General features: G+C 38.9%; 4 protein-coding genes, 1 non-coding gene and 2 pseudogenes across 14 annotated transcripts; 5 read left to right on the top strand and 2 right to left on the bottom strand.

Annotated features, from left to right (window-relative positions):
* Positions 1-17,463: 17,463 nt before the first annotated feature.
* On the top strand, positions 17,464-30,126 carry CNGA1 (cyclic nucleotide gated channel subunit alpha 1). The gene is given in 8 exon segments (XM_030880728.2): positions 17,464-17,576; positions 18,606-18,722; positions 19,692-19,754; positions 24,691-24,732; positions 24,820-24,934; positions 26,194-26,297; positions 27,071-27,177; positions 28,712-30,126. Coding segments are annotated over 8 exon segments (2,070 nt in total). The 5' UTR covers positions 17,464-17,469.
* A 17,476-nt stretch (positions 30,127-47,602) lies between these two features.
* Positions 47,603-100,472, top strand: NFXL1 (nuclear transcription factor, X-box binding like 1). 7 transcript variants are annotated; one of them, XM_060299305.1, is made up of 23 exons: positions 47,603-47,760; positions 48,029-48,274; positions 50,911-51,087; positions 54,925-55,034; positions 57,058-57,191; positions 59,192-59,370; positions 59,600-59,761; positions 59,864-59,964; positions 60,533-60,647; positions 62,296-62,420; positions 63,052-63,174; positions 66,542-66,632; positions 74,317-74,437; positions 74,668-74,827; positions 75,564-75,655; positions 81,384-81,405; positions 81,826-81,966; positions 84,676-84,842; positions 88,433-88,502; positions 92,592-92,696; positions 95,686-95,772; positions 96,585-96,638; positions 98,890-100,472. In XM_060299305.1, the coding sequence occupies exons 2-23, from the start codon at positions 48,031-48,033 to the stop codon at positions 99,061-99,063; spliced, it is 2,754 nt and encodes a 917-aa protein (XP_060155288.1). In that variant the 5' UTR covers positions 47,603-47,760; positions 48,029-48,030; the 3' UTR covers positions 99,064-100,472. The 7 variants fall into 7 exon arrangements, 6 of the variants coding, with proteins under 6 accessions (XP_060155288.1, XP_060155291.1, XP_030736322.2 ...); XM_060299306.1 differs by having other exon boundaries at positions 47,629-47,694; XM_030880462.2 differs by having other exon boundaries at positions 47,615-48,214; positions 50,914-51,087.
* Positions 100,473-106,337: 5,865 nt separating this feature from the next.
* On the top strand, positions 106,338-361,111 carry CORIN (corin, serine peptidase). 4 transcript variants are annotated; one of them, XM_030880459.2, is made up of 23 exons: positions 106,338-106,436; positions 106,664-106,827; positions 142,442-142,586; positions 155,575-155,775; positions 185,592-185,799; positions 207,685-207,866; positions 260,710-260,823; positions 270,696-270,803; positions 273,304-273,414; positions 275,829-275,945; positions 280,500-280,607; positions 289,060-289,291; positions 292,452-292,597; positions 293,376-293,483; positions 301,748-301,861; positions 303,986-304,096; positions 305,191-305,320; positions 321,081-321,197; positions 323,779-323,828; positions 323,981-324,155; positions 340,965-341,236; positions 343,346-343,479; positions 359,081-361,111. In XM_030880459.2, the coding sequence occupies exons 2-23, from the start codon at positions 106,756-106,758 to the stop codon at positions 359,261-359,263; spliced, it is 3,138 nt and encodes a 1,045-aa protein (XP_030736319.2). In that variant the 5' UTR covers positions 106,338-106,436; positions 106,664-106,755; the 3' UTR covers positions 359,264-361,111. The 4 variants fall into 4 exon arrangements, with proteins under 4 accessions (XP_030736319.2, XP_060155285.1, XP_060155284.1 ...); XM_060299302.1 differs by lacking the exons at positions 106,338-106,436; positions 260,710-260,823 and having other exon boundaries at positions 106,602-106,827; XM_060299301.1 differs by lacking the exons at positions 106,338-106,436; positions 273,304-273,414 and having other exon boundaries at positions 106,602-106,827.
* LOC115865755 (U4 spliceosomal RNA) lies at positions 171,621-171,730 on the top strand (annotated as a pseudogene).
* On the top strand, positions 191,393-191,498 carry LOC115865757 (U6 spliceosomal RNA). The gene has a single exon (XR_004044415.1). It is a non-coding gene; the product is annotated as a U6 spliceosomal RNA (small nuclear RNA).
* LOC115865608 (large ribosomal subunit protein eL31-like) lies at positions 295,888-296,265 on the bottom strand (annotated as a pseudogene).
* ATP10D (ATPase phospholipid transporting 10D (putative)) lies at positions 357,879-448,731 on the bottom strand. Its single transcript, XM_060299300.2, is given in 24 exon segments — positions 357,879-363,350; positions 363,352-363,490; positions 366,606-366,793; positions 370,648-370,752; positions 371,954-372,034; positions 376,732-376,932; positions 379,645-379,770; positions 380,764-380,840; positions 383,478-383,784; positions 388,732-388,916; positions 390,495-390,621; positions 392,870-392,976; positions 393,602-394,211; positions 396,301-396,489; positions 403,602-403,834; positions 415,113-415,365; positions 415,486-415,613; positions 416,021-416,152; positions 416,443-416,549; positions 422,969-423,054; positions 424,201-424,405; positions 434,708-434,902; positions 437,126-437,451; positions 448,666-448,731. Coding segments are annotated over 23 exon segments (4,266 nt in total). The 5' UTR covers positions 437,416-437,451; positions 448,666-448,731; the 3' UTR covers positions 357,879-363,155.
* Positions 448,732-474,723: the final 25,992 nt, after the last annotated feature.

Here is a 474,723-nt window from a genome sequence, read left to right as displayed (position 1 = left end):
TGTAATCCTGTTGGCAGGATTACAGGATTTTAAATATTTGTGATTTTATTCTATATCAGAGGGTTAGACATTATTAAATCAAGCTTTTAGAATGTTCCTACTGATAAAGACATATCTTATAATTGGCTTTTCACTTTTTGACCTTTTCTGTTTATATATCCCTGAATCAATTTGTTCTACTATATTCATTCTTCCACTTAGCATTCTTTCTATAAACGTTATTCACTCATGTCTTTGTTAGATGAAGCAGGCAGACAAAAGAGAATGGGGGGTGGTGGTAAAGCATCAGGGTGTTAACTGTCAATAAAAAACCTAATAGTTGTTGACTGCACTTTATAGCCCATAGAGAATGCACCCTCTTTACTCTACTCTTGGAGAATTTATAAATATTGATCACAAAAATAATCTCAATAAGGCAAAAAAGTATACAGGCTACGTTCTCTGGTCACAGTCAAATAAAGTTAGAAATTAATAAGCAAAGTTTAAATTAAGGACCTGACCCCTTAGAAATAAAAAAAAAAAATGGTGGGGGGAGAAATATCAAATAACTCTTTAGCTGAAAATAATAGCAAAGCAGCTATTGCAAATCCTTCTCTTTTTCATGGAGGTAATTTTTTAAGCTATGAAGTTTAATAGTGCTGAAAACTTAAAAGTTTGGATGAAATAGATTATTTTCTGCATAAACAGATGTCTAAGTTTAAATTAAAAATTAAATCGATTAAAAATTATGGACATTTTAAAAGGGGGTCCAAAAACTACCTCCAAAAAGCCACTGTAGGGCTTCCCTGGTGGCGCAGTGGTTGAGAGTCCGCCTGCCGATGCAGGGGACACGGGTTCGTGCCCTGGTCCGGGAAGATCCCACATGCCGCGGACCAGCTGGGCCCGTGAGCCATGGCCGCTGAGCCTGCACGTCCGGAGCCTGTGCTCCGCAACGGGAGAGGCCACAATAGTGAGAGGCCCGCGTACCGCAAAAAAAAAAAAAAAAAAAAAAAAGCCACTGTACCTTAAATATATTTTACTCGTTAATTTATTCAACAAAGATTTTATTTAGTACCTACTCTGTGCCGGTGATTGTCTTGGACAGAAACTTTGTTTCCTACTGTGTCCCCATCAATAGGTCAAAGGGATAAATCCACATAATGCCAGAGGCTTTCACCTAAGGTAAGAGTATGTGGGAATTAGGCTGTCATATTTTAAGTTTTGGCTATGGCGCTAATAGACAGCTGGTACATTCCTACATTCCCTTAAAGGAAAAACAGCGTGTACCTTCCCAGCAGCAGACAACCACCGTGCCAAGATCTTGAACTATGGTAATATAGAGATACTCTATAGTGTGGAACAAGTGCTTATAATTACACCTAATAGTTCTCAAATGTTACAAATGTTCTGAAGTACGAATCAACTTAACTTTAACGATTCATTTAGCTTTAGCTGATGAAAGGTAACTGGTGAAGTTTAACATATATTCTTGATAAAATAGCAAATTAGTAATAAAAGAAAACTTCCTTAACACAATAAAGAAAATTTATCTGAAATCAGTGGGCAAAATAGGAGAAATTCTAGAGACTGAAACAAGCGAAGGATATAATATCTATTATTTAACAGCGTTCTGTAACTTCTACTCAACACAATGAAATAAGAAAAAGAAACAAGATATACAATTTGAAGAGATAAAATTATCATTACCTGTGGCTATATTATTGTTTACCTAGAAAACGCAAATGGATCAATTTAAAACTATTAAAACTAAAGTTCAATAAGGTGATAGGCTACAAAATAAATATATAAATTAATAGCTCTCCTATAAATTAATAGCAACTAGTTAGACAATATAATAAAAAAGATCTTATTTATAAATACAAAATTTAAATACATCGAATACATTTAACTAGAAATGTACATAGCTTATTTAATGAAAATTATAAAGACTCACAAAGTCTACTTACAAAGTAGACTTTAAAAGCCATCAGCAAATGAGGAGACGTCACTTGTCAGATGATTAAATATTTTAATATACTAAGTATGTTGATTCTCCCCAAATTAATCCATAAATCTAATGAAATCTCCTTTTAAAGCACATTGTTTTCTTGGGAACTTGATAAAATTATTCGAAAGGCAACTGGGACTAATAAATGTACACATTGTACTGTTGTAGCAATAGTAACTTAAATGTGATCATTAAAATCATGATGGAGTGTAGATGTTTATTTTTTGAGAGTAGTGTTTGTGCAATAAAATAAATAAATAAAGCAAAACATTTTTGGATGTTTCTTAGGAGCCAGGCATTATGTAAGGGGCTGGAAACATAAAAATCAGAGCTCATTGGTTCCTGCTCTCAAGTCTGGTGGGAAAGACACTGATAACTGGATCATGATAAAATAGTGGGTCGGTGCACTCATGATAAGTGCTCCATATTGTGTGAGTGCTGAGGGGAATCCACAAGCAGCCAGGCATCCTAATCCCAGCCATTAGAAATATTTGCTTTTTTCTTCATCCATTACCTTCCTCACATGCTGTTTCTTCTGCTAAGAGTGCTCATTTCCTCTACTACCTTAGCAAAGGTAGTACTCATCCTTCAAAACCCAGTTACATATTCCCTGCTTTGGAAAGCTTTTCATGAATCTCCCAACTCCACAGAGTTGGGCTTTGTACACATAAAATTATCATATTGAATTTTTATTACTTACAGTGTTCTCTTGTTAACTTCTTTAGGGCTGGAATCCTGTCTTAGCATTCCATCCTTCCTCTTTTCTTTCTTGCCTTCACACTGCAGCAAGCTACATGACACATAGCACATGCTCAACAAGTATTGAGAAGCAAAAATATTATTTTTTTTTAATGGAGAATACAATTTATTCTACTTTTTACTTCAAAGTCACAGAAATGACATTCATATAATTATAACAGCTACTCTACATTTTCAAGTTCTCATTCCAAACATATAGTTTAGGACAGGTCACTTTATTGCTGACAGCATTCATGGAAGGGCCAGTTTCCTCATCAAAAGACAAAATAGGGCTTCCCTGGTGGCGCAGTTGTTGAGAATCCGCCTGCCGATGCAGGGGACACGGGTTCGTGGCCCGGTCCGGGAAGATCCCACATGCCGCGGAGCGGCTGGGCCCGTGAGCCATGGCCGCTGAGCCTGCGTGTTCGGAGCCTGTGCTCCGCAAAGGGAGAGGCCACAACAGTGAGAGGCCCACGTATTGCAAAAAAAAAAAAGACAAAATAAAGTTGATTGGGAGCCAGGCAGTGCTGTAGTCACACATCATCAGAATTATGGAAGTAAAGGAGCAGTCCTTTTTTTTTCCTTTTTAGAGTAGCAAAGGAATAATATAAGATAGTCTGACTTGTGAGCAGCCCCAAATGAGGGTGCATAAAAATATTTATTAAGTAAGAATTGGATTCTGTTATCTTCAAATTGTTTCAAGTAAAAATATCAGCACTTTTAACATGTTCTTTTGGGCATAAGATATAGATTTGTAAGAAAAGCAGGGAAAAAATTATCCTAACTTTCAAATACTCATTGTGACTGACAAAATTTCTGTGTTATTAGAGTCCAGGGGACTTCCAGTGCTGGGTTCTAAGTATTTATTTGTCTTTTTATATGTTTACTCACCTTTACTGTTTCCATCAAAAGTTTGTATTTGCTTTGTCCCAGGGGATATAAAGAGAAAAAGAAAGTTCTCTGCCCTTAGGAAGCTTAGAGAAAAATTGGGAAAGTGGGACATTCATATGCAAACATAGATGTATGTACAAGGAAGTAAATGCTTATGGCTAATGGAATGATTTCAAATATGGTCAGTACATATGATGGATGGTAAAATCACAATAGATTTTGTGGAAGATGGGACCCCAAGTTAGACTTTCCCCAAAGACTTCTTATCAGCATGCATTTCCTGAGAAATTCCATTATGGAACAAATATTTGAGTGAGGTACCCTAACATAAAAGGCAAGGAAACCTTCAGGTAATCAGAATTTATTAATTTTTATGGTCAATTTTTCGAATTCAGAATACTTCTGATTCCATGGGGAAAGTGGGAAGGATAATGCATTAAGGCTTCCACCCATTGTGGAAAGTCTTCATTCTTACTCTTGATTAGTATAACATATTGATTCTAGAGAAAACTTTCTTCGATGATGTAGGGTCTTGCAATACCCCAGGGTTATAATATATATGATTTTATTGTTATAATCAATACTTTAAATTTATTTGAAAAATTTTCCTAGTTCTGGTCACTAGGAATGGAGTAGCAATTTTTGCTCTCATGATGCTTACTTTTTCTGGCATTTATATCACTCTGTTCTATTACCGTGTTTTCTTGTGAAATGTTTTGGCTAAAGAAAGGAGTCTGGAACATATATTTGGTTATTCGATGGTTTTGTTAATAGCCTTTTGATGAACTGAGATTTTGCTTAATGATGGCTGCTTTGTAAATTTTCTGTAGATTGTAAAGGTGATGATAATGGCTATGATAATAATGACCTCCTTAGTGAAATTGTTCTTTCTGAGAAAGTGGTGTGTTTTCTTTGTAAGTTGATAACAATTGGCTTAACAGCCCGGACCCATCCTTGTGTTTGCTATGGGCACACATAGCAACAGTATTGTGTCAGTTCTATTTTAGTCTTCATGAGAATTACAGTTTGCTTATGATCGTCTAACGATAATAATTAAATGATAATAATTAAATAGTTGCTTTGACAGATTTGACTTCTCAAAGTGATAGTTCAAGGAGGGAGGGGTTAAAGAAAGCTGATTTTAAGCATGTTAGCTCTCTTTGTCTCCATAAGAAAGTTGACGGTTGTCTCTCTCTCTCTCTGAGCTTGGAGGTTATATAACAACATCATCAACTTGCATCTGTATAAATCTTCACAGCCTTCAATATTGCTTTGTGTATAGTTTTCATTAGCTCCCCATAGAGAATCATTATAGTAGGCAGGGCAGGTATTAGCATCTCCACCTTACGGAAGAGGAAACTGAAGCTCAGAAAGATCTCTGTCAGGGTCACGCTGGCATTTTGCTGAAGAGCTGGGGCCAGAACCTAAGTATCTGCCGAACAGGAGATGGTTGTTTTCAGGCACTGGCCGCCTCTCTGTTGCAGAGCCAGCAAAGCCTGTTCTGGATGGTTACACAGCTCTGGGAACATTGTTAAATAGTAAGAAATAACCTTAGCTCTGCAGTTGGATACTGAGATTGGGCAAGGACTGGAAAACTTTATTTTAAAGCAAAAATGCAGACATTAATTATTTTTGCTACTAAACAAAATCCCATTTAAAATACTACCTTTTCTTTCTCATTAAAAAATAAATTAGGAGGGGGCTTCCCTGGTGGCGCAGTGGTTGAGAGTCCGCCTGCCGATGCAGGGGACACGGGTTCGTGGCCCGGTCCGGGAAGATCCCACATGCCGTGGAGCGGCTGGGCCCGTGAGCCATGGCCGCTGAGCCTGCGCGTCCGGAGCCTGTGCTCCGCAAAGGGAGAGGCCACAACAGTGAGAGGCCCGCGTACCGCAAAAAAAAATAAATAAATAGGAGAAAATACAGAAGAATAAAAAGAAGAATGCAAAAATGATGATTCCCATCACTAAAAACTTAACGTTTAACATTAAAGTGTGTATCCTTTCCATGCACATATGCACAATTTTTAATAAAACAATATAATGCTATAAATAGTGCTTAACCATCTGCTTTTTCTGCTTAACAGTATATTACAAAGATTTCTAGAAGTTGTTAAATATTGTTCTTTTGAAGAAAAATAACAAAAATTTTCCTTTTATTATAAAATTAATTTGTGTTCATTGTATAAAATTCAAACAATACAGAGATCCAGCCTCCAGAGGTAACTATTATTTACAGTTTACTGCATATTGTTCTGCACTTTTTTGTGAGGCCTGAATTTTACTGGTTGCGTCGGCAGATTAGAGTACCTTCTTTAAAAAAGCTTTGCACTAATGGAGAAGAGAGCATCATTTATCTTTAAAAAGTACATATTTACCTATTAGTGTCAATATAACAAATAATGTATAAATACCAAGTATATCATTTATCCAAGCTTTTGGGACATTCACAAAGAATTCTACTCCAGAAAGCACCAATACACAGGAATCCTCATACATGTCGAATCATCTTTGTCTATCTTCAAATAATTAAGTGGTGTGGGTGCTCTGAGCTGTGTAATACACAACTGTCTTTGTTTAAAGATGATGCTTTAAAGTCTGTGAACTCTGCCAGCCTTGCTAACTGAATTCCTCAGTTCAGTTATCAGTTTTATCCAGAAGTAGTTCACTGCTTGGGTGACATAATAAAGTCCATTATGAATCACAACATAGTTGTGATGATAATTAAATGAGAATATAGAAGTTAGATTGCTTTGTACGCCATACACTGGTAAACAGATATTTGTTGCTAAATGATTTAAGGGATTTACATGTTAGTAAAGTACATGAATGGCATTAGTAGATCGCAGAATCTTATGCTTAATTCAGAAAGGTAAAATTAAATTGCAATTAATAGAAGGCCAGGGGTACATATTCCCTTAGGGGTAATAATAATGCCTGACACATAGCAGGCATTAAATATGTGTTGAATGGATGAAAAAACTGAACTGAAGAAAAAATGGACCAAGAATATGCACTTCTTTTTTTTAAATTAATTAATTAATTAATTAATTTTTGGCTGTGTTGGGTCTTCATTGCTGCACATGGGCTTTCTCTAGTCGCGGTGAGCGGGGGCTACTCTTCATTGCGGTGCGCAGGCTTCTCATTGTCGTGGCTTCTCTTGTTGCCGAGCATGGGCTATAGGTGCGCAGGCTTCAGTAGCTGTGGCACGTAGGCTCAGTAGTTGTGGCTCGCGGGCTCTAGAGCTCAAGCTCAGTAGTTGTGGCGCACGGGCTTAGTTGCTCCGCGGCATGTGGGATCTTCCCCGGCCAGGAATTGAACCCGTGTCCCCTGCAATGGCAGGTGGATTCTTAACCACTGCGCCAACAGGGAAGCCTGAGAATATAAACCTCTAATTCACAAAGAAGAAATCCAAATAACTAATAAACACATGAGAGTTTGTCCAACTTCATTAGTAAATGCAAATCAAAAGCCATAGTGCAAAGAAATTTGTCTCATCAAACTGGGGAAAAAAACCCTAAAATCTGACAATATTAAGGGTCGGTCAAGGTGTGGGGGAAATAATATACCTGTATAGAGCTCACAGAATGTAAAATGATACACAACCTTGGGCAGCAATTTGGCTGGCTCTGAAACTGAAACTAGAATTAGCAGTTCCACTTCTGGTTGTAGACATAAGGACCACTCTTGTACAAGTGTCTAAGGAGACATGCAAAGGATTTTTATTGCAGCACTGCTCATGATAGCAAAAAAACCTGGAAAGAACCAATCTTTCATTAATAGAAAGAGGAAGGACGAATAGAAAAAAGGAACAAAATATGATACGTATATGTTACAATGTTAACAAACAATATTATAAAATGAAATGGCTCTATGTATATTAGCATAGATCATTTTCAAAACATAATTTTGAGTGGAAAAGCAAGTTGCAGAATTATACACAGGGGAAGATACTGCTTTACACACTTAAACAGCATGTCCCAAGCTATGCATTGGTCATGGATGCTTATGTAAGTATGTAAAAGGGTGGAATGGGCTGGAAGGATACACATCAAATTTACAGTAGTGGTTGCTTCTGGGTAGAGGGTAGAAGGAAGACAAGGCTGGAACTGGGAAGTGGCAGCTTGATAAAAGGGCTTTAACTTTAGGTATAAAGTTTTATTGTTTAAGGTGGGGAAGCAAATTTGACAAAAGACAAAAGTTAACATAAATTCCTGGTGGTAGAAGTATGGATAATATAATTTTTGAACTGTTTTGCATTTTGAAATGGGGGTCACTATGCATATCCACTAAGTCATTAATTTACATCATACAATATTCAGAAAATACAGTATACCCCTTTCTACGCTTATTGCCCAGTCTCATCCATGTTTTGCCTTCTTCAGAGGCAGGAAATCACTGTTACCACTTTCTTGTTGCATCTTTTTCTCTCTCTGCACACACAAACACACATGAATATATATATATATTATATATATATATTTTTTCCTATGTATGGTAATATACTGTATCTTTAAGAACTTTTAATACCTGTTCATCTAGAAATATTTTGTTATTTTTAATGACTATATAGTATTTCATCCTGTCTTTTTGGAAGGAATAAATGTGGAGGAAGAAAGTGAGAGGGAGGGAGGAAGGGAGATCGGGCCTCTGTTGCAGAAGAAAGGGTAATAATTCAGTAGACAATGGGGAAATCTTGAAGGTTCTAGAACAAGAATATGATAGTATATGCTCCTTAAGAAGATTAACTTGGGAGTACTTTGCAGGATTAATTGGAGGGTGGGTGAGGCTGGGGATGAATAAATCAGGTAACAGACTTAGTCAAAGATAAGAGGTAACAAGCACCTAACAAACCTTAGTGATAATTAAATGAAAAAGTGGGAGTGTAGGTGGAGCAATTGCAAAATAGGGTATGTTAAGACTCGACAGAGTGACTGGGTGGGAAGGAAAGAGTTAAAGATAATGAGCTCCAAGTTTTCAGTGAATTAAGTACATGAAAGAACAATGATTCTACAACCAGAAGTGGCCAAGTCAGGAAGAAGAGCTGGTTTGACAGGGAAAGAAGTGAAAGTCCATTTTCGGACACACTGGACACAGGGCTCTGAAGTGGCTGCTTCAGAAAGTAACTGAAAGGAGCTTGGCTAATAGGAGGTATTCAAAATGTTTGCCGTGAATTAATGAATGAAATACAGTATAGGAGCCAAGGAAGGTGGTCAGGGCTGCTTATGTGAAATTGGGAGATACCTGCATCGAAGTGAAGGTAGAACTTTATGGAAGAAAATGGGTGAAAGTACGATCCTGTTTGTTTCTCAGCAGTGCAGGATGTTGAACGTGGGACTGTGCGTATTACTAATTTCTGTGTAATATGTGGTCCTACTACTATAAATGGAGGGACACAGCGGAAAATATTGCTGGGGCACTCTGGCGCTTTGGCAGTCTGGAACTTATTACTGATTGGTGAAAAAGTGAGATCCGTATCCATGCCACCTTTCTAGTGGCTGCAGGGTCATCAGATTCAAGTGTCCTTACAGTCCTGACTCGCTGCACCAGGGTTTTATGGGTTGGGAGAAAGTGATAAACAGAGGAAGTGGGGAAGGAGATTTTAAAAAAGAGGTTGGAGTAGAAGCAAATCAGAGATGATTTGGATTCATTTCCTCATCATTTCCACCCCTGCTCCCTTTGACCTGCACTAATTCATTTACTTATTCATTCTTTCCACAAACATAATTGGGTACTTGCTAGGTTCAATGCACTGTTCTTAAAGCTAAGGATATATATGAATGAAACACAAAACAAAAAGTAGCCCTTCTCTTAAAGTGGTCAGTCTAGTGAAATTACAGGAAAATCCTTTCCAGTATTTTTCCTAAGGCTAATAGTGGATTCAGAATTTCTACACAGTAAGGGCTTAGGGCAGCCATCTGGTGGGCACTAGGAACTTATTTTAAACCTATATTTATTTACCAAATCAACTGGTTTTTTTTGTTTTTTTTTAAGTGTATTATTTGGGGGTGGCTTGGGCTCCTCAAGGATATCACTGTAAGTTAAAACCCCCAAGGCCACCCTTTTGTTTAAGTCAATGTTTTAAGACATGCTCTTTGAGTTTATATCACTGCATTGTAAATAATTAACTGAATCCAGAAAGCACACTTCTGTGGAGATTGAAGCCCGCACTGGTAGGAATGAAGCAGGGACAAACAAGTGTCACTTGGGGCCATTGGTGACTGAGTTCCTATATAACGCCTTTTCTGAGCAGTGCAGGAAAGAGCTTGAGCTTTGCAACCTGTTTGTGCATACCAGCGTGGTCACATGACCCTGGGCAAATCCTTTGCCCTCTCTGAGCTTCATATCTTCCCCTGTGAAATGGAGAAGATAAAGCCATGCTGCAGATTCTTATGTGATTAAATATGCTAACCTGATGTAATGCCTGACCTGGAGCAGGCTCTCCATAGACATTTCTTACCTTTGTCTCTTTCTTTCTGTGGTCTCCAAGTGAGTAACAGAGGCTGAAAGAGGTGAACTGATGCAGAGAATGGGCAGCACATAGAAGTTCTTTCTCACTTGCCTGTTCTCATCCTGCCTAAATCTGTCATACCCAGGTGGGAAGGACTCACGTACACTTCCCAGAGGCGTTCTCCCCGAAGCAATCAGAAATATTTCACTTCAAGTCTGAAGAACTGTTTAGAATTTGGACAGATTCGGATGATGCACGGACTGGGCACACCTGATCCACTTAGAAAGAAGCTGACATTTTCCGACCTCTCAACTGCCTTTTCTAAATCCTTCACTACACCCTTTTCTTTTTCCACTGTCTCCCCACTGGAGCTGGTCTTGGGCATCTGCTGACCTGCCAATTGCTGCTCCACATTCATCAAATAAAATGGCACCTACCGTTCAGACGTCCCTTTCCTACTGAGTCTCACTGTCGTTCGGGGCAGCCTCCGCAGCTATGAAATGTGATGCATCCGAGACATCTGAGTCCCTAGCTTCACAAGTTCTGTCCTTCCCTTTGCTTCAGCCTCTCCACCGTGGTCACCTGAGTCCTTGACTCCAAGGTGCTTCACCTCCACAACTGTAACCTCTAGTACAGCATCTTATTTCCTGAACACAGCTTCCTCTGTTTCCAGCTCTTACTCTCTTTCTCACTAAACCTGTTCTTCAACCTTACTGAGATATTTGTCCCCTTGATCTTCAACTTCCTAATAAATCCTTCCTTCCTATCATCCTGTCCCTCCTTCAGCTTAAGGTCTGTGTTTTTTTTATTTAGATGAGTCTCTCCTTACCTCCTCTGCCCCTTCGTCCCTCCACCCCAACTGCTGACCCCAATCTCAGATCATTCCAGGTATCTGCCTTTTGGGCTTTTTCCTACCTGAACTACTAGGCATGGTGAGAGATCACAGCACCGTGTGCACTGTTGCATCAGTTGGGACCCAGGGATACCTGTAATCCTTCCACAGATTCCTACCCCAGCTCTTTTCTGTTGCCTCACGCAATTGGAAAACTGGACCTGGCCCCACTTGGAATCCTCCAGGGACTCCTCATCCTTGTTAAGGTAACAGAGCATCCAATGCAGGTAGTGAATCAACCCCTGCCTTCCTCTCCACCTCTTTTCTTGTCATTTACTCACAGAGCCGTATTCTCCATGACTTGATCTGCTGTGGTTTCCTGAAGGCACCCTACTGTCTCACATGTTTGTTTTCCTGTACTTGCTACTGCTTCTGCCTAGAATGTCGCTCCACGTTGTGGTATGCTGGACAGGTACCTGCCCTTTGTCCGAGATCTCTCTAGCCTGGCCTTTTCAGGAAGCTCTCTCTCAAACTCACTGCAGAGGATTTAGTACGAGTCCCACAGCACCCCTGGCCTGCCATCTCTGTGTGCTGGAGAGCAGCTGTTTGACCCTCCAGATCCCTTTTCACCCTGTATTGGCTTAAAACGACAGAGCTTTATTGTCTCCGTTCTAGAAGCCAGAAGTACCACATCAGGAAACTGGTGAGGCCATGCTCCCTCCGAAGGCACGAGGGAAGAGTCTGTTCCACGTCTCTCTTCTAGCTTCTGGTAGCCGCAGGTATTCCTTGGTTTGTGGATGCAACACTCGAGTCCTCCATCTCCACATAGTGTTTTCTTTGTGTATCCCCACAGTCTTCCCTCTGTGTCCAAATTTCCCTTTTCTCAGCTATCAAATTTTTCTCATAACGCTATTCAAATAATAATTTTAATATTTCACTAATTTTGAAACAAAGAAAAAATAATCTTCGAAATTGAAGAGGTGACTGACAATTATCAACACTTATTTTAGTTTCTTTTATGGGTCCCAAACCTTTTATTCAGTGTGGTACTCTTGTCTTGTTCCCCAATACTAGTTGTGAGCTCTTTAGGGCCATAATCATATTTGGGCTTCTTTCTGACAGCACCTGGCAGAGAACTTTGTACATAGTATTTATTTCTTGAATTGGACACAGACATTCATTTCTTGGAATGTAGATGTTTCATTTAAATTTCAATTTTCTAATTATTCATTGCTAACATACTGAAATAAAATGAACTTTTTTACATTGACTTTTTGTCATGTGACCTTGCTAAGTTCACTTATTTGTTCTAATATTTTTCTATAGATTTTTTAGTGTTGTTTACATATACTATCCTTTCATCTGAAAATATAGTTTCACTTTTTTCCAATATAGACCCTCATTCTTTCTTTCTTCCTTTCCTTCTTCCCTTCTTCCATTTTTCCTTCCTTCCTTCCTTCCCTCCTTCCCTCCTTGTCCTTCCCCTCCCCTCCCCCCCTCCTCCTGCCTTGAAGCCTTTCTTGACCATTATTTTATCTTTCCCACTACTGTATTCAGAAATACAGATATGACTGGGGTCGTGCACCAAGGGCCAATAGCATAGAGTAATGTTTTTTTAAGTGTGATACAGGAACTGAAATAGAATTACTTAACGGTGTTTGATAAAACTGTAGATTCCTGGGGCCCATGTCATTCGTCATTCATACTCTGAGAGCAGGGCCCTGGAATCTGCATTTTAAACAAGCTTCACAGGTATCATTCATACTAAATTTAGAAAACCTCTGCCTCATAATTAATTATGTTTGTATGTGTGGGTTTGTGTGTGTGTGGGTGCACAGCATATCTTTCTGCTATTTGATACGAGAAACATAAAAACTAAGGCTCAGGGCTTCCCTGGTGGTGCAGTGGTTGAGAGTCCGCCTGCCGGTGCAGGGGATACGGGTTCGTGCCCTGATCTGGGAAGATCCCACATGCTGCGGAGCGGCTGGGCCCGTGAGTCATGGTCACTGAGCCTGCGTGTCCGGAGCCTGTGCTCCGCAACAGGAGAGGCCACGGCATTGGGAGGCCCGTGTACCGCAAAAAAAAAAAAAAAGAAAAAGAAAAACTAAGGCTCAGCAAGGTTAAAACGCTCACTTGAATTCATTCAACAAATAAGTGGCAGAGGCAGGTTTTGAACCCAAGTCAGAGCCTGACTGCTTCCTGGGCATTCATAGTTTATGTTCCAAGTTAATTTTGCCTGAATTGTTCATAAGATTTTCCCAATCATTTGCTTTGCTTTAGCTTTGTGAAGTTTTTTTTACAGCCTCACATAAGGGAGAAAGTTTTATGATTCATTTAAAAATGAAATCTGAAACTTACTTTCTAAAAGCAGTTGTTTCCTTTTGATTTGCAAATTTTTATTCAAAGATTTATGTTTGAAAACCAGCAAAGCAATGAATTCTCTAAAAGAAGAATTTTTTGGTTCTTTTCAGATGTCTTGTTAACAATACTGTGAGACCAAAAGAGTTGAAAAGTATATGACAAGAATCAACAATTACTATTAAAAATCCTTTCTCAAACTACAAATTTTACCTTTAATACATGAAAAAAATTTTAATGTAAAAATTAAAAATAAAATATTAGAAGCTAGGATTCAATACATATGAAAAGAACTTACCATAATCAAGAAGAGTTTATTCCATAACTATTAAAATAATTTATTAAAGTAGCTCGTCATGTTAATAGGGTAAATTAAAAGGAAAAAAAGGATTATTTCTATAAAAGGAAGAGAGCCTTAATAAAAATCAACATTTATTCCAATTTCTAATTTTTAAAAATTGGTAAAATGTGAATAAATGGAGATTTCTCTAACATGAATCAAACATCTCTCATGATCTAACAGTCAGCAATATGCTTAAGAGTGAAACTCTAAAACATTCTCATAAAGCCAAGAACCATACTAGGTATCTCTTAAGACAGTTGTCCAGTTGTTAAGACTCTGTGCTTCCACTGCAGGGGGCATGGTTTTGATCCCTGGTTAGGGAACTAGGATCCTGCATGCTGCGTGGGCAAAAAAAAAAAAAAAAAAAAAAAAAGAAAAGGATTGTTACTTGTTCTGTTCTGGAATTTTTAGTCAAGGTAACTAGGCATCAAAGCTAAATACCTCATGAAAAAGAGGAAAGAATAATTTGTGTAAGTACTATGATTGCATTGCTGAAAACAGAAATTATTTAAGAGAAAAACTATTAGAAATAATTTTTGTAAAGCTCAGTTAAGTTGGCTGGTTTCAAGATAAATAAATAAAGTATTTTTATGATATAGCAAAAGCAATGAGTTAAAATATATCAAGGGAAAACTATCTTAACTATCTTAATAGAAACAAAAATACAAAACATCTAGAAATTAATAAAAATGTAGGATTGATATGTAGAAACGTTTTCAAAAACATAGAGGAAAATAATTTCCCAACTTATTTTATAATTTTTTTTTTTTTGGTATGCGGGCCTCTCACTGTTGCGGCCTCTCCCGTTGCGGAGCACAGGCTCCGGATGCGCAGGCTCAGCGGCCATGGCTCACGGGCCCAGCCGCTCCGTGGCATGTGGGATCTTCCCGGACCGGGGCACGAACCCATGTCCCCTGCATCGACAGGCGGACTCTCAACCACTGCGCCACCAGGGAAGCCCTATTTTATAATTTTAATGCAAACTCCATCAAAATCTTTACGGTTGACAAGGCAAATTTAGAATGATGACATTTCAAACCAGTAGGGAAAAGATGGACTATTGGTTATTGATTTAGTGCTATTTATACTATTGACTAGTCATTTAGAAAATATAAAGTTGAATCCCTACCTCACACCTTACACCAAAATAAATTTGATAGATTAAAATCTAAATGTGAAAAAGGAAACCATAAAAGCAGTGGAGAAAATGTGTTGATAAATAATTATATGGTCTGGTGTGGAATTTTGAGTATCTTTATTTTTCTATTTATATTTTCTGTTTTCTTTCTTCCTAGAGTGAATATGTATTAAAAAGTGATTGTGTGATATAAAAAACGTTTTTTCCTATGTAGAGCACTTAGGGCAACAAGAAATTATGGGACAAGGGAAGTGATTCTTTTTTTCTTCAGGTCTAAGCAAAGCCCAGGTTTGGTTCATTCTGACATATTGGATAATATTAGTTGTCCTTGTTTAATCTTTTTTACTCACATAGTTTTTTCTATGTTGTGATGGATGAAATAATCATATATTCTCCTTTTCCGAATCATAAGGCATGGGTCTCCCAGAAGGAGTGGTGATTGATGACAATAGGAAGCCAGCATGCTATCAATATAACCAGAATATCCATGCTGTTGCTGAAAAGGAGTCAATGAAACAATTCTCTTCTTAAAGTGGTTGTTTCTTTAAAAGTTACTTTAATTACATTTTAAAATATGTGCACACTTTTATTAACAGACATTACAAAAATTCTCTGTTTACTATTTATTGACTACTGTCTGCTAGTTGTTTTCATTAGTTGTATGAATACTAGGGTGAAATAAAGAGCATTATTTATGGCTATCCTCACTGGAAGATGTAATGTTTTAAAAAATGAAGTGTGCTTTTTACATTTTTCCACATCAAATGATTTTTTTCTTTTTTTGGTTTTTGCTTTTCTATTTTATTCATAACAAAGGCAAGTTTCCCTCCAAAACCCAGAGATCGGTGGTAGAAAAATAACAAAGGAAAAATCCCCAATCCGTATAATAAAGACCTGGGAGTGCAGGTTAGGGGGTGTGTGTTGTGGAGGAGGGGAGGGATGGATGGATAACCAGCCACAGAGGATTAGGTGGAGGTTTGGTACCTGCTGAAGTTGTCCAGCACCCGTCATCCTCTCAGCATGTTGGCCTTCTGTGGGTCTTCATCAGCAGGACCATAGCAAGTGACATTCAGTACAAGAGCTGGTGTTCTTGGAGCCCGTGAACAGATACTGGGTTTTTGTTTTGTCGACTGGAAAAAATGCACAACTTAAAAGTTAAGAATTATATTTTATTCGGGGACATTACTGAGGACTATAGTCCGGGAAGGCAACCTCTCAGATAACTCAGGGACTGATCCAAAGAGGTAAGGGAGGAACAAGAATATATAGTTTTTGCTGGGAAAAAAGAAAACTCATGTAGTCGAATATCAAAAGATTACTGCTAATCACAAAAAGACAGACTTCTCAAGTTAATGATTTTAGTGCTTTTCTATGTATGGGAAGAGTCAAGAGTCTGGGCTCATTGAAATTATTCCTTTGATATGCATCTTAACTATCAAGGGCCAGTATCCTGTCTTCTCCAACCTGAATTCCCCCAAGGGCGCACCTACCCTGGCGTCTGCAGTGGCTGATGGCTGGATAGCGGACAACATTCATCTGTTTTTTACTGGAATGGCAGACAACATTCTTTGTTTACTGAAACAGCAGCATTTTAAAAAATCCACAGTGTCCTTTTGTTTTTCTGCTGACACCTAGCACTTTATTAGTGGGGAGCCTTGGTCTGGGAGAGGGGAAGCTGGGATGGATACCTAGCACCTATCTAGGCCCATTTTCCTGGACATCAGGTGTTATCTCCATGCAAGTTTGGAGGAAACACCCTTAGAGATGAAATCCCCAGAGGACAGCGCTGTGACTGCCAAACAGCAGGTGTTGGAGGAGCATCCTGGGCACAGCTGGGTCCTTGGGATGACAGGGCTCCAACGTTGGGCTCCATGTCCATGGTTAGAAAGCAGTGGCTGTACCTGTGCACAGGCACATTGTTGGGGCCCACCAGGAACTTCTCCAAGTTCCAGGCCACGTCACTGCAGCACACTGAAGACCAGGTGAAGTACTTGGGGCCAGTCATGAGTGCAGGGACGTTGTCATTGGACGCCGGCAGAGCCTCAGGAAAGAAGGCAAGCGCGAGTGTGCCCACGTGCCATTCATGTTGCCTGAAGCTGGGCTGGAACCTGCTGCCAGGACAGATTTGGAGTTCAGGATCACTTTGTTCTTGGCGTTTTCCTGATGCCTGAAGTGGTTGCCCGGGAAGCTTAGCACTATGTGTATCAGAATAATTTAGGGGGACTTGTTGAAATGTGGATCAGTTGTATCTTTATTCACTCCGAAATCTGAATACCACTTGAGACCCTTTTTTTTTTTTCTGAATGCTTGTAGAAATTCACAGTTGATTACACCCATTTTGGTATTTTATTATACTGCTTTTCATTGTTACTTAATTGTTGGATGTGCCTGTGAGGTCCCTATAGGTTTGTTCCACACCTACATTGCCTAAATATTTCAAAGCTGGAGTAAATCCAAATTAAAAAAAAAAAAAAAAGAGTTCTACACCTCTGAATTTTAAAAACTACACAAAACCCTTGAATTTAAAACAATACACAAAAACCTGACTAGTGATCATTAAGTGCTTGGATCATGACTATATTCTATTAAAATATAATTCCTACATATAACTGGAAATAAGATTGTTATTTCAGCCTTAGAAGAATGATAGATTGAAACTTTTGATTACATATGTAAATGTGTAAAAAGTCTTCCTACTAACAAGACTTTTTTTCTCCCCAGCTATTAAGCTAACCATGAAGAAAATTCTCATCAATACACGGCGCTCTTTTGTAAACATTCCCAATGTGATTGTACCAGATATTGAAAAGGAAATAAGAAGGATGGAAAATGGAGCATGCAGGTAAGTGCATCTTTTTTCTATGTTTTTTTTTTTTTTTTTTTCTGGCTGTGTTGGGTCTTCGTTGCTGCATGCAGGCTTTCTCTAGTTGCAGCGAGCAGGGGCTACTCTTCGTTGTGGTGCACGGGCTTTTTCATTGTGGTGGCTTCTCTTTGTGTGGAGCACAGGCTCTAGTTGCATGGGCTTCAGTAGTTGTGGCACACAGGCTCAGTAGTTGTGGCGCACGGGCTTAGTTGCTCTGCGGCATGTGGGATCTTCCTGGACCAGGGCTCGAACCCGTGTCCCCTTCATTGGCAGGCGGATTCTTAACCACTGCACCACCAGGGAAGTCCCTATGTATTTTTAATACTAGCCAAAGTTCTTCAATTTAACTAAGCTTAATTTCAGTTTAACTTTTAATTTGAAACCTTGAACTTTGTACTTTATTTAATTCAGTGAATTTATTTGTTCTTTAGGACAGCCTTACTTATCTAACAAATGATGATTCTTTAGATGCACCTTTGCCAAATATTTCCTTAGTCACTGGCAAGACCTTTCCTCATGGGACATTTCACATCTAAAGAGATAACATTACCATAGAGAAATGTGAAAAAAATACAAAGTGTGAAATGCTAACGTGTTTTAAAAGTATAATTTAAAGTGGCCACCCTATAAATGAATAGAATTTGTATAAATGTGGTCGAATTTACTTTTAGTGGAAGGAAATGTTATTACAGGTTCAGAAAACTGTATAACATGACCTGAAGTATAGATATCATACTTTCGATTTGATATTAACTAATCAATGCATCAAACAATACAAATATGGAAGGCCTAGAAAGTAGTTTCTTAATTACATGTATTTTACTGGATTGTGCATATACTCTATCTAATTCTGTGTATTCTGAACAGTTCTCATCTCACTCTTATTAAAAACTGTTGTCTGTGTTCGTTTGAGAGAGAAAGAGAAGAGATGAGAAATGAGACATGTTGTTCCCCCACAATGGTTTAAAGCACTGATCTAATTAATCTCTGCCTCCTATTGAACCATAGCTCCTTTTCTGATGATGATGACAGTGCCTCTATATTTGAAGAATCAGAGAGTGAAAACACTCATGCAACGGATTCCTTTAGAAGTAGTAGACATGGAAGGGGACAGCCATCACAGAGGTGAGCAGTATCATCTATCCCTCCCCATCAGTTTTTAAACTATTATTTAGATGAAAGAAAGGTGTTCTACTCTTCCACTCAGTGGGCTTGGCCAACACTCCTGCTACCCAGCTACTCTGCAGGATCTCGGGAGTAAATTGCTACTTCTGTTCCTTACCCTCTTCTTCTCTTGGGAAACTGCCACTGCCTGATGATAATTCGTGCATGGGGCTCCGAGCAAGCTCTTGCTGATCATTTTCCCTGAGACCCATGTCTGTCCCTTAGGAAACCTCATGCCTGAGTCCTCTCTGATTTCCTCCTTCTTTCTGATCCTTCTTCCAAGCAATTATATGTGAGAGGGTTTAGCTGTCATTCTCTAAAATGCTCTCTCCCATTCAATCCTCCTTTCAGGGAAGCAGAGCACTAGGGTGAGTAACGAGACGAGAAAAGCTAAAAAATCCTTAGGGAAAAAAGCACTTGTGGAAACTTCAAACGTGTGACCCTGAGAGTGTGGAAGGAGTGCGGTATTGGTGTGGACCAGGGGTTCCCATCCTGTCAAACATATTTACTTCTACTTTGCTTTTTTCCCTCTTTTTTTTCCCCCTCCTGTTTCTTTTCTCACTGACCACCTTCAGCTTTCATACTGTTTTCATTTGTCTTGTCTTCCCTTCCTATCTTCCCGGACAATCTACGTCTTAATCGTTTTCTGGGAGTTAGTAGCATCCAAACTGGCTTACTCAGGGTGTGGAGGATGGTAATGTGATGCATTGTGAGCATTGATTAATAAACATTTATTAATTACTTTGGTTCATGGTCCTGATATTCAGAAACTCATGCTTCGTGGAGACTCTATATTTTCAAAAATTATCTAGGCATTAGTTAGTAATGGGTAGAACCTGAAAAGAATTTGTACTTTAAGACTTTTTATTTACTATGGACATTACACACATGGTGTCTATTATGATTTCACTGTGCTTTTTCATTTCCCAGGGAGCAGTACTTGCCGGGAGCCATTGCACTTTTCAATGTTAACAACAGCAGCAATAAAGAGCAGTAAGTACATTGACAATAGTAAACCAAACCTTTGTTTTTAAAGAAAGACAGTAAAAAGGTAGAAATACATGTGAATGTGTTATACTGCAGATATTGATTAGGCAAACTCTAGCTAATCCAATGGCAAAGTTTTTCCATTATTTTGTCGTTTGGTTATTTCCTCCTGAAAAATGTAGCTACTCATGTTACAAGTAATGTGTATGTACGTATGTATGTATTTGAATACGTGTAGAAAAACCATGTCTATAGCATATATGAAATTGCCCCACCATGTGGTTAGGGTTAGAGTGGCTGACAAAATAAATAAAACATCATTAATCCTTCCCATTCTGAGCCAGTGTGTCTTAGGTCAAGTTTCCCAGGAGACAGTCTCTGAGAAGGAGCTTTGTATACAGAGCTTTATTGGGAGCGCTCTCAGAAGTGATACCTAGAAGGGAGTTAGGGGAGTAGGTTTGGGTAGAGGGAGAAGTTGAACTTCAGAGAATAGAGTTGATGTGCGATGTGATGCTATGGGGAGCTCTGGAGAAGGGATGGCCCTTCAGAGTTCTTCCATAGTTAGGCAATAGGACTGGGCTTTGTACCCATGCACGGTCATTGTATGAGGACTGCCTCTAGGAAGGGGTGCATAATTTTGAGCACGGTGGCTTCCTTCAGCCAAGGCCAGCCAAGGGAGAGGGAAACTATGAGCTGGCAGCAACCCAAACTGGATAGTGGCACTGGTCAAAGCCCTGAGGCAAAAAAGCAAATTAGTATCCATAATATATATTGATTCAAGTCAAGATTATTTGATGCCCTTTCCATGGTGTAATTAACTTGCCATCAAGTGACTGATTGCTTTCCTCAAGTAGTGGTGCTCTTTTAGAGTCATAGCATTAGTCTTTGTACCTGGAAGACTGGACATTCAGCAATAGCAGCAGTTAAATCGCCTGGGTGAACGGGACCTCATGTGTTGGGCCCATGTATAGTCTCCATCTCTGCCACCATGGTTGCTCCATTCACATCCACATCGTGCCAGCACTGGGGATGCCAGTGACAGAGGTTGTCTTTGTCAGCAGGCTGATTTATTCTGTCTGCTTGGTGGTTCTTTTCTTTTCCATGGCACCTGCTGTCTGATGGGCATTAATATGGGATACAAAGGTTTTAAAACCTTGTGCTCATGCCCATAAGGTCCATTCAGCCTGCCTATTCTCCAGAATTATTTTTCCCGATCTTGCAATATTTTTTCATCAGGTCTCTGACCAACCACCCAATGCATTGTGACTGCCCATGAATCCTTGTATATTCTTTTTTTTTAAAAAAAATAATAAATTTATTTATTTATTTTTGGCTGCCGTTGGGTCTTCGTTGCTGCTTGCGGGCTTTCTCTAGTTGCAGAGAGCGGGGGCTACTCTTTGTTGCAGTGCACGGTCTTCTCATTGCGGTGGCTTCTCTTGTGGCAGAGCACGGGCTCTAGGCACGCGGGCTTCAGTAGCTGCGGCTTGCAGGCTCTAGAGCGCAGGCTCAGTAGCTGTGGCTCATGGGCTTAGTTGCTCCGCGGTGTGTGGGATCTTCCCAGACCAGGGCTCGAACGTGTGTCCCCTGAATGGGCAGGTGGATTCTTCACCACTGTGCTGCCAGGGAAGTCCACCTTGTATATTCTTAATTTGGGTCACTGCCTTTTCCCCACAAAGTAGATGATTGTGCACTGCTTAAAGCTGTGCTATTGGTAAGATTAACTTCACTATCTTTTAAGGCCACCTCTAGGTAAGGCTGTATTGTAGGCAACAGCTCATTTTGGCTTGCATCCAGATGCTAAGCTGACCCACCCACAGATCATGCTCCATCAGTTGTTCCTATAAGCCCAATGTATGGCCATGGGTCGGGGGGGGGGAGGAATAGCCTTGATGCAGCAGCGGTAGACGACATGGGGCGAGGGTGCCGAGCCACCTGCTCAGTCCCAAGTACATCATTTTATCATGTGATAGGTTGCCATACAACCTTATGACTTGTTAGTTCTGGCAGGATCCAGCTCATGGTCAGCAGTCATCTTCTGTCCCATGGTTAGATAATCCTCTTTCAGGACCCAATTAACATGATGTCATTGATACAGATATAGTGGACCAATGTGATACTCTGAGGAATGTCCAGATGGTCCAGGTCCCTCTAGATTATGTCATGACAGTGGGAGGGAGAGTTAACATAGCCCTGGAAAATAGTGTAAATACATACTGTTTTCCATCCCATGTGAATATGAACTGTTTCTGACCCTCTTCCCTGATAGTGGTTCAAAGTAACACATTCACCATGATTGACCCGGAACCTTAGGAATATGGTACTGATTGGGTGAGTGTATTGTTTTTCACATCTGCCACAGTGACTACAATTGGAACTACTATTTGGTTGATTTTGCAGTAGTCTGCTGCCATCCACCAGGATCCATTTGGTTTTTCTTTTTTTTTTTTTGCGGTACGCGGGCCTCTCACTGTTGTGGCCTCTCCCGTTGTGGAGCACAGGCTCCGGACGCGCAGGCTCAGCGGCCATGGCTCACGGGCCCAGCCGCTCCGTGGCTTGTGGGATCTTCCCGGACCGGGGCACGAACCCGTGTCCCCTGCATCGGTAGGCGGACTCTCAACCACTGCGCCACCAGGGAAGCCCTCCATTTGGTTTTATAGGGGCCAGACATTGAATTAAACGGGGTGTGATGAAGAAGCACCACCCCTGCATGCATTGGGTCTTTAAGGATTGCATTTCCTTTCCTGTCCAGGTTGCAATATTGCTTTTTGCCAGCAGGTAGGAGGCAGCTTCAGGGCTTCCACTTGGTCCTCCCCACTGTGTTAGCTCTTATTCCACAAGCCAAGGAACTAGTGGAGATGAGGAGATGATTGTCATTCTGCCAATGACCAAATAAATGCATTCCATGTTTACATGGAGGAACTGGACAAATGACCACAAGGGGGCATCCTTAGACCCAGTGGAGGCCCCACAAATTACTACCAAACCACCATATGTCCCTCACTTTAATGGGGGTGGGGCATGATGATGCTTTAGTCCCTGGGTCTCAATATCAACTTGGGTCCTGTGCGAAAATGGCCTTTAATGTATGTAGGTATTCTTTTTTACCCCCAGTGTACAGTTACTTAAGTAAATGATCATTGGTTTTCTTTGGAGGAAAGACTGGGAAAATCATTACTGAATATACTTGTCATGGTGTTGCAGAGTCCTTCTTCATGGAGACTGGGCTTCTCCTCTGACTGGTGGTTTCATTTCTGAGAGCTAGCTCAGGTTTAGAAACTATTCAAGTGGTTGTGACTTTTTATTGGGGTACGTTGCCCTTAACCTCCTGAGCGTCCATTCCCAATTTGTTTTTTATTATAAATGTAAAACAGTACCCTAACAAGTCAACAAGATGCCCATCTATCTAGGAATACAGTATTTTGTTAACCTCTTCCATAGCGCTCTGTGGGTTAAGACCCTGGCTACTATGCTCACCTTACTGATAATTAAAATTATCAGACCTGTTTCTCTTCTGATGGGTAAGCACTGCCACTGGTCTCTGTGATTTCTAGATCCTGCCATCCCTATTGCTCTCAGGGAAGTCTAGTTCTGTACCCAGTTCAGCATCTTTCACTATCAGCCCTGGTCTACAGAGGACAGCACCAATGAGCTTCTCAGTAATGCTGGTGCCCCTCTCACCAGCACATTCCCTGTCATTTTTATATCCTCTGAGCCCTCTTAGGGAACATAATCAGTTGGTGGGCTATTTTTCTTACTTAGTATGTCCATTTTAGCCTACCACTTCTCTGAATCTTTCTGATACCTTCCTCCACCATGTGCCATGGCATTTTATAAATTATATTTCACTTAGTTTGAGCTGTCACCTTTTCTGAGCTTCTAAGAGCCATCCAAGAAGTGTGCCAGCACCATCTCCCAGGGCCTATGTTAGGGTGTTAAATCTTGTATCATAGGAATGTAACTCCCATAGCAAAAAACTCCACCGTATCTAACTTTATGTTCTGTTTCTATTTGTACATGACAACCTTAGGTGCCAAGCCCCATCTCCTTGTCAATTTTATCTCCTATTTCTCCTTAGTAGCAGCTTTCCACTTATGCTGGGCCATTCCTACCCAGACTAAGTTCATTTGTATATTTGCACCTGAAAATCTCCCTCCCTTTAACATCCTTTCTCTTCTTCTTAACCTCTCCAACTCTTACCCATACTCTGAGGCCTAGGTTTAGAGCTACTTCCCTTTAACAGCCTCTCTGACTATCCCAGTGGTAACGAGATGCCTGATCACTCATGTCTGAATAATACATTTTCCCAAGATATCTGAGCCAACAATGACAGCCTACTATGACCTTAGCTCTGTCTGACTCCAGAATCCATTCTTCTGCTGATAGAGAAAGCCAACTGCAGAAAGAGCCTGCTAATCCCATATTCTCCACTCAAGAAGAAATTGTAACTCAAGAAGTAACTCTGTTACCACAGAGCTTTTTGTCTGCTCATAAAACATTGCTTCAGTCAGGATTACCCCTCTAAAGAAAACTGATGGCATTTTCTTGAAATTCTCAAAACTCTTATTCAAGTATAAATACAAGTGACATCAAGAAGCTTAAATTTTAAGTACCCATTTTTTGGATATACATTGAGACTTTGAAAGTACACTTTTGGGGGCTCTTGTTTCTTAAATTTCCCTCCCTGGGTTTATGCCTTTATCCACCTCCATTTTCTCCAATTTTCCACATGCACTAATTCCCAGGAATTTTATTTGTTTATTGTTGGGGTGCATGTCTATTTCTTGTTGAACCCACCATTAGGAGATCATATTTCTGGTCTCTGAGCACAGGGGCAGGTCTTTGAACACAAAGCCCAGAATTCTTGCCCAGTGGAGAGGAAGGTAAACAAGAATGGAGGTGAGAATGTAATTTGATTATGTGATATATTGGTTTTTTTCTATAGAGAACCAAAAGAAAAAAAGAAAAAGAAAAAAGAAAAGAAGAGGTAAGTAAGACTTTGGCATGAATAACCCCACATTTTTCTATCCATAACATTTTTGTATTTTACCAACTACATCTCTCACTTCTTCAGCAAGCCAGATGATAAAAATAAAAATAAAAAGGACCCAGAAAAGGAAAAGAAGAAAGAAAAGGACAAAGACAAGAAAAAGAAAGAGGAGAAAGGCAAAGACAAGAAAGAAGAGTAAGTATTTTTACTGGCATTGAAATTAGGAATAAATTTGTGATGGGTTTAGGATGCAGGGATTATTTCCCACAAGTTTATAGTAAAGAGGCCCGGTGTAAAGACTAAATAAATTGTCATCAAATGTGAATTTAATTTTTTTCAAATTTCCTTAACATTAGCAATGGTAGCCTTACTTTTCTCATCAAGAATTTTCGGCGTCATGGTTAATTTCCTTCCTTAAGCACTGGTGAAGATAAACTTACCACTGGGACAGATTTAGGATCCAAAGAAAATTGCGTTTCTAGGATCTTACCATCAATATTTTTGGCCGAAATAAAAATTTAATAATTTCATTAACATTTTTGAGTCATAAATACTGTATGGCAAATAATCCAAAGTAAAGTAGTCTCATTGCAAAAGCCATGCCTAATTTTGAGGGCAGTATGAATGCTGTCAAAACATTAGCTATTTGAAAGAAACTTTTTAAAACATTTGAGAGTTAGAGTTTCACAAGATTAAGGCTGAGTGATATTTTCAGAGCTATCTTTTTGCTTTTTATTAAAGAAAATATTGTCTTCTAAACTTACTCAAAGAAAACTCTTTACTTATTTGTGCCTGTTAGAAATGTGTTGACGTTGTATAAAAGAAAAAATCCTTAAAAATATAAATTTGATACCAGAAAGTTTTAAAAAATGTCCATTTGATCATATAGTTCCTTCCTTCTTTCTTTTGCCCTCTATTGCCTCTCAATTCCTCATACACACTTAAGAACAAGCACTTTTTATTAGATTGTGTTATATTCCTCTCTCCATACAGATGAGAAAGAAGCCATGAGTTCCCCCTCACAGTGTGGTCCCCAGTTGTTTTGTTACCTGGTAGGGGGAGTGGGAAAATCATCATTGTCTCACCAACCATTGCCTACCCAAGGGGTCTGTGGGATATCCAGAGTTCGGCATGATCTATGCCATTGTTCTCTCTCAGTAGCCGGAGTGATAGAAGTGTCTGCAGCATCACAGTAAAACAAGGGCTTCAATAAAAGTCTAAAGTATGGTTTAATGTAAGACTAGTAATTTAACTATCTATCTACCCCTCCCTAACCAGTTTCTTATGACTAATGCACTTATGCCAAGCTAGTCTTCCCACTGTGGAGTGAGCTTCTTCAGCTTATTTCTAATTCATCAGTTGTGGGTGACGGGCATCACCATATTTGATATTTGAAATAAAAAGATTCTTGTTTCTTGGTAACCTTCCCCTTTATTTCCAATTGCTGCTAGGGAGAAGAAGAAGGAAGTCATGGTTATTGATCCCTCAGGAAGCACATATTACAACTGGCTGTTTTGCATCACCTTACCTGTCATGTACAACTGGACCATGATTATTGCAAGGTGTCTATATATTTTTGTGGATCTCAAACCACTTCTAGTTTCCAAGTTAACTGACTTAACAGTTTGGCCTAGAGCTCTTTAGGACGTACCTCCTTTCTCCACCACAGGTTGTGAAGAGAGGTTACATCATTCTCAATGTGTTTTCCTAAGAGCAAGAGTAGCTGCTTTGGTTCCCAATATCCTTGGAAATCCAGTACTGGGATGGGGTGGGGTGGGGATACTTTTAAACTTTTGATTGCTCAATCATTTAATTAGAACTTTGGGAGAAACTTTATTTTCTTTGGCCTGCAAGAAAACAATTTTGCCAGGACGGGAAAAAGATCAAGGATCTAGGTTTTATAGAGCAAGATGTGTTTCCCAAGGGATATCTATGGTTCCTTGTCTTTTAGACAGTAAACATCTCAGCCATCCAGGACAAAGCATGATTTCCCAAGGCATTTTGGGTACAAATAGTCAACATGAACCTGGCTATCAATGTGTATCATCCAAAAATACTTTGACGTTAGCTTGAAGTCATTTATTCTCATTTGATGTTTTCACAAAGCTGACTAGCATAATGGAAAGAATGTTGAAATTCAGAAGTGTGAGAAAACTAAATCCAACCCTCAGATGTGGGAATAGATTTGGGAAAGCCATGGTTGATTAAATGGACTCCAAGGACCCCTCCTCGCCTTAGTGTGTTATACTTCTCATCGTGATAAAAATTATACAAAGAGGACTTTTACTTAAATTGGTCCCATTTCATTTTATTGATACAAGGTTTTCTTTTACAGAGCATGTTTTGATGAACTTCAGTCTGATTACCTAGAATATTGGATCATTCTTGATTACTTATCAGATATAGTCTATCTTCTCGATATGTTTGTACGAACAAGGACAGGTAAATATGTTCAGTTTTGGATATTTTGCAATTTCATGCTTTTATCTCTATGTATAACTTGAAATTTCTTTTTTTGTGTGTGGTACGCGGGCCTCTCACTGTTGTGGCCTCTCCCGTTGCGGAGCACAGGCTCCAGACGCACAGGCTCAGAGGCCATGGCTCACGGGCCTAGCTGCTCCGCAGCATGTGGGATCTTCCCGGACCGCGGCACGAACCCGTGTCCCCTGCATCGGCAGGTGGACTCTCAACCACTGTGCCACCAGGGAAGCCCAACTTGAAAATTCTTAATTCAAGTATTCTTCAAAAACAAAAAAAAGACTCACAAAAATTTTTTTTAGAGGAAAAAGCACTCTTGAAAGCAAGAGTACCATATACCCTCCCACAGGCTTAGGCCACTCCAGCTGATTCAGAAGGATGTTACTAGGCAATCTTCTGGATGTGGATTGATGGCTTTCCTCCATTTTTCTGTTCACTGGGTTTATACCAGGAGAGAGGAATAGAGAGAACAGAAATATTCTGCCAGTTCTATGGGGAAAGGGTAATTGCTACCTAACAGAGATACCTTGAAGAGGCATGGGGGAAAATGTCATTGTACTCAGCAGAGCTGTACTAGAAATTTTATAAAAAACAGGATGTACATCCTTAATTCAACTTTGTGGTCCATGGTGAGGCATTATTGACCAATAATCTGGGCAGGATCTGATAGCTTCCGACTTTAAGTATTCTTGTTAAGTAGGTATAAGCTCATTTTCTATACTACCACATGCAAAGGTAACCTGTGTACGCAGAGTATTGCTTTTAAGAATCATTATGTAAAATAAAGACATTCTCTAATATCAGTGCACTGGAGCAGTGCTTCAGTTCAGTTCTATGCACAGCTCTGGTAACCAGGATAGGAAGAGAAACAAATTTTTCCCTAGTGAAATATATCACAGTACTGAAATTCTGGGTTTAACGCACAAGGTGCATGGTAGCAGCTTAGTAGAAAGGAAAATCCCAGATGTCTAAGGAAGCCTGGGAGGGGCAAGAAAGAGAAGTGAAAGCCTGAAAGTGAAGCCTCAAAGGACATATGCTTCACATTGAAGGGGCAAGGCAAGAATATGCACAATAGTCAAGCAGCAAGGAGGTACCCAAGCTTCAAGGGTGGGGCTGGGATTCTGACAAAAGAGTGGCATAAGGAATTAAGCACAGTGCTAGAAAAAGAAAACTTTCCAGGAACACTGTTCATAAAAGGCATAGCTTTACCTGGACAAGATGCTGAATCTAGAGAGGTCTGTATATATACCTTGTATATATACATTGCATATAAGCTCTCACTTCTGTGCTTACGAAGTTTTACTTTTTATTTCTGCAAAAGAACATTTTCCACAGCCATATGTTGATCAGTACTCATATCTTATTACATTGCTAAAAGCATATTTATTGGAATGAACTCTTGTTTGGAACTCAGTGACGTTTGTTGAGAGTCACTTTAGAAAAATTTACAGTGGCATAAAAAGGAAAAAACATTACTTTTTTTTTTTTTCTATTTTAGGTTACCTAGAACAAGGACTACTGGTGAAGGAAGAGCTTAAACTCATAGAGAAATATAAATCAAACTTTCAGTTTAAACTTGATGTTGTATCAGTGATACCAACGGATCTGCTGTATTTTAATCTGGGCTGGAACTATCCAGAAATTAGACTAAACAGACTGTTAAGGATCTCTCGAATGTTTGAGTTCTTCCAGAGAACAGAAACAAGGACAAACTACCCAAACATCTTCAGGATTTCTAACCTTGTTATGTATATTGTCATTATCATCCATTGGAATGCGTGCGTGTACTTCTCTATTTCCAAAGCTGTTGGATTTGGAAATGATACATGGGTCTATCCTGATGTTAACGATCCTGAATTTGGCCGTTTGGCTAGAAAATATGTATACAGCCTTTACTGGTCTACACTGACTTTGACCACCATTGGTGAAACACCACCTCCTGTGAGGGATTCTGAGTATATCTTTGTGGTGGCTGATTTCCTAATTGGAGTGTTAATTTTTGCCACCATTGTTGGTAACATAGGTTCTATGATTTCCAACATGAATGCAGCCAGAGCGGAATTTCAAGCAAGGATTGATGCGATCAAGCAATACATGCATTTTCGAAATGTAAGCAAAGATATGGAAAAGAGAGTTATTAAATGGTTTGACTATCTGTGGACCAACAAGAAAACAGTGGATGAGAAAGAAGTCTTGAAGTATCTACCTGATAAACTAAGAGCGGAGATTGCCATCAACGTTCACTTAGACACGTTAAAAAAGGTGCGCATTTTTGCCGACTGTGAAGCTGGTCTGTTGGTGGAGTTGGTCTTGAAGTTACAGCCCCAAGTCTACAGTCCTGGAGATTACATTTGCAAGAAAGGGGATATTGGACGAGAGATGTACATCATCAAGGAAGGCAAACTCGCCGTGGTGGCAGATGATGGAATCACTCAGTTTGTAGTATTGAGCGATGGCAGCTACTTTGGTGAGATCAGCATCCTTAACATTAAAGGCAGCAAAGCTGGCAATCGAAGAACGGCCAACATTAAAAGTATTGGCTACTCAGATCTGTTCTGTCTCTCAAAAGATGACCTCATGGAAGCTCTAACCGAGTACCCAGATGCCAAGTGTATGCTAGAAGAGAAAGGGAAGCAAATCTTGATGAAAGATGGGCTACTGGACATAAACATTGCAAATGCTGGAAGTGATCCTAAAGATCTCGAAGAGAAGGTCACTCGAATGGAGGGGTCAGTAGACCTCCTGCAAACCAAGTTTGCCCGGATCCTGGCTGAGTATGAGTCAATGCAGCAGAAACTGAAGCAAAGACTAACCAAGGTTGAGCAATTTCTGAAACCACTTATTGACACAGAATTTTCAGCTATTGAAGGATCTGGAGCTGAAAGGGGGCCCACAGACTCTACACAGGACTGAAAAGCTGGTTATTCATAAGGACATGCCTCAGGATCCTTCTGGTGATGTGAAGGATCCTTCTGGCACCTGTAAGTTGAAAGAAGAGAATGATTCAGCTGGGAATTTTTCCGTAAGGAAAATATGCTTCGCTGCAGGGCACAAGGCCGTACACTCACTTGTGAGGTACTGTGGCTAAAGCATCATCACACTTAGAATTTGTCACAATGGATAACGTGCAAAGATATAAACGAATTAACTTCTCAGTATTTATATCTTCTGATTTTTTCACATATGCTTCTTTTATGTAACACTCTTTATAAAAGTGAACAAGTATCCCTCACTTTCAGGCAATTTATATTGTTAAGGAGCAACTGGGAATTACCGTGTACATCATGTTCACAATACCATTGAAAAAGAATTAGAATGCAATAAAGTAAAATAAAACCTAAAGCTGTAGTGGATATTATTTATTTGATAATTTAGTAGAGAGTTTAGGATATTTTAGAGCTTCTGGGACATTTTAGGGACCTTAATCATTTTACTCTAGGACTTGGGAAGAATGGTTGAGAAAAACTTCTTACTGATAAAAGCATGACAAATTATATATATATATATATACATATATATATATATGAAATTGAAAATCATAAGTTGTTATAGGAATCTTTTATAATAAATTATTAAGGCCTGACAGCAGTGGCTACTATCTTCTTTCTCTGACTGACCAGCAATAAGAAAAAGAGATAAAGGTAATACTCTTGCTGGGTGATGAAGAAAGGAAATTGTTGTTAGAAAAGGAGGCCTGAAAGTTCTATGGTCCAGCATGGGCATCATGGGAGCTTCTTAGAAATTCAGAATATCAGGCCCTACCCCAGACCTGCTGTATCAGAATCTGAATTTTAGCAAACCCCTAGGTAATTCATACATTAAAGCTTGAGAAGCACTTAGCTAGAGAACCAGGAAGGAGTTAATGGGAGGATGGTTCTAGAAAAGAAAAGGGAACTATATGACAAGTGTGTGCTCATGGAAGACATTGCTAACCAATTATACAACTCTACTGCTAAACCCAGATGTGGCTCAATAAATTCTTAACACAGATCACTGGAATTGATATCAGATTTCTATACGTGCCTGTAATAATATGACTTAACGTGGCTTCTTGTTAATTTGACATTTCAGATATCTATGTGGACCTCAATCGGTGCATGCCAATGGTAGAATTTATCCTACTCTACCAATAGAATATTTATTTATTTACTTATTTATTTTTATTTTTTGCGGTACGTGGGCCTCTCGCCACCGCGGCCTCTCCCGTTGCGGAGCACAGGCTCCGAACGCGCAGGCTCTGGACGCGCAGGCTCAGCGGCCATGGCTCACGGGCCCAGCTGCTCCGCGGCATGTGGGATCCTCCCGGACCGGGGCACGAACCCGTGTTCCCTGCATCGGCAGGCAGACTCTCAACCACCGCGCCACCAGGGAAGCCGTAGAATATTTATTGAATTATACATTGTCTTTGCAGCCTTACGTTTCCCTTCTACATTTTATCTGTCTCTTTTATATCGGCAGGCAAGTACTTCACTACAGAGGAAGTGGCTAGTCCTGGAGTGGGTGGATCGTAAGTAATATATAATATGGTTTCTGCCTGAAACAAGTGCTCCTTTTCCTCTCTTTTCTTTCTTATTCTTATTCCTTCTCCTCCATCTGCATTTTATTCTTGTCTTTGTGTTCTTTCTTGCCTGTTATAAAAACCTCTAGACACTGTAAAAAGCCTGGTTGGCTCTTCATAGCAGGCGGATTCAGTAAGATAGGAGTGAGTGAGGGTTACACACCTGGCTCACGGCTGGCTCCCGAAGTAGAAGCGGCCCCAGTCACAGCATCCAGGTGGGGGGGGATTTTGAATCTGACCTGGGCTAGAGACATATCCAAGAGTTCTGATTTGATGACCTCTGATCCAGAGCTCTGTGAACTTACATCAGATAGGTAGCAGATCCTTGGTTCAAAGGTTTGGGCTAAGGAGGGTTTAGCCAATTCCTTTTTCATGACTGTTCCAGGTAGAGGCTCTGACCGGTGGTGGTGAAGGCTCCAGTTTTAGACACCTGAAGTGCAAAGCAGAGGTTCACAACTGGGCTTTGGCTTCATGAGGAGATTAAAAAAAAAAAAAAAAAAAAGACAGGGAACATGCGGCTTTGGTGAGACTGATGGTAAGTGTGCTGACCTGGGTACACGTGGATGTCAAAGCAGGAGCTCACCTTTTAGCAATCCAGAGACCATCTGTTTTCCAGGCTGATCCCACACTCCAGTTGGCTGTCTGGAGCTAGCATCTTAACATGTTAAGACTAAGACAAGCTTGACATAAGGACAAGTGAGGGCTGGCTGAAGTTTGAAGATCTTTAGTAACTGTATCTGAGAGGAAATTAGAGAGAGAATTCTGGGACTTGTAGATGGCCCATCAGAGGCAGAGCAGAAACCCCATGACCTAGTCTTGCCAGTATGTCTGATAAGTACTGTATCTCCCTCCCCAACTCTGTTATCAAAATAAGGTAATATTCTCATAGGAAGAGATCACTTCAAAGTTTTGTACATATTTAAAAAAGAAACCAAAATTTCTAACTTGACATATGATGTAAATAAGCTTCTTACCATTAGGAGGCAATGTTGGCCAATAATTATTAACCTTCAGAGCCTGAAGCAGTATATTTTTTTTCCCCCTAGAAATTATAGGTGGTAAAATCAGAGCTCTTTGGTAATAGTAGGCAATTCTTTTGTAACGTGGATATTTCCACAAGATTTTAATATAGGATATATACTAGTCTAAAATGAAAACGTGATCAAATAAAGTATAAAATGCAAATTTAATGGGTAAAATAACAAGATAAATGGAAGCTTTTCAGTATTATTTTCAGGAAGTTCATCTAGGCACTAATAATAATTCCATTACAAGAAGCTTTTACTAATGTATAAGATATATATTAGAGGTAAGCAAAAAGGGGAAAAAAGGAACAAGCAGCATTTATATTGAACTCCAGTTTATATTTTTATTTTTTAAAAAGTCCATTGCTTTAAAATGTTTGAAAACTACAGATCTGCTTTAAAAGTGTTGGAAGTATGCCTGGCTTGGACGCTGTCAGTTTAGGAGATATTCTTCCTTATGAGTACTGCAATTGTATTATTGGATATCCTAGTTTATAGACTGTTCAGAATATAAAGTACCAAACAAGAGGCTTATGGACTGAGAAGAAATTGTTTGCTATTTGCTGGACTAGTTTATCTCTAGATGAAGGGAGAAAGTGGGAAATTCAAGGAAAGGGAATCAGAGAACGTAGAAAATGTACAAAGACTCTATAGGGATCAACTGGTTCACCCCTCCTCATTTCACAAATACAGAAATGATGATCAGGGAACACTAAAATTGATGAGGATGTAGTAATAGGAATTTTGAGTGAGAGTGGGAATTTTTACCATATGTTGGAAAGGAATATGCTAATATCTGCTAGAGCCCAAAGTTGGATTAACCTAAAACCCAGCAATTTCATTCTTCGGTATGTATAGTCACTACAAAAATTGGCCACATTCTTCAACAGTGAGACATGTTGAAGAATGTTTATAATAGTAAAAAATTGTAAACAACTTAAATGTTCATCAAATGGAGACTAGACATATAAATTGGAAGAATTCTAGAAAATGTTCGAATAGTAACAAAATAACACTTACGTAGTTTAGTCTGTGCCAGGCTCTGTCCCCAGTACTTTACAGATGTCAATTCGTTTAATCCTCATGACAACATATAAGGTAGGTCCATTATGTTTCCTGTTTAACAGATGAGGAAGTGGAGGCACAAAGAGTTTAATTAGCCTGAGGCACACAGGAAGGAAGAGGCACAACTACTATTTGAATCCAGGTAGTGAGGCTCCAGGGTGCCTGCTCTTAACACTTTCATTTGTGCAGACTCTTGTATGTACACATAATATCATCTATACAAAACTTACAAACACACAGCACAATACTAAGTAGTGCTTATGGACCTGCACCTATGACGTAACAGTTTAATAACAAGCATGGGAAGGAGAGTAGAAATCAGAAAAGTGGTTACTTCTGTGTTGGATGGATTGAATGGGATGGGAGGGAGAGTGAGAAATTCATAGGACTTCATCTGTCTGTGCTGTTTGATATCTTTCAAAATAATCTGAAGGAGATAAGTCCAAATGTTGAGATTTGACAAATCTATGTACAAATATGTATATATATTCTCTCTTTAATTTGGGGTATATTTGAACTATTTCACATGAAGAAAAAAAGAGGAGTTAAGTATAAATTCACACAGCTAGTTTAGTGGCAAAGCCTGGACTTTTGACCCTTGGTTCGGTGTTTACTTCACTATGAGGTTGTACTTGATTGCTTTCTACACAGACCAAGCTGAGTGCTTTATGGAGCTCTACTTGGCGATAACATGCTTGTTATCTGTATGTTCCCACTTTCGGTCAGAGTGCATATTAAGTAACTTTGAGACAATACTTTCTAGAATTACATTTCATGTCTGGCTCTTGGTTTCCTGATGAGTTAGAGGTGAAAGAATGCATTTTTCACAAATGCATTCCTTTGAGATTCTGAAAAGAGCAATTTACCACAAAATCATTCACCAGCCTGACGATGTTGGCCCTTAAAAAGAATTGATGTTGGATTTCTTATCAGATTTCCAATTTCTCCTCTTTTCGCTTAGGTGCCTTTTTGTTTCATCTGGGCTGAGCTTCAGCCATTTGGACTTGGTCCAAGAAGCTACTTGAGTTAGTTCTTCAGAGAGCAGGGAGCCTGCTTCCTGGGTTTGTCACAAAGATCCATGATGCTGAGAAGCACAGGTATCCTGGTGGCACCAAAGTCCCTGGTGTTCTCTGATATCCCCCAGTGGCCTCATTGCTCACTCTTGGCAGAAAGAGTGACAGAATAACCACCCAAGGCACTCGAAGGATCAACATTTGTCTACCATTATCAGGGGGGCTCCAGGATAGGAATGTAATGTTTTTCCACTCATTTTTGAGTGTAAGAGGTCACTCTCCCTAGTTCCTTAGTTTGCTAAAAATACTGACAATTAATAGATATGCATTACGGGTATTTCCATTACTCCATTCAGATATAATTTCAAAATGCCCAAAGAGCACAAAATATATAAAATTACCAAAGAAGCATACTACAGTAAGGTAACATGAAATTTACCTTGATTATATTCCTTTTATTTTCATGTCTAAAACAACTGGGCATTTGAAATTCATTGGTTAAAAAGTGACAAGACTCTTCAGTGGTAGAAAAATGAGAGTTGTTTTCTAATGAACTGAAATAATGGATGTCTTTTTTTTTTTTAAGAAATTCTTTGTTTAGATTTTAGTGCTAAATCTTTTAATATAAACCTCTTGATTTAACACCACTGACCTAGTCTCGTTTCTATTTTTTACCTTGAGATAGGTAGCCTGCTCTGTTGGCCTGAACACCAAACCAGAAAGCCAGTGCTTTTTTGCAGCTCAGAGAGTGTGGCCAAAAATAAATCACACACACACACACAGAAATACATAATATAGATTAACCATATTTCAAACACTTATTTGCAATCAAATATAGTATGCCATGGATACCGGCAATGCGGATTGAGAATTTGCTCCCTGAACCCAATTAAAATCACTCTTTTTAAATTATTTGAGCCTCTCAAACAGGAAGCCATAACTGAATAATCTACTTGAGCTGTAAATAGATTTGTGAACAAAAGGAAATCAGTAAATATCACTTATTTAAACTTTAAAAAAGTTATAACAATGATTAGCATTATTATCTTTCGAGTTGTATGTGAGACTTGGAACAGATATCATACAATAAATGGTGAGGATAAATAGATTCTCTGGGTATTAACTCTGATGGGACTGGTCACATTTAATATGTTTAATCAAACAAAATCTTAAAACCAGTGGATGAGCTTTAGTAGGGTTAAGTTCTACAGGAGTACATTTGGAGTAAAATAATTAAAATTATAATCTAAAAATGACTGGCTCTAAGCAATCAAATGCAATAAAGTCTTACATAAGGACTTTTGCAGCTAGTAATGTTCCCAGTGGGGAATTATAAAAAGATCCAAAAAGCCTGGATTTAATTAGGAAGTTTTAAGAAGAAACATATTCTTGCCTTTGTAGAAAATCATGGGGCATCTGAACTTAGAAAATGGTATGCACTTCTGTTTAGTGAACTGAATATATTTTATCAGAGGTGGATGGGGTCTAGAGAATGACCAAAGGGGAGTTAAGAGTTGCCACATGTGAATGAATGGTCCAGAGGTGGGGGGAGCAGATTATGGGACTCCAATCCAGAAAGACAAAGGCTGAGAGAAATATGCTTAAACAAACAAAGAAATCTAGATGATTATTAAGAGAATGGAAAGACTTCCCATTAACTAATTCACCATGTTGTCTGATACCACCCCCCACTTCCCCTTTGGTAACCATAAGCTTGTTTCTGTCTGTGAGTCTTTCTGTTTGGCAAATAAGTTCACTTGTATCGTATTTTAGATTCCACATATAAGTGATATGGTATTTTTCTTTGTCTTCCTGATTTACTTCACTTAGTATGATAATCTTAGGCCCAGCCATGTTGCTACAAATGGCATTATTTCATTCTTTTCTTATGACTGAGTAATATTCCATTGTATACCATAGCGTCTTTATCCATTCATCTGTTGATAGGTTGCTTCTTAGCTAATGTAAATAGTGCTGCTAAGAACATTGTTGCTTCTTAGCTAATGTAAATAGTGCTGCTAAGAACATTGGGGTGCATGTATCTTTTCAAATTAAGAGTTTTCTCTGGATATATGCCCAGGAGTGGGATTGCTAGTTCCCATGGTAACTCTATTTTTAGTTAGGTTTTTTTTTGTTTGTTTTTTTTGCGGTACGCGGGCCTGTCACTGTTGCGGCCTCTCCGGTTGCGGAGCACAGGCCCTGGACGCGCAGGCTCAGCGGCCATGGCTCACGGGCCCAGCTGCTCCGCGGCACGTGGGATCTTCCCGGACCGGGGCATGAACCCGTGTCCCCTGCATCGGCAGGAGGACTCTCAACCACTGCGCCACCAGGGAAGCCCTCAGTCACTTTTCTGACTGAACTTCCATCTCTTTTTGTTCCCCTCCTCACTGAATCTTTAAACGCTGAGGTGTCCCACGAAATTCACACCCTAAGTGAGCTCATATATCCTCTCGCACTTTATAACATCTGTATGCTGAAGACTCCCAAATCTCCAGCCTCTCCTCTAAACTCCAGACTTGCATATCCAACTAGAGACTTGATATCTCTTTGGCGAATGTGATATAATAAGAAATATATATTTTGGTATTTGTCCCTGGCTGCTGGGCTGAACTCTTAAAACCCCTGTAGTTTCCTAAGTGATTTGAACTTTAGGAGCATCTTTTGTTATACTTGGTTTCTGTCACAGACTCCTGAAACAGCTCTGGAGTGAAAAACTTGAAAGGAGTATCTTTTGTTATTCAACCATGCCTGGGTTCATGTTAATGAGGTGACTTTTGGAAAGTTCCTAAGGGTGAGGGGCTGGTTACCAGGGGAATCAACTGTGAGATTAGAGAGTTGGAACTTTCAGCCCTACCTCCTGACTTTCTGGGAAGGGAGAAATGGGCTGAACGTTGAATTAATCACTAATTCCAATGATTTAATCAACGGGTCTATGTAATGAAGCCTCAACCAAAAAACTCTAACCCAAGGGGTTCAGAGAGCTTCCAGGTTAGTGAACACATTGAGGTTCTGGGAGAGTGGTGCTCCCAGAGAAGGCATGGAAGCTCTGTGCCTCTTCCCACATACCTTGTCCTATATATCTCTTCCACTAGGCTGTTCCTGAATTGTATCATTTATAATAAATCAGTAATAGTAAAGTGTGTCCCTGGATTCTGTAAGCCATTCTGGCAAATTATTGAACATGAAGAGGGGGTAATGGGGACCTGTGGTTTATAGCTGGTTGGTCAGAAGTACAAGTGGCAACAGTAGGACTTGTGACTGCCATGTGAAGTGAGGAGGGCAGTCTTGTGGGACTGAGCACTTAACCTGTGGGGTCTGCACTCTCCAGGCAGCTAGTGTCAGAACTGGGTTAAGTGTAGGACACTCAGTTGATATCCACACTGAATTGAATAATTATTTTGTGTGGGAAACCCCACACATCTGGTGTCAGAAGTGTTGTTGTACATAGAGAGAAACAGGACAGTTGACTTCTAGTGAAGACTTGATGTGCGCTAAGCAGAATTCATGACTTGTTTCTCAAATCTGTTCCTTCTCTAATATTCCCTATTTCAGAAAAGGGCACTGCCATTGACTCCGTTCCTCAGGTGAAAAACTTCGAGTCTTTTCTTGACTCTGAATTTCACACCTGCTATCTAATTTGCCAGTGAATGTTGTCAGCTCAACCTTCAAAATATATCCTGCATCTGGCTATAAGTCACCACATCCAATGCTCATTCAAACCACCATCTTTCATCTGGACTGCGACACACCATGTTAACTGATCTCTAACGCCACTGTTGCTCCCCTTACCCCAGTAGTCCATTTCCACAGAGCTACCACTCTGATTTTTTTTTTTTTTGTGGTACGCGGGCCTCTCACTGTTGCGGCCTCTCCCGTTGCGGAGCACAGGCTCCGGACGCGCAGGGTCAGTGGCCATGGCTCACGGGCCCAGCTGCTCCGCGGCATGTGGGACCTTCCCGGACCGGGGCACGAACCCGTGTCTCCTGCATCGGCAGGCGGACTCTCAACCACTGCGCCACCAGGGAAGCCCAACCACTCTGATCTTTTAAAAGCAATGTCAGATCATGTCACTTCCTTGCCTCAGCTTGCTTACAATTGAATCCCAAATCCTCACCATAGCCCTATATTAAATGACCCCTGATTACCTCTCTGATTTGATTTCCTACGGCTCCTCTGCCTGCTCAATCTCATTCAGTTGGCCTCCTTGCTTGTCCTTAAACATGCCAAGTATGCTCCCTTTTCTGGGTCCTTGTAGTTTCCTTTTCTTCTTCCTGGGAAGCTCACCAGTATCCAATGGATGTTGGACCTTTATTCAGGTCTCTGCTCAAATGTCACCTTGTTTACCCAATCTAGCTTGAAACCCTCTTCACCTTATCTCCCTGCACAGATCACTATTTGATATTATATCTTAATTTGTTTACTTGTTTGTTATCTGTCTCCTCCACTCAAATGTAAGTTCCATGTGGACAGGTAATTTATTTCATTTATTGCTCTATTTCCAGTATGTAGAAAATGTCTGGGGCATAAAAGGGACTTTATACATGTCTGTTGAGTGAAGTAGTAAGTGCATTTTCCAACCAATCCTGAGGAAATAAAACTCAGAGTTCAAATTAAGGTAATTGAAAGATGATGATTAATGTGATAATTTGCACATCTGAGTTTGTAAACTGAGAGTCATATCAACTATGATTTAATTCTATGCAACCATTCTCTCACAAGGCCCTTCCCAGCTCAAATTTTCCTATTATTTCTACATTAGTTTTCCTGAAAAATCTTCCTTTTATACTGTCATCTTCCTTCTCTTGAACCTTATAGTGGCTACTTAGTGTCAACATTGAAACCAAAATTTTTTACTTCTGTTTTCAAGGTGCTCTCCAGCCCTATTTGTCACCTTTGCCTGGGGATTCAATAGAATTTTCTCCTTTCTGGTTCAAACATGTGCCATGTTTATTTTCACTTCTAAACCTTGACTCATGCTGCCCCTACCACGTGGAGTGCTTCTTTCCATCCCATCCAATCTTACCCTGCCCTTAATAGTTTTCTCAGTTCTCAGCATCTCAGTGAGCCTTTTCATTCCTATCCTGGTTCTTTATTTATAGTGAACGCTTCCATCTCTGAGTACAAATATGCAATGCCTGACAGTATTGGATAACTGCCAGACTCAATTATTGATTGACGGATAGATTATTTAGCTGAATATTTGAAAATAGTTTACATTAAATATGAATAAATGTTTGGTTGGTTTTTGTCTCTGACGGTTTTCCTAGGAAAAGTAAGTGAGAGCCCAGTTTAAAAAATTATTATTTTATTTTCATGAAATTGACATTATACAATACTATTTTTATCACTCAATTCTGAGTATTAATAAGTAAAGCAAAAAAGAATCAGCCCTCTAAAGTTACTTGCATTAACCTGGCTAGAAAAATCAACCCGCTTATTTAATTTTTCTAATTCTCTTCTGCCCCACATGTGGCAGAACATCTTTCTTATTTTAGCTGGTATATTTTGCACTTTATGTTGTATCCCTTATTTCCTTCTTAACATTTTTTTCTTTTTCTTTTTTTTTGCTGTCAGTTTGATTGGGTCATATCCAGTATGTCAAGTAAAACTGATATAAAATGTATACAGTGCTTGTATCAGTCTGGGTCCAATCAAGAATAGGAACCACACAGTGGGTTAAGTTTAATATAAAGAATTATCGAGTCCTGATAAAAGAATGACTAGAAGGAAACTGTGTACGGTATTCTAGGGCTCAGGGAGAATACCCAAAGAAGGACAAACTTAGAAGGGTCCCCCTCCCCAAGGCTGGTTCAGATATTATTGGAGAAGGTGTAATTCAGCTCACTGGATAGCAGAGAAGCTTGCTGGTTTGTCCTGGCCACAGCTGTTCTGCAGTCTCCTCTGGAGTACAGGTGATCAGGAACCAGTGGAGGTGAGCTTGCAGAGGGAATGGGAGCCAAGGCACAGGTGTGCTGTGTCTGGGTCTGCACTGGGAGGGTGGCAGTTATTGGGAGGGGGTGTCAGCTGCAAAGTGAGCAGTGACTCAGGGTACCAGTGTGAGCAGAAGAGCCTGGGGTCAGTTTCCATGTTGAGAGGGCTGCTCGGAAGTTTATCTCCAGGCCAGGCAAAGGCTGCAAGGTTGCTGACTCCACTGTATAGCAGCAGGAAATAACAGGAGATTGTCTTCCCTCCTCCAATGCCTCTCCAGTGCTCTCTGCTGAGAAAACTTAACATTGTGCTGTCTGTGGAGATGTTTAAAGGAGTTCTGTCCTCTGTCCCAGAGCATATATTGAAGGGTGAATTGGAGTTGAGGGGCAATATATTGATAACCGGCACCATGTTTACCTAAGTATAGATGTATCTGTCAAAGGTAAATGTTTTTAGGGAGGCATGTATGGATACACTGGCAAAAAGAATCCATATCAGGAAGACATGTCAGACTCTACATCCATCCACATTTCTATAAATGAGCCAATTTTGTTCCTTTTTATGGCTGAGTAATATTCCATTGTATATATGTACCACATCTTCTTTATCCATTCATCTATCATTGGACATTTAGGTTGTTTCCGTAAATAGTGCTACAATAAATATTGGGGTACTTGTGTCCTTTTGAATTATGGTTTTCTCAGGGTATATGCCCAGTAGTGGGATTGCTGGGTCGTATGGTAGTTCTATTTTTAGCTTTTTAAGGAACCTCCATACTGTTCTCCATAGTGGCTGTATCAATTTACATTCCCACCAACAGTGCAAGAGGGTTCCCTTTTCTCCATACCCTCTCCAGCATTTATTGTTTGTAGATTTTTTGATGATGGCCATTCTGACCAGTGTGAGGTGTAAGGCAGGAATAGAGACGTAGATGTAGAGAATGGTCATGTGGACACGGCTGGGGGGAAGGGGAGGGTGGGACAAACTGGGAGATCAGGTTTGACATAAATACACTACCATGTGTAAAATAGATAGCTAGTGGGAACCTGCTGTATAACACAGGGAGCTCAGCTTGATGCTCAGTGATGACCTAGATGGGCAGGCGGAAGGGGAGAAGGGAGGTCCAAGAGGGAGGGGATATAGGTATACATATAGCTTATTCACTTCATTGTACAACAGAAACTAACACAATATTGTAAAGCAATTTTACTCCAATAAAAAAAAAGGAAGACATGTCAGTAATGGACGAATAAATACAATTAAACCACAGTTATTTAAATCACTGGACAATAAAGGTATTCAGATGTCTTATTTTTTCTATGTTTTATTTCATAATTCTTTTTTTTAACATCTTTATTGGGGTATAATTGCTTTACAATGGTGTGTTAGTTTCTGCTTTATAACAAAGTGAATCAGTTATACATATACATATGTTCCCATATCTCTTCCCTCTTGCGTCTCCCTCCCTCCCACCCTCCCTATCCCACCCCTCCAGGCGGTCACAAAGCACCGAGCCGATATCCCTGTGCCATGCAGCTGCTTCCCACTAGCTGTCTACCTTACGTTTGTTAGTGTGTATATGTCCATGACTCTCTCTCGCCCTGTCACAGCTCACCCTTCCCCCTCCCCATATCCTCAAGTCCGTTCTCCAGTAGGTCTGTGTCTTTATTCCTGTCTTACCCCTAGGTTCTTCATGACATTTTTTTTCTTTTTAAATTCCATATATATGTGTTAGCAGACGGTATTTGTCTTTTTCTTTCTGACTTACTTCACTCTGTATAACAGACTCTAGGTCTATCCACCTCATTACAAATAGCTCAATTTCGTTTCTTTTTATGGCTGAGTAATATTCCATTGTATATATGTGCCACATCTTCTTTATCCATTCTTCTGCTGATGGACACTTAGGTGGCTTCCATCTCCAGGCTATTGTATATAGAGCTGCAATGAACATTTTGGTACATGACTCTTTTTTAATTTTGGTTTTCTCAGGGTATATGCCCAGTAGTGGGATTGCTGGGTCATATGGTAGTTCTATTTGTAGTTTTTTAAGGAACCTCCATACTGTTCTCCATAGTGGCTGAACCAATTCACATTCCCACCAGCAGTGTAAGAGTGTTCCCTTTTCTCCACACCCTCTCCAGCATTTATTGTTTGTAGATTTTTTGATGATGGCCATTCTGACTGGTGTGAGATGATATCTCATTGTAGTTTTGATTTGCATTTATCTAATGATTAATGATGTTGAGCATTCTTTCATGTGTTTGTTGGCAGTCTGTATATCTTCTTTGGAGAAATGTCTGTTTAGGTCTTCTGCCCATTTTTGGATTGGGTTGTTTGTTTTTTTGTTATTGAGCTGCATGAGCTGCTTGTAAACTCTGGAGATTAATCCTTTGTCAGTTGCTTCATTTGCAAATATTTTCTCTCATTCTGAGGGTTGTCTTTTGGTCTTGTTCATGGTTTCCTTTGCTGTGCAAAAGCTTTGAAGTTTCATTAGGTCACTTTTGTTTATTTTTGTTTTTATTTCCATTACTCTAGAAGGTGGGTCAGAAAGGATCTTGCTGTGATTTATGTTATAGAGTGTTCTGCCTATGTTTTCCTCTGAGAGTTTGATAGTTTCTGGCCTTACATTTAGGTCTTTAATCCATTTTGAGCTTATTTTTGTGTATGGTGTTAGGGAGTGATCTAATCTCATACTTTCACATGTATCTGTCCAGTTTTCCCAGCACCACTTATTGAAGAGGCTGTCCTTTCTCCACTGTACATTCCTGCCACCTTTATCAAAGATAAGGTGTCCATATGTGCGTGGGTTTATCTCTGGGCTTTCTATCCTGTTCCATTGATCTATCTTTCTGTTTTTGTGCCAGTACCATACTGTCTTGATTACTGTAGCTTTGTAGTATAGTCTGAAGTCAGGGAGCCTGATTCCTCCAGCTCCTTTTTTCGTTCTCAAGATTGCTTTGGCTATTCGGGGTCTTTTGTGTTTCCATACAAATTGCAAAATTTTTTGTTCTAGTTCTGTGAAAAATGCCAGTGGTAGTTTGATAGGGATTGCATTGAATCTATAGATTGCTTTGGGTAGTAGAGTCATTTTCACAATGTTGATTCTTCCAATCCAAGAACATGGTATATCTCTCCATCTATTTGTATCATCTTTAATTTCATAATTCTTTTAAAAAATTGATGTGGGGCTTCCCTGGTGGCACAGTGGTTGACAGTCTGCCTGCCAATGCAGGGGACACGGGTTTGTGCCCCGGTCCAGGAAGATCCCACATGCCACAGAGCAGCTGGGCCCGTGAGCCATGGCCACTTGAGCCTGTGCGTCCGGAGCCTGTGCTCCGCAACGGGAGAGGCCACGACAGTGAGAGGCCCACGTACCGCAAAAAAAAAAAAAAAAAAAAAAAAAAAATTGATGTGTATCATTCATACAGTAAATTGCACAAATCATAAATGTATAATTTTTTGAGTTTTTACATGTGTACACATAAGTGAAACTACTACCTAGATCAAGATAGAATTTTTCCACCACTCAGGAGGATACCTTATTGCTCTTCCCAGTTAAAATCCTCCCACCCCTACAAGAAATAGGCACTAATCTGGCTTCTGTTACTTGTTCAGGAACTTCATGAAATTGGATTCACAAGTAGGTATAATAAGTCCCCTACATATGAACAACTTCCATCCTGAAAGCACGTTCAAAGTCCAATTTATTCGTAAGCCCAGCAAAGTTAACCTAGGTACCCAACTAACACAGTCCGCTATACAGTACTGTACTGCAATAGGTTTATAATACTTTTCACACAAATAATACATTAAAAAAATACAAAAAATAAAACATTTTAAATCTTACAGTACAGTACCTTGAAAAGTACAGTAGTGCAGTACAACAGCTGGCATACAGGGGGTGACATCGAGTGAACAGGTAAGAAGAGTTACTGACTGGAGGAGGGAGAGGAGGTGGGAGATGGTAGGGCTGAAGGATCATCAGCAATAAGAGACGGAGGGCGAGCTGCAATTTCACTCACGCCTGACGTTGATGGCACAGGTGATGGTCCCTTGCTGGATTCATTCTATCTACCCTCTTGAAAAAATGATCCAGTGATGTCTGGGTAGTAGCTCTTTTTTTCTCTTCATAGATGACACGGGATTGCATTCTGAAGGGTTGCTGCAACCTTCGTGTACCGTTCTATGTTCTTCTCCTGTGCCTCAAAAACTAAGTGCCTCCTCAAATAAAGAAAATCCCCTTGCCATTTCCTGCGTTGTGAATCTCTTTGGTTCTTCAGTTACTTCTTCTTCTTCTTGTCTCTCTTCGTCCTTTCTCTGGGCCTCCAATTCCTGGCGCTTCTTAGCAGTACAAGCTACATCATCACTGCTTTTACTCTTGCTTCTGGACATTCTGGGCTTGAAATAAAGATACTGTACCACTGTACTCTATACAGTACTGTATAGTAAAGTACACAAAAGCACAACCACTTGTAAACAATGCACACATGTGACAGTGTACACCAGACACGTGAACTAACTTATGTGATCGGACATGCGAACAGACGTTTGCATCTTTGAAAGCTCGCAACTTGAAGGTTCGTAAGTAGGGGACCTACTGTACTCTGTTGCATCTGGCCTCTTTTGTTCAACATGATATCTTTTGAGATTCACCCATCTTGCTACACGTATATATATTTTTTTGGCATAGCATTCCATTATATGCATATACCACAATTAATTTTTAAATTCTCCTGTTGATAGACATGAGGGTTATTCCTAGTTTTTGGCTATTATGACTAAAGCTGCTATAAACATGAGTTTTTGTGGAGCTATGCACTCATGTCTTTCAGTATATATTCAGAAGTGTAACTGCTTGGTCCCATGCTTTAGTAGTAAGTCCTGTTTAGCTTTAATAGATACTGCTGAACATTTTTCGAAAGTGTTTGAACCAATTTCCACTCCCAACAGTAAGTATGAGAGTTCCAGTTGCCAACAGTTAGCCAGTCTTTTGTTTTTAGCTATTCTTGAGGGTAGTATTTTTAAGAATTAAGATTAATTAGAACTATACAATTATATTTCTCAATGTTTATAATCTTAACGATATATTTATCAGCTTCATATATTTTTCATGTTCCCTTTTGATAAACAGAAAGAACTCTTGTTTTCCTCAAATGTTATCTGAAGTTTCAAAGTAAAAATTACAGCAATGGTAGCTTTTGAAATGTATTCTCAATTTACATATGCTTCCACATTATGATATATATCAGCTCTCCACTACTAAACTTTACTATAATACTATAATAAATGTTTGCTCATTCAGAGAGCACATAACATTCTTTTTGATGCCACAGTAATTATTATGATTATCAATTATCATTGTATAATATGGCAGGGGAAAAACTGATTATGTGAGTCTTTTTGCCTGATTAGGTCCTCTAAAAGTAACTGGAATTTCTAGGTAAACATTAAATACCTTCTCACAGTAATAATACAGTATGGCGTTTTTAAGAGCATAGTCCAAGATTCACACAGCTCAGTTGCAATCCTGGCTCTGCTAGGATGCTGAATAAGAAAGTTTTCTGTGTCTCTGTTTCCTAATTTAAAAAATGGAATCGGTAATAATACCTGGCTATAACAAGGGCAACTTACTTAACCTGTCTGTGCTTCAGTGTTCTCAGCTGTAAAATGGGGATTATTGTGAGTACCACATTGTTAATATACATATATATGTAAAACGCTTTGAATAATGCCTGGAACTTAATAAATGCTATATAAATATTAGGTACTTATTATTATTATTATTATTTTTGCGGTACGCGGGCCTCTCGCTGTTGTGGCCTCTCCCGTTGCGGAGCACAGGCTCCAGACGCGCAGGCTCAGCGGCCATGGCTCACGGGCCCAGCCGCTCCGTGGCATGTGGGATCTTCCCGGACCGGGGCACGAACCCATGTCCCCAGCATCGGCAGGCAGACTCTCAACCACTGCGCCACCAGGGAAGCCCGGTACTTATTATTAATGTAGAGGAATTAATTAGGTTGAAGGCTTGTAAAGGACCGTGTAGTCCCAAACAGCAATCAGTGTATTTCTCAATCCCAGATACAGCCCCGAATTTTTGAAATTTCTCCCACTCCCTCCTCTTTCTTTATTTCTTATTGAAAACAGCGAAGTCAGAAGAATCAGGACCAGACCTGGCTCCTTCCTACTCTCCTTAATAAAGGCTACTTTAGAGAGCTGTCGTGACGGTAAAAATCGGCCTGCTTCAGGAAAAGTATATTGTTAACTATAAAGGACTATGATAATAATGCCGTTAGATTTATCCTCTACATTGCTTTTACAATTCAGAAGTGCACTTTCTCCACTCCAGCCACTTTTCCGCAACACGCCCTCAGCTTTCCCTCCCTCTTCCCCAACACCGAAGCGTCTTCTTTATAAGTGCCTCCTCCCTTCTGTGAGAAGTTTCCTACCACCAGAAAGCCCGAAGGCGAGGCTAAAGATGGCGGGCAGTCAATTACGACCCCTGAGATAGCCTCCCGATACCGAGCTGGGTTTAGGGTAGTCGCACGGAAAAAGCGGCATCCTCTGGGTTTTGAACACCTCCGCCCCACCTTGCGCCCTCTCTGTGTGCCCACCCTGTCCGAGCTCCAAAGCACGCCGGGAATTGTAGTTTCCGAAGGCCCGCTTCAGTTAGCGCATGCGTTCCGAGGCCTTTCCCCCCCGCCCCCCTCCCCCCACACACACAGACACGGTTCCGGATGAGGAAGCGGCTAGTGATGCCACGCGTTCTGCGAGCGGTGGGCGGGGGCTTCTGGGAACTGTAGTCGTTGAAAGCGGGCGCCGTCAGTAAGGGGACGTAGCTTTCTTTCCTCTGGGTTCGCTACTGCAGTTGGTTCCCGGCGGCAGCCGCTGGGTCAGTCTGCAGTTCTCCCGTAACGGCGCTCCAACTGAGTCCGAGGAGGCGCTTTCCTCCTCCCAGGTTCTCCTTCTTCGGCGCTGGATGCCCCTTGACTCGCGGTCCATTTCTCTGCCTAGTCCTCTTCCTCTTCGATACATCTCCAAAGCCCGGGCTCAGCGGGGACTCGCCCTCTGGGAGAGACAGGGCCGCGACCTTTTCAAACCCGGTCCCCACCCCGCGGAGGCCGTCCTCATTCCGCCTCTCACACCGGCTTCCCCCGCTGTCCTTTTTCCCCGCCTTGGTACCACCGCGCTCACGCTCCTTCCACTCTTTTTTTTTTCCTCTACAGGGATGGAAGCTTCCTGGCGCCAGGTGGCCAGTGGCCGAGGCCGAGCCCGAGGACGGGCCACTGCGGTCCCCTCCCCAGGAAATGGAGTCCATCTTCGCGGCGCCGGAGGAGGGCGAGAGAAGGGGTCGGTGGGCGCTGCTGGCCTTGGCCCCATTCCCGGTGGAGCTGCAACCCCTGCGGCTGCAGGTAGCTCAGCCCGGCGCAGCCCCGCGGGATCTGAAGCGCCGCAGACTTCCGTGGCCAGTGGTGAGAATGGCTCCCGTCCTCGGGCTCACCTGGATGCCTACCTACTAAGGCACTTGCTAGTCAGAACTGCCTTCGCATCCATTTCTTTCCTTCTCCTTCGGGAGTTTATTATTGGTCTCACTTCTCAAACCTTTCAGGCAGCTACTCATTCTAGGCCGATTCCCATCACACCTCTTTCATCATCACTGTAATTGATATTAATCAGTGTTACTTCTCCGTCCAATGTTCTTCCCTTCACTCTTTTTTGCCTACTGAATCCCCCCAGTTGCAGACAGTGGCCTGGGGGGCTGATTTAGCCTATAGTTTGGTTTGGTTAACACAATGCATTAAATCTGAATTGGTTGCCAGCAGTTTTTTGGTTTTTCTTTTTAAAATCTCATAAAAATCTGGTTAACAACTTTTCTTGTAAGATAAGGTATTGTGGCATTGGTACTTTTGTGCGTGGCAACAGTCGGCTGGGCTGAGGCGCAGAAATCTTATTTAGATTGGGTTTAGGCTTTCCACTTGACATTGTGTTTCCTACTTCTGGGGCCAGTTGTCATTTTCCATTTTTATTTGATTGCCTTAGTTTAGTAACTTTAATTATCTATGTTCTGTAAACACTTGAGCTTGTGGTACTTTTTTCAACTGCGGTTCCTAGTTACAAATTTCATGTCCTTTCTGGGATGTATCTGGTGTGGCCTTCTCCAGCTTTCAATAATCCTTCATCCAAGGCAGTGTTTTAGTGGAGCCTGGGAGCACACACGCAATTCTAAGTTGTCCATACTAATGAAAGAATTCAGGGGGCTAAGAGAATAATCCCTAAAATCATTTTATTGTTGTATTTAGAATGTATTTTTCAAAATATATTTTTTGCGGGGAGGAGCAAATTGAGCTCCTGAATGTCTCCTAAGCTAATTTTAAAGATAAGTGGTATTCTCTTGGTTACTGAGTTTATGATAGTGGTGGTGGTGAGGTGTGCGAGAGGGAGAACTGTGAACAGTTTTGGTAAGCTTTCTTGGATTTTGTGGATAGTAGAAAACCAAGCATCCTTTAACTGGATAATTGAGATTTGACCGTAAGAAATAATATATGGTAAGGTTGCTTTGTCAGCTTTCTTTGAGATGATCTTATGTAGGTCCATTGATCAGGTTATGAATGTTTTTATTATATCTGTCTAATTCAGCCTTTTAAAAAATGTCTTTTAAGTGCTCATTTCTCATAATGACATTTATCATCTTATTGTACATAACGTTTTGAGTCATATATCTTATAGCAATTACGTTTCTCCTAGTACTCAAAGATTCCGATGTGGGCACTGTACATTTTCCTCCAGTTTTACTTGAAACACTGAGTAGTCCCCAGCCAAGCTGGCTGCAGTAAGAGAAGGAAAACATTTCATGAGGAAAATAAAAGATAAAACATCATTAAGTACAAATACACCACCTAAAATAAGAAAGTTTGTATTTTTAGTGGCTCATCAGTTTCAAGCGTAAAGTGGCACTAATTATGGGCACTAATGAATTAAGATCAGTTTAGTATGTTGTGACTCCTTTCTTGAACTATGGTTGCTGTCCAGAAGAGTTTATTAACACTTAATGCTTGCAGAGAATTTTCATGGTCCTTGCTCTTGAGGAGTTTGAAGTCTCATTGGGAAAGTGCTGTGAAGTAATTTAATTCTTTTTGTGTTATTAAGCAAGTAACAAGAAGTACAGACAGGGCTTCCCTGGTGGCGCGGTGGTTGGGCGTTCTTCTGCCGATGCAGGGGATACGGGTTCGTGCCCCGGTCCGGGAAGATCCCACATGCCGCGGAGCGGCTAGGCCCGTGAGCCATGGCCGCTGAGCCTGCGCGTCCGGAGCCTGTGCTCTGCAACGGGAGAGGCCACAACAGTGAGAGGCCCGCATACCGCAAAAAAAAAAAAACAAAAAAAAAACAGGTACAGACAGTGCTAAACAGAATAGCAGAAGAACTAATCCAAAACTTACTTAACATTTCTTTTTGGAATGAAGTTGTTGTAAGAGACATATTTTCCATGTTAGCAATATTTTGTATGGGATTAATGTTAAATAAGTATGATTTGTGACCACATCTTAATAAAGACACAAAGTCCTTGAGCTTTCTAAGAAGCAGATTGTAAACATAGTGGGTAGACAGTGAATACTGTTTGTGCAAGGTCTTTGGTGGGCCAAGACAGGCTGGGTTATAGTGTGCAAGAGGATGGTTTGAGAAAGCGCCTGACTCTGCTGATTCTGATGTGCTCCCAGTGGGTATGCTTCCCTTGTTTTAAAAATCACTGTGTACCATTCAGTTTTTAAACATCTCACTTCAATTTTGTTAATATCCTGTTTTGAGGTTGATCACCAGTTTTTTGATACTTTATCATAGCTTTATAATTTTAAAAATTGATTTGTTAGTCATTCGAGAACAATTAGTTGGCATTTAGCGGAATATTTAACAAAAGTGTAAGTTTGTATTGTGGTATTCTCTTTACTCGTGTTACAAGAAATTTGAAAATACTTTTTTCATGGATGATAGTGAAATAGAATGCGCCAAAGATGACTTTTAAATCTGTATTTTAATAATGTATTGGTATATCATGCCTTGCTTTTTGAGAGATTGTTTTGCAGAAATGAAACTCATTTTTTTTTCTTTTAAGCAGAGCTGATGTCTCAAAAGAAATTTGAGGAAATCAAGAAGGCTAATCAAGCTGCAGCCAAAAAACTTGTTGAAGAACACCTTAACTCTTCATCTGAGGAAGAAGGAGATGAGGATTTTGAAGGAAAAAGAGGAAAAATAGTTGCTAATACGTTTATAACTTACACTACTCAGACAGGTACTGTATGAGCTTTTCAATTTTGACATTTTTACATCAATGAAAATACATTCCTGACTTTTTCTGACACCTTTACTCTATGTGGAATAGGTTTTGCATCTTAAGAATGAGCATTTTTGTGTTGTAGAGTTGAATTTTTGTACCTTTTACTATTTGAGTTATACGTTGTATAACGCTAATCTTTCTATAAAGCAAATAGGATGGCAATGTCTCTTACAGCCTTAGAAGTTCTCTTTTGTGTTTAATTGGCATTTCATTAGAATGCTGGGAGGGGGATGCCAAAGGTCCCTGTGCAATGAGTGGGGTCAGGTTGTTCCTAATGATGATTTGATTGCACTTGAGGACTTTGAATACTCCTTTAAATCTATTCTTCATTATTCTCTTTGTCATCATGTTAAATGTATCTTGAAGTCAATTTCATTTCTTGACTTAATTCCTTTATTTTATATCTTACAACTTCTGATTTTTATATGTAAAAAAAATCTAAGTCTCCTCAGGTCTGAAGTGTTTAATCACATTATATGTTGTATATATCCGGGTTACTCTCAAAGCCACATTTGTTTGTGAGAGAGACGGCCAAAGTGATGTCACTGTGAAGATTTGGGACTAAGTGTAGAAGTAGATTATTTTAAATGTAAGTCTCTTACACATTCCACATTTTATGCTTACAGTCATTATTGGAAACATTCTTGCATGCATTATCCGTATTAGTTGCCTGAGTATATTGACGGCATCATGAACATAGGTACACATCATCAAAAAGCTTTCCAAGGAATTTACCATATCTGCCAAGGAATTAAGATTAGGAAGCTTGACTAAGAAGTCTGGTTGAGCCACGTAAAAATTGATAAAGAGGAACCTTAAGGTTAGGAGGTTTCTTGCTTTTAGAGAACTTCATAGAAAGTAACCTCAAGTATCCTGCTTCAAGAAGACCTCACTGAAACCACTCTAGATACAGATTTTATTTTTAAATAGGAAATTCAGTGATATAACTCAGTATTTCTGTCTAGTGTTTAGAAAACTTTTATCATTTGTAAGTTTTATTAATTTTTTAAAAAATTTATTTATTTATTATTGGCTGTGTTGGGTCTCTGTTGCTGCGTGCGGGCTTTCTCTGGTTGCAGTGAGCAGGGGCTACTCTTTGTTGCGGTGCACGGGCTTCTCATTGTGGTGGCTTCTCTTGTTGCAGAGCACGGGCTCTAGGCATAAGGGCTTCAGTAATTGTGGCACGCGGACTTCAGTAGTTGTGGCTCGCGGGCTCTAGAGCGCAGGCTCAGTAGTTGTGGCACATGGGCTTAGTTGCTCTGCGGCATGTGGGATCTTCATGGACCAGGGCTCGAACCCTTGTCCCCTGCATTGGCAAGCAGATTCTTAACCAGTGCACCACCAGGGAAGTCCCACTTTTATTAATTTTTAACATGGCTTTCATCTTAAAGTGTTAAGGCAATTTTTCTTATACGGTATTATGTCAAATCCATAAATATTTTGATTTTCGTTCCTTTGTGTTCTGTACTTTGCCTCTACCAAAGTAAGGAAATCTGATCACTTAACTTTAGAATGATAAATGCCAGGGTCATGAGATGGTTCCCATCTCATATTAGTGAATTGAATACCAAAACTTTACCAGAGAAGTTCGTTCTTTCTGTCTGAGCACAGCCTTTATACTTTTGTGATATCTCAGATTTCAAACTTGAATGGTCAGCTTCCTGATGGGTATCGCTGTCTTGCTGGCCTATGGAAACACAAACATATGTTGAAAGATAACTTATTTCTTCTCTTGTTCCCTTTATCTCTATTAATACTATAATTTTCCCAGTCACCTACCTAAGCCAGAAATCTGGGAGCAGGGTTGGCATATACACGCATGAGTGTGTTTTATTCGCTACTACTCCTTCCCTCTGCCCGTCAGACAGCTCGTCTAACACAGCACTCTTTCCTTCTGAACATCGACTTTTCAAAGCAACACAATCTAATTGTCACCGAGTCCTGCTGAGTTTTACTTCCTCAATTTCTTAAATTCATCCCACCACTCCCCACATGCTATCATCACCTTAATTCAGGCCCCTACAGCTGTTTAATATGTGGATTAAATCCACATATTAACTCTGTGAGGTAGATATTACTATTACTATTGTTACTATTTTAAAGATGAGAAAACTGGGACAGACGCATTAACTTGCTCGAGGTCATTTTTTGCTTTATCTGCTGTTAACTGCCTCTTAACTTCAGGTACTTCATGTTTCCAGTCTTGGCCTCCTTCACACTCATTTTTCTTCAGTTGCCAGAGTGATCTTTTTATGCATGACTTCAAATGCCATGCTATCTGTCGTGACATCTTGGGCAGTATACTTTATTGCTGCAGCCAAATTTTAACACATTTTTCAAAGAAATCTTACATAAATTTTATGAGTATAAGATTAGACTTTATTTTATTAAAGCGTGTTCATCTTGTTTTCATATTCTATTTTACATGTTAGCTGTTAAATTAGATGAAATTTTAAAATGTTATACATTTGTTAGAGCCAGCTGTGTCAGAAAGCAGAATAAGTACACAGAATATGATTATTAAGTCTGCCTTTAAGAATCTCTTCAAACTTCGATATTGGTTTAAAATAAAGCAATTGTCTTTAATAAGTTTATAATATTTTATAGTTGGGGAGTAATTTTATGTATATTTTGTATAATATCATAAATTATACTTGCATTTATATTATGGTAGAGCAAGTTTTTGTGAGTGTTGTGTTTACTTGGATGATCTTAGAAAGTAAAGAATTATCTAAGTGTCCTATTTATTTAATTTTTCTTTTTGGTAACTTAAATTTTGGTTTGTACCATTTTATTGCCATGGGAAGTTCTGTACTTATGATAGTTTATATTATTAGTGTACTTGGAGACTCGGTTAACCTCTATTGAACAATCTTTATTGTACTAAAGGCCTGTAGGTTTATTTCTCTTACACTAAAGTGACTCAGATTATTGTCCTTTTGTTGTTGTGTGTGCTTTTGGGTAGCTTTTCTGCCTTTCATCGTGCTGTTATTTCTTGGACCTTCCTGTGTTCAACCCTTGCTGTGGCATAGCATAGTCGTCAAGAGGGCTCACTTTGGAGTCATACTGAAGTTACTTAAGTGTTCTGTGCCTCAGTTTTCTCATCTGTAAAATGAAAGTAAAAATAGCTTATTTAATCTTACTGAAATAAGAATAGTACAGTGCCTAGCAAGTAAATGCTTAATAGTTGCTTAAAGGAAATACAGTCTAGTAATTTTTATCTAAGAAGTCATGCTTCCTTTTTTAGCAGAAATAGCATGATTTAATGAAACAAGGTTATTATACTGTATTGATCTCAGGATCTTTTCATTCAACAGATTTTTACTAAGAATTTGCTATGCGTCAGACACACACACACACACACATAGACTTTTACACACTTACACATTCATACGCATATGCTTATATTTAGGTTCAATGGCTTTGCTGAGCTTTGACTTTGCAGTTCCTTTCACTTTGCTTTTTGATATGCTTTCCCTTGTTACTTGACATCTTGCTGCTGTTGCCTGTGACTCTGCCCCCACCAGATTTGTTAAGGACTGTAACAGCAAGTATACTCTGAGAGAAGGTCAAGGTAACTGTTTTTGAATCAAGTACATAAGATGTAATGCATGGACTTTGTGACCTCTTGGCAGTTCACTGGTTGCTTTTTTCTTAAACTTCTCATTTTTTCAGCTATATTTTGAGCAATTGGTATTACTAGACAGTTCTCACATAATGTGGTGCTGTTAGTGAGTTTGTGTTATTTTCAGATGTTGCTTAACCTGAAGTTTTCAATTTTTAAATTTCAAGATGGAGATGTTCGTGAGTTAGAGCGAACAAAACAGTATGTAAATGAAGCTTTTCAAGCAGGGGCTATGACATGCTTAATTTGTATTGCTTCAGTGAAGAGAAACCAAGCAGTAAGTTTTTCTCCTTATCTAAATTATTGTTATCTCCCCCAAATATCTTATTTTGCATTTATAATTTGTAACCATTTATTATTCTTTTTGCTTATTTTTGTTTAAGAATACTTCATTTGAGAATTCTCTTTATGAATTGATACTCAATTTTTGGGAATCTTTAATTAAAAGAAAAATAGCTCTAAATGAGCAATCAATATTTTTAGCACTATTAAAATAAATGAAGCAAATATTTTCAGTGTCAATGCATATGTCAATTTGATAAAGCATTTTTAGTATCAGTACTTTAGAGATTCCCATAAATACTGAAATATTAAGTAAACTATATTTCATTACTTTCAGCAGGTTTAAAATAACATAGATATGCTCCCTGCCTTCAAGGAAGTAAAACCTAGCAATGACAATTAGAGTTTATTAGTGAGCTTCTCTTGTGTGGAAAGTGGCTAGGGTTAATGGGGAGAGATGGATTCAGAGAAAACTCATGTACGTAGAGACGCTATGGCCTAACGGTGAAGTTATGTATATATACATTTAAAGGGCATTAATAAAGCAATTAAGGGGATGTGATGACTGAATATGATAGACTCACCATTTAGACCTCAGCTTAATCCACTGCTATTATAGCAGCATTGCCTAGAGAAAGAAAGACAGGTCAGATGTGAAATGGATTGGTCGTGTAGAGTGAATCAGAAATTTAAAATATATCGGGTAGGATAGTGTAGCAGACGCAGGTGCCTTTGGTGCCCTGAGTCACATCTGGTTGTCTTACTCTGATTTCAGCTGCAGTGGAGGAATAGGCTCTCTGCATGCGGATGCAGTTTCACTGTAAACACTTGCTATGTGTGTGAATTTTTTTTTTTCCAACCTCAGTGCTTTCTTCTTGAGAACTGACTCAGCCAGGAAATGGGTGTAGTGCAGAGCAGAGTTAATGTCCGTTGGGGCAGCATTCCACCATAGGGAGCTGGGGGATGACTGCCCTAGCCTCCTGTTTGTTAGTGGTTGGGGCTGGGGGTGTCCTAGGCATGTTTTACGTGGTTTTTCAGAGCATCCCTAGCAGGACTGAACTTTGGCCCTTAGTGATAGTCAGCTCAGCAATATACAGTTTATTGGTATTTCCTCTTCCCTATCTTGGCCTTTTACTTATGCATCCCAGTTCTTTTCTTAGGCACTGCTTTGGGGGGAACTCAATCTAAGAAGTTGGCTTTTTTTCAGTGCTCCTGCCGGCTTATGCAATATATTCCATGTCTGATTTTATTGAACAACTGCAAAATGTTATGATGAAAAGTGAACTGATTTTTGTCAGTTATAGCAAAGTATTGGCTGGTTAAAAAAATTAATTTCTGTTATTCCTTAAGCTGTTAAATTTCGTATATGTGTGTTTGTTGTGTGTGTGTGTGTGTGTATATATACACACACTGAAGTTTTTTGCTCACCTAATTTTTAGAATTTAGCATTAAGTGCTAGACTAATAGGTTTTATATAACTGTAGGGCAACATAGAGATTGTATGTACATATTTGTGTTTAAGGATTTTTTTGTGGTGTTATTTATAATTGGAAAAATCTTAAATTTCCAACAACCTGAACTTGGTTAAATTATGGTAGACAAATCAACATGATATCTACTGTACAGCTATAAATATCATATTGTATGAACCTACTTGATAAGGGTAAATGCTTATACTGTGTTAAAAGAAAAGGCTATAAAGTTATATATCAGTACAGTATGACCTCATTTTTTAGAAATATGAAATATATACAAAAAAATTGGAGACTGCAGAACGTTAGCAGTAGTTGTTTCTAGCTGAATGAATCAGCATGATTAATACTATTTTTCTTTAAAGTGTTCTACATGTACATTAGTTTTTATAAAGAACATTTCTTCTGTTATGCCGGAAGGAAAGTTTTTTCCTTAATCCTTATGTAGCTCTTAAATAGTTTAGTGTGGTGCTTATTTTAAAGTATTGTGGAATTATCAAAGAAAAATCATTGCATACTTGTTAATTTCTGATACCTTTGTCTTAGGTTTGGAGTTGTTCAGGATGTTTCTGTATATTTCACATGCCCTGTATCCAGAAGTGGGCTAAAGACAGCCAGTTTCTGGTATCTTCTCCTTTGACGGATGATGATTTTGGAAAGAGAGATTATCCCTGGCCTTGGTAACTTTTTCTAATTTAGTTGGAATGTTTAGTTGTAAAATAAATGAAAATTGTAGCTCCTCAGTTGCTTTATTGGCAGTTTCAGTATCCGTGCTTGGCCTTCAATTAGTCATTTGGTTTGTGAAGATATGAGACCTGCTAATGGCTCCCCCCGCCACCCCAGTTTATATAACTACTAGTTCCTTTTGCTAACTAATAAATAATTCAGACTCTGTTTTTCCCCTGCAAAACGACTCCTTAGTAATCCTTTTTAAAGAACTTTCATTTCTTTAGAAATAGAATCCATCAAAATTCTGGTACTTCTCTCTGGAGCTCCTTTTAGTATGTATTGGTATCACATTGTACAAGACTGTCCTCTAACATTTTGATCAATGACTTCTGATTTTATCCTCAAAATCTCTCAAAACTGCAGGTGTAAATCAATAGCCTCACATTCCTTCAGGACCACTATAATTTGCCTTCTCTGTTTCTTCATACAGAAAACAACACACTTAAGTAAATTGGTATCACTTTAAAGTCACGGTCTGTAGCCTTAGCTGGGTTGTAAGTCACTTTCCTTCCTTCCAGCTTGAATTAATGATCCAAACTTTTACCATAATTTAGAAGATTTGCTAGGTAAAAAGAGTTAAATATTTTAAAATGCAGAAACGTCTTTTTATAAAGAAAACATCAAAAATTTCTCTATTCTTCTCTTTCATGTGACTCTCTTCTCAAGTTTCAATTTTCCAAAGACAGAAAGCCAGACTAGTGACGGAATTTTCTTTTACTATAAGTTACTACTAAAACATAACATTTTTCTCTAATAATCTATATTAAACTTTTACATATACAAAATTACTTTTCCACTCCCACCTCCCATTTTCTTTAGCCCCTTCAATTTCTTTTCCTCTCTCAGTATGAATAATGTCTAAAATTTGTCTGAGCATTTACTCTGTATATTAACAAACATGGAAGGATCTTAATTAGCTCCCCACAGGAAACTTGGAATATGCTTCATATTATATTATTAAGAAACAAGAAGAGAATTTTAATTAATTCCAATTAATTTCATCTATTTAAAAAGATAACCATGGATAGGCAGAGTTTCCCAAACTGTGTTTTCATTTTTTCTCTCTTCCTTTCTTTTTAATTTTAATGAAAACAAATAAATAAACAAAAAACTACAGGTGTATATTATCCAATCTTATTAAATTTTCTATATTTATTATGTTAGTTTGGCTTCTAGGACTAAAACTGCTTTATTTTAATCTTGATAGGTAAAAATCTGCTTTAGCAGAGAATGTGCAACAGTATTTCAACTTTTCTTTGACCTAGGTGCATTTGAAATATATATATATTTGTATTAGATGTTGAGAAATACGAAATTCTTTGTTTATTTTCACACATTTTTCCCCGTAATTCTAGATTTTAAGTCATGTTTCTTGCTGCTGTATTACCTACCTATAACCGATGTCTCTCTTCTTCTTGCTATTACTAATACATTTTGCTTATTTGTAGACCACCCAACCAAACTTTTAAAACATTGAACTTTATAAAATTGGAATGAATATCTCAAGAATAAAGTTCAGGTTGTTAGTAGAAAGCTAATGTTGCTTTCTTTTGTAGCTGTATTTTAGATATGTGTTGTTTAATATGGTAGCAACTATCCACACGTGGTTATTTAAATTCTTAAAAATTATGAAATAGAAAATTGTTTCTTCCTCAGTTGTACGCAATAGCCACATTTCAAGTGCTCACTAGCCATGTGTGGCTAATGGCCACTGTGTTAGACGTGACAGGTATAGAACACTTCCATCATCTCAGGAAATTATTGGACAGAGCTCTTCTAGATGGTTGAAATTGATTTTAGTAAAATCTTGTTTCTTACTAATATAAAGATGGAGCAGAGGTTACATTAACATAAAACTGATTGTGTATACTCTGTTATTAAGTATATTTATATTTCTGCCTCATGTCACTTTTATAATTGAAATTAACTTCAGCAATTTCATTCTTCATAGTCCAAAATGTAGGTTTGAATACAAACGATCTGACACACCTAGTAGGTACTACTGCTATTGTGGCAAAGTGGAAGATCCACCTTTAGATCCGTGGCTTGTGCCTCATTCATGCGGCCAAGTATGTGAGAGAGATTTTAAACCTCCTTGTGGCCATAAGTGTTTACTCCTCTGCCATCCAGGTGAGTTATATATTATATTTCTAATTGTGGGTGGTTATTTCTTCTCATGTTGAAGTAAAAAAAATTGTGAGAGTTGAACTCAGAACTTAAGTTTACATAAGAAAATATTGGAAGGGATTGCCTTTTAAAGTATCAGTATGGAAAGCTTTAGAAATTACTGATAGGTGTAGGAACTGAAAATTTTTACTTTTGACTTCTGATTTTTTTTCCCCCTTTCATTGGATTCTAGGTCCATGCCCTCCTTGTCCTAAGATGGTCACAACTACTTGTTATTGTAAGAAAGCAAAACCTATCCCTCGTCGGTGCAGTGCTAAGGAATGGTCCTGTCACCTGCCATGTGGACGGAAATTGCTTTGTGGACAACATAAATGTGAAAATCCTTGTCATGCAGGTAAAAGGTCATACCTTTTAGGTGTTCCGGCCTTAAGCAGAAGTCAAAGCAGTCTGTGTTGCTTTTATAATATTCCATGCTAATTTATCATTTTGATTTTAGGAAGTTGCCCACCCTGTCCAAGAGTTAGTAGGCAAAAGTGTGTCTGTGGCAAACAAGCAGCTGAAAGAAGTTGTGCAAGTCCACTGTGGCACTGTGATCAAGTAAGTGTATATGCATTTTGAGGAGTGGGTGTTAAAGTATACAGAAGCATAAACAATTAGAAATGCTAATGAGGTTTAGTTGGATAAAAGGAGAGGAAGAATAGCAACTCAGATGCATTATATTCATGTTTTAGGCAACTTTTTCAATTTAATATCATTTTAATTTTTTTTCAAATTAACAGCTATTTGTTGAATTTTGGATTTAGTACGTATGTACTTTCCTCTTTTCCCTCTTCTTGAGTTAATCCAATTGGAAGTAGTATTGATTCTGTAGATTGTCTTAGAATTGGCATGGTTTTAGTACCATTTGGAAATCTTTGGTGGATGACCATGTGAAACTGCATGTTCTTTTTCCTTTATTACATTTTAAAAATATACTCCCTGGCGCATAAGAAATGTGTATGTATATGCTTATGCATATATACATGTGATACCTATGTAAGATATAAAGCATAATAATTTGAGGAATCTAAAGAAGTTGCTTATTTGTGACTGAGAAACGATTATGTCATGTACAAAGTCTTTTGTTAACTTTTAAGTCGTTAGTGCTTATTGCATTTTATTTTAGGTATGTGGGAAAACACTGCCATGTGGTAATCATACGTGTGAGCAAGTTTGCCATGTAGGTGCTTGTGGAGAATGTCCTCGATCTGGGAAAAGGTTCTGTCCCTGTCAGAAGTCAAGTAAGACTTTTTAAAAAACCTTTAATGGGATTATAATTATTTATCATGCTAATTAGAGTACTTTCCTAATTAAATTAGATTTCTCTGGGAGCTCATAATGTAGTTTCAATAATAATACAAATTTGATATTAGATTTCTGTACATTTGGATGAGAGGACAATATAGCATAGTGGATTAAGAACTCAGATTTTGGGCCCAAACTTCCTGAGCCTCTGAAATGGGGGGCTTGTCAATCTCAGACCAACCGCTTTTCAGTCCATCAAAGCACATTGAAGGTGTACCTTTGGTTTCCATCTGTACCCCCTCCCAACTCCCCAGTTCTTTCAACCAGTGAGGAAAAGTCATTTGGGGAAGTAAATGTCAATAAGCTGCTCTGCATGCTGATAAAGAAAGAAACAAACAAACAGACAAGAAAACCCAGAAAAAAACTGTGAAGTAGAGTGAAAATAATAGGCTGTTTTTCGAGATTCATTATTTTCGATTATCCAGGGGTCACCATTCTGAATAGTGTGCGGACACATGTAAATCTGTTTAAATAAGATTATGATGAATGTAAGTGTTCCAAGATATGTTCCTTTTAGTTCCTCTCCCCTTCTCCCTTTCTTTTTTTCCATCCATGAATAAATCTCTGCTAAAATTTGAAAAAAAAATTTCAAATTTTTTTGAAATTTGTATGTGGGTTCAAATCTCACCTTCATGAACTGCAGTTTTCTCAAGTTAAATGGGGACAGTAATAGTACCTTCTTTATAAGATAATTGTGAGAATTAAATGATAAAATGCACGTAAAGTATTTAGTATAGTGGCCAGCACATAAAGGAAACCTAATAATTATAAGCTATTGTTATTGTTGGGTATTAGATTATAGGTGAATTTAGTTTGGGCTACTTTGAGATAAAGGCATAGAAGGGTTACAGTTCGAGTTCACTTTCTTGACTCAGCACCAGTACCAGCACACATATTTATAAGATTATTGCAAACACTTGTTATAATATGTTTATGTTAAAGGTCAGTTTCATAGTTTTTAAGTCTAGATCTATTTTTTTCCTCCATCCTATGAGGTTGTTTAGAGCAAATTTTTTTTATTGTTCTATATATTGTAGAATTCTTCATAGTAGTTTACAAGGGCTTACTCATTTCTTTAGAAAAGTATTTCTGAAGTAGTTAGCTCATAAAAATATGCTTCTTGGGGCTTCCCTGGTGGCACGGTGGTTGAGAGTCTGCCTGCTGATGCAGGGGACACGGGTTCGTGCCCCGGGCCGGGAGGATCCCGCATGCTGCCGAGAGGCTGGGCCCGTGAGCCATGGCCGCTGAGCCTGTGCGTCCGGAGCCTGTGCTCCGCAATGGGAGAGGCCACAGCAGTGAGAGGCCCGCGTACCTCAAAGAAAGGAAAAAAAAAAAAAAAATATATATATATGCTTCTTGAGAATGGTAACTTGTCATGTATCGAATTCTTTTTAAAAGGCATAAGCTTTACAAATATAGGGGTTATTTTCTTTAAAGTTAACTTTCCAATAAATATGTAGATGCAAAAGTTCATAGTCTGAAAGACCTGTCATTTTCTAGGAATCCAGAAGTACATGGCACGTTATTAGTACTTTATAATAATGTATGTTATTTTTAATATTGATTTTTTTTGTCTGCTTCTAGAGTTTTCTTTGCCTTGTACAGAAGATGTACCAACTTGTGGAGACAGTTGTGACAAAGTACTTGAATGTGGAATCCACAGATGTTCACAGCGTTGTCACCGAGGTCCTTGTGAAACATGTAGACAAGTTAGTCATGTCCTATAATGATTACTTTTAACAGCTATCTGTCATAATATGTCAAATGGGATTGTTTTGTAATTGTTTTCATAAACATCTGTGTCATGATCTAATATTTATGATGAAGCAGGAGAGTATGCCAGCAATTAAATCTGAAATTACCTTTTTTTTGTTTTGCTTGGTAAAAGTTTGAATGTTATCATTTTTATAGACTAGTGTGGGGTTGTTTATCCTCAGAAGATATTCAAAGCAATGATGAATTAGGCCTAGGGATGATAGGGGAAAAAATGCCTAGATGTCATTCTGGTTTTCACATACTACTAGATAATCCAGTTTTCTTGTTTTCCTGAAGCTAGATGTGTAGATGTTATTGTGTAACTAGATATAAGGGATTTTAACGTGTGATGTTGTTTTACTATTTAATATCAAATTTTTACTAAATTTAATAATGGAAATTCTGTGAAGTCTTTTTGGAACAAACAAATGTCTTAGGAAATTCTCCTTTAGTTTTTTAAAAGTCTTTCATACAAAACAGTCTTAAAATTTTCTCTTTCATTTTTTAGTAATTATAGAGATTACAGTGTGAAAAAAATCATGTCAACGAAAGTCAATTTTAATAGCATTTATTTGATTCTTCCAGGAAGTGGAGAAGCATTGTCGTTGTGGAAAGCATACTAAACGAATGCCGTGTCATAAACCGTATCTTTGTGAAACTAAGTGTGTTAAGTTGCGGGACTGTCAGAAGCATCAGTGTAGGAGAAAGGTAATAAGCTTGGAAAACTGATTTTAAAATTCTCTTGGATTTTTCATCTTTGGGCCCATGATAAGTGCCATCTTGACTTGTTCCTCAAATACTTAGGCATATTCTTTGCTTTCCATATGAAATATTAATAAATATTCTACATTATTGTTTGTATTAGTGGGAAATCTTACAAGGTTTTTAAATAACAAGGGTCTCTTTTTGTCCTATGCATAATTCCTTCTACTTGGTTCTTTGGCTGTTTCTGTTCCCTGACTTTATTATTATTTTTTTTTTAAATAAATTTATTTATTTATTTATTGGCTGCATTGGGTCTTCGTTGCTGCGCATGGGCTCTCTCTAGTTGCGGCGACCGGGGACTACTCTTTGTCTCAGTGTGTGGGCTTCTCATTGCAGCAGAGCACAGGCTCTAGGCACACGGGCTGCTGTAGTTGTGGCACGCGGGCTCAGTAGTTGTGGCTCACGGGCTGTAGAGCACAGGCTCAGTAGTGTGGCACATGGGCTTAGTTGCTCCGCAGCATGTGGGATCTTCCCAGACCAGGGCTTGAACCCGTGTCGCCTGCTTTGGCAGGTGGATTCTTAACCACTGCACCACCAGGGAAGTCCCTGTTCCCTGACTTTAAAACATCATAGCAGTGTTAGTGGTAGTTTGTTTGCCATGTTAGAGGCTTAACTTCTGCTGTTCAGATCTTATTTATAGAATCTTGGTTCAGTATAAGGTCAACTGGAAAATTTTATTGAGTCTGTAGATTTGAAGTTTTTTTGAGTCCCTTTTATTATGAATTATCCCTCTATCTCTGGTAAGATACTTTGTTCTTAAATCTATTAAATATAGTGATTTCAACTTTGTTTTGCTTAGTGTTCATACAGTATATATTTTCCATTCTTTTACTTTGAACTTATTCAAATCTTTATATTTGAAGTGGATTTCTTATAGACAACAATTAGATAATTGTTTTATTTAGATAATTATTTTATTTTAAATCTTTATCGTTTAATTTGGGTGTAGATCATTTACACTTATTGTGATCTTTAATAAAATGGTTGGATTTAAGTCTGTAATTTTCTATTTTTTCATCTGTTCTTTGTTTCTTTTCCCTCTTGTGTCTTCTGTTTGAGTGTTGTCTTTCAATAATTCCATTTTACCTCCTTTATTCGATTCTTACACATTTTATACCCATGTATTTTATAAACCTCAAATATGTTGTTTTTATTTTTGCTTTAACAGGTATCTTTTAAAGAGTGTGAAAAAGTAAATAGTCTTTTATATTTATCATCAAACTCATGATTTTTGGTGCTTTTCATCCTTTTATATAGATTCAGGTTTCTATCTGATTTCATTTTCTTTTGTCTGAAGGACTTCCTTTAACATTTCTTGTAGTGCTCATCATGAATTCTTGCAACTTTTGTGAACTGTCTTTAGCCTTTGTTTGTGAAAAATATTTTTACTGTAGAATTTTAGTTTGACAATTTTTTTCCCATTCTTTAAACACGTTGCTCCACTATCTCTGTTATCTTGGTTCCTCTGTATGTAATGTATCTTTTTTCTTTGGCTATTTTTAAAGATTTTTCTCTTTATCATTAGTTTTCAGTAATTTATTTGTGATGTTCCTTTGTATAGCTTTCTTCATGTTTCTTTAGTACAACTTTTGTTGAGCTTCTTGTATGTCTTTATAGTTTTCATCATATTTGTGAAATTTTCAATCTTTATTTCTTCAAATATTTCCCCCACCCATTGCCTACTGAGACTCCAGTGACAGGTATGTCATGCTGCTTGAAGTCCCATAGGTCACTGATGCTACATTTATTATTTAGTCCTTTTAATTTTCATACTTAATGTTATCTTATATTGTTTGTCTTCAAGTTCTCTAATTTTCTTCTGCATTGTCTAATCCCATTGTTTATCCCATCCTGTGTTTCTTCGTCTCAGACAGTATTTTTTCATCTCTGAGACTTAGAGTTGTGACTTTTTCTATATCTTCCATGTCTGTCCTTTTCATGCTCATGTTCTCTTCTGTCTTCTTGAATATAAGTGAATAGGTTATACTTCAAATGCCTATTTTAATGTCCTTGTCTACCAATTCTGTCATCTATCATTTCTGGGTCTATTTTTGTTGATTGAGTTTTCTTTTCCTTTTGGGTTATTCTTTACTGCTAGGTGACTTTTGATTGGTTTCCAGACATTATAAACTTTATGCTTTGTGCTACCACTTCTCCACAAATTCTAACCACACTTGCCTCTCAACTATGAATTTTGTCTCCTTAACTTGGTAAGACCACTGGACTCTGCTTGTGATCTTTTTCCTTGTGTCCAGGTCTAAGCTTGTGCTATCATAGGACTCACCTTGTTTGTGTCTTTTCTCATAGGGGTTTCTGTCCTGTGCTGCCTAGTTGTCTAATGTCTAAAAACTGCTGTTTCAAATATTTTGTCTGATTTTCTAGTTGTTTAACGCAGGAGAGTAAATCTGGTCATTATTACTCATCATGGTGAGAAACAAACATCTAAAGGCTTATTCAAGTTGTGGACCACATAACCTCCTTTTTTCCCACTGCCACTGGGAAAGTGATAGGCACATAGTATTACTTGGTAAATATTTGCTTAATTGAATGAACTAATTTAACTTTTAATTGCTTTTCAATAACGTGTACTTTGTTTTGAGCTACTTTTATATACTGAAACTTGTTCTGAAGTAGGTTACAAACCCAAGTTTCTTTAAGAAAATTGTAGTCTGTATTTCCTTTCCAAAGTTTGTCAAGGAGTTAGAATGGCAAGATGGAACTTCAAGTAGTTACCTTGTGTTCATGAATGAAAATTGGGACAGGTCATAGACAGCTATATTTCTCACAGATTGGAAATCAGGGAGTAACAAAACAGCGCTAGAAGCAATTAGCCTATCTCTCCTTCTTTCCTTTAGTTAGTCTCTGACTCTTTGGTTTGAAAATAACTGCCAAACTAATCTATATATTGAATGGGTTTTATTGTAATTAAATTTTAAAAATAACCAGATTATTTGCCTGAATTGATACAGGGTTTGACCAGATCCATTCCTGTGGTTAATGTTGTCAATTTCTGTGTAGATAAGTAGAAGAGAAACTATCTTATGGAACTATTTTAAGTTATAGAATAATTAACTAAAGGGCAAGAAAATTTAGCTTGACTTCACTAAATTAGGTCATTGTCTACTTAAACTTATAAGTTCTTAGTACAACGTATTCTACACAAGAATGTTGATATTCTTGAATACTTTTATTCTTATAGTGAAAAGAACTATCTTTTGATTTCCCTAAGTTCTGTGAATAACTAGTAATGACATTCATATTACGTACGGTTTTCAAATTACCTGTTCTTTATGTATTGCTTTCCCTTCAGTGTTGCCCTGGAAACTGTCCACCTTGTGATCAAAACTGTGGACGGACTTTAGGATGTAGAAACCATAAGTGTCCATCTGTCTGCCATAGAGGTAAAATTTAACAACAGCTGTAATTTTATGTTTATATTTACATAGTGCTTTCTCGTTGATAGAGAGCTTTCACATTTATTATCTTACTCTTAGCAATCTTGAGAAGTTAGAGCAGTTGCCACTATCTTTATTTTATGGATGAGGAAATTTAAGCTGAAGAGGATTCAGTGATTTACTTAGGGAAATATCTAGTAAGGCATTATAGCCAAGATTTGAACCCACACCTTTTGAATATGAACTTCTGTTCTTTCAATAATACCATGTTGTTTCCTTACTTCTACCCAACCTTCCCCACATAGATTTTAAGTTAATTAATAGGTTTTTCAGTAGTATTTTGAATTTTAGACATTGATATGAAATTAAGTCTAGTAAAGGATTGTATATATTCTGTCCAGTGGTTCTCAAAATTTTTGGTCTCAAGGACCTTTTACACTCTTTTTGGACCCAAAGACCTTTAGTTAATGTGGATTTTATCTGCTGATATTTACTGTATTTGAAATTAAATTAAAATATAATAATATTTATTATTTTATTGAAAAATAGTACCATAGTACCCATTACATCTTAATACAGTAACTTTTTTGTGAAAAATAGCTACTTTCTAAAAAAAAGTTTAGTGAGAAGAATGATACTGTTTTACATTTTTGCAAATGTCTTTAATGTCTAGCTTAATAGAAGATAGCTGGATTGACATATCTGCTTCTGCATTCAATCTGTTGTGATAATCCCTTGTCATATAGCTTCTGGAAAATTCTCATCTATGTATATAAATTCTTTCAGACCACCTGAAAGGGTCTCAGGGGTGCCTAAGTTATTAGAGATTGAAAACTGAGTTAACTTTACTCATTTGGAGTATGTTGGTATGAAATGGAATCTACTGAAACATAGTATAAGGTAGTGGAAAGAGCATGGGTTTAAATTAAGAGGTCCTGAGTCAAAAGTGAACATAGTGTTGGGTTGGCCAAAAAGTTTGTTTGGGTGTTTCCATATCTGTGGAAAAACCTGAACGAATTTGGCCAACCCAATAACAGCTTTGTGACCTGGGAAAAACTACTGTACTGTTTTTTGTTGTCTTCCTTTGGGATTAGGTGGATACTAGATATCTCCCTTAATGTCTTAATCCTTTCAGGAATCTTGGAAGGTATTAGTGTTGTTTTGTAAAAGGAGGAAGCAGGCAAAGAGACTGTTGGCCCAAGGTCATAGAACTAGTTGCAGGGTCAGGATGTGAACCCAAAGTTTAGTAATATTTCCGTTATACCATATTGCCTCCCCATTAGGAAAAATGGCAGATGTATTAACCCCATAGGCATTTCCCTGTGGATGTTCTCTGATTTGTCAGTGTCTTTATTTTTATTTATATATATTTTTTAACATCTTTATTGGAGTATAATTGCTTTACAATGGTGTGTTAGTTTCTGCTGTATAACAAAGTGAATCAGCCATACATATACATATATTCCCATTTCTCCTCCCTCCTTCATCTCCCTCCCACCCTCCCTATCCCACCCCTCTAGGTGGACACAAAGCACTAAGCTGATCTCCCTGTGCCATGCAGCTGCTTCCCACTAGCTATCTATTTTACATTTGGTAGTGTATATATGTCCATGCCACTCTCTCACTTTGTCTGAGCTTCCCCTTCCCCTTCCCCGTGTCCTCAAGTTCATTCTCTATGTCTGCATCTTTATTCCTGTCCTGCCCTTAAGTTCTTCAGAAGCATTTTTTTTTAGATTCCATATGTATGTGTTAGCATACAGTATTTGTTTTTCTCTTTTTTACTTCACTCTGTATGACAGTCTCTAGGTCCATCCACCTCACTGCAAATAGCTCAACTTAGTTTCTTTTTATAGCTGAGTAATATTCCATTGTATATATGTGCCACATCTTCTTTATCCATTCATCTGTCGATGGACACTTAGGTTGCTTCCATGTCCTGGCTCTTGTAAATAGTGCTGCAATGAACATTGTGGTACATGACTCTTTGAATTATGGTTTTCTCAGGGTATATGCCCAGTAGTGGGATTGCTGGGTCGTATGGTAGTTCTATTTGTAGTTGTTTAAGGAACCTCCATACTGTGCTCCATAGTGGCTGTATCAGTTTACATTCCCACCCACAGTTCCCACCCGAGAAGATTCCCTTTTCTCCACACCCTCTCCAGCATTTATTGTTTGTAGATTTTTTGATGATGACCGTTCTGACTGGTGTGAGGTGATACCTCATTTTGGTTTTAATTTGCATTTCTCTAATAATTAGTGATGTTGAGCATCCTTTCATGTGTTTGTTGTCAATCTGTATATTTTCTTTGGAGAAATGTCTATTTAGGCCATATGTGCCAGAGCCACAGCCAGCATCGTTCTCAATGGTGAAAAGCTGAAACCGTTTCCACTAAGATCAGGAAGAAGACAAGGTTGCCCACTCTCACCACTATTATTCAACATAGTTTTGGAAGTTTTAGCCACAGCAGTCAGAGAAGAAAAAGAAATAAAATGAATCCAAATCGGAAAAGAAGAAGTAAAACTGACTGTTTGCAGATGACATGATACTATACATAGAGAATCCTAAAGATGCTACCAGAAAACTACCAGAGCTAATCAATGAATTTGGTAAAGTAGCAGGATACAAAATTAATGCACAGAAATCTCTTGCATTCCTATACACTAATGATGAAAAATCTGAAAGAGAAATTAAGGAAACACTCCCATTTACCACTGCAATAAAAAGAAGAAAATACCTAGGAATAAACCTACCTAGGGAGACAAAAGACCTGTATGCAGAAAACTATAAGACACTGATGAAAGAAATTAATGATACAAACGGAGAGATATACCATGTTCTTGGATTGGAAGAATCAACATTGTGAAAATGACTCTACTACCCAAAGCAATCTACAGATTCAGTGCAATCCCTATCAAACTTTCAATGGCATTTTTCACAGAAGTAGAACAAAAAATTTCACAATTTGTATGGAAACACAAAAGACCCCAAATAGCCAAAGCAATCTTGAGAAAGAAAAACGGAGCTGGAGGAATCAGGCTCCCTGACTACCGACTATATTACAGAGCTACAGTAATCAAGACAGTATGGTACTGGAACAAAAAGAGAAATATAGATAATTGGAACAGGATAGAAAGCCCAGGGGTAAACCCACGCACATATGGTCACCTTATTTGTGATCCAGGAAGCAAGAATATACAGTGGAGAAAAGACAGCCTCTTCAATAAGTGGTGCTGGGAAAACTGGACAGCTACATGTAAAAGAATGAAATTAGAACACCCCCTAACACCATACACAAAAATTAACTCAAAATGGATTAAAGCCTTAAATGTAAGGCCAGACACTATAGAACTCTTAGAGGAAAACATAGGCAGAACACTATGACATAAATCACAGCAAGATTCTTTTTGACCCACCTCCTAGAGAAATAGAAATAAACCAAAAGTAAACAGGACCTAATGACACTTTAAAGCTTTTGCACAGCAAAGGAAACCATAAACAAGACAAAAAGACAAACCTCAGAATGGGAGAAAATACTTGCAAATGAAGCAACTGACAAAGGATTAATCTCCAAAATATACAAGCAGCTCATGCAGCTCAATATCAAAGAAACAAACAACCCAATCCAAAAATGTCAGTGTCTTTATTTATTTATTTTTGCGGTACGCGGGCCTCTCACTGCCGTGGCCTCTCCCATTGCGGAGCACAGGCTCTGGACGCGCAGGCTCAGCGGCCATGGCTCACGGGCCCAGCCACTCTGCGGCATGTGGGATCATCCCACACCGGGGCACGAACCCATGTCCCCTGCATCGGCAGGTGGACTCTCAACTACTGCGCCACCAGGGAAGCCCAAGTGTCTTTAAATTGTAAAGTTTAGAACTGGTTTTTTGGTTCTCATGTAAAAGGATTTTATTTCCTTTTGTAGTCATAGTATATCACTGACCCATTAAATTTGAATTTCATTAACATTCTAAAGTTAGTCATTCGTTCAATTTGTATTTTTGAGTGTCTACTAAGCACCAGGCACTGGAATTACGAGTGAACAATTTTGACAACGTACCTGCTTTTATGGAGCTTATTTTTTAATTCTCCCTCAATTAGAATACAAGTAAATAATCACATTAATATAGAATATCAGATAGTGACAAGTATAGAAAGAAAATTAGAGTACAATTAAAATTGTGATAGTTGGGATGGTATATACTGTTTTATATAGTGTGGTCAGAGTAGGACTCTGAGAGAATGACATGTGTGGGGAATCCTGAGAGAAGTAGGGATCAAGCCCTGGGGAAATGGGGATGGGGTAGTTTGATTACAGAGGCCTTGAGACAGGAACATTTGAAGGAGGACTGAAGTGGTTGCTCAGGGGGACACATGTCAGGAGATGAGGTCAGAGAGATGGTGCAATAAATGATTGCTGGGGAAAGGAGAATATGTATAGGGCCTTGGAGACCACTGTTAAAACATAGCCTTCACTTTAAGTTGAAAACCTGACTAGTTGTATGACCATTAAAGAAATTGGATCAGTAGTTTAGAATTTTCTCACCAAGAAAACACCAGGCCTAGCTGATTTTTACATATGATTTTTAACAAATGAACATTTAAAGTATGTATAAGTTTAATCTCTTTGTGAACTATTTGATAGTGTATGTAAAAAAGTAATGTGTTCCAGCTCATTATATCATCTTTCAAGGAAAGTAAGGGAAAATTACAGGCCAATCTTAACTGATGAACATGTTTGTAAAATATTAAAGTTTTTGCCACTCAAATCCAGCTATCTGGTACTACAGTATTAGCTATCCAAAACCTTAATGTATCATAACCAAGTTGGGTTTATTGCAGTAATGTATGGTTGGTTTAAGATTAGTAAATCTAATAACATGTTTCCATCACATTAACAGATTAAAGGAGAAATGAGATCATTTTAGTAAATGTCTGAAAAACAGTTGATAAAATTCAGCATCCATATATGATGAAAACTTAACTAGAAATGGAAGAGAGCATCCTTAACCTGATATAGAGTATCTGCAAAAAGGGCAGAGCACACATCATCCTTAGTGGAGAAATGTTGAAAGCATATCTCCCTCTTGTATTATTTTGAAGCAAATCCCATAAATACTTCAGTATGCATCTCTGAAAGATGGATTCTTAAACTGAAAATAGTTAATGTTTCTTAATATCAGCAAATATCTGGTGTTCACATATCTTTTTGTCTCATAAATGCCTTCATTTTTTACTTCAGTTTGTATGACTGAGAAACCTTAATAAGATTGACATTGTAGTTGGTTGATGTCTCTAAAGTCTATGAATCTGTAATTTCCCTCTTCTTCTATAATTTTCCATCTTTTTATATATTTTCCTTTGTCACTTGTTTAAGAAATTAGGTTGCTTTATTTAGTTTCACAGTCTGGATTTTGCAGATTGCATCTCCGTAGTATTATTTGACATTTTCCTCTATTTTCTATAAACTGTTAGTGGGACTAGAGGTTTGATCAGATCCAGGTTCAATTATTATTAATTATTTTTTGGCAGAATGTTTATTTTTTAAAAAAGAAACTTAGTAGCCCCTAAAAAAAATTTACCTTAATGGAAAGTGTATGAAGATACCGTTGTGCAACTCTTACCATTTGTTTAATACTCAGTTACATAAGATACATAGAATCATTATTTTATGTCATTTTCCATTATTCTAGATATCTTCATAATCAAGTTGTACTGTAACTCATAGGGGGAGGGTGCTATGTGCATGTTTGCGCTGTGAATATATGAAAGCTTGGCTTATAGTTCTTTAAAGCTTAAGGCCTTCTATGGTTATGGTTCTAGAATTACTGGACTTTTGACCGATTAGTCACTGTATTTATACTCTGTATGCTTTTTCATTTAAAAAATATTATCACTGAAGTTACATGAATTTATGTCATGTTGTACAGGTGTCTGTAATGAGTTCATTAGGAAAACTGTTCAGGGAAATTATCCCTTATTGTTCTCAAGATTTAATTTTAAAAAAGGAAAAGTGATGCTGTAGTTTAGGGCAGCAAAAAGGTTATGTTTGATAAGTTTCTCTTTGATTGCTGAAGGTGAATGAAAATTATCATTGTTAAGTATGGAAATTAATATAATGTACTGAGTAAGAACTGACATAAATGTCACTATTAAATTTTTAAAAAGTGTGACATCAAATTTTCTTTTGGTAAGACCAAAATAAAGTTTGATCATGTGAGTCAGGATAACTTGGCTTGCATTACCATCAAGATAATACTTTACTGGATTATACTTATCAAAACACTGAAGTATAAATTTGGTAATTTGTATAACACACATGTTTTTTCCCTGTGGTGCTTTTTACTTTATTTCTTTTTCTGCGATCATTATTTGAATCAAAATTCTTAACCTCTTCTGTTTTAGGGAACTGTTTTGAACTAATATAGGCTTTTAACCAGACTATTTTTCATCATTAATCTGTTTTTTATCAGGTTAATTGCTATTCAGTATTTTGCTTGGACCTGACACCTAGGCAGCAATTTCTTGAGATACTTACTTCCTAGTTGAAGACTCTTCATTCCTTTCTTTTTTTTTTTTTTTTTTTGCGGTACGTGGGCCTCTCACTGTTGTGGTCGCTCCCGTTGCGGAGCACAGGCTCCGGACACGCAGGCTCAGAGGCCATGGCTCACGGGCCCAGCCGCTCCGCGGCATGTGGGATCTTCCCGGACCGGGGCACGAACCCGTGTCCCCTGCATCGGCAGGCGGACTCTCAACCACTGTGCCACCAGGGAAGCCCTTCCTCTCTTATTATTTCATTTCTAATGGGGTAGCCTATTCGGAAAACTAGAGTGGGAAGAAAGCCCTTAGGATGATGTCAGAGCCTTGGAGAGAACTTTATAGCCTGTTTAAAAAGATTTCTTTTCAATTGGTCTTTGTGTATTTCTACCCATAACAAAAGAAGGTAAAAAGCTGAAACCCTAAAAATGTTTCCTTTTGAAATGTTTAGAAGAGAAGTATTTGGAATTATAGCCTAAAATGAGATTTTAGAGTCTTTCGCAAAGCATGAGTAATGGAAAATTGACTGTACTTGTTAATAACCTTATGAGAGAAGTCACTCTTATTGGAGAATTTATCTAAAAATAATGCACTTGAGTAGATGTATGTATGAAACTAAGCCAAAAAATTATTGCTAAATTAGATTTTCCAAAGACTGAGCTCCATTTTGCTGGTGTAGTTTTGAATGAGTAATGTGTTAAATTTGTTATTTAGGACAGAACTTTTAGCAAATTTTAAAGAAAATTCTAAAACTTTTTATTGAAGTACCGGTGTAGATGTAGAAAAGTATACAAATTGCAGGTGTACAGCTTGATGATTTTTAATAAACTGAACATAACTATATAACCAGAACTCAGATTATTAAACAGATCATTACCAGCATTTCTCAAACTTTTTGTGTCCTTTGTAATCATCATCCTGATTTTGAACAGCATAAATTAGTTTTTCCTGTTTATTTTTTATAAATGGAATCATATACTGTATATTGATGGTGTCTGATTTCTTTTGCTCAGTGTTATGTGTGTGAGGTTCATTCATTTATTCTCATCCTAGAGTATCCCATTGTGTGAATATACTAAACTTATTGATTCTACTATTGATGGGAATTTGGGTAGTTAAGGAAATTTCTCTTTAAGTTTCAGACCTTTTTTTCAGGTAACTGTTATCCCTGCCCAGAAACTGTAGATGTGAAGTGCAATTGTGGTAATACAAAGGTGACAGTACCCTGTGGCCGAGAACGTACCACAAGACCCCCCAAGTGCAAAGAGCAGTGCAGGTTAGTACAAAGCTCTGTACAGACTTACATCTGGTGTCTTACAGATTTAAATTCATACCGATTTTTCATTTTGTTAGTATTTTCAATTTTGCTTTAATGTTCTAAAATATTAATATTCACAGTATGCTCATTCTGTATGGAATTAGAAGGTATATAAATAGATAATTGCACTTTAGATATAATCGTTCAATGATCAAAAGTAATTTTAAAAATTGTACTTTATGATTTAGTCGACCACCAACTTGCCATCATACAAGTCAAGAAAAACATCGCTGTCACTTTGGCTCTTGTCCTCCATGTCATCAACCTTGCCGAAAGGTTTTGGAGAAATGTGGTCACTTGTGTCCTGCTCCATGTCATGATCAAGCATTAATAAAGCAAACTGGCAGGGTAAGGGAACAGTACTATTAAGACATAATGCATTGCTGTGGGTCATATTTTCTTAATTTTACTTAGTCATTTCAACAAGCAATGATGAAGTACTTATTGGGTATTAAACACTGTGATATGAGCTGGGGTATAAGGTAAATGATACTTGGTTTTTGTCTTAAGAAATTCACAATATAGAAAAGGAGAAATCAATAAAATGTTTGCAAGTACAGTGTGATAGTCATGTTATAATTATCATACAGATGAGTTTGTCAGTCTTCCTTCATATACTATAGTTTAGGGTTATAAATATCTCCTGGTTTCCTCAAAGATTCATTCACATATTCAGTGAATATTTATTGAATTCTTACTATGTGTTAAGCATTCTTCTAGGTGCTGGGGAGACAACAGTGAACAAAATAATGGAGATTAAATTCTGTTGGTGGAATTTGGATTTTACAATTCTGTGTTTTATTCTTTTGGCTTATGAGAAGTGAAGGAGTCTATACTGCCTTTGTTCTGTCGTTTAAAACCTGGAATCTGGCTCAATTTTTAATATAAACGTGTTAGAGGAGAACAATCTGATAGAATTTAAGGATGGAATAAAATATTTCAATAAGCACAATTTGTTGAGTACTTGAAAAAATTTCAGCTGGCTTGAGCAGAGGATTCGTGGAACTGTTTTTTCTTAGATCCTTAAATCGGCCATATGATTTAACCCCTCTGACTTAAAAATTGTTATTTATTTTACTTGTAGCACCAGCCTTCAGGCCCTTGGGAACAGCCATCTGAACCAGCGTTTATTCAGACTGCATTGCCTTGTCCTCCATGTCAAGTGCCTATTCCTATGTAAGTATTAGAATTTTAGCTTTTAAAAAAAATCTTTTGACATAGTTCAAAGTGTATCTCCTTTTTCTTTCTTCAATTCATCATTATTTCAGGCCTCGCCTATAAAGTAGTCTCTCTTTCTGTTTCATTCTTTTCCAAATATATTTTGCATACTGCTTAAAACGCTCCTCTATGTCCTTTTGAGTCATTTTCCCCAACTAGAGTTTGATGGGTCAGTATAGCTATTCCTACTCTTTTCATTATTGTTTGCATGGATAAATGGACAAATTCTTAGAAACACACAAACTACTGAAACTGAATCAAGAAGAAGTAGAAAATCTGAATATACCTAGTAAAAAGACTGAATTAGTAACCGAAAACTTACCACAAAAATAACCTCAGGACCAGTGACTTCACTAGTGAATTCTACCAAACATTTAAAGAATTAACACCAATGCTTCACTAAGCAGGCACATTTCCTGACTTATTCAGTGAGGCTACTATTTCCCTGATAATAAACCAGAAAAAGACATCACAGGAAAACTGCAGACCAGTATCCCTTTTGAATATAGATGCAAAAATTCTTAACCAGATACTAGCAAACTGAATCCAGCAACATGTAAAAAGATTTATACATCATGACCAAGTTGAGTATATCCCAGAAATATGAAGTTGAATCAACATCAATCATTCATTCATCAATCATTGATTCAAATTAATCACTGTTAATACTTTATCAATAGAATAAAGGACAGTTGATAGATGCAGAAAAACATTTGACAAAATCTGACATGCTTTCTTGAACACTCAACAATCTTGGGATAAAAGAGAACTTCCTCAGCCTGATGAAGAGCATCTATGAAAACCCACAGTTAACATCATCACACTTAATGGTGCAAGATTTAAAGCTTTCCCCCTTAAGATCAAGAACAAGACTAGGATGTCTATTCTGCCACTTCTATTCAATACTATATTAGAGGTGCTAGCTAGAGCAATTAGACTAGAAAATGAAGAAGTAAAACTATTTGTATTTTCAGATGACATGATCATGTATATAGAAAATCCTAAGGAATCTTCACAAAAGTTATTAGAGATATTAAATAAGTTCAGTAAGTTTATAGGAAACATGATGAATATACAAAAGTCAATTTTATTTCTATACACTAACAGTGAACAATCTGAAAATTGAACAAAGGAAACAGTTCCATTTGCAATAACATTAAGAAGAACAAACGTTTTGTTTATTTAACAAATTTAATAAAAGAAATCCAAGACTTGTACACTGAGAACTATAAAACATTGTTGTAAGAAATTAAAGAATACCAAAGACTGTAATACTGGCATTCAGATAGACATAAAGATCAAGGGAATAGAACTGACAGTCCAGAAATAAATCCATACACTTATGGTCAATTAATTTTTGACAAGACTGTCAGAATAATTAAATGGGGGAAAGAATGCTTTTCTCAACAAATGGTATTGGGACAACTGGATATTCACATGGAAAAAAATGAACTCAGACCCCTACCTCACAACATATATAAGTAGTAACTCAAAATTGATCAGAGGCCTAAAAGTAAGAACTAAAACTATTAAACTCTTAGGAGAAAACATAGGTGTAAATCTTTGTGTCCTTGGATTAGGCATTGGTTATTAGATATGACACCTAAAGCAGAAGCAGCAAGAGAAAACATAAATAAATTGGACTTTATGAAAATTAAGTCAGAGGACATTATCAAGAAATTGTGCTTTAAGGACACTATCAAAAAGTTGAAAAGATAACCCACAGAATGGTAGAAAATGTTTGTAAATCATATATTTTGTATATTATCCATAATATATAAAGAATTCTTAGACTGAGAGACCAAAAGACAGTCCAATTTAAAAATGGTCAAAGGCTTAGAATAGATATTTCTCCAGAGAAGTTCTACAAATGGCTAGTAAACATGTGAAAAGATGCTCAATATCATTAATTAGAAAAATGTAAATCAAAGCCACCAGGGGATACCATTTTACATCCACTAGGAAGGCTAAAATAAAAAAGACATATGATGTGTTGGTGAAGATATGGAGAAGTTGGAACCATTATACATTGCTGTTGGGAATGTAAAGTGGTGTAGCTACTTTGGAAAACGGTTTGGTAGTTTCTCAGGAGACTAAACATAGAGTTACTGTATGACCCAGCAGTTTTACTCTTAGGACTATGCCCAAGAGAACTGAAAATATAGATTCATAAAAACTTGTACATGAATGTCCATAGCAACATTATTATTAATAGCCCAAAAAGTGAAAACAATTTTTTTATCAACTGATGAATGGATAAACAAAATGTGGTATAGCCATACAATGGAATATTATTCAGCTATAAAAATCCATGAATTACCGATACATTTACATATTACGTGGATGAACCTTGAAAACATTATTCTAAATGAAAGAAGCCAGACACAAAAGGCCACATGCTGTTTGATTCCATTTATATGAACTGTCCAGAGTAGGCAAATCCACAGAGACAGAAGGTAGAGTAGTGGTTGCAGGGGCTGGGGATAGGAGACTATGGGGAGTGACTTCTAATAGTTTCAGGGTTTCTCTTTGGGTTATAAAAATATTCTAGAATTAAGTAGTGGCGGTGGTTACACAACCTCATGAATATACTAAACTCCTCTGAATTGTACTCTTTAGAAGTATACATTTTATGGTATGTGAATTTCATCTCAGTTTTAAAAAGGAGAAAAACATATATGAAGATCCTTCTAATTCTGATACGATTTTTCAGCGACATGTCTAACAAAATTATTATTGTAAAGGATATATTAAAAAATATTACTTGTCACATGAACTATCCAGTTAATATAATTTCTTATTAGAGTACAGTGTTCCTGTTTTCTTGCCCTCTTGTTTTAAAAATAACATTACATTTAATAATAATTTGGCCATGTGATAAAAGAATTCTGAACATGTGCATATAACACATATAATATGTGCTGTATCATTTAGGGTGCCTTTTGTTTCAAGTAACAAAAACCCTAAATAAAAAGCAACATTGTAACATTTATGCCTTGCACAGTTAGACTGGAGGTAGAACTGCTGCTTCATGATTGGTTAATCTGGTTGATTCAGTGATTTATCGTCAAGAGCCTGGATTCTGTCTTTACATTTTATCCTCAGTGTGTCCTTTTTGCTCTCAGGCTACTTGCCCTTCTGATAAACTTCCCATCCAGTTAGTGAAGTTTCCAAAGGGAGAAATGGACACAGTTTAAGCCTTCAACCATCACTTTCTTCTTTATTTAAAGACTGAGGAAACCTTTCCCAGAAGCCCCGTAGTAAAACTCTTTTCACATTTCAATGGCCAGAATAGGATCACAAGACAATTGCTAAACCAGTCCCTTTAAAGGGAAATGAAATATTTGTTTTGTTTCTTTAAATAGACTGTTTTTTTTAGGTGATTTTTTAGGTTTGCAGGAATATTTCACAGAAAATACAAAGAGTTCCCGTATGGTCCTGCCACACACACGCAGTTTCCCTTAATATCTTATATTAGTGTGGAATTGTACTCTTTAAAAGTATAAACTTTATGGTATGTGAATTTTATCTCAGTTTAAAAACCAAAAACATATGTATAAAGATCCTTCTAACTCTGATATAATGATTTTTCAGTGGCATGTATAACAAAATTATTATTATGAAGTATATGTTGAAAAATATTATTTGTCACATGAACTGTCCAGGTAATACAATTTCTGTCTTAGAGTAGATTTTTTTTTACAGTTGAGGAACTGATATTGATACATTATTATTAACTAAAGTCTATAGTTTACCTTGGTAAAGGTTTACTTCTTCGGTTGTACGGTCCATGAGTTTTGCTAAACGCATAATCTCATGTATCCACCATTACAGTACCATACAGAATAGTTTCACTGCCCTAAGAACCTCCTGTTCATCCCTCACCTCCCCAGCCCTCAAGCCTCTAGAAACTGTTGGTCTTTTTACTCTCTCTATAGTTCTGTCTTTTTCAAAATGTCCTATAGTTGGAATCCCACAGTATATAGCCTTTGTAGCATATTGCACTTGATAATATGCATTTAGGTTTCCTCCATGTCTTTTTACAGCTTGATAGCTCATTTCTTTTTATTGCTGAGTAATATTCTATTGTATGTATATACCACAGTTTGTTTATTCATTCACCTATTGAAGGGCAGTTTGGTTGTTTCCAAGTTTTAGCAGTTATGAAGAAAGCTGCTGTGAACGTTCATGTTCACAGAACATATGTCCATGTTATTGTGTGGACATATATTTTCAACTCATTTGGGTAAATATTTAGGAGTGCTATTGCTGGATCATATGGTAAGCCTATGTTTACCTATATAAGACACTGCCAGACTAACACGGTGGCTGTACCATTTTGCATTATCACCAGCAATGAATGAGAGTTCCTGTTTCTCTACATCTTTGCCAGCAAATGCTGTTGTCAGTGTTTTGGATTTTAGCCGTTCTAATAGGTGTGCAGTGGTATCTCGTTTTAATTGGCAGTTCTTTAATGGCATATGATGTTGAGCATCTTTTCATATGCTTATTTGCCATTTGTATATCCTCTTTGGTGAGGTGTCTGTTCTCTGCTCAAATCTTGACCATTATTTAATTGGCTGCTTAATTTCTTATTGTTGAGTTTTTAAGAGTTCTTTTATAGTTTAGATACAAGTTCTTTACCAGATATGTGTTTTCCATATATTTTCTCCCAGTCTGTGGCTTGTGTTAATGAAAACCTGTTTTTATTTAAGTGTTTTTGGCAGAGCAGATGTTTTTGGTTTAATGAAATCCAACTTAACCATTTTTCTTTCATGGATTGTGTTGTATTTAAAAAGTCATCGCCAAACTCGAGGTCACCTAGATTTTCTCCTATGTTTTATAGTCTTGCATTTCACATTTAGGTCTGTGACCCATTTTGAATTAACTGCTGTGAAATGTATAAAGTCTGTTTGTATTTTTTTTCCATGTGGATGTTCCTTTGTTCCAGCACCAACCGTTTGTTGAAAAGACTACCCTTTCTCCATTTGATCGCCTTTCTCCTTTGTCAGAGATCAGTTGGCTATGTTTGTGTGGGTCTATTTCTGGGCTCTCTGTTTTGTTCCATTGATCTATTTGTCTATTCTTTCACCAGTACTGTACTGTCTTGATCACTGTAGCTTTATAGTAAGGCCTGAAGTTGGGTAGTGTCAATCCTCTGCCTTTGTTCTTCAGTACTGTGTTGGCTATCCTGGGTTTTTTATCTTTCCATATAGACCTTAGAATCAGTTTGTTGATATCTACAAAATAACTTGCTGGGATTTTGATTGGAATTGTGTTCAATCTAGATGAAGTTGGGAAGACGTGACATTTTAACAGCATTGCACCTTTCTATAGATGAACATGAAATATCTCTCCATGTATTTAGATCTTTGATTTCTTTCATCAGTGTTTTGTAGTTTTCTTCATATAAATCTTGAATTTATTTTGTTAGATTTATATCTAAGTATTTCATTTTTGTGTGTGCTAGTATAAATGGTGGTGTGTTTTTAATTTCAAATTCCAGTCATTCATTGCTGGTATGTAGGAAAACAATTGGCTTTTGTATATTAACTTTGTATCCTGCAACCTACGTGCTTATTTTTTATTCTTAAAAAAAAGACTAGTAGAGTTAGCCTCTTTGCTTTAAAAATATTCTTTTTGAAGACTGTATAATGTTTCATTTCATTTTATTTTTGTCTTGCAGGGAATGTCTTGGAAAGCATGAGGTGAGTTACAGGCACAAACTTTAAGTAAAGCTTGTAATCTATGTACCTCTTCTATATGATGGTTGTTAGAAATAACAAAGTCAATGTATTGTCTTTTTAGTGCTCTAAAGAGTACAAGAGTTTATCTACTAATTTTAAAAATACACAGTACTTTTATTTGAGAATTAGCCTATGTATATGCATTCACTGCAGAATCATTACATTGAATTTCCCTTTTAGGAATAGAATGTTTTGCTCCTTGGCATTCATTCTTTGGATTTTTTTGGATAGGTTACTTTGATTTTGATAACAACAATTATTAATGAAAATGTATTAGATGAAACTTGTTCTCAAATGATAACAGAGTCATTTTTGAAACATGCTTCCAATAGGTTGTGTGTGTGTGTGTTGCTGATTTTCGTTTTTTTCTTAAATTTTAAGGTGAGCCCACTACCATGCCACACCGTAGGACCCTACTCTTGTAGGAGAGTTTGTGGACGAACCTTAGATTGTCAGAATCATACATGTATGAAAGAGTGCCACAAAGTAACTGAAATTGATTCCTGTACTGACAAAAACAAGGTAATGTCCTTGAGTTGAATGTATACATGCTTACAGTATGCTTGAAACATTTTTTTCAATAATTTTACCATAAATATTTTCCATTTTGCTATAACTTCTCTTTCCTTTTTCTTGCCCTCTTCCCTTCTCCTTCCTTGCCTTTCCTCAGACAACCAACTTTAACAACTTGATGTATATCTCTCTGTATCTTTGTGCTAGTTCATAAGAATATGCCTTTTAATTTGGCACTGTTTACGTGCTATACCTGGGTTAATACATAAGGTTTGATTTTATGATAAAAGTACAAAAATTGTGTCTCTTTTTAGACAGTAAGTAGCAGTATCACCTCTACTGCTATCCATTTATATCTCTAAGTTTAGTCTGGAGCATTTGCAGTCAGCTGTTTTTTAAACCTAATACATGGGGTAGATGTTCACAGTTTTAATAAATTCTCAATCTTTTGTTGGAAGTAAATACCATCACAGATACAGGATATGTATAAGTTATGTGAAATTTACTAAAAGCATTTTACAAGCATATGAGAAATCAACCATTCAAAGATGTCTAAAAATTGCCATTTCACAAGGAAAAACAAATGTAGCTAATCAAATTTTAATTAATACTAAATTTTATTTTTAAAATAATGTTTTTTCCTAGGTTTCCATTCTATAGGGAATCATAATAATATTAGCAAGTGTGCTTAATGAAGAATAGCCAAAGATTTTAAGCTTAATTTTATTATTAAGTAACATTACATTTACAGGTGTTTAAATTATTACTATGAATTGTGTTATTGAAAATTTCACTTGCATTATTAGATGTTTTGGTCTTTGATTTGGTAATTGTAATGCATGACAACATAAATGTCTATAGTATCATTCTTCCTCATGTGCAGATATATATGTAAATCGTATTGCTTATAATTTCCTCACTGAGTCATGCCTTGATCCTCAATAAAAAATTCTCATGATAAAATGAAAAAGATATTGGAATTATAAAATCAAACTAACATAATGATTCAAAACCACTTTAACTAGTTAGAGAATAGCTACTATATGGCTTTCCTCCATTAGACTTCCAGAATATCAGGTGAATCAGAAAAAACTCATTTTAAGAAGTGATATGACATGTTTGGGGAATTACCTTGGATTATCCCAACATGGCTTCGTAGGCAGTCAGTGCCTGTGGTGAAATATGGGTTATAAGTTATGTGCAATTCTTCTCAATTTAGCTACAAATCCACCCTATCTCCCACTCAGGGAAGGCTACTGCAGTATAAGTGAGTGGAAATTATATTATTTGGGGGGATAACTTTGCAATCATTCTAATTTATGTATTAAAGGTTAAATAATTCAGAAACTTTAAAAATTAATTCCTTACTGTAACATCTCAATTGAGACCCACTGGAGAAAGGCTCTTAATAGGTCTCTCTTGACCCAAATGCCCTTGGAATTTTTAATGCAGTTTCTACCTTGAGGTATAGCACAGAGCCTATAACACAGCAGGTATTCAGTAAGTGTTTATTGAATTAACTGAAATCAAAGCTCTTTTGCTTCTTACCTCTGCTCTAGTCTCTTTCCTTCCCTTGCCTTACCCTCAGATCTCAGTTCAGTCAATGCCATTCTTATGTGGGATGGCTCTGATTGATACCATTAGCAGCAAATATAACCCTAATTCATTGGCTGTAGTGAGTGGGAATGTGGTTAACTGGGGAAAGGTGTGAAGGTGATGGCAATCACAATGGTGTGTATTTCGCAAGCAAACATGGGCTGAAATACTTTTTGACTGATTGAAAGAAGAATGAGGATATTTTCTCTTTGAGGAAAGTCTGTCATCAAAAACAAATAAAAAAGAAAACATATGTATACGTACATAATCACACATACATATACACATGCATTTCTTCTATATTATGTATGCTACAGACCCTTGCCACACAGAGTGTTGTCTGCAGACCAGTGGCATTGGCATCACCTGGAATCTCGTTAAAAATGCAAAATCTCAGGCCCCGCCTCAGCATTTTAACAAGATTCCCAAGTGACTTTTTAAAAATTGGTTATGAAAGAGAGATAATTAATTTTCTTTTTTATATTAATTAATTAATTTTGTTTTGGCTGCACTGGATCTTTGTTGCTGTGCGCAGGCTTTCTCTAGTTGTGGCGAGCGGGGTCTACTCTTCGCTGTGGTGTGCAGGCTTCTCACTGTGGTGGCTTCTCTTGTTGTGGAGCACGGGTTTAGTTGCTCCGCGGCATGTGGGATCTTCCCGGACCAGGGCTTGAACCAGTGTCCCCTGCATCGGCAGGCGGATTCTTAACCAGTGCGCCACCAGGGAAGCCTGTGTGTTGCTTTTTTAGTTAGGTGATGATCATGTTTCTTGGGTGGAAAATGTTTTTACTCTGTTTTTTTTTCTGCCACTGGCTAAGAAGTAATTTACATTTTAATAGGGATGCTTCATGTAATCACAAGTCCATTTTAAAGGTGAGGCAGTTTGATCAAATGAGGTTTGTAGACATCAAAATCTTTGTGAATAATGGTCCTATTGATGATCTTGCTATTATTCATTTTGAATATTTTTAAAAGAGTGAAAGCATGGCACCATTTTATTAACTGTATTTCTAAGAGCTACAGAAGTACTTTCTTTTAACGGGATATGTAAATTTTATAACTTTAACATATATAGAAATGTTAGACTTCTGTATTTAGATGACTTATTTCCTTGGTACTTATCAGGCTGGCCCAGAATGCCTTCAGTGTGAAGAAGGGTGCTCTAAATCACGGCCGCCAGGTTGTCCTCATCCGTGTGTTTTGCCATGTCACCCTGGAGAGTGTCCTCCCTGTGTTCAGATGCTTAGAGTAAAATGTCACTGCAAGATCACAAGTCTTTATGTGGAATGTAGGTAAGTGGACTGAAGAAATATTCTTGTTTTACTAAAATCATTTTAACTGGTATATTTTCATAATTCAGAACCCTTTATAGAATACTTCAAGGAATATTTTTCAGTATGGTCCTTAGGGGCTGGAGACCTAGATTTTCCAGTAGAGATCTGGAAGGAAGAAATGTAGACTATTTCATCTTCTAGATACTTTACCTTGATTTCAACCAGGACAGTTCTGCTTTTTTCCACTTGGGGATTCTGTATAAGATTTTGTTAGAAAAAAAATTTGCTTTAAAAAAAAACAGGAGAAGCACTCCTATAGCAGATTTTTCAGATAACAGCGTCAGCCAGAGTTTTGTTGGATCAAAAGTTGACTTGCACATAGTTACTTAGGCACAGTTTTTAAATCATAGATTTAAAAGGTAGCTTTTGTTTATTACAAATGTTGCTGTTGTAGCATTTATCATACTAGGATATGACCTCTATATTTTCCTTACTTAAAAATGAAATTTTTTGCTTGTGGATTATGCAGAGGGAGAAAAAAATTACATTTTTTTCTGTTTATCATGATCAAATATGTAATTAACCTAACTTGTTCAGCTCCATTTCACTCAAGTCTATAAAGTGGGTTTTTTGTAAGTATATTTTACTCAGAATTAAATTTTTTTTATATATAAATTTTTAAAATTTATTTATTTTTGGCTGCGTTGGGTCTTCGTTGCTACGCATGGGCTTTCTCTAGTTGCAGCGAGTGGGGGCTGCTCTTCATTGCCGTGCATGGGCTTCTCACTGCAGTGGCTGCTCTTGTTGTGGAGCACAGTCTCTAGGAGCATGGGCTTCAGTAGTTGTGGCTTGTGGGCTCTAGAGCGCAGGCTCAGTAGTTGTGGTGCACAGGCTTAGTTGCTCCACAGCATGTGGGATCTTCCCGGACCAGGGCTCGAACCCGCGTCCCCTGCACTGGCAGGCAGATTCTTAACAACTGTGCCACCAGGGAAGCCCTCAGATTAAATTTGAGAATATGAATTTATGTCTGATTTTTTGAGCATAAATACTTACAGAAAAATGCCTGTTAATATTATCTTAAATTTGTTTTTGTCTCTTATACTCTGGACTCATGCTTTAAATTGGAAAGTCAAATTTTATTCTTTTTAAATATTAAAATTATTTTGTTGAAATTTTAAAAAATTATAATTTTTAGTTTTATAAGTTTTGTAGGGAGAGTTAAGAGGACAATTTTGCTTTATTAATGGGTGATGACTGATGAGAAGAGGTAGTTTTCTTTTCTTTTGTTTGTTTTGTTTTCTTTTGTTTGGCCGTGCCCCTCGGCATGAGGGATCTTTGTTCCCTGACCAAGAATTGAACCCGTGTCCCCTGCAGTGGAAGCGTGGGAGTCTTAACCATTGGTACACGAGGGAAGTCCCAAGACGTTGTTTTCTTTGGTCTTTCAGGGTCCTAAATTTCCCTCTCTTGCTTCTTTTTCCCTTTGTCGTGTCATCTCCAAAGGGCACCTTCCCTTTTTACTGTCTTGTTCTGCAGAGTGTTGCCTTTCCAATATTGGCTCCTTGATTCTTGTGCAGTTTTTAAAGTCTCTTCTCTTTAGTTGGTGCTCTGATCCACCAAGACTTTTTCAGTATTTTTACATTTATGGTGGACTTTGTCTTTCTTGTGTGATGTTAGCTCAGTGCGCCTCTTCTCTTTTCTGCTCAGTTTTTCCAGAACTCTACCAAGCTCTCTGAAAAAACTTCCTATATGGGAGCTTGAGAAATAGCTCTGCTAGGAATTGGTGTTTATTTTTCTACTTACAGGTAATTTGAAGTTTGTAGAAATTTCTGTCTTCTGGCTTTGCTGAGGTCATAGGATTTGAGTGATTTTGTTTGTTATTAATGAACTGAATGATTTTGGGGGGAAATGTGTGGATATATTTGGATTGAGGTGGTTTCTATTACCATAGCTATCCAGAGTTGCTTCTTCCATTTCTTGAATGCATGTTTAAAGTATATGTTTTTATATAGAATTCTTCAGTCTCAGTATTTGTCCCAATAATTTCATTTACTTTCAGTTCAGTGAATAATTTCATAAGTCATCTTTTCCTTTTGATCCTTTTCTGCTTCATGTAATTTCTTCTATAGAAATTAGATATAAAAGATGCAGGCCTTGAAAAGCTTATTCCTAATGATAGAGTAACAGGAACAAAGTGATATTAGCTCTTAAGAGGTAAGCACCTTACCTGTAAGAATGAAAATATACAACTTTAATAGAGCCAGAGTAAAAACTTTGTTATTATTACGTGCAACTTTGCCGGGAAAATTGCATGTGGTATCTTAGAGTACATTTATAGCCAATTTGATACAAATATTTAAGATAATAGTTTTGACATTAGTGAGGCTAAACTTATGGTATATTTTGGCAATTATGTCTAGTGAAGGGAACAGGAAAAGAAAATAAAGGAGAGGAGAAGGAAGGTAATGGGGAAGAGTAAAGAGAGACACAGGTGATGGGGATTTTTAGATTGTCACTGTTGACTGACTCATGCAGTGTCTACTGTTGAGCTGTCTGTTAGGAAGTATTATTCATTGGTGTTTATGACTTTTTTCTGAATTACACACTGAAAACATATAAAAGCACAGATTGATCTAAAATGATCTGAATCAATTTCTAACATTAATAGATAGCTTAATCCAAAATCAACTGAAAAAAAGTTTTTCTAATAAGCTTACTGCACTTCCCACTGAATAGCCTAAACTCCTCAATTTGAAGTAACATTTTTTTCCCTGTTCTTTAGAAGTAAATCTGAGTGAGCATTTTCTCTCGGTCAATTTTTTAATAAATTTATTTATTTATTTGTTTATTTATTTATTTATGGCTGAGTTGGGTCTTTGTTACTGCATGCGGGCTTTGTCTAGTTGTGGTGAGCGGGGGCTACTCTTCGTTGCGGTGTGCAGGCTTCTCATTGCGGTGGCTTCTCTTGATGCGGAGCACAGGCTCTAGGTGTGGGGCCTTCAGTAGTTGTGGCACGTGGGCTTAGTAGTTGTAACTCGCAAGCTCTAGAGCGCAGGCTCAGTAGTTGTGGCGCACAGGCTTAGTTGCTCTGCGGCATGTGGGATCTTCCCAGACTAGGGCTCGAACCCGTGTCCCCTGCATTGGCAGGCAGATTCTTAACCACTGTGCCACCAGGGAAGCCCTCGGTCAATTTTTAAGTAACATATTGAACCATTAGTTTTAAATCTTTTATGTAGAAGCTTTACAAAGAATTATAATTATGAATAATGATTGATCTACAGGGAGAGATAACTAGCAGGAACTGTTAAAGAAAGGCCAGGCGTAGATGATATTTTGTGTGTGTTTTGTACTTCCTTTTTGCAGCAGTTGCCATTTTTGGCATTTGATTTGTTGGTGGAAGATACAGGGCTAGAAGTTTTGAATTATCAAAGCAGTTAAGTAATTTGAGGATGTTACAGATGAGATACAATTAAAATATTTCTTTAAAAAATGAAGTAAATAAGTAAGATAATTTTATGGATATGTTTGAAATTGAGTTATTTTTTAGAAAAACCATACTATAAAATGGACTTTTGTTTGAATGTCATCAAAACTTCCTCTCATCTTTTTAGAAAAATAACCACAGCTGATGTAAATGAAAAGAACCTCCTTAGTTGTTGCAAAAATCAGTGTCCTAAAGAGGTAAGATTTAATAGAATCTTTTACGTTGTATTTCTTAGGCATTGTTTCTCTTTTATTGTTTGGTCATCCTATTCCAGGTCTTTTCTGGACCCCTAGAAATGCGGGTACAGAAAGGGAAATGTGATTGGTGTTTGTAGAAACGTATGGTTAGGGTAGAAGCACATCTCTTTATGAAATTTGGGGATATTAGGACCAGGAATGACTCTGAAAATTTTTTTAAGCAGTTTTAAAGATAGCTTATGTACTTTACACAATAAATATTGACCTAATGTTTACCCACCTTAAAATATAAGTAGATCAAGAACCGTGTGGCTCATGGGCAGTTGGACAGTAAATCCACAGTAGAAAAAACAGATCGTGTGTGTGTGTGTGTGCGTGCGTGTGTGCATGTGTAAACGTTAAAGCTCATTATTATCTTGAATTAATATAAAGCATTCATATATAAAGTATTGCTTTTAGAGATTCTGGTGCTTGTATATGTGTTGTATTTAAACTAATTTATTGAAAGTGGTTCAGAAAAATTGTTCAGAGTAAAAAGGTAAAAACTCACTGGTTGGTGATTAGCCCAGCAATGATTTGAGAAACGAAAGTAGTCTATCTCTCCTTGGCCAACTTAACAGTTAGGCTGTATCTTTTTTGCTGTTGTCGGGGGTAGGGAAGTGACGGCTATTTTGTTTGGGGGGACATTTATAAAGGAATTCTTTTGACTTACAGATGTACTAATAGCACCCCTTTTATTTTAATCCTTTGTCTTTGTATACTTATCTAAGTATTTCTCATCCTATTTAGAATCGGAAGAGATGACAATGAAGTCTTAAATACAGTATTGTCTCTTTGATTAAATAAAAAGAGAAATCAATTCATGATATGCCTTTTTGTTTACAGTATTTCCTTTTAACTAAAACTTTGGACACTTTTTATGGATTACTGTTTAACAACTTGGAAATTGAACCTGCGATTTTTAAAAGTTATGTAAGATTACAAAAAGGGAGACATTTCAAGCAATAAATGATTATTTTAATAATCCTGTCTTTGTTATATGAGTGAAACTAGAGGCATGGGATATTTCAAGTTTAATTTTCTGAATTCTTCAAATTCTAAGTTTTCCCTTGTTAAAATAAATTTTCTTCTGTCCAGATTAAAATTCCAGGTAATAAGTAGTTGAGAATGTTTTATTTTTAACCTGACGCAGTAACTTGGTATGAGGTTGCAGTTAGAAATAAAATTGAATTCAGGGATTGCTAATTTGCAATTTAGCATTGCCTTGGCTGTAATTCAGTTGTGATCCTGTTACGCCATTTGGTGGGACTGGAGATGAGTGGGCAGTATTTATTTAAAAAATTTTTTCTCATGCTCATCATTTTTGGGATCTAGGCCATTCTGGAGCCCCTGGTATTGCTAGTGTCTCCTTGGACTTTCTTGAAAAATGTATTCTTAGGTTGGGAACAATCCAAATGGCTGTTATGGTTTAGAACAGTCTAGGGGTGGACAGGTGAGTATTACTGTGGTTAATAGAACTCATTCTAGTTTATGTTCTCTTGACATTGATAAGACTACAGCAGTGTTTTTCAAACTCTAGTGTGCATCAGAATCACTTCAAGGGCTTGTTAAAACAGCTTACTGGGCCCCACCCCAGAGTTTCTGATTTTGTGGGCCTGGAGTGGAGGCCCAGGAATTTGCATTTCTAATATGCTGTTATATAAGGGTGATACTATTGGTCTGGCACCACACTTTGAGAACCAGTAGGCTATGGTATCAACTCATACGCTGGATCAACCAAGAACTATGTCTTTTTGAATCTGCCATAGATATCTTAGACTCAGAGTTATGGTATGGGATTATGACAAATTCTGATCCATTGATAAATTCCTGTTTGCTTTCTCCTCCCCTTTCCATACTGTAGATTTCTTGTGGGCAGGAACTGTGTCATGTTTGTCTTTATATCCAGTCTCTGGTCCCCTGGTTGTACATATTAGGTAGTTGGTAAATGTATATTGAGTGCGAGTGTAAGTGTGAACTGTGGGAATGGCATAGGCATGTCCTTCCAGCTCCACTACTTCTTTGATATACACTCTATGTGTCTATTGGACTGTTCAATTAGGTTTGAATTAAACTAAAAGGAAATGTAAAGATATTAAGAACTGCACCTTTATTTAAATTGTGCCCCACATATACAATTCTACTTTTAAAAATTATTTCTGAATTTGGTTTTATCACTCCTATGCAAGCTTTTCTGTTGTTTACTTGGGCAAATTGTTTAATGTCTCTGTATCTCAGATTGCTCATGTGTAAAATGGGGGCAGTAGTAATACTCACTTTAGAGTGCTGAATATTAAGTGAGTTAATAACATGTAAAGGTCTTAGTGTATGGTAAGTGCTATAGATGTGCTGGCTCTGGTAATTATGGTATGGATATTTATCCACAAATAATATTGATTTTCAAGCTTTCCTTAATTATTTTTAAAGAGAGCTTTTTAAATTTTTAAATTATTGGGATTAAAATGAAACATTTTGAGCTAGACCGTGTTGCTTATTGGTAAGCCATTTGGTATGACTTAACCAAAGTGCTAGCAGAATGATATTAAGGGCTGAGTAGAGTAGAAGAAAACCATCTCACTGTGAGTGGAAGGGGTAGGATATCTCATCTTTAAATGAATATCAAGGTTGAATGTTTTAGAAAAACCTCTGTTTTTTGCTGTGAAATCTATAATGAAGATACAGTCACTATATATTGTACATTCTAATCAACTTTCTTTGGGACTACTTTTCTGCTCTTTCAGAGTATAACCTGGCTTTTGAGATAATACATACTTGCACATCTAACAGGGAAATGGTCATGTGATTTGATTTTTTAAAATAATGAAATTATTACATACTCAACAGTACATAACACATATATGTACAGTTTAACAAATGGTTAAAAAGTGAACACCATGTAACTCCACCTAGGTCAAAAAATTTAGCATTGCTGCATCTCAGAAGTCTACCAAAGTTCCTTTCTTAGTGTAGTTCCCACCCTCTATTCTATGTTACCACCATTTGCCTTTTATAATAATTATTTCCTTGCTTTAATTTATAATTTTTACTGTAAATTAAAGTTTTTACTACAGATATATCTGGAAGCAATATTGATTGCATAATTTTATATTTAAAGTTCAAAAGTATGAACTTTTGTGACTTGCTTTGTTTGCTCTACATTGTGCTTGTCATTTTTATTACATGTGGCTGTAGTCCATTTACTCCATTGTGAATATACTGTAGTTTATTTATTTTACTGTAGGTAGATAGGTAGAGTTGTTATACTGCTATGAATGTTCTTGTTTGTACATTCTGGTATTATGTGTATAGATTTCTCTTTGTAGTGCAGTTGGTTGGTCATAGGGAATGTGTAATTTCAACTTAAAGTCATACTGATTTCCAAAATAATTATATGTAACCAGTAAATTTTCCAATTTACCGTCAGGATTTTATAGCTCCTTTTGTTTCATATCCTTACCAGTACTTGGTATTGTCAAAATTTAAAAATGTTTGCCAGTCTTATGGCATCTCATGACTTTAGTTTACATTTCCATGATTACTCATGAGTTTGAATACCTTTTCAGGACTAATGGCATTACTTTGCCTTTACAAGGGAAGGTGGATGTGTCACAGTGCTCCACGTATAGAACCAGGGACCCAAGTTAGCAGGGCAGCTCTGCTCTCTGAGTCATGGGCCCCACTGTTGCTCTAGATATCCTCATTTCCAGCACATTGGGAGGGAAAAACATGGATGTGTGCTCTTGAGAAGCTTTAAGGCACAAAAGCACTTATGCTTACATTCCGTTGGCCAGAACTTGGTCACATGGCTCTAACTAGCCTCAAGAGTGATGTAAGATGTGCTGTTAGAGTGGAACCAGGGAGAATATTGAGCATTTCTGGGAATTAAGGTAATTTATATCCAAAAGAAAAAAGTTGAAAAATCAGCCAATTATCCAGGATTTATTGACCCTATTGGAATGGACTTTTTCTTAAAATAGTTGCTGGGGAAAGGGGAGGTAGAGTATGACTAAAATATAAATATATAATTGTTTTATTTTGGTTTTATTTTAGCTTCCTTGTGGTCATAGATGCAAAGAAATGTGCCATCCTGGTGAATGTCCCTTTAATTGCAACCAAAAGGTGAAACTTAGATGTCCTTGTAAAAGAATTAAAAAGGTATATATTTTAAGTTATTGAAAATTCTTTTCTGTGTACATTTTTGTTGGTTTTGTTGTTTTGTGGGGGGTTTTTTGGCAGGGATGGGGAGTCTGTATTTTGGTAGTTCTTTGACTTTATTTTTTTGACTGAATTTTAAGGTCTTATTTCTTAGAATCTTTTTATTATTGGCATATCTATTTCTGCAAGTGCTTATTTTAAAAATCAGCTTTATTTGGCAATTTAGTTTTCTGCAATTTAATAGTAAAAGAGGATTATTTTATATTGGAACTGAGTTCAGTGCCCTTTTTTGGATAGAATCAGTGTGTTCTAGATTTGAGGTCTTTGCACAAGATGCACAATGTAATAAAAAAGTAAGTTTCATGATTTAAGAAATGGTCTGGAATTAACCTTTGTTGCTCTTATTTATGACATTTTTTTACCGTCAGTATTATGTTGTGAACATGTTGCCTTAAAAAGACCTCACATACACGTAGCCTTATAAAATTATACAATAACGTTCAAATTTGGAGAGAGTTAATTTTAAGATAAAATACTGGTAATGAAGGAGTAAAAGGGCAAAAGCTAATGATTGGAAAGCTCAGTGGAAGCAAACTACATACCATTTAGCAAAACTTAGGATTGAAGAATCTCGCTGAACTCTTAAAGGTCAGTTCTTTTCCTTGACTTCCCTGTTGACACTGTTGACTCCTTTGAAGATTCTTCTTTCTTGACTTCTGATTTTCCCTTTCTCAGTTATCGTTGTAATGCCTTTTTTGCCTTCATATTCTTATGGTTGTTCCCTAAAGCTACTCTCCTTTCTCTTTCAATTCACTCATTTATTCATCCATTCAGCAAATATTTATTGAAAATGTGTAGCTTTTATTGAGGACCTTTACTTTTCATTTACTTATATAGCTCCTACTATGTAATTTCCTGGATTCAGGTAACTTCTGAATTTAAATTTATAGGCCTGAGCTTTTCTGGAGTTGGAACCCTAAGTGTTAGATATTTAAATGGACCACCTTTATATGAAAATCAGTACTCAGTCAAATCACTTTTAGTCTGAAATGTCTCTCAAGTTTTCTCTGAAATCTCATCTTACTGTCTGAGTGCAGTTTGCCACCCATTAGAACTCTGGCAGCAGATTATGCTTGGACTTTGAAAACAGCTTCATAACAGATTTCCTTACACCTTCCTAATTGTAATACTTCCAATGTAAGTTCGTCATGGTTCTTCATCACTTGGGAAAAAATATGCACTTTATAAGGAAGGTGTACGTATAGAGAGACTTGGCATAAAGGGGGATCTATGATATTACCTTTGCCTGCTTGTCCAATCTCATCCCCTGGCAGTCATCTCTGTGAATCCATTACTTAAGTGCCCTAACACATCTGCTATTTCCCCTTTCATCTGTGGCCATATATTTGTTTTTTTCCTTTACTGCTCTGCTTACTAGAATCCTGTTAATACTCAGGGCAAGCATTTCCTTGTTTAGGACGGCTTCCTTCCTCTGCCTCCTTTGGGAAGACTTAGGTGCTCCTTCCTCTTGGCTTTCTTTGTACTTTGTGCTAGGTTCATGACTAAGAGCTTTGTGATTCCAGGGACATGTGTAACCTTGTTTCCTCATCTGTAAAATAGTTTATACATAGGCTTATTGAAAGGAATGAAAGAGATAATGCTTATATAGCATTTAGCACAATGACTGCTATATTTAATAAATAGTAGCAGCTATAATTATTATTAATTTAGCATTTACCATATTAATTTTTTCCTTGTTGTATCCCCTGTCCCTAATACAGTGCTTTTCATGTAACAGGTACTCTATAAGTACCTTTTGAATGAGAAAAGATATGATGATCCTTCTTCCAGGCTGATAGACTTCATGTCCACAAACATGCAGTATTTATTTTTGTCTCTAATGTTTGTCCATGTTATTTTTCCTTTGTCTGGACTGTCCTTGGATGACAAGACTGTGTTTATCACCAACCTCAGCCAAAATTCTGTGCTATAAAGTGCTTCATTAAAGTATATGTACTTTGCTCAGGATTTGATGATCTCATTTCCTAACTCTGGTAGATATGAACTAAAAAACTAGTGTCTGAGGGTGTGTTGGGAAAGGAGCAACTGGTACAAATAGGTACACTTAAAGCAAAAGTGACATCTGGCAGCAAAAAATATGGAATGAATAAAAGGCAGATATAAGATCTCCAAAAGCAAAGTCTAAGACTATTTAAAATAAGGACCACTTATTTTATTACAGAATAGTACACAAATTGATCATAGTATTGATGTCACCTCATCAATAAAAGAGTAGATTAGTTTTTTATTATTCCATTAAGGAGGCAGTGAAGTACAGATATAAGTTTTAGAATGATTTTCATCTAAACATTTTTTAAAAAGATAAAATGGTTGAGAGAAAAATTTTTAGCTCTCCAGAAAACTCGAGAACTGCACTGAGTTGGTAGCCACCAGCCACATATGGCTATTTAAATTAGAATTTTAATGAATCAGCATTAAATAATATATGACATTCAGTTCCTCAATTTCAGTAGCCATGCTTTGAGTGCTCAGGCACCATGTGTGGTATGTGCTACCCTTCTGAGTAGTGCACGTTTAGAACATTTCCATCATTTCAGAAAGCTGTGTTGGATGGCACTACTCTAGTACCTCCCTGGAAGCTTTAGAAGAATAACAAGAAAAGATAAAGAAAAATGAAGACTAAAAATGAAATTGAAGCTAAGTTGGTAGTAGTGTTTAGTAAATGATTATTAAATGGATGGTTTTAATTTTATGGTATTCACTTTTTTTGCAGTTAAGAGATAGAGAATAATCACTGTTTGAACTAAGACATTTAATGCATGCAACCATGTCATTATTAAATATTAACACGACTTAAATAGTATGCATAATCTTAAGCTGCTAGAGAAATTTTGCTTTTTTATGGCATACAGTTACAACTTTGAGGGAAAATCTTTTAAAATCAAATTTTTAAAAACTTTATTTGTAGGAATTGCAGTGCAACAAAGTACGTGAAAATCAGATTTCCATAGAATGTGACATAACATGCAAGGAAATGAAGCGGAAAGCATCTGAGGTAATGTCAGGTTAAATGTCATTTTTAATGTGTTAGCAGCCTTTCCCTACTTATTTTGTGCATTAATTTATGTGCTTATTATGAACAACTCGAAATCTCATCCTTTTTTGTTTTTGTGATAAAAGCCTAGTTTGTTGGCCTATTTTGAACCCTCAGGTGTGCTTTTTATGGTCTGGTGTGTACTAGATTTTTCCATCCTCTGTACCAGTTAGTGTATGTGCTCTGGAACATAGTTATTCATCCTAATGTTAGTGTAAGCCTCCTGAAAATTATGTTAAAATAATACAAAAATAAGGTTTTGGGATTCTTTGCTGTTTGGGTTACTTCTAGCATCACTGTTTCTGTCCATCAACGCAATCAAGGAGTAGGCTCTTGGTTTTGTTTGAAACTAAGGATTCCCTTCCAGAGAGGGCATTTTAGGAAAATGGTCAGTTTCAACTCTAGGCAAAGAGTGGTATTCAATAATTTATTACAGAGTCTTAGTATGGTAACTTAAGAGAAAAAGTCCGGTTTTAAAGTATTTCAGTTTACAGTGTTGTAACTCTTTGAACTGTGATCTAATATCTCTTATAGTTGTTAAGCTGAAATGTTTATATAAGGTATAACAACCTACCTCCCCTTACCCCCTGTCTGTTAGATAGTACCTTGGTAACACTTCTCGGTATATAACATTTACGTTTCTTTAAATAATTTTCAATTTAAAGCTCCCAGAAGTTGTTATGGGTTAGTGGAGCCTGGGAGGAAAGATGTTAAAATTCTATGTAAAAGTTGATGATTACAATGTTAATTTACTTTTAAATGTCTATAAACAGATAAAAGAAGCAGAAGCCAAAGCTGCTCTTGAAGAGGAAAAACGAAGACAACAGGTAACTAAACAAAAAATACCCAAACTTCTGTCTCTTTGCATCATCGTTAGTTTTTATGCAAATACAAGGTATGTGGAAACATACAAATTAGGATCTGGTGAGCTCAGTTCTGGACTGAAAATACAGTTCCTGTAAAACAAAAATTAGCCATTCACTTACTTCAGTCCAGGTATACTGAACCTCTGAAGAAGCACGGGACCTTGTATGTTCACAGATATTTTGTGTATTCCCAATTTACTTGCTTGCCAGTTTCGTCCATTCTCAAGAGATAACTCCTCTTTTGGTTGAGGGGTGAGGGTCAGGGCATGGCAGCATCCATTTTAAGTCATCCTCTGCAGTGCATGTCTTCGCTCATCTAAAATTATTTTAGTTCTGTTTTACTGAGTTGTAGGTTATCTGTGACAAATAAGTGCTGTTTACTAACAACACATTTGTTTTAATAATACATCCCCTTATTTACCGATTAGATTCTTGAATGCAGGATTTTTATCTGTTCTTTGTTATTACCTAGATAACAAGTACATTCCTGATATCCCCTGTTTGCTCAAATACTGTATTTATTGATCATACACTCCAAAGAGTGTCTTAACTTTGTAATAGTGACATGTAATTTTTTGTCAGTTTGCATTTTGAGATGCTTTATACTTATCAAGCAGTGTATATTGTATACAAACTGTTGCCTTTATGAATGAAGAAATTGAAATTTGCATGACTTGAGAGAGGGCATTAAAAACAACTCATGTAGCAAGCGTGGGATAAAATGACCTCCGGTGTTTTATGGTTCTATAAAGTTGGTTTGCCTAAAACCAAAAAATAAGTTATCAGAGCTAATACAGTAAAACATGGATCGACTAAAATCCTGGGAGATTAAATTATTAAGAATAGTTTAGGGTGTCCCTTCCTCCCCTTTTCATAAACAGTTGTGGATAGAAATCTTAAACATATTCTCTATTTACTCACCTTTTAAACAGAGTGTATAGAAAATAATTTAAACCGTGCTTGATGACTGTGAGTCATCATTAAAGCATTAGTTATTTTACTGTGTCAGTAGTTCTCAAGTTTGACTGCTTTTAATATATTTTGACCTTGTGCTGTATATCAACAACTACTTGAGAATATTCTGACATTTTGGTTCTTTGAAGAATGCCACTTTGTATTAAGTATATGTTAAGTCTTCTTCCAGTGTGGTTTATGAGCAAAGTCATGGATATGTTAACTGAAATTTCTATTTCCTTTTAAATACACATTTACAGAATCTTGCATGACTATTACATATATATTTTAGTTAATAAGTATCCGGTTTTAGTTAATAACAGTGCACTATAGTGTATTATGTTATATTATCATGCATTAAAGTTTAATAAGTAAGTTCTTAACAGTAGACTGAAAATCTATATTTTATAATGAGTGTCATCTAGTTATCCTTTTTTTTTTTTTTTGGGGCGGTACACGGGTCTCTCACTGTTGTGGCCTCTCCCGCTGCGGAGCACAGGCTCCGGACGTGCAGGCTCAGCGGCCATGGCTCACAGGCCCAGCTGCTTCGCGGCATGTGGGATCTTCCCCGACCGGGGCACGAACCCGCGTCCCCTGCATCGGCAGGCGGACTCTCAACCACTGTGCCACCAGGGAAGGCCTAGTTATTCTTTTTTAGAACGAGTTTTTTATATAATTCTGCTTTCTAAAAGAGTCATTTTGATTTAAAGCATGAAGCATTTTTCCCCTGAAGAATTTGTACTCTGTGTTTTGAAATGTATTTGACAGAGAGGAATCAATTTCCGGCAGCTTTTTTCTCTTCACTCACTTGAATTTCTTCCATACAAGCCAGTAATGTTTATTATACCAGCATTGTATAAAACTAGAATTATAGGTATCTTTATTCTAATGGGTCATCCGTTAGCACTTACTAGAAGCTCTATATTATAGAGCCCCATTAATTATAGGTTAATGGTGTTGATGTATAAAACTAATGTCTATATTTTAAATCAGATGTTTCTGTATTTAGTATCAAAGGCAGGCCTTCAATCTGAAATAATCTCTTTCACTACTCCCTAGTTCCCTTTCTGCTTACCTAAGTTCTGAATTTGTTGAATACAATCAGTAGTGGAGAGATGTTCTTTTAAAAAATCAAATCAATATGTTTATTATATACCATTACTATTAAAACATTTCCCAAATTTATTTTTATCTAAGTGGAAAATTTTAAATCAATGTGTGTATTGAATTTAATAAAAATGATACTGTTTTGATTTAGGCCGAACTGGAGGCTTTTGAAAACAGACTGAAGGGTCGTCGGAAGAAGAACAGGAAGAGAGATGAAGTGGCAGTTGAGCTAACGCTGTGGCAAAAATATAAATATTATCTCTTTCCAGTGTGTGCAGTTGTGGTTTTAGTGTTTGCATGGTACATAGCCCATGGTGTGGATTAAAAAATGTTTGATCTCTTAATATACCTCAGAATAGATTTCGATAAGTTGTTAAATTTGGAATATTAGAAAGTGAATGTTGTAGAACATAATATATATTCACATTCATCTCTCTATTCTCTTCCAGCGGTTGTTAGAAGGACAGAATGTTAATCTTTATCTTAATTAGCATACTAGAAGTGGCAATAGTAAAAGCATGACTGAAATTGTAAAATATTTCATAAGGCATAGCCAGTGGCAGGGTGACATGTTAGTTGTTCATTGTGCTTCCTTCTATTAACATAACTGTTTCATTTACTATTTAGAGCCATCTCTTTTTTTTTTGGCAAAATTAAGATGAAACTGAGCCGTATGTGTGGTAAGAGGAATATTTCACAATGTTTTGGTTACTTATTAAAAGGTACTTTTCCTGATCATGTAACTTTGTACTTTTGAAAATATATATATCCTCTAAAAGACCTCATAAATTATAACATGAAGCTATATAATTAGACTTCATAAATTGGTTTATTAGTGAGGAATTTTTATCAGTTATTGAAGTAAAATTTTATGTAGTGTGTCACTCAGAGGAAAATATAATTGTTTTCAAAAAATGCCAGGCTAGATTCCTCACATGTGGCTATGTCTTATATAAGAAACTTTTAACTGAAGTTGACATGTTTTGTAAAACTTGTATGTGTTTTTTCAAAGTAATAATAAAAAGTAATAATAAAAGAAAAACTAATATTTATGAGCAATATATGCTGAGCACAGGCTTACGAGCTTTATGTACTTTATTCTCATTTCTTCGTATCACAATCGTATAAGTAGATTTTTTTCAGCTGGAAATAATAAGTTCTTATGAAAACAAGCTGATAGAGAAATATCAGTAAGCCAAATCTGTCTGAATTGTAAGTCATTTTAAATGGTTTTGCTATTTAATTTTTGTATAATTAATGTTTTCATTAAAATTTTTCATACTAAATTTTTAATCTAGAATATTTACTATTTAAAATATTCAGGAACCTATAATTTTATCAAGGTATAAAACTCTAATGCTTGATGTAAAACATAGTAATTGATAGGTACTAAAAAGTGGTAGAAGTGGTAAAAGTACAAAAAAGGATTTTAAAAGTTTGCTTTCTTTAACTCAATTTCTTTAATGTTATGTTCCTTAATCAAGTATTAGCTGGTATCTAAAGTGGAAGGGCAGTCATTCCTTTCTTTATGGTATTTTTGTTTTAATTTTAGATTTCTTTTTTACCTTTCCCAATGTTAGAGTTACTGGGTTGCTGTTTCAGAAGCTCTTAACTAGAGCTGTTACACTCAAGTCATTACCTTACTGTACTCTAAAATGAATGTTAGATGTCCATGTGGTAAGCTCTTTTCATGTATTTCAAAATCTTGGCCTAATAAACAAACCTGGAGCCTGGTTCATGCCTCTTTGTTGGGCTTGTGTTCTTGCTAAGTTTTCTTTCTGATTTGTGCGGAAGAATCTAGTGAGCGGAAGAGGGAGATTGAGTGAATGATAAATGAAGCAGTTTGCTGTTTTTTATTTGCTTGGCTAGTAGCTCAGAGCTTAATTAACCCAAAGTTGCCCAACTATTCATTCATTTATTCAATCAACATATGCCTTTACTGCGTGCCAGGAACCTTCTAGGTACTGAAGATAATGGTGATCCTCTCAGGGACCTGTTAAGGAGTGGAAGAGAGCGGGCAGGAAATAGATACACAATAAAATGAACGTGATTTCATGTATGATAAGTGATGTTAAAAAATGAGAGAAATGTTACAGAAAGTGATGAAAGAGGGGGCTGAAAAGGCACTGGCTAGTTTAGATTGGGAAAGTCCCTCTGAGATGGGGACATTTGAAGATCTGAGGGAAAAGTCTGTGAGGGAGAGAAATCAGTGAGTACAAAGTCACTAAGTTGGGAGATGCTTGGCAGAGCTGAGGAGCAGACAGAAGGGCTGGTGTGGCTGGAGCTGAGTGAGTGACGGGGAGAGAGTGCCCAGGGCCAGTTCACAGTGTGCTTGATAGACCATGCTGTGGAATGGGGGTTTATTTCTGGTTGCAGTGGGCAGCACTGGAAGGTTTTAAGTGGGGAATAGTTGTTGGTCATTGTTCTTTTAAGATAACAGTCTTCTGGCTGCTGTGTGGAGAGAAGACTCTAAGGAATCAAAGGTGAAAGCAGGGAGGGAGATGAGCGGGAGGCAGCCCAGGGTGGAGGTGCTGGTGGTGCTTCAACTCAGTGATTCAGGCCTGCAGTTCCCTCGGTTCCCCACTGCCCTGAAGGAGTGGCCTGAGGATGCTGTGGAAACTGTTGCACAATGAGTGGAGTGGGGAGGAAATAAATAATTTCTTTAAGGTCAAAATGAAATGAAATTTTGTTTAAATACTTAACGTTAATTTGTTCTGAGGGAAATAAAGCGGTACATGTTGACCTTTTTGCTTCAGTCTAAGCCAATTAGAGAAGGAATGGAAGAGTTCCAAATAGCCACTCACAATGACATAGACAAAAATGTGAATGGCCTTATTTTCCTATTTACTATGTATCATAAAAGTTTATTAGCTTACTGTTTGAAATTTGTGGAATATTTATATTGAAATCTTTTAGTATTTTTCAGTTTAAACACTTTTAGGGATTGACCAACACCTAAGTGCTTGTATTTCAGTTAATTTCATTATTCAAGTCTAAATTAAAATCAAATAATTTCAAATAAATTGGTGTAATCTTTGCTGAAATTACCAAAGGAACTTTACTGAAGCAAAACATTAAAAATGTTTGCTTTTTGCAAAGAAGTCTGATGCTTGAGCTTCATGGCTATGAATGTTAAAATTTTTAAAAAGAGATAAGTATTTGTGTTAGTGTTTATAGATGACCTATAAAAAATTTGGGCTCTTTGTGTTATTTCAGATGACCCAGGGGACTCCTCCGGCGGCTAGGTTTGTCCATCCCTGGGTACTGGGAAGTGAGACAGAAGTCTGAGCTCTGGAGCTAGAGCTGATGTAAGGTAGCTGTATCTCTTTGGTCTGTGGAAGGTGCCTCTTTATTCAGTGACAGTGATTAGACCACTGTCTAAGCCTTAGACCTTAGGGTCTACCTCTGAGGTTAGCAAGCTTCATAGAAGGAGGGAAAAGCAGAGTACTGGTTACTACATCCTAGAAGAGATGACAATTTGGCAGGAGCGAGTGGAGCTGGGAACCCCTCTGCTTTCCAGAAACTCTTACGGGTGTCCTTTCTGGGAAACTCTTTTCATGTGTTTCAGAATCTTGGTCTGTTGAGCAAGTTTAGGTCTGTTGTTTGCTGATCTGCTGTTCTTGCTAAGTTTTATTTGCAGTTAATGCAAGGGCATGTATTTCAGTGGTGCTGTGAAGAATTACCCATATACAGCCTAAAATTCCACAATCCAGATTCATTCGAGTTAAAACTCCTCTAGGGAGACATTCCCTAATTACCACCCTCATCTGATGTTCTCTATCTTCATACAATATTTTTTCCTCATAGCGCTACATAGGACCTAACACTGTATATTTGTTTATTGTCTGTCTCCTTCACTAGAAGGAAAGCTCCGTGAGGGCAGGGGTGCAGTTTTGTTTACTGCTGTAACTCCAGAGTGGGGAACCATGCTGAGCCACATAGCAGATGCTGGTATTAGTTTCCATGGGCTGCCATGACAAATTATCACAAAGAAAGTGGCTTGAAGCAACAGAAATTTATTCTGTCACAGTTCAGGAGGCCAGGTGTCCAAAATCATAATGTCAGCAGGGTTGGTTCCTTCTGGAGACTCAGAGAAGGAAACCGTTCCATGCCTCTCTCTTAGCTTCTGGTTTTGGGCGTCAATCCTTGGCGTTTCTTGGTTCATAGATACGTCACTCCAGTGTTGCCTCCATTTCCACTTGGCCGCCTTCTCCGTGTCTGCGTGTGTCCTTTTCTGTCTCTGAGGAGAACACACTCTGTAGTTAAGGCCTACCCTACTCCAGTATAATCTCATTTTACCTAATTGCACCTGCAAAGACCCTCTTTCCAAATAAGGAAAGTTACATATTTAGTTTCGGTTGGACATTAATTTTGGGGAGGGACACAATTCAACCCACTGCAGTGCTCAATAACTATTTGATGGATGAATGAGTGAATTCACAGTGTCATTCTAGGCCGTAAACTTTTGGGGCATTTTCCATTACTGTCTTAATAATTGTACAGGAGGTAGGGGTTAAGAGGTCAGTCTAGTTCCAGATTGCTTGGGCTCCAATTCTGGTTCTGCCCTTTTCTAGTTGTGAGATTTAACTTTTGTAAGACGTACTTTCCTCCTCATCTGTAAAATAGAAACAAGGAGAAATAATAGTGTTCAGTAAGTGTTAGCTATTATTATGTGTCTACAACTATTTTAAAGCACTTTTTGTATTTACTAAACCCCCATGACAACCTATGCAGCGGGGCTGTTATTATTCTCATTTTACAACAAAGGAAACTAGGTTTGTTTCAAGAATTAAAAACTGAAAAAGTATACACGTCACTTTGTGACGTGCCTGGCACATAGTGCTTAGAAATTCTTAGCTATAATAATACAGATAAATGTGACTTAACATCATAACTTTTCTTACAAATTGATTCACAGGTCAGAAAAACAAATTGTAAACTGAGGCATCTTGGTTTTTGCTCACGTGGTCATTGTCATTGAGGGGGTAATATCCCTAGGAACACTAGGCTGGATGTGGGCAGTCAAATGACAGCCCTGGAGGTGGGGGGGAGCTAGCACTAGGTGTGTGAGGGTGCTAGAAATAAAATTCCTTTGAAACTTTTTATGGGCCGGTTCTTATTACTTCTCCCAGTGACTAGTATATTAGAGTAAGAGATTGATGACCCAGAAATATTATATACAGCAAACAGAATGTCTGCACGGCCTACTTTTATCATATACAGAATGTTTCAGTGTGCTGGAATTTATTACTTCAGATATGGGCATGTTGTTTTCCCTTCTTAGTTTAAGTAAACTCTCCTTCCCTGCAATAGGTAATTGTCCAATTCGCCTGTTTCTTGCTCTATTCTTTAATATATATATATGTATATATATAATTTTAAAGGCTTTGTGTCTTTAGATCTCAGCTAAAAACATCACATTCTGACTCCCTGAAATATAGTCCTATATTACTTGTAAGTATTTTTCCATAGTTTACATATTTGCGTTTGTTTAATGTATTTATTTATCTTTAAATTATTTATTTAGTCTGCACCGGGTCTTTGTTGCAGCATGGGGACTTCTTAGTTACGGCATGCATGTGGGATCTAGTTCCCTGACTAGGGTTTGAACCCGGGTCTGCTGCATTGGGAGTGAGGAGTCTTACCCACTGGACCACCAGGGAAGTCCCAGTTTAATGTGTTCATTATGCCAGGAAGTTCTGTGAGGGCAGAAACTCAATTTTGTTCATCTGGCAGCTAATAAATCCTAGGTGAGTGTTAAGCCGTGGGATAGCATATCTATTTTAGCCACTGCTTTCCTCTTCTTATCCTGGGATGCTGGCTGCTTCTCTAAGATATCTCTTTCTTTTTCTCAAATTGCCATTATTTGTAGTCCTAAGCACTAAAATTGGTCTGTACATGAAATGTGACTAAAAGTTAATCTGTAAAATCACCCTTTCCAGAAGTATACTCACTACCTTTAAGTGAATTTTCCCATAAATCTCATTAAGGTTTATGTTCTTTCTTTTAAACCATCTAATTAGTTAGATATATGTTTGAAATACTGGACAATAAAAATTTCAAAAGGCCATCAATGTTTCTTTTTGTAAAATGAAATGTAAGAAACTAGATGATGGTTGTCACTTTAAGTTGAAAAGCAAATGTGGCAAATTTTTTAAAAAGGAATAATTCAAATAGGTCATTGAAGATTACTGTGAGCCCTCTGCATATTCAAATTAGTTCACATATGTTATGAGATTTCTAACATTTGTTATGATTCCTTACATTATAGAAGTCTGTTACAAAGAATATAAAAATACCTGTTTGCCCTCATGCAAAGACTACCTCAAATATTTACTCTGATGCCATTGGTGCCTAGAACTGGTTGGGTTTTCTTGCTAAAAGGAAGTTTAAAGAATGCTGTTTCACCAGTGCAATCAGCTTTAGCTCTCTGAAGAACAGTACTGTATAGTAGTGAAAGAGAAGACTTATTTACCCTAGCTATCTCAAATTCACTGACTTAGCTACTTAAATTTCACAGTTCCTTTAACACCTCCACTAGAGGGCAGAAAGTGGAAGAGAAAGGAGGTGAATAGCAATTCATACTTGGCGTCAGAATGCCTGTAGAAACCTTGAGGATTGAATCCAACCCTTGTTTTACAGACTGAGTTAACTGGCCCAGAAAGACTAGGGGATTTGCTCAAGGTGGAGTTGGCAGACAAATCGCCTAGGCTTTTGATTTTCAGACTGGTGTCCCTGTGGTGATGACAATGACGTGTGATGAAGCAGTATCTTAGAAGAACACAGTCCTGAAATTACATCTCTGCGGAATCCCAGCTCAGCACTTGCTAGCTGTGTAAACTTAAAACTTAGGCTGGTTACTTCAACTCCCTATTTCAACTATTGTACTATGCACTTGCAATATTTTCTTTCTCACTTCATTTCAGAAACAAAATACCGATTTCCCCTCCCCCCAATTTTACAAGTTATACACCCCTCCCCCAGCTATAATATCCAAGGAACAAGTGCCTGATACATATTTTGTTGACTATGCATAGCCTCTGCCAGAATAATGGAGATGGATTTATTCAATAACCTCGAGTGATTTTTAAAAATTTTCCTTAGATCTTGACTAAAGTTGGATTAAAAAATATATATTTCTAAGAGAAACTCAAGCGTAGTCATTTTCTGCCAAACATACGACAACTTGGGCTTCAAATGGTAGTCTCTACCATTGTAAATACCTGCAGTGCCTCCTTGACGCTGCCCGAGGAAGAGGGGCTGCTGGTGAGTGACAGAAAGGCACAGAGTTGTTGGCCCCTAGGATTCAGCCTGTGATTGCTCTCCGCGGGAAATCGCTGCTAGGTTTATGGAAGCAGGCTCAGGTTCCCTCCCGGGTCCCTGCAGCCTCAGCAAAGTCTCAGGGACTCTTGCAAAGCAGTTCCTTCCCTAAACAGAGAAGCTAGTTTCCATTTGCCTAAAGCAAATAATGCTCGCCCTAGAAACGTAAATCTTTGTTGTGATAAAAATCTTGCCCTTTAATTGCCAGTGCCTGCAGTTACTCTGATTTTTACTTGGCTACGCTCTGGCCAAAAGAGAATGGTCTAGGATGTGATGAGATTTGGGAGAGCCGACAAGTTACTCCTTTGCTCCCAATTACTCGGTCTCCCACAGCCCAAACGCTCAGGTCTTGTCCTCTTCGTGCTGCCGTCACGGGGCGTAAGTTTGGGGGTGGGCATGGGTGGGGGGACCCGCAGTCCGCTTGGCTTCCCCTCTGCCCCTGAAGAATAACTTATTTGAATGCAAAGAGGTGGGGTTGTAGAGGATCTGTCATTAGGGGTTCTGATGGGTGGGACCCAGAGACGGGAGTGAAGGGAGGTGGGATCTGTCGAGCAGACAAAATGTGGAGCCCCTGTCCCTTGACGTTCAACTTGTCTCTTCCTGAGCGAGAGGCAAGGCATCCGTAGTGCCTCTTCCAGGGGCACGCAGAGGAGAGAAAAGTGACCAGGATAAGAGCGGACGGAGGAAAAAGCGAGACATGTTTTCCACGAAACAGTCCCCCGCCCGCGCTCCGGAAGAGCGCTACCGCCCGGCCGGGGCTCCGGAGCAGGTAAGATACACGAACCGCGCTTTGCCGCCGAACAGGTCGCATGACCTCTCGGTCCGGATGAATTTAGGGTCAATCCCTCCCGTCCCGCCCCCTCCTCCCCTCGGGTGCCACCTTCTTGCCCTGCCGTCGGTGAGCTTCGGCTGTCCCAGCGCCACGCTAAGCGCCCTGTAACCAGTCCTCGGGCGCACGGCCCTGCATCCCGGTCGCCCAGCGTCCGGGACCCTCCCAGTGTCATGGGTAGTGTTTCCTTTAACGCTCGGGTCGGGTCGGTCCGGAGACCACGCTCTCCTTGCCAGGGGCGCCCTCCACGCATCAAGTGGACTCGGCGGCGCCAGTGCGCCTGAGGAGGCTGCTGAAGGAGCCGTCGGAACCAGCCCCTCGGGGGTCCGCGGCTTCTTTTCTGCGCCGACGCCCGGCACCTGGAAGGACCGCGCAGCCTCGCTTGCCCCAGACGTAAGCCTCCCTTCCCGGTCGCGCGCGCCTGGGTCTTCATCCCTCTTAGAGCCCGGACTCGCGTCCGGTTCCCCTGTAACCAGCGGTGTCGGTTATCCTTGGACCATCTGAGCGCTGCCCCTTGCAGGGTGCTGGGAACTCCTGCGTACCCTGCGCGCAAACTTCGTCTGCGGCGAGTACCCGCCCGGGCACACCGGCCGCCGGCCGCCATGGGGGGGGGCGGGGCTGGGGTAGGGGCTGCGGGTTCGAGCTACTCCGGGTTTGGCGGGCTCCGATCCTGTTCTGGGAAGGGACAACGTTGCCCCTGGTTCGAGAGAGGAAAGGTAGGGAAGAGCACCACGGCAGGTCCTCACTGGCCTGAGCCCCCAGGAACCGGGTCTCTTTTGAGCACTGCCTTCCTTCTTCGGTGTCAGGAGGGTCCCGGAATCCATTCGCTGCGGCGTGGTCCCAGCTGCGCGGAGCCGAGGATCAGGGACCGCTCTCGGGGCAGGGACGCAGGGCTGCGCTTGTGGGAGGAAGGTGGTGTTGGGTCGGATCCTGCCGGGATTCTTCCCCAGCTCTCGTGGCGAGCTCGCCACTCCGGGTGCCACCCGCTCGGGGCCGGTGGATGGCGGTGTAGGCACTTTCTGCACTGCTTGTCATTCCCGGGACCGAGCCCTGTGCGCTCAGAGCCGCGAGCTCATCAGGGAAGCGGCCCGGCTGGGCGTTCCCAGGGAAGCTGTCCCGGCAATTCGTAAAGTAGAGCTTTCCTTCCGCGGGAGACTTCTGAGAACAATGCACTACAAAGACGAGCTCACTCTTCAATAAGACCGCGAGGACTTCTCTGTTGTCCATCTGTAGTTTGTAGTCTCCCCTCGCCCCCCACCCCATTGGTAAAGTATTCAATAATTTACTGATGGAATCAAAACTCTGCAAAGGTATGCCGACTGCTACCAGAAAGGGAGCGAAGTCAGGACTTACTGGTGATCATTTTCCAAAGACACACATTTTGGCTGAAGGTGTTGAAATTAAAGATGTCACAACACATTAATTTTGGAAATAACCATTATAAAATCAGTTTTTGTCACAGCACAACATTCACCAGCTTGTTTGTATTATTTGGTGTCAGTAGTTTTGTTGTGCGGAAATTAGGCTAGAAATCAGTCCCTCGAACCAGGTTCCTGCGGCTTGAGAGGTGAGACTAGCTGTCTGCAGAGACATGTGTGATTGCTGGGCTGAGCAGTCAGGCTTTCCATAGACTTCTTCCCAGGACACCGAGAGCCACACTGGGATGAACTGTTTTCAGAGTTAGTTGGGTATGGGATCACATAAATCTCAAAACCTGGAAATGCTGTAAAGCTTTATTTTGGGGAAAGGACTCTTCCCAGACCGTTCCTTGCAGGATAGGCGTATAGTACGGTGATGAAAGACTCAGCTAAACCTTCCAGGAGGTTAAAGAGACAAATAAGAATTGCTTTATTAATCTCATCAAGTATAGTTCTGGACATAGTGAAACTTTTTTAAAAAGATGCAAAATTAGTCCCATTAGAAACCTTCTTCACAACGCTGCAGAAATCTTACTAATAAGAGAACAGCAGGCATCAGTGCCTCCACCACCAACCAGGTGTGATTGTGGTCTGAATTTGTCTACGGCTGGGGGGGAATGGGAGCTCCTTGAGGACCAGAAAAGCTGGGTTATAGAATTTTTGCTGAATGTGTCCAAGGAAGAAGGGTTTATTTAACATGCCACTTTGGCCTTAATAAGTTAGTCAACAAGCATGCATTCACGCATCCTGTTCTTGCCTGATTAAGTGGAGAATGGGGCTGGTAGTCTAGAGGATATTGATTTGTACGGAATACTTGATCCACACTAAGAACTCAAGTAACTCTCAGACTTAACCTCTTCTGCAGAATCTACTCAGACACACATATGTGTACACACACACATGCAGACACACACAGTTTTGTGTTTCAGACTGTTCAGAGAGGGTAGATTGAATGGAAGACATCACAAGAGTGAAGGGTGCTATACATGGAGTGCCTTGGTGGCTAGGTATGTATTTTGGTGTCAAAGCCAAATTCAAATCTCTGGCTCCAGCCGTTAAAAGCTGCAAGGCCCTCTGGGCAAGTCAAAAAATCTTGCTGAACCTTGATTTCCTCTTCCAGCCAACGAGGTAATACCGCTGAATATCTATAAGGGCCTGGTGAGCATTAAGGAAATAAATATGTCCTAGAAAAACTCTACATAACAGCTATACATTCTGTGAAGGCTCCCTTACCTGTTTTTATTTGTGGAGCTGGTCCCGTCTCACATTCTCTCAGGGTTGTCTCCACAGCCAGCCTTCTGTGATTCTACACCTGTTCTCTCCAATAGAGTAGCTACTGGCCACCTGTGGTTATTTAATTAATGCGGTTACTTAAATTAATCAAAATTAAATGAACACTTCAGTTTTTCAGTCTCACTAGCCACATTTCAAGTGCTCAATAATCACATGTGACCAGTGGTTACTGTATTAGACAGTGTGGACAGAACATCTCCTTCACCGAGGAATGTTCTCTTAGCTCTAGAGCTTTCTTTTGCTTGAGTAATAATTTTTTTGTGTGTGTGTGTGTCTTTATTTTTTATTATTTTTTACATCTTTATTGGAGTATAATTGCTTTACAATGGTGTGTTAGTTTCTGCTTTATAACAAAGTGAATCAGTTATACATATACATATGTCCCCATATCTCTTCCCTCTTGTGTCTCCCTCCCTCCCACCCTCCCTATCCCACCCCTCTAGGTGGTCACAAAGCACCGAGCTGATCTCCCTGTGCTATGCAGCTGCTTCCCACTAGCTATCTATTTTACCTTTGGTAGTGTATATATGTCCATGCCACTCTATCACTTTGTCACAGCTTACCCTTCCCCCTCCCCATATCCTCAAGTCCATTCTCTAGTAGGTCTGTGCCTTTATTCCTGTCTTACCCCTAGGTTCTTCAGACATTTTTTTTTCTGAAATTCCATATATATGTGTTAGCATACGGTATTTGTCTTTCTCTTTCTGACTTACTTCACTCTGTATGACAGACTCTAGGTCTATCCACCTCGTTACAAATAGCTCAATTTACTTGAGTGATAATTTAATGAGACTCTTGGATGATAAAAGTTTTCCTGTCCAGCACTCCCTTTGCTTCTTTTTCTCTTAAGAGTGGTTTTGCATAGCTGAATCACTGCCAGGGCATTTGCTGAATGGTAAATGACTATTTACGATTTACATAATTTATATAATCACATAATAAATTTTATATTTAACATTTATTATAAATCAGCCAACAAGTGTGTATTAGTCACAACATCCTTAGAGATTCTACCCTTAGCCTTGATGATTTTTGCTAATGAATTGTTCTTTTCCCTTCACAGTGAGCTTTATGGCTGATGGGTTTCCTGGTTTTAGAGCAGAAACTCTGATATAATAGAGTGAGGCTCTTCTCTCCTCTACGTACCTTTACGTGTTGTACCATTTTCCCCCAAGAATGACAGTACAGATCTACTTTGACTTACAATGGGGTTATGTCCCAATAACCCTTCATAAGTTGAAAATATCATCATAAGTTGAAATGCATTTAATATCCTTTACCTACCAAAACATCACAGCTTAGCCTAACCTGCTTTAAATATGCTCAGGAAACTTACATTAGCCTACAGTTAGGCAAAACCATCTAACACAAAGCCTGCTTTATAATAAAGTGTTGAATATCTCAGGTAATATACTGAATCAGTAAATTTCAGTAATTTACTGAAAGTGAAAAACGGAATGGTCGTCTGGGTACAGGACTGTTGTAAGTGTATCAGTTGTTCGCCATCACGATCGAGTGCCTGACTGGGAGCTGCGGCTCGCTACCCCTCCCAGCATCACAAGAGAGTAGCTTACCACGTACCACTAGCCCAGGGAAACACCAAAATCCAAAATTTGAGCACGGTTTCTACTGAATGCATATCGCTTTCACACCATCATAAAGCAGAGAAACCGTAAGTCGAGGGCTGTCTGTACTAGAATCTTAGGTTCAGTGTTTGGATCAGAATCCTCTGAGAATGGTTAATTTATTCAAATTGAAAACGAATACTCCACCTCATGCCATAGGACCCCTTACTGAACTTGTCACCATTCGACAGACTATGTATTTTACTTCTTTATTTTGATTATTTTCTGTCTCCTCCTACTCTGAGATATAAGCTTCATGGGGGCAGAGATTTTTGCTTTTGTTCATTGCTAGAAGAGTGCCTGGGACAGAACTCGTGAAAATTAACTATTTGTGAATGAATGACTATACAGAAATGTATTTGAAAGTAGCTAAAATAGAGAGATGCTGTATTAGTTTCCTAGGGCTGCTGTAACAAGTTACCACAAACCTGGTGACTTAAAAATGCTGAAAATTTATTCGCTAACGGTTCTGGAGGCTACAAGTCCAAAATCAAGATGTCTGCAGGGCTATGGCCCTTGAAGGCTCTAGGAAAGGATCCTTCCTCCCCTCTTCCTAGCTTCTGGTGATTGCTGGCACTCTTTGGCATATGGCTTGTAGCTGCATCCCTCTAATCTCTGTCTCTGTAGTCACATGGCCTTCGTCCCTGTGTCTCTGTGTTCTCCCCTTTTATTCTAAGGGCACCAGTCTTGTTGGATTAAGGCTCACCCTAATCCAGTATGATGTCACCATAACTAATTCCAAAGGCAAAGACCCTATTTCCAGGTAAGGTCCCATTCTGTGGTTCTGGTGGACATAAATTTTTGAGGGACACTGTTCAAGCCAGTACAGATGCATAGATAGATAGTCCTTTCCCTGCCTTGAGTTTATTCTGTTTCTGGGACTTTGCTAAATCTGCTTTAGAGCATAGTCTGTAATATTTATTATTCTTAGAGGCAGACAATCACGGTGCAGGTTGGGAGATTATATGTGCTTTCCATGTGGGTGTGTAGTACATGGGTTGGCTCACTTTTGGATTACTGAGTCAGCTGCCCTTTCCTGAGCCCGTCACTGTCCCCAGCCCTGTCTCCGGTCTCTCCTTCTTTCTCTTTGCTCAGAAAGAGCCGCTGTTGTCCTGGAGCACCAGTGTGTCTGTCTGCCGCATCCCTGGGGCTTCTGCAGCGGTGTTTGCTTGGCTCTGAGCTCTGCTGAAGGATACCCGTACATTATGTTTTCCTCTCAGCCTGCTGGCAGTTGCCCCCATCAGCTCACCTTACAACAGCTGTTTGAATATTGTCCTGCTGTACCTTTCTCTGTGTCCAAACCATCAGAGCTGGTGGTGACAGGTGTAGTGTCAATGCTTGATAGAGCTAGCTGGGGATCCAGGGTGGTCCTGTAGGTGATCCATCTGGCCATTCAGTATCAGTGCTGGAACCTGCAAGCATCTCAAGAGGACATCTGTGGAGAAGGGCCAGTCAGTCAACAGGCCGGCTTAGGAGTAGGTCAGAAAATACAGCGGAGGGTTGTGAAAATCATTTTGGCGCCACGAGTTTGAGCTTAGCCCAGGTCCCCTTTGAGCTTCTGGGCTGAACATTTAAAGAGTACCTTTTTTTTTTTTTTTTTTTTTTTTTTTGCGGTACGCGGGCCTCTCACCGCCGTGGCCTCTCCCATTGCGGAGCACAGGCTCCGGACGCGCAGGCTCAGTGGCATGTGGGATCTTCCCGGACCCGGGCATGAACCGCATCCCCTGCATCGGCAGGCGGACTCTCAACCACTGCGCCACCAGAAAAGCCCTAAAGAGTACCTTTTGTTTCCAGTATTTGGGAGAGCTGTAAAGAAAAGTCCTTGTGCAGTTAGGAAAGTAAACGATGTCAGTCTCTCCAAAGCCAAGAAGGTCATTCTGCTAAAGTGTCACAGCAGCATCTTAAAGGTTGATAGCACCAGGAAATTTTAATCTTGGGCTCCATGAACCCCATGAGTACTGAACAATCTCTATGAACAGTTCAATGTGAACTTTTCTGGCTAGCGCAACATAACACCCCAAGAGGTTAAGAGCTACATGCTAGAACAAAATAACATCAACTTACAAGAATTCAACTACGTAGCCTGGACAAAAAGAGGAGTAGATTTATCCATTTATTCAACACACATTTATGTGCCAGGCACAGTACTGGGCACTTGGGATTCACAAACGAACAAAATAGAGATTCACGCGCATGTGAAGCTTAGCTTCTAATTAAGCAGTAAACACTAAATCAGGAGCGTGGGGAAGAGAGAACTCTTTAAGTAGCATGAGTCACTTTGCCTGTTGTTCTGCTCAGTGCCCTGGAGTGAGAGCAAGGGATAAAAGAAGGGGATCTGCTGTTAATTTCAGAACTCTGGTGCCTTTTATATGTTTCCAGCTTGCAGTCTTACGTGTGGTCCTGTGTTTAAAGATCTGTGCCTTTTTGTCCTCTAACCTCAAGCCAATTAATTAATCTGGTACTCAACTGTGGAGCCTGTTCCATCTCTGGAAAAACTGACTGTGTGGGGTTGATTGACAGAAGTTATATTGGTCTCCAATGTGGCATTTTCCTAAGGATTTTCAAGGATTATTTTGACTGTACATGACTTTCAGCTCTGAGTGCCTATTTCAGAGTCTCAGCCTGCAAGCAAGGTGCCTCTTCTCTGCAGCGTGGTTTGGAAGTCGAAGCTGTGTGATTTTACTTAATACTTGTCTGTGATCCTTTAAAGCAATTTTGTCCAAGTTGAAAACAATCAGAAAAGGGAGCTCCAGTCTTTACCTGATACTAAGTTGCTGGGAGACTTTACAGAAAGAAGTCAGTTAACTGTTTGATCCTGGTTTCCTCACGCGTAAAATGAGGTTGTTAGACTAGACACTCTCCAAGGGCCTTTCTAGATCTAAAGGCTGAGATTTTCATGTTGCAGAGAAAATGAGCAGCACATCGTACCCTTTTCCTTTCTACTTCCCTCCTCCCTTTCCGACAGTCGAGAAGTGCTGCTGGGTAAGGGGCATCCTAGCTGACCTTGACATCTGCTTCCCTCTTTGTGGGGCTTTGCCAGTTCTTCTCACAGCAACCTCTGCCAAAGTCCGACATGGCCTGTTCCACTCCAAGGAAGACTGAGCAGAGGAAATCTGCTCACCAGAGGCCAGGTTTGTCTGGGGATATCTTCTCTGGCTCTAAGTCAGATCTGAGCCTTTCACCTAGGCATGCAGCTTGTGGGTGGTGGAAAGGGTGGGGAGAGACAGTCATTCGTGTTGGGGGCCTTCCAACAGATGGTCCACATCAAGCTGGGGGCCAGGCACGCCTCTATGTTGGCTGTGGGTTTGTCATAAATAGCTTTTGCTATCTTGAGGTATGTTCCCTTTATGCCCACTTTCGTAAGAGTTTTTATCGTGAACGGCTGTTGAATTTTGTCACATGCTTTTTCTGTGTCTATTGAGATGATCCTGTGGTTTTTGTCTTTTCTTTTGTTGATGAGGTGTATTGCATTGATTCGTGTATGTTGAACCATCCTTGTGACCCTGCGATGAATTCAACTTGATTGTGGTGTATGGTCTTTTTTATGTGTTGTTGGATTCACTTTGCTAATATTTTGTTGAGAATTTTTGCATCTATATTCATCCAAGATATTGGCCTGTAATTTTCTCTTTTGGTGGTGTCTTTGTCTGGTTTTAGTATCAGGTATGCCTCTAGCTGAGGAGTTCGACACAGGATAAAGTCCTCTTCCTTAAATAGCTGGGTAGGACACACACCCCTCTGCGTTCACAGCTAATAAATAAACAATCACAAAAATGTGTTCAGATCGGCAAAGGAACAAAATTTTCAGGTGAAGAGGGAGAATTCTGGGATCTCTGAAATTTAGGAAGATTAGATATAAAATAATTCAGGAAGTAGAGTGAGCTTGATTAAATCATTAAACCCAAGCCAAGATAAGCTCAAGGTAGCCCTGGGCACTGTGGCACACAAACGTGGCTTGGATTCTTATCCATCACTTACTAGATGGGTGCCACTCCAGCAGGTAAATGTCCCTTAGGCTCAGTTTCTTTCTCTGAAGAATGGGAACAATATTCCTCTCACAGGATTGTGATTGAGGATTCAGCAAAATTATGCTTTAAGAAAGTGCTTTGTAAGAACACAAGCTGCTAGGTTATTATTATTTTTTTTGGTTACTGTTATCTAGTGGAGAATTTAGTTGTGTATGTGCCTATATAGCATCCCTCTTGATTTGAAATCTCCATTCTGTGCAGTCAGTTGCTCTCCCTAGAGAAGGTTGAAAGAAGACATATTGCTTTCAATGTCTAGGCTCCCTTATAACTATGAGTAACACATAAATAAAACTATGGAAATTTAATATCACCCTGCTTCCTTTGTGGTCTATAGCAGCGCTGTCCAATAGACATGTAATGTCGGCCACGTGGGTAATTTTAAATTATCTACGTTTGAAAAAGCAAAAAGAACCGATTCATTTAATTTTAATAATAGGTCTTATTTAACTCACTATATCCAAGATTTTGCAATTCTAACATGGAATCAATATAAAAATTATGAATGAAATACATTACCTATTCTTTTCATACTAAGTCTTCAAATTTCAGTACTCTTACAGCACATCTCAATTCAGATGAATCACATTTCAGGTGCTCCATAAGCACATGTGGCCAGTGTCTCTACCGTATTAGATAGTACAGGGCCATAGGGAGTGTGGTAAGTTGGATAATGGACCCGCAAATATATCCATATCCTAATCCTCAGGACCTGTGAATGGCACCTTATAAGGCAAAAGGGGTTTTGCAGCTGTGATTAGATTGTGTGCTAAGATTTTGAGATGGGGAGATCATCCTGGATTATCTGGGAGGAACTGTTGGGACCACAGTGTCCTTATTAGAGGGAGGCAGGAGGGTCAGTCAGAGGAGAAGGCAATGAGAGGATGGATGTAGACACTAGAGAGATGTGCTTTGAAGATGCAGGAAGGGCCAGCAGCCAAGGAATACAGACAGGCAGCCACTAACAGCTGAAAAAGGCAAGGAAACAGATCCTCTCCTCAAAGAGGTCAGAAGGAGGCAACCCTGATGACACCTTGACTTTAGGTGGAACTGATTTCAGACGTCTGACCTCCAGAAATGTAAGAGAAATAAATTTGTGTTGTTGGAGGCCACGGGTCGCATTTGTTACAGCAGCCATAGGAAGCTAATTCATTAGGAATACTCTAATGTTAGTTCCCAGGCTCTTTGGAGGAGACGTTCCCCTGGCTACATCATCTTAGACAATTTCAGTTGGCTTCCCTGCAGCCTGCCCGGTGTACCCATTTCTAGGGTTGCTGTGTGGGACTGCCATCCTCCCCGAGCACTGGGGGCTGTTTCTTACTCTGACTCAGTTGCAATCTTTGATAGCAAAACTCAGCTGGGAGAGAAAGGGTAAGGTACACAGGAGAAAAACAAAGGTTTACCAAGAATTTTTGGCTCTCTTTACTATCTGCTCAATGTTGTCAATCTAAAAATGTGCTGAAAATAATGTCTATTAATTTAAAACGATGTACTGCCGTGTGGGTTTGATAGGGATCAAGTTTTGTTCTTGTACCTTTATCTAGGGATGTTTGTGACCATGTGATTAGGCCAGTAATCCTCCAGGTTTAGCATGCCTGAGAATCACCTGCAGGGCCTGATGCAACACAGATGGCCAGGTCCCACTGCCAGAGTTTCTAACTTAGTAGATAGGGCCCCAAATTTGCATTTCTAAGGAGTTTCAGGTGATGCCAATGCAGCAGGCAGGCAGGTGGGCACGTGAGCAGATAGGTATTGGGAGAGACCCTGCGAATACGTGGCGTGAAGGCGGGACTTCCGGGCCTCGCCTCCACGGGGAGGGTGTAGCCCCATTGCTAAGAAGACGCCCGGCCGGCTTTCCCCACCCCACCAGAGCACACACGGAATCTTCTTCCAAGGTAAGCTCCGCAGTCGTTGCTAAGAAAATGCAGAGTCGCCCCAGTCCCCTTGCTTAGCTCTGTTTTGTGTCTCCCACCCTGCGGTCTAAAGTAGATGGCACTCCCGAGATACCAAAGTCTCGGCTAAAAATATCTCCTTTGCCACAGGCCAGTTGACTTCTCAGATTTCCCAGCTGAAGAGAATCCCCCTCGCCCCCGGACCTGGGGTTGCCCTGTGGAAAGTCTATAAGCAGAAAATACCAGGTTAAAAAAAGCTCTGGGGAGGCCCCTGAAAGCTCTCACACCCAGCTGCCTACTTGGGGTGGCCAATTGTGGCCACGGGGGCAGAGGTGGGAGAATCACGCCGGGAGCGGCGGTGTTTGTCCGGTTTCATTCTGTAGAAGAGTTCTGCCAAACTTTAGAGACCAGCTCCCTCGCTCCCCCTGGTCTTTATGGTTTTTTAATGTAAATTCTAGACTTGGTAACTCTAGTCCTAAACCTGGCCTATCCTGATTTTTATTCTGCCTTTTTCTGAATAACATTACAGCTGAGCTCCCCAACCTTCCCGAAATTAAAGCAGAGATGAGCCTTTCTGAAGGTGTCCTTGGTGACATCTTGGAAGGAGCGGACTGGTATATGCGCCCATTTCCGAGGTCTGGGTTCCTGGGGACAACTCCAGCTTGCCTAATAACTCCCTGCCCATGGCACAAACTGTTTTTTGTTTGATTTGTTTCCTTTTTCTTTTTAAATTGAAACAATTGATTTACAATGTTGTGTTAGTTTCAGGTGTACAGCAAAGTGATTCAGTTTACATACATACATATATATTTTTTCAGATTCTTTTCCCTTATAGGTTATTACAAAATATTGAGTATAGTTCCCTGTGCTATACAGTAGGTCCTTGTTGGTTATCTGTTTTATATATAGTAGTGTGTATATGTTAATCACAAACTCCTAATTATCCCTCCCCACTCCTTTAGTAACCATGTTTGTTTTCTATGTTTGTGAGTCTATTTCTATTTTGTAAATAAGTTCATTTGTATCATTTTTTAGATTCCAAATACGATATCATATGATATTTGTTTTCCTCTGTCTGGCTTACTTCACTTAGTATGATGATATCAAGGTCTATCCATGTTGTTGCAAATGGCATTATTTCATTCTTTTTATGGCTGAGTAATATTCCATTGTATATATGTACCATATATTCTTTATCCATTCATCTTTCAGTGGGCATTTAGGCTGCTTCCGTGTCTTGGCTATTGTGAATAGTGCTGCAATGACATTGAACACCAACAGTTTTGTTTGTAGTGTTTTAACTTTACCTCTGTCAGCTGAATGTCAATGAGAGGAACAAAAATGCTCTCTGGATAAGAAATATATGCTCCTAATTAGCAGTATTCTCCAATCATTCTGTGTCAGAAATTCCTACAAGCTGACGACTCTCTCCCCTACTTCCTTAAAGAAAGCTTTCCCGACAGGTGAGACATATCTTCTCTCCAGAAAAATTATTTATTCTTCCTATGGGAAGTAAACAAAACCCATAGGATAACTATTTTAATTTTTTTAAATAATTAAAACAAACGTTTAATTTATTATTTTTTTAATTTGTAAAAGTGTTTCTTTTTTTCTTTTAAAATGTTTGTTTCTCCACTCACATTTCTCCAATAACCAGGGAAAATATAACAAATTAACTTGGCCTTTTCCCCTTAATAGGCCTTGTTTCCCCAAGACAAAGGGAAAATGCAACAAATTATCCAACTTGGCCTTTTCTGCATGCTCTGTTGTGAGGCGGGGAAATAGGTCAACTCTGATGGGAAGTAATGAGTGCAGAGCTTCTGCGATGGTCTGGCTGCCTTAGTATAAAACATTAAACACACACGACACACATTCTCACAGGCTACTGACTTTAAAGTAGTTGAGGGCTTCCCTGGTGGCGCAGTGGTTGAGTCTGCCTGCCGATGCAGGGGACACGGGTTCGTGCCCCGGTCCGGGAAGATCCCACATGCCGCGGAGCGGCTGGGCCCGTGAGCCATGGCCACTGGGCCTGCGCATCCGGAGCCTGTGCTCCGCAACGGGAGAGGCCACACCAGTGAGAGGCCGGCGTACCGCAAAAAAAAAAAAAGAAAAAAAAAAAAGAAAAAAAAGTAGCTGAGAAGGCTGAAAGAGCTAGATCTTGTCATTTTATTCCTCTTTTATACGTGTTAAAAGTGAGAAAAGAGTGAAAAAAGAATAATATTGATTGCTTTCTATAGACCTCAAACCTTTGCGTGGATTCTCCTTTTCCTCCCCCTTTGCTGAGCAACTGAGCCCGGAGTCTGGTCGGGGAGCAGAGCAAGGTACCTCCGAGGTGCCCTGAGGGGTAGTGCAGTGGCTTAGAACCCAAATGTTGAGGACAGCATCGCCGTGGAGATGTGGCCTGTGGGACGTATAGGAGCCCAGGTCGGATGAGGAAGGTGGGAGGGAGTTCGGCTTAAGGCGGAGGGTCAGAGCTAAGCTGGATGAGGAAGGCGTGGACACGGGGCAGCCAGCGGGGAATGTTGGAGCTCTGGGCAGGGTGAGCGTGGCACCTCCGCAGGTGATGTGGTCGGGATAGTGGGAGAGTCCTTACAGACTGGGAGACTGATCAAATAAGCTGAGAACAAGCCAGGTTTTCTGTTGTTGGAAAAAGGAGTTAAAATATAGAAAGGCAGAAAACTAGATTTATAATCCTAATGGGATTGGAATTAGAGATGCGGGTATAAATGTATATGTTTCAACATAAAGGTAGATGTAGAAATAAATATAGATGTGAGTGTCTATATGTATGTGTGTGCACACGTGAGGGCACACACTGTATAAATACATTTCCCCTTCAGCTCTGTCTTCTGAGAGAGGCTAGGATGAGCCGCAAGCTAAGAGCCATGAGCACGCCCTGTGAGTTCCAAGGGGCCTCCAGATCTTGGTTTCAGACACCATTTTCTGCAAAAAGAAACCAGGCTCCTTGGAGAAATGGCTAATTCCAAGGGCAAGACAAGGAAAGTACAACATGGGTCCAAAACATCTTGTTCCAGAAAGCAAGAAGGTGCTCAAAGAAGGATGTGGGCAAGTTCAAAGGACACAGAAGCCAGCTTGAATTGGCTCCCACTGGCCAAATGGAGGGCAATTTGAGCATCAAAAATGGGCCTGTGAGCCATGGCCGCTGAGCCTGCACGTCCGGAGCCTGTGCTCCACAACGGGAGAGGCCACAACAGTGAGAGGCCCGCATACCGCAAAAAAAATAATAATAATATTAATGATAGTACACGTAATAAAGTATTGAATAAAATAGGAGACCAAGAGCCCAGGCATATGTCAATAAAAGATAAACTGAAAGTTTGAAGGGCTGGGATATTTATATTATTTCAATATTCCACTACAAAATACTTACTGATTACATGGGAAGTGTGGCAGACACCATGTTTATCATGTGGTTGATGGGATTATCATCAGTAAAGGGACAAATTGATAGGGTGCAATGAGAAGAGTGTAGTATCACTTTTGTGATATTTCTGCTAAAGATGTAATTTAATCCTAAACTACTCCTAAGGAACATTCTACACAATAACTGGCCTGTAATATACAAAAGTGTCAAAGTCATGGAAGTGGAAGAAGACTGAAGGAGACTAAAGAGACATGAAAATTAGGTGTAATACGTGATTCTGAGTTAGACCTTTTTGGTTTAAGGGGTATTATTGAGACTTGGCAAGACTGGAATGGGTCCTGAGAATCAGATGGTAGCAATGTATCAACGGAATTTCCTCTGGTTATGTAGGAGAATGTCCTTGCTTGTAGGAGTAACATATCCTAGAGGGATAGGGCAACCAGTTAGCAACTTAGTGTCAAATGGTTCAGAAAAACTCTTTGTATTTACTGTGCTTCCAACTTTTCTGTAACTATGTGGTTGCTTCACATTTTTAGAAAAGGGAAAAACAGTAAATGCTGATAATTTCAGGAGATTTTTTTTTTAATGTTTTTGTATCTACACTAACAAAGTTTATTTGTAATAGCTGATCTTTTGTAATAGCTGACCTTTTTTTTTGAAAGCAGTAAACAATTAGTATACTGTTAATACACAATTTATTCTTATACTTCCAAAAGGAGAATTCTCTAACTTCTACAACTGAAAACAGGATTATTTATAATCATGTAATTCACAGCTGTGATTCTTCATTGCATTTTCGTGGGAAAGGATAAAAGGTAATACATCAAGATTAGGCACTTTATTAAACATTTAACGACATCTTTTCATTAGTTTAGCCTTTTTAATTCAAACCAGAGGTTTGCCTTTTCATAGGCAAATCAGATATATCCATAATATTGTACATATTTTAAAACATTTATCATTTATATGTTTGCTTTCGTTTCAAAGTGCAGACAACTTTAGCACTGGAAAGAAAGTCAAGAGAATTGACAGATGCTATTCTTTGTGAAATACTGCATTGTGATTTTTAAAATGCTTTATTAGTTGGGAATACTAACTGTGGAAAGATGTCAAAACAAAATTAAAAAAATATGATGGATGGACCAATGAGATCTGTACTCTCAAAGCCTTTTTTTTCATCATCTTGCAATTTTAGGAAATGTTAAGTAATTCTTAATCTTTGGGACTCTCGTCATGACTATGAAACTTCTAGCACAGTTTATAATGTATGTATTAACATATTAAAAACATTGGGAACCATCAGTGGAAAGAAGCTGGGAAGGTAAATTATTACGGCTGAAATCATAATTCTAGTAATTCAGTTTTGAGTGCCTATATGTAAACATTCATTAACATCTCTTGTCATTGAAATATTTTCAATATTAGACTGCTCCCTCTTGTAGTTAAGTTGAGGATGTTGAGTTTTTTGGGGTTTTTTTTCCTGAGGTATAATTGATGTACAATATTATATAGGTTACAAGTGTACCATATAGTGATTCACGATTTTAAAGTTTATACTCCACTTATAGTTATTACAATATTTGCTATGTTCCCTGTGTTGTACAGTATATCCTTGTAGCTTGTTTTATACATAATAGTTTGTACCTCTTAATTCCCGACTCCTATACTGCCCCTTCTCTCTTCCCTCTCCCCACTGGTAATCACTAATTTGTGCTCCATATCTGTAAGTTTGCTTCTTTTTTGTTATATTCACTCGTTTGTTGTACCTTTTAGATTCCACATATAAGTGATAACGTAGGACGTTTGTCTTTCTCTCCGACTCATTTCACTTAGCATAATACCCTCCAGTTCCATCCATGTTGTTGCAAATGGCATTATTTCATTCTGTTTTATGGCTGAGTAGTATTTCATTGTATATATGTACCACAGTTCCAGTTCTAGTTTTTGGAGAAACCTTCATACTGTTCTCCACAGTGGCTGCACCAGTTTACATTCCCATCAATAGTGTAGGAGGGTCCTCTTTTCTCCACATCCTTGACAACATTTGTTACTTTTGATGATAGCCATCCTGACAGGCGTGAGATGATATCTCATTGTGGTTTTGATTTGCATTTCCCCGATGATCAACGATGTGGAGCAACTTTTCATGTGCCTCTTGGCCATCTGCATGTCCTCTTTGGAAATTTGTCTATTCAGGTCTTCTCATTTTTTAATCGGGTTGTTTGGTTTTTTGATGTTGAGCTATATGAGCTGTTTATATATTTTGGATAGTAACCCCTTATCGGTCATGTCATTTGCAAAGAACATGTTAAGTTTTAACAAAAAAAGGCAGAAGTGGGTTTTGGATGTTCATTTTTTGCATTACCCCCAATTCTTTACCTGGTGCTTACTCTATATAGCACTCATCGCAATTGGAACTGAGTGAACATTTGTATAGCTATTTAGTAGGTTTCTTCTCTGGTACATCGTGTGTTCCATGAGGATGGGAACTATTTACTTGCCCATTTCTCTACCTTCACCTCTTAGCACAACTTGGCAGAACACTTTCTCATGTGTTGTTAATTTTTTTTTATTGTGAGCTCATTTGGGGGGTGGGGAAAGGTTATATGGATATGCAGAGTGGTTTCGGTTTGCTTCTGATGGGCACCTAGTGGAATCACCAGTCTGGGATTTATTTTTATATTAGTTTCACAGCTTGAGAATTCTACACCTTGACTATAGTATAAATTTGGTGCCCAGGCCTGCTCATGAGACAGGCTTGGAATTTTTTATTTTTCATAAGAGCTTTTAATTTTTTTCACTTTTACAGATGCATTTCTTAGTCCTTTTCTTGGGCTATTTAAGAGGAACATTTTCTAATCCCCCTGTCACTGAGAATGTGATCCTCTGAGCACCCTGGCTTGATTCAAGGCTCTCAGCTCCAACTCTCAGCGTAGAGCTTTTCTCAGGTTCCTTCCTTGGCATTGAAACCCAAGACCCACGCTAATTGGGCCTATTTTGGGGTCCAGTAACCCGTTCCTCCCCTCACCCCCAATTGCCAGGACTCTCAGTGTCAATTTTCACACTTCCTGCTCTGGATTTCAGCTTCCCTGCCTTTTCCTGCCCTTAAAGATTTCTCTCTCTCTTGTGAATGCAGCTATATAGTTAAGTTGACCTAAACAATAGTTGAAGAAACCACATGTGGTTAGATTTGGAAAAGAGAACATGTCAGGAGGGGAGGGAAGTGACACTTGCTGGGATCCCACACTCCTGGCTCCACTTTTGTACTTTGTAGATACCCAGAAAGCATCCTAAGCGAGAGAGACTACCTTCCTGGCCTTGGGGTGGTAATGGCAGTTGCAGTCTCCTGGACTGTGTATAAAATTATTGGGAGGTATTCTATATTTAATAGGACTCTATTGGTTATAAGTTATAGAAAACTTAGAACTGGCTAAACCAAAGGGGCGGGGTTATCTTAGGTTTTCTTCCTGTCTCACAGATGCTAAGGGCAGGAAAGCAGGCCAGAATGATGAATTAGAGGCTGGTGGGATCTGATGAAAGAGAACATGCTCAACTGTGGGTATTCAGTGTCCACAGATAACATACAATGTGCTTCTGGATCAGGACCTTGTGAAACCCTTCACTGGGTAAGGTTGATGGAATCATTTCTCCTCTCCTACCATCTTTCACATTTTTTGAGGACTCTGATTCCCTCCTCGTCCCTCCCTCGCTAGGAATGGTTGTTTCCTCATACTAGAGTCTATATTACTAATTATAAAGATATTTTCTTTTCTAGGCTGTTTCTGTCTCTGTTTGTTCCCTCCTCCTCTAGGGACACCTTGCTGAGTTTGAAAGGCTTCAACCCATTTCTGAGTTTGGTTATTTTCCATTTGGATTCCATGCAGGTCCAGTACTCCTTGCTGAGCTTTGCTTTTAGTCCCTCTTTGCATTCTGGCCATCAATTTTTTTCTAACTGACTCATATAATCTTCCTCTGCAAGGGCTCCCATAGCTCCCATAGCCAGAAATATGGATCCTGGGTCTACAAAAACCTTCTATGTTCAAATAACCTGTCTACCCTTATCCTCCTGAGTTGATTAATTTCTATCTAAAAGGTGTTCTTCTATCAGGTCTTCATCTAACCTAGACTTGGATTCAATCTGTTACTGCCCAGCTCCCTTTTAACATAGTTCATCTTTTCCCGATCTTACCCTGTCCAGTATATCTAGATTTTCAGTAGCTGCTTAACATAGCTGTCCAGTCTTGAAGGCATGGTTCCCTAACTATTCTTGTAATGAACTGTCTATCTATCTGCAGCTTTAAGAAGCTTTCAATAATTTCACTGGTTCTTCCCCCTTGGGCACAGTCAATTCATTCTTGGAGAGCTTGCCCTTCCTCCTCTGTTTGGTTTCTTTGGGTTCCCCCCATACATTATCATCTAGTAACTGCCAAGAACATCTCCCCTTTCTAATGGTCTAAAAGTATTAGACCTGGGTATGACTCTTCGCCTTTCTATATCTGTCTAGACCTTCAGAGTCACATTTTCTCCTTACTATCTGCTCAGCCTATCAGCTCAAAGCTCAGCCTTTCTCTTAAGGAACTCTGTCTCTTTCTTCAGATTCATCAATTTGTTGGTCTGAAGATAAGACTGATGTGTTTTTCAAACCATTCCACATCGCCTTTGACTTCCTGAGTTAAACCACTTCTGTAAAGACAGAACACTCAATTGCACAGGCCTTTTGAATTGCTTTTTTAGCTTTGCATTTGCAGAAGTTTTGTTGAGTTGTGTTCTTATTTCACCCCAAGAAGATGGAGTGCACAAAGGTAAAGGCTTGCATTCTTTTTTGTTTGTTTTGTAGCAAAACCAACCACCTTTCTCTGACCGAATCCATGAATTAGGTCTCTAAAATCTAGAACCAGCATCAGAGGTTATTTAATTAACAAATTTAGAGGGAATTGGGACCATGTGATGGAGGACCACCAACACCTGTGAACAAGCCCCATGCATCTGAGGTGTTGGTACCTCCACTTGCTGATTTCTTTCCGTCGGCCTGAGTGCAACTTATAACAACATAATAGGGCATGGAATTTGGGGCAGCCTTTCTTCAATACCTTTTCTAAGACGGCACAAATAATCAAAACTAGTTCACATCTACTCCTGGAGAGCTCATGGATCTCAGCTCTTTTGTAGTTACCAGGCAGCCCATTTTGTTCTGCTCACCTCCAGGAACTACAAAAGTTTGGTACCTCAGCCTTACCTGAATCACTGGGCGAAGCAACACATGTGTAGTTTGGGGCAGAGGCCACAGAGATTGCCCAAAGTCAAAAATCTACATGGGCCACGCTTGGTACAGGTCCACAAAAGCTTAAAGCCCATGTCCTGCCTGCCCAGGAAATAATCACTCCATGTATATATTTTTCTCCCCAAATACCACTCCTTACTCTTCCTCAAGATTCCTGGTTCAATGTAGTAGGTGTTAGGTTTTGAAAGACCTAATAAATTATGCCTCTTTGATGTTGATTGATTGATATTGATGTTAAAACTCTGGGTTCTTTTACGTGCCAGGTAGAGTGACAGTCACAATTAAAAGACATAGTTTTTTAAAAAATTTATTTTATTGAAGTATAGTTGATTTACAGTGTTGTGTTAATTTCTGCTGTTCAGCAGAGTGATTCAGTTATACACATATATACATTCTTTCTTTCCCATTATGGTTTATCTCAGGATATTGAATATAGTTCCCTGTGCTACAGAGTAAGACCTTGTTGTTTATCTATTCTATATGTAATAGTTTGCCAAACTCCCACCCATCCATCCCCCACCCCCTCTCCCTTGGCAACCACAAGTCTTTTCTTTATGTGTGTGGGTCTGTTTCTGTTTCATTGATAAGTTCATTTGTGCCATATTTTAGGTTCCACATATAAGTGATATCATATCGTATTTGTCTTTCTCTTTTTGACTCACTTCACTTAGTATGATGATCTCTAGATCCATCCATGTTGCTACAAATGGCAGTATTTCATTCTTTTTTTACGGCTGAGTAGTATTCCATCATCTATATGTACCACATCTTCTTTATCTATTCATCTGACATTTAGGTTGTTTCCATGTCTTGGCTATTGTGAATAGTGCTGCTATGAACATAGGGGTGCATGTATCTTTTTGAATTATAGTTTTTAAAAGACATAATGTTTGATCTCAAAAAATGTACCATCTTTTTGTGAAGAAAAGGCATACACTCTCAGTCTTCACAAAGACCTAATGTAAGTTCATACCTATAGAACATAGGAATAGTTTGCTGACTTAGGAATGTGTCTTGCATCCAGAGCTTAGAGATGACGGTGCAGTCTGTGTTCAATAGATGCTTGCTGAACGCCCGGGTGCTTCTCAGCAAGAAAAGGTCCTACCCTCAGGGACATGTGGAAATAACAGAGGACCTATTGTTGGTCAGAGTGCCTGGGCATGGGGACAGTTACTGCTGGCCTTAGGTGTAGCAAAGGTCCTGCAGTATGTGAGAGGGTCTTATCAGTGAAAAACTGTCCTGCTCCAAACGTCAGTGACGTTGCTTCCCCTTGGCCTCCCTCCGCCTTCAACCAACATACACATACTTTGAGACCCATGGGAATGAATGCACAAGAAATAACTATTGTTTTATCTTGGTGCAAAAGTCAAAATTTGTGTTTCATTTGGAATGTAACAACGTGGATTGAGCATGCCCTGGTTCCCTCTGCCCCGTGGTTGACTTGTAGTCCTTTCTGCATACCTGTGTTACTGTCCTGTCACAGGGTCTTGAAGTTACCCATGAGATTGTATATGGTGGAAGTAAGCTGTTAACTCCCCGTGGGCAAGGACTGTCTTTCTCATCTTTCTATCCCTGTAGCCCAGCTGTGCACAGAATAGGTGCTCAGTAAGCATGAGTGGAATAAACCAAATTACTGAGATTCCTAACATGCAACATAGACATGTTTTTTAATGGAAACCTCAACACAGACTGTCCCTGTATTTTCCAACTAGAATATTCATTAAATACAGCAAAATGTGTGATGAATGTTAAGTTTGGAATCTATCCTTTTGCTCCAGGTATTTGGAAAGAAATTGCTGCTCCGTCTAACACATAAAATCCTTACTTGTACCTTTTTTTTTTTTTTTTTACTGCAGGATTCCTTTCAGCAGGTAGGTTCAGTAGGTTAACTGTTTTCAACATCTGTTTATGTTTTACTTTGCATTGAAATGCCTGAAGTGAATTGTTGTAGAGCATAAAATCCATTTTGTCTTGTATGCATTCCCTGATTGTTTTCAGCTGTAGAAAGTCAGTATTTCAGTTCTCTACTCTGCCAATCTGTTTCAATTTTTAAAAGTCACAACATTTCCATCATTACTGGATCAGTGAGTCAATTAGGTCTCTGATGTGCACAAATCCAACAGCTTCCTTAGTGCTACATGAAAAATAGGTTTAGCTTCCTTTGGAAATCTGTGAGCCTCCTCTGGATTATGCTACAGCTTCCTTAGAAACGAGGCGACTTATCATCAGGATGTGAAATTCAAAACATTTTAATGAGTAAATGTTAAATATTTAATTTCCTGGGGGATGGAGAACCCAACCCTTCTTTTTTCCCCCTGTAGTCTCCATTGTTTCCCAAAAGACATACTGAAAAGAAGGACCTTTAAGACTCTCCAATATATGCAGAAAGAGTTCTGTTATTGTATCTGCTTAGAAGGAATCTTTTATTGCTTCAAGATTTGTGTCTGCTGTAAAATGATAACATTGACATATTTGAGATTGGGGGCAAAGTCATCTCAGAAAAGGACATAGGGTCTTATTTATCTACCTTGTCTAGGTGGGGAGTTGCCTGCTGTTTCTTTCCAAGATCATCTTCAGTAACTGTCACAGGAATGTGACCCTCCCACCTGGCTCTGAAGAAAATGGGGTTTACCTTAAAAGGTTCTCCTGTTGCCTTTAAAGATGTCGCCTCATTTGAACAAAGATTATAACTTTCCTCCAGGGAGACTGAATTGAGCAAATTCCACTCTGTGTGCTCAAGAGAGATAGCAACTCTTACAACTTTCTGAAGTTGAAAGAAGCATTGTTATGATCATATTTTTCTTCTGCTTGGCCAATTTCATTTTATCGTTGGAATATTTGTGGTTGGAGCAAGGCGTTTATTTTTTATCCCTTATTTGCAGATATGAAGATACAGTCAGGACCGGGTGATAACTTTATAAGGTCCCCTGGATTTTCAGTAGTGCAGACAATATTGTAGAAACTGCTTCTGAAACATTCCAGTCTTTTCTCTCATGTTTCAGACTGCGACTAAACAATACTACCCTCAAAACCAACGCCGAATTGATATGCTGCCTGGATGTTGGACTATTATTACCAGGTCTTCTTGACAGGAAAAATATTTTGTTGGTATTTAGTCTCCGTATTGAACAACAATTCTGGGATATGTGAATAGGAATCTTGAGGGAGGACCGTCTGATGCTGTTGTTATTACGTTAATTTTCAAAGGAGAAAATGTGGGCAGGATTGGCTTGCAGAGACGTGTTCTGCTGTGAATTGAGTAATTTCATTTTGAAAGAGTGCATGAGTTATTTGGACTTTGTATGCTTCAATTAAATGCCGGAAAATGGGATGAAAAGACGTACTGAAAACCAGATGCTTGTTCTTCATGCCTCTTGGGACATTAAAAACAAACATCACAACAAAAGACATTTGGGATTGGCATAATTTACTGATGGATGATTTTGGAGGCAGTTTGCTTCTTGGTAGAGTGGGAGCTAGTATGAGCGAGAACTGACAGATGCCTGGTTTGAGAAGTAGCTAAATCACTGATCTCTTACTCAATAAATCTACTCTCAATCCATGTAAGGGATGGTTTCACAGTTTATTGAGAACAGAGAGGAAAGCATCTAACAATGGCAGGTTTTCCCCTTCTTAAATAAGGGGGTAACATTTGATCGATTTTCCTCAGTGGACAGAGAGAGGAGGTGGGTTGGAGAAGCTCCATCTCTAATACTGAAACAGCAATTCAGATCACATTTTGGACTGACGGTTGTGTGTTGTGTGCAGGACAGTGTTCCAAGCTGATTACCTATCAGCCAGTAGAGTCTTAGTGTCTGCCTTTCTTCTGGAATGTACGGATATTAATACATGACAGTGTAACATTTCCGCAGAGCTTAGGGGGAGCTTCGGTGTCCTGTTCAGGCCACACCAGTTGGAGTGACCTTGTCCTCAAGGCAGGCTGTTGCATTGTGGAAACGGCAAAGTGCGAGGGCATTTGCAGTTCACTGCCTTCCTGCCTAAAGAGCTAGGGTGCTCAGTGAGCCTCAAGCCAATACATAATGTTGATTTTGGATGGATCTTTCTTAATTGTTTTTAACACTGTAAGCAAATCTTTTGTGGTAGACAGATGGTCACTGAATTTTGCCATCATTTTGCATACAATCCCATCCATTAAAATATGCACTCTCGGGCTTCCCTGGTGGCGCAGTGGTTGAGTCCGCCTGCCGATGCAGGGGACACGGGTTCGTGTCCCAGTCCGGGAAGATCCCACATGCCGTGGAGCAGCTGGGCCCGTGAGCCATGGCCGCTGAGCCTGCGCGTCCGGAGCCTGTGCTCCGCAACGGGAGAGGCCACAACAGTGAGAGGCCCGCGTACCGCAAAAAAAAAAAAAAAAAAAAGCACTCTCATTAAGAATATTTTGGTATTTTGACTTGATCATATCATAGACTTCAAAGCAATGAATAGAATTTTACTAACACATGGATTTGGACAACCTTTGGGTAGTAGTAATATTTGTGCACCTGAGGGTCACAGACGTAAGTGTTACCTAACCATCCTGTATTACCCAAGTCTACATAATTTCGTAATTGTATTTAAGAATATAATCATTTTGGTATTTCAGAAAATCGATAGTATAGCGTCACATTATAAAGGTAGGATTACCCTTCACATTTCGAAATACTCTGTTGATCAGAACCAGTTTATATACTACTTAAAGTCTGCCTGATCTTTGGTTGTAATTTAAACCTATCCTATTTGAAATAAAAATATCAATATATCTCTTATGACTGATGCTGTACCTTAAAAGTAGTAAGCTGATGTTAATCTCTTTGTCGATGGTATCATTAGGTGAATATTGTAACTTACAGAGCTCCTGTAGGCCAAAATGGCATATGTGTACCAAAACTTTGGGATGGTCAAGGAATAGGAGTTTTTTTTGTTGTTGTTAACTAGATTTTTGATATTATTAAATAAAAACTTGGACCTCCTTTCTATTTCAATCTTTACTATTGAAAATGACTTTTCTTACACTGTCTTACAGTGTACTAAGCAAATCTTTGAAAACTGATGATTAGGGCCAATACTTGCATGTCATTCTCAGGGCAAAGTATTCTAAGCTATAGAAGTTGTCGAAGAGTCCACATTTTCTGGAATTCCATTTCATTCTCTGGCAATATTTTATAAATTCTTGATAATTTGCTTATTTTCTTATCATTTTCCACGTCCCCGAAAGATAGAGTAGAAAACTTCTGTAATTAAAGATTCCAGGTAATTAAGGTTTTATTAGATAATTAGGTGAAGGTTTTTAAGATAATGTTGAAAAGTGAGCTCTAGAAAGAAATTAAGAAAAACCACAGAGAGGCCATTTCTAAGACGTAGTTCCCATTGTCGAGCTACAGTGAGTTGTCATCCTCCATTAGGCCATGTCTGACTTGGAAGGAGGATCAAAAGCCCCACAATGACTATGCTATGAGATCTGGTCCTTCATAGGTTTGGGGTCATCCGGGGTCAGCCCTGCATGGCTCAGTGGGGGAAAGCTTAGTCTATCTTTGTAGACAGAGATGGAGAAGAGATGGTGTGTTTCAGGAAGCTCTGAAAGCTATGGTCTAGAATTCAAGCCAAATTAAAAACCATGGGCTCTCTAGTCACCTGCTGAGTTTCAGAAAAGGGAATCGCTTTAGATTCTGCCTTTTTTCTTCATTAACTTGAATTATTTTAATTAAATTACTCACAAAGAGCCTCAAATTCCTCTTCTGTAAATGGGTATGGTAATAGCAACCACTTAGTAGAGCTGTTGTGAGCATTTCCATATATAATGCATTTAGAGGAGTGCCTGGCTCATGGGAAGTGCTCAACGGGTGTTTGGCCATATTGTTATTGTTACTATTATTATTATGACTGTAATAATTATTCAGAAGCATTCAATTCCTTGTATTTCTAAGACTCTTCTGACGATGGGAGGGCAGATTAGAAGAGTGTATTTATTATTTTAATATATTTCTAGAGTGCCTACTACAAGCCAGGCCCTTTTAAAATACTGGGGTTACAATGAGAAGCAAAACCCAACATGGTCCCTGAGCTCATGGAGCCTACAGCCTAGCAGGAATAACCAACATAATCTAATGATCATACAAACACATGTAAATCATAACTGGGATAAAGGGCCGAGAGACTGAACTAGTCATGGGTCATGAGTTGATGTTTAAGGCTGAATCCTGAGTGACTCCGGCAGGTGGGGGCTGGGTGGAGGCCATTCCAGGCAGAGAGTGATTATGGGGTACTGGGAAGAGCCAGGTGGCCGGTGTGGAGAGAGGAGGGTGGGCATGAGTGGTGTGCAATGAGCCTGGTATAGATGGGGCACACCTAGAGGGTCTCCAGATCCTGCTACTCAAAGTATGGTCCTCACACCATCAGCGTCAGCATCAGCTGGGAGCTGGTAAGGAATGCAGAATCTCAAGCCCCATCCCACACCTATTGGATCAGATTCTCCCCACATGATTCACATGCACATTGAAATTTGAGAAGCATTGTCCTCAACACCATGTTAGGGAAGTTGGTCTTTGTCTCTCAAGTCTCTGGAAGGTTTTAAGCGGGGAGGTGACACATCCCAATGAGCATCTTGAAAAGATCATTTGCGCTACAGTGTGGAGTTTGAAAGGGGACAAGTGAGGATATGGGGAAACCAGTTAGGAGATTGTTGAAGTAGGTGGAGAATGTGGGGTCTCTAAGGGGACTGGGAAGCGATTGCCCATGTTTCCACCAACTTTACTTTGTATTGTTTACTTCCTATTAATCCCTGTTTGAAAACATTTTGGCTGTCACACTAGTGATTTGTACTTGCAAATTTCTAATTTGTAATTTATGAAGCTGTAAATTTTTATTCTGAACTTATCCTGATTGACGACATATAAAAGGCACCGAGCTTCTTATTAACAGGAGATCATCCACTGTAGCTGCAGTGAGTAAACAAACTTGATGGTTACATTACTGAGCATGAAAAGCCTAGATGTATGTATGGTGTTTAAAGAGAACTTTTAATAGTTTTTTCCCTCCCTTCCATCAAAAGTAAGTATATCAAAAACCTATAACTTTTCTTGGGAAATTTTACTGACCTTTCGTTGTGAGTCATTTATTTAATTGAGACAATATACATCTATTCTGATCCTACTATATACCAGGAACTAAAATAAAAAGGGATAAAAATAATGGTCTGGGCTATTTGTTGAATGAATTAAACATGGATCTTTACCTCCTGAGATTATAGTTTAGTAATTTTAGTGTGTACATAATGACCATGATCCAAAGTAGAGAGTGGTAAATGCCATAGTCCAGTTAAAATGCTTCAGCTGCAAGTGATAGAATATTCAGATTGAAAGTGATATAACAAGAAATAATTTATTCTTTTCCCCTATAAATGTAGCCTGAAAGTAAGCAGTTTAGGACTGATGGGGCAACTTCACAAATCCATCAGGGATCCTGGTTCGTTCTTTCTTGCTACCCAGCCATCCTCTGCCTACAGCTTTCATCTCTGGGTCCAAGATAGTTGCTTGATCATCAGCTATTATATCTATATTCCAGCCAGCAGGGAGGAGGGACAATACTCCAGTCTTGGAGAATATTTCCTGGAAGTCGTATTTGCCATTTCCAAGTTCATCCCATGGTCAAGAACGTGGTCACATGGCCTCACACATCTCCAAAAGAGACTGGGAAATGCTGTCTTAATTCTAAGTGCTGTCTTTATTCTAAAATTTAGGGTTCTGTTTCGAAGATCAAAGGAAAGAATAGGAGCTGGGAGTCTGCCTCAGAGAGATTACTTCTGTCTGGGTAGTCAAGGAAGGCTTCCTGCATGAGAAGAAATATGAGTTACTTCTTTAAGGATTTGGATTTAAGCAGATGGATGTGGAAGAAATAGATAGTCTAGAACCATGATTTCCAAACTCTGTGCTGAAGTACCCCAAGACACTGCAGTGACTCACAGAGGCTGCTGGTTATTTTCAATTTTTGAGGGAAATCTAGTGATACTTGACATCTGTTGGTTACCGAATGAAATACTAGCTTGAGGTAGTTCACAGTTTCAACATTAGATTGCGCTATATTCCTTTTGATGTCATCCTATCTTCATAAAGCTGCGTTCTTGGTGGTTGCTGTGTAGAAAGTCGTACCAGGCAAAAATCCACGTGGAACAGGCAATGAGTGGTGGTGGTTTCTAGTTTGATTCTGAGGTTTGAGGTGTTGTGCAGTGCCCAACAGATGCACATACCCCATTAGTGTAAGTAATTGTGGTTATTTAAGAATGACATGAAAATATTGGATTGGCCAAAAAGTTTGTTCTGGTTTTTCCTTAAGATGTTATGGAAAAACCAGAATGAACTTTTTGACCAACCCAATATTTAAAAATTTTAACTTATGTGTAGTATGTTTTCAAATGGCTACTAAGCTTTAGGATATAAGTACTTATAAAATTGTTGGACCAGGCTAATAAATAAATGGAACTGTTAGGCATTTCTTTTGGCCTAGGACCACTGAAAAAATTACCTAGACACTGATGGTGCTGTGAACCCAGAATGTCTGGGGATCTCTCATTTATGGGGTTAATATAGTTTCATGTTCTTAACATAGGTAGTGTTGAAAAAATTTTTCTGTAATAAAATTCATGGCAATTTTCTTTCTGAAACACAATATTTTCTAACTGACTTCAAAGTTCATAATAGGAAATTTGAGCATGGAGTTGCACTAATAGTTCCAGTAAAAACTGATGTTATTAATTTTTAGTATATTTTCCCTGAAAGGAAATATTTTTACTATTTTACCAAATACATTTTCTCCTCCAAGTATTTTTAGCAAATTCAAGAATAGACTCTGTAAGGCATGTGTCATTAAAAAAAAAAAAGGAGTTATTTACATAGTTATGTACAGAGAAATTTTTGTTTAGGTGATTGAATTCATTTATTTATTCACAGATATTAATCCATTCCTGATGGTGTTCTAGGTGCTGGGCATACACTGATGAGAAAAGGGTAATATTTGCACACATACAGAGAGATACAACTGAATTAGTATTACTTATGCTATGATTATGTTTTTACAGAAGCAGGAATAAATTTGTACTTTCTAGCTTTATAATCTTATGAGTGTTTGTTGGTTCTTATAGTTTATAATGCATGTTGCAGTCCTATTTCAGTTTGAATATCCCTAAAACTCATGCTTTCCTTTCTTCTTCTAATGTAATATATTAAAAGTCTGGATAATTTTTTTGATTTTGAAGATTAATTTTATCTTTGACCCTTTTTGGAGTAACCATGTATTGGGTTAACAGCAATAATTAGGCAGTTTTATCTGTCAGTTTGCCACCTGTACAATTATATCAGGCTTCATTAAGGGCCCTAGTAAGAGATAACGTGATATATTCTTAGGAGAATTTATAATTTGATTTGGTTATCATATTACATTTGTAGAATTTAAAATATCCATGCATGCAGGTATAGAGTGATACTCTCTATCAGGTGTTGGCAAACTTCTTCTGGAAAGGGCCAGATAGTAAATATTTTAGGCCTTGTGGGCCACATGGCTCTGTTGAAATTACTCAGTGCTGTTGCTGTAGCAGGAGAGCAGCTATAACAATATCTGCATGAATGAACAGAGCTGTCTGCCGATAAAACTTTAGGGATAAAACAGGCAGTGGCTGGGTTTGGCCCATGGGCTGTAGTTTGCTGACCCCCGCTCTCTATATTTAAAATGCACAATTTATCATGCAGGCAGGTCCACCTGATTGATTGGAAAATAGTTCTTACATAACCCAGCAATCAGAGTGAGAGCAACGTGTATAGTTCCCAGTCACTTACCCCACTCGGAATGAGGGGGGCTGTGGAGGGCAGCAAGGCTGTTGTCCCTAAGAAGGTACTTAGTTCCTTCTGGGCTGAACGTCTGCTTTGTCCTAACCTGGTTGGTAGCAGCTCTTTTCATCTCTAATATCCCCAGTCAGATATTTCTGGTTCATTGGCTCTTTGGTGAGTCCTGGCCCCAGCCTTGGGAGGGAATATTCCATCTGAGGGATCCATGGGCAGGTATCTCCTTGTTCACAAGCAGTTTCTGCCATTTGCAGCCGTGGAAGTATTCCCAAGAATGTACCAAGTGTTAATGAAGTAAAAAACTGCAGGAAGGTAGGACAGGATAAAGACAAATGTACCTGAAATATTAGCTATGGTCTTCTTGACCTTTGGAATCCTCATAAAATGGACTTGAAACCCACTATACCCCTGTGGGTGTCCAAAGCCCTCCCCAGGTCTCTGCCAATCCACTGGGTACATGGTTCTCATAATCAGCTCTGGTTCCAGGCTCTGAATCTCCTGAATGAGTTCAGTTTGGGGATCATTTTTCATGTTTCCTTTTTCTGTAATTCCATGATACACAGCCTCTTTCTCACTCTGGCTATAGTGTGGAGAACAAATCAGGGAGTGCAGGAATAGATGGAGGTGAACCAGACAGGGGGAGGCATTTGCAGGATTCCAGGTGAGACGTGATGGCCGTTGTTAGTCGGATGTAGAGTCTATGAGGCTGGAGAGTTTTGCTTTGCAGAGGGTTGTATCCAGGTGTCCAAACAGTGCCTGACACACAGTGGGTGCTCAATTATCTCTTCCTGAGATAGGGAACCATGGGAGATTACTAGATGTGGGGATGGAGATTGTTTATTTGGCCAGACATGTGGGGTTTGAGGTACTTTTGCAGCATCCACTGGGGAGATGTCAAATGGCCAGTTGGATACAAAGGTCTGGAGTACAGAGGAAAACTCTGTGCTTGCTATTTAGAGATGTAAGTCAATTGATGCTATTTGTGTGGGTGGCATTGCCTGGAGAAAGCGGATGGGAGAAAAAAGTTTATAGAAAGAGAAGGAGTGACCAGTGAGGGAGCAGAAAGAGAAGTCAAAGGAAGAAAGTGCTTGAAGAAGATGGGAGTGGCTAACTGAGAATTTAATCTGTCAAATGATACTGAGATGTCATTACAAGGATGATTGAAAAATATCATTTCAGTAGAGCAACAGGGAGGTCAATGGTGACCGTAGCAAAGGCTCTTTTGGTGCAGTGACAGAAGTGGATGCCAAACTGTAGTGGTCACAAGAGTAGGCGGTAAGTGAGGAAACTTGGACAATAAGTATTCAGAACTGTGAGATCATTTTGGATGAGAAAGAAGGAGAGAGATAGGACTGTGCCTGAAGTGGAATATAGGCTTGAGAAGGGATTTAAAAAATAACCAGGAGAGACCTTAACATAGTAAAAAGCTGACGGCAGTGATATAGGAGATAGAGGGAGGGGAAGAGAGGGGAGAGGGGGAAAGAGAGGTAAATCGAGATCGGATATATGATTCAATGGAGAATTAAGATGGCAAATTCCTGAGAAGAGAGGAGGAGATGAAGTCTGTAGCAAATGTGGAAGGATTAGTCTTGAATAGGAAGAGTCTTAAATAGCATCTCTACAGGAGAGAAGGGTCTATAAATGAGCAGGTGTGTGTGCTGAAATTTAGGTAGGTGAGGCAATTCCCATTTGATGGTTTTTATTCTCTCTGTAGGGTGGGAATAGGGGTGGATCCTCTTCTGAAAGTGAGGGCAGAAGAGTGGGAAAAGATAGTTTGAGGAGAATAGAAAAGACTTTAAATTAGCAATCAAGTAGTCCTGTTGCGTGACTTTTTACAGCCACATTCAACTGTCCAAGTGTAGATACAGAGAGAGAAGATTGTTGGATTCATCTCATGTTGGCTTTTACAAGATAGGTGAGAAGAAAATCCAGAGGGGTAAGGGGGTTCAGGGCATCAGCAAGAGTCTCACTGAAATAATGGTCCAAAGATTTTTAAAAAGATATATAGAGAAATGAAGAAAGGAGAGAGTTGATCAAGTGGGAGAAGATAGAGGGATCAATGGACAGTAGGTCCTGAAAGACTCAGAGAATGGCTGTCATGATGAATGGATAAAGAAGATGTGATACACACACACACACACACACAAAAACACAAAATGGAATATTACTCGGCCATAAAAAAGAATGAAATAATGCCATTTGCAGCAACATGGATGGACCTAGAGGTTATCATGCTAAGTGAAGTCAGACAAAGACAAATAGCATATGATATTGCTCATATGTGGAATCTAAAAAAATGATACAGATGAACTTATTTACGAAACAGAAATAGACTCACAGACATAGAAAACAAACGTATGATTACTAAAAGGGAAGGGGGAGAGAGATAAATTAGGAGTTTGGGATTACACACTACTATATATAAAATAGATAACCAACAAGGAGCTACCGTATAGCACTGGGAACTCTACTCAATATTCTATAATAGCCTATAATGGAAAAGAATCTGAAAAAGAATATATATGTGTATATATATGTGTGTGTGTGTGTGTATAACTGAGTCACTGTGCTGTACATCTGAACCTAATACAACATTGTAAACCAACTGTATATTTAAAAATGAGAGAGAGAATGGCTGTTGTGAAAAAAAGTTGAATCACTAAGCCAGGAGGCAAGCACAATAAAGAATGTACAAGAGACAGATGAGAAGGTCTCCCAATGGAACGAATGACTCAAGGAGATGTCCCAGTCAGGTAGATTGTATCCATATATGTTACATAAGCCAACACGACACCTTTAAAAATCAATGTAGTTCTTAAGACACAAGAAATGAGCTTTCACCAACAGGATTAATAAAACATGAGAACTACATATTTGAAATATGTGCAGGTCAACAAGATGCATTGCTCCCTGCCTGCACCATGGAATGCTTGTGCCTGTGCTTAGCTTACGGTTTCTAGTATGTGGAGGGTAGATTCTGGAAAAGGGTACCTTCTGGAGAGAGGGTTGTTGAGTCCACTGAAATGAAGCTTAGGAATTGTCCTAGCAGTTTATCTCATCTGGCATTATTCACCCAACAGTAAAGTCTGAGAGTTGCATTATATTCAGAGGAACCTCAAAGGGCCTCTGAATAATGCAGGATTTATAGCAATAGTCTTAAGTGGCCATGAGTGCAAGAGAAAAGTTACGCACTTGAGGAAAGTGCTGAGATTTCTTCTAAGTATTTCTTAGTTCTGAATTTCTTGTAAGTATTTCTTCCTCTTCTCCCCTTCATAAAAGGAATCAATTTCCTAGTTATTGGAGAAAGCATTTGCACTAATCATGAATATGGTTCCTGGAGGTCAAATACTTGTTGGTATACTTATATAAGATATTAAAATGAGCCTCTAGCACGTTCCCTACTGATTCTTCTCTTATGAATGCTAAATGAGATGTATTTGGACACAGGATTCCACATAGCACTGAGGCCGTTGTGCATCTGCCACCCAAGAAGATTATCACTATAGTGCTCCTGTGACCACCCACCTTAACCAAGAAAGCTTTTCCATTGTTGTGGAAGCCAAAGAAAGTTCATAACTCTTTACCTCTCTGCATGTATTTTACCACTCTTTTAAGCTGTAACAGGGCTTTTCAGGGATACTTTTCTCAGAATCATGGCTAGTTCAAGTGCTGGTTCCCTACAATGTCTTAACTGATCCTCCAGCAAGAAATCGTATTCCTATCTTTTGAATTCCTATAAATCTCATGGTGCTCATCATTTGCTACCTCGAAATGTAGTTATTTACATACATATCTTATCTCTCCTACAAGACTGTGAGCTTTGGAGGGACAGTTGGTCTTAAATCGTTATTATATCCATCACTATGCTTATTATAATTAGTAGGTGTTCAATAACTACTTGTTGAGTAAATGAAGTAAATAAGTCAGTTCTGCTACTGTTTCTGTTGAGCTGTAGTTCCACACTGGCTTTTTTAATTTATTTTTTATAATTTTTTTTAGGGCTGTGTTTGATCTTGAAAGACCTCTTGGTTCCTGAACTACATCTGGGGCTCTGTTGGACTCCACACAGGTTCTGTGTGGTTTATCCTGGGTCGCCATTAGACCTGTGGTTTGGTCTGTGGCCCTTACTTCCTTATCTACGTGTGGCCTTAAATTTATTTATTTTATTTACTTTTGGCTGCATTGGGTCCTCGTTGCTGCACGCAGGCTTTCTCGAGTTGTGGCGAGCAGTGCCTACTCTTCCCTGCGGCACACGGGCTTCAGTAGTTGTGGCACTCGGGCTCCGTAGTTGTGGCTCACTGGCTTAGTTGCTCCACGGCACGTGGGATCTTCCCAGGCCAGGGCTCGAACCTCTGTCTCCTGCATTGGCAGGAGGATTCCTAACCACTGCTCCACCAGGGAAGCCCCACACTGGCTTTTTACAGGTAAATGTTATATCCAAGCCTCAAAGGGTACCACCCACCCAATGCTGGTGTTATAATCAATGTGCTATAGCAGATCTTATATTATATTGTGTCAGTGTGTTAGATCACATTGGGTGAAATCTGAAACTGACCCTCATATACGGAAGGCAAGGAGAGACTGAAGAAAGAGGCAGATGACTCCAGATTGGTAGATGGCAGTTTTAATAAGCAAGGGAACTTACATGCAAGGTTTGTCTTGGACAGCTGCAAGGTGATTAGAGCTCCATGCCTGCCAGAATCTTAAGAGTTTATATAGAAGACATAACGGGATGCAGTCATGTATACCATCCAGATGGTCTCAACAGCGCATTGCTCTCTCAAGGCTGTGTCCTTGAAAATGGCTTTGGCTGTGGGAACAGTGGGTGTAACATACATTCTAAGGACAGAAGAGGGGGTGAGGAGCCTCTGATTGCCTGACTCCAGCTCATGGTTCAACTGGTAGGTCACGTCCTTTCCATGACCTCCTCCTGCCACTTAATTGTAAATTAACTCTGAATCAACTCACGTTGGCTGGTCAATTAAACCAGGTTCAAAGGGAATGGGTCAGTAAAGACATTAATCTAGGAAATCAAGCCATTCTTAAGCTAACAGCATACGTTCTTTCAAATAATGTCTCCCATGGAGAATTCTTAAAATTACAGAGGGTGTCATCACATCAGTGTATGTAGTGAATACTGCTTGCAATATGTGTTAGTGAACCAGAACTCATTTTGATGTAGGAGGAATAAAGCAGAAATGGAGAATCACATATGCTTTGCAATTCAGAAGAACTCATCAAAGTTGCCTTTTTATCCGTGGGAAATTATCAGGTACTAGTTATATACCAGAAAGGATCAAATGCAGGATCATTGATTAGGACAACTTCTTGATTTTGATAAAGCTCTTTCTCAAAGGTCATTCAATTTAAAAAATTAGATTTTTCTTACAGAGGAAGAACCAACAAAACTTGGTAATGAATAGCATGGGGGGATGATGGAAAAGTCCAGAGTCTCGAGATTATAGGAATAGTGGAGTTTGTTTTAGCACAAATATGGAAGTCAGGAGAACTAGTTTGAAGGTAATGGATAAAGAAGGAGATTAGTTTGGTTTTGGACATGTTGAGAAGAGATGATGCTATGTACTAGGCATCAGAAATATATGATCTAACTTGAAAGTAAGTTCAGGACTCGAGATTCAAGAGCTGGGTACACCAAGGTTGTAGTTCAAGCTCTGAAACTGTCAGAGAGGGAAAGGCAAGGAGAGTCAGAAGTCCAAGAGAGAACCATGAGAAACATCTTCATTAATGGGATCAGAAGAGTTGCTCATAGTGACTCAAATCACTTTTAATTCCATCTCTGTTGAAAAAATTACTCCCCTAAGGCAGTTGCAATAAATGAATTTCCAGACATTGTTTCTGGCAAGAGATTGAGCTAAGCAAAATTTAAAGAATTTGAAGACAAGAACTTTATCTCGTTGAACCATCTCCGTTGCATCTCATCATTCTCTCACAAATGGATGGGCTGCAGGGGCAGTGTGGACAGTGGAGGGCATCCTGTCAGTGGCCAACAGAACAGGCTCCTTTTCACTGTTCAACTTGCCACTAAATACATGGTCAGTAATATTCAATCTTGCTGAATTATTAATGGTTAAAAACTTATTTGGGGCTTCCCTGGTGGCGCAGTGGTTGAGAGTCCGCCTGCTGATGCAGGGGACATGGGTTCGTGCCCTGGTCCGGGAAGATCCCACATGCCGCGGAGCGGCTGGGCCCGTGAGCCATGGGTGCTGAGCCTGCGCGTCCGGAGCCTGTGCTCTGCAACAGGAGAGGCCACGGCAGTGAGAGGCCCGCGTACCGCAAAAAACAAAACAAACAAACAAAAAACTTATTTGATCTAGATTCATGCAGATTTGGGTTAGGACTAATGAGCAAAACAAGAATGAAGTCTGGATAATGCCCTGTCCACAACTACTCACCAGTATTTTATCACTGTATTAGGCACTCTTTGCTTAGAGTTCTAGGTCAAGGTGAGTTCTTGCCATGGTAAGAACAGCCCTTTGGAATAATACCAAATTAGCAGATACATTAAAAAAAAAATCAAGATGGAATATCGTTATAAGTTCATATACTCCTGAAAAACATTTCAGAAATAGATGATTTGCTCTTCCCTGAATGTGATTTGTAGTTACTTGTTCATTTATTAGTGTGATTTGGTGACTAACCTCATTTCATGCCCTAAAATGCACGGAGGAAAATCTCTTAGGAATGCTGCTTCTCTAAATGGATAGCTGTACTCTAAAATGTCATACCATGTACTGAGTTGCTTTGTAATATTAAAACCATGTTTCATTTTCCTCTCCTACTTTAGGTCTTGGGAGCAGATGATGATACCATGGGTGATGGTTGCTCTCAGAAGCTGGCGACTGTCAATATTCTTCGTTTCCTATTGCTGGTCCTGATTCCATGTATCTGTGCTCTCATTGTCCTGCTGGTGATCCTGCTGTCCTTTGTTGGTAAGTGATGCCATTATTAAAGATAAATGAAGTTAAAATTAAAATTAGCATGATTTATAAGAGCTGTTTTTTTTTTTTTTTTTTTGCGGTACGCGGGCCTCTCACTGCTGTGGCCTCTCCCATTGCGGAGCACAGGCTCCGGACGCGCAGGCTCAGCGGCCATGGCTCACGGGCCCAACCGCTCCGTGGCATGTGGGATCTTCCCGGACCGGAGCACGAACCCGTGTCCCCTGCATCGGCAGGCGGACTCTCAACCACTGCGCCACCAGGGAAGCCCAAGAGCTGTTTCTACTGCTCTGGGTGGTGGTTTACCATTGGAGGATCTTTCCCAGCGGGGAGAAATCTGATTGTGTTTGCATTTTCAAAAGACAAAAGACCTGGATACACTATAGGGGACTGGAGGCATAAAGAAATGAAGGCAGGGAGACAATTTGGTGACTGGCGATTATCTAAGAAAAAGATGATAAGGGCTTAGATTAAAGCATTTGGTGCACTAAAATCAACGGAAATCAAGACAGATTGGATTTTGGCATGAGGGAGAAAGAGAAGTCAAGGTTGACTCTCCGATTTCTAGCTTGGGCAACCAGGTTGATTTTGGTGCCACCTGTTAACGTAGGAAGTAAAGGCGGAGGAGAGGGATGCAGGTAGATGGAGGGCAGGCTGGAAGTTCAGTTAGGACATGTTAAGTTGGAGAGACTTGTGGAACAACTAAATACAGTGGAATCATAGTTTAAGGGCATTTATGGTGAGCAAATTCAGCAGTGCAAGCTGGGCCAAGAAATGGAGGACTGTAAGAGTCCAACACCTTACCTTCCTAAGGGAATTTCAAGGGAAATGGTGAGTCTGTGTGATTTCTGGCTTCTGTGCTGACTTTAGAATTTAACTCTCACCCCGCTGGAACTATCCAGAAGGGAAGCTGAGAAGGGAGCCTGAGTGCAGTTATGAATATGGGAGTCTCAGTGGAAGCAGCGCGAGTAGATGAACTGTTAGGAGAAAGGGCACTGATTAAAAGCTGGGGGCATATGGGTTTCCCTGGTGGCGCAGTGGTTGAGAGTCCGCCTGCCGATGCGGGGGACACGGGTTTGTGCCCCGGTCCGGAAAGATCCCACATGCCGCGGAGCGGCTGGGCCCGTGAGCCATGGCCGGTGAGCCTGCGTGTCCGGAGCCTGTGCTCCGCAACGGGAGAGCCCACAACAGTGAGAGGCCTGCGTACCGGCAAAAAAAAAAAAAAAAAAAAAAAAATCTTTGGGCATAGCCCTGGAGGATGCCGGTGTTTAGGGGAGACAAGGAAAGAGGAAGCATCAAGAGATACCGGAAGTGTTGTTGGAGAAGAAGGAAAGGAACCGGGAAATGCTGGGTTCCACAGAAGCCAAAGGCAGAGAGATGGTCAGAGGTCACAGGGTGACAAGTAGGAAGAGGACAGAAAATGCCTCGGCCCAGGAAGTCTGCAGGTTTTCTATTGGGGTTTTAATCGCCCTGCTCCACGTGGTGCCAGCTCTGGCCTGCTCTCGGGCTAAAGGCAGGACAAAACCCTGAAACTCGCCTCTGCCCCTCTCTTCTTCCAGGACTCGCCTCCCCTCCAGACTTGGCCTGCTTTTGTTTCCTTTCCAGTACCGTTGGGTCGTTGCTTTTTTGTGTTTTGTCCAGAGTTTATAGTTGTTATGTCTGGGAGGGTCTGTCTGGTAGACGCTCCCTCAGTCATAACCCTGTCTTTTTTTTTTTTTTTTTTTTTTGCGGTACGCGGGCCTCTCACTGTTGGGGCCTCTCCCGTTGCGGAGCACAGGCTCCGGATGCACAGGCTCAGCGGCCATGGCTCACGGGCCCAGCCGCTCCGCGGCATGTGGGATCTTCCTGGACCGGGGCACTAACCCGCGTCCCCTGCATCGGCAGGCGGAATCGCAACCACTGCGCCACCAGGGAAGCCCCCCTGTCATTTTTAACATTCTCATTCTCAGAACACTGTGTGGAATGGCTCACACACTGTGAAGAATATTTCCTTTTAATCTCAGGGTGGAATGCTAATATAAGTTTAAAACCCATTTTTAAGTGCTTCAGAGCTTAGAGGCCTCTGAGAAGAGGCAGGGTGCTATTAAAACAGTGCTTTAATGGGGTTTATTTATATATTCATTTAAACATTTTTATCACTTTATTGAAATTTAATTTACACACCATACAATTCACCCATTTAAAATGTGTAATTCAGTAATTTTTAACATATTCACAGGTAAGTTCAACCATCACCACAGTCAATTTTGGAACATTTTCATTACCTCAAGAAGAAACTCTATTCCCTTTTAGCTGTCACCCTCCCATCTTTCTGTCTCCCCTGTGCTCCAGCCCTAAGCCACCACTAATGTACTTTGTGTCTCTATAGATTCCCCTATTCTGGACATTTCATATGACCATATGTGGGTTTTGTGACTGGCTTCTTTCACTCCACATAATATTTTCAAGGTCCATCCATGTTTTACTATCTATCAGTACTTCATTCCTTATGGTGAAATAATACTCCATTGTACGGATTTACCACGTTAAAAAAATCCATTTATCAATTGATGGACATTTTAGTTGTTTCCATCTTTCGGCTATTACGAATAATGTTGCTCTGAACCTTCATGTTCAAGTTTTTGTGCGGACATATGTTTTCATTTATCTTGGGCTTATACCTAGGGGTAGATTTTTCTTGTATCACTTATATGAGATTAGGAAGTGAACCAATTTGTAACCATTTCTTAGTGCTATTTTGGCTTATATGTAGGTAACCTTTAGAAAGTGGGTGTTTTCCAGACAGTCTTCAAAAGCATTCTTTGCATAGGTTCTGCACCAGATGATTTGATATAGATATATTAAGTAATATCTGCCCAAATAAACATTTCCTGTTTTATAACTGAGATGTTTGTTGTTTTAATGAGCGATAAAATCATTTTATACCTTTGTTTAAAAAACCTCGTTAGATTCTGCTTGCTTTTAAGAATGTTCTGTTTGGTTTGTGCTTAAAATCCGTGCTCTTTCAAAGTTTTGTAGTTATTTCTGGGTCTGTAAGGGTTGCTAAGGGATGTTGGAATGCCACATAACAGGAGCTCTAGCTTCAAAAGGCAAAGAGATAATGGAAGTTTATTGATTACGAAGAGATAATAAAACCTTATGCTAATAAACACAGATGCACTACGCGTTTCTAATTTTGTCTCTTTGGGCTTCTGGCATGCGTAAAGTCAAGATGGCAGAGATTTCTGAAGATAAGAGAGTTGGACTTTCTGAATAATTATTTCAGCAGCAGGCTGTAGAAAGGAGCAATAGCAAATCGTTTCTCTCCTCAACCCCTTAAACTGAAGCTGGAGCTACAAAGGTTTCGTTTAGTTTAATTTAGTTTAGTTTGGACTCTAAAATGAAGATTCAGGTATTTGAAGGAAATTGAAGAGAAAAATGAAGAGTAAGAAAGGTACAGTATTATACCTGGGTTTTAATTTTTCAGTTATAGTCTAATACTGAAGGGCCATGTGACCTAGAAGAAAGAATTTAAAGCTCAACGCTAGGAGGTCTGGGTTTAGCATCTTACTCTTCCATTTACTAGATGGGTGACTTTTGGTCACATGCTTTACCTTCTCTGTAAGATGGGGAATATAATTCTTATTCATTTCAGAGAATTGTTATGGAAGTAAAATGAAATATCTGTGAAAGTGTTTTTATTTATTTATTTTAGTTTTAAAAATTTTTTTATTTTCTATTGGAGTATAGTTGATTAATAACATGTTAGTTTCAGGTGTATAGCAAAGTAATTCAGTTATACATATACATTCTATTCTTTTTCAAATTCCTTTTCCATTTAAGTTAATACGAGTATTGAGCAGAATTCCCTGTGCTATACATAGGTCCTTGTTGGTTATCTTTTTTTTTTTGGCTATGCCGCGTGGCACGTGGGATCTTAGTTTCCCGACCACGGATCGAACCCGCACTCCCTGCAGTGGAAACGTGAAGTCTTATCCACTGGACCACAGGGAAGTCCTGTTGGTTATCCATTTTAAATATAGCAGCGTGTACATGTCAATCCCAAATTCCCAATCTATCCCTTCACCCCCGGTAACCGTAAGTTTGTCCTCTAAGTCTGTGAGTCTGTTTCTGCTTTGTAAATAAGTTCTTTTGTATCATTTTTTTAGATTCTGCATATAATGGTATCATATTGTGAAAGTGTTTTTATAGGTGACAACATTCATTATGAGAGTAAAAAATTGGTTTTTGCTTATGAATATTATTACTAATATTAGATAACTTATTAATAAATAGTTCTCTTACACTCAAAAATTAACCAAAAATGTCCTTATCTCATTTTAACTCTATCTGTAAGAACTAAAATCTGTGAACTATGACCCATCATCATAGTAGTCCCATAATTTATAACCCCATAACCCTACAACCAAGCCATTGCCATAGTATAGTTTAATTGCTAATAAAGTAGCTAGGAAGAAGTAAAGTTGACCGACTGTTGGATTTGCAGTGTGATGCCAAGTTTCACTTGACTGTTAGGCTCAGGCCTGAGAGCCACTTTCAGAGACTCATTCCTCTCTTATAAGAGCTAAACTAGCAGTTTAATTCTTCCATCACATGTTGTGCTTCCATCACAGGACTGCAAGAGTCAGCTAGTACCATGGAATACTTGATCAGACCTTGGACTGATATCTGCCTTAAATTGTTTATAAATAATATAGAAACATTATATATGCAACACTTAAAGTAAAATTATGTTGACATGTTGAGCAACATCGAACAGACATAAAATAGTAGATATAATTTGATACTGTTTATTCCTTTATTGAATGCCTGTGAAATTTGAGGCAGTATCCTATGGGACTTGGGCACAGCCCTGAATCAGCCTATCCTCATGGGCTTCCTAGTTCAGTGAAGGAGGGACACCTAAAAATGACCACACAGTTGATTAGTTACCACAGAGGTAACTCCTATGCAGGAAGAGAGTTTCTTTGAGACAAGGTCTGACAGGGTCTGAACGTGGTCTGGGAAGCCTTCCCTGAGGGGGTGGTGCTTTAACCATGACCTTCACCATGAGAATTTTGGAGTGGGGGAGTGGCGTGATTGAGCTGGTTGGGGATGTTAAAAGGTTTTTTTGACACCTGTCTAGAGAAAGGGTTGACGTGGGTAGAGAATGTGGCAGGGGAAAAAATAGAAAGTTATTTCAAGTATCTTATAAATGTGCTTTGGAGTATGGTCTGCACTGATTTTTTTTTTTTTTTTTTTTTAAGCAGAGGTCTTCTTAGAAGCCCATATGATTTAAATTTATTTATTTATTTATTTTTGGCTGTGTTGGGTCTTCGTTTCTGTGCGAGGGCTTTCTCTAGCTGCGGTGAGCGGGGGCCACTCTTCATTGTGGTGCGCGGGCCTCTCACTCTCGCGGCCTCTCTTGTTGCGGAGCACAGGCTCCAGACGTCTGCACTGATTTTTGCAAACTATTATTCATCTCAATTTCATTTCATCAAAGGTATGGTCCCCCCCACATCTCATTAGAATGTTCTTAACTTTTTTTTCCCCAGCTGTTGAAGACTTGGTTTCAAAGTCTCGTCCACTCATCCACATCTAAAATAAATTTTGTTTTAGCCTTAAGCTTAAGAATGGCCTAAGGTTACTATTCCTAGTTTTCTTAATTCTATGTAAAGTCTATGTGGGACCTATTAATTTTTTCTTTTTGTCACGCATTGAAGAAGAAAGAAATTATAGTGGTGGGGAGTATAGGAAATATGGTAAAATAGTTTGTTTTTCTTGAACTCAAGAGAAATATTCCTCTATAAAAGTGACTTTCCTCTTCAAAAATGCTAGATGAGCTGGAGATCATTGAACTTAAATATAGTTTTTCTCTTACCGAATTTCTTAGCAGCTTGTGGCTTTTACAAGAATTTGGAATGATAAGAATCTTAACTTCCTAACTTATAGTGTTGTGTTTTGAATATCATTTTAAAATGGAAAACCTCCCAGATCCTGATTTCTTTTCACCAAAACCTTAAGATTTTCCATGCTCTTTTATGACCTGACTCCACGTTCCTTATTTAATTCTCCAAATTCCTTTAATAATGCTGGTCTTCTGAGCAGATGCAAAAACATAGAGTTTTTTTTCGTTAATTCCTTAGGCCTGAGGCCTTCCTTAGGCCTTCTACAACTTTTATTTTTCATTCTCTATTATCTATTGTATCAGTCAGGGCAGGCTATGCTATGCTGTGTAACACAAATAATTCTAATATATTAGTGGCTTCACAACAACGAAGGTCAGTTTCTCATTTGCAACATGTGCTCTGCAAGATATTTTTTCGTTAATTCCTCAGGCCTGAGGTTATGCATTATGTCTAAAGTTTTGGAAAGAGCAGTCTAAAGCCTTGCACTCAAAGTGTAGTCCATGGATACAGCATCAGCATCACTTGGGAGTTTGTGTGAAACGCAGAATCTGGAATCTTGGGCCCCATTCCAGACCTGCCAATTTGCCTTCTAATGAGATCCGCAGGTGATTTCTATGCTTCATCCAGTCCTTAACCCACTGCAATCTGACCTTTTCCTCTTCGTCTTCTTTTCCTACTACTAAGTCTGTTCTGAGGCCCCCAATGTCCTTCTTTTGAATGTGCAGAATTTGGAACTGATGTGTGTTTGAACAAGAGTTTGAAACGGAGAGCCTGTGCTTTCTCTCTGTGTTTGTTTACATCTGGTCACAATGAGCATGCTCATTTCTGGTGCCAACAATGCTTTCTTCCACTCAGATGTGACGCCCAGATATCATCTTGCTCAGTCTTGACTACTCCCTTCTTCTTGAAATGCTCTTCTGCTTTGCCTGGATATTATCATTTCTAATTTTCCTTCTATTTCTGGCGGCTCTTTCTCTGTCTCCATAAGCTCATCTTCTCTACCTATCCAGTAAATTTGGGGGTGTCTGTCCTAAGCTCTCTTCTCACTTTGCACCCATACGTCTCTAGACAATATCATCTTCTCCCATGACTTCCTTCATCATTCATGCATTCAACAAGTATTTATTGAGACCTTCACTGGTGCCAAGCATTCTGCTGGGTGCTTGAGATTCAGGCATGCATAATGTACCTTCCGACCTTCGAGGAGGCAGACAAGAAAACAGACAGTTTCACTTGAGTGTGTATGTGGTATATGCAGAGTGTGCTCTGGGAACACAAAGAAGATGCACATTTGTGGGGAAGTCTGGCAAGGCCTTCTGGAGGAAATGTTTAGATTGCCCCGGATTTAGACTTTTTTCCCCTTGAATGTTTCATAGCATTTTTTACTCAGTGTATTTATAATAATTACAGTAACAAAAGGAAGCTTCTACAACTTTTATTTTTCATTCTCTATTATCTATTGTATCAGTCAGGGCAGGCTATGCTATGCTGTGTAACACAAATAATTCTAATATATTAGTGGCTTAACAACAACGAAGGTCAGTTTCTCATTTGCAACATGTGCTCTGCAGGATGGCAGGGAGGGCTGTGCTTATTCAGGTCATTAAAGGACTAAATTGATGGACCAGCCATCATCTTGAACCTTTGTGGTTATTGTGCCAGAAAGAAAGAAAGAGAGCCCTGGAGTAACTTCTATACTTTTTTTATACTTTTAAAAAAAGTATATAAATGCAGCATCACTAATTATAATCACAATGCCGTACATTAGATCCCCAGAACTTACTCATCTTATAATTGGAAGTTCGTACCCTTTGACCAACATCAAAGATATCAAGCGACAGAATGAGGCAGAAGAATGTAACCCCAGCATGTGCCCTAGTAGAATGGGAGAGAATTGAAAATATTTGATGAATAACACTAACGCAACCACCTCATCTTGGTAAATATCTTCATTTACCCAGTAATTCAAACCGGAAACCTTGAAGGGACCTCTGACTCTTTCCATTATGTTCTTACAATTTTGCCTCTGAAAGCTCTCTCCCAAATGTTCCCTTTGTTCTCACTGCTTTTGCCTTGACTCAGTCCTTCTTTTCTCACTTGGACTCTTGCAATAGCCTTCTAACTGTCTGCTAGACTTAGCCCCTTTCAAGCATCACCCTGTTGCCAGAGTGATCATTATAACATTCTACCCCATTTAAGACTCTGCAAAATTTCTCTATCACAACAAGATCAATTCCAAACCTATGACAGGAATACCCTTCCCAGGCTGGTTTCTACTTCCTTTCAAACCTTTTCTCTTGCCAGTCCCCTGTGTGCCAGCCATGTTTAACTACCTGCTAGTCAGCTTTTGCATATTTTCCCCTTTGCTCTATCTAGAAAGTTCTCTGTTCCCTATTACTACCACTCCCTCTTCCCCACAAATTTTCTAGGCTCAAACCTAGAAAATCCCTAATCATCTTTTAAGATTTACATGGAGGATCTTCTTCCCTAAGAAACCTTTCCTGACTTTCTCAAATGGAATGACAACTTCTTCTCTAATTATTGTCACCGGATTGTCCTATGCCTGTCATTCTCAAAGCATTTGTATCATGGTCTGTAGTTTTAGGCTACATGCCTGTCTCCGCCAACTAATCTATAAACATCTCGATGATAAGAAACTCTTACTAAATTTTGTAATTTACTTTCAGCAGAGAGTAAATACATAGTTCCTGGCACATAGAAAATGCAAAGTAAATGTTACCACATGGCTAGAGATATAAAGATAAGGAATTAATTTCAAACTCATATCATAGGAAAATAAATTTTTTTAACATGCAGATGACGGTTGATTTTTTTTAACTTGTATACCTTGTCCAAAATGAGAAGGGTGTGTGGGTGTGTGTGTATGGGTGTGTGTCATGTCCCAACTCAATTCTTGGGTAAAGTTAAATAACTTCTGTAAGCTTTGGTTTCCTTCCCTCTGAGACTTCATAAAGAAGAGTTAATTATAGCATCTGTTTCATGGGATTGTTGGAAGGCTAACTCAATAAATGCCCATAGTAAGGATACTTAGTAAGGTGCCTGTGTTAGTTTCCTATTGCTGCTATAACAACTTGGTAGCTTAAAATAACACAAATATAGTACCTTAGAGTTATGGAGGTCAGAAGTCCAAAATTGGTCTCACTGGGCTAAAATTAAGGTGTCGGTAGTACTGTATTCCTTCTGGAGGCTCTAGGGGCCAGTCTGTTTTCTGCCTTTTCCAGCTTCTAGAGGCTTCCTGCGTTCCTTGGCTTGTGGCCCCTTGCCATCTTCAAAATGAGCAATGGCCCATTGAGTCTTTCTCACACTGCATAGCTCTGACACACACTCTCTTACCTCCCTCTTCTGCTTATAAGGATTCCATGACTACCGTGGGCTCACCTGAATAATCCAGGATAATTTCCCCATCTCAGATTCCCTAACTTACATCTGCAACATCCCTTTTGCCATGTAAGGTATGTAAAGTAACCTATTCACAGGTTCTGGGACTCGGGATGTGGACATCTCTGGGGGGAGCATTATTTTGCTGCCACAGTGCTCAATCCACTCATTGTAAATGATCAGTAATACTTGACTATTATTGTTGGAAATGCAGACTGTTTCTTAAACATTGTTAAATAGAGCTGTGTTATAGCTGAAACACTTTTGAGCCATACAGCCTTGAGGTAATGTGGCCTTCTATTAATAACTTAGCATGAAAGAGTCACAGTTATTTTACTCCAAAAGTGGGTTAAATGATTCACTTTTGAAAATTACCTTAGCCATTTTATTATGCTGGGATGCACTTAGAGGAAAAGGAAATTGGCATTTATTTAAAAGTACCTTAGGACTTCCCTGGTGGCGCAGTGGTTAAGAATCTGCCTGCCGATGCAGAGGATACGGGTTCGAGCCCTGGTCCGGGAAGATCCCGCATGCTGCGGAACAAATAAGCCTGTGTACCACAACTACTGAGCCTGCGCTCTAGAGCCTGTGCTCCGCAACAAGAGAAGCCCCCGTAGTGAGAAGCCCGCGCGTTGAAACAAAGAGTAGCTTCCCGCTTACCGCAACTAGAGAAAGCCCATGCGCAGCAACGAAGACCCAGTGCAGCCGAAAATAAAAATAAAATATAAAAGTACCTTAGTAGCCCTAAGGAAGACAATTTTACTTTCATTACTATTACTGCGTAGTGATGACTAACAGTTATTGAGAACTTACTGTATGCCAGGAACTGTTCCAAGTGTTTATGTATGTATTGACTAATTTGATCCTAATGGCCGGCCCAATAAGGGGAGGTACTTTGATTTTCCTTATTTTATGGCAGTTGAGAGTTTGCCCAAAGTTTCAGGGCTAGTAAGTAGTGATGGGATTTAAACCCAGGTGGTCAGGCTGTAGAGGCTGTACTTTTAACCACAGCACTGTCAAAATAGGAATGTGGAAAAGGATGGGGCAACACTGAAAGAATGAACACTCTACTTTGGGCTGATATCTCTCAGCATTTTTGTAGCTCATCGTGATGTAGCTTAACAGTATTTAGTCTTACTGAATTCTGTCTTTTGTGCTTTTAAAGAATGCGTAATAGAGGACCAACTGTGAGCTGAGAGTTGGTTAGTTTCCAGAGATACTTGAAAACAAATGGTCTAGTCAGTTTAGGCTTTTAAAGACAGGTCCTTTAGGCTTGTCGTCTTTGTCATTCTCTCAAAAATATAGTTTAGGGACATTAGCTGCAGCAACTACCGTATATCATGTGTCATCTTTCTATTCTGCCAACTTGCTTTGATATGGAGAGTTTAAGAGCAAGGAAACTGCTTTTTTTTTTTAAGGACGTTGTTTTTCAAGGCAGTGTTTCCTGAAAAAGTTGGTGTTTAAAGAATATTTTAGAGTAAACAAATATTATTAGCACTTTCACCCCTATGGTTAGGTGAAAAAGTTAAAGGAAAGATTATTAATAAGGCTAGTCATTACAAACAAAATGTTAAGAACAACTGCTGAAATATTTCATACGATAAGGAACTCCCTTTAAGTGAATTACACAGGGATATAACTGAGGAGTTGGCATTTGCTCAAAGTGTGTTGATAGAGCTGGATGCTGACTTATAGGGTCAGTGTGATAAGTCAATTGATTTTATGGGTCTTATACATTCATTATAGCCATGTTAGTGGAAATAACACGTTATGTGCAAAATCTCTATGCCAAAATTAGCAAAGAAGAGAGCAACTAATAAGTGAAAAATAAAATTATATCTAATTAGTAAATTTTTCTGTATGAATAAAAGACACATTATATAGAGAACAAATCTATCGCATACATTTATCTTGATCTAGGATCAATTCTAAATCATTTTGAAAATCATAAACAATTAAATGAAATCTTTCATTTCACCTACTGCATTTAATATTTATTCATAATCGCACAGTTTGGGGAGTGTGTTACCTGCACCACGTGGTCATGATTTAACTTTTACACTCCACCTTTTTACTTAGAATCCTGTTGACCTTAGTTAGCTAGAAAACAGCTGCTTTTCTATTTTGATCTGTAGTTAATGTTTTCCAAGTGTCAAGCACATGGAGAGAAATTTTTTCTGTAGACTGATATTAAACATTTTATTTATATTTCTTTTTTTTTTTTTAATGGTCCATGGGCTGTTTGGAAAAGTGAGAGCCAAGTAGAGCATTCACTGTAAATGCTTTTAGGAAAAAAAAGTCTCCCTTGGGTATTTCTATAATGGGTCAATATCACATTCATTTATTTTAGTGGCATACTCAACCAGAGTGCTATATTCTGGAAACACTCTGTTGTCTATTTTGACTGAGTTAAAAATACATAATCTCTTTCAAAGTTTTCAGATTTTCTGCCTAAAGCTAAAGCTAGGGGATTCCCAATAGTCTTAGGTTGGACTCTTTATTTTGTCCATGAATAAATACCTTGAGAAAGTGACCAGTTGATAGTCTTAGTTTAATGCCTATTTCTTATAATCAAATTTATAGCTTCTGGTCGAAGATGAAGATAATATAGTTTCTTCTTTTAGTTTTGCTGGAATTGGAGTTTTACTTTTTGGGGGGGGGTTTCTACGAGTGTTGGGAAATATTTGAGCCCTATTATTTTTATTATCTGTTGTGTGTCGTTCACTGAAATTTAGTGCCAAGTGTGGAGAAATAGAAGGGCCGCAGGTAAGCTGGCACTGTTGTCCTTTGTGGAAGGTAGAAAGATAGGGAGAGCTTGTGTCCTGGGTACTGAGGAGCCTAAAATGATGTGTGAAATTGAGACACTGAGAAAGCAGGAAGGAAACACTGTAAGATTTGCCGCATTTTATTTGTGGTGAGTCCCAGGTGAGGTAGAATTGCCCTAAATTCTTTGGGCACGAGGAAACCTGGATGGGAGACTCAATTTCTAAACCTTTAGCTCCTGAGAAGCAATAGCTACCTCACAGGGTTATGTGATCTACGACAGAAGAGAAACTACTGGTTGTCTCGAGAAGTGGGTGGTCTTGCTGGCCATCATTTTCTCTTCGCGTTTGCCTGGGAAAGCAGCTCTAGAGTTTCCCTAATACGTTTTTTAAAATAAATATTTCTAGACAATTCTCTAGCAGTCCAGTGGTTAGGACTCTGCACCCTCACTACAGGGGTTACGGGTTTGATCCCTGGTTGGGGAAACTAAGATCCTGCAAGCCATGCAGTGCAGCCAAAAATAATAAATAAAAATAAAATAAGGGGCTTCACTGGTGGTGCAGTGGTTGAGAATCCGCCTGCCAATGCAGGGGGCACGGGTTCGAGCCCTGGTCCGGGAAGATCCCACATGCCACGGAGCAACTGGGCCCGTGAGCCACAACTACTGAGCCTGTGCTCTAGAGCCCGCGAGCCACAACTACAGAGCCTGCACGTCTGGAGCCTGTGCTCCGCAACAAGAGAGGCCCGCACACCGCGATGAAGAGTGGACCCCGCTTGCCTCAGAGAAAGCCCTCACACAGAAACGAAGACCCAACTCAGCCAAAAATAAATAAATAAATTTATTAATTAAAAAAAAAAGTAAAATTAAAATAAAATAAAGTAAAATAAATACTTCTAGTAATGTTTTAAAATATCTTTGTTTGGTCTTTCAGGAACATTAAAAAAAGCCTATTTTAAATCAAACGGGAGTGAACCTTTGGTCACTGATGGTGAAGTCCATGTGTATGATGTTATTCTTCCAAGTACAACTCATAACGAGAGCACCGGGACATCTACTGCCAATCCCACCCAACACATTCCAGCCTGGACTATGGAGGCTTCTCTCCCAGGGGACCAAAATCACAGGAGCACAAGTAAGTCTGAAGGTACTAAATAGCTGGGCCCTTTAATGTCTGTGGAACCCACAGGTAGATTTTTAAGTGTGCTGATGCTCTTAATCACAGTCACTTACTGGTCACACAGGAAAAGCTCTGCTCCCTTATCTAGCAAGCATGTGCCCTGTTACTAAACATGAAATGCCCTCAGCTCAGCCATCCAGATAGGGACTGGAGTAAGAAATAAAAAGGTACCAATGCTATTCAGTGTTTCTGAGACATAAAAATTTATGCTGCTTGCCCCAGTATGACAGTGTTGATTTTACGGTGGTTCTGTTTTTTAAGTTTTAAGTTACTTATTTTGAGATGGTTAAATTAATAAGTAAACTAAGTTACTTATTTTGTTATTGGTGCCTTGTGACAGGTATCCTAATTCTGTGGTTCTTCGAGGTAATTTCGCTGTAAGCATCTTTGCCTTAGACATCTTTGCTGTAAGCATTTCTGCCTCATAATTAATTGGTTGTAAGGCAATTTTACCATGAAAGATATAAAATGAAAGAGGGACATTTAAAAAGACATAATGAAATGTGAGAAATGAATAACAATTAAAAAGACATTGCTAAATACAAAATTTTTGAATATGTTTAAAATGTGTGTAGATTCATGGTGACACTGCACAAATAATTGAGTTTATTTTGTGAGTTGTACCTTGTCTTCCAAGTCTTCTGTTTATAGTATTTTTATACACTTTTTTTTTGCTTGTTGATTTGTCTCCTCGTTCAGCATTGCACTCTATCTTTTTTGCTAAAATTTGTTCCTTTGTTAAGAGAGGTATCAGTTTCCAAATACTAGGATGCATATTTGTAACTGAGTTCTGTATTGCGCTGTGAAAGCCTTCTCCACTGGTGTTTGTTCCTCGCATACTGTCACATGTCCGTTGATAGACTTTCCAAAGTTCTATGGGAAATGTAGGTTCAGCTCTGCACCTCTGGGGCCCTCAGCCTCTTTCTCCTCCAGTGCAGTGTTTCAAGATAAGAAAGCAAATCGTCTTCTGTCAGCTCAATAAAGCCATCAATAACGTCTCTAACCGGAAGAAATGATAACACATTTCAACCCGTTGAAACCAAACTGTCAACCAGGTGGTTTACTTTCATTGCAAAATTGCCTTACAGTCAATTAGTTATGTGGTGAAAATGTTTGCAGTGAGATGCTTACAGCGAGAAGTGAGAAGACCAGGCACGCAGTTCAATAATCGAATGCCAAGGGATTTGACAGGAGCTATCCCTTCATTTGCTTTCGAGGTGTCTGTGTGTTCTTTCTCATTTCCTGGTTTTATTGGCTATGCAATTTATTTTACTTGTTGGTGACTGACAATCACACCTTGAGATAAATGGCATGGCCAAAACTTCTTTTTGAGGACACATGGAGATATTTGTCAGTTATTCCAGAAAAAGTGCTTGCAGAGAGAGAGAGAGAAGACAGAAAGGATGGAGATGGGTCCAGTTAGATGGCAACAGATGATATGCTCCGGAATGTGGCTCTATTCCTCAATACCCCTCCAATTTTTTTAGTAAAGTTACTAACCTTCCAGAATGCTAGTGGGAGTGGATTAGTGTGGAAAGTTACCTAGTCAGTGCTGATAAATCATAATCAGAGCACAGTCACTGTTAAGAGCTTTCTCTGCAGTTGTCTTGAGTCTTACTTTCTACTTCCTAAAACAAGGTTATGTGATTGAAAATTACCCAAAACCCATTCATCCCTGATCACTTTCTTGTTTGTTGCTCCCTCCTTCCTGAAAACCTCCAAAGGGAAATCACATCTTAGGTCTAGGACAGAATATTTATTTTCATTCTGAGCCAGGAAGGGAAGGATTAAGCTGACTCTTAAGCTATCATAGTATGTTTGCTAGTATCTGAAGAAACGCAGGATTATTCTCTCTCTCTAGCCCCAAAGAGTCAGAATGTTTGGCTTCCGTTGTTTCATGGAGTACTGATAGATATTAACTGTTTCTTATGCTTAAGAGTTCACCAGCGATTTATACGGATTCATATTCATTACCTGACGGTAATACTACAAACCCAAATTATGCTAAGTAAAATTTGTTTTCCTCAAGAGTTTAATTTTGAAATTTTTAATATTTCAGTCATGTCTTAAGCACTTCATTATTCTTTTTTTTTTTTACATCTTTATTGGAGTATAATTGCTTTACAATGGTGTGTTAGTTTCTGCTTTATAACAAGCACTTCATTATTCTTAGGGCAGTGTTTTTCAACAAAAGGGCAGAAGTAATTTAAGCAAAAACTCAGTCCAATTAATGTGGTTGCAATTATAGCAATTGTTATTTTCTTTTACAAGGTGGATTTGTCTCTATTTTGAAAGTTCTGTCATTTGTTAAGATTCAAATAGAGGTGACGAACACATACCCTGAAGAGTAAAGAAACATATGGTCCTTGCTGCTCAGTTTGGAAGTTTGATGGGAGTCTGTTTGACTCATTTTCTCTTCCTATGGGTGGAACATTGCTTGAGAATATGAACGTAATTTGACATGTAAAGGAAACCCAGGTGAAATTAGAATGATTAAATGTAGAAAGGTCAAAACCTTTGAAAATGTGTCATTCTGTCTTGTTAATGTACTTGACAGTTAGCCTTGGGCTTTACTGTCTCACCACATAGACCCTCAATAGACTGTCTATAATAACTAAAATTATTTATTGTTAGGGATTTGATAGTTTTCCATACACTTCAGTAATACTGCTAGTCTGTGAGTATAGAGCTTTTGATAGTTTTCAGGGCAAGTTTGAATATTTTCTTTGTGGTCCTTATTATTATTTTTTTAATTTTATTGAAGTATAGTTGATTTACAGTGCAGTGTTAATTTCTTCCGTACAGCAAAGTGATTCAGTTATACATATATATATATATTCTTTTTCATATTCTTTTCCATTATGGTTTATCACAGGATATTGAATATAGTTCCCTGTGCTACACAGTAAGACCTTGTTGTTTATCTCTCTGTGGCCCTTATAATTAGCTGACAAGGTATGCAGGACAGACCATTTTTCAAGGTATGAAATTGAGGCTTAGGGAAATTAAGTTGATGTATCCGGTGTCACTTATTTACTAATTGGTAGCCATGGAATTGGGATTCAGGTCTTGGGACTCCTAGACCAGCGTTCTTTCAAGTATTTCATGCTTCCTTATTTAATTTCATTGCTTTCTTTTCAGTAGCAGGAGCATTTCTGAGCAAATTTTAAGCTCCAGGAGAGTAATGTATTTTGTTTACTGCTTTATAGCCAGTGCTCAACAAAATATTTGTTGAATGAATAAATAAATGAACTACAGTCATTTCAAAAATTTAATATCTGACCTCTTTTTTATTGGTGATGCCAAATCACACTTCTCACTTGATATTTATTTAACCAATTTTACTTAAAGTATAATTTAATGCTTATTTCTCTACTAACACCTAGCAGAGAATTTACTTTTATTCCTTTTTTAAAAAAATATTATTCTCTAATTAAAGTGTCATTCTAAATTTCTGGCATATGTAAAAGCTTTTTGAGTCCACTCTAGTCCAAAACTACAGTGGCGAGACATTCTGTCCTTCTCAATATCCTGGGTAGAAAACGAAGGGGAGAACTCCTGGCAAAAAGTACCAGGAAATAGCCTTTCCTTAAGACGCTTCCTTTTGGAGGTCCTTAATATCATGCCAAAGCACAGAATACTGCAGTTTGTAAAGTTTTAGCCAGATGCCTCCTAGGTTACACTGTGTGGCAGAGCTTTGTAAATGTGAAATAGGCTTTATGTGACATCTGTTACATCTGGAGTTTCATTAGTTACATTTTGAAAACCAGTTGTAATATGGAAAGGAAAAAGGCCCATAGCTAGCTTTCATGCTGTATCTCAGCAAGGGATTTTCCTAGGTTGCATTCTGTGTTTAGATTTTTATTTTCATCTTTTCTTCTTATATATTTTATAAATATTTAAGCATAAATTGAATTTTAAGGAGAGGGAAAAACTCTTTGACCAACCAAGAGCTTTTGGGTTAAAAATAATATGGCACAAAATAAAATAGCCTAGAAACTCTAATCAGGAATTAAAGTGACATGATGAGAGTGGGCTAATGTGCTGAAAGCATAAAGTGTTTTGTTCTCTCATTGTGCTCTTTGATGACCAGCTCCTAAACCTTCTATATCAGATGAAAACACATCATACCTCTCATTCACTTACAGAAAGCTTTTTGAGGTATAATCCACATACCATTAAATTTGACCTCTAATACATATAATTCAGTATTTTTAAAATGTATTCAGAGTTGTGCAACTATCACCACTATCTAATTTTAGAACATTTTCATCACTGCAAAAAGAAATGCTGTATCCATTATTCCTCATTTCCCCTCTCCCTCAGCCTGTGTCCAAAACTAATCTACTTTCAGTCTCTATAGATTTGCCTGTTCTGAACATTTCATATAAAGGGCATCATACAATAAATGTGTGGCTTTTGTGACTGGCTTTTCATATTTTTCTTGGATATAGGCACAGCCCTGGCCTTCTAGTATCCCAGGGAATATGTCAGAGCTTTTCAAAGGCCTCTTCAGACATCTCATTCCCTAGTTCTTCCTTTTAAGTGTTTTGGTCAGCCTCTTATTTACAACAGGTATCCTTGCCTCAGGTAACTGTGATGTTAAACAATTGCCACAGATTGTTTTCCACACGTACCCTGGGGATGGAACTTTTTGCAAAGAGAAAGCTCTGAGATCAAGTAAAGACAAGTACTGAGAATGGATCCTTTCCGGGGAGCTTCTAGACAAGTTGAATGGTGATAATTCTCTGGGGGTGGCTTTTTGGGGAGCTTCAGACCCATTCTTCCCCCTAGGTTGCTGGTTTTTATAGATACCATGGTTGCAAGCTCATTGGTTTTCAAGGCTCCTGTAGAACTGAGGAGAGGGTGATGGGAATATGGCAAGTTAAAATGTTACAAAGTGGGACTTCCCTGCTGGCGCAGTGGTTAAGAATCTGCCTGCCAATGCAGGGAACACGGGTTCTATCCCTGGTCCAGGAAGATCCCACATGCTGTGGAGCAGCTAAGCCCCGTGCGCCACAACTACTGAGCCTTCGCTCTAGAGCCCGCGAGCCACAGCTGCTGAGCCCGTGTGCCACAGCTACTGAAGCCTGCGTGCCTAGAGCCTGTGCTCCGCAACAAGAGAAGCCACAGCAATGAGAAGCCCGCGCACTGCAACGAAGAGTAGCCCCCGCTCACCACAACTAGAGAAAGCCCGCGCGCAGCAACGAAGACCCAACGCAGCCAATAAAAAACAAAAATGAAAACAAAAAACACTACAAAGCTCATAGTTCTCACTGTGATTCAGCCATTTTTCTTGAACAAATGTTCCTCTGCTGCAAGCCTTTGGTTAAATTCCAAAGTTCTGAAAAATCTGATTTTGATATTTTTTTCCCAGTGTTTTTACTATTTCTTTGGAGGAACAGAGTTTTGGAGGGTCTTACTGTGCCATTCTGGAAGTATTTCCTACCCCTCGATCAGTTTTACCTTCCTTATCTACTCTACTGCTTCTTTTTCATTTCCTCCAACATTGGGAATTGGTTTTTCTTCTTTCTGTAATGAATAAATATGATCATATTATATATATTATTTTAAAACGGAAGACTTTATCTCCTTTTTTTTTGCATAAATCACTTCAATTCTTCTTCCTTTTGCATCATATTACCTTATTTCTGCCCACAGTTAGCCCATCTTAACAACCTGGTGTGTATGATTTTACAGTTTTCTCCATGCTCATAAATTATATATAAACATGTACACAAACTTGTATACAGAATGACATACACATAGAGGTGTTTTTGTTTTTCAAAAAATGAGATCACATTTATTACGTACAGTTTTCTACATAATGTTTTTCTCACTCAAGGACACTTCATGTAAATATCTCTAAGACAATGATTTAGCTCTAATTCATTATTACAGTGATTAAATAGCCTTCCATACTCTCATTATACCATAATTTATTTCAACCACTCTTCTAACAATTCTTCACCTTGTATGTATTTTTTTTCCTCAATGAATTATACAGTCCCTGAAGATAAAATGACTTGGATTGACAGTGAAACTGTCTAAATAGCAGTGATTTATTAGCACTGATAACTCGGAACCAAAATGCCCTGAACACATACTCCGAATTTGCTGCATGTAGAAAGCTTGTATACCAATCAGAAACCTTAAGATTATTCTTTCTTCCTAGTTTTCTGCTTTTAACACAGTATTTCTATTAGCTTGTAAGTGAGTTCTGTGAGAATACGAAGCTAAGAGGATCAGAGCAAGTCCTGAAGTTTTACTTGGGTTACTATTTATCAGGAAACTATCCAAGGATGGAATATGGGGAGAGGGGCTCTAATTAGACATCTGAAATCAGATAAAGTCCCTTCTCCTTTTTCCCTGACATTTTCTAATCCTGTCCAGAGTGGAATCCTGGATGTCTTAATTATATTCTTCTTAAGTCAGTTATGCTGTTCTCAGATTCATGTACCCACCTCTCTACATTACTGACTGCAGATTATTGTGCGGTTTGGAGGGGGAATCTGTGCTTATATGTGTGAATGACATCATTCCTCTGTTGTTTTTTGGACAGTATTTCTTCATCTGGGGGCTGAGGGACCTCAGATTTTTTCTGGGACACCCAAGAATTCTTTATAAGAACTTCTTAAATGTATGCTTTCATTTCAATGGTAATAAAAACTAATGCACACCTACTCTTGATAACCTGGATAACCATCTTATAACAAGTACTGAGATAAAATTTTGGTGACTGTATTTGTGTTTCTATTTTCGATAAAGTTGCTGCTAAGCTGTATTTCTTAGACATTTGCTAGCCATCGAGAAAGGAACAGAGGCAGATTTGGTAGTCTTCTCAATTGCAGAACTAAAGTATGTACTGGCATGTTGTACAAAGGACGCCTTTGTGGCAGTTAAAATAGAGAAAAACAGACTTACTCAGCGGGGATACATGGTAGCATAAGCTTCCTAAATACAGGAGAACTTGTGCTTCAGGAGTTAGCACCATATTCATGGTGTCTTAGCAGAACACTGTTAATATTAATTCATTAATGTAATTAATTTAAATCTTATTAGTTTTGTAGTTTCATTTATGTTTAATTTATACATATTGATTTCATTGTGTGTTAGACCTATAGGTATAAAGGGGTTTGTGTTTAATTTTATGTATACCTGCATAATTTCTTCCTGTGAAAAAGCCTGTACGATTGATTCTTCAACTTGTGAAATACTGCTTTAGGGTACCTGAGTTCTAGCTGTTTTTGTCACATCCTCAGGAAAAACAGTGATGCTCTATAGCAGAGCTTCTTAGCTTTTTTGTGCCAAGTACTGCTTTGACAAACTGGTAAAGCTTATAGGTGCCTTCTCAGAATAACGTTTTGGTGCTTAAAACACATTGCACAGAATCAAAAAGAAAGGCAATTTTATTAAAATCTAGTTATCAAAATATTGGAAATATAAATTCATGATATAGTAATACATGTATTTATTTATTAACATATTAAATAATGATATCAGCCTAGGTCAATACTTGTAATTTTATAATATGGATGAGCATACATAATATTTTGAAATGTCTGTAATAACTCTGTTGATATGAAAATAGCTATGATTTCTAAATAGTTTTTCTGATTGTTGCCTACATTGATAAGCATTTAAGTATGCTAAATTTCAACTGGAGGTTAATGGAAATAGAGATGCTATTTTTCTCCCATCCAATCTAATTTCTTCATAGACAGCAATTTTCTTTTTTTTTTTTTTTTTTTTTTTGCTGTACGCGGGCCTCTCACTGTTGTGGTGTCTCCCATTGCGGAGCACAGGCTCCGGACGCACAGGCTCAGCGGCCATGGCTCACGGGCCCAGCCGCTCCGCGGCATGTAGGATCTTCCCGGACCGGGGCACAAACCCGCGTCCCCTGCATCGGCAGGCGGACTCTCAACCGCTGCGCCACCAGGGAAACCCAGCAATTTTCTTTTAATTGAAGTATAGTTGATTTACAATATTGTGTTAGTTTCAGGTATACAGCAAAGTGATTTGGTTATATATACATATATATATATGCATATATATATTATTTTTAATTCTTTTCCACTATAATTTATTATAAGATATTGAATATAGTTCCTTGTGCTATACAGTAAATTCTTGTTGTTTATCTATTTTATGTATGGTAGTGTGCATCTGTTAATCCTATACTCCCAATTTATCCCCCCCCACCTCTTCTCCTTTGGTAACCATAAGCTTCTTTTCTATGTCTGTGAGTCTGTTTTGTAATTAAGTTCATTTGTACTATTTTTTAGATTCCAGATATAAGTGATATCATATACGGTTGTCTTTCTCTGACTTACTTCACTTAGTATGATAATCTCTAGGTCCATCCATGTTGCTGCAAATGACATTATTTCATTCTTTTTCATGTCTGAGTAATATTCCATTGTATGTATATGTATATACATATATACTTATAGATATGTATATATACACATATATATATACACCACATCTTCTTTATTCACTCATCTGTAAATGGACACAGGTTGCTTCCATATCTTGGCTATTGTAGATAATGCTGCTATGAATATTGGGGTGCATATATCTTTTTGAATTAGAGTGTTCATCTTTTCTGGATATATGCCCAGGAGTGGGATTGACAGCAAAAATTTTATGTATAAGCCCATTGAGGTCTTTGGATTATAATTAAGGACACATGCTTTAGAGGAAATGGGTGGGTTTTTTTTTTTCTTTTGTTTTCTTTTTGGTAACTGGGAGAGTCTGAGGACTGCCTAAACTACTTCATTAGGAATTTGCTACTCCAAAATTTACTGTAGTCATGACCCTGGACACCATCCCTTATGTGCTCTGCTGGCCACCAGTGTTAGACTCCAAGGTTCAAGTATAGTTGGTTGCCCTCTCTATATGCTAAATCATATTCTTTCGGCTTAAAGAACAGTTATGAGATTCAGACGTGAGCTCTGGCTAATATCAATATCTAAGCAAGAACAAGTGAAGCATTTAAATAATTGTTGCCTTCTTATCTGGTTGGCATGGTAGCATTCTAATAAGGATCTGCATAATTCTTGGGAGAGGGAGAAAGGAAATTTGAATGTAGGTATGGAGTCTCTCTTTTTTTCTCCCCACTCTCCTTTTCTTCTTCCTCATTGCATCTGTAGATGACTCTGTCCCTGGGATGTATTGGGTTCCTCCCAGAGAGAGTGAACTCAATCATTTGCAGAGCTAGGCTTTTGAAAGGGATAATGGAGCAGTACCTGGTTTGCTCTCCTTTAGCTTCAGTCCCATTCCTCCCATTGCAAAGATTTTTGGGCAAGACTTCCAGACCCCTTCTCCAAAATGAATCCCGCAGTACCCCCCAGGTGACATCTTCCCCCAAAGGTAATGTGCCTATAATACATTATTATAGCAAACAAGAGTCAGAGTTAAATTGTCACATCAAAAAGGTTTTTGGCTCAAAACTTTCTTCTCCAGATTCATTATCACAGGTTCCTCTTGAGGAAGAACAGCCCCATACACTTGATCCATGTACAGAAAAAAAAGAAAAAAAAAAACGGTAGCAGATAATAGCATTGCAGAAACAGTCCTGATCAAATTCAAGGACAAAAATGATCTTTTTTAAAACAAATTATTTTTATTTTTTGCTGCGTTGGGTCTTTGTTGCTCTGCGCAGGCTTTTCTCTAGTTGTGGCAAGCAGGGGCCACTCTTCGTCACAGTGCGCAGGCTCCTCATTTGGTGGCCTCTCTTGTTGCGGAGCATGGGCTCTAGACGTGTGGGCTTCAGTAGTTGTGGCTCATGGGCCCTAGAGCGCAGGCTCAGTAGTTATGACGCATGGGCTTTGCTGCTCCGCGGCATGTGGGATCTTCCTGGACCAGGGCTCGAACCCTGTCCCCTGCGTTGGCAGGTGGATTCTTAACCACTGCCCCACCAGGGAAGCTCCTAAAATGATCTTTTAAAAGCCAGATTCTCACATAAAAGTTTTTTTAAAATGTGTAATTTACTCTACTCTGTGGTTCTGAAAGAAAACCGGCACTGTATATATTCTTTTGCCTGAATCTTTCAATTTGCTATCGCAGGCTTTTGTTCTTTGTACAATTTTGTGCTGAGAGCAAGAAACCCATCAGCGGGAATCTGTTGCTGTTACTTGTGTCTTTGAAGAATATGCCTTTTCACTTACTTGTAGTTGGAATGAGTATGGTAATGACTTTTCCAAGCCAAAAGTTTTGCAACAGTTCACATTTGATGCAAACTATTCCTTGTCTCTTAGTGTTAACTTGTTTTATTCTTCTTTTTTGCTGCTCTGCATCATTAACCTAATACCTACCTGTGGTGTTTGAATTGATTAGATTCACAGTACTTGTTTATGATTATATTAATTGGTGTAAACTCACTCTGACATATATGTACTCTTCCAAGCTTTGTGAGACATCTCAGTTTCTGAGAGGCTAGGTTAATATTCTAAGAAGCACCATTCGCTCCTAAGCAGCTACTTATTGGGTGCCAAGCTCTGGGGTTTGGCTCTGTAGACTATAATGGTGGGTCAGTTAGAAGTCCTGTCCTCAAGTAGTCAGTTGTCTAGTAACTGCCTTGAGACCTGAATGTGTTATTTATGACTTGAGAAATTCTGTAAGAGAGGTGCAGAGCCCGAAGGAAACATGATTCATTTCAATTCTTAATTCTTTAAAAGACAAGATTGCTAATTCATACTATTTCTAGTCTATAATAAATATATCATTTTTCTAAACATCTAAACATTTTTCTAAACATTTTCTAAACATCAGTTTTCTAAAACTAAACAGTTTTATTTACAGTTATAAAAGTTTTATTTTAAAGGTCTGTCTTAGAGTTTCCATTTTTAATCAGATTATAGTTTAATTCTTAGATTTAAAAACTTATTCATAATATAATTATCTTAGATAAGCTGAGCAGAGCCTTTTGTTTTCAATTTTATGGGAAGGCCCACCATGCTTTTATAGGTACTAATGAGAATTTTATCACCTCAGGAAGTGGGAGTTCTGGAATTCTACAATTCCCTCCTTGAAATTACTTTCCAATTCTTCCATTGTTTATTAAGTAATCAAAGGCAGAGAGTTTGTTTCTGCTGTGGTTCTGTGTTTACAGATGTGCACTGGACAAAGGCCTTTAGGATATACGTTTCAGGAGACTGATTTATGATGATCTGATGGCTATTAAGCCACAGTAACTATGTTACCATATTATGTGTCCTTGAAAGTCAACAAAAAATAGAAAAAATAATATGGGAGGGTTGCCTTGGGAGAGAAATGAAGGCCTTAAATCAAGAATCTTTGCTTATTCTAGAGTTTGGGGGTTGGCCAAGTGGTCATTTTCCAGCCAATCACGAGAGGCAGTAAGGCAGGTAATATGTGGGGACACATCTAGCACCATCAGTGTTCAAGTAGGGCCCTGTCACCCCTTCCTTCTTTGCTATTTCTCCCTTTTGGAATGGGAATGTCTCTCCTATGCCTGTCCCCCGTTTTGTTTTAGAATCACATAATTTGTCTTGTTTCACAGGTTCACAGCTGAAGGGGAATTTTGCCTCAGGATGAACCATACCTTGAGTGTCAGCCATATACGGTTTAGATGACATTTAGATGAGACTTTGGACTTTAGACTTTGATGCTGAAATGATTTAAGACTTTCTGAGCTGTTGGGATGGAGTGAATATATTTTACATGTGAGAAGGACAATGAATTTTGGGGGCCAGGGTTAGAATATTATCAACTGAATGTTTGTATCCCTCCAATATTCATATGTTGAAGCCCTGGCCCTTAATATACTGTCGTCCATTTTTATATCTTCTCTGGAAAAATGTTTATTCAAATCCTCTGCCTATTTTAAAATTGGATTATTTAGGGTTTTTTGCTGCTGAGTTGTGTGAGTTCCTTATATATTTTGACTATTAACCCCTTATCAGATACATGATTTGCAGATATGTTCTCCTATTCCATAAGTTGTCTTTTCAAGCTTTTTAGTTTGATATAGTTCCACTTGTTTGTTTAGCTGTTGTTCCCTGTACTTTTGGCATTTTATTCAAAAAATCTTTGCTAAGACCAGTGTCAAGGAGCTTTTTTCCTATGTTTTCTTCTAGGGGTTTTATGGTTTCAGGTCTTCCATTTAAATCTTTAATCAATTTCAAGCTTCCATTAAGTAGACTTATTATTATATTGGGGTTGTTATTTTGAAGCTATTGTTTGCACATTATAGGGGAAAGCAAATAAGTATTTATATTCATGTTTTCAGGAACCAACATTTTCAACATAAGAGAAAAAAGGTACAAATATAAAAACAAATAAATTAAAACCCTATAATCTTAATTTTGAATTGGTAATATCGGTATAAACTCAGTATTTTTTCCTCCTCTAAAAATACATACCAGTTTGCCTCTGTTCACCAAAAAAGCCTGGAAGAAGTGACAACCCATGAGCAGGGAACACATTTGATGCCCAGTTCTTGAAGAATTCTATTAAACTTATTAACTTAAATAGTTTATATCTTGATGTCTGTCATTCTGAGGTCATAATGAAATATGGTTGCCCTTTTCATATGCAGACTCAGTTATTCCTTCATTTCAGGAAAACAAATTTATAGCATCTTTCAAGATTTTTCTCTTCCACTTTTGGGTTCTTGGATTCAGAGGAACATTTTTTTGTTAACTTGCTGTCTTCCTTATACATATATCTTCTTAATTGTGCTCATAATGATTATCCTAAGTTTCTTTAATTTTTATTATTTCTAAATATTTTTACTGTTAATATTTTTAGTGTTATAGCCTCATTTTCTTTTATTCCAATGTTTTTTTCTTTTGTCTTTGAGTTCTTGTTTGGTTAAACTCATTTTCTTGTTGCTTTCTTATAATATATAAAATTTTTAAAGGTTTGTGTTTTTTGTTTCTGGGTTATAATTTCTTTCCTATGGGTTGTTTTTTTTTAAAAAAAATCTTTATTGGAGTATCATTGCTGTACAATGGTGTGTTAGTTTCTGCTTTATAACAAAGTGAATCAGCTATACATATATCCCCATATCTCCTCCCTCTTGCGTCTCCCTCCCACCCTCCCTATCCCACCCCTCTAGGTGGTCACAAAGCACCGAGCTGATCTCCCTGTGCTATGCGGCTGCTTCCCACTAGCTATCTGTTTTACATTTGGTAGTATTTATAAGCCCATGACACTCTTTCCTATGGGTTTTTAATCAGTCTTTTGTTCTTCTTCCCCCTCTTCCTCTTAATCCATCGTATGTTGGAAAAATGTACAACCATTAAAAATGATGTTGTGGCAGAATACATACTGATATGTAGAAATATTCAAGACCTATTAGTGAGTGAATAAGCAGGCTACTAAATAATATGTACATTGAATATGTACAATGCATTGTAATGTTAAATATATTCATGTTATGTTAAGTATATATGATATATAGTATGAAAGAAAAAAAGCCTAGTGAAATAAGTCAAATTTATTGTGTGCCAAGTATTGTACTATATACCTTACATGAACACCTCATTAAGTAGATACTGTTAATACCCCCATGGTACAGTAAAGAAATTAATGTTGAGAGAGTTTAAGTATCATCTGTAAAGGCAGTGAGTAAGGAAGCTGGAAGTTGTGTTTAGGTCGTTTGACTTCAGTAATGATATATATCCAAATGTTTACAGTGGTGATTTCTGAGTCATAGTACTATAGGTAACTTTTTGTATTCTTCTTTGCACTACTCTGTATTTCCCACATCTTTCACCTTTCACAAGCACCTATGGCCTTGTAATAATATAAATAGCTATTAAAGATTCTAAACAGTACTATGTACAGACTGAATAATGATATCACCATTATAATTGTTTTAACATAAATTTCCACTTCTGCTTACTTCATTTCACAACTAAATTACATAGGCAGTTTTGCATATCTTATAATAATATAAAATCTTAATTACGATTTACATAGGATATGTAGGCAACAAATATATAGTTTAAAATTCTGAAATCAGAATAATTCAATAATACAATTTAACTTAAATTATATCATTTTCTCTCTTATTTCCTTTGTGCATCCAAGATGTAGGGCTTCTTTCTTTCTTTTTTCAAATTTCAAAATTTGGAGGATACTCTTATTTTTCTCTATGTTTTTGAGGAAGTGAGGCAGTAAGCCCTAGGTTTCTGGTTTCTATAAGAATAAATAGATACTGTAGCCAGTGGTTCTCAACATCCAAAATTTTGAGGCAATTTAATGAAGTGTTTAAACAAAGAAGGCTGTTACACTCTTTTCAAATATTACGAAAGATTTCAAGTATACATAATATAATAATCACCATAATTTCTTGCATCCTGCTTCTTCCTTCTGGGTTAAATTCTCTCCTTAATTAAATATACTCCTTGGAAGTTCTTTCAGTGGAGGCTATTCCAGTTTTTATTTGTCTAAAATTATCCTTATTTCACCCTCAATACTATTGTTTAACTAGGTACAGAATTCTAGACTGACAATCTTTTTTCACTCATCCACTTAAAGAATTTATTTCACATTTTTCTGTACTCATGATGCTATCAGAAATTTTAATGCAAATTTAATTTTTGTTTCCTTGTAGACAACTTGGATTTTGTCTTTGGATGCTTTAAAAATTATTATTTTTTGCCTTTCTGGTTTCACTGTAAGGGATATATTGTAGATTTCTTTTTTTTTAATTGAAGTATAGTTAATTTATAACATGTTAGTTTCAGGTGTACAGCAGAGTGATTCAGTTCTCTCTCTCTCTCTCTCTCTCTATATATATATATATATATATACACACACACATATGATATTTACTCTTTTTCACATTCTTTTCCATTATAGGTTATTATAAGTTATTAAGTATAGTTCCCTGTGCTATACAGTAGTCCTTGTTGTTTAACTGTTTTATATATAGTAGTGTGTATATGTTAATCTCAAACTCTTAATTTATCTCTTTCCCTCCCACCCCTGCTATCCCCTTTGGTAGCCATAAGTTTTCTATGTCTGTGAGTCTATTTCTGTTTTGTAAATAAGTTCATTTATATCAATTTTTAAAGATTCTACATAGAAGTGATATATGATGTTTGGATTTCTGTGTCTGACTTACTTCACTTAATATGATAATCTCTAGGTCCATCTATGTTGCTGCAAATGGCATTATTTCATCCTTTTCAGTGGCTGAATAATAGTCCATTGTATATATGTATACCACATCTTCTTGTACCGTTCATCTTTTGATAAACACTTAGGTTGTGTCCATGTCTTGGCTATTGTAAATGGTGCTGCTATGAACATTGGGGTGCATGTACCTTTTTGAATTAGAGTTTTCTCTGGATATATGCCCAGGAGTGGGATTGCTGGATCATACGGCAACTCTATTTTTAGTTTTTAAAGGAACATCCATACTGTTCTCCATAGTGGCTATACCAATTTACATTCTCACCAACAGTATAGAAGGGTTCCCCTTTCTCCACACTCTCTCCAGCATTTATTATTGTAGATATCTTTTTATATATCTTGTCTAGAAGGTGTGCTTCTTGAATCTGAGGATTCAGATCTTTCTTCAGTTTGGGAGAGTTCTCAGCTATTAATCCTATGAATATATCCTCACTCCTGATTTTCTATTCTCTCTTTCTGGATCTCTAATTACTCTTATGTTGGACATTCTCATCCATCCTCTATAAATCTCTGTGCTGAATTCTGGTGTATTTTCTCAGATTTATTCTTTAATTCTCTAGTTCTCTCTTCAGCAGTATCTAATATTCTATTTTAATCTATTCACTGAGTTTTAAATTATAATGTTCAGCTTTGTGCAGTGGCAGTATCATAGCCAATGAGGTTTATCCAAGGCATGATTATTGCTAATTAAATTATGTTCATACATATTTTTCATTTCTAGAGGTTCTATTTGGTTTCTTTTTGAATCTTCTAGTTCTTTATTTATAGTGTGTCATTTTTTTCAAATGGTTTTAATTACTACCTTTTTGTCTTTAGTTATTTTATTCATACTTGTTTCTATAGCCTCTGTCAGATTGTTCAATTGTTTGAAGTTCTCAGACTTCAATTATTGCTGCTGGTTGTGACTAATGATTATTATTATTCCTTCCCCTAGTGAATTGTTTTCTGTTTATTTTATGACTTTAGATTATAAACTTTTTTGGATTCAGGGCATGTCACTTAGAACAATTTTGTGTTTGGTTTGACCAGTCACCCCAAGATATCACTGTCCCAGGGCCAATTTTTATGTTAACTTTTGGCTTGGGGGATTCTTGGATCACATTTGTAGTTGTAAATTCAAACCCATGGGAGCACCAGAGCTGTAGTAAGAAGCGTCCAAAGAAAGATTTTTGTCAAATCAGAGTCTAGGCAGAGTCAGACAAGCTCCCTCATCATATGGCTGAGCTAGTTGAGTTCCTGCTTTTTTTTTTGTGTGTGTGTGTGTGTGTGTGGGGCCTCGGTTCCTATTTGTACTTCCTATGGATTCAAAGCCTCATCTCTTTGTTGAGACTGATGACTTCCTCCAAGACAGGGCCATTACAATATCTGCTCATGAAATGTTCACCCATGTGCTCTTCATTCCTGTGACGTCATCTCACATACTCACTGCTCTTGTTTTCAGTTCACTGTTGCATTTCTGCAATCTTGAGATTTCCCTTTCTTTATGGAGAGTTCAGCTGTTTACATAAAAACATTTGTTTTATTTTACCAAAAATTTGTGGAGGTTTATAATGGGTGGGCTTTCAGATTACTTACTTAACAATATTTCAGAATCTTTTCTTTAAAAAAAATCATTTTACACAGAAATTTTTAATCACACACAAAAGTAGAGAGACTAGTACAGTGAATGCACATGTGCCCTCTTTCACCTTATCAACATATGATCAATTTTCTCAGGATCTTTTATAAGGTGTTTTTTTTCTAGTGCCATTTGTAGTAGAGTTTAAACTTGCTCCGATAATCGAGAGTTAGGCTGCTCTCTGTATTGTTTGCACAAAGGAATTTTGATACTAACTAGTTTGTAATTAAAATACTGTACTTCATGGTTTTAGGAAAATCACCTAGAGAAAGCAAAGTCTTTATAGACCAATATGTTAAACCCTATATTAAATATTTAATTCATTATTATTAAAATTCATAATAAAAAACTTCTCAATTATAGGAAAAAATTATAGTGTCTCCAGAAACAGAATTGATTCAACATATTGCCCCCTTGTGTCAGGTATTTCTTGCCTTCCATTTCACCTTTCAGATCTCCACCTCTCTAGGTTCACATTATATCTGCCCCATCTGAATCTGGGGCAGCCTTACTCTTTTTGATTCTGCTTCTTTGCTATTCCAACTCTGTACATTCATTTCCATGTTTAAACTTCCCATGTTTCTCTTTTTTGGCTTAATTATCCCAGAGCCCTCTATTGCAGTTATTTTCATTTCCATCCTAACATGAAAAAGGCAGGGAGTGGAGATGTTTCACAATTTATATTTTTCAAGGCCAGGTTTCACACACAGTCCTATTTTTTATCATCTGACCAATGTATTGATATTATCTACTATAGTTGGTAACACTTCGGAAGAAACTAGTCCAAAATTTCTTGTTAATATCTTCTTGATAAAGAAGAAAATCTTTAATGCCCAACAAATGTCTTCAGCTTTAATCTGACCAAATTCCCCTAATCGATCCATAGTGAAGATATAATATAGTCATTAATGTTTTTTTTGAGACACTCTTTATGTATCAAGGACTCAAAATGACCGACTTGTGATGGATTAGCCTTGCTCTGTACACTGTAATTTAGGAGCAGGTATAAGGCAGCAAATATTTCAGCACAGTAGTTGGAACACTGGCACTAGACCATGATTTCCGTCCTTGCTAACCTTGGGAGAGAAGCGGCTACTTAGAAGGACAGAGCATGGGCCCCTCACCAGTCGCGAGTGTGGGCAGTTTCCCTGGAGAAATGTGTGACTCTGCAAGTTGGAGGTGAAATGCAGTGTGCAGACACATCTGGTTTCCCAGGAAGAGGCACTCCTTTTATGCAGTGCTTGAATGTGTGGACAAAGCCAGGGTTGCTTGTGTGTTTGCTTATCTCTGCCTCTGACATGTTCAAGTCATATACAAAAACAGAAGTCCTCAGAATCAGAGGCCCCAACACTCGTAAACTGATCACCTTTAATTCTTACCAAAAGGTATAGAGAGATCCTGGGCCTGCTGCTCAAATGTCCCTATGTGGAGAGCTGTAGAGGTTCCTGGAGGGAGGACTCTTCTCTGATGATCAGCTGGCTTCCTAAGCATGCCGACCTGTGCCATTGCACAGAGCCCTGAGCATAGACGGACTCCATACTCTGTTTAATGTTATGCTGTCACCTTGTTGAAATTATTAGCAATAATAGAAATATAAATGTTATGAATGAGATAAATAAATAAAATAATATAAAAATAATGTTTGACCAAGGGACCCCTCATTTTCATTTTATCCGGAGTATGCTTAAATTATGCAGCCTGTTGTACTCCTGGGTTTTTACTGTGATGGGGCCAACTTCATTCTCCTATCTGCCCTTGAACTAAGCACAGTGCCAGGCAATGCCATGAGCTGATTGTCATTGGCCAGTCAGGACCCATACCTGGAGCTGGGGGTAGGGAAAGGCCTCCCAAACTTCATGGCTGCTATTTAGTTAAGGATGGGGAGGTAATGCTGAGGATATAACTAATAAGAACCATTCCACTCCTCCCTCCCTCTTTTTTGTTGAGTGGTTGCTCATGTTTTGCTTTCTAATATTACATTGCCTTGTCATAAGATAAAAGGTATATTTATTAAAAAGAAATAGTATGTCATATGCATTCCAAAAAATAGTACTAGAAATTTATTGTAAACATTTCCTTTTGAGGGAATTCCCTGGCGGTCCAGTGGTTAGGACTCTGCACTTCCACTGCGGGGGGCACGGGTTCTATCCCTGGTTGGGGAACTAAGATCCCACATGCCATGGGTGTGGCCAAAAAAAAATTTCCTTTTGAGTATGTAGAACACACCGTCCTTTACGATCTTATACCCTGTAAAATCTTCCTTTGTAAATTCAGAGAATAAAAAGGTAAATGTCAGCTCAACTTGAGGCTGACTTGTTACAGATTTTAAATTTAGTGCATTCTGGGTTAAAAAGGGTTATCTGAGTGAGCATTTTATAAATCTATTAAGAATCACAATACCTAGCTGGTAGAATACAGACCTTAGTATGCAGGTTTGCCCTGTCATTTATTCTTCTGTTACTTAAGTTTTGACTGTTACTAAACCTGAAGTGTGATTCCCAATAAAACTACATAGGGCTGGGAAATCCACTGAAATCTCATTATGTTTTTGAACAGCGAAGTTTAAAACTACCCACAAGTGAGGTAATGATTTTTACAATAAACTCTGACATCAATGAACATGATGTACCACTAAGTGATTTCTTATACTCTCATCATTATAGAATTTATTTGCACCATTCTTGGTATTAAAAAACAAATAATTTTCATATGTATTAAAGTACAATTTGGCTAAATAAATAAAATAAAATAAATTGTATTAAAGTACAATTTGGCTAAATAAATAAAATGTGGTCTAATTTCAAGTTCTGATTTTTTAATTTCACAGCACCAAGCCCAGTGCCTTTATTTAATAGAGACTTAAATATTTTCTCAATGAATAACTAATGTTTTTAAACAATGAGTGTTTTAAAAAATAATACTCAGCATTATTTTATTTTACAAGTAAGCCAAACCAATTGATGAAACCTTGAATTTTGATCCTATATATATAGGAAGAGCACAGAATGAAAGCTTAATGTCTCTGTCTCAGTATTCCTACTTACATAACATAGATACAAATCTCTCTCCCGTCTAGTTCACAGTTTCGGTGAATCACAAATGAGATAATAATAATAGCAAACACTTTTATAGTTTATCATATGTGCTAATGATAGGCATTTGTAAATACCATTTAATCCTGACACTAACCCCATAACACAGATATTTTTATCTTCATTTTACAGATGAGGAAACTGATAAACAGAGAATTTCAGTAACTTGTCAAAGGCCACATAAATAGAGACAAATAAAGGAGAATTTGAATCAGACTGTGGAACCATCATACTGAGTATGGGAAAGGTGTTTTACAAACTTGAAAGCACCATATAAATTTGAATTATTTTTATTATTCAATCATTCATAATCCTAAGATAGATAATTATATGGGGACACAATCTAGTTCTTTTAAAATTAATGAAAAATGACTGGTAGATGGAGATGTGACAGCTGAAATGTTACATCTTACTTAGTTCTATGGGATGTGAATAATCAATTTACAATAAAGTATAGGCCTCTCACTGTGTCAAAGCATTGAATTTGTTGAATGAATGAGTTCCATCAAGTTATGAGCATTTAGCTACCATTTAAACATCTTAGAATCAGGTGGTATGGATGTGTGTATGAATGACAGGAGAGAATGAGATATATATTTATATATATATATCGACTGTGAAAGCTTGAAGATTGGCAAAAGACTTCACCAAGAGGCTTGAGGTTGCATTAAAAATGTTAGGTCTGGAATAAATGTAACTGTGTAGAGAATATTAAACCCTAAACCTCATGTTTCTCCCGGCAAGAGTAGCTAGTTCTTACTTAAGTCTGATAATTTACACAGCATTATCCTTGGTACTCAACTTTTTTGTGTGAGTGTAAGTTAGCAAGACATTGGCTTACCTATGCCTTGATTATGTCTATAAAGACTTTTTACAAATGTCACAGATGACTCATTAAGAAAGTGTGCCTTTTGTCTCTTTGATTTTCTCTTATGAGAAACAAAATAGTTAATATGTTCAGATTCACAGATGTTTAGAGTTAGTTAAAAAGCCAGGATCTTCATAGAGAGGTCCTGTCTGTAACTTTCTGTTCCTTCTTATCCTACTGTAACCCCCTTGCGGATCTTCCAATGTACACGATATCCTTTTAAATTGGTTTGTCCCAGAAATCCTTCTCGCAAAATGTTACTTTTCATGTGAGTTATCTAGACTACAGAATGACCTTCATTATTTCACTCTGCTGATGTAGTCCTGACCTGGGTGGACTTCATAATACAGCCAGGAATAGACACTAAGCATTCCCAATCCAATTCGTCCCTCAGTGAGGACAGGTAACCTGTTTTTAATAGCAGATTCAGTGTTTTCTTTGAGAAGGTTTAGTGCTTACTAATCATGGAGAAGCAGCTCTATTGCTTGAATTCAAAGAGATTCATCTAAATATTTTACAATGAATGAAGTAAGTTTACGATGTTTAAAATTAATGGTATCTTGACAGAATGATACAGTAGACAGGAACAGATTATGGGATCAGCATGACTTGATTTTAATTTCAACTCTACAACTTAACATCTATGTAACCTTGAATACTTTCTCACCCTCATTGAATCTGTCTCAATATCCGTAAAATGTGAATAAAAACAGCTTTTTCATAGGCTTGTGGGAGGGTTAGATAAAATGCTGTATATAAAATACTTAGCAAACATTCAGCCTAGAAAGTACTCAAGGATTTTTTTCATCTATTTCCTTAGCTTTAAATTGTTTTATTTTACTATAAAACAATAAGTGGAAATGAAATTTAAGATGTGTTTTTTATTAAGAGGGAACTTGAATAGATACTAATGGTTTATTTAGGCTTTTACTGCAAAGTAAGCTCATCTCATCCTATCCTCTCTCTGAATCGTATTATTTTTTCTTGCTGGAGACACCAATGCTGTTGAAATATCAGTTGAACATCAGCAGTATGAGGACTTTGATAAGCTTTTTATCTCAGTTGACAAATTTGATCCTCACAACCTCTCATTCACATCATTATTGCTACTTTACAGATTAGGAGGTTTTAAGACGTGAAGTAATTTCCCCAAGGTCACACAGCCTGGTGGGTGGGACCGAGGCTCAAGGTAGATTTTGGCTTCTGTGTCTCAGTCTTGGAGTAGCTGGCTTTTACTTAACTCTCATAGCTTACAGTGTTTGAGCCTAGTCTTGGCAGCCATAGCGATCATTTTTACCCACACTTTCCTCAGAGCTCTTTGCAGCTCTGGCATAAAGGTGCTCAGCTATTCATCTTTCTCCAGCCTTTACAGCTTGTAAGCACAACTTCCTTTTTTTTCTCTACTATGGTGAGGTCTCATGCTAGAAGAATTGAGTATGCCTAAGGATAATGGGACATTTGCCTTTTACGGGATCGAAGGGTAATTCCTGCTCTTTCACTTTCAACTACTGCACTATAGTCCAGAGTGGAGTCCAAGATAGGAATCAGTCTGGTGGAGGGAACAGTATGGGATGGTTCCCTGTGCCGTGGTAAGTTCTAGGGAACAGATTGTTAAAAATATTTGTAGCAATATTAGCCATCAACATTAGTGCCCTAGGGTCTCATATATACTGGCCTTTTTCATGTCTAATTCCATCTTGTTCAATAAGAAATCTTGTAGTGAAGACATTGTTCCATTTAATCTCATTCATTCAGTGAATAACTATTGGGTGTATACTCTTTGGTATCCAGTGGTTTCTAGTCACAAGACAAGGTGTCTACTTGGATGTGGAAGGATACTGAGAATAAACACATAAATAAACAAGATCTTAACAGGCAGTCCTATTGTTATAATGAAAACAAATTAGGATCATGTTATAGTGAGGCCCAGGAGTACTTTGAATGGGATGCTTATGGGAACTTTTGCTGTCCCCCGAGAAGGCGGGTTCTCTGAAGCAGGCCTTTGCTGTGGCTTCTCACCCCCGCAACTGAGCTGCTATGATTAATCTAGTGGAGGGAAGGCACTTGCTTCCCTTTGATGTTCTTATTTGATGGCTGTGAATCTGTAGTAAATATGAAATGATGACAACTTAAATATTATAATAGGAACAATGAAGACAGGATGCAACAAGCAAAATGCTTGAGCATGAATATGAATTATTGGAAATCAAAAGACTGGCATCTGAATTTTATAATACATATTGGTGCTGCTTGAATATTTAATTCTGGTACATTTATTTTTTTTTCATTTTTTTTATTTTTTTGCGGTACGCGGGCCTCTCACTGCTGTGGCCTCTCCCACTGCGGAGCACAGGCTCCGGACGCACAGGCTCAGTGGCCATGGCTCACGGGCCCAGCCGCTTGGCGGCATGTGGGATCTTCCCAGACCGGGGCACGAACCCGTGTCCCCTGCATCGGCAGGTGGACCCTCAACCACTGCGCCACCAGGGAAGCCCTGGTACATTTCTTAAGGAAGGAGTTCACTTTCAAAACTAATAGTCCTTTGTCCTGTCCTAGTAAGAATAGATTTATTGTGATATTAGTCTCTCCTTAAAGAGGCACATCTGCTTCTTTGTTTCTTGCTGAGCATTAGGACTATGACTATGTATATCAATGCCAGACAATATTTATTTGTGTTTGTTTTTTGTCTCGCCTGACTAGACTATAAGCTCCATAAGGGCAGGGACTTTGTTTTGTATCATGTCATTTGCTCTGCACCTAGAGCAGTGCCTGACACAGAGTAGGAGCTCAATAAATATTTGTTGAATGAGTAGTAAAAAAGACCCCACCTGCCTCCATGGATCTCATGGGGCCCCACTGAGGGTGGTAGAAATTCAGGGGAGGGGCTTCCCTGGTGGCACAGTAGTTAAGAATCAGCCTGCCAATGCAGGAGACACGGGTTCGAGCCCTGGTCCAGGAAGATCTCACATGCCGTGGAGCAACTAAGCCTGTGCACCACAACTACTGAGCCTGCACTCTAGAGCCCGCGAACCACAACTACTGAGCCCGTGTGCCACAACTACTGAAGCCCACGTGCCTAGAGCCTGTGCTCCTCAACAAGAGAAGCCACTGCAACGAGAAGCCCGTGCACCGCAACGAAGAGTAGCCCCCACTCACTGCAACTAGAGAAAGCCCATGCACAGCAGTGAAGACCCAACGCAGCCAAAATAAATAAATAAATAAGTAAAAATAAAATGAGCAGTACTGTGTCACAATAACTTTAACAAAAAAAAAAGAAAAATTCAGGGGAGACGATGTCTTCAACTATAATGTTTGGATTATGGACACAGCTGTTGATGGAAAGAGACTTGGATTTGGGTTAGGATGACTTGAGTTGAATTTCAGCTTTGACATTATTAGCTGTGTGAATCTTTAACTTTTTTAATTTAAAAATTTTTTTTATTGAAGTATAGTTCATTTACAATGTTGTGTTAGTTTCAGATGTACAACAAAGTGATTCAGTTATGTATGTGTGTGTGTGTTTTATATATATATATTTTCAGATTCTTTTCCATTACAGATTATTACAAGATATTGAATATAGTTCCCTGTGCCATACAGTAGGTCCTTATTGTTTATCTATTTTATGTATAATAGTGTATATATGTTAATCCCAAATTCCTAATTTGTCCCTCCCCACCTTTTCCCCTTTGGTAACCATAAGTCTTTTATTTCTGTGTCTGTGAGTCTATTTCTGTTTTGTAAATAAGTTCATTTGTATCAATTATTTTTTAGATTCCACATGTAAGTGATATCATATATTTATTTTCCTCTGTCTGGCTTACTTCACTTATCATGATAATCTCTAGGTCCATCCATGTTGCTGCAAATGGCATTATTTCATTCTTTTTTTATGGCTGAGTAATTTTCCATTGTATCTATACTACATCCTCTTTATCCATGCCTCTGTTGTTGGATATTTAGGTTTAGCTGTGTGCATCTTGTGGGAAATTACTTAACCTTGTTTCCTCAGCTGTGAAACAGAGTAACTTGTGAGGAGGGCAAATGAGCCAATGTATGTGGAAGGGCCAAGAACAATGCCAGGAGTGTTACAGTTTTACAGTAAATATTGAGGACAAAAATATTCAGATAAAAGTGGGAGATATGACCATAAAAGGCTGGGATTTAAACTGTAGAGGTGGGAATAAACGATATCGTCTGGGAAAACAACAACAAAATTTGACAGACCGGATGGCAGAAATGAAAAGGAAAACGTGTGAAGAGGCCAACCCTGCCATGACTTTCTTACCAAACCACGGAAAAGGGCTGTGTACAGAGAACCCTCCTTTACAACCCCATCGAATTCTCAGGATGTGGAAGTAAGACAAATGTAGACGCCTCCACGAGGAAATCCTGTGAAGCAAATTCATGAGTTAAAATAAGTCAGTTTAGCTAAGTTAGGGCAAACCAACCATGCTCTGTTAAAATATTGCCTCCTGTTACAGTGGAATCTTTACCAGTAGTCCTTCAATTAAGTGTGAAATCATAAATAGGAAGTCAGAAAGGTTACCAAGTTTTCCTGTTAGGTTATTAGACAAAAGATAGCAAAGTACTTTAGAAAGTTGATATTTCATGATTTTTAATTTAAGAAGATTTTTCCTGTCTAATAACACTATTATCTGTTATAATCATTATGGTTTAGATACTATTTTGCTTTTATTTAAAAATGATTTTTATTTGATTTTAATGGATTTTTAAAAGAACCCATTGTTGAAATAAATTCTGTGTAAGTCAGAAGTTTCTTAAGTTAATTTTACATTAAAAAAAAGCATATAAGAAACTAATTTCTAACTCCACATTACCTAATTCCAGAAGTAGACAACACAGAATTTATCATAATTTCCAAATGAACATAAGGAAAGCTCTTAAAACAGACCCATCTTTCCTTCCTAATTACTGCATCTAGAAGTATTAGCAATGTGATATGAGTAGAGAAAGCCCCAGTTTGATCTAGAAACTACTGAGTCAGATTAAGAAAACAAAACAAAAAATCAAAAACTCATCTTCTCAAATGCAAGCAGCATTTTATTTTTTCATATTTAATTTTTTTCTGAAATTGGGACCTATCTTGTAATCAGTGCATACTCTGAAAATTTGTTATTAAATCGTGCCTTATTAGTAGTGCTGTTTCAGAATTTAAGAGCTAATTAGAATAAATATTTCTGCTTCACCAGAAATCCATTGAATCAGGAAGCAATTTTGCTCTTCAGGTCTGTTTCTAACTTCTCCTCCCCAAGTTCCCCAATTTAAAGTAACTATTATTTAAAAGACACATTATGATGTCTATAGGAATGCTATGGTTAATTACATCTACTGTATTTTTTATACATTCTTATGTAGCAACCCTGACTTCTAATTTCTATTAGACTCAGTAGTAAATTCTCAGGGAAGAAAAACAAACATTCCACCCTTTTCTTTACCCTATGAAAACCAAATTAGAGGGAGCAGCAACAAATGAGTCCATTTCCAAAAGTGCCCTTCCCTTTCCCCTCAGAGAAATGACTCTGCCTGGTGCCCAGCATGTAGCTGACTTATGAAAACTCATTTGCCCCTCGTGAGAATGTGTACAAATACAAAACTAGAGTTACATGTTTCAAAGACAATGGAACATTCTGGGAAAAAAGAATATTTGACACACAGGTTGAGACAGTAGGAATGATAGGAAATTTACACAGTTACTTGAATATAAAAGGCCTGAAATCAAGAGTCTTAAAGAGTAATTCCCTTTTATATTTGTTGGCTGTTAGCAAATTCTCAGCTAAGTTTGTTGAACCTTTCTGCCCAGATTCAAGTGTTTTGGTCATTCTGTGTTACATGCAATTATGATTCTGTCTTTGTAGTAATTTTTCTCTACCACTCGTTAAGTACCCTGTTTTGTTTTTTTTTTTTACATCTTTATTGGAGTATAATTGCTTTACAATGTTGTTAGTTTCTGCTGTATAACAAAGTGAATCAGCTATATGTATACATATGTCCCTATATCCCCTCCCTCTTGTGTCTCCCTCCCACCCTCCCTATCCCACCCCTCTAGGTGGACACAAAGCACCAACCTGATCTCCCTGTGCTATGCGGCTGCTTCCCACTAGCTGTCTATTTTACATTTGGTAGTGTATATATGTCAATGCTTCTCTCTCAGTTTTTAACCCTTCTGCCAGTCCAGACCTTAGATATCATTCAACCAGCAAATCAAGTTCTTCCTCTTCATTAAATCTTCCCTGATCGTTCACTCTACATTGAATTCTTGCTCTTGAATTCCTTTGGCATTTGCTCTGCTACTGACAGCTGCGGTATAGTGGGAAGAATGTTGTTCTAAGAGGTGGAGGACACATGTATCAGTCCTGCTTCTATTACTGACTGGGTGTCCGTCTGCAAATCACTTTTTAAAAAAATTAATTAATTTATCTTTGGCTGCACAGGCTTTCTCTAGTGGCTGCGAGCGGGGGCTACTCTTCACTGTGGTGCGCGGGCTTATTGTGGTGGCTTCTCTTGTTGCAGAGCACGGGCTCTAGGCACACAGGCTTCAGTAGTTGCAGTGCGTGGGCTCAATAGTTGTGGCTCTCGGGCTCTAGAGCACAGGCTCAGTAGTTGTGGTGCACGGGCTTAGTTGATCTGCGGCATGTGGTATCCTCCTGGACCAGGGATTGAACCCGTGTCCCCTGCATTGGCAGGTGGATTCTTAACCACTGTGCCACCAGGGTAGTCCCTGCAAATCACTTTTTGTCTGTCTCCCTGGCTACCTATTTGTCTACCCATCCCGTCCATCCATCCATCACCTTTCTATCTACCTACATACATATGAGAGCCTTAGTTTCTTCATTTATAATGAGAGATTATAATCCTAATAAGAGTGGTTTGGAAAACTTTAGAAAACCATTTTATAAATATAAGACATTTTTATTTTTGTCCATACCAATTATTTTGAGACATATTTTAAGGTTTCAGACTATTATTTTGTCATTTTCTCTTTTCCCAAGGGAATTTGCTATTAGGAAATCTCTTCTGTGCAACTCACACTGCCATGAACATAGTATAGCCAACCAAAATATGATTTTCCTCATTATCATGTATTTTTCAAATGCTCTCTCGGTGTTGTGTTTTCTTTGCCTCGGTGGGGTAAATGAGCCTTTTGGTCATCTCACCAAATATGGTTTATAATCAAGTGTATAAACCCCAAAGCTGATGACCCCTAAAGAAAATAATGCAATGTAAAATGAATGATAATGTGATCAGAATACATGGTATATTATCTATGAATTTAAATGCAGACTATGTGATATATCACTATGTGCTTTTTAGCCTCTTCCTTTCATGGGCCATTAGGAATTAACTTCTTAAAGAACTGTTTTTCACATCGTAACCCCCTTTGCATTAGCTTAGGGTGGCTCCAAATGGAAATTTCTCAGAAAGCATAGCTTTGAAGATCTGGAATTTCCACATAATAGCTGTGCACTCCTGGGCAGATGTCTTAGGGTTTCTGATATTGAATTTCCTCATGTGTAATATAGATATGATATCACTTTACTGGGTTGTGAAAATGAGATAATTCTGAACTAGGAGATCTGAGTACCTGTTGTGGTGCCTGGCACAAGCTTGATTTGTAATAAATATTTTCTTGATACTGAATGATTTCATATTTTTGTTGGAGATAAATTTACTCTTAGCTCCTCTAAGCAAGCTTTTCTGCTTATAGCACAATACATATAATTGTGTCATTTTGAAGTCTACTCTCTATACCTTCTTCCAGCCTCTAATGCTCCCCAAACTGAAATGCATTTTAACTTCCCTCCTAAAAGATTTGAGTGTCATACTTGTGAAACTTGCCCCGAACTCCCCACCTTGGCCCTCATGCAAAGCTGAATTCATGTTTATGTCTATCTGTGTTCTATATACAGATTTTAATCTGGATTTTTCTTCTTTTCTGATTCTTTTATTTCCCATTTTGTATTATGAGTTTGATGAGGTCCAAAAAAATGTCATGCCCTTAAGCTTTTGGCCAACCATGCAAATTTATGGCATGAAGGAGAAGGAAAGGCCATGGAGGTGGTAATGCTCGGGAGAGCCAGCTTGGAAGAAAATGAGGTCAGAGTCTCTGAGCTGACCCTAAACATGGGCAGGGTTGGAAATCCTTGAATAATCGTGTATTTTTAAAGACAGGATCATGGTATACATATTGTTTTGTGATTTGCAATTTTTATTTATTATAAGTCTCATTCTATGTGATTAATAGTCTTCTAAGGCATCTTTCATGTAGCTGAGCATTCTGTTGTTTGTTCCATAATATTTTAAACCAGTTCCCTTTGTTGAATGTTTAGGTGATTGCTATCTTTTAAAAAGTATAAACCGTGCAGAGATGAAGATCCCTGTAGATAAATCCATGTGCACAACCATGATTAATTCCTTATAAATTTTTAGAAATATTACAGTGTCAAAGGCTATGCATGTTTAAAATATTTGTTTGATACATATTGCCTTTCCCAGCTGTGATCCAGAATAGTGATTGCCCATTGGCTAGGTGTGAGAGTGTATTTTTCCACACATTTTCCCAGCACACAGATGCTATCCCTTTGTGAGTATTGGCAGCTTGATTTCATGACCACACACACACACACACACACTTTTTTCTTGCTTTCTGTTTAAAAAATTTATTTTTATACAATTTTTAAAGGTTACACTCCATTTATAGTTACTATAAAATATTGGTTATATTTCCTGTATTATACAATACAGACGTGGTGTATATATATATATACACCACATCTTTATTCATTCATCTGTTGATGGACACTTAGGTTGCTTCCATATCTTGGCAATTATAAATAATGCTGCTATGTATGTATGTGCCTTACTGTATATCTATAATCATTCTGACTTACAGAATATATTTTATTGTATGAACACATTAGTCTATCATATCAAATGAGTTTATAAATATATAATTCTGATGTGTCTTTTCCTAAACATAATTGTCTTGCCTTCTCAGGTGCCTGCATGAACATCACTCACAGCCAGTGTCAGATGCTGCCCTACCACACCACGCTGACACCTCTCCTCTCTATTGTCAAAAACATGGAAATGGAGAAGTTCCTCAAGTTCTTCATGTACCTCCATCGCCTTGGTTGCTATCAACACATCATGCTTTTTGGCTGCAGCCTTGCCTTCCCCGAGTGCGTCGGTGATGGTGATGACAGGTATTTTGGAATGAAAAGCATTCAGTGATAAGAGTCAGTGGTAGCAGAAGTGTCTGAGAAGAACAAAATCATCCCGAGCTACCCACTTTTATTTTGGTTGTTGTTAAAGGAAAAAAAAAATCCCACACCAGTTGTAATCCTTTTGAAGTAGACATTTTTGGGAAATCTGGGATAATTTGATTTATGGGAAGAAATCATTCAGGCTATTAGATGGAGGTTATCAGCTGGGGTAGTCAGTAGCTGTTTCGCTGAGGGTCTGGTAGAAGACAGCACACTCCAAGGGCGATGGAAAAGATTTCTTTGGAGAGACGATTTATGGCGGTGTGGGCAGGGTTAAGAGAACAAGTAAGGATGAGAGGCATCAGGGTCTCATGATAATGCGATGCAGTTCCACTACTCAAGACTTGAAAGAGGCAAAGAGCAGGCAGACCTGGAAAAAGCTGTAGTTGTGGGCAGGGGGTCTCCCGACAAGCCAAGTTCTGTGACTCGAGGCAGAGGGGCACAGCCACTGCCAGCCCTTCAGTCCTGCAGGGAGAGAGAAGAAGGAATAGATGCCCTGACCTCACTCTCCTCTTGCCCTCTCCTCTGCCAGGGCCTCCTACTGACTGAACTCACCCACAACAGTTGGGCAAGGGTGAGCAATTGATATGAGTGCAATAGATGAGATCCAAAATCTCATCCCAATATCATCAGTTCAGAAGTCCCAAATCTCATCTAAATCAGGTACGGGTGAGATGCTGGGTGATTCTTACGGTCCACACTGGAGCCCAGAGCAGGGTGAGGAGGGTGAAGGGTAGATGCAGAGCGACAAACAGAGACTGTCCAGCACAATATCGAATAGGATTAGAAAGAATTTTCTTTTTTGGGAGGGTGGGGGAGAACATGTGAGTCAGTGTACTTGTGTATGTGTCTTGTAAGCTCATTTCTTTTTTTTTTAAATTGAGGTATAATTGACATATAACATTATATTAGTCTCAGGTGTACAACCTAAAGATACAATGTATGTGTATATTGTGAAGTGATCACTACAATAGGTCTAGTTAACATCCATCACCACACAGTTACAAATTTTTTTTCTTGTGATGAGAACTTTTGAGATCTCTCGTAACTTTCAAATATACAACATGTTTTTTATTTTTTTACTGCGGTACGTGGGCCTCTCACTGCTGTGGCCTCTCCCGTTGTGGAGCACAGGCTCCGGACGCTCAGGATCAGTGGCCATGGCTCACGGGCCTAGCCACTCCGCGGCATGCGGGATCTTCCCGGACTGGGGCACGAACCCATGTCCCCTGCATCGGCAGGTGGACTCTCAACCACTGCACCACCAGGGAAGCCCAACAATATGGTATTATTAACCATAGTCACCATGCTGTACATTACATCTCCATGACTTATTTATTTTATAACTAGAAGTTTGTACCTTTGAACACATTCCCACGTTTTTGAAGTAATACAATTTCAATATTATATTATATTGAAATAATGTAATTTCGATATTATATTATATTGAAGTAATAATTTTCAGTGAGAGTAAATCAATAAAAGTATGTTATGGAATATCTGAATTAGTAAGTATACAGTTTTTTAAAATTTCAAAGCACTGTTAAGTACATAATCATATATAACATCAATTATTTTCTGAATTAAAATGTTAGAAAGTTTTCAGTGTAGTAATGAGAAAATGAATTGCATTTTTAAGTACAGATAGGTTCCATGTTATTTGTACTAATTTAATGTACAAAGAAAGTTTTGAATAGACAAAGGTTTTTATTATTATTTTTAACATCTTTATTGGAGTATAATTGCTTTACAATGGTGTGTTCGTTTCTGCTTTATAACACAGTGAATCAGTTATACATATACATATGTTCCCATACCTCTTCCCTCTTGCGTCTCCCTCCCTCCCACCCTCCCTATCCCACCCCTCCAGGCGGTCACAAAGCACCGAGCTGATCTCCCTGTGCTATGTGGCTGCTTCCCACTAGCTATCTATTTTACGTTTGGTAGTGTATATATGTCCATGCCTCTCTCACTTTGTCCCAGCTTACCCTTCGCCCTCCCCATATCCTCACGTCCATTCTCTAGTAGGTCTGCATCTTTATTCCCGTCTTGCCTCTAGGTTCTTCATGACCATTTTTTTTTTTTTTTAGATTCCATATATATGTGTTAGCATACAGTATTTGTTTTTCTCTTTCTGACTTACTTCACTATCATCTCACACTGGTCAGAATGGCCATCATCAAAAAATCTACAAACAATAAATGCTGAAGAGGGTGTGGAGAAAAGGGAACCCTCTTGCACTGTTGGTGGGAATGTAAATTGATACAACCACTATGGAGAACAGTATGGAGGTTCCTTAAAAAACTAAAAATAGAACTGCCATACGACCCAGCAATCCCACTACTGGGCATATGCCCTGAGAAAACCATAATTCAAAAAGAGTCATGTACCAAAATGTTCATTGCAGCTCTATTTACAATAGCCAGGACATGGAAGCAACCTAAGTGTCCATCAACAGATGACTGGATAAAGAAGATGTGGCACATATATACAATGGACTATTACTCAGCCATAAAAAGAAATGAAATTGAGTTATTTGTAGTGTGGTGGATGGACCTAGAGAAGGTTTTTATTATTTTAACTGGAAAAAACCTACATTGCCGTAAAATAAAAACTGAGTAGAAAAGAAACAATAGATTCTGATTTGTAGAAGTAAGTATAGAAGCACTATTAACAGACACCACATTCAGGAAAATGTTTCCCCTGAAAGAATCATTTGCAGAGGGTACTTTCATGGTAAAGAGAGAAACTCTGTTAGATCTTTCCGAAGAGTCAAACTATGGCATGGTAGTAGAGAGGCCCTTTATATTCCTAGAACAGTGGCATTATAGCGTGATGATTGTCTTAATTTTCTAGGGCGGCCATAACTAATTACTACAAGCTGGGTGGCTTAAACAGAAATTTATTATCTCACAGTTCTAGAAGCTAGAAGTCCGAAGTCTGGTGGGGACTGTGCCAGGGGTCCCGGGGAGAGGCTCACTTCCTTTCTTTGCCAGTTTCCTTCCAGTGGTTTCAGTCACTCTTGACTTGTGGCCACATCACTCCAGTCTCTGCCTCTATCTTCACATGGCCTTCTCGTCTGTGTGCGTCTGCTCTTGTGAGGACACTTGTCAGTGGATTTAGGGCCCATCCAGATAACCCAAGATGATCTCATCATCGCAAGGTCTTTAACTTAATTACAGCCACAAAGACCATTTTTCCAAATAAGGTCACATTCACAGGTTCCCGAGGTTAGGACATGGACGTGCCTTTTGGGGGTCGCCATTCAATACACAGGCTCTGGAGCTGCGTGTCTCAGCCCACTCATCTGTAAAATGGAGATAATCATTGTGCTTTACAAAGTTCACATGAGGATTAAATGAAGTGCAGGGGTTTTTATGAAGAGCTCAGTAAATGTCAGCAATAGCTATCAGTGAATTGGAAAGGAGGGGCAGTACTAATGACATTGAGAGCACAGAGTATTTCTAACATATGCTAAATATTGAAGGATTCTGGAAAAAATGTAGGATACTACATGGATTAAAAGAAAATTAGGTAGAATACTTAAGGCTGCTGGAGTTGGATTCCATTTCTCCCTAATTTCAAACAATTTCACTTATATCTCTTTGCTTTAATTTCTCTATGGACTCAGGAGTGTGTATATATACTTATATAAATTTATATACTTATATAAAAGAGTTTCTCTCTTTAACATGAAAGTTCTTTCTTTACCATGAAATTTATATATACTGATATAAATTTCATATAAGACAATGAAAGAGAGTGCATTCAGCCTCCAGGGGACTCTTAACTCATTTTGATCATCCTTTTTCTGATAATTCAATCTCTACTCTCAGCTAAATCAGTTGTAAAATTCTAGTTAAGTTGCCCAGAGTCTTCAGGGTACTTTTAGGTAAAATTGTTTTTCTCCTGACCTGGTTCATCCTGAGAAATGCTCTCATAGGAGAGTTTTCCATTTTCTGTTACAGTGGGTAATAATTTATAGTCAATTTTCAGGTATCATTCAGGGACTTGTCCTACATTTTATTACATTCATTATTATATTTAATTTTATGATTGTACTTTCAGACCAGTGCTTCCTGCTTTCATTTAGCATGTGCATGAGATCTGCAAGCTAAATTTAATAAGTAAAATAAGTTCAGAAAGGTAAAATGTATTGTAGAAAGTAATTCTTATATTTTTATATATCAAACATTTTTTTCTTATATTTCACTATTTTGGATCATTTGTTCTACTCATTTTCTCTACTACTCTACTATTCAAATAATAGAGAATTGCTTATATTCCATCCTAGGGAAAATAGGTACTTAATAACATTTAGACTTTAATCTAAAAAGGTAGAGTGGGGCTTCCCTGGTGGCGCAGTGGTCTGCCGATGCAGGGGACGTGGGTTCGTGCCCCGGTCCGGGAGGATCCCATATGCCGCGGAGCGGCTGGGCCCGTGAGCAGTGGCCGCTGAGCCTGCGCTTCCGGAGCCTGTGCTCCGCAACGGGAGAGGCCGCAACAGTGAGAGGCCCGCGTACCGCCAAAAAAAAAAAAAAAAAAAGGTAGAGTGGGATGTATAAGTAGTATGGTTTTTAACCTGTCCCTTTGAGACCTCAACTGTACTCAACTATATTATATAACAATGAACTTTAACAGTTTCATTAAACAGTTTCATTAAGTGTTTCATTTATTAAAAAATAAGTGTGTGTATCATGGACTATAATACAGGATAATTAAAGGATATCTTATAATACAGGATAATCCATAACTATATTGATTGAATGAAATATAACTCAAAATATAGAGATTTGACTGATAAACAATTCAGGTAGCCCTAAAAATATGTGGGCTAGAATGAATAGCTTAAAAATATCAGCATGTAGGTAGAGAAAGATGAACAATTCCTAGGCCAGGAGAATAACAGATGTTTCTGGATGACTTTTTTTTTTTTTTTTTTTTTTTGCGGTACGCGGGCCTCTCACTGTTGTGGCCTCTCCTGTTGCGGAGCACAGGCTCTGGACGCGCAGGCTCAGCGGCCATGGCTCACAGGCCCAGCCGCTCTGCGGCATGTGGGATCTTCCCGGACCGGGACACGAACCCGTGTTCCCTGTATTGGCAGGCGGACTCTCAACCGCTGCGCCACCAGGGAAGCCCCTGGATGACTTTTGGATACACTTAAAATATCTGTGTTTGGAAGAGGAAGCAAACATTGCAGCCACATGCTTTTGATATGTAGCTATCACCCTTTCCCTCTGGGTTGAAATAATAGGTCTATGAATTTATCAAAGCTGAAGCGGGGTTAACTGGCCTGAGAGGTCCCGCCTTGGCTTTGCTTCTGGAAGACACCCAGGAGATATTGCTGATCATCATCACCCTATTCACATCCTCTAATACTTTGCAGAGAAACTTTGCTCATGAAATAAATCGTTAACATTTAAAAATGGATGTGTTTTCTATTGGTTTTTTTCCTCTGGAGTGTTGATTTGACCCTAGGTGCTTAGCAGATATTCTTAACATCTGTAGACATGAAATAAAAAATTCTTATCTAGTGCTTGCTTTGGGAGCATGTATACTAAATTGGAACAATACAGTGAAGATTAGTGTGGTCCCAATGCAAGGATGACATGCAGATTTGTGAAGTGTTCCATATTTTTTGATTTTTGACTAAGATAACTCATATTAAAGCATTTAGCACAATACCTGGATCATCACGTCCTGATCAAAGTTTAGCTAATACATCTATTTTGGGGTCAGTATTTCTCATGCAGGACCTAATTGAACTTGTCCAAAAAAAAGATGAGATATGTCACGTTCTGCTATCCACTTTTTAGTCAAGAAAATAGATAAATTATCTGAAAAAAATTCTTTATCTAGCTAAATTAGAGATTAAAGATTATATCTCAAACCTGGGATTTACCGGACAGTTTTCTGTCATGTACTCAATCCCTATAGGATTGTGGAAGAGGTTGAGTGAGGTTCTTCAAATGAACTTCTTCAAAAGCGCTATGCTTTTCCCCAAATAATTATGTTCACTGGAGCCTAGAGAAATTAATCTGGTAAATGCAGAGAATGCACTTGAAAGTTTGGGGGGGCAGATGAAACCTGATTCAAACCACAGCTCTGCCAATTGCCAATTATAAGACCTTGGGCACTTCAGTTGGCCTTCCTGACCTTCAGTTTCCTCATCTGTTTAATTAAAGTGATAATACCCTCTTCATAGGGTTGGTTTGTGTGTATTAAACAGAATGATTTATACAGTGCTCATATATGCTCTGCACTCTCTAGCACACAGTAACTTCTCCATAAGTAGTATTGTTATAAACAATAAGTAAATTATTATTAAATATAAATAGTACTATTATTGATATGGTAGTCAGAGATGGTGTGTGAGTTTCTGGGAGGGTATAAACTTCATCACCTCTTTCAGAGATGCAAGATTTGCATATTTTTCTCATTCTTTTCATCTTCTAATCCATTTTCCACTTAGCTGTCAACATTATGATATAAAAACACAATTAGCACTGCCGTACGTTATTACATGAAAGTTGTTAAAGAGAGTAGATCCTAAGAATTCTCATCACAAGGAAAAATATTTTTTTCTATTTCTTTAATTTTGTATCTGTATGAGATGATGGATATTTTCTAAACCTATTGTGGTCATCATTAGCTGTACATCCTAAACTTACACAGTGCTGTATGTCAGTTATGTCTAAATAAAACTGAAAGGGAAAAAAAATAAAAGCACAAATTAGATGATGTCACTCCCCTGCCTCTACCCATTCAAGGGCTTTCTCTTAGACTTAGATTATAAGCTGAACTTTTTGCCATGGCTTTTGAAACCTTCCTTGCTTCTCTGGTGTCATCAACCCTGCCACAGCTGCACTGACCTTTCTCAAAAATGTCCACCTTTCCCCAGCTTCCTTTTCACATGCTGTTCCCTTTGCCAGGATGGATCTATCCCCTTGATCTATGCCCTCTGTTCAAAAGACATCTCTGTGGAGATATATTCTCTGATCACCCTCGGTAGTTCTGTTATCTTACACTGCAGCAAGGCTGTGTCCCTTTTTGCTTGTCTGTATGTTGTCTGTCTTACTTTATAAGCACCACAATGGCAGAGAACTTACTGACTTTGCACACTGTTGTATACCCAGTGTTCAGAGCAGTGCCCAACACATAGTAGGTGCTCAATAAATATTTGTTGGAATAAATGAATCAATAAATAAACTCTTCCATTAGGGAGCTCCCCTAAATGTCTAGGTAAATGGGAGTTCAAACTCCATTGATAATGGTTGTGCATTGCTTTGTATAATTGATACGTTCCTGAAAACTCATGCATAAATCAAATTCTATATGTGTGTTAAATAATTACAACTTTAAATTGAGTTGGATGGTATTCCCAGAGATGATTTAACTTCCTTCTGAGTGAGCATCCGTTGGCAGAACAACCAGCTAAAGTACATTAACTTGTTCTTGTTCATTTCTGTCAAAATCCTGGATCTAATAGAGGAGGAAACACTAGATTGTTCTTGAGGATTGTCTTGGTGGTTCAGTGCTTTTGTTTTAATACTGACTCATATGCATCAGTTAAAAAGACTTTAGGTCAACTGTAGTTGAAAATCTTAGATGTAAGGTTCATGTACAGAGCAGAAACAAAACAGTGATAAACATGTTTAAAGAAAAATGACCAGGATAGTGGTTCAGAATCTGTTCATGTGAAGAATAGTTGGGGGACCTGGAGATGTGAGGCCCTGAGGGTGCACAGTGGCCACCCTCCAATCTCCTGGGCCACGACTGGAAGAGGGAGCACACTTTTTCTCTATGCTTCCACAGGGCAAAAATGGAACCAGGGACTGAAAGTCATAAAGAAGTAAATTCTAACTTAACTAAAGTGAGAACTTTATGGATACTAAAGTTGTATATATATGGAAATGTTGTCTCAGGAAATGGTGAGTTGTTATCACTAGAGATATTTAAACTGACTGGTGAGAGCTTAGTGGAGAAAATGGGACAAGGAGTCCAGCATCTTATGGTCAATTAGTTTCCCATAGATTAAGGGGCAGGTTCACTCATGGCCCATGGCCCTGATTAAAGGAGCTCTAAAAACTTACGAAAAGAGAAGAAAATTAAATCTACCATAACTTTTCTGAGGGACACTTTTATATTTGCTTTGGTAATAATAGAGAATCCAGTTGGGGGCCTTGGGGAGGGTTGCGTTGACACTCCCGTGGATCCAGTAGCAGCAAGGAGTCACCTAACTGCCTTCAGAAATGATGGGCCCAGTTATCTGCAGGACGTCTGTTTTGCCCAGTGGGGCTTGCAAATTGGGACCCTGCCAGACAAAGCCCTCTTTTTCTCTGTTGCAACTATCAGGTTCTCAGCTAAATAAATGTTAAACAAATATTTACAGTGTGTCACCTTGGGGAAATGTCAGATTATCTGCTGGGAACACCTGTGTGCCTTTGGTGGCTTGGCTTTTGCTCAGAGTTGAAAGGTTCACGGTAGAAAATAGAATTTTTGACTCTAGGTATTAAGATCAGCTTGCTTTTCAGCCTGAAATCTGTGTTCTCCTAAAATCAAGATTGGAATTCTGCTATGTTGCTATCTTCTATTCACCTTGTGTTCACCTTTTAAGCTTTTGGTTTTGCTAAAATCCTGTTAGGTAAATAAAAGTTCTAGGCATACTTTTGTGTCAGCCACTCGAGAGGAAGAAAAAGAATGTTGACAGAAACAAGAGGTATTTAAAATTCCTTTTTCTGGAAGGCACAGTTTGTTCATTTCTTATCAAGGTCCTAGGCTTCCTTTTTAGAAGCAGCAGAGTTCCCTAGAAAAATGACCCCATAATCTAGTTACCATTATTTAAAGTTAGAGTAAAATTTGCCTGTCATTTCAAATATACAGTTGATACGGTTTTCCTGTTCTAACTCCATCCTATTACTAAAGACGGCCAGATTACTGAGATGGCCTCTAGGTGAACAATCAAGATGGCATCAAAGTTGATACAGGAATGATTTTTTCAAAAATATTTGCTATACCAGAATTACAAAACCTCTTCCCCACCATCCAGTTTATTTTCAATATTTCTACTACTGCACACCATTATATTACTATACCACTTTTGAGTTGAATTTTACTGATAATCTTTTAGTAAAAAGTATCAAATTTTTCTGCTTATAAAATTTACTGTATTCTTTTATTTTAACATCTTTATTGGAGTATAATTGCTTTACAATGATGTGTTAGTTTCTGCTTTATAACAGAGTGAATCAGCTATGCATATACATATATCCCCATATCTCCTTGCATCTCCCTCCCACCCTCCCTATCCCACCCCTCTAGGTGGTCACAAAGCACCAAGCTGATCTCCCTGTGCTATGCGGCTGCTTCCCACTAGCTATCTATTTTACATTTGGTAGTGTATGTATGTCCATGCTACTCTCTCACTACATCCCAACTTCCCCTTCCCGTTGCCGGTGTCCTCAAGTCCATTCTCTATGTCTGCGTCTTTATTCTTGTCCTGGCCCAGGGTTCTTCAGAACCTTTTTCTTTTTTTTTTTTAGATTCCATATATATGTGTTAGCGTATGGTATTTTTGTCTTTCTGATTTACTTCACTCTGTATGACAGACTCTAGGTCCATCCACCTCACTACAAATAACTCAGTTTCGTTTCTTTTTATGGCTAAGTAATATTCCATTATATATATGTGTCACATCTTCTTTATCCAGTCATCTGTCGATGGACACTTAGGTTGCTTCCATGTCCTGGCTATTGTAAACAGAGCTGCAATGAACATTGTGGTACATGACTCTTTGAATTATGGTTTTCTCAGGGTATATGCCCAGTAGTGGGATTGCTGGGTCATATGGTAGCTCTACTTTTAGTTTTTTAAGCAATCTCCATACTGTTCTCCATAGTGGCTGTATCAATTTACATTCCCACCAACATTGCAAGAGGGTTCCCTTTTCTCCACACCCTCTCCAACATTTATTGTTTGTAGATTTTTTGATGATGGCCATTCTGACTGGTGTGAGGTGATACCTCATTGTAGTTTTGATTTGCATTGCTCTGATGATCAGTGATGTTGATCATCCTTTCATGGGTTTGTTGTCAATCTGTATATCTTCTTTGGAGAAATGTCTATTTAGGTCTTCTGCCCCTTTTTGGATTGGGTTGTTTGTTGTTTTGATATTGAGCTGCATGAGCTGCTTGTAAATTTTGGAGATTAATCCTTTGTCAGTTGCTTCATTTGCAAATATTTTGTCCCATTCTATGGGTTGTCTTTTCGTCTTTTTATGGTTTCCTTTGCTGTGCAAAAGCTTTTAAGTTTCATTAGGTCCTACTTGTTTATTTTTGTTTTTATTTCCATTTCGCTAGGAGGTCAGTCAAAAAGGATCTTGCTCTGATTTATGTCATGGAGTATTCTGCCTATGTTTTCCTCTAAAAGTTTTATAGTGTCTGGCCTTACATTGAGGTCTTTAATCCATTTTGAGTTTATATTTGTGTATGGTGTTAGGAAGTGTTCTAATTTCATTCTTTTACATGTAGCTGTCCAGTTTTCCCTGCACCACTTATTGAAGAGGCTGTTTTTTCTCCATTGTATATTATTGCCTCCTTTATCAAAAATACGGTGACCATAGGCGCGTGGGTTTATCCCTGGGCTTTCTATCGTGTTCCATTGGTCTATATTTGTTTTTTTATGCCAGTACCATACTGTCTTGACTACTGTAGCTTTATAGTATAGTCTGAATTCAGGGAGCCTGATTCCTCCAGCTCCATTTTTCTTTCTCAAGATTGCTTTGATGATGGCCATTCTGACTGGTGTGAGATGATATCTCATTGTAGTTTTGCTTTGTATTTCTCTAATGATTAATGATGTTGAGCATTCTTTCATGTGTTTGTTGGCAATCTGTATATCTTCTTTGGAGAAATGTCCATTTAGATTTCTGCCCATTTTTGGATTGGGTTGTTTGTTTTTTTGATATTGAGCTGCATGAGCTGCTTGTAAATTTTGGAGATGAATCCTTTGTCAGTTGCTTCATTTGCAAATATTTTCTCCCATTCTGAGGGTTGTCTTTTGGTCTTGTTTATGGTTTCCTTTGCTGTGCAAAACCTTTTAAGTTTCATTAGGTCCCATTTGTTTATTTTTGTTTTTATTTCCATTTCTCTAGGAGGTGGGTCAAAAAGGATCTTGCTGTCATCAAAAAATCTAGAAACAATAAATGCTGAAGAGGGTGTGGAGAAAAGGGAACCCTCTTGCACTGTTGGTGGGAATGTAAATTGATACAGCCACTATGGAGAACAATATGGAGGTTCCTTAAAAAACTAAAAATAGAACTACCATATGACCCAGCAATCCCACTACTGGGCATATACCCTGAGAAAACCATAATTCAAAAAGAATCATGTACCAAAATGTTCATTGCAGCTCTATTTACAATAGCCGGGACATGGAAGCCACCTAAGTGTCCATCAGCAGAAGAATGGATAAAGAAGATGTGGCACATATATACAATGGAATATTATTCAGCCATAAAAGAAATGAAATTGAATTATTTGTAGTGAGGTGGATGGACCTAGAGTCTGTCATACAGAGTGAAGTAAGTCAGAAAAAGAAAAACAAATACCGTACGCTAACACATATATATGGAATCTAAGCAAAAAAAAAAAGGTCATGAAGAACCTGGGGCAAGACGGGAATAAAGACACAGACCTACTAGAGAATATACTTGAGGTTATGCGGAGGGGGAAAGGTAAGCTGGGAGAAAGTGAGAGAGTGGCATGGACATATATACACTACCAAACGTAAAATAGATAGCTAGTGGGAAGCAGCTACATAGCACAGGGAGATCAACTCAGTGGTTTGTGACCGCCTAGAGGGGTGGGATAGAGAGGGTGGGAGGGAGGGAGACGCAAGAGGGAAGAGATATGGGAGCATATGTATATGTATAACTGATTCACTTTGTTATAAAGCAGAAACTAACACAGCATTGTAAAGCAATTATACTCCAATAAAGATGTTAAAAAAAAAAGAATTGCTTTGGCTATTTGGGGTCTTTTGTGTTTCCATACAAATTGTGAATTTTTTTTGTTCTAATTCTGTGAAAAATGCCATTGGTAGTTTGATAGGGATTGCATTGAATCTGTAGATTGCTTTGGGTAGTAGTCATTTTCACAATGTTGATTCTTTTAATCCGAAAACATGGTATATCCCTCCATCTGTTTGTATCATCTTTAATTTCTTTCATCAGTGTCTTACAGTTTTCTGCATACAGGTCTTTTGTCTCCTTAGGTAGGTTTATTCCTAGGTATTTTATTCTTTTTGTTGCAGTGGTAAATGGGAGTGTTTCCTTAATTTCTCTTTCAGATTTTTCATCATTAGTGTATAGGAATGCAAGAGATTTCTGTGCATTAATTTTGTATCCTGCTACTTTACCAAATTCATTGATTAGCTCTTGTAGTTTTCTGGTAGCATCTTTAGGATTCTCTATGTATAGTATCATGTCATCTGCAAACAGTGACAGCTTTACTACTTCTTTTCTGATTTGGTTTCCTTTTATTTCTTTCTCTTCTCTGATTGCTGTGGGTAGAACTTCCAAAACTATGTTGAATAATAGTGGTGAGAGTGGGCAACCTTGTCTTGTTCCTTATCTTAGTGGAAATGGTTTCAGTTTTTCACCGTTGAGATCAGGTTGGCTGTGGGTTTGTCATATATGGCCTTTATTTTGTTGAGGTAGGTTCCCTCTATGCCTACTTTCTGGAGGGTTTTTATCATAAATGGGTGTTGAATTTTGTCAAAAGCTTTTTCTGCGTCTGTTGAGATGATCATATGGTTTTTCACCTTTAATTTGTTAATATGGTGTATCACATTGATTGATTTGTGTATACTGAAGAATCCTTGCATTCCTGGGATAAACCCCACTTGATCATGGTGTATGATCCTTTCAATGTGCTATTGGATTCTGTTTGCTAGTATTTTGTTGAGGATTTTTGCATCTGTGTTCATCATTGATATTGGCCTGTAGTTTTCAGAAAGCTTACTGTATTTTTAAAGACATTATTTTATAAGATAGCATGTGCCGCTCTCCTATGGAAATGCAACCCTGAAATAATCTTGAAAGCCAACTGAAAAATATGACTTGATTTAAAACAATTTTTTGAAGAATTTGTAAATTACATAAAGCCAGCATAAGGTTATTTTATTATTTTTTTCTAAATGAAGAATTATTACATACTGCTAATTTATTTATTGAAGATTTTGTCTGTGTCCCAAGAACTCTAATTGTGTCACATTTGAGAATAATGGAAACATTACAGAATTAATATTTTTTCATATCTATATTTTTAAAGAATTTATATAGATCAGTAGTCAAAGCAAAAAGAGTCTTTGTTGCTAATAGCAACCATATATTCGGAAAGTCATCTGTCACTTACTTCCCTGATTTTATCTGCTAACCTGTAAACAGCAGTCTTTTGGGCTACACCTGTGCTGACTACCTGGCTGTTTAGGTGGTCAGTTGTATCACAGTTCTCTTTTCAGTCTCAGGCAACATGGGTGATCTATTTATTTTTATTTTTTTTAATTTTTTTTAACATGGGTGATCTAGTCTGCTTTTTGGCATTATACAGACATAAAATGAAAAGTAAGATTTCATTTATGTGCCAGAATGGCTCCAAGTGTGGGTAATACACAGTCAGATAACTCACATTCCTTTTATTTTACAAAGACGTAAAGCTGGAGAGTCAGGCCACAGGAGCTCAAATTTCCTGAAAACGCCTTGTCAAATCACTGACAGTGTCTCAAGCACACATATTTCATCAAGCTCAGTGGAGTTTGTTTACTTTTCTCCTCAATAATTCATGGGTATTAGGTGGATGTGACTAGAATTTATATTTAATGCCAGTAATTCAGTGCCTTCAGAGATCCATATTTAAGGCATCATTTCATGATGTGCAAAAAATCAAAACAGCTGCAAAAAATAATTGAACAATTGAAAATTTTCCTGTGATTTTTAATCCTCTATTCCATGAGCCCTGGTAAGTATGCCAAGTATTAATGAGAATCAGGATCACGTTGGATAGAAGGGAATGGAATTTTATATTCTCTTTCAGGGGCGGTTGTGTAGTTTTACATTATTCACACTCATCTTAATTCAAGCTGTGTTTATTTGTTGTTATTTCCTCAAGTTTCCCTATTTTAAGGGTGACATCTTACTGTTGGCATATAAGCGAGACACTTTATCTGTAGGGTTTTCATCCATAGCGGTTTTGCCGAGATTTTTGCCTTTATATGGGAATTATTTCAAGATTCAACCGTGTAGAATTTGCTGACCTGATAGGGAGGAGATCATGTGAACAGGGATGGAGCGAGCTCTTGTACAAACCATTAAGTTGGGAGTTAGGTAGTGAGAGTTCTGCTCCCAACTTTGCTTCTGACAGCTTTGTTCCAAGCAGGCCACCAAATTATCCTCTGCATGGGATTCTTTTATTTCTCAAACAAATATTTATGCAGTGCCTACTGTATACACTAAGGATAGGACAGCAAACAAAATAGACAAGAATCCTTTACTTCATGAACTATATATTATATTGGAGGGAGATAGGCAATAAAGAAACAGATTAAACATTTTTTTAATAATAATAATAGTATATCAGATAGTGATAAGTGCAATGGAAAAATTCCAAAAAGAATTGAAGAGCTTTGGGAGAGTATGGGTATGGTGGCAAGGGATGCAATTTTCAGCAAAATGTTGTTCAGGAAAATCTCACTGAGAAGGTTACATTTGATCCATGAACATATGGGAATCCAGGAGGTGAGAGAGACCCGGACATACCGAGTGGCTTGTGATCTCTGCAGGAAGTGAGAAAGGGGGCATGATGGAATCAGTCCTGCAAGCAGATACTGTTGGCAAGGATGTGAGTGTTGGGGGGTAGACATATGGTGGCGTGGAGGGTCTTGCTAGGCATGTGTACAGCTTGGGAGCTCCCTTTCCGCTTCTGACATCAGTTTATTCGGCAAAGGTGTTAGGAAAGTGATCACTGTATTCCTTTAGCAAACATTTATTGGCACCTACGATGTACCAGGTGCATTGTCTGATGCTAGGGTTGCTTTGGTGAATAACACACAGTTCTGCCTTCAAGGGACTCAGCATAATAGGGGACACGACATGAAAACAATTACACTGCTGTCCAATGTGATCAGTTTAAAAGGTATGGGGGGAAACGCAGAGAAGGAGGGACTCTTTCCATTTGGCAACATTAAGAAGGCTGTTCCCAGCGAAGAAGTAACAGCTGAATTTGATTTTGGAGGATATATAGAAATTTGCCATGTGGGCAAGGTGGAGAAAGCAGACAGCCTAAATCTGTCGTATATTAGGGGAACTACAACTAGTTTAATTTTATGAGAACATAAAATGGGGAGAGAATAAATGGATTTGAGGGACTTTGGGGGAGTAAAATTAACAGTACTTAGTAATTAATTGCATATGAATGGTGAGGTTGGGGGTGAAACAAAGGTTTTTAGGCTTGCGGACTTGGGTAGATGGTATTACTACCAAGAAGGAGGGCTGGTGGTAGTGGGAGATAGGGAGTTAATATTGACATAATGTCTTCATCTGGTCCAAGAAGTGTATGACCGTAATTTTCCTTCCAGTGGAGGTAAAAACAGCTTTCCTTCTAGAGGAGATGACATGATTTATACTTTCATCCAGCGGTATGCTGGTAAACTGGCTCCCTGAAAAACAAAACAAAACTATGATTTGTAGCATTTGCTGATTTCTGCGGTGTAAACACTCCTACCAGATTTCAAGCTAATAATAGTTGAACAGTCTCCTCCCACAGCCCTGCGTTTTGTCCCCTGACAAGTATTTGTTGAGCTCTCGTTGGTGTGAGGCATGCAGTCATGTGCTGGCTCTTTCTTCTTTACTTCTCCTTATCCACTTCCCACCCTCCTCCAGCCCACTCTTCCCCACAGGTTGGTTTCAACAGTGGCTACTTTCTAGCTTCCTGTGGGGCTCAGCCAATGGGAACCACCAACAGGACATCAGAGTGTGGGAAGGGAGGCAGGTTGGGTCATGATCCCCTCGTTTCTTCTTTACCAGGTTACACAGTTTGGAGTTGCCTGAATCCCACTGTGGGAGGCTCTGGCTCCTATCAGGCAGCCTTCTGCATACAGCTCTTTCTGAGTCCCAAGAACTGCTCCTTCCCTTGTCCCTTGAATCTGAGATGCTAACGGCAACCTGTCCCCGCATGCTGCACTACCCCTGGTTGGTTTTTCTAAACCTTGCCAGTACCTTCATAAGTGACCTTTTCATTAAATACTCTGCAGTAATCCTACTTCAGTGAGTCATTTCTTTCCTGCTGGAACCATGGCTATTACAAATGAAGATGATGAAAAACTCTGGTTTTTAAAGAGTTTCAGACCAGTGTGACCAAAAAGTAACTTGACTTCTCCCATGATTTCTCTTCTGGTGTGAAACAATGACACATGTAAGTGTTCACTAGCACAGTTTTCTATCCCCGTGTCTAATGAAGCTGGGAACCAAGGTCATCTCTTCCCTACTCCTCTCGTACCCCAACTAAGCCATACCTCTTGTGAGGTCTCTTGAGGCCACCAGAGAGTGCAGACATAGGAAGCTGATGCCGTTGGCCCATCACAGAGAAAACAAGTCATCTGTTGTTTTTTGTGTTTTCCAGCAGTGGTGACCAATTTGTGCTCCTGTAGGATTTGTGGATTTATGCTCCTGTGTTATCTGTGACTCCTGTTTGTGAGAAGAGGTCAGCTAGGGGAGACAGTCTGGAGCACTGGGCTGGCATCATAGCATCTGGCTATGAGATCTTTTTAAGTTTCAATTTCCTTGCATGTAAAAGGAGGAAACAGTAGTACATTATCTTGCAAGACCCTTCCATTGTTAACATTCTCTTCATGACTGAGGTCTGCAGCTCTGGGTGTTCCCGGTGACTATGACTTTGTGAGCACTGTTCACTGAACAGCTTGGCCTAACAAAGACAAATTTACGACTTTCTTTAAAACAAAAGATTATGTAGGTCTCATCAATAAATAATACATCTAACTCAGTAACATGCCTCTTACCAAGTGATATATCAAAGAAAAGTGTATTAGTTACCTATTGCTACGTAACAAATTTCCACAGATGTGGCAGCTTAAAACAGCACCCAACTATTATCTCAGTTTCTGTGGACCTGGAACCTGGGAGTGTCTTATCTGGGTCCTCTGTTTCAGGGTCTGTCATATGGGTGCATTCGTGGTGTTGGCCAGGTCTCGAGTCTTATCTGAAGGCTTGCCTAGGAAAGGATCCACTTCCAGCCTCATGTGATTGTTGGAAGAATTTCAGTTCCTTAAGGGTGGAGGGCCTCAGTTCCTAGCTGGCTGTTGGCCAGAGGCCAGGCTCAAGTCCTTGCCATGTAGACCTACCCAACATGGCAACTTGCTTCATGAGAACTGGTAAGGGAGAGCATCTGCTAGTGAGAGAGGAGTCACAGTCTTATGTACCCTAGTGATGGAAGTGACATCCCATTACCTTCTGTTGGTTGTAAGCAAGTCACTAGGCCAACTCACACTCAAGGGGAGGAGGTTACACAGGGCATGAATAGCAGGAGGTGGGGTCATTGGGGGCCATCTTAAAGCCTGCCTGTCACAAAAATTCTTCCCCCCACCCCGCCCCATGGAAGAAGAGTTTTAAATCCTGAGCTTCTCTGATATACTTAAAGGTTAGTTTGTCAGAAATAAAAAGTGACAACTAAATGAAGTGTGGGATCCTAAATGGAGATCTTGATGATGTTTGAATAGGATCCTTACTTTAGTACCAGTGTTAATTTCCTGGTTCTGATAATTACACTGTAGTTATGTAAGATGTTTGCTTTGGGGAGCCTGGATAAAGGCTATATGGAAACTTTCTGTATTGTTTTTATAACTTTTCTGTAAGTCTCTAAAAGTAGTTTAAAGTAAAAAGTTAGATAAAATTAGCTACGGGGATATATTGCACAACATGGGAAATATAGCAAATATTTTATAATAACTATAAATGGAGTATAACCTTTAAAATTGTGAATCACTATATTGTACACCTGTAACTTACATAAAATTATACATCAACTGTACTTCAATAAAAAAAGTAAAAAGTTAGAAAAAAGTGATTTATAAAACATAAAAATCCATTAGCTATTATATAAGCCTACTGTGTGGCTGTAACTTATTCAATAATTTTAACTTTATGTCTTTATCAGAACCGTTTTGCTGATAAAAATCTATAAATTTGTGGGGGAGGGGAACGGAGAGATGTTGGTCAAAGGGTACAATAAGGAAGAAAATCTAATTTTTTGTAAATAAATATAGAAATTTTAGTAGATAAATTTGCTTAAAATTGTATACGTAAAAATGTAAAATAGATAGCTAGTGGGAAGCAGCTGCATAGCACATGGAGATCAGCTTGGTGCTCTGTGACCACCTAGAAGGGTGGGATAGGGAGGGTGGGAGGGAGATGCAAGAGGGAGGAGATATAGGGATGTATGTATACCTATAGCTGATTCACTTTGTTATACAGCAGAAACTAACACACCATTGTAAAGCAATTATACTCCAATAAAGATGTGAAAAAAAATAATTTTAAAATAAACATCTTTGTCTACAAAAAAAAATTATATAGGTAAAATTTACAATTTTTTTGTAGATAAATAATTTGAGTAGCCTTCCTAGTGAAAATCCCCTAGAAACCTCACTATTACTGTATAATAGAATTCTTTATATTTGTTCCTATGTATTTGTTTCAACACATAATTACAGAGGTGAGGAAAGAATTTTCAGCTTAAGCTTGAGTTGAAATGTTGTAGGGACTTTTGCACAACCCCAAATGCACTTCACACATCACTTAAAGTAACCATCTTTCCTAAAATAGTACCCCGGTAGCCCAGTCTGGCCCCTCCACTGTGCTGAGCACTGTTTTCAAGATGTCAGTCTGCTTGTTGCTTGGATATCAGCACTTATATTTCAAAATAGTGTGGTCTGTCTCACGGCACCATTCCACGTGATGAAAAGCAAAATGCTTCAATCCCTCGTAGGCACTTGAATTTCATGCAAAGCAAGAACAAATGGCTCTTCATTCTGCTCAGTGTGTGAAAGGGCTGCTGGTTATTAATACTCTGTCACTGTTTCACATGTCCTCGTCCAGCAGTTTAAAGCCTATGGGTCTTGGTTGGTTACACGTCTTTAAGAGAGCTATTTGGAAACACTCTAGACATTTTTCTTAGGCCCTATTTTTAGAATGGAAAGCCTAATGGTATTTTAATGTCTCTCTATATTCCCAGAACAAGTCTCGAGAAAAAAAATGTTACCTTTTGAAATTGAGCAAAGCTGGTGGGATTATCACCCCTCCTCTGAGAAGCATTGTGTTAAGGAATGAATTTTGATGTACAGATCCAGCAAGCAATCTTCTAATGATGCCAGAAACCTCTGGGAGGGTTAAGTGTCCATCTATTATTATGTACTGCTCTGTGTTATCTTCCTCTCTTTTCTTTGAAAGTCTCATTGTGATCAGCTCACTTGGGGAACGTAGTTTTGATTGTAGGAAGGGAAGCAAAGGAGCAAGTAATGCTCTTGTGGAGGTGACTGACCAGGTGGGGTGCTGGAGTGGCGTTGGACAGGATGGTGTCAGTACACAGGTCAGGGACTAGGTGGCAAGGAAGAATGCTGAAGCCAAGCCTAGCTTATCTTGTAGCTTTGTTGTGGGCTGTCTCACACCTGGAAAAGAAAGAGAAATGCCTTCACCCTTTCCTAGTGTTCCTTAGCCCCTTAGGCAAATACTGACTCATTGAAGGATAACTAGGAGTTTGGAGAGTGAAGGGAGAACCCAACCACTGTGTCTGTGGTTGGTCCACGGGAAAGTACATATCAAGTTTCGAGCTAACCTTGAGCTATGCTTTTGGAGCATACATAGTCCTTGAATCAGTCTGCCTGGGTTCAAATGCTGGCTGTGATACTCACTACCTCAGTGATCTTGGACAAGTCTCTTATATTTCCTGTGCTTCAGTTTCCTTTTGCGTGTATTAGGGATGATAGTAATGGTATCTATGGTACAGTACAGTACTATAGTGCTGTAGTGAGAAAGAAATGAGTTAATGCATGTTAGTAGCACTTAGAGCCTAGCGAAGTATAAGTATCTGCATAGGAATTCTGTGTTCTCCACATTCCTCAACCATGATCCCCAGTTTCATTTGAGAAAATATAGTCTCTAACGTCTTTGGAATAAGATCTAGGAAAGGAAATCTTTTAAAAAAATGTTATTTAAGTGATACTTTCCATCCTATGAATATCTAATATATTTCCTGAATGGCAGTCAGGTGTCTTCTTTACACTGAAACACTTGCCTGGACTAATTCATATTTTATGTTCTAAAGCGAATTCTTTCAAATGCAAAACATCTTTCTACATCTTCACTAACAAATTTAGCTACATATTAATGTAGTCATGTGAATATCAGGATTCTAAAAGATACCCAGTTTTAAGGCGAGTTTCTGAGAAGGTCAAAAGTGTTTGTATCTGAAAGGGGTACTGTTGAGTACCCCTTTCTCACATTTTCATATAACAAGATCTCACTCTCAAGATTCTTTCACAGACTCAATCACTTCTATTTTAACTCAGTGACTGGCGCATCCCATTATGTTTCTGTGATCTATAGAAATTTGAATGGGGAATTATAATTACGCTTTAAAGTTCTTAAAGCCTAATTATTAGATCCTTATATGAGAATAGATGATATGCAACAGTAGCTAAAGCGTGGATTGAAAGTTAAAACATCTGGATTCTCTTCCCGCTTCTTCCATTAGGAAGCTATGTGTGTCTCAGAATCTCCCTGAAGTTATCTTAAATGGAGGATTTGAATGAGGTGTTGTTTAAGGTTTCTTACAGATCTGATACTGTGTGATTCTGCAATAACTTATTGACCCTACATTTGTGAAGTGTGTGCTTTGCTTTGACTGACATGTATATTTTCTTTCCCAGTTTTCTTAAAATCATTTGAGATGCCTTTGCTAGATGACCAGCCAGGGTGAGAGATGCAGTCTATAGCTGCAAAGTAGAAAAAGCCGCCTGGGTCTGCAAGAGAACAAGTCCGTGGCCTTGACATTGCAGCATCCCTGTCCCCAGACACAGAGCTGCAGATCCAGGAGTGTTTGATTGAATGTCAGATGAATAAAGACAAACTCCAGGGCATCATTACTTTACTGCTAATGGACAGTTGTTTGTGTTTTTCTATTTTGCAGAAGATAACATAGAAATGAAAAGATAAATAACTGTACAGGTTTTCAGAGTTGCCATTTGTTTGTATAATATTTTCCTTTCCAGGGAGGCAGTGGAGGCTAAGGAACAGCTTTCTCTCTGGCTGCCTCTCAGAGGTACTTTGAATTTCTCAAAGGGATGATAAAGAAATGAGATTAACCTATTTTGTGACCTACTTCTGCCTTTCCATTTTGGGGGCATTCATTTGCATGTTAATTTACTCCTTTTGATAGTAAGTAGAGCTCTGTCTTGGTTGACAGATTTACTTTAGCATAAGAAATCTCAAAAAAAAAAGTCATTTGGGATAAATGCTTCCACAAGAGACAGTTAGATGATGTGTTATGGAACTAGCTTATTCCCTCTAGAATCATGACAGTAGGGTGGCTGAAATCCTTGTTATAGTGTTGAAGGTAGAAGTTCAAGTTGTTGACTGTAGTAAATATAAATTAAGATAATATTGCAGCACTGGTGGACAACTTTTCTTTAGCTTAATTATTATTTTGAGAAATAGTCTGTAAAAACATTAATTTTCACCTTTCTCTTTTCTTCTAGTCATGGACTCCTGCCCTGTAGGTCCTTCTGTGAGTCTGCAAAAGAGGGCTGTGAATCAGTCCTGGGGATGGTGAATGCCTCCTGGCCCGAATTCCTCAAATGCTCCCAGTTTAGAAACCAAAGTGAAAACAACAATGTCAGCAGGATTTGCTTCTCACCACAGCAGGAAAAAGAAAAGCAATGTAGGTGTCTGCATTTTGTTGCATTTTTAAAAGTTTTTTATTGAAGTATACCATCCATGAAAGGAATTATACAAATAATGTGTACAGTACAACAAATTTTAACAAAGTGACCAGACCCATGTAACCAGGACCCAGATCAAGAAATAGAATATTAACAGCATCCCAGAAACACAAGCCCCCTCCCAGTGACCTGATCCTCCCAAAAGAGACCTCTATGCAGACTTCTATCAGCTTAGGTAATTCTGCCAACTTCTGAACTTGATATCAATCGAATCGTACAGTATGCATGCCTTTTGTGTTGAACTTCATTTGCTCAACATTATGTTTGAGAGGTTCACTGTATTTTCATCTTCTTGTGGTTCATTCATTCTCATTTTTATGGTATTCTAATATATTTTCCATCACAGTATATTTTTCTGTTCTACTGTTGATAGACATTTGAGTTGTTTCCAGGTACTGTGAATGGTGATGCCGTGACTATTCTTGTACATGTCTTTGATGGAACATGGTTATGTATTTGTTCAGCAAAAAAGTTTTTTAAAGTGGTTGTTTCAATTTATACTTCTCCCAGCTGCGGGTGAAAGTTGCAGTTGCTTCAGATCCTCCCCAACACTTGGTATTGCCAGTCTTTTTCATTTTAGCAATTCTGATGATAGTATTGTGGTATCTCTTTGCATTTTAAGTTGAATTTTCCTAATGAATTGGATTGAATTTTCAAAATGTTTTGGTTACTTAAATATCCTTTTCTGTGAAGTGCAAGAAACTTAAGTGCAAGTGTCAAAATATTTTGCCCATTTTTTTTTTTTTTTGCGGTACGCGGGCCTCTCACTGTTGTGGCCTCTCCCGTTGCGGAGCACAGGCTCCGGACGCGCAGGCTCAGCAGCCATGGCTCACGGGCCCAGCCGCTCCACGGCATGTGGGATCTTCCCGGACCGGGGCATGAACCCGCGTCCCCTGCATCGGCAGGCGGACTCTCAACCACTGCTCCACCAGGGAAGCCCTTGCCCGTTTTTGATTGGGTAGTTTGTCTTTTTATTCTCGACTTGTGGTTCTTTAGGCATTCTGGATATAAGTCATCTGTTGGATATATGTACTGTCTGTGTGGCTTGCCTTTCCTTTCTTTTATTATGTCTGTTATGGAATAGAAGGTTTTAATTTTAATGGGTCTACATTATCAAGATTTTCTGATCCTCAGTTTTCTAGACTCTCCTGGTACAGTATGTAAGAACCTCTTTCTAAATTATGAGGAAGGCCCTTTGGCTTTCACACATGAGTTACAGTTGCCTGGAGCTTTGAGTTATCTTTTTCTAGGAAATTGAGCTTAGCTGAAAGCCATCCAAGTCACTGTCCTTATAGTTACTTCTCAAACACTTGGTAAATTACCCCATTCAGTGCATTCCTTTCCATAGGTGGACTATTCCAATTCACCTCTGTTAAGGGTTTTAGCAGTTGGACCACCCCCTTATACCAGGGCTTGTCTATCTCTACCTTCCATCAACGATGGCAACTTCGCTGCCATCCCAGCAGTGAGTAATCCAGATCAATAACCCCATCGTATCCCCTGCTTTCTTGGACCACTTCTGCAACTGTCACAAGCTGGGTCTTCCAGAAGCAGCCACTGAGATGGGGTTTGTTGTACAGGGTATTTATTAAGTATCAGCACTTGTAAAGGAGGGAGAGAAAGCAGGATTGGGTAGAGGTAGAAGTTGAAATGTGATCCAGGCACACTGAAGCTTGGCTAAATCCACGGGGAGCTCTGGGGCACATGTGGCCTGAAGGAGTTGTTCCACGTTGGGTCCAGACAGCCGGGTCTTTATATCCCCACAATCAGCCACTGGTTGTGGTCCTTCCTGGGAAGGGTGTGCCCTTGGGTGAGGCAGCTCTCTGCAGTTGAGGCTAAACTTGAAGGATCTAAAGGCTGTTGGCTGACAGCAGGGGGCAACAGGGCAGACACGTAGAGTGGGAACAGACCACTTTGATCCAGTCAGAGACTGAGCTGGTTTTGCTTGTTGTTTATAAGGAGTGTTGGTAAGGCTCCATCTCTCTCTGGTTTGTTTCCATTCTGAGGGTGCACTTCTCCAGTGAGCCTTACTGCGAAACCAAGGTGTTTACTGCATTCTGCTCCTCCTTGGCGGTCCCTAGTGGTAATGTTTTCCTTCTCAGAATAAGATTGCTGGATTTCCACTCGGCTTTGCAGAGGTTTTCTACCCTTTAGTTTCTTGCTCTTTACCGTAAATGCCTTGAGGGGAAATCCTTCCGTGTGACAGGCCCACTTCTCTGTGTCTCCGTCCCCACTACGTCCTTGGCCCATTGATACCCTGCTCCTCTGGCAGCACCAAAACTCTGACTTTTGTCTCTCCACCCCCCTGGGATTGCCGAAAGCTCTACTGGCTTCTCTCCCTCTTTGAAGTGGCCCTGTGTCCAGGTTCTCAGTTTCTAGCACCATGCCAAGAATTGGCAAGATCCAAGGGGAAAAAGCATCCATAGAATGTAGACTGTTTGTTCTACACTTGTCTTCTCTCTGGGATCTCAGCCACTTACCTCCTGATGGTCGCATCAGCTATCAGAGGCCTTTGAACAGATGTTTCTTGTGCTTTATCTGGCTTTTCTACTTTTACTTGATGGAGGTTGGCACTGACTTATCACAGGTTACTACCTCTTAGCCAAAAGTAGAAGTTTGTTTAATTTCTTGTTCACACACTGTTTAGTGGAGGTCTGCTGCTAAATTACGATTCCCTCCAAAAGATTGTATATAGCACTAAGCCACCAGAAGGATGAGTGAGTGTATCTGAAAGAGAAGCCCCTTGATTCTTTTCTTTTTCAGCTACATTTGCCCCTGTTTTGATAAGAACACTTTATTAGTGCTCATTTGGAAAATGTTGCCTGCTGATACAGGATTTAAGAATCCACTGAGAAAATTTGAAAATAAAAAACATCATCAGTATTCCTTAACACGATGGTCCAAAAGTATCAGTTCTTAAAGATCAAAGTAACATCAGTATTCTTTAATAGCTCCAGATGAAATGCCACCTCACATAGGTTCCCCAAATATCAGAAGATAGTACAAATCTTCTGATCTTGGAAAAGATTGATGACTTTGGAAAAGATCTTGGAAGATTGATGAAACATTTATATTAAAAAACTTACGTTTTAAGAGAACAGACATTTCCTAAGTACACTCATCTGAGATTCTCTATTTGTCAGTCTTTTTTTATAATTCTTGATTGTACTATATTTTCCCATGTAGAATTAATTCTCTGAAAATGGGTCTGATAATTGGTGTTTGATGCAATATTTTCCTAGAATTTGAAATAATTTTTCTGTCTCATGCTTGATGGATAAGCAGGATGCTGACCATCATAGATGTATTCATAGGTCATGTGCTAGGGAGAAAGCTACTGTTAGCTGTGATCTTTGTGTAAGCATAAGAATATAATTTCTAGGGACTTCCCTGGTAGTCCAGTGGTTAAGACTCTGCGCTTCCACTGCAGGGGGCACGGGTTCGATCCCTGGTCGGGGAACTAAGATCCTACATGCCACACAGCACAGCCAAAAAATATATATATATATATATATATATATATATATATATATATATATATATTATAATATCATCTTAATCATATAAGAGTTTATGCTGTAGGGCCAGTTATGAATATAACTAATGAAGTCCTTTTCTCATTTTTTCATTTATTCAGTAAATATTCATTGAGTACCTACTCAGTTCTGAGCATTATTCCAGGTAATCTGAAAAAATTAATTACAATGACCATAATATTGGTTTACATCCATCTAGTGTGGATGGATGACTGTTATTATGTCTGTTATGGAATGACTTTGCAGCCTTTGACTTTGCAGAGATGACTTTGCAGCCTCCACCTGGGAACATTTGGCAATGTCTATGAACATTTTGGTTGTCACAACTCTGGGGACAGAAAGAGTTGCTACTGGCATTTAGCAGGTAGAGACCCACTGTGCTGTTAAACATCCTGCAATGCACAGGGCAGCTTCCCACAGCAAAAATCTATGTGGTCCCAAATGTCAGTAGTGCTGCTTTTGAGAAACCCTGGTTTGGGCTTGATGCTTTGCAAGGTACTTTCTAGTAGTAGTAGTAATAATAATAATAGTAATACCTATCATGCTTCCTACCTTTAAGGAGTGTTAAACCTAATCTGGTATACCTATATGTGAGAAACAACGTAAAAAGAACATTAGTGACTCCATCCAAACACGCTGTCAGACAGAAACTATAGAGGAACACAGGTTAAATGTCAATGGAGCAGAAGTAGAGTCAATCACATAAAGGAGTTCTGGATGTGTGAAAGAGGAAGGGTCCCACTTGGCACAGAGGAAGCAGAGAGGTGTTCTGGGGTAGGCATTCAGCACTGTGAACCTGTGTTGGGTGACAGGTGCCAACTTAGCCCGTGAAACAAATGATGATTAAAAGTTGACTCCCATCTTAGTCTTCTCCTTCCAGCTTGTCAAATCATTTGCCCCAAGAAAACAGTAACCCCCTTTTACATTATGGACCCCATTCTCCTTTCCAAAGTGCTTTCACAGCTGTTAGCTCACTTTGCTTCCAGAGTAAATCTCTGAGGTATGATCATCTTCATTTTATAAATTAGGAAACTGAGGTTCAGGAAGATAATTCCAAAGTTGTTTTAAATCAGTCCCCCTGGCTCTGTCTTCATCCTGGGACCATCCTGGGATTCAATTCTTAATCCTTGAATGCTACCCTCTGTTACAGCCCCCTTCTCACAAGAGTTCTCAAAATGTCTTTTCAGACTGAGTCAAGCCAAAACTCACAACTTTGTAACAGCTGCTTTTCCCAGCTCACAGCTCTGTAAATTCAATTCATCTTCTCATAGCATCTTTTAAATCAGTCATAACTCCAAAGATATTTTGTTTTCATACAGAAGGATACCCAGTCGTCTTATCCTTTCTATCTTATATTGATGCCAGCTCCTGTAAAGTAAATAATGTGCTAACATGATAGTGCTGTGGGAACTATTCTTCAGAGGTTTTTAAAATAAACATTTGTACAGGTTTCCATAGTTGAGTTGTGAGAACTCAGAGAGCTAAAAGTCAAGGTCCATCAGTCATTCTGAGCTTTCTGACTAATCCTTTACCTTGTCTGAAATCGTATATGGAAAGTCGTTAAGAAATAGTTTTTCTGTGGGTCTAAAGAGATCTCTGCTGCCGTGAAAGAAACTTCAGCTATTCATTCTTTCATTTTCCTCTTCCTTTTCCTAGTATCTTATTTGCTTTCCTAGCTTTGGTTGCTGAGAGCAACCACTTCAGTGTATTAGCAGCAAAATTGTAGTCTCAAGATCTTAGTGAAATATATACTCTGAATTTCTCCTATTGAATTGTGAATTCACTCGGGAAAATTATTCAGTACTCTTTCTTTGAGGTACTTAGTATCAGTATTTTGCCAGAGATAGATGATTATAGATAGCATGGTGGAGTTACTAAAATCTAGCCATGCACTTTTCATTCCAATGAACAGTCAAATATAATGAGGTTTTCCTAGAACTTCAAATTTCCCAACATGTATAATTTTAAATTATTTAAAATTTAAATTATAAAAACATTTTCTTTCTTCCATATGTAGATGCTTCTTTAAGGGCACCAAACTTAGATCCGAAGACTTGTTTTTCAAGCCCTGGCTATTTTATTTAATAACTGTGTGGTCTTCAGCAAGTTTCTTAAACCCTTTTTGCTTCTCTTTCCTCACTTTTACAATAGGAATAATAATACCTGGGGGAAGGGGTAGAACAGTTTTATGGGGTAAATGAGGTAATGTATTTGAAAGAATTTTGGAAGCCATAATGCATTATGCAAATGTAAGTGCTTCCATCCGACAAACATTTAGACGCATGTTCTATGGACCACATAGTTCACCAGGAACTGGAAAGGGAAGACTGCATGCATATGTTTAAAGTGCTCATAGGTCAGTGGAGAGATAGACAGATAAGCACAGAGGCAGAGCCTGAGACAAGGATTTGAGCACAAATCTTATATTTGGGAAAGGCATGGAAGAGTGGAGGAGTGGGATGGTGGTTCAGGGAAAGGATGGTGGCCACTAAAGGTAAAGTAAATCCAGCTACCATTGTGGGTAACTGGAGCTTAATTTCACAGGCAAATATGGGAACTAGTGCATAACATATGACTCAGAACTACCCCACTGGAGGGGTGAGGTAGCTGGGGGATGCCCTTCCTTCCTTTAGCCTTTGAAACTGATAGATCTACTATAGCCCATAAATACTATGTTCTATAGGAGCAGAGACATGGGATTGTGCAGAAGGAAATACAAAACTTGGCTGTGCCCTGCAGTGGAAGGCTTTCATCCTTGATGATTTCTCCTTCATCGATAGCACTCTCTTTTCTTTTGGTTTCTAAAACACTGCTCTGTTTTGGTCAGGTTTCTACCACTCTGGCCACACTCTCGTCTATCCTTTTCTTCTCCTGACCCCTTAAATATTGGTATTCCACGGGATTCTAGTCTCAACCCTCTTTCCTCAACATACTATACATTTTCTCTGGGAAACCTCATACTTGATTGTGGCCATGTAAGTACTGATGACTCTTTGTTTTGTTATTTTTTTAGTACTGATGACTCTTAAATCTGTATTTCATCCCCAATTTTATTCCACTTCCCCGAGCTTCTGACTCATATCCAAAGTCCTTGCTCCAAACTCTCAAGCAAAGCTACTATTTTCCAGGTCGCCAGGGATCGTCATGAATGTTGCTGAATTCCATGGGAAGTTCTCAGTTTTCCCCTGACTGTACATCCTGCAGCATTTGCCACATTTAATCACTCCCTCCTCCCAAGATAAACTCTCTAGGCTTCCAGGTAGGTCTTCCTTCTACTTTGGCCACTTACTTTCAGCCTCGTTTGATGTTTCCTCCTCGTATCTCTCTAAAAGGTGGTGTGTCCCAGGGCTCAGTCCTTGGATCTCTCCTCTTTTTGGTGACCTAATTTAGGCTCATGACTTGAGATACCACCAGGCACTGACATCTACCAATGTGCGTCTCAAGCCTGCACAGCCTCTGAACTCTGGACTTGCATACACACGTATGCTTGTGGTACACACACGCACACACACCACCTTCTAGTTATTTCCACTTGAGTGTCTACAAGGTGTGTCAAGCATAACAGTTACTACCCTGGTATTGCCCCACACCTGCTGCTCTCCCAGCCCTCCCCATCTTAGTAAATAACAACTTCATTCTTCCGGTTGCTCCAGCCAAAGACCTTGGGTTGTGCTTTACTCTTCTTTTTCTCCTCCATACCATAACTGATCTGTCAGAAATCTTAACCATCTCTCCTGTCAAAACATACACATAATCCAGCCGGTGCTCACCACCTCCACAGCCACTACGTGGCTCAAGTCACCTCAACTCCTGCCTGGATTATCCTTCCAGCTCCTTATTAGCAACCTTGCTGCATCCCTATGCCCTGGCAGGCTATTCTCCATAGAGAAGCAAAAGGATCTTTTAAATGTTCACATCTCTCCTCTCCAAGTTTTCCCATCTCCCTCAGTATAAAAACCATCATCCTTACAACCTTCAGGGCCCTCAGTCAGTATCATTGCATCACACAACTCCAGGGGAGCATCAGTCACACAGAATTCAAGGTGAACAACCTCCTGGAGTTGTACAACTGCCCTACATTATCTGGCCCCCATCACCTCTCTGACTTCTCTCTGATAACTTGCCTTTTAGCTCTTAAGGCTCCCACTACTCTGCCTGCTTTGCTCTTCCCCCGGAGATCCCCTCTCAGTTCTTTTAAGCACCTGTCTGTTGGGCTGTAACATAGGGCATGTTAGGGACAGTGGCCAAAGATGAGGGAAGGAAGAGAAACTATGTGAGTCATGGTTATCATTATTGTTGTGGTTATTTGGGCGGTGATAGAGCTGAAGACTTGGAAGAATTCTTAATAAACTGCATGACAACTTGTCTGGTACTTGAATTTCATTTGGCTGTGAATTGACACTTGAAGGTTTTAAAAATCATTTAATGTCCCTAATAACTTCTTTCCATCTGTGAACCATGAGAAATGCTCATCTTCTGGATTTCCAGTGTTTTTCCGTGAGAGCCACAGCCTTGTTTTCACTTCGCTCTGCCACATGCCTAGCATAAAGTAGCAGTGCCAAACAAAACAGATTTCTTGTGGAGCCTAAATACTACCTGTTCTCTTTGGGCTCAGTAGTTTCTTGTTTATAGATCATTTGAGATTAGGTTTCTATTTTCTGCCAGATACTGCTTTGGTTGCGGTGGCACAGTGGTTCCTAAAACTGAAATATAGGGCTTCCCTGGTGGCGCAGTGGTTGAGAGTCTGCCTGCTGATGCAGGGGACACGGGTTCATGCCCCAGTCCGGGAAGATCCCACATGCCGCGGAGCGGCTGGGCCCGTGAGCCATGGCCGCTGAGCCTGCGCGTCCAGAGCCTGTGCTCCGCAACGGGAGAGGCCACAACAGTGAGAGGCCCCTGTACCGCAAAAAAAAAAAAAAAAAACCTGAAATATAGAGGTGTCCTTTCCTCACCTGCATTCATTCATTCTTACTCTCTTTTCAAGTTAGCTGCATGGCTTAGAGGTTGAGAACTCAGAAACCCAACATCACAGGTTGATCCCTGTGCATCTTACAGAATATTATTTCTTTCAGCGGCTGGAGACCAAGGACATTCACATTTTGTTCAGCATTGTGCCTTGCAATCAGAAATTTACATTGGTGGTCTTACTGATTACAATAAAATGCAGGAATTTTTAGCAACAAAGCAAAAGTCTGATTTTTTCAATTTATGTAACTATAAACTCATAGCTCTAGGCCTATTTTGGTCAAAAAGCAGTCTGACCACTCCAACAAGAATGCCAGTAATTCACATCCTGAACAATTCAAAACATCATCTATTTTAATTCTATATTCAACTTTATATCCCCATGGTGGTCAAGTTAATCATAGCAGATACATCTTTGTAGAACCAGGTAGTTGGGTTTTTTTTGTTGTTGTTGTTTTTTATTAATTTATTTTTGCTGTGTTGGGTCTTCATTTCTGTGCGAGGGCTTTCTCTAGTTGTGGCAAGCGGGGGCCACTCTTCATCGCGGTGCGCGGGCCTCTCACTATCGCGGCCTCTGTTGTTGCGGAGCACAGGCTCCAGGCACTCAGGCTCAGTAGTTGTGGCTTATGAGCCTAGTTGCTCCACGGCATGTGGGATCCTCCCAGACCAGGGCCTGAACCCGTGTCCCCTGCATTAGCAGGCAGATTCTCAACCACTGCGCCACCAGGGAAGCCCCATGTTTTGTTTTGTTTTTTTTTTAAGAAAACTGCCTTTATTCTATTAGTAGTTGGAAAAATTAACTGGTACAAAAAAAAGAGTTTAGTCACCTGGAGAGGAGAGGGAAACCGAGGGCGACCCAGGTCTGGTGAGTCCTCTGGGAGGGAACCTGGATACAGTAAGAAAGAGCACTGTGAACTAGAGCCAGACCCTGCCGTCCAGGTGAGACAGGTTATGCCACCTTCTGAAGTGTCTAAGTGCCTCAGGCATAAAACCAAACTCCTATTTACTTAGCCCAGCTCTGGGCAAGGGGGTACTGGAATAAGTGGGGCCGAAAAGGGGTGACGTGACCATTTTTTATCAGAGAAACTGACAAAACGGGAATTTAAAAAATGAATTTTCCATCTGACTGTATTTTCAAATATGCTTTCGTTTTAAAAAAACAAAAAACAATACACTTTCTGTGGGGATGACAAATATCAGTATTCGGAAATCCAATTGTACAAAACATACCACATCTAGTCTGGTGTAGATATATTTATTTTTGGTAACATACATTAAGCGGCACTAAATACACTGGTTGGGTTTTTTTTTCACATAATAAAAATATTACCTTAGTTCTGCTTCATATTTGTCTCCAAAAAATTCCCAAGATTGGATACTACCTACGTCCTTTTGGTGGGCATAACTCCTTAAGCTTAATCAGTTTTTCTTGAAATTGAGCTACAGTGATGTGGCAATTTCCTGGTAATTCAGATATCCTAGCGTTTGAACTCTACACTCTCTGCCACCCACTGAAACTAATGCGTGATTCAGAATTATCACATCAAAGTCTGAATCTCTTCTGAAATTGCGACTTCATTATGCCAAATAGCATCACGATCTTCATAACTTAAATTCCATTGAGCTCAGCAATTGGGAAGTAATTGCGATCTCCATTTTCATCTGCTCAATCCATATGTTTATTTTGTGTCTGAACCCCTGTGCACATTTAAACAAAATAAGCAAGATTCTTATTGAGGAAGCAGTGTAACGTAGTATTTAGAGGTATGGTCTTCTAAATATTTTTGCTTGTGTAACCCTAAAAGGACTTTGAAAAGTTATATACCCCTCGCACAATGTTATCAATAAGTTAATATCTTTTAAAATTTAAATAATGAATGTAAATAGTTGACAAAGAACACGATCTAAAGAATATTATAATAATCGACATTTTATTTTATTTTTTAACATCTTTGTTGGCATATAGTTGCTTTACAATGTTGTGTTAGTTTCTGCTGTTTTATAACAGAGTGAATCAGCTATATGTATACATATATCCCCATATACCCTCCCTCTTGCATCTCCCTCCCACCCTCTCTTTCCCACCCCTCTAGGTGGTCACAAAGCACTGAGCTGATCTGCCCATGTGATGCAGCTGCTTCCCACTAGCTATCTATTTCACATTTGGTAGTGTATATATGTCAGTGCCACTCTCTCACTTCGTCCCAGCTCACCCTTCCCCCTCCCCGTGTCCTCAGGTCCATTCTCTACATCTACGTCTTTATTCCTGTCCTGCCCCTAGGTTCATCAGACCATTATTTTTTTAGATGCCATATATATGTGTTAGAATACGGTATTTGTTTTTCTCTTTCTGACTTCACTCTGTATGACAGACTCTAGATCCATCCTCCTCACTACAAATAACTCAATTTCCTTCCTTTTTATGGATAATAATCCATTGTATATATGTGCCATATCTTCTTTATCCATTAATCTGGCGATGGACACTTAGGTTGCTTCCATGTCCTGGCTATTTTAAATAGTGCTGCAATGAACATTGGGATACATGAATCTTTTTGAATTATGGTTTTCTCAGGATATATGCCCAATAGTGGGATTGTTGGGTCATATGGTAGTTCTACTTTTAGTTTTTTAAGGAATCTCCATACTGTTCTCCATAGTGGCTGTATCAATTGACATTCCCACCAACAGTGCAAGAGGATTCCCTTTTCTCCACACCCTCTCTAGCGTTTATTGTTTGTAGATTTTTTGATGATGACCATTCTGACTGGTGTGAGGTGATACCTCATTGTAGTTTTGATTTGCATTTCTCTAACGATTAGTGATGTTGAGTACCCCTTCATGTGTTTGTTGGCAATCTGTATATCTTCTTTGGAGAAATGTCTATTTAGGTCTTCTGCCCATTTTTGGATTGGGTTGTTTTTTTTGATATTGAGCTGCATGAGCTACTTGTATATTTTGGAGATTAATCCTTTGTCAGTTGTTTCATTTGCAAATATTTTGTCCCATTCTGAGGGTTGTCCTTTCGTCTTGTTTATGGTTTCCTTTGCTGTGCAAAAGGCTTTAAGTTTCATTAGGTCCCATTTGTTTATTTTTGGTTTTATTTCCATTTCTCTAGGAGGTGGGTCAAAAAGGATCGTGCTGTGATTTATGTTATAGAGTGTTCTGCCTATGTTTTCCTCTAAGAGTTTTATAGTGTCTGGCTTTACATTTAGGTCTTTAATACATTTTGAGTTTATTTTTGTGTATGGTGTTAGGAAGTGTTCTAATTTCATTCTTTCACATGTACCTGTCCAGTTTTCCCAGCACCACTTATTGAAGAGGCTGTCTTTTCTCCATTGTAAATTATTGCCTCCTTTATCAAAAATAAGGTGACCATATGTGCATGGGTTTATCCCTGGGCTTTCTGTCCTGTTCGATTGATCTCTATTTTGTTTTTGTGCCAGTACCATACTGTCTTGATTACTGTAGCTTTGTAGTATAGTCTGAATTCAGGGAGCTTGATTCCTCCAGCTCTGTTTTTCGTTCTCAAGATTGCTTTGGCTATTCGGGGTCTTTTGTGTTTCCATACAAATTGTGAAATTTTTTGTTCTAGTTGTGTGAAAAATGCCATTGGTAGTTTGATAGATATTTCATTGAAGCTATAGATTGCCTTGGGTAGTAGAGTCATTTTCACAATGTTGATTCTTCCAATCCAAGAACATGGTATATCTCTCCATCTGTTTGTATCATCTTTAATTTCTTTCATCAGTGTCTTATAGTTTTCTGCATACAGGTCTTTTGTCTCCTTAGGTAGGTTTATTCCTAGATATTTTATTCTTTTTGTTGCAGTGGTAAATGGGAGTGTGTCCTTAATTTCTCTTTCAGATTTTTCATCATTAGTGTATAGGAATGCCAGAGATTTCTGTGCATTAATTTTGTGTCCTGCTACTTTACCCGATTCATTGATTAGCTCTGGTAGTTTTTTGGTAGCATCTTTAGGATTCTCTATGTATAGTATCATGTAATCTGCAAAGAGTGACAGCTTTACTTCTTCTCTTACAACTTCAGTTCCTTTTGTTTCTTTCTCTTCTCTGATTGCTGTGGGTAGAACTTCCAAAACTATGTTGAGTAATAGTTGTAAGAGTGGGCAACCTTATCTTGTTCCTGATCTTAGTGGAAATGGTTTCAGTTTTTCACCGTTGAGATCAGGTTGGCTGTGGGTTTGTCATATATGGCCTTTATTATGTTGAGGTAAGTTCCCTCTATGCCTACTTCCTGGAGAGTTTTTATCATAAATGGGTGTTGAATTTTGTCGAAAGCTTTTTCTGCATTTATTGAGATGATCATATGGTTTTTCTCCTTCAGTTTGTTAATATGGTTTATCACATTGATTGATTTGCATGTATTGAAGAATCCTTGCATTCCTGGGATAAACCCCACTTGATCATGGTATATGATCCTTTTAATGTGCTGTTGAATTCTGTTTGCTGGAATTTTGTTGAGGATTTTTGCATCTACGTTTATCAGTGATATTGGCTTGTAGTTTTCTTTCTTTGTGACATCTTTGTTTGGTTTTGGTATCAGGGTGATGGTGGCCTCGTAGAATGAGTTTGGGAGTGTTCCTCCCTCTGCTTTATTTTGGAAGAGTTTGAGAAGGATAGGTGTTCGCTGTTCTCTATATGTTTGATAGAATTCACCTGTGAAGCGATCTGGTACTGGGCTTTTGTTTGTTGGAAGACTTTTAATCACAGTTTCAATTTCATTACTTGTGATTGTTCTGTTTATATTTTCTATTTCTTCCTGATTCAGTCTTGGAAGTTTGTGCATTTCTAAGAATTTGTCCATTTCTTCCAGGTTGTCCATTTACTTGGCATATAGTTGCTCGCACTAATCCCTCATGATTCTTTGTATTTCTCCAGTGTCAGTTTTTACTTCTTTTTCATTTTTAATGCTGGTGATTTGAGTCTTCTCCCTGTTTTTCTTGATGAGTCTGGCTAGTGATTTATCATTTTGTTTATCTTCTCAAAGAACCAACTTTTAGTTTTATTGATCTTTGCTGTCATTTCCTTCATTAATTTTTCATTTAGTTCTGATATTTATGATTTCTTTCCTTCTGCTAATTTTGGTTTATTTTTGTACTTTCTCTAATTGCTTTAGGTGTAAGGTTAGGTTATTTGAGATGTTTCTTGTTTCTTGAGGGAGGATTGTATTGCCATGAACTTCCCTGTTAAAACTGCTTTTGCTGCATCCCGTAGGTTTTGGGTCTTCATGTTTTCATTTTCATTTGTTTCTGGATTTTTTTTGATTTCCTCTTTGATTTTTTCAGTGATCTCTTGGTTATTTAGTAGCGTATTGTTTAGCCTCCATGTGTTTGTATTTTTTACAGTTTTTTTTCCTGTAATTGATACCTAGTCTTATAGCGTTGTGGTCAGAAAAGATACTAGATACGATTTCAGTTTTCTTAAATTTACCAAGGCTTGATTTGTGACCCAAGATACGATCTATCCTGGAGAATATTCCATGAGCACTTGAGAAGAAAGTGTATTCTGTTGTTTTTGGATGGAATGTCCTATAAATATCAATTAATTCCATCTGTTTAATGTGTCATTTAAAGCTTGTGTTTCCTTGTTTATTTTCGTTTTGGATGATCTGTCCATTGGTGAAAGTGGGGTGTTAAAGTTCCCTACTATTATTGTGTTACTGTCGATTTCCCCTTTTATGGCTGTTAGCATTTGCCTTATGTATTGAGGTGCTCCTATGTTGGGTGCATAAATATTTACAACTGTTATATCTTCTTGGATTGATACCTTGATCATATGTAGTGTCCTTCTTTGTCTCTTGTAATAGTCTTTATTTTAAAGTCTATTTTGTCTGATATGAGAATTGCTGCTCCAGCTTTCTTTTGATTTCCATTTGTGTGGAATATCTTTTTCCATCCCCTCACTTTCAGTCTGTATGTGTCCCTAGGCATGAAGTGGGTCTCTGGTAGACAGCATATATACGGGTCTTGTTTTTGTATCCATTCAGCCAGTCTATGTCTTTTGGTTGGAGCATTTAATCAATTTACATTTAAGGTAATTATCGATATGTATGTTCCTATTCCCATTTTCTAAATTGTTTGGGGTGTGTTATTGTAGATCTTTTCCTTCTCTTGTGTTTCCTAGAGAAGTTCCTTTTGCATTTGTTGTATAGCTGGTTTGGTGGTGCTGAATTCTCTTAGCTTTTGCTTGTCTGTAAAAGTTTTAATTTCTCTGTCAAATCTGAATGAGATCCTTGCTGTGTGAGTAATCTTGGTTGTAGGTTTTTTCCTTTCATCACTTTAAATATGTCCTGCCACTCCCTTCTGGCTTGCAGAGTTTCTGCTGAAAGATCAGCTGTTAACCTTATGGGGATTCCCCTGTATGTTATTTGTTGCTTTTCCCTTGCTGCTTTTGTGTTTAATTTTTGATAGTTTGATTAATATGTGTCTTGGCATGTTTCTCCTTGGATTTATCCTGTATGGGACTCTCTGTGCTTCCTGGACTTGATTGACTATTTCCTTTCCCATATTAAGGAAGTTTTCAATTATAATCTCTTCAGATATTTTCTCAGACCCTTTCTTTTTCTCTTCTTCTTCTGGCATCCCTATAATTCGAATGTTGGTACATTTAATGTTCTTCCAGAGGTCTCTGAGACTGTCCTCATTTCTTTTCATTCTTTTCATTCTTTTTCTGTATGCTGCTCTGCGGTAGTTATTTCCACTATTTTATCTTCCAGGTCACTTATCTGTTCTTCTGCCTCAGTTATTCTGCTATTGATTCCTTTTAGAGAATTTTTAATTTCATTTATTGTGTTGTTCATATTGTTTATTTGCTCTTTAGTTCTTCTAGGTCCTTGTTAATTGTTTCTTGTGTTTTCTCCATTCTATTTCCAAGATTTTGGATCATCTTTACTATCATTACTCTGAATTCTTTTTCGGGTAGACTGCCTATTTCCTCTTCATTTGTTAGGTCTGGTGGGTTTTTACCTTGCTCCTTCTTCTGCTGTGTATTTTTCTGTCTTCTCATTTTGCTTAACTTACTGTGTTTGGGGTCTCCTTTTCACATGCTGCAGTTTCGTAGTTCCTGTTGTTTTTGGTGTCTGCCCCCAGTGGGTAAGGTTGGTTCAGTGGGTTGTGTAGGCTTCCTAGTGGAAGGGACTGGTGCCTATGTTCTGATGGATGAGGCTGGATCTTGTTTTTTGGTGGGCAGGACTGTGTCCGGCAGTGTGTTTTGGGGTGTCTGTGACCTTATTATGATTTTAGGCAGCCTCTCTGCTAATGGTGGGGTTGTGATCCTGTCTTCCTTGTTGTTTGGCATAGGATGTCCAGCACTGTAGCTTGCTGGTCGTTTAGTTGATCTGGGTCTTAGTGTTGAGGTGGACATCTCTGGGACAGCTTTCGCCATTTGATATTACATGGAGCTGGGAGGTCTCTGGTTGTCCACTATCCTGAACTTGGTTCTCCCACCTAAGAGGCTCAGGCCTGACACCCAGCTGGAGCACCAAGACCCTGTCAAGACACAGCTCAGAAAAAAAGGGAGAAAAGAAAGAAAGAAAGAAAAAGTAAAATAAAAAAGTTATTAAAATAAAATTATTAAAAATAAAAAATTAGTAAAAAATTTAAAAAAGAAAGAAAGTAGAGAGCAACCAAACCAATAAACAAATCCACCAATGATAACAAGTGCTAAAAACTATACTAAAAAAAAAACGAACAAAAAAACTGGATAGACAGAACCCTAGGACAAATGGTAAAAGCAAAGCTCTACAGGCAAAATCACAGAAAGAAGCATACACATACACACTCACAAAAAGAGAAAAAGGAAAAGTATATATATATATGTGTATATATATGTATATATATATATATGTATATATATATGCGTATATATATGTATATATATATGCGTATATATATGTATATATATATATGAAAAGGAAGAGAGCAACCAAATCAATAAACAAATCTACCAATTATAATAAGCTGTAAATACTAAACTAAGATAAACATAAAACCAGAGAGAAATTAGATACAGAAAGCAAACCCCAAGTCTACAGCTGCCCCCAAAGTCCACCACCTCAATTTTGAGATGATTCATTGTCTATTCAGGTATTCCACAGATGCCGGGTACATCAAGTTGATTGTGGAGATTTAACCTGCTGCTCCTGAGGCTGCTGGGAGAAATATCCCTTTCTCTTTGTTCACACAGATCCTGGGGTTCAGCTTTGGATTTGGTCCTGCCTCTGTGTGTAGGTCACCTGAGGGCATCTGTTCCCCACCCAGACAGGAGGGGTTTAAAGGAGCAGCTGATTGGGGGGGCTCTGGCACACTCAGGCCGTGGGGAGGGAGGGTACGGAATGCGGGGCGAGCCTGCGGTGGCAGAGGCCGGCGTGACGTTGCAACAGCCTGAGGCGTGCCATGTGTTCTCCCAGGGACGTTGTCCCTGGATCACAGGACCCTGGCAGTGGCGGGCTGCACAGGCTCCTGGGAGGGGAGATGTGGACAGTGACCTGTGCTTGCACACAGGCTTCTTCGTGGCTGCAGTAGCAGCCATAGCATTTCATGCCCATCTCTGGTGTCCACGCTGATAGCCGTGGCTCGTGCCCGTCTCTGGAGCTCGTCTAGGCAGTGCTCTGAATCCCCTCTTCTCCTTCACCCCGAAACAATGGTCTCTTGCCTCTTAGGCAGCTTCAGACTTTTTCCTGGACTCCCTCCCGGCTAGCGGTGGTGCACGAGCCCCCTTCAAGCTGTGTTCATGCATCCAACCCCAGTCCTCTCTCTGGGATCTGATTCTGAATCCCGAGCCTCAGCCCCAGCCCCCACCTGCCCTGGTGGGTGAGCAGACAAGCCTCTCAGGCTGGTGAATCCCGGTCGGCACCTATCTTCCATGCGGGAATCTCTCTGCTTTGCCCTCCGCGCCCCTGTTGCTGCGCTGTCCTCCGTGGCTCCAAAGCTTCCCCCCTCCGCCACCCGCAGTCTCCGCCCGCGAAGGGGCTTCCTAGTGTGTGGAAACTTCTCCTTCACAGCTCCCTCCTAGAGGTGCACGTCCCATCCCTATTCTTTTGTCTCTTTTTTTTCTTTTGCCCTACCCAGGTACGTGGGGAGTTTCTGCAAGCGTTCAGTAGGTGTTCTGTAGGAGTTGTTCCACATGTAGATGTATTTCTGATGTATTTGTGGGGAGGAAGGTGATCTCCGTGTCTTACTCCTCTGCCGTCTTGAAGTTCCCCCTCTTTTTTTCCCTCTCTTCTTCTTTGTGCTTCCTCTAGTTTCACTTGCTGACAGGATGCTGCTCACAGAGGCCTTGCACCTGGCTGGCCCTTCAGACCAGAGTTCCTCAAGAAAAATGGCTACTCCAGACACCTCAGCTCCATGGCCCGGCCAATTGACATTTTAAAATGAAGCTGTTACGTTACTCTTTTAAATGTGTCTAGTGGACTTTAAATACCATAGTGACTTGGCATCACAACCAGTCAAAATTTATAAGCCCTTGTTTTAACACTGGACAAATATTACATAGTTCTTCTTTTTCCCTGAATTCTTATTTCTATTTCCTTTCTCTCACAGAAATTCATTCTGGTGTGTTCTCTTTTTAATGCTTATAATAATTTTTTTTATCACCCTAGAACAAAACAAAGTATAAAAAGGGAAATTACTACTTATAAAAAACTTCCCTCACTCATGAGTCTGAATGTTAGCATTTTTGATTAATTTCACCATAGTTATGACTTAAGTCTATTATGTGTTTATAAATAATTACTAAATTTAAATGTGACATTTGTTGGAAATTCATCTCTTGATGTGTTAATGGGATGATTTCTTTTACAACTTGTTTGTGTAGAATTGAACAGGGTCTGGCATCAGTTCCATTCCTTTTTTTTTTTTTTTTTGTCTTCTAGATTGTAGTGCCTTGAAAACTTATTCACATAATTAAGTACATGGGAATAAAAGGAGTTTGCCATAATAATGGCCTTCAATTATTTGAACAACTTTCCAGTTTAATGGTCAAAAGTCATATAGTAATAATGTATCATTAAAATTATTTTTAATGATTAGATGACAACTTGATTAGATTCTCCTTCCATTTTTGAAAGCACAGAGTTGGAGAGCACCTTACTTGCACATGAATTTATTATCCAGTCATTAGAGTCTTCACGGTCTCAATTTTTTTTTTTTTTTTTTTTTTTTTTTTGTGCGGTATGTGGGCCTCTCACTGTTGTGGCCTCTCCCGTTGCGGAGCACAGGCTCCGGACGCGCAGGCTCAGCGGCCATGGCTCACGGGCCCAGCCGCTCCGCGGCATGTGGGATCCTCCCGGACCGGGGCACGAACCCGCGTCCCCTGCATCGGCAGGCGGACTCTCAACCACTGCGCCACCAGGGAAGCCCTCACGGTCTCAATTTTTGAGAATTTTACCAAATTTATCAAATGTCTATTTATTACTCTTTCACTTAGAGTTACTTTGTTTACCCCTTTATACTGAGAAAGATTTGGGAAACTAAAATATTGTTAATTTCAATTAATTTTTGCTAATACAGTAATTTTGATGAAAAGCTTTTCATACTATCGTATGTTTTACATATATGCATCAAAGCTTTGAAGCTGTTAATTTGGTTCATTCAGTTTATATAGAATTTACCTAATTGGTAAAGTCAATCTTTAATGTCAAACTAATTGGGCAAATTAGAGTGACTTTCTGACAGAAATAGCTGATTTTATTTTTTAGTTTATATTAGTGTGTTAATATATGTTCCTGTGATAAGAATCTTACTTTTTTTTTTACTTCTTAATTTATACAGAAAGTTCACTTTTTTCTTGTGTACAGTTCTGTGAGTTTTAACACATGCATAGATTCATGTAACCACCAACACAATCAGGATACAGAATAGTTCTATTACCCAAAATATGTACTCATGTTGTCCTTTGTGGTCAAACCCACATTTCCACCCCAAACCCCTGGAAACCAGTGTCTCCAGACCTTCAGTCATGCTTTTCCAGGATGTCATATAAATAGAATCATGTTATCTTTTCAGACTAGCTTCTTTTACTTATTGTGATACTTTTAAGACTCATTCATGTTGTTACATGTATCTGCTATTAGTAGCATTCTTTTTACTATTACTATTTAATTTCAGTGTATGATTATTCATTCACTTATTGAAGGACATTCATTGTTAACCTATGCTTGGACCCGGAGCTCAAGCAAGTTTTTCCCAAACCTCACCCTGCCTGGACCCCAGGATCCAGCGCCCCTGGGTTGTCCCTGTTGTCTTAGCTGCCTCCACTCAAAGATTCCCACCCTGGGCCTAAAGGACATTTTTTGTTTCCAGTTTTTTGGTAATTATGAAAATTATTGCCAAACATTTGCTTAAAGTTTTTGTAAGCAGATTCCTCCAGGAAAAATACCTAGATTGGTAAGTGTTTTATTTTATAAGAATTTCCAAACTGCTTTCCAGAGTGGCTTTCTCATCAGCAATGTATGTGAATTCCAGTTGCTCTACAATCTCACCAGTGCTTGGTATTGTCAGGTTGATTTTCATTGTTATTTTGTGTTAGCCATTCTAATAGGTATGTAGAGTTATCTCACTGTGGTTTTAATTTGTATTTCTTTAATGACTAGTGAATGCATACCTTTTAATATGCTTATTTTCCATTGGTATGTCTTCTTCAGTGAAGTGTCCATTCATATCCTATGCTCATTTTTTTCTTGGGTTGTATTTCTTATTATTGAATTTTGAGAGTTCTTTATATATTATGGGTGCAAGTCTTTTATTGACTATGTGATTTGGAAATATTTTCTCCCAGCCTATACCTGTCTTTTCATTCTCTTCACGTTGTCTTTCACTGAGCAAACATTTTTATTTCAGTGAAGCCTAATTTATCAGTCTTTTTTGTATGTTACATGCTTTTGTATAATATAAGAACTCTTTGCCTTACTTATGTGAATGAGATTTTCTGCTATAGTTTCTCCTGAAACTTTTATACTTTTCAGTTTATTATGAACTATGGTGGGTTAAATTTTTGCATAAAGTATGAAGTACAGGTCAAGTGGTGTTTTCTTTTTGCAAATCGATATCCAATTTTTCTAGGAGTATTTATTGAAAAGAGTATCCTTTCCCCCATTAAATTGCTTTTGCACTTTGTCAAGTTAATTGACCATATTCATGTGGGTCTTTTTCTGGACTCTTTATTCTGTTCTATTCATCTGTGTCTATTCTTTACCTAAAACCATGCTGTCTTGACTATTATAGTTTTATAATAAGTCTTAACATCTTCGTGGTGTGAATTTTTCAACTGTGTTCTTGCTCAAAATTTATTTTTCAGTTCTAGTGCTTTGTCTTTCTATATAAATTGAAGAATCAGCTTGTCAAAAAAAATCCTGCAGTGATTTGATTGGAATTGTATTAAAGCTATAGATCAATTTAGGAAGATGTCAATTTGATAGCTTAATCATATTGGATCTTTCAAACCATGAACTTGCTTTATCTCTCCATTTATCAGGTCTTCCTTGATTCTCTTTTAAACATTTTCATTATATAGATCTTGCACATATTTTGTTGGATACTTTTAGAGCTATTGTAAAAGGTGTTTTTAGAATATTGGTTTCCTATTGTTCATTACTTGTTATGGTAGACAGAATTATAAGATAGTCTCCAATACCCTGTGTACTCACTACACTTGTATAGTCTCCCTACCTTTGAATGTGGGTATGAACTGTGAATATGATGGGATAGTCACTTCTATGATTAGGTTATATGTCACAGTTGACTTTAAGAAAGGTAGAGTATCCATGGTAGGGCTGACATAATCAGGTGGGCCCTTAAACTCTATTCTTGGTTACCTGAGAGTTTTTATCATGAAAGACATTGAATTTTATCAAATGCTTTTTCTGAGTTTATTATTTTGATCATGTGGTTTTTCTTTAGTTTGTTAACAAGGTGATTACATTATTATTTTTTGGATGTTGAAATAACCTTGCTTCCCAGGATAAACCCCACTTCATTTATTATTTTGTGCCTAGGTATTATTTTCCTTGAGTTTATTCTGTTTGGGCCTTCTGAGCTTCTAAAGCCTAAATTTACATCTTTCACTAGATTTAGGAAGTTTTAGTAATTTATTTTTCAGTTTTCTTTTCTGTACAAAATATGTTGTTTCTCTTTTCCTTCTTGGATTTTAATGACGTCAGTGTTAGATCTTTTTATGGTACCCAACAGGTCCCTGAATTTATGTTCATTGTTTTTTTCAATCTTTCTTCTCTCTCATTCAGGTTGGATAATCTCTGTTAATCTATATTCAAGTTCACTGACTCTTCCATTGTCATCTCCATTCTGCCATTCTGTGGCTTTTAAAAAAGTTATTTTTTAGTTCTAAAATTTCAACTTGATTCTTGTAGCTGCTATTTCTTCACTGAGAACTTCTGTCCTTCCACTCTTTTCCAACCAGTTGACCATTACTTCATGGAGCATGTGTATAATAGCTGCTTTAAAGCCTTTGTCAAGTAATTCCAACATCTGCATCGTCTCAGGGTTGGTGCTTATATTTGCACTTGTGGGTACTGAGAATGTCCTGCTTTTTCGTTTGTCAACTAATTTTGGATTACAAACTCGGCATTTTGAATATACAGTATTTTGAGATTCTGGGCTCTGTTAAAATTCTCTGGAGAATGTTGATTTTTCTTTGTGTTTTTTTGTTTCATAGTCAGTTGACCCATTTGGATTTAGGTAATAATTCCCATTATACCTTCTGTGGGCTTCTGTTCCAATGTCAGGTTCATTTTCAAAGATTTTTAGTACTGTTTTGATCCTTCCCACGTGTGTGCCTCCCGTGGACCAGTCTGGTACCTGGGCCATGGCCTACATTCTAGTTTACTTCTCAAAGCCTTTGGAATTATATTTCAATTCATTTTCATGGATGCATTCCTGGGGAATATGCTCAGGACTTCATACACAGCTCCATCAGATCTTCTCCTCAAACTTCCTTCTCTTTGTGATCTCCCTGAAACTCCCTGGCTCCCAGAGACCCTTCCTCCTGGTCCTTCATCCAAAAAAGCTGTAGTTTCAGTATCCTTGTACTGTCACAACCACCTCCGGGGCAAATAGGCAACCTAGGGTCCTGCTGCCCTCCCTGTTGCAGGAGTACAGCTTTAGGACTGGTGTTCCCGGTAAAAGTAAGGTTCTTGTCTCATCACAGAAAGAATTCAGAAACGAGACAGGAAGATCAATTTATTTAAGCAAGAATACACTCTCAGAGGGAGAGAGGGCAGACAGGTGAGTAGCTACACTGGGTTTCTTTGGCAAGACGGTTATGAAGGGCACACAAATGAAGGGGCGGAATATTCATCGGGGAGAGAGGGGTTTGGAGTCGTATTCCTTGATTTTGATCCCAGCTCCACCTTCCCAAGGGGAGGAGGGATTTTTGTCCTTATTTAGCTTTTATTGGAAGGGTCATGGCATTGGTGCATGATGGGTACTTCTTATCTGCAAGGCTAATTTTATTGTAATGAGAGCATAATGAACAACAGGTTATGTTCGGGATGCAGGAGATTCCTGCCTTGCCCCACCTTTCTTTGTCTGCCTCCAGGACACTTCTCACCCCAAAATGTGTCATTTTCTGCAGTCTGGAAGTTCCTGCTTTTCTGTGTCCTCCTATGGATCCCCGCTGTTTACAAGATGCATGATTTCCTGCCACCTGGCCTGTGCCCGCCTTTCTCTGCTTATATCTAGCTACCTGCCTGCTGTAACACTGGGAACTCCCTCCAGAGGAGGGTCAAGAGAGAAGACACCTCCGGAGACTTCCACCCCTCTCTCTGTTTGGCAGGGCCTCTTCCTCCCATTTCTCTGACCAGTGAGAGAGTTTCTCTTGGTCATGCCTGCTGCACAGTTCCATAATTTTGCTGCCTTGGTTCTGTGTTGTGAAATATGGGTGAAAAAAGGAAAACACTAGAAAACTCATTTCCTTATTAGTCTTTTTTATTAATTGAAGTATAATTGACATATAACGTTGTATTAGTTTCAAGTATACAATGTAATGATTCGATATTTGTATTAGTCTATTTTAAGTCTTGATTTCCCTTCTCAGTCTGCCTGCTATTCCTTTGTTTTTAGATACCATAGATAGTTGCTTTATGTGTTTTGTTCACAATTCTCAGTTATGATCAGAGGGGGAGATAAGGTGGAATATTCTTATACATCTTAACTGGAGCTAGAATCTCACTTTTACTTTTAATTTTTTTTTTTTTTTTTCGGTATGGGGGCCTCTCACTGTTGTGGCCTCTCCCGTTGCGGAGCACAGGCTCTGGACGCGCAGGCCCAGTGGCCATGGCTCACGGGCCCAGCCGCTCCGCGGCATGTGGGATCTTCCCGGACCGGGGCATGAACCCGTGTCCCCTGCATCAGCAGGCGGACTCTCAACCACTGCGCCACCAGGGAAGCCCTTTACTTTTAATTTTAAGATACATATTTAGGTAGGCAGACAGACACAAAATTCAGTGCCTCGACACAAGTTTGCTGCCTGAAGGAAATGAGCGCCCTTGCCTTCAATGTTTCTTCTCTTTGATCTTTTAACTTTGCCCTTCAAGGGGTTTCCCTTAGGAGCAATATATTCTCTAACTTTTGGGGGATGAGGATGCAAGATAGCTAAACGGAAGGTATTTTGAATTATCTGTCTGTTTGGAACTCCAGATGTTTCACACTTTAGAATTATATACCAGAGCAAGTTTGGAATGGATAAGAGACATGGTTTTTGTTTTTGTTTTTGTTTTTCCCATCAATTGAAAAAAAGGACATCATGAAAGGGATGAATTGAATTGGGAGCCCTCCAATTCAAATCTTGAAAGTAACTCCCAATGGAATGGTGTTAAGAGGTGGGGACTTTGGGAGGTAATAAGGTTTAGATGAGGTTGTGAGGGTGGATCCCGCGATGGGATTAACATTTTTTTTTTTTAAGAAAAGGAAAAAAGAAACAAATATTATTTATTAGTGCTTAGAGAAATGTAGCAAACCCTAAAGAGAAGCAAGAGTGTCCTTTTAAGAAAAGAGCCCAGGGCTTCCCTGGTGGCGCAGTGGTTGAGAGTCCGCCTGCCGATGCAGGGGACGCGGGTTCGCGCCCCGGTCCAGGAAGATCCCACGTGCCGCGGAGCGTCTGGGCCCGTGAGCCATGGCCGCTGAGCCTGCGCGTCCGGAGCCTGTGCTCTGCAACGGGAGGGGCCACAACAGTGAGAGGCCCACGTACCACAAAAAAAAAAAAAAGAAAAGAAAAGAGCCCAGGGCTTCCCTGGTGGCGCAGTGGTTGAGAGTCCGCCTGCCGATGCAGGGGACGTGGGTTCATGCCTCGGTCCGGGAAGATCCTATGTGCCGTGGAGCGGCTGGGCCCGTGAGCCATGGCCGCTGGGGCTGCTCGTCCGGACCCTGTGCTCCGCAACGGGAGAGGCCACAACAGTGAGAGGCCCGCGTACCGCCAAAAAAAAAAAAAAAAAAAAAAGAGCCCAGAGCTTGCTCTCTCTGTGCGCATATACCAAGGAAGGCCAGGGTCAGGTGCCAACCTCACCCTGCTGGCACCCTGATCTTGGGCTTCCAGAACCATGAGAAATAAATATTTGTTGCTTAAGCAACCCAGTTTTGTAGATGAGAGAGCTGATGCTTAGAGAGGTTAAACAACTCGCTCAGGATTATAGAGGCAGGGCTCTGCAAAGCTGTGATTTGAACCTGTTTGAATGTAGGCCTGTTAAGAGTTCAAGGACCTAGGATGGCCCTGTTATAAAACATAGCGCACCCATTTTAAGAGGAGAAAAGAGCATTTCTACGTGCATTTAACTTAATAGCATTCAAAATGAGCACAAAATGGTGGTGCTGTGTGCAGAGACTACTTATTTAAAAATCATTCCTTGCTCGCACTTAGAGTAGATTAAAGATTAGACCTATATAGCATTAGGCCCACAAAAGAAGGAAAAGGTTTATTTTATTAAAAAAAAGTGCATATTGTGTAGGGACATTTCTATGTATACGTACATGTATGTGTATAAAGCGCACAATTGCATATATAAAGCAAATACTGTTCCTTAACCTTATAATTTGTGATTAGGTATGCAGTGGTTACCTGCACGTGCCCCATCAGCTTCTCTCTCTTCTCTTCTTCATGGCAATGTTCCTTTTTTTTTTTTCACGATTGGCGTTTCAGATAAATCTCAACACAGGACAAAAAGTGGCTGTTTAGTTTAGAACTGCTGATATTGACCTGGTAAGGAGGAGTTTAGTGTTTTGCTCTCAGTCTCCTTGGACAAGATGTCAGGAATGTATAGCTTAATTCAGGCAAAGACTCTGTACTGAAAATAAGTCTGCCTGCCGGCAGTCTTCTAATTAAAGAAAACATATAGTGTTCAGATCTGCCTGGTATAGATAAAAATAAATGAGCCTCGAAATATTTTTATTTCATGAAGTCTTTTATTCCACCAGTCAAGTACAGGGGCAGACATGAAGGTATGGGCCTTTATTTCTGTTGTTTATAGCACATTTTTGCTGTTTTTTTTGAAGCAAAGCCTTGCAAGGTGAATTGACTGGGGATTTGATATGAAGTAAGATGTAAGGCCACATACTTCTTAGCAAGAAAACAACACCTGTACTTTAGGACCCTAGTTCACTAAAATCAACTCAATGCAAAGGACAGAAAGTTCTAGATGAAATGTAAGGCTGACCGCTCAAAAATCTTGAGAGTCCTTCACAAGTTACTTCTGTCCACTAAATAGCATATAGAAGGTCTGAAAGGGTTAATGTTTTCTGAAATTGCTTCATACATCCAGCCAGTGGTCCCACAGGACCTGGCTTTTTACTCCTTACAATAATCTGAAATATTATTCTTTGGGGTTGCTAAGCTGTTTCCAATTTTCCTGATTTGTATTTCAGAAGACTCCCTGCTAAGTATAACTTTTGAAAAGAGTATTTTTACAGATTTTTATAGGATAAAATCTGAAGTCTGGAAAGCTTCTTGCTTAACTGTGAAACTCAACAGCCAGGAGATTAACATTTGAACGTTGTAACAAAACAAATATTATTTGGTTATTCTGATAGAAAACCAATTGTTTTATATGATTTAATAGCCTCGTTTAGAAGAACAAATTACTAGAGAAATTTAAGAAAAGGGGAATTAGTTTTATGTTCATCTTGTTTTCTGGGACCTCAGCTTGAAGACATGCATTCATGCCTGCTTTCAGCAGTTATGGAGCTGCAATTATGCGCCATTCATGCATCAGCAAAGGGGCATGGAGCGCCTAGTGTGTGCTGGGATCGTTTCTGGTGCTGGGGTTCAGGAGTGAACATGACTGACAAAGTCCCTGTTCCGAAGGACTCACACATTAGAGATTTGGTGACCCGCTGGGGAGAGGAAAAGGCAGAAGGAATGATAACAAGCAAGTGTTTGGTTGGGAAGAGGTGGTGTTTGTACCACTTGTCAAAGTAGAGGCTACAGGGAAGAGGCTAGTTTGGGAGAAAGAACCATTTGGACTTGTGAATTCCCTTGTTACGTCATTCATTGGGTGTAGGTACCAGGAGAGAGGGCTTGAGCTGGGGGAACAAAGAGCTTGGGAGTTACTAGTGTATATGTTGGGCTGAAATCAAAGAAGGTGAATGAGCTTATGGAGGATGAACACGAAGTACAAGGGAAGGACACAAAAGGAAAGGGGACAAACTTCAGGACATTTAAAGGGCAAATTGCAAAAGCAGTTTTGATGACATCTGCCCTCCTCTGAGACCCACAAGAGTTGTGAGAAATGGCTCGACTCACCTCTCATTTTATTTTATTTTATTTTTGACATCTTTCACCTTTTAACTATAATACAGGCTAAGGAATGCTAAATCTTCTACTTTAGTTCTTCTCTTTCCTTGCTCTTGTCTTTTCCCTAGTTGATTAGGAAGCAGGTTGGTGCCCTACTAGCTGCAAGAGAATTGGAATGGAGTCCCACTGGGACTCTGGAAAATTCTTTATAAAAAGCATGATTCATTGTATTCTATAGCAAGATAGAAAATGTGTGTAAATAAACATTGGTTTAAAAAATAGATTTTATTGGCTTATGGCTCAGGTTACAGTGACAACTGTCATCTGTTAAAAACAAGAGTCTTACCGTAATAATAATAACAACAACAACAATCATAATAGCTAACTTATTGCGTGTCTGCTGGGTGCCGGTTACTGTGTTAAGTGCTTTATATCACTGTCTCATTTAATTTTCTCCACAACGTACTGGGTATATACTATTATCTTACAGACAAGGACACTGAAGCTCATCATTTCAGGATATTTCCTGACAAAATAACCTCGACACTGAGTACGTTTTTGAATGAGAGAATGAATGAAGGTGCTTTTAGCAATGAAGAAAGTAATTTAAGGGCACAGAATTAATCCAGCCTTTTGCATTGCCACTGGGAGTCTCGTTAGGATTAGTATTATGAACAACAAGACATGCAAGCTGACAGCGATGTTTATTGCAGAAAAGGGAATGGACTTGCAGAAGCTAAGTCTAACGAGCTAGTGATTTGTGTCACTAATATTTTGTGTCCATTTTGGCTTTGGGTGCCAAGTCAGATGCCCTGAGGCCGTTCCGCCTGGCTGAACTCTGGTCTGTTTTTATTCCTACTTGGAATACTGTGCTCATTTGCAGCCAGATTCCCTCTCCCCTGTCCTGTGTCTGTTCCTTCTCGGCTTGCTGCCGGTTTATCACTCTCATGGTGTGATATGGGGCTGTCTGTGCTTTTGTTCTTCTCCTATCTTCTCCTTCCCAGTTTCTTCCGGTCCTGGCATGGTCCCCCAAAAGATATCAACTGAAATTCCTACAACCAGCAGTCATAAAATGTAATAGAATGTCTCTCTTTTCCTATATTTAAATGTGATGCAAATGCTTTGTTTTTTATTCTGTGTCATGCCTCCTATAATAGGTCTAATAGATTGAACATGAATGACTGAAATACTCGAGAAATTTGTAATTGGGGTGCCGGTCCCAGTCTCTTTTGTACAGAGCACATGTCATCTGATTTCAAAATAAAAACAAGGAAACAAAAGCAGCTGGTCATCTAACAAGTTTAATTTTTAGGTTTCATCTGAAGGGAAGACATAAGTTGTGGAAAGCGATCTGAGCCTGCTTGGAAGTGTGAGAGAGTATGGATGAAGATTGGGGGCCAGTGAATGAAAGGACGGAATGCAGGGATTTCTTGGCTGGAAGAATACAGACTGGTTAGAGAGGAAATGAAAGCTGGGAAAACTGGAGGGGGCCTTTGAAGTCGGGAACGAGGAGTCTGCCCTCGATAAGGAGAACAATAGTGAGGCCACTGGCGGGGTGGGGTGACCTGGTCAAAGCTGTGGGTGAGAAAACACATTTTTTACCAGCTGGTAAAATTGAATATGTATCGGTTTTGCATGCCTGAGTCGTCGATTAGAGCCATTGTTGCTGCTGTGAGAAACCTTGAAGGACGTTACAATGGAAAATAAATGAGAAAGATCCTTGGTTCTGGGATTTCTGTGTTTCGACACAAAATGTTACTTTTCCTTTAAGCAAGCCAAACATAACTTTTCTTCTAGGGGTGGGCATCTTTTTGGTCTTGTCAATTTATTTTTTTTGAAAATTTGCTTTAGTTGTGGTGTTGGTAGTATTATTTCTACAGGAATTTTGTTTATTACATCAGTTACAGATAATAGGTATTTCTCTACAGTGCATTGTAGAGAATATATTCTCTATTTTTTCCAACATTATTCTTTCAGTTATTTTATCTTTAACAAGTGTGAAAGTGGCCTATTTTCATTTACTTTTAGTAATATTTGTAAAACATCAACATTTTTGTGTGATAATTGAAGCCGTCTTTTTTTTAAACTGATGCACAGAAATAAGATACTGAAGCTCTTCTCATAGCTATATTTAGCTATAAATTATTACTGCATTGCAAGTGAACATATGAGTAGAAAAAGGACTATACATGTACATTCATATATATATATACAATACATATATATGAAAAACACTATTCTCTGTGATTTAACTTTGCTTTGGATTGTGATCCTTTATATATGTTAAATATTTTCCTTGCTATATAAAGAAAAAGGTATAGGAAGTGACACTGGATTACGATACTCAGGCAACTGCTCTAACTCTGTTTCTGACAGAGAGCAAAGGTGTTTAAATACTTTTTGGCTAGCATCATCCTGTTGACTCAGATCCTTTTGAGTTGCAGAAGTTGGATACCTAAAACTTTCATAGTTACAAGTCAATCCCTTGTTTATTGGTATAGCTTCGTTTTATGCCTTTCTTCTTCCAAAATCGTGCAGTGAAACCAAAGTCTAGGTGTGTGAAAGCCCAAGGACAAATCAAATATTGGAGGATCACAGTTGTTTGCACTAAGTGCTGAGTACTGTGAATGAGTCGTTGTGTAAACTGAACAGATGTTGGGAGCAAGTTGGCACGATGTAATGAACCTCATTCTCGCCGTATATCATTGGGTTACCCTTTGGTGCCTCCAGGGGGAGATGTGCTTTTTAAACAACCAATTTACTAGTAGGGAGTTACATAAACATTAGGGAAAATACAGTACTACATTTAGTTCAGTTGAGTATGTCAAATGACAATTTGAATAACTCTCTTAAAATTCAGATGTTGAAAAGTCTTCTACTTCTTTCCTTTCTCTTCAGGGAGGATACCTTAAGCCAAACAGATGTAGAGTTCAGATATACACATATATATACATATTCCTTTTCATATTCTTTTCCATTAGGTTTTTTTTTTTTAATTGGGGCAAAGTTGACAAACCATAAATACACACGTTTTAAATCATATTTTAAAATATGTATATATATACTTATTTAAATCATACAATTTAATACAGTTGACATAGGTATATATACACCTGTGAAATCATTACCACAGTCAAGATAGTACCCATGTCCATTACCCTAGAAGTTCTCTTTCGTTTTTTTGAATTCTTGAATTTTATTTATTTTTTTATACAGCAGGTCCTTATTAGTCATCAGTTTTATACACATCAGTGTATACATGTCAATCCCAATCTCCCAATTCATCCCACCACCACCACCCCCCCACCCCCCGTGGCTTTCCCCCCTTGGTGTCCATATGTTTGTTCTCTACATCTGTGTCTCAATTTCTGCCCTGCAAACCAGTTCATCTGTACCATTTTTCTAGGTTCAACATATATGCGTTAATATACGATATTTGTTTTTCTCTTTCTGCTTTCTGACTTACTTCATTCTGTATGACAGTCTCTAGATCCATCCACGTATCAACAAATGACCCAATTTCGTTCCTTTTTATGGCTGAGTAATATTCCATTGTATATATGTACCACATCTTCTTTATCCATTCTGCTATCGATGGGCATTTAGGTTGCTTCCATGACCTGGCTATTGTAAATAGTGCTGCAATGAACATTGGGGTGCATGTGTCTTTTTGAATTATGGTTTTCTATGGGTATATGTCCAGTAGTGGGATTGCTGGATCATATGGTAATTCTATTTTTAGTTTTTAAGGAACCTCCATACTGTTCTCCATAGTGGCTGTATCAGTTACCATTCCCACCAACAGTGCAAGAGGGTTCCTTTTTCTCCACACCCTCTCCAGCATTTGATGTTTGTAGGTTTTCTGATGATGCCCATTCTAACTGGTGTGAGGTGATACCTCATTGTAATTTTGATTTGCATTTCTCTAATAACTAGTGATGTTGAGCAGCTTTTCATGTGCTTCTTGGCCAGCTGTATGTCTTCTTTGGAGAAATGCCTATTTAGATCTTCCGCCCATTTTTGGATTGGGTTGTTTGTTTTTTTGATGTTGAGCTGCATGAGCTATTTATATATTTTGGAGATTAATCCTTTGTCCATTGATTCGTTTGCAACTATTTTCTCCCATTCTGAGGGTTGCCTTTTCATCTCGTTTCATCTCGTTTATGGTTTCCTTTGCTGTGCAAAAGCTTTGAAGTTTCATTAGGTCCCATTTGTTTATTTTTGTTTTTAATTCCATTACTTTAGGAGGTGGATCAAAAAAGATCTTGCTGTGATTTATGTCTTGCTATGTTTTCCTCTAAGCGTTTTATAGTGTCCGGTCTTACATTTAGGTCTCTAATCTATTTTGAGATTATTTATTTATTTTTTTTTTGTGGTACATGGGCCTGTCACTGTTGTGGCCTCTCCCGTTGCGGAGCACAGGCTCTGGACGCGCAGGGTAGGCAGCCATGGCTCACGGGCCCAGCCGCTCCGCGGCATGTGGGATCCTCCCAGACTGGGGCACGAACCCATGTCCCCTGCATCGGCAGGCGAACTCTCAACCACTGCGCCACCAGGGAAGCCCTTGAGTTTATTTTTCTGTATGGTGTTAAGGAATGTTCTAATTTCATTCTTTTACATGTAGCTGTCCAGTTTTCCAGCACCACTTATTGAAGAGACTGTCTTTTCTCCATTGTATATCCTTGCCTCCTTTCTCATAGCTTAGTTGACCAAAGGTGCATGGGTTTACCTCTGGGCTTTCTATCCTGTTCCATTGATCTATATTTCTGTTTTTGTGCCAGTACCATATTGTCTTGATTACTGTAGCTTTGTAGTATAGTCTGAAGTCAGGGAGTCTGATTCCTCCAGCTCCGTTTTTTTACTTCAAGACTGCTTTGGCTATTCGGGGTCTTTTGTGTCCTCATACGAATTTAAAGATTTTTTGTTCTAGTTCTGTAAAAATTGCCATTGGTAATTTGACAGGGATTGCATTGAATCTGTAGATTGCTCTGGGTAGTATAGTCATTTTCACAATATTGATTCTTCCAATCCAAGAACATGGTATATCTCTCCGTTTGTATCATCTTTAATTTCTTTCATTAGTGTCTTATAGTTTTCTGCATACAGGTCTTTTGTCTCCCTAGGTAGGTTTATTCCTAGGTATTTTATTTTTTTGTTGTTGCAGTGGTAAATGGGAGTGTTTCCTTAATTTCTCTTTCAGATTTTTCATCATTAGTGTATAGGAATTTAAGAGATTTCTGTGCATTAATTTTTTATCCTACAACTTCACCAAATTCATTGATTAGCTCTAGTAGTTTTCTGGTGGCATCTTTAGGATTCTCTATGTATAGTATCATATCATCTGCAAACAGTGACAGTTTTACTTCTTCTTTTCCAACTTGTATTCCTTTTATTTCTTTTTCTTCTCTGATTGCAGTGGCTAGGACTTCCAAAACTATGTTGAATAATAGTGGTGAGAGTGGACATTCTTGTCTTGTTCCTGATCTTAGAGGAAATGGTTTCAGTTTTTCACCATTGAGAGTGATGTTTGCTGTGGGTTTGTCATATATGGCCTTTATTATGTTGAGGTAGGTTCCCACTGTGACCACTTTCTGGAGAGTTTTTATCATAAATGGGTGTTGAATTTTGTCAAAAGCTTTTTCTGCATCTATTAAGATGATCATATGGTTTTTCTCCTTCAGTTTGTTAATATGTTGTATCACATTGATTGATTTGCGTGTATTGAAGAATCCTTGCATCCCTGGGATAAATCCCACTTGATCATGGTGTATGATCCTTTTAATGTGTTGTTGGATTCTGTTTGCTAGTATTTTGTTGAGGATTTTTGCATCTATATTCAACAGTGATATTGGTCTGTAATTTTGTTTTTTTGTAGTATCTTTGCCCGGTTTTGGTATCAGGGTGATGGTGGCCTCATAGAATGAGTTTGGGAGTGTTCCTTCCTCTGCAGTTTTTTGGAAGAGTTTGAGAAGGATGGGTGTTAACTCTTCTCTAAATGTTTGATAGAATTCACCTGTGAAGCCATCTGGTCCTAGACTTTTGTTTGTTGGAAGATTTTTTAATCATAGTTTCAATTTAATTACTTGTGATTGGTGTGTTCATATTTTCTATTTCTTCCTGGTTCAGTCTTGGAAGGTTATACCTTTCTAAGAATTTGTCTATTTTATTGGCATAGAGCTGCTTATAGTAGTCTCTTAGAATGCTTTGTATTTCTGCGTTGTCTGTTGTAAATTCTCCTTTTTCATTTCTAATTTTATTGATTTGAGTCCTCTCCCTCTTTTTCCTGATGAGTCTGGCTAATGGTTTATCAATTTTGTTTATCTTCTCAATGAACCATCTTTTAGTTTTATTGATCTTTGTTATTATTTTCTTGGTTTCTATTTCATTTATTTCTGCTCTGATCTTTATGATTTCTTTCCTTCTACTAACTTTGGGTTTTGTTTTTTCTTCTTTCGTTAGATTGTTTGAGATTTTTCTTGTTTCTCGAGGTAGGCTTGTATAGCTATAAACTTCCCTCTTAGAACTGCTTTCGCTACATCCCATAGGTTTTGGATTGTTGTGTTTTCATTGTCATTTATCTCTAGGTATTTTTTGATTTCCTCTTTGATTTCTTCAGTGATCTCTTGGTTATTTAGTAACGTATTGTTTAGCCTCCATGTGTTTGTAATTTTTACATTTTTTTCCCCTGTAATTGATTTCTAATATCATAGCGTTGTGGTCAGAAAAGATGCTTGATGTGATTTCAGTTTTCTTAAGTTTACTGAGGCTTGATTTCTGACCCAAGATGTGATCTATCCTGGAGAATGTTCCACGCACACTTGAGAAGAAAGTGTAATCTACTGTTTTTGGATGGAATGTCCTATAAATATCAGTTAAATCTATATGGTCTATTGAGTCATTTAAAGCTTCTGTTTCCCTATTTGTTTTCATTTTGGATGATCTGTCCATTAGTGTAAGTGAGGTGTTAAAGTCCCCCACTATTATTGTGTTACTGTCGATTTCCTCTTTTATAGCTGTTAGCCATTGCCTTATGTATTGAGGTGCTTCTATGTTGGGTGCATATATATTTTTAATTGTTATATCTTCTTCTTGGATTGATCCCTGAGCATTATGTAGTGTCCTTCCTTGTCTCTTGTAACATTCTTTATTTTAAAGTCTATTTTATCTGATATGAGTATTGCTACTCCACCTTTTTTTTTGATTTCCATTTGCATGGAGTATTTTTTTCCATCCCCTCACTTTCAGTCTGTATGTGTCCCTATGTCTGAAGTGGGTCTCTTGTAGACAGCATATATATGGGTCTTGTTTTTGTATCCATTCAGCAAGTCTGTGTCTCTTGGTTGGAGCATTTAATCCATCCACGTTGAAGGTAATTATTGATATGTATGTTCCTATGATCATTTTCTTAATTGTTTTGGGTTTGTTTTTGTAGGTCCTTTGCTTCTCTTGTGTTTCCCACTTAGAGAAGTTCCTTTTGCATTTGTTGTAGAGCTGGTTTGGTGGTGCTGAATTCTCTTAGCTTTTGCTTGTGTGTAAAGCTTTTGATTTCTCCATCGAATCTGAATGAGATCCTTTCCGGGTAGAGTAATCCTGATTGTAGGTTCTTCCCTTTCATCACTTTAAGTATATCATGCCACTCCCTTCTGGCTTGTAGAGTTTCTGCTGAGAAATCAGCTGTTCACCTTATGGGAGTTCCCTTGTATGTTATTTGTCATTTTTCCCTTGCTGCTTTCAATAATTTTTCTTTGTCTTTAATTTTTGCCAATTTGATTACTATGTGTCTCGGCATGTTTCTCCTTGAGTTTATCCTGTATGGGACTCTCTGCGCTTCCTCGACTTGGGTGGCTATTTCCTTTCCCATGTTAGGGAGGGTTTCAACTATAATCTCTTCAAATGTTTTCTCGGGTCCTTTCTCTCTCTCTTCTCCTTCTGGGATCCCTATAATGCGAATGTTGTTGCGTTTAATGTTGTCCCAGAGGTCTCTTAGGCTGTCTTCATTTCTTTTCATTCTTTTTTCTTTATTCTGTTCTGCAGCAGTGATTTCCACCATTCTGTCTTCCAGGTCACTTATCCATTCTTCTGCGTCAGTTATTCTGCTAATGATTCCTTCTAGTGTAGTTTTCATTTCAGTTATTGTTCATTTCTGTTTGTTTTTTAATTCTTCTAGGTCTTTGTTAAATATTTCTTGCATCTTCTTGATCTTTGCCTCCATTCTTTTTCCGAGGTCCTGGATCATCTTCACTATCATTATTCTGAATTCTTTTTCTGGAAGGTCGCCTATCTCCACTTCATTTAGTTGTTTTTCTGGGGTTGTATCTTGTTCCTTCATCTGGTACATAGCCCTCTGCCTTTTCATCTTCACTATCATTATTCTGAATTCTTCACTATCATTATCTTCACTATCATTATTCTGAATTCTTTTTCTGGAAGGTCGCCTATCTCCACTTCATTTAGTTGTTTTTCTGGGGTTGTATCTTGTTCCTTCATCTGGTACATAGCCCTCTGCCTTTTCATCTTGTTTGTCTTTCTGTGAATGTGGTTTTTGTTCCACAGGCTGCAGGATTGTAGTTCTTCTTGCTTCTGCTGTCTGCCCTCTGGTGGATGAGGCTATCTAAGAGGTTTGTGCAAGTGTCCTGATGGGAGGGACTGTATATTAGTTTTTTGTTTTTTGGGGTTTTTTTTTTTTTTGCGGTACACAGATCTCTCACTGTTGTTTCCTCTCCCGCTGCGGAGCACAGGCTCCGGACGTGCAGGCTCAGCGGCCATGGCTCACGGGCTCAGCTGCTCCGTGGCATGTGGGATCTTCCCGGACTGGGACACAAACCTGTGTCCCCTGCATCGGCAGGTGGACTCTCAACCACTGCACCACCAGGGAAGCCCTGTATAATAGTATTTTTAAAGCACTTTTTTTTCCCTGCAAGGAGCTCCGCATCTTCATTTTTCCATTGAGCCCTGCAAATTATGTAGGTGGTCCTGGCTGGGGGACTAGTCTGTCTGCTCAGCTTTCTGCAGCTACCTCTTGGCTGCCTTTGCTATGCCTGCTACAGAGTAGCATGAAGTCCCATAGCTTCTTTGCCCTCACACATGTAGCTCTTTTGAGTTTTTGAAAGGGATTTCGGTTACTAATGATGAATGAGAAAGAGAGGGAAGTCAAGGCCGGGCTTCTCGTCAGGGCTCTGTCCTCTTCGGTTTCTTCGCTCAGCTCTTGCCTCTTGGGAAAGTCAGAAGCACACGTGGTTGATATCTGCAAGAGACAGATGGTTCTTGGTTGCACCAAGGCCCGATATCAGATTCATTTACCTTTTAGAGTACCATTCCTGAGTCTTTTAAACACTCTTATTACAGGAGTTGAATCGAACAGCAGTTTTCCCCTAGTGATCTTACATGGCCCAAGATCCCTGCCACCCTGGGCTCCTCCTGCAATAGAATTGACTGAATCAACCTGGAACCAAGAATAATGACTAGAGAGAGATGCCAGATCGTGGCATCTCTGACACAGGGAATGGGAAGAGGAGTGCAATTGTCTTTTGGGAGAGAGGGCACACTTTCCTGAGCCAGTCATTTGCAGGTGGCTGTATGTAAGAGGCTAATAAAAAATTCGTAAGATATCAAGGCGTCTGTGGTTAGCAGAATAATGGCCCCCCAAAGATTTCCCTGTCCTATACCCTGGAACCTGTGAATATATTAATTTGCGTGGCATTGGGGAGTTACAGTTGAAGATGGAAATAGGGGTGCTACTCATCTGATCTGAAAATAGGGGGAGTCTCCTGGATTATCTGAATGGCCCAATGTAATCCCAAGAGTCCTTAACAGTGGAAGAGGGAAGCAGAAGAGGAGAGTCAGAGAAAGAGATGTGGACGCCCATGCAGGATTAGAGCGATGCTACGTTGATGGCTTTCAACATGAAGAAGGGGGGGCGTGAGCCAAGGAAGGGGAGGCCCAGCCGCTAAAAGCTGGAAAAGGCAAGGAAACAGATTCTCCCCCAGAGCCTCCATAAGGAGCACGCACTTGTGAGCATCTTGATTCTAGCCCAGAGAGGACCGTGTCAGACTTCTGACCTGCGAACTTGTGAGAGAATAAACTTCTGTTTTAAGCCACCCAGTCTGGGACAGTTTCTTACAACAGCAATAGGAAACTAATACAGAACCCCTGAGTGTTTTATATTAAATGCATGGGCTCTGGAATCACACTGCTCAGGTTTTATTAAGTAGCTCTGCTACTTATTAGCCAAGTTATGTGGGAAGGTTATCAACTTTTCCAAGCCTTGGTCTCATCCTCTGATACATGAGGTGTCACCTCATGGCTGTGTTCTTAGGTATAAATGAAGGTAAAGCCTTTAAGACATTGCCTGATAAATAGAAAGCGGTTGATAAGTATTAGCTTGAAGTCGTGGATATCCGATCCTGGCTGGAATTTTTAGCAAGAGAGGACATCGCTCCTCTCTGATTCCCATGGAGTTCACTGTCACCCCTTCTGTGGCCCCTGCTGCTCCTATGTTGACCCTCTGTCCTCTGGGGTCTTTTTTACCCAGGTGTATCTCTGCTGGGGTCCCACTCTTTAGATTCTACCTTTTCCTAATTTTTTATACTAATTTTTCAATATTTTTTTAAAAGATAAATATATACATAAAGTGCTGTCTCCGGAGGTATTAATCACTGATAACGACTTGTCTCTTTTAGTCTCTGTAAGGCCTTATGATTATGATTACTGCCATGTCCAGCACTGTCTACGGACAGCCTCCAGGATTCTTGGTTGGTTGAGTAAATGAGGAATCCTCAGGAACTGCCTTTTAATTGAGGACTTTTGGCTTAAATTCAATGAGTAAAATCCAAAATGAGGAATTTCAGCTGGGAAATATTTTAGGCAGGGAGCTCTCCCAGGAGCCCTTCGAATCAAGTCCAATTTCACAAAGTATTTGGCCTCCTTTTCTGTCTACTTGTAAACGGCCCTGGGAGGGTTGTCACAAAGTTTTCTTAGGAGGATAATTTCAGAGAAAAACTGGCACTTTTCTTCAAAGCTCTTAGAGCAGAGAAGTTTGGAGCTTATGATGCTAACATTTCAGAAGACCTTTTCTACAGCGGGGGAGAGTTTCATTTCAATGTGGGCACCATGGTGAGACTTTCCAGCAGGCATTTGTAATGAGATTATCTTGTAATAAGATCACTTGCTGAAAAATCATTTCCATTCCACAAAAATCACATTAGGTACAAATAACAATTCTAAAAATGTATATAAAGCCACTTGAAATAAAACTAACAACTGGATTTCTGCAATTATTGGTTGCTATGAGAATGGAAAAAGTCAATTCTGAAATAAATGCACCAAGTACCGTGAGTGTTCCATAATGCATCGTCTATGAGAATTCATATTTGCGTGTCTATTTGAAGTGCAAAATGATTTCATGTGATTTTATTTTAACATGATTAGTGAAAAATGCATAAAATACAATTGTTTTCAAATACTGTCACACATCTGGACACTAGTCACAGTTACAGCATGGGCTCTGTGCTTTGCTTCATGATGTGGTATCCCTTTGGTGGTCGGTGTTAAGAAAGGCACTGGCGTGAAAGTAGCCGTCCAATTTCTTCCCTTTGGCATTTCGCTGAAACTTAAACCTGGCAAGCATCTCAAGAGTTCTTTTATTCTATTCCATTAAATACAGATCAGGCTGTGTATTTCATATTTTGGTCATTTCAGCAATGTAAGAGGCTTTCTTACTTTAACAAAAGTCAATCAGTCAGTCAATCTGTAGCCTTTCCCCTACGGCCATGGCAGAATCAGTTTTGACTATTAGGAAACCTGACTTGATGTACCTGTCTCTGTGGCCTATTTTTGGTGTGTCTTGGCCAGAATATGTGTCTTAATTTTGGCCATGATATTTTCCATCTGCTCTAGAAAGGTTCTGGGTTGAATGCAAAGTTTATTTAGCCCATGCTGTATGTCCGTCATATATCCTATGGCTGTAGCAGGAAACAAAACAGACAAAATCTCTTCCCTCCTATAGTTTCTTTTCTACGACACATATAGATATGGTTTATAAAGACATAAAGACTGATACAGTTGACCTCACGTATATGTAAAATTTTCTATAGCTGCAGAGACTATTAACTTAAAAGACAAAGAAGTGATGGCCTGGAGAAAAATAATTGAAACAAATGGAGTTTCAATAAATCAATAAGGAAGAAAACCAATAGAAAAATGTGGCAAAGATATGAGTAGGCATCAATTGGGAAAGACTTTTTATTTCTCTGTAGTAATAATTGGCAGAAGTGCGATTTCATGATTTCAAATTTACCCAGTTACAGACACAAGCAAAGGATGCCCTTTAGGAAAGAGAAGCCTCCCAGCTGGAATTCCCTGTGAATTGCCACAGCCTGTCAGGTGGTGAGGGTGTCAAGCTGAGTTCTCTCCTGTGGCACTGCACAGGGTCTGTGTGCTGCGTATGGCTGCCATCTTGTGCTCCTGCTTGGAAACTGCATGTTACTTATCCTTTTGGCAAGTGGAAGAAAATGGACCTTTACCCAAGGGCATCACCCCCACGCTGAGCTCAGTCCCCTGACCCATGCACCACTGGCTGACCCTCATGTTATACAGTTTCCCAGGATTAACTTAAACACAGAAGGTTGATCAGTAGAGTATTTTTAGATGAGACTACATCACAGCTCAAATTGCAGTATTGAGAGTTTATAGTGACAGGCACATGGTTTCTGACTTCCCTTTATCTGCAGCAATGTCTTTCCTCCTTTCACGGGTAAAGTAAACCTTTCCCTACTTGACTCAGGGCTGACCTTGTTGCCAGATTACTTGCCATTCATTTCTAGTTCCTGTATGTCTTTCCTGAAATTCCGGCCTCTATTAACCTATCTTCTCTTCCCGCCTTGGCTCATTTTGCCCGCCCCCCCATTGGATCACGTATCTTGTATACAGGGGACATTATTCCTGTTTACAGGTACGAAGGAACATGTGAATCCTGTGAAGACTTTGGAGAAAAATTTAGTATTTTTTCCCCCTCCCTCTGAGCCCTTGGGTACTGTGTACCCAGTCTTCTAGTCTTGGTAAGTTGGCAGCTATGACTCTGGAATGCAAGTTAATTAAATTGTGCTTATATTTAGTTTTAGGCAAGGCTGATTTTTCCATGTCAGGTTTAGTCTGTGTGGCTTTGTTATATATAATACTGGTAACCAGGGATACTAGGAGAGATTTTATGTAGCTGTGTGGTGGAGGGCACACAGAGCAGAAAAGTGGAGGAAGCATGGGAGAGAGAATTCAGGGACCTCTCTCTTCCACCAGCATGCAAATCATTTAACAGGACACAAACGATTCAACAGTAAAAGTCAACTTGCCTGGAGCAATTGACTTCCTTTTTTGTCTATGAGCCAAAGAAACGTTAGGAATTCTTTCCCTAGACGTTGTTATATTGATTCCCATGTGTGTTGATCTCTTCAGACTATGTTCTATTCCAGTTGTCTTGGTTGTTTCGAAGAATCCAGTTGCCCTCACTTCAGGTCTAAGTGGGCAGTGCTATATCTACAAGGTTGGAGAATAGGACGCTCTAGTTATTTGCAGGATAACGCTTTAAGCAAAAGGCATTTTTAAGCACTTTGTGATGGCCATCTTTCAGAAGTGAATTATACACTTACCAGTCTTAGTAAACAGGACATAGTGGGCTTTATGTCATTCGGTGCCAGGTATTTTACATCCATTACTGATTAATATATACTCAGAGACAATTCCAAAGCAGGTGGAATTCAGATAAGGAAACTGAAGCCCCAAAAGGTTAAATAACTTGCTCAAAGCGGCACAGATACCTTAAGTTAAATCCAAGTCTGTACTTTTTCTACAGAACGACTTTTATTTTGTTATCTCAGGGTCATCATTGTGAATAATTGCTTTTCTTGTCTGTAGACCCAGTCAATATCAGTATGGATATTAAGATGAGTGTTTATGAATTAATTTTCTCGCACTTTTCTTTTAATCATAATAGCATTTAGAATTGAAGTGACTTGATTATTTGGGGATGGTTTAAGCTTGAAGGGTTAGGTAGCTGGAAGTATTAGGTTTTCCCGACTCTGCCTTGACTCAAGCCATGGAACGTGTGCTGTCTCCATGGCCTACTGCATGGGGGCAAGTGAATGGGGTTTGTTGTGATCAGTTAAGACGATGGAAAGTAGAGGGGGTCTTGGGCAGAGCTCCAACCTGGGGCTTCAGAATCTTGGCCTCCAGCTACTGGCAATCTGATCTGGAAGATAGGTGAGATCCTACAGTATCCTGAAGATCAGTGAATTTTTAGGAATGGTAATGCATTGGAATATTCTGTTACAGTAATTAACAATAGGGAGTAAGTGGGAAAGTGATGTAGTACAGTCTTCATGGGATTGGAAGTGAATTTTAGACATTAGCATAGAACTGTAATCTTGTTACCAACCAGGCTTTCCTTAATCAATAGAAATTGATAAGAGGCCAGACAAGAAATGCAGGCAAGTCTTTACCGGGGCTCCTGTAACAGGTTCCCTTGCTCGCTCCCTGAGGTGGGGATTGGGGCAGATCAGTGGGTGACCAGAGGGGGGGCTTAGGTGGTCTGCCCACCCCTTTGGTGGTGCTGTGTGCAGGGAGCATGCTCTGTACCCTGCTTTTGCTCTCAACACCCAGTTTTTGCTCCCAGCTCTTCAGAAGTGGCAGCTGGGTTTGTGGTCTTTTTCTATCCTGTTGTCCATAATTTGCCCCAATTGAGTATGCATGCGGCTATTTTTAGTCCCTTATAGTTTCTTTGTATTTTGTTGCTGGAGGAGACATTTGTCCAGGTGCCAGCACTGCACCAAAGGGTCCCAGGACCCAGCCTGTCTCAATCTGTCCTTGAAAGGTATTTTTTCAAAGTTCTTTTCACAGTAAATTCTAAATACATATGTTTACTCTGTTTTTGGGTCCCAGGCTACACAGTATTGCAAAGTCATAGACAATTAGTTCTAGCTTTTAGATTATCTATACATAAAATAGACAAAAATAAAAGAAACTGTGATTAAAAATAAATCTGGTTTGAGTTGAAAATGAAATTCACAAACTGTTAACTTGTATAATGACATCAGTCCAATTTGTGTAGCCCAACAAATAAGAAAAATACCATGGAATCGCTCTTCAAATCTGATTATTTTTCTTTGTTCATCTTTCTTCTAAGTCTTTCCATGGACGTCTTGATCGCGTTATACATTTAATAAAGATCTAAAGAAATGTTAACATGTATAACTTTTTAGATACTACCATATGCATGCAAGAGACTGTTATTTTCTTTCCAAATGATATATATCACTTTATTTCTCATAGGTTTGTACGCATGCATTAAATGTTTTATAGAAAACATTCAACAGCTGTCTGAAATCTGCCAAAGGTTGTGTGTATAATATACCATCATTATCATTTTATGATTCATAATGAATAATCACAAAATATCTTTCGAGACAGCCTCATGTTTGCAGAAAATCTCAGAAGTATTTTAAGTACCACTAAGTGAGAATTACTTTGTTTATAAAATAAAGGTTTTATTTCCTAAAGCAAGTTCAGAAAGTAGCACTCCTCCCTCCCCCGCAAAAAAAAAACCCTGAATTTAGAAATCTCTGCCTGTCTGATAATAATCCCTGACAAAAGGGTCAACTGTAAACATGTAGTTTCTTTTCTTTTTTTTAAAAAAAGAATTGGCATCTTTTTTTTTTTTTTTAATTTATTTTTGGCTGCGTTGGGTCTTTATTGCTACGCGCGGGCTTTCTCTAGTTGCAGAGACGGGCTACTCTTCATTGCGGTATGCAGGCTTCCCATTGTGGTGGCTTCTCTTGTTGCAGAGCACGGGCTCCAGGCACGCGGGTTTCAGTAGTTGTGGCTCGCAGGCTCTAGAGCGCAGGCTCAGTAGTTGTGGCGCACGGGCTTAGTTGCTCCATAGGATCTTCCCGGACTAGGGCTTGAACCCGTGTCCCCTGCACTGGCAGGCGGATTCTTAACCACTGTTCCACCAGGGAAGCTCTAAATATGTAGTTTCTAACTTGCTTATGTTCTTTAGAAACTTGCAGTTACGTTTTTGCACTTATTTGCAGGAAATGATAAATGACAGAGTCCTGGTGTATATCTTACTTACCAATGATTTTTGACAAAATTGGTTCAGAATCCTATTTAAGTCTTTTAGACACTAAAACTTGAGGTAGTAAACTAGTATATTCTTTTAATTAGACAATCCCTATTTGGAAGTTGTTTTTCTTATTTTTTAAAATTTCCTTCTCTCTCTCTCTCTCTCTCCTATTGAATGAATAAAGATTCCTTTTAAAAACGTTTCTTTAGACCTGCTTGGCGGTCTATTTCTGCCAGTCCCTGATCATAAAGCTTGACTTCCTGCTTTTTACTCTGCTCTTTCTGTACTTTCTCCCCTGTCTAATTAGATTTAAAATCTACTGGGCAAGTTTTATCTAACTCTATTTTATACTGTGATTTTACTTGAGATGTTGAATGATGACATGACCTGCTTTCTAAACTCTATTTCCGTTCCTCTCCTATCGGAGTGCCACCAGTGACAAATCTATTCTCGTTTCCTGCTAATGATTTTTAGATAATTTTACAATGATTGATTTTTCTATAGAATGATAGATCTTCCTTCATGCTGTCAGACAGGCGAGAAGTATACTTAGCTCTTATTTTCAGAAATTTAAGCTGAAGGCCAGCTGGCAATGTTTCCATTGAATCAAAGCATGGCTTTATTTCACAGCGGAAAAAAATGAGTCAAGGAGTACCTTCGTCTTAAGGATATTTAATTGGGGAAGTTGTTTTGAACTTGCTTTGAACATTGGTTTGACAGAGATCATTCCTCACTAAGAAAAACATATTATATAATAGGCACTGAGGGACTTGGAACTACAGAGTTGGACTGTAGTGAGGGGGCCGGTTTTACCTTGTCTTCACAGCAAGACGGTCACCCCAGATCATAAAAGAGGAAATCATGTAGCACTTCTATTTTTAGAATATCTAAATTAAGAGCTGTTTAAGTGCATTTATGCAACAGGGATTACTGACCGCCTACCATATACTACCTTGGTAAAAAGATGTTGAAAGTTGCTGATAGAGTCATTTGCATTCTCTGCAATGAATGAAAAATCTGTGTAATAGAGCAATTTATTAAGGAAACATAAAGGATGTGTGGTGTCATCTGTGCATTCTCAGAAAAGGGGGACCAGCCTTGAGGAGAAATGAGCAGAGATTATGTGATCACCCAGAGTGGGGTGGCATGGGGGAGGGTTAGAGGTGGACACAGAGGATGGAGGAGGCATCCCCCAAGGCTTGGAAGGGGACTGGGCTTTGGCATGTCCCTTACGTAGTAGGGACTGGTTACTACTTGCTTGGGGGAAGAGGCAGGGTCTCAAAGAGGCATGGCTGCGTGGGGCAGCCGGGAAAGCTGATGTTGGGGACCGTGGCCCTGTCATGACCCTGCTGTGGCACAGACGTGATGGAGCATTCTGTCTACTATAAACCCCGAGGGCTTAGAACCGTGAGTCCCTCACCCCACCCATTCTCTGAAGAATTGAAAGCTAAGCCCCTTCCGCAGTTCTTCCCTTGGATCCTTGTACCTCCCTAAGGAGGGAGAGGCCCCCCACAAAAAACATGCCTGAAATATTTCTTTTCACCTTTTTGAGTGAGGATTAATTGAATTAATTTGATTAAGTGAATTAACTTGATTTAGAAAAACAAGGTGATGTGGCATTTCTTACCTCATAGTATTAGACCCAGGCCCACTGCGTTTTCACACAGGGCTGTCCTCAGTTCATTGTGGCTCCAGGTCTCACCTCTCATGCTTATTTCTCTTGTTTCAGACCTTTCCTAAACTCCTTCATGCTATGCCCGCCCCTCTTAGGAAGTTACTCCTCTGGCGTCCCATTCTTTCAAGTCTAAATATAATGAAAATCTAAACATTCTATAATTAAATTCAGAGCTAAGTATTCATTGCCAAGAAAATGAATTAAAAGCTCTGTCAGACTTGAACTGAACACTTAAAATCTTAAGGGTGAAGGCGTTTTCAAACTTGTTTTTGGTAGCAGAGACCCATTTTCAAAGGAAATTGTACACGGACTCAAATATATAAAGCAGGTGATGGTAGAGCTCTCTGGTTGAAGTGGAGTACGGGACTCAAGACACCCCCTTAACCCATGATGTGGCCCCAAAGTCCCTTTCCTTGGTATCCTAGAGTTCATCTAAAAACCACCATTTTACCCCAGGGAATGGGTAACGTGGGTGTAGGTGTTGGGAAAATGTTAGACACATCATCACAGGTCAGTGGGGAAGATTATTTTAGGTAGAAGGGTCTTTGATACTCATTGCCCTAACATATGAGCAGATGCTACTGAGAAGCCAGACTTGTCTGGGGGTTTGAGTGAGTATCCTGCTATCACAGAGAGTGATTATCGTATTTCACCAGCAGTTTCTTCCTCTGGCAATTAAAATAATAAAATTGTAAGATATTTATTGCCTTTGAACATGTAGGACCAAGAAATAGGAGTGATCACGTGGTCCTGCTGGGCACCTTCTATTCTCAGTCTTCATTTATTCATTTAACAAATATTTAATTCCACGCCAGACTCAGGACAGGACACAACAGGGAGAAAATCTGATAAAGTTCCTTCTCTTAAGGAGCATACATTCTAGAAGGGAGAGGGTATAAGCAAACAAATACTTATCTTCTGCTAATATAAATTATGTGAGTCGTAAAGTAACAGGGGTTTGTTTGTTCATGTTCTGATGGTACTATTAAAAGGGACTAGCCTGGGTGCCCCTCGCCCCCCATGTTTAACAGAGGTCTACCAGGTGAAGAAGAGGAAGAAGAGAATGAGAAGGATTTCTCACCTTAGAAGACAGGTAACTTCTGAGGAAGTCACACTGTAGTGATGGGATTAAAGGGACATGCAGGTATAAGACAGGCTTCATTTTTAGATTATAACTATATTCCTGACATTGATGATCCTCCATCCCCGAGCTCCTGTATCTTCAAAAGTGGTCATCATTTATTTGATCTGAGCCAACCTATAGGCAGAACTTAATACCACTCCATGCTGCCTCCAAAGAATGTACTCACACAAAGCATTAAAAACCGCATTTCTTTTTGCCCCACTTCCCTTGTAATCTACTGCCCCACTTATCTGTTCTCTTCTGCAGCAAAGCATTTGTCCTTCCATTCGGAGCTACCTCCTCTCTTCTCATTCTCTCTTAAACATACTCCGTCAGACTTTTGTCCTCACTGCTGCATTGAAACCGCTCTTATCCGCATACCCATTTCTCAGTTTCATCTTACCTGACTCAGCAGCAGCTTCTGGCATAGCTGATCACTTCCTCCTCTTCAATACGCTTTCCTTCCCTTGGCTTCCAGGATAACATACTCACCTGCTGGGTTTCCTTCTACCCCCGGGGCCACTCCTCATCCTCTTTGCTGGCTTCTCCTCTTCCCTGTAGCTGTTACACAGGAGGTTTAATAGTTCAGCCCTTATCCATCTTCTCTGCACCATCTCACTGAGTCTTACTCTTCACTAGCCATTCCCCTCATGATCTCATCCAGGCACACCGGCTTTAAATCGATTTGCTGATGGTGCATACATGTATATTTGTAGTCCTGTCCTCTTTCCTGGACTTTGAACTTATGTACCCAGTTGTCTCCTCAGCATTTCCAGCTGGGCATCTCTTGTATATGTCAGACCCAGCGTGTCCAGATGATAACTCCTGATTCTTTCCCCTTGGTCTTTCTCTTCCAGTAGCCTTCCTCATCTCAGCGGAGGGCAGTTCTTGTCATCTGGCTGGAAACTTGAAGCCATCATTGGCTCTTGCCTTTCACGACTTTCATCTAATGGGCCAGGAAACCCTCCTGCCCCTACTCTCAAAATACGTCCAGTATCCAGTTGTGTCTCAGCCCCTCCCCTGCTACCACCTCCAAGCCGCCATCATCTCTTCCTGGATTGCTCCAATAGGCTCCTAACTGTTATTCCCTACTGTGTCCCTTGCCTCTCTGGAGTATTTTCAACACAACAGGCAGAGATCCTTGAAAACATAAGTCAGATCATGCTACTCTTTACTCAAACCTTGTAGTGACTCTTTTTTTTTTTTTTGGTCTAAGCTACAGAGTCCTTACAGAGCCCTCTGTGGTTGGGCCCTCTCTTCCTCTCTGCCTCATCCCTTAGCTTCTCTACCCTTTTACTCTCTCTGCTTTAGCCACATGGGTCTGTCTCCTTGGTGTTCCTGATACCTGCCAGCCGTGTTCCTGCCTGAGGGTCTTTGCTTCTGGGCTGAAATCTTCCCCTGAGGTTTGGTTAACTCCCTCCATCTTTGAAGTTGTTGTTCAAATGTCAACATTCAATGAGACCTACCCTGGTGCCCTAATTAATCTGGGGACCTGTACTACCCCATCTCCACATCTCCTATCTCTCTTAGTCTGTTGTACTCTGTTTTGTCTTTATAGCACTTATTACCTTCTGACCTAATATATAATAATTTTCTTCTTATTATATCGTTATTGTTTGTCTCCGTAGACTATAGTGTCTGCAAAGCAAGGGATCTATTCTGTATTCAAGCTCTTAGAAGAGTGCCAAATTGATTAAATAAATGAGTGAGAATATTAGAAAGCAACATGATCTTTGCTGATTCCCTATGGTAGATGGAGGAAGTGATTACACCTCCCATCAACAACTTGAAATGTCCCTTTAGATATTTCTGTTTTCTAAAGGGTCTTCTCTATACAGCCCCTCAGGGAGACTCAACCAAGTTTTTAATTTCTCTCTCTCCCAAGACAATGCCCAACCGCACAGTTTCCCCTCTTTCTCCAGGGGGATCTCATTCTTTTCATACAGAGCTTTTTGATATCCATCCATACCTACTCCAGACATCTTAATGTTCAACAAAAGGAAGGGCCATCGAGTACATATGACTTAGAAGGCAGAGTAAAGACCAAGTTTAATTACTGACCGTCCACTTGGATTTCCTTTCTCCTCTCTCACCTCTTATCTTTCACCCCAATCTTCTTATCAACCTATTATGGGGAGATACAACACTCTTCCCAAGAAGTATTCTTGCATCAGCTGCTATAAGATTACACTCATTCTTTTTCATATGGTCAAATAACTTTGTAAAAGGTAAGAGCAATAGTGATTTATAGTAACTTAATTTCGAGCAGCATGTGGAATGAAGGGCTGACAAGCTCTCAGTATGGGTGCAGGGGACAAAGCTGTGTGCCAGGTCGGCTTTCTCTTCAGAGATAGAGTTGAACTTGAGCTTTAGACTTTAAACAAGGACTCAAAGTCACGATGAATGTGAGGATACTATGCAGTCAGAGACTGGTGAGTAATTTCTGAAAAAGACTCTAAAAGTTAGCAAGCAGAGTGATGAGAGAATTTGCCAGTATAAATGCTGCCCATAAGACACAGACAGAGAGGACTGATAGGGCTGGAAGCAGTTGCAGAAAATCTAAAGTTTGTTTCAGGCTATGGATGTTATTTCAGCAGACTGTTTTCAGAAACAAGACTGAAAAGAGCTGCATCCGCAGGGGTGTATACTCTTCAGAATCCATGGAATTCAGAAGTCCAGGCGATTCATAACTGTCCTCATCATTTGGACATGTAAACCAGTATCTTAGGCATAAGTCTTTGTATACTGCTGTCATTGTGTTAATATTAATTAATTGTCACATGTATAAATGTAAGTAACTTTGGTGGTGAAGCATCTTTAGTTAGTAAAAGTATCTTTATCAGATGATGATCGGTAGAATACATGCTATGTGAAGGTGGGGAAGTAGTTTTGTTTTCTTTACTGCTGTATCTGTAATTACTGCTACAGTAATGCCCAGCACATAACAGATAGTAAATATTCATTCAATTAATGAAAGAATCTTGTAAAGTCATTGCCATTGATTTAAAGTCCAATATATACCTCTTAGTGTTATAGATGGTGTTAGTGGAAATGGTGTCAAGACTGTATAGCATGACTTCACCTCAGGGAATCTCCCTTCGTCATCTTAAGGGCTCAGTCTGAAGGCTATTGGAAGATGATTGTCATAAGACAGTGAATTATGGTTGAAAAATCTCTCCAGAAACTTGTTAAGAGCTCTCTCAGTGTGTTCTCCAAAAACCGAGAGCTCACAAAAATGTCATCTTATCTGGTCCAGTTCACCTGAGGACAGACGTTTATCTTTTGTTTAGAGAGAAAAATAAAGCCAAGTTTGAACTTTTACCTGAACCTGGTACCCTTGAACTCAGCGCCCATCACTTGGCTGTGTACTAGAAATGGGGAGTGGTTATGCTGTGGAGGATTAGGCCTGGAGCCAGGACCTCACGATTCTGGGGTGGTTTTCACCTTTTCCTAACTCCATGGCTTTGGGTAGATGCTGTCTTAACCATATGATACTCTAGTTCCTCTATTTGTAAACTATCACTTACCCCAAGGAAGTTGTGATAGAATTCTTACCTGTGTACTCTATGGGGCTCTCTGGAAATTGTAAATGAGATATGTCTGAAATGCTTTGCTAGTTGAACAGTTTTTCACAAATCAAAGTGGAGATTCTGAATACAGGTCAGGAAGAAATCAAACAGAAAGAGAATGTACAAAGCTATCCTGATTGTACAAAAATAGTATTGATTAATGAAACTATGAATGTCCAAAGAACTTGCAAAAAAAGAATAAGAAGAAAGAAACCATTTTCAATGTCCTAAAACCATGGGCAGCCGCATCTCCAACCGAGAAACCACACAAAAGAAGTCAGTTTCTGATGAATCAGCAAAGACACAGGATATCGATAATCAAAACAATGCAAGCAATGCCATATTTTAAATTTGATCCAGGTTTGATATAACCATATGCAAGAATGGCTTTATTGGAGTAGGTCCTTAAAGATGAAACCTAGATGTTCGGAGCTATTTAATGTTGAGCTTTCAGCTACATTTCCCAAGGACTCATCAGAGCCATAATGTAGGGAATGCAATAATTCTTCTGAGGCATTGCAGCTGCTGAAATGCAGACAGATGGAATTTCTGCACTCTCTACTATAATGCAGAAACAGTCTCACGATAGGATAAACACTTATTCCTTGAAAATTTTCCCTTAACCCTAGAGAGAGGTTATTGTAGAGACTGACCGGTAAAATCTTTAATGTTTTGGTTTTTCATTTTATATCTGGTTTCCTGTATACCTGTTAGGAGTCTCTGTCTGTAGCTATAGGAGTACAGTCCTGTGCTGAATCCAAGACTATACAAAACATAAGCGTGTTTCACGTCTTGGCAGTTGAAATCCATAGATGCCATTTGTATTGATACAGAAATCATGGGATATAATGGAGAACCAGACTTTCATTGTTGATATTGCGAAGCTTACACATGAATTAGCATCAGAAGAAACATACCAAATTGACTCGTACTTAATGTTCAGCAAATCGAAACTGATTCCGTGATAGCGTTGGAAAATAATCCATCAATTGCCTTTTTTCTTTTGCCTCGTGGCAATATATTGTGCTCCACTGAGATGGAGGTGACTTTTGCCCATTAAGAACCTCCTGAGTGCCAGCCACTCTGCTGGGGAACACAGGACATATGAGTGGCATGGACCTTACTGCCTGGAACGTTCAGTCTGAACTTCTCTGCATTTCAGCTTCTGAGTTAAATGTTCCATATTTCCTGGTTCCCTTTAGTTAGACAACAAGGTTCATCTCATCAAGGAACATGGTTCGGGGTGGGGGGTGGTGGTGACAGTGACCAGGCAGGAGACCACAAGGCTGATCCCACTAACTTTTGTGGCAGGGAGACAGAGAGTTACAGAAACACGTTTTGGGAGGGTTATATTTATTTACCGTTACTCTGAATTGGGAACTCATGAAAAAAGTTAGTTGTTTTCCTTTTCTGATTATAAAAGTAAGACATGATCGTTATAAGAACATGTGTAAAATACAGAGTAAAATACAATGAAGAAACTAAAAATTACTTTCAATCCTAATACCAGGGATGATCATAGTAACCTTAGATATACTTCTTTCTAGGCCAGATTGTATTATGCTTTTTCAGAACCAAATGCTGTTTTTAAATTTTTTTATTTTTTAAACTTAAAAAAAAAATTATTTATTTATTTATTTTTGGCTGCGCTGGGTCTTTGTTGCTGTGCGCGGGCTTTCTGTAGTTGAGTTGAGTGGGGACTACTCTTCGTTGAGGTGCGCAGGCTTCTCACTGCCGTGGCTTCTCTTGTTGCGGAGCACAGGCTCTAGGCGCGTGTGCTTCGGTAGTTGTGGCTTGGGGCTCAGTAGTTGTGGTGCACGGGCTTAGTTGCTCTGCGGCATGTGGGATCTTCCCAGACCAGGGATCGAACCTGCGTCACCTGCATTGGCAGGCAGATTCTTAACTATTGCTCCACCAGGGAAGTCCCCCAAATGGTGTTTTTACACTTAAATTATCTTGAACTTTGGCCCAGGACATTACTTTTTACAATATAATTTTCAATGGCTGTAACAGTATTCCTTATTATGGAGCTATCAAAATTTATTTAACCAGTCTCCTATTATTGCATAGTTGTTATTTCATAGTTTCCTTGTGATAAACCATGATGGTGTGAATATCCTTAAATATTAAATTTTGCACTTATTCATAATCATTTCCTTTGTATGAAGACCAGAAATAAGATTTCTGGGTCAAAGGTTTACACATTTAAAAAGCATTTGATGCATATTACCACATATTGAAGGGTATTTTAAAACCCATTTCATTGAATTGACATCCTTCCATTAATGGTTTCCCTTAGAAAAATCTTTCTAGCTTCTTCTCTTACATTCTGTGTCTGATGTAATTTTGAAACAATTGAATATTTGTTGAATTTTGAGAAGAAAAAGAACACCGTAATACTTAAAGCAAAGAATACTAAAATGCAGCCGTGTTAAGGAAGAGAATGAAAATATTATCAGCTAATGTTGTTTCACATTCCTTATGCCAAAATAGACACTGATATTTTTAACTGGCATTTTTACTAAGACAAGTAAATAAATATATTTCAAATACGAGGCATGGGGTCTCTAAGCCTGTGTTCAAGCGTGTATCAACTATTCGTAACTGTAGCTTTCTCTGCAGGACATTGAGTAGCACTGTAGAAGGAGAGGGTTTTTTTTTTTTTAATGTTTGTTCAATAAATAATATTTCACTTTGAAATAATTTTCTGTTATTAAGAAAAATACTCCCATCTGGTATTTTTTTCCCCACATAAGTTGTGCAATTGATGAGGCGGCTCTCTTGTGCTGTGAAAGCCCACTGGTGAACTTCCTTTTGCTTTTCTCAGGCAAACACTCTTTGTAGTCTTTCCAGGTAATTTTACAATTAATGTTCCAGAAGGCCAGAGAAAAATTGGTGATCATGAAACTGAGGGAATTGGGAAGCACCTCTGTTGAATAGCAAGGAAAGGTTTTCTTTCTGTCCTTTATTTCTCCTAATTTTAAAAGGGGAAAAAAAACACACCTCTTATTTATTTTGACATTGTTTTTCTGCCCTTTTTTTCAGTGATCTGCGGAGGGGGTGAGAGCTTTCTGTGTGCCAGTGGCATCTGTGTCCCCAGGAAACTGCTGTGTAATGGCTACAACGACTGTGGCGACTGGAGTGACGAGGCTCATTGCAGTATGTGACAGGCTGTGTGGGGTTTGTCTGGGGGGACAGGGATTCCATTCAGGGGCCTGGAAACCAGCGCCATTCCATTGTCCAGTACTGACAACCACCCGGCACTTGGGTGGACTTCTTTTAGTTTGCTTTTTTTAAGTGAGCAAATGTGTTTATCTTCCCTCACTTCATGTGACAGCTGCGTGTTTGCACACCTTCCAAAGGCCTGATTTCATTAGGAACTCGACAGCTAGATGTGCTTTGGAACACTGAAGTGTTTTTGCTTAAAGTATCTTAAAATTGGGAAAATGCTTTCTGTTTACTTTGTTTGGGTGAGGGTTTTTGTTTTTGTTTTTAAATCTTTGAGTATAAAGGTCAACTTTTTTAAAAAAAGGATATTTTTAATAGGAAAATTTTTTACCCTCATGATTTTTAGCAATTGTGACACAGAAGATGCAAAATCTTTTGTTCGTTTATGCTTCCTCTAAATCTGGAGAGAGTGACGGCAAGAACTGTTTTGAATCCATGGATTGGTAGATTCAGCCTTAAACATCCTCAGTTTACTTACCATTGATTTGATCAGTCATTTTGACTAAAACGCTGGTTTATCCAATATTGTGTTTGTCTGCTTGGGCTGCTTTACAAAATACCACAGGCTGGGCGCCTTAAACAGCAGAAATGTATTCTCTCACAGTTTGGAGGCTGGAAAGTCCAAGATGAAGGTCCAACAAAGTCAGTTTCTGGTGAGAATTCTGTTCCTGGCTTGCAGGCAGCTGCCATCTGCCTGTGTGTTCACATAACCTCTTTGGAGAGGCGAAGGGAGAGGGGAGGAGAGAGCTCTGCTGTCTCTTACTCTTCTTACAAGGGTATGAGCCCTATTCAGTTAGGGCCCCACCCTTATGACCTTTATCACCTCCTCACAGGCCCTGTCTCCAAATACAGTCATGTTGGGGTTTAGGGCTTCAGCATACAAATTTTGGGCAGACACAGACATTCAGTCCATATCAGATTTATATTCAGTTTTCAAATTGATTTGCAATTATGCAACAGATTAAAAGGAAAAATTAGCCTCAAGAATACATTGCAGGATCTGCGTCCAAAACACGACCATGTGCAATGGTGTTCAAATTGCTTTCTAATGGTTCTATGACCAGCAATAGTTACTGTGGGAAAAGCTGTGTTTTATTCCCTGTAGGGGTTACCAAGGCTTTATAAGGGCTCATCTCAGTTGCTCACCTGAGTTGAAAGATTCCTCTGGTGTGTTTGCCAGGAGGACCAACTCTTCATCCATATGAAGGGTTAGGATACTTATTTACCATAACTTTTGAAAGACAGTATATTATGGTAATATTTAGGGTCAGTGTTTCCCAAACTGGTGTCCCATAGTACCTGAGTCTTGAAAAATCCTTGGGAAAAAAATAAGTTTGAGAAATGTTGTTTATCAGATCTACTTCATAGAGAGCTACAATACATATTCGTTCATTAAAGGTTCAGATAAATCCCACAGTTTAAAAAAAGCACATTAATTTTATCTTGGTATTTCCTGAAAATTATTTGTTTATATATACCCTTAGCTTTAATTAATTAATTTATTGATTTATTCGTGCATTTATTTATTTTGCATAATATCTAGCATCCTGTAGAATTTCAGTTAAGCCACCATATTTTTTGGAAATGTTTTCACTAAGATATTTGTATTTATAATTTGGAATTCTCTCTTCAGAAAAACCTATGGCATGTGATTGTACATGAAAAACATTTTTTTTTGGATGTTTACTTACATTAGGGAGTATTGCTGTGGACTTGAGAACAAATATTCTGTAAAGCACCTACAGTAGGGATTTTAAGTGGTTCAGTAGAATTATATACAGTAATGGGAGTTACAGTGGAATCTCTTGTTTATCTCCCACTTATGGCCCATGTTATGTCATATGCAAATTCTGCATGTGCCTCTATCCCCAGTGCTGGGCTAACACTGGCTTCATCATTATGTTCCTCCGCTACATTGAACATTGCACTTTACACAGTAAGAGATTTCTGCTGCATTTGTCGAAACTGAATTTCAAGGAGTAAATTTTCCTAGTCAGTGACTGAACAAAGAAGGCAGTATTATTATTATGCAAGGTATTCAGCAATATCCTAGGAGTGCAAGAGTTTATTAAGACATGGGTCTTCTTCATAACCACACTTCAAAAACCATGTCGCTTCGTTTGTTGAGGAAATACATCCCTTCAGAATACTTGTCTATGAAAATGCTTAGTTGGACATTGAGAGCTTTGCATGCAATTGTTCCTGACCTTCCAAGGACATCTGCCTCTGAGCTTTAACATTCAGTGCTTGTGGCATTTCAGCATGCATGTTTATAGAAGGTGCCACCCTCCTGTTGTCACCACCCTGCAGTGAAGGAGTAGTGTTAAGTCTGAATTAGGGCGTGGATACAAATCAGAGCTGGAATGCAACCCACAGATACTCCTGCGGGGAGAAGGAAATTTTGCTGGGCTTCCCACGTTCTGAGGGTCCTGGCGGGTACAGGAGGAGGATTACCTTCCAAGGAAGGAAGGGAAGGGATTTGCTATTTGTGAGTTCCCTAATCAACTGCACTAGAAGCATTTACCTACATGATTCGATTGAATTTTCAGCGAACGAAGTATTATTCCTTTTTGTTCAGATGCAGAGCCGAGGCTCACGGCCATGAATGAATTTGCCAGTGGCTCAAAGTGCTAGATTTGAACCCACTTCCGAATGGGTCCAAATCTAACTGTTTTCTCTAAACTGTGCCACCTTTGACTTGCCCATGTCCATAAAAGTGCAAATTTGGTGAATGATTGTACTGCGATCATTCATAAGACAGGAAAATGTCTAGTTTGGTTGCTCTATTATGCTGAGGGAGATAGTTGTCTTTTACAGGGGCTCTCCAGGTATCTGGCCTGCTTACTGACCTCCCCACCCCACCGGCAACTCATTTTGCCATGTTTACCAGTCTCTTCCTGATCAGTAAAATGGACCAATTTCTAACCACCTAGAGCAATTTTAGTGGTATAGTGAAAAGATTTTTGAAGATTAAGGGTTTTCTTTGTTTTTTGTTTTTTTTTAAATTTCTAGCTCCGTGGCTCGAGGCAGGCTACTTCTCCAGGTTTTCCTTGTCATCAAGGCTGGCAGCACAATTGCATCTCCAGGAAGCCCCACCTGCAGGGATTCGAATTCCATTGGTCTGGAGGGGGTACCCAGGCAGCAGTACCTTTGTAAAACTCCCCCAGTGATTCTCGTGTGCAGCCAGGTTTGAAACCACTGCCCTAGAGTGTGTCTGGTGTCTCTTTTGCTGCTAACATTCTATGATCTTTTTTTTTTTTTTTTTTTTTTGCGGTACGCGGGCCTCTCACTGCTGTGGCCTCTCCCGTTGCGGAGCACAGGCTCCAGACGCGCAGGCTCAGCGGCCATGGCTCATGGGCCCAGCCGCTCCGCGGCATGTGGGATCTTCCCGGACGGGGGCACGAACCCGTGTCCTCTGCATCAGCAGGTGGACTCTCAACCACTGCGCCACCAGGGAAGCCCTCTATGATATTTTGATTCTATAACCAGCTCTAGGACAGTGTCTGGTACAGAGCAGGTGCTTAGCAAATGAATGAGACAGCCTCCAGGGAAATGGTTGTCACAGGAAAAATACTTGCCACAAAGTCCCCGTACTTTGTGCCGCATAAACCTCTGTCAAATACTTTTGGAAGTCATTTGCTCTGAATTTGGGGTAACATTGGTTGATTTATTTTTGAGGACTGTGGTGAACTAATTATACTGAGTTAACTAATTATCCTAGTTAGTGTAATTAGTTATACTAATTATCACACAGTATAGTGATGAATGTTATAAGGTCTTGAGTCAGGCTGCCTGTCTTCCTATTTCTTCTTTATCATTTCCGGCCTCTGTGGACAGAGAAAGTTACTCAGTCTCTCTGGGCCTCAGTGTCCTCATCGGTAATATGGAGACAATAAGTAATGGTAACTACCTCTAGAATTGTTGGGCAGAATAATGAATCACTGGATGTCAAGCACAGAGACCAGCGTCTGGCATGCAGTAACTCTCAAAGGGCATTAGGATTTATGGTTGTGATTGTGGCTGTGATCTTATTCTCCATGCCCTCCCTCCTCGCAACACTGCTCCCACCCGTGCCCCGCCAAAGGTCACGTGATACATTGTAGAGGAGACAAATACTACAATAGGCACAATGGTTTTCAAAGCAGCACCACATGAAGCTATGTAGAAAGGAGGCCACCCAAACAGCACAACATAAAAACTGATATTCCAAATAATGTTTCCAAGTCATCAGAAATGACTGTACCGGGCTTCCCGTGTGGTGCAGTGGTTGGGAGTCCGCCTGCCGAGGCAGGGGATGCGGGTTCCTGCCCCGGTTCGGGAGGATCCCGCGTGCTGCGGAGCGACTGGGACCGTGAGCCATGGTCGCTGAGCCTGCGCGTCCGGAGCCTGTGCTCCACACCGGGAGAGGCCACAACAGTGAGAGGCCCGCGTACCGCAAAAAAAAAACAAAAAAAAAAACTGTACCTACCATAGTTTCTTTACTAAGACAGGGTGCAAGTAAATACTAGAAAGATTTCCACCACATTAATAAAAATAAAAGTTTACCATTCTATGCCGATGGAGGAAGCTTCAGATGTGTGGAAGGTTCACTTCTGTTTAGTGACAGTCTGATTATGCGGAATCAATCAAATTATTGAATAATCTTGAATTCCCACTATGTGTGAAGCATGTTCTAGATACATAGTAAATGTAGAGACTGTTAAGACATGGCTTCTTGCTTCATGACACTTTTAATCTAATCAGGGAAATGGCATATAAAAATAGAGATCATTAAATATAGTGTTTTAGAACAATATAATAGATGTCACCGAGCAAAAGAAGATTGTGTAAAAAAAAAAAAAGGCCCTGTGAGTAGAGAAGAGTGCAGATCACTGGTTGCCAGCTTGGTGTGGAGAGACCTGATGGAAAAGACGAGATTAGAACTGGCCTTGGACTGAGGTGATGTTTGGATATTCCAGGACAGTAGCTCTCAACTGGGGGCAGTATTACTCCTGGGGGGTGTTTTGCAATGTATGGAGACCTGTTTGATTGTCACCACTGCGGAGGTTGGAGGGGATGCTACTGGCATTTAGTGGGCAGTGGCTGGGAGTGTTGATGAATATCATACGAGGCACAGGGTAGCTCGCCGCCACAAGGAGTCCCCCAGCCCCAAATGTCAGCAGTACTGCAGTTGAGAAATCCTCCTTTGGAGCTAGAAGTCAATTGGTGAAAAAAAACCCAGGAGGTCAAGAAGCCCGGGTCACTGTAATAATCTGGGCAACTGTGGGCAAACTGGTTAACCTCTTTGGTCATCTCAAAACGAGGGCATCTCGGGATGGAAACTGAGCTTCCATATTTGAATCCTGAGTTGAGGCAGCATGATTATGTTTATAGACTCATAGAGACTGAGCCAATTGAACGAGGCTCATGATAAAAGGCTTTCTGTTCCTTAGCTCTCCCCTTCCATTTAATGACGATTTTGAGGGGTAAACGTTAGTCATTGTGATGCCAGACTGAAATAGATATTAACAAGCAAGAACTTCAGAAGTAACATTTTGTATCAAGCTCTCTTTCAGAAAAAAGGATCTGTATCTAGAAAAACACCTACCTTAGGTTATGCAAAATTATGCTTGTATTGAAAGAAAATCACAGCAGGCAGCTTTTGCAGGTGTTGATCGTTGGCCCCAAATTACACTGACGACGTCTCTTTTTAGTTCAAATAAACATTTATTCCAATAAAAGGAGGCACTGTGATCTTTGCTATTTGCTGTGTATTTCTGGGTGTGCAGTGCCTTTGGTTAAGGCTCTGTGTGTTTACTAATTACACAGACCTTAGGGAGGCAACAAGTTGTTTTCCAAATGCAGCTAGTTTTGTATCTAACCTCTGAAAATGGCATCTAACCAAGAAAGTCATAACAGTGGAAAGTTGCATCTGCACCTATGTGAATAATGAGGAATTTTTTTAAATGTTTGAATCATTTTCACTTATGAAATAAGTTAATAAGTGAGCATTAATTTACAAAATATGTCCAATGAGGTGCTTTAGTATGAATTACCGGGGATCCCAGAATAGGCCACACAGAGGGGCCACGTTGGAAATTTTTAGTGTGTTCTCAGGTTAATCAGATTCTGAAAGGAATATTTGATTTCCCAGTCCTATCATCAAAAAAATGAAGTGTACTGCTTAAAAAAATTAATTCGTATGGTTTAAAATCTGTCACCCCTCCACCCTGTCTCCTCCTTCAGGTAATGTAAGTACTTCTGCACTGATGGTCAAGGTGAGGACCCTGGTACTGCTGATTCTAGCACGCCGATTCAAAACTTCTCACAAGAGATGAAAATAAAAATCAGAAAGATCTTTTAAAACTTCCTGAGGAAATGTATATATCTTGATGCACAAATTCCCCAACCCTGCTCAGTGGGCAGGAGAACCAAAATCATAACCTTTCTTGACTCAGCCTGTGTGTGTGTGTGTGTGTGTGTGTGTGTGTGTGTGTGTGTGTGTGTGTGTGTGTGTGTGTGTGTGTGTGTGTGGTAGCAGTGGGGTGCAGGGTGGGAAGTTAGTGTCCTCTGCTGCTGAATGGGAGGAAATAGTACGGTCAAGGTGAAAACTGGGATCTCTTTTTAGTCCTTATATTTTCCCTTATGATGGTTGTCCCAGGCGAAATGAAAAATTAAAAGTACTTACAAAGTTCTGTATGTGTATAAGTGTGAGCATATGTGTATGCACGTGTGTGTTTGTGTATGTACACATACACACACCCTCTTAATGATGGCGCTGAACAGATGATCGCTAAGGCCCATTCCATTTCTAAAATGATGTCATTCTAAGAGTATTTAAGTAACTTTTTTTTAGAAGAATGCTCTTTGAAAGAGAAGTTGATGAATCATGTCAGTAACAAGTATAATATTTTGATGTGGCTAACAGTTTCACTGATCAATGCCCAAGACTTTTTAAAATAAATTTATTTCTTTATTTTTGGCTGCGTTGGGTCTTCATTGCTGCTCACGGGCTTTCTCTGGTTGCAGTGAGCAGGGGCTACTCTTTGTTGCAGTGAGTGGACTTCTCATTGCGGTGGCTTCTCTTGTTGCAGAGCACGGGCTCTAGGCACGTGGGCTTCAGTAGTTGTGGCACGTGGGCTCAGTAGTTGGGGCTTGCGGGCTCTAGAGCGCAGGCTCAGTAGTTGTGGCACACGGGCTTAGTTGCTCTGCAGCATGTGGGATCTTCCCGGACCAGGGATCCTACCCATGTCCCCTGCATTGGCAGGCAGATTCTTAACCACTGCGCCACCAGGGAAGTCCCTTTGCCCAAGACTTCTGATAATAAATTGTTATAGAGTTTGGGATGTTTATAGTAAAGAGGCACCCATCACCAGTTGTATGACATGCAGGCGTCTGCTTGAGGAGGAACAATTAGCTGTAATTCAGGAGACTGGACTGTTGACCATTAGATTCTTGGTCTTTCTCAGCCAAGCAGACTGATCCTCACACGTGCCTCCATTTCTCACCTCTTTCCTTCGTTCTTGCTATTCCCTCTATTTGAAACCTGCTGAAGTTTTCATTCCATCCACTCTACCAAAATCCTCCTCATCTTCCGTGATCCCGCTCCAGCCTTACGAATCTATTTTTGAACTTCATTCACTTTAAATAAGGGAAAAAATAATACATTTAAGAAATCTAGTTTCTATTACATGCAGGCTTTACATGTATTTTAAACATTTTTACAGCTTTATTGAGGTATCATTTACATACTGTAAAATTAACCCATTGATTTTTAGTAAATTTATAGCATTGTGCAACCATCACCACAATCTACTTCTAGAACTCTTTCATCTCTCCCCACACTTTCCTTCTACCTATTTGCAGTCAGTCCCCACTCCCACGTCTCCAGCCGTAGATAACCACTGCTCTGACATCTGTCTCTGTAAGTTTGCCTTTTCCAGGAACTTCATAAATGGATTGCATAATATGTAGTCTTTGTATCTGGTTTCTTTCACTTAGCATAATGTTTCTGAGCTTCATCTATGCTGTCACATGTATCAGTAGTTTGATACTTTTAATTGGTGAATAGTATCCCATTGTATGAATATACGACATTTTGCTTATCCATTTACCAGTCGTTGAGCATTTAGATTGTTTCCAGTCTCTGGCTATCATGGATAATGCTGCTCTAGACATTCACATACAAGTCTTTGTGTGGATATATGTTTCACTTCTCTTGGGTAGCTTTCTAAGTGTGGAAATCATGAATCACGTGATAAGGTTAGAGTTAAGTTTATAAGAAGCAGCCAAACTGCTTTCCAAAGTGGCATTATTATTCTTTTACATCCCCACCAACTATATATGAGAGGTTCAGTTTCTTAAAATCCTTGCCAATACTTGGCATTATCTGTCTTATCTATTATAACTATTTTAGGGGATATGTAATAGTATCTTATTGTGGTTTTACTTGCATTTCTTTAATGATTATACTGAGCACCTTTTCATGTACTTATCAGCCATTCATATGTCTTTATGAAGACTTTCTATTCAAGATTTTTGCCTCTTTGTAATTGTTTGTCTTATTATTGAGTGTAAGAGGTCTATATATATTCTGGATATAAGCCCTTTATCAGATACATGCTTTGAAAATATTTTTTTCCCGTATGTGGCTTGTCTTTTCATTTTTAAATAGTGTCTTTGGAAGCACAAATATGTTTAATTTTAATGGATAACCATTTATTATTGTTTTCTTTTAGTCTTGTGTTTTGTTGTTATATCAAAGAATTCTTTGCCCTCCCCAAGGTCACGAAGATTTTTTCCTATGTTTTTTCCTAGAAGCTTCATAATTTTAGCTCTTACATTGAAGTCTATAATCCATTTTGAGATAATTTTTATGTATGGTTTGAGGTAAAGGTCAGAGTTCATTTGTGCGTATTTGAAATCCAATTGTCCCAACACCATTTGTTGAAGAGTATTCTTTTCCCATTTAATTGTCTTGGAAACTTACACACATTAATTTATTATTTATACCTTCCCCTAAACTCTATTAAGTAATTGCTCTTATCCTAACTTCAATAAGAAGTTTACAGACTTATATATTTTAACTAATACACTCAAATTCCCACAGCTAATAGATGATAGAACCATGATAGGAGTTCTGTTTTACCCAAGAACAAGACCTATCTTCTTATTAAAATTTCCTTGCATGATGTTTATTCCAACATTAAACTATAAGCTTCCTGAGGTTATATATCACTTATTCTTATCTTGGCACCGTAATCTAGGACAGTACTGTTTATTTGAGGGTCATGCTGTGAAACATTCAATTGACTTAAGTGATGTGAAACTAAGCAATGACTCTGTAATCTAAATGACTTTTTCTCTTTGTTACGTTTATGCTTACCATGGGCAAAACTAGACTTTCATTTTAAAGGAAACATTTTTTAAGAAATAACTACTCACCCTCTATTAAGTATTCATTCTGTATGAACATGAACTTCATTAGGAACCACGGTGAGTTGAGAATGTCTTTTCTCATATTTGACTCTAAAGGAGCTTTCAGGTGTCATAAAGCGGAACTCAGATAAATACCGTCAGGAAGTGATAAAAGCATTGTCTTGGGAGCCGGAGGGTCCTAGTTGTGGTTCTTCAGGAACTTGTTATGTGACCTTGAGCGAATCATTAGATCTCTCTGCACCACAGTCTCCTCACCTGTAAAAGAATAGATGTGGACCAGGTTACCATTATGATTTCCCTCCCATGATATGCTTTCGTTATATAAACTGCTACTGTAACATCCTGTTCTGCTCTAATGAGCCATCGGTGGCTTCTCTTATTTTCAGATTGCAGCGAGAGTCTGTTTCACTGTCACACGGGCAAGTGCCTTAATTATAGCCTGGTATGTGATGGATATGACGACTGTGGGGATCTGAGTGATGAGCAAAACTGTGGTAAGTAGCACTATTTCCCTGAAGGTTTTCATTTAAAATTGCAGACGTTTATAATCAAGAACTTGTAGCTCATTGTTTGTTAATGTGATTAGTGGGTGAAATTACAAAATGATTGGTTTCTTAATTTTCCGAAAGAGGAAGCTTTTTAAATTATTAGTCTCAGTCATGTCTCATGTGTAAATGTAAGATTTCTGACAAAAAGTCATACTAAGGAAATGCTAGAGATGTGGAGTAGAAATGGGAGTTAACTTTTTTTTTCTCTTTAAAAATGTTTGGTTTCTTCTGTGGTTGGAGCCGGTGGCTCGTGTTTAGATTTTGAGCTCTTGAGCAAAACGTTGCAGACAGATATATTTTCTCTTCCTGATCCCCTAATTATGTATAACCAGAGAGCCCTCCTTTATTTGACTGCCACACACTACAGGGGCAACTTCTGCAGTGCGGATATCGAAGGTTATAAGGGTGCATCTGTTTTATGTACAGAAGCTGATCTTAACTTTTAAAGAAGGAACCTACCTCCTAGTTGCACGTTTGTACCTATAAACAGCATCTTCCCAATTCCTCACCCTCCCAGCCCCTGGTAACCAGCAGTCTACACTCTGTTTGAACAAAATCAGATTTTTTTAGATTCCACATGTTAGTGATATCCCACAGTATTTGTCTTTCTTTTTCTGGCTTATCTTATTTAGCATAAACGTATACAACACTCTATGTCAATTACATCTCAATTAAAAAAACGAGAATGACCCTACCTTTAAAAGAGCCGAGTCCAATTCTGAATGCCCTTTCATGAATTAAAACCAGCAAAATTCTTCTTGCTTATTTACCTTTCTGAATTTGTGATTAGCTTTTGAATTTTTTTTTAGGTAGTATATTATTGAGTGACAGAAGAACTTTCTAATAGGAGCAGAAGGGCAAGGTGAGATGAGGCAGGACACTGGGAAAATGATGTGAAATGATTATTCAGCATTAGAGAACATCAAAAGAAATGCTGGGGGAGAATCAGGAGTGGGTCAGGGGAATGCCTCGGAGGAGTGGTGAATGTCCCAAATGGCCCCATGCCGGGAAACTCAGTAGTTTCTAGAAGCACCTGTGTAGCTGCCTCTCACTGCATCCATAAGAACGTTGGAAAATGTATGTATGCGCAAAACATCCCACGGGTCACTAGATAGATATGGATTGTCTTCTGGGATTGAGTAGTCTTGGGACACAGAGAATGAGACGCCGTTGTAATTGTATACATCATAAAATGTATAGTTTGGGGCCTTAGAGATTATCTACTCCAACTCCTCCTTTTACCAATAAGATAACTGGAGAAAAGAGAGTAAAAATGAGGGAGGGGGGAATTGAGTGTAGCTTGGTAGTTCAATAGGTCAGTGGAGAGGACCCGTGTATAGTTGGCGTGTGAAAGACAGTGGTCTTACCAACTCAACCTGGCTCCTCTGAAGGTAGTAGGATATCATGAGGTTTGTGCTCTTAGGATGACTTTGTTTCTATCTAATGGTAATGATCACGAGGTCCTCTTAGACCATTCTCTGTCCCGGCTGCCCATCTTTAGCAGGCTGAGCATGTGCTGGCTCCTCTGGTTCCCACCCATGCATCCCAGCCATTGTGTCTTTCTTCTTTACTCTGCACCATTTCGTCCATCTTCTTCACTTAATTGCTCCCCTATATCCTTCAAGACCCATGGTCCCTCCACAGGTGTGTTAAAGACAGTGGTGCTGTTAATGGAAATCCATGATAGTTCCTCATTATGGAATCTGCTATTCATGAATCTACATACATCTTTTAAAGGGTTGTTTATATTGTTATTCCATGTCTCATATCAAAGAATCCTATAGGTTCTACCCTCTGTGAGAGGAAACATCACTTAGTTCTCCTTTTCCTCCAGGAATATATAGTTTGGGACAGAGGTTAAATCCAGGATAAAAAGAATCATTAAAAAAACCCAAATATTTTGCATTTCTTACCCAGCAGTTCTTTCAAGTATGAGTTATATATTTAGACAGTTCAACAGAAAACCTTAGCTTAGCATCAGGCAAGATGACAGGAGGAGATACCTGCCTCCGCAGTTTACCACAGAGAGGTAAGTTGCAATTCTTAGAAACATGGCAGAGTTGTCACGCATCATCAAATCAGCTATCTACATTGTGAAACCCAAATCACAGTTCTGTTTATTTGAGCCAAATCACAAAATTTTCATAAGGAAAGAAAACAGTGACTAAACACAACAAAACCCAGAACAAGCTATGGGTCCTAGAAAAGCTGGGAGCTTGTTATTCATCTGAAAAGCAGTCAGGTCTTACCCCATAGTGATGGTGGCCGGGGGGCCACATGGTTGCCCGGGAGGTGCCAGACCCAGAGTAGAAAGGTTATTGACGGTATTGGAATAATTGGAACAGACTCTCTTCTACTGGAACTTGTTCTACTGGAACAAGCCACACAGTTCTAAGTGTTTGTCATGCTGGTTCTCTCCATCCTTCCGAGTTTTTCTTTCCTCCAGACTGCAACCCCACAGAGGAGCATCGCTGTGGAGATGGACGCTGCATTGCCATAGAGTGGGTGTGTGACGGTGACCATGACTGTGGGGATAAGTCTGACGAGGTCAATTGCTGTGAGTGCCCTGAGGGCTTTCGTTTTGCTTATTTTTCTACTTCTGCCTGTTTAGTCAAATACACTCAAGGTTCACTATCTAAGCAGATTCTTACCCTTTGGTCCTAACCTATACAGGTAATAATTGAGTGGTGTGATGACAATAACAGCATAGTGTAACTGACTTCCACCTCTCTCTCTCCAAAACTCCAAGCCTGATTCGGCTGCTCTGGCCAAGCGGGTGGCAGTTTTCTTTCTCATTGTCCACAAACATCCTTTCTGGGTCTGCGACTTTGTCAAAGGGAATGTTCTTCCCAGAGACTGGGGCACTTTTCTTCTGCAAACAATATATGAGCAGTTAAGTGGGAGCCTCCAGAGGTGCTCTCAGGTACCACGTGTGGGAGAACCGGGGGAGAAGTGGCAGAGATAAGAGAGCCTTCAGTGTTCATAGAGTTACACAGAGTGTGCAATAATATTGTAACTTTAGAGCCTGTCTTATTTCTGGGTGAGTATATCCGGAGAAAACTCTAACTCAAAAAGACACATGCACCCCAATGTTCATTGCAGCACTGTTTACAATAGCCAGGACATGGCAGCAACCTTAATGTCCCTCGACAGATGAATGGATAAAGAAGATGTGGCACATATATACAACGGAATATTGCTCAGCCATAAAAAAGAATAAAATAATGCCATTTGCAGCAACATGGATGGACCTAGAGATGATCATACTAAGTGAAGTAAGCTAGACAGAGAAAGGCAAATATCATATATCATATGTGGAATCTAAAAAAATGATACAAATGAACTAATTTACGAAACAGACTCACAGACATAGGAAACAAACTTACGATTACCGAAGGGGAAAAGGGGGTGGGCGAGGGATAAATTAGGAGGTTGGGATTAACATATACACACGGCTACATATAAAATAGATAACCAACAATGTCCTACTTATAGCACAGGGAACTATACTCAATATTTTGTACTAATCTATAAGGGAAAAGAATCTGAAAAGGAATAGATACATATATATATATATATATATATATATATATAAAACTGAATCATTGTGCTGTACACCTGAAACTAACACAATATTGTAAATCAACTATCCGTCAATTAAAAAAAAAAGTCTTCAGGTAGCTATTACACTACCTGCCTAAGAAAATCAAATACGGCTGATCACATTTTATTCCCTAGAAACTACAGTATACTCAGTAGGGGATAAAAAAATGATTGAATAGCAGCAGCTATTTGTTAAAAGAGAGTAATATTGATCTGAAAGAGTTAATATGGTGCACTTTATGCATGTTCAAACTAATTAAACTCTTTATTCCATCTTTTGCTGTCTAATAAAAGCAGGAACAGCTGATACCTATGAGATTGACTATTTAATTTGCCTATAATTTGAGGCAAAATTACAAATATGGGTTGCATGGTTTTTATTTTGACATAAGAAAAATCACATAAATTAATTAGGAAATGCAATGCCCAGCTTTCTCCTTTCCTGAACTTGTTTGCACTGGAATAGTACCTGAGTCCTTGCTTAGTGGACATAGTGGAACAGAGTGGACTGTATTCTGGTGAATCTTGGAAAAGCAAGGGCTTGGTGCTCATGTATGTATTTATGTATGTGTGTGTGTACGTATGTGTGTATGTAGACCATAAGTTGGTGAAGGCCGAGGTCATATGATACATGGGTTTCTAACGCTCTAAAAGACAATAGGGATAAAATTAAGACAACCTTCAGAAATTGGAAGGTTAATGACCACTAGACCATCCCTTTTAAATGTCAGACGTCGTAAGCAAGTTTTGAAATCAAGTGTTTATTGTGGGGTAGGTACTATGCAAGTCTTTCATATATACCACTTCATTAGTGCATTAGGTCAGGTTGGTGCAGAGTGAAATGCTGGGGCTTGGGTTAGAAAAGCTTGCCTTCACATTCTGGCCGTACCTTTTAACAGCCTTGAGACTTTGAGGCAAACACTGAACTCTCAAAGCTTCAGTTTCCTTCTTCTAAACAAGGTCGATAATATCCATTTGCAAATTTGTTCTGAGGATTTGAGATTAGACACCTAATACTCCTAGCACAGTTATTGCCATATAGTAAGCCCTTAAAAAAATTGTAGCTTTTATATTAGTAGTATAACTACTACCATCATTAATACTGTTTTTCACCATGCAATGATCAAGAAAAAATTTTTAGTGAGTGCTATTTAATAAGGGAAGAGAAATTCCTGAAAGGGAACTTTCCATTCCAAAGATACTTGGAATGAACAAAATGAATGATATATTCATTCATTTATGCAGAACTTTCAGAAATTTAGAACACTTCATTCTTGGTGATGCCAGATAAATGGGAATCATTGATGTGATCTGTAGACTGAAAGAAGTAGCGATAATTAAAATGCATGTTATTTTGGCATTTCCTAGCATGTCACAGCCAAGGTCTGGTGGAATGCAGAAGTGGCCAGTGTATCCCCAGCACTTTCCAGTGTGATGGAGACGAGGACTGTAAGGATGGAAGTGATGAAGAGAGTTGCACCAATGGTAAGTGTGTGCTCTAGCCCCGGAAACAGTCCTGACCGGTGGGCCTTTCCTTGGGAGCACAGCAAAAAGTTGGAAGTTACCTACAGCTTAAAGGATCCCCATATAAATAATGCCAGATTGCCTAATGCACTGGTCCTCCCAGCTCTGGTCAGCCAGAAACCCTTGCTTATGGTAAATGTAACTCTCACGCAACTTACACTGAAAAATCATCCCTAAGGGTGAAGAGTAGAGGTTAAACACTTAAACAGCATGGGCAGATTCAGTTAGATGTTTTATGGGGAAACACCACGATAAAGAGAAAAGTGTAGCGTATAGTATTCAATTCAATTAGATTTCAATTAGAAATAACTGGCTTCTGAAATTAAATGTAACGGCTTCCTAAAATAACCATGTGCAGAGAAGCAGTTTAATGCCTCACATCTTAACTGGGGTATAATTGCTTTACAATGGTGTGTTAGTTTCTGCTTTATAACAAAGTGAATCAGCTATACATATACATATATCCCCATATGCCCTCCCTCTTGCTTCTCCCTCCCACACTCCCTATCCCATCCCTCTACGTGGTCACAAAGCACCGAGCTGATCTCCCCATGCTATGTGGCTGCTTCCCACTAGCTATCTATTTTTACATATGATAGTGTATATATGTCCACGCTACTCTCTCACTTTGTCCCAGCTTACCCTTCCCCCTCCCCGTGGCCTCAGGTCCTTTCTCTACATCTGCGTCTTTATTCCTGTCCTGACCCTAGGTTCTTCAGAACTATTTTTTTTAATTCCATATATATGTGTTACCATACGGTATTTGTTTTTCTCTGACTTACTTCACTCTGTATGACAGTCTCTAGGTCCATCCACCTCACTACAAATAACTCAATTTCATTCCTTTTTATGGCTGAGTAATATTCCATTGTGTATATGTGCCACATCTTCTTTATCCATTCATCTGTCCATGGACACTTAGGTTGCCTCCATGTCCTGGCTATTGTAAATAGAGCTGCAATGAACATTGTGGTAGATGACTCTTTTTGAATTATGGTTTTCTCAGGGTATATGCCCAGTAGTGGGATTGCTGGGTCATATGGTAGTTCTATTTTTAGTTTTTTAAGGAACCTCCATACTGTTCTCCATAGTGGCTGAACCAATTCACATTCCCACCAGCAGTGCAAGAGTGTTCCCTTTTCTCCACACCCTCTCCAGCGTTTATTGTTTGTAGATTTTTTGATGATGGCCATTCTGACTGGTGTGAGGTGATATCTCATTGTGGTTTTGATTTGCATTTCTCTAATGATTAGTGATGTTGAGCATCCTTTCATGTGTTTGTTGGCAATCTGCATATCTTCTTTGGAGAAATGTCTATTTACATCTTCTGCCCATTTTTGGAGTGGGTTGTTTGTTTTTTTGATATTGAGCTGCTTGTAAATTTTTGAGGTTAATCCTTTGTCAGTTGCTTCATTTGCAAATATTTTCTCCCATTCTGAGGGTTGTCTTTTCGTCTTATGTTTTCCTTCCAAGCAATATACTTAAATACAGTTTAAAAGGAGTCTGATATTATCTGTGAAACCCCCAAAGAAAAAGTAAATCAGGTAAGTTGGTTTTTTTAAGTGTGTCTATTTCTGCCAGAAAAGAAAGCTCTACACTGATTAAGTCCCAGTTTGTGTAGAAGCATCTCTCAGTACAGGGTTGGTAATATCCTTTGACTTAAAAATCACTACATTTGCTTATAAGTGACCTTACCTCTTACCAACATAGCCTAGTTGTTAAAAATGTGGATGTTGCCGCCCAGCTGCCTGGGTTCAAACCCCAGCTCTGCCACCTACTCCCTGGTTGACTTTAGTCCAGTAACTTAACCCTGTTACATTTCAGTTTCTGTGTCTGTAATCTCAGAATAATGATAACTACTTCATAGAGATGGCACGTGGTGAGCACTCAATAAATGTAAGTTCTTATCACATAGCTGCTATGTGAAAGCAAGTCTTAGGCTGTGTATATTCCGAATCAGCTAATGAGATTGGTCACCGATAACTAAATTAGCTTTTTCATAGTGAATATTGATCATTAGGATGGCTTTAATGAAAACGCATTTCAGACCTAAAGGGAGAGCCTTTTATTCACAGATTTAGTCCATAAAAAACTAGATAACGAGTGCTTCATTTTACCAGTTTTTTTTTTTTTTTTTTTTTGCGGTACGCGGGCCTCTCACTGCTGTGGCCTCTCCCATTGCGGAGCACAGGCTCCGGACGCGCAGGCCCAATGGCCATGGCTCACGGGCCCAGCCGCTCCGTGGCATGTGGGATCCTCCCGGACGGGGGCACAAACCCGTGTCCCCTGCATCTCAACCACTGCACCACCAGGGAAGCCCCATTTTACCAGTTTTAAAATTCAGAAGGAATTCCCTTTCTAGCCATGAGTTATTGTGTGCATGTCAGCCAAGCAACTCCCTTTTGATCAAATAGTTCCTTCTCTCTACATAATTCAATGCTGTTTGAAATAATTTTGGATTTTTTTTACTATGCAGTGGCAGGATTTGAAAATACTTCCTTACATGTGTGAGATGTTAGAAAGTCACATGATAAAATGGATCACAAAGTAAAATTGTAGCATCTTTATCCACTCTAATGAATTCAATATAATAAAAGTATATTGTGGTGCTGGGAATTTAGTGGCAAGCAAAACTGCTGATGCGGCTAGCAGGCTCCTGGGGGAGATAAGCCAATACAAATAATTGTGCTGGTCCTTGTCTAACTGGGGAGTGACATAGGCCAGGAGGGAAATTCAAGGTGCTAGGATGCCACGTATTGGATGCATGTCCTGGTGAAGGGCCTCTGGGAAGTGTCCCTGAGATGGCTGTAGGAGCCACAGTCTGAAGAATGAATGGAATTAACAAAGGAGAGTGGGGCTGGAGAAAGAATTTTAGACACAGGGAACCGCTTGGCCAAAGGCACGGAGGTGGCAGGAAGGAGCAAGGTAGTTTAGAGTAGTGGGAGAAGGCCACTGCGTTCAGCGAGCTGAGAGTGAAGGGGAGCGAGTTACAAGCGTCAGCAGTGATCGAAGGCTGGTTCTGCTCAAACAGGCTGGGAGGGGGTCTGGGACTGCTTCTGCCAGGACTCAGGGCCCTATTCAAGATTTAGGCCATTACAACCCTCAGCCTTACTCTCAACCTTCCTGTTTAGTCTCCCTTAACCTCCAGTGACTCCAGCCTGTGTACTTTTTACTCCAGGCCTTTGCATATCCTGCTGTCTGCTTGGGAAACCCATCCTTCCCTCTTATCCCACCTTACCCCAACTGCCTGAAAAACTCCTTTGAGAAGCTTTACTCTTACTGTTGTAATTTGCGTTTACTGCTTTTTGCATGGACCTTCAGTGGAGCAATGATCACATGGCATCGTAAGATTCCGTTCATGATGATATCCCTAATTAGGGTAGAAATTATCAGGGTTTTCTGTCTTTTAATGCTCAGTGCCGAGCTGGTCACATAAGTTGTCACATAGTGGGCGCTTAATACCGGCTGAAATAATGAATGCATGCTGTCTTAATAAAATTTCTTCAAGAGACTAAATTCATGGAACTTATCCTGGCTTACCTTGCAAAAAAAAGTTTGACCTGCTAACATTAAAAAAAGAAAAGGAGTGATATCTATTTTATGCAAGGCTGTGATATATAGTGTTGTTCATTAATGGTACTGGAAGGGAGAAAGAGTCCAGAATAATAAATACTATATTTAGAATTATAGATAAGATTATAGATAAGTCTTATAAGTCTTAGAATTATAGATAAAAAAGTCCAGTATAATAAATATTGTCTTAGAATTACAGATAAGAATGGTTGTATGTATACCCATACTGTTATTTATATTTAAAACTACCTTGCAAGATTTTCTAGGTTCCACATGACGTGTCTGAGTAATTGACTATAACGGGGGCGAGCTAGAAAGAGAACAGGCAGTTATTTATTACCTTATCCATTTAATCTACAAATGACCAGGAAATCAATGGGAAAAGCAGTTTCCTCTCCACATACCTTAAGGAAAAGCCATTAGGTTGATGTTACTGTTGTCATCCATTTGGAAATAAGAAACCCAATTCTCAGATCATTGCAGCTAGGCCAGTGCTACTTTCCAAGGACACAGAAAATATGGATAACAGCTGCTTAAGACTTATGCCATGATAAAGTATCCTTATTGTATTGATGTTGATGCCTTATTTATTATTAAGGAAAGCATTTTCCTTAGAGGAAAGACTAGAGTTGGGATCAAATGAGTCTTAAAAATATTGGCCCTTCCCTCAAATCACTTGAATTTTATTTTGTCATCAACTCCATGCACCCATGTAAATATAAGCTGCTCTCTTTCCATTAAAAGCAGCAACAGATGATTTTTGAAGGATGGGTTGCCTCTTACTTCTTTATTCCTACAGAATCTCAACATGTGTTCAGAATTTTTGGAGAAGTTGGAAGGAAATTAAAGTTGTGTCCTTCCTTGGTTCTGGATCCTTCAGATCCTAGTGCGTGGAATTTATAGTTGCTGATGAAAGTAAATGTGCTTTCACCCCGCCTGTAGGTCAGACTCCGTGTCAAGAAGGAGATCAAAGATGCCTCTACAGTTCCTGCCTTGATTCATGTGGTGGTAGCTCTCTTTGTGATCCCAGCAACAGTCTGAATAATTGTAGTAAGTACAGTTGCTGCTGACAAATTCAATCACCGCGTCAGGCTATGTATTCAGTTTTATCCTTTTGCATTGACATTAAAATGCTCAAGTGTGGAATCCCTCCAAAATATGTATATATATCTCTCTTTTTTTTAAAGGTTGCATGTGGTAGCAGAAAAGAAGCAAAATGGTCTTAATTAACTTAAATCATAAACAAATGTGTCATCATGAATGGGCTATAAATCCATTGCTTAATGTCATTGCCGTGACTTTCCACTCAGCGTCAGCTCCTATATATTATTTTCTTGGCTGCATCTGCAGGAAAATGCTATCTTTCTTCCTTTTTAAAGCCCAGCTTCAAAAATGGAAACTTCATCCAAGAAGTAAATATGAAGTTCATTTAAATAGCCACATAAAACTTTGGCGGTCTGTTCTTGTTATAAAATGTATTCTCACCCTTCCAGGAACTTTGCTGACCTGTAATGACCTCGCTACAAACGGTGTAGACAGGTGGCTGTATCCAAACTGGCTTCAGGAGGAGGAATGATTAGGGGAAGATTGAATGGGCAGGGGTAGCAGGAAGAGTCTCTCAGGAAATTTTAGATGAATTGGAAAGCCCCCAAAGACTGATTTCTAGTAATGGCTTGCTTACTTCTGGGCTCTGCTTTCACATTCTACTCACTTCTTTCACTTTTTAGAATTAATTTTTGGCTTCCCTGTCAGCTTGGGCTTGAGATTTAGAAGCAGGTCTGTCAGCTTTCAGTTGACAAGAAGGTATGACTTCTTAGCACAGATCCCAGCAGTGAAGGCCCCTGGAGGCCGGGAGGTTGAAAGGCTGAAGGGTTTGGGTCCCTGGATTTGCTGAAGTTTTCAGATCCTAATTCTACTCTGTGACCTTTCTGGGTCAATGTAGAGCTTATGGGTGGCAGGTAGCCCGTACCCCTTAGGGGATATCAAGGGGTGAAAACAGTGGGCTGGATAGGAGTGTGAGGGCCACAGCCAATTAATAACCCAGACTAACAAGATTTTTTGTTTAATTTCACAAGCACTTAATAACTGTTTGGCCGAAAGCACAATACCCAGCCCTCCTCCATTTCCCATAGGAGAGAACAGTGCAGATAGATATCAGTCTGACCACTAAGACACACTACCATTTTATTCACTCTAAAATGATTAAATATATGTCTATGTATGTGTATATATGTATATACATATGATTTGACGTTGCTCATCTCCCAGTCTGCCCTGGAACTCTTTCAGAATCATTTTTTTTACTTCACTTTGAACTTGGGCTGTAGCATTTTGGACAGTGACAGTATTGTCTCAGACACATGTATTTTATTAAAGTTTTCGGGGTTGTCTGACATGGAATGGTATTTACTGTTAGATTCAAAAAAGCTGAGAGAGCAATGTTAGCCTGTGTCAAATTTAGGCAGGGAGTAACCAAGTATATGTTATCCTATTTTCTCTATACTTGAAATATTTCAAGATTAAAAATAAAAATAAGTTATCACCTGTCCAAAAAAAGAGGAACTTGTAGGAAGGGCACTAGATAACTCAGCTGGTATGTATGTTGACTTAAAAAAAATGCACAACGTGAGAGTTGCGAGTTAAGTTTTATTGGGCAAAATGAGGACTGCAGGCCGGGAGACAGCATTTCAGATAACTCTGAAAAAACAGGTAGTCAGGAATGTCAAAAGATTATTATTAATCAAAGAATACCAGATATCTCAAGTTAAGGAATTTAGCGCTTTTCTATATATGGGAAGATGCAAGAGTCTTGACTCCTTGAAATAATTCCTTGGATATGCACCTCAGCTCTCCCGGCCAGTATCCAGTGTTTTCACATCCTGAGTTTCCTCAGGGCTCACCGCAGGGAGTGGCTGCAGTCTGATGGCTGCTAGATGGCAGGTATTCTTTTCGGCCCTGAGTTTCCTCAGGACTCATCAGCTCACGTTGGAGGGCTACAATCATTGGTGACTGTGACATCCTTCGTTTATTGATATGGCAGGAAATACTCCTTTTATCATGTATATTCAACCAGTATTTCTAGTGTGTCTGTGATGTCCCAGGCACTGGGATGGGCACTGGGCACTTTGATGGCAATGAAGGGAAACCTGATTCCAGCCTTCCTGGAGCTAACTTTTCAACAGTGGGATCATATGGCCACCTTCCCATTCATATATACAACTTCGGTTTTCTTCTTTTTTTTTTTCTTTTTTTTTTTTTGCGGTACGCGGGCCTCTCACTGTTGTGGCCTCTCCCGTTGCGGAGCACAGGCTCTGGACGCGCAGGCTCAGCGGCCATGGCTCACGGGCCCAGCCGCTCCGCGGCATGTGGGATCTTCCCGGACCAGGGCACGAACTCGTGTCCCCTACATCAGCAGGCGGACTCTTAACCACTGTGCCACCAGGGAAGCCCTGGTTTTCTTTTTATGTTCTTCAAATACACTCAAACCATTTCCCTAGCGTCTCACCATCTCATCAGCTTCCTCTTTCATCACAGATGTTCTTGCCACGTTCTCTCCATATATATTCAGCAAACATTGGAACACCCCCTCTTCCGAGTACCAGGCATTGGGCTTGTCCTTGGTCTCCATTCCTTCTGTGTTATTAAAAATAAGTGTTGGAGAAAAAAGTACATGAGTGAACATTTAGAACTAAAGGTTGATGGAGTACTGTGGGAAACTTGGGGGGGGGGTCCCTGAGGCATGACAGTCATACCCAGCTTCATACAGCCATGGCGATCATGGGCGCGAGGAGAGACCCATGCCCAGGAGCTGCTGTCTCTGCTAGGCACATAAGCGGTGTATATGCCTAACTTCCAGCTGAGAGTAAAGATGTTATTCCTTATTTTTCAAAGAGCTTCAGGATGGTGTGTGTCTACTTGGTTCTCTGTAAATATGGACGAGTATCATCTCCTCTCAGGAAACTCTTCATGCACTTGAAAATGTGATTAATTGGTTAAAGATCTTGGACACTGTCAGAGACTACTGTTACTTAGATTCTGGAGCACGACTGAGCAGCGCTCTCTTTCTCTGGCTCCCTGCCAGTGGGGAATATGAGTTTGGAGAACGTGGACATTCTTTCCGGTGGAGTCAGCCTCTCACTGGAGTTGCTGGGAGGCTAGTCCTTAAAGATAATGGTTCTTGCCACCCCATAAAATATTATAATAACGTTCCAATGGTCCCTGAAGATATACTGGGTGGGACCCCGGCATCAGTATTTTTAAAATTCCCCAGGTGACCCCCGTGTGCAGCAAAAGTTGAGAATTATTGCTTTGTGGCCTGACGAGGCTGCTGGGATTAGTGACATCCTGCAATTGGGTGTGAAAAAAAGTCTTCGTGGTTTTCTTTCCTTTTTTTTTTTTTTTTTTTTTTTTTTGCGGTACGCGGGCCTCTCACTGTTGTGGCCTCTCCCGTTGCGGAGCACAGGCTCCGGACGCGCAGACTCAGCGGCCATGGCTCACGGGCCCAGCCGCTCCGCGGCATGTGGGATCCTCCCGGACCGGGGCACGAACCCTCGTCCCCTGCATCGGCAGGTGGACTCTCAACCACTGCGCCACCAGGGAAGCCCTGGTTTTCGTATTTTTCAGTGGATAAGATCCATGGTTTATCTCAGATTAGCAGAAGTGCCTACAATTTAAAAAAGCCTAAAGAACACATCTCAGATGATATTGTGCATGGAGAGGCTTAAAAGTATCACAGTATCACCACATCCACTCCAGCCCAGAATCTTTAACATGTTTGCACCCTGCTGGGAGGCAAAATACAGACATGTCCTTGCCTTGGCGGGTAGGATCAGGAATGTTATTTCCCATCAGTCTGGTGTGGAGGGACTAATCCATCACCTGTACCTTGTAGAGTGCAATCCAGACATCTGCGGGAACCTGGCGGAGAGAGCAGCTCCTGGGCATGTGTCTCTCCCCACCTCCCTGCGCCCATGATCGCCATGGCTGTATGAAGCCTGGTGTGACTGTCATGCCTCAGGGACCCTCCCAGGTTTCCCATAGTGTTCCATCAACCTTTAGTTCTACATGTTTACTTGTGTACATTTTTCTTCCAATACTTATTTTTAATAACAGAGAAGGAATGGGGACGAGTGACTAGCCCAGTGCCTGACGCTCAGAAGAGGGGATGTTCAAATGTTTGCTGAATATATATGGAGGGAACCTGGCAAGAACACCTGTGATGAAAGAGGAAGCTGATGAGACAGTGAGATGCTAGGGAAACTGTCTGAGTGTATTTGAAGAACAGAAAAGGAAAACCAAAGTCGTATATATGAGTGGGAAGATGGCAGTATGATTCCCCCCCACTGAAAAGTTATATCCAGGAAGAAATGAACAGCTTTGTTCTTCAAATAATTTCCCAGTGGTCTGTCAATTTCCTGCCCTCTCCTTGCAATCTCTAGGTGGAAGGAACAGATAGCATAGGGGTGTAGTCAAAAAGCCATATGCTGTAATGATTAAGGACTTCAGTTCTCAGGATCAAATAGTAGATGAGAGGAACAACCTCTTTCTAAAAGCATTCCCAGCTAGTAAGTGGAAGATAAATGATTGAATTCGAATATTACCATTTGGTAACCAGGTGGATTAACAGGGCAAGGCACTGCGCATGGACATAGAGCTGTAGAAGTCACAAAAAGAAATCAGACGGATGTGTCTTCTGATGAAAGAACATCGCAGCACCTAGTCTTGCCAAAGGGATGAAGCCTAATCAGCCCCCTGGCTTCAGCTGCCAGTGTTCAGGAGACAAGGGGGACAGGGGAACATGTTTAGCCTCCCCACGAGTGTGCAATCAGCAAAATCCAAACTCTGGCATACTCTACAGGTCAAGTCCCCGGATTCTTCAATAGTTAAACATTAAAGAAAAATAAAGAGATGGAGGGGAGGGGGAACATAGATAGTATAAGAGACTTCAATTTGGTTTTCAAAAATGGATAGCCAAACTGTAGTGTGTAGGATGTGGTGCACACTTATGTAATAAAGCTATGAAAAAGAGCAAGGAAGTGATGACTCTGAAACTCAGCATTTACTTTGTCGGGGAAGGAGAAGGTCGACATAAGACAGGGGATATGGAAGGGTACGTGGGATGTCTGGCAGAGTTCAATTGCTTGACCTGGGTAGTAGGTATAAGGGTGTTGACCTTACAATAGCTCTTCAAATTCTAAAAACTAAATAATAATAAAGAGAGCTTTAAAGTTTTGACGCAAAGATGAATCTCGGATATATATGCCAATGGATGTTGGAAATGACATGTTCTCATGTAAACGACCATCAATCTAATACATGATTTCCATTGGCTTCAGGTATTGCATCATGATGAAGATGTAACATCGTTTAGTTAACAGTCCTTTCTTTAGGTTGAATTTATCAAATATTGTTTCAGACTTTGAAAGGTGGGCTATCATTGAGACTCCATCAGGATCTTTTTTTCTACAGATATTTATTAAACCTCATCTGTCCTCAGAATGCCATGCCAGGCACTGCCTCAAGCTCACACTGAATTATACAGCCCTGCAACAGCTAAACGTCCTCACATGTTTGTGACGTGATCGCCCTCTAGTGGCTAATGTCAGTCAGGCTTGTCAGTGAGTCTACTGCTTAAGATATAAAAGTTTATTGATACCATAAATCACAGAATTTGAGGTTGCCAGATACTTGAGAGTTTCTCTTGCTTAGCACTTTGTGAAGAACGCCTTTATGAAGGAAACAAAACAACCTCACCGCATTCAGTAAAGATCTCAGAATAATATATGATCGTAACTTAATCCTTTCATCTCCCTTGACTCTGAGACACTTAAAGCCTATATCTTATCCTAAATCAAAATCGATACATCCCACATATCAAAAGAGAGAAGTTATGCATGTGATATGCCTATTAATCATCTCAAGGAAACAAACTGATAAAAAGTTAAAACTTGATAGGATAGTTGAGGAAGAAGAGAGAAAGAAAAGACATCTACAGGAAAAAAAAGACTGCATCAAAATATATGTGAATGATCCCATTTTTGTAAAATTTTAAGTATATTAAAGAAATTAAGAAAAATATAGAGTGTGAGCTGCCTCTACTAATTTGTAAGATGGTCGTGACAGGTAATCAAGCAACAAAAGCAAGCTGAAGAGGAAACCCATCTTTTGGCATTGAGGGAAGTTAAGAGAGAGGGAGGTGGGGAGATGAAGAGCTTTTCCTATATGTGTCTTTGTATTGTTTTCATTGTTATAAGGAATATGCATTTTTTGTGTATAATCTGAACTCAAAACATTTCAGTGTTTCTCCTCTTTCACAAATCAAAGAAGTGGTAAGTTGAACCAACCCCATACCTCCTCTGTGTCTTTTTCTTTTCTCCACCCTGTAGGCGTCCTCAGGATTATGCCAGCTTTAGAGTGTTACTTCTTCCTCAATAAACTGAGAGTCTTACATACTTGGTCCGTGAGAGTTTTCAGTCTGGCCAGTATCAGGCTCCTTATCAGCATAATCTCTGCAAAGCCCTCAGACTCTTTACATTACGAAATAGTCCCAGAGCTGTTTTAATATTTCACTGCAGTCCTTATTGCTAATCTGTTTGCCTGCATACCATTTCCTAGTCAAATAATTAAATTTAATTTGAATAATTACTCTTAATAAGGCATGAAATCTCTGGTGGACCTGACCTGATTCTACCAAGACACTCCCTTGATTTCCTCTCTCCTCTGGGAATGAAGCACGTCCACCTCAGACAGAGAGGGGACAGAGAGCCTTTCCACCGCATTCCACCAAACCTGCCCAAACCCCGCTTATCCTGGGAAGGCTTCCCAAACTGCTCCTATCCACCCTGTCTCTCCGGGCTCTAGCATTTTGTTCAGTCCCACTAGCCTAACCTGTTCATGTTATACCGCAGCTACCTGCATGTGTCTTTCTTCCTCTGGAGACTTGGAGTGCTTCAATGCCAGGGACTCTATTTTGCATTATTTTTACATTTTAAAGTGCCTAGGATAGTTTCTGATGCCTCCCCCCTCCTTTCCTTCCTTAATTCTCACACTATGCCTGGTGCAGACTTTGAGGTCAAGAAATAAGTTCTCCAGGGAACTATATATCAATGTCTTGTAATAAACTATAATGGAAAAGAATCTGAAAAAGAATTAATTTTATATATATACGTGTGTGTGTTTATGAATCACTTTGCTGTACACCAAAAACTAACACAACATTGTAAATCAACTGTACTTCAATTAAAAAAAAGAGATGAGGTCTCATTTCACAAAACTCTCAAATCGTATGGGGAAGGCAAGTAAGTAAAGAATAGAGCAGAGGGCAATGAGTGCATGGCATGCACACCCTGGAGGTGCTCTGGAGCTCAGCGGAGACTCCTACTAGGAGTGGAAGGGGAAGAGTGGTTGGCCAGAAAGCCTTCCTGGAAGAGGGGTTTGTGCTGAGTGCTGCAGAACAAGGAGAAATTAGCTTAGAGGGGAGGATGGGGAAGGATGATTCCAATCAGCAGTTGCCCTATGTACCTGGCAGCTAGAACCATGATTGCATTTGAGGAGTGATTACAAGTGTGTGAAGGAAAGAAGGGGATAAAAGCTAACAGGACCCACAAAGGACGCATGCAATTCTTAAAATGTCCGGTGTCGCCCAGGAAATATTGCTGGCGAGATAGTCATGGGTGACGAGGCTGGGAAGTTAGGCTGTGATTTGGAGTGTGAAATAGGCTTGGATGCCAAGCTAAAGGGTTAGGGGTTATCTCATTGGCAATGGATGGCTAACGGATCTCAGCCTCCTCTTGCCCTGAGATTGTATAGCCTTATACACTGATCAACAATAAAACGTATAGAAAAAAGTCATCTAATTGCCTATTTAGCCAAATTCATTGATTTTTTTAAATGGCTATGAAGGTGGCGGGGAATACACTAGTTTAGAAGTAATGGATAAATCAGAAGACAAAGTGAGTAAAAGGAATCAGATAAGTGGAGCCGAGGGAAAAAAATGCGAAAGACTCTAAAACATGCATTCTGGACAGTGTGCTAGCAGCTCCGTATACAGAAATGAATCTTGGTGTGTCAAGACACTTCATTGACCACACTATTTACCTTTTGATGGCAATCTCATATACTACTTACATCTAGTCTTAGCTACTTCCAAGAAAGAGGGTACGATAGACTTTTTAAAATTTATTTATCTATCTATCTATCTATCTATTTATTTATTTATTTTGCGGTACGCAGGCCTCTCACTGCTGTGGGCCCTCCTGTTGTGGAGCACAGGCTCTGGACACGCAGGTTCAGTGGTCATGGCTCACGGGCCCAGCCGCTCCGCGGCATGTGGGATCCTCCCGGACCGGGGCACGAACCTGTGTCCCCTGCATCGGCAGGCGGACCCTCAACCACTGCGCCACCAGGGAAGCCCTAGACTTTAATTTTGTAAGTTTTAAAGAAATTGTTTTCCAGGTGAAATTTAAAAATATAATATGTATCTGTATGTGTGTTTTTTTGTTAGGTCAGTGTGAACCAATTACGTTGGAACTCTGCATGAATTTGCCCTACAACCATACAAATTATCCAAATTACCTCGGCCACAGGACTCAAAAGGAGGCATCCATCAGCTGGGAGTCTTCTCTTTTCCCTGCACTTGTTCAAACCAACTGTTACAAATACCTCATGTTCTTTGCTTGCACCATCTTGGTACCAAAGTGTGACAAGAATACAAGCCAGCGTATCCCTCCTTGCAGGTAATACATTGGGGTCTCCCCCAGGCATCCTCATTTTCCCTCAAGGAGAACCAAGGGAATGAAGACATCGTTTGAGTTTAGACAAAGTACATACTTTGCCAACAGGTCCTGTATTTAACAAATTACCTATTTAAAAAGTAAAGAAGTAGGCATTCTAAAATTAATATCTGAGTAAGAATTCATTAGTAAAATACCAAACAAGAGAGATATGAACTGCCTTTTATAATAATTCATGGACTTTAATCAAATGAAATCACAAGTGTTTCATTTTGTTGGATCAGGAAGCGGTTTTTAAAATGTGAGTCAGCAGTAGGGGTGTGTCTGCCTGTTTCTCTAGCAGTGTTGATGTATTTTAAATGCTGCCTTCTGATAGCATCAAAAGTTAGGAGACATTACACAAAGAGTGGGCTGAAGGAGTCATCACACCAAACTCACAGGATGGACGGGGGATGGACATTGCTGTTTTTTTACCTGGTTAGATGAAGTACAGGACGGTATTTCAAGAGTGTGGCTTGAACTTAGGATATGAGTGATGCCCTACGGGTTAAGATTATTACTCTGGTGTCCACCTCCTGATTCAAATCCTGGCTCTTCTGTAGCTGCTTGTAGCCTGAGACAGGTTCCTCAGTCTCTCCCAGCCTCAGTTTCTTTACCTGTAAGATCAGGATAGCGGTGGTGGTTGGGTTGGGTTGTTGTGAGATTAGATGAATGTACATAAATGTAAAGTGGTGCCCAGTGATTGTAAGCCCAGAATAAACAAAGCTCTGATGTTAGGACAGGAGCGCAACTAACTGCTTTGTGGCAGTTTGGTCCCTCTTCTATGCTGTGTGTTCAGGGTCATAGCCAGAGAATGTGCACCTACAAGGTGGCTGTCACAGAGGTGAGGGCTGCTTTTCTCAGGGCTGGTTTCCATCAAGGGGTGAATACACAGATGTGCCTGCCTAAATGTGAGTGGTAACTATGGAAACCATATGTTGGGATCAGAAGTCACTCAGAGCTTTAAGAAAAAGCAAGAATATCAATACAGTGGACAGATGGGAAAACAGTAAATTATATGCCAAATATCAAATGGATGACAAGGTAGGGCCATCTATAGAGTTGGGACAGGAAGCAAAATTTAAAAATGATTTGGGGGAACTAAACAAATTATACAAATAGAGTAAAATTTAATGTTGGCTGTGCAAACATAATTCTGAACATTTCTATTAAATGCCTTTTAAAGTATCACTAATAAAACATCTGCCAGTTTTATGTTAACAAGTTATAAATCTTATTCTACTTTTCCTAAGCAAGGTTGATGATAGTGAATAATTACTTTCAATAGTACTTAACAAATTCTTGTATTTGACTTTCTTTTCATATGTGTATAAGAATTTCCCTATTGCAGTGTTCTCTGAAACAAACTTATATCCACATATGATTGATAATTTTAGGACTTAGGTTTCATACTAAAATGCCTAAGATAAGACTGATCCTGAAATACTATTCAATAAACATTTTTGAATAAATGTTTAGAATAAACATTTTGAATAAATGTTTAGAATAAACATTTTGAATAAAGTGTTGAACTTCTAGACACTTGAGTTTTGTTTCTTAGGTTTACACATACACGTACATCTTTCATTTCCAGTGGCTATCAAAGTGAGTTTTACATTCTGATATTTGTAAGAAAAATTTTTGGATTATGGCAAGAATAATATACTGATATGCTCATGGGGTAACACATAATTCCTTTTGCCAAGCTTGGTTATTGATCTTAAAATTCAGTTTTTAAGCTATGAATTGGAAAATATCTAACATTCTTGAGCTCTTAAAATGTGCTGAATGCTTCAGTGTAGTTATCATCCTCAAAATAACCTTTTAGGACTGCTGTCTCTGTGGCTGAGCACTGCACAGATTATTATAAGAACAGGTGTGCCAGGGAGTTGTAGTGCCACATATTGTATTTCCATTTTATAGGGAAAAAAAAAATGATAGAGTCAGGCACTACCTGACTTCCATCTAAATTAGGTATCGTTTGGTTAATTTAAAATAGCAGCAATTGAGTTATATACATTTTTATATTAATCTGCAACAAAACTATTCAGTCCAACAGAGAGTTATTAAACACCGTTGAGCTTCCCACTTTTGCAAACCTAATATGGGAATGCCATGGCTTTGTCTTTGCCCCCAATTCCTAGGCTAAACCAGCATCAAGTTATGCTCTATCTTAACTTAAATCTAGACAGACTTAAATCTAGACAGAGCCTTTTCTGAAACGTCTCCATTCAATTGCTAACCATTCCTTACCTGTTGAAATTAACGTAGTGGTTTAACGTTTGAAACTTTTAAGAAATGAGAACGTATTTAAAGGGAAATAAAAAATTTGCCTAGGAACTTACTTTCATTATGTCTACTTAAAAAAAAAAATCCGTAACTAATTTCTTGGTAATATATTGAGGCAAACTGTTTTTTTCTTTCCCCGTAGGAAGTAAAGCCATCTTCTTTGAGACATGCTGATACCTCAATTTTAAAATATTCTGGTACAAATGAGATAATACACATAAAAGCACCTAGTACAATGCTTAGTATGTCTTTTCTTTAACAAAGACCAACAAACTTCATTTTTTACCAACTTGAGCTCAACACAAATGGGTTTGGTGTAAGCTGAAGTAATAATGCCTTAGGCAAGCCAGGTTGGCACAGGAAATGGCTCACATCCCAGGGCACCACAGGGGGCCGAGGCTGAGGGTGTTGTATAGATTCCATGACCTTTGGTGGCAGACTGTCCAAGTGATTTTGGGGGCTTCCCTGCTTAAAACAAAAGACACTGGAGTGTGTCTGCCTGAAAGAAAAAAGAGAAAATGGGAAAGGCAAACTGGAGGAGGGAATCCGTGTTCTGGGAACATCTCTATTTCCATTTCTGCAATGGAGTTTCTTTTGGTGAAAGTATGTTTCTGGAACGTATCCCCCTTGTAGCGATATTACTCAATTTGGTTTCCCAAATATCTAGTGTGTATATGTGCATTCGTATATATACATTGGTACGCACACACACTGCATACACACACCACATATACACGCCAACCCATAATCATACAGAATTAAAACCCTACATAGAGGCCTAACATCAGGTGTGGCTGTTTCCGCTTGTAATATTTTGTCTTTCTCGCTCTTTTAGAGCTCTGTGTGAGCATTCCAAAGAACGCTGTGAGTCTGTTCTTGGGATTGTGGGCCTACAATGGCCAGAAGACACAGATTGCAATCAATTTCCAGAGGAAAATTCAGACAGTCAAACCTGTCTAATGCCTGATGACGATGTGGAAGGTTAATTTTTAAATTAATTACAATGGGGTATCTAACATGGATGAATATGTCAGCTACTTTTAGAAGTTTCTCTGTTGTTATTGTTTGTATTTAGTTACCAGTAGAAAGGCTGCATAGGTGGTGAATCTATAAACTTGATTACACTGAAGAATTTGATGCCCATCTGTTAGACATTGTCTTCATTTAAAAAATAAATTGCAGAGATGACTTTAATACTCTAGGTATTTATTTTAAACACACTTAACTCACAGAGTCCATTATATAGGGATGCTGCTTTTATACTGGGGCCCCTGTAGGTAATGGTGAAGATCATGCCTTGGTTCCTTCAAGTGCAAAGCATTCAGAGACCTTGGCGATGTAGGATAATCAAGTAGAGAAATGGAATCAAGGACCTGCCCACTAGGTGGAAAGATTAGGATGGGAAACAATGTGACACATTAAAGGAAAGCCAGCTGGGTAGTTAGAAGCATTGACTTCATAGGACATTTCAGGCTCCAGCAATTGTTAGGCTGTCCATTCGGAAAGAGAGTTCATTGCTGGAAAGCATAGAGACACAAAACAGCTGATCTGAAGAGGTGATGTCAAGGATGAAGGAAAAAGATGCTGATAGGCAGACAGAAGAAAGCCAAGTAAACTTTGACCATTTCAGTTTTGTGAAGGTCCATCCTTATGTCCAGTGATAACTTCTCCACAACATCCCACATGTAAATGGATAAATTAGCTGATGGTTCTGGGTTTTCTGTCTGTTGACAGTAATGTGGCCCACTGCTTTTAACAGAATGCTCACCTAGTCACTTCAAGTGCAGCTCAGGACGGTGTGTTCTGGCTTCCAGAAGATGTGATGGCCAGGCTGACTGTGATGATGATAGTGATGAAGAAAACTGTGGTATGTATGTGAGATGGCACTTTTCTTGAATGTACACTAATAACTCGTTAGGATAAAGGGATTGTGTTAAAATATGTCCATTGTTTACTGACGGTTGTAAGTAGTGACTAGGATTGAATGCTAAGGCATTTACTTCTTAAATTATCAAATGGCAAAACATGAATTATAAGTGTTTTTCCTGTTAATTCCATTGATTTCCCCTAAATTACACTTCTGTTTATAACCTTGATGACATATGTGCAAACTCCTAGTAAAAGAAGAAACTCTTCACAAATGTAAGAGATTATTTTTATTGAGAGATTCTAAAGCAGTTGTCATCTGTTTTAAGGTCAGAATAATAGTGTCCTTGCCTATGATTCCCATATTCTTAAATAGGCATCTAAACACACAAAGACAGAGTGCAGGCTCTAACATTCAAATTTAATTGGGATTTATCTTCATGCCCTCTCTGATTTTTGTCTCTGTCAGCAAAGGATAAAACTCTTCCTGACATTTCTGCCTTTGAACTCCAAAATCACCAATGGAAAGGCCAGAAATGCCAGTGGCAATTTAAGTGGAGCTAATTCCCATTTTATTTCCCTGCAAACCTTTGTACTTGTAACCTCAAAGTGTGTCAGGGAATAGAAAACAGACAGTGCTCTTTACTAAGCAATATCTTAGAGTAAAGCAAAATGATTGAAGGGCTACCCCAAAGAATAGTTTGGTTATGATTATTTAGCTTGTTCTGCTTAAAAAACCTGACACTTTTTGCCATTGAAAGCACATGAGGCAATGCATCTTTTGAAATCATTTTATTCTTTTGGCCTTTGAGGGATGAAATATTGCCTTGCTTCCCAAAATGAGTTTTCCATAGTAGACATTGCCCTTCTGGTCCAGACAAAATGTCACAAGCAATCAACTGAAATCCTATCAGCTACTATAAATATGAATAAGTGCATCTTCTAGAAAATTAGAACTGTCAGAATGATGGTAATTTTGTTAGGGAGGAACATACAGTGTTTTGAGAAGCTACTGTTGTTTGCTTTGTTTGTGGTCTGTATGTAAAGAAATAAATCAAAGCTCATTGAATATCCCTTATATAAATGATTTATTAAGAATCTATTGGGGTCTTCCCTGGTGGCACAGTGGTTGAGAGTCCGCCTGCCGATGCAGGGGACACGGGTTCCTGCCCCGGTCCGGGAGGATCCCACATGCCGCGGAGCGGCTAGGCCCGTGAGCCATGGCCGCTGAGCCTGCGCATCCGGAGCCTGTGCTCCGCAACGGGAGAGGCCACAGAGGTGAGAGGCCCGCATACCGCAAAAAAAAAAAACTATTGGATTTTTTCACTACACTATGGCTTTGATGGGTTATGGTATTCTGAGATGCAAATTAAAATAGATTATCTTAGATTGTCCAAAGAGGTTACATGATACTTCCTTGGGTGGCTAGACCGAAATTTGCAGTAGGGGAATAAATATTTGAGAAATGTAAAAACTTAGTCTCAAAAAGAGTCTTATGAAGATTAAATGGTCTGAGTTCTAGAGTATATTCTGTAAAAAAGAAATTTAAAGCACTATAGGGTACAAGTGATCCTAAAATGTCAGGTTTCTAGTTAAGTAATGAGTTTTTGTCAGTACTTTAATCTCACAATTAAAGGCTCATGAGAACTATCGAATAAATTGTCTAATCTCTATAAAACACTCAAAAGACTGACGATCTTATTGAGAGTTCTGGTTAAGGAAAGTTAAAAGTCAGTAATAAATTAATACATTTGGAACATTAATTGCCCCAACAGTATTAATCTATGAGAGAATTCTCATTAAGTTTTCCAAAGCAACTGGGCCGCATGCACGCGTTTGAATGGGCATGTCCCATGCTCTGGGAGAACACAGCAGTGAAAATCAAATGAAGAAGTCACGCAGTAGAGGAAGGCCCAATGGAGGACTACTGGGAAATCCTCGGATTCCCATTTTGCCTACTTGCTCAGTTTGTCCCTCTGTTTCCATGGGCGTGGATAGGCATACCACCTGGTAATGCAAACAGCAGCTCCAGCAAAGCTGGGTTTCACTCCAAGCTTCCTGTCTTTCTGATTTATTCCGTCCATTGTGGAGTGGAATGCACTTAAATGCTTGGGCTTTCCTGAGTACTATGACTATTAACTATTCACTTTCACACATCTGCAGCTCCTCCAAAATTTTAACAACATTATTGGGTTTTCCCCTCAAAACAGTACTTCTTTAATTGAATTATAAAATAATTGATGTGTTGGAAATCTACGCTGTTTCTCTGACACTTCTGCAGCAGGAAAACATGGAGGTCAAAGCACACCATTTGTAAATACACTTTTAAAATACATGCGTTAAACATTTAGCAGTAAGTAGTGTTTGTTTTTGGCAGTTCTATAACCTTATTGGACAATCAACAGTTAGTTCTTATCCACATTAACTGTCTGCAGAGTTTTGAAAGTGGTGAGAGGTGGATAGGTAACCAACGTATAGAGCTTGTTTGGTGAATTTTCATCTTCATTATGTTTTCCGGGCAACTGCACATGGATATGGTATGGGACATTCCTTATTCCATTGGCCCAGACAGATTTGTTGAGCCTGGTGTCAATGCATACATCTGGAAATCTCATCTCCTTCATGGCAAATATCCGGATTTCTTTGAATGCCCTAGGGGTGCGCTTCTTGAAACCCACTGCATGGATTCACTTGTGAATGTTGACAGTGTTTTCTCTGGTCACCACCTCATTGATGGCGGGCCAGCCCTTCTTCTTCTCGCTTCCCTTCTTTGCGGGAGCCATCCAGCTGGGCTGGGAGTAATGTTGTTCTGAAGTGTCTCCTGCTCTTGTGGTAAATTTTTGTTGTTGAAGTTGTACTGATTGTATAATTGTTAGTGTAAACAACAGTCGGAAGTATTGTCATTATTAGAAAAGTTTTCAGCAAGTGTTTGGAAGAATTATGTAAATATGAACATATCATTCCAGAATCGCTTCATGGGAGAGAAGTCTAAAAGATAGGAGTGATTTACAGAGTCAGTACTGCGTCAGTACAGAAGCACTTCCATGTCTTAAAGTGATAGTTTGTCATTAATTGAACATCTACTATGTAGATGAAGCTGGCTGTAGATCTAGCAACTGGATGAAAGAAGCTTATTTTCAATCTGACATTTACCAAGCATTGATATCTAATCAATGGAGAAAAAGGTGCAGATCTGGGCAGAGAAATGAACAAGAAGGGCATAAAAGAAAGGCGAGCTAAAGAAAATAACAATGAGATTATATTTCTGAGCTTTGCCTTCATGCTATAGATCTGAGTTTGTGAGACTGAAGTTAGCTTTTGCTAGGCCTATGTCCACAATTGGATGAGCTATACCAGCAGGAACAAGGTGGTACCTGAGCTGTGATGGGAGCAGCGAGTCTTCTCAATGGGTCACTTAAATGGGAATATAGCTCAAACAGTTTTTTTATATCTACTGGAGAAATAAAACCCTTCATTACATGAATATAACATCACAATTACTAATTGATCACTCTTCTGCATAAAAGGGTATACAACATACAGAGAAAGGTAGACAATACAAATGCGAGTGTCGTTAAGGACCTTTCTGTTTATCTTCAAATAATTAAAAACCATTTCATCATCTACCTTCGATCTCCTCTGGGGTGATAGATAAAATGCAGTAAAATCTTTCTTTATAACATGAACCTCTTCTTGGAGTCAAAACCCCTTTGGGCTGTGTTTAAAGCCTCTGGCTCTGATATTTATAGGTTTTACAACTTGATTTTAAAAGTTTTCCAAAAGCCTTTTTTTCCCTGTTTGGACTCCTTAATAGTATTTGTGTATTTCTCACAGAGAAGGACTTTACTGTGTTTTTCTTTTAAATACTCCAGAAAGCCAATCTCTTTGTCCCTTTGCTTGTGGAAGAGACTGATTTCCTGCTCTGTGACTAGAAGACAGAGTGAGGGTCATTGTGTTCATCTCATGTCGCATACCCACAAATGTACTTTCAGAAGGAGTCTTAGGATTGATCTCTGATCACATTTAATCCTTCATGCTAAGGAAGAGACATTCTCCTTCCCTTTAGATATTTTGCTACTTGGCTAACTCTTCGCTGTCTCATTTGGTGTCTTGGGCAGGCAGCCTGGAATGGTAGAGTGCTCTCTGTAGACCTAGACTTGGATTTAAATCCAGACTCAGCACTTAGAGGCTGTGTGACTTTTGGCCAGTCACTTAACTTCTCTGGGCCTCAGTTTTCTCACCTGTAACATTTAGAGAAGTGCGCTTTATCCCGCACAGCTTGGAATGCTTATAACATTCCAAGCTTATAATATAAGGGGGCTTGGAATGCCCCCTTGTCCTCAGAGGGCAATAAACAAGAGCCCATCTGCCACAGTGCTAGGAAATCCAGGAGGCAAGTCCCCTTACAGGTCACCTCAGGGATCTCCCTTGAGGGAAGGAGTCCTGTCTAGCTTGGTATTATCTCTGACAGACCAAGGTCTTATTTATGGCAGAGGAGGGCAGACTGGCATGTCACGTCCAAAGCACAGGCTGGGCAGAGTCCCTGATTTCCATAGTGAATGTGGGCATCCGGGTGGAGCCTCGTCCTTGAGGTAGTGCTCGTTTTGGTGGTGGATGTCCCCATCTCCAGGATTACGGTCACTGAGGGTGGCTCCCACCCTGCAATTTAAAGCCCTTTCAAAGTCTTCATCCTGCCTCTTCACAGGGTACTGAGACAGCACATCTTGAAGAGGATGACATGAAGATGACGCCCCGAAAAGGGGTGTGACTAAGGAATTGGGAGGTCCACTGGGGCTTTCTGGTCAAAGATGGGAGCTCTGTGACTTGTGCTGTCGTTGCTGCCCCTGACGGTTAGGCCCAGAGTTCGGGGAGGGAGGCAGCTCCTTTGTTCAGGCTGCTACCACAGATGCTGCGGCTGTTCTTTGAGATCTGGGCTCCATGGCCCAGGGTCACAGGCTCTGGAGGGGCCGTCACACCTGCCAGGCCTGAACCTCACTGCTCAGCTCCCTTGATTTGCTCTGAGGTCACATCCACAGCCACTGGGGCAGCTGCTGGCCGAAGATGAGCAGCTCTACCCTGACAACACTTTAGTTGATGTAGCTCGAGTTAGCAGCCCTGATGAGTGGACCCACTTACTCTGTACTGGCATCACTGAAAGCTTCTTAGAGTTCAAGAAGCATCTGCTTTAAGGTGCTTTGCCTTCTTCACCTATAATGACAACTGTTTTGATAGAGAAAAAGGTGCCCCAGTTCAGGTGGGATCTGCCTCTGACGCAAGCCTGCTTCGCAGAGATTTTGTGAAACTGAGAGAGAACGTGAAGAACCCAGCAGAACGCTTAGCGCACTTAGGGTTGACGAACCATCATGCTTTGCCCAGTACTGAGGGGGGTTTCTTGGAAGCGGGGACGTTTAGTGCTCAAACCTGCAAAGTCCCAGGCAAACAGGGATGAGTTGGTCACTTTAGCAATACACGGTGGCCTCTGTGAGTGGGCGTAGCCATTACGTCTGTACGGGGGGAGGTGGCAGTTATACAGACATCAACAATTATTTGGTTTCATAACCTACAGCTGCATTAAATATCTCATCCTATCCATACCTAGTTTTAATTTTTAATGGAGTCATACCCTTTTCCTTTTAAAGCATACCTTTAAAGCATAATTACACCAAAAATGCCACTTTAAAGAGAGAATGATTTTTTCACAAAATCATAATGGTATCTTCCATGTGCCTCATGTCTTGACCTTTTCATCCTACTTCATTTATGTTCATCATAACTCCACAAAGGAGGCATTAGGCCACGCAAACTTTTATTAGAAAAGAGAAGATACAGAAGGGAAATTACTGCCTATAGAGTACTCATTTTGTCTTTATAGCAACCCTTTGTAGCAGGCGTTCTTATTACTGTTTTAGAGATATGGAAACTGAGATTCAGAGAAATTAAGGAACTTATTATCCAAGGTCATACAGCTAATGAGATTTGGAGCTAAGGTTCAAATCCAGATGTCTGACTCTAAGCGTTGTTTCCTTTGCTCTTACCTCTAATGCATACTGAGGACAGCAACTAGAGGCTTGCACCTGCTTCCCTACTGGATCTTTCTCTGTAAGGCTGGATTTGGAGCAATCTGTTTATTTTCTCTAAATCTCAGTTTCTTTACTTAGAAAATGGTGATTGTAATCCTGACATTATGGTATTATTGTAAGAATTAAAACTAATATCTAGAAGGTGGATTTATAGTGGATAATAAATGTTATCTCTTATTATTACCATCTGTGAGCATACAGGTCTTATGTCCCAGTAGATCGACTTTTGTGATCTTTTATCATTTCATTCCAAGTGTCCACATTCTTCTCTGTACTCTTAGGAATGTACCTTGTGAACAGTCAGAAAGACTCATGCTGTTTTCTCTCATCATCTACTAGCAAGTGATGTGGTTTGTGATGAGTCTCCTTGCCAGAACATTCCAGATGATGTCTCTTGGTTCCAGATGATGTATTCTTGTTTTTTTTTTTTTTGCGGTACACGGGCCTCTCACTGTTGTGGCCTCTCCCGTTGCGGAGCACAGGCTCCGGACGCACAGGCTCAGCGGCCATGGCTCACGGGCCTAGCCGCTCCGCGGCATGTGGGATCTTCCCGGACCGGGGCACGAACCCGTGTCCCCTGCATCGGCAGGCAGACTCTCAACCACTGCACCACCAGGGAAGCCCCAGATGATGTATTCTTGGTTAGCTGAAAACTCCAGATTATATTCCCATGAGTTCCTAGAATGGATGTCCCTGGGCCTAAAACCATTCTAGATGGTCAGCTAGTGAAGGCCTCTCACTATTTATTTCCTACAGTTTTGCAGTCACATACTCTACTGCTGTCCTATATTTTTGAATGGTGAAACACTTTAAATCTAATTTTATCCCATAGTAAAAATTTCTCTTCTGGGGACTTATTTTGATAACTTTTCAATGAGAATTTTTTGTAAAGCAGATTATTTTCTCATAAGGGACTCCAAGAAACCTGAGTCAGTCATCTATGACATTTCTCTGAATGATTTGTACCAGATCAGATGAGAAATAGCATCTCTAAAGAAACCCCTTAGGGCTTCCCTGGTGGCGCAGCGGTTGAGAGTCCGCCTGCCAATGCAGGGGACACGGGTTCGTGCCCCGGTCCGGGAAGATCCGACATGCCGCGGAGCGGCTGGACCCGTGAGCCATGGCCGCTGAGTCTGCGCGTCCGGAGCCTGTGCTCCGCAACGGGAGAGACCACAGCAGTGAGAGGCCCGCGTACCGCAAAAAAAAAAGAAACCCCTTATTTCATCACTGCTTGGCATTTCATTCACCTTACACTAAATTACCTTTCCCTGGGAAGGAGAGACTTTTCGTTCCTTACGTGAAATGAAGTTCCATTTAAGATTCACATGTATCGAGGTCCTGCTGAGGGCTAGCTGCTGTTCCAGGCAGGGGGGTTCAGGATACTCAAAGATGAATACATGTGGTCTCTTCCTTCTCACCCCTCACAGCCTGGTGAGGGTCATGGATCCAACTGGAGTGACAAGAACACATCAGGCACTTGGCATGTTCTAGCGGACGTATAAATGCACTGCCTGTGAAGCAGATGACATTTATTAAGTTCATTGTAAGAGCTTGTGATTGTACAGGCAAATTACAGTTCAAGCTTATAGTCCTGGTCTTAGGCAAATGATGTTCTTTTCTCAGGTTAACTGATCAAGTTTCTAACCTGAGATTTCTGGCTACGTTACTGAAGTAATGGCTCTTGAGCTAGTTTTGCAGATATTTGGCATATGGGAGGAGCCTCTTGTGCTAAACACACAGATGGCCTCGCCATTTGTTGATTGAAATTACATTTTAAGATAATATGCATTTAGATCCTAGCTAGGTTTTGGCATATTTGCTTAAAAGCGTTAACTCATCATTTTATAGATGAGTCTTATGTGTTGGCAAATTGGCTCAGAAAGCAAAAGGAACAGCTAAAGATGAACGTTAAAGTACAGTTGCTTTTTCTTTTTTTTTTTTTCCGATTTCCCATATGTCACTTTTGATCTTCTCCTGGGAGAGCTGTACTATTTATAATGCAGTTTGGAGATTACCAAGCATTTCTGCTTTCAAAATTACATTTTCCACGGTATACAGGAGTCAAAACTCGTTAAGAAAAAGGAAATCATACCTTTATATTGTCATTTTTTTACATTGTTTGATCAAAGCCATTGTTATTTTCACCTTCACATCTATTGCAAATAACCTTTCCTTCTGTCTCCAGGATGTAAAGAGAGAGATCTTTGGGAGTGTCCATCTAACAAGCAATGTTTGAAGTACACAGTCATCTGTGATGGGTTCCCAGACTGCCCTGATAACATGGATGAAAAAAATTGCTGTAAGTGCTTACTGTGAATTTGTGAATGTGCTGTTTTATTTTAAACACTAATTACCTCTCATTTTGAATGTAAGTGAGAAATTTGGAAATATGTATCAAAAGCTTTTTGTATTTTCAGACCTTTTGATCAAAACTCCACTTGTAAAAATATATGCCAAGAATACAATCAAACGTGTAAAATATATGCATAATGATATTAGTCTAGCATGATTTATAACACGGAAAAAATTAAACCACCCCAAATATCCAAAAAGAGGGGGAACATAAAATACAACCATAAAATGAAATAATATGCAAACATTAAAAATTAAATTAAAAGGATAATTTCTCGTGGGTTCATTACATATCATTAGATGAATAAAACAAAGCATAAAGAATTATGTGTACTATTGTGCTGAGTTTTGAAAGTACATATAACCACATAGAAAAAGATCAGAAGGGCATAATAAAAAGTTTACAGTTGTAATCCCTGAATGGTGGAATTATTAAGTTTTTGTGCTTTTCTGTCTTTTCTACATATTCTGAATGAATGGCCAGTAGTTTTAGAATCAGAAAAAAAATCTCCTAAGATGCATTACCTACTAGTAACAGAAAGCCCAACTCAAACAGACTTAAGCAATGAAGAATTATTATTTTCTTTTTTATTCTTTATTCTTTATTTATTCTTTATTATTATTCTTTTATTATCCTGTGTTTTGCATATGCCTTATATTATCATATAAAAAATCAAGTGTAGGGCCAGATACAGGAGCTCAGCACCTCTTCTGGGATTCTCTACGTTTGCCTGACCTCTAGCTGCCTCCTACCAGAGTCTAAAGATGGCTGCCAAGAGCACCTGGGGTGCCATGCTTCCCTGGTCATAGCCACTAGGAAGGAGAGAGAACCTCACCCTCATCTCTGGAATATCACTTAGGGCTTCACTCAGATTGGCCAACTTTGAGCTGGGTCCCAGCTAGCAGTCAGCTATTGTTGTGTGGATTCCAAAAAACACCACCTAAACAACTGAACTGCAAAAAGAAGCATCTTTAGGGAGAACCAGTTAGAAAAAGATGCTGTTTCTTCAGGCTAGGACACGTGGCCTGGACAGCGGGGTTTGAGCAGGAACTTCCTTGGAAAGCACAGCCTATAAAACCACAGACCAAGACCCTGATCTCGATCCCATCTTTACTCCTAGACTAATAACTGTACTCAGAGAAAAAAAAATTGTAGCCAGAAAAATGCCATGTCTCGCTTAAACGAATCAGGATCTTGCCATGGAGCAGGGGCTGGTGTGCGGGCCTGAATAAATTCATGTTCCCTTAAAAAAGGAGGACACGGGGGTTGGGGAAGTGGGGTGGGATGAATTGGGAGGTTGGGATTGACATAGATACACTACCATGTGTAAAATAGCTAGCTAGCGGGAACCCGCTGTAGAGCACAGGGAGATCAGCTCGGTGCTCTGTGGTGACCTGGATGGGGGTGGGCATGAGAGGAAGGTCCAAGAGGAAGGGGATATGTGTATACATATAGCTGATTCACCGCGTTGTACAGCAGAAACTAACACAATATTGTGAAGCAGCTATACCCCAATAAAAAATAAATACATTTTTTAAAAGGGAGGAAGAAAAGTAATAGATGCTAGGTAGGCAATCAAGGAGTTTTGCCATAGTTTTTAAAAACCTAAGAGAGAGTTAGTGTGTGACTCTGAGAGTCATTTAATACTAGAGATTAAAAAAAATAAAATTACCCATAAATGTGGACAGAGCTGGTTTTCATCCTAGGGTGACTTCAGTCCGCTCATGCCCAGTGCTCTGTTCCCGCCACTTCAGATTTTAGCCCTATGTTCTAATCTTTGGTATTTCTGCTGCTCTGGGTACCACTTCTTCAATCCTGTAGTTACAACTAGAGAATCTCATCACTTGGAGACAGTAGTTCTGTTTAAATGCTTGCTGTTTGTATGGATGGACCTCTCAGAAAGGAGATTTTATCAGTTCTGCTCTTCGGTCTTGACACCTGTTTGGAGGCGTGGGTGACCACATCTTGTCTTCCTTAGATGCTCCTGCTGGCAAACCATGATGTGCCTGTTAGTGATAATCACATTCATTCCTAAAATGTTTGTCTCCTCACTTCTTGTTCCCTTGCCAGCATTTTGCCAAGATGATGAGCTAGAATGTGCAAACCACGAGTGTGTGTCACGTGACCGGTGGTGTGACGGCGAAGCCGACTGCATAGACAGTTCCGACGAATGGGACTGTGGTGAGCTGCTTGTTTCTGCCATCTGCTCTATGCTCTAATGCCTGGCAGCCATTTAAGCTAAATGAATCCTAACTGGTTTCACAGATCTTACGAAGTTCATCTATTCTGGTTTACTATTATAAAAGCTGCCAGTGGTGATTTGTACACGTTATTTCCAACTCACAGAACACTTCCCCACAAGTTACTTCTCTGTTTGAAATGTCTATCTTATATGTAAAAATATTTGGGTTCAAATTGTTTTGACGATAGAACTTTTCATTTGAATGTAATTTTTTAAAAACTATTATCACCCATAATAAATTATCAATAGTCAGTCATTCTTGTATCATTGACACCTCCTGGAAGAGGATACTGAAGTGGTCTTCCATCTTCCCTGGACTCTCGCTCCAGATCCAGATGAGACTTCTATCTACTCCCTTACATGGACAGGACTTAAAGGCATCTCTCACCAGTATCCCAATGCTGCAGTTTATCATCTTGAGTTTGGTTCATTCTATCGTCCCACACTCATCCCTGTTTCCATTCCCTTGGCCCTTATTTCAGTCCTTTGCATCATCTGGCCAAATCACGGTTATGATGTATATTGTCATTAATTGTGCAGTGTTTCCACGAACAATCTATGGTGTATGAAGTACAGAGGATGCTCTTTGATAAAAGAGGAATTAGTGCATATGCCAAATTAATCCGAAATTAACACATCCCTCTCACACACTTGCATTCTCACAAGCTTTCTTGAAAGGAAACGATTTGAATGAAGTTACAACTGGCTCCTTCTAATTATGCAAGTCCTTGGGTAAACTCATGGGAATGGGACCTGCCTGTGGCCGTCTTGTAACTCATAATGAAAAGTTAAGAACTGCCTGTCTCTTTCACCAGAGCCTCTAGTTCATGGAGGGCAGAGAACACATCTAATTCATTTTTCCATCCCCTGCCACATGGCAATCAGTGATTGGCACAGGGTAAGAACTCACCAAATGGTTCTTAGCTAAAAGAAATAAAAATGAATGTCTGCAAGTAAAGCAAAAGCATGTTATCATTCGGTGTCATGAGAAGAAATGTTTTAAATTAGGGTTCCCCCCCTTTTTTCCCCTCAGTGACCCTCTCTGCAAATGTGAACTCCTCGTCATTCCTGACCGCTCACAGATCTGCCATGGAACACCACGTGTGTGCGGATGGCTGGCAGGAGACGTTGAGTCAGCTGGCCTGCAAGCAGATGGGTTTAGGGTAAGGTCAGTAGTTTGTAGCCCTGATGAATTTCTCAGAGGGCTTCACGGAACTTGGCAATAATATCTTCCTTATGAATGCAGAGTGAGTTAGTGCTCTCAAACCTAGCCCTCCAAAGCATGGGAAATGGATCAGGTGAGAGAACTGTATTTGATTACAGGCACCTGCTCTCAAGAGTGCAGGTTTCTGAAAACCTACTTTGATAAAGCCTCTAAAAGTAAATGAAGTCATTGTATTTTAAGGACTTGTGAAATGAAATGCTTTTATTACTTAAAAAAGCATTAAGATGGTTTCCTCTGAGGAAACTGGATGGGAAAATCTTGCAATCCCCGCCCCCAAGAGGTTATTGAATATTCCTTTTTAAGCAACACAAATCTTTTTAATAAGTTGAGAAATAGAACTTGAAGTTGCTGGTATTTCAATTTACCCTGTGTAATGTAGGAAATGTCAATTAGGAAAGAGTTCACCATTTTTGCTTCTTAGAATGAAAAGCCACTCACTCTGGCTTTGATACAAACACACTGAAATCAATACTTTTAAAGTTGGATTCTTGGCGCAGGGTTTCTTTTCTAGTTCTATTGGGGTTGGAAAACAATAATTGAAAGGTCTTAGAATATATATGTGAGTGTGTTTATACATATAAACATATAAACACACACATATATTTTTTTCTTTTACCAATGATGGATGTGAGATTTGGGGGAAATATAGGAATGATGGAAATAAAAGAAAAAGGATTTATAAAATTCTAGAATAAAAAATTGAGTAAATGTCACTTCCCAGGATTCCACAGAGCAAACTTGAAATAATTTTACAGTAATGAGCCATCCAATTATGGGAGAGCAACTGGTAGCCCATTTTTGCTATCCCAGTTTGAAGAATTACGTAAATACCAGCATCTTTAGCCTATTTTTCCCATGTAAAGTCCCACATCTTTGGAAAATTGAGTAACTGATGACATAATAAGGGAGTTTTAAACTTTGCCAGGGTGGAAAAATTATATTTGCCAAGATCAATTAAATTATACTTTATTTTCACCACTTCCTTATTGTGTTTAAATGAAAGGGGATATGACTGTGATCAGAGATAGATTAAAAGCTTTTTGAAGGAGCTTTGCTTTCCTCTCACCAGACACAAGGTTATTTCCTTTTCTTTTTTTTGCATCTCACTCTATTTCTTTTTATTTATTATATATTTTTAACATCTTTATTGGACTATAATTGCTTTACAATGGTGTGTTAGTTTCTGCTTTATAACAAAGTGGATCAGCTATACATATACATACGTCCCCATATCTCCTCCCTCTTGCGTCTCCCTCCCACCCTCCCTATCCCACCCCTCTGGGTGGTCACCAAGCACCAAGCTGATCTCCCTGTGCTATGTGGCTGCTTCCCACTAGCTATCTATTTTACATTTGGTAGTGTATATGTGTCCATGCCACTCTCTCACTTCGTCCCAGCTTACCCTTCCCCCTCCCTGTGTCCCCCTCCTCAAGTCCATTCTCTACGTCTGCATCTTTATTCCTGTCCTGCCCCTAGGTTCTTCAGAACCATTTTTTTTTTTTAGATTCCATATATATATGTTAGTATATGGTATTTGTTTTTCTCTTTCTGACTTACTTCAATCTGTATGACAGACTCTAGGTCCATCCACCTCACTACAAATAACTCAATTTCCTTTCTTTTTATGGCTGAGTAATATTCCATTGTATATATGTGCCACATCTTCTTTATCCATTCATCTGTCGATGGACACTTAGGTTGCTTCCATGTCCTGGCTATTGTAAATAGAGCTGCAATGAACATTGTGGTACATGACTCTTTTTGAATTATGGTTTTCTCAGGGTATATGCCCAGTAGTGGGATTGCTGGGTCATATAGTAGTTCTATTTTTAGTTTTTTAAGGAACCTCCATACTGTTCTCCATAGTGGCTGTATCAATTTACATTCCCAACAAGGTTATTTCTTAATAAGAAAACTTGATTATGTAATGACAGATAACTTCACTGAGAGTTCTGAAGGAGCGTCAGAACTACAAAGATTTTATAACCAGAAAATTCTTTTGACAAAAGCCACCTTGTTCTGTTGAAAATGGAATGGATCATGTTTAAAATATTCTACTTTATATTTCTTCTACTTTTTTGAATATCGGACTTAAATTCTTTATTGTGGTAAAATGCACGACATAAAACTCACCATTTTAACCATTTTCAAGTCTACAATTCAGTGGCATTTAGTATATTCATAATGTTGTGCGACCATCACCATTTTCTGATTTAGTTCACTAAGTATAATGTTTTCATGCATCCATGTATCAGTACTTTATTTCTGCTTATGGCTGAATAATATTCCATTGTGTGGATACACCATATTTTAAAATCTGTTCATCCATTGATGAATTCCTCCATTTTAGTGGTCTCTACCTTTGGCTACTGTGTGCATATTGGATCTTGAAAAAAATCTCTTTGCTCCATTTCCTTAACATAGTGGAAAAATGTCATTGCAATATCTTAGGTATTTAAAATCTAAGATAGACGTTTAGATTTTTTAAAGATAACTTTATTTCATAGGAGGGCTAGGAAAATTTGAGAGAGCAGTATGGTTGGACAACCATAACTGTTATTTGACTGAGTTAATGGGTAAGAAGTGATTCACCTTCAAAGTAAATGAGAACAAAAGGTAACCTTAGTGTTTTTGTATTTCTGGCTTGCCTGCACGTTTACTCTTCAGTTTACGTGGGTGGCTCGTGAATTGACAGAGATCTGGAGAACCAGGCTAGGGCAGGAACACAGAAAATGGGCAAGACGAGGCCAAATTCCTGCTGTGGCAATGGGATGCTTAGGAAGCTGCTGTCACCACTGTCCCTGGAGACCAGTTGCTGTGCTGCAGACTCACAGTTCTGCCGCTGGTGCTTCAAATTAACTCTAAGTAACCCTGCACCTTTGAGTCATTTCTTCCACATTCGAAGTCCCTAATAGGAGTGTCTCTTTGGCCATGGCTAGACATTGACCTACACTCCAGCTGCCAGAGGGAGGGGAGAGGCATGAGTTGTCCTCTTTTAGCTTCTGGAGTGGAGTGTCCACTCCATGGGCCTGCCTTGATACTGTCAAACATACTCTGCATCCAAAACTTGAAGTTTTAAAAACAACCCCAACTAATTCTATTCAGTATCTTCCTCCTTGTTTTTTTGAGCATCAGCTTGTGGGTCTTATACAGGAGTAGGCGCTGTGTGGAGGATGCACAGGTGAATAACATCATCAAAGAGCTTATCATGTGGTGGGGAAGACATACTATCTTGATACTATAATATAAATTCATTAAATCATTCAGTAAACATTTAAGAGAAAAGCACTGTCACATAGTATCCAAAACGAACATACCTTAACTCCAAATAGATCACTCAGCTACTTCAGGGGGTATATTTTGTAGCTAGTTTGTTTAAAATGCAGATCTACACCAAATTACATGTTTTTGCAGGGATTCTACTGAGATGCTTTCACGAGAGAAGCAGTTGATTAAAAACACCTGCACTTAGAGTTTTTCAGACCTAAATCATGCTTTCCATGTCTAACAGCAGAAATGCTAGGCTATCAACTAAGTGCTTGTCCAAATGAGAGGATTCAGAGTTCTTTTCTGAATCTGAAAACATTTTACCCCCATCTGCAGGTATCTCTAGAGTTCACCCCAGCTGGAAATATGATGACTATTTGATTAGACAAGGGTATAAATCAAGCCCCTAAATTCTCATGACAGTATATTGACTTTGCTACCTGCGTGTCCAGTATCAGAAACATATGGGCATTTATTTAATCAACAGTACAAATCAGAATTTAGACTGCCCTCTAATACTTGCCAAATGTTCAGTTGAGACATCTGGTATCTGAGGAAGTTGGTCTAAGGGAATGTGATTCTCTGTGTCTCTTGGCCTCCTAAGCTTACCTCTATAAAAGTTAGATCATCTGGAAATAGGCTGTACTATTTTGGCAAAACTTCCTTTGTAGAGTTAGTTGCAATTTTATTTTATGCCCTAATCTTTTAGAGTTTGTCAACAGAAGAAACATCCTTCCAAAGAATGTTTCTGTGTCTTGGGCAAAACCGCAAAGATGGTATCTATTATATTACCTAATAGTCCCTGATATAAGGATTTACATTGTAATTTTTCCTAACATGTACTCCCAGGACAAAGTTTCTAACTTCACATTTCATTTGTCATGTAAGAACTATTTAATCCAGGACGGCGGAGACAGATTCAGTCCTCTGTAGTAGTCAGTCTAGCCCAGATTGCTGGTCCTGTACATGTAAACCATGGAAAGGAAGTTCAGAACCTTGTAGTTGTTTTATTAAAAATTAAGATATAATTCAGATACCATAAAATTCACTGTTTAAAAGTGTACAATTCAGTTGTTTTTAGTATGGTCACAAAATGGTTGTAATCATCATCACTGTCTAATTCCAGAACATTTTCATCACTCAAAAAAGAAACCCCATGCTCATTAGCAGTCACTCTCCATTCCTCCTTCCCTTCAGCCCTTAAAATGTACTAATTGACTTTCTGTCGCTATAGATTTGCCTATTGTGCACATTTCACATTATAGAATCATGCAAACTATTTTTTGTCTGACTTCTTTCACTTAGTAAAATGTTTTTAAGTTTCATCCATGTTGTACTATGTATCAGTACGCCATTCCTGTTTACGGCTGAATAATATTCTCTTGGGTAGATAGAGCCACATTTTGATTATCCATTCATCATTTGATGGCCATTTTGGTTGTTTCCACTTTTGAGCTCTTATGCATAATGCTGCTATGAACATTCATGTACAAGTTTTTGTGTGAACATATGTTTTCATTTCTCTTGGGTGTATACTTAAGACTAGAATTACTGGGTCAAGTGGTAACTCTATGTTTAACTTTTTGAATGACTGCCAAACTGTTTTCCAAAGAGGCCACACCACTTTATACTCTACCAGCAATGCATGAGAGTTCCAGTTTCTCCATCTCCTCACCAACACTTGTTCTTGTTCATATTTTTGATGGTCTGCATTCATTGTATTCAAAAATGATATTGTTCATTTTTTGATCTGGGTGACGAAGAGAGGGAATATAGAGAGAGAAGATAAGGAGATCAAGGACTGAGCCCTAACATTAAGGGGATCAGAGAAGAGAAGCAGCAAGCCAAAGGAGATGAAAAAGAACAACTAGTGCAGTAGGAGTATGTGGTATCCTGAAAGACAATTGAAGAAAGCATATAAAGGAAGAAGTGAGGGTCAGTTCTATCAAATGCTGCTGAGAAGTAAAATGAGGACTGAAAATGACTATTGGTTTCAGCAACGTGCATGTCATTGATGTGAGCAGTTTCAGTAGAGTGAGGGGGCAAACACCTAAGAGATAGTAGGAAGAGAGAAAAGACAGTAAGTGTAGAACTCTTTGGGGAAGTTTTGCCAAAAAGAGAAGCAAAGAAGGATGAGCAGTGACTGGTGAAGGAAATAGGGTTAGGAGATCTTTGGTCCCTCCATTTCCCTAAAAGCTCTCACTATCCCATGACTGAATTTCTAATAGAGCCCTACCGGCTGTAATACAAACATCATGTTCGATTGCTATAGACTGAGTGTTCATGTCCCCCCCAAATTCATATGTGAAATCCTAACCCCCAGTGTGAAGGTATTAAGCAGCGGGGCCTTTAAGAGGTGATTGGGACGTGAGAATGGAGCCCTCAAGAATGGGATTAGTAACTTATACAAGAGACTGCACAGAGTTTCCTCTCACCTTTCATCATGTGATGACATAGCAAGAAGATGGCTGTCTGTGACTGAGGAAATGGGCCTTCACCAGACACCAAATCTACTATTACCTTGACCTTGGACTTCCAGCCTCTGGAACTATGGGAGATAAATCCCTGTTGTTTATAAGCCACCCAGTCTATGGCAATTTGTTATAGAGGCCTGAAAGGACTAAGGCAGAAATAAATCATTTTCTGTCAAAGGTCTTTTTTCATTTGACATTTTTTTTAACCAAATAAGTTTCCCAACTGGCAGACGTGCCGTAAACTAGCTCGTCTTTCTTCAACTTCATATCCTTGTACGTGCTCCTCTGCTCTTTCTGTACTGTCTGGTCTTTTATCTGTGCTCTGTAGACACATTCCTTCCTGCTTCTGCCTCTGTGTCCATAGATGCATTGTTTTTACATTCCCTATCCAAATTCTTCAGGGCCTCGCTCAAGGCTCATGACTTCTGCGAAGACTTTCTCATCTCCTTGACCTCTTTTGCCCCTGAATTTCCTGTGGTACTTAAAAATCAGTACTACACGATATCCCTCTTAATTCTACAGCTGTATATCATTTGTATATATTTTTTGATTCTTCATTTATTTCCCAGAATAGGTTACAGAGAATAATAATGGCCAACCTTGGGCTTCCCTGGTGGCGCAGTGGTTGAGAGTCCGCCTGCCGATGCAGGGGACGCGGGTTTGTGCCCCAGTCCGGGAAGATCCCACATGCCGCGGAGCAGCTGGGCCCGTGAGCCGTGCCGCTGAGCCTGCGCGTCCGGAGCCTGTGCTCCGCAACGGGAGAGGCCACAACAGTGAGAGGCCCGCGTACTGCAAAAAAAAAATAATAATAAAAAAAATAATAATGGCCAACCTTAATTACATGCCAGGCTGTTCTGAGTACTTGATAAGTATTATCTCAGTTTATCCACATTGTAATCCTATAAGACAAGTAGTATTGTTATTTCTATTTTATGTACGAAGAAACTGAGGATTAGAGAGGCCAAGGAACTTTGCTACTTGCAGAAAAATACAGAGCTAGGATGTAAGTCCAAGCAAGTGGAAGAGATCTCTTGGGTACTAGGAGTAGATCCCCTATGGCACCCAGTTCTTCAGTAAAAATGCCATGACTGATGTGGCCAACCAGCTTCTTAAACATAAACCCCATTTAGTATTGCTTTATGTAGGTGTTTTGTGGTAGATCTTAACCTCACCTTGTGATCTTATTGTAGGATTTTTAAGTGGATAGCAGTGAGGAGGTGGTGGTGGTGGAAATTCATCATGCACGACCAGGATCTAAGTGTTTTTCACTTTTTTTTTTTTTTTTTGCGGTACGCGGGCCTCTCACTTGTGGCCTCTCCCGTTGCGCAGCACAGGCTCCGGACGTGCAGGCTCAGTGGCCATGGCTCACGGGCCCAGCCGCTCTGCAGCCTGTGGGATCTTCCCGGACCGGGGCACAAACCCGTGTCCCCTGCATCGGCAGGCAGACTCTCAAGCACTGTGCCACCAGGGAAGCCCTGTTTTTCACTTTTTGAAAAGACATATAGTAATAAGTACATGCTTGTCTTATTCTAAGTAGACGTCAGCTGAGGCAAATCCACGAAGTGTTGTTTTCTTTCACATGCAGCTTCGTAGCTTCTCTGGCAGACATGTGGTTTGGGCATGAGAAATTAATTTCTTAACACATTCCCAAGAAGCTGCTAGTTAAATGAGTGCCTGGATGAGAAGAAAATCATAAAGTCCAATGTGTGAGTGTAGAATTCTCTGGTACATGCTGTTCGGAGGTAAGGAAGAAGAAGAATTTTCCTGAAAAAGTGCTACATCCTAAAGGAAGAGGAAATATTTTTTAAGGTCTTCCATGAGACCACTAGGTATGAGGCTTTCATAAGCAAGAGGAAGGTGAGTCTACCAGTTGTCCTAAGAGCATTTTCCACATGATCACTATCAGCAAGCTCTGCGAAGAATTCGGATTATTTGTTAGCAAACTGAATCTCAAACTGTGTCAGTTGGGTTAATGAATAACTTATGAAAGTAAATGGAAACTTCTCAGTGGTGTAGGGAAATTCACCGTTATTAACTGGAATAAAACTATGCTAGATCCTGGATTAAGCACATTTTTTTTTACTCTCTTCCCTTCCATTTTGTGATAAAAATGTTCACCATTAAAAAATAGATTCACATCAGGATTTATAAAATCAAAGATGGTTGCCATGAGTTCTCCAGAATTGTCAAAACACACCTTTCCACCAAAAATATCAGGGCTAATTGTGAGCAAGAAGGTCTTGGAATGGGGAAGAATCAATCTCTGTGAAGTCTTTGGGGGCATCAGATTCTCTGGTCATCATAGTTCATTGCCATTGGCAGGAATATGAATGGGTCCTAGGTAAGTAAGAGCATGATTTACAACTTGAGAATCCACCAGAAATTAACCAGAAAGACCTGTGTTATTTCTGTTAGAAGTCCTTATATGGCAGCATCCCCCTTTCGGAACTACACCAGAGACTCCTGGCGATGACTTAACTTCTTCATGTTTTCTTTGAAAGCTACTGCAATTTGGCTTGCTTTTTACCCCCAAGACAGGACTGATAGTAATGATATTATCTAAATGCCAACTCCACTGGTCTTTTCATTTTATTTTTACAGTTTGGAATCAAAATCCAATTTCTTACTCTGGCCTGTAAAGCATAATCCGGCCCCTGCCTCACTCTCTGACCCCATCTCCTAGCACTCTCCACTCGTCCGCTAAATGTTACACACGTTGACCTTATTGCTGATATTCCAGTGCTGCAAACTCATTCGCATCTCGGGAGCTTTGGCTTCACAGTTCCTCTTGTTTGGAAGGCTGATCTCTAGACCTTAACAGGATCACCTCCATCTCATCATTCGTGTCTGTAAGCTTGTATGTCAACTATTTACAAAGGTTTTCCTTGACAACCCTAGTTGGAGCAGCTTCCGCACTCACCAAGGTACTCTCTATTTGCTTACTCTGTCTTCTTCAAAGCATTTATTGGTATCAGAAATTATTTTTTCACATGTTTGGAATTTGTTCCTCTCACTGAAACTCCTTTAGGGAGGGACTCCATCTGATATAACACCAGTATGTTGTCTCCATTTCCATTCCAGCTTATTAACCTTATTAATCATCAGTTTTAACCCTTGTCCATCTGACTGTGTCATTTGTTTAAATTCTGCCAGGGTGATATTCCTTTGGCAATGAGTAAACTGAGTTCACTGAACACTCACTGATTAACCCATTGTGTCATTCATGAACATAAGTCTAATATCTACCCAATCTTGTACTCTTCCTACATCCTCCAGAAGCTAACAAAAGAACATGTAGATCTTGACTCTGAGGCATAGTAATCTTTTGAACTAAAAAATTTCAAGTAAAGTCACTTGTAGCAGACATTTATTGTGTTGCCTCTCTGCCTCCCTCCTTTTCCTTTGGGACCTGCATCCCTTCATTTTGGGACTTGCTTCACTTCCCATTCTATCCTTGGGATCCCAAAGGGGGATGCCATCTTTGTACATGACCCACTTTTCTTGGCCTCAGTGATTGGTAGAGGGGTAGGTAATACCTCACCCAAGCTGGACTAATCAAAGGACCTCACTCCTGGGCTACAGTGACTGGTTTTGTGATACTTAAAGTTTTTCAATAAGATTTGTTTTAAGTGGACTGGGGAGAGAAGACGTCTTTCCTTTTTGGTCACAAAGATGAAGGATTTGAGTTTAGAGCTGCAGACAGCCTGTCCCCTAGCTTGTGGAAAAGTCACTTGGAGGTCATTAAAGCCACCCTCCCACCTCGTCCTCCTCCCTCCCACTGAAGGAAGTGGAGATGAGAGATGGAGAGTCATGAAGGTGCTTGGTCCCCAGGCACCAGCCATCCTGAAGACCATCCACATCCCTTTAGTGATTGATTACATTTCTACTTTTTGATATTCAGATATTCGGGCACTATTTTAGGTACTAAAATGCTGATTTTTGTTGTTGGTGGTGGTGTAATACTGTTAACTGAATATTTTTTAAAGCCCTGAAGTTTGAATTATTTTATTTTGTAATGTACCCAGACAGTCATATTCTGCCTTAAAAGTTTGAATTGAATAAAGATGCACTTTCTCTATGCCTATAATATCAAGATGAGGAAGAAAAGAGCAATTGACGAAGCAAAGCTTCTATTAGAAAACTAAATTCTACCTTGGTTCCAAGACTTTCTGAACTAGTGGAATAAAAAATGGCATATTGTCATTGAAACTGGTAATCTTTAGTTTTACACTGATGAACTAAAAGAAGGTAAAGACAAACAGGAAACATTTTCTAAACAACTAAATAAGTTTCTTTCAAGACAATGTTGTCTCTGTCTCTTAAAAATTAAAAAAAAACATGTCCCCAAAGTTTTCCTCCAAGTTATCAAAAAAGAAAAGGGATCTTTTTTTGAAGATAAAATAGCCAGAAGGAAATACTTGGACTACTGTAGATTCTGAAAGAGGTATATACTTACTGCTCAAAAATATACTTACAACCTAACACCATTTATTGAGTTTGTTTTACAATATAAGATTGAAATCTTGTAAATGATCAAATGACATTTTAATTTTATGATTGATTAATTTTTTTATATCTTTAATGAAATGTTTATTTTAAATAGTGCTTTACTAGTTTTATTTTCTAATTTATATGAGAATGAGAATATATATTTAATAGCTATAGTTTTCAATTTATTGTATGTTAGAAATGGATTATGTCATTGATTTTTTTATGAAATATGAATAGTCTATAATTTAATTTTATAATCTATAGCTTCTCTTTTCTTTGAGATAGTTTTTGTCACTTGTACCTGTAAATCATGGCCTAATACAGTTATTATACTCTACCTTTGAGGTAGATAAATGGATAAAATTATATATTTTCAGTTAAGATTACAATAAAAAATATTTTTAAATACTTATTTTACTGGAAAAATAAGCTCAGACTTTATGCTTTTCTTTGAAACATTTCTATTGACGGGAGTTTTGCTGTATAAAGTGTAAGCTGAGCTATCTAACCAGACGAACGATTCTATGGTCACGTTCACTTGTGTTTGTTTGCAACCTATGATGCCTTTCTGTCAATATTTCTAGGTCTTCCTTCTACCTGGCAAAATCATTTAACTAGCTTTTAATATTAACATGTCTAAACTATAGGAACCAAACAGAGACAATAACATGACAGGGTTTAAGATAAGATTTTTGAAATCAGATACGAAATGTTTAACAGAAAGGTTCCAGGTTCTGAGGAGGATATTTAGAATTGCAAATAATTTATCCACTACACAAGGCATTTGTATTTCAAGACTAACCATCAATACTGAGGTTGAGGACTCATGACTTTCCCGAGCAATAGATGTCATAGAATAAGACCTGGTCCTTCCACTGGAATGTGTGGCATGTCTAGGTAAGTCCTGCACTACTGTCTTGCTGACAAAAGTAAAGAAGCCCTTTGCTTTGTGGGATTTGTGCTGCCTTTCATTTTTTAGGTAAGCAGCCCCTACGTAATTATAATACAAGCATGGAATGCCTCGTTACTCAACACCAAGTGACCTGAGAGTGAGATAAGAATAAGCCAAGTTGTCTAGAGATCTGATTGTTCACCTAAGCCTTAAAATATAGACTTCCTTTCAAAATATCAGGATGTTTCAGAATTCTAGATATGTTCTCTCATTTCAGTGGGTATGGGGGAATTATACATTTTTTATATGTGTCTTACGGCCACACATTTCAGGAAGCAGATTGGAGCGAAATTCTCTTGCTTCTTTGTGCAGTACTGCTTTTAGACCCAGAGCAGAGGGGCTTTGCCCTGGACCCCAGAACTCAACCAGCGGTGACTTTGCCCCGAGGGGACTTTAGGAAATGTCTGAAGACCTTTTTGATTGTCAGTCCAGGAGTGGTGTGGTGATACTAGTATTTTGTGTGTGGGAGCCAGGGGTGATGCTGAACATCCTACAGTGCCCAGGACAGCCCCGCATAGCAAATAATTATCTGGCATAAAATGTCAGTAGTGCCAAAGGTGAGAAACCCTGACTTAGAGGGACCACTCTGGTCTTTCTTCTTAGCTGTGCCTCACCTCACGGGGCAAAGAGTCTGCCCACCAGAGGTATGCCCACCTGGAGCCCGGTGAACTGTTTTCAAAGTGTGGTCCCAGACCACAGCATCTGTATCACCTGGCATCTTGTTAGATAGGCAAACTGGGGGCCCCATCTCAGACTTATCAAACCTCGAAATCTGGACATGGGGCCAACAATCTTTGTTGTAACTGGTCCTCCAGTTGATTCTAATGAATGCTAAAGTTTGAAAACCACTGTTCCAAGGAGTCCAAGAATTCTATATTTGAACCTAAAAGATATGTTGATCAAGATGGGAAGATAGAATATGTTTTCTTTAACAGCTTGTTAACTTGATTTATAATATCTAAATATGTAGACATATAGTATATGGGCCTCCATTTATACTCTCGCTCTGGGCTCCTCAAATGTTTGGGATTGGGTCTATGTCTTAGTTTTCTCGCACTGTCAAAAGAGGGCACTGGAGTAGATTGTTGCTTAAATTTCCTTCTCTGTATATGATTTCATAGCTGCTCTAGAAGCCTTTGGGTCTGACTGCATTCCCTGCTCAGATTCCCTTAGGATACAGTGACGTTGATACTTCATCACTAGCAAGATGCTTTTTTGCTCTTTTGCTCTCTACCCAACAAGATTGGTCTCTTGATATAATATGGAAAAAGATAAGTCAAATGAATCACCAACTGTTAAACAAAATTTGAGCAGTTAAGTTCCAGATATGTTTTAATAGCATGACTTACATTATGTACGTAGTTACAAAAATTAAAAAGTATAGACAAACCTACTCTTGATAAGTTTGTAAATTGACATTACTCTTTGAAGGGGAAATTCATAAAAAATTTACATTTTGATTCAATAATTTTATTTCTAGGAATTTATCCTCAAGTCACATGTGTGCATGTAAGCAAAGGTGAATGGTCGAGAGTATTAACAGCTGCTTTTTTGTTATAGCCAGAAATTGGAAACAGCCTCAATAGTGGATTGGTAAAGTAAATGTACATCCATAAAATGGAACACTTTGCAGCTATGGAAAGAACACGGTGTGTGCCCTTAATTGAGGAGGGCTGCATAGTGTTCATAGTGTTAGAAGTGGTGCTCTGATGTCAGACCAAAGGGACTCAATACCAGAGCTGTGTGACCTCGGGAAAATTACTTATTCTCGCGTTGCCTCAATTTTTTCATCTCCAAAATGGGGAATAATAATAAAGCATACTTCACAAAGTTGTTGAGAGGATTAAATAATATAAAACAAATTACTAATCTCTTAGTGCTTGCCCTACAGAAAACAGTTATTAGTTAATAATAATAATAATATCATTGTTATTATTATTATCTAGCTATTATTATGCAAAAACTTCCAAGATAAATCATTAAACGAAAGCATCATCAACACCACCCAGAACAACGTGTATAGACTAAAAAAAGAGGGGTGTATGTACAAGGACTACAGAAAAAGCTTGGCAGGAATACTCAAATGCTATTTACAGTGATGGTTTTTATACATCTTGGATGGGAAGGACATTTTTTCATTTATAATGTTTGGTTTTTTTCCATGTATAAGTATTACTTTCATGATTTTAAAAATTATTTAAAGAAAAAAATAAAAGTTGAAACCACACAGATGCTCAGATTCTGTATAATGGCAGAAGCCGACATATGGATTCGCTGATATTTTTTTAATGGGCCATAAGATGACATTTCTAGGGCTGAAAGATTTATTTTTGTGCATGAGAAGCATGCTAGGGTTTAAGAATTTCATGGGAAACTAACTTTTGTAATGATTCTCCCTTCTTGTTGATGATGAATTTCTTAGATTTTCCGCTTGGTGTAACTGAGAGATTCAGGCTAAATTGCCTTTCTTGTTGGAGGTTAATGAATGAAATGCAAAAACATCCCTTGAGGTGACTGAAGGGACCTCGGGAGTTGAAAGACTGAAGCGTCCTTTGCAATGATTTTCCTATCTAGCATCAGTGCAAATCCTGTGCTGCTTGTCCCCGTGCAAGTCCCTGTTGCCCTGTAAATATCTGCCTAAAGAATGATTTCATTAAATAACAAATCTGAAGCTGATCTTCCTTTGGCTTTTTGCGAGTAAAGTGCCTGGATTTAGGAGGCCACAGATTGTTCTGCTGCAAAAAGGAATTCTCAGGATGCAGGTGTCAAGAGAAACACCATGAGTGGTGTGTGTGGCCTCTGATTTTTGTATTTTCCATCCCACTGTGCCTCTGCATACAGCACTTCTGGGATTAAAGCCAGAGCCTCATTTTGGTGAAGGAAAGAATTCTCATTTTGCAGTAGGTTTTGTGACATCTTCAAATATAAAACAGTTCATTCAAGTATCTAAATAAATTAAAGCTTGTGCGATGCTTCTTAAAGCATGGGCAGGGTTTATGCCATTTGTTTTTAAATCAAATGATTAGAATTCATCCATGATTAAGGACTCTGTTTTGTTTTTAATCTTTGGTTCTTATTCTATCCTCAAGTCTTCTCTTTAGAGGGTTTTATTCTTTTTAAAATAACTGGATTTGGGGAGGTTTTTGTTTCTTTTGTTTTCTATTCTGTAATGACAGTAGTTTTAAAATAATCGATGACCAGGGGAAGTGATAATTTTTCTTTCAATGCCACTGAATCTAACTTTTCTTCCCTTCCTGTGCCCCCCCTTTTTACAAAAAATTGGCATTCCATTATCAAAAAAAGAAAGTCACTAAGCTCACAGACTTGATGCTACTACAACTTCAAGATTTCCAGGTTCATTTGAATCCTTAGCACTGCTTGCCATTCTTTTGAAGTTATCTTTGATGTGTTTCTCCAAATACTTCCACCAGGGAACAATTTCATATACACATCACTTTCCTAACCATCATGCACCCCTGCCACCACCACCCCACCTTCACTCGAGGAGCCCCCCTCGTACTTGAAAAGAAAAGATTATCGGATTGTCTGATTTGAATTCTCTTGATGAATTCTCTTGGATTCTCTCCCCATCTCCAAATCCAACTAAGTACCTGCTTCCTTCTCTCCTACTTCCAGATTCAGAAGGAGCCCTCGTTCCTCCTATCTAAAATGAATTCCTCTACCTCTGCTACCCTTAATAGCATCAGGTGATAAAAATCCAAAAGATTTTCTTCAAATATGGATTGCCTAAGTAAACCAGTTATTTCATGAGGAATAGGATATTTTACACAAAAACGCAAACACTTTTGAAACCTAAGGTTTTAAATCTTGGGTACATCTTGGGTACAAGCATATTTATTTGATGATTGAATGAGACATTGATAGGAAAGTACTGGTAGAGTTTGAGTGAGAATATGGGTAAACAGCAAAATGATGTTGTCTAACTCCTGTCTCTACTTTCTAGAGACCTTCCTAATTTTTAGTGCATAAAGATTCTGCAGTATGTTGAAAAAATTCCGCTTGCAGTTTTATACTGTCTGAACAGACACTACATGGCCATTGATTCTCTTTACTTATTATTTATTTTAAGGTATCGCTTTATTGCAGGAATACACTGGGCAAAAAAAGTGAAGGAAAAAATACTCCAGGCAGATACATTTTATTTTACTTTTGATCCCTGCCTAAAGTTGCTCTTGTTTTTTAGGTATTGGAACTTCTACATCGTATATGTTAGAATTCCGACACCTCACAAAGTTCAAATACATGTCAGCAGAGAGAATGACTAAAATAGCTGTAACAGTGTGGACGTTTGTTGCTTCAGGATACTTTTAGTAACTTCCCCTCTTGCTGATCACATTACATGCCAAACTTCTTCCAATACTAATCCCCCTCTTGAAATATTGGCTGATAATTTAATGCTTCTTTTTATAAGAGAGTAAGTGCTAAATAATGATATCGCCTGGTCAAAGGTCATTGTACTTTGAATATTTATCTGGTATTTGCCCTTCTGTCAGAGAACCATCTGTGACCAAGGTGATACAGGAACAGGAGCGAGACCAGCAGTGGCTGACATTGCACTCCGACTGGGAAAGCCTTAATGGGACCACTTTGCATGAACTACTGGTAAAAGGGTAAGACACCCATCACTAGAGCTGTGTAGAGTGGATTATGGAGCAAACATCCATCATCAGGGCCCTTCTTCTGTTTCTAATTTAAGATAATCCACATTTGTCACATCAAAAAAGAGCTTCCATAGAATAGCTATGGGCCTTTATATTTCGACATCATTTGGCTTTTTTTCTTCTTTGTAGACATAGATCTTTTTCTCTTGGCTAATTACATTTTTCTTTAATGATGATTGCAGAAACTATCGTGGTTAAGGAGGAGGAGCTTGGGTTCTAATCTTGGAGTTTTTTTCACATCCTATTAAAAATAAATTCTTAATATCTACACTTTCTATAGATGTTACATGGGACTAGTTAACAGAAGAAATTGAAATAATGGCAACTGATAAAACTTGGAGAGCCTGAGGAAAAAACAGACACAAAATAAAATTATAATCAAGTAACCTTGAAAATACACTTCTGAAAAATTTCCCCTAAAAAATCATGGCAACATTGCCTCCCTCATCTTGGGTAGGGGTGCAGGAGAAAGGTAAATTGAGGGAATTAACACTCATTTAGTGCTTGTTACATTATAGGGACATAGCTATAGAGTATTTAAATAACTTGCTCAAAATTCACAGCTCACAGATGATAAGTGATAGTCTCTGAACTCAAACCAAGTTTATCTGACTCCAAAGCTTTTAACAAATGTTAGAGAAATCAGTACATAAGAATTCTAAAGAGTAAAACTAAAGGTGGGCCATTTCTCTTCAGAATGTCTTGACATTTTCCCCATAGACCAAACTTGCAACCAAATTTCTGAATAGTTGTCAACTGAAGCACTTCCTCCAATGACCTGAGTCTTTCAACAGTGATTTGTTTCCCCAAACTGGGACTGCCAGAAAATCCCTTTCAGGTCAGATAGATAGATAGATAGATAGATAGATAAACTCATTCTAAGTTGGGAGTTGGGGGACCTGTTCTAGTCCTGGCTTGCTAAGTAGATGTGTGATCCTATAAACCACAATTTCCTTTAAAATAAGAGTTGAGACACATAGTCTTTGGTCTTTTCCTATTCCTAAAAGCTATGACTTTAAGATCTAACAAATAACAACTAATTATTTGTATCTCTTCTATGCTGGGTTGATTGTTAAGCTCTGCAGGGATGTAGAAGTGGATGTAGAAGTGGTCTCAGGAAACATACATTGTAGAGCTGGACAGAGAGACTCTAAGCTAGTAATAAACAAAATGAATTTCAGATATTTGGAAGTGTTACAAACAAACTAAGGATAACGAAATAGAAAGTGAGGAGGAGATACGACTTCAGGTTGTGAGAAGGCAAAACACAAATGTGCTTTTTCTGTATTATATAATTTATTGTATACACATATCCCCATGCAAATTTAGCAAGAAATGAAAATACAGTAGATCTTCAAAAAGGAATGTGGAAATGACATAGGGTTGTTTTTCTTTCTTCTGACATATCTAGGATTCTAAGCATGTCATAGTATTTTTGACAGTCCCAACATGGTTTTTTTTCTTTTAAATTTGCATTGTGAATAAATGCTTGGAAGAGACTTTGTGGTTAAAACTTAGTGTACCCTCAGCTGAATTCTCTTGTGCAGCCACATTGATAGATGCTTAAACCATGTTCTTGCCTTCAAAGCTAAACTCTAATTTTTAGAAAGTTCTTCCTTTCCTGAATGCACTCTTTCTATAAGTTCTCCCTACTGATTCTGATCCTGCCATCTAGAGTTACATGGGATGAATTTAATCCCCTTCTTCCTGTCAGCTAATCATAGATACACAGTTTAACATTGAAAGTCTCAGTAACATAGAAAACAAATATATGGTTACCAAAGGGGAAACGGATGGAGGGAGGGACAAATTAGGAGTATGGGATTAACAGATACAGGCTAGTATACATAAAACAGATAAGCAATAAAGATTTACTGTATAGTATGGGAAATTATATTCAATATCTTATAATAACCTATAATGGAATATAATCAGAAAAAAACTGAATCACTATGTGTATACCTGAAACTAACACAATATTGTAAATCAACTATATTTCAACTTAAAAAAAAAGATAATAAAAAAAGTCTCAAGATTCTTTTCTAGTCTAAATATTCAATTCCTTTCTCTGTTCTCTAACTTTCTGAAGCAATATTTTTTTTCTCTCAAGCTATTTCTCAGCTTCTTTTGGCCATACATGTCCTCTCCATAAGCATAAAACTCTGATATGCTCCCTCCTCACCATACATTCTGGGAAGCAGACTAATGCCTTTCCTTTTCCTCTCCCTCCTTTGAAAATCATTGAGTCAGTATTATGGGTGGTGCCACCAGCCAAGATGATGTGGGAACCTTTGCTAACAATAGTTTCTCTTCCCACAAATGTGAAAGTGTATAATGATGATATTAAATACACTTAAAAAAAGTACATCCTTCATATACCTCCACCTCTAAGGTGATATCTGACCACAGCCCTGCCTTGAGAGTTCCTGACTTAAGTATAAGCTATTTCTTGCCTTTCACTGGTAAAGTGTTTGAAGTGAACGATAAATATGTAACTGAATATTATGCCATTTTATGTTTCCAAATCTAGGCAGTCCTGTCACAGCAGAAGTAAGATTTCTCTTCTATGTACTAAACAAGGTGAGCGAATTAGCGGTGTAACAATGGGATATGAACTTAATTTAACTGGATTGGCTCAAGGGAAAAAATGATCACTTGTACGTGACAGCAAAGATGCAAGCATCTAGCTGGTTTTGGTAGTGAGTCACATACTGTTTCCTGCTCCTTGGTAGACTGTGGGCACCGCCCTGCTGCCCGAATGAACAAGAGGATCCTTGGGGGTCGGACGAGTCGCCCAGGAAGGTGGCCCTGGCAGTGTTCCCTGCAGAGTGAACCCAGTGGTCACATTTGTGGCTGTGTCCTCATTGCCAAGAAGTGGGTTCTGACAGTCGCCCACTGCTTCGAGGGGTAAGCTGCACCTTTTCTTTTACTTTGCCTGATCATTTTGTCACTTGGGTATTTTTTTTTAACCTCTTTATTGGAGTATAATTGCTCTACAATGGTGTGTTAGTTTCTGCTTTATAACAAAGTGAATCAGTTATACATATACATATGTTCCCATATCTCTTCCCTCTTGCGTCTCCCTCCCTCCCATCCTCCCTATCCCACCCATCTAGGTGGTCACAAAGCACCGAGCTGATCTCCCTGTGCTATGCGGCTGCTTCCCACTAGCTATCTACCTTACGTTTGGTAGTGTATATATGTCCATGCCTCTCTCTCACTTTGTCACAACTTACCCTTTGCCCTCCCCGTATCCTCAGGTCCATTCTCTAGTAGGTCTGTGTCTTTATTCCTGACTTGTCCCTAGGTTCTTCATGAACTTTTTTTTTTTCCTTAGTTTCCATATATATGTGTTGGCATACGGTATTTGTTTTTCTCTTTCTGACTTACTTCACTCTGTATGACAGACTCTAGGTCCATCCACCTCACTACAAATAGCTCAATTTCGTTTCTTTTTATGGCTGAGTAATATTCCATTGTATATATGTGCCACATCTTCTTTATCCATTCATCTGTCAATGGACACTTAGGTTGCTTCCATCTCCGGGCTATTGTAAATAGAGCTGCAATGAACATTGTGGTACATGACTCTTTTTGAATTATGGTTTTCTCAGCGTATATGCCCATATGCCATTCTGTAACTCAGTGCAAAATCCACAGTTGATCTCCTTCCCAGGTCCTTACCTGCTTAGATTTTTCTACCCTTGGTGTTATCATCCTATATAGGTGCTGCTCATTTATTGGCAACAGATGTATATTGCTTATGATTTATGTCCTAAGGAGGGAGGAAGAGGAAGTTTAGAAGATTGACTCTCTAGCCAGCTTTAGTCTCTTTTCTAGCCCTCTTAAATACATCAAATGCGTATGAAGTTAAACAGAGCTGAGTTACATAGATACTACAGTGAGGTTAGGATGCTGGAGGAATTGGTGAGGAGTTTGGGAAGTAGAGTGAAAAGTATAATATGTGTGTTAGTCAGGGCTGTCCAGAGAAACAGACCAATGAGAGAGAGAGAAAGAGTTTTCCAGGAATTGGCAAACGTTCCTGGAGGCTTGGTGAGTCTAAAGTCTGATGGGGTGGCAGGCAGGCTGGAGACTCAGGGAAGAGCTGCAGTTCAAGTCCAAAGGCAGCATGCTGGCAGAACTCCTTCTTGCTCTGGGGAGATCAGTCTTTGCTCTATGAAAGTCTACAACTGATTGGGTAAGGCCCACCCACATTATGGAGGGTAACCTGCTTTACTAATAGTCTACCATTTTGAATGCTAATCTCTTCCCAAAAAACACCTTCACAGAAACATCCAGAAAAATGTTTGGCCAAATATTGGGGCACCATGGTCCAGCCACTTGGCACATAAAATTAATCATCGCAAAATACCTAAAGGGAGCAGAAAAATAAGACCAAGGGGAAACCTACCCCAAGTTGACAAACATCACTGCAGAAGGTCCTCATCTATTTCGACTGTTGTTGTATAATTTAGGAGCAAAAAAAAAAAAAGACTCCTAACCAAACAATAACAAAATAACAACAACAAACAACAACCATTTTTCATGCCCATGGAAGATTCTGGAGATTAGACATCTAGACAGGAAATAGCTTGTGGTTTGTCTCTGCTCAGCAACGTCTGGGGACTCTGCTGGAAGGTACTAAGGTTCTAGGGGCTGGCACTACCTGAAGGCTGGCAGTGAATGCTGCCTGTTGGCAGGGGCATTTGTTTCTCTCCAAGTGAGACTCACAGCTTGGTAGCTAGCATCCCCCAAAGTGAGAGTCCCAAAAAGGGAGCCAGGAGGAAGCCTTTTTGGATCCAGCCTCCAGAGACGCACAACATTACTTACACTATGGAGTTGGTCAGAGCTGTCACAGCCCCACCCAGATTCAAAGGGAAGAAACATAGAACTCTTCTCTCGGCGAGAGGAGTGGCAAAGTATTTGAGGACATGTTTGAAAAACCACCATACTTCCCATTTTCTTCTTTTTATTTTTAATAATTTTACTTTATTTTAAAGTAATAATAAATAATAGCAAAAATTTAACACAAATAACTCACAGTTCTATCACCTCATTAAATTGATTATTTTCATTTTACCAGGTTAATTTGTAGAAAAAAATGCAATTTCATTTTTTTGCCTCTTTGTCTATTATTATTTTCTCTCAGCTTTGCCACTTACTGTGTCAATTTATGAACTTCTCTGGGCCAAGTTTCCTCATATATGAAATGAGGGAAATAACAGTCCCTACCTCACAGGGTTGGTGCAGGCATCAAGTGAGATAGCCTATGTAAAACCTTAAGAACCATGCCTGATACCAATCAGTAAGACATCAATAAAGGTAAATTTTTCTTTTTAAAATATCATTACTAAAAACATGCATTCAGGGACTTCCCTGGAGGCACAGTGGTTAAGAATCCGCCTGCCAATGCAGGGGACACGGGTTCGACCCCTGGTCCGGGAAGATCCCACATGCAGCGGAGCAACTAAGTCCATGCGCCACTACTGAGCCTGTGCTCTAGAGCCCGCGAGCCACAGCTACTGAAGCCCGTGTGCCTAGAGCCCACGCTCTACAACAAGAGAAGCCACCGCAATGAGAAGCCCACTCACTACAATGGAGAGTAGCCCCCACTCACTGCAACTAGAGAAAGCCTGCGCACAGCAATGAAGGCCCAACGCAGCCAAAAATAAATAAAAGAACAACAACAAAAAAAACATGCATTCTGACTTTTCCCTTAGCATTATGGCATGAATATTTTTTCATTTTGCTAGCTCAATTTTTATCTCCTTCCATACTCTCTCTCCTTTACTTTCTCATCATCCTCAAGGTCACCCCTAGTGATTGTACCTCCACAGCTATAAACACATATTTTTCACAGGGTGTCATTTATTTTTACAATTTGAAATCACACGCTATACTTTTGTTTGTAAGTTGCTTTTCTCATGTAGCAGTATATAATGGACATCCCCTCCAAGTCAATTGATGTAGCTCTAGCTCATTCTTTTTCAAAGCTAAATGATATTCCATCATAGAGATTCACTATACTTTATTATTCCCCAGTTGATGGACATTCACGTTAGTTCCAGTTTGCTATCACTTTAACAACACTGCAATACATCTTCTTATGCAAAGCTATTCACCTATTGGTACTCTTGTTTCTACAGAATAGAGTCCCAGAACGTATATTCATCTCCATATGGGAGTTAAAGAAATGAATATATGTTTACTTTCTTGGAATGCTAACCTAGTGAGGAGACAGACATTTAAACAAGTAATTAGAATAAGAGAAGTGATTATAAAATGGAAATCTGTATATCTAGCTATATGATTGCTCTTTTGGGGGAAATATAAAGTAAAAAATCAAACCAGAACCTCCTCTTGAGAACTTTTAATGTGTAAGAATGACCCCAAATGATTGGAAGAGTCTGTGTAGTATGTCAGGAAATACATTGCAATGTTATTGCTTTGGAAGGGGCCAGATGTTTCCAGGTGTCTTTTCCAGTTCTGATTTATAACTCCATGATAAGCAGAAGACTGTACTAGCAAGAGTACATTTATCAAAAGACGATTACCTAAATGAATCCAACAGCTCTTTAAGGGAATAACACCCTTTATATGCTAATTCATCCAGTTCATGCACCACTTTTGTCATTTCCATATGTGGTATCCAAGTTTTGTCTTTCACTGACAGATCTGTGAAGTTAAGGAGAAACCTTGCAATAGAGAAGAAATGTGTTTATAATTAAGGAAATGGATATTCTATCAAAGGCCCTGGTAAAATTTCATGGAACATTAGACTTCACAGAACTGTCAAGTGGGGCCTGGCCTATCCATAAGAAGTTAAAAATTGCCCAACTTCAAACAAGTCTTTGCTTGAATATGTGCTAATAACTTTGGTTCTATTTTACAATCTTTCCAGTGGCCCTGAAAACTATTGAGAACCTCTAATCGTAAGCCTTACTCTCTGTAGGATCCATCAATTGCTGCAATTAATGGGATTTACTTCATATCCTGATTCCATACTTTGGCAAGGGCCAGTGTGACCCATCTGTAGTTCTTTTCAAGCCTGTCTCTTTTAATTATATTCGTGGGAAAAAAGGACATGTCTTGCTCCTTCATGGAGAGGTATTTAAGAATCCCAAAGGAAAATTAAAGACATGAGGTACTAAGTTGATCAGATGAAGTCCCAGATGCCATGGTAACAATTCAACTTCCACAGCTCTTAGGAAGAAAGACCTTGAGTTTCAGGGGTAATTTAACAAGCAATTTCCCTGCCTTCTTTCACCTCCAAGAGACTTAAGGATGAACTTCCTAGGTTGGCACACAACTAGTGATTATAAGAAGTGTCTGATTCCTCTCCAGGAAATTTGCATGAAAAACTATCCTTTTACTATATGATCACAACCCTTAACCCTGCCAGCACACCCATGTCTTGATTTCTACCACACCAGCTCTTCACTCCAACAAGACTTGTGTTTGCTTGTCTGCGCATCTCCTCCTATTGTCTCAGCCCATCTGTCTCCTCCTCATCTGGTTTCTTTCCCCAGGTAACCTAGTGCACTGGGATCATCACTTCAGTCCTCTCACCAGGACGTTCAACTTCTTCGCCCCTAGATCTTTCTGCCATACACACCACACAGACCTCCAACTAAGAGTCAATATGAAGAGCACATTTTCTATCCTATTTTCATGCTCTTCCGAACTGAGGAGAACATCACCCAAGGATGCAGATTAGTGTCATGCCTGACTTTCAGCATCCATTGGACCCTTAATATTACTCAATAACTTTTTCACCTATTTCTGGACAGCTCCCTTTCTCATTCTCCACGGGAAAAAACCATTGACTTACCCACCTGTACTGATCTAACAGTCTTTTAATACAGTCAGGAAAAGAAGTGAGAGGTTTGGTCTGACGTTTTATTACTGAGCCCATGTCGTGTTCTCATGGTTACTTCTTTATCTTCTAGGTGCGTATAAACCATGCCATTCATTTGCAATGTTTTCTTTCCGTTCTGTCGACTTGAGAGATTTGATCCATTCCCATCAAGTACTAATGTCCACTAAAATAGGAATTCTCCATTTTGAATCCATACCTCCCCTGGGGTGCTTTTTTCCAGCATCACCGGTGAGTGAGCAATTGTGGTGACCCTGACCTGACTCCATGCTCCCCACTGCCCTGCCCCCTAAGGAGGCATTCTCTGCATCCTCACTGCTCCAGTGGAAAAATGTCTGGGTCTAGGATGTAGCCAGCAGTTGGCCTAAACGTTAGACCAATTCCCATAGTTTTGGGGGCTCACAGAAACTGGGAGTTCTTCCCCTTCTAATCTGTGTAGTTACTTACTTGTTTCTTCTTGTCCTGCAACTATCCACGTACTCTGCACCTACGCCTGAACAGCTGGTCATCGCTGGCGAATATTATACCCCAGACTGCTAACTGAGCTCATGTCAAATGTATGATCATGAATCTCAAATGAGCATCTAACAATATGGCACCCATCCAGTATATGTTCACAGCAAAGCCACTTTTCCATCCTCAACTATTTGACATCTTCTCCTGTCTCCCCAAATCTCCTTCACCCTTCTCTGGTCTCACCTCATTCTTTATGAAGAAAATAGACATCATTATATGTTTTACCTTGTCTCACCCCTAATTCCAACAAATTACCTGTATCTGTGGCCACGTTCCCTCCTTTCCCTTGAGTTATGGTGGAGGATGTGTCCTTGCTCCTTTTTAAGGACAATCACATGTCCATTCATCTTTCAAAGACTTTATTTTAGATGCATTTATTTTTTTAACATCTTTATTGGAGTATAATTGCTTTACAATAGTGTGTTAGTTTCTGCTTTATAACAAAGTGAATCAGTTATACATATACATATGTTCCCATATCTCTTCCCTCTTGCATCTCCCTCCCTCCCACCCTCCCTATCCCACCCCTCTAGGTGGTCACAGAGCACCGAGCTGATCTCCCTGTGCTGTGCGGCTGCTTCCCACTAGCTATCTATTTTACGTTTGGTAGTGTATATATGTCCATGCCACTCTCTCACTTTGTCACAGCTTACCCTTCTCCCTCCCCATATCTTCAAGTCCATTCTCTAGTAGGTCTGTGTCTTTATTCCGTCAAAGACTTTATTTTAAAATCATCATTTCTATTTTTCGTCAATTTCTTTCTTTTTGCTGGATCATTCCCTTCAGCAAACATGCCTTAGTGTCACCAACTTAAACCCCCTTCTCTTGACTTCACATCCCTCTTCAATTCTTGGCCCATTTTGGCTAGTACTCACAGTAAAATTCCTAAAAGAGTTTCCTACAGTCACTGTCTCCACTTTTACACTTCCTGTATTCCCCTCAGGTCACTCCAGTTGGGTTGTCATCAAGGCCACTACAGAAATGACACTTACCAAAGTCTTTAGTGACTTCCATCTTGCCAAATCCAATGGTGGATTTTCAGTTTCTAACTCACTGGAACCCTCCCTAGTATCTGATTACTACATCCTTCTTAAAATACTTCCTTCACTTTTCTTTTAAAATAACAAAAAAATTCTTACGTCACTGACCTACCCTTCTCTTTCTTTTTTTTGCAGCTTCTCCTCTTTTAGGCCACTAAATGTTTTAGTTCTCCAGGTGTGTTGTGGACTGCACAGTTGTGTCCCCCTAATTTCCACATGTTGAAAATCTAACCCCTAATAAGGTGCTATTAGGAGGTGGGGCCCTTGAGAGGTCATGAGGGTGAAACCCATGTTGGGATGAGTGTCCGTATAAGAAGAGAAAGAATGCTTACCCTCTCTCCCTCTGCCATGTAACAATACAACAATAAGACCACCATCTGTAAACGAGGAAGGGGATCTTCACCAGACCCTGACCATGCTAGTGCCCTAATCTTTGATTTTGAGCCTCAACAACTATGAGAAATAACTGTTGTTTAAGCCACTCAGTCTATGATAGTTTGTTATAGCAGCCCATGATCAGATAAGGACCTAATTCTTGGCTTTCTTATCTGTCTACAATCATCTAATCACATGGTTTCAAATGCTTGTCTATATTTGAACAAATATGAATATTAAATATTGATATGAATATCAAATATTTATTCATAACTTCCAAATTTATATCTCTAGCACAGCCCAGATTTTCTCCCAACCCACCAACCTCAAACATATTTAAATGCTTAGAGGAAGTGTCCATTTGAATGTGTAATAAACATTCTACTTTACATGGCCAGAACAAAACTTGATTCCTCTTCTCTCCCACTGAGCAAATAATTGTGTGCTTCACAAACTTTCCCCATCTCAGTAAGAGGCATCCTTATCCATTGGTTTGCTAATGCAAACCTGGGAGTCATCCTTAATTCCTCCCACTTTTACTCTAGCAGTAAGTTCTGTAGGGTCTTCTTTCAAAATATAGCTTGGGGCTTCCCTGGTGGCGCAGTGGTTGAGAGTCCGCCTGTCGATGCAGGGGACACGGGTTCGTGCCCCGGTCCAGGAAGATCCCACATGCCACAGAGTGGCTGGGCCGCTGAGCCTGCGTGTCCGGAGCCTGTGCCCCGCAACGGGAGAGGCCACAACAGTGAGAGGCCTGCGTACAGAAAAAAAAAAAAAAAAAAAAATATATATATATATATATATATATATATATATAGCTTGACCCCAACTGCCTGTCATCATCTTTATGCTATAATCCTAATCCAGACCACCATCATATCAGTTCTGGATTATTCTATTAGCTTCCTAGGGCAGCCATAACAAGGTACCACAAATTGGGTGGCTTCAACAAGCCAAGAAGTTTATTGTCTTACAGTTCTGGAGGCTAGAAGTCTAAGGTCAAGGTATTGGGATGGTTGGTTCCTTGTGACGGCTGTGAGAGAGAATGCCTCTCGCTTGGATTCTGGTGTTTTGCTGGCAATCTTGGGCATTCTTGGCCTATAGAAGCCTAATTCTGATCTTTGTCTTCATCTTCACCCTTTGTGTGCATGGCTGTCTCCAAGTTTCCCCTTTTCATGAGGATACCCAGTCATATTGGATTAGGGCTCACCATACTGGCCTCAGTTTAAGTTGATTATCTCTGTAAAGACCTTATCTCCAAATAAGATCTTGTTCTGATATATTGGGGATTAGGATTTCAATATGTGAATTTTACAGGGGGACCCAATCAATCCATAACAACTTTTAAAACAGTTTCCTATCTGTTTTTTTTTACTACTCTCTTGTTCACTTATTGTCTATTCTACCCACAGTGAGACAGTGATCTTTCTAAAATGTAAATCATACCATGTCACCACCTGTTTTAAAACTGTACAACAGCTTCTCATTGTAACAAGAATAAGATTTCTCATCATAGCCTTTAAATATCTAGTCCTACCTCTTTGCATCTCCCCCTATTCTCTCATCACTCATTGGGCTCCCAACATGTAGCCTTTCTGTCCCTGAAATCCCCCAATCTCATTCCTGCCTTAGGACCTTTCTACTTGCTGCTTCTGCAGTTTGGAACCCTCCTATGGAGTCACAAAATTGCCTCCTTCCCCTCATTGAAGTCTCAGTTTAAGTGTCACTTTGTCAAAGGCCTGCCCTAACCATCCTAGCTAAAATGACCCCCCCATCGGTCATTTCTCTATCACATTATCCTATTTTTTTTCCCTCCTAATTACCAGAGATAATCTTATTTGTTTATATATATATTTGGCTAGCCCAGTAGGATGAAAGCTCTATGAGGGCATGAACCCTGTCTGTCTTCCTTGCCTCTGTATTTTCAATTCTTTCAGCAAGGAATATAGCAACCAGTCAAATATTTGTTAACTGACTAACCAGCCCCTTCTCGCTGTTAGTGATGACATCTGTAGTTCTTTTAGTAGTTAGAACTATAATTTCTCTGGAACTAGAAATGTTAACTCCTCTGCAGAAGGTCAGTGATCTTTTACTGACCCCTCCCATATCTTAGACCAGACATCAACTCAACATTTCAATGTATTAAGCACTTATAAGTTTTATCACATGGAAGATGAGTCTTTTGGATGTTGCCTGGAGACCATTCTCCTTGAATGGAGATATTAGAAGTAAAGGAAAGTTCAAATAGTTCAGCTTTGTCTTAGTTGACTACTATATTAAATTATTTGCCCCAGATAGAAATCCTCGTCTTGTTCTTCCCACACATAATTTTGCTGAGAAGCCATTTTTATTTTTCCTGCTTTTTTTCTATTGACTGATTGATTGATTGAAGTATAGGGATTTCCTGGTGGTCCAGTTGTTACCGGGGGTCCGGGTTCGATCCCTGGTCAGGGAACTAAGATCCTGCAAGCCACACAGCATGGCCACACACACAAAAAAATTATTGAAGTACAGTTGATTTACAGGGTTGTGTTAGTTTCAGGTATACAGCAAAATGATTCGGTTTTATATATATAGATATAGATTTTCAGATTCTTTTCCATTATAGGTTATTACAAAATAATGAGTTTAGTTCCCTGTGCTATACAGTAGGTCCTTGTTGGTTATCTTTTTATATATAGTAGTGTGTATATGTTAATCCCAAACTCCTAATTTATTCCTTCCCCCCTTTCCCCTTTTGTAACCGTAAGTTTGTTTTCTATGTCTGTGAGTCTATTTCTGTTTTGTATATAAGTTCATTTGTATCATTTTTTTAAGATTCCGTATATAAGTGATATCATATATTTGTCTTTCTCTGTCTGACTTTACTTAGTATGATAATCTCTTGGTCCATCCATGTTGCTGCAAGTGGCATTATTTTTCTTTTTTATGGCTGAGTAATATTCCATTGTGTGTGTGTGTGTGTGTGTGTATGTGTATATACATACACATACACACACACACCACATCTTCTTTATCCATGCATCTGTCAATGGACATTTAGGTTGCTTCCATGTGTTGGCTATTGTAAATAGTGCTGCAGTGAACATTGGGGTGCATGTATCTTTTCAAATTATGGTTTTCTCTGGATATATGTCCAGGAGTGAGACTACAGGATCATATGGTAGCTCTATTTTTAGTTTCTTAAGGAACCTCCATATTGCTCTCCGTAGTGGCTGTACCAATTTACATTCCCACCAACAGTGTAGGAGGGTTCTATGACTAAGACTTTTTGACAATTGCTACAGTTTCTTGCCACTATTCTGTGATAAACTTTACAGTTTGAAAGCTCTGAGATTCTTATGTTGTAACATTTACTTTTTGGATGATTCTTCATTTTCTTACTGCAGTCATTTGTGATGGTAAATCAGAATTTGGAACTCAAACTCTCCCATCTCTGTTTAGCCGTACTTGTTTTAAGAGTTTCTGGACACATTGTCCTATCTTTTTTCCAAAACATTCTTAAATCTGATTCTCTAAGCTCTAGCATGTGTATCTGACTATCCGTTCTGTAGCTTTTTTGGACCCTGGGATAATGGAATTGCTCACTTTCTGTAATTTCATTACTGGCGGCTAGTTCCCTATCATATCTGGGGGATACATTCAGGAAAGAGAAGGTATCTTCCTTCTGTCTGCCATCCTATCACTCACCAATCAGTCTCCACTCGTCCTGCATGCTTTGCCCTCTGTGGCCAGTACCTGATTCTTGTGTTGATACCTGTGGACCCTTCCCTTTGTTTCAGAGAAGTTTAGTATAAAGGTTGTGGTGTAGGGGTATAAAGGACTAGCTTTCTGGCCTGCTACCATCACTTAGTATCTCTGTGATTTTAGACGAGTCACTCATCTGCTCTGAGTCACTGCTTTCTCTTCTCTAAAATGGAATAAGCATTCCTATTTATACCTCATAATTGGTGAGAAGATGATTGAATTGATATGTAGAAATACTTGGAAACTATAGAGATTTTATACTAAAAGAAGAATCCAGCTCTGATCTCTTTTGCTTGTTAGATACATTTTAAAACTTTAACCAGCAGTTCAAACTGTGTATACTTTACATAAAATCCAGAATTTTGGCTTCCCTGAAACAATCAGAAGGTCAGTTCACACTGGATATTCCAATATGACAGCCATCAGCAGGAGCTGAGAGGCAGATGGCCCTCGAGATGGGCAAGTCTTTTGGTCTGACACCCACTACTTACTGACTTATACTCGGCCCCTTTATGCATTTATGTTGTGGTCATCCCATTCTAGAATCTAGTCACTGCATGTATTAGAGAGAATTCTTTAAACATACCAAGGGCAGATGCAATATTAAAAGTAAGAGGTTCCTAAGATTTGTAGAACAGAAATGATGCTTTTGTGTATTTCTTTACTTAGTGCGGATATGGTAAATTTCAAATTACTTCCAAGTCACCACATGGCTGTACCATTTCTGGAGTAAGTCTTATAAAATAGTGATTTCTATCACAGGGGTTAATTATAAATATTAATTTTATTTTCTGAAAAAAGATAAATAGTAAATATAAGTTATTCGAATCAGAATAGGAAATCAGAAAGGGTGAAAAAAGGGAAATTTTTGTGCTCTTAAGAAAAGATAAAGATGGAAGAAAATCTCTAAACCTGGCCAGCTGAATTAAGTGAAAATGTGGCAAATTTATGTCTAAACTAGAGCTGAGTGTGGCAAATTACAAACTGAAACTGGTTATTGTGTCCAGAGACATTGTGCCTTCAATTCTGTATAAACTTCCCTGGATGTCATAATGCATCTGAGGTGTATAAGTAGCTGTGTTTTCTCTCTAGAGTGATAATTGAAGAATTAGAAGTTGAAATCATATCATCTCAACATTATCTATAATGTATATTCATCATTAAAACAGGAGCATAAACATGAAGCAAATTAAATAAGAATTTCTGGTAATGAAATACTATGTAGAGCAAGAATGAAAGGAGAAAAAGGTCTCTTAACATCTTCCTCAGCCACTTTTATTGTTACTGGTGGATTTTCAGCTGGCTTCACCTTGCCTGCTTCCTCACTCTCAGAGCCTGAGGATCTTGGCACAATATTCTTTAAGGATGCACCAGTCCTCCTTGCTGTTGCTTTGAAGTCTGACAGCACTGAGAAAAAAATCCCCTTGATGCTGAAGATTTTCAGCAGCTATACATGGCTTTTTATCTTTGTAGTCCAATTTACTCTTCACTAAAATGGACACATGAACATAGCTTGTTCCTATGTGTTCCTCTACTGGGTACTTTTTACTGAAACTAGATTCATGTGGCCTTCATGTAGCCCTAAGTCTTCTTTCCTCTTTTTGCTTCCACCCAGATGGGGGTGACTTATTCTTTCTAGAACATGCTTAATATACCAATATACCATTTATACATATCTCCCTCACTTCATGTACCCCTTTTGAACAACAGGTTATTGTTTTTCCTGTTTTTTTCCAGACTTGGGAAAAAACATTTAATGAGACTTTATTTTCCCCCTTATACTCTTAAAAAAGAAAATAGAACAAACAGTTTCCTTACTGAATATAAAAAAGTATGTGAATTTCCTGTATATATATTTTTTTGCTTTTGGTGGATATTAATGCCTTAAGGACAGTAGCTTGTGTCACAACAGGCTACTGAATACAAGTTAATAACATTTAGCAGTTTTATTGATACTTATGTTTTACTGTTAGAATTAGATTAACCCCAGTATAGTAATTAAGTCCGAAAAGTTTACACTATTTCATTTTGTTACCAATAATTTGCAGTGTTCAACTGCATACTGTTTGTCATACTGCTTGTGATTTAAGCAGATAGATGAGTATTTTTTTTGAAACCAAAATTTAGTAGCTCTGATTGGAGGCAAGAAGCTATTAAATAGGTAGACACATTTGAAATCAATAATTGTTTGATTTCAAATATCTTAAACAATAGAATCTCAAGTGAGTATTGAATTTCTCAGATGGTTATGCACTTACTCCTCTAGACTGAAAAATGGAACAGGGAGAGGGAAGGAGGGAGGGAAAGAAGGAAGGAAGGAAGGAAGGGAGGGAGGAAGAGAGGGAGGAAAGGATGGAGGGAAAGAAGGGAGGGAGGGAGGAAGGAAGGAAGGGAGGAAGCGAGGAAGGGAGGAAGGAAGGGAGGGAGGGAAGGAAAAAAGGGAGGAAGGGAGGGAGGGAAAGAAGGTAGGGAGGGAAGAAAGACAGAAAGAAAGGAAGGAAGGAAGGAAGAAAGAAAGAGAAAGAAAGGCATGTTCTTTGAGTGATGGCTTTATTTAATGAAAAATAGTCTTCTGTAACCTTATCCTGTAATGTTCATGAGACAGCACTTCCTGAATTTTATTATGTTTGTTTAAGTGTCCATCTTCACTCAATTCTAAAGTTTGTACAAGCAGGGATCATGTCTTTCTTGATTATTATTGAAATCCCCAGTTCTATATCTATATCTGTATCTATATCTATATATTTCTATATAGATATATTTCTCTATATATAGATGTTATATATATATATATATTTTCAAATAGTGACATCAATTTTTTTTATTGAGGTATATTTGATGTACAATATTACATAAGTTTCAAGTGTACAACATAGTGATTCACAATTTTTAAAGGTTATACTCCATTTATAGTTATTATAAAATATTGACTATACAACAAGAACCTACTGTATAGTACAGGGTATTATATTCACTATCTTATAATAACCTATAATGGAAAAGAAATATGAAAAAGAATATATATATAATATATATATGAATCACTTTGCTGTACACCTGAATCATTGTAAATCAACTATACTTCAATACAAAAATTGACTGTATCCCTGTGTTGTACGGGGATATATATATATATATATATATATATATCCTTGTAGCTTATTTATTTTATACAGTTTGTGTCTCTTAACCCCCCTCCTATCTTGCCCCTCCCCCCCTTCCCTCTCCCCGCTGGTAACCACTAGTTTGTTTTCTGTATCTGTGAGCCTGTTTCTTTTCTGTTATATTCACTAGTTTATTTTTTATATTCCACACATAAATGATATCATATAGTATCTGTCTTTCTCTGTCTGACTTATTTCACTTAGCATAATATCCTCCAAGTCCATCCATGTGGCTGCAAGTGACAACATCTCATTCTTTTTTATGGCTGAGTAGTATTCCGTCATATATATATATATATACACCACATCTTCTTTATCCATTCATCTGCTGATGGACACTTAGGTTGCTTCCATATGACATCAATTTTGATAGAACTAAAATTATTTTTTTTTACAATGGAAAAAGGATGGAATGTGTGGACTATATAGAGGACTCTTTTAGTAGAATCTAGTCTAGGAATCCAACAATGCTAAAAACATGTGTTGAATGTTGGCCTTGCATACTTCTTCCTAATCCTCCTAAAATCTCAGCGTTTTGAATTTTTTTCTATGCATGAGAAAATGGTGAAGAACGACGTGCCAAGGAAAAAAAGAGGGTGGGTGGGTTTTTGTCAGGGACTCCCTAGGGAGCTCTTAAAAATACTAGTTCCCAGACCCCAGCCCAACTTTCAGTTGATATGGGATGATGCCCAGAAAATCAGTATTTGAAAGCTCCTCAGATGATTCAGTATTCAGCCTGGGTTGAAAAACAACTGGTCTAGCTGGTCAAATCAGCTTAGTTGGGAAGCTTGCAAATGAGGGCAGTGATGGCATGGCTGACATGTCACCACAGTGTAAGGGAATATCTACAATAAAAGCTCCACATTCCAACACTGGTCAACTAAATGCCCACACCTTTGATCCTGGCCCACTATGGAGGAAGAGAAACTGAGAATGTAGGAGGAGGTGGACGCCATGATGATGAATAGACCTTGCTTAGGTGGTTGGAGTTGGCCACTAATAAATGTTTTTTGTTTTTTTTTTTAATGTTGAGCCTTCTTTTAATTTATTTTTATTTTTTGGCTGTGTTGGGTCTTCATTTCTGTGCAAGGGCTTTCTCTAGTTGTGGCAAGCGGGGACCACTCTTCATCGCGGTGCACGGGCCTCTCACTGTCATGGCCTCTCTTGTTGCGGAACACAGGCTCCAGATGCGTAGGCTCAGTAGTTGTGGCTCACGGGCCTAGTTGCTCCACGGCATGTGGGATCTTCCCAGACCAGGGCTCGAACCCGTGTCCCCTGCTTTAGCAGGCAGATTCTCAACCACTGCACCACCAGGGAAGCCCTAATACATGTTTTGAAATATCATCTGTTGAACTATCATTAAACAAGTACATGTTAAGAACCCAATGTATGCTAGGTACTAGGTCCTGGGAATAGCAGCCAAGTCCCTGCCTTCACAGAACTTACAGTCTGGGGACCAGACACAGAACAGACAAAGAAGTATATCATCATTGGTATCAATGAGCGCTGTGAGACAAAAATTAAAGCTGGGTCAAGAGTAGAGAGTGACGGGGTAAAGCCTAGACTGGGCAGTCACGGAGGACAGCTTTGAGGTGGCGATGTTAGAGCTGGGACCTGGGTAAAGAGAAGGAATCAGTGTGGGAGCCACGTGAGAGCTGAGAGAACAGAAAGGGAAGAGTCCTGAGTTGTGGATGTCCTTGGCATGTCCCAAAATAGAAAGTCCCTGGGGTTCGAATGGAGCAGGCTATGTGGGGCCTCGAAGGCCATGGATAGGAGTCTACAGTTTGTCTTGAGTGTGATTCAAAGTCCTTGGAGAATTATGAGCAGAAAATGAATTTGATCTAATTTTATTTTTAAAAAGATCACTCTGTGACAGTGAGGAGAATGGGTTACAGGGGCGAAGAGTAGAAGAAGGGCCACCATTTGGGAGATGAGAGTAGCTCATCATGTTTGGGAGATTAGGATTGTAGTGGTGGCAGAGGGAGAAACAACAAGATTCAGGATATATTTGAAAGCAGAGTAGTGAAGACTTGCTAATGCAATCATTGTTGTGTATAAGAGAGATGATTCAACTGCATAACTGGTGGCTATAAATATTAAATAACTGTACAATGAATTCTGAATGCTAACAACATTGCCACATACACAGTTAGCACTCATAAATCTTAGCCAGTATCAAACATCCAAGCAAATATGTGAGTGGATAATTGGACGTACAAGTCTGCAGCTCAAGGGAGAGGATGGAGCTGGAGATATATGTTTGGGAGGTACAAGGCTATGGGTGGCATTTAAAGCCATTGGACTAGGTGAAATCTTCTAGGGGGTGAGTGTAGAATGAGAAGACTGAAGGCAGCGGCCTGGAGCACTTCAATATAGACACTGAGAGCAGAGGAGGAGCATCCAGCAGAGAAGACAGAGATGGGAGGAAATTCTGGAACTTGGAGAGTGCTGGAAGGCGAGTGGAAAAGTGTTTTAAGGTGGAATTGACTAGACTATTGCTGACAAGTTTTCAAAAACAGTGAAGTCTAAGACTGCCCATTAGAAGTTGTGGGTGGCCTTTTTAAGCCCCTAGCTTGAAATTTTCAGAAGCCTTCCCTGAAAACTTGACATTTCTGAAGCCCTGGCTCCTTCTTGGAGGGATCTCTTAGCCTCAGCTTTTCATTCTCTTTCATTTTTTTCTCTTGTCTCTTTTCTCTTCACATCTTTTCGTCATCTTTCCCACTCAATGAAGCAAGTATTAACTACGCTGCCTGCCTTTCAAAGCGAACAAGTGTTATTTTCCAGAATAGCCCCATTCAGGAAGCATGGGCTTTGCTTTCCACAACAGTGTGATATTTGCAAATTGCTCAGGGGTTATATAAATGCTTCTTATATGAATACGTGGGAGATGGGCATGGAAAGAGCCATTATTTACATAAGTAAATATTTTAAAAATAAAATGTAAATTTTAAAAGATAAATCTGAGTTTAAGATGCCAGTAGCTCTTGAATTATTATTTTAGGAGAGAGAATGCTGCCGTTTGGAAAGTGGTGTTTGGCGTCAATAATCTAGACCACCCATCAACGTTCATGCAGATGCGCCTCGTGAAAACCATCATCCTGCATCCTCGCTACAGTCGAGCAGTGGTAGACTATGACATCAGCATAGTGGAGCTAAGCGAGGACATCAATGAAACGAGCTACGTCCGGCCCGTCTGCTTACCCAGCCCGGAGCAGTCATTAGAACCTGATACGTACTGCTATATCACAGGCTGGGGACACATGGGCAACAAAAGTAAGTCAGGATCCTCAGGAGCACTTGCCTTTCAGCTTGTAACTGGAAAACAATGGGGTACTTCCTGGCCTTTGGCAATCATTTCCCATTTTCACTTATAAAAGTAGAGCCACAAATACTTAGCATCATGTGTCACTCTCCCTTCCATGCAAATCATAGATGTCAACGCACTTAAACCTGCCAAGCCCAGATACAACCTCAGAAATCCTTCTCCACATCTCAGTCTTTCTCCAGGGAGCCGCTCTTGATGTTTTAGAGCTGGCACGCAAGACGAGACCTATCCGTCATCCTCCCTTGCATTGTTTCTATTGATGATTTGCACTCACTTCAGGCAAAGTCACTCGGAGCCTCTGTCTAGCAGTTAGGTAGTTCCCCTTCTGCAGTCAAGCTGGACGGTCCCATTTCCAACTCTTTGTTATGATTTAGTCCTATCAACATGGGTAACACAACCTGTAAGTCTTTCTAGAAGGAAAACTGGTTAGCTATTTACCTATTCAAATTAGTTTAAATAGTTTGGGTTCTTAGATGATTAATAAAACATATAGAAATTTAAAAATTAGTACTGCTGACTCTCAGCCACCCATAAAGGACTCTCTCATTTTGCTTGACTTATTAAAAGTTTAGAATAAGAATTTAATCGATGAGATATTTTCTTTAATGGTAGGCACTGACCATGCCAACTATATCAGGTGTAGTACTGCAGCTCTCAGGGATGATGATATATATCTGTGTCCTGTTATCTGTCTTAGCAACTGCCAATTTGAAGGACGATTGTTTTTCTTGAAATTTAGTCGTTTTGAGCTAAGTTGAGTTTCTTTTCTATATGATCAACTGAGAATAAAAAGAAAAAAGTAAATAGACAGGAGTAAGTCAATGACTTCTGAAAAGCTAACATGTAAGAAATATGAAGGCAATGTCAGACATATGATGTCACCATGCCTGCTAATCTTGGTTTTTAAAAGCTATAATTAGTTTTGTGATATGTGAGAGCAGAATCTATATTGCCTCTACTTGTATTGTTCCCAATATCCACATTAAACTCAGAGTAATCGTGTGACATGTGGCACACACCACGTATATAATGTAGGAAGAGCAAGGGTGTGAGTTCTTTGAAAAGATCTGATTGACACTGACCACACCACTTTCTAGCTTACTATAAAATGGAAAAAATAATAGCAACTGTCTAACTCACAGGATTATTGTAAAGATTAAAGAAAATAGGCCCAGAGAATGCTGAGTGCAGGAGCCTGGCCCACTGTGGGTACCCAGTAAACCTTATCGATGGTTCTTTTTACCATTCTTTCGACAACTTGGGGAACTTCCACTGTCTGCACTGCATTGATTTTTCCAAACGTATTGGAAAACGTATTCTTCCTTCCATTAAGGTACCCTGTACATGTACACTGCTTCACCGTCACTATCTAAAAGGAGAACAGTGTGTATGTTTTGTAGAATGGCCAAACAATGAGAGATTCTTGCTGCTGGCTTTGAGAAATACATTGTTATTCTGTGAGAACTTTGGAGCAAGATGAAATTCACATGTTCTCTCTGCTGACACTAAGGGATGGCTTTTCCCTTTGACATCTCTCTGATGCATCCTCTAGGATTAAAGGTTCCGACCTCAAATGATGGCTACTGTAGCACAGGATGAGACACACTGTTCAAACCAAGGGTAGGGCAACCCTTCCTCTGTTAGTCTGAAAAGGCAGTCTGAACTTTTAGCAGAGCACGGCTCACATGTTGAGCTGTCACAGAGCTGGCAGCCTCCCACCTGGAGCAGAGCTCTGGCTTGATTATTTTCCTTTTCATTGTAGTAGCTATTGTTTACGTTGCTACACATAATAAGAGAGGGAAAGCATGAGCCAGGTTACTTAACCAGTCTGTGCCTCAATTTTCTCATTAACAAAATGAAGGGGTTTGATTAAATGATTGCTGTCAGCACTTATAATGGGAAAATTCTGATTTCAAATGAGCTTCATCTTTGAAATGACATTTTAAGAGCATGGTTTTCTTGATATAAAAATGTTATCATTTCATATTTGGCTAGCCTCAGTTTTGAGTCATTTTACCCTCATATATTTTATTTCTTCTTCTTTTTAAAAAATCCAGTGCCTTTTAAGCTGCAAGAGGGAGAAGTCCGCATCATTTCTCTGGAGCAGTGTCAGTCCTACTTTGACACTAAGACCATCACCACCCGGATGATCTGTGCCGGCTATGAGTCTGGCACGGTTGACTCGTGCATGGTAAGTTGCTTTCTGGTTACCAAGGAGATTCAGTTCAGCAGTAGGTTCAATGGGTCCATATAAGCCCATTAGTATTCATGTGTGGCCCTTTGGGAACATCTTCTGAAAATAATTTATTACCAAACGTTTAATTATTCACAGGGTGTCTTCCTTTATTCAGGACCCAAGCAACGCCCTGAGTAACCTCCATGCCCCCCACTCAGGTTGCCTTCTGCTTTCTCACCTCCTGCATGGGGTCAGCACCCTGGGCCAGCAACAGGAGGAGAATCAATTGTTCTGGTCCATCTCCTTGGACTATTTTAGTGGCCAGGACAAGCAAGTTTCTGAGAGCAGCTAGTGGTAACCAGAGCTCCAACCAGGTTGCCTCAGGAAGCAGGGGACAGACACCAAGGGCATATTCAACCCTCGGGGTGATGGCACTGAAGCACATACAACACTCCAATCTCCAGGGTGTGTGACAGACCCACCTCCGTCTCAGGAGTTGATCACACTGGCATTGTCTGGGGCTGCACGTGATTGCCAGCATGTCTTCAAATATCTATCACTGAACACAACCTTTAGACTCAGGATTTCTGGTCACAACAGTTCATAGAGTATGCTGACTGAGCGATGCAGGGAAGCTTTTTTTGAATTTTTGAATTTTATTTTATTTATCTTTTTTATACAGCAGGTTCTTATTAGTCATCCATTTTATACACATCAGTGTATACATGTCAATCCCAATCTCCCAATTCATCCCACCACCACTCCCACCCCCCCCCCCGCAGGGAAGCATTTTTACTTAATAAACACTCATTGCATATTATACTGGACTGGCTCCCAGGGGAGGATGGAAAAGGGCGAGCACTTAAAGAAGCTTGTAACAGAGTGGGGAAGGCAGTTATCGCACGACAGTGCTATGAAGCATCTCTGTTATTTCACTGCTTTGGAGTAGATCAAATTGCCCCCAAGTTTTAGAATTGAAGAAGAGATGCAACAATATTATTGCCCCTGACCCAACATAATAAGATGACATTTTTGATTGTCCATTTCACAACAGAAATGGCCTGGTGGTGATTTAGACAGTTGTCATGGGAAAGAGGGAGGCAGGCTCCCTTGAAGTTTCAGTGAGTCACCTTCCCTTCTGTCCTCTGGCCCCAAGTCATCCAGCTGAGGTGGGCAGTGATAGAGGAACCCCTGCCTTCCATGCAAGAGGCCTAGGTTTGATAGACCAAAGCCAAAACAAAAGTGACTAGGAGGCAGCATGGTGTCAGGGCTAGGACACATGATTTGCAACCTGAAAGGTCTGGGTTGGCTCCCATCTCTGGCAGTGAGAACAATGTGACCTGAAGAAGTTATTTAACCTCTGTAGAATATTTTCTCCCAAGTAAGATGGGGCTGATGCCGTCTGATTTGCAGAGTATCTTTGGGATTAACTGGGTTAATGTCCCAGTATTTTAACATATGTGTATATGACGTCTGGCATATGCCCTCAATGAATATCAACAATGTGAATGTTAACATCTACCAGTTAGTGCTTACTGTGTTCCAGGATCTCTTCTAAATACTTTCTAATAACTCACTTAATTGTCACAGTCATCCTTGTGGCAGTATCTGTGTTTTTCCTATTTTACAGATCAAGAAAACAAGGGACCAGAGAGGTTAAGTAATTTACCCCATATCACCCAGCATTAAGGTGGTAGAATGAAGATATGAATGTAGGCAGCCTGGCTTCAGAATTCAAGTGCTTGGTCACTACACTATCCTAGAAGCAATGATTAATGTGAATACATTTCTCCCTGTTGCCAACATGATCTGGACGTCTACCAAAAAGTAGTTCCTCTTCATCTCTTGGTAACTGCTAAAGGGAGGGGATAGAAGGTGATTCTTTGAAAGAGAAATGAAGGTCCAACACAGCCACAGGCATAGGCATGTTCATATCGTAATGTCTAATAGTAAACAGGTCCTGCCAACTTCTTTAGTGGTGGGAATTCCACACTATGGATATCTTAAATGCATACCAGATGCTCTCTAACACAACCCCAGGTAGAAAACAAAACACAAAACAATAACTACTTTTTACCAAGTCTGGAGCAAGATTATGCACCAGAACCTCTCATTACCTTCCTTAATTGCATCAACAGGTCACATTGGAAGCCATGGGTCCTTTGTTAAGGTCTAGAAATCATGGAACTCAGTATTGAAACCAAACATAAACTTTGGCCTAAAGCCCAATATTATGAAGAAGAAAAGAGGACCAAAAACCGGACAACTTGTACCTTTAGCTGTATCCCCCTTTTGTTTTGAATTGATGCTTCTTCACCTTTTGTTTTCCAACTAACAAATGTCCACCTGCCTCATTAAGCCTAGCTCAAAACCCACTCTTATGGGGACCCTGTGTTCCCCTCCGGCTGGAAGTAATCACTTATTCCTTTGAAGACTCCTTTATTTATAGCCCTTAGATTTTGGTTTCATGTAAAGTTTTTCTCATTACCCAAGTGGAGTTTTGGCCCCCTGGGGACAAAAGTAGCTCTTTACTTGTGTAGACTGTAGCACAGAATCTTGCAAAAATTAGATGCTAAATAATTATGTGGCTAAGTTTCTGATCTGGAAGTGTAGAGATGCTGACCTGTAAATATCCCGTTTTAATCACTCTCTGGCATAATAAGTAGCTCAACCTAAATAAGTCAGTATCTTAGTATTTCTTTTATATAAGAGGAGATGAAAAAATTGTGGAATATGTCTAATAAAATTGTTTCCAGTAAATTTTGCTTAAAAAATCAATTAGGCTTTCAGACAGAACAGCTTAGCCTCTTGCAAAATCTATGCTTATTAGTTAGGTTTACAGCATTGGTAAATTATGAATGCAATGTTCACCACTTCTAGGAAGGAGCGTGATATATTCAAAGTCCTGAAAGGGAAAAACCTTCAACCTAGGATACTCTATCCAGCAAGATTATCATTTAGAATAGAATGAGAGATAAAGAATTTCTCAGACAAGAAAAAACTAAAAGAATAGAGCAACGCTAAACCTACCCAAAAGAAATATTGAAGGGTCTTCTCTAAATATTGAAGAAGGGTCTTCTTCTTTCTCTAGAAAAGAAGGAAGAATCTATTGGAAACAAAAAAATCATAATAGGAGAAGCAAATATGTAAAAGGATTGAAGATCACTTAAATAAGCCACTACATAGATTAAAAAGCAAAAAAAATTTTTTTGTAAAAGCAATTATAACTACAATTAACAGCAAAAGAATAAGTATGAAGATGTAAAATAGAACATCAAAAATCATAAAATGTGGGAGAGTGGAGTATAAAAATGTAGATGTTTTAGAATGTGTTTGAATTTGTATGACTAGCAGTTTAAAGATATAATAATGGAAAAAAAAAAGATATAATAATGGGTCAACATACTTGAAATCCATAGTAATCACAAATCAAAACACACAATAGGTTCACAAAAACCAGAAAGAAAGGAACTCAAGCATACTACAAAAGAAAATAATCAAACCACAAAAGGAAAAACAAAAAGAAGAAATGAACAAGGAAGAACTACAAAAACAACTGGAAAACAAGGTTTAAAATGGCAATAAGTACATACCTATCAATAATTATTTGTTTTAATTTTTATTTTATATTGGTGTATAGTTGATTTACCATGTTGTGTTAGTTTCAGGTATACAGCAAAGTGGTTCAGTTATACATATTCATATATCCATTCTTTTTCAGATTCTTTTCCCATATAGGTTATTACAGAATATTGAGTCAAGTTCCCTGTGCTATACAGTAGGTCCTTGTTGATCTGTTTTATATATAGTAGTGTGTATCTGTTAATCCCAACCTCCTAATTTATCCACCACCCCCCCCCCCGACCTTTCCTCTTTGGTAACCATAAGTTTGTTTTCTAATTCTATGGGTCTATTTCTGTTTTGTAAATAAGTTCATTTGTATCATCTTTTTAGATTCCAAATATAGGTGATATCATATGATATTTATCTTTCTCTGACTTACTTCACTTAGTATGATAATCTCCTGGTCCATCCATGTTGCTGCAAATGACATTATTTCATTCTTTTTAATGGCTGAGTAATATTCCACTATATATATATGTAGCACATCTTCTTTATCCATTCCTCTGCTGATGGGCATTTAGGTTGCTTCCATGTCTTGGCTATTGTAAATAGTGCAGCAATGAACATTGGGGTGCATGTATCTTTTCAAATTATGGTTTTCTCTGGACATTTGCCCAGAAATGGGATTGCTGGATCATATGGTAGCTCTATTTTCAGTTTTTCAAGGAACGTCCATACTGTTCTCCATAGTGGTTGTACCAATTTATCTTCCCACCAACAGTGTAAGAGGGTTCCCTTTCCTCCACACCCTTTCCAGCATTTATTGTTTACAGACTTTTTGATGATAGCCATTCTGGCCAGTGTGTAGTGATACCTCATTGTAGTTTTGATTGGCATTTCTCTAATAATTAGTAATAATGAGCATCTTTTCATGTGGCTTTTGGCCATCTGTATGTATTCTTTGGAGAAATGTCTATTTAGATCTTCTGCCCATTTTTTGATTGGGGTGTTTGTTTTTTTGATATTGAGCCATGTGAGCTGTTTGTATATTTTGGAGATTAATCCTTGTTGGTCGCACCATTTGCAAATATTTTTACCCATTCTGTAGGTTGTCTTTTTGTTTTGTTGATGGTTTCCTTTGCTGTGCAAAAGCTTTTAAGTTTAATTAGGTCTCATTTGTTTATTTTTGTTTTTATATTCATTACTCTAGGAGGTAGATCCAAAAACATATTGCTGCGATTTATGTCAGAGAGTGTTCTGCCTATGTTTTCCTCTAAGAGTTTTATAGTATCTGGTCTTACATTTAGATCTTTAATCCATTTTGAGTTTGTTTTTGTGTGTGGTGTCAGAGAATATTCTAATTTCATTCTTTTACATGTAGCAGTCCAGTCTTCCCAGCACCAATTATTGAAGAGGCTGTGTTTTCTCCATTGTATACTCTTGCTTCCTTTGTCATATATTAATTGACCATAGGTGTGTGGATTTCTGTGCTTTCTATACTGTTCCATTGATCTATAACCCTGTCGTCGTGCCAGTACCGTACTGTTTTAATTACTGTAGCTTTATAGTATATTCTGAAGTGAGGGAGCCTAATTCCTCCAGCTCTGTTTTTCTTTCTCAAGATTGCTTTGGCTATATGGGGCCTTTTATGTTTCCATACAAATTTTAAGATTTTTTGTTCTAATTCTGTGAAAAATGCCATTGGTAATTTGATAGGGATTGCACTGAATCTATAGATTGCCTTGGGTAGTCTAGTCATTTTGACAGCGTTGATTCTTCCAGGCCAAGAACATGGTGTATCTTTCCCTCTGTTTGTGTCATCTTCGATTTCTTTCATCATTTTCTGAATAGAGGTCTTTGGTCTCCTTAGGTAAGTTTATTCTTAGGTATTTTATTCTTTTTGATGCAATGGGAAATGGGATTTTTTCATAATTTCTCTTTCTGATCTTTTGTTGATAATGCATAGAAGTTCAACAGATTTCTGTGTATTAATTTTGTATCCTGAAACTTTACTGAATTCATTGATGAGCTCTAGTGGTTTTCTGGTAGCATCTTTAGAATTTTCTATGTATAGTTATTATGGCATCTGCAAACAGTGATGGTTTTACTTTTTCTTTTCCTATTTGGATTCCTTTTATTTCTCTTTCTTCTCTGATTGATTGCCATTGCTAGGACTTCCAAAACTATGTTGAGTAAACATGGCAAGAGTAGACATCCTAGTCTTGTTCCTGATCTTAGAGGACATACTTTCAGCATCTCACTGATGAGTATGATGTTAGCTGTGGGCTTGTCATATATGGCCTTTATTATGTTGAGTTATGGTCCCTCTCTGCCCATTTTCTGGAGAGCTTTTTTTTTTTTTTATCATAAATGGGCATTGAATTTTGTCAAAAGATTTTTCTGCACATATTGAGATGATCATATGGTTTTAATTCTTCAATTTGTTATTGTGGTGTATCACACGGATTGATTTGTGGATATTGAGAAATCCTTGCATTCCTGGGATTAGTGTATGATCCTTTTAATGTATTGTTGGATTTGGTCTGCTAGTATTCTGGTTGAGTATTTTGGGGTCTATGTTCAGTGATATTGGCCTGTAATTTCCTTTTATTTTTATTTTTTTTGTGGTATCTTTGTCTGGTTTTGATGTCAGGGTGATGGTGGCCTCATAGAATGAATTTGGGAGTGTTCTTTCCTCTGCAGTTTTTTGGAATAGTTTCAGAAGGATAGGTGTTAGCTCTTCTCTAAACATTTGATAGAATTTGCCTGTGAAGCCATCTGGTCCTGGGCTTTTGTTTGTTGGGAGTTTTTTCATCACATTTCTTCCTGGTTCAGTCGTGGAGGATTGTACCTTTCTAAGAATTTGTCCATTTCTTCTAGGCTGTCCGTTTTATTGGCGTAGTTGCTTGTAGTAGTCTCTTAGGATGCTTTGTATTTCTGTGGTGTCTGTTGTAACTTCTTTTTCATTTCTAATTTTGATTTAAGCCCCATACCTTTTTTTTCTTGATGAGTCTAGCTAAATATTTATCAATTTTATTTTTTCAAAGAACCAGCTTTTAGTTTCATTGACCTTTTCTGTTGTTTTCTTCATCTCTATTTCATTTATTTCTGTTCTAATCTTTATGATTTCTTTCCTTTTACTAACTTTGGGCTGTGTTTGTTTTCTCTTTCTCTAATTGCTTTAGGTGTAAGGTTAGGTTGCTTTAGGTGTAAGGTTAGGTTGCTTATTTGAAATTTTTCTTGTTTCCTGAGGTAAGATTGTATTGCTATAAACTTCCCTCTTAGAACTGCTTTTGCTGTTTCCCAAAGGTTTTGGATCATTGTGTTTTCATTTTCATTTGTCTCTAGGTATTTTTTGATTTCCTCTTTGATTCCTTTGGTGGTCCATTGGTTGTTTAGTAACATATTGTTTAGCCTCCACGTGTTTGTGTTTTTTACAGTTTTTTTTCTTGTAGTTAATATCTAATCTCATAGTGTTGTGGTCAAAAAAGATGCTTGATATAATTTCAATTTTCTAAAATTTACCTAGGTTTGCTTTGTGGCCCAGCACATGATCTATCCTGGAGAATGTTCCAAGTGCACTTGAGAAGAAAGTGTATTCAACTGCTTTCAGATGGAATGCTCTCTAAATATCAGTTAAGTCCACCTGGTCTAATGTGTCATTTAAGGCCTGTGTTTCCTTACGAATTTTCTGTCTGGATGATCTGTCCATTGATGTAAGTGGGGTGTTAAAGTCCCCACTATTATTGTGTTACTGTTGATTTCTCCTTTTACAGCTGTTAGCAGTTGCCTTATGTATTGAGGTGCTCCTATGTTGGGTGCATATATATTTATAATTGTTATATCTTCTTCTTGGATTGATCCCTTGATCATTCTGTAGTGTCCTTTTCTGTCTCTTGTAACAGACTTTAAAGTCTATTTTGTCTGATATGAGTATTGCTACTCCAGCTTTCTTTTGATTTCCATTTGCATGGAATAGCTTTTTCCATCCCCTCACTTTCATTCTGTATCTATCCCTAGATCTGAAGTGGGTCTCTTGTCAACAGCATATATTCAGGTCTTATTTTTGTATACATTCAGCCAGTCTGTGTCTTTTGGTTGGAGCATTTAATCCATTTACATTTAAGGTAATTATTGATATGTGTATTCTTATTGCCATTTGTTTATGATTTGTTTCTGTAGGTCATTTTTTCTTCCCTTCCTCTTTTGTTCTCTTCTCTTGTGATTTGATGACTATCTTTAGAGTTGTATTTGGATTGCTTTTTCTTTTTTGTTTGTGTATGTATTGTAGATTTTTGGTTTGTGGTTACCATGAGGCTTTTAAAAATTTTTTTTATTTTATATTGGAGTATAGTTGATTTACAATGTTGTTAGTTTCAAGTGTGGGGCAAAGTGATTCAGTCATACAATCTTTTTCAAATTCTTTTCCCATTTAGGTCATTACAGAATATTGAGTAGAGTTCCTTGTGCTATACGGTAGGTTCTCATTAGTTATCTATTTTAAATAGTGTGTATGTTAATCCCAAACTTCCAATTTATCCCTCCCCCGCAACATTTCCCCTTTAGTAACCAAGTTTCTTTTCTTAGTTTGTGAGTCTATTTCTGTCTTGTAAATAAGTTCATTTGTATCATTCTTCTACGATTCTGCATATAAGTGATGTCATATGATATTTGTCTTTCTCTGACTTACTTCACTTAGTATGATAATCTCAGGGTCCATCCATCTTGCTGCCAATGGCATTATTTCGTTCTTTTTAATGGCTGAGTAATATTCTATTGTATAGATATACCACATCTACTTTATGCATTCATCTGTTGATGGACATGTAGGTTGCTCCATGTTTTGACTATTGTAAACATTGCTGCAATGAACATTATGCTGAATGTATCCTTTTGAATCAACCATGAGATTTTGATATAGCAGTCTATATGTATAAAAGATTGATTTAAGTTGCTGGTTTCTTAATTTCATATGCATTTCCAATATCCTATATCCAATATCCTCTTCTCATGATTACTGGTTTTGATATCATACCTGCAGGGAGATGATTTCCTACCTTTACTGTATGTTTGCCTTTACCGGTGAGCTTTCCCATTCATAATTTTCTTGTTTCTAATGATGGCCTTTTCTTTTCTGCCTAGAGAAGTTCCTCTAGCAGTTTGTTGGCATTTTGTTGTAAAGCTGGTTTGGTGGTGAATTCTCTTAGCTTTTGCTTGTCTGTAAAGGTTTTGATTACTCCATTGAATCTGAACAGGAGCCTTGCTGGGTAGTGTTCTTGGTTGTCTGTTTTTCCCTGTCATCACTTGAAATATATTATGCCAATCCCTTCTGGCCTGCAGTTTCTGCTGAAAAATCAGCTGATAACTATATGAAGATTTCCTTGTATGTTACTTGTTGCTTTTCCCTTGTTGCTTTTAATATTTTCTCTTTGTCTTTAGTTTTTGAAAATTTGATATGTGTCTTGGCTTGTTCGTCCTTGGGTTTATCCTGTGTGGGCCTCTCTGTGCTTCCTGGACTTCAGTCCATGTTTCCCTTCCCATGTTAGGGAAGTTTTCAGCTATTTCTTCAAATATTTTCTCAGGCCGTTTCTCTCTCTTCTGGGACCCCTATGATGCAAAAGTTGGTGCATTTAATGTTGTCTCAGAGGTCTCTTAGACGGTCCTTATTTCAGTTTTTTTCTTTCTTCTGTTCTGCAGCAATGATTTCCACCAATCTGTCTTCCAGCTCACTTATTTGTTCTTCTGCCTCATTTATTCTTCTATTGATTCCTTCTAGTGTATTTTTCATTTCAATTTTTGTATTGTTCATCTGTTTGTTCTTTAAATCTCTGTTAATTATTTCTTGTATCTTCTCAGGCTGTGCCTCCATTATTTTTCCAAGATCTTGGATCACCTTTACTATCATTTCTCTGAATACTTTTTCAGGCAGATTGCCTATCTATCTATCTCCACTTCACTTACTTGTTCTTCTGGGGTTTTATCTTGTTCCTTCGTCTGGAACATATTTCTCTGCCATCTTGTCTGTCTGTGTTTGTGGCCTTCATTTCTCATGCTGCAGGTTTGTAGTTCCTCTTGCTTCTGGTGTCTACCCCCTGGTGGGTGAGGTTGGTCCAGGGGCTTGTGCAGGCTTCCTGGTGGGAGGGCCTGGTGCCTGCACACTGGTGGATGGAGCTGGTTCTTGTCCCTCTGGTGGGCAGGGCTGTTTCAAAAGGTGTGTTTAGAGGCAGCTGTGCATTCAGGATGACTTTAGGCAGCCTGTAAGTGGGGCTGTGTTGGCTGTCTGTCCTGAGGCATCCCAACACTGGACCTTGCAGGCTGTTGAGGGGGGCAGGTTTCAGTGCCAAAATGTTGACCTCCAGGAGAGCTCATGCCAATGAGTACTTCCTGGGGCCTCTGCCACCAGTGTCCTTGCCCCCAGTGAGCCAAAGCTGACCCCCACCTCCCCAGGAGACCCTCCAAGATACACAGGTAGGTCTGGCCCAGGCTCTTATTGAGTCCCTTCTTTGCCCTGGATCCCAGTGCACGTGAAACCTTGTGTGTGCCCTTCAAGAGTGGAGTCTCTTTTTTCCCCAGTGCTGTGGAGCTCCTGCGCTTTGAAGGCCTTCTCATGTGCTGCTGGCCTTCAAAGCCAAATGCTCTGGGCTCTCCTCCTCCTGATGCCAGATCCCCAGGCTGGGGAGCCTGATGTGGGGCTCAGAACTCTCACTCCTGTGGGAGAACCTCTGTGATATAATAATAATTTTCCAGTTTTTGGGTCACCCACCCAGTGCATATGGGATTTGATTTTACTGCAAATGTGCCCCTCCTACCATCTTGTTGTGGCTTCTTCTTTGTCTTTGGATGTAGAATATCTTGTTTGCTAGGTTCCAGTCTTTTCTATTGATGGTTGTTCAGTGGTTGTGATTTTGGTGTTTTTGTGAGAGGAGGTGAGCTCAATTTCTTCTACTCCACCATCTTGTCTCCTCCCATGTCAATTATTACCTTAAATGTCAATGGAGTAAATGATCCAATCAAAATACAGAATGATACCTTGAATAAAAAACATGAACCTACAATATGCTGCCTAAAAATGTCTCACTTTAGGGTGAAAGACAAACACAGACTGAAAGTGAGGGGATGGAAAAAATATTTAATGAAAATGGAAATAATAAGAAAGCCGGGGTAGAAATACTTATATCAGACAAAATAGACTTTAAAACAAAGGCCATAAAGAAAGACAAAGAAGTGTATCATATGATAAAGGGATCAATACTAAAAGAGGCTATTATACTGATTAACATAGGTGCTCCTGTATTGGGTGCATATAAATATGTAAAAGAAATACTAATAGACATAAAGGGAGAAACTGATTGGAATACAATAATAGTAGGAGATTTTAACACCCCAGTGACCCCCAGTGACATCAATGGACAGATCATCCAGACAGAAAACCAGTAAGGAAACAGAGGTCCTAAATGACACAACAGACCAGTTGTACTTGTTTTCAAGCACACATGGAACATTCTCCAGGACAGACAACATACTAGGTCACAAAACAAGCCTCAACAAATTTAGAAATCATTTCAAGCATTTTTCCTGACCACAATGGTATGAAACTACCAGAGAAAGAAAAACAGGAAAAGAGTGAATACATGGAGACTAAACAACATGCCACTAAGAAAACCAATGGATCAATGATGAAATCAAATAAGAAATCGGAAAATGAGAACAAAACCTTACAAAATCTATGGGATGCAGCAAAAGCAGCTCTAATAGGGAAGTTCATAGCAATAAGGCCTTCCTCAAGAGATAAGAAAAATCTCAAACAACCTAACCTACTAGCTAAATAAATTAGAATAAGAACAAAAACAAACTCACAGCAGAAGGAAGGAAATAATAAAGATTATAGAAGAAATAAAATAGAGATTAAAAAAACAATAGAAAAGATCAATAAAATCAAGACCAGGTTTTTTGAAAAGATAAACTCAACAAACTTCTAGCCAGGCCCACCAAGAAGAAAACAGAGGATCCAAATAAACAAAATAAGAAATGAAAGAGGAGAAATAACAACTAATACCACAGAAATACAAAAAAAAATACTATGAAAAGTTATATGCCAACTAATTGGACAATCTAAAAGAGATGGACAAGTTTCTAGACACATACAGCCCACCAAAACAGAATCAAGAAGAAACAGATAATTTAAACAGATTGAGCACTGTAAGTGAAATAGAATCTGTAAAAGAAAACAAAACAAAACTCCCTGCAAACAGAAGTCCAGGACCTGATGGCTTCACTGGGGAATTCTACCAAACATACAAAGAAAAACTTATACCTATCCTTCTCAAATTATGCCAAAAAATTGAAAAGGAGGGAAAACTCCCAGAGTCACTCCATGAAGCCACCATGACCCTGATACCAAAATCAGACAAAGACACTACAAAAAAAGAAAATTACAGGTCAATATATTTGATGAATATAGATGAAAAATGTATCAATGTAATGTGCCAGATTAACAAAAGGAAAGACAAAGCACATGATCATCTCGATAGATGCAGAGAAAACATTTGAAAAAATTCAACATCTATTCATGATAAAAATTCTCACCAAAGTGGGTACAGAGGGAACATACCTCAACATAATAAAAGCCATTTGTGACAAACCTACAGCCAACATAATAATGCTGAAAAGCTGAAAACCTTCCTGCTAAACTCAGGAACAAGACAAGGGTGCCCACTTTCACCACTTCTATTCAAAACAGTATTGGTAGTCCTAGCCACAGCAATCATACAGGAAAAAGAAATAAAAAGTATCCAAGTTGGAGGGAAAGAGAGAAAACTGTCACTATTTACAGATGACATGATACTCTATATAGAGAATCCTAAAGTCTCCACACAAAAACTATTAGAGCTAATAAATGAATTCAGCAAGGTAGCAGAATACAATATTAATATACAGAAATCTGTTGCATTTCTTTACACTATGAAATATCAAAGAAAATTTAAAAATCATTTTTAAAATCACATAAAAAATACCCAGGAATAAATTTAACCAATGAAGTAAAAGACCTTTATACTAAAAACTATAAAACATTGTAAAGGCAACTGAAGATGATTCAAGGAAATGGAAAGATATCCCATGCTCTTGGATTGGAAGAATTAGTATTATTAAACTGGCCATACTACCCAAAGCTATCTACAGATTTAATGCAATCCCTGTCAAAATACCATGACATTTTTTTTACATAACTAGAACAAGTAAACCTAAAATTTATGTGGAACCACAAAAGACCCAGAATTGCCAAAGCAATCCTGAGGAAAAAGAACAAAGCTTGGAGGCATAACCCTTCCAGACTTCAGACTATACTACAAAGTTACAGTAATCAAAATAGCTTGATATTGGCACAAAGACAGACATATGGATCAATGGAACAGGACAGAGAGGCCAGAAATAAACCCAAACACTTATGGTCAATTAATCTATGACAAAGGAGGCAAGAATACAATGCAGAAAAGACAATCTCTTTAAAACGTGGTGTTGGGAAAGCTGGACAGCTACATGTAAATCATACCTTATAGAAAAATAAATTCAAAGTGGTTTAAAGAACTAAATGTAAGACATACCATAAAACTTGTAGAAGATTACATAGGCAAAACATTCTCTGCCATAAATTGTAGCAAGATTTTCTTAGATCAGTCTCCCAAGGCAAAAGAAATAAAAGCAAAAATAAACAAATGGGACCTAATCAAACCTAAAGCTTTTGCACATCAAAGGAAACCATGAACAAAACAAAAAGACAACATACAGAATGGGAGGAAATATTTGTAAATGATGTGACTGACAAGGGGTTAATATCCAAAATATACAAACAGCTCATACAATTCAATATTGAAAAAACAACCCAATGGGCAGAAAACCTAAATAGACATTTCTCCAAAAACGACATACAGATGGTCAGCAGGCACATGAGAAGGTGCTTAACACCACTAATTATTAGGGAAATACAAATCAAAACCATAATGATGTATCACCTCACACTGATCAGACTAGCTATCATCAAAAAGTCTGCAAATAATAAATGCTGGAGAGGGTGTGGAGAAAAGGGAACCCTTCTACACTGTTGGTGGGAATGTAAATTGGTGTAGCCAGTAAAGAAAAGAATACAGAGCTTCCTTAAGAAACTAAAAATAGAGTTACCATATGATCCAGCAATCCCTCTCCTGGGCATATCATCTGGAAAAGATGAAAACTCTAATTTGAAAAGATATATGCACCCCATTGTTCATAGCACTATTTACAATAACTAAGACATAGAAACAACCCAAGTGCCCACCAACACCTGACTGGCTTAAGAAGATGTGGTACGATGGAATATTACTCAGCCAAAAAAAGAAAGAAAGAATTCCATTTGCAGCAACATGGATGGACCTAGAGAATAGTATACTTAGTGAAGTCCAAGAAAAACAAATATTATATGATATCACTTACATGTGAAATCTAAAAAATAATACAAATGGATCTACATATAAAATAGAAACAGACTCACAGACATAGTAAACAAACTTATAGTTACCAAAGGGGAAAGGGAGGGGGGGAAGGGATAAATTAGGAGTATGGCACTAACAAACTACTATACATAAAGTAGATAAGCAACAAGGATTTACTGTATAGTGCAGGGAACTATATTCAATATCTTGTATTAACCTATAATGGAAAATAATCTGAAGAAATATGTAACTGAATCACTTTGCTGTACACCTGAAACTAACACAATATTCTAAGTCAACTAAACTTCAATTAAAAAAAAAAAACAGATCACCACTTCTACAAAAGCATACAGCACAATCATAAAGTCAATTTTGTTTTAATAGCAGTTGTATTCAGTAGCATTTCTAAGAAACAAGATAACCTAGTAGTTATAAAGTTGGAGTCATGTGCCAGACTGCCTGGGTTTAACTCCTAGCTCTGCTAATGAACAAGTTATAAAACTGTGCTTCAGTTTTATCATCTCCAAAGTAGATATAACAGTTATAATTATTATATATTTAAATAATTATATAAGTAATAACATGTAAATAATAATAATTATTATTATTAACCTGTAGGGATTTCATGAGGATTAAATGAACTAATACAGGGAAAGTGTTTAGAAGAGCATCAGTAAACATGATTTCTACTATTCCCCGACATTACAAAGTAGGAGGACCATAGATGTACTTACAAGTTTGAAATTCTTGCAGGGCAAGGAGTATTTGTAAATTTCTGCCATGAGTCCACATACTTACTTATTTTCTAGGGTATCGGTCCTTCTCTTTTGAGGCCATGCAGAATACATCTCTCATTCTCATCTTTTCAGATGTAGCAAACATTAGCATTTTAAAAGCCACAGTGTTTTTCTGTTAATTATATGTGGATCAAAAAACTGAGTAAAACTCGCCTGCAACACCTAAATATCAAGAATGAAAACCACTACTATGCATATGAAATAAAATGTAGGTTATAATGTTTTACTATAATTAATTCTTATGTGGTATTTTCTGTTTAAGCATGCTAATTTTTTTCTATTAAATACAGTAAATGGTCTTATTTAATGCATTCATTCACATAGCAAGAATCTTGAAAGTAATGAATTACTTTAGAGTATTTTTCTAGCACTTTTTGTGGGAAAACTATCCTTGAATGTTCCATTTTGGGTATGTTCTACATTTATAAAATGGATCAAAATTAAAGAATGAAATCAATTATGAGAGACTCAGTTCTGATACGCTAAATTAAAAAGTTTGATATCTTCATTAAGTGCAGGAAATGACAAAAAGTCCTCTGATTTCCTGGAAAAAAAGAATATAGTCCTTTCCCAAGTCATTTCTATTCTTTTAAAGATCAAGATTTAAAATGTTCATTTGAAAGTTCTGTTTATGTAGTGGAAAGCTCTCAGGTTGACAATGAGAGCTCTGCTGAAATTTTTCAGGATATTGGTTAAACTGGGTTTGGCTTTATTTTACCCTCAGGATAGCATGGACACCGTGAGGTCTCTGACATACCAGTGACTAACGTCCACTGCTCTTCATTACAGGGTGACAGTGGTGGGCCTCTGGTCTGTGAGCGGCCTGGAGGACAGTGGACATTATTTGGCTTAACTTCATGGGGCTCTGTCTGCTTTTCCAAAGTCCTGGGACCTGGAGTTTATAGCAACGTGACATACTTTGTCAAATGGATTGAAAGACAAATATACATCCACGCCTTTTTCCTAAACTAATTCCAAAGATGATCAGAGACTTTTACCAGCGACACTCAGAGCAAATAGCCTTCTCGATAGTGGAGGACTTCCTGCAGAGAGCTGTGTGGAAGCACTTTCATGGACAGTAATGCTCCACAGTGCACTGCAAATGTTCATGTTTGTCTTGGTCTAATTTTATGCAGCTTTTTGTTTTTTAAATTCTATTTTTCTCTTACATCAAGTTGAATGAAAATCTTTTAAAACCCAAAGCAAAACAGAGTTTGTTCTTTTGCCAGGCAGGCCTAACCTTAACTATAACATGAAATGATCCACTCTGGAAAGAGAAGAGTGTAACAGGTTAGAGAAAGTTCCCTTTTGTCCAGTCACAAAAAGGACATTGAGATCCAGGCTGACTAATCTTTGCCAGCTTTTGTTTCTCAAGCACAAGAGCATAATAGCAAATTACAATATTAACATCAGAGACTTGCTTTTGATTTATTAAAAGCCAAGATAATTTACATGCTTAAGTTATTTACTATTACTCTTCTAAAGTTTGCATAATGCTGAGAACTTATGAAAGACAGAGCATCCGTTTAGGTAGCTGAAATAGCAAATCACATTGAGCACAAAGCTCTTTTGACATCCATATTAGCACCTGACATGCTTGGACTGCCCATTCTGAATTTAAATCAAGATTGTAATTTTACAGAAAGTCTCCAAAGAACCTTCCTAGAGCTGGGGTTTGTTCACTGTGTATCACTTAGCCAATTGAGATTTTGACAACTAGGAAAATACCTGTGGGAAATATTTCATTCTGCCTATGTGACAGTGAAGTTGAGATTAAACTTTGCTATAGGAGGATTTGCTTTAGAGTAGAGAGATGCAATCTTTTCAAAAGAAAATTGCACCCCACCCCTAATTAAGTATTTTCCAGTTTTCTTGTGTTTATCCATACCAATAAAGTCACAGAAATGTATCTGAAAGCACAGTAAAACTTTGCACGGAGAAAAACATTTTGTAATTGTCCTTGAAAGATGTTTAATATCTGGTGTTGCCATTTCTTCCCATTGATAATTAAAACAAAAATTTAAAGATGCTTTTAAGCACTAGGCCACTTTACACACATCAATTTTGAAGTAATTAGTGGTTACGGTATTTTTTTCCCCGCAAAAAAGCTTCAAAACACAAATCTTCACATGCACCTACTTCAATTAGTCAGGCATCCATTTTGCAACATCCAAATGCCTTTTGAACAAGTAGGATTCCCTCCACCAGCAACCTGGGCTGCCTCAGCATTCCCCAGAGACTACCTGCAATTTTATACGTGTCTTTTTTGTACTCTTTTCTATATGTGTGCGTAGGTGACATTCGAAAAGTTGTCTTGACACTTTCCACATTATTCATCTCTTGTTCTGTAGTTTATATAAACCTATTTAGAATGTAAAATCCGGCAACCGAATTGTGGTCGCAACTGTATGAAAGTTTAAGAACACATGTCAGTTTTGTTATAATTATAGGTACATAATGTAACAACATATGCTCAACTTATGTTCAGTGAAATATACATCTTGTACTTACTTTAAGTAACCCTTAATACAAATAAAACGGTATAATCTTTTCTTTTTATGGATATAAAACATGGAGCAAGCCCCAGAAAACGGTGCCTCCCACTATTATAGTTGGCATCCAGTTTCCCACCAATCAAAATTTTCTTGTCTTATATCTCACTCCCCCAGGAACATACTCTTTTATTTTAGATGGAAGATGGCTCTTTGATTAGTCTGAAATGAGAGGTTGCTAGCAGTCTCCAATAACCCATTGAGGGTCCAAGGAAAACTTCAGCCCTGATAAGAAGGCAAGGATCTTTCATGTCTAGAGCACATTTTGGGAATCTGATCCAATTCTTTTATAAATCTTTATGGGTAAAATTGTATCACACAGGTATACTGTTAATTTTTTTTTTTTTTTTTTTTGGCTACTAGGAACAGATTTGGGCTCCCCCAAATTTGGTGAAATACACTGAATACCGAAATGCAACAGACCACATCAGCTTGGGTAACTTTGTGTAAAAGAGTTATTGTAGATAAGACCCTTTAAAGGCTTCATACAGATCCCAAATCTCTTTTGCCTGAGGGCCAGAAATGTTTCAGAATCCAGAATTTTAAAAAATTTTAAAAGCATAATATTACAACGTTTAGCACCCAGTATAAAATCTACTAATATTTTCGTAGCAAAATATATGAATAATTACATTAAATAAATAAATAGCCTTACATCTGTTTAACACATTGAATTTGTGCCTAATTTATGAAAACTTTTTCAGTTTTCAGAGTTCTTGAGACTGTGGAATTGTGGATAAGAGATTGTAGACCCATAGCATGAAGACTCAAGACTTTCCTCTACTCATGTGTACAGATGTTTTACATCCTGGGGATTGACCTTTTCTCTTAGTCTTTTGGACTCAGTCTTTTTATCCTTAGATTCTAATCTTTTATTTGCAAGTGAATATATCTCTAAATTTTTATTTATTGGAAGATGATGATCTCAAGGAATGAATGCCAGCTGCTATGAGGATCACTGACTTTTCCATGTAAGAAAAGGTCAAAACAGTATTCTGGTAAAAGGTGTGCTTTGGGATTTTCCTTCTAAGTTCTGGTACCAATTACTGTTGGATTTGGTGAGTATCTATAGGAGCAATGACAGCTTTTTGTATATGTTATTTATTAAACAGTTTATTTTTAAAAAATCTTAAGAAAGAAGAAAGCTACCTCCATTAGCCATATGGGATTCTGAATATTCTAGAAATCAGTCTGTATAAAAGACCACTTGCAATAACATCAGAAGGCTACAAAAAATGTCAGACCAGGACAGTAGGTAGCAGGTAGAAGATTAAGCCCTGAGCATAATACTTGAATAGTCATTAAGAAGAGCTTCATATAGACATGGAACATTAGCATGGAAATTTCATGAAGGAAATTCTGGGTGGCCGACAATTTTCAGATGGACAGATATAGACTTTTAAAAGAACTCAACAAGAATATATAATCTTAAAATAATACCTGACAGTTTTGGTAGAAACGAGTTTCTTTGTTCCAACTAAAACCAGCATACATGATTTGCAACAGCAATTAACTTTATATAGACATTCTTGTCCTAAAATGTATTAAAAAACAAATCTAAGAACCTCATGGAATCCTCCTGAGAACCACCTGTATTACTGTCAGTTCCATAATATCTCATTTTCAGAGGTTGCAAAAGCAGAAAAGTTGTAGGGTATTATAAAGACTATAAACCCTCAAATGATCTCCCTAAGACTGTTCTGAAATTGATTGTCTCATTTTGATTAGGCTATTGTCAGTTTTAGAATATGGGAAATTGACAAAGGGCCCCTAGACTCAGCTGACTTTGTATTCCTTACCTATGGCCTCTGTTTCCCAATTGAAAACATCTGCACAGAGGTATAACTCATAAAAAGTCTTCTGTTGACAGGAAGCAGAGAGAAGAACACATCTCCATGGAACTCTGGCATCCCTGCTGCCCCTTACCAGTGAAGCCTTCCACCTCAGGAGAACACTGAAATGAGCAGATAGTAAAATAAATATATGTCTCAAATGAATTCCCTTGAAAATATTTGCATGTCTAGAACAATTAAAATGCTTTTACAAAATCCAAAAAGTTTCCTAAAAGCATTTGATTCTGAATTAAATATTTCACTTCTCTAAACTCTGTTCAGGTCAAACTCTAACCTCCTTTACAAATGTCTACAAACATACAGTAAAGGTCATCACACTGGCTTTTCCAAGCCCAGTAAAATGTTCTTGTCCCTTAAGGAAAAATCCAAGTCATGCTGGTTTGGTAGAGGAACCTCTTCAAAGGCCCTCTTCCAAACTTGAAGGCCTACTTGCAACTCCAAGGAGGGTATTCTGCTCTTTTAATCCTTTGAGGGTCCAGCCATCCCTGAGGCCTTATTTTCAGAGTAGTCTGAGTCTAAAGCAGTTTCACATACAGATAAATTTCCTTGTTCAACAGCACAAGAAGTTGCCGACATCACTGCAAAGACAGCAGAAGGGTCAGAAATGGGTATTCTCTCTGACTTAACAGTGGAGTGGTCAGAATACTTAGATATCTGTCAACTGATCCATCTTTCCAGCCCCTTTCCACTTCTTGAGAGCTTCAGTCCTGTCCTCTGCAGGCAGTCTGTCAAAGTGTTTCGCCCTCAGAATTGGAGATGGGAACAGGGATCCCTGAAGAACTCTGTATATAAACCTAGGTTACAAAAAGCATCACAGAATTACATTCCCCTCAAATGCATTATGGGACACAAAAAGTACTCACCAATTAGAAAAAGTAGAAGTGTCTGGTGACCCTTCTTGAGGTAAAGGGGGAGAATAAGTGAATTATAAAATGGAAAATATAACAATATTAAATTAGTATTTGTGAAACACTGAGAAAATAGTGAGTTCCTGATTGTCAAATAAATAAAAAATAAAAACTGTAAAAGTAGAGATACCAATAGTGCTACAGCCTTAATGTTAAGTTAAATGAGATAATACATATAAAGCAGGCCAAGCGTTGGCACACAGTAAGTGAGTATTTTTTTTAATGCTAGCTATTAGTTTCCTATGGCTATTGCAGCAAATTATCACAAACGTGTCCCTTTCAGTCCAAGCTGACAGTATTTATGCTGCTATAGCATTCACAAAAACCTTGTGAGTCTCCAATGTATGTCATGGGTATTTACAGCATTAGATAAGAGGGTCCTCCACAGATCTTTCCTGTATATCCCATCTCCTTCCTTGGTGACTGCTGAGATGGCTAAGAGGATCCATGAGTCACACACCTAATCTCTTCAGCACTAGCAAAGGTTGTCCAGCCACACTCTGGGCCTTCTCTCCAGAGCATACTCCCAACAGCCAATCTCCTAATTTTAGCAAATTTGAAATCTGGATAGGCTGAGAATTTTCTAAATCTAGTTCCTTTGGGCTTAATAGTACTTCCCTCAGTCTCTTTTCTCTCACATTTTTCTGTAAGCAGCAAGAAGAAACCAGACCAAACCTTCAAACATTTGCTTAGAAAACTCCTCAGCTAAACATCCAAGTTCATCACTTACAAATTCTGCTTTCCACATAACAGTAGAACACAATTCAGCTAAGTTTTTTGCCACTATATTGCAAAGATCCCCTTTCCTCCAATTTCCAATAACATGTTTCTCCTTTCCTTCTGAGACCTCACCAGCAGTGCCTTTAATGCTCATATTTCTAGCAACATTCTATTTATGATCATTTACGTGTTTTCCAAGATGATATGGCACTCTCTGCCCATGCTTCCTCCTTGCTTCTGAATTGTCACCAGCAGACACTGTAATGTCCATACTTCTATTGACAGTCTGTTTAAGGGAGTCTAGTATGTTTCTATTATGTGCCTCAAAATTCTGCCAGGCTCTGCCCGTTATCTAATTTCAAAGTCTATTTCACACTTCTAGGTATTTGTTACAGCAGCACCCACCTTTCTGATACCAAAGTCTGTATTAGTTTCCTATAGCTGCTGTAACAAATTACCGTAAATGTGCTGGCTTAGAATAACAAAACCTTATTCTCTCACAGTTCTGAAGGCCAAGAATTCTGAAATCAGTTTCACTGAAACAAAATCAAAGTGTTGGAAAGGCCATGCTCCCTCTGGAGGCTCTAGGGGAGAACTCATTCCTTGCTCCTTCTGGCTTCTGGTGGCTGCAGGCATTCCTTGGCTTGTGACCCAGAGATCTCTGCTACCATGGTCAAAGTGCTTTCTCCTTTTCTGTCAGTGTCAAATCTCACCCTGCCTCTCTCTGATAAAGACACTTGTGAGGGCATTTTGGGCCCAGCCAGATAATCTCCCCATCTCAAGATCCTTAATCACATCTGCAAATTCCTTTTTTCGCTAAATAAATAAAACATTCACCAGGTTCCAGGGATTAGGACACAGATGTATTTTAGGGGTCAGTTTTTTCAGCTCACCACAACAATATTAGATAAAATTGTACCATTAATGCTCTTGAAGAAAAATTTCAGGCTATAACTTAAAAGTTAATTGTTTCTTCATAAATTCTAAAAGTTCATCTTGTCAGTTTTTAATCTGAAAGCTGGTAATAACAGTGAACACTACAGTACCATCTCAGTTTACCAGTGATATTAAGTATACAACTGTAACCACCACAGAATGACTCAGGTGGGTTTTTCTTATGCATTTCTAGAACGGATGTCTTTCAGCAACAAAGGGTTTGTGCCCCTTGTGCCTTATGATTGTGTTACAGACTGGGGTTGGCAAACTGTTGTCCAATGGACCAGACAGTAATATCTCAGGTTTTGTGAGCCAAATAGTCTCTGTTGGAACTGTTCAACTCTGCTGTTGTAGTGCAAAAACAGCCATAGACAATATTTAAATTAGTGAGTATGTCTATGATCCAATAAAACTTTACAAAAACAGGCAGTGGGTCAGATTTGGCCTGTGAGCCAATTTGTCAACCCTGTTAGAGAATAATATTGAATCACCATTTGATGTTCATATCATGTTTAAAAAGGTAGAACAGCTATTTGCTATAGTGTTTTCAGCTAAACAGATAGATTTTATAAAACTATAAAAGGGAAGAGCTCTAAACAGTTCAAGAGATCTATAGATTAGAAACCCATGCATACTTCTTAGCCATTTCCATCCCATACGATATGAGAAATCAAGTTAAACTAAAATGGGAAAGAAACTGAAGTCAGAGAAGGGAGGTAAGTTTTCAGTGTTTATAGATCGTAGCAGAGATACATGTCCCTCAGTACCCATTCTTCCTTTTAGAAGCCCCCAGATTTTAGCCATTCAGAGTCTACACACCCAGGTTCTAGTTAATGGGATATGACCAATGATGTGTACCACATCTGGGTCATGACAATACAAAAAAGAATAAAAAAGAAGAAAGATGGAAAGCTGCATGCCTTCCATCTTCTCTTTCTCCCTCCTGCAGGCGGAGATGCAGGGATGCAGGGACCCAGGACCTGGGTGTGCTGGTGGTGAGTCATCTTTAGTCACGCAGATGAGGGCAACGCCCTTGGGAGACGGCAGAAGAAAAAGAGGAAAGGAAAGGATCTAGGTCCTCGAATACCTTTGTGGAAGCAAAGCTGCCCTATCCGTGTGGACTATCAACCAGACTAGGATTTTCCTTGAGAGAGAAATAAATTTTTTCATTTGCTTAAGCCACTTCTGTTCCCTGGCAAAAGAGTTAAAACCAATACTTTAACTAGTACAGACTGACTTTTCCACTACTAAACAGGATGGTCTACTGTCTATTCTTAGCAGTCGCTTGATGAATTCTAAGCCTATGACTTCACTTACTCTCTTGATGATAAAATAAACACCATACCTGGGCAGAAGAGCAACACAGGTTGTGAGAACACAAACTAAGTAGAACACTGGATCCAGCATGTGCTCCTGCATAATCCAATAGGGGTTGGATGGTGGGTTGCAAGTTACACACATGGCTCCAAAAACCAAGGCAAAGAAAAAATAAGACAAGATGCTCCCAACGATGACCAGCATGTGGATCCAAGTCTGCAAGATAAGAAAAGCAGAGGAGATGAACACGCTCTGATAACTTTGCAGCCTGGCAAAATCTGCTCTGTTGAAGAGACATCACACTCCAAGCAGTGGGTGAATGGTGTAACAAACCTTAGTGAACAAAACACAAAATATTGAAGCGAGGAGGCAAGAGCACCTTTTGTGAATCGCTCATATCAGTGTTTAAGTTCTATAAAACTACGTCAAATACCAAAAAGTAACTCTGGTGCCTAGTTTACTTTGTATTGTCCAGGCACCATGAGGTGTTAGGATTTTCTCCTTATTTTTCCATACAGTCATTTACTGGTCTACTACTTCTTTAAGATAATAGCTTAATCCAGTGAACCTCAAACTTTATCCATTTAAGTAGGTGGTAGACATTACTGTTGCTCACCAATATTCTCATTCTCTTCCTCTAATAAGCACGTGGGAGGATTGCATTTCCCCACCCCCTTGAAATTAAGCATGGCCACATGTCTTGCTTTGACTGATGAAACGTGAATGGAAGGGATGTGCAAAACTTTCTGGTTAGAAGCATGGAAGAGCTGGTGTGCAATTCTCCATACTGTCTCCTTTCCTTCCACGTTTGACCACGAAGTTCTTCTTGGGGATAATTCCAGGTGGTACAGCTACAAGACACAGCTTGGGTCACTGAGCCACCTCTCAGAGAATAATTTCTCTAGAGCTGTCTGGAACCTTAGTAACTTTACATGAGCAAGAAATAAATCTCTGTATATCACACTATAACCTATCCACCTTCATATCTACATAGAGCTTGCATTATTATTTTTTTAAATTTTTCTGTAAACTGGCTATCTAATTAAGTAAATTTATTTAGAAAGAAAAGCAGATCACTACCTTAAATGTAATATCAGCATTACCTGTCATAACAGTGATGAGTCTGGGGTCTGATCTGTCTTTGTTACCAAGGGAAATTAGCAACAGTTATTGCGAGAAAAAGTAACAGTTCCAAACAGAATTCTTCTTTGACATAATCTGAAGTATGAGAGAATCACCTTCATGTTGTGCAGTAGTCAGTGTTATTTAGTGCAGTGTACAGTCCCACCTAAAATCACTGTGTATACCATGGTGGTATGTATTACTCTTTTGGGGGAAGACTGCTTTTGTTAATCATTTTCATTCTCTAGGGCTATAATTCTCAAACAACACCCAATATTCTCCATTTTCCTCTTAACCTTGCACAGTATTTCTCCAGGGTAGACAGCTTCACAGGAGTCACAAAGGCTGCTCATGTTTTATAAAGATACACAAAATGCTCAGAAAATGTTGGCCCCATTTTTTTTTTTTTCTCAAATGCTCTTGCTTCCCACTGAGCCCTCAAATTTTTTTCCTTTAAGAAGCACTTTTGGCAAGTGAGATGTGACTTGATGGAGTTGACTCGTTTAAATAAATGGATGCAGTGAAAGTCAAGGGACGCTGGGTAAAAACTGACAGGGAGGTGGGAGAGGCAGCAAAGGGATGGTGTGCAAAAGTGTGAAGGAACCCAATTCATATTCTCAGAATGACTGACTCTTACTGACAACAGACCTTCAGAGGCCGTGAGCTTTAGCCTTCCCTGGTGTGAGAAACAATTCTTTAATGATGCATCCTTTATAGAGTAGTCACTGTTCTGGGCACCTAGCTTTCACACCCCTTCTCTTAGTGAAGACACCCAGTGCTATGCACAGTCTTGGTAAAATATTCTCCTCTCGCCAAAGCCTATGGCTGGAGCTAAGGAAACAGAATGCTATCACCAGGGACTGAACCTGGAGCACAATGAATGAGGCAAGAGCAGAGAGAAAATGACTGGGGCCAATTCAGACCAGAGTACCAGCCTGGGAAGCCTGTCCATTGGTTTCTGTTCCCTGATCTCTGCAGCCACTCTGGATCCTCGGGATGTTTTTTTGTTTGTTTGTTTGACCGTGATTTTCAATATATTTTGAATAACTTTTCCATTTGCTCAGGTTAGTCAAAATAGATTGCTGTTGCTCATAACCACTGAACCCAAATGGACGCTTGACATGTTAGAGCCTCTGGAACACTAATCAGTGTCAGAACTTCAGACACTTCCTTAGGCAGTAGCAAAAGTACCTACATAATTGCTTAAAAATGAAATTCAATAGATATTTAAACAACCCCAAATATTTTAGTTCTAGAATTCTCTTTACTCTTCCCATCTAGTATTTGCAGATATTAACCTTTCACAACACTTTAGGCTTGTAAGGTTTGGTTATAGCAGGTTATAAGCAAAGTAGGTGATGTCAAAAATATTCAGCCCTACTTAAGAACTTATAAATAATCTCAATATATAACTTTGTATAACATTTAAAACTATAACCTCATTCAGGGCTTCCCTGGTGGCTCAGCGGTTTAGAGTCCGCCTGCCGATGCAAGGGACACGAGTTCGTGCCCCGGTCCGGGAAGACCCACATGCCGCGGAGCGGCTGGGCCCGTGAGCCATGGCCGCTGAGCCTGCGCGTCCGGAGCCTGTGCTCCGCAACGGGAGAGGCCACGACAGTGAGAGGCCCGCGTACCGCAAAAAACAAAAACAAAAAAAACCTATAACCTCATTCAGCTATTTCCTGTTTGAAATGCATCACCACCAACATGTTACATATACCCCAAACACTGGTTAGTCATTTAATCACTCATTCATTCATTCAGATATTTTTTGAGGACAAACTGTGTGCCAGTCTTGTCCTAGATACTGGTATACAGTGGTGAACAAAATAAACATGAACCCTGTCCTCAAAGAGATTATAGTCTAATGTAGAAGAGAAACACAAATAGTATAATCACATAATTAAATGAAGAATTATAAGTTATTATTAGGACTATGAATAAAAACAAGAGGATAGTGTGAAAAAATGGATGGTTAGGGAAGGGCTCTTGGGAGAAGCAGCACTTTTTGCTGAATCCTAAAATAACATTTGAGCTGGGTAGAGTACAGGGATCTGAAAGTGGACTAGGAATGCTCCCATCAGAAGACATGGTCTGTGCTAAGGCAGTTTACTTGCCAGACATGGGTGGGATGTTCTTCACTTGCAGAAAAAGGTTTAAAGTAAAGCTCTCTTTATCTGAATCCTTCATTTTAGCTTTACTGTAGAGATACCCTGCAATCATTTTTTCTTTTTTTCTTCTTTTTTTTTCAGTACAAGGGCCTCTCACTGCTGTGGCCTCTCCCGTTGCGTAGCACAGGCTCCGGACGTGCAGGCTCAGCAGCCACGGCTCACGGGCCCAGCCGCTCCGCGGCATGTGGGATCTTCCCGGACCAGGGCACGAACCCGTGTCCCCTGCATCGGCAGGCGGACTCCCAACCACTGCGCCACCAGGGAAGCCCCCGTGCAATCATTTTCATGAAAAGACTTAACTTTATCATTAAGCTGGTGACTAAGTTCAAAAAGACCTAGTTGTAAATGAAATGAATGGTAAAAATTCTAGAGGGAGAAAAATTTTTTTTTTGTATTATGAGAAAAGCATCCAATCATCACTTACAAAAGTCAGTATACCAGGATTACGGCATTACACCTGTTTTCCTTTTAGTTGAAAGGCAACAGCTTGGTCTTGAAGGATGCTGTCCGTAGAAGTGTAATTGTTTCTCCAGCCTGACTCCCCTCCACTAACCACCCACACCGTGGATACCACCAAGGGGACCAGGCAGGTGTTCTCCACTCTCCCGGGCTGCACATTAACCTCAGCATAACGGCACTCAACGATCCACAAGAGTGCTCGTGGATCACCCTTACTCCTTGGAGTCATTCCTCTTCTTATGACCACTTGTCTTGTAGGCATGAAGACAATTCCCCCAATGAGTTTCAGGCTACTTCAGAGGCAGGAAAACTACTCACCAAGCTCTTGCTTTCAATGACCAGATGGAGGAGAATGATGAACAGAGCAGCTGTGTTCAGGGGGTTTCCAAATGTAAAGATGTCAATGTCTGAGCCCTGGTAGGTCTACAAAGAGAGAATAAAAGTTGGTGATCCTGGAGAGTTGTGCACCCTCAGTGGCACAGTATCATCAGTTTCATCACTCTATTCCACGGCCCAAGTGAGGACTGGGCCGTTTCAGTGTTCCTGATAACTGATCATTTAGGATAAACTTGAACATTTTTAGAAAAAGAGACTCTCTCCCAGACAGGCCATCTAAATTTTGAACTTTTTGGTTGGAATTCCTTTTTATTCTGAATCATAATTCATTTTCCCTGATCCTTTTACTTATACTTCCAACTCTTTGAGGTATAGAGAAAGATCAAATATGTTCCGCTTAACAGAGCTGAAAATCTTTGAAGCAGGTACTATGGCTAACCTGAGTTTATACCTCGGTTAAGTAAACATCCACCCCTCTCATACGCATATGTCTTCAAAGTCCTTAAAGGATTCCGCAAATGACACAATTTTCTGATTGTTTACAATTCTAGTCATTCTCTTCTAAATACACTTCAGATTGCCTTATCTATATACCTCTTGAAATGCAGTATACCTAGAATATTCTAGCTGGGTAAATTCAAGTAATTTTATTTGAATGAAGAATGAAAATTGTTAACTTAGAGACTATTACCTTTTCCCTTTTTATTACTGAACTTTCGTTAACCATCCATGATCATATTAGTGTTTTCTTCCAGGGAGGGGTGTGTGTGAATGGGCAACTACATCATGCTGCTTTGTGTTGGCCTAAATTTTTAAATTCATTTACACATTCTCTGCTTAGTCACATTTCTTCCATTCTTTACCTGTATAACATTTTTTTTGTCTTTTAGTTTTGGGGAGCCTACTTAAATTTAATACTCTGAATGTCATCCTGGTAGAATTAGCCCAGCACTCACTAATAACAGCTTTCATATTCTGACTTTGCCTCTCTGATTCTGACTCATTTAATTATAAGCCAGGCTTTCAACTTTCAAGTCATGGATGAAAACTATCAAGCAGTACAGGGCTAAGAAAGAGACCCAAGAGGACTCAGCTAAGCACTTCTCTCCAAATTTAACCCATTACCTAACATATTTGGGAGGAGTGTTATAATTTAGTCAGTAAATAATCAACTTGATTGTATGAGCAAACTACCCTAATATACCCATTCTATATGCTGATACTGGTGACAGAGTACAAAGAAGTACCATTGATTAACAACAAATCCTTTGAGTGAACAAGGACTTACATAGTAAGGCACAAAGAAGCAGACCAGGCTTTGATAAAAGGCATCCAACAAGGTGATCCAGAAGGTGAGTGGTAAGTGTGCCTGAAAATGAAACAGATATTGGAGAGGGAGTAAGATTAGTAACAGTCAAGCAAGATCAAGGAACAACACAAGCCAGTACTTGTTTTTGCTTCTCTGAGAGAAAACTCTATTCCTTCATTCTCTCATTCACAAAACAGGTGGGATTTGTAAGTAGTAGTGGAAGAATGAGGGGGTGATAATTGAATGAGATGAGTTCACGGGGGAAAAAAACCCTGAAGGAACTCTTCTTCAACTCGTATTGCTTTTATCATTGGATCAATCTTAAATCTACCTCAAATAAGGATAGTAGTACTAAGTTTCCATTTCCCATTGATCAGAAAACACTGTTTCAAAAACTTCTCCAATCCATCCACCTTTATTTCCATTACTCCCTTCATTCCAATTCACCATCAACTCTCTATGAATGATGGGAGAGCCATCTAACTGGCCTCTTTGCTTCCTCTCTCAGCCCTAATCCAATCTTCCCACAGCAGCCAGATGGTTTTAAAAAATGTAAATCAGGTCATGCCATCTCCCTAATTAATCAAACTGACCCCCCTCCTATTCCTCCAATGACTTCCACTGCATTTCCCATACAATCTAAGTTCCTTCCCATGGTCTAGGAGGTCCTGCATGGTCTGCCCATGGAAGCCCCTGCTCTCCAGGGCCACGCACCTGTTCTGTCATTCACCGTCCTCCCAACACACAGACTTCACCCTATTTCTCAAATATGCCAATCCCTTCTTTCCTCAGGGCTTCACCTGCGCTGTCATCTCTGCCAGAAATTCTTCCTGGACCTCCCACATGACCAGTTCCTCACTATTCATATCCCAGCTCAAATATCACTTCCTCATAGAGGCACAGACCCCAGACCGGTCTAAAAGTCATGCCCACTTAATCATTTACTACCATGGCATCCTCAGAAGTCTCTCATCACCATCAGAAATAATCTTATTTGTTTACCTAATGATTTTATGTTTCTCTCAACAGAATGCAAGCTTCATAAAGTGGGACCTGGGCTCTCTTATTCAAGTGATTAAAACAGTGCCCGGTACATAGCAGGTACTCAAATATTTGTTGGATTAATAAACTATTCTTACATAACTTCTCATGTGCTAAACTGCTTCCTACCAGAAGCTTGTAGAAACAGAGAAAGATCAAGTAGAGATACCAGTCAAGTGACTGAAAACAGGTTTTCAAATAAAAGATAATTCTGATCAAATAGTAATGTGTGTGCAAAAGGATTCTGAGGTTCCATTCAGACCCAGTAGGAAGGATGGAGTGCTACAGTGTATTAGTGATGTCTGCCATGAACAAAAATGACAACACATGCATCATATCCCTGAGCTAGTCTTCCCTTCTCTTAACGTGTTTATAGTCTTATTTCCTTTCAAATGCAAAAAGAAACTGAAATTTTCTTGAAAATGTGTAATTGTCTCCTAAAGCTTTATAAATATACAACATCTCCATATAAATTCTTCTGTCCTTCAAGAGATTACACTTAGAAGTTCTACATCTTTTCTTTTTTATCTCTTTGTCCTCTGTAAAATCAAAGCAATGAAGATTCATCATTTCCAGTCTACTTTTCCCTGTAGCCTCTTTTACAATTTTGTCATGGGAAATGATGGAATCTTCTACCTGCCTTTCTTCATCCAAGTGTCCATAAACTCTAAGCAGAAGCACAATCAAATGGTGGAAGAAAATGTGGCAGAGTCAAAGGGGCAACCAAAATGTCACTGGACAAGAGAGAACACTTTCAGGATAAGTTAAAATATAGCTTCATGCTTCTGGGGGAACAGAGGTTGCTCAAAAAACCTAGAGCCAAAAGGTTAACAAGCACACTTTCTCCACAGTAATGTGAGCAAGGAGAATTAGGGGTAGAGAAGGGTCATGGATAAATGAAGGGCTGAAGGGAGAAACTCATGGGATCTCCTGGAAACTGAGAGGGAAAATCTGGACATGAAGTCAAAGCCAGGAAAGAAGGCTGTGCAGGTGATGAGAGATGGGTAATAGACGATTGCTTCTTGGAAGGGACGCTCCTGGCTGCAGCCTTCCAGACTCATCTCCTTTCAAGGAGAGAGATGCTATAACCCTGGGAAGTATATTTCATGACACCAAAGACAGGAAATGGCCCAAGCATAAAATAGAGTTTGTTTGGAGGCCAAGTTCAAAGGAAGGACAACTCTTCCAGAAGGTAACGTCAATGAAATTAATTACCTTTTATCAATAGCCACATGCTGGGACTCTGCCTGCTTTACCACGTATTATACAACTGGCCAGCTTAACAGAACAACGTGTGCAAAGGCTTGACAGCAGCGTTCAACAACAGGAAACAATGACCTCGACTCTTCCAAGGGTCAAGACCAATTACAGTCTTCAGGCTGAACAAATGGGCTTTTAAAACACCAAGCTATGAAAACGTTAAAGGTCTGCTTCTACCCCTCTTTCCCCAATGGACTTGGAATTTAACTTAGACCTAGGGTACAGGACAATCGTCATTAATATCAACCACATGTTCCTGCACCCTGGCCTTGAGCTTTAAGTCAGATTGGACTTTTTTAGGAAAACCTCATGTGGTTCTTTGATCTGAATGGGTTGGATGATATTAAAGGATTGTAAGGATTTCTTCCTCCCTGGAAGTTGACTTCTCCTCCATGCTGCTCCATGAGCCTAAGGACATTAAATTACCCTCCAGTCTCAAAAGGCAATTCAACCCATAATAAAATTGGATTGATGAAAATAAATGCATCTTTTTTTTTTTTTTCTTTTTTGCGGTACGCGGGCATCTCACTGTTGTGGCCTCTCCCGTCGTGAAGCACAGGCTCCGGACGCGCAGGCTCAGCGGCCATGGCTCACGGGCCCAGCCGCCCCGCGGCACGTGGGATCTTCCCGGACCGGGGCACGAACCCGCGTCCCCTGCATCGGCAGGCGGACTCTCCACCACTGCGCCACCAGGGAAGCCCAATGCATCATTTTAAATTCAGGATTTCCTCGAATTTTTGGTTAAGTCTGGAGTTGGGGGTGGGGTATAAATAACAATATTGAGAGCGCAATCTTACTTAATCCTCACACCATCTCCATAAAGTAAAGAAACCAGAGTACAGGCAAGTTAAATGCCTCATCAAGGTCACATACCACTGAAGCAGAATTTAAACTCAGGCTAAACATCACCCATCATTTCTAACATGTGCTGCTCTGGGTCAGCGTCTTTAGAACAGTGAGGCCAGTAATGTCCGACCCATGGATTTCTCATGATGGGTCTCATTTTCGTCTCTCCAGTTCTTTTACAGGAAACCCTCCTTCCCAATCCTGTCCATAGGGTTCAGCTCTGTCCTCAGGAATGATCTATGGCCCAGGCCTAGTCAATGAGAAAATGATCTTTCTAGCCACAATGATAAGCACAGGCAAAGGCACGGGACTCAAGCTGGGCCGAGGAGTTGTAACCAGCATATTGACAGTTGCTTTAAGACTAATGCTGTTTGTCTACCATTACTCCTGGATTTTGCAGCTATGAGAGCCAATATATTTCCATTTTTCATTAAGGCAATTTGAGCTGGTTTTCTGTCACTTGCAACGGAAAGAGTCCTGACTAACAGAGTCCTTTTCTCAAGGCTAGAATATCTGACCAGATTGACCCCTCAGCTTTGTCCGCTTATACGTGTCTACAGGTTGCTGGTCCACCTCAGTCTCTGTGATCCTGGCAATGTCCTTAGGAGAGCACTTTGGATTTCTGGCCATTAAACAGCGAAGGGGTGGGGTGGGGGGGTGCACCCAAGGACCAAAGATAGCATCAGTGTTCTTTCTGCAGCACAGCAGGGGATCGGGAACCGGGGTTTACCTGTACCACCCATGAGCTTGGTGACCCAGGCAGATTACTTAAAGTACCTCCCTGTGCCTGACTTTCCTCATCTAGTGTGGATGACGATAGCATCTACCCTGCAGGATCATTTTGAGAAGTAGATTCATGTAAGTTAAGGACTTATAACAGTGCCTGGCATTACATAAATGTTCATAAGACCATCTCAATGCTGGTTATTAATTTTGTAAAAGACAAATTAGAAAAAAAAGCTTTTAAGACAGCTAGCCCAATGAATCGGCAACTACAATACTATAGATAAGAGGAAATGAGACATAAGGGACATATCAGAGGTGGATGGACAGGACTGAGTTAAGGGGAGGTGCGACATGCGTTCAGAGAGAGGGAACCGTTAAGTTCACAGCACTATTCTGCGTGACAGCAGAACCTGAAGAAGTTAAGTTTGGCTTTAGAACCAGACTAATAAGGGTTCCCATCCTAGCTCTGCCGTTTTTTAGCTGTGAGGTTTTTGGAAAAATTATTCAGCCCCCCTGAAGTTCAGATTCTTTCTCTTAGAATGGGAACAATACCAAGTCCTCTCTCAAAGCGCTTTGTGAAGATAAATGGGACTGGGGACATTTAGTAGTGTGCACAAAAGGCAGCACCGTGGGGTCTAGTAAATATTAGATATTATCAGTTGTAAGGTCTGAGGACTGGATTTCTGCTTATAAATACCTAAGATCTTTCACAGTTTTATTTGTGTTCATCTCAGAAGCGACTGACTTCACAGCTGCTGTGTTAGTAGAGATCTTTGGAAACAAACAGATGAGTCAAATAGTTTTCAATACCCGACAACACTGGAGCTGAGCGGCTCTGACAGCAGCTACGTATCGGTCTCTGTGCGTTTCTGCCATACACCCACCTCTGTCTTCTGGCCGTTCCTATAAAGCTCAGGCAGTCGCATGAGGGTCTCTGCAGACACATCTTTCTCCAGGACACCGTAAATGACGGGAGGGGCGGATGTGAAAAGGAGGTTGAAGAAGATCAAGACCCAGTAGTCAGTCATGGATGTTCCTGAAAACCCACAAAAGAACTGGTACCAGAAAAGGAGGTTCACATAGGCCTAGGGACACAAAGAGGAACATGTGCGTCTTAGAGTCAGCAATGCGTGCTAGGACCGCACACGCCACACGCTGCTGTCCTGAGCCGTGTGATCTCAGCCCCTCCCTTCCTCACTCACAGAATGGAAGACCACAACTTACCTTGCAGCTTTTTTTGGTAAATTAAAACACACACACACACAGACCATTTACTATGTGGTGCTGGCACTGTTCTAAGAGCTTTAAAGAGAATACATTTAATTTTAGTAACAACTTGGGAATTACTCTTGTTCCCATTTTACAGATGAGGAAAGTAAGGCACGGAGAGGCTAAGGAACTTGCCCAAAGTTACCTGGCTAACACGTGGCAGAGTCAGTATTCAAATGCAGATGTTCTAGCTCCAGATGAAGAGAATCTAGCCCTGTGCCTGGTATGTGGCAGCCATACAACAAGTGTTCATTCTCTTGCTTTCTGGGTTCACAATTATTTTTTCCTGGTGAAATGGGATGGTGTCGGTTGAGTGGCCAACCATCCCAGTTTGCTTGGGACTGAGGAATTTCCCAGGACATGGTACTCTTACTATAAAAACTAGGACAGTCCCAGGAAAACCAGGACAGGTGGTCATGCTAGAGGCCAGGCACATACATAGTTTCTTATTTTGTCTCACACAGAGTAAGTCCATGATAGCAAAAGCTCTGTGCCCTGAAGCAAGGCAGGCCACAGGAAAGGTCACTGGGCTTAGAATTAGGGGGTCTTGTTTCAAGTCCTAGGGAAACTTCCTATTGACTATAGGTCATTTTAATAACCTCTATGAATTTTGGTTTCTATGTCTGGAAAAGGAGAATTGTACGACATCAGGTCTTAGTATCAAGATCCAGTTAGCAACTGCTCATGACCTGAAAAATGCCTTTTGATCGATTTTAATTAATTGATTAAGATATTATTGTTGGCACCATAGATACACTGAAACACCTCAGGATGGGGACCACGATCCTTAGAATAGAGTTTCTTAGTCTAGGGTCCATGGATATGCATTATGCCTCACTCCTGAAAATGTACGGGTTTTAGGTATATGCAGTTTGGGGCACTATTCTGGGGAATGAATCCATAGTCCTTATCACTATCTCAAAAACTGCCCAAGATGCAAGAACCGTAGTCTCAGAAAGCTAAGCTATTCGAATGGCTTCTGATACTGGCCCTGTTCTCCATAGTTTACAAACCACTTGTTGTCTGGCTAGGCAAGAAAGAGGCAGAAACAAGTCAGGAGGATTTCAGTGTGAGGCCATCAGGGTTTACGGAGCAGAACGGCCCCAGGGTCCTTGCTCCCTGGTGACGTTCTCTCTACTAATAAACACCCCCTCTCTCCAACTGCATGTGGCATCTTTTTTTTTTTTCCATGAGACAAAATTTTAAATACTTAACAACAGTTGGACATTTGTTTTATCATAATGTCCTGGTCTCTTTCTAATATTAGTTAGAAATATGGAGTTAAAAGGAAGGGGGAGAGGATGCAGTGGACTGCATCATAATAGAAGAGAAGGTAGAAAAATGCAAAGATATTTTAAAAACCTGGGAGATGGGCTCCCCTCTAAAAGTCATTGACCACTAAGTCCTAGAATTTTAAGTTACAAATCACAGCTTTCCCCAGAATCACACGGACAGAGATATTATACATTTCAAATATTTTCATACAGTATCAAGGCTTTCTTAAACTTTGACTGAGTGTGCTAATTCCAATTAGGAAAGTACTGAAAGCTTCCTGAAAAGTTCATCTTGCTATAGGGAAAAAAATGCTCCTGCTGACTGACCGACAGACAGACAGACACACGTGCACGCACAGATCTAAATTACATATTTGGGATATCCTAAAAATGACCCATTAAAGTCATCTTTTTCCTAAAGATGGCATTTCAACAGAGTGATGTAAATTTCTGTTTACTACTAACTTGCTACACAGGCACTTTAAAGACCAAGAATAAATGTGGTCTGAAAATCATGACATATTTACATAATCACCCCACCTAGAAGGGATTTAGGTGAAGCAATCTAAGGTCCACATGGGTTTATGAAAGAGAAAACTGAAATTTAAATGGTTTGCTGAAGATTCGAAGCCAGGAATCCTACTACTCAAATTCTGCCGTTCTATGAATTACATGGTCAAAATTAAGTTCCTTGACCATCCAATAGCTACCAAAGCACAAACACATTTTACAGGCTTGCCAAAGAATTCTTCCTCTGGGAGTGCTAGCCAGCTACAGCCTAAGGCACTATACTGGGTTTTCATCTGTATCTGTGTGTTCAATATACCACATGGGACATCCGTCTGGGGATAGCATATATACATATATAGTTTTTATATCTCCTGTAAAATTGAAGAAAACCTTTTCATTCTCCACTGACAGAAAGCATTAAACATTTCCTAATTCTGCTTGTCACAACCTTTTTATGGAAGGTCAAAAATTGGATTCTAAACGAATCAGACAGGGCTTAATTGAACTTAAATGCATAGGGAATAGAAAATGCTAGCAGATGGACAAGCCTAGCAATCTGCTCTCAGCAGCTGAAACACAGCACATTCCCAGATTATTCCTGGTAAGACAGCAGAAGTGCTCCTGGCTGCTTCCCAAACATCAACAAGCAAAGTGAGCTCAGCATCGGGCCCTTCCTCTTCACCCCTTACACAAGCTGGAGTGGAAGGGAGAAGGGAGGGGGGCGAATTTTCTGGAGCTACATACCACGTTCTTGTAGAAAAAATAGAGAATCATGTTGGAAAGTCGGGTATAACACCAGTGCCCGTGGACAAGGAGTAGCTTGCTGAGATGTTTAAACTGGGAAATGGCAAAGTCACTGGCCATCACAGCCTGCAGAGGCAACAGGGAAAGAACGTCACCCTGAGCAATGGAACATGTTAGAACAGACGCAGCATGGCAGCCTAACCGCCAGCAGGCTCAGACTGGTCAAATATGTAGTTTAAACCTAAGACCGGAAAAAAAAAAAAAACAACCTTCAAACAAACAAAAACCCACAAATACAGAGCCTTAACGGGTTACCTGGAGTTACCACTCAGTTTTCCAATGCGGTCCAATGAAACAAAACTTCTCTCTGGTCACCGTTCATGATGTAATTTCAGCAAGTGTACTTTCCCTAGAGAGCAGCTCCCTTACCCAGAACTCTGCGCATTACAGTGTGCATTTGCTTCTCCTCCATGAGGAGAATGTTAAAAGTATATAGTCGTGACTTCATGTGACTCTGTATAACGTAGCAGGCAAAGGAGGTATTTGAATTTCTCATCTTTTAGAGAGATGTTGTAATTCATCGTTCTCGGGAAACCCTAAGCCTCACATCCCACTTGCCTTTGACAGCACTAGCTCCATACATGACAAGCAGTCTTCTGGATGAGCTTCTATCTGCATTTTGTGCCTAAAACACCATTCAACACACATGTGCGCACACGAAAGCAGGACAATCCCACTTCCCTCATTCTCTCCTATCTTCTCTCCCCTTCTCCCTGTCTCTTTAGGATTTTTAGATATTTCATTCAAATCCTTAGTAGCTCTCATCAGTGTCAAAAGTCATACAGCTATTGCGGTGCTAAAAATATATATCCTTATGACTTAGACAAGTTATATATTTTTAAACTGAACAAGTGGGCCACAGAGCTAAAATTACCCAGGGAAATTACCATAATACTCACCCAGTAAGTAATCAGTGAACGAATGGCTAAACGTCCTGCCACCCACTCCTGAGCTAGCCGCAGACAGCCTCACTCTACCACAGAGATTTGACCATGGAGAATGCTGCCTTTGGATGGGCAGGTCAAGTTCGTGGTGTTTGGGTGCACAACATCCTCTCACCTGCATGCCTTCTTGACCTGAGATCCCAATCCCAACGTCTGCCACTTGTATCATGCTAACATCATTGGCACCGTCACCTTTGTGAAACGGAAGAAAAGGTGAGAAACATATGAGGAGCAAAGAAAAACTGCCCACTGTGCAAATCAACAGTGGCCACTCAAACAAACAAACAAATCCTTCAAAGCTTATCCCATGTCTCCAAGTTGCCTGGAAGCTAGCTAAGCACAAATGCAATGTGGCGTCCCACTGCCATCAGGAAGAATTCCATACTCAACACTACCTTAAAGTCCTTCATGCTACAGCCCCTACCTGGACTGACCTCCCCTTTCTCTATGTCACTCATTCTACTTTCAATTTTCCAGATATACCCTACTCCTTCCAGCCCTGCACATGCTGTTTCTCTATTCTTATAACACCGTCCTCATCACCCCTGCCCCACCTTGTGGATTTCAAGGGCTCTTGCGCTCAGCTTAGATAATCACTTCCTCTAGGAAGTCCTTCTCATGTTCCTTTTAGATTCAATGCCCCTTCCTTAGGCCCCAAGCACCACCCTACGAATCTCTATCATATCTAGCATGGTATTAAGCTTGCTATAGATTTCTCTGTCTTCCCAACACATTGGAAGCTTCTTTAGAGGAGGTATGACATTCCTGCTGGTAATGAACATCTGTTGTTCCCAACTGCCCAGCAACCTTAACTTGTTTTCTGGTAATAGTATCCTGATTTTCCTTGGGAACTCTGAGTCCATGAGTCTCTGAGCCCAAACCACCAGATTTGGGATGGGCAACCGACTCAGGCCTGGACAATTACCACTGCCTGTTCCCTGGCCTCAGTGGTTGGTTCAGAGATAGGCACATGATTCAGCTGAATTGACAGAATTGACATGTCCAGGGCTCTAGCCTCAGGGACAGATGGATCCAGGGGCTTGAACAATTCACTCATGTATATGCTCATTCAATAAGATAGTTGAACAAAATTTCACCCTAATCCTGATACTTTATTCCAGCAACTTGAGAAGAGATTGCTATCTTTTCTCTCAGGTTGCTAACAGGATAAGATATAAAGGTGGGAATTTTCAGTAGCTGTACCAACACCCTGAGGGGAGATGCTACCTGAGACTGAAAATAATCCAGGTGGAAACAGAGACTATAAGAGATGGCTGAGTTCATCTTGCTAATGTCTGAGCTTTGGAGTGTCTCAGAGCTTAATCTCACCCTGTTTCTCTTCTCCACTTACACTCATTTTTTTTGGTAATCTCACTGATAATACTATCGGGGCTTTAAATATCACCATTAGACTTACAATTCCCAAATTTATGTCTCTAGCCAATTCCTCATTGCTAAATTCCAGACTTTATCTCCAGCTGCCTACTTGACTCACTGTTTTAGACATCTAATGGATTTCTCAAACTTAACACGTATAAAACCCAACTCCTGCTTCCCCGACTCCATCTCAGTAAATGGCAGCTCCGTCCCTCTGTTCTCGAGACAAAACCTTGACGTCCCCCTTGACCCCTTCTATTATATAACATATCCAATCCGTCAGCAGATATCAGCAGCTCTTTCTTCAAACCACGTCCATTATCTTACCACATCCCACCACCTCCTCTGCTCCTACCCGCGCTCGAGCCACAATCATCTTTTCCCTGAATTATTTCAATAGCCGCTCAACTGGTCTCCTTCCTTATGTCCTTACAACCCGGTGGCTCCTCTCAACACAGCAGCCAATGTGATCCTTTTCAACTTAAGGCAGCTCACGTCCCTCCTCTGCTCAAATACCTCCTGTGGCTCTCTGTCTCTTCAGATAAAAGCCAAAATTTCTAATGGCCTCCAAGACTCTACAGGACCTGGTCGCCTGCCACCTCTCTGTCCTTCACTAACCTGCAGAAAACTCCTCCCTTTGCTCAACCTACTTTGGGTTTGAACACACCAAGCATGGTCCATTGTCTTCTCTGCCAGGAATGTTCCCCCCCACACCCCCAGATCTCCTATGGCTCCCTTATCATTTCCTTCAAGTCTCTGCTTACACACAACTTTATCAGTAAGACTGTCTCTGAAAAAATCTATTTAAAACAGAAGTCGCTTCCGCCTCCCCCAATGCTCTGCATCACCTGACTTTGCTTTATTTTTTTCAATAGCATTGGTCACTATCTGCTCTTATATTTTTATACCTTTTTTTCCCCCCACTTTTTACTGCATCACCCTCCTCCTATACGTAAGTTCCTTAAGGAAAGGTACTTTGTCAGTTTTGTACACTCTTGTATCTCCGTTGCCTAGAAAAATGCCTGGTACATAGAAGGCACTCAATAAATAGCGGTTGAATGAATAAATAAATGAACTGTTCATATTCTTGAATTTAACTTTCTCGAAGGCAGAACTCATGAATTTTTCAGGTCTCCGATTCAGTACATTACCCTCCTTAACCCAGATGATTTGGGGATCTGACATGTACCACAGAGTCCTATTATATCGTTTTCCATGTCACATCTCTACCACCTGGTTCATAAGAGGAGGCCAAATAGGTGATGGAGGGGAAAGGGGAGGGAGTGAGGGGACGGAGGAGAAAGAAGGGAGGAAAGGGGAGGGAAAGCAGGGGAGGAAAAGGACAGACCGAGAGAAGGGCAAACGTGTACAGAAGAAAGGACAGACAGAAGGATCAGCCTCTGGTGTGACACGAAAGTGAGAAGTGCAGGGCTGGGTTCCACTTCCACTCACCGATGGCCAAAGTCATCACCCGGAGATGGCTTCGAACCAGTTTGACCACTTCACTCTTCTGCAGGGGCGTGGCTCGGCAGCAGACCACAGCATGGCAGCGAGCAGCCAGCTCCAGGAACCGCCTCTGCAGACTCTCCTGCAGGGCAAACTCCAGGGTCCTCCCGTTGATAACGAGTCCAGCTCGCAGCCCTGAGTCCGGGGGCGCGGGAGGCTGGTGGAAAGCCTCACTTGATGCTTGCTCTGGAGAAGCTGGATTTTTCTTCTGAAGTTCTTTCAAGATCGTGTCCATCAGCATCTCACAGGCATTCTTGAAACGAGAGGCAAAGACAGTTAGCCTTGGGGCTCCCCTGCTGGCCACATCCAGCTATATTTATCATTGCTATTCTTTAACATTTGCTTCATCAAGTCAACCCCAGGGAGTGAATAATCGGTTACTTTCCAAGACCTCACAGCGCTTCCACAGAGACTTCTGTGTGTATATGGGGACAGGATAAAAGGATGGGGTGCATCTGACTTCCAACTGTACAACGCAAAAATAGTTTTAGAATTTCTTTCTTTATTTGTGCAATTTACCTTCTCAAACCATGAATCTCAAGAGCCCTTCGGTCTCATTCTCTCATTTACTACCTGCTTGACTTTAAGCAAATTAATATAACCTCTGAGCCTCAGCTTTCTCATGAGAAAAATTCAAACGTCTACATCGTAATTCATTGTGAGGAATAAGTGAAACAATATTGGGTTAGCCAAAAAGTTCGTTCGGGTTTTCCGTACGATGTCTTGGAAAAACCCAAACAAACTTTTGAGCCAACCCAATACATGCACAGCTCCTAGTGTAAAGCATGACACAGCAGAATTTAAAACAGTAATAATTATTTTTCTCTTCTTTTTTTATCTTTGTTGTTTTTTTTTTGCGGTACGCGGGCCTCTCACTGTTGTGGCCTCTCCCGTTGCGGAGCACAGGCTCCGGACGCGCAGGCTCAGCGGCCATGGCTCACGGGCCCAGCCGCTCCGCGGCATGTGGGATCTTCCCAGACCGGGGCACGAACCCGTGTCCCCTGCACTGGCAGGCGGACTCTCAACCACTGCGCCACCAGGGAAGCCCTATTTTTCTCTTCTTTGATTCAACATATTCACTCACTTACTATTTACTGAGAAGCTACTGTGTACTTGAAAAAAATTCTAGGTGCTGGAGATATATCAATGAGCCAGAAATCCCCACCCTCACCGAGTTAACATTCTGGTCGATGTTCTTAGTGGCCTTATCCCATTTGGTGTGCATACATCCCTCCACTCTCCTCACCCCACGCTTGTTAGGAAGCTCTTTGAAGACAGACAGCACTTTTAATTTACTTTCAAAACCTTCCTAATGCCTAAAAGAGGGCCACGTTAAGCACCCAATAGATATTCATTAGATGAATTCTACTCGAGAACATGAACAATAAACTTATACAGAAATTATTGTGTCAAGTGACCACTAAGGACAGAGGCAAACAAAATCCTGGAACGGTGCATTTAAGTTTATACACTAAGCCTGAAATAGTTTATTCATGAAAGAACCCCTCACACCCAGAGGCCATTTACTCTTATTTCAAATGCTATTTTATCAAGCATTTCTCAACCCAAAGCAAAATAAGATGGGAAGTAGGTATGAATACGTAGGCACACAGACACAATAAATACTTAACAACCACATAAACTATAAACAAGAGATTCAACTTCAAACTGGAGCTACCTGGCAACCTTTACCACGAGAATAAATCTGATCCCATACACCTCAAAAGCCCCCATGGAAAAGTATACAAAGATGAATCAAAGATGCTCAGCATAGAATAGTAAAAATATATTTTTAAAAACCTTCCAAACTTTGGTTACATTAAAATGGTATATTTAGAAGGTGACATACCCTGCAGTCACTGAAAATCAAGACCTCTACTAACATGACATGATGGTTAAGATATTTGTTAAGTGAAAAAATATAGCCATAATACTATACAACCGTATACATACAGTCTGTATAGCATTCATATGCTCATACTGCAGGGTGCAGTCTGACTGGATGCCCTTCAAGATATGCATGTCAATTACCTGGTTTTACGACTGTAGATTGATTCTAGATATTTTTATTCTCTTATTTGAGTACAAAAGTGTTTAGTTGTATAAATTAACTATATTTTCTTTATAGAAAAAATATACATACACACATATAGTCAATCTTCATTATTTGCAGATTCCATATTTGCAAATTCACCTACTTGCTAAAATTTACCTGTAATCCTACGATAAAGGTGCTTTCTTGGTCATGTGTGGACACGCGCAGAGTGACGGAAGATCTGAGTCATGCAACACACACCTTTCCAGCTGAAGCTGAGCGAGGTGATGACTTAGGTCAGCTCCCACGCTGTAAACAAGTGCCCTTTTCACTCTCCGTCTGGTGACACATTTTTTGCAGTTTTGTGCTTTCTGATGGTGATTTCACTGTTTATAATGGCCCTAACTGTAGCCCTTCAATGCTGTCTAGTGTTCCTATGTACGGGAACGCTGTGATGTGCCTTATGTAGAAAACGTGTGTTAGACAAACTCCGTTCAAGCCTGAGTTATATGCTGTTAGAGACAAACTCCATTCAAGCCTGAGTTATATGCTGTTAGAGACAAACTCCGTTCAAGCCTGAGTTATATGCTGTTAGAGACAAACTTCGTTCAAGCCTGAGTTATATGCTGTTGGTCATGGGTTCAATGTTAATGAATCAACTATATATGTATAAAATTACACATATATAATATGTATAAAATTATATATATGGTTATATATAATATATACACAAAATTATATATGTAATATATATGATTATATATATGATTTTATATATATATATATATATATATAATAAGGTGTCTTTAAAAAGAAACATACATGAAACAAAGTTATGTATTGATTGGTTGATGAAAGTGTTCTGACCAGAGGCTCACGGGAACCTAATCCTTCATTTCCCATAGGGGCAATGGTTCAGTTTTTACTACTTCAGTATTTCAGCAACTTTATAGAACTTAACTCCATGAATAATGTATTTATACAGATAAATAGATATAGGTTATATAATATGTATCATAATACCAAAAGCATGCTTGACAAGTAATCAGCTGTCAGTGCTTAGGCAATTCACAACCTTTTGGAGTCTCAGGCTATAAGATGGGGATAATTTTATCTGCTCTACTAGTTATAACGGTCAAATGAGATCATGTATGAAAAAGGCTTTTATAGATTCTAAGAAACATGAATATAAAGAGTTACTATCTCAGAAGAAAATTTTAAATGAAATGAAAATAAAACTGAAAAAATTAAATGATGAATCCTGAAAGGGAGTAAATAATCCAGGATATGAGTCTATTAAAAAAAGAATCGAAATTTATGAGAACAGAAATTATGTAAGGTTTGTAAGTGGCTACATTTACCATAACCTAATTTGCAAATTTAGGAACCAAAGTTGATGGAAACCTGTAAAGTTGAGGTACTACACTATAGATATGATTGGACAATCCATCGGTTGCCAGGTGGCCCACTTAAAATGTCACAGGAGCAATGTTCTTCGCTAAATGACAAATTGGGCTCATGACCTTCAATTCCATTTTTAACTCTTAGCATATGAGGGGTGGAGAGTGGGAAAAAGAGAAAATAATACAATGACTGTGCCCCTAATATGTGCTTGGAATTTTATATGCATCGACTTGAGTCACTATAGATCTCAATTAAATTATGTTCACTCACTGTGTTCTGTTTAGTTATCTGAAAAATTGAGGTGAAATACCTACTGATAGCAAAAAAATCTTCTGTATTTAGAGCAGTCCACAGTGGATACTCTATAAAGACTTGAGTTGGTAGTTTTAAATACCTTTAACCATAAATTGTATATTTATAAATAAATTTCATAATACTAATGATTTTACTGCTCACAAAAGTGGCATAGTCAAAACTGAACACAAATGATTTATTACTTTTAAAAGTTCATTGAACCCCTTTCATCTGCCAGGCACCACATTAAACAGTTTATATTTTCCCATTTAATGCCCACAACATCCCTGTGAAATAGACATTACTCTCACATTACAGGTAAGAAAATGACTCAGGAGGGTAACTCGCCAAGGTCACATACCTGGTCACTGGCAGGCTAAGCATTTGAATCCAGGTCTTACCAGACTTAGGGCACTTCCGTTTTAGTGACTAAAATGACCAAGCATTTTCTTGTGCTCGCTCCCCAGCTGAAACTGGGATCTGCCTGGTGGCTATGCTTGTGGGTCCCTGGGCCACTGTCAACTGCCAAGGAGAACTCACTCTGTGTTGAATAAGGAAAATTCTCTTTCCTCAAAATGTACCATCTAGTTGGGTATTGACTGAGGCCTGACCATAAAAACATGGCTAACCAAACGTGACAGCCTGTGACCAAGACCCAAGATGTGATCCAGGTGAGAAGCTCCAGAGGATTTCTGAGGCAGGTTGCTATGACAGAATGGATGTGACTGATAAAAGTATGACAACTGAGGAAGGAAGGAGGAAGGTTTTCCAAGCAAATTAAACAGTATGCACAAATCTCAGTATCACTATACTAGGAATCTTCTGAAAAAAATAAAATGCCTGTTTAATGGATTAGAACATCTGTATTAGAGATTAGTGGCAGGGGTATTAGAAAACTAGGCTGAATCCAAATTTCTTAAATTCCTTCTCCTCAAAAAAAAGGAGAAAAAAAATCCAAAATCTCTTTTTTCCCTGCCCTTAAACAGTTCTTCCAACTTTTGATATTCTCAGGTGCACTAGCTAAGATTAACCACTAGAGGGCAGGATTATCCTCTGAGCCTAATTTTAGAATTACCAGGAAAATACTTATTCACCTGACTCCAATCGAAATCATTACTTCTCCTCAGCTTGAAAAGGGGGTAGATTTCTGTCCCAGAGCTTGACATATTTTGTCATCATGGTCTAAATCTTGTCAAATCAGTGATAATTCAATATGGAGTCGGGGGGCGGGAAAGGCAAATAAAAAGGAAATTTTCTTTCAGGGTCTTTATTCAGCAATGATTCCTTTGAATCATGATATTTTCCAAGCCTTTAGAAGAACTAAGCAAGCTAGGTTGCTGGATAGAAGCACTAGTTATCAAGGAGCTAATGGTTATTGGTTTTTCTTTCTCCTTATAGCCATCACATCACAAGTATTCCGTTGGCTTTGAAAACACAAAAAGACTGGCTTGATCTCAGTAAACATACCTTACTTTCAGTATTGAGGATGAAAAGCTTATCCTCTGGCTCCAGTAGTTTGCACGCATAAGCAATATTGACAGCTGTCTCCTGTTTGTCTCCTGTCAGCATCCAGATCTTGATTCCGGCTTTGTGAAGGGCTTCTATAGACTCGGGGACCCCCTCCTGCAGACGGTCTTCAATGCCAGTAGCACCTAAAAAATAACCAAAATGCAACAGGGCTTGTAAGAAACACAAAAGCCAGCTGAAGCTCATCTAAACTATAATTGAAGCCTATCTGTTAGCCGACCCAATCTTGAACTACACAAAAGGTTCCAGTAGCTTCAAGGGGTCCAAATGAAGCGTGAAGACTCAGACCAAAATCGTATACAAAGTAATATTTTGGGAAGAAAGCCTTCGCAATCAATGAGTTTATCAAATTTACTTGCTCTCCTTTTGGCTAGCTTGCTTCTCTGTAAATTGAGGGGGTTTCATTCAGTAACTTATATATCCTTACTCTTCAATTTTATAATTCCATGATACTCCCGAGGGTAAGGGTAGGCTTTTAAAGACTGTTCTGGTCAGTAACACGTATTATCTATTTGTAATGCCCTTTCATATTATAAGTCCATAATTCCCTTTTCTGTAACAACTGAGGCTATGTTTTAGAATTCAGAAGTTTTACAGATTTTTAAAAGGTAAGAGGATATATGTATCATATTTTATAATATCTGGTAATCACGCACATTAGTATTTTTTAGCAAAACTTACAAATTACAACATTCACACTAATTAGGATACTAAAGACTTTAAATTGTCTTATCGAATCAGGCCTGATTTTGCTGCTAAATGAGTTTTGGCACTAAACTCACAAAGCAGTTTTGAGTTTGGAACTGCAGATGAGGAAATGTGAATCTGTACCACTCACACTGTCACGGAGAAATGACTTAGGAGGAAGATCATTACTTTACTGGCTAGAGACCAAGTTAGATCATTGTTTTTTCTCTGAAGCAGAGGCACAGAGCTCAGAGACCGGTGTTTTGGTGTGTTAGTACTCTAAGGCTGTGTTCCTCAACCTTGGCTGCCTCTTAGAACTACTTGGGGAGCTTTGAAAAATTCAAATGGCCACACCACACATCAGACCAATTGAAACAGAATCCCTGGGCAGGCATCGGTATTTTTTAAAGTGCTCCAGGTGATTTTAAGATGCAGCTCTATCTGAGACAACAGGTGTCAGGTGTGCAACTTTTAGTTGAAACCAGGAAGTAAGAGAAGAGAGACAAATTTCATTAGCCCGGTTGCAGGCACAGAATAAAGAATATGGGCCCTGGAGTAAGGTAGATCTGAGCTTCTCCCCAGCTCTGCCAGCCACTAGCACGTGACTTTGAACGAGTCATTAAACTGCTCTGTGCTCCAAGTTTCTTCTAAATAAAATAGAGATTTGTTGTGCAGATTCAAAAAGACAACACATATTAAATACCTTATCCAATGGCTGGCAAGAAACTTGAGCGTTCCTCTCTTGAACCAGGGTATTTAATTGGCTTTGTATTCTACGTTAAAGCATTGAATTTTTAAATGATCTTAAGGATGACCAGCCTGCCACAAATGAAGTCTAAGTTCACTGCAGTGGAAAATGGACTGGAAAGGATTGGAAGCAGGGTAGAAGTCAAACTGGACAGGGTGGGCAGAACCACATGTATCTATTAGATCAAAGTGGAAAAAAAGCCACTGGTGAGTAACTAATTTACAGACATCAAGTGTTTTTGAAAATTCCCCCTTCGGACAATACCTACCAAGTAAAGTTAGTTTGTTCTCCAACCTCATGGCAGATTCAAGTAGTAATTCTTCCCTGTTGTCAATGCTGGTTTCAGCTAAAAAATGATTTCTCAGCCACTCTGCATATTCAGTGTCACTCATGACCTATGAGGGGGAAAAAAAGCTATGAGGCAGGCCATGTGATGAGCCTATGGTATTTCCCTCTCTGGGTTCACTCAGGCCAGGTCCAAATCCTCACACTACCCAGTCACAAACTTCCCGAGCTCTGTGATCAGACTAGTGTAACACAGAGGATGGATAGACCCTGTAGCTCAGAATCTCTGGGAAATTCTAGGCACCATATAAGATGAAAGTAGGTTAATCAATTAAACCAGGGAGTATGCAGTTGGGAGAAAGGAGCCACTTGAAAGTTAAATTCAGGGTTATTCTAATGGTGCAGTTGAAAAAGTGGTGTCCAGTACTCAATGTCAGGTATTATATAGCTAGCAGCACCTTTGATTTCTTTTGATGGTTGGTTTATAGGGTGAGTTATCTGTAAAGGTTAAAAGAAAAAGGAGGCCAAATGGGTGAAGCAAGGAAGTTCTCTTCCAAACAAAAAATTAAGTGGAATTCCTGGAGAAGGAACCAATGATAGATTTTCCTTTGTCTTCAGGTTGCTGTAATGGGAGAAATCTACTTTCAGTTCTTATAAAGCAGCATGCAGTAGAGGGAGTGAGGCAATTTCTCTATCTACTCATTCTTGCCCACAAGGTAATTTGATTTGGGAGAACCTGACATCTATTGGGCTACATTTTTATCAGGGCAGGACCATTCCACTGAAAAGGCAGAAGGTCTGTTTCGATCTTGAATTCTTCATTCTTCTTACAACTGTGTATGAGGCAGGCTTTTGATTCTCCATGCAGCTGGTTGACTAAGTGCCTCAGAGTCTACACCGGATCCCACTTTCCCTAAGGCAGTTCCCAAGAACTAGAATTTGGAGAAGAAATGAGAGATGCCTACATTGGCCTCAGGTCCTAGCTATAGTCTCCAATTCAGTTCTCCCAGGAGCTCTATTGTTTGGGTACTACTGGACAGCCATTAAAGCATTGATACTTTGATCTACGTGTATCTCTCAGTCTTCTCTACCAGCCAGAGCCCAGAATGAAGGAGAGAAAATTGATACTTTGGCTTCTAACACAGCAAAAATTAACTGTAGAGCTCAGAGCCAGGGAGGGAAAAGACAACAGAACGGGTAGGAGGTAGTTATGGAGAAGAGGGAGAGAGTTGGCAAGAGGAGCCTCCCTGGTTCTTCTCCAATATTTCCCCTATGTGGGCTGATCTGATTGTTCTCTGTTTCTTTTCCTTCAATGTTCATCATAGCTCTGTTATATCTTGACAACAGACTCCCTTCCCTCCCCCATAAGCACATCCTTCTCTTGCACTAACCCTTACTAGACTCTCCTTCTCCACCCTAGCTAGACTTCCGCACCTTCTCCTGCCACTGCTCTACTCTGAAACAATGAGTTACCTGAGTTTGTACTGAAGGAAGAAACCCTATCTAGGTGTGCAGCTGGGGATGCAGTTGTGGCTATGGCTATAGGGATGGGGCTGGGGACATCTTGGCTTATCAATGAGGGAGGGTAATATAAGGGTGTAAGGCCTTGCATATAGCTTCATTATAGCTGAGCAGCTTGACTTGGTCAATACCTAGGCCATACCCCACTGGCCAAGTGGCACAAAAAACTTGACCAATTCACTCTTAAAAGGCTTCGTTTCTCTGTTTCTCCCATGCCCCCAGGGGTGGTTCTGGTAGTAACACCCCTCAAATCACTTCTTGGAGCTCTGTCTTCTTTCTTATTACTTAAATTTTTATCTAGAAAGGATACACTATGTCCCAGGATTATTCTCAATAGAGAATGATAAAAACTGAGATAATATTTAGGAAATTTACCTGGATTTACAGATAAAGACTTAAGAGCCCACCAGGAAAAAATATCAAGAACTTATAAGTGGAAAATTAAGGCCAGTCTCCAGCCTCATTCTTTTCAAAGCACATTTAATGCTGTAAGATAGAGGAATGATATTTGCAAGGTACTCAGAGAAAGAGAGTAGGATCCAGGGATGTTTATTCCCAGTCATACTGCAGTTTCCACACAAAAGCACTCGAATATATTGAAACATGGGAGAACTCAGACAATATAACTTTCAGGCATCTTTCTGGCAAAATACTTTGAGAACAAACTACAACCAACCAATATATAAGGAATAAAGAAGCGATATGAAAATAGAGCCCAGTGACCCAAAAACTTTTCCCGATGCTTGGATCAGGGTTTGATACGCACTCGTTTTCGTTAAATGATAGTGGAGCTAGGAAGGAAGGAAGCCAGCCGACAGGCACACGGAGCAGCCTTACCCTCTTTGCTACACACAGAGTGCGCAGGCCTCGCTTGGTGTAGGCATCCAGGTGCTGCTGGGTTTTCTCCCTTAACATCATCTGTTGTTTTTCCAGACCTGGTCCATCTAAAATAATTAACACACGTGTTCCCACCAGTTTGCCCAATGACATATTTTTTAGAACAATGGTAACTTAACCCACAACAAACAAAAGGTCTTGTAGTTCTGAATCCCAAAAGTGCGTTTATAAAAGGGACCCCTCAGAATAAATCATTCCCTTGTCTCTTTTGCCCTGGGGAGAGAAAAGTACCAAGAACTTAATACAAACACCATTCCCACACCATCGATAATGACTGTCACAATGATTATAAGGATGCTGGCTGTCATTTACTGAGCATTTACCATTTTCTGGGCTCTGGTCAGAGGCACGGCATATATTGCATACAGTATATCATTAAACCTCTCAGGAACCTATAAAGGAGGTACCATAATCCCCACCTCTTGAAGGCAAAGGACAGTTAGGTAACTTTATCAAGACATAGCTACTGTCAGAATCCAGATTTGAACCCTGTCTATGTAACCCCAAAACTTAGGTGCTTTCTCACCAGATCCTAGGCAGCTTCCCCTACACTTCACCAAGGGTGACGGATCCCTACAGATCTGCTTGTTTGCCTTTATAAATCCCTTGAGAGTGGCCCTTCGATCTCCAAGCCCTTCCTATCACTTCCCTCTCAGTCCTGTATGAACCCACCTGGGGAAGCCACTGAGAGCAGCTCCATGATCACAGAATCAGCGCCCTTTGTATACACCACGACTTGGTTGGAAATGGGGTGCCGGACCACAACGGACATTCTTTTTCTTACTGAGTCGAAGGGCAGGACGTGTAGGAGTTGAAATGTTAATGGTCCCAAAGCAGCAAAGTCCACCATGACCTGCTCCGGGGTCCGGGACTGCAGAGTGCACTGGTAAGCCCGGGCGGCATATACTAAGGCCGCTTCATCCGGGCTCTCAGCCTCATAACACAGGCTGCAGGCCAAGGGCTGTCCAGGGAGGGATTCCACCTTGCCGTTTGTGACATCCACATTGCTGTCTTGCTTCTCAGTTTCTATGCGACAAGCTGAGTTACCAGAGCCCTGGGGACTCTTGCTGGTCTGGGAGATCTCTTCCTCCACAGGTGAAGCTGGTTTCATTCGACTAAAGAGAGAGAGTCTGCTCACAAAGGCATTTGGGACCCCAGAGGATGGCTCTTTCCCACTGGCAAGAGATGGTGAACTTGATCTTCGGACAGACAGTCTCTGGAAGAGGCTTTTAATCTCTTCCAAAGACTTAATGGGCATTGCATGCAGAGAAGAGAGTCCAATCTAGGAAAGATAATATGGGAAGGTCTCAATAATACAGTCAAAGGCAGTTGGTAACAACTGTGAGGTCAAACGGGGGGAAAAAAGGAGATATGAAGAGTTACCACTCCCTCACATAGCAGCCTGCTTCATACTTACAACTGCCGCAGGAAACGTTAATAAAAATAAAAATAGCCATGATGAAAAAGATGCACTAATGTTGATGGCATTGTGAATTTCAAAACCACTTAGGAAGAAAACTGATAGCAAAAGACATAAAATGCTACATTGCTAGCAGTGGGCATACGTATAGCAAATTTCCCTAATGAAATAAACTATAAAAAATTAATAATCTTTATTATATGCATCCTAGCAATAACAATTTAAACATTACAAGCAAGTATTTAATAATAGCAAATTAGAAACATCTTAAAATGTTACATAACGTTTAAAGGTCAAGTTTATAAAGATTACAGGGCACTATCGAAAAAGCTAAAAAGAATAGTATTAAAAAACAGTATAAAAACAAATGTATCATAATACACATTTAAAACACTGGAAGAAAGTAAATCGAAAGATTAACAAAATGTATTTTTTTCTTTTATTTTCCAGGTTCTAAAAAAGGTTGTTAATGTGACCTTTTAAGCAAAGTAGGCCAATAGACAAAGTAGCTCACAGAAGAAATTTCTTCTAGATCTTAACTCTTATCAGTGATTAAATTTAGAATTTAATAACCAATTGGGATGACCAATTAATTGAATGCTAAAATTTTCTCATTTAGAAATGCCCAAGGCATTAAAGAATTTTCTCCTAATAAGTATTAATTTTATGATAGTTTGAGGGACTCAGGCTGGTCAATTTTCAAACTTACTGGCAACTCAAAAATGAAAAGTGAAACTCAACCACAGATGACGTTTCTGTACTCCACATGAATTCTGATTAACTCTTTATTCATTGCCTTTCTGTCACTACCTTAAAATATCATGAGGCTTAGGCTCTTATATGTCTACAGAGATTTTCTTTCAGGCTACAGAATATTATATTCTTTGGGGATAAGGCAACTATATTTCTTAAACAGAAAACGCCAAAAGATGTCTATATTGGAAACGGATGTATATGAAAAAGTGTTACATGGGGAGAAAAACAGAACATCCAGTGAGTTATCCTCTAACTATGTAAGTTTTCAAAGAGCAAATTTCTAGTTGAAATCTTATAAAAATACAGTTTCTGATCAAATGAAAGCTTAATGGAAAGTAAAACATTTTTATGTTAAAACTGACCACCTCTGAAGTTGCCAAGAGAAAATGATCTAACAGAAAATTAAAATTTAACTGGGTTGTGCCGCAAATTGAATTTTAAATAGATGTATGCAAAAGGGGAGATAGTTATATTCAAGGAAGATAGCACAGCAAGCGGTAAATCACCAGTCTCTAAAACAAGTTTTTCTTTTTAATTGAAAATGAATTTTCCATGGATTCTAAGCTACAAAGAGACTTTAAAAATCCAGCTTGTGTGGGAACTGCAGAACCTTGGTATATTATAGATGTATTGGATTTTAGAGCGATTGAGTTTACATTACCCAACTGGTACATGAAAAGGGACATTATCATTAAACATGATAATGAATTTAATACTTTATATTTTGCTTGATGTAGTGCATATGTTGGAGGTTTTAGAAGTTTCACAGAAAGCTTCAAATTTGGTAAGCAAACTAAAGCAAAATGAACAGAGTCATATTTTCCAAGAACTGTTCTCATCAGCTATCCTCCTAGAGGCGAAATAGTATAGTAGCTCTGAGCCATACTTCCTGGGTTCAATCCTATCTCTCCCACAAACTGGTCCTGTGACCCTGGGCAAGTTACTTAAGCTCACCTGTAAAATGGGGAACAGTAGAGTAACAGCACCTAACTCATGGGGCTGTTGGGAGGATTAAACATATTAGTACCAGTAAATCACTTAGAACATCGTAAGTTCAGAGTACAGATTAAGTAATGTATAAATATTACCTGCTACTATTGTTAATTACGATCCACATAATAAGACGACATAACAAGTACATTTAAACCCAAAATTCTCTTCTGGAAGGTGACCCTTGTTTGCATTAGAGACTCACCTTTTGCCGTGGTTGGTTAGCAGCAGAAACCACTACTGTGTTGCAAATTGCCAAAGCAATAAAGAAGTCGATGATGTACAGAGTCTCCAGTGGTGGATCTGGGATAGTCTCATCCAGTGGGGTAAAAAGCTGAGGTGTAATCTGACTAAACTTGTCCAAAAGCCTGGTGTCTGGTACCACATCTGTTTCCTGAAGATCCAGAAAGAGAAAGTGTTGTTACAATAAGTACCTAAAAATACGAGTTTTAAATCTACGTGAGCTTTTCTAACCAGAATCTGTGAAGCATGAGACAGTAAACTTTATTCTTCTAAAAAAGATTTAATGGACATGGTGTCATGGGATGTGGGAATAGGGAAATAAAAGAGAAAAAAATTAAATAGAAAATTCAGAATGCATAATATGAATGGAGACTACCTTGACTATTAACTCAAAGTAAGCAAGAGAGGAGCAATGCCTTTCACCAAAAACTAGCTGAGTGAGTTTTCTTATTTTGAAATACACAGGGCAGAGCTATATTTTATTGTGTCTAGGATTCTACTTTGGGCATATATTCATCCCACAGCAACTGATGAATATCAATTCTTTTAAAAGTGAGGGCGTTATTCATACTATGTTATTTTAACAAAATATTTTACAGCTCAAATCACTACTATTGTTAAAAACCAACCCTCCGAAATAAAATTACTATAAGCACGCTAACAGAGTTCATCCGTATTTCCTGGTAATATGCTACAAGACACTAATATCCAAGGGTCCCTCTAAGAGATTTCTGATCATCAAATATTTTTGGCAACTGTGCCCTATGCCCCTCTCTTTTGTACAATTCCATTTACAAACTGGCTTTAAGAAGTTTGCTTACTGGGGGAAAATACTTCATTTTGTTAAACACGGTACTTCTCACTCTTATTTAGAAGTACTAGTTTTAATGAAAGAATGTTGTACTAGGAATCTGTAGTACGCAGTCAACTGCTTTACAAATTTTTCAGATGAGTCAAAAAAGGGGCCATCTCCTCTGAATCGAGTTTTCACAAAAGTGCCACTGTATTCTAGAGGAGTCCTGACTGCAGAAAAGCCAGGAGAGGTGACGGAGAGAAGAGAGTAAAATACGGAGATGTGTGGTATTAGATTCAGAGTGACCGTGGCTTGCATCTTATGCTTAGGAGTTTGGTGAGATGTAGCACAGCCTCAATAAGAAAAGAGCACAGGCTGGGAATCACATGGGTTTGGGTTCAGGTCCTAGACCCACTGCATACCCTCTAGGGGCCTAAGGCTGCTTACTTAACCCTCTGAGCTTCATTTTCCCTCTTCTGAATAATGGTAAAAAGTACACCTACCTCACAGGGTGGCTGTATAAAGTAAATGAGAGAATGAGTGACATGAGACCAGCACAACAGAAACCCAAATAATTTAATGTTCCTTCTCCTTCTCGAACGATACACTCACCTTCAGGCAGGTTACCAGGCTAACGATGGGTTTCAAAGGTCCCAGTTTTCTGCTGTCACAAGGCATTCTTAAATTTCTATCTAAAAATAGCATCTCTTGCTCCGTGATATTCGACTTAGCAAAATTTGAACCCTGTTGCAGTTTGATGGAGTTCGTAAGCACTTGTAATCTGATGGCCGTTCATTAACGAGTTGGCCACATTTCCTCCCGCGTCTCACACATAGTAACACTGAGCCAGTGCCTGTGCTGGGCCCTCAGTGACTCAGAGAACCACCCTTTCCTTGAGGACCCCCTTGCCAAAGTCAGCAGAAGAGAGTGGCAACATCTGAGACTTCTTTCTCACTCGATACTCAGGAACCTTGTTGCATAGGATTAATGAAGGTCTATGATGATACTGTCATCTAGTGAGTGTGACAGACGCCATGGGTTGGAGCAATATTTCCAGAGGCATCCGTCTCAGAATGTTTATGCGAATTAAGCAAAACCCCAAGGAGTTCCATACTGAAATAAATTTAAGAAATGTTTAAACAGTGCTTTATTGTAGCACTTCTCAGAGCGTTTAATGGGTACCAGGAATCTCCAAGAAGAGGCTAGTATGTGCAGGTCTCCCTAATTTTATTTTTTAGGGACGTTTGTTCTTCGGAACGTGATTAGGATTGAGTTAGGGACCTTAGAAGCAAATAGTGATTTCATTGTGCCAATGATCTCCACATTGACTAATAACTGGCTTCAGAACATAAGGACTCTACTGCATTTTGAAGTTACTCTAAGGCTAATGAAGATTTGTAACTTCCGTCTTTGTGACAAAGACATAAGTCAATCTAATAAGTCATTTGGGGAATTGAAGAACCTGTGCTGTGATCATGAGAATAAAAGAGATCCTGGAGCTGACCAAAGCTGGGGCTCTGGTCAGCAAAACTGTGTTTATAAAAAGTACTGTCAAAATAAATGTAAGAAACTCCGGACCATACAAGACCCTAGAAGCATCATAAAATAATATAAAGAAGAGCCCAGAAGAAGATTTAAGGAAAGATACATGTCAAAATGAAACTGCAGGAACAGAATGTTCTTCCACTTTAGTTGCTGTCTCTAAAAGAAGTTAATCCCTAGTGACTAAGATATTCAGTTGCTGAATTGAGGAGAAAGTATAGTGTTATCACATGCAATTCTTATCTGTAAGATCATATCACAGGTGTTTTTACCTAAGATCCAAATTTTCCTCATGGAGACCTTCTATTACAAAATTGACTTTTGCTCTTTTTTTTCTATAATGGACAGATCCTACCTTCTCTGAACTCTGATTACTCCAAGAACCAGGCCCAAACCATCCAGCTTTAAATGATTCCATGCATATGTACTCTCCCCACAGGGTGTGTAAGTTCCTCTAAAGGAAGGACCATATCTTATAGATTTTTGTATATTTTTTTAAATTGAAGAATAGTTTATTTACAATGTTTCAGATGTACAGCAAAGCGATTCAGTTGTATCTATATCTATTCTTTTTCAAATTCTTTTCCATTATAGGTTATAAGATATTGAATATAGTTCCCTGTGCTATACAGTAAATCCTTGTTGCTTATATATTTTATGTATAGTAGTTTGTATCTGTTAATCCCATACTCCTAATTTAACCTTCTCCCCTTTCTTCTTCCATAACCGTTTGTTTTCTGTCTGTGAGTCTATTTTTGTTTCATAAATAAATTCATTTGTATCATTTTTTTAGATTCCACATATAAGTGATATCATGTGATATTTGTCTTTCTCTGACTTACTTCACTTATTCTGATAATCTCTACGTCCATCCACATTGCTGCAAATGGCATTATTTCATTCTTTTTTATGACTGAACATTTCTTGTAGATTTTTGGATCCCCAACTCAGTAACTGGTACATGGATAAGCCAAAAAATGTTATTGCTGTACGTTACTATCAGACACTTGCTGGTTTTATATTCCATAAAGAAGGGGGTGGAGAAACAGATTGAAAAGATGTTACTCCTTGGAAAGCAAATACATAAACCCCTCCCACTTGACCTCAAATAGACTTTTTTTTAATGCAGAGAAAACGTGTACTCCTAATTAGGGAATACAGAACACAATGTGGACAGCTTCCCATAACTGAACTGAGCCTTATCTATTTCATGGTGGGAGTCCAACATCTTGTCCTCATTTTAGATAACATCTGGCTACTTGAAATTTTAGATTTACCCCCATGATTCACATTATGCTTTCCTACCAGCTTGCAGATTTCACATTCCCCTTTCTTTCTTCCTCTCTCCCTCCCTTCCCCCCTCTCCTTTCTTTCTTTCTTTTTTTCACCCTATATAAATCCAAATTAAACAAGCAAATGTTGGCCAAGACTTCTCTGCCATCTCATAGTGTCTGCCAAAGCTTTTGGGTAGCCTTACTATATACTGAATGTTAAATTTGTTTTAAAATTGAGTGATTAGGACGCATTTTAATTGTTTATGCGAAATCTAAAATGTCCATGGTTTAATAATGGACAAAGATACTCCGCGTGGGAGATCAAGTTGACCAAGCTCTAATACTGTGCCCTACTCCTCCCCTAGCTCCACCTGTACCTGAGGGTTTTATTTCATTTCCCACTGCCACCCTCACTTTAAATATAGACACAAATGCCTTCTCCTTCAGATTCCTAAATACCACAGACCTGAAGAAAAAAGACAAAGGCCAATAACTGCACATGGACAGCTCCTCCTCCACACGATGTTCTCCCCAGTTCTGTGGTTCTGAGCCTTTGCACATGCTACACACTGTCTGCCCCAAGTGCTTTTCCTTCATTTTCTACTGTGTAACCCCCTACTCATTAGTCTAATCATAAGTTACGTTTTCTCTCTGTTTTGCAGCCTTTCTTGATCTCTTCTCGCCCCTGTAGAGTTGATCATTCCCTTCTTTGTGCCCTCACTATACTCTGAATTAACTACCATTACTGCATCTTTAATACAGGGTTATCTTTATTTACTTATATGTCTGCTTCCTCTACCTAGAACAAAGCTGAAGGCTGGGGGCACGTTTTATTCATTTATATCCCTGGTCTAGTATTATGCCATTGTCTTCCATTAGTCCATTAATTAATTCACTCCTTTTATAAACATTTATTGTTGATCTATGGTGTCAGGCACTCCTCAAGGAAAGAGGGGTGCACAGAAGAGATGGGATCCCGGGTATGTGGAACTCACATTCTAGGTAGGGGAAGCACTAACCTCTAAACATATAAGTAAATTGCTTCTAGATTGAGACAAGAGTGGGAGGGATGGAATGTACTTTGGATTGCGTGGTAGGTAAGATTTACTGAGGAGGTGACATCTGAGCTGAGACCTCAGTGAAAAAAAAGGAAACAGCCATATAAGGATCTAAGAGGATAACACTCCAGGTAGAAAGAATAGCATGCTTGCTGAATGAAAACTTCTAGAGGATTAAAGAAGCATAAAAACACTGACTTAGAAAATTAAGGCTTCTATTTCTAAAATAGGTCACATGAACCCGGGACTCACGGTCCTCAATGACATTCTAACTCCCAAAGCCGGTACACCCTGGCTGGCACCGTGACCTCAGATCCTCACTCTCTGACTCTCACCTTGCCTCCCCCATGAAGGGCGCCATCTTCCAACCTTCCACTTCTGGACATCACAGCTCTCAGTGTGCTCTCAAGCTGGTGTTCTCAACCTGGGCTCCATGGATGGACTTTTAGAATCATATGCACAATTTTTACGGATGCTAATTTTTCAGGTCAAAGGATCTATAGCTTTCTCAAAATAATCGTTAGTCTCCAAGAAGGACAGAATCGGCTTGTCTAGAGTAAGAGTGAGAAATGGTCTCATAATTCAAGGAAGACCTCTTTATCCTATATGTAAGGGTGTAGTATTGAAAACACAAAACAGAACAGCAATCCCAGAGCATCTATATAATCAGCATGACACATGGCACTGGAGTACAGGGCAAGTGAAAACATGAACTGAATGGGAAGACTGAGCCTGTTGAGCAGTTTCATGTAACCACCTTCACGATAACTTATTGAGAGTGGACATGCAAGGCACTGACCTCAGATGCCGGGGATTCAAGATGATTTAAGTCCTTGCTCTCAAGGAGCAAGGTCTATGTCAGAGGCAGAAACAAGGCCAATGTCATGAGGACTAAGGGACTGAAGGGCAGGAGGGACTGTGTAAACAGAACTTAGAAGCTGAGAAAAGACAGTCTGAGAAATCTTCAGGAGAAATGATATTTAAAGAAGGAAGTATTTCATCAGATCTGGTAGACAGAGGTAGGCAGTGAGGGGAGAATAAGTTTTAGATGGGAAATGGTACAAAAACCATAATGACTTTAACCTAGGAAACAGTCCCTTGTTCCAGGAAGAGAGTGAGGCTGGATCAGGAAACGGCGAGGGAGACCATGGCACAGTCCCACCTGGTTGCTAATACCCTTGACTTCCAACCAAACATGCGTCACTATGTGGTTAACTTCAGGTGGGTGGGAAATAAAAGATCAGCAGGGCTTCCCTGGTGGCGCAGTGGTTGAGAGTCCGCCTGCCGATGCAGGGGACACGGGTTCAAGCCCCGGTCCGGGAAGATCCCACATGCCATGGAGCGGCTAGGCCCGTGAGCCATGGCCACTGAGCCTGCGCGTCTGGAGCCTGTGCTCCGCAACGGGAGAGGCCGCAGCAGTGAGAGGCCCGCGTACCGGACAAACAAAACAAAACAAAACAAAAGATCAGCAGAGGAATGGGCAAAATTGATAAAATAGAAGAAAATAGATACCTATTTCTGATACAGCCTGAAAATCAGTACAGAGAAGAGGTGGTGTGCATTCTCCCCCCACCCTTTTTTTTCAGAAGCTGGAGAAAAATTAAGTCCAGATGTTTGGAATAGCTTGACATCTGGCAATGACAGAATATAACAGGTATGATATCCTTAGAGCCACAGAAATGCACAGGATGAATTGCAGTGGAATGATCTTCCTAGTTGCTGAAATTGTACATTTGGTGGAACTTTGAAAAGAGCCAGATTCCCCTCAAGGCCTTTCCAGGATGAATGAGATCCCTGGGGTCTATTCAGATCATATCTCTACTATGAAATTCTATATAAATTCAATGGAGAAACACAAAGTTTCCCCAAAGCTGTTTCTTTCTTGTTATGTAACTTATTTCAGAGGTCACCAACTGCTTACCAGTCTCATAGCTGGGGAATCTTCATCTTGGTTAACACAAGAGTTAATGAAACGTGGAAGGCAGTTGAAATTTTATAGAATTTTAAGCATAGCAAAACGTTTGATTTCTAATTCTTTCACACGAGTATTTTTCCTCTTTCCCATCTTCCACATGGTCCTTTTTCTATGTTTTCCCCTCAGGACTCAAGAACACACCCTGTTGAGCTCTGATATAGAAATATTAGAAAATTACCTTCTCAGGACTAGGAATGGGGAAGAGAGCACAGATTTGGTGGATCTGGGGAAAGACTGCAAAGAGATAAAAAGGCCTTGGAGGATACCAAAAGGCTTTTGAACTTCCCTATCAGTTAGACACACTTACCTGTCTATAGATTCCTCTGTGGTAGTTTTGCTGGTTCTGAAAGTGAGCCATGATCCTTAAACCAAGGCTACTTTTCTCCAGGCTATCAACCCTGGCCAGAAATATTATGTTTTTCCTGAAATGATATACTATCTCTCAACACTGAATTATCTCCAAAATTAGGATATTGTATGTGGCAGTCACACTGAGCTGCACTTATGCAGTCTCCTCTCAGGTAGAAAAGACAACAGCGTTTGGCTCTATTATAATTACGAGGATGTTCTTTCGTTATTAACCGTGGACAGACAAGATTCACGTCATGCATTCACACTTACAATGGGGCTACTGAAAGCAGCCTGTCTGGAATGAGGGACTTCACTGGCTCCACTTCCTAGAGCAAAACAGCTCCCAGTAAGATGATCTGAGGATATACTTCCTAAAGGTCCACTGCGAACCATCCTGCAGCTGGGGGCCCCTGGTTTCGCCATATTGCTGAGGGAGCCACTGGGAGTGTCAGCAGAATCTTCATCTTCAGAGGCAGCTTCCTGATAGGACTCTAGCCTCTTGGCTGAGGGATAAAAATCACACTGGGTCATTCCCTGAGAGGAAACTCTTGCAGGTTGAGTATGTCAGGCATTTACTTAAACAGCTATTTCACACCATCTCCTCCCATTTTAAACCTGGCCTCCAAACTCCTCCAATACTGAGTGAATGGACTTACATCATTGAGAAAAGTATAAGCAATCAGAGAGGAACTCCCTTCTCTCCCCATGGTCAAATCTACCAACCTATCTGCATCTGTACCCAAACTCTCTGCCCTCCCTCATACTACTAGGGATGAAGTTTCAAACACCAAACCCTGCACTGTGATCTGCATGCCCTTCTCAAGCGCTTCGCTCTTAACGACTCTCCCCTCTTTTACTTTGTCTCTCAACCAGCCTCATGGCTTTCTGTATCTCTCCACGGACACTGCTCTTGTCAAGGTTGTCAATGAGCTAGCTCCAAGTTACCAAACCCAGTGACTGCATCTATTCATATCTTTTTTGAATTCTTAGCAATATCCAACGTCCTCTCCTTTCAGATGTCTCTTTCAGTTTCTCTTGATACCACGTGTACTGTTTTTCCTCCTGCTTCAGTGCGGCTACTTCTTAGTTTCTCCTGCTGTCTCCTCTTCTCCTCAGTCCTCAGATACTGGATGGCTGCAGGAGCTCCTTCCCTTCACTACCTATATACTCTTTCTTGGTGATGTCATCTGGTCCCCCCCACCTTTGAAATATCATCTCTGTGCACAAGACCCCCAAACCTATTCCTTCAACTCTAACCTCTAATTAGAATTTAGACTCAGACATCCAACTCTCTACTTGACATTTCCAGTTGGATGTCCATGAGGCTCTTCCAGCAGATATCTGCATGGCTCACCCCCTTACAACTTCAAGGAGACTTGGAGGTATCCCTTTGTCAATGAAGCCTTCCCAGATCTAACCACACTGTTTGTTACATATCCTACCCCAGCACTTAGCACCATCTACACATCATATACCTTATTTTTAATTTTTTGAATCATCCATTACAATATAAACTCCAAAAGGGCAAGGAATTTTGTCTTTTGTTAATCTGATATTCCTAAAGCCCAGAGAAGGGGGTGATAGATACGCAATAAATACTTGTTGAATAAATAAACAATGGACATCTTAAATTTGGTATATGGTAAATGTAGACTGCTTCCTCTCTTCCTCCAAATCACCACCCCCGCCTCAATTACTCTTTCTCTGGTCTTTCTCATCTTTGTAAATGGTACCTAAATATCTACCTAGCTATTAACACCAGAAATTGAAGATTCTCCTTGATTTGTTTTTTGTTCCCTACGCCGCCCCCCACCCCCACATTCAGAGCATCACCAATAGCTGTCTATTATTCATCCAAAATATATCCCGAATATCTAAACTTCTCTTCACCTCCATTACCTTAATCCAAGCCACCATCATTAAAACAGTAGCTAGAGTGATCTTCTAAAACATAAAGCAGAGCAGACCACTCCCTGCACAAAACTTTCCAGCGGCTCCACAGTTCCCTTAGAATAAAATCTGACCTTCTTATCCTGGTGTACCTAACTCAAAATGATCCAGCCTAGGCTGACCTTTCTTTTTTTTTTTATGGTACGCGGGCCTCTCACTGCTGTGGACTCTCCCGTTGCAGAGCACAGGACCGGGGCACGAACCCGTGTCCCCTGCATCGGCAGGCGGACTCTCAATCACTGCGCCACCAGGAAAGCCCCTGAGCTAACTTTCTTGCCGCTCCTTCTTCTGCACTAAATCCAGCCTCACTGGCCTTTCTTTCTTTACTTTGAATATTGCCAACCTCGTTTCAGTCTGAGGACCCCTATACTAGCTGCTCCCTCTGACTGGAAGGTTTTTACCCCCAAATTCAAAGATCATGTCATTCAGATCTAGTCTCTGATATCCCCCTTAGAGAAGCCTTGCTCAACCATCCAAAGTAGCCTTATGCTCATTCTATATTATATCACCCCATGATAATTTTCTGCATAGCACTTTTCACTATTTAATATTTTTTATTTAAAAATTAATTTATTTGTGACGATTTTCTCCGATATAAGTTCTATGAGAGGAGGGGCCTTGTCTGTCTTGTTATATGTGCTTGTTTGGATTGCTAGTTGCCTGTATTCAGGCTAAGCCTAGCTACTGAATAAAGTATAGCTTTTGGCAAGTTAATTTATAAAATAAAGAATATCTGCATATCCTATTTAATAGTTTTTGTCTATACTTTTTAAGGACAAGGAAATGCTAAGATTCTGGGTTCTAGAACTAACTCTTCCGAAGACTAAGTGGCTTTTCAGCAAATCACTTGCTCTTTCTAGGCCTCTGTTTTCTTATTAGAAGAATGAATAATCTGGACTCAATGACTTCAAGATCCTTTCCAGTTCTGCAGTTCTGTAAGTTTCATTATATTCTCTGCCTAAAAAGTACAGACTATTTCCCTGTATGACATTTCAGCTTCAAAAACAGATACACTTATTGTGTCCCAGACATTCTGAAGTTCTCCATCCTTACCTGTGCCTTTGCTCAGGATGTCCATTCTCTTCCTTTCTACTTACATCAATCTTGCACATCTTTAAAGGCTTGGTTCAAATGCCAGTTCCTCACTGAAGACCTCTGTAACTACACTGGCTCTCATCCATACCACTCATTGGTACCACTGAGTGGTACCATATTGGTACCATAATTTCCATGTACTACTGAATGCTACTATGTGTCAGGCATTTGTCTCATTTAATCACTATAACAACCCTCGGAGGTAGATATTATTAATACCTTCATTTCAGAAATAAAGAAATCAAAACTAAGTAATTTTTCCCATCTCACAAAAGTGATACAGGTCAGTCTTATAACCAGTTATATTAAAATCTACAGCCAGCACTATGAGTCTTCATGCTATATTGTTTCTAAATGTAGCCCCAAAAGTTAATATATATTATTCCTTATTATTTCACATGGTCAATATCCCCTGCTCGATTTCAATGGGTACATGTTTTGTAGTTTAAATAATGAGTAATGAGTAAATGAATGAGTAAGGAATAATGAGTAAATGTATGAATAGACATATGAATAATATCCTTAGCATCAAGGGAAAGTTGCAGGGTAGGGAGTTAACATTTATTGAATATCTCCTTTTCATCAAGAACCTTGCTAGGTCCTTTATTTTTTTTTTAACTTTTTATTATTATTATTTTTTCCCTTCCCTTTTCACACTTCCTCTAGCTTACTTTGATAATCCTTGACCACCTGGCCAGGACCACTGTCTTTGATTGTGTGGGCTGTGCTAGGTTCTTTATATAAACAACTATATATATATATAACTGTATCCATATATATTTTGTTTTTATCTTTAAAATAATGCTATTGTACATACTAGAAACTATCACTGTTCCACTTGGCAGCTGAGAAAAGTAAAACAGTTTGGGTGGGTAGAGTTAGTATTTGAATTTGGGTTTTCATGACTCCAGAGTCAGTACAAGTATCCATTGTGTTATATGTCCTTAGCAGTTACTTGTATACAAGAGGTTAGCTCAGTGATTCTCAGCAAGGGATGAATTTGTCCCCCCAGTGAACATTTGGCAATGCTTGTACACAATTCGGTTGTTACATCTCGGGGAGAAGTGCTACTGGCATGTGGGCAAAGGCCAAGGATGCTTCTAAACATCTTAAACAGCTCCCCGTAAGAAAGAGTCATCCAGCCCACAATATCAATAGTGCTATGCTGATCAATCCTTGAGCAGCTAAAGAAATTTACTGATGATGTGATAGCATTTTAAGAATAATTAATTAGAATGCTACACAACATATATAAACATGAAGGCTATACGTTAGGAATTTCCCATAGCCATCATTAGGGAACCAGTCATCGTGCAACTGTGTAATTAGTATAAGGCCAGATGGCTGAGCTGTTACTGTAGGACAAACTTGCTCAATAAGTAGAACTGCAAGAGAGAAATTTAAAAAGACCTGGAGTGACTCAATCTTTAATAATTCTGTGGAAAGCTGTGAGAAATAAATCAGTAAAGTTACAATGTGATTCAGAAAACACAGCTACTAAGACCCATACTTCTAGATTCTGAAAAATTTTTTAAAAATTGGGTATGAGGTTTATTATTATACTGATAAACAAAATCTATGCAAATGATCAAGACTTTTATTATGTCTCGTAAAGTAGATTCTAGTTAGTTCCATGAATGCCTCAAAGTGGCAAAAGAATTCTTGCTTTCCGGCTCGTAAGAGAAAATATACAAAGTCTGTAATCTTTCCTTTGTCTCAAGGTAGGTACTACATTAGGTACTATGTTGACTACTTTATTTCTCTCTTATTTAATCTTTCTCTTCTCTTCCAATTCCCGTCTTCAAATATCCAGTAACCTGCTCACAGCCTATAATTTACATTTATTTGATATCTGGAAGAAGTGAGCATGAGACTACGGAACAAAACATTTACCACACGTTTCAATGTGCTCTCCAAAGGGCCAAACACAAGGGTGAACAGCACAGGACACTCAGATTAACTTCTTTCAACTATATCATCCGCATATCCTCAATCAAACATTTTGCTATGAACTAATCCCCCAAACATTTCCAGCATTCCAACTTTCACCTGCTTGTAAACAGCACATTCAGCTGAGTTTCTTTCAACTGTATCATCCACATATCCTTGACACAAAACCTTTCATCCTAAACTAATTCCTCACATTTCCAGCATTCCAGGAATTTGTCCAGTATCTCCAAGCCCCAAACCTTGATCAGTGCAAATCCACCTCCAAAACTGACTGCCTGAAAATCAAAACAATATGGAAAGAGAACACTGACCTTAATCGTACAGCACTTAAAAAGATATTATGTTTCCGTGCCTGTCTCCCACATTGGACCATGAGTTCCTCAACACACAAGCCTATTTCTTATTTTGACAACAATAATTATGACAATACTAGCAGCTAATACTTACAAAGAATTTATTCTGTGCCATGCTCTAAGTGCTTTCATGATTTACCTTCTCTTATCTCTTAACCACCCCATGAAGTAGATCTATTACTGATCCTTTTTATTGTGGCCCAGAGAAATTATATAAATTGCCCAGGGTCACACAGCTTGCAGGCAGTGGAGATGGGAATCAGACTCAGAAGGCTTGATCCCCAAATCCTTGTTCTTGGAAACTACTAAATGATGCCACCATGTACATCAGATTCACAAACTGCATCATAAAAGCACTGTGTAGACACACCCAAATTGAGGGACATTCTACAAAATCCCTAAATAATGCCCCTCAGAACTCTTAAGGTCATCCAAAAAAAGGAATGGCTAAGAAACTGTCAAATCTAGAGGCACCGAAATGATGACTAAGTGTTACATGATTTCCTGGATGGGATCCTGGGACAGAAAAAGACCTTTGGTAAAAACTAAGGAAATCCCAATAAAATACGGATTTCGGTTAATAATGAAGTATCAATATGGGTTCATTACTTATGACAAACGTATCAAGACTAATGTAAGATGTTAAGACAAGGGAAACTGGGCAAGGGAGCATACTGTAACTTTCAATAATATCTTTATAACTTTCTGTAAACCTAAAACCATTCTAAACTAAACAGCTTATTATTAAAAAAAACTTTCAGTAATCTTTTAAAGGAGTTTAAAAAATGTTTAACACATATAAATCACGTGGGGATATTGTTAAATGAAGATATTAATTGAAGCTTTAAATAGGGGCTTGAGACTCTGCGTTTCTAATACACACCTGGGTGTTGATGATGCTTAGTCCATGGACCAAATTTATAAGTTACAAGGTTTTAAAACAAACAATGCTGTCATCAGATGTGTTTAGTTCAACTGCATAAGGGTAAGGGGTTACTTCCCAGCAGCAACGTTTTAAATGGAAATATCTCCTAGTCAATTCTTTTGCCAAAAAATCCTGAAAGCTTAACTAAGTTTCATTTCAGTGAAAATAATGTCTCAGGGTTAAATTCTGGGGAAAACTAGCCCCTATCATTACTAACTCCAGCATTTAGAGAAAGAGAGAGAGACAGAGAGAGACAGAGAGAGAGCACGTGCTTGTGTGTTTGTGTACATATACTTGTTTTAAAACCATTACTGACAAGAGACCAGGAGCTCTGGATGTATCTGTGGTAGAGAAGTGTTCAGAGGCAAAGTCAGCACCTCATAGAGGTGGTGTATGTAACACTCCATGGCTCACAAACAGTTATCTCATCAATTACAGTTCAGCCCGGATGGCATTTAATTCTCAGTCACTCAGTATCTTCCCTGCACGAGGGGCCACAGAGAGAAGTACTCACTGGGCAGGAGCGTGTATATTCAGGGACAGGGGTGGGAGAGGGCTGTTATTAGCACTCTTAGATGCTACAAATACAAAATTTAAAACCCAACAAATATAAAAAATAATGCAGTGCTTCCCGCCATATATTTTGTGAAACATTACCTCTGTAAAATACTTCTCAAAAACAGGGATCTATAATCAGATAATCTTGGAAAACAATAATCTCACAAATGGACAGAGGGGTTTACCTACAGTGATGTTCACTGCAGCATTGTTTGCCACAGCAGATGACTGTTGACAACCTAAACTAATGGTTGGATAGTTACATAAATTTTGGCAGTCATTACAGTGCAATATGGCATAACCATTAGAAAAATAAGGAGAGAATGGAAAGGCGATCATGATGAAGTCTTAAGAAAAATGGTTATACAAGTCAAAGCACACTGTAATGCTATTTTGTTTAAAAAACATATATATTAATGTTTACAGGAAAAAGACTCAAAAGAAATGTGCTAAAATGTTAATAGAGGTCCAATCAGTTTGGTGGGAGTTTTTTTTTTTTTTAAATTGGGGTATAGTTGCTTCACAATGTTGTGTTAGTTTCTACTGTACAGCAAAGTGGAGTTCTCTCTGCTATACAGCAGGTTCTTATTAGTTATCTATTTTATACATATTAGTGTATACATGTCAATCCCAATCTTCCAATTCATCACACCCCCACCCCTATCCCCCGCTTTCCCTCCTTGGTGTCCACACATTTGTTCTCTTCATCTGTGTCTCTATTTCTGCCTTGCAAACCGGTTCATCTGTACCATTTTTCTAGATTCCACATATATGCATTAATATACGATATTTGTTTTTCTCTTTCTGACTTACTTCACTCTGTATGACAGTCTCTAGGTCCATCCACGTCTCTACAAATGACCCAATTTCGTTCCTTTTTATGGCTGAGTAATATTCCGTTGCCTATATCTACCACATCTTCTTTATCCATTCGTCTGTCAATGGACATTTAGGTTGCTTCCATGTCCTGGCTATTGTAAATAGTGCTGCAATGAACATTGGGGTACATGACCCCAATGTTGGGGTATTGCTACTCCAGCTTTCTTTTGATTTCCATTTGCATGGAATATCTTTTTCCATCCCCTCACTTTCAGTCTGTATGTGTCCCTAGGTCTGAAGTGGGTCTCTTGTAGACAGCATATATACGGGTCTTGTTTTTGTATCCATTCAGCCAGCCTGTGTCTTTTGGTTGGATCATTTAATCCATCCACATTTAAGGTAATTATTGATATGTATGTTCCTATTACCAGTCTTAATTGTTTTGCGTTTGCTTTTGTACGTCCTTTCCTTCTCTTGTGTTTCCCACTTAGAGAAGTTCTTTTAGCATTTGTTTTAGAGCTGTTTTTTTTGGTGTTGAATTCTCTTAGCTTTGCTTGTTTGTAAAGCTTTTGATTTCTCTGTCAAATCTGAGTGAGATCCTTGCTGGATCTACCCAGCAAGGGTAGTATTGTTGTAGGTTCTTCCCTTTCATCACTTTAAATATATCGTTCCACTTCCTCCTGGCTTGCAGGGTTTCTGCTGAGAAATCAGTCGTTAACCTTATGGGAGTTCCCTTGTATGTTGTCATTTTTCCCTTGCTGCTTTTTAATAATTTTTGTCTTTAATTTTTGTCAATTTGATTACTATGTGTCTTGGCGTGTTTCTCCTTTGGTTTATCCTGCCTGGGACTCTCTGCGCTTCCTGGACTTGGGTGGCTATTTCCTTTCCCATGTTAGGGAAGTTTTTGACTATATTCTCTTCAAATATTTTCTCTGGTTCTTCCTCTCTCTCTTCTCCTTCTGGGACCCCTATAATGCGAATGTTGGTGCATTTAATGTTGTCCCAGAGGTCTCTTAGGCTGTCTTCATTTCTTTTCATTCTTTTTTCTTCTGTTCCATGGCAGAGATTTCCACCATTCTGTCCTCCAGGTCACTCATCTGTTCTTCTGCCTCAGTTATTCTGCTACTGATTCCTTCTAGTGTATTTTTCATTTCAGTCATTGTGTTATTCATCTCTTGTTTGTTCTTTTAATTCTTCTAGGTCTTTGTTAAACATTTCTTGCATCTTCTCGATCTTTGCCTCCATTCTTTTTCCAAGGTCCTGGATCATCTTCACTATCATTATTCTGAATTCTTTTTTCTGGAAGGTTGCCTATCTCCACTTCATTTAGTTGTTTTCCTGGGGTTTTATCTTGTTCCTTCATCTGGGACGTAGTCCTCTGCCTTTTCATTTTGTCCATCTTTCTGTGAATGTGGTTTTCTTTCTGCAGGCTACAGGACTGTAGTTCTTCTTGCTTCTGCTCTGGTGGGAGTTACTGATGGCTTTAAAATTTTCCTTTTTTGGCTTATCTGAAATTTTCTAAAATATTGCTTTTGTAATAAAAATGCAATAAAAAATATGGAACAATGCAGAATATCATATCCAGTATGATTAGCTATTTTTCACATTGTATAGTGATTATATGATACTCAATGTTTTATCCTTCATACACACAAGTAACAACAAAAGCTGGCTTAAAATATATTTACCTAAGAGGAAATATAGTATATTTTTAAAATTCTGGGCAGGTGGATGTCTAAGTTGAACACTACTGGCAGAAATCATAATATCTGTAGTCTTAATAATAGACATAATAATTGATAAGACTGATTTCATAAAAATATAAAACTTCTCACAAGAAGTGACACCCTAAGCAAAGTTAAGAGGCTGTGGTAGACAGAATTCTAAGATGGCCCCCAAGATTCCTGCCCCACCCCTGTGTACACACCCTGTAGGACAGCATCTCACTTCTATGATTAAATTATGTTACCTGACAAAGGTCAGAGGATTTGGCAGATATAATCAAGTGTCTAGCCAGTTGAATCTGAGTTAATATAAAAGAAGCCTATCCTAGGGTAGCTTGACCTCATCAGGTAAAAAGAGGTGCCACAACTTACCTAAAGTCAGAGACTCAAAGCTAGAGGTTCGGCTGGTAGCCTTGAAGAAGTGAACTGCCATGCTGTGGAGAGGCCACATGGCAAAGGGATGGTAGGCCACCTCTATGAGCTAAGAATGGCTCTAAGCTGACAGCCAGCAAGGAAGCAGGGGCCTTAGTCCTACAACCTCAAGACACTGACAACTCTAAAACCAGGAAACCAAAATGAGGACCCTGGGTTGCAGATAAGATCATAGCTCCAGCCAAAACCTGTATTTCAGCCAGGTGAGAGACTCAGAGAGGACGTAGCTATGTGCACCCAGACTCCTGACCCACAGAAGCTGTGAGACAGTATGTTTGTGTTATTTGAAGCCATCAAATTTGTAGTAATTTGTTATCAAATTTGTAGTAATTTGTTATGTAGCAATAGAAAACTAATACAGTGATAAATGATGAACCAAGAAAGTATTAATATTTGCCACCTACAGAAGAAAAGGATAATATCAAGGTTGATACTCAAATTATTTAACTGGTTCAATACAAGTGCACAAATGAAAATAGACATGGGCCACAGACAACCTAGACTGGGGCATACAAGCTGAACGTCAGCCCTGCCTTAATAGATAAAACCCTCCTACAGATTTACTAAGAATAAGAAAAACTCATCTGTTAAATAGGAAGACATGATCACTCTACCAAGGATATTCAAATGGCCAGAAACATATAAAAAGTTAAACAGTTAAACATCTCATTACTAATCAAAGAAAAATTAAGACAATGAAGTGCTAACTATGACTACAAAACTCACAAATTCAAAAGAATAAGTTCATCCCATTATGGCTGGGTGTGAAAAATAGGTGTTATTTTTCTGGGTTGTGAGAACATAAATTAGCACAGTATTTTATAGATAAATTTTGTAGGATCTATAAAAATTTTATATGTGCAAACCTCTGGATCCAGTTGCTAGACATGTATCTTATAAAAATAATTGCACAAATATGTATGTAGAGAAATGCATATTGCATGATGAATTTTATTTTGTATATCATAATTTTTAATCTTGTCTGTCTCTTGCCTTAAACGCTAAGCTACATGAGATCAGGGACTCATGCCACATATTAGGAGCTCACAAAATATCTGCTGAATGAATAAGGAATGTTAACTGCAAGTACTGTCATAAAAGCAAACTAAGTTTGACCACATATAATGCAATACCATGTCCTTAACGTGAAGTCATGAACTGACTTGGAAAAAGGTCCATGAGATAATGAGGAATAAAAAAAGCAAACTGCAAAGCATTATTACAACATATTATAACTTATAAAAGGGGAAATGTGCAAATATATATTTTCACATATACAGGAATATGCATAAAGAAATGGATGGTTATATATTCACCAAATGATTAATGGTGGTTAACTTCTAGGTTAATTTGTTTTGGACATTTCTCATAATTACTTTCATAGGAGTACACTTACTCTTATAAATAACAAAATTAATGAAGATCAATTCTTTAAAGGAAACTTACAATTTATATATTTTCTTCCTTAGCCTCAGAAGTTCAGTTCATCTTATTTCTTCTTAAACTAGGTATTCTCAGCCAACGACCAATGAATACCTATGGGCTGAATGATGGGGTCTGGGGAAACTGTTGTCCCTTTGGAATTATTTTCAAAATATTTTTCAGGGAGATGGTCCATAGTTTCATTAGATTCTCAAAAATATCTATAATGCAATATCATTGTCACCAAATCCAACCCCCAACCTTCTACGACTACTGGTAATTTACTTTCCTTTCAGAGAAACCATGGCAAAAAAAAAAAAAAAGGAAAGAAAAGAAACCATGGAAGTAGAATCTTTGACTTTGACCCACTAACTCCTGACCCACTAACTTCTGACCTAACTTTTAAAGGGACAACAATGAAACAATGCGCATTTAGAGGAGTTAAGTACTCAATGATTAAGTACAGCACTTCTGTGCCAGAATTACCAAGTCATTAAGTGGGTGCAAAAACGACCAATCTTAAGGCTGGTTTTCATAGAAACCCAACACTCACCATTTTCTTCATGGCAGTAATCAAAGCCTGCCACACTACATCTTCGAAAAACCATCTTATTCTCAGTCAGGGTTCCTGTTTTATCAGAAAAGAGGTACTGAATCTGTCCAAGATCCTCTGTGATGTTCAGGGCTCGGCACTGAACAGTAGAATCCATTTTCTCATTGTAGAAATCCACATCGCTTTGAATAAAATATATTTGTCCAAGCTTCACAATTTCAATGGAAACATAGAGAGAAATGGGAATCAAAACCTAAGAAGAGCAAAACAATTTTAAAAATGTTAAAGGTGGAAAAGAAGGGATGAAAAACCATATAGTGCTGGATAAGTAGCCAAGATCTTAATATTCTATGATGAGTACAATAGAAATTACCTGTAACAAAATGATCATGGTCCAAAACATATAGAATCCTCCCAACACTGGTGATATGACATGTCCATCAGGCTCAGGGATGTTAAAAAAGGGTATGTTTTCATATCTGCTCAACCAGATTCCATGACCTTTCAAAAAATGTACAGACATCAAAAGGATGCTATGTATATATTATGCAAATATAGAACTTTATTCCTAAAGAAAGAGAGATAAGAGTATTGGTTTTGGTTGAACACCAACCGTTTAAGAAACAAATTCAAATTCAAACGGTACACATTTTCCTGTCTCTGTCTCTCTCATTCCTTACATCTCTTCCCAGCTCGCTTTAGTACCGTGGCCATGTGTAACTGGATATAATCAATATTAATGCTTTTCAGGTTAGAGAATGAGAGAGACAAAGATGTGAAGAAAGCAATTATTGGCAAATAAAACCTCCCTTACAAAAGTCAAACTTTTTCATAAATTTCATTTTGAAAATACTTTTAAATAAATATCTTGCTGAAAAGATGTCAGCAAATAATCAAATTCTACCTACCCAATGCGCCAGTTAAACACATTATAACCAACAGCAGGACACAGCAGAGGACATCTGTATTTGCTCTTCTTTCTAAGTTGCTGCGTTTATACCTTGGTCCGCTGTTGTTCAGCATTGCTTTGGTTTCATGGCCTACATGGGTAACACAGTACGTGAGAAAATGTGCAAACTAAAGCCAGGTAACAAATATCATATTTTTATATCTCGCTGGCAGACAATTTAATGAAAAGTAGTTATGCAACATACTTTGTTAATTTAGTTTCTTTTTGTGATCTCTTTAGAAAAACAGAGACCAATGATTAAGGTTATCAAGACAAAATTTCCTTTCTGCTTCTAGAGATTACATTTTGAGTAAATGGAAAATGTTAACTTGCAGAAAAGCACAGAGGAGATGATGGTGAAAAGTCAGAAGTATAACCAACCTGCATAAACCACAATGCCCATGACAGCCTCTGTGTTTCTAATGGTGCATCCTCTAAGTAATAAATTCTCTTTACTGAGACCCACACGTTCTTTGTTGGAGTGTTCTCTATAAGAAAGACAGCATATAAGTTTATTTTTAAACAGCAAAAATGGGCATGTAAAAATAAAAATGATTTTTGAATATTCTTGATTACAGTATGAAGTTAGGCAGTTCACAGGAAAAGATGCAAATCTCTGATGCATTTGCTTTTGTTATTTCAGTTACCCACTTTGGCTGGAGAAAAAAGACACAACAGGTTTCTAACACTGATTTCTACCATTCATTGTCAACTTCTAGTATTGATGCTACAAAAATTAGAAAATATTCCAAATAAGGAAACTATTTCCTCTAGTAGAAACTGTATTTGGGGGTAACTTAATAGCTGATGAGGGAAAAGTTCTTGATGGAATTAGAAAATTCCCATTTTTGACCCTGGTGAAATCAAGGATTACTCTTAGGCAATGATAGCCAGTGGCTAAAATCATTAGGTGGAAGGCTGGTAGGGAACTTTATAATGAAAGGATAAGGCTGACAACACCAATCTTAACATAACTACCAACGGGACAAGGGGACATCACTGGCCTCCAGCCTCCAGAAGTTCGAGGACAGAAATTGCTCATCTCCCTCGGAACCTAATCAAGGCTCTAAAAGGGCAAATCAAACAGGGGTCTGTGGCATCAGGGGAACTGTGAAACCTTTGAAACTGCATGCAATATTCCCCTGTGTGTGTCTATATACATTTGTCATTTTCTAGGGAGAGAATTTCTTTCATCAGATTCTGAAAGTGCCTCTGGACAGTTTTCAGGAAATAAGGCCAGAGAAACATGTTAACCACCAATGCAAGGATGCAGTTGGCCAAATCTGCAGTGGTAAGCTCTATGGGCAAGATGACCTGGTCTATTCAACAAATGAGTAGAATGAGGAGGGGGGAGCAAAAGGAGTGGTAGAGGGACTCCACCCTCAGGAAGGACGCAATCAGCTCAATCTAGAATGTGGTAAATTCTACAAGCTAAATGACCCCATTTCTTCGGAGGGGAAATTTAGAGACATATCAACCAAATGCAACGTGTAGACCTTTGTTCTGATCCTGGTTAGAATATACTGACTCTAAAAATTTTTTGGAGATAATTGGAGAAATTTGAACAAAGATTAGGTATTAGACGCTGTCAAGAAATTGTTCTGAATTTAGTTAAATGTGATAATGATGTTATGGGTATTTTTTTTTTTAAGTTTTTTTCTGCTGTATATTCATAGTGAAGTATTGACATTGAAATGATGTGATGTAGGTGCAGGGAAGGAAGTGGAAGGATATTTGAAACAAAGTTGGCAAAATTATGAAATAGTTAAAACTGGGTGAGGGCTCATGGGTGTTCATTACACGTTTCTTCCTAATTTTGCATGTTTGAAATCTTCTGTAAAACAGTTTTAAAATTATCAAAGTAATTACTTGATGAAATTACTATAGTGGCAAAAATACAGAGCAAACTCATTGGAAAATTTTTAAAAATAAGCAAAATGCAACGTATTTCACCTATTTTGTGAAAATGCATTCGTAATTTCAGCATTAAAGTTAGTTTGTTTTTTAAGCAATACACTTCAGTCTATAAGTCATTTCTTCTTTATTAAGTATAGGAAGATTGTCATTGTATCTGCTACCCATGCTATCTGGATTACAAGGAAAAGAAAAGCTGTTCAAAAAAGGTTTCCTACCACAAAGGAGGAAAATAGATTTGTCATTTCACTCCTCTAATTTGTAAAACACTCTAAGAGGTGTGTGCTTACATTCCTTCATTTATATGGGTTTATGTACAAAGAGCAAACCATAGGGTCATGGTCAGAACTAGCAGTGTCCTTGGGTTTAACCTAATTCTGTTTTCTGGATTTACGGATGAGGAAATTAAATCCCAACATTCACATTCCTATGTAGCATTCCCAGGCACGCATCCCAGTCTTGATTTGGTTCCTCATGAATATAGCATTTGTTATCCCTAGAACCTTTACAGAACAGATAGAATATACAAAAGAACCAGTTCCAAAGTTCCTTAGTGTATTAAGATACACTTAATACAAATAAGGGATCCTTATTTTTCACCATTACATCACTCTAGGTTACCATCATTACATCAAAGCCCAACTTCTATCTTGGTCGCACCTGCTCCAAACTCTAAACATGTCCTGCACTTGATGGGTGTGTATTTGGCACTTATAGCATGGGACTTTCAGATTCCATGTGAGACACTGACTGTCCACATGGAGCTCTCATCCATTCAAGAGCCTATGTGATATCTACCATGCGCCCAGCACAGCCACCCAGATGCTGAGGATAGAAAAACAAACTTACACAGTCTTGCCTCCTGTGGTCTAACAGGAAGTGACTGATATAGAAATATGTAAGTAATAAAAATATTATAGGTGTTATTATAGAAATCTGATATTCAGCATACAATGTGGGCACAAATAAGGAAGAAGTCAGTGCTACCTGAGAGTAAGAAGACCAGAGAAGCCATCATTCATACAGAGAGTGAGCTTGAACATCTCAATTTTTGTTGATTTTAGGAAATAGGCTACACAGCAGGAAGAGGATAAGGAGCTAGTTTAGCAGATAAAAACAATTTCACAAAAAATTACTGTATCGTCCTGGGCTGACTCTACTAAATATACAGGCTCTGAGTCAGATTCTATGCAGAGTTCTATATTCCAAGCCACACAGTGATAGACTAAAGTTCCTATTCTTTCCTGTCTAGAAATGTGCCAGAAGCAAGACTGACCTTGTCAGGGGGAGTCAGCGTTCCCAGTAAGAGGCTGTACAAACCTCAGCACCTGAGGTCCAGGTCAAAAAATGTCAGCCCTTAAATCTGACATTTACAAGAGGAAATTCTGTAAATAGTCAGCAGCTGGAGAAAATACTACTAGAAAATGACTCATCCTAAGAGATGGCTTATGAGCACGTTTCTGATGACAGGAATATCTGCTAACGTCCCTTTATCATCTCGCCTCTTTATGATCTATTATATTGCTCACCTACCCTCCAAACATACTTAAGCCACTTATGACTCCACAAATGCACTGTGGTCTCAGGCCCCTACACCATTACCTGTGTTGCTGCTCCCTTAACCTGGAATGTCAGCCTTTCTTTGCATTTAGTTGCCTGCCTGGTATCTTCTCATTCTTGATGATTTAATTCTAGCATTACCTCTTTACCTGGACCAAGCCTATTCCCTTTTCCCATTGCATAGCTTCCTGTGCCTGCCCAAACACCTGTCTGTATCAGGTGCTACTTAAAGATGCTACCACGATGTTCTAAACTTCCTTCCATGATGACTCTAACATTTTAAACAACTTGACTGAGGAATAACTAATAAAAATCATAATACATATACTGTACATATTTAAAGTGTAAAACTTGATGTTTTGACGTTTTCCCTGTGAAACCATCGCTACAATCAGGAAAATGAACATATCCATTATTCCCCAAAGTTTCCTTATGTCTTTCTGCAATCTTTCCTTCCTACCTTCCCCCTCCCAGGCACCCACTAATCTGCTATCACTATAAATTAGCTTTCTTTTTTGAGAGACTATATAAATCAAATCATATAGTATATATTCTTTTTTGTCTGGATTCTTTCACTCAACATTATTTTGAGATGCATCCACGTTGTTCCATGTACCACCAGTGAATTCTTTTTGCTGCAGAGTAGCATTCATTGTATGGATATACCATTTGTTTTACCTATTTACCTGTTGATGGACATTTGGGTTGTTTCTAATTGGGGCTATTACCAATAAAGCTATTTTGAATGTTTGTGTACAGGTTAGTATATAGATAAATGTTTTCTCTTGGGTATATGGATATATGTTGGATAAATGTTTTCTCTTGGGTAACTTCTTAGGAGTGGAAAAACCAGATCACACGGTAGGTGTGAATTTAACTTTTTAGGAAGTTTCCAAACTATTTGCTAAAGTGGCTGTAGCCATTTCCACTCCTACCAGCAGTACATGAGAGTTCCAGTTTCTCTACATCCTTGTGAAAGGTTGGTATAGTCAGTTCTTTTAATTTAGCAGTTGTAGCTCTGTGGTTTTAATTTGCATCTTTTCACACAGATATTTGTCATCCATGTATCTTCTTTGATGGAGTGTCCAATTTTTTTGATCATTTAAAAAACTGTATTGTTTGTTTACTTATTACTGAGTTTTGAGATGTCTTTCTCTATTCTGAATACAAGTCCTATATGAGAAACAAGCATTGCAAATATTTTCTTCCAGTCTGTGACTTCTGTTTTCATTTGCTTAGCAGTGTCATTTGAAGATATGTTTTCATTTGCTTAGCAGTGTCATTTGAAGAGAATAAGTTTCTAATTTTGATGAAGTTCTTTAATTATTTTTGTCCTTTTATGGTTTGTGCTTTTGGTGTTATATCTAAGAAATCTTTGGCTAACACAAGATACCAAAGATTTCCCCTATGTTTTCTTCTAGGAGTTTTATCATTTCAGGTTTACATTTAAGTAAGTACAGGATCCAGTTTTAGTTAATCTTTTTAAGTGGCGAGAGGTCTAAGTTAAAGTGTTTTTTTAAAGTATAGATGTATAATTGTTGCAGCATCATTTGTTGAAACAACTAACCTTTCTCCACTAAACTGCCTTTGCATCTCTGTCAAAATCCAGTTGCCCATTAATGCCTGGATCAATTTCTGGACTCTAACCTCTTCCACTGACCTATTGGTCTATATGCCAAAAACAAAATCTGGTGGTATTAGCCCTCCAGATCTGTTCTTTTTCAAAGTTGTTTTAGTTAAATGGTTCTTTCTATCTCCACATAAATTTTTAGAATAAACTTGCCAATTTCTAAAAAAAATAAAAGTAAAAAGTAAAACCTTGCTGGGATTTCAATTAGGATTACACTGAATCTACAGATCAATTTGGGAAAAAAATTGATGTCCTAACAATATTGAGTCTTTCAACGCATGAACAACGTATGTCTCTCCATTTAGTTACGTCTTTAGTTTAACCCAACAGTGTTCAGTGATTTTCAGTATGCAGGTCTTTCATATCTTTTGTTAGATTTATTCTTAAGTATTTCAATTTTTCTGATGCTATTATAAATTGATTTTTAAAGTTTCCGTATCTGATTGTTCATTGCTAGTGTACAGAAATACAATTAATTTTTGTATATTGATCTTGTTTCCTACAACATTGCTAAACTCAGTTATTAATTCTAGTAGCTTTTTTTGTAGATTTCATCAGGTTTTCTACAAAGACCATCATACCATCTATGAATAAAAGACAGTTTTACTTCTTTATTACTTGATGCTTTTATTTCATTTTCTTTACATTAGCTAGGCTCTCCAGTACAATCTTGAATAAAAGTGGTGAGAGACAATATCCATGTCTTGTTCCTGATCTTAGGGGAAAAATGCTTACTTAGTCTTTCACTATTAAGTCTGATCCTAGCTGTATGGTTTTTATAGATGCCTTCCATCAGGTTGAGAAAGTTCCCTTCTATTTCCAGTTTGCAAAAGCGGAAGTTACGTTTTGTCAAATGCTTTTTCTATATCCATGAGATGGTCACCTGGTTTTTCTTTTTCACTTGTTAATTATCGTTTGTTAATACGGAGAATTACATTGTTTGATCTTCTAATGTTAAGCCAATCTTGCATTTCTGGTATAAGACCTACTGAGTCATTATGTATTAACCTTTTTATATATTGTTGGGTTTGCTTTGCTATAATTTGTGTAAATTTTTTTGCATATATGTTCATGAGGGATATTAATCTTCCCTTAAAGTCTCTGTATTCTTTCAGTATCAGGGTAATGGTATCAAAAAGTGATTTAGGAACTTTTTTCTTCTCTGCCATTTCCTCACAAGATCACCACTATGAAGTAGGTCTAACTAACTCCTCTTAAAAATAAGGAAGGATAAAAAAAGTAACTTGGCTCAAAAAATAAAGCACTTACGTGGCACAAGCCAGCCTGAATCAGATAAGACCCTAAATTCTAGATGCCCTTGGAAAGGGATGTAGATGCCACAGGAAGCCTCCAGAATGAACACTGTTGTGGATTCCCATACTTTTTCTTAGATGTGTTTCAAAATCATTGGCTAACTTTACCAACTGAATTGTCCACCTACTCTAATTCTAATAGGATAGGAGGACACCATCAGCCTATCATGTCACTTAAGCTGCCCTGTCTGTCCAAACACTTCCTTCCCAATAACTAACATGTCTTGGGCTTAACATGGAGCTCATGTTAAGTCATTCACATACCACTGAAAGAGAGTCTAGGATTATTTTAATAACAAGGTTTTTTTGTTTTAAAAATATACATAGGTAAATATCAAATAATTAAAATAAGCCAAATTTATAGGTGGCTTAACTTACAGCCTTTAGTGATTTAACTTGGTATAAGTACACAAAAGTTTTTTTGAGTTAAGCATTAATTGCAACATACAATTCCACTCACACCCACAAAGGTAAGTCATGTATCACTCACAGGAAGCCTCGGAATCTGCTGAGGTCATTGTTGGGACTTTCACATTCTATCCTACTGGAGAATTTCTCAGGATCAACTTCAGAGTCCTAAAAAATATTTATTTATTTATTTATTATTTATTTATTTTTTAAAATCACCAAACAAAAATTCAAGGTTAAATCTTGAGATTTAAGTGTTTATCCTTTCACCAATTGTTAAGATAAAACGAAGGCATGCTTGTCACAAAATTCGTCACAAGTTGCCCAAATGAAGGAAAGTATAGGCATAATTATAAATGAATAAATGAGATCAGAATGGTCCCAGAGTATCAATAAATATCTTCAGGTGATGGGAATGTCTGAATCATATACTGGAATCCATGCAGGACTCCCTGCAGGAGACAGCTTCTCCTCCTACAGGGCACACTCTTTTATCTGGAAGACACTGAAAAGCTGAAAATACTTCTGTTGTTGTTCTTTAACCATATATGTAGCTTCTGAGATCACGTGTGTATTTATACATATATACACACATATATGTATACATATGAGTACTCTGAGCACGTATGCATTTGATCTCAGTAAACTTTATTTAAAAAATTAAAATATGCTAAATATCAATATGTCACAAAATTCTCTAATAGATCAAATATCATCATTTCCATTTTAAGATAAAGAAACTGAGGCATAAAGTGGTTAAGTAACACAGTAATTAAACGGCAGAGCTGGGATTCATTCAAACTCGTGTTAATATAACTTCAAAGGTCTTGTTTACCTCACCACAGCATGGCGAAGGGTCAGAGCTCTGTGGCATGAAAAGTTACAAATTTCTTAAAAGGCCTTGGTATATAAGTAATTACAGATTTTAGGAACAATGACCGATTGATATCTCCAGCTTCAATCAGACATAACATATAAAAATCTAAGTTTAAGAAAAATAAGTTAGAAGTTGATTGTTTCTACTGCAAAAGAATTTTCCAAATTGTAAAATTTGTTGGGTTTCTTAAATTCAATTCCCAGAAATATATGACTGTCAGACTGAAACGTCTGAACTCCAAAGTCATTAAATCCTATTATCTATAAAATATAGCATACCTCTACTGATATCTGGAACTGGATTAAGCTCTCTAGATTTCCATTTTGTAAAGGTAAAAATGAGTTTAAAAAGTCTCTTTATCTGTACATGTGAAAATGAGCTCAGACATCTTCTGAAAAGAAAACGTTTATGTCACCAATGGAGAACACATCATTTACCTGCTCTGTGTATCCCCGAACCACCCGCCTCTGTTTTAAATTGCTCTCTCCATCAAGACCGGAAGTCTCAATGTGACAGATTCCATCTGGATCAGTGGAAAAGAGTAAAACCATATCTGCAGGAATAACCTCGTTACAGGAAAGGCGAATAAAGTCCCCAACAGTAACATCTTTCCAGCATCTGTCGACATATTTTTTCTCTTTCCTAAAATAGAAAAAAAAAAAAGTTTAAAAAGAATCTCAAGCCAAAAACACACATAATAGTTTTTTTTTAATTTTAGTGTATAATTTAAAGTGTTAGGGTGAATTTTAATCTGTTAAATGCTAAAAGGGGAAGCCAGAGAATTGGTAGCACTTAAATTCCGCAACTTGCTTCACCTGAAAATTTAGTTACTAAGCTGCCAAAACATCAATTCTCTTTTCCTGTGAGATTTTGAACCACTACGCTATTTGGGTAGTTCTTGAATAAAATTAAAATTAACATTGGATGGGTTTATTCATATATGAAGCAATTCCTGCGTGCTATCCTGTAGTCAGGAATCAAGGATCTAAAAGTACCCAAGACACATTATTTGCTCTCAAGAGAGCTTCCTATCTGGCAGATAGGATGGAGAAATTAAAGAAAACCCAAAAGAAATGAAATAAATACCCAGACACAACACTTTAAAAATCATTATACCACCAGATTAACACCCCTAATTATCATTTAATTGAAATACTGGTTAAAGTAGTCCTGTGTTGGCTGCAGTGGATCCCTAGAAAGGAGAATGCCAAATTTTAACTCTTTTCAAAAGTGTAGTTTTCCCAATCTATATATTCAATTCTTTTTAAAGGAAAGGCACATGAACTGAGGTTGACTTGCCATAAATGCCCTGATTTACGTTAAAGTTTTTGCCAAACTTCTCATGCCTTTTCATACCAATGGCATGAATTAAGTTCCACAAAGCACTGTCCTTAGAGAAGAATTAGGACATTTGTAGCATAGACTATTATATAACTAGTTAAGCAGCATTTCACACACAATACTGCCAACAAATGTTAGGAAGGTCTGTCTCATCCCCCTATCACCTCCCAAATATCTGCAAAGAACTAGTATTTGTCATAAAAATGCACTTATTTTATAAGTAAAGATTTATTTTCTATTACATTTTTGGAGCTCAATATTCAAATTCATTGTTGAAGAAGCCTGGGAGATAGTTATATTCTAAGCTATATGACCTATATATTAAAAATGAATGCATCATATTAAATAGAAATGCTACCTTAAGCCAATACTTGTATAACTTCTGCTATACAGAATTACATTGGTTATTTCAAGAAATACTTAGCTCAAAGGGCTACTTAAGAAGAACATTTTCAGGACATATTCTCCCAAAATATCTTATGCACCAGGTTGAATCCAACTAAAAGAATTCCTTATTTACCTAAAGAGTTTGTTAGTTTATCAAGAAAGGTAAATCAATGGTTTGTTTTAACAATTTTTTTCTAGTATACACCAGTTTACTCTTCCATGGTGGGAAGTAACAGAGAGAAGACAAAAAAGGTAGGCAGGAGTCATATATATATATATATATATATATATATATTTTAACATCTTTATTGGAGTATAATTGCTTTATAATGGTGTGTTAGTTTCTGCTTTATAACAAAGTGAATCAGCTATATATATACATATACATATATACATATATATATATATATATATATATCCCCATGTCTCCTCCCTCTTGCGTCTGCCTCCCACCCTCCCTATCCCACCCCTCTAGGTGGTCACAAAGCACCAAGCTGGTCCCCCTGTGCTATGCAGCTACTTCCCACTAGCTATTTTACATTTGGTAGTGGATATATGTCCATGCCACTCTCTCACTTCGTCCCAGCTTACCCTTCCCCCTCCCTGTGTCCTCAAGTCTATTCTCTGTGTCTTCATTCCTGTCCTGCCCCGAGGTTCTTCATAACATTTTTTTTTTTTTAGATTCCATATATATGTGTTAGCATACGGTATTTGTTTTTCTCTTTCTGACTTACTTCACTCTTTATGACAGACTCTAGGTCCATCCACCTCACTACAAATAACTCAATTTCGTTTCTTTTTATGGCTGAGTAATATTCCATTGTATATATGTGCCACATCTACTTTATCCATTCATCTGTCAATGGACACTTAGGTTGCTTCCGTGTCCTGGCTATTGTAAATAGAGCTGCAATGAACATTGTGGTACGTGACTCTTTTTGAATTATGGTTTTCTCAGGGTATATGCCCAGTAGTGGGATTGCTGGGTTGTATGGTAGTTCTATTTGTAGTTTTTTAAGGAACCCAGGAGTCATATTTTGAAGGTTCAGTCTTACTGCCATTCCTAGGAGTAGGGATTTCATTCCATAGAAAATGGATATTCACTGAAGGTTCACAGAAGGATATGATTCTATTTCTACCTGCTAACTCCTGCTACAGAGTAACGGATGAATTGTTGGGTGGCAGGCTGGTTAGAAATAGGAATGGCAAGGAACCAATGGAAAGTTATTGAAATAATTCAGGGGAGGGATAAAGATGGTTAGAATTAAGGCAGCAAAAAAGATGGATGAAAGGAGATTAAGTCAAGACATATTTGGTTACTAGAGACAAGTATTCTGACTTATTACATGCAAAGTTATCAAGGGTGACACTATGGTATCTAACTTGTATGGTGAGTGGGGCCTTTCACCATGTCCCAGATTTTAGAAGCAACTGATTGCATCATGGTGAAGATAATAAATTTGGTTTGGAAAGTTTTTATTTGAAGTGAGATATAAAATTGAAGAGGTCCAGCATTTTGATGGTTTTGATCAGAAGTTCATGAGTAGAAATATAAACTTGCAAGTCCTAGGTACATAAGGGCAGCTGACACAAGGTAACGACCCAAGAGGAAATGTCGAAGAAATCAAAAAAGAAGGACATTTCAAAAAGGGAGCCATCATAGTAACAAAAGCCACAAAGGGGTCATGCCTGTGATATGTGGTTATTAGAATGTCTGCTATCAAGTTGATAGCATGAAACTGTTGATGCGGAGAGTGAAGACGAAAGTGAGACCTCCAGTGAATTAAGGCATAACTGGAAGTTGAAGAAGTAGAATATTTCATGAAGTTTAGCCCTGAAAGGAATAAAGGGTGAAAGCAGCCACTGCAAGGGAAGGTAAGGCAAAGGACAGTAAGGATGAAAGAACTGGGCATGCACGTAGCATGCAGGGAAGAAGCCCATGGAGAAGGCAAGGTAGAAGAGAGGACAGCGTTGGAGGGTGCTGTTTGAGGCTATGGAGAAGCAACAAGGAATGGAATTAAGAATGCAGATGAAAGAATTACTATTACAAGCAGGGAGTCACCTTTTCATGTAAAGTCAGAAGAAAGTAGGTGAAGATGTAGATGATGTAAGAAAGAACTGAAGTACCTAATTCATGCTTAATGACCTCTACGTTTTCTATGAAGAAAGCTATAAGAAAATTTGCTGAGAATTTGTAAAAGTAGGGAGAGAAGACAGATTTGATGTTAGGGTTAAGGATTTTATTTTTCTTTCAAACAGAAGAAATAGAATTCCTCTAAGGGACAAGTTTATTTACTCTACATTGGAACAAAATTCAAATGAGGTCAATTTTACAATTAAATTAACTTTTCCCCATTTGGAGTCCATACTAGGATATTTTTAAAGTAGCTAATTTTCCCAATAGGTAGCTAGTTCAGGTCAATTAAACACATACTGATCTTAATTTATGTGAGTTACCACGTCAGGTGCTAAGAATACAAAAGTGATTAAGATATGGTGATCTCCCTATGGAAGTTATGGTCAAAATTTGAAAAAGTGACACAAACAGCAATTTTATAAGAGGTATGCACAGGTTATTATGGGAGCAAACAGTTGGGACATTTAACTCTGGAGGAGGTGAGCCTTGCAGGATGATCTAGAGTGAGTCAGGTGAAGAAAGGTGGGACAGTGTATCAGTCAGAGTGAGAGTGGAGGCACAATGCCATAGGGCATGGGAGAAGAGCATGATGTTTGAAACTACAAGCTAAGTGACAAATGCTCATTGCCAATTTTAACTAGCTTTGAGAATTTTTAATTGTGGTAGACTCAACATGAGGTTATATTTCCTTCTCGGATATAGAATTAAAAGTAGTAAAAGAACTTTCTCCTTCTCCCACAGCCTAAATGTACAACTAGAATTTCTTGTATCTACTTGGTTATTTGTGCTTCTGCAATTACTCTCACTGGTCAGGATATAGCACTTATAATCCATTCTTCAGGCAAACTTCTAGACCCATTTTGCTTCTTTAAGAATTCAATGTCACACAGCTTTTATGTCAATACACAATCACTGGGGAAAGTTGGGAAGAATACACGGGACTATCAATAGTGATTCCACTGGGGTGGAGGTTGGAAGGAGAGAGGTGGAAAGACAGAAAATGTGGACTTCCACTTCCTACTTTAACAAATTGAAAGAGAGGAAGAGTGGGATTATGAATGAGTTTTTCTTTTTGATGTTCTTTAGTATTTTTCCAATAAAACACTAAAAACAGTTTATAAAACGCAAATACTGAATAATCATTGGACACAAGATAGCTAAGATTTACTGGATGCTTTATATTCATCAATTCATTTAATTTTTATAACAGTGTTATGTGGGTGGTACGATGAATGCACTATGCCCCACTCCCCCACCTCTTAGAAATGAGAAAAACTGACTTTGACAGGTTAAGTCACTAGCTCCAGGTCACACAGTTCCTAGTATTCCTGGGATTTGAAACAAGGCAGGTAGCTCCAGAGTCCATCTCTCAAATACTAGACTTTACTCCCAGCTATAGTAACTTACCAATGACCACCAAACAAAACATGGTTTAATTGTGTATTAGAAAGTGAATTTCAAGAACCACTGCTTTGGAAAATGTCACACATCGATAAGGTTAATATCTTAGAAAGCCACTGATATTTAGTCTCCTTTCAAGAATCATGAAATTCTATGAATTTATGAGATAATTCTAAAATATTAACATTAGCTAGTATTTTTAAACTCCTAACACCAACAATATGGTGATTTTTAAAGATCAGAAAAGAGTATGTTTCTGGAGGGCAGGCATTTTATCTGTTTTTTGTTTAAACCTCCAAATCTCTCAGTGCCTACAACACAGTAGGCACTTAAATTTGCTGGATGATTAATAGTTTTATTTTCAGCACACTTCTATTATCCTTGAAGCAAACCTTAAAACCTTACAAACGGCTGCCATTTTAAAGGCAGGTTTTGGATAATAATTCAACCTTAAGTCAGGTTTTGGATAATAGTTCATTGTAATGTAATTGCGGTGTAATAGGGTTTAAATGTTTAATTTCTATTCTGGCGTTTGTTATTTCCCTATGATACTTTCCCAAAGAAAATTAAGCACCTCGTGAAAGACCACATATTATTACAAATAAGAACCAAATTATCTGCATAGAAATGTTAATATGCTTCTTCCGGAAGCTTGCAAGATTTAACAGCTGCATACTTTCAACTTAATTTTACTGAGAAATAATTTGTCCTCTAAAGTAATTTCTTTGTATTTAATAAGAATTTAAGTTAGTACATTAACTTAAATCAACAAGACATGGTCTTAGAGCCTACGTTTATTTCTTTATATCCTTATAATTTGTTCCAAGAACAAGGGACGAGGGGTTAGAATGTAAGCATTATTTCTTCTATACCAAACAAAAGCAAATTACATAGAATATAATAAAAAGACATAAAGAGCTACCCAATTCTATTATGAAATGCAATCATAAAGTGATATCTTGGACTAGACCTTAAACAACTGAAAAGAATATTGCATCTCATCTTTACGTTTATATGCAGATCAACTAAGACAGATCCAAACTATGTCTAAAGGGACCCGTGAGAAAAAAATTATACCAGGTTTCCCATTAGGGAATTTTAGTATTTATAAAATCATACAATGTTTGAACAAGTTCTCAAATATTAATTAAATGACTTGATCATATGACAAACTCTAGCTTATAGTCATTATTAACTTACAATAATCATAATAGCTAACCTTTACTTAGCACTTGAAAGGGTTAGGTACTATGCTTACTGTTTTATACTATTTTATTCATAATGAAGGGAACTGGAGTTTATAATAATATAACTGGAGTTACATAATTTGCCCAAGGCTACACAGCTACTAAGTGAAGGAATCAGGATTAGAACTTTTTAGAATAAGCTAAAAAAGCAAACAAACAGTAACAACTCTAAACTAGCACTAAAAATCAGCAATTATTTATGTACAAGAATTTGTATTTAAAAATACATGTAAGTATTCTTTCCATTTGCTAAATTTGGCATTAGCTGAGCAATCTTAAAATTGGTCAAAATATGGATTTTGTTCATCGTATAATCACTGTAAAATCCTATTTCCTACAGCTATTTTTTGAAGGCAGAGACTATATGAACATTTCACCTCTCTATCCCTGGCACATAATAAGCATTTAAATGTCATCAAATGATTCACAGCACTGTTTCAGTAAAGTGCTCTATGACTTTAAAATAAAAACCATGAACTATTTTTTCATTTTTTCTATACATCAATTTTTCTGGTTCCCTTTAGATTAGACATCAGTATAAGAAAAAAAAAGAACTAATTTTTCCTTATTTAAGTACAGTTCACATCATCTTACAAAAGAGAAAAAAGTTACTTTGTTTTCTGTAATAGGTCTTTAAAATCAATTTGGGGAAAGCCACTGAAGAATTCTAATAATGGGGCTTCCCTGGTGGCGCAGTGGTTGAGAGTCCTCCTGCCGATGCAGGGGACACGGGTTCGTGCCCCGGTCCGGGAGGATCCCACATGCCACGGAGCGGCTGGGCCCGTGAGCCATGGCCGCTGAGCCTGCGTGTCGGGAGCCTGTGCTCCGCAACGGGAGAGGCCACAACAGTGAGAGGCTCATGTACCGCCAAAAAAGAAAAAAAAAAAGAATTCTAATAATGAACAAAATTCAGAATCCTACAGGTTTTGGCTTAAATATCACTTCTTCAGAGGAGTCTTCCCTAACCATTGGCTCATGTAACACTGAAAACAAATGTCCACCATCAGGACAAGGCTTTGAGTTACTGTCCTCCCAAAACAACAACAACAAAATTATGTCATCTGGCTGAACCCTTGGTCAGTCAAGTGAACTTAAATTTGTTCAGAATATACTTGTCTATTATAAAACTAAACTTCTAAACTTAGATATCATTTATTCTGACTTGGAAACTAGAATAGAACAGAATCTCTAGTCTGACAAATTTAGAATTAGTGTCTTATGAAAGTTGAGTCTATATCAGAGCACTGAAATCAACCCAAGAAATATGCCAAATGCTCTGAGATCTCAGAATAGTGACAGCATCTGTCCAATGGAGCCTCTGAAGTCTTTCCAAAGGCTGAAACAGGTGCCTACCTTTGGGCTCAAAGCTCAGTCTTTTAGCTCTTCACATTTTCTCCCTTGAGGATTCATGTCAAACTCCTAACTCGTAAAGGGACTGATGACTTTGAAATTTCTCTGTAGCTTTTTGTGCCCTATTTGCCCACTGGGCATTTCCACTCAGATGCCTGTCTTACTATCATTTACAGTTCACTCTACCTGAGATGAATTTAATGCTCCCTGTTTCTATCAGTGGTACTTTTATCCTCCAAAGCAGAAAGAAAAAAAAAAAAATCACAAAAGTTCACCAAATTCCACTGGGTTCTTCTTCATAGTATCTCTTCTATGAATCCCCTCCTGTACTTAGCATCTACTCCCAATAGTACCCTGGACTGATTAGTAGAGGCAGATCTATACAGAAGCCATTCCCATGACCTGAGAGGACCAAGCCTCCTGAAGCACAACCTTTACCATGTTACTTCTTAACTCAAAAAATGCATTCTCTACCACTAAAGGAAAATATCTGTGATGGTTAATTTTATGAGTCAATTTCACTGGGCCACAGGATGCCCAGGTATTTGGTTCAACATTATTTCTAGGTGTGTCTGTGAGTGTTTCTGGAAGAGATTAGCATTTGAATTGGTGAACTGAGTAAAGCAGATGGCCCTCCCCAGTGTGCGTGGGCATCATCCAATCCGTTGAGGGCCTGAATAGAACAAAAAGGTGAAGGAAGGTTGAATTCACTCTCTGCCTGCCTGACTGAGCTGGGACACTGATCCGCCCTTGACACTCCTGATTCTCAGGGCTTCAGTCTCAGACTGGAATCTATACCATCGCTCTCTGGCCTTCAAACTACACTGTTGGCCTTCCTGGGACTCCAGCTTGCCGATGGAAGATAGTGGGACTCTTAGCCTCCACAATCCCATGAGCCAATTCCTTAAAATAAATCTTATTCCTATTGATTCTGTTTCTCTGGAGAACTCTTTTACTCAATGTCTAAGCAGTATCCTGGTCATTGGAGTGTCTCCAACAGTAGGCTTCAAATTCCCTCTCTAACTTTTTATTTCTGATTACTGCCCCTTAACTTGGTTACTCCCCTCAGGCCAAGTTACCACACTCACTAACCTCAGAATATTCCATAAGCTTTCCAAACTCTGAAATGAAAACAAGTAACACCAAACCCTTACTTGTAAAGCAGTTAACATATTCAGAATTTCACAAATCTATTCCTAATGATGACTTTTTAAGAAGTAGATACATTTCTCATGAAAGGGAACTCCAGAGAATTAACATTATAAACGCTGTAATTTATTTTCACAAAAGACACCCAAATAAGGACTTAAATATATTCCTTCTTGAAAAGGGAACCCTCCTACACTGTGGGTGGGAATGTAAATTGGTGCAGCCACTATGGAAAACAGTATGGAGGTTCCTTAAAAAACTAAAGATAGCGCTACCATATGATCCAGCAATCCTACTCCTGGGTGTATATCCAGAAAAAAAAACATAATTTGAAAAGATACATGCATCCCAATGTTCACAGCAGCACTATTTACAATAGTCAAGACATGGAAGCAACCTTAAGTGTCCATCGACAGATGAATGGATAAAGAAGGTAAAGTACACACACACACACACACACACAGACAGGAATACTATTCAGTCATAAAAAAAGAATGAAATAATGCCATTTACAGCAACATGGATGCAACTAGAAATCATACTAAGCGAAGTAAGTCAGAAAGAGACAAATACTATATGATATCACTTATATGTGGAATCTAAAATATGACACAAATGAACTTATCTATCAAACAAACAGACTCACAGACATAGAGAACAAACTTGTGGTTGCCAAGGGGGAGGGCAGTGGGGGAGGATGGATTGGGAGTTTGAGATAAGCAGATGCAAACTATTATATATAGAATGGATAGACAATAAGGTCCTACTGTGTAGCACAGGGAACTATATTCAGTATCCTGTAATAAATCATCATGGAAAAGAATATAAAAAAGAATGTATATACATATAACTGAATCACTTTGCTGCACAGCAGAAATTAACATTGTAAATCAACTATACTTCAGTAAAATAAATTTTAAAATATATTCCTCTTTGATCTAGTAATTCCATTTCTAATTATAATGCTGAAATAATCATAGATCTTCAACACTTTTGTATAAGAATACTCACTGAAACATACATTCTCAGAATTATATAAATATGGGAAATGTTAAATTACCTTAGAGTCATATTATAGACAATGCAGCTATTAAAAGTACTTTCTTGAAGGTTAAAGACATGGGAAATATTTACGGTGTAATATTAGGCTAAAAGAATTAGAATAAAATATATGTAGCACAATCCCAATTTTGTAAACCGTCCCCCATGGGTTTACCCCTACCACAATATGCACATGACTTGAAGGAATACATCCCAGCGTGATAAATAACTGTCTCCGGACACTAGCATTTTAGCATTCATAAATGTAGTCATTCATAAACAGCAGAGTTCAAAACTCACCTTAATGGACTTTATTCTTGGCTTTCTATTTCATAAATACTGGAAATACAAGTCTCCAACAGAGCAAATGGGCTTCTGAAATGCACATTTCAGAATGTGCCCTCTGTTGTTGCCACAGCAGGAAGGGTTTTATAGGCTGCTGGCTTTGTGCACAAAAAAGAACACACTTCTCCATTTCTCACAATCCCTTTCCTCCACAGGAAGCTCATCTTCTCTTTTTTCATATCCCCTGTTGTTTTTCCATATTCATGTTTTTCATATCCCATCCTCTCTTAATCCCAAATTGTAACATCTAGGATTAAAAACTAACTGCTTGCTTTCCTTCTTATGGTTTGAAGTTTAATCCTTTCAATTCCACTTACGCCTAAATTATAGAAGCTCTTGCTTTATCAACTCCTGGGGTGACAATGGCTTACACATTGTTTTCCTATGATGTCTGAATTTAATTCCCTGTAGGACTTGAATAAATATTAGTTGAAAACACGCCCACCCCCCAAGTGTCCTAGTCACACCTAAGGGGGAAAAAGTAACATTCTGCATGTTTCTAAATGATTCCTGTGTATTCCCCAGCACAGCTCCTGTTACACTTACCTACTGTAAACTTTAGTTACTAAGTTGTTGATCTGTTTGTCAAGTTTGTATTTTCGGTAATCTTCCAAGCCATCTTTAATTGCAATAATTGTAAGGACAACCACCAGAGGCAGCATCGTAATTTCCTTCTGAAAGGCTTCTACCAAAGGCACCCAGTTCAGGACAACTAGAAACAGGAAATATAAATTGGCGACTCTGCAACCCAAACACACACAAGGAGGTATTAACATATCATGTAAAAGCCTGCAGCGAAAGAGGCAAAAGACCTGACGGTGTTTCCTACAAGTTTCTATCAGCTGATTTTGGATGCTACAAAACAGAGAGAACTAGCAGAATCTAACAAATCTGAATGAACAATTTATTACCCCCCCCAGACATCTGGCTTGAGCATACTTTAATAAATGTGAGATATTTATTACATATATTATAGTAAATATTGCAATGTGACAGTCTTGAGTTGTATAACACATAAATATAAAGCATAGTAGGAAGTACTATTTTCAGTTCAAAAAACTTAAGAGGAAATTCAGAGTTAATGTGTTGTAAAAACAAAACAACAACAAAAACCAACTCTCTAACTTTCAGAAGTTAATTTGATTGTCCAAACATAAGATTCAAACAAGGCTCAAAATACTGGGTCAGCCAAAAAGTTCCATAACATCTTATGGAAAAACCCCAACAAACTTTTCTGGCCAGCCCAATAATTAGAAAAGCTCGAGGGTTTGCTTTTCGCTAAGATCAATGTTTCCATTTCTGCTTTTATGCTACTCAGAACCAATTTTTTAAGGAACTTCCTCTATTCCTCTATTTTACATATTCAAATATTTCCCCACTGGACCCTAAGGCAAATTCAGGCGGCCTCTTTCCTTAAAAGAAACAAAATCTCAATCTTGCATGGTTCCTTGAATTTTTGTCACATACTTTCCCCATAACCAAACTTCTCAGAATAATCTACACATACCCCTCCTTCCTCACCTCTAATTCCTTTTACCTTGAAATTTTTTTCTTAGCCCTTTTTGCTATTTCTGTGGCTTCAATGATTTCCATGTGAACTACATCCAAATCTATAGGGCTAGGCCCTGAACTCTGTTCAAATTCCAGGTTCTAATTCCATCAAGGACACTAGATTGCAAGCTCCCATAGACAGAAATACCCACAGCAGTTAAAGCCATTAATTCAATAAATTCACATCTGTACTTTAACCATATCCACTGTTCCATGAATGTATATAAAATGAAAAATGAGAATGAATGTACGTGGAATGAATAATAAATGCTGAGACTCTCTACGCTGATATTAGCATCTCAAACTCATCATCTACAAAAACAAAATAATCTTCTAGCTGATCTTTTTACCCCTGTCATTCCTTTTTCTGTTAAACCTCCTGGTCATCACATCTCAACTTGTTCACATCATCTTTTGACTCCTTTCACTTAATTCCCTACATCTAATCCATAGTATCTGTAATAGATTATCCTCCTTTTTATCCCCACATTGTTCTAAGTTCAGGTCTCCACTACAACTCTCCGGGATATATGCAGCATTTTCCTAGATGTTTTCTCCTGCCTTCGATTTGCCTCTAATTGCATTAGTCGCAGAGGACTACTTCCCAGGCCTCCAGCAAATCTTCTATGCTACAGCCATTCTGCTTTTACTCATATTCCTTCCTCCATCTGAAATGTGCTTTGCAGACACCTCTGCCTTGAACATCTTAACCTTCATCATTAAGTTCACGTGCCACTTCCCTTCTATTGCTCTGGCTAGTAGTATTATTTCTCTTTTTGAGGTTTCCATCCTAGTTGGTAGCACCTTATAACACTCATCCCATCCACTACGCCTTTTCATTGTATAAGCATCTTGTTTCCCTTGCTAAATATAAAACTGTAAGGAAAGAAGCACCATTTAGCCTTGCATTCCCTTCAATACCTAACCTGATCGGAGAGCTTCCATAAATACATATTACTCTGAATTACGTCTTTGTTTCACCTAACCTTACAGCTTACATCTGAATTTGCTTCAGAGCTCTATTTTCTCCTATTATCAAGAAGAAAAAGCTAGAATTAAAATACACCATGGTTTAATGGAAAAAACACCAAAGCAAGAGTGAGAAGACTCAAGGCTATAGCCCCTCGTCTGCTTTCGGCATCACACTGGCTAAACCACTGTGCCAAACTTAGTTTCTTAATCTGTAATATGAAGGTAACAATATCGTCTCTTGTCATGAGAAAGCATCTTATTAATTATAAAGTGTTATGTGAATGTAAGAGGTCATCGTTCCACAACAGACTACCAGAATTGTCAAAGATAATGTCACAAGCCTTAGGCTTAGGTAACAATGTTAGGAAAATGAAAAATCTTATACATCAATTAGAATGACCAAGAACATTCTAAGATTATTTTCCCCAAAAATAAAAGTACCTGTGAAATTGTTCAAATAAATTTCTTGGCACAAAATTCAAAAGCGTGTACTTCGTTGTCCGTATTCTGTTATTCACATAGGTTCCAGAAAACTTTTCGTACTCGTCCTTGAAGGGCTGGAGGTGGGGAACAACCACCCGGTGCTTTCCTGCCAGTCTGGGGGTCTGGGAGGACTTGCCCCTGAAGGCAAGTAAAGAGGAATAGCTGTATGGCCTCTCATGATCGTCCCTGTTTTCACTGCCAGTCGGCCGCTGCCAGTGGTATCTGGCCCATTGAAGAGGCTCAGTCATGTCCAAATGCGGTGAGATCCAGGTTGTGCAGGTAATCTGGCAAAACAAAGAAAAACCCACTAAAATACTTCTCATAAGCTTCCAGAAAGTCTTAAAGAATAGTCATAATAGTAAAATTAAATTTTTTTCTATATTAAATAAACAAATGACTCAATGGCTCAAGGTATCAATGTGAGAGTAAAGCGAGTCACTGGAACTCTGTTTTAACCAGATCTTTATGAAATAGAGCATACACCTTCTGCCTCATGGGCTGATCACCTAAGCAACAAGAGACAGCCCCTAAAAGGCTACTTACTCCACAACTTGAGGCAAATAATTTGGGCTTACTACGTACAAGTCTCTTAACTTATCATCAGTTTTCTCATCCATGAAATGGGACTGCCACACATGTCAAGAAATTGTTGTGAGGATTAAGGGAATAACATGTAAATCATCTAGCATAAACCCCGATACAGAGTAAGCAGTCAGTAAAAACCATTCTGTGCAGATAACAAAAATGGCCACAAATGCTTTCCATCCCTGTATGCACATCCTTTCACCCATCAAGTAGTGAAGTCTTTCTCTACCCATTGCAGCTACGCTTGCCCAAGTGCCTTGCTTTCGCTAATGAAACTCTAGTAAACCTGATACAAGCAGAGGCTTGAAAAGTGCTTGCTCACGGGACTTCCTTGACTCCATTTTTCCCACTACCACATGCCTGAGTCTAGGCCAGTCTCCTAGATGATGAGTACTCCTGACCCACTTAGCAACTATTGCTCCTGTCAACATATGAATGAGGCCACTGACTGCCCGCTGACTGCCAACACGTGAGTGTGCCCAGAGGACACAATCTAGCACCGAGATGAGCTGTCCCAACTGAGCACAACCCCAACTGCCAACCCACCAAACTGTGAGTCAGTAGAAGTTACACCACCATGTTTTGGGGGTGGTGTGATAGAAAACAAACCTAACTCCTATCTAATCTCTTCCTTATTTTCCTCATTTTCAAGTGCTGCTTATTTTCCGAGAAATTCAGCCCTGACTAGAACGTATGCCCATTAATTTAAAAAAGGAAAAAAAAAAAGCTAACATTTATTAAGAGCACACTCTACTCCAAACACTTTGCAAAGCATTTTACGTGCCTTATCGTATCTAGTATTTACATCAACCTTATGACAAAGTCGTTATTTCCATTTTACGAAAGAGGAAACAGGCTTAGAGAAGTTTAGTGACGTACTGAAATTCACGTGATTAATAAGTAGGTAAGGCTGACTCAAATCAAATATTTCCAACTCAGCAGCCTGCTTTTAGCTGTTAATGTGCTTCATTTCACTTTGTATCCAGAGTAGCTGGCACTTAGCAGATGCCCGAAGTTCATGCAGCAGGCTATGAGCATTGAGCATGTCAGCAAGCGTGTGGAGGCAAGGTCTGGAGGCCTTACTTTCTATCCTTGCTTTATCAATGTCATTGCGTTTAGTTGATCGTTTTAGGTTGCAGTGCACCTCTGGAGATTTTTAGTAAATCTGTGGGTGCGTCCTGATAATATGAACTGGTAACAAAACTCCCCAGATGAATCTGACTCAGGCGGTCCATGACCGCATTTGCAGAAAAACTAGGTTATGTGCTAGAAACTCCACTGGCTAGGGACACAGATATGATTAAGACCTGGATTCTCATCTCTAGGATCTCAGGGTCTAGGTGAGGCCATAGGTACACAAATATATAAATGCAATCCCAAGTGCAAAATAGTGTTCAAGGCACTGAAATAGTCTGGGCAAATTATTTAAGCTTGCTTCCTTCCTAAGCTTCATTTTAAGTTTATAACACGTCTATTGATTATTTTCTCTAAAGTGTTATACTAATCAGAAATTAAGAGTTTCCCCCTAAGGACGTTAAAACTGTATCCAGCATTCATGGATCTGAAATCATAAATCATTACCTAGCAGCACTGAAAGATTTGGTCCTATTCTAGTAATTCTAGTGAATCACTATTTTTTAAGATTTGGTCCTATTCTAGTAATTCTAGTGAATCACTATTTTAATATTCTAGTGAATCACTATTTTTATTATTTTTAATAATCCATGCTAGCTAATACACTTGTTTACTCTATACTGGTCTTTAAGCAATTCCAGGGATTACAGTTATATAGCATCACTTTATCACTGTATTTACAGAAAATAAGTTGAATCACAATCTCACAAGAAGTCATCAGATCTTTAAAATTTATATGATCTAAAGCAAACAGGCAGAAAGTCACTTTTAATGGGAAGAATACACTGGCCTCCAAAGGTGTGTATTTGTGCCTGGATCCACAATACATAGCGTCTACTGTTAGAGAAAATACCCATAAAGTTGGTTTTATCAGTTTTATACTAGTAATGGAAACAATACAAAAAAAGTTCTACCCCCATCAGTTTGCTGCCCTTTGGAGTTTGCTCTCTCAATTATCTGTCCAGAGAGCTAAATCAATGTAAACGGGTCAGAATAATCCTATCTTTTCAATATAATGTTTTAAAAATCTGTCTCTGAAGTAATTTGAAAAGCCTCGTTTTCACTTCGGTATAGTTGACCCTTGAACCATGTAGGGGTGAGGAGTGCCCACCTTCCTCAAAGTAGAAAATCTACCCATAACGTGTACTTGGCCATCCATTTCCACAGTTCCTTAGGCACCCGCAGATTCAACCAACTAGGATTTGGTAGTATTGTAATATTTACTACTGAAAAATACCCAAGTATAAGTGGATCCCTGAAATTCAAACCTGCATTTTTCAAGGGTCAACTGCATATAAAAATAGCTTCTTAACCTATAACTAGTAATGAGAGCTTGGAGTTATTAAAGTAGTTCATAACATATTCAGAAATCTCCCCAGAATAAGGATGTAAGATAGTGCTTTATCAATGAATCAATAAATAATGTAAAATACTTCACATAAGCACTAGGGGCTTTTCATGCATTTCCACCCATCAGGTGACCATTATGACAAACCTCACAGTTTTTAGAAGGTTGAAATTAGTACAATTTTATATTATTTCTGGAAACTTTAAAAGAGAAGTTTTCATTTGCAACTAAATTCTTATTAAGACAGAGGAGTGTGTATCCCTCTAGGGTCCACAGTCTCACACAACAATCTAGATTCTACTTAGATTTTTTAATTTTGGAATACAATTTCTTCAGAATTCAAACTTAGAAATAATTAAACAAATACAGCATGTAGGGGGTGTTAACTTCAGGTAATTCATGGTGTATCACCTCTGGCCCGGGGATGGAGAGGGGTCTGCGGACCCCTGAGATAGAGAAGTTGTTAATGTTTTCAAGGGATTGAACAAAAAGGACCAAGTGTGGAGGTAATTAACATGTGGTAAAAATTCTTTCAAATTTCCAGCTTAGAATTTATACCATCTTAGATCGAGGAGGAACGACCAAGGATCAATATTTAGTCACTCTAGCTCAGTGCTTACAAAATTTGTTAACTGCCAGGCCAGTAAGAAATACATTTTATGATGCAACCTGGAACACAGACACACACATACAGCTAAAACAAAGTCGTACAGAACAATTCTTGCCCTTCCTACTTGCCATGCATGCATCTTCTAATCTACTCTATTCTCTTTCTCAGTCTCTCTTTTTTTTTTTTTTTTGCAGTACGCGGGCCTCTCACTGTTGTGGCCTCTCCCGTTGCGGAGCACAGGCTCTGGACACGCAGGCCCAGCAGCCATGGCTCAAGGGCCCAGCCGCTCCGCGGCATGTGGGATCTTCCCGGACTGGGGCACGAACCCGTGTCCCCTGCATCAGCAGGCGGACTCTCAACCACTGCACTACCAGGGAAGCCCAGTCTCTCTCATTTTAACACTGGTCAAGCTGCACTGAATTGGTTTCAAGGTTCACTAATGTGTTGCTCTACATACTTTGGAGAGACACTGATTGCATGTGGAACCACATGGGTTGAAAGCATACATGGAAGTGGACAGAGCCATTTTTAGCCCCTCTGATAGTACAGAGGCACTGAAAAACAGCAGTTGGACTAGAAGGCTCAGGGGAGGGCAACACTTTTCCCAGTAGCAAGAAGCCAGAAGTAGCCTCTTCATCCTTCCCCATCTACCCCAGCAAACTTGAAAGTATACTGATAGTTAGAGAAGGCTGCATTATTAACATTTCACATAAATATTCAGAAAAAATTCTTTAAGATATGAAAGGAAAGCGAATCACAGTAAATCATACCTCATCAAGAATCAGAAAGAATCATGACATTTTAAAGCTTCGACTTTAGAGATTATTTAATCTAGAAGTCACATACCAGTAGCCCTTAAGCAAAATTCTACCCAATGATGTATTTTGTATCACGGCATTGCCAAACACATTGTTTTACATTTTTTGAATATAGGACCAACATTTTAAAATGGAGACAAATTTATATAACCTACTGATAATTAGCTTCTCTTAAAAAGAAAAAAATACAGAATATTGGGCACATATTTTCACATGGTAACAAATGGTGAAGCTTTTCATCACGGCCCCTGACCCTAACCCTGCATTTTCTGGTTCACCTATTTTAATTAAGTGAATGAGCAGTCTGATCACCACTTTTTGACAAATCAAATTCCTCCTGCTCCGTAGACCCAGGTTTGAATATCGGTTGCATCACTTAATAGCTCTGTGGCCTTCGTAACTGACCTCCTAGCCTCAACTTGCTAGTGAATAAAATGCGATGCTGTTAAGAGTCATGGGGCACACTGCAGATGAACAATGTTCATTCTTTTCCCCACTCTTCTCCTTGCCTGTTTCTCAGCATAAATAAGTCAAGGTTGGAAACCCCGTAAATTGAGCTGAAGTCCGAACTTTCAACACTCTGCTTGCAAATTAAAGTTGTCCAAGTCTAAGTAAATGTTCTATTTATCTGTTGCTACTTGAGAAGTAAGCGGCATTCAGTAGGATACAAATAGAAATCCAAACAATCACAGAAGACAGCAAGACATAAACTGACCTTCAGACCACCTGATCTCATCCTCAACCGTTTGCTCTAAAATTCATTCTACGTTTGTGAACAAACTGTATTCCCCTTGTGCGGTGTTTTCCAAGCTCCCCCAACCTACTGACAAGAGTGCCCTGAGGGCGCTGTTAATCACAGTCCCCTAGGCACTTCCCCTGGAGATTCTGATTCAGAGGCTATAGAATGGGGCCCAGGAATGTGGAATTTAATAAGTACCGGGGTGACTCATCAAGGAGGTTGCAAAGTAAAACCTATACCCTGCAGCTGTGCAAATGCTGCCCTCTCTTCCTAGCAGGCTCATCAGTCATATACCCACTCACCACACCAGCCTCTCTTCACCCTCTAGACTGTTTTAGCTTTACCTTAGAGTAGGGGAGATGGAGAAGGATCCACACAGGAGATACAATAGGGCATTCCCTTCTCTGCTACCATAACAGTCCTGAGCACGGCTCAGTCACTGCTCCTGCTACAGTGGGCTGCAGGTAGCTTCATTCTTCAAAGTCAGGGGACACAGCTAAGTCCTGTCCAGACGCCACAGAGTCAAATGCTTGGCCAAAGTGAGAATGATCAACAAATGACCATCGATCACTGAATTTTATAGAAAAGTAATAGTATGGGAAATGGAAACAAAAACACCGTTTCCTCTTTCACGGCTCAGCCTGGCTTTCCTTCCGCAAAAGGAAAAGACGAAAGTTTGAGGCAACAGAAGCCATCAATTTCAGCTTGTGACTGCATCATTCTACCTTTATTGAAGGAATCTGCTCCTCCAGGCCTGAAAGAGTTTTTCAGGAAATCATTCTTTCCTTCTAGATTTGTAAGACCAATACGCGTATATTAGTGATTAAGAGCATAGACTCAGGAGCCAGACATGGACATAAATTCCTGGGACCTACACTTGCCACCTAACCTTGATCAAAGGACTGTTGTGAGGATTAAGTGAGTTAATATATGTAAAGCCCTTAGAGCAGGGTGTGAACCTGAGTAAGTGCTAAGTAAACATTAACAACTGTGGTAATAATCTGAGAAATGTTCTCCCAACTACAGTATTTATTCAGAAGTATTAACTGAGAATTGGTATGCATAGTATTGATAGTAACGACTATACCCAGTTACTCAGTTATGTTTAATTTCTTCAAGGGTATGTAACTCACACTCAACCACATGGTCACACGCAGCTTTAGCAACTTTGCTCTTCATTGAACTGGAGAACCTGCCAGGCGAGCAACTAGCTGAGCAGAGCAATACTCTCTCAACTGTTCCCAGGGGTAAATAGAGCAACCTTGTGGACAAAAGCTCCAATGAGCAACTTATTGTGAAGCATTTTTAGGATCTTTCAAGAACATCGCTCGTAATTCTAAGATTTAACCCACTCCGGGAAGAGCTGACTTGTCATGGTTTTCTGCTAATAAACCAGATGGTTCCATGCTTTATTTGACCTGATACTCTGCCACGGATTGGAACCCTGCCTTGAGAATTAACACAAAACATATATTTTTAAAATATACCAAGAAGTGCTTAAAGGTCAATCATCACTTGGAACAAGAAAGAATGTTTTAGACCTGGATATACTACTCCTGAATGAGCTTCTGTCCTTAAAGGGAGGGAGAAGACTATTTCATTCAAAAAAACAAAAAAAAACTATAGTTTACACAGGTTTTATTAGTCTCCATTCCTAACTTCGTTTTTAGTTTGACAGCAAACTACTACTATGTGAAAATTTGGATTACAACAAACTTGCTGCTGGTTAGTGATGGAAAAATACCATTAAAGATTAACTACATGAAAAGGACTGCATGTTCCTAGGCTCAGCATGGCTACTTGAAGCCTAATATTATCCAGAAATGCAGTGTCCAAAGCCACCTGATTCTGGACACCTTGCTTTAAGTGACATTAACATTTTATCTGGAATTTAGAAGTTAATTAATATGACCACAGATCCTAAAGATCAAGATTCTTAATACGTGTTAACACTAGGAGAGAGGGATTGGATATGAGATTAACACAAACCAAAAGCTACGTACACCCAACTTGCAATACTATTTCATAGCAAGGCAACTATGTGGTAGAAAAAAACCATTTTATTGTAATAATCATTTATTACCATCATATAAATATCTGTACTAAAAATACATAAGTATAAACTTCTTTATAATTGCCACTTATGAATATTGTTGGGAAAGCTCAATAAAATTTAGCAAATGAAATAAAACTCAAAAGAACGGCTGCTGGTGGTCTGGAAGGGTTGACAGCATCCTCAACTGACAGCCAGCAGGACAAAAGAGACCTAGGTCCTACAACCACAAGGAATTGAATTCTGCCAGCTACCTGGATAAAGTTGGAAGCGGATTCTTCCCCAGAGTTTTCAGAGGAGAACTCAGTCTGGATGACATCTTAATCTCAGCCTTTGAGAACCTGAGCAAAAAACCTAATCTCACTGTACCTGGACTTCTGACCTACAGAATGATACACTATACACTAAGCTGGAGTTGTTTTAAGCCACTAAATTTCTAATTATTTATAGAAAATTAACGCAGAGGGTCCAAAAGTAGATCCTTGTATGAATAGGAAGGTAATATATGGCATAAGTGGAATTTCAACTCTGGGTAAATGGTAATTTGTTTAATAACTCAGGAATAAATGGTCATCCATCTTGAAAACAAGAAAGCTAAATTCCTACTTTATACATTAAAAGTAGAGCTTTTATTAAAATATTTTAATGACTTTTTTAAATTTAATAACTTAAAAACAAATCTCTAGATAGATTAAAGCTTTTAAGTTTTTAAAAATTACAGTAAATTTACCAGAAGAAGATTTAGAATAATATTTTATTACTGTTAGCTGGGAAAACCTTTCCTAAGCAAGAGAGGTTAGTAAAGACAAATAATTTAACCATTCATTTATCTATCATCTATCATATATAGTAAAAGTCAAAAATAAAATCAAGAGACAAGTGCAGCTCATAATGACTGGCAAACTCTTAATATTCCTAGTATCCAAATTAGTTACACAAATTTATGAAAAACCCAATAAAACTGGGCAAGGAATTTGAATAAGCAATTCTCAGAAGCGGAAATCCAAAGGGCCAATAAATATGAAGAGACAGCCTAGTAGTCACCAGAGGGCTGCAAACTGAAGCTATCATGGATACTGCTTTCATCCATACAATCGATAAATATTAAAACGATTAATTACAGCCAGTGCTGGTGAGGATAGGGAGACTCAAACCCCCTGGCAATGGGAGTGTAGATTGCTACAATCTTCCTCCTCCTATCACCCCACACCCCAAAATTGACAGGATCTCTCAAAATTTTAAATACATATAACAATTGACAAAGCAATTCCACGTTGGGGAGTCTTACCTATAAGTATATGAACAAGAATGTATGTTGTTGGGCTTCCCTGGTGGCGCAGTGGTTGAGAGTCCACCTGCCGATGCAGGGGACACGGGTTCGTGCCCCGGTCTGGGAAGATCTCACGTGCCGCGGAGCGGCTGGGCCCGTGAGCCATGGCCACTGAGCCTGCGCGTCTGGAGCCTGTGCTCCGCAGCGGGAGAGGCCACAACGGTGAGAGGCCCGCGTACCGCAAAAAAAAAAAAAAAAAAAGAGTGTATGTTGTAGTTGGGGTTTTTTGGCAGTAACAATAACCTGGAAATATCATGAAAGTCAACTGGAGAACAACTGACTAAATCATAACATATCCACATTATAGGATATTATGCATATATTAAAAATAACCTTTCTCTAACCATTGACCTGGGCAGATGACTATTATGTATTGAAGCAAAAAAGAAAAAAAAAAAAGAAAATGACAGAAATGTAAATGTAACAATCCAAAATTTGTAAAAACAAATGAGGAACAAACCAAAATGGCCGACCTGGGTTCAAAGAACGGTGAGAAGGAGAACTTGGACACAGTTTCAATTTCACTTTGGTTTACTACCTAATCAGTAAACAGGATTTGCAAAGATCTGGGATACACACGAGTGGGTGTAGCTCCCATCACCTGCCTAGTTCCTCAGGAAGCTATGACTATTTAGTAGTTTTGTCCACTGTGGGAAATGAGGCGCCCACCGGGTCACAAGATCCTGGAACACAAGCCCACTGCGCCTTTTCAAATTCTTAGGCTGTAAGAGGGTCACATTAGCACAGAAGGGTCTACTGATTAGCAACCAAGGACTATCTTCCTTCACCACAGATTCATAGGTCTAGGTTCCATTTCTTACTGCATTGTCGAATCTCCAGTTGGCCTGGCCTTGGCTTACTTCACTTGGTAACACCAACTGCCTGGATGTGTGTATGTTTATATACATTTGCAAGGACACGAATAAAAGTACAGAATAATTCACATGAGGCTGTAAAAACTGGTTATCTCAAGGAGGCAATAAAAATGGAATAAATAGAAAGAGATTGTTAACTTTTCTTTCTTTTCTTCGTTACATTGAAAATGTATTGATTTATAATGTTTTAAAATTAAAGTGTTTGAAGGAAGAAGTTGTAACTAATTGCTATGAAACAGTCTAATGCTGCCATTAGCATTAGGTCTGCCTGCTGCTACATGATCCAATATTTCTTTCACTTGGAGAAGTTGATAAAAACATAAAGTTCTGAAATCTACAAGCTATCAATTTTAATAAAATCAATTAAGTTCAAAAGTAAATATAAACCAAGAATTGCTTAGAGAATAAATGCTAACACCTCTATAATGATTATTATGCTTATGAAATACATTTCACATATTTAAATCAAATTTCACAGCTTGGTGTAGAGTTTCATTTCCATTTTTCAGAGGAAGAAACAAAAGGTCAGGGAAGGTTTTAGAACTCAAGGCACACAATTTTTTTACTCCAAAAGCATGCCTTTCCAACTATACAGTCCTATTTATATATAAAATTAAAAATAATGAAATATAATCATTTTAAGCTAAATTATTTCTAACTAGGGTCTTCATTATTTTTTCTAGATGATATTAAAAACAAGTCATTCAATAAGAGTGTACCTAAAATAACATACCACACTATGTTCCTTCTTGTACACAAATGTACTTGAAAGCAGACAGTTCTCAAAAACCCTGTTTCCCTTAATGAATGTTTAATGAAGCTTGTAGCAGGGCAGATTACCAAAGGTAAATACAGGATAATGAATTCCCATGGGCCCAGCTAGTACTTTAAAATTTCCGAGGTCATCACCAGCCAACAAACAACTTGGAATATATACATGATCTCACTCATCTTACAAAGAAAAACATTCTTGTGCATAGTCATTTCAAGATGCTCTGCTTGTGGCTATCAAACTCCAGCATGCATCAGAATATCCTAAGCCACACCCTTGTGTCTCTGATTCAGCAGGTCTGGGGTGGGGCTCAAGAATCAACATGTTTGGGCTTCCCTGGTGGTGCAGTGGTTGGGAGTCCGCCTGCCGATGCAGGGGACACGGGTTCGTGCCCCGGTCCGGGAGGATCCCACATGCCGCGGAGCAGCTAGGCCCGTGAGCCATGGCCGCTGAGCCTGCGCGTCCGGAGCCTGTGCTCCGCGACGTGAGAGGCCCGCGTACCGCACAAATAAATAAATAAATAAATAAATAAAAAAGAATCAACATGTTTAACAAGTTTCCAGGTAGTGCCAGTGTGCTGGTCCTGGGACCCACTTGGAGAACAACTGCTTTATGTTAAATAACCTTATTTCAAAATGTAAAGTTGTAATTAAGAGTGACCAGTTTATTAGATATCGCTCCTAGTGTGGGGAAGCCCATCACCTTTCAGAGTGTAGACTAAGGTTATGTACCAATGACTTGACAGCTGATACAAGCAGACCCTCTCGTCTGAGGTTAGAATTAACTAAAATAATGAAGGTCTAGTTTACATAAAAAATCCCCAGAGGTTGGTGACAGGCCTTCAGGATTCTTTCTGCAGATTTAATACAGTTACAATCTGTTTCAACCAACATTTCCAAAAACTTGGCAAGGTAGGACAGTGGGTCCAGGTCTTGACAGATTATCCTCTCAACCAAGATGAGAAAACACTAACACAATATCAAAGTTCTCATATGCTCCAAACCTTGGAAGAAAGAGAAGTTACCTATCAGGGTCAATAAAAAATAGAGAAATTTTATAGCTATAGGTCTCTGAGAATAAGACAGGAACTGTTTTGCAGTAGACTCAAGATATGAGAGTCTCCTTGACCTGTATGTCACAGGTAACATTCCCTCTGAGCCCTGACAAAACTTGGGCTGGTTCCAAACTGAGTCATCTCTGACTTGTCCAACTCTCTCTATAAGTGGCTTATTACCTCAAGGAGACCAATTCCTTATCTGACGGGTAATAACGATGGCAGCAAGATCATCTGATGTCTTTGTTGGTTTCTCTGTGGCATCATGTGTCAGGGTAACATGTTGGCTCCCTTAGTAATGACTGTCCTGCCATCTACAAAAGGAGAAAGTGTTTTTCTTCACCCCATGTAATCTTTGAAAACGAAGATAAATATGAACCATTGTAGATGTATCTACTACAGGCTTTGGTGATTACAAGGGTCAATTTATTCAGTGGAAAAAGTGTGGCTCTTGAATAACAAAGTTATATAATCCTCAGGGTTATTCATTAGGTGGAAGGAATCAGGTTTGCCGAATAAAGTCATCTTGGAGTTCTGCATGCTATTTAATATTTCCTGTTAATTGAACTTCTTGAACTAACTCTCCAGTAGAAGTACATACTCTATATTTTAGAAATAAACAAAAGGCCAGGCTAGGGTAATACATCACCAAAAACATTGAACTAAAGTAATTACTTTTTTTTTTTTTTTTTTTTTGCGGTACGCAGGCCTCTCACTGTTGTGGCCTCTCCCGTTGCGGAGCACAGGCTCCGGACGCGCAGGCTCAGCGGCCATGGCTCACGGGCCCAGCCGCTCCGCGGCATGTGGAACCTTCCCGGACCGGAGCACGAACCCATGTCCCTTGCATCGGCAGGCGGACTCTCAACCACTGCGCCACCAGGGAAGCCCTAAAGTAATTACTTTTGATAATTGGTTATTATTATCATGAAAGGAAGTGCTATACAGGTATATAAGAAGCTAAGTCATAGTATCTTTCACTTTGACCACTAAGAAATCTTTGTGACAGTTCTGTCATTTTTAGGATGCTAAAGAGGAAAAAGTCAACTCTACTCAAGCACATAACCCTTTTAGAATAGAGTGCTTAAACCAAGCTCACTCTGTCCCAATTCATTCAACAACCATGACCTGAAAAATAGACACTATGGCTGATAGTGGTGAGACAGAAACAAAAGATACTGTTCTACATCAGAGAAGCATCCTCTAACTCAGACTGAGGGAAAGAACCCTCTACAGCAAGGAGCGACAGGCTTCTATCAAATTAAAAATTTCAAATACAACATGTTTATTTTGAAAGAAGGCAGAAGTATAAAATATAACTGGGACATATAGATGCATTGTTTTATTCTGGAAAAAGTTGCCCATTCTTAGTGTTCCCAAACTTAAATATAAAGAGTTTCTTCAGTTCTCTCCTGTGAGAATAAAGTCTACACACACACACATACAATCTCCCAACTAGACACTGAAAGATTTACCTCACTTCTTCAATATACCTCGGCTTTCTTGAAGGGACCACACATCTAAATGAGTTACCTTTCACTGCTGCGTTGGCTCCAAATTGAATTAAGCTAGCAAAAAGACAGAGAAAATGTTGCAATTATATGTGTGTATCTCTGTTATTGGGAACTAAAAAAAATCTCACCCGTACTCATAATGAGGTCCCACTCTGCCTTAGTCTATTTTTTTAAATTTAATTTTATTTATTTTTTTATACAGCAGGTTCTTATTGTCTTAGTCTATTCTTAATGCTGAAAAAAATCAAACATATATTAAAATGTTAATGATACTAATCATTAATACTATGTTTTGATATTGGTAATCCTAGATGCTCCTAAAATAATGTTATTGAAATGACAGAAAAGCATGTTTTTGAGATTCAGTTATTCAACTCTAATAAAAGATTATTAACTCAATAAACCTAAGATCATAACAACATCTACCATTTATACATGCCAAGTTCTGTGCTCAGGACAAATATACATTAACTTTAATTCTTACAACAAAGTACATATTATTATCCCCACTTACATATGAGGAAATTGAGGCTCAGAGTGAGAAATTCACCCAAGTGACACAGCTTGGTAAGTGATTCCCTAAGTCTAATCCAAATATCTCGGATGGAGTGAGAGCCTTTGCAGTCATTAGAAGACTCTGATACCAGGCAGAAACACTTGAGCAATAGGTTGGCAGAAGGCATAGAGCATCTGGCAACCTACCAAAGAATGTGAGGGTTGGGAGAAAGGATAGGAATATAAGGAAAAAAGAACATAAATCATTTAGAAAAAAAAATACTAAGCTTACTTCATTTGAAAAACAGGGACTTCCCTAGTGGCGCAGTGGCTAAGAATTTGCCTTCTAATGCAGGGGACATAGGTTCGATCCCTTGTCAGGGAACTAGATCCCACATACATGCCACAACTAAGAGTTCACATGCCACAACTAAGGAGTCCGCCAGCTGCAACTAAGGAACCCACGAGCTGCAACTAAGGAGCAGGTGGGCTGCAACTAAGAGGCCCGTGAGCCATAACTAAGGAGCCTGTGAGCCACAACTAAGGAGCCTGCTTGCCACAGCTAAGACCCAGTGCAACCAATACATAAATAAATTTTTTAAAAAAATGTGTACACTTTAAAAAGAAAACTAAAGCTAACAAACTCAAATATTTGTGTTTAAGTTTAAAAATTAATTAGATGTATTTAATAGAAAGTTCTTCCATATATTTGAAATATGATTCATTACATGAAAATAACATTTAAAATAAATGATTCATTTTTAAACTGATTTCAAAATTCTCTGACCCCACAGGGACTTCTAAGCAACTGACCACCCACTCTCTTCTCACTGCCTTTTATTCTTGCATGGCTGCACTTCCTTGCTTACACAGTCTGAATTTTGTGGTCAACAGTGCTATCACTTCCTTGTACATTCTCTCAACCTCTTAGCTCCTCTTTCACTTCTTTCTTGGCAAAACCCTTACCCTAGCTATGTTCAAATTGGTTAGCTCTAAATCTCTACACACTCTGTTCCAATATCTGCAAGTTCAAAGTGTCTGAGAGAAATACACAAGGTCCCTGATTAGTGTCAATTTTTGATGTTATGTTTTGCCCTCATAATGGCAGCAACATTCTCAGAAAAATGCTAAGGAACAGGAAATAAGTAAGAACATGTGCAAAGATATGGTGACAAAGAAGTTTCCAGCATGTTTAGTGTCACTTTAAATTCTTGACCACGAACCACAAGTTGGCCAGACATGCTAACTGCAATCATACCGCGTTTCTAGTCTTCACTTTCCCACTTTCATAGCCAACTGTTTTAGACTTTCTCCTCTCTCCTCTAATTTTCCATAGCTCTCTCAACTTTCCTCCTGCTGATGACATGTCTCTATTTTACTGAGAAAACTAAAGCCATCAGAAGAGAATTTCTACAGATTCCCCCCCACAAAACCACCTTCCAGCACAGAGCTCTTTCCTAAAAATTCCAGATGTGTACCTTTGACAGCCAACTAGGCAGCTCATCTCCATTCGGCTTCATCTCCAAATGGTAACATGTGCAAAACGGAGCTCCTGATACTCCCCCACCAAAACCTGCTTCCTCCACAGATCAGCCCTGTCAGTTGCTGCAGCTCCATCCTTCTAGATGCTCAGCCCAAAGACCTTTGAGGCATCCTGGATCCTGTTCCTCACAACCCACATACAGTCAGTCAGCAAATTCGGTTGGCTCTCCCTTTAAAATATATCTGGGGCTTCCCTGGTGGCGCAGTGGTTGAGAGTCTGCCTGCCGATGCAGGGGACACGGATTCGTGCCCCGGTCCGGGAAGAACCCACGTGCTGCGGAGCGGCTGGGCCCGTGAGCCATGGCCGCTGGGCCTGCGCGTCCAGAGCCTGTGCTCCGCAACGGGAGAGGCCACGGCAGTGAGAGGCCCGCGTACCGGGAAAAAAAAAAAAATATATATATATATATATATATATATATATATATGGATCCTCACCGCTTGGCATCACCTCCACCACTATCGCCCTAGTCTGACTCTACTACCTGTCCTATTAACACTTCATTTAGAACCCGACAATTTAAAACTTTTTCCACAATTTAAAACTCTCTAAAGGCTCCCATGTGAATTATAATAACAGCCGCCAATGCCACACATACCTGACTCCCCGTGTCCTCTCCAACCAATTCCTCCTCTCCTCCTTTATTCCACCCCCTACACAGCCTTGTCTCAGCAATCCCTATTCTCCTTCCCTTTCTTATTTTTCATAGAATTTTAAGTCACTTTCTAACAATCTGTAACTAATTTTGCATTTTAGCTCGTTGTCTCCCCCCTCCATCAGAGTGGGAGTTTCTATCTCCTTTGTCCACTGATGTAACCTAGGCTTAGAACAGTATCAGACACAGAGCAGACTTCCAATACATATTCGTGGAATGGACATATGAATAAATGAATAATACCTCTCATATGCAGTAATGACCAGAATACCCTAACAACCACCAACTCTAGAAGTGATATAAGCTTAGTTATCTCATGATATCTTAGTTATTTCATATTGCAGCTTTTATTATACATGCTAAACTATAGTTTATATTAAGATCTACAGCATGTAACCCTAAAATGGCTGCTAACAAGACTGCAACAAAAGACATAAAAAAGGAAATAAAACAAGTAGAATCTATTTTTTAAAATAGATGATGTATTTGAATTTCATTGTTCTAAGAAGTTCTTCTGAATAACCTATTTTTTCAGAAGGTTTAAGGTTTATCCCTTAAGTATCAAAACAATTTCATCAAGATAGAAATCATTATAAATGTGTTCTCAATTTTCCTACATTTTAAATACCCTTTAAATTTTCTTCTACACTTTAAATAAATGTTCTTCTGAGAATTCTGCACCAATGCTCAAAGCACCAATTACTGCAAAGTACTGTATAAAGTGATGCCTTCAGGGTCTCCAGAGGCATATCCATAGGTTTTCATCCAGCAGTTGAAGACCCCCATGTTTTGAATGCTCCCATCTGATTTCATAGGTTTGTATCTCCCTTGGCTGCCCAAATTATCTGCCTTTATCAAGACTGAACTTATACTTCCAACTATCTTAGAACAAACAAATAAATTGAATTAACAACCTCAATGGTCTTCAGGGAGCAGAATGCAGAAACTTAGAAGGCTTATTTAGTGAAACCTACTCTCACTGTTCAGAGATCGCTTCTCCTTATGTTTGTTTAATAAATAGGTACCGAAGAGCTACCACACGTCAGCCAAGTACTGTTCCAGGCACTGCACACAAAACGATGAAATGTTCCGTGTAAACTCCGCAGTTCTTGTCCTCAAAGAGCACACAGTCCAGGAGAGGGATCAGGCATGAAGTTCATGAGATTCCCTCATTACCTGAAATACTTCAGAGATTAATCCCCATGAGACAAATTGTGACATGTTTATGGCCAGGTTTCACAGCAGCAAACACTAAGAGCATTAAACCATTAACCAATAGGTGAGTTCTGAAATGGAGCTAGACCAGATAAGTGCTCATTTTGAAAACTAGAGCCAAAGTATCTTTTTAAACTGGCAGAACACAAATTTCCTAGTGTGCTATCTCATACTCATTTATTTGAAAGAGGGCAACCTTTAGCTCTATGTGATAAGCTGTGTATTTGTGTGTGTGTGTGTGTGTGTGTGTAAAACATGATAAACACACTGTATTGTAATCTAAAGATATGCTTTACAAAATTATTCAAAAGAAAGGGGAATGAGCTATAATTATTTGTTTCATATCTGCTCTATACGACATCTGGTTTCACTGCTTTAACCTGTAACTGGACAATGCTCAGCACATGGCAAGGACTCAATGAATATTTTGAAATAAATTAACTAGTGTCCAGTCAGGTTCATGGTGGTATACTGTGCATCCAGGGAATGAGTATTCTTCAAATAAGAAAAATCTCAAGAGGATAAAGGTCAAGCGATCAAAAAAGTATGCAAAAAGTATTGTTGAATGATGGAGTGGGGTTCTTTGCTGGGATTCTACTTGGTTAATTCCATCCTGATCTTTGAAATCCAAGGTGACCTAAAGCCACTGACCTTTCCCAGAGATGACAATTACATTTGTCCTCAGACTGTTGATGACTTAAGTTGTGTTAAATCAGTGATGCTGGACTGGCTGCAATTCCTGCCTACCTTCAGGGACATTTGATAGTACCTAGACACATTTTTGATGGTCACAACTGAGGGGGCGAGGGCTAATGGAGAGAGGCCATGGATGCTATTATAACGCACAGGACAGCCCCCCAAAGCAAAGAATACTTTGGCCCCAAATGCCAATAATGCCACTGTTGAAAACGCTGGTCTACAGCAAGCCACCACATTGGTTCAAGGGAGAGGTAACTAGCAGAGTGCAAAGAGGACTTTTGCAGTCAGTCATAAGCTCAAATACTGATTCTAACCGTTCAGCCCCAGTGAGACTTTGTATAACCCTCAGTTTCCCCATCGGAAAAATAAGACCTTCTCTTTAGGTTTGTTGTAAGGAGTTAATATATGAAAGGTGAATGACACATAATAGACCAATATTATGAGTGCACTTACTAACTGCTTGATGCCAACATCTCAGCCAGGTAGGAAAAGTATTTTAAAGATAAGGCTAGTCAGCCCTGAACCAAGATAGTGGAGTAGAAGGATGTGCTCTCACTTCCTCTTGTGAGAACACCAGAATCACAACTAGCTGCTGGACAATCATCGACAGGAAGACACTGGAACTCACTAAAAGATACCCCACATCCAAAGCCAAAGGAGAAGCCACAATGAGATGGTAGGAGGGGCGCAATCACAGTAAAATCAAATCCCATAACTGCTGGGTGGGTGACTCACAGACTGGGGAACACTTATACCACAGAAGTCCACACACTGGAGTGAAGGTTCTGAACCCCACGTCAGGCTTCCCAACCTGGGGGTCCAGCAACAAGAGGAGGAATTCCTAGATAATCAGACTTTGAAGGCTAGTGGGATTTGACTGCAGGACTTTGACGGGGCTGGGGGAAACAGAGACTCCACTCATGGAGGGCACACACAAAGTAGTGTGCGTATCGGGACCCAGGGGAAGGAGCAGTGAACCCAGGGGAGATCGAACCAGACCTACCTGCTAGTGTTGGAGGGTCTCCTGCAGAGGCGGGGGTGGCTGTGGCTCACCGTGGGGACAAGAACACTGGCAACAGAAGTTCTGGGAAGTACTCCTTGGCGTGAGCTCTCCCAGAGTCTGTCATTAGCCCCACCAAAGAGCCCAGGTAGTCGCCAGTGCTGCGTTGCCTCAGGCCAAACAACCAACAGGGAGGGAACGCAGCCCCATCAGTCAGCAGTCAACTGGATTAAAGTTTTACTGAACTCTGCCCATCAGAGCAACACCCAGCTCTACCCACCACCAGTCCCTCCCATCAAGCCTCTTAGATAGCCTCATCCACCAGAGGGCAGACAGCAGAAGCAAGAAGAACTACAATCCTGAAGCCTGTGGAACAAAAACCACATTCACAAAAAGATAGACCAGAAGAAAAGGCAGAGGGCTATGTACCAGATGAAGGAACAAGATAAAACCTCAGAAAAACAACTAAATGAAGTGGAGATAGGCAACCTTCCAGAAAAAGAATTCAGAATAATGATAGTGAAGATGATCCAGGACCTCGGAAAAAGAATGGAGGCAAAGACTGAGAAGATGCAAGATATATTTAACAAAGACCTAGAAGAATTAAAAGAACAAACAAACAGAGGTGAACAATACAATAACTGAAATGAAAACTACACTAGAAGGAATCAGTAGCAGAATAACTGAGGCAGAAGAACGGATTAGTGACGTGGAAGACAGAATGGTGGAATTCACTGCTGCAGAACAGAATAAAGAAAAAAGGATGAAAAGAAATGAAGACAGCTTAAGAGACCTCTGGGATAATGTTAAACGCAACAACATTTGCATTATAGGGGTCCCAGAAGGAGAAGAGAGAGAGAAATGACCAGAGAAAATATTTGAAGAGATTATAGTCGAAAACTTCCCTAACATGGGAAAGGAAATAGCCACCTAAGTCCAGGAAGAACAGACAGTGCCATACAGGATAAACCCAAGGAGAAACATGCCCAGACACATAGTAATCAAATTGGCAAAAATTAAAGACAAAGGAAAATTATTGTAGCAAGGGAAAAATGACAAATAACATACAAGGGAACTCCCGTAAGGTAAACAGCTGATTTCTCAGCTGTTAGAAACTCTACAAGCCAGAAGGGAGTGGCATGATATACTTAAAGTGATGAAAGGGAAGAACCTACAACCAAGATTACTCTAACCGGCAAGGATCTCACTCAGATTTGATGGAGAAATCAAAAGCTCTACAGACAAACAAAAGCTAAGAGAATTCAGCACCACCAAACCAGCTCTACAACAAATGCTAAAGGAACTTCTCTAAGTGGGAAACACAAGAGAAGAAAAGGACCTACAAAAACAAACCCAAAACAATTAAGAAAATAGTCATAGGAACATACTTATCAATAATTACCTTAAACATGAATGGATTAAATGCTCCAACCAAAGACACAGGCTTGCTGAATGGATACAAAAACAAGACCCATATATATATGCTGTCTACAAGAGACCCACTTCAGACCTAGGGACACATACAGACTGAAAGTGAGGGGATGGAAGAAGATATTGCATGCAAATGGAAATCAAAAGAAAGCTGGAGTAACAATACTCATATCAGAAAAACCTCAAATAAACAATCTAACCTTACACCTAAAGGAACTAGAGAAATAAGAACAAACAAATCCCAAAGTTAGCAGAAGAAAAGAAATCATAAAGATCAGAGCAGAAATAAATGAAATAGAAACAAAGAAAACAATAGCAAAGACCAATAAAACTAAAAGCTGGTTCTTTGAGAAGATAAACAAAATTGATAAACCATTAGCCAGACTCATCAAGAGGGAGAGGACTCAAATCAATAAAATTAGAAATGAAAAAGGAGAAGTTACAACAGACACTGAAGAAATACAAAGCATCCTAAGAGATTACTACAAGCAACTCTATGCCAATAAAATGGACAACCTGGAAGAAATGGACACATTTTTAGAAAGGTATAACCTTCCAAGACTGAACCAGGAAGAAATAGAAAATATGAACAGACCAACCACAAGTAATGAAATTGAAACTGTGATTAAAAATCTTCCAACAAACAAAAGTCCAGGACCATATGGCTTCACAGGTGACTTCTATCAAACATTTACAGAAGAGCTAACACCTATCCTTCTCAAACTCTTCCAAAAAACTGCACATGAAGGAACACTCCCGAACTCATTCTATCAGGCCACCATCACCCTGATATCAAAACCAGAGAAAGATACTACAAAAAAAGAAAATTACAGAACAATGTCACTGATGGATATAGATGCAAAATTCCTCAACAAAATACTAGCAAACAGAATCCAACAACACATTAAAAGGATCATACACCAAGATCAAGTGGGATTTATCCCAGGGATGCAAGGATTCTTCAATATACGCAAATCAATCAATGTGATACACCATATTAACAAACTGAAGGAGAAAAACCATATGATCATCTCAATAGATGAAGAAAAAGCTTTTCACAAAATTCAACACCCATTTATGATAAAAACTCTCCAGAAAGTGGGCACAGAGGGAACCTACCTCAACATAATAAAGGCCATATATGACAAACCCACAGCAAACATCATTCTCAATGGTGAAAAACTGAAAGCATTTCCTCTAAGATCAGGAACAAGACAAGGATGTCCACTCTCACCACTATTATTCAACATAGTTTTGGAAGTCCTAGCCATGGCAATCAGAGAAGAAAAAGAAATAAAAGGAATACAAATTGGAAAAGAAGAAGTAAAACTGTCACTGTTTGCAGATGACATGATACTATACTAAAGATGTCAACAGAAAACTACTAGAGCTAATCAATGAATTTGGTAAAGTTGCAGGATACAAAATTAATGCACATATATCTCTTGCATTCCTATACACTAATGATGAAAAATCTGAAAGATAAATTAAGGAAACACTCCCATTTACCATTGCAACAAAAAGAATAAAATACCTAGGAATAAACCTACCTAGGGAGACAAAAGACCTGTATGCAGAAAACTATAAGACACTGATGAAAGAAATTAAAGATGATACCAACAAATGGTAGAACCAACACTGTGAAAATGACTATACTACCCAAAGCAATCTACAGATTCAATGCAATCCCTATCAAATTATCAATGGCATATTTTATAGAACTAGAACAAAAAATCTTAAAATTTGTATGGAGACACAAAAGACCCCGAATAGCCAAAGCAGTGTTGAGGGAAAAAAACGGAGCTGGAGCAATAAGACTCCCTGACTTCAGACTATACTACAAAGCTACAGTAATCAAGACAATATGGTACTGGCACAAAAACAGAAACACAGATCAGTGGAACAAGATAGAACAAGATAGAAAGCCCAGAGATAAACCCACACACCTATGGTCAACTAATCTATGACAAAGGAGCCAAGGATATACAATGGAGAAAAGACAGTCTCTTCAATAAGTGGTGCTGGGAAAACTGGACAGCTATATGTAAAAGAATGAAATTAGAACACTCCCTAACACCATACACAAAAATAAACTCAAAATGGATTAAAGACCTAAATGTAAGGCAAGACACTACAGAACTCTTAGAGGAAAACATAGGAAGATCACTCTTTGACATAAATCACAGCAAGATCTTTTTTGATCCACCTCCTAGAGTAATGGAAATAAAAACAAAAATAAACAAATGGGACCTAATGAAACTTAAAAGATTTTGCACAGCAAAGGAAACCATAAACAAGACAAAAAGACAACCCTCAGAATGGGAGAAAATATTTGCAAATGAAGCAATTGACAAAGGATTAATCTCCGAAATTTACAAGCAGCTCAATATTAAAAAAACAAACAACCCAATCCAAAAATGGGCAGAAGACCTAAATAGACTTTTCTCCAAAGAAGACATACATATGGCCAAGAAGCACATGAAAAGCTGCTCAACATCACTAATTATTAGAGAAATGAAAATCAAAACTACACTGAGGTATCACCTCACACCAGTTAGAATGGGCATCATCAGAAAATCTACAAAGAACAAATGCTGGAGAGGGTGTGGAGGAGAGGGAACCTTTTTGCACTGTTGGTGGGAATGTAAATTGATACAGCCTCTATGGAGAACAGTATGGAGCTTCCTTAAAAAACTAAAAATAGAATTACCACATGATCCAGCAATCCCACTACTGGGCATATACCCACAGAAAACCGTAATTCAAAAAGACACATGCTCCCCAATGTTCACTGCAGCACTATGTACAATAGCCAGGTCTTGGAAGCAACTTAAATGCCCATTGACAGACAAATGGATAAAGAAGATGTGGTACATATATACAAGGGAATATTACTCAGCCATAAAAAGGAATGAAATTGGGTCATTTGTTGAGACATGGATGGATCTAGAGACTGTCAATACAGAGTAAATTAAGTCAGAAAGAGAAAAACAAATATCGTATATTAACACATATATGTGGAACCTAGAAAAGTGGTACAGATGAACTGGTTTGTAGGGCAGAAATTCAGACACAGATGTAGAGAACAAACGTATGGACACCAAGGCAGGTAAGCGGCAGGGGGGCGGGTGGTGGGATGAATTGGGAGATTGAGATTGACATGTATACACTGATGTGTATAAAACTGGTGACTAATAAGAACCTGCTGTCTAAAAAAATAAATAAAACAAAATTCAAACAAACAAAAAGATAAGGTTAGTAACTTAAATAGAACATTCAGAATTTTAAAGCTGGAAAAAAAACTCTTAAGTATCCAACTAAATATTTTATAAACAAGAAAACTGAGATTCAGGACATTGACTTACCCAATATTACACATCAAATCAGTGGCAGCTCATTAAAAATAAACCAGCTTATTCTCTCCGCTACCATTTTATTACTTACATACATATATAGGCTTTCATTAATTTCTAAATTATGTCATGATTTATGAATGTGTCATAAATTAGTTAAATCAATTTGAATACAAGATTTTATGCCTGCTAAAATTTTATATTATAGTATCCTTAGACCTTAAAAGAACCAAGATTTATTCAGATTTATATCTATCTGAAAATTTTCTCAGCTAATTTTTAGGATCTGCCCTATTGTTTCAGTTTCATCCAAGAAGACCCATAATCACTCACAATGGTCTACTCTTTACAGTGATAGTTTATAAAAGCAATACAAGGAATTATTCATTTCGGGGGTTTAAGTATTTACAAGAAGAGCATACTTGAGAAATGAGCATGAACAGAAACTGAAAAACTGCAAATAAATAGAAAAAAATATATTTTCAACTTCATTAGTAACCAATCTAAGAAAAGCAGTAATTTTTTCCTTGACTGTAGCAAGGAGTTTCTTTATTCATGGTGTTCAATGAAGCCAAGTTTTCATATAGTGCTGGGGACGTCTAACCTGCTTTTAATTTTCTGGAGCCAAAAGGTAGTAAGTCTTAAAGATGTTCATTCTTTTTGGCCCTGAGTAGAAAGCTGATCAATTCAGCACTGGAAAACACACTAACCCAAATGTCCAGATAAATTATTAAATCGTGGTATATCTAAATGGAAATATACTACAGCTATTAAAATGATGTTTAAATGAATTTGATAAGCAAGAAAATTTTTAAAGTTTTTAAGGTGTTTGGTTTTTTTTTTTTTTGGCCATCCCCTGCAGCTTGCAGGATTCCAGTTCCCTGACCAGGGATTGAACCTGGGCCCTGGCAGTGAGAGTGCAGAGTGAAAACCACTGGACTACTGGGGAATTCCCTATAAGGTTTTAAACCATGATTTAGACCTGTATATAATTATGATCTCAAACAGAATATATGTGTGTGTGTGTATCTATTTATATATATAAATTTGGAATTATTTTTTTAAAACTCTAACACTGGTTATTTTGAGGCAATATATTAGTAGATGATTTTAAAGTATCATTTGTAACTGTCTCTTTTTTATTTTTATTTTTTTTACCATGAACATATGTATTTAGTTTATAATTAGAAGACAGATCTTTATTTAATCAAAAACTATTCCAAAACTCTAATCACACAAAACCTATCCAACTTCATTTAATCGTGAAGCCTATGCTTATGGTGGAGAAAAGCATAGACAGAAGTTAATGTATTGCTTCTAAATGTAGGGAAAAGATGCAAACCTTTAAGTTTTTGTTTTAAGAACAGCCTTAAAAAGTGCAAAACAAGCATGCTGCCTCAACACTGAAAAAGAACATTCACATCCAAGTCCACAAGCAGCATGTGTATGTACTACTAAAAATTCTCCATATTATATCAGAGAAAACAAGAAGAACATAACTGAGTATATAAACTTCATTGTAAAGGCAATGTATATATGTGTCCTTGCCAAAAAGTTTTGAATGTAATTAAAAATGTTGCAAAGCCAAGTAAAGCATTCAGGTCTCTTTTGGACAAAAGACAATTACTAAAAATATCTAACAGATATGGCGGGTTAAGTTTTTAAGAGAGAGCTTACTTAAATGGCTACATGGTTTTAGGAGATTTTCTTCTTAATGAAATTTAGGTTTGAAACAGAATTTAAATGATATTCTGCAAAAGAAAGTTCAGATAATTGTTACAGTAAAATAGTTTATACTTATGTAGAGGATATATGTTTCTAGATATCAAAGTAATCTCAAAAACAAGTCTGTTATGCTTCTCACATATCTCCTTCATTGCTCTTTATTTTAGAAATTAAAGTCAGGGGAAAAACACAGTTTTAGATCAGGTTTTAATTCCTACTTAAGAAACTATTTCGAGATTCTTTCTGTTGATTCCTAATATCTCCATGACATGACCAATCTACAATATTATGAAGTGACCATGTTCAACATCACATGGGCCTGATAGGGTAAAGAAAGCTGACAATCAAAATTTCCAGCAATAAGTGAGAGAATCTGACCTGACTGAATCTAAAGTGCATTAAAAGAATACAGCCTATGTTGAATACAGATGCAGTATGGAAACACTTTTATGCTGGAACTCTATATAGAATTAATTGATAATAATTTTAATGCTCACAGTAGGAAACAATATTATTCCCCACCTCTACAAAGACACTCAGGGAAAACTTGATTTCCTAGACACAAACTCTCTACTGAGAGTCATAAGAATTCACATCTGCTTCTTTTAACCATTCTCCAAAAATATACCCAAGATCAAAGGATGGGAAAAAACATTCCCCCTTTCTCCCCTTATGAAAAAACGTTCATTTTAATTATGTTTTGGGAAGGGAATTTGTTGCCAGGAAGTAAATAATAACATAAAACCAGCCAACACAAATCTTTAAGTATTGATATTAAACACTGTCTTTTTGGACTGTTTTGTAAGTTTTCTGTCTTAAATTACTGGTTATTGAAGCCAGTTCAGTGGTATCACAGAGCTATTTGAAATGCTATACAGAAAAGTCAATGGAATCATCTTTTCTAGAGGCCTTTTAAAGTAGACCAGCCAGGTCTTCCCTGGTGGCGCAGTGGTTAAGAATCCACCTGCCAATGCAGGGGACGCAGGTTCAAGCCCTGGTTCAGGAATTTCCCACATGCCGCAGGCAACTAAGCCCGTGTGCCACAACTACTGAGCCTGCGCTCTAGAACCTGTGAGCCACAACTACTGAGTCCACCTGCCTAGAGGCCATGCCCTGCAACGAGAGAAACCACCACAATGAGAAGCCCGCGCACCGCAACAAAGAGTAGCACCCCTGCTCACCACAACTAGGGAAAAGCCTGCGTGCGTCAACAAAGACCCAATGCAGACAAAAAAAAAAAAAAAAAAACACTATTCACTAAGTAAAATAAAATCAAGTAGACCAGCCAAAGCAATTTTGAGAAAAAAGAACAAAAGCTGGAGGCATCATGATCCTTGACTTCAGACTATACTACAAAGCAGCAGCAATCAAAAGAGTATGGACTGGCCCAAAAACAGACACATAGATCAGTGGAACAGAATAAAGAGCCCAGAAATAACCCCACACACATATGGTCAATTAATCTGTGACAAAGGAGGCAAGAATATACAACGTAGAAAAGACAGTCCCTTCAATAAGTGGTGCTGGGATAACTGGACAGCTACACATAAAAGAATAAAATTAGAACATTTTCACACACCATATAAAAAATAAACTCAAGGGGCTTCCCTGGTGGTGCAGTGGTTGAGAGTCCGCCTGCCGATGCAGGGGACACGGGTTTGTGCCCCAGTCCGGGAAGATCCCACATGCCGCGGAGCGGCTGGGCCCGTCAGCCACGGCCAATGAGCCTGCGCGTCCGGAGCCTGTGCTCCGCAACGGGAGAGGCCACAGTAGTGAGAGGACCGCGTACGGCAAAAAAAAAAAAAAAAAAAACTCAAAATGGATCAAAGTCCTAAACGATATTTATTTGGATCTGTCTCCTAAGGCAAAGGAAACAAAAGCAAAAATAAACAAATGGGACCTAACTAAACTTAAAAGCTTTTGCACAGCAAAGGAAACCAGCAACAAAATGAGAAGACAACACACTGAATGCGAGAAAATATTTACAAATGATATGACCAATAAGCAGTCAATATCTAAAATATATAAACAGCTCATACAGCTCAATATAAAGGAAAAAACCAATCCAATCAAAAATGGGCAGAAGGCTTGAACAGACATTTTCTGAAGAAGATGAGATTGCTAACAGGCATGTGAAAAGATACTCAACATCGCTAATCAAAGAAATGCAAATTAAAACCACAATAAGGTATCACCTCACACCTGTTAGGATGGCTATCGCCAAAAAGTCTACAAATAACAAATGTTGGCAAGGATGTGGAGAAAAAGCAACCCTAGTACACTGTTGGTGGGAATGTAAATTCATGCAGCCACTATGAAAACAGGATGGAGGTTCCTCAAAAAAGCACCATATGATCCAGCAATTCCACTCCTGGGTATACATCTAAAGAAAATGAAAACACTAATTCAAAAAGATACATGCACCCCAATGTTCATAGCAGCATTATTTATAATAGCCAAAATATGGAAGCAACCTAAGTGTCCATCAACAGATGAATTGATAAAGATGTGGTATATATATAAACACACACACACACACACACACACACACACAATGGAATACTACTCAGCCATAAAAAATAATGAAATTCTGTTATTTGCAACAACATGGATGGACCTACAGGGTATTAAGCTATTAGGTCAGGCAGAGGAAGACAAATTCTGTATGTTATCACTTATATGTAGAATCCAAGAAATAAAAAAGGAATGAATATAACAAAATACAAAGAGACTCACAGATATAGAGAACAAATTAGTGGTTACCAGTGGAGAGAGGGAAGGGAAAGGGGCAAGATAGGGGTAGGGGATTAGGAAGTACAAATTACTATGTATAAAATAAATAAGCTACAAGGATATACTGTACAGCACAGAGAATATAGCCAATATATTATAACAACTTTAAATGGAGTATAATCTATAAAAATATAGAATCACTATGTTATACATCTGAAACTAATACAATATTTTAAATCAATTGTATTTCAATTAAAAACTAAAATAACAAAAGAATAAGACAGAAGGAAAACAAAGAAAATAGACCAGGCACTTGCCTGCCAAACAGTGAATATGGGCTGCTCTTCTAGGATCTTAAGCCTAAACCTGTGTCCTCAGACTACCACAGGTCAGAGTCATCTGGAGAGCTTGTGAAAACACAGATTCCACCTGCTACACACACGCTCTCACCCCAATTTGATTCAATCAGTCTGCAGTGGGGCCTGTGATTTTGCAGTTCTAATAAATTGGAGTGATGCTGATGCTCCTGGGGACCAGACTTTGAAAACCATTGACCTAGGCAATTCAAATTTGCTCTAAGGAGACTTATTTTTTTGTACTTTGAAAACCATTGACCTAGGCAATTCAAATTTGCTCTAAGGAGACTTATTTTTTTGAACTTTGAAAACCATTGACCTAGGCAATTCAAATTTGCTCTAAAGAGACTTATTTTTTTGTACTTTGAAAACCATTGACCTAGGCAATTCAAATTTGCTCTAAAGAGACTTATTTTTTTGTACTTTGAAAACCATTGACCTAGGCAATTCAAATTTGCTCTAAAGAGACTTATTTTTTTGTACTTTGAAAACCATTGACCTAGGCAATTCAAATTTGCTCTAAAGAGACTTATTTTTTTGTACTTTGAAAACCATTGACCTAGGCAATTCAAATTTGCTCTAAAGAGACTTATTTTTTTGTACTTTGAAAACCATTGACCTAGGCAATTCAAATTTGCTCTAAAGAGACTTTTTTTTTGTACTTTTTTTTTTTTTTTTTTGCAGTACGCGGGCCTCTCACTGCTGTGGCCTCTCCCATCGCGGAGCACAGGCTCCGGACGCGCAGGCCCAGCGGCCATGGCTCACGGGCCCAGCCACTCCGCGGCACGTGGCATCCTCCCGGACCGGGGCACGAACCCGTGTTCCCTGCATCGGCAGGCGGACTCTCAACCACTGCGCCACCAGGGAAGCCCTGTACTTTTTTTAAAATTTATTTTTTATTGAAGTATAGTTGATTTACAATATTGTGTTAGTTTCAGGTGTACAGCAAAGTGATTTAATCATATATACATACACACATCCATTTTTAAAATTATTTTCTATTATAGGTTATTACAAGATATTGCATATCGTTCCCTGTGCTATACAGTAAATTCTTGTTTATCTATTTTATATTAGTAGTGTGTATCTGTTAATCCCATACTCCTAATTTATCCCTCCCCCCACTCCTTCCCCTTTGGTAACTATAAGTTTGTTTTCTATGTCTGTGAGTCTGTTTTGACGGGACTTATTTTTAATTTCAAAGTATATTTTCTCCATGAAAAAGTATATCTTTTCCATTACTATTAAATATCATTTTAATGCAACTATTCATTTATATCCCAATGATGCCTATATTATTGTTTTAAAATAATAGTGAAACTACTTTTTTATACACAAAAAATAGGGCAATTATTTTCTGGATTAGTCACCACAGAAATTTGTAAAAAGCAAAAGAAAATAAAATGCTTAAAAGACTAAGGGATAAAAAAAGAAAAAAGAAATTGGGAAGTGGAGTTATTTGTAGCTAAAGTGGAAAGAATTTAGGCACTGAAAGATGGTATATACTCATAAAACTAAATAGACTACATCAAATGTTTTCCAAAGGCCTCTTGCAGATCATTAACCTGAGCTATGAAATATAAACCAAATAAACAAAAAGGCTAAAATTTTTAAGTATGTGGCATTACTGGATAAATGATGAAGACAGGCATTATTTTAGTTGAACTATTAAATAATATTTCTGTATAATGAATGAGAGGTTTCATTAATTTCTAAAAACTATTTAAAGATTCAATTCTGGAAGCATTTGGGTCACTTAAAATATGATATAAATATTCCATACAAAAGTATTATTTCACTGTGGATAAAAATTACTTCAGCACATTACCTAAAGTAACAAAAGCATAGATTATATGTCAATTACTTAAACTGTCTCAACACATATACACTTAACCCTTGAACAACATGGGTTTGAACTGTGTAGGTCAACTTATACGCTGACCTTTTTTTCAATAAATACAGTACTACACCATCCATGGTTGGTTGAACCACAGAACGGAGGATATGAGGGCCAACTACGGGACCTGAGCATCTGTGGATTTTGGTATCCATGGTGGGTTCTAGAACCAACCCCCCCACAGATAAGGAGGGATGACTGTATTTAAATTGTCACCAAGGCTTCCAAGTATTACTAAGTATAGTATACAAACAGCAACAAGAGACAGATGAAAGCTACAAATGATATTAAAAAGAAGTGGATAGTGTTCACTGGAATTATAAATTGGATTCATGATAAGTGGTCAGTTCCAATAATTACTAGATGCTCTCCACCCTCCAAAACATATCCATTTTGAATTAGAAGTGATATTATAATCAGCTGTTTTCAAAACAACAAATGCATCTGCAGTCAGTAGAAAGAACACAAGCTCTAAAATGTTCACATGATACTGATGCTCAGTCAGATTCACAGTCAGCCACCTACCACAAGCTCTTTGCCTTTCTGAGCCTCAGTTTCCACATCTGTAAAGTGGAAATAACGTCACATACCTCACAAAGTTTTGTAAGGAGGTTTATAAAATCAAAGTATCAGCACTGTGCCTAGCACACTGGAAGTGCTCAACAACTAATGCTTGTTGAGCTCCTACTATATGCCACACATTGTAACAGATAACAGAGATAAATCAAGGAACAAAATAGAAAAAAACCTCTGCCTTCTAAAGGAGCTTACTTTCTAGTGTTCGTTTCCTTTACCTTGTCTTAGGCACAGTGCTTTTTCTTTGAGAATGAATAAACATGCCCAGAGCAGGTCAAAATACTCAATTCACAAAAAAAGATAACACTAGGGTAATCGTGTAGCACATACATTTAGGGAAATAGAACATCCTATGAGAATGCATGACACGAGGTTGGAAGACAGAAAGGGAGAAGAGAGTAGGCTTCCCAAAAGAGAGAGTTTTAAGTGAGTCTTGGGAAATGTTGAGAATCTGACAGAAGAGATTTGTAGATTTTAGAAAAGGAAATATTATGAATAAAGGCAAGGAGGCTAGAAACCCCTATAACCCAGTGTTAAGTAACACTGAGTAGTTCAACATGGCTGGAGATTCAAATACGAATTAAGAAAGGATGGGAAATTAAGAAGGAAATCTAGTCATAATAAGTCTTTACCTACTAAGATGAAGAATTTATATTTAGATTAAAGGAAATGGGAAGTCAAAGATATTTGAGAAGGTGTGACATGATGTGGACATTTAAAGGATTTCTTTGCAAGAGGCATAAAAGACAGATTGGAATGGGGGAGAAAAGGCAGGGAGACTAGATTGGAAAAACTGAGTAATGTGCTTCAGAGCACAGTTTACCAGTGAGCTAACAAGGAGTGGAATTAGAGATTCCAAAGGTATCTCTGAGTGCACCTCTATGACACAGCAACACCAAAAGCTGGAGAGGGCAACACTGCAACAACCTGGCATGAGCCACGCTCTCATTTCCCCCACTTGGCTCTATCCCTCCTGTACTGGTTCTACTCCTGTCCTCTGCTCGTTTCCAACACTGCATTCTTAATACAACATACCTTATCCACACATTCCTATCATCACCCCACCCATCCTGACCATGACCCAAATCAAGCAAGCAAAAAATGTGACAAATTGGGCAGTAAGGACCACCAGACCTCATCTTTTGCACTAGCCTGGCTCAAAATGAAATGTGATAATTTGGGAGAGGAAAGTCAGTTTAGGACTCACAGTAAGAATTACTTTTCAAAATTCCCTTGCCTTATCGAAAGCATTCCTTTTTTCTCTCAGTTCTTGGTTTATGAATCTTAAAAGTATAATAATACTTCAGATTTAGGTATCAGGAATCTGATGGATGGTAGAGGAGGAAGATCCTGAGCTCACCTCCTCCCACAGACACACCAAAAGAACAACTCTCTCTGGGAATGACCTGAAGACTAGCAGAACAGCTCTTCTATAATTAAGGCTACTAAACAAACAAATGAACAAACCACACACACAGTGAGACAGAGATGAGGGCAGAGGTGTGGTATATTCAGGACCCACACCGCTGGTGGGCAACCCACAAGCAAAAGGGAATATTACAAACTCAGAGGTCCTCCCTAAGGAGTGAGGGGTTCAAGACCCACATTGGGCACCCCAACCTTGGGCACCAGCACCAGGAAGACGAGTCCCCTTAACTGGTTTTGAAAACCAGCAAGGCTATGACCAGGAGAGCTGGAGGGCTGTAGGAAACCAAGACTCTGCCCTTAAAGGGCACGTGCACACACTTACTCAACCAGAAAAAGGCACTCCAAAGAAGATAACTACAGGCCAATATCCCTGATGAACATAGATGTAAAAATCCTCAAAAAAATATTAGCAAACTGAATCCAACAATACATTGAAAAGATTATACAGATCATACAGCATAATCAAGTGAGATTTATTCCTGGGATGATTTGATCCACAAAATCAATGTGATATACCTACAATAACAAAATGAAGGATACAAATCACATGATCATCTCAATAGACACAGAAGAAGTTGACAAAATTCAAAATCTGTTCATGATAAAAACTCTCATCAAAGTGAGTACAGAGGGAACATACCTCAACATAATAAAAGCCATTTATGAAAGATCCACAGCTAACATCATATTCAATAGTGAAAAGCTGTGAGCTTTTCTTCTACAATCAGGAACAAGACAAGTATGCCCACTCTCCCACTTTTATTCAGCATAGTACTGGAAGTCCTAGGCTCAACAATCAGACAAGAAAAAGAAATAAAAGGCATCTAACTGGGAGAGAAGTAGTAAAACTGTCACTAATTGCAGATGACATGATACTATATACAGAAAATTCTAACTCCACCAAAAAAAACTATTAGAATAAATGAATTGAGTAAAGTTGCAGGATAAAAAATTAATATACAGAAATCCATTGCATTTCTATACAGTAATAATGAACTGTCAATCCCATTTATAATCACATCAAAAAGAATAAAATACCTAGGACTAACGCTAACCAAGAAAGTGAAAACCTCTATTCTGAAAACTAAAAGATGTTGATAAAAGAATTTGAAGTTTACACAAATAAATGGAAAGATATATTGTGTTCATGGATCAGCATAATTAATATTGTTAAAATGTCCATACTACTCAAAGCAATCTACGTATTCAATGTAATCTCTATCAATATATCCATGGCATTTTTTTTCACAGAACTAGAATAATCCTGTAATTTGTATTAAGCTACAAAAGACCCTGACTAGCCTAAACAATCTTGAGAAAAAAGAACAAAGCTGCAGGCATTATGCTCCTTGAGTTCAGACTATACTTACTACAAAGCTACAGTAATCAAAACAGTATGGTACTGGTACAAAAACAGACACACAGATCAATGCAACAAAATAGAGAGCCCAGAAATAACCCCACACACATCTGCTCAATTAATCCATCACAAAGGAGGCATGAATATACAATGGGGAAAAGACAGCCTCTTCAATAAGTTGTGTTAGGAAACCTGGACAGCTACATATAAAAGAATGAAAATAGATGATTTTCTCACACCATATACAAAAATAAACTTGAAAAACGAATGAAAAAATTGAACGAAAGACCTGAAACCAAAAAACTCCTAGAAAAAAACATAGGCAGTACCCTCCTTGACATCAGTCAGCAATATTTGTTTTAATGTGTATTTTATTTATTTCTTTTTTGGCTGCACCATGTGGTATGCAAGATCTTAGCTCTCCAACCAGGGAGTGAACCCCTGCCCCCTGCAGTGGGAGTGCAGAGTCTTAACCACTGGACTGCCAGGGATGTCGCATTAGCAGTATTGTTTTGGATATGTCTCCTCAGGCAAGAGCAGCAAAAGCAAAAATAAATATATGGGACCACATCAAATGAAAAAGCTATTGCACAGTAAAAGAAACCATCAACAAAAGGAAAAGACAACCTACTGAATGGGAAAAGATATTTCCCAGAATATCTCAGAAGAACTCATACAACTCAATATCAAAAAAACCAACCTGACCTAAAATGGGCAGAGAATCTGAATAGGCATTTTTCAAAGAAGACATACAGATGATCAAGCATTTGAAAAGATGCTCAACATCACTATTATCAGAGAAATGCAAATCAAAACCACAATGAGATACTACCTCACACCTGTCAGAGAGGCTATCATCAAAAAGATAATAACAAGTACTAGTGAATATGTATAGAAAAGGGAACACTTGTGCACTGTTGATTGAAATGTAAATTGGCACTGCTACTATGGAAAACAGTATGGAGTTTTCTCAAAAATTAAAACTAGAACTACCATACGATTTGGCAATTCCACTTCTGCATCTTTATCCCCCCAAATTAAAACACTAGTTCACAAAGATACATGCACCTCAATGGTCACTGAAGCATTATTTACAACAGCCAAGATATGAAAGCAACCTAAGTGTTCTTCAATAGATGAATAAAAAAAAATGTGGTATATATGTACAATGGAAGATTACTCAGCCATAAAAAAAAATAATGAAATCTTGTCATTTGTGACAACAGGGATGGACCTAGAGGGTATTATGCTTAGTAAAATAAGTCAGATAGAAAAAGACAAATACTGTATATTTTCACTTATATGTGAAATCTAATAAATCAACAAACAAATATAACAAAGCAGAAAGAGACTCACAGATATAGAGAACAAACTAGTGGTTGCCGGAGGTGAGGGGGGAATGGATGAACCAGGTGAAGAGGATTAAGAGGTGCAAACTACCAGTTATAAAATAAATGTCACAGGGATATAATGTACAGCACAGGGAATACAGTCAATGATATTGTAATAATTTCGTATGGTGCATAATGTATAAAAATATTGAATCACTATTTTGTACACCTGAAACTAACATGGTAGTGTAAGTCAACTATACTTCTATAAATTTTTTCTTAAAATGATTCAGGCATTTTTCTAACCTGGCAGTTAGACATGTTAATTTGTTGGCTGAAGGACACAGCAGATTAATAGAGAGAATCTTTGTCATGAAAGCATCTGAGAATACCTGTCTATGAAAGACTTTAGTGAAGAAGAAAGGATAATTAAGATTTTTACTAGAACCTTCTATATATTATTATAGTCTGTAAGGGGAATGAGAATGCTTAAACATAGTGCTAAGTAATTATGAGTACTATAAACTGAAGAAAGACTTCACAATGTTTTTGGATAATTTAAAACTAATTTTCACCTTATAACCAAGATACTAAGATTTTTTTATTATTTATCCCTCATAAAGAGTTGAAATTTTGTAAGCTCGTTTTGTAATGGAAATGCAGCTGTACTCATCTTCTTCATTCAGAATGGCCTTAAATGGAATAAGTAAATTTTAGCAAAACAAATTAAGGAGTATTTCATTAAGGCTTATCAGCACGGGACCCTTGCAGATGTGATCAACAGGAAATGAAAAGGAATAAAGCTCAAATCAGTCAAACACTGGTTATTTCAGAAAACAGCTGGGGGCGGAAGAGTGAATGTGACTAGAATAAGTTTTATCTTTTGATTTCCCTTATAATCCAAATATTCTCACCAGCAAATATAATTCAGAAACAATGAAACCTGACATGGAATTACACACAATGAGACTGTGGAGGCTTTGAGTAAAAGAGGGGAAAGATAATATTGTCTATGTGCTCTTCATTCTATGACAAATTGCTTCATTAGGATAGCAACTTTTTTCCCTGATAACTACAATATATTCACTGTAGAAATTGTAGAAACTAAAGATGAATACCGTGCAAAAAAACAGAAATCATCTATAATCCCACTACCCAATAAGTACTATTAACATCTGGTTTATTCTCCACAAATAGTTTCTACGCATAGATTGAATTTTTTTCAGAAGTAGGATATTATTTTGTAACTTACTTTCATTTTTTTCATGAACATTTTTCCATATCATTAGTCTTCCCAACAACCTCACACATTTTGATTTGCTTTCCATGTTCGTTAATTGTGATGTGTGAAAATAGAGTAACTTATTGCTATACTGTGTATTCTCTGATTAGGAGGTTAGTATACCCTCTCCCCTAAACCTTAGAAAAGTCTTTTTTTTTTCCTTTGTGAATTGCCCACTTATGTCTATTTTTCTTTCGAGATCATTTTTATAGAGGTGTTCATCTAGCTCTCACTGCTTTTTATAATATCTTTTATAGGGTATACTGGCATTTATAGTATAAAGCTTACAATCTGTCTTTTAATTTTGGTTATATTTCTTGGCAATATTTTTCAAAATGGCATTTTTTTGATTATAAAAATAGTTGCTGTAGAGTATTTGAGAATATCAAGAAAAATAAAAAGCTATAACTCTACCACCTTAAAATCTATTTTTTTCTATGTGCTATATTAGTGGATTTACCCGTTGATACAAACAGGAACTTGTATGCAAATGGAAAGCGACACAGTCTTGTTCAGTGTTTGTTAATTTAGAACAATGCCTGATATATATATATATATATAGTAAGAGCTTACTGAGTAAATAATATATTTATTTCAAAGTTGCATTTTACACATTCAAGATAACAGTATTAAATCTTGCTCTTTTCACTTAATACATTACAAGGACCTTTCTAAATCATGAAATTTTTTCAAAAATATTTAGGAAACTGAATCTTATCAAAGCAGATATATAATACTTTAATTTGTCTAAATATTTTTCTATTGGGGGCTTTATTGTTTCTAAGTTTTCCATATTACAGATAACACTAATGAACATATTTATAAATCCTCATATGGAATTCAGATGATTTCCATAGGATATATTTCTAGACCTAGGATTATTGAGTCAAACTCTACAAACATTTGCAGGTTTTAATACATATTCCCATAGTACTACCTCTAACAGTTGCGTGAATGTACCCTTCATTGAGCAGCATAAAAGATTCCATTAAGGCCACACTCATTTATGAAACTAGTCCCACTATAACTTCGTACTCTAACAGTGATACTAGTTTTGTGAAAAGTATTGTTTCTATGACTAAGATGGTTTTTGAAATGAAATAAATCCATCCACAGTAGTAATGTCCATCTAAATTATTTGAGGCAAGCTCAAACAAATGAGTTTATTTGGGAATAGCAGAGAAATTGAAATTCATGACACGTGAACTATATAGCAAGCGACAGGTGAGTCCATTGAGGGTTCGGAATAGGCTGTGTTGATGGGCAGGGCATGTAAAGAGGGGAGAGTTCAATGAGAGCCTGTTAAAGTCAAAACAAATTGAGACCTGCTTTGAAAATTCCCTGAGCAGACAAAACCAGTCTAGTCATACAAGCAAAACTCAATTCAGCTCAGTTTTTGAGACCAACCCGACCTGGATCATTTCTTGCTCTGGAAACCATAAGAAAAAACTTTACAAGACTGATACGAGGCAATCTCCGATTAATGTCCTAACATTTAAGAAAATTCCAATTTATCAATTTCTGTAAATCAGGCATTTATGGGAAATCGGTCTCTCAGTCTTTAAGTTTTGTTTTCCTAAAGGCACATCTGGGAGACTTTCCATTCTATCCATTTTAGATTGAAATTCTTTCACAGTAGGAAGGGGAAAAT

The sequence above is a fragment of the Globicephala melas genome, chromosome 5 (genome assembly GCF_963455315.2).
Source record: "Globicephala melas chromosome 5, mGloMel1.2, whole genome shotgun sequence".
NCBI classification, from domain to species: domain Eukaryota; kingdom Metazoa; phylum Chordata; class Mammalia; order Artiodactyla; family Delphinidae; genus Globicephala; species Globicephala melas.
The sequence above is the reverse complement of the archived record's forward strand: the minus strand, read 5'-3'. Positions and strand labels throughout refer to the sequence as shown.

Coding starts and splice junctions, on each gene's coding strand:
- CORIN (XM_030880459.2), top strand. CDS start 106,756: ATGTTTTCCACGAAACAGTCCCCCGCCCGCGCTCCGGAAGAGCGCTAC. Junction 275,946..280,499: donor TGAAGAGAGTTGCACCAATG/GTAAGTGTGTGC, acceptor CCCCGCCTGTAG/GTCAGACTCCGTGTCAAGAA. Junction 280,608..289,059: donor CAACAGTCTGAATAATTGTA/GTAAGTACAGTT, acceptor TTTTTTTGTTAG/GTCAGTGTGAACCAATTACG.
- NFXL1 (XM_060299304.2), top strand. CDS start 47,782: ATGCCCCTTGACTCGCGGTCCATTTCTCTGCCTAGTCCTCTTCCTCTT. Junction 84,843..88,432: donor AGTCTTTATGTGGAATGTAG/GTAAGTGGACTG, acceptor TCATCTTTTTAG/AAAAATAACCACAGCTGATG. Junction 88,503..92,591: donor AAAATCAGTGTCCTAAAGAG/GTAAGATTTAAT, acceptor GTTTTATTTTAG/CTTCCTTGTGGTCATAGATG.